This window comes from Lathamus discolor, chromosome Z (genome assembly GCF_037157495.1).
Source record: "Lathamus discolor isolate bLatDis1 chromosome Z, bLatDis1.hap1, whole genome shotgun sequence".
Taxonomy (NCBI): domain Eukaryota; kingdom Metazoa; phylum Chordata; class Aves; order Psittaciformes; family Psittacidae; genus Lathamus; species Lathamus discolor.
The window spans coordinates 3,023,785-3,578,576 of record NC_088909.1 but is presented as its reverse complement, the minus strand read 5'-3'; the positions used below and the strand labels follow the sequence as shown (position 1 = coordinate 3,578,576).

The window sequence follows — 554,792 nt, the reverse complement described above, 5'->3', positions numbered from 1 at the left end:
GTCACCCTGGAGAAGGGCCTGGGTGACTGACTGACTGCCTTCCTGGGCCCGTTGCTTGCTGTGAGGGGGATCACTGTGTCCTTTTCCCCTTGCTTGGCTGTCAAAAGCATCCTTATTCAAGCCAGGAGGAGCTTATGGAGTAGCAGAGGGAATGGCCATGCTGCCCTGTTCTCTTAGCTGTTGTTTTGGGATGGTGAAAAGCCTAAAGGCACAGCAGAAGGGTGCAATACGGCATGAGATGCTGCTAGGTTTGTGATGCCAACAGCTTTTGGCACCAGCGCTTGCCTGAGCAGCCTCACCAAATTAAACCACGCTCTGTGGTCCAAGCCAATTGGGCAGTTGATTTCAGATTACCTTTAAAAATGTGGAAATAAGTGACGCTAAACACCTCTTAAAATGGTTATTTCCCACATGAATGCACATTCCCACTCTAAACTGGGGTTCTGGTTGACAGCAATGCACTTTTTGAAGCTGCTTTATCGTCTTTAGGCTTGACTATGGGTTGCATGGATGGCATCCAGCAACCAAGAGGCCAACACATCATTTCTTTCCTTTCCAGACCATTTTTCCATGGGACTTGGCTGTGTGTCTGCTGCAGCCCAGTAGCCAGGCTGCGCATCAGCTAGATCAATGATACGGGTGGTGATCTTTAAGTGGAGCAGGCCAGGAATAACATTCTTAAATGCAGCCCCAGGCAGGCAAAGAATGATTCCAGACTTGTTTTTTATATGGTGGTAATCTTCTTGGAAGACGGGGAGCGAGTGTTTTATTTTAGCAAGTGCAATATTGCTGCAACGCAGATAAACAAAACCTCTGACACTGTTGTTTTTAGAAGCACAATTGCATTTTGCCTTGAGTTGATCTTTATGGGATGCCCACTGCGCGCAGATGCAGGCTGCTTTCTGTCACATGAGTTGTGTGAACACTCGTGTTGGTATTGTATGAGAGAAAAAGGCTTATTCCTTTGGGTGATGGCTTATTGGAAACTTCATTATACACCTTGCAAAGGCAAACTGCCACACCACAAAAATTCCAAATGCTGGTAGTTCATCCTTTTTTATTTCCCTGTGGAATATCTGAGACCATCAAGTGCATTTATTGAAGCCGTACTGAAATGCAAGAGTAAGCAGTCAAAGGATGCTTACTGGGGCTGCATAATGTCATATATTGTAAAGCTACACAACTCTGCTTCTGTGCCGCAGACTCCTGCTGTGAGAGGGTCCTTGAAAATCCCACAGCCTCTCTGTGTCCTTTCCTTGTAGCGATCTGTCATTGAGTGCAAACCATATGTGCTTCCTTTTCCTGCCGTGCCCAGTATTGTCTCTTGGAGGAAGGGATAATGCGGAAAACAGAGGAAGTGCTCTCAGACCCTTAGGAAAGGTTTGCATTGATTCGCAGCAGTAGACATAAGGACACCAAGTTCTTTGGTGGCTTTTCTGCTTATGTCCATATCTTTATCCCAGCATTAATCCATCCTGACAGGGCTGCGCTGTGCCCAAAGTCAGGTATTTCATGATTGCGTGGTCTGTAGCAAGGTGAAAGTTTAAACTTTTCTGCTTGGGAACTAGATCTAAGCCAAATGAAAGTTGGAATGAGAATTTTGCTGCTTTTAAAGAGTGAGTACAGCTGTGGTTTGCAGCCAGGGCAGAAATTGTTTGTCCTTGATGCCAGACAGTAAGACAAACCCTAATCTGAAGTGTAGTATACAAACTGGGAGCCTTTTCTCTCATTACAAGTGGCTTTGGGTGAAGCCAGAAGAAACGAAATGGAGCATGACATATGATTCTGTCACAAGCCACCAAGAATTCCTGGCTAGCCAGCGGGCAAAGCAAGGAGCTGCCCTCAGCAAGATCAATCAGCTTTGTAAGAGCTCGTGTTACCACTTGCTCAAGGCAGCGGGTTGTGAGTGAAGGTCGTTCTGGGGTGCCTGTATAGCCATGATCCCATAAGAGCCCTCAGGACACCAGAACTGGCTCCTTGTTTCGTCCTGTGTGCAGCATCTCCTCTCATCCTGTGAATTCTCCATGTTTGTGTGAGACAAAACAGCTGTGGAAGATTCCTTGTTGGAGTGATCAGTAAACAATAACCGAAAGCACGGTTATTTTCTTCTGATTTTCAGAACATGCAGAGGGTGTCACTGAATGTCTCCATCAGGCGAGAGGAGAGGGCCAGTTTCTTCAACACTGGATGCTGTCTTAAGGGTCTGAATTCTTGTACTCGGTTTCCTCAACCCTATTTAACTAAGAAGCCCAGCTGAAGTGTTTCTTTCCCTTTAAACAGCATGTCAGAGCAGATATAGCCAAATCCATCAGTGTAATCTTTTCTTTATGTGAGTTTGACTCAATGCAACTTGGAATGTCCAAAAGCATATAAAAATGGACTAAAATAATACAGCGCGAGTCCAGAGTGAAAGGAGTCAGCAGGAGATGAGAATCTCTGCCACTGAAACGAGAGGGGGAGCTTTGTTCAGGAGGCTGCTGGTTAAAAGGCCAGTGGTGTTACCCACATCTATCTCATCCTCATTTCGCCCAGCCCACAGGATTCCTCCATGGGGACTTTTTCAGAGCTTTTATCTATCACATTTTAAAAGTTCCCTAGTTCCTTTAGGAGGCTGTTCAACACTGGTCACTAAGTGGGCAGGTTTCGCATGTTTGGCATTTCTAGACCTACTAAATGTGGTTAAATATTAGCAGTTGTGCCAGAAATTCAGCTTGGAAATTCCAAGTCTTCTACCAAAATGGCTTGCAAAGCCCTAGATGAACCCGCTGCTGGCTTGGTCCCACTGGGGATGGGTTAACTGATGGGCCTCCTTCGCCTGTGTGGGTTCTACCCCAAGCCAGCTTTCCTCCCTTTGGGGAAATATGCTGAGAGAAAGCATACTTCTGGACCAGCTCTGTGTGTGTGAATCTCTGTGGACTTTCACCCTAGAGCTTCTGACTCCTTTTGTGCCACTCAGAGCCACCTCCTTGTATTTTCTCTGCCCTTCCCCACCTCTAGCAAAGTTTCCGCTGTTGATCATCCCCTGCCTGTCTCCTCATGCCCCTCCTGGCTGCCCTCTGCCAAAACCTTGCTCCCTATTGCCACATAAACCTGCCCATTCTGACCTGCTCGCTGTCCACCTCTCTCATCCCCTTTCCCCACTCAGCCTCAGTGAAGCATTTTGATCCTACAGCTCCACCCTGCACTCTCCTGTCTCATTTCTTCTGGGATGCAGTGACAGGAGCAATATAGCATTGCGTGCTGTCCTCACTGTTATAAGGAAGGGAAAGATAAATATTGCTATGGCATGTTCACTCAACTACTTCTGTGCACACGGGTTATTTCCTGTAAGGTTTCTCGCAGATGCTGGAATTGGAGCTCTTGGTTTTGAAAAAACAAACAAATCCCAGCTTTGAAGCACATAGAAAAATACCACGTGGGCTTTGGGAAGAGGGAGGCTAAAAAAAGAAGCCAGATGTTGGGCCTGCAGCATCGCTTGTAGTTTGCCTTCCAAGTAATAAACTCAATGCGTTTGGTTTGGACAAGGGTGGTGGAAGGTGTCCTTGCTGTGACAGGAGCGAAAGCAGGATGGATTAAAGGCTGCGGGGATATGTGTGTGCGAGTGTCACTGCCCTCTGCCGATAGACTCTGGCAGGCACAGGCGTGTCTTTAAATGAGGGTGTTTCAGGGTTTTTACCAACTAAAGGCACAAAGGATAGACTTGCCTCACCCTGAGTTAAGGTCGCCCCTCGATCACCACCCCTCTTATCTGTCACATTTCAAAACTCAATGTGTGTGTTAGCCCTGAACTTCCCTTGCCCTGTGTTCCTTCTCCCACTGGGTACCCCGGCACATCCCTTCTTGGACCCAGAAGCCAGGCAGACCCTTCTGGCTCTGTGTGATTCCCTGTGGTGCTGGCTTCAGGGTGAGAATGCATAGTCCCTGGCTGCCCAGAACGGTTTCCCCAGCTCCCTTCCCTTACTCCTTGCATCCAACTCAGGAAGCATTCTTTGTCTTCCCATGTACGCCCATGCTTTGGCCTGTCCCTGCCTCTCCAGCGCTGCATGCTGGAACGTCAGCGATGCCTCAGTCTTTGTAAAGCCTCCCCATCCCTGCTGGCCCAGTCACAGGGCAGCTCTTTCTTTTCCATTCCTGCTCCTAACTCTTCCTTACTTTAATCTCACCCCAGGAAAGTCACATTTTGGGTGACTCTTTACAAAGCGAGGGCGGGTTGCATTCATTTTCACTTTCCTTTTACTTGAGCTAACGTAGCCGCTTGCCACATAGGGGTCAGAGCCAACGTTCGCCCCATGCACAGAGTCCTGCTCTGGCAGCCTGGGAGGGATGTGCAGCAACCCGGAGTGGAGTCGTCCGCTCTGATTCCAGCTTTCATCCATTACACAATGTCAATTTACTCTTTGCTGCAGCCAAATCTCTTTACCACTGGAAAGGAAAGTCTGGAAATATTTACTTGGCTGTTCCAGTGACATTCCTTGGGGTGTTTTCACATCATATCCCTTCTCTCTCTGCCTTTGGTTGGTATTCCAGCTAGATCCATTTAAAATGCAAGGAAAAAGCACAAGGAAGAAAAGGAACGTGCAGAAGTATTTACTGAATACGAATGTAAAGTTCAACGTTCCTTTGCAACATTTAAAGTTCATGCTGCACTTGGTTACAGAAATGCCAGCTTGGGCAAGAGGGATAATGTCCTGCTAACCCCACACTTAAAGCACTTCCGTGCAAGCTTCGGGTGTTTACGTGTTGCATGCTGGAATTACACACTAGGAATGATTTCCTGAAGAAACCCACAAATAACTTCTGAATGACGACCAAAATGAGAAAATTGGGATTGGTTCATGGGCAATTCATGAATAGAAAAAGAGATGAAATTAGCTGAATGAACTGTTCATTATGCATTATTCAACCAGCTGTACTAATTAGTGCCTTTAGGACTGTTCCTGTTCCCGCTGCAGCCAACTCCAAAACTCCTTCTGATTTCAGTGGGAGCAGGGCAGAGCCCTCAGAGAACAGGCCTGGTGCCTGCCTCCTCTGCAATGCCTGTTTTATTTTTGCCTTTTACTATTGCGTATTGGTTCCAACTTTTTGTGTCTTCTGTTAAAAGCGCTAACTTCTGAAATGTCCTGCATGATCAGCTAATCACAGGAAAAGAAATGTACTCTCAGTCCCAGACAGTGTGTCTTATGCCAAATGCATTCTCTGAAGGAGAAGGTTTTTCGTATGTCTTTGTTTGCTTTGTTTTTCTCCAGACTAAGTGGTACCGAGGAGCAGAGAAGCTTGAAAGCCCTTTGGAAAACATGAATCAACCCAGAAATGTCACTAGGGCAGAAAGTGCAGGAATTAAATGTTTGCACTCTGAGGAACTTACAGCCTTGCATTTAATTTCCTAACTCTTTTTCGCTGTGTAAGGGTAATATTTATGATCCTTCTTTCCCACAAAAAAGTTCCTACAGCATAGTTTTGTTTGGGATATGGCATTCCTGGAAGAAGACATCAGCTCAACCGGGTGCATGTGCCTCTGTCAGAGCTGCCTAATATAAGACTTGCCTCAATAGCTTTTAGGTTTATAACACGATACTGTCTGCATTGATCTCGCCATCAGACCACTCATGTTAGTGACCAGAATAGCACGCTTTATTCCTGGCTTTCCTTACTATGGACAAGACAGCATCTTCAGGAGAAACAAAACCTGATTCTGCTTATGGGAGACTGCAATGTCTGCAGTCCTATTTTATTCTGGGTTGCAAAGCCAGTTATTTCAGAGAGGCACAACTGCAGACCATCATCCACATCGTCATTCCAGCTGGTGATGAGGCCACAGAAAATCCAGATCCCAGGTTAAACTTGAAGCAATCGCATTTAAATGAATCACCCCAGTCTCACTGCAGAGCCCTTATGTCCTCCCAGCCCAGGGGGACTGTGCAGGGAGTTGCTGGCTGAGAGCAGCTTCCCATTTACACACGGAGACATACAAGTTCCATCTGGAGTTTGCCCAAGTCCATCCATGTTGTAACACACGTCTTTTTTCTCCCAGTTCTTTTGACCCCTTGGCAAGCAGCAGCAATGCAGCTCCGTGGTGCTGATGGTGGGGTTCTGCCCCAACCTGACCCAACGGAGGTGGAGCTGCTGCTGCATTTCGTTCCCCCGGTTCAGTAAAACAGCCTACTGGGAAGAGAGCAGAGGATGTACCACCAGCTCAGCCTGGAGGAGTCTCCACAGCCCCACTCTTCAGGCTTCTCTCCACAGACTGCCTAAAATGGATATAAAGGAGCCTCAGAGTGGAAATTATTTTCTTCCTAAGACCATCCTTAAAATAACAAACACCAGAAAGCTGGTGACATGCAGTACATCTGTTTGAATAACATGGACCTTCTGTCTGTAATAGAGGAAACTCCAAATAACTCTTTGATTTGTGTTTCCTTTCTTCTCCTTCCTCATCTCCTCCTCACTACTGTATACAAATCTATTGTGCAAGCTCAAACCCGCCAGTTCTCTCTCCCCTGACAAGCTTGTTTGTATGCCATGTGATAGTTATTTTATTTCCTCTTTGCTTTTAACACTGCTAATATTTATGTTTCCTTACGGGATTGCATCTTTCTTTGTACCCTGAAGTCAAGGGGTGAGGACAGCACTTCTCTAGGTCCAGCAGACCAAATTCCTGCCCTCTGACTGCATCTCATGGAATAGCATCTTCCCCTCCAGGCAGTCCTGCAGCAGCCAACGGTCCCAGTTCAGAAAAGCAATTAGGATTAAAATACATGTTTAAAGTTAGCACATGTACAAGTCCGTTCCTAAATAGGGATGTGCTCTAGAGCAGAGCCAGTGGAGTCACTGGTGTGGCAGGAGAGGTTCAATATGCCTAAGGATATTGAATAATCTGGCCCGGTGTTAGAGCCTTAATTGCTTCCCCAGAAAGAGCAAGGCCATGAAAACAATGGCTAATGGCCATTTCTCCTTCTTTTTTTAAAGACAACCATTTAAACATGAAGTTTAAGCATAGGCAAAATGGATACTGTAAGGCACCATTTCCAGCAATCCCACTGAAATCAGGAGGACCCTTAGAAAACGCAGGATCTTTCCAGGTGGTGTGTATTGTCCATTTTCCTTTGTTCAAAGCTGCGCTCTAAACCGAGTTAGGAACCACCTTTTCCTCATTAAATTTGTTTCCTTTCAGCGCTGATCCTACATTACCACATGCAATTTTTTAAAGCCCTCATGGCTAATATCACAACTATAGATCTAGGGTGTATTTATAGCCCTAAACTCCGCAGAGAGCTGTGTGTCTTGTTGCTGTGGAAACTGGGATTCTCGAAGTAAAAGGATTTTAAAGGGATTTTAGAAGAGACCTGCTGAATTTGAGTACTAGCTTCCACTTGCAGAGGTCTGTGATCAACTGTGCCTTAAACTTGTGGGTGAAATACATCGGACTGTCTCAGCTAGCCCTCAGGGAATACTGGTCCTCTATACTTTTCGTATGGCACTTTACAGCCCGCTTTTTCCTCTCTGTTGTGAGACAAAAGAGGCACAGGTAGCTCTGGGGTGTTAAACTCTTGGTGTCAGCAATGGCACACTTGCCAGGCTCGGGTCAGTTTTTCTTTCACTTTCATTGGTTTTGGGGGAGCCTTTTGCCAAGGGAAGTGCTACCTTACACGCTGCTGTGTTTGCAGACCTCCTGCATGCTGCAGTAAATCTAGAGTTTTGAGACTGGCATGGATCAGTGTTTCCTGGAAATCAGATTTCACTGTAATAAACAGTTATTTAAATGATTTTGTTTATCTTTGGGTATAGTGTGTAAAGGGTGAGAGCGTGATTGATGGGCTGCATCCTCTGTTGGCAGGTCAGCAATGGGCAGAAATGGAATGCTTTACCTGGGGCAGGGATCTCACTGAGCCACCCAAGGAAAAGCCAGTCCTTCCCCATGGTCCGTGTAGGGATCCTCAGACTGAAGCCAAGCTCCTACATGAGATTCCAAAAGGCAGCAGAGTGATGCCCCCTCCACCTGGGTGTGTGAGGCTGCTGGATCATCACAGGAATGCTGTGCTTGCCACCACACAGGCTTTTTCCATGCCTCTAAATGTCAGGTATCCCCCATCACCCAGGGACATACCTTTTAGAGAGCTCTGCCAACGGGCTGTGTGCAGGACTTCTCTGGCTGTGGGTGTCACTTTCTAGCAAGAGCTAAGGTTTAAAAGCCTCTTATAATTCAGAGCAGTAATTCTGTTTACAAACCAGCTCCAGAGCCACATCTAACCTCGGCAGAGATCTGAGATGCTTCCAGACTGCCTGACTTGGAAAACTACCCTGGAAAATGCCTCCCTATCGATGTGGCTGGGGGAGAGGAGAGGGAAAGGGAGGGACAAGCAACGTAACATGACTAGCCCCGAGCATGTCGCTTCAATTCACAAACAAGGCACAAATGTCAGAGCTGATCAGCTATTGCTTTGCATTTCCATAAGTAAAGCAGCAATCCCTGTGTGTGCTGGCTTTCAGGGCCTGGGGGGCAGCCGCCAGGCAGCCTCTGCTTTCCCAAGAGCAGCCTTGACATTTGTTCAGCACATTCTCTGGGTCCACGCTGACACAAGGTGTATGGTGCATGGCTAAAAGTTATTCCTGTGATACTAATTTAAAAATAGAAATGCAAAAGCCGAGACTCATAGGCCTAGGGGATGGTAATTCAGTGACTTAACTTTTCCATTAGAGGGTGCCAGGAACCTACTGTTGCTGCAGACCCCAGAAATCATGGAAAACGGTACTTTTTCCTATACTTTCTTGAGACCAGCAAATCTGTGCCCATGATTGGACCCAATCCTCATACTGCCCAACTAAAGTAACCTTCCTGCCGTGCTGAAATGCATATGGGGAAGAACTGATGTGGCAGCTGTAAATGAAAAGCACATCAGCAGGTGAGAGCCTGTAGCAAACTCAATGAGATGAAGCCCTCACATTGCTGTGTGTGAACAGGAGCATCAGCTGGGGATGGGAGAGGTCTTCACGGGGCTTCATGCGATGGCGATGAGGTGTGAGTGAAGTCCAGTGTTCCCCACTTTAGATTGTTCCTGTGTAGGAGGTAGTGACAACAGGATGGACATGCAAAGAGCCTTTGCTCAGCCTGGAGATGAGAGTTCTTAGCCCCAGTAGACAGACCTGAGTGGTTGCAGCATCGTTTGGGATGCTCTTAAGAAAAAGGGGTGATGGACATTTGTCAGGAGTGGCCTCTTGTGTCGTCAGTCCCTCCTCAGAAAAGGGTTCGCAGCCCTTCAGCTGTGAAACGAGAGGAATCTCTCCTGGATCTCATCTGCAGGGTGAGTGTTATTAAAGAAATAATGATTTTTCTAAAAGGGAAAGCAACCACATCCTCCCAGTTTACGCTTTTGAAAGAAAATGCAGACTTTGGGAGAGAACACGGCAGAGCAGGATGAAAGTCTTGGTTTTGGTTTTGAACCTTTGGAAAAACAATTGGAACAGTTGTAGGTTTGTGGAAGAAGTGTTAGTGAAACTATTCTGATTAGCCAGTCACTCCCAGCTCTGGAGACCCCAGCTCTTCTTTATACCCAAAGGCCACCAGTGGACAGAGCTGAGATGGCCACCCATAGGACACCAGTTCCTCTTTACAGTGCAGCTGCAGAGGGACACACAGCTGCTAGCACATGGAAAAAGCAAAATGAATTCTTGGTCTAGGAGATATCTTTGTGCTTGACTTGCTCTGCAGTGATTCATGAAGCAGTGCTGGGCTTATCCATCCCTGTGTATCACTTTCCCCATCTACCTGCCCAGCACAGTGCTCTTCCGGAGTATATGGCTTTCTGGTGGACCAAAAAGGTTCATAAGGGATATCAACCTTTTGGGGGACTGGTGCCTGAAAAGTGATAGGTATTAGCAGTGAGTGGAAAGGTAATGTGTTTAGACCCCAAAGCCCAGTGCTGCTTGGCTCTGAATCACAACTCTGACAGCTTCCCCTGTGGACTTCAGCCAGTGTGGCTCAGGGTTTGGAGCCATCAGCTCCTGTCCCAAGCTACAGTGGGTGATTCAGAGCAGATGGGATGAAGGGCTGACCCTGAGCCCCAACAGCAAGACTGAGCTGTGCTTTTCTGCCCAGGATTTCAGCATAAAGCAGGAGCAGCAGTGTCTCCACCAGGTGGATAAGGGCTATGTCAGCAGCCAGCTGTTTTTTTTCTCTGGCTTTGGGAGGAATATGGTTCTTCTGGAGCCAAAAGTCAGCATCGTGTGCCAGCAATTATTTCTAGCTGACAGATGAAAAGACAGCAAGTGACTTGTCTGGGGCAGCAGTTTTGCAATAAACCATGCTTGGCCGAGTGCTGGTGTTTGCTGAGGCCATCCTTTTGGTCATGGTGGTTTCCCTGGTGTTGCAAGGATGGAAACTATGGTTCACATGCAATCCAGGTAGAGTTCAGACAGACCTCAATGGGCAGCCCTTCTCCAGTTACTCTCTTGCTGCTGTGGACATGGGGCAAAAAGAAACCCCACACCCAAGTCTCTGATCCCTCTCATACCTCTGAAGCACTCTGATTTCACAGGACGGGAATAGCAAATTGCCGGGCTGCAGTCACATCCTCAAGGGATGGTGTCCTCTTACATTGCTGGAGTGTCTTTCCTCCCAAAACGATCCTGAAGCATTTTGTGGAGTGAATATAAACCAGAGGTATTTTGGGAGGAGCAAGGGGTAGGACTCATGGCTCAGAGTGGCACGGCTCTGCTGTTTGGGATAGGAAGAGGAAATACAACATCTGACAACACTGGAGGGAGCGCGGGCCGGCAGAGTGTACAGTACAGCAATGGCAGACCTGGGGCTTGGCCAAGAAAATCAACATAGGAAATATTTGAGACTGATGAAAACCATGGGCAGCCTGTTCTTGTTTAAAGAGGTCTTTTTGGGACACAGAAACAGATGCCTGTTGCAGACAGCACGAGATCCCAGCCATGTTCAAACTCGTGGCAAAACCTTCATTGACTTCAGCTGGGCCAGGATTCCATTGCAGATGGTTCTGGTTTTTCCCAGGATGTGATTGCCCAGAAGGGAAAGCAGGCTGTTGCAATTCTGGGGATTTGTACACAGATCCTGTATGGGGCTGAGTGCTGCTAGGTTGTCAATAAGAGCAGAGGATGCTCAGCAGTGTTCCAGAGGTAGGGATAAGCATGTAGAATCAATACAGTCAGAGCTGAAGACCAAAGCTGAGTGCTCAGCAGCACTGGTAATCAGTTGAGTGCCTGTATATGGCTTGAAAGCCAGTTTCTTCCAAATTTTCACTTTCAACAAATGACTTGGAGGCTTTTCACTCCAGAGTTTGACTTGGGCCACTTTCTTTAACAATTCAGGCCCCCTTATGTTCTTCATGTTCCTAACGAAGATGGCAGGCCCTGTGTCAGTGACAAAAGTATTTATTTGGCACTGACTTCCAGTCTGAGACCATCTCCAGAATTAACCATCCAAAGTTTACAGGCTCTTGAAAATCGTGGTGACTTTAATCACAAATGAAGTTTGGAGGGAAGGGCCAAGTAAAACCAGTAAATATGAGCAGAGGGTGAAGGAGGAGCTTTGGGGTGGTTGTGAGAAGAAGAGCATTTCTAGGAGGTGGAAGCCCAAGGAAGACTGGGCTTGGCTGAAGACTGAAACTGGGTACAAAATGAACGAGATGGAGGACAGGGAAGGTAGCCTCCAGCTCCACTCCTTTTGAGGGACAACATTAATCCCATTGTGTCTGGGATGAGCAGTGGGGTTTCAGACCAAATCCATATCCAGTTCCCAGCTGGGATTTATCGGGACCGTATGCTCCTGGGATCCTCTGTTTCAGCAGGATGAAGGTATGTGTTTCATCACAGTGAAAACTCAAATACCTTTTTCTTCTTCATCCCTGCTGCCTCCCATGCTTTGTGCCCAGGGTGTCACTTGACAGTGACAGCTGAGTTAATCTCATGGCTTGGAATTCTCATGGCTTCATTACTAAGTACCTGGCTTTTCCAGGATGACATTCCTTTATCCCTCGCCCTTTCTTTTCCTCCTGGATTATCCCGTGTTATTAGGCACCATTAGGCACCATTAACTACTGCTTGCTGATTCCTTAAGTAGAACTTGAAACCCCATGAATCTGGCTTTGAGTTTTGTGGAGGTTTGGTTTGTGCTTTACATTTTTTTTCTGAAACACAGCTCTTGAAATGTGTAGTACAGCTTTTCACTCCAGCTTTTGGTAAGCAAAGGAATTTCATGTGTTCAGACAGTCTAGACACGCTATTCCAGACTGCAGAGTGCATCTGCTTAAATCCCCTGCAAAACAGGCCGTAAGAAAGAAACCTTGTTTGAAAAACTGCATCAAATATGGAATAAATCCATCAATAGCTGTTTATCTGCTCAGAAAAAAGAATCTTTGAACACCTTTGCGTGACAGTGTTTCATAACAAAAGAATATGAGTAATGTCAACTTTCTTACTTCACTGTGTCTTCTTGCTTCAATGAAAGACATTTCTTCTTTGTTATGAATTATAAATCTATTGCTACAGTCCAAACAATTCTGGGAACTACCGCCACTGGCTTGCTGAACACAGGAAAATACACTGCCCTTACCATTTGAAATGCTCCAAGCATTTCCAAACATTCATTATTCACACAGAAATTCCCACGTCAGCATCTCTATTACTCTGAAAGCGTGATCACTTCTTTCTAATCAGGTGCCAGACTATTTCGTTACTTGGTTCATTCCTCAAGGTCCACCGTTTCAAGCTTTTAATGTTTGGCTTTGCTGAGGCTGGCGAGTGGTAGGTGATCCCATGGAGAGGACAACCCTGCCTAAAAATCCCATGGTTAGAGCTAGCAACAGGAGCAACAACAAGCTGCAGAGCACTGATAATATTCTGTACTCCTAAAAACAGGGATGGAGCCCTAGTTCTTCCATCAAGAGCAAATGCTGATCCCAGGATTCAGAAGCAGCACGTGTTCTGAAGGGGCAGAACAGAGGAGTGAGTGTTTCTTTCTCAGCATGGTTGTGTGACAGCAGCAATGTGGCTTTACTGTGTCACCTTTGGCAAGATGTGTTGTGGGTCCAAGCCTCAGTTTCCCTACTGGAAAAGTCAGATACTAATATTCAATCCACTGGGAGCTTGAGATAAAAAAAAAAGGGGAAATAAGGCCAGATTGGACGCAGCTTGGAGCAACCTGGTCTAGAGAAAGGTGTCCCTGCCTATGGCATGGTGTTGGAACTGGGTGAGTATTAAGGTCCCTTCCAACCCAAACCATTCTCTGATTCTATGAAAGTCATTTCAGCCAAAACTTGCAACCCTCAGCTCCAGAAATCCTGGGGTTCTTGTGGGAGTTTTCCAAATAAAAAGAAATGATTTTTTTGTAGCTGCTAAGAGAAGCCAGAAAAAACAATCTCCTTCCAGAAAATACCCCAAAACAAACAGACAGACTCCCCCCTCTGAGTTGTTTATTCATTTAAATCTCATGCAGGATGAAGCCTCTCTCAGGACTGGAGTGGGGCAGAGGGAGCAAACATGGATTTTGCTGCTAGGTTTGGCCATGCTTTTGGGATGTAATCCATTTAGACTGGGCAGACTGACCAGCCCTGCATTAGCTCTCCTGTCCCTTTCCACCATCAGCAGGCAGGAGTAGCCCTGCACATGGCAGTGATGAAGATGGAAACCAGCATGCCAAGTCGTTTTCCAAAGCAGGTTTCTTCTCCTCACATTATGTCAGCTGCATTTCCTGACAAAACCAGCAGGAACATGCGGGTGACAGATGTCCTTTAATTATCAGCAGCGTTCCTGCTCCTTGGTCTCAGACATAAAATTCAAAGGCCTGAAATGAAGGCTGTCTTTCGTTTGGTTAGTACTGGGTACCTCGGTTTTATTTACAAGCATCTTTCAGCTGTGGAAAGGTAAGGTTAGGCTAAGGTTAAGCTAAGGTTAGTCACGTTAGGTTTTCTGCCATGCCAAGGAGCATGCCAGACAGCCGTGAAAGCAGAGGGTGGATTAACAGGGTGGAAAATACAGGGAGATGTGGGAGACTGAGGAAGCCAAGTCCCTTTGGATAAATTATGTTATCACTTCGCCTTTTGCAGAGGTTTGCCACCTGAGATGAGAAAGGCAAAGCAGCACCACACTGCATGACAGGCTGTGTCTTGCAGAGCAGTTACCATGAGAAGGATGTGGGGTTTATCATGAACAAACAGCTTAACACACATTTGTTGTAGTGTGAGCCAGTAAAACAAAAAGGAAAATGAGACATCTTGGAGGGAAATCACATTGTTTTCCCTTTGCTTTATTTTTCGGCTTCCAAGATCGCAGTGGGCAAAAGCTACATCTGTCCTTCAGCAAATATCACAGAGGGATGGAGGGAGAGAAGGAGGATGAGATGCTACCACCTGCGGAGCCATGTACTGCTCCTTTTCTCCTTATATCATATTTGCTTTATATGCCTTTACACAGGATAGGAGGTCAATTTTACTGAATACACTTGCTGGGTATGTTTCACAGCACAAAGGAGCCTGGATCTGGTCGTCATCCACCTATCAATTTAGCTAAACCTGCAGCAACGTGTATTTTCCTCCAGCCTGAATGCCAAGTGACCTGAATTATCTGCTCGTATTTCTTTGCCCTTACTGCAAAATTCCTCGTGCACACCTCTGCCTCCTCTGCGTCAGTCTCGACTCGTTTGTCCCAGCTGACTGCAGCCCCATTCCTTCACTCCTGAAAGCACACAAAGCATCAGAGCTCAGAGGAGGCCTCTGCCCACCTGCCTGAGGTTCCCACGCTCCCCAGATCCTTTCTTCAGGCTGCCTGTAAGTGCTGGGGAGAATAGAGGCCTTGGGGGAAAGATCCATCTGGCCATAAGGAAGAAAGCATCGTAACACATTCCCTGTTCCTGGCATTGCGAGTCTTCCTTCCTATGAGCTCGGTTGATCAGGATCAGCTTCTTTGCTGCTGTTTTTGTGCCTCTTGATTTCCACACGGAAACTGGCTCTATTTTTACCCAGCTAAAGCTGATTAGATTTGCAGTCATTGGCAGGATAAACAGACACATACTGTATGCAGCAGGTTAATGCGATACATTCAGTGACCAGCAAATGCACTTAGCCCATGCCCGGCCCAAAGAAGACAATCAAGGTAATTTATTGTACACATGCCTGTAACATGCACATTAGCCACCCCTGTCCTTCCTCTGTCTGCAAGCCCATTTCCCCTCTGAGACAATGAGGGTTATTGCAGGATGCAAAACATGTCATCATTTTCTCCATAGCTTTTTGCAGATCAATATTAAGCCCAAGGACACGCAGGAGTTTCTCATTCTGGTTAACCCAGGTCTTGACTTTTGTTGACCCATGAGAGATGATTAGCGTATATTAAAAAAGAAAAATGCTACTTACAACTCAAAGGCTGACCTCTTTCAAGCAATGCAGTTCCCAACCATTTCAATCACTTTCATAAGCTACAATCTACCACAAGATTAACAGTGATCCTGCTTGCTGCAGTATCATTCTGTCCTTTAATTGGGCTTGGGGTTAATTCAGCTAGAGAGGAAGTAGGTAAGAGAAAACTTGGGGGCAACTTCAGGTAATTGGATACTCCTGGAATTCAGTTCACTGGGGGAGGAAATGAGTGGGAAGCACTCATCATTCCAGTTTCCAAACCTGCTGTTAGGTGTCGGGAATACTCTGGCAGTTGTGTTTTGTGGTGGTGGCGATGGGATGCCCAGAAGAGGCACACAAGGTGAACACCCACCCCCCCAGAAACCTTAAGACCCAGGGTGGGAAGTGCCCTGTTTGCTTGAAAACACCCATATCCAGTGCAATTCCATCCCAGAGGGCTTCACATCCCTCTGGCTACTGCAGGACCCCCACTGACTTCTACCCTGCTGCCAAGCAGAGAAGTGTTTTCTGGAGAGTCCCTCTGTGCATGGCTCTGAGCTGGATATAGAAATAAACCCATCTTCTTGCTTGTTGCCAGGTTGCTTTGATCCCCAGCATTTAGCTCCTCTGCACGTGCTGGTGACACGGGCAGGATATTCAGACCACCTCAGTCCTTACCTTACCCAGGCATGCTGCAGCTCAGAGCTGCTACCTCCACTACCTCTGGACACATGCTTACTCAACACATATTCGCTGTTTATAACTGTGCTTTGAGCCCTCTCCATTATGCAGTTTTAATCAGTTTGATGCAAGCCCTGTTGATTATGTATTGTTTCCTGATCAACCCGCCGCATGGGACCAAGCCAAGGGCTGTGCAGAAAGCTGGGGGTATTGCATGGTTGTGCTTATAGAATCATAGACTCATAGAACAGTTAGGGTTGGAAATGACCTCAAGATCATCCAGTTCCAACCCCCCTGCCATGGGCAGGGACACCTCACACTAAACCATGTAACCCAAGGCTCTGTCCAGCCTGGCCCTGACTGCCAGGGATGGAGCATTCAGAACTTCCCTGGGCAACCCATTCCAGTGCCTCACCACCCTAACAGGAAAGAATTTCCTCCTTATCTCCAATCTAAACTTCCCCTGTTTAAGTTTTAACCTGTTACCCCTTGTCCTGTCACTACAGCCCCTAATGAATAGTCCCTCCCCAGCATCCCTATAGGCCCCCTTCAGGTACTGGAAGGCTGCTCTGAGGTCCCCACGCAGCCTTCTCTTCTCCAGGCTGAACAGCCCCAACTTCCTCAGCCTGTCTTCATACGGGAGGTGCTCCAGCCCCTGATCATCCTCGTGGCCTCCTCTGGACTTGTTCCAGCAGTTCCATGTCCTTTTTATGTTGAGGACACCAGAGCTGTACACATTACTCCAAGTGAGGTGATGCCTAACACCCTGGTCACCTCGTTGGTGAAAGACACTGAGCTCACCACTGTTTCCCTCCAGCTCCTGTTTGCCATTCATTACTTCAGCCTCTTCATTCTCCATCTCTCAAGCTCAGTGTTAGTGGTTTCATTAATTGTACAAGATCCCTCCCAGGCTTAAAGGCTTAAAATTGGCGGTGTCCTGTTCCCCCATTAAAGCGTGGGCACAGGGCTGGCTTTTTCCCAGTCCTCTAGTACTTTTGATGACTGTTCCAAGACCTATTGAAAACCACCATTAACTATCCAGACAGCTCCTTGGCCACCTCCTCTACAACTCTTGCAAGTTACTCAGCTCTGCTGGTTTACAAATATAGAGCTTTATCAGCTTGCAGTTCTGTGCATACCTCCCATGTACTCCTGGAAAATATTTCATTAGCACGTTGTCTTTTCTCCACCAGATACCAGGAAGAAACATGCACTGAGCATTTCTGCCTTTTCTACGTTATTGAGGAACCTTCCATTTCTGTGGAATATTGGCCCACTTGCTAACGCAAGGCTCCTTTTATTGAAAATCCTGGAAAATACGCTGCTGTCTTTAATTTCCCTGGCTTCTGCGGTCTATTAATTACTACCAGTTTCCCTTTTGTTCTTTTTGTGTGTTTATATTTTATGTGTTAGTCTTGGCTGCTCTTTCACGTCTTTTCCAAGCACTCTTGGATGTTTGTTTTTTTTTTTTTTGTTGTTTTTTTAAACAAAGATTTCTGTCTCTTTAACTGCTTTTTGGGTAAAATATTCATAAAGGCTTCTCCTTTCCCAGCACAATTTTCAGTTACAGTCTTTCTCCAAATTGATCTGACCTGTGATTATTTTCTGCTTTGTGAAACAGGACCTTTTAAAGTGGCAAGTATATAAATATATTACTGCTTTTAGCTTTACTTGGTTTGCACATAACAAATGTAATCAAGCCATGATTGCTGGTGCCTAGCATGGTGAGAAATGCTTCACCTGCTGGGGCGAGGCTGAATGTGGGATTCCCTCATGTGGGAGGCAGTGTATTTGCATTAGGAAATCATCTTTCATTTTACTCCTCAGATTCTAAGGATATTTTAATACTGGCAGCTCAGGACCTCCAGCATCCATCGCTCTGCCTGAAATCCTCACTGATCACAATATTTTTATTAGAAATTATGGATGTGGCTGCTTAAAGATCAGGTTGTGTCAAGTCCCTGCAGTGGCATGGTGGTCTGCTGCAGACCCCTCTTGCCTCATGCTTTATTTCCAGGAATATTAATCCAGGAACAACCTGGATCTTTTATTTCCATGTTGCTAATGGCTTGGAACCAGTCTGGGACCACCAGTGCGTGGGAGATGGAGATAGCAGCTCCCAAACCAATCCCAGAGGGATGCGGGTCTGGGCCAGCAGATCAAGACTTCTAAGCACAAGTGGTAATCAAGCAAAAAAGGTGGTTGTAACACAGAGCTGCGGTACTCCAGCTGGAGAAATCTCCCCACCAGCCTTAGGAGTGGGGCTCTGTCATGTATTCATCAATTCCACCTTGTGCAGGTGGGTTTTGCCACTGCAGTTTCAGTCCTTTGTGTCTTGTGATTTCCCAGTTGTATTTCTGTTCGGAACAAGCATGGTCCAGTGTCCTCATTCCTCCTCCATTACATTACCAGCATAATGAGCCCTTGGCTTGGCTGGCTGGAATACCCTCCAGGAGCTTTTGCTGTTGAGATGGAGGTCAGCTGAGCTTTACAGCTCCACCACGGATGGCCTCACCCTAGGAAAACACAAACCTCCCTACACCACTTAAACAACCTGGTATTTAACTCCACATTCAGCTGCCTTTTCCCTTTCTTTCCCTGTGAGACAGGGATGATTTTTCTAAGCTCACGTCAATGTGCTTCCCCTTCAGCATCATTTGGGCATCCCCAGGAGCTGCCCGCAGTGTGTGAGGTCCTGTGAAGCCCTGCTGCTAGTGCCAATAAACATCCTCCCCCGTGGATGTAGACCCACTGAGTTGAGAAGCCTTCAAATCACACCTCATGCCTGGGCTTGGGGAGGACAGCACACTGCCCCTCCTCCTCCTCTCCCCATCCTCTGTTGTTCTTCGCAGGATCACATTCCCAGAAGAAGCTGCCTGCCTTTCTGGGATGCTGGAGATGATTTTCTGAGCAGCTGGACCCTTGGAGATACATCCCTCCATTCTCACACTGAGGATTCAGGAGCAGCGTGCATTCCTTCACTTAATCCTCTCTCTCCCTTTGCTCTGTGGCAGGTTCTTTTTCTTTCTTATGCATAGCCAAACTTCCCAGCGGGTTTTCTGCAGAGGCTGGGTCTCCCTGATGCGCTGCGCTTGTCTTTCTGAACCATGTTGTACATCAAAACCCATTGCCTGCATCCCCATCCCTCCAGGAGTTGCTCCACTGGGCTGTGCCCTGCTCTTTATAGGGCCAGGGATGTTTCTGCTTGCAAGGGATGGGATCAGCCGGAGATGTGTGCCTTTCCACCAGTGTTTTTGGCTGCAAGGCACACCAGGGATAGGCTGGTGCTGATTTTATTCTGTACAATTCGCATTGCTCCTGCTGCTCAATGCTATTTTGCCTTCCCCCATTCACACCCAGTTACCTGCCATAAGCTGATTTGCCTTTTATTGTATTTTTTTCATCATTATTCTTTTATTCCAAATGTCACCTCACTCCCCTCATCCACATGTGCACCGGGTTATTAGAAAACCAACTTAAAGCCCTATCTAATGCTGTCTGTACCCTTTGGGACAATGTCTCCAGAGTTAGTCAAATATAGTGGAGAAATCCTGCTGCAGCTTAAAGACAGTCCAGTTCCAGCTCTGGAACAGCAGCATCTGTGGAGATCAATCAACCTGGCTCTCACTGGTAGCAAAAGCATCTTCCAGAGGGAAAACCCCGCTGATATTAAGGGCTGGTGTGAAATCTAACCTGGAATTTCTTCTCCATCAGCCTCCCGCACATTGGCAGCACTGAGGAAACACAAACTGGCCTGAAAGGACTCCCCAAGGCAGTAAGGACTGCAGATGGCTGGGGTGTGAGGTTCTGTTTCGAACTGAATCCTGACCTTTGCAGGAAGTCTGTGAAAACCAGATTCATTTAGGGACAGGCTGAGGGACATCAGTGTGTCTGTGTCATAGTCAGCCACCACACCATGATCATCCAGGCATCTGTAATTGTCCATGCAGCCCTTTTGCCTGGTATTCCCATAGTTTTCTTCATTTGGCTGCCACTGTGGCTTTATGTGATTTTTGGAGCATCCTGAAGCCCATCCTTTATACCCTTTAATAACCAAGATGGTCCTTTCTGACTAAACCCTCCACTCCAGCCCCAGGGCAGCAAGACAGGCTATGGGCACACCACAGAACCCAAATGGTCGTGAACCAAAGATGTAACATGTGGCTGCATTTTTTGATGTAGAAACTGGCCATAAAGGTGCTGTTCCCAGAATCATGTTCATTTTAAAACCATGCACCACCCTGACAGCCCTGCACTGGCACTTGGCATGAGCAAATCTCGTTCTTCTTCCTCAGGAGATTGTTATTAGTGATTTGCTTTTTGCCAGGTACTGGTAAATATGCTGTTCTTTTAAACATTTCATTTAAAACATAGGTCCTTTTAAACCTATTTTATTAGGAGCAGCATCCCACGCTGGGCAGAGGTGTTTTGCACCTTGGTGTATACACAGGCATTAGCCTATGGTTTCTGTACCCCATTGAATTCCACAGAGGGAATAGCTGGCCATTAATTAATGTGCCAGTTAACACATAAAACTACTACAAATGTGTTAAACTACTGACAAAATACCAGAAAGGGGATGGAATTTCTTTTCTTTCTCTGCCAAAATTTTAATATGCATTTGAGTAACTTCGGTTGTAGTGTTTTTCTTGGAAAGTTTGGGGGTTTCCACCCAAAGTCTCTTGCCATGAAAAAAATGGGAGCTTGCAGTAGCCAAAATTCAGTACCTGAAGTGTGTGATTTTGGGGGAAAAAAACCCCAACAAAACCCTTCAATGTCCAAGGAGGGCAATTCCTGCGTTCACAATGGGCCCAGTGTGGTTTGAAACGACATTTTCGACTGGGAAAAAAAGCACTTCAGTGGGAAATCTCTAGCCACTTTGGTTGCATCTCATCTCTCCAGGTCTGAGGCAGAGGAAGGTTTTCTTCCAGATGAGCCTGGTGATGTGTTTCAATGGATGGACAAGAAAATGCATCGATACAGAAAGAAAAATCTGAGGGGCAACACACAGCGTGAAACTTCCTATAGGTGGGCAATAGACGCACATACTGAGTGTAACCATCTCTTCCAGGGGGATGCACGTGCCTAAATCCTGTGGGTTTCCATCACCAGGGTTTATCATCCTCAAGGTTCTGGCTGAGCTGAGTCTTGAATCTCAGTTAATAGTCTTGGCTCAAAACTAGCTCTCCAGTAACTCCAGTTGTGATGGCAGGATGCAGATATGAGCCAGTGCTCCTGGAAGTCCTAGTGGAGATTTTCCTGAAGAGCTGTGTTTCCATATATTGCCCAGGTTTTGCCTTATAAGGCAAAAAAGTGCTCACAAGGCACTTGTGAGCATCGTTTTATATTTCCTCAGAGCTCCTCCTTTACTCATAGGATCATAGAATAACAGGTTGGAAGGAACATCTATGACCATCTTGAGGTCCCTTCCAATCTTCCCACAACTTACTCTTAGGGAGATTCCCGTTGGGCACAAGAGGAACATTTTTCTCAATGAGAACCAGCCATTGGAATAATCTCCCCAGGAAAGTGGTGGATTCCCCAGTGCTGGACACTTTATAAAGGTTCAGCTGGACAAGATGCTGGGATATCTTGTCTAGTTCATGCTTTTACCAAGGAAAGTTGGATCAAGTGATCGTTGATGTCCCTTCCAAGCTGCAATCCTGTGATCCTATGATTTGACTTGTGATAGCACCCAGGAGGATTCACTTCCATAACTTAGTGAAGTAAGACTTGCGGGCCAGTAATTTCCTGGATCCTCATTTGAGCCCTTCCTGTAGATGGGGGCGACATTCATCTTCTTCCAGTCTTCTTGGACATCCCTCAGTCTCCATGACTTCTCAAAGACTATGGAAAGCAGCCTCGCAACGACCTCATCCAGCTCTCTGAACACCCTCAAGGGAACAGTGTCAGGGCCCATCCTTCTCATGGAATACCAGTTTGAAAGGGACCCCAAGGATCCTCTGCTCCAAAATTTTATAGGGGTCAAGCTACTGTATTAATCTACAAACCAATTTTTTTTTTCATTGATGATGGGTTTATGTTTACATCAACCTGGATTTTTCCCTAAGGCTTGTGGATTACACTCATGTTAGTAAGACAAATATACATGCAAACAGCCCTGCACAGACAGACACCCCTGTGCCACATATACTTGTCATACTTAGAAACAAGGGGGTGTATAGCCAGTGGCAGGAGCATCTTCCAGAGGGAAACGCCTGGACCAGCATCCCGTGTACTCCAGTGGCATGAAGCTGTTGCCACTGCCTGGGGAGAATTGCACATCTTCAGCAATCCCGGATAAAAAGAAGGAAGGACTGGTGGGGGCGTCCTGCTGCTTTGCCCCTTCCCAACGGATAGGAAGGGCCCCAGTGAGGTGCCCTGTGTTGAAGGGAGGGGACCGAGGTGTGCATCAGCCCAGCCAGGAGGGGATACAGCCGGGACCGCTGCCATAAACCTGGAGTGACAGCGCGGCCTTTCCATGGATAAATAATCCGTGTTGCAGTCGCAGTGTGCTGGACCCGGCACGGGGCGAAGTCTGCCCGGAGACTTGGCTCTGCCGGCACTGAACGAAGGCGTTTGGCCCTTTCCCGTTGTCCCCGCACTGGGAAACGGGGACCCCGGGTCTGGCAGGGAGCGGCCGCCCCTCGTCGCATCGAAGGAGAAGAGGAGCGAGCGGGGCGGGGGAGAGATGAAGGGATAAATAGGAGCATCCCGGAGCCGCGGCGGGGTGCCGGGGGGAGCGGGGGGCTGCGGCCTTGCCGGGGAGGGAGGCGAAGGAGACGCAGTTCCTGTCTCTTTAAATCCACCCTGAGCCCGGAGCCGGGAGCTGAGGCAGAGCAGAAAGCCCAGGATCCTCTCATTAATAAGCAGGATTTACCCCCGTAGGGAGCAGGAGGTGGTGGTGCGGGCGGGGTTGGTGGTGGTGGTGGGTTGGGGGGGAAGCGCTGTGCGAGCGGAGAGAGGCCGCTGCCCAGCCCCTCACCGCGGCATCCAGCCTCATTCCCGAGCATCCGCCGGCCGAGATGCGGGATCCGCTGGGCGAGGCGAGCGGGTCCTCCCGGGAGTGAGGTTTGCTGGGGGCGGACAGACAGACAGACAGGCGGACGGACGGGCTGCGGGGAAGGAGGGCGGTGGGGGGGGGGGGGGATGCTGTAAAGATATAGCGGAGGCGATGTCGAGGTTTTAGGGCGCGGGGTGCGTGCGCGCTGCGAGGCCCGGAGCGGGGGGGAGCCGAGCGGGAGCGGCCGAGGCGCCGCATTGCTGCTGAGCCGCCGCCGCCGCCCCGCAGCCCCGCAGCCCCTCCACCCGCAGCCCCGCAGCAGCCCCGCCATGCCGCCGCTGCCGCCGCCGCCGCCTCCGGCCCCGCGCCGCAGCCAGGCCGGGCGGGCGGGCAGCCCGGGGCGCGGGGCGCAGCGGGGGCTGTGAGGAGCAGCGGCTCTTCCTCGGGGTTCTTGCTCCTTCTCTTGGAATTTGGCCTCTTTTTTTCCCCCTATTTTTCCCTTTTTCCCCCTATTTTTTTCCTCCCCCACCCCCGTTCCCTGCCGTGGATGGTTTTTAGGTGGAGTCGTTTGCACCAAAACCCAATAGCTGCTGCTGTTCTTGCTGCTATTTTTTTTTTTTTTTTTTTTTTTTTTTTTTGTTTAATGATACTGTCTCCACAGCAGGGGAAGAGAGAACTGATCCTGAACGTACTCCCAAAGAATGAATAATCACAAGAAACTGGCTTAAGCAGCTCCCTTGGATCTGGTGCATGATTGCGATTGATTTGATTTTTAAATTCTCTTTTTTCCCAAGTCATCGTTCGCATTTTATTTCCTGCTTTTTTTAATTATTATCCCTCCCCCCTCCCCCCTTTCTTTCTTTTTTTTTTTTTTTTTTTTTTTTTCACCTTTTGGGGGATTTGCAAACCGAATTACATGCATGTCCAGTGGGGGAAGGTTTAATTTTGACGATGGAGGGTCGTACTGTGGAGGCTGGGAGGACGGAAAGGCTCATGGCCACGGAATCTGTACCGGCCCGAAGGGTCAAGGTGAATATTCGGGCTCCTGGAGTCACGGCTTTGAGGTGCTGGGGGTCTACACTTGGCCCAGCGGCAACACTTACCAGGGCACCTGGGCGCAGGGCAAGCGCCATGGCATTGGCATGGAGAGCAAAGGGAAGTGGGTGTACAAAGGAGAGTGGACCCATGGATTTAAGGGACGGTACGGGGTCCGAGAATGCACTGGAAATGGGGCCAAGTACGAAGGCACCTGGAGCAATGGATTACAGGATGGCTACGGGACAGAGACCTACTCGGATGGAGGTAGGTGCTGCATTGATACCTTCCCAGCTAGGGTGGGTGATGCTGTAGGGTGGAAACCTTCAGACAGGGATCCTGGGTTAAGGCTGGAGTCTGGGAGTTTGCAGCCTGCTGCTGTGGAGGGAGGGATGCCCATACCCTATAGGAGACAGGGAACCAGCCCGTTGTGGCATCAGCCCAGCTTTTTGCCACAGGTAGCCCCAGATGTTCAGTGGGTCCCTGGTGCCAACTCTTGCCCCCTTCTCTTCTCAATCAGGGTTTTGGGGGATGGGAGCTGGCTGCACTGGTGGGGGGGAACACCCAGATCTCACCCAGTGGTGGTTGGAGGATTGGGATGGGCTGAGCCATCAGGAGACAACCCAAGTTGCACATGGGATTTGCAGTTCTCACTGCATCACTGGGACCTGTAGGATTTGTATTGAAGCAACCCAGGACAGGGGGGAAGTGAGAGTGTGTAGGGGTGTCCAGGGCAGATGGGTGCACCTCCAGTGCTGCCAATGCTCCCAAGGAGGAGCTGGGGTCGTTGTGTGCCCTGCAGCCCCTCCAAACGCAGCCCCATGCTTAATAATAACAGGCAGAAGACTTTAATTCAGACAAGAGTCTTACATTCCTAGTTTGCAGCTTAATGCTTAGCGTAGGGGCTCAGAGGGATCATCAAAGCTATTCTCTGCCGTCAACATGGCTTAACGAGATGTTGAGGGGAAACTGGGATTAAATGAAAAACAGGAAAACCCAATTGGAGCGACCCAAAACAAAATATTGCCGGACTTAAACAAGCTTAAAGGCTGAACTAGGAAAAGCAGCTGGTGCTTTGCTGTAAGTGGCTGTATCATCCTGTCTCATGGTTTGTGGCTACTTCCATCTCTATTGCCACCATAATCTGGTCCAGGCCTACCTACCAGTGGCCGGGGGCATTCAGCAGCACTGCCCTCTTCTTTCACTGTCAAATGTGTCTGTCTAAAGCAGGCTCTTTTTAATTATTATTTTATTTATTATAATTTTTCATTATTTTGCTTCATTAAGGAAATTGCAGCATTGATGAGCTCCATCACAGCCTTCCTGAAAGGTGCTTCAGGACCTTTCTCTATAAAACCCAGTTGGTTGCTTTGTGATTATACAGGCAGGCAAGATTAAACATTTCCTGCAGCTGCTCTTTTATGCTCTGGAAGGGAGAAGTGGAACAATATCTTGGGTTTTAATGATAATTTCATGCTGGTGGCTTTCTCCTGAAGGCAAATAGAGCTGCAACCTTTTGTTTCAGCCGCCTGGAATAATGCTGGGGTCTGGGCTGGAATCTGCCGGCTGTGCATTTCCGAGCCTTCAATAAACCCCAGCAGTCCTTCAGCTGAGAATAAAGCTGCTTGGCCAGAGAATAATTGCGGTCTCCCACGTTCGAAGCGGTCAGGAGGGGATGTGGGGGGGTTCTGCGTGCTCAGTGTGAGAGCTGTCTCCCTGCTGCCCTTATGGCATCCAGCCCCTACCAGGGGAGGGTTTCAGGAAGGCGAACAGAAGTCTTAACAAACTACAGCTCTCTGAGGGCTGGGTGTTGCAGGGCACACATGTGCCCCCAGGCCAGCACAGTCCCCATCAACTGCAGAGCAGCAGTGATTTGGGAACCCCGGGGAGCATCCCCAAACTGGGCTGGTTTACCGGCGGTTTCACTGTTTCTGAGAACCTACCAGAAGCAAAGAGCTTCCTCTTCCATCTTGTCAGGCCAGACCGGCCTCTTGGTGCCTGGGGACTGAGAGCTGTATTGCACATTTATCATTTCAGGAGGAGGTAGGAAGATCAGTGGGAGAAAAGGGCAGGGTCTGTAGCAAAATGCTCCCTCAGGGACTCTGAGGCTTTCCTAGAAGGGGAAATGCAGACTGATGGTGGTACCTGTGGCCAAGCCCATCGTGCTGCCAGGAGTAAGGACACCCCATGTGCGCCCCGACTGGGCTCCTCCACACCAGCTTCCCCCCATTTCAGGTGAGCAGTCACCACGGAGTGACTGAACCCAGCCAAAATTGCACATTCACCAACTTGGTTGCAAAAGTATTCAGAGCTTGTGGCCCTTTCCCAGTCGCCTGTATGAGTTCTGGGTGGAAAACCCCAAAGTTGGACATCTCCAGCCTCTTTTGGACACTGAACACTGAGGAACTTTGAGCATTTAAATGCAAGAAGCCAATGTGTGCAGGAGCTCTGCTGGAGGGGTGGCTGAGTAGCTATGGCACAGAGAAGGCAACTGTTGGGAAGGATGTTTCTCATTAATCTATTCAAGCTATTACCTTCATCAAACTGAAGTATCCTAGAATCCTCGCCCCAGCATCTGTCACTTGCCACCCACAGATAAATATTCATCCCTTGCATTATGCTTTTTTAGCACATCAACCATGGCTAGGGGATGGGTCCCTAAATGCACAGCGAGGCTCTGGAAGTGACGTGCCCCAAAATCCATGGGTTTAGCTCCACTTTCACCATTCCCTTACACAATAACGGGTGAAGACAAACCCCAACACTCCACCAGGCGCTGTCTTGGGCAGCGATACTTTGCGTGGCTGATGCGCACGTGTTGATGCACAGGGCTTGGACACTGAGCAACGGGGATGCGGTGGCCCGAGCCACGCTGCCATCCCTATGCCCTGTCTCTGCTCTCCGCCCCGGGTGCCGTCCCCCCACCACGCCGGGTACTCGCACACGCATGCACGCTTCCCCCACATGCAGCTTGCAGCTCTCACACCTCCCACACGGGCACACTCATCGCCATGCACACACGCCTCTCCTCCCCACGCCGAGGAGCCGCTTCGCCCCTTCTCATGCATACCCACACGCACGTGGTCTGCCCCCGGCCCGGAGACAGCCCTCTCCGACCCATGCGTGCACCAGGGGAATGTGGACTGTGTTCCCCGAGCTGTGTGGATACGTGTCCATCAATGTAAACCTATCCCACAGAGCCCAACGACGCAAATGCAGCCGTGCTGTTTCCCTATAAGCCCACACTTTGCCCAATCTCCTTGGCACATGCCTGACCCATGTGTGGCACATATATGCACTGTCCTGTCTTTCCCCTGCACGCACACATACACTTGGACCCCCCGAAACCTCAATACTGTGGACATGTCCTTATCTTTCTGCCAAAAATCCCTCCTGCCCCCATCCAGAAGCTCCCTGGTATTACATAAACCAGGATCCTGAGGGTTGCTTCAGTCGGATGCTGGAGTTGCACCACTTATTTGCTGGGCCTGATTCAACCCAGCTCCAGAGAGGGAGCAGGATTGCTCCCTCGCTTCAGGTGAAAGGGGCTGCATCCACCTGGACCAGCGCCGATGTGAGCCGGAGCTGCTGCTGTGGTCCTTGCTGGAGCTGCTGGAACCTCTCTAGAGCAGAGAGTTGGAGACCTCCTATTGGAGACCCCCACCTGAGCAGGTCTGGAGACATCTCAGCTGGTTTCTGCCTTTCTGTAACTCCTTGGACAGTGTGGAAGCGCACAGGGATTTTACCCTGGGGACAGTTTGAGTGGTAGCTGCAGGCTTGCCGCGGCAGTCCTAGGGCTGTGCATTGGGTATGGGTTTAGCTGCTGAAACCGTGGTTGTGGGGATGGATGAGGTAGGGAGCGTGAAGGAAGCCCCAGATCTGCTTTTGCCCTTTCAACGCTGTTTTTCTCCTCCGTCCGCCTCTCCCCAGCTGAGAATTTGGGGTCCAAAACCAGACAGGGTCTCAGGGGGGGCACCAGCCCCTTGCTTGGGTTCCGTTTGCCCAGCCAGCCCTTAGGGAATGGCTCGCAGTGATTCCCTGGTCCATGCTGGGTCCCTCCCTCTGCTACCCACATCCCAGGTTCCCATGTGCTGCGCACAGCCTTGTTTCTCAGGAGGGCTACCCCAAAACAGACGGGCAGTCGCATCGTGGTTCTTATCTTGTGTAATCCTCCGTGCCCACTCACCTAAATGAATCATCCCTTTGATAGGTGAGTGAAATATAATTAGTGTTTTCATTGTTAGCGCCATGTGAGTAGGCATGTAGGTTTTCTTGGCCCAGGCTGGGAAACATTCCTGCTTCGCAAGCAATGGGGAGAGGAAAGCGGTGCGGTGGGAGCTGCCGGTGTGGGCTGTCTCGCAGCCTGTCCTGCCCCAGTTTCCCCACCTCTGCAGTGGCACTGGTGACACTTCCAGCTGCCCTCTTAAGTGGGTGCACCAGGAGCTACCAACCAAATGGCTTTAATATGGGTGAGGAGGTGAAAAACAGGAGATATTTGGCAGAAAACAGGCCCTTTGCCAGTGTAAAGGGCCGCTCTTGGGGGGATGCACCAGGGATGCCGTGATGCTGGTCCAGGAAGGGGTTTTGAATGAACCACCACCAGCCAGTGCCTCTAAGGGCAGCAGCATCTCTGACAGCTGCCTCATGCCTCTCTCCATAGCGGGGTTTTCCACGGGTTCCTCTACAGCAACAGGGAACCAGCTAGCGAGGGCAAATTTCCATGCGGTCTATTCATAGCACGGATGTCAGAATTACCTTAAAAGTACCAGCTCTCATCTTATTTTGCTGCCGGGAAGGAATTGTTGATGCACTTTAAATAGTGGGCGGAAACAAGCAAATACAAGTGCGCCCTGATTCCCCATCCTCCTGCTTCCTGCAGATCCAGACAACCCCCTAAGAACCTGATAATTAAAGATAAAAGCTGTGAACTCTGTTGATGAAGCTTCTCACCGCCTAGATTTGGTACAGAAGTTGCTCGCAGTGCAGCAGCGGTTATAGGAGAGCAAGAGCTGAGGCGTCGGGACCCACCGAGCATAGAAAAAAATGAATCAAAATACTAAATGAAGATTGTGGACCAGCATCATTAAAAATAAATGACATGAACTCATGGTAATAACTTACATCGCTGGAACATGATGCTTAGATTCAGGTACAGCTTAGGACAGAGGAAGAAGGATTTTGACCCCAGGGGAAAGGATGCGAGATAAAGGCTGTCAGACAGCCTCAGACCCTCACTCCATCTTCTTGAGGGTTCTACCCAGCTCCAGGGGATAATGTACGAACCCAGCCCTGGGGCAGTCTGGCTTCCTTACACCTCCCTCCTTGACCCATAATAGAGGGTGACCTAAGCCATGAAGCACTGTTTTAATATCCTCTCACCGGGGGTGCTGGGGTGGGCTTCTCATGGCTTTTAATGCAAATCTCAGGGTATTTGCATGTGATTTGGTATCCCATGGGGCCCCTCGTGGTTGGGTGACATCTGCTCCTGTAGCTGAGTGGTTTTTTTTCCCCTTGAAGCTCCAGCTTGTGGAATCATGTGATTTTGCAAGATTTTGAGCTTCATTTTCGAAGCAAGGTTTCCACCCAGGCTATTGCAGAGCAGTCATTCTTACAGGCTTGGAAACCAGCAGATGAGAGCTAAAAATGCCTTCTGTTTAAAAATGCCTCGATTTTAAAATGAACCTGATAAATTTTGAATGCTCTGAATCAGGTAACGCTCATGTAGATGAATGATCTGTATTAACGTAGGCATGACTTGGAGATACATCCGGGCGGGATGGAGCTGGTGATGGGTCTTAGAGGAGGCAACACTGTGGTTTAGTATCTGCCTTATGAGTTTTGGCAGGGTTTGCCTGTTTGGGGTCTGGCTTTGACATTGACTGAAATCCTGAGCAATAAAGGAAGTTTTTGGCAGGAGTTTGCAGTAGTTACAGGAGAGTCTTGATGCTAATTTGCTGTTTAACTTACAGTTAAACTATTTATTAACAAAAAAGGGAAGCTTGGAGGAAGAAAAGCCCCAAACAGTTGAATGGCAAGTGGTTGTATTTTGGGGTTTGATACTGGCTTTTCAAAGACAGGTTCTTCCTTCTGAATCAAAAATCCTCAAAAATCGCAATCGGTGCATGGGCATTCCCTTAGAACAGCCATTCCTTTCCCAAAATGATTCCCTGAAGATGTTCCACTTACTCGTAGCACACAGCACAGCATCATGAATTTTCATGAATGAGTGAACAGCCGGAGCAAGGTCCCTAAATTTGCAGACCTTCGCACCAAGATTATTACTAAAAAGGTATAATTCCCTGCTCAGGGCATCGTCACTTTGGGTCTATGAGGTGTTTCCCTGGACTGAATAAGGGATTAATCATTTATTTCACAGGATAGAAAAAAATCTTGCTTTCACCTCACCACATCCTGCGCTATCCCCGCTCCTGGTGAAGCCTCATATCCCACATCCATGGGGAGCTCAACCTCATCCCATGGACCCCCAAAGCCTGGTGCCTGCATACAGCACTGTGTGTGAGCACTGGAGAATTAGCCCTTACTCCTGTGAGCTCTGCTCAGAAACGGGGTGAGATCACAGAGTTTGCGATGAGGATTAGAGCGCTGAGGGATTAATGGACTAAGTATTAGCCCGATTTCACTCTGCTTTGTGAGAGGAGCACATTAGCTGTAATAAAGGAGCTGAGTGATATGTTAATGTGTTTCTCACCCCTTGTGTGAAAGCCTCATCCTAGTTTTGGCCCCAGTCGGTGGCTGAATACTCAGGGATTCAGCTGCCCATGGACCCCATTTCACCAGGGGATGATGCACCCTCGACTGTCTCCAGTGAACCTGGCACTTCCTGCTCCCAGGAAAGCTAGAAGTTTCTTTTTTCCTGTTCTTTCCTTTCAAAAAGCTCCATTTCCCCTGACTCCAGGACCTGGCACTTTAAGGAAAATCATGACTGGCCTGAGACGCATTATGAGCCCCATCAGAATTAGCGATGCTGGGATTTGATTGCCATTGTAATGGCTTAAAGCATTTGTCCAAATGCTGGCTGGAAAAGGCAATTACTAATGCAAACAGGCTGGGGGAAGCAGGAGCAATAAGGGAGAAGAGGGAGGGGATGCTCAGGATGGACTTGTGTTTTCCTGCGCAGGGAGAGCAAATTGAGCTTTTTCCCTCTTAAAGCAAATAGCCAAAGTGCCTCGGAAGTTGTTATCAGGAGAGTCCGAACCTGGTCATGGGTATGGGAGGATGCTCTTCTCACAGATGTTATCTGAGCTGAATTTCCATATGTGGTTTTTATGTAATTAGTACTATAAAGGCACATACTCATTGCTGGGCATTCCCTGTGGAAAATGGCTTAATTCGTGTAGCCTGGCTTATCTTCAGAGGTAGGACATCGACTTCAAGGCTTTGCCCCATTCCATATGTTTGCTGTGGGCTGTGCAGAGCCACTTTGTGCCTGCAGCAGAAAGAGGCACACACCTCGTTTTGTTGGAGAAGCTCATCCTCCACCTCGCTCTGCGCCTCAGTTTCCCATCTGTAAGTGCAAATATCAGCAAATATCTTTCCAGTGCCATGACGCACATTAATGTTTGCCAGTGAGGGAAGTAGCTTCCCTCTGCTGATCTGATTGCAAAGCGTCTTCAGAGCGGGCCTCATGGCAATGAGGACATAAAGGACTCCCGTGTTTTGGATGGAGCTCATATCCCCCAGATGATCACTCCTGATGATGCAAACCTGCCTTTCAGATGATTTTCCCGAGTGGTTGAGCAATCCCTGTTCTGTGGTATTTCATCCAGAGTTACTCTACGTGGTTATTTGCATCTGCAGAGGAGGAGAAAGATTCCCTTGCTTGAGGCTGTCTAGATCCATCTCTTCTCTCCAGCCCCAGTCTCTTGCTGCTGCAGGTGTCCCACAAGGCACTGGCTGTACTGGGGCGATTCCTGCACTGTTTCTACCTGCTTGCAAAGTGATCTCCTATGGCACATCACCCAGATGCAGCAACTCCACTGGTTTATTTCCTTAGATGGAGGGTCCCTGCCGTTTAGCTTTTAAAAGTGCAAGCTAACCATGCTGATAGGAGCTGCGGACTTGTAATGCTTCATTATTTGTTGAGCCCAAGCAACAGACTTAATGCTACCCACCATCCAGGCAGTTACAAAGCAGCTCATGGCAGTTTCACTCTAGTCCTTCCCTCTTCGTTCTTCATTGCTTTTCTCCCTTCTCCTTTCCTTCTTCCCCTTCTCCCCTCCAAGGATGCCAGGACCTCACTGTGCCCATCATGTATGTATGTATCCAGCCTCACATTAAGCAATATGACTAACATCCATCACGTGCTTGTGCCTGCAGATTATATTTGCATACTCAAAAATCCATACTTTATTTCTTCCCCTGTGTAAGCACTTACCAGAGCATATTTTCAGCAAATTAACAACCACATAAGAAGCACCTGACTGTGTTTTTAGCATGACCTGGTGGTGGTCAGAAGCATGGAAACCATTGGCAGAGCTGGGGGGAGATAACTCACCGCTGATGCTGTATCCGTGTGGCATTGCACACATGTGCCATCACTGATTGCCACCTTTCATAGTGGGCAATGCAGGTGAGAAGTCCTAACCTTCCATATCATGCTTGTGTAGGATTTAGGTGAACATCTGGGGGACAACTGCTGTATTGGGCACACAGCAGGAAATGCAAGTCACCCAGCACAATGCCTTGTCCTGCTGCCAGGAGGGCAGGAAGGATGGTGCTTGGGATGTCTTGGCACCCACATGGATGCTTGGGAGGACCCACACCTGCAGGTAGCACATTTGGGGGGCATGTTTTTACCAACAAGGTCCCCTGACTGCTGGATATCAACAGGGGTCTCCAACGAGGGTGTCCCTATCATTGCATCATCAGGATCTGAGGCTGAATTAGCATCCTCCAGTCCTCTCTTTTCTCTCATACATCTTCTGTTTGGGATAGATGTTTCTGAGATACCAAACACGATTTGTGCATCAATCCTCCCTGGGTCTTTCTGATATTGAATAGCTGGAAAGTGATATCTGTAAAACCTGCTCCTTCCATCATCATTCACGAGACCGGCCTAATTATTGCCATCGGATGTCTTTAATTAATATACTGCAGAGTTCAGAGATGGGGGGGGGGGGGGAGATGTGAGCATACCAGGAAGGATCCTTCACAAGATAAATGAGCAATTTGCAAGGCCTAATGACTTCAGCTTCGTTTGGAAATGTGGAAGGTGGACACTTTGGACAATGCAGACCTCATTCCCAAATTCTGCTGAGTGGCAAAAGCAACCTGGGAGGCTTGGATCACTGCCATTGCCAAACACAGTCACTGTGACAGGCAGATCTTGGCTGTGCTTCAAGGATGGGACAGAGGCTAAAGAGGAAGCTATCCTTTGAAGCTTGCTGCTCCGATGTCTATGGAAGCCTGGGTAGCTGTGCTCGTGTCGATGGTTATTCTAGCTAGCCTTGAAATACTTTACATTGAGCCGTGAGAGTGGGTTATTTGTGGGGTTTTTAACTTTGTGTTAGTGATGGGTAAGGAATATTTTTCCAAGTGTTTTGATTTTTTCTGAGGTCATATTGTGATAAAAGTATGTATGTGCCTACCGACCTCAAAATGCTTTACAGCATCCTGAGTAGCTGCTTGAATTTCTCCATGTGAGAAGCTGAAGTGGAGTGAAGCAGGGCAGGTCGGTGCAAATCTCCCCGTGTGCTTTAACCTATGTGCTTGCCAAGGGCTTTTTCGAGGAGAATGTGGAACTGATTGTCTTGGTTTGGGAAGCGCCTGTGAGCAACCTTCAGTCCATAACACTCCTACCTAATGGTGTTCCTGGACTGGAGCCAGAGAGCTCAGAGGACTGCAAAATGCAAATCCTTGGGTACCAGGAGAGGGAGGAAAGAAAATGTAGACATTCCAGCCCCAAAATCCTGACTTCTGTCTCCGCACAGTACCATGGTAAAGATGAACCAGGTTTATATCCAAGTGTATGGTCCCACCCCGGGCCAAGGGAAGCCCCATCTGCATTGCTGGGCTGTGAGCAGCCCATCACCCTCCATTTTTATGTGCAAAAAGGTATGGATTAAAACTTCATCAATGACGTGACTCTTCTTGCCCAAGGCTTCAGCCTGGTGTGCTGTGTGGCAAGAGCAAGCCATGAGCTGGTTGCCTCTTCCCAGCCATGGCTAAGACCTTGTCTGCAAGAACAAGCAGCTCCCTTGCTTGAACAAGCACATGAGCCCCACCACAGCGGCTGCATCCCAAAGAGATGAGCTGGAGATGGAGGTCAGTCTCCTCCTTCCCTCTCCCCAGGAAAACCCCCAAATCTCTTTGGTAAAGCCAAGGAAATGAATGGAAATCTGTTGTTCCCAGTGTCTGTAACGCCTCAAATCCTCCTGGACCACTTGCAGATAGGAGCTAATGAGTCTTCTCCATACCCAGATGAACTGATGGAGCGTGGCTGCATCATCCCTGTTTACAGCAGGGAACATGAGGTGCAGGGGTTGAACCCAGCCACCTTGCCACCAGCTTTGCAGGATTCCCCGTTTCTCCAAGGGACAACCAAGGCAAACTCTGGTTTCAGGGATTTTGGCATTATGGGGACAAAGGAGCAGCCCTGCAGAGTCTCTGCTCTCTTCCCAGAATGAATCTCAGCCTCCTGAGCCAAATGCTGAGGAAGCACTGAGGAGCTGCAACAAATTAGATTACCTTTTGTTGCTTGTCATTGCTCCAAACATATGATCTTCTGCTGGAGAATCAGGAATGATGCTTTGGAGGCCAGTGACTTCCCGCTTTCTGCTTTCAGCCTGCCTGGCTCCAGCCAAGGATGGGGCTCTGCGTGGTCCTCTAGGGAACAGAAATTCCTGCAGGAGTTTAAAAAGCCATTTTGGAAACATCCCAGCCTTGCTCCAAGGGGAGCAAGACAAGAACCTCCAAAACTCAGGCTTAAGAACGCAAGCGAAAGTGGCCAACAACTGCATTGCCCATTTCCTTTTTCCCCAGGTTCCTGTCCCATCCCAACTTTCCCCATATTTCCTGCAAGACCGTTCCCTTTCTCACATTCCCTCTGCTGTTTCCAAAAGGTGAATGCTGTCAGTTATTTTCTCATAGCCTCAGGTTATTCCCTCTCCTTACCTCTGTGTGTGGCTATATCCCCACCATTCTTGACATTACCTTTACCTTGCTTAAATCCTGCTGGTGTGATTACACCAGGAGTCAAGAATTCCTCCCTGTGAATCTATGGCAAGCAAGAACGCACCCTGCTTATTCCCTCGGCTCTGATTTTGCTGAAAATTCCCATTCCCAGGGCAGGATCAGGCCCTCTTTTCAGCAGGATCATGATCATGGCTGAGATTTATTGGCTTGGCTACCCAGTGCTCTCCTACCCTCCACACTTCCATCTAGCCCTACCGCTGGTTGTTTGTATGATGCTGCCCTGACCACGTAACGGGTGCTGCGTTTTACCTGATAGAATCACTCCATCGATCTCAAGCAATTAATGCTTTGTAAAGCATTTTGCAAATATTGATAGTACAGAAGGAGCTGTTGCATTGGTTGTATTACCATAGGAAGTCACAAATTACCTGCCTCAGGAGGGTTTTATTTCCATGTCCAAGACTTTCTTGGATGCTCTTTGTCCTTTTTGCTCAGTGTAAAAGAGCCGCATAGAACTGAGACAGGTATTTGTGGCATCTTGGAGGCAGCCGTAAGAGTGACCTGCATGGCTGGGGAGAAGAAGTTGGTGCATTTTATTCCCCAGAAATTATCCTCTATCACAGTGTCTTTGCCTCTTTTCCATAGGGCCCTGGCTTGGGCAATGCAATCAGCTTGTGGCCATGGTTGCAGTAGTGTTGGCTTGCTCCCTGCTTCCCATCCCAATAGAAGCATGTTCCCATCTTGCACACAGTTGAAAGAGGGCATCTGCTTTTCTGCCCAGACCCTTGGAGGTGCTCAGCTCTCTCTGTCTGCGCTGAAATCCTTGAGGATCTCAATTCAGCATCTCAGCAGATCAGCCTGGGGACCTTTCGCATCAGATGTATTCATCCCGTTACACCCAAACCCATCCTATGGTCCCTACTGCACAGGCTTCCTATTGCCTGCTCCCTTTTCACCTCCTGAGCAATGAAATGGCTATAGCCATTCCACCCTGGCAAGTAAAGTGGAAAATCATAAACCCCTGTCTCCTCTGCAGGGAGAAAGAGTCTCCCAGCTCCTTGTGAGATTAAGCTTTGTGCATACATCTGCAAATGTTAGGGGGCAGAGGTTAAACTGAGCAGTGCAAGGGGAGGAGGTGGCAGTGCTTAGCAATGCAGATCAGATGGCTCTGAGACCTTCCAGTATTCATGTCCAAATCCTGGGATATTTAGGGGTTGGAAACATGATGAAGTCAGATGAAGGAAGGAGTGCTGTTTGGGTGAGAAAGTATGGATGAAATCAGCTACCTGGAAGGCAGCTTTTTGATCTGCTGGTGGCTATGAAGGTGGCCAGATGTCTTGGTGGCCATTGGGACCCTCCTAGGCAATCCCCAGAGGTAATCCATGCTGCTGCCTCCAGCAGGGAAGCAATCAGGAGGGCAATACCACCCATGAAAGCAGACTTGGGGTTTGGGTTTCGCTCTCTAATGGGGGTTGCTCCATGATGCCAGGAGGGGAGAAGCAGGATGGACTGACTGGATGGGGTGGCTTCTCAAGCCCTTGCATCCTTTGCTTACTAAACTTGGCCTTACCAAGGAGATGCAGAGCATCTCCTGGCACCTGTGCAACTCTAGGAGCAGGTTTTAAGGCCATGCAAGGATGACAACTTCCCGGGCACCTCTGCCTTGCTAGAGATACGCTGCAGCTGTAACCTGCTGTGGCCAATTCGCTGCCTCTCTCCAGCTGAGATGCGCTGTCACGCTTGCTCCGACAGCGCTTTGTTCTGCTCTTTGCTGCTGCCTCTGGTTTTCAGCAAAGGGCTGTGTCCGCTTTGGTTTAATCCGGTGGGGTTTTCATCAGCTGTAGATTTGCTGGGGACAGGGAGGTCAAGGGAACATTGAAGGGAAAGGGAACCCAGAGCACGGGCAGGGCAGGCTCTGACGGATCTCTTGCAGGACCTTTCCTCCCTGTCCTCTTGCGCACAGGGGCATCTCTCCCTGAAACCCATCGAATCCGTCTCTAAGGGAAACAGGAGGCTGAGCATGGTGTGAGGGCATCACAACCATCTTTTGGGTTCCCTTTACAGGGGTGCTGAGAGCACTGGGGGAAATGTCTCTCACCCATCTGCTGCCCATTGCTCCCCAATGGAAGCAAGTGACATTCCCCAAGGGAAGGGGAGTGACACAGTGCTGGGTCTGCAGGGGATGGATGGAGAGCTAAATGAGACCACAGAGACCATTCCAGGGTGCCACTGGGCACAGGGAGAGCCATGGGGGCACAGCATTGGTTGTTGCCTGCTCTTGGGGCCCCAAAGTGGACTGCAGCCAGACGAGCAAGGCTCACTGCTCAAACCCAACCACAGGACATGTCTGATGTCTCCTCGGAGCTGTTTGCCAGCCATATTGTCCCCCATCTTCCTCCCTGCCAGAACTGCCACCACCTCCTCACCCTGCCCTGCCAGTGCTTTCCATAATCCTGGTGCTCTGCCTCCCTCCTTGGTTCTAATCCTATAAACCCTCAGTAAATCCTGCCCACCTGGCCCTGCTTCTCCAAGGAAGTCTTTTCCTCAGCTGGGAGCTGGCATTGTTTTGGGGTGCACAAGGCTGTCACCCAGACAGCAGAGCAGCTCAGGGGCATTGCTTGCATTGGGGCACTGGGAAGGATGCCCGAGCTCCAGGGGATCGGTGCAAATGTGCCTTGGAGCTGGTTTCTCTTTCTGCGCTCAGGGTGAGCCGCTCCAGCCTGTATCCGTCTCCAGAGACACCACTGAGCGCCAGGGACTGGGCAATGGAAACCCTAGGGGAGCCCTGGAGGTGGGATCGGGAGGAGGAGGAATGAAGAGGAGCCAAAGGATGCGTAGCTGTAGGGTTGGGATCACTCCTTGTAGTGAGAATGGGGTTCATCTGGGCTGAGGGTGGGCATGGGCAGCACAGCCTGTTTTAATCGTTCTTTCTGCTGGGCTGTTGGGAAATGTTGAGAAGGAAACATTGCAGCGAAGCAGCTGGATCTTAGGGAACAATATTTTTGCAGCCAAAAGAGCTGCCTGAGGTGGAACCAAGGGGTTGCTCATGTCTGATTGCTTACCCTGATTGCTAAGGACAAAGAGCATCTTGTGCGGAGAGGGGACGGAAGGCCTTTATCAGTCTGAGCAGGTGATAGTCGTTGGGTTGGTTTCATCTGGGCTGTTTTGGTTGGATTCACAAAGGGTTCACTCTATCAGCTCATGTATTTTTAGATTCCTCTGGTGTGCAGGAGCAGGGCTGGCACGAAAGGATGCTGTGAGGTGCTGCCTGTGCCTCTCCCAGCATTGCCAGCAGGGACTGGGAATGAGGGCATCCGAGGGCTAGGACCAGCCACGGCATCCCAACAGCAACACCAGTGCCAGGCGAGGAGCTGTCCCCGGGCTCATTCATCTGCAAGGGCTTAGGCGGGCAGTGAATCATAGGATCACAGACTGGTTTGGGTTGGAAAGGACCTTAAGTTCATCCAGTTCAAACCTACCTGCTGTGGGCAGGGACACCTCCCAGCACTGTGTCTTGAGCTAGTCCAGAACAGATTAAGCCATCCTAAGAATAAAAACAAGCCACACGGTTCAACCAGCTGGGATGGAACGTGAAAGTGTGCCAGTCGCTGAGCTCCTGCAAGGGAAGGGATTATAAACCCCGGGGAAGATTGCCACTGGGCACTTCGGTATACGGGGCAGGCATTACACACTGGTTGTCTTGTGCCTCCTTTCAGTGTTGTAGTGAGGTCTCGTGTGTGTTTCAACCCATTAACAACCAGTTAAGCAACTCCAGTAAGTGCCCACACAAATGCAGGGGTTCAAACAGAGGCACATTTCCAAAGAGAATAACCAAATGGATCTCTCCCCATGAGGCCTTTATTTCTATAGAGCAGCTCCCTTCCGCTACATGCCGGATGAAAGGCACTATGTATATAAGTAAATGCATTGTAATGTACCATCTGCTTTGATCACTGCCGGCAGCATTGACAGGGATGGAGTCTGCTTCCGGATAACGATTCCCTTACCCCAACTCCCCACTCTGTTCCCTTTCAAATTAGGGTCAATTCCTCAAAGCATCGCTCCCTGCTCCGTGATGCCTTGGCTGGTTTCTAATATTTCCATGCTGCAGCTGGAGTGCAAGCCTGCAACCCAACCAAGACGTTATTTTCCCCTCCCACAATATGACATTACAATCCTTGTCACAGAGATGGGACTGGGATCCAGAGCTGCTCTTTGCTGCTCCCGCTAACCAAGGGCTTGCAGAACAGTTTGATGCCATTAGCACTCCACAGGATGCCATGCCATGAAGCCCCTGTTTGCTTTTGTCTCCTCTTCTCAGGGACATACCAGGGCCAGTGGGTCGGAGGGATGCGCCAGGGTTACGGCGTCCGGCAGAGCGTTCCCTACGGCATGGCTGCGGTTATCAGGTCACCCCTGAGGACGTCCATCAACTCCCTGCGCAGCGAGCACACCAACGGCACGGCGCTGCACCCCGACTCCTCGCCGGCGGTGGCCGGCAGCCCTGCCGTCTCCCGGGGTGGCTTCGTCCTCATGGCCCACAGCGATGCCGAGATCCTCAAGAGCAAGAAGAAGGGCATCTTCCGGCGGTCGCTGCTGAGCGGGCTCAAGCTCCGTAAGTCCGAGTCCAAGAGCTCCTTGGCCAGCCAGCGGAGCAAGCAGAGCTCTTTCCGGAGCGAAGCCGGAATGAGCACGGTGAGCTCCACCGCCAGCGACATCAACTCCACCATCAGCCTGGGTGAGGGCGAAGCCGAGCTCTCCGTCATCGAAGACGACATCGATGCCACCACCACTGAGATCTACGTCGGCGAGTGGAAGAACGACAAGCGGTCGGGCTTTGGGGTGAGCCAGCGCTCGGATGGGCTGAAGTATGAGGGAGAATGGGCCAACAACAAGCGCCATGGCTACGGCTGCATGACCTTCCCTGATGGCACCAAGGAGGAGGGCAAGTACAAGCAGAACATCCTGGTCAGTGGCAAGAGGAAGAACCTCATCCCGCTGCGGGCCAGCAAGATCCGTGAGAAGGTGGATCGGGCAGTCGAGGCTGCTGAGCGGGCGGCCACCATCGCCAAGCAGAAAGCAGAGATTGCGGCATCCAGGTAAGGTGGTCCCTGTGCCGATGTGGTGTCTGAGCAAGGGTCAAGCCGCAGTGGCTGTGGTTTGATGGCAAAAGTGGGAATAGACTTTTTGCAGCAGTAGGCGCCTGGTGGGATGTTTTAGGGAAGCTGGTGGAGGCAGGCAAGTGTTGCAGTGCTGGCTGGACCACGAAGTGGGAGCATTCAGCATCCTGGAAAGCCATGCTTCTGGACTAGTCCAGGTCTCATGGGTGGTGTTCAGACTGAGGTGGATACAAGCTGATTTGTCCTTCTGCTAATTCCAAGTGGGATGTGGATGCAGAGTCTTCCCAACCCAGCCAGCAAGACCATACAGGGTCACCCAGAATGGTACAGCCTGTGCAAGGGGTGATTGCGCCGTGCACTTGTGGGCGACAATGTGGGGCTCACAAGCTGATAGCTGTCACTTAGGAGCTGCTGGGTTATTTACCCCATTTCTCCATAGCCTCTTTAATAAGCAGGACGATACCCTTAGCAGAATTGCTCCTGAGATGTTGTTTGCCCATATCCTCTGTCTGACTTGTAGCCAAGAGGAGCCATCCCAAGGCTGGCCTGTGCTGGGAGGATTCCCAGCTATTTCTGTTCCCAAAAGAGGTTTTGAGTGGAAAAGCAGTCAAATCACTGGCTGCAGCTGATGCCTGGGGAGGGTTTGCCCTGCCTGACGCTCTGCTAGAAAGAAGCAGCTCTGGGTACCCAAATAATCCCTACTGGCCTCAAGAAGCCCCTTACTCCCTGGGCTGGCTGTAGCCACCATGGAACTGCTCAGTGATTCAGGACAAGGACCTGATGTGTCTGAAAGAAGGAGGGAGCAGGGGGATAGGAGTAATGTTTGATTTAGGTTGAAATAGGGTCCAACTCCCAGCTCAAAGCAGGGACAACTCAAGCACCTTCTAGCTGGCACCTGGCACTTCATGACTTACAGTGAGCTCCTAACAAGAGGTGAGCTGAGGAGAAAAGGCTCCTCTGTCAAAGTCAGGGCTCTTCGGAGATGGTTTATTAGAGCATGGTCATTCCTCTCTGGTTTATGAGCAAATGCTACATATAGCAGCCAGGCTAGGGAAAATGGGCTGGGGTTCAGGGAAAAACACAGGTACCTCTTCAGTCTCCTGTGCTGGATTAGTTGTTGGGCCTGAATCATTTGTATGCAGAGTCACACTTGGAATCTTTATCAGCACGTCTACCGATGACTTATCTGCAATATAAATGAGACTCCCAAGCCTGCTTTGGGAGCATATTTGGGCTTGATGATGTTTTTGAGCTGATGTTGTACCAAACTGTTGTCAAAGCTTTGGAAAAGAAAGAAATCCCACTAGATTGCCAGGTAGGAAACAGGCTGCAGAGCAGCGGAAAGCCCAGATCTTTCCCTGTCATCTGGGGATGTGAATGCCTCAGTACAAAAGCATTCCTTCAGTTCTGGAAGTGTGGAGCTCTAGTCTGCTGTGGGATGCTGGGTCTAAGAACACAAGCATCCTCTGTCCCTAGGTGGTAATGGTCCTGGAAAGCCACAGGAGTGGGAGCTGGAAGAGGTATGACACCTCCCCATGTTGGAAATGCTCAGTGAGCTCTGGGCATATGATATTCTACCTTCTAATTATGAGAGACAATGGAAAACATCAAATCAGATAGGGATGCAGAGCATCCTCCTCCCCTGCATCAGGTGGGATAACATGGTCCTGAGCTCTGCTGAACAGCAGCAGCAGTGCTGGGAGGAAGGATGCCTCCTGTAATCACACGTGTGCATGGAGGAGGAGAAAACCTGTGGGATTTGGGGGTCACAGAGCACCCCTTCAGTCATCAGTGAAGATGCAAAGAAATAAATGAATGGGAGCGCACTGCTTTGAAGATACTGTCCGAGACTAACCTGGTCCCACCAGCAACCCAACATCTCCACCCTGCAGCCCAGCTCCCTCCATTGTTTGGTCTTAGCTAGTTGTCCTTTACTAGATAGATACACATGGAAGAAAGCAAGCTCTGGGATCCCAGAGCTTGGTTCTTTTTATGGCACAGCCATCGCCTCCGGTGCATGAAGGCTGCTGGTGTGTTCAAAAGCCCTTTATTGATCTGCTGCACAGACAGACTCCACCGTGACGTGCACTGTGCATTAGTGCTGGGTTAGCAATCATGGATGACAGCTGTCTGGGGAACTTTGGCTGCTGTGTTTTATGGTGGGGCCCCAAATCCTATCAACAGAGAGCCAAACCATTCCAATACAAACCAGGAAGAACTGAAGGATTTAGGCTTTGGTGGAGACACAGGGCTTGTGGGATTAGGTGGGTGAACAGGCTCAGCCCCAAGGTGTTAGACAGTGTCTCAGGTGTGCAATTTGACTACATGCAGGAGAGGCCCAAGCATCTCAACGTGCCAGTCTGAAACCGGTCATCCTTCAGCGCAAGCTCTTGCGAGGGCTTTTGCAATTCTCAGCATGCAGAGCCACAAGAGAGCAAGCTTTTACAAACCTAGAACCAGCTAGAAAGGCTTCCATATCATCAGTCCAGTTAACTTTAAAGCTTCTAAATGAATAAACACTCCCCTGCAATGCCCACACCAAGCTGCATCGTCCAAATGGAAAGAAATGCACAACATAGGCAGTGGGTGCATTGGTGGAGGAGCCCTGATGCTTGGTTTGGTGGCTCTGGAGCTTAGAGGTACAATATTCCTTGTCTCATATCAACATGAGCTCTGGCTTACCAACACCTGGGGATTTCATAACAGCACTGGTGTGTGGCTGTGTATGTGCATGCGTGTGTATGTATTCTTTTCTGTCTAATAATAAGGCTGGGTTCACTGTGCAGCCTTTCCCTTGGTGGGGGAGAATATGTGCCCACCCACATATTTCATTAAATTTGCAAGATTTCAGTATTTTTGAAAACTCCACTGCTCTGTCAGATTTGGTTGGAATTGGCCAACACGTTCAAAAGTTATTAGTGTGGGAGTGATGGCATATAGATATATAAACAGCACAATCACATAAGTAAGCCCCATTTCCTGAGGAAAGTAGGCTAAAAACACAGTGTACTGGAGAAGTCTCCAGTACACTATGGAAAGTAAATTGGATTCTTAAAGTTGTTTCAGTCTGAACAGTGTACAATGTGACACAGGAAAATAAGCTCATTTAGGGAATAGTTCTTAGGTTCAGGGGATGATTCTTCTGAATTTTCTTTGATGCAATTGAAATTAAAGAACACTTTCTTTTCTCTTTTATGTCTAATTTGCTATGAAGTAATTCGTATGAAGTCAACGGGAGAGAGAAGGGCTGTGAATCAGGTCTGAAAAACTACCATTGAGATCAACTGTGGGTTTTCCAAGGGACCCAAGGGGGAAGACCTTTACAAGCCTGTCTAAAATAAGGGTTCAAAGTGTCCTTCATGTGCTGTGGAGTGCTTAGTTCCCTCTCATATCAGCCAGGAGCCCTCACTCTTTTTGCTGCTACCCTGGAAGGATGAAGGATGCACTGGAGACGCCAGCTCTCATCTCCTTAGTGCTAACATTGATACCTAAGACAAGTTGTCCATAGGCACTCATATGTCATGGTCAACTAAAATGTAATATCCAGGCAAGAGTGGTGGGCCAGAAAGCCCATCCTCACCCCTTGGCTTTCAGCATGGCCAGCAGCCATGGAGGATAGATGCATCTGGAGCACAACGGGGACCTCAGGACCTACTCCAGCCCTCAGCAGCAGATGATGGTAGTTTCAGTGCAAAGCAGACAGACTCTAATTCTCTCCAGGTTTTCTTTCTGCTACCATCGTTCAAGGTTTTGTAATTAGTGGCTGCACTATGTATGAGAGGTAGTGCCATCACTGGGGCTACGGTTGTGAGTCCCGAACATGGGTGGCATTTAGCAAGCACTTAGCACAAACTTCCTGGGGCCCTGTTGTTCAGCATCTTAAATAACAGCACCCCAGAGCAGCCAATGACCTAGCACCCCAGAGGGGATGCTGCTTTCAGGTTAGTCCTAAGTAACACACTTCCAGGCGTAATTATAGCTGAGCCATTCACCAATGATGAGAAAATATAATTAAGCTCAATAGTCTCAGGAGGAGTTGGGCTGCAGATTAGTGCAGTGCCATTCAACCTCAGAAAGGGAAACTGGAGGAAAAAAGGAAAAGGCAGTGAATAAAGACAAACTGGCAGTGAGGACAGGTAAAGGAAGATGTTTGGACTCAGCATGGATGCTCCTTCAGGATGCTGCAGTGATGATGCATCCATTTGTGTTTGAAATATGATGGGGAGCAGGGAGGCAGGAAAAGCCCCCGAGAGCTGAACAGCAAAGTGTGTGAGGTTGTCTGAGCCAAACAGATATTTTCTGCAGAAAAATGGAAAAGCAGCCTGGGCAAAACTCACAGAAAAGAATAGATTCTGCAGTTCTGATCCCAAACATTTTAAGTTGCGGTAATGTCACTACTGGCAGTACACCGCGCCATGGTAATGCTGCTTAATGCTCTCTCAGGCCTGTGCCTGCAGCTTTGCAATTGTACTTAGCTGCATTTGATGTAAGGTTTCTGCTGGCTTTCCTCATGCCTGGGGGAGGTGGCTGCGGGGCTCCCATATTAGTATCACCCTAATCCCTGCCTTGTGCTGCCAGCAGGGCTTGCGCTGGGGATGGAGGTGGGAAGGAGGAGGAGGGATGTGGGTTAAGGGGAACACTGTGGCCCACAAAGGGTTTTGTGTGCCAGGATGGCAGGGACGAGCTGGCAGTGGACTGAAGCCAAAGAGGGTCACAGTGGAACTGGCGGTGGGGATGGGGCTGAGTGAATGCTTTAGGGATAAGACCATGTATGTCAGGGCCCCCCACTGCCTCATCCAGCCCTTCTTTGGGCACCTCTGGAGCCAGTTAGTCTATTTATATTCCCTTGGAGAAGTGTTGCACCTCTGCAGGAGTCATTAGTTGGGGACTAGTGGGGTCACTGACGGCATCACCCGGTACCTGCTGGGTCTCAGGCAGGGGGAGCTTGAACCCTCCATCCTTTCCCAATCTCTGCATCCTTTCCCTGAGGGGTGCAATGGGACAGGGAGGGGAACACAGATGGGATGGACAGAGGTGACTCAAGGGCTGAGGTTATCTGGGGCAGGAGGTAATTCTCTCTATGGCAGCATTTTCTTTTTCCTTTGTTCCCTCTCTCCCCAGAACCATCCCCTGTGCCATGCAGAGAGGACGAAAGCACAGGGCTGGCAGCCTCCAACAGGCTTTACCATTGACACAGAGCTGAGCTGCAGCACAGCACTCTGGCTTTCCTTCCCTCTGCCACCTCCCTACCTTCCTCCTGTGCCTGTGCACAAGCTCCCGTGTGTGACAGGGCTCAGGCGATACTGTGGCAGCGGAGATTAGAATCAGCTGTTATTCCTCCCATCCCAGTGCCGCTGTCAGCTGGGATGACACAGTCGCATCTGACTCATTGCGAGCACCTTCAGTTCAGGACACTTGAGGATGGCATCGCGGAGCATCGCATCCTTATCCATGACTGGCTCTTGCGGGATGTGCTGCCTGCGCTGTGACTGTTTAAGTCCTCCTGCAATGCCAGTGTAATAACTTCCTGCTCAGACAGGATTTACAGCATTAAGCTTTTTTGTGGCCACGTCAAAAGTCAGGACTAGGTGGCACGCTCATGCAAGGCCAGCCCTGCTTGTCCCTGACTGCCACCCGCTGCCTGCTTTGCGATGCAAGGCTGCAGGGACACATGCATGCATGGGTATGAGCAGGCTGGAAAATTAAGTGCCTTTCATAGGAATGATGCTTTACAAAATAATCCAACTGGAAAAACCTCAGCAGGGTCTTTTTTAGCTTCTAAGAGAGCAGCTTAGCGTGGTTTCACTAGCCCTTCTCCTTTCATCGCTCTCCCATCCTTCAACCATGACTCCCAATTTGGCAGCTCCCACTGCCTTCCCTCTCTGCTGAGCCAAATATGAGCTAAACCACCCTGGCTCCATGACCCAGGTGTGTGACTTGCATTCATATCGTTATTTCCAACATTGCTAGGTCCTGATGGAATAACATGAGCAGGGCAGAGATTCACAGAGGTCCCAGACGGATCTGCTCCCTGTGCTCATAGGGGAAGGTCTCCGAAATCCACACAGTCTTGGCAGACACAGCTTGTGTTGGAGCAGGCCCGCAGCAAAGTGCAACTGGAGGGGATGGTTTTGCTATAGAATGAAGTAGGAGAAGGTTTTTGGGATGTTGGAGGAAGCAGCAGTGGCAAAGCTGGGATAGGAGAGCTGTGCCGGTGCTGGAGCATGGTCGCTTTGTCAGTGGGACCAGATGGAAACAGGCAGGGATGGCACTGTCCAGCAGCGCAGGAGGAAGGACAGGAGAGTGATTCACTCCTGGCAGGCACTGCTTCCATGGGAAGGGGCTGCCCTGGAGAGATGGGCAGGAGGTGAGGGGCTGCGTGGGGGCCAAAGTGGAGGCTGCCTCCTCCTCCTCTTCCTCCTCTCCAGCATCACAAGGCAGCCCATCACAGCCCAGATCATCTGCTTGGTTTCTGATCCAAGCCTTTTACCAGCCTAGCACATGAGTGGCCGGCACTGCTGTCCTGCTGCAGAATCAGCCCTTCTCAGGAGGTGGTGCAGGATGATTTCAGCCCCTAAGCAGTGTTAGATCCCACCACTAACAACAACCTCCTGCCCACCCTGACTGCCTGCACAGCGCCGGGAAGAGGGAATGAGCTGAAGAAGAGGATGGTGAAGCCTCTTCTTCACACTGACGCCTGCTTTTGGGTGAAGCCGCTTTTCATCAGTTGGGGGGGGGAAGGAAAACCAACAGCAGCAACAAAAAACCCATCCCCTGATTTTCCTTTCTTCTGCCTTTCCTATTCAATGAGCAGAAGCTGCAGCGTTGCTTTTCTCAGCCATCTTCGGGAGTGAAGGGAGAGATCCTCCCACAGCCTGCGCAGCTGCCTGGCTCGCAGCCCCATCGCTCTCCTCCATCCTCATCCTCACCCTCCGCAGGGTGCAAGGAGACTGGTGGGGGTACACCCAAACCTGGCAGGCCCGAGGACTAGATGCAGAGGATGACGAACTGTAGCATCCCAGTCCCTTGCTGCTGTGTCGCACCACCCTAAACCCCCTGGCTGCGTCGGTGGGAGCTGCTGTGCTGTGTCCATGCCTGCTCCCATGCTGCACCCCAGTAATGCTGTGCCTCAAAGCTTCGTTAGCAGAGGAGAGCTGAGGGGAAGGTTTGGGGTCCCTACGCTGTATCTGTGCTGCCTTCCCATCTCCTAAAGGAGGCCTGTGTGCTTTCCCCTCTCCTAGATCTCCCTTTTTGGGTTTCCTGGCATGTGTTCCTGCTGGCTGCCCTGCTCCCACTGGTCCATCCTCCTGCTTCATTGCAGCAACAGTCCCAACACCTGCATGCTCCTGTCCCACCACCAAAGCCCCTCCTGGAGAGAGGCAAAAGCAATATCAGGAGCACAACTGAGATGAAAATGCAGAATAGAGCAAAAGTACTGAGTGTTTTCCTGGGTAATGTTCATGAGCATCGCTTCCTGCTGCAGACAGATTGGGATGCTGGGGGGGAACACCAGCACTGCTGTGGTGGGGATCAGGCCCTTGGTGCTCTTCAGTTTGAAAAGCCTCAGGCAATGAGGTTTCTGTTGCCTCCTCCATGCAGGACGAATAACAAGCTGTCCTGGCTTCCTAATCCAGGAAATTAAAGGATTTGACCATAGACCCTGCTAAGCAAATTTCCCCCTGAAAATCCTAGGGGGATTTAACCCATAGATCTGACTGATTATCCCTTTAAAGCTGTGACCAAGGAAGTTCCCAATTCTTCAGGGTGCCAAGCACCCCGAAACCCCATAGCAGCAATGTAGCCATGTCTGGTGCTCAGCTCACCATCCGGTGAGACCTTCTATTCAATCTTAGCCCACCTCTGCCACCTCTTTGCAATGGTGGGCAGCAGCCCCTTCCTGCCTGCTTGGTGCAACCATGGCCCAGATCCACCCCACCCCATCCCTGTGCATCACCCTCCAGGGACATGGGATGTTATCTGGGCATTGTCGTTCTCCTGGTTCAGCATCAGGAGCAGCCCACATGGGAGACGGGCTGGGTGCACCCCAATGGGAGATAGGTAGACTTGTTACCAGCAGGGCCAGCTCCTGTTCATGGACGTTCATAGCAGAAGAGAGCAATGAGTTTTAGCTTCCCTAAATTCATTCTGCTCAATTAAAGCATGTCTGGTATCCATCCCCAGAGCCAAACCTGCTGGGTCAGTGAACCCAAGCAAGGCTGGGTCAGCGGACACCCTGCCATGAAGCATCCTTGTAAGCCTCAATGGCTCGATGATGCCACCATGAAGCCTGAGCAGCAGTTCCTTGCGGATGGACTGCCTTATGGAGGAGAAATAGGTTTGTGGGCTCAAAGCTGGACACCGCGGTCACCAGGGCTGTCCTACAGCCACCCCACTGTCAGGCAGCACAGCCTGTCCCCATCCAACACAGCAAGATCCCTTGGGGACTTCAAACAGCCATGGCAGGTGACAGCTCTTCCCAACCTTGTGGTCCTGGGAATAAACTCTCCAGAAAAGCAGTGGCAGAGACAAGAGCCAGGGGTGAGGCACTCTTACAAGGGGAGAGGTAAGGGGCAGAACTGGCACAGAGGCTGGTAGCCCTTCAGCAAACCTGAGTCGGATAAATGGCCTCCCTGGGGAACCAGGCTGCAGCCTTCTCTCCGTTACGTGGATGTCTCTCTCCGTCTGCTCTGTCTCATCACCATAGCACGGAAGTGAAGCATAAACAATTAAAAGCCCAGATTCTCTCCTGGCAGAGCTGGGCTCTGGGTCCCTTCCCCTGTTGTGCTGCTGGCTGCTTAAGTGGAATGAGCTTTGCCTTGAAGCAGCACAGACCTGCAAACCCAGCGCTGCCTGCTTGCCTCAGGGCACATCAGTGTTTGGAGACCAGCAAGTGCGCCCACTGCCCCAGCAGGTCCTCAGCATCAGCATCCCATCCAGGGGACCCTGCAGGGTGCTTGGGGTGCGCTGGGATGAGCAGCAGCCATAGGTGAGGATCAAACTGGGTGCAGGCAGGGAATGGGGCTGAGCAGGCAAACCCCACTGCAGACCCAGCAGCTCATGCGTGGTCTCCCATCTTGAGGAGTGGGTTATTTGGGGGTGCTGGCTGGCTTTTGGGCTCCTGGTGCTCAAAACCCCACAGGTAACAGGGAGCAGAACCCCATGCAGGCAGCAGGGATGAAGGACGAGGGAAGTGGCTCCTTTGGGTGGGTTCTGAAGTTTGAGGCAGGCAGGAGCTGCTGGTTGCTGTGGCAACAGTGATGATATGTATTTCTTTCCCCCTCCACATCCATCAGGGCTGTGGCCAGCTCTTGCACTGCGGACGGGTCTGCCCACCTCTGTCTGTCTGCCCAGGGCACCCCCAGCCCTTCTCCTTCCTGCCAGCATCCACTGGGTGCAGAGGACCAGGTGCACCACAGGACGAGGTCAGCCCCAGGCAGCTTGTCCCTTCCATCCTTCCCCATGGGGACCAGAGCCACAGAGAGTGGTGACAGCAGCCTGGCACGGAACGTATTTCTGCAGCACTTTAGCATTTGATGTTGCTTTTATTAGGGCTGATTCGGTGGGTACTGTTCGCAGCTGAGATTGCTGTGTAGGTCTACATCCAACCCAACTCTGCTCAGCTGGCTGCACCAAGGGGTGGTGGTACCACGGGTTTGGGGCACAGCCAAGCAGGGTCCTTGTCCCCGTTCAGCATCTTCCAGGGTGGTGTTAAGCAATGGGGTTAAGGGAGTGCCGTCTGCAGCATGCTTTCTGTGGGGAGCATTTTTTGCTCTGGGTTGGCATTTTCCCATCATTCCTGAGGGATCTTGGTGGGTAGCTGGATGCCGTAGCCTTGGATGGAGATGATGTGGCTGTGTCCAGCACACGGCTGTCTCCAACCAGCCACTTTGATGGCCGGTTGCACCTTACAGCAGAGGAGAGCTTCTCCATTATCACTGGGTCCATCCTGGTGAGATTGAATGTGGCAAGAGGTGCACGAAGTGATGCCCATCACCAGGATCTCACTCAGGCAGGGAATCAGCCTTATCCTGGGTGTCTGGAGCAAGACATGGATGTATTTGCTTTCCAAGCATCTCTTAGGGCCCTAGTGGTCGGTTTTCCATCCCTCAGAGGAACAGCCCATTTTAACACATCCCTTAGACTGCTGTCACATCACCTCACAGGGCTGGAGGCAGCAAGGTCCCAGAGGGCAAGGCTGGAGACGAACCACTTCTCCTCTGACAGCTTGGAGAGCATCCGTCACTGCTCCTGAGGCCATTTCAGCTCCATGTCTTTGCCTGAGTCCAGGCTGTGCAGGAACTACAATACCAAGTTCAGTTAAATGGGTTTGTCATTGAGTCTGGATGCGGGTTGGGTTTTTGCAGTTTGCTCCCAACTGGGGTGGGTTTTGCTGTTGGGTGCTGGCTGTTGAAAACAGTGACTGGCCAGAGGTATATCATGGATCATTCCTCTCCATCACCAGGGGAAAGGAGGAGGATGAGCTCAGCGTTAGTCTGCCTCTTTTGGGCCTTTGTGGCTCCAGCAGCAGAAAAAACGTTGCCTGGAAAGTTCTTTTGCCAAATGTCTGTTTTGCTTGAGGTGACCAAAACTTGGAAACTTTCAGCCAAAACCCAAACAGGGCGAAGGGTCAGGAAAGGAGAAAAAGACTTTTCCTTGCGGTTCTGTTGTGTTTTGCTTCAGAATTTGTTTTGACTCCTTCTTTCTTAGGCATCAAAATGAAACTGAGATTAAATCGACAGATCTGTTTTGCTTGCCTGTCATTGCCTCCCTCATCTGGAGTTTTTCATCTGAACTCCCCAAATTCTCTTATTCTGAGCACTTTTCCTTTAGCTGTAGGGAATAGCCCCCAGTGATTCCCAAAGAGCCAGGCAATGCCGATGGCTCTTCAAAGGGATGTGGGGGCTTCCCAAAGGGCAGACCAGAGGCTTCCTTTGCTCCCTTTGCCCATGACCTGGTTGAGTTTCTCCGTGCTTCATTTTGCCCCTTTGGCACTGAGGTTCCCACCCCAATCTTTATCCTGTGTGTGGCATCAGCCAAGCAAGGGGGTCAGTGTGAAGAATGAGGAGGAACAGGGTGGTTTTGGGGCCGTTCTAGTGATGGAGGCTAGGGCTGGGATGCTGATGTCCACCAAATCCTCCATCTTTTGACCTGCAGCCTGGGGAGGGTAATGGCAGGAGGAGGTACCCAGTGTCCACACCAAGCCAGGCTTTTCCTAACTTCCTTCACCCATCCCACAAAGGATGCTCCAGGTTTGTGGCTGGACTGGGGATGATCATATCCCGATTGCATCTATACCCTCCTCTCCTTGATAAATCCAAGCGGATGGGCAATGTTAACCAAACCAACAATCCAGACCCACCACCATCAAGCTTCCCACCAAACCCCTGATGTTTCCCTGACCTAACAAGCTGGGATGGGCTCACAAGGGTTTTTGGCAGTGCCACCTTCAGAGCCAGCCTTGCCTGGAGACAGGGTGATGCAACCAGAATGCAGGATCCAGCCTGAAGTCATTACAGTCAGCAGCATGTGCAGCCAAACTCAGTGCTACACATGTCCAAGCAGGGTGAGTTATGGCTGCTTGGGGAGCTCTAACTTGGTCTGTTGTGCATCTAAAAATCTCCACCCGAATGCAGCTTTTCTGCTGCTCTGTGTTTGCATTGAATACAGAGGGTACAGATCTGCAGTGTGAGGAGGATGCAGCCCTGCCCAGGGTTCCTCAGAGATTTTGTGCCTCCGCTTGTGTTTTCTTGGGCTTTTTCTCCTTTCCCTTTTTCCTTTTCCAAAGGTTGTCAGTGGTTCCTTCCAACCTGTTTTGCCTCCTGCCTGGAAGTGGCAGGCTCGTTTGTAATGCGCTATTTTTTGCACAGGGCTAGAGGAGCCTTTGTGGCGCGGTTGTGCCTTTGGGATGTGTGTGGGGAGGGCTGTCTGCTGGCACTCTGCAAGAGCAGGAGATGAAAAGAGGGACGTTAACATTTCCCGTTCCCTTTATGTGCATTTTCCATTATGTACATGACAGTTATCCAGTAAAATCATGGAAACCTGCCCCAACCAAAACATGACAGCTGGAGAGCAGGCAGCATCCTCCCTGCTCATTCCTTTCCCTTCGTTGAAGCTAGCTCTTCCCAAACCCTGCTCTGAGCAGGTTCCTGCAGGTTTTGCATCACCGTCCATCACTTTCCAGAAGATAGCAATGCTCCCAGTTTATAAGAAAAGCATAAACTCTATCCATGGAGCTGGAGTTTGCTCTTGATGCCTCCGAGTCTGACTTGGGAGGGAGGACTGTGTCCCAGGAGCAGCTTCCTGCCCCTTTGCTGCCCATCACTGCCGTGTTTGAGCCACCAAAGTGCCTGGTCCTAAATGAGGCCAAACACATCTCCTTTGGTCTGTCAGGCTGGGACAGTGGCATCAAAGCTGTCCTTTTCCACAGCAAAGCCCATCTCGCACATGATGGTCTGTGCTAGCAGGCACTGAAGCAGCAGGATGGGCAGGTACTGCCTGGCTACATCACTCACCTGCATCCTCCCTAGCTCCATTACAAGTGACAGATGGCAGGAGATGAGACTCCCTCTCCAGATGTTAATTTTCTTGCGAGCTGTAAATAACATCTCAGGGCAGCTTGTGCATTGTCTCCGGTGCGAAAGACCCATCAGCTTTGCCCTTGCTGGTGGGCAAAGAATTAAAGGGAAGGAAACCCAGCAGGAGGGAAATGTATGGGTATGCCTGGCTCTGCTTATTCTGTGCATCCTGTGGCCAGAGAGAGATGTTTCAGCATCCTGAAACAGTGGAAGATGTGCCTTTGGGTACCAGCTCCACCCGGCTGAGCCCTTTGAAGTTGATGGAGTTTAATTTTCTTGTGCCAGGGCTGGCATTTTGTGTTTAGCGACAACAGGGATAAAATAAACAAATCTGAGCAGCCCCATGACCAACGTGGGATGACGACAACAAGGCTAGCTGGAGAGGATCATAGCATTATGGTCCTTAGGTCTGCTCTCATCCTTCTCCACCTGGAAGGACCCAGCTCAGGGTCCCAGGAGATGCACAAGGATGGGAGCAGCCAAGACAGTCACGATGCGCCTTGCTTTGGCTGTGCTTTGGGCCAATGTTTCTCCTAGGGTTTTGGGGATGTGACGTTTGATTGTGGCCCATCCTTGTGTCCCATGTCACCATGACTTTGCACCATTACATGCAAAGTCGTGATTCAGTTCTTCAGCAGTACTCATTTTGCCTGCTTAAAGGCCAGGCACAGGACAGGACATGGCCTGGCATATCTTTTTCCCCCTTATTTGGATTAAAACCATGATATTTCAATGCAAAACAGGAGATGATGCCTTGCTGAATTTGCTCTACATTTGTAAGCTCCAAAAATATAAAGGTAGAGGAGAATCTGGCACAGGTGCCTGGAGCAACAAGCTAAATGGGAGCTGGCTCCATCCCTGTTTCCATGAATTTTGGAAACCTCATGACTGCCTCACCCCAACTTGGCCATGGGTACCTGCTCTTCTCAAGGTTTCCCAACTGGCTTGGGAATGGTTTCCCATTAATTTCCCAGTGTGAAACCACAGGAAAACCCAGATTTGGGCTTTTGCCCATAACGTTTTCCATACTTCTCTGTATTTTGCTTTCTTGGGCAATAGGAGACAAATGGATTGAGGGTTTTTTGTGGGTTTTTTTTTTTCAGGATTAAAAGGTTTGACCTTGTTTTTTCTTTTTAAATTCAGAACTTTTCTGAATGTGACTTCCAGAGACGTGACTTCCAGAACAATATTTCAGAGCCTGCAATAACCATTCCCTCTGCCCTGTGCCATCCCGGCCATCCCCAAACACTTCCCTCTCACTGTCTCTTTAATAAGAAGTTTCCCACTCTTCCTCCCAGTCCTCATTCTCCCTGCTGGTACACAGAGCGGTGCGGTCCATCCTTCCATCCCAGAATCTCCATCCGGAGCTGGGAATCCTGGCAGTGGGTGCGGGGAAGCCAGGCTTTCTCTTTGCTATGCACAGCACCCGCTTTCTGTCTGGCTGCAAAGAGCCAGAGCAGACTTTTTTGGCTGCATTACGTCATGTCAGAGGTCACATTAGCTGCTTTTTTCTCTTGATTAAGGATTCTAGCAGTAGGGGGGGTGGAGGGAAAGCAGACAGAGGAAGCGGGCAAGGCAGATATGCTTGCAATAAGCAGGTAAATGGGAATTTATGCACAGATAGCTAATTGGTGTGTCTAATATTCCACCCCCTGAGTACCGGCACTGTATTACTGCCTTCACAAATCACTCAAGGCAAGCCTAGTGCAATAACAACCAAGCCAGGAGAGCTGTGGAAAGAGTCAAGATGGAATTAAAAGTGGGTTTTATCGGGGCAATAAATGCCAGATAGGGAAAATAACAAACAGGTTGCTAATTGCTGCCATCTCCCCACTCCCTGAGGGAAATGTCTAGACGGAAACCGGCCCTGGGTCGCGCCAGCCCCAGCCCTTGCAGTCAGCTTATTGCGCTGGTCTTTTGGGGCCAGAAAGGCGCTGGGATGCAGGATGCTGTGCCCTGTGAAGGCTGCAGAGCCAAAGGCCATGCCAGCAGCAAAGGGAGGCAGGACGGGTGCTGCAGCTCTACCCTAAATCAGAGATGCTCCTATAGAAGTAGAAGCCAGACAGTCTGCAGCAGCTCTTATTAATAATTCAGTCCCAATTTGTCCCATCTAGGACAGCATGAAGACTAGCCAAGCCTCCCCTGCTTGCCGGCAGGGTTTGAGATACTGCCCTAAGTAGGCAGAACCTCCGGTCCCTGCCTGGTGCTGGTTGCAGCTATTGATCCTATGCCAGCAGGGTTTGGAGCTGGAAGCACCTCTCCTTCACTGCAGGGTGAGGAGCGATCGGATAGCCTTGGGAGAGGGATGCATCAGGAGAGCTCCCTCCCTCCCTTCAGCTCTGGCGTTTGGTTACCAGCATTGATCACTTGGGGACTTCCGCTTCTTGTTTCGTGGTGCATCACAGCTTGATGCAATTAGAGCTGGATCCTGCTCTCCGCTGTGTCAGTGGGAGCATGAAATAACCCCTGGTGAGTCAACACAGCTGAGGGATTCACGCTCATGCAAGCCTGGGTTTTGCACATGAGGTGGCTGGACTGAAAAGCTCCTTTTCCTCACCTCATCTGGCCATCCCAAAGTGCATCCCAGCACTTTCCTGTGCCCCCCCGAGCAGCCACTGCTGTAAAACAGAGCTAGACTTGGAGGGAAGAGCAAAGCACTGGGTCTTAAATGCCCTGCAAATTCTCTCTGAACTTTTCCTGAAGTATTTTCTTGCAGCTGTAATTGGATTTTTAATTTTAATTTTTCTTGCAGTTTTAATTGGATTTTGCCATTTGAAAAATGCATGAACCTCTGTAATGGAGGCTCCTATAGGAAGATAAAGATGCCTTTAAAAAATACAAAACAAAAAGCTGCCTGGTTACGTATTGACCTGAGAGACAAAATGAATCGGATGGAGCCAGCCTGGCCCCTTGGGAAAACTTGAGGCTGTTCATTATGTCCCAGGATGAGCTCAGTGGCTGGTTAACTCCATCCTCACCGCTTGTGAGTGCCTACGAGCCAGCAGTGCTCATCTGCTCAAGTGAAGCCTTCAATGGAGACACCGCATGGCAGGTTTGCCATAAAAATATGGACTGCAGGGTTTTCTCCTCTTATATGGTAGGAAGAGTTTAAAAAGCTGAACAGACGAAGGCTTTAATAATAGTTTTAGTAATTTTCTTGCGATCTCAGCTTTCTTACTTCATTTCTAAGCCCTGGACCGTTAGATCAGTCTGTCCCTCTCTTCTGCCCCTCCATCTGAGCTAAGAAATGGAAAACAAAGAGGGAGAAGGCAGTGGATCCCTTTGTAGTTACCAGGAGCTTGGGGTTTGTATGAGCTCCCTTGAAAGGGGGTTGACTTATAGGTGTAGTGGCAATATAGAAGAGGTTAAGACCTACCAGTCCTGCTGAAATCAGGTCAGTACTGAGCAAAGGGTTTAGTGCTTGTGATGTGCTCCTGTTGAGGAGTTGGGACTATCTGGAGAGCTCAGGGGAGGTTTCCATTAGCTGTTGGCATGGGATGGAAGAGGGCTGGAGATCTCCATCCCCACAGCAGGACCCCAACAGTAAAGCAGCACTTTCATACTTCCCTATCTGAAGGGAAGTAAGAAAGCCTAAATCCCACCAAGGAGGGGATCCCTCAGCCAAGCTTTGAGTTCTCAGGGGCACCAAAGAAGTGAGGAATGTGCTTGCAAAAGAACATAAATCCCCCAGCAAAAGCTGAATTTTGGGAAACAGACCTTCTTTTCCAGAAATCTTGCCCAAATAACGCTTTTTCACAGTTAAACCACAAGCAACGCAGATTTCCCCCTGCATCCAGGACACAGCTTCCTTTGGCCCAAAACATGCTTCTGCTCAGAGTCTGCTACCTACTTTTTATTGAGGAGGAAGAGCGTGTTTTCCACACAGGAATGCAAGAAAGAAAGGAATAAGAGTGTCAAATCCTTCATCTGCTTCCAGCTCACCCATCACTGCACGAGAGAGGACATGGACTCAAGAAACAGAACAGGCTTCTTGCAACAGCAGCTACTGTCCATACAGTTACAGGTGTCACATTTACAACTCCCAGACAGACCCACCTCTGTTCAGGCGCATTTCTGGTGTTCTGTAAACTTATTCTCATTTCCAGCCTAATTTATAAGCAGTTTGTCCCACTTGTTCCCCTGCCAAAGCGGTTCATTAACCAGATCCCCACTCAAACCTTGCCTGGTTCTGATTTTGCCTCCTATTTGTGCTGAAACCATCAGGTGCCACAGGTTTTGCTGAGAGTTCACCCTTTTTTGGCTAAACTGGCCCTGAGCATTGAAAATTGCAGCAAAAGCCCTTGTGCCGGCTCCTTGCTCAAGGAAAGCCAGGCCAGAGTTGCTGTTGGCATTCCTAAAAAGCCAAGTTCTTCCTTGCAAATCAGGTTATTCCAGCTTCTTGTGGATTAGATGGAGCTGATAAAGTTGGCATTACAAACCATTCGCAGGTATTATCCCTTCCTTTGTCAGTTCTGGCCAAATCACAAGAGATCTGCAACGAAATCTGGTTGCTCTTTCCCCCTGCCTCCTGCCAGCTCTTCTTGCCAGTTGGACCACTTGCCCGGTCATCCTCCCAGGAGTCAGCTTGGCAAAAATCCGTAAGTAACATATTCCAAGCCAGATCCAATGTGGACTCTTTGCCCCAACCCAGACCAGACCCTTGCGTCTCAAGATCTATAAACCACCCCTTGCCATCATCATCTTTCCAGCCCCATCCCAAAACACCCACCCCCAGGTCAGCTTGGATGTGCACTAAAACCTGATGGTGTGCACTAAAACATGATGTAGAGGTTGTAGCTATCCTCAAAAGTCCCTCTGTGCTTGGGGGTGCCGATGCTCAGAGAGCTCCGGCTGTCTCCACAACCCGGGATGTCTTTCCTTGCTCATGCAGCAGTGGCAGAAGGAATCTTCCAGCAGATGTGCAACCTTTTATCAGCTCAGATAAGATGAGAGGAGCGCCGTGCTCCTGCAAATAACACCATTTGTCCAGTGGGCTCATCACAGGATGGAAGACACCACAGGAGGTAACTAAGGAGCAGTGCGAGAGGATCTGTTTAATTCCTCCCACCTCCAAGCATCCCCAGCCTCCTCCTCCAGCTGTGATGAATCCGTAGGGAAGGATCCAGCCTTATTTTGTGGCTTCCAGGGTGGCGTTTCAGTCCAGCAAAGATTTATGGCAGGAGAAGAGTGATTAGATTGAGCCCCCTCTATGCGTTGAGGGGGTTTCCACTTTGCAAGGAAATAAACTCAAGCAGTTAACTGGGGAATTAAGATTTAGAGCAAGCTATGAGCAGCAGGCATGTATAGAGGAGACAGCTGTTAAATTTAGGATGTGACAAAGTCATGCGAGCACTAACTGGATTACTTGCATTTATTTGGGAATACTTATGTCTTTTATTATGCAACGTATAGATCACCATAATTCTGCTTTTCACTCCGACGGCGCGTCTCCTTCAAGCATCTTAGAGAGCATTACAAACAATTAAGCCTGCTGTGACTCTGTGCAGCGCTCAGCGTTACATCCGCTTTGTGGGTATCGAGTACGTTTCAGATTGGAGATGGCTTAATTAATGTGATTGATTTTTAACTCTTTCTGCACCGAAGCCGCAAGCTGCTGCTCTTCCTGGGCTGGTCTTGGAGTCCACGGAGATGAAGTGGTCCAGAAGTCTCTGGAGTGAGTTTTCCAGGGAGGCAAATCCATTCATCCCCCAGGGATGGTGATTTTGACCCATTTTGGTGAAAAAATGAGGAGGTGATGACTGCTGGAGAGGGGAACATGACCTGGGTAGTGGCTACACGGATGCTGTTCCAGCATAACCTCCCACTCTGCAAACACCTTTGTGTGCCCGCAGGACCCTTGGAAGTGGCACAAGCTGCTTTTCAGTAATTCCAGCCTCCTTCCCTGTCAAGAAATGGCAGATAACCACCTCCAGCTGCACCTCCAAGGAGGAGTTTAGGGAGGCACTGTTTAATCTTGCCTGCTGAGTTTGGTTCAGATGCTCCCAGACGTTATTAATCCTTCGTATCAGGCCAGCAGGGACCAGCAGCCTACTCTGTAAATGTGCTGCAGTATGGGAGGAACAGTCCCTTCCCTGAGCAGTTTTCAGTCCAAGGAGACGGTGGAGGGATAAATGGATGGAGGATCTTCAGGATCCAACATCCAGACCACCAACAAGCTCCTGTGGAAGATGCCAGCCAAGGTTTCAACAACCTTGGAGGGTCAGCATCTTACTTTGAATCCTCAGGTGCCACCTCCTTGGCACTGGGGTGGCTCCCACTGAGCTCATTTGTGCCAAACCCAGGAGCAGTTCATGCCTCCTCTCCCGTCAGTTTGCTGCACTGAGCATCGCTGGTCCTCCTGGGTGAGCTGAGCTGAGCTATGGGGATGGGGCTGTACCATGCTTGTCCACTCCTCCAGCCCTGCATGAGTGTTCAGCAGAGTGAGTGCTGGACCCAGGGTGGGTGTAAAAAGCGTTTAAACCCAATTTTTGGTTGCATCTGTCACAGGGGACCTGCAAGACCTGTAATAGCATCGCCACCACCCCACTGCCACCTTCAATAGCTCTCTGAGAACAGGTTGTCTCTGCTCCCTCAGCTACTCTAAAGCAGGCAATTTAGACACATAAGGCACTTATTAGAGCAAAGGCAACTTGTCAGCACTTGAAAAGAGTTGACAGGTCGGCTCCAGGAACAGGGACCAGGCGTCTTACCCGGGCTCAAAGAGGTGACGGCACGCAGGCGTGCGCGCACCCGGCTCCGTATCCCCCGGCTTGTGCCGCACGATGCAACGGCAGGCGCATTACTAGCCCTATTTTCCATTTATAGGAGCTTGTCAGAAATGGCACTCCTCTCCGAGCAGATGTCGAAAAATTAGAGGGAATTCAGAGAGTGGCAGAGAAAAAAGAATGATTAAAGGAGATGGAGGGCCTGGTTTTGGAGGGAAAAGAAATCAGCGGAGCTATTTATAACGCTGCCTGCACAAGGGTGGGTAGGAACAGGCATTTATAAAGTGCCTCCATAGCTTCCAAGCGGAAGGGGCAAACCAGCCTCAAAAAGGATGCTTGCAGGAGCACTGCGGAGGGGCCGGATGGGAGAGTGTAGATCCTGAGTGGTGGAACACTGTCCAACATGAGCGTCTGGGGAATTGCCGGTAAGGGGTGAGTGCAGGGACAGTCACACATCCAGATGAAAAACAACATCCTGGTAACAGAACCACGGACCCACTGAATCGCAGAATCCATAGGGTTGGAGGGATCTTTGGAGATCGTCTTGTCCAGCCTCCCTGCTAAGCTGTGCTAAGGGGTGGTAGAGGTGGTACTGATGGCAAGACCCCACTCCTACCTCTGCTCTTGGTGACACTTGCATTTACTTCCATGCAAAACATGGTGGGGGTGGAAACGTTCACTTTTTCATCCCAAACAAATTCTTCTTTTTTTCGTTAAAAAGCAACCAACAACAGCTTTAAATTCCGGTCTTCAGGCCCAGGGGCTTGCGGGAGATGCATACAGAGGTTGTCTGTCAGGTAGGGATGTGTGGAGGGTACCAGCCTGTTTTGGGTTGATGCATCCCCAGGAGAGCATCCTGCCCCTATTTCCAGACAACCTGGGTGATTTGCAGGCTGAGAAGCAGCTCATAAACATGTTGTAGCATCACCAGTTCCCCAGTGAGCCCCAGCTACTGGTGGTGGCTCCTCCGCCACAGTGAGTCGGAGCAAAGGGGTTTCATGGGGGGAGTTTGTGCTTCTCTGTGCCTTGGTCTTCTAGGGAAGCTGCCTAACGCGGTCCTTGTCTCTCTGGTTGCCTTGCAGGACCTCTCACTCCAGGGCCAAGGCAGAGGCGGCTGTGACTGCAGCACAGAAAGCTCAGGAGGAAGCGCGGATCGCCAGGATCACTGCCAAAGAGTTTTCGCCTTCCTTCCAGCACAGGGAGAACGGTCAGTGCACGTCCCTGCGCCGGCCGGCACCGTGGATGGGGCTTTGGCACTGTACCACTCTCTGCCCCACTCGGCCCCGCAGAGACCCAAACCCTCCTAAGAATGACCCAAGACACCCTCAGTCTGTGCCTGCAGTCCCTGGTCCTAACTGGGACTCTCTGGGTGGGAAACGGCCCCAAAACACCCGTTTTCAGGGGTTTTAGCATGAGGCTTTTCATACCCAGTACTTCCACCCTGTGCAGTCCTGTTGTTACAGGAATCTCCTCTTTTCACACCAAAACACACCCATTTTTTAATTCACAGTCTTCGATGGTTGCACAGGAAAATCCCAAATGCAAAGACAAATGTTCCAAAGGTGGTCACTGATTTTACCCCCGTGGCTTTTATGGTTCCTGATTTCCCATGCATGGGTAGCTAATCCTTCACCTAACTGTACAGATCAGTTGCAATGGTGTTGGAGAAGTGTGTGTTTGAGGTGTGCCTGACAGCTCTTCCTTACCTCCATCATCTTCGACATTTCTTGCTGGTTTGGCCTTATTTTCACTCATTGACAAGAGGCTCAGGCTCAGCAAAGGCTCAGGGAGGAGGAAGCCAAAGCAAAGTCATGGGGTCCGCGGCCAGTGGGTACAGAGGGTGGATTCGCCCCATGAAGGCTGTGCCTACCCAGGAGTAAGAGGGGCTGCTGCAAGTGGGAGTGGAAAGCTCCAAGTCCCTACAGCAATGATTAACATAGTAATTAATCCATGTGAATGGCTTTATTCAGAAGTTTTCCTGCACGGAACCCTCATTAGGAGGCGTCTATCATTATTTTCTCCCCCTTCCAGCTCTCTAACTGAAGATTACTCATTCGGTTTAATTGCTCAAGGGCCTGGTGCTGGTGACTCATGTTGGTGCCATTCCCTCAGGCCGGGGAAAAGGGCTCATTGCATCCTTTGGACCTGCCAGCCCATGCACAAGTCCTCACCTCACCACGGTGGCTGAGAGCATCCCATGGCTCAGCAGCGATGAGCCAGACAGGGGTTGAGGTCTGGCTCCAGCCACGAACCTGCCTGAGCTGCGTGTTAGGGGTGGAAAACCCTCCTCCAGGACACGTCCAGATGCAGATGGGCATTTGAGGGGCTCGAGCATCCCCCTGGCAGAGGATGCAGAGCCCTATGCATCTTTGTGCTCGCTGGCGGAAGGCACAGCTCTGTTCAAACACCCCTTGGCATTTCTCCTCCTGCAGAGGTCCAATTTGTGTATCAAGACCTGAGATTTTTCACAGGGCTGCATGGTCCCAGGGGCTTCTTCAGCCCTGAAATATTCCTCATCTCCATTTCCTCTTGCCAAGAGACTTTTTGCTGGTTTTAAATCACCTCTTGGAAAGATATTTTTAGGTAATACATTTTTTACTAGCTTCCAGACAGGGACATGGTGCTTGACTTGTGCTGGGGCTTGTGTTTCTGATGCTCGTGTCTAGGTGGGTTGTGTGTGAGTGAAGAAGGGGGGGAAGGAGTTTCCACTTAGAGTGCATTAAAAAACAAACACACCATCCAAGATGAGTTGGGAAACCTGGAAGCATCCAAGACCAACTCAGGCAGATAATAGCTGCGAGCAGCCACATCACCCCACAGACCCCATAACCTCAGGCTGGGGGAGCTGCAGCAGGGATGGGATGACACCACACTGCATGGCCTTGCAGGGGCTTTATATGCCCACCTTGCACAGTGCTGCAGGCACCGCCTGCCGTCCTCCTTGCTCAGCATCATGGGTGCTGGATGTGCCCACCTTGCACAGTGTCATGGGTGCTGGACGAGCTCCCCTTGCTCAGTATCATGGGTGCTGGATGTACCCACGTTGCACAGCACCATGGGTGCTGGACATGCCCATCTTGCAAGGTTCTGTGGGTGCTGTGTGCCTCTCACCCTCACAGCATCACAGGGCATTTGATGCCCACCTCACTGTCTGCCCCGCAGGCATCCTGGTCCAGATCATCCCTGCAGCACAGCCCCTGTTTGAACAGACACAGACTCCAAACCTGCAGGCAGTGGCTCCAGCAGCCCCATACATGCCACAGCAGTGCTGCAAGGCTTTCAGCTGTACAAAACAGAAATAACCTTGCTCTCCCTGCGTTCCCTGTGGTTTTCCATCTCTGTTTGTGGTGGGGATCATCCGCATCCCCATCGTGCTCCCCATGGTTGTGCATCCCCGGTCCTGGCTCTGCCAGGTGCCAGCAGGGTCAGCCCGTGGGCTGTATGATGCTGGTGAAGTGACTCCCCAGGGAGCTCAGCACAGCTCCCAGATCCCATACATGGGTCCTCAGGGGCATGTGTCTCACTCTGAAGATGCTGTGGCCAGGTGCGGCTGCCTCAGTCCTGCTGGAGATCCAGATCTGGTGCTCTGCATCCTCCTTCGTGCTCTCACAACCGTTCTTCCAGGAACATCACGTGCTCTGTGGCTAATTTTAGCTCAGAATAATTGTTGCACATCCTCGGGTGTCAGAAGCTGGCAAGACGGCACCGTGCATCTGTCGAGTTCCTCCGCAAGGAAATGCCTGCATCCCTGTAGAGCTCCGAGGTTGGAGGGGCAGCTGTGCCATAGCGCTGCCAGCCATGGCTGCAGAAGTCAGGGAATTAACCCATGGAGAAGTAGACTTAGTTCAGCTCATTGCGGTTGTGGGTGGGAAAGATTTAGGATGTGAAGGTGCTTGATAGCATGGTCCCTCGCGCAGGTCTTGAGGGTGAGGATGCTGGAGCATCATTGAGCTCTCCTGCCTCCATCATCGGACTCAGAGGACCAGGGGTCGGTGCAGAAGCACAGGAGCAGTGGGTGTTTTGTGGCTGGTTGTGCTATTGGAGATCAGCTTTGGGGTCGTTTGAGTTGGTGGGAAGCTTTCAAATCCCTGCAATTCCAGCAAGAGTCCTGGAGACCTGAACTGGGGAAGATCAGTCAAAGTTTGGGACACCCCAAGTCTCGGGTGAGCCCATTTCAGTAGCTGGCTTTACAGCTTTCTCATAGGAAGCCATTTATCCCCTCCCTGCCTCAGTTTCTCATCTGTGATGTTAGAGGGCGGCTGGAACAGGAACTTCTGAACAACACCCACACAAGCAAGTCTCTGTTTTCGCCCCGACACAGTTATTCTGCATGAAGGCAGAGGGGGTGAGCTGCACCTTGGTCCTTCATAGCAATTTCCCACTAGTACAGGAGCTGCCTGGGGGCTCCAGATAAATCCCTGGAGGTTCAGTCACCTGCAGATAAACAGGAATGCGGGGAACAAATAAGAGTGAAATAGGAGTATTGTCCGCAAACTGAGTTTTTCTGTAGCAAATAGTACCAAAAACTTGACAGTCATTAGGAAACGATTTCCCATTGAGAAATTGCCTCAGTAGGAAATTTCCAAGCAGCCTTGTTACTGTTTACCTCCTCTGCAAGTGGTTCCATGGGGACATCCATCCGCACACTCCGAACATTCCCTCTGTGTATCCAGACCATGGCGTGGTGGGAGATGGGGACAGCTGAGGGCAAAGGCTCATGCCAGCAGTAGCAGCAGCAGCCCAAGAAGATGCGATAGAGAAAATTGCTTAGCAGAACTGTGGAGAGCTTCTGAGCATTTACTTTCAAACCATGGTAATAAACTGAGATCTTCCTTTTAGAGATTCATTTCTTGCCAAGCCATAGCAATTGCAATTAGATGCATTTCAGGGGCATTAGGCAGTTAATGTATTTATCAAATTGTTCACGTAATTTAGCATGGCTTTAGCTGGAACAACTGTGCCTTGAGAGGGTAAAAGAAGAATTAATGCTATTAGTTCGTACCCCCTTGAAATACTTCAGTATAAGCAATGTGTTTAATGCCAGATGCTCACCTCCTGCAGAAACCACTCTCCAAGTCCCTGTCTCCAGGGAGATGCTATCTTAGGGGTGCTCTGGGCTCAAAAAGGATGAAATGCGTTCTGTACTGATTATGGTATATATTGAACACACATAGCACTGAATGTGCTACCTTGCTCCTGCCTGAGAGGCACATGTGCTTTCCATCACATCCAGCAAGGAGGGCTGCATGGGGAGACATCCATGTCCTCCTCATGTGTCCGGGGCAGGAAAGCTGTTTGATATATGGCTTGTGGGGGATTTTATGGGAGGATTTATTTTAATGGGAGGCTCGCACATCTGCGCTGATGAGGCCATCTCCCAGTGTAAACGTGGAGGTGAGATTCTCTTTACCTCCCAGCCACAAAGCCAACGTGTTTCCCATCCAGGGAGAGGTGTGAAGGCTGTGGGCAGTGAGCTGGGCACGGAGTGATCCCCGCAGCACCCAGCACACACATGAACGCAGGGCACAGGGTGAGCCATGGGTTCATCTCCCATTTCCCCTCTTAAGCTTGCAAGGGAACTGATGGGAAAAGGTGGTCTCCAAGAATCACCTTAACATACTTGGTGGGCTTAGAGTGACTGCTTAGTGGGGAGCAGCACAGGCTGCTTTCAAGCAGGGCTGCAAGCTGCCCATCCCTGCATCCTGCCAGGGAAAGCAGGGCTATAGGCAGAGCAGGGGCAGGGCACAAGGCTCCCAACAGCTCTGCATCATAAGCAGCTTCCCCACCTTGCTGGGGCTGTGGTCCTCCATGCACATCCCCAAGCAAGCAGAGGTGGTGAGAACTGTGGAGGCTAAAGGAGCTAAAGGTGTTTCCTAAAAGGCTGGGTAGCCCTTAGGTTAACAGCAGTGGAGAATCACACTGTTAGTGCAGAGTGCCTCTGTCTTGACAATGCCGGCAGCTGATGCTGAACTGTTTCCCATGCTGCAGAGCACCATGCTGCTCTGTGGATGCTGGGGTGACAGCAGGATTGGTGTAAAACCAACAATGCCTCTTCTCTCAGGCTAGCAGCAGAAGCTGTTTATTGAGCTACGCTGCTGCTGTCCTGATCTTGCCTTGCAGTTCTCCTGCTGTCCAACACTCCCAGCCCTATTCTTTGCCATGAAAAACATGGTGGGTGCCCGCAGAATAGAAATAATCCTGTTGCATTTCTCTCTCCCTCTCTTTTCCCTCTTGACAACTACACAAAAAGGGCTCGAATGCCAGAGACCGAAGCGCCAGAACTCGAGCGATGACATTGAGGTCCTCTCCACCGGGACGCCTCTTCAACAAGAGAGCCCCGAGCTGTACCGCAAAGGGACCACCCCGTCCGACCTGACTCCGGATGACAGCCCGCTGCAGAGCTTCCCTGCCAGTCCCTCCTCCACGCCGCCCCTGGGTCCTTCCTGCAGGAACAAGAGCGCTCACTTCTCCAGGCAGGTCTCGGTGGATGAAGAGAGGGGTGGGGAGATCCAGATGTTGCTGGAGGGACGTGGCGGGGATTACTTGCGACCCAACAGCTGGAGCGAAGAGAAGGTCGGTGGGACTCGCGGCATGAGAAGCGGGACACTGCGCAGCGGGCAGATGGGGTCAGCCTCGGTCCCTGAAGACTACCGAGGTCGGAGTGGAGGACACAAGCATTCGGCCTCCAACCACAAGCAAAGAGAGAGGTGGACAGATTCCCCAGCCACAGTTTCATGGACTTCCCACCACAGGTCCCACAACCACAGCTCAGGGAGCTCCAAACTGCTTGAGCTAGAAGAGGAGAAGATGAGCAACTATGAGATGGAGATGAAGCCCCTCATGAGGATGGATTCTTATATGCAAGAGATTCATACCCAAAAAAGACACTATAGCAAAGGAGGATCCTGCAGGAGCATGGCTGATGACCACCGTGGGGAAGACCGGGGCTACGGGGTTCAGAGACTGAGGTCTAAGTCCCAGAACAAAGAGAATTTCAGGCCAGCTTCCTCTGCCGAGCCCACGGTGCAGAAACTGGAAAACCTGAGATTTGGGGACAAAGCTGAACCTCGGCTACTAAGGTGGGACTTAACCTTCTCCCCTCCACAGAAATCTTTACCTGTTGCACTAGAATCTGAAGAAGACAATGGGGATGCGCTCAAATCCAGTACGGTAAGTAGGTGAAACTGTGCGTTGACATCAACCTGATGCAGAGCTGTCGTGGTGGTGCGGTGGTGCCTAAAGGGGTGCTCAGCCAGCGGAGCTGACCCCAAAGTTGTAGTGGGTTTGTGCCTTGAATCCCTGCTCACCTCTTCTCCCATCCTGCATAATGGTGTGTGCTGGAAGGGTTTTCTCTGCAGAACATCTTGGTGGGAGCTGCAGGAAAGGTGCTGGTGATGCTTCCTGGTGGTTTGGTTATGGCAACAGAACTTTGTGCTGGTCCAAGTGCTTGGCATGACCCTGTTGCAACATCAGTGCTTAAATCCTGGTATCCGGGCACTGTGTGAACCTCCCGTGGCTCGCTGCACGATGGCATTGCCTGCCGAAGCAGAGGCCTTGTCCCTGTGTTGTACTCGAGGCCTGACCCAGGTGAAGGAGAGAACTATGGCCACAGGGCAGGGGACATTGCAAAGTGGTTGTGCTCCTGAGCTGGTCGCTGCTTGGGTTTCCTGTACTGATCTGCGTGGTGCAATGAAGCTCAGAGGTTTTTGGTGTGTGGACGTGAGCCAGGAGGGGTGATGCAATGCGAAAGGGTCTTGGCAAACTGCAGACAAGAGGGTGCAATATGGGAAGGACACCAAGGCAGGGAAAGCAATGCACAAGTACAGCAAGGGTAGTGGGCTGCAGATCAGGGTGATAGAGGAGATTACAGCCAAACATCAGTCTATACATCTATATCTATATCTATATCTATATCTATATATAGATATCTATAGATATCTATATATAGATATAGATATATAGCTATATTATTTACATCTATATCTACATCTCTACAATCTATATACTATACTATCACTCCATGGTGAAGAGCACAGGCACACTTTCTAAGCACGGGCATAGCTGGTGGGACTCAGAGGGTAACCATTGTGAGAAATGGAGTCCTGAGCTTCTTGCTTTGGGATAGACAAGGACATGTTGGGCATCACCAACTGGCTGCTGGAGGTGTTCAGTGTAGGGAAGAGGAGGCAGAGCAATCTTCAGACGCATAAAGCAGCTGCTGAAAAGTGGAAGGGAATAAACCATTCTCAATGAACAGTATTACAGGCTTGCATTACAGGCAGTGGTTACCCGTTAGCCATTACTAGTGAGCTGAGACCTCACCTGGAGCATTGTGTGCAGTTCTGGTGTCCTCAGCATATGAAGGACATGGAACTGCTGGAACAAGTCCAGAGGAGGCCACGAGGATGATCAGGGGCTGGAGCACCTCCCATATGAAGACAGGCTGAGGAAGTTGGGGCTGTTCAGCCTGGAGAAGAGAAGGCTGCGTGGAGACCTCAGAGCAGTTTCCAGTGTCTGAAGGGGGCCTATAGGGATGCTGGGGAGGGACTCTTCATCAGGGACAGGACAAGGGGTAATGGGTTCAGACTGAAACAGGGGAAGTTTAGATTGGATCTAAGGAGGAAATTCTTTACTGTGAGGGCGGTGAGGCACTGGAATGGGTTGCCCAGGGAGGTTGTGAGTGCTCCATCCCTGGCGGTGTTCAAGGCCAGGCTGGACAGAGCCTTGGGTGGGATGGTTTAGTGTGAGGTGTCCCTGCCTATGGCAGGGGGTTGGAACTGGATGGTCCTAAGGTCCTTTCCAACCCTGACTATTCTATGATTCTATGACAATAAATCGCCAGGGGAGGCCTTGGTGTCAGGGAGGGAGAAGGTGGTCTAAGACCTGGTTGGACATCTGCAGCTCAAATATAACTTGGTCAGAGCAGAACCTGCCTTGGGAGAAGGCTGAGCTGTGTGATTTTCAGACCCTTTCCAGGCCTGGTTTTTGATGATTCCTAGACTTACATTGAGAGCACCTGTTCTCCCCATTGGTTTGGCGTTGCTAAAGGAGGTGATTTGGATCTGACAGGAGCAATGGGGAAGCCGCCACCATGCCAAACTGCCCCTCGAGTTAAGTGCCCGACACAGGAGGGATCCTGTGGTGCTGGCTTTCCCCCAGCCCAGGCCATACCTACACAGGCAAAAGAGAAAGTCTGTAACTCTCAGATGGTGACATGTCAGGTTCTGGCAGAACATAGGAGCTAAATCTCCTTGTCAGGGCAGCAGAAGATGATGCTTGGTTGTTTGGGAGACAGGGATCATGAAACTGAAACTACATTTATCAGTTACACTGAAATTTTGGGGTAGAAAGCATCATGTTCTGTAGTGTATCATCACCACAGACATCCCTAAAGCATCCATCCCTGCTCCTCCAGACGCTGGCAGAGCAAAGGTATCAGCACCTGCAGACCAGGGATGAGAGCAAATGGGTAGGAAAAAGGAGGGAGCAGGGACATACGCAGCTGCGAGCAACCGGGATGCAGGAAGGACTGAACTACAGATCTGCTGTGGTTTCCCTGCTGTGGCTGTGGATAAATCACCCCCACACAGAGCCCTGTAGCTTTCCGGCTTCCTATTCATCCTGCAGGCTTCAGCGCAGGCTCAGAAGCACCCACACAGCATTAGAGAAGAGCTGAACACAGTGTGTTTGTTGGTGGACTGCACTGTAGGGGACACAGTGAAGCCAGCCCTGAGCACACACCACTGAGCAAACCAGCGGGTGCTGAGGCCAGACCAGGCTGTCCTTCCCTGCTAGAGCAGATGCCTGTGAAACACTAGAGAAATGACAGGCAGCAATAGGAGCCTGACAGGCTTCCAGAGGGGAAAAGCAGCAGCAGTAATTGCACAGACATCAACCTCATTGAAGTCTGTGGGACGCACAGATGGTCCAGCACCTCTCATGATGTGACCTTGCATGGCAGCAGGGAGCTGGGAGAGACACAGGTCCCAAAGGAGGGATGGAGCCACCATTTCTCCTTGCTGAGAGCCACGCATTCCTTGGGGAGATCACTGGCATGAGTGGCCCTGGTGTCTCTCCCCACCCAGCCCAAGGCAAGCAGACCCTAGCCTGCACATACATAAACCTCTCACCCGATGAAGTGGGTATGAGCTGGATGTAAATAGCCCCTAATGCAACATAGCATTAATGGCTCTTCCGAGTGAATCCCAGGCACTAACGAAGGGGCACAGCCTGCATGGAAAGGCACACAGAAAAGCCATTAGGATGCACATCATACTTTTAAAGTGCTATAGCTGTGAAGCAGCATGTTCAGTTTTCTCACATTCATAACCGAGGGTGGAACAGATGGCGAAGGTTTGGGAGGAAGCTAATGTAATACAGAGGAAGAGATAATATGTGGATTTAAATAACCTACAATGCCAGCAACAATTTGTTCTAGCAAGAATTGCACTGTGCTAGCAGGGTTTTGTTCCAGTGGCCTGGCAGAGAGGGGTGGTTGGACAGGAGCTGGGGAAAGAGGTGTAGGAGAGCAATGGGAGGTGCAGTGATTTGTGTTCCAGCCTCCTGCCTAGCACCATGAACCTGCCTGCACCCACCAGAAAGGACCTCAAGGCATTTCAGACTTCAATGAGCATGAGTCCCTGAGGAAGAGGAGGGGAAGGCTAAAAGGGAGGATTTACCCCACGGCCCCCACATCCACCTCCCTTGGTGCGCACTCAGTGAACACTGTGCACACAGATGCTTAGTCCTGCGACAAAACCACTGTGTCCTCATGCTCTGGGTCTTTTCACACAGTATTAAGTGTCTCCAGCTTCCCCAGATCCCTATTTCTTATGCTATCCTGAGACAGCCCTCCTTTGGACTGCCAGCAGCTCCCGGGACGGGCTGGCTGTGTGCACGCGTGTGTGTGCACATGTGTGTGCCCACGCCGCTTCAGCTTGCATGACAGCCTGCTTCCCTGCGATCCGCAGCACTGCCATCTGCGACACTGCTCCCTGGAAGGGGCATTTCTCATCTCCCAGACAGCTCGGCTGCTTCAGAAAGGTGCTGCCAAGGAACGGGAAGGATGCTCTTAGCTGGGCAGGGCTATTTTTGCCCTACCTGGAGTATCCCTACAGAGGGCTGAGGTCACCCTCACAGCTTAAGCTTGGTTTAAAAGTAATCTGCCAAAACCCAGCTCTACACATGCCACCAGTGAGGCCAGTGGGCTGGCTCTGCATTGGAGTGCCAGCCCTAGCTCTGAAAGCAAGCACACCTCGGGCAGGGCTCGTGGGAGCAGGATGGGGATGCTGGCCTTGAAGAAATACAGTCTTGATTTCTACCTTAGAAACAAGGCCGGATGGGCTGCAGGGTCCCTTGGAGCCCAGGCTCTTGTAACATGTGCCCCAGTGGGGATGCAGACCTCTGCAGAGGAGCCAGATGTTGCTCTAGGTCGCTATATGAGCGATGATGCAACCTCTTGGTTGCTATAAAAGCTATGGGAACTTAGTTCTTCTGAGCCATTTTTCACTGGTCCCTTAAAGAGATGTTCCCAAAACCCCTCTTTGTTGGGGCTGCACATGAGTAATTGAAAATTGCTCTTATAAAGGTCACTTCGTGAGCCCAGCACTCAATAACATTGATGAAATTCTGCACTGCTTGGTGTTCACTGTCAGGGGACTTCGGGGTTTCAGGGTCATCGAGCTCACACTACAGTCATGCAAGCCCTTTAAAATTACATTTAAAGCCACCTGATCTCTGTGCCTCTGTGTGCACTGACCCCTGCATCCACAGAACAAACTCACATCAATTGTCGCCATTGAGGCAGGTGAAAATGGAAGCCAGCACACAAGGACCAGTGTCAGTGTTGTTGGATTAAGGGACTTACAGGAACATCACCACCCTTTCTGGCCTTAAATGCCCACGAGGTGCAAAGCTCAGCCTGTGCCTGCATGCTTCACATGTTCCTAGAGCCTTTGAGAGGATCTTTTTAGACTGGGGAAGGAAAAGAGGAATTGTTGAGGCACTGGAAATGGAAAGAGGCTTTCTAAAATGCCTGCAACCCTTTAATCCATCAGCACAAAACACATCACATTTTTAGGGTTGGGGGAAAAAAAAAGATATATCCTTTGCTGCAGGTGCCGAACATCTGCAGCTTCTAAAAGGGAAAAGAAGTGTTTTAGGCACAGAGGTCCTCAGCGTGCCTGCAAGAAGGGCTAGTAGGCATTCAGGCAAGAATGGAGCCTGATTCATCTGCTGTCCTCATTTAGCAGGAGCAATCACGGACATTCAGGTGAAGACTTATAGGGACACGTTGTGGCCTCACTAAAGGCACCCTGGAGATGTGAGTAGGCTCAAGACTTGGCCCTTTAAAATCCCCATCTCATCTCATTGAGAAGGCCTGATGGAAGGGCAGTAGGCAAAAAGAAAAGCACTGCAGCCACCCCTGTCATTTGCTTCCATTGTCACAGGCTGTTGGATAAGATCTCTGTGCTCTTGGCTGTTTGCTAATGGTCCTGCCTCTTACTGCAAACAAACCAGGGCAAACAGTTGTGGCAAATGGAGCTTGCAGGCATCTGCTGGGTTAGGGATGCCAGAGATACCCCCTTGTCAGTGCCAGGTACCCGCTGGGGAGGCAGGGAGGGATTCCAGCAGCTGCAGCATCTTCCCTGCTCACTCCCTGCGTGAGGGGCGTATTCTCCATCAAGATATTCCGAGCAGGTTTCACTGTCGCTGGGGAAAGTGAGGAGGAAGCAGCCAATCTGCATCCAGCACAGGCTCTGTTGGAGCGCGCTGTGCAGCCAGAGCCAGGCCAAGGGAGGGTACCCAGGCAGGGGACTCAGTCCAGGCTTTGATGGAGCAGGGCGGGAGGGATGGAGCATGGCACTTAGCTCATCCTTACTGATGCAGGTGTGGATGCTGCCTTTTCTAGTAGGTGTGGGGTTATTCTTGAAGAGATTTACCTTAATGTGGACAGGTCTCTTCAGAAAAGTTAGGGACCCTTATACCTGAAGAGTGCAAAATGAGATTAAAAACACAGCTAGCTGTTCCCTCTGTCCTGAACAGGCACCCACTGAATTGTGAAGCTTCGCCTGTATCTCAGACTTGGCTCAATGCTGTGAACAGAGATGCTCCATCTATCTGCCTTTGGACCAGCCTGCTGAGAAAGCAGCCTGGGGACTTTATTGGTGACAGCCTCCTTGGGACTAAACCCTGTGTCTCATCTCTATGGTCCTCTCGGTCTTCCTGCTTCAGGTTTTTCAACTTATATTTTTCCCCCATCAGAAAGGAGTCTTCCCCAGGTCTCCTAACACAGGCACGACTGGCTTCTCCTCATTTCTCTTATCTCAAACAGGTTCAAACCCCAATCCCAAATGGCCATAGCACATACATGTGTCCATGCAAGTATAAACGTAATTACCTGGGAATAAGGAGGAAGATGGTCCTGCAGACACCCATTTGCCATCATACACCTCTAGGGATGAGCCAGGTCCAAGCATCACCACAGGGGCCGTGGCATGCACAGGAGGAGCTGTGCACAAAGCAAATAGTTTGGGGATTGCCTCTTTTTAAAACATAATAATCAGAAACTGTTCTCTAATGCCTTTCATATACAGACATCACAGGCATTACCAGGAACACCACAAAGTAAACAATATTCAGAGAGAAGTGCAGTGTTTAACTTGACAGGGTCCTTTTACAACCCTTTTAATCTTGGAGCCCCTTTGATGTACCTGAAGAGAGCACCTCTCTGACTTTGCTGCTGTCATCCTGGATTCATATTAGGTTTTGAGCCCAACTCCAAGTCTTCCAGCTTTGAAGAAGTTGGGGTCAAAAACCAGCTTTTGACCACAGGAGAACCAAAAGTCTTAAAAACATATGTACAGGTCCAAACAGAGAGCTCACTCAGGCACCTGTAATGTGAGGGCTGAAACAGGGGTGACAGTAAGAGACCCCAGCTAGGGATAAACCCTCACATTCACTTCAGCCACTTCTTTTCTGCAGAAGCAGGTCTTTCCATGCCTCAGTTGCACACTGGTATCAAGTGCCCATTCCCCTTACATCGGCACATTCAGCATCTCCTGAGCTGCTTTCCTCAAGTCACGGGAGATGCTGTAATACGCTGAAGAAAGCAAGTGAATCCCTTATGTTTCTTTTACTAAATGCTCTTTAACCATTTCACAGCAGCCTGTTCCTGGCAATTATGTGACAAATCAGCACAAATGTCACGGAGCTGCTAAGATTTCAGCACTTTCTGCAGCGCTGAGGCTGGAAAACAATGCATATATATTTTTTGCTGATCCAAGTCCTCAGCAATTACACTTAAAGGATCCCAGAGGGATTCCTAGGTAATCTGCACTATGGTTTCCATGGCAAGAGAGGCAGAGCTTGTACCCTGCGATAACAGATAATAATGGATTGTTAATGCTTAAATTAATTATGCTGCAATTGTATTTGTGAACCGCCTGTCCCTTGTATTCCCAGTAAGACTCCTGAGTTGCTACACAACTCAAAAGGATAAAAACAAACAAGAAGGAGGGGCAGGAACCATGGTGCTCGGCTGCAGCCACCATCGGAGCTGCAGAACACCGGAAACCACAGACTGAAGGAAACCTTCACTCATTACTTCTATAGCTCCAATTGCTGTTATTACCTCTGTGCCATAACAAAGCTTTATTGACGTTTTAGTGTTTACATGGGTCTATGTTCCAACTCTCTAATCTGGGGAGGAAAACTTGGAAGTCCTTGGAGGCTTATCCCTGCTGGTAGAGAAGGATCCTTTCACCTCGCTGATAACTGGTGTATCATCACTGGGCCCATCCTGGGCAGATGTTTTTCTCCTCCCAGGAAGGATCTTATTATAAAAAGCCAAATAACAAATCCCAGCCCCAGAGCCGCCTCGTTTTGCTGATGAAATTTGCCATCACCCACTATGCTGGATGATGCTTCGGCACACCAGAGCTTGATTTAATTTTCCCTTTCCTGGAGCCAGGCTGGTAACCATTCTGGGTGGAATTCATCTCACGTCACTGGATCTACAGACAGCCTAGATGGTTAGCACAGACTAGATGTCTAACATTTAGACAGCTAAAATTGGGTGAGAGGACGCTGCCAACTGGCGTCTGCTTCCCAGTGAAGCGGGTTCTGGACTTGCGGGCACGGCGCTGGGAGGCAGAGCAGCATTCCGCAGCGGAGCCCCGTCTCCCGGATGACAGGCAGGGTGGTTTAAACAAATCTCTGCAGCTCCTGACGGCCTGCTTTAGCACCACTATTTTAGGGCTAAAAAAGATATAAAAAAGCAAACCTTTGCAGGCTGCTCGCTGTCTTTGACACACAAACCCCAGGCTCTGAAAATCAGCTCGACCTCTGGCTTTCTGGCACCGCACAGCCTGAGATACCACTGGCCTCAGGGTTTTCTTTGGGCTTCTCTAAGTCTCAAGGAGGCCACAGATGAGATAAAGACCACTGAACTACTAAAGCGACATGCAAAGTCACAAATGAAAGGTTATGGTTCTTTCTGCATGGGGGTGGCTCACGTTAGAGGGCTAGCATGTGGCGTGACGAGTTGTAAAAGCTGCTAGCTCTAAAATGCTGGCTGTAGCTGCAGTAAAAGGGGGTTCACTGACCTATCGCCAGGCTGGGCTCAGCAAAACATCTCTTCCGAAGCACAGACCCAGAAGTGATTCATTTTCCACCCGGGCACAGAGCAGGAATCGCTTCTTAGAAACAGATGACACGTATCCCAGGACATCCTTGCCGCCGAAGAGGAAAAGGACAAGTATTTCCTCTGGCAGAGGTGAGGGCACAAAGACCTTACAAGTTAGAAATAAGCCAGCCATAAGCATTTAGAAGTGCAGCAGGATTCATAATTGGAGCTAAACCAGAAGCTTCAGAGTCACAAAGCTGCTTATCCACCAGCTGCCACAGGCAGGACTCCAGCCCATGTCAATATATGCTGGGGGAAGCAGCCGTACCTGCAGTTGCTGAGTGAAGAGTTAGAGTTAGTGCAGGGAAGAGGGGGTTAAAAAGAGTTAACTGTGAAAAGGAAGCGGAATGTGTAGATCGTCAGACAGCTGGATTTGAGCTGTTCAGTTTGCAGAGACCAATCCGCTCCCTGGTCATTCTATTTCTGTGATGCTTTTGCTGGCAAATATGATAAACCCCACATGTGTAGTGGCAAAGCAAGTGTTTTTCCTGCCTCTGCATTGAACTGGGGGTGTGAGGTACAAATAAGTGCAGGCTGAACCAGGGACCTGAGCAAAACATTTGTGCATGGGAATCCAGTGGCTGCTGATGCAGGCAGGTTCATGTGTGTTGACTCCTCCAGTTTTGTTAGATGAGGGCATGAATTTGATGTACTGGTGTATAAATGAAGGGCACGCTCTCTCCCTGGGCACCATCACATCAGCATCCTCTGAACACAAGTGCCAAAAGGGTTGTGATCTCAGATCCATCCCCAAAGCGTCCATGTCTGTGAGGGCAAAGCGTAAGAGGGAATTAAGAGGCGGCCAGTCCTGCTCTATGCTTTTTGTCATCCCCCAGATTATATATATATACAGCTTTACTTTCTCCCTGGAATTCCAGTAACCTGAGCAGAGCAGAGGCAGAACTGGTCAGCACTGCTTTGGCAGGGGACATAAGATGGTGACTGGACCAAGGCTAATGCCAGCACAAAGAACAGTTAAGTCCTCCCCTGGCTGCGAGGTGGAGAGAACCAAATGCATTTTGTGCTTCTGCAGTGCCCTGCCAACAGAAACAATGACAGTGATGATAATCACTTGCAATCTGTTATTATATTAACACAAGCTCAAAAATGGTAAAACCCAATAATCTTCTGAAATGAAGCTAATCCCCCCCAGTGCAAATAACACACCACATCGCGGTGCTTGGCGGCAGCAAGGCTGGGAGTGGGGGGGGGGGGGGGTAAGGTTCTGCTTTTGAAAGGCTTGGTGTGGTGCAGGCGGAGGGATTTGCTGGAAGCAGCCAGGCACGGATACCTGCTTGCCAGGAGAGGCTCTCTGCAATCCTTCCATTTGGTTGGCTTCCTTTGACCCTGTTGCTAAGCTACAAATATGCCTTTCCAGCAAGCTCCAGCATCCTCTCTCCCACCCACTCCCAAATGCAAACTGAATCAGCCTGCTCAGAAGAGAAACCATCTCTGGCCAGCAAAGAGCCTTTTTTAACTCATTTTCCACCCCACCCCCCAGTATCTCTGCAGAGCGATGCTTGGTTATAAAGAACACTCACTCTGCCCCATGCCAACCCAACAGCCTCAGGAGCTTTGTTAGGAGGAGTGTGGAGAAAAGCATATTATACCATACCAGGTGATGAAACCTGGCACCGCTCCGTTGCAGCAAGAATAGATGAGGATACCAGCGACTCAGAGAAATAGCTACCACCTACCTCCACACACGCTTGCTCACCCTGATGCAAGCCACGTTAACACTTCAGGACAGCAAATGTTTTATGGCAGGGTGGATGCTTTCTGACCATGTCCTGGTGTTCTGCACAGTGCGCTGGAGGGTTGTCTGCAGTCCCCATGCTTAGTGGTCTCTTCTGCCATACTTGGGATGTTAATACGGTCCAAGTCTCATCCTCATCAGAACCACCACAAGTTGTCAGGGCTGCCTTTTGGCTCAGTGGAAGGTAATGGATGCTCCTCGAGTTCACTTCAAGCCAGCCTAGGGAGGGTGTCTGACATGAGCCAGCTGCAGTGCAGGTTGCTGCAAAGGTTTCTGTGTAGTCTTCAGGAGCTTAATTTGGTCCATATAAACCTCAGGAAAGGTTATTAAAGCTTTCCCAAAACCCTGGCTTAATATAGACCACACTATACCAGCCTGACTTTTGCCATTATCAGGATACCTGTATAAGCAATCATGTTTACAGGGAAATGTCCTCTGAAGACTCCTCCATACCATCCCCAAACAACTATATGACCCAGTATAATCGTTTACTTGCTTTTCATTGACTATCAACCAATTCTAGTTATTAAGGCCAGATTTTTGATCTGCACAACATGGGGGAGTCTATAAGCAACTGCTGTCTTAATTGATGGATCTGGTGGTTCTGCATCCAAGTGTTTCCTTGGCAGATGCTAAGTCTGGAGCTCACGTTAACACTTACATGTCATATGTGTTAATGTACGACAGTAAAAAAAGTGGGCCCCCAGACTTGCAGGTATGCATGTCCATGGAGACAAATGGATGGAAATAAGTGTTGAAGTGGCTCAGAAAAGCAGGAATCCAACAGCTCTGCTGTCACACAGGGATAAGAGGGACAGAGCTGCCAAAGATGCTGCAGGCCCCAAGAACATCTTGGGCTATGGGTTCAGTGTGAGGAGGGAGCAAAGTGCCCCTGGCAGAGGCTGGTTCCTTTCTGGTGAACCAGGAGAGGGATTTGTCTGCCTTTGCAGAAGCAGAGGCTGCCTTAGGAGGATGCTGTCCTTGGGTGAAGGAGCTAGAGGCAACCTGTTTATTGTCCCAGGACAGGGGGGGCAATGAATCTGGGTTTAGTCCCTGCTTTTGCTCTTTGCTCACCTCCAAGGGGGAGATCTTTACTCACACCTTCCTCATACAGTAATTCAGTGGGGGTTCCAATTTGAGGGTATAAATTGGCAGTTTGGGGTCTGCCTGCCCTGCAGTGTCCAAGCCCCACGGCATCTCCCATCCCCACTCCAATGCAGCCTTAGACAGACTTTGAACGTACCTTCTAACTCCTCTCCTTCTCTTTCTCTTCCAGGGTTCAGCTCCCATCCTGGTAGTCATGGTGATCTTACTAAATATTGGAGTCGCCATTTTGTTTATTAACTTTTTCATCTAATTCAAGACTGTCTTGTTTGCAAAAATAACAGTTACATGTATGAATGGGGGGAAAAAAATCCCAAACAACAACAAAAAGGGGAAAAAAAATCATAAGTCGAACTGTCCTACGACAATTTCCAAGTCTTTTCACAGAAGAACAACAAATGATCGAGTCTCACTCACAGTTTGCCTTTTTTCCTGGGTAATGTTTTTTGGATTTTAGCCAAAATTCTTTGCTTGTATAACACTATGCTGTGTGGCATGGCAAAATGCTATCAACACTCTGCCCCCCCAACACTGGAAAGGATGAGAAGGAATCCCAACAAAGTAAAAACCTCATTTCCCTTCCCCTCACCCTTCAAAAATATATTCGCAACAACAGCAATGAACCCCAAAATGGAGACTAGATAATGCAGAGGGGACCATGGGGAGATTTTGTTTGATGTACGGGTCCTGGGATGCTCCAGGCTGAGCTTCCCAGGGAAATCCACAACAGCTTTAATGATAAATGGGAGAGAAAAGCAAAATCAGGCTTTTCTTCCTTCTCCCCTCGCAAATGGAGAAGCATTGCTGTAAGAAGGAGGAGAGAAGGAGCACGGGGAAGGCATGAACCCTGTCTGGATGCAAAAGATGAGAGAAGGGCAATGGGCCCCATTTTGTTACTTGTTTTTAAAACAAAGCAGCAATTGGTGTTTTGTTAAATTTCTTGGAGCAGGGGGGGAAATAGGGAACACAAGGTGTGAGCAACAGCCCCACCACCCTCCTGCCTTCACTCCTCCTCCTCCCCAGGCTGCTCCCCACCATGGCAGGGCTGGAAAACCACCCACTGCTACTTTTAATTCACAGGAGATTTTACCTGGGTAAAAAGATGTACCCAGATTCCCCCAAAAAACACAGAGGCACCTTCAGCAACACAAATTGAGTAGCTGCTGGCCACTGTGCTATGCTCGCCACTACGCGAGGAGCAGCATTAACTCGAGCATCCCACCCCAAACACAAGCGTGAACAGAGATGCTGGGGAGCAGACTGGTGGGGAGGGACTGGGGAGAGAGGGCTTGATTCTGATCCACTTCGGATAACAATAAATCATAATAAAGCAAAATAAGGTAAAACCGTTCTTCAAAGGCATCTGGGGAGGAGCACTGGAGCATGTCCCAGAGAGGAGGGCGAGGGTGGTGGGTTTGTCTCTTTACATCTTGCTGTGGACTGTTTCAGACATCATGCTTGGGCTCTAAGCATGTGGTATTTTGCACTTTGTAATGCAGGATGTATATTCCAGCTTCCAACATCTCCCTGTAAAAAAAAAAAAAAAAAAAAAAAAGGAAAAAAAAAAGAAAAAAAGAGAAAAAAAAAGAAAAACAAAAAAACCCAAACATCATTGGCAATGGCCGCCTCTAAGGATGTATTATTTTCTTTTTTTTTCTATGTCACTTAATTTGTTCGTTTATACCATCTTTGTAATATGCCTGCCTTGATTTTCTCCCCTCCCCTGTCCCCACTGATAATATGCATACTCATTAAAGATGCCGTATCCCTGTTCTGAGCTGTTATGGTCCCCATCACACGAGTGCAGCCTTAGCTCAATTACTTGGAAGTGGCCAATGGTCGCTTGCTTCTCAAAACTGACTCTACTTGCCCCCACCATGGAGATCGGCTCTGCCGGTGATCCACCACCACCAGGTATGGTTCAAATGGCTTCAATTTGGGATTTGGTACGTCCAGGGACCAAATTCCACCCTCAGTTCTACCCACTGCAGCGCCAGTCAGCACGAGAACGGGTGCGAGCACGGCAGCAACCCAAGGGTGGGATGAATCCCGTTCCACAGCTACAGTTGGGGGGAGGAAGGAGGGAACAAATCCTCCTCGACATTTCACATACAGAGGTGTTGGGTACAGCCCTGACTTGCGGACTCAGCTTTGCTTTGCTTCTGTTTTAGCTGTTTCTCTGCTACCTTTTCAGCAGATTTCTTATTACATTGCACTGGATTGCTATATTTTTAACCAGAAATAAACTAAGGATTAGAGCATGTGCCAGTTAAATTCAGTTCTTTCCCTTACATGGTCTTACTCCCTCCTGTCGCAGTTTCTCTTCCTCTTTTTCTTCCTTTCCCTTTTCAGGCAGAAGGGCTATGGGTGGACAGGGTAAATGAGAACTGAAGGCAGCGAGACCCCCTCTAATTTCATTTTCCACAGTAACTGTCATTTTTTTTGTTTTGGTTTGGTTTCATTTTAGGTCTTTAGTGATCTTTTTTACTCTTGAATGGTTGCTGCATACTCAAACCAAATAGCAACATGTTGTGGTTGCAACCCTAGGAACTCATCCGTGTGTTTTGTAACTCTTTGTAAAGACTGTCAAGGATTTTTTTTGTACATTCAGGTGCATGACACAAAGGTCCCACCAGGAGCAGGTTCAACAGTTACATACAAACACGGTACTATATTTAGATATATATAAAACAGCAAAAAATTGCCTCTTGTTATTAATCAAATAAAAGTACTAGTGATTTCATGAGTAGCTTTTTCATGCTGGTGACTGACTGATTACTGCTCTTGCCCGTGTACCAGCAGTTATGTACAAACACAAATGCAAATCGTGTTTTTCATTGCTTTGTTCCACAAAATAAAGCTCCATGGAGCTGAGGTTTGTCCAATATGAAAGATAGCCAAAGACTAATATTAACTGGGCCCCAAACCATGTGCTTAAAAATAATGATTTCTTTATTAACCATGGGGAGCTGAGCAATTTGTCTTAGTTCTGGGCTTTTCACATTTGCCCAAGGCCAGAAATATTCTTGAGAAATAGCCCAGAGAGAGAGTTAATCCAGTATATTTCCCTGTCTTATGAGCCCTAGATTCATGCATCTCTACCTAAGGCACATTAAAATGTCTATCATCATGGCATATAAATCTATGTAAATTGTCCATACCTGCTGTTTTATGTCCACACTGACAGATGCATGCTAGCAGTTGAAGGTTTACATCATTTTTTTTGGCTGCAGTAGTATTTTTATGTTCCTACAGTGGAATATGCAGCACCTGATACGCAAGGAGGGGCTGAAGGAACCAGCCCACCTCCTACCATGGCAGTAAAGTCATTGGGAAGAGGGTGTCTAGCCCTCCCCAGGGACCCCTGGCTGGACCCTACCTGTGTGAGCGCTGCGCTGATTTGATGCAGCATCTTCAGGGAAAGCAAGAAGGAAGGAATACAAAAATTCTCTGCCTGCTCAAGCCACATCAGCTTCTCATCAGCCCGTCTGGTGTCTGGGTTGCTTGTACCCAAGACCTAGATTCTCTGAGCACGCTGGGACTCTTCAGAGCCTGATCTTTCAGAGATCTTGAGTTGTTGCAGCATCTATTTACCTTGTGTGAAGTTATGAAGCACTGCTGGGGAAAAATAATAATCCAGACTGCAACAGAAGGGGAGGGGCAAGAGGAGAAATACTGTCTTATGACGATGAAGGTCTTAATTGAAACCCAAGGACTAACTATTTGTCCTGACAGGCTTTGGCAAGATAAGGGAGGATAGAAAAGCAGCAATTTTTTATACTTGTCACAGGGTGAGGATGGCTGCAGACATTTGCGCTAAAGCAGAAGAGAGCAGAGGCCGGACTGGATCCTGTCTGACAGCATAGCTTCACTGCATGTGGGTAAATTGTCTGCCCTGATGGGCCTTGCAGGCTCTTGACATGGTGGCAAGTTTTCCTGGTGTAGGACAACTAGTCAGCCCCTTGCACAGCCCCTAAAGGAACTGCATCAGTGCTGTTGTTGCCTATTTCCAACCTTCACAGCAAGGCTCCCGGAGCGCCTCTTGCAGCCCGAGGCTTGAACCATTGCTGAAGGCAACCCTGAGCATGGCAAGCACCAGAGATACCACGCCTTTGAGCAGCAGATCCACCAGGACTATGCTTCCCTCAGAGGCACTTCAAGCTTGAGTTCCTTTTATAGGTCTGTTTTAACTAATATTAACCCACAGGCACTTAGCTACAGAACTACCACCTACCTGTTTTTCCAGGGTATGTGTATCATTTCATTACCATGCCCAGTGAAGGAGTTTCAACCCCAACAGCTACTAATCAGTGCCCAAAGGTGTGAATACAATACTCAGATACATCATGAGCTGTGTCCCTTCACTCAAAGCATCTCAGAGGTCACGCTCCGTAATGTTAAAGGAAACATCACTTAATAGATGTTGGGAGATGCTGAGTGCTGCCCAACAGTTTTTGTGGAATGGATGGCTTAGAACTGCCATGGTGAGTTGCACATTCCCAACTGGATATGTCAGTGGAAGATAAACTTCAGAGAGACTCCCATCCACACACAGGTGTTACTTGCTCAACCACACTGCTACCTAGTAGACTCACAATCCTTATCATTTGCCTGTTTCCTTTTTATCCCCAATTTCAGAATAATAGCACTGAGCCTAGTAAGGCTCACGCTTTGTTACAGACACATTTTAACACGGTATGAAAACCAACATCCAGCCCCTTACCTCCTCTACAATAGCAAACATCCCCACCCCAGCAGCAGCTGCATTTTGGTATTGGGTGTTTGGTCCTGTTAGAAGAGAGAGCTGAAGAATTACTCCTGCAAGCAGTAAAAGCACTGCTCCCCAACCCCTTCAGCACGGAGCATGTTTCAAAGCCCTTTTCATATTCATCTGCAGCTGTGGGTTAGTGGCTTATCCTGGCTCATCCAACACCCCAGCTCCAGGAAGAACTGAAGGAAGCTGCATGTCCAGATCAGCCCAACTTCATGGCAGAGCAATGACAGCCCTGGGAAGCCAACATCTCCCAAACCTTCCTCTCCCTCAGCAGTGGTGTGCTCCCCACGTGGAGCTGCTGTGATGCATCCCATCCTGACTCGGGTTCCTTGGAAGCATCTCTCTTCTAGTCAATGCTTTCTCCAGTCATACTTAGCTTGGCACAGAATACAACTAGGACTATGTTCCAGAGCCCCTGACAAAAGATGAAAGGAAAAACTTCAAATTATCACTGCACACACTCTAGCTCATCTGATGCATCTAGTTCCCTCATCCAACAGTCTCTTCCAGAGAGGGGGGAGGGAGAATCTTTTCCTGCAGCTATACAAAACTGTTCTTCATCCTTGGCAGTGCTGTAACCTGGTTTCAGCTCAGGGAACAAAATCATTCAAGGTGTACGTCCATATTTGAAAAGGCAAAAAATGATGAAGTGCATCTAAGTGTGGTTTCCAGTGTCTGGAATAGGCCCTTGCAATGGAGTCCTCTGCAGAGATGCTATTATTTTAAACCCACTGTTTTTCAGACAAAAACATAATAATCATCACCAGAATCTTGAAAATGCAACTCAGCAACAGATACCCCAATTTTTGCACAGAAAGTTATGGACAACATACACAAAGGATCAGAATTCAATGAGATCAAGGTATGAACTAACCCAAGTGACAGGACAAGAGGACACCTGATGTCCTCAGCCAAGCAAACACTACGGATTCTTTCCTAGGCTATCAATAAATGGTACGTTTTCACCTCTCATCTGTTATTCTACATGGAAGGTACCTCCCTATCAAACATGTTTTTATCTTAACAGTTGGCAGCCTGCTGTATTTAGTCTTTGTTACCTTCCAATTAGCCCTGAACCTAGCACTGCTCTCTCGAGAGCTAGCTCCCCTGTGATGCCTCTGCCAAAACAATACCCATAGCACCCTGGATCTCCCTGCACAAGGACAGCCTTCTGGTTTCAACTCAAGGCATCACTTGTTTGCTGCAACAGACACTTTGATCCATCTGTTGTCCCTATGGACCACAGTGCTGCTCTGCTGGAAAGTGATGTCTTGAGGAGAAGGGCTGAGTCAGGAAGCAGGGGTGAAAAAAAAAAACCCTTTGAGAGTGCCAGCTCACTTCTTCCCATCCTCAACATGCCAGCAGCTACCAAGGTAGGATATTTCACTGGTCATAAATACAAATAAATAGTTTATATAAATAGTTCATTTTTAAGACAACTGCTTTCTTGTCAAACAAGTGAGAAACAGAACTGGGGGATTCGATAAGCAAAGGCAAAATTGGCTACAGCTAATTAAAAAGGAAGATATTCTACTGTTATGTGTATCAGGGGCTACAGTGGCTCTCATACAGGTAAGGTAGGAAAGGATTCCCAGGATTCTCCAGGCAGCGCAGCCGTATCTCAGGGCTGCTGGTGCATCTTACAACCACTACCTATGTATTTCACACTGGGAACAGTGATTCCTCTTCCACAGCAAGAGAACAGAAGTAGAAAAGCTATGAAAGAACAGAGCAAAACAAAATGATGTAACCAAACAGATTTATTGTAGAAACCCTCAGAGACACGTTCTGGCCCCCATCAGGGTAGGGATTTTGGGACCAGTGAACCATTGTGATGTGCAGTCTGTCTTGACAGACTCAAACCAATTTTGAACAAAAATATGACAGTATTGTAGAGGCTAGCCTGAGCAGAACAAGTGCTCAAACAGCAATCCTGTTCCTCAAGACCCTCCCACAACCTCCCAGAGAATAACAACATCCAGAGCATAAACCAAAGAGGCATATTGAGACTGGTCAGTCCAAAGGCACCCAGGGGAGGCAAAAGCTAGAGTATGCCTTCTGACATGCTGACGGCCTGGTACATAAGGATGAGTTCCATGGGGCTAATCACTGCTCCCAGCATGTGTTTTCACTCATAGAACAGTCTCAAGAAAATCTAGACTGAATCTTCATAGAAAGTCTTTGCCATGGCATGTGCCACTTTTACCACCTTCTTCTCCTTGGCATCCAGGCCCATGTTGCTGCGGGCTAGTTTAATCCAATACTGCTCCGTCCTGGACAGGTAGTCTGCATGGCTCTCATCAAGCTGAACAGACGGGTGCTGCTCCTCTTCTAGTACACAGTGGGAAGAAGACAGAAAGAGAGGTGACAAACGGTGAATGAAGGCACTGTCCTTCAACTCAGGCAGGACTACTCTTCGGCTAATGTGTTTAAATGTAACAGCCTAAAATCCTATCAGTAACGAGTAGAATTTCTCTTCTAACCTGAGAGCAGTGTACTATGAAAACTGCTTTTGCTAGAAAACTCACCTGGATGACAATGAAGCCCTCCAGGCTGGCAGCAGAACCAGCACGTACTGTACTTTATATCTGTATGAAGAAAACGTTCATCTTATTACCTCCCTCATCTTCACTCTCCTCTTCAGAGCTCTCCTCTTCCTCTTCTCCTCCCTCTGCACCTTCCTTATCATCCTCTTCTTCATCTGACTCAGATTCCTCCAGCCATTCTTGTGCTTCTTTGATGAGAAAGAAAATAAAATAAATAAATAACAAGCTGTTTCCCACTCCTACACCCAGAACTATCATGGAAGATCCGGGCAAGGTCGGAAAGATGTGCTTCTTAAGACCCCTGCTCTATTCACTGCCTCAAAGATCCACCCACTGTACAGTGCCTGTATCTGATGGGAACAATGGGAAGAGAAGAAATAGTCAGGAAGAAGTGAACAGCACAGAACAGCTGTGGAAGAGAAGCTGGTTAGTGCCAATGCTGACAACAGTCACCTCTCCTCCCTAGCACTTCACAGTTCAATGATCATGAGCAAGACACCTTCCTTTATGCCTTTTGCCAATTACCGCATGCAGACTGTGAGCTTTCAGGGCAAGGTCACCTTCTTTTGTGATGGCAAAGCTCTGGACCAGACTGGTTTCCATAGTGATGGTGACCGTAAGACATTGCGTATCACATAATTCCAAACTTTCTCCTGTCCAAGAAAAAACACTACTCAAAGGCTCACCACCACCCCTTGAGGAAGCTTCACAGATATTGTTTTGTTGGTTAGTTTTTTTCTTCCCTAGTGTAGTGTTGCTACACTAAAAGCAGAGAGAGCAATCCCACCATCAGAACTTACTTGGATCCATCTCCATTAGCACCTTCCATTCTTCCATCTTGTGTAGGTCGATGCTGTAGAGGTCACTGAGGGTGAACTGGCGATCACCCACCTCAAACATTCCCCCATACACGTAGAGAACCCCATGCTTCACTGCCAACATGGCATTCGAACGTGGGCATGGCTCCACTTGCAGGCCCAAGGCTCCATCTTCCTCCTCCTCCGATTCAGACCTCTCCTTTTCTTCTGCGGGTCCAGAGATCACCTGCTTGATTGTCATGACAGTCCCATCTTCTGCCACCACCTCTTTGACTATTTCCACTGGGCCTTGTGGAGGTTGCTTCTCCATCTCCTCATCTCCAGCACCCTCTGCCTCAGTTTTTCTGCCACGTCTCCGCTTCCTCTTCTCTGATTTTGGTCCCTGTTACCAGGAACAAGGAATAGAAAGAGACTGCGTATGAATCGCCTGCACCTAATAGCATGTACAGCAGTTATTATAAATACTATGGATGCTGCTGGGAGGGAGGAGAGGGAGAATTCAATCGCTTTTCACTACAAGTCTCAAGTAATAGGTGCAGCCTCCCACTCAGCATAAACTTCTACCAGCCATAAAACAAGGAACAATGAAATTCCTAGAGAACCTACAGCATGAAGTTGCTTCCTCTATTAATGGCAGCACATGCTGAAGAAGCAGAAAACAGCTCTTTTGCCCTCTGTCTTGCAGGTATACACAAACACGCAAGCAGTCCAATAGTCTGATGGAAGCAAGAGAAAGTAACCCACATTTTGTGAAATCACAACAATTGCTGGGTGCTAAATTACAGTGCATGACCAGTAAGCACGCCAGGTCTTCAAAGAACTGTGTGAAAGAGCTGGAAAATAGCAAGGAAAGCAGAAGCAAACATCTGAGTGCCTGTTTGCGTGTTATTATGTGATTGACTTCTCCACTTTGAGAACAAAGCCAGAAACAGTGGGGAAGAAGGAACTTCACCACTTGCACCTCATATGCCCTTGAGAGTGGTTCAAACAAAATCACAGATCAGAGGGCCGCATTTGTGAAGTTTTTATGAGCCAAGGTTAATATTTCATCTCTTTAGTAACTCATCAACACTGGGGAAAAGACAGGGCTTTTTTATCCCAATGCAACACAACATCTCTTCACAGGAGCTTTTACTGAACTGCTTGATGTCAGATTAATACATCTGACCTAGAGCCAGCCTCCAGAAAAACACCATAACGATGTTTTCATGCTGCTTTGTTTCATTTTGCATTACACAACAATGGGGCACATTCAGCCTAACTCCTGAGGAGGGAGATTGCTCCTGAACCACTCTCGCTTTGTGCCCAACCATCAGGGCTCACAGCCTCCCTCTCTCCACAGAAGGGTGCCAGTCTACATCCCACTGTGGAAGCAGGGCATGGAGAGCACAAGAAGCTATGTGGCAGAGAAGGAGAGGAGCAGCATGAAGTCAGAGAATTCAATTCATCTCATACCAAAAATCTGCTAGAGTCGCACATCACCAGCTTAATTGTACAGCCTCACCCCCCTTCAAAATCAGTGGGTCACAGATCAACGCAGCAGCCACACCTAGTGGATCACCTCTTGGAGCACCCCAAGTTATTACAAGTAGAGGCTTGCTCCACACTACAAGAAAACTTTTTCAGGCCAAAAAAGGCCCAAAGAACATGCATCATTATCAAGAACGAACTGAATATATCTGTGTTAATTTTTAAAATCAAACCTTCAGCTGTCCAGGAAACCAGCGGTTTTTCCCGAGGTCATAGAAATAAATATCATTGAAGAAGTCCCCTTCAATGCTTTCTTCCTCTTCTTCATCATGCACCCCTCCAAACAGAAGGGAGCGGTTATTGGGACCAATAGCCACGGAGAAGCCAGATCTGGGAGTGGGTTTCACTCCAGAAGGGTTGAGCCGACTCCATGCCCACTTGTCTGGTAATGGATAAAAGCAAATACAAGCATCAGCAAAGGAGAATCTTGGTTGCTTTTATATCTCCTACGCCTTTCAGTACTCCAGCGAGTAAGTCTATGACCCATTTTGGACTTCTCAGAACTGCACAGTACAATGCTAATCAGAACCACTTATATTTCCACTTTACACACACAGCTTATAGCACATCCATTCTACTCTTAGAAAACCATTGTGTCTTCAGTAAAAGCAACTGCAGAGGGCTGTCTTCACGGCATACTTTCTGGGGCAAGGGGCCTCTTGAAAGATGCATACACCTTTATGAGAGGGTGGAGTTCAAGCAAGGATTACATATATATAGCCTTCGAGTACCAAGGAAATGTGCCTCAGTTAACCCAGGAATCCCACTTCACATTCATTCTTTCTACAGCACTCTTCTGCTACAGTACTTTACTTGCCAGTTTGCATCACTGCCTTAACTCCCAGAATAATTACAGTTCTTTGTAAGGAGGCCCAACCACACTTTAAAAAAAGGCTCAGGAGCAGGAGAAGGCTTGTGCTCTAAACCCTTTGCTTTTGCTACAATCCTTTCTATGCTGGATTTAGAGCAAGTCCTTAAAACATAGGCTGGGAGAAGCACATGCATCGGCTAGGCCCTCTGTTTCTGAAGGAACCACAATTTCAGTAAGATAAACTATAAATAGTGCATAATGCAAACAGGGTCTGGAATCCAGACAATATATGTGACCCAAACCTCCTTCCCAAATCCTGCTTTAAGACAATCAGGTTTAAAGAAATCAATCACAATTTTAATATTTTAGAAATACAGCTCAAAGAAGCTTGTCCCATTCCCTGAACCAAGGACAAAATACACTCTCTTCTAAGGAAATCGATGAAATTCCTATTTCAGAGACATTCACAGATAAAACAACCAACTAACCTATAATATCTTGGTTAGGTTTGGGGTTTTTTGATAATATCCCTGCTCCAGCTAATCTAATGAGATCACAACCCAATCTTCTCTCTTAAGAGTCTGTAAGTAAGACACCACTACCAAAGATTCTGTTAAAACAGGAATTTCCTGTATGGAGATGTACTGGGTTTGCATGGCGAGGTTTTGGTAGCAGGGAGGCTATGGGGATGGTTTTGGGGAGAAGATGCTAGAAGTGGTGTCTGACAGAGACAATGCAGCTGGATCCAAGACAGACCTGCCACTGGCCAAGGCTGAGCCCATCACTGACAGTGGAAGCAGCTCTGGGATAACATAGTTAAGAGAAGAAAAAAAGCAAACCAAACTGCACAACTGCAGCCAGAGAGAGGAGTGAGACTGTGTGAGAGAAACAGCTCTGCAGACGCCAAGGTCAGTGACGAAGGAAGGAGGAGGCACTCCAGACACCAAAGCAGAGATTCCCCTGCAGCCCATGGCGCAGACCATGGTGATCCCATGGAGGCCCACAGTGGAGCAAATATCCACCTGCACCCTGTGCAGGACCCCACGCTCGAGCAAGTTTGATGGCAGGACTTGTGACCCCCTGAGGAACCCACGCTGGAGCAGCCTGTTCCTGAAGGACTGCAGCCTGAGGAAAGAACCTACGCTGGAGCAGTTCGTAAAGAACTGCAGCCTGCGGGAGTGACTCACATTGGAGCAGGGGAACAGTGTGAGGAGTCCTCTGCCTGCAGAGGAAGAGGCGGCAGAGATGTGTGGTGAACTGACCACAACCCCCACAAGCCACTGAGGGGGAGGAGGTAGAGAAATATGGAGCAGAGTTGAGGGTAGGAAGAAGGGAGGGGTGGGGGGAAAATGTTTGTAAGACTGAGTTGTTATTTCTCATTAACCTTCTCTGATTTGATTGGTAATAAATTAGGCTAGTTTTCCCAAGACAAGTCTGTTTTGCCCATGATGGTAACTGATCTGTCCTTATCTTGACACACAGGCCTTTGGTTATATTTTCTCTCCCCTGTCCAAGTGAAGTGATAGAGCAGCTTTGGTGGGTCCCTGGTGTCCAGCCAGGGTCAACCCACCACCTGAGAATTCCAAAACTGCAAAGATTTTCTGTTGTGAAACAGAAGAGCAGTGATCAAAATGTCCCACAGACCACAAACTTTCAACATGTTGCTTTAATTCCCTCCCACATACAAACCAAAAAAAGTCCAAAAATATCTTTCCTTGTAGTTTTTCCTGAAGTTGCCTGTGCAGCCCAGAGCTTGTCACATAGTTATGCAAGGAGCCTGGAGACCCTCCACTCCATCTCAGACTATTCCAGGACCAACCGGAGGTGTCAACACAAATGATGCTGTGAGCTAGAAGTGATTCTCTGACAAAAATTACATCCCAACCTTTCTCCAGAGCTCTGCCAGTTTCTTAACCAGCTCCAGTTCCCACAGGGTTTTGCTGTGTTAGAGCTACCATTTACATCAGCTCTGAAATCAAGTCACCTGGAGCTGAGAACTATGACTCCTTAAAGTCTTCAGCTAACTGAGAGCATTGCTCAGTAAAGCTTACTTCCCATTTCCCTTTGCAGAGCACAGCAGTGAGGAATTCTGCCCATCTTCATTCTCCAGCACACAGAAACAAAAAAGGAGAACACAATTGCTCCAATATCCCCCTGTAATTGCTGTTTCCTTCAACTTAGCCCCCTTTGCTTTTAAGCTAGAGTCACAGTATACAAATGCACTTTGCTGCTTCTGGGAGTAAGAAGAAATATTTAAGCCAACTCATCCGCTGAGTTTAGCCCCAGAGCAAACACTGGGGCATAACGCTTTCAAAAGGGAAATTTTGTTTTAAGCTTGGGGTTTTTTTGCCTGTTATTCAAAGGAAAAGAGAGGATCTGCATTTACAGTCCTGCAGCATCACTTCCAGCACAGCCCTCTTAGCTGCAGCAGTAGCTTACCTTCCTCCTTGCCTGCACCTTCAACCTTCAGCAGGAACATATCTGTATGCAGGGTGCCTTTGTCAACATCTTTCTTAATTCTCTGCAGAGAAGGGAAAGACAGGGATGCTCAGCAAAACAATTTCAGTGGCCCAGCTTTTCAAAGCCTAGGAAGTGATCCATGCCAGAACGGCAGTATGTGCCAATCTGATCTCCTCCTGTCCCCCCAGAAAACCCTAATCGCAGCCTAAACCTGTACATTCCCATGCTGGAAATGCAAACATTGTGACTGGGCAAGGAGAAGCCATGCTGTATTCTCTGGAACATCAGGCAGCTCACAACCATATCGTTCAAACCAGGGCTACATCCTGTGATAAGCCACAACCAACTTCAGTCTGTGACAACTGGTAAGGGAACAGGAGACTCAAGGTCCTGTCTTTTACTCTGCCACAGACAGTATCAAGAGCTCTCAAAGGTCTAACTTAATATCTGTGACTCTACTTCTCTATCTGTAAAAGAGAACTGATACCTACTACACTCAAGCGGCACACAACTTTCCATGGCATTTGCAAGACCCATTGGGATTTCTGTCCTTGAATGCTGAGCAGAACCTCAAAGCATCTGTGCTCTATCATTTGGAAGGCCTAAGTTTAAGTACAGACCTGTAACTAGCACACAAACTCTCAGTCCCTGCCACCCACTCATCTCCATCCCACTATAAGAGCAGCAGAGGTGACAGATAGCTCTCTGCACCACAGCCCAACCGCAGCTGTCAGTTTTAGGATTTGGGGCCCCACAGAGCCTTGAGCAACAGTCTTTTCTCCTAAACAGAAGCCCCATGACCACTCCTGCTAAAGTCAATGGCAGGAGCAGAACCAAGCCTCAGCTGAGGCACTTAAAACGCATCATTTTAAATGTGATTTTCTCTTGCTCCTTTCACTGTAAGCCCCTGTACTCCAGTGCTCATAGCAACATGCAGTATTGGAAAGCAGCACTCTGCAACACCACTGTAGGAGGTCTTCTAACAATGTCATTATCCACCCATCCTTTATGCAGAGCTCCTACTTCCTTGTAATTCCCTTTCTCCTGGGGGTGATGCCATTGCTATGCTGTGTAACTGCTTCCAGGTAGAGGATCCCAGCAAAACGGAGAGGGCTGGATCCAGTTCTCAAGAAGATGAACAGGGCTTGTATGCTCCTGAGAGCACAACAGCATAGTGCTATCATGTTGTTGCTGCATAGCTGTACCCAACCTTGTGCTTTGCACTTGACAGGTTTTGTTACTGCAGAGTACGCTACGTTCTTACTGCAGGGCCCATTATCCAATTTGTAGGAAAGGTCTTCAATTCTTAGAAAGGTAGAAGAGGAAAATGTGTTAAAAGCATTGCAGAACACCACTGAAACTTGGATGATGCTGAGAAGCCCCAGGGAAGCCTGATAATGAAGTGCTGGAGGAAACAGAACTCTGCTTGCAGTGCTGAAAAAGGGAAGCTTCAGTTAAGGGCCAGGGTCTGCCTCAAGAGCTGTCCTGGAAAATACGTTAGTTTGGGGCTGTGCCTCATGTGTCTTCTTGCTCTCCACATGTATCTAAGCATGCCCATTAGTGAACTAGAAAGACACACACTCTTGAAGACAGGATGTCTACACTAGAGAGATATTCTGTGCAACCACTTCTATAAAGCCAACAACTGCACTATTCCACTTACTGCCCTTGAGCAACACAAGTCAGGCACACAGGGACGGGAAGCCTGTAGAACAGGAAGTCCTATTTTCTGGGCAAGAAGTTATATAGTGATGACTTCTTCAGCTACTGCCAGGTCTCCAGCACACAGAAAGCAAGTAAGACAAGTTTTTGCTTAGGTGTGTGGTTCCGAGGCATAGCTACAGGACCTGTGGTGTGAAGACGTATTTGGAGATGCTCAAACTTCCCTACTTTGAACAGACCCTTGACTGAGAGCTGCCACGGTAGAAAGGGAAATAAACACGTTGTAGGAAAGGTGCTGTAAGTATTGACTACCTGAGTATTCAGTTCATAGCCTGGTACTGCCATGTACCGTGGCATTTACAGCAGAGGCTCTCAAGTTCAATGGCCTATGAGTCACCATGCTGAGCAAGTGGCATGCTCTGACAATGTCACGCTTTGCTGTCTCTGTCACACAGGTCTAGAGAAGCAGAAGCCACCAATAAGCTGCAGGCTGTGGACAGCTGAGGTACAGCAGCCTTTTTTAACCTGTCCTTCACCTTAAACACCCTTTCAAACCTCACCTGAGCTCTCCGGGATGGATGGGCAGAGGAGAAGGAGGGAGGGAGACATGGGCAGGGGGTCCACACCTTACAGCACTGAAGTGTACTCCAGTGACTGCAAAGTGCCTGACTGCTAATGGTAACAGAAATGGCAGCTATTTCCACCCCAGTCCCAGGCAGGCTGCAGTTTGACCTTCAGCGCTAGACAGAGCACACAGGCTGAAGTGTGCAGGAGTGCAGCAAGACGTCCACTAAAGAAGGGGACATCACAAATACTGAGAGCAGCTGGCTTCACTATCGTAAAAGCTGCATAGAATAACTGCATTATTTTTCTCCTGAAAACCACAGAGCTCCCTGTAGTAAACACACTGCATATGCAACATGACAAAGCTTCTCAGGCTGAGAAAACCCCAATGAGGTGGAGTGGGAGTTAGTTATTTGTTGTCAAAGAGATGCCTGTTTTCCCCAACTCACACTGGCTCAAAAGCATAAACTTCAACAGCAAGCAGTACACTGCACCAGGAGACATCAATCCCTTCACACCCAGGACACCCTCTTGCCCTAAGGAACCTGCTCTGTTAGTCACAAGAGGCTCCTGTTCTCCTTCACTGTCCTCCTTGCCTTGAAGTTCCAGGCACAAGTTTCAAGCACAAAAACTGGCTTGGATATCCACAGTTTATTGTTTGCACATACAGGTACATTAGCAAGTTATAAGAGTCTTACAGGCATGAGCTAAAAAATCCCTAGCTCCACTGACAGACAGCTAGATGCCTGTTTATCCCCCTTCAAAGGGCAAGGAAACTGAGACAAAGAAAACTGTTCTTGAGACGAAGGGGTATCAGGGCTCCCCATGTATAATATGCTAAACATGTCTTGTAAGAGAGACCAACAGTGGCAAAATACATCCAACTAGCAGAAGCCCTTAGCAGGCAGAACTACAGAGGGAACCAGGCCCACCAGATGTTGCAATTCAGCCCTGCCACAAGCAATCTCTCAGCAGAATCCAATTCAGCTTTGAAAAACTTGCCACAAGGTTGTTCAAAAAAAAACCCACCACAAAACCAAAAGAAACACCCACATGCTAGTCGGCTTTGGCATCCAAAAGCCTTGCACACATGTAACGCCAGCCCTCCCATGGCTTGTAGGCTGCTTGCACCTGCAAGGTAGAGCAGCGTTAGCCTCCAACAGTTCCCGGCTGCGTCCGCTGTGCCAGTCAGGCACAGTGTGCTCACGTTGCCTAGCAATAGAGAGCTATAAGCATTGCTTTATACAGCCAAAAATGCAGCTTGCTGCTGCAAGCCCCATCCCGAGCATGAGAAATGGATAAGGACATCTTTAAGATCAGCAGGAGAGCAAGTCTGAGCTCCCTGTGGGATTCTGAGGTACATCTTAGGCAGAGCTTACAACACCCACAACATTCCCTTCCTGCTCTAATGGAAGGTGTCCACGGCAGGGGTTGGAATTGAATGCGCTTTAAAGGGCCCTTCTAACCCAATCCATTCTAAGATTCTGTAAGGGATCACAAAAGTTACCTTTATCATTTCTAGGCTGAAGATGAAACAGATGAACACAGGGACACTATTGTGCAAAGAATCATGCATTTCATAGTATCAGGCATGCTCTTGTCAATTTGTGCACCCACATCCCAAATTAGTCGCACTCAGAGTTGTAAAAATCCTTTCTCACCATTGGTATCCTCGCTGTTCACCAGCTGGTCAGCAAAATCTATTGGCTGGCATAGACAAAGGCATGTCTGGGTACTAAGGTTCTTGTCCTGGCTCTGTATAGGAGCATTGGAGTGCCTTAGACAAATCACTTGACTTGTTTTGCCTGTATTTCTGCAGCCATGAAAGAGATTTTTTTATTTTGGGCCACATGAAGGGAATACAGCCACATGGCCTGTACTGACAGACATCACTGAAAACTGACCCTGCATGCTCAGTTCTGCATTGAAGCCCAGAAAAACCAAAGCAGGGACCAAATCTCTGTTTCTGCCTTGCCAGCTCATGACGCCTGCCGACCAGATTGAAGATGGGGAGATTGATCACCCGGTCAGAAGAACACCCCTGGCAGCAAGTGGATGGTGTTGCTCAGGCATTACAGAGCCCCAGCAGCCAGATGGGTACAAAGATGCCTACATTTCCACCTGTAACCATGAATCTACTGGGCTTACATCTTTTTGCCCTAGACAAAACATGTGCACTGTACCACAGGTACTTTGGTACAGTAATTGAAAGCAGACTTGCAAGGGCTAAGGGAACCACGGTACATAATGCATCAGAACTGCCCACTGCATGAAAGCAGACTTGCCACATCGCAACTCTCCTCCAGCAATGTGACAGCCATATCATGCCCATACTAAAACAGAGGAGCTATTATGATTTCCACTCCCCTCCAAACCAATTCACACCATATACATGCTTGGTAGGAGCTCTGGCCGCAGAGGCCTCCACACGAATCTGCACCATTTTTCACAGCCCATGTGCAGCTTAGTCTTGCCTCTTACAAAGAGAGAAGCCTTTATATGCCTTGGTGAATGGCACTTTGCTTGGACACTTGCCTGGTTTCATATGCAAAAAGACCCAGTCTTCGTACGACAAAAAAGTCTTCACAGCACTACTGAAAGTAGCATCTGCCTCTCTAATTGGAGACAGGAATAGCTCTACTCCTGTTCCCACCCAGCTCCAATTAAGTACTGTCTCCTCCACTGTCTATCTCTTTATTTTTTCAAGAGTATCCCAGTCAATGACTCTGGGGGAATACACAAGCCAAACATGCCTTCTTCACTTCAAAGTAAACCCAGAGAGACTTAGCTCCACAATAGGCTACAAGCAAAGATCCAATGAGAATTAAATAGCCACATGTTACTGAAGTTGTGCTCTCCAAAAGAGCTAAATCTTGCTGAATTAAATTTTGAGAAGCATGCTAACTGTTTGTTGCCTTTGCATGTCAGGAAAGCTGCAGAGAAAATTCTGTCCAGTGCTTTGGTCAGTTTATAGCTTGGCTGTGCCACTCCTGCCTGACAGTTCACTTGTTCTACAGAATACACAAGCAAAGTCTCTGTTCAGAATGGCACAGAAGGAAGCAGACTTAGCTCTTTATACTACAAAGGAAATAAACTTGTAACAGGAGTGACTGTTTCTATCTCAAAGCTGTTCTCCAAGCTGGAGAGAATCTGCACACAGCTCTTATCAGTTCAGTGCCCTGCATGAAAGCTGAGGGCAGCTTTGCCTTCATCCATACCTTCCACTTCTTATTTATTAGCTTAACACAACTCAGAGCAGTGCAACAGAGCTCACCCTTGTTAAGTGGAACAGAACCAAACGGAAACATGAATCAACTTTTATATTTCCATGGGGCTCAATGTGCATTTGAAACCCAGCTGCTTTCAGTAGCCATGAGAAATCAACATCTAGTAATGCAGGCAGGCTCATGCTTCCTTCCCACCCTCAACAGTGAGAAAACAGGACAGAGAAAGGAAGAGGACAAACCCCTTTTGGGTAGAAAACGCCTCTACATTGTTACTGCTATTTACTCAAATGCACATCTGACGAGATGGAGCCCCAAGCGCACGCCATGAGAAGGCACAAATGCTTCTAAATATATAGACAGACTACCTTCTCTTCCCTTTCCCCGCTCTTCTTTGTTCATTTATTCACAGCAGAAGAACAACATGTCTTCCTCCCCCAGCAACACGCTGCTGGAAGCAATGCCTTTCCACTGAGACAGTAGCAGCAGGATCTGGGTCTTCTGTCTGCATTTGCAACATTAAAGCTTTTGCAGAAGCCTTTTGCTCAATGAAATATTTACTTCCTCCCACCCAGCATGGAGACAGGGATACTTGATCAGTGAGGACATACAGTCTGAAGGGCTACCCAGTATATATTACCATGATTAACAAAGCCAGCAGCAGAGGAGAGGAAGCCTGCTGCGCATCAGAAGTCTTCTTTGGCTTACTGAGTTTGCTAACTAGTGCTTCTCCCTTAACCCTTTAACTGATGTAAGAAAATAAAAGTCTTCTGGCAACTGCTGCTTAAAACCTGCAAGTGCTGGAATACAGATGAGTTCTACCAGGGAATGCTTTAAGTTGGCAGTAACCACCACTATTGACAAAAAATGTAATTTCTCCCAGTTTCTCCATCTATGATATCACCTCCTTATATTGGATTAGATTAGCAGGGAGAATGTTGAATCCATTTTTAATGAAGATAAGGTCCTCAGTCAGCACACAACTGCCTGAAAGAAGGCACAATTAGAAGACAAGATGCCTCTTTTTGTGGCAGTACTGGTTCATGGCAACCTGAACCATTGTGTACAAACAATCCAAGGGCATAACTGTGTATTTGCTTAGTTCTTCCACCAACTCTTCAGTTTAGAATCCAGGAAATACTGCACCAGTTTACCACAAAATCTCTCTACCTGTTTGGAGTAGCCTCCATAGATGATTATGCTGCCCTCAGGACTGGTAGCCATTTGACACCCAGATCTTGGAGTAGGGCCGATCCCCGATGGAGCCAGCTTGCTCCAGGTGAAGGAGTCCAGGTTGAAAGCATACACATCATTGTAATAGATGTAATCTCTAGGGAGAGCAGATTGGCATATCACAGGTTTTTGTAACGGTCACTCATTTAGGACAGGATAAAGTATCACTGAAATAGCACCAGGAACCTCTGAAGAGGTGAAACACCTCACTCAACTTCTTGCATTTATGGCTTTTCTCCTTCCGTAGCAACCTACATATTACTATTTCAGTGCAACAATTTGCATTTGACAAAGCTTCTTTAAGCAAGACTTCCCTGGGTTCTTTTTTACCTACCATCATTCCTTACTACAGAAACAGAGGTTTCATCAACTCTTTCCAGTTAACATGGTCCAAGGTAACTTAAACCAGAATACAAAAGATTAGAGCCATGTCTGTCATGGGGGATGGGAAAAATACACATATGCCCTATTCCCCTTCTACTAGCCAGCTCACATACTGCTAGTGGAAAATGCTCTACACAGGTTAAACTCCCAAAGACACAGTCAAGTCTAGAGTGGGCTTACTCAACTTGCACTGTCCTCCCAGGGACTGTGCTTATGCTGCTTACTGTCTCTGAGACACTACATAGCACAATCTCTTCACAGTCCCCCATGACAGTGTAGCTGTGACCTCACACAGAATATGAGAGTTACTGGAGATGTTTTGGGAAGACAAGATGCAGAGGCCAAAAGTGATCTATTGAGCTTTAGCTACAAGGATAAGCAGCTGCTTGAGTGATTAGCTAAGTGGTACAATGATTTCTGAAACACTTGGAGACTTTAAATCAAGATCACTTGAATTTCTAAAATAAAAGTCTAGTTCGGTAACAGTATTGCTGAGGATAATCCCTCCATTAAAGCCCAGCTTTCTGTAACTGGAAAAATCCTGTTGTCTTTTTTAGAGAGGATTCAATACCATCAGCCATCCTGCAATAACCCACCTTGCGCTCTCATGGAAACCTCCAAAGATGATCAGCTGTCTCTTGCAAGCAACCATTCGATGTCCACTCCGTCCAGATGGACCTCCTGATGCCCTGAAACACAAAGAAATTCCACATATCAGCAAAATTCCCTTTCCTGCTAGTGTGTCAGTTCATTTTTATTAAAGTCTTCAGCAGCTGGCCTGGTTGAGTTCAGCTTCTGTTCTTCAGGAATGGGAAACCATGGGGAACCTTACTGCATTAATACATATGTATGATTTTCTCCAGAACAGTATGTGTGCTCTTCCTGTAACTCCTGGTATTTGCAACACAGGCAATTTTGCAGTAACAATTTTATTCCTAGTGATAAGCCAACATGTCTCTCACAGCACCCAAAGTCTTGAAGTCTTTTCTGCTATGACTCAGAAGCTAATTTGTCAGGAAAGTTTAATGAATAGCAGTTAACTCCCAAAACTGCAAGAAAGGAACTCCAGGCAAAGATGTTTTCTCCAAGTGCCAAGACTTACACTCTCCTTCCATGTCTTAGGAAATCACATACCCATAACATCTTCACTCATCCACCTGCAGATATGAGATGGTATCAAACTAGCAAGAAGACTTTGTAAATTACTTTGATTACTGTGTACAGTTCTGGTGACCTCAACATAAGAAGGACATGGAGCTGATGGAGCAAGTCCAGAGGAGGCCACGAAGATGATCAGGGGCTGGCGCACCTCCCATATGGAGACAGGCTGAGAAAGTTGGGGCTGTTCAGCCCAGACAAGAGAAGCTGCATGGAGACCTCAGAGCAGCCTTCCAGTATCTGAAGGGGGCTAGCTACAAGGATGCTGGAGAGTGCCCCTTCATCAGGGACTGCAGTGATAGGACAAGAGGGAATGGGTTCAAACTTAAACAGGGGAAGTTCAGGTTACATATAAGGAAGAAGTTCTTTACTGAGAGGTTGGTGAGGCACTGGAACAGGCTGACCAAAGAAGTGGTAAATGCTCCATCCCTGGCAGTGTTTAAGGTCAGGTTGGACAGAGCCATGCGTGACATGGTCCAGTGTGAGACGTCCCTGCCCATGGCAGGGGACTTGGAACTATATGATTTTAAGGTCCTTTACAACCCAAACAGTTTCATGGTTCTATGATTTCCTCAACAACAAAGACATTGCCACAAAACAAATCATTGTTATTATCTTGTACACTAAAATGCAGTTACTCTGTTCTGTTCTTTCAAGCCTTCCTGACCTTTCAGTTAAATGTGCTACTTCCATTTCCAGGAACAAGGAACAATACCCCATTTGTCACATCCAAAGGCTTCACGCGAAGCTAGGCAGCTGGCAATGACATTCCCAAGAGGCAATGAAGATGCACCTTCCTTCATGTTCACCTACAAACTGCACATTACATGAGAGAGAACAAAAACAACTTCAAGAACTCTCAAAACAAAGGCAACTTTAAGCCAAACTGCAGCTAAAACAGGGTTTGCTTTGTGTGTTCTCTGCCCCCGTCGATCAATCTATCACATTTTCACTCTGGCTGAGGAGCCTCACAAAGCACACACAGCAAGACTGCTCAAATAGGCAGTGTTAACATGCGTTAAGTGGTTGAAGAATCAGGGCCTAAATAAATAAGAAACATGCTCACCACTGAAAACAACAGCAAAACCTAAACCCACAAACATACTGGTACACTTGAACTGGCAGCAGGTAGCTGTAAAGCGCAGAGACACACTTTTGTGGAGAGTGAAAATGGGGGCCCTTATTCATCATCAAAACTGACAATCTCACACCAGTCGTAATGAAAAACTCCAAGCATAACAGCAGCATTTGGGTAAGAATGAATTAATATTGACTGCCTGGACTTTTTATTCTAACAGAGAGTAAGGTTTTCTAGGCATTTACTGGATTTTTAAGTATCACCCTGCACAATAGCACCTTAGCATTAATTTCATCAAGATGTGAAAGCGTTATTCTCTTTTCTGTAAAAAGCTCCCAAATTATTATTCCAAACAATGGTACCTTTCAAAATATATATATATATATATATATATATATATATATATATATATATTAAGGAAAGAAGGAATTAAAAATCAACATTAACAAAAAAATCAACATTAACATTAAAAATAAACATTAACAATAAAATCCTTTTCTCAGAGAATGCCATCCGCCTTTCTTCACAAACAGGTCCCCTCCAAGTAAAAAATCAATTCTGAATAATAAAAAGTTTATTCATCAATATGTGTGTTTTAATAAATGAGTTCCCACAAGCGTACAATTACCTCAAAGTCACAAAGAAAAACATTCAGTCTGGAGCCTGATCTGAATTCAGAGAAGTCTCACCCACACCTGCACCACTTGCTCTCAGTCACAAGACTGTTCTCTCCTTTCTTGAGACTAGCAATATAACCCTACAAGAACAGATGCTGAAAAACAGTTCACAGAAGCCTCACCCTGCACATTGTATACTCCCAGCTTCCTTGGCCTTAGGGTTACACATTGCAGAAATTACCTATAGAGGTCTAGAGCCTTTGATGTAAGGATGTGTCCTCCTAAACTTCTAGCAATTACTCTTAGAAAGTATTTTTTACATAGAACTCTTCACAGACCCAAGGCCCTTTGACTCCAGTCTCCAAACATGACACTGGAAAAACCAAACAGCATAGTCAAAGAAGACAGGCAGGAACATGTAACTATGCTGCCACTCAAAAAAGCAGTTGCTGCAAGCTTGAAAACTCATTTCCCAAATGCAAACTGTCTCTTTTACCTGTATCACTGCTCATGGTCCAAAACAAGCCTTTTGGAAATGATTCCACAGACTTTATGATTAATACTCACTTCCTGGGGTTGACACCAGAAAGCAGACATGTGGGAGGGAGCTGTAAATTCTCCAGACTTTTCTTAAAAATAGATTAAAAGATAAGTCTGGATAACGACTGGCTCTACACATGTACAGCATGAGTCTGATCAGAACTGCTCCATAAGGAACTTGCTTTTGCTTCTGGAGTTACCCTGGGACTTACAGTAAGATAACAGACCTGAATTCAGCCCCCAGATTCAAGACTTACATGTCACAGTGGCTGCAGACTGCCTAAGTGAGTTACCTTTTCATTCATTCCTTCATCCAGAGGATGTCCCGATGAATCTTGGAATCTTTCCATAATAATAAAAGTGATGATGCATAGAACATCCCATCAAAGGGGCATTTCAGGATAAAGTACTTTTATCCTCCAGTACTCAAGGCCACTGAAGGCCAGGACTTCAGCTCTGTATCTTACATTTATGAATGCTCAACGGCACACACAGAGAGCGTAACCCCATGTCTGCACACTCAGGAAGTACATGAGTGAATATGCAATTGCCACAAGGCACAAAATCTTCAAATCAAATCCCTTGCAAAATCAATCAACAGTTGTACATTTGGATCCCGATCTACCAAAGCTCATAAGGCTGCCTTCTGGGCTGAGGAGGTCTACTCAATGGTACACGAAAATACCCTTCTTTAAGCACAAATGCATCTTTCTACTTTGTGTCACAGGACCCAATCTTTCTAGTGACATAACAAATGAGCAAGAAAAGCCATCAATCAGAAAACAAACCTATGCTGAAAGGCATCCTGCAGCATAGTGACTGCTCCAGTTCTCTCTTGTAAACAGCATTAAACATGCACTTGCGAAATGCTACCCTGAAGTATTTATAGCACCACATCTCACAAAACTGTTATGGGAGTATCATTAACATTCCAGTATTAAAGAGAAGGGAGCTATACAGACTCAAAAGCAAGATAAAGATCCACAGCAAGGAGGGATCTGCCAGTTCCCAAGCATAGCTCCAAAGCATGATGCTCCCTGTCTCTCTTTGAGGGAGTGCATAGGGCAACAGAGGTAAATATGAATCTTCTCTCTAAGAAGGAATAAGGCAATTAGGTTAAAACATTCCTTAGCGCTAAGGCAGAGTTTGTGCACTGAGGCAACCTTATGTATCACACACATGATAAGGTGTTTTCTGTAAGTTGAAGTCAGTTGCTGGCAAGTCCTCTAACGGGCTAGGATTTGTTGTATTTGCATATGTGTGCACGCAAAATGCAAGTAAATATAGCTAAATGTTGCTAAATATAGCAAAGTTTAACTCTGTCAAGCAGGCTGGCAGCACTGTGAGATAATGTAGCATCACATTACCTCTGTGATGAGATAATGGAGATCCACTTCCCCAGCAGCCTTCGCAAGCACAATACAGGGATGCTACATACAGGGATGAGTTATTTAAGGTGCTCTCTTTAAAAGTGTTTTACAGCCAAGCCTCTTATGGCACCAGAATGATCTGTGATGCTCCAGGGCAGCCCTGGATGCAGCGATCACAAGATGGTCGAATTCAAGATCCTCAGGACAGTGAGAAGAGCGTGCAGCAAGCTCACTGCCCTGGACTTCAAGAGAGCAGACTTTGGCCTCTTCAGGAACCTTAGTAAGGTTCCATGGGATAAAGCCCTAGAGGGCAGGGGAGCCCAAGACTGTGGGGTTGATATTCAAGGATCACCTGCTACAAGCTCAGGAGTGTTGCGTCTCAACTAGAATAAGTGCAGGAGGAGGGCCAGAAGACCTCCTTGGATGGATGGATAAGGAGCTGGTGAGGAAAATTCAAAGGAAAAAAGACGCTTATAAAAGGTGGAAGCAAGGACAGGCGGCCTGGGAGGAATACAGGGATGTTGTCCGGGAAGCTAGGGACCACGTTAGGAAAGCTAAGGCCCAATCAGAATTAAACTTGGCTAGGGATGTTAAGGATAACAGGAAGGGATTCTATAGGCACATAGTGAATAAAAGACAGACTAGCGACAACATGGGCCCCTGAGGAAGCTCTCAGGAGAACTGGCTACACAGGATTTGGAGACGGCTGAGGTTCTGAATGACTTCTTTGCCTCGGTCTTCACTGGCAAAGGCTCCGACTGCACCACCCAAGTCTTGGAAGGCAGATGCAGGGACTATGAGAATGAAGACGTTGGGCCCACTGTAGGAGAGGATCTGGTTCAACACCATCTTAAGAACCTGAACATGCACAAGTCCATGGGACTTGATGGAATCCATCCGTGGGTCCTGAAGGAGCTGGCGAATGAAGTTGCTAAGCCACTGGCCATCATATTTGAAAAATCATGGCAGTCAGGCAAAGTTCCCGACGACTGGAAAAAGGGAAATATAACCCCCATTTTCAAGAAGGGGAAAATGGAAGACCCGGGGAATTACAGAGCAGTCAGTCTCACCTCTGTGCCTGGCAAAATCTTGGAGCACATTCTCCTGCAAGGCATGCTAAGGCACATGAAAAACAACAAGGTGCTTGGTGACAGCCAGCACGGCTTCACTAAGGGCAAATCCTGCCTGACCAATTTGGTGGCCTTCTATGATGGGGCTACAGAACTGATGGACAGCGGTAGAGCAGTTGATGTCATCTACCTGGACTTGCGCAAAGCGTTCGACACTGTCCCACACAACATCCTTGTCTCTAAATTGGAGAGACATCAATTTGATGGATGGACCACTCGGTGGATAAAGAACTGGGTGGATGGCCACATGCAGAGCTGTGGTCAATGGCTCAATGTCCGGCTGGAGACCAGTAACGAGTGGTGTCCTCAGGGATGGGTGTTGGGACCAGTCCCGTTCAACATCTTTGTCGCTGACACGGACAGTGGGATTGGGTGCGCCCTCAGCAAATTTGCCGATGACACCAAGCTGCGTGGTTCGGTTGATACGCTGGAGGGAAGGGATGCCATCCAGAGGGACCTTGACACACTTGTGAGGTGGGCTGATGCCAGCCTTATGAAGTTTAACCATGACAAGTGCAAGGTCCTTCACCTGGGTCAGAGCAATTCCAGGCACAGCCACAGGTCAGGCAGAGAAGAGATTCAGAGCAGCCCTGCGGAGAAGGATTTGGGGGTGTTGGTTGACAAGAAAAAGAACATGAGCCGGCTTCAGTGTGCGCTCACAGCCCAGAAAGCAACCGTATCCTGGGATACATCAAAAGGAGCGTGACCAGCAGGTCGAAGGAGGTGATCCTGCCTCTCTGCTCTCGTGAGACCTCACCTGGAGCACTGTGTACAGTTCTGGTGTCCTCAACATAGGAAGGACATGGAACTGCTGGAACAAGTCCAGAGGAGGCCACGAGGATGATCAGGGGACTGGAGTACCTCCCGTATGAAGACAGGCTGAGGAAGTTGGGGCTGTTCAGCCTGGAGAAGAGAAGGCTGCGTGGAGACCTCAGAGCAGCTTCCACTGTCTGAAGAGGCCTCCACGGATGCTGCAGGACGAAATGTTCATTAGGGACTGTAGTGATAGGACAAGGGGTAATGGGTTAAACAGGGGAAGTTTAGATTGGATATAAGGAAGAAACTCTTTCCTGTTACGGTGGTGAGGCACTGGAATGGGTTGCCCGGGGAGGCTGTGATTGCTCCATCCCTGGCGGTGTTCAAAGCCAGGCTGGATGAAGCCTTGGGTGGCATGGTTTAGTGGGAGGTATCCCTGCCTATGGCAGGGGGGGTTGCAACTAGATGACCTTAAGGTCCTTTCCAACCCTAACTATTCTATGATTCTATGAACTGCAGGCCAGGAAGGACAACATAATTGTCTGAAATCTACACTGTGGGGCTGAAATAACTAGACTGCCTAAAACTGCAAGTTCAGATTGCAGCAGGGCCATCTTAGCTGTTCAATCCACACAAACCAGTACATTCAAACCCACCTAAAAAAGGGCACATGTGATTCTGTCCACGTGGAACAGAAACAGAAAGTGTCTCTCTTGTCCAGACAATTCTTAATGAACAATTATGGTACCCTATAATTTGCACTAAAATGATGTCTTCCAAATCCAACTGAGTTTACTCAATACCAGTCTGTACCCCAAATGTCTATCACCAGTCATTTATTCAGGTAACGCTGCTACCATGTTGGAAACATGGAATGACTGCTTGCCCTACTACGTGAGGGCTTGTTGTACCATGACCGAACAAACCTATGCAATCTTCTCTTGCTATGTAGTTCTCCCAGATACATTCACTCTCCCAACGTCACCAGCCCCAAAGCTTATCCCCCACTGTCACCAGTCATCCCAGCTAGCTAATGGCTATTTGAAAAGTGCTAGACTTCAGACAGACATGAGAAACCTATGTGGAAAAATGACAGCAGCAATGGGATTCCCTGGCAAGAAAAGCAAAATGCTAAAGGAAGCGAAATGCTGCACATGTTACGATCAGTTTTAAAAGAAGCAGGAAAAAAGAATCCCTCATACAACTCAGTGATCATCTCTGCCTTTTCCTATTCCTCTTTCTAAGCAGACTGTAATCAAGATGCCACATGGAAAAGCAAAGAGGCAGCAGAAATCTGATTTTCACACTCAGTCAGGTTAGCACTAAAACAAAGACATCCCCTCCCAGCCTTCTCCGCTAGATGCTTCATTAATGCAGCTCCTGGAGCTCTGCCCAAGGATGGGGAGGAGATGCATTTTGTTTTATCCAAACACTGGGCCCAGGCCACAGGCGTTTTCAGAATTCCAGCAAAGCTGAAAGACAGACATCCACCCAAACACATCAAGAAGCTCAAATGGAGTAGATCCTGCACGGGGCAGGGCAAGAGAAAAGATCATCTCTTCAGGGCATCAAACTTATGATGCTCACTTAGAAAACGTCTGTACTTTTTCCTACCAAGAAACAATGAAGCATCAGTGTTTCCAAATGCATCCTCCCTCTGTGGCATGGCAGCCAAAGGGGGGCATTCAACAAGCAATACTTGGTGATGGAGTTGAACAGCATAGTACCTAACACTTCCTCGATAGGAGGGACCAGGAGCTCACCTTGCCAATCTAGCTCCTTCCTCACTAGATGCAACAAGCCACCACAACAAAATCTCTTGCCATGGTTTTAGTCCACTTGGGTCCTGAGATTGCTGGGGGCCTTCTGCAACTTGCAGCACATGCAAGCTTCATGCTCAGCTCCAGGGAAGGAACTGCTTTTGCAGTATAAGTTACACTCAGCATCCCTCAGGCTGCTCTCCCATGTGGGGTAAGATGCAGGACGTGCTCACAACCACCTCAGTTTCTACTCCCAGGCAGGCCAGCTACTGCAGCATTTGGTTTTGGAGTGGAAAACCCTAAATCAGCTCGACAGCAACACATCTGCAAACCCATGAGAGAACAATTTGCGCCACTGGTGGTGGAGCTAATGAAGCCTCAACTGGATTCTCCGATGGCTCACAAAAACCAGTCTCCTGCCCTTGCTCTCCCTGCAGCTGGGTATTAATACTGCTCTCCCTTGAGAATATCTTCAACCAGGAGTTTGGTTGAAATGTCAACCCTTTCTCTTAGTAGGAACTCTATAGCGAGCATCACTTCCTCCCCCCTGCCTAATTGAAACTCATAGGGATAGAATGTATTTGGAATTCATCCCCTTCACTTAGCTGAGATGAAGCAAGGGATTCAGCAGTTATTTTGGGGAGCTGGGAGGGGTGCACTCACATTTACAGTTATTACGTCAGCTTCTACCTAAAAACAATAGGCAGATCGGCCTGCACAGTGACAAGTCTTTTTAATCCTTGCATCTCTTAAAGAGCCCTCCCTTGTTTGGGAGGGTTTCTCTCACCCCGACTTCTCAAAGACAGGCAGGGCTCACTAGAGGAAACCTGGCTTCCTCTAACATGGCAAATTACAGCTGTTACCAGATTAACACTGCCAGCTCTGGAGCCAAGAACCACAGTGCTGGACAGGAACCAGCCGCTTATGAATCAAACAGCTTTCCCTCAGCCTCCCAGAGCATGCAAAAGGACTACCCTGGATTCTTGCAGAGCAGTCAGCTGCCAAGATCCTCTGCTCCAAAGCATCCTCTAACACAGCCTGTTTTGGACTCCTTGAGATTTTAGCACTTTGGCTCTATATGCCCTCCTGCACCCTCCACACCAGATTCCCTTCAGTGCTACATTAACATTAGTAAAATTAAACCTCTAATTTTCCCCCATATGAGGCAGTATCAATCCTCCCATTTTGCAGGGAGGGGGGAAAAGGAAGACAGGCAAGGTGATTCACTGTGTGGCCTCAGGCATGTGTCAAGGCAGAGCCTCATATTCGTCTCTGCACAGCTCAGTCTTGAACCACCCTCTCAATTACTGTGCAAGAAGAGAGACACAGACAACAGGCACCCGCGCTCTGTAAGCGGGGTGAAAAGTGATCAACCTAGGCAGATCTAGGGCTTTCCATCTAAAGGAAGTACACAGAGCTCATAACCAGGAGCCTGACAAGTTGAACAGCAGATGAGCAAGTGTTCAAAACCTGCTGCTTTCCCAAGTGCCACCTCAAAGATCAGCTGCACGAGTTCCACTCAAAGCTGGGCTCTGACTAATCCCACAGTCACGATAATCCCAATGTCCAAGAGAATCAAAGCCACATCTCCAGCCTTTCAGTCTACTGGATGATTCATGAGACCTTCTCTCAAATAAAAGCAGCATAACCAAGGAAGCCAGAAGTTAAGGACACATTAGCAGAGGACTTCAGGCCAGATCCACAGAAGATATTAGACACCTTAACTCCTGTTAAAAACTACCAGGGCTTTTGGCACCTATTTACTTGGACAAATCTGAATGATTGGCTTGTTTATCGCAAGGAATGTTGAGGCAGCAAATGCCAGTTATCAGGAGTGAAGTTGGCCCAGTGGATAGATACAAGCTGTCTTCTCGAGCAATGGTAAAACTGGGAGATCCTTGTACTGGTCTTGTACAGCCCAGCCAGGAGAAGCCCAGGAGATGGAACAAGTACTGCTTTGAAACAGGCAGAGTGCTATTCATGATACTGTTTTCTTCAGTTAAGTAACACCCAAGCACACCCATACTCAAAAAAATCATGTCTTAAACAAAATAATTTTGGCCTCAATAGACCTGGAACACAACTCTCATTTCCATTTCTTAGTGGAGGCTGGGCTCTCCACCATTTCTAGGAAGGGCACCCCTGTACTGAATGGAGATGAGCAGACAGCTGGGAAACCACAGCACTATACCAGTAATTAAACTCAGATCATGCTGGCACAGTTTCTCATGAGGTCAACACCACTGACTTCAGAGCACATCACAGAATCATAGAATCACAGGCTGGAAGGGACCTCAAGAATCATCTGGTCCAACCTTTATTGGCAAAAACATGATCTAGACAAGATGCCCACTACTTACTTGATCTGCTCCCAGGTCTTGGTAGCCAAATGCAGTACCCAGAGATCCTTGTAATGATAGAACTGCTCCCCACTGGGAGATGCAAACTCCCCGCCAAATACCCACAGCTGCCCACCAGCTGTGGGTACCACTGCTGCCTGTCAAAAGAAGAATGAAGAGCTGGATCAGACAAGGGTTCAGAAACCAGAGACAGAAGTACCTTATCAGTCAAATGTGCAGCTGCCTCCAAATACCAGGCAGCAGACAAGTGGCAGTGGCTGCTGCTGCCTTGGTTGACAGAAGCAGCTCTCTGGGGCTGAAGGAAGAGGAATATTAAATGCAAGTTATTCATTGTTACTGCCCCTATAGCAAAAGAAAGCTGGCCAAGGAGCTGGGCTCTTCCCAGCTTCTAGCATTTTGAGTTTCAGTTACACAAATTTAAAGTTCCCTGGGAAGCTTCTTGGGATTTAGTTTAAACTAAACAGTTTAGTTTAACAATTGTTCAAATCTCTCTGCTCACCAGAAGGAAACCTCTCCACAGCTAAGGTTCAGCAACATTTCACCCATCCTTTAGTCACATGAATAGCCATACTGTGGGTGATGAGTTCTGAGGCATGGGAAGAACAGGGGCACTTCCTTCCTCCAAGACACATCTAACATCCCAGCACCAGGCAGGCACAGCAATGCAGGGAAAAGTCTTCTGGAAAAGGCCATTAACAGTGTGCAATTGCTCTTTACAGATTTGTAGATTATAAAACAACAAGCAGTAAAGAAGCCAAGCTACGGCACAAGTCCAAACCTGACACCTTCCAAGACCTGAAAAGCACTACTGTTCCCTCTGAAGAAACAAAACCAAAATCACCACCCCTCCCCCCCGCCAAAAAAAAAAACCAACCCCAAAAGCCCCCAAAAAAGCAAACACAGAAGAAAATGTGCATCATTTGGACAAGAGGAGACTGTTAGTGCTTTGATTAGGGCAAGCAGCAGAGAGAAAAGTATCAAAGAGGTTTTTAATATATTTTTTTTTCCGTAGAGCAGCACCAAAACACTGCTGCAATGCAAGCTGACAGTTAAAAGCAGGGAGGGAAGAGCAAGACACTAATTCATTATAATAATCTGCGCAAGCACTAAGGGAGAAGGAAGGAATCCCAAAAAGGAAACTATGTGACTGTGTAAATTTCTTCCTCGGTGAGGACCTCTTGGGCTGTTTACACTATAAACAAATTCTTCCACATGTGTTTTTTCCAGGGTACCTCAGAGATCAACACTGGGATAATGATCTCTTTCTTCAGAAGGGCTCCACTAGCCACCTACCTTTCCCAGCAAACAGCAAAAAAGATTTTCAGCATCAGACACATGAACATACCCTGACAAACCAGCCTATACATGCACAGACTAAACACAAGAGAAAATACGGGTGTGTCTGCAAACAGGATTTTTGGAAAATTACCTAAACAATGGGGATACAAGCCTGTTTTTTTTACAGGCTTCTAGAACTTAAAAGCTGAACAAAAAGGCAGATGCAACAGCCCACTCGTGCTTGTGTGTGACCTTCTGCAGAGCTGGCTCAAAATTCATTACATAGCTAAACCTTCTCCTCAAACTGACAACTCCCATCTATAGGTGTTCTCTCCTCGGCTCTGTTACACGGACTTCATTACATCAGTTCAACTCAGAACTGTGTGTCTGAGGCCAGAGATGACAATTAAGACTGAAAATATGCTTCTACAGACCCAGAGACATACTTCTGTTTGCTTAATACACAATACACATTAAAAATTAAGTCGCATGAAAGATAACAAACCAGTCAACTAATGAGGCTGAACTGTCTCCTGTGCGACTACAATTATCAGACAGAAAACTCATTGTTGAAGCAAGACTTCCATTTGATTTTTGTGGTAATCCAGCTGCAGCGCCCTGACACACAGCCTCCCTGGTTAGCTCATATTCAGCTGCTAGACAGCCACCTGCTGGCTACCAACACCAGCCAAGCATCTCTCAACTCCACACTCACAAAGCAACCTCCTTATCCCCTAGGGAGTGTTTGAATTTACAGTATCCTTTTGGAATCTGGCCTCCAAAATCAAGTTTTATTTTAAGCACCATAAGACACCCTCAAAAATCAAGTCAGAACCTTTCAGGACACACAGCTTAGAGCAAGACTGGCATTTAAGTGTAGCATAACAAGGGTATATGAACCTAACCGGCATGTTGGATCTTACCAGGAAGCTCTAAAGAGCTTCGGCCATGGGTAGCCAAATAACATTCGCATCCTGTATGGCAGCTTTTGAAGTGTACCAGTCACCCAGCCACTTGCTGCGACAGGTAAGATAATCTACCAGACAGCTGGAGAGGGCCAAAGACCTGCAAAAAATACAAGTCTTTGGTCCAGTTTCTAATGTGGTGTTCACATAAAGTAAACAAACACAAATTCTTCATCATCACAACCAGCCAGTGACCTTAATGACACAGGTACAAGAGGTGAGCTCTAGGGGAGTATCATGACATCCCAGAGAAAATTTAGGCAACTTTGTGTCTTGCCTTTGCAGACTAAAGAGAAACAGCCCATCTGACAAGGAACTAAAAAGTCACAATCCAAAGGCAGGACACACACAGTCAGTGCTAGTGGTCTGTTGTGTTAATACAGCTGGGATACTTTGCAGAGGCCAACTGCTGCATTCTTGCAGGGACACCCTATGGTAATGGGGCTTTCACACTGCTGGAGCAGCAGTATCTATAATGCCCACAGGTATAGGCCTGTAGGCATTAAAGAAACAATAATGCATAGTAACTCTGCCATTCATAGCACTTTGGTTGAATTTGAAGTTATAACCTGACCACCATTTTTGAAAATACATACTTATGGTTGAGCTGGTCCCTACATGATGTAGCAAAGAGAGCTCATCTTCAACAGAAGTCTCCCACTGAGTCCTGCCAACCCAACAGATACAACCCCAGTCTTCACACTTAACATTTCCAGAAGACACCCAATGATGCTTCCAGAGAGCACAAGCACTGCGGGTTGGCTTGTACAGGCCCCCTCAGCAGAAGAGGTGAAGTGACACCATTAGAAGGGGAATGAAGAGAAGCCAGAAACCCTGGGCGGGGGGGGGGGGGGGGGGGGAAATCAACTCCTATCCATCTTTAGTGCCATGTTAGAACAATTCCAGCACCAAGTACCTTACCTGGTGAGCACATCGCCTCGGTGGTGGGTTGGGGATCTCTACTTTAGACCAGCTGTTCTTCCGGATGTTGTAAACATACAGGTCATTATACAGGTAAGTCTGTTAGGAAGAGAAAACAGACATCACCACAGCTCTCCATTCGACAGGGCCAGTGTGTCCAAGCACAGGCACGTCTGAGGGTTACCTGTGAATGTGGGGGAGAAGGAGCCCAGCACCAGCTTTGTAAAGCAACACCCCTACTGCCTGATCAGGCAGGGAAGGACAACAACCTCCTCCACAAGACTGGGAGTCAAAGTGATTCACTGGACTGGACTGTTGTTTCCCAAACCCTTGGTTAAACCCTGAGATACAAAGAGTTAAGAAGCTGGAAGTTTAACACAGATGTGCAGGTTACAGTTGCCCAAACTGCTACTCATCCCGGAGACAGGAACAAGGTAGTGAAGCAAGCAAAATTAAACACATCTCACTGGGTGACCCTAAGGGAGCCAAATATCACTGGCAGGCTTGAGTTTTCAAACTACAGTATCTTCAATTTCGTAGTGTCATAAGGACCAGTCTGTCTCCAGGAACAAAATAAACACTTGCAATGTGCAGAAATGCAGTAACAAGAGTGCAAATATTTGCTACTGTACACATCTCCAAGGCAGGAAACGCCTTGCCAACAGCAAAACTACAGACGTGTCTTGTTTTGGAAGCTGGAAGTTAGAGAGTTATCAAAAAATGAGGGGAAGATATGGCTACAATCGAGTCTGGAGAAATTATGAAGCCCTGAAATATTGATGCCGAGACAATCACTCTGACTTCTTAATGGGTTCTAGCATGTCTCCTTCCTGCCAACTGCTCAGGCATGAGAGAGTATCACGGTAGAATTAAAAGGCTATTTTGCTCTCATTCAGGGACAAATACATATTTTATGAGTGCTGCCTTGAATTTCACTTCAAATGAGACTCATGCAAATTACAGTAAAAGGCAATGAGAGGGTGGAATAAAGAAGAAAAAATTGAAGTATACATTACTTTTTGGCCATTGAAATATTCACCTCCAAAAAGGATCAATTCGTCTTTCTCAGGGTGAGCAGAGAGGGAGCCATTCAGCCTGCAAAAGAAAGAGGGATGGCCAAACCAGTAATGTGTAGGAGTCTTGTAACAGAAGCTTGCAGTCTTAAGCTCAGCTAGCACTTGGCACCTCTGCCCTCCAGCCACAAAGGTCTCTCCATCATCTGCCAAATTACAAGGCTGTGATATTCACCCCAGGGCTAAAAACTTCTCAAAGAAATTAACTTCTTAAAAACTTCAAGCAAGATTAATTTGACACTGTCTGAAGTCTTCTCCTATTTTAGGAGCACACGTTATAATGTCATTTAACACCCCTTTTGACATGAGCTCTTGAATTTTAATGCTGGTGTGTCAAGAACAAAAATTAATTTTGTGAGGGCACATAACTATGGGTAGAACTGGGCTGTCTCAGATCAACTTACCTGCATCACTATTCTGCAGCCTGCACTGGTCATTGCTTTACATACCACCAGAGTGTTTTGTAACGTGTGGAGACAGATCTCTACCACTACCAAGAAGGAACTAATTGACCACTGTAACACCCTTGTGAGACCAACAGTAGGGTACTGACATATCCCACTACACAGCCAGGAAAAGTTATCCTGGAGAAAGGCATTTATTTAACAAGCCACAGAAAGAAGAAATACAGAACCTAGAAGTATGCGAACCCCAAGCTACACTTGATGAAGTGTCCTGTACCTCACGATGCATCCTTTGGTCTCTTAAGTCCTTTCAGCTTTCTAGTCCAAATACAAAACTTCCTCCTAACCGTTATTTTTCCTCAAAGCCCTGTTATCTAACACTGCTTTGCCTCTTTTGTGTTTTTTTGTGTAAAAGTAGATTTTAAGGCCAAAAACAAACAAGCTTTTGGTCCTTTTTTGAAACAGGTATTCAACATACCAGATATTTTGTAACTCCAGCTATCAGTTATGCCAGACATTTCCACTCTCAGGAAATAACTTTACACAAATAAATTTCATTAAAAATACCAAAAGAAGTGACAGCAAAAGCCTCATACACTCTCTTACCTGGGTGAGGGTGGTGGGCAGGATGACTCAATTACTTGGGTCTTTTTAGCATCTAAACTCTGGAATTCTGCTATCAGGGCTTCAAGATCCTCCTGAAAATAAAAGCCAGACGTGAGCTCCTTGACATGCACAGGGCCACTGCACGCCACATGAAACCAGGGAGAAACGGATGCTGAACACTTCCACATACAGTTTAAAGATTGGTCTCCCCTAGAACACTAACAAGTTGCTCAAAAGAGCCCTTAAAAGGATGACACGCTAAGTGCACTTAACACACACCTGCTGTTCCTGCAGCAGAAACACTGCACAAATCTGCAAGTAAATGCAAATCATTTAGGACCTGACAAAGTGATGAACAACTACAATGCTACAACCCAGCTAGTTCTCTTCTTTGTCTGCAATGCGAAGTCGCTCAAATGGAACCGAAAATTCTTTCCAATTCCCAGATCACACTTTAGCTGGAGAGAAACATCCACGTTATTTTTATCCCCTTTCAACTTCTGTTAATCTACATCCAAAACTGCAGACACACAGAGCTGCGAGGGCAGAAGCAGGACTGCAGCTAGGGGGGAGTTTCTGATCCACGGCCTCTCCTGCAACCCCCACTGCTCACTATGTCCCTTCAGTTAACCTTTCTGAAGGTGTAGCTAAAGCCGAGATTTCCAAAATCTGGGGATTTCACCTGTGCAGCATGGCATAAGCTCTCCCCGCAGCCAGGAAATACGTACACTGGCTCCCTCCATGTCTTCAGTCGTGCATTATGCTGGTAACAGGTAACACCATGTTTTGACCAGGGAAAAATAGCTGTTTTGAGACCTAAATACAAGCACCTACTCTATGAGTGACAGAAACAAACATTTTCATTTGCTTTTACAACCAGAAGGGATGAGGGAGCTGGAAAGCAAAAAGGACCCTTAAACTGGGGTTTCTTCTCCTCTTCTACCACCTGCTGCCACACACGGCTCCAGCCTGTCAGACACACGGAAGCCTTCCTGGAAGCAGTTCCTATGTCACCCCTTGTGCTGTTCTCCCCTGCTCCCACTGATGGCTCTGCAGGCTGACCCACAAGCACGAGGACAAGCCCTGCTTTTTCACCAGGACCGCGCTAACACTAACCCTAAATCTCACACGAGATGCGAGGTTTTGTGACCTCAAAACCCCTTCCCCTGCACATCACGTACCCGGTGATGAGCGGCAGGCCCTTAAGTGACTAACCCAAGTTACAGCCGCTTGCACTTGGATACACTCATGTGCCTTCAACGTGAAACACCCGTTTCCAGCCTCCTCCACCGGCCTTCACCGCCTGTTTTCCCTTCGAGCCCCACTTCTTAAAACACCCCGAGACCCAAGAGAACGCCGCAATGCCACAGGGGAGGCGCAGCGGGCCGGGGTACCACAGCCCCCGGTTCTAGCCCCTCACCTCCTCCTTCTTGGCTCTGCGGGACACCTTCTTCTCCATCTTCGCCGCCGTCTTCTCGGCCCCCTTCCCCTTCTTGTCCCGCTTCCCCTTCTTCCCCATGGCTGACAGGCCGCGCTAGGCCGCTCAGGGAGCACCGCCCTCGCCGCGCCGCTCTGGCCACCCCGAGCACACCAAGAAGCGGCCACCGACGCCCGCTAAAGCCCGGCGCTTCCAGGCCGCGGCCCGCCTCCTGCCCCAGCGGTGTGGCCGCGGGGGCCCTCTGCAGGCTCGGCGGACTTGGCCCAGCGTCCGCTCTCGTGGGGCTGCCGGATCCCGGCCCTGCGAGCCCCGGCGGGGCGGGGAGAAGCGTTAGTGCGGCTCCATGCACCGCCAGTCACCCAGCCTCGGAGTCCAGCGCCCGTGTAATGCGTGTTACTTCTTATTCCAGCCCCGAGGAGTATGTTAAACCCCTAAAATGGCCCCGCTTCCCTCACAAAATGGCCCCTCCTGGTGAAGAGAAGGGCTTAGTGGTCACCTGAAGGAGTAAGTCCGCAGAAATAACCATTAACCGTGGGCTGAACACCTCAGGGACTGGGGGGAGAAGGTGTGCAGCGTTTTCATTTCCAGCTGCGAAGTTTGGAGATGGCGTTTATCCGGGTCAGTTTCAGAGACCCGTGTTGCAAAGCTGAAGGAAATGCCATGCGCTGCGAGGCAATGCCAGGCAGCTGCTGCTTCTGCAGCTGATGGGGCGGAAGGAATGATGCTGATTTGGTTTTTATGTGGTATTTCATGTCTGTGCTGAGCCCATGTAAGATTTCTGAGGGAATACCTACTTTGAACACCTAACCAGCATGTATGCTGTAAATACAAGCTGAAATGCATCTCTTAAGCTGTGAGTTCCCTTTCATCAGCATCCTGTGGTTCAAAATTCCCTTCGTGATTGTTTTTCACTCCTGGCGAAGGAGTACAATCATAGCATTTTTCACTGAATTCCCTTAAAAACCTGGGTTGTTTGAAAGCAGGGTGATTTTCAGCACTGTCCCACCCAACGCCTGTCCGAAAACAAGGGAGGATATCCACTGAAGGTCCAGTTCAATTCCCCCCAAGCTAACCCAAACATCCAGTACATGCCATGAAAACTGCAGGACGGATCCTGTGCTTTGAATATCCACCTACACTTGAACCTCGGATCTTGGAAACGGAGCCCCAAAGCGCAAAGGGAAGAGCTGGGAATATACTTTGAGGCTGCAGACAATGTACATCCCCACCAGCATTCTGTTTGTCTGGTTGTTCTGAAAACACTGCGGTTACAACTAAAGCCACAGCGTGTCAATGTTTATGCACAGGAAGGGAACAGAAAGCTCCGGAGAGACCAGGTCAAGTGAATGGGGCAATTTCTCAGCCGACAAGAGGCAGGAGCTCTGCTGAGTTCCCTGGCGCTAAACATAGGGTAGGAAGTCTCCCTGCTGCTTCTTGGTCTTTAACTTTACAAAGACACCAGTGTGTGAAAACCCTGATACCTACAGGAATTTGGTCACCAATTTCTCTGGGGCCACGTTTTCTTCTAACTCTTTTTAGGGGGACTTTGACATGAAAAATGCTGCATCCTTGTGAAACTCACTCTGGAAATCATCACCAGGCATCACTTTACTGGGGGAGCAAGGAGTCTTTCACCTCCTGCACACCCTCCTCCACCTGACCCCCTATTTGCTTTGGCCTTTTCAGTGCTGCATCATTCATGGTAATTCCCATAACTGAGTTTGCAGAGATTTTCAGCTCCACAAGCTCAAATTGCATTCTCAGAACTTCATTTCCATAGTTCTGAGTGTAGTTTCAGATGTCCTGGGTCATTTGGAACTAGCTACCACATGGGGCACTGCGTGGGGTAGAACATTCTTGGTGTGAGTTCTCTGATCTTTTGAACTATATAGTCTAGTTTTGCATGGTTTATGTGGAAAAAAAAAAAAAAGAGAATGAAAGGACGAAGAAAACTTTGAGCTGCACTTTGAAAATACAAAGCATAATATAAGCATGAAACAGGGCATGAACTTCCCAGGGATAAATATACCCCTGCTCCACCGTGGTGAGAAATCCTGTTATAGCAATGATGGTTACTGTTAAGAGATGCATCTTCCTTGAAGGGATCCAATGGACACCTTGACTGTGTAGATGAGACTAAAGATTGTGACATGAGAGCACCAACACCCCAAGAATGAAAGACTCCAAAACTGACTCAGGTGAGCTCTTCACAGGTGTCCCATCACTCTGAATGGGAACTCCACATTCCCACACAACGTGCACGGATGTATTCCTACATGTTCACACAAACATCTTCACCCAGCTGGCAGACAGATGTGTGCTCCCAAACACATGGCTGAGTTTAGGCACACACTCACATGCTCCCACGAACAGATGTCCTCACACTCTCATTTCTGTTATGTCTCAGGTTTTGTTTCCACTTCGTTTTGGGGAACATAGCATAAGCTCCACTTTGTCTGTGTTTGCACATTTCCTTCTACTGCTGTGAAGTTGTCCTATGCTGTTATATCTGGCAGCCCGTCTCCTGTTCTGACCTATACAAAGAGCACGTGGTTTTACTTTGTTGTTTTTTTATAGTCTGGAATATGCTCATTCAACAGGATGGTAAATCCAGCTGTATCAGCAAAGTAAAGAATAACAGGCATGAAAGCTTCAGAAAAGACTCAAAAGCTTTTTCCCACAAGTCTTCTTTGTGCTCTAACACTTGATTTATTTTTCCCGTGTTAATGCTTTCTGAAGCCAGTAGCAATGAAGAAATTAATGTCCACAGATTAAGCGGGAGGACATGCTGACAGCACAGTAACTAAATCAACCAAAAATGCATTGCAATTGTAGGAAGAGCTGGTGTATAGAAGGATGAGACTGAAGATAAGCCCTTGCAAACAGAGAGAAAAGTGGGGCTGCTAAGTGCGGACCGCTTGAACCATAGTGGTAGGATCCACTGCAGCTGGATTTTGGTGAGGGCCTGTGAAGTGAGGAGACTGCTGCAAGGGAACACTACATCATTTCAGTGTGACACCAAGGAACACCAGTGTGTTGGAGATGAGCATATTCAGGGCTCTGAGTGCTGCCTTTGCCCTGGGACATGTCAGGATGTCCAGGAAAAATTATGTTCTTTAACTGCTGTGTGGTATATAACTCAGGCAGGAGAGCAGCACAATACAAGTCAAAATACAGGTCATTCAGTCTCCTCCGGGCTCCTCATGCTGCAATTTTCCTCCTCCACACACGTAAAAGAGGGAGGAGAAAACCACAAAAATCTGACCCCCAGGCTCTGGTGACAGGTTTTCAAAGTCATCCATCCCCAAAAGCAAATACAGCTGAGGGTCAAGGGCATGTCCATAATCAAGGCTCACTTTGTAAAAACTCCCTCAAGTAAGAAAGTCTGGGTTTTTATCTTGGCTGTGCTTCCAGCCTGGCAGAGGCCCCTCAGCCTCTGCTTATGCATGCAGCACCTGAAACTGGATTCAGACCAGGCAGGAGGCTGCTGCAAGTAAGCAACAGTATTTTGCTCCATTCAAAACTTATTTATAACCAGAAGCTGATAATATCTCATGGCCATTCAGCTGGCTTCCTGAATTTTCTGTTTTGAAATTGGTGCTTTAATATCTTGAAAACAGAGGAAGCAGAGGAAGGCAGAGGCTTCCCTGGAGGGGAGTACAAAATGTGGCTTTATTCAGATACACATCCCAAGGGACATCAATCTAAATCCATCAGCAAACTGTCACACTTGAAGCCACAAGTTCTCATTGAATCTGTGAAAGCCCTTACTTTTGCCATTCCAGTGGGACTTCACTGGCTTTTCTCTGCTTCTGAGAAGAAAACTGCAGAAATAGTAATAAACAGCCAGACAGAGGAGAAGAGTGGCTTAGAAATTCACATTTCTCGTCATTAATAGTGATGCATCAATCTCAGTATCCTGGATGCTGTAGCACTCTGGTGTTACAGCACTAATTACTAGCATCAGAACTGGTAATAAGGAAGGTGGCAGCTCCAGTTAATATACAGAAGACAGCTGGAAAAAAGCCCACAGACATGGCAAGATAAATTTTCACCTGAATCCACCCCCAATCTACAGCAAATAAGTAAAAATGTCTCCACACTCAGCCAGAGCAAATGAGCATGCCTCTCCCTGCTTTGAGTTCTGCTTTTCAATGTACATGCTTCCATTTCAGCACTAAAATGAACAGCTGATGCCTAAAATAGTAAGTTTGGGTTTAATATCAGACTGAGCCCTTCTACACCATATTTCTTCACATGCGAAGCTTGCCCAGCCTGGCTGTGCTTGCTTTGTTTTTCATTAATTTACTTGCAGTCAAAGTGCCAGGATGAGAAGTGTAGCAGGAAACATTAATATGTATTTCCTGCGTGCCAGACTCATTTGTGGGAGATAGCTCTAGCTCTGAAAACAAGCTCATTTTGCACAAGCACCAGTTCTGGCCTTGAAGATGAAATAGAGGAACCTGCTCAGGGTGGTAAAACACTCAGCTCAGCAATAAGGTTGATCAGCATTTTAAGGGTGGCCATGTGCTGGGATACATACTTCCTGAATTGTGTAAAACAGCTGAAACTGCCTGCAAGGGTGATGAGTGAATGCTGATTGCCTTCTGCTGCCAAGGGATCCTGTTCCTGGGGCAAGCACCTTCTTTCTCAGCAAGCAGAACAGGACTGCTGAATTATTTCAGCTGTTCACCACGAACAGCTGCCACATGAGAAATGTCTGCTCCCACTGTTCACTGAATATGTCCTTCCAATTCACCACCATGCTCATAAGCACCAGGATCCAGAAGTTCTTTCCAAAGAAAGGTTTTGCTAACTTAGGACAAGCACACGTACATGCACATGTGTATGAGTAAGTACGGGAGGACAGGACTCTTTCAGGCGCTAATGGTTTAATGCTTCAAGTCAGCCTCTGCAAACTTCCTTGTAGAGCAGTCAAATTCTGCATGTGTCACTGCCTTCCTGTGCTTGTCCTTTTTCAGACATCACAGGTTGCTGGTCTTTGTGTCCGCTGTTCCATGAAAGCAGCTTTGATGGTGGTATTTCAAGAGTGCAGGGTGTCTGCAGTGTTACTGTGCCATGGCAGTATTTACCAGCCCAGCCTTGAAGCTGCTCCTGATTAAAATGCTCCAGCAGCTGCACAGAAAATCTCTGTCCAGCTATTGTCCCCTCTTTCTGTGACATTGGCCCCCATCAATCTGCTCTAGTCAATGTACCAGTTCCCAGAATGGGGATGAGAAAGCAGAAATCTTAGGCTGTCTTTGTGTCTGTCCTGGATCTTCATTAATTAGGATAGTGAACCATTAATTAGGCTACCTAAGCTTCTTTAGAGCTGCTTAATCTCCACCGTGGGTTCACAATATTAGGGATGGAGTCTGGCTGATATCAGTTGAAACTCTTTTTCCTTACCTTTCAATGAGGCTTGTTTTGTTTTATTCCCATTTTATTTATGAACAAGTTTTGATATTTTTGCCATTCATTTAAGTACCAAGGAGCCACAGAGGCACTCTTAAATTCCAATTTCATTGCACAGGTACCTGGCTCGCCTCATCCTGCGGTCAGGGTTCTGTAGAGAGATTGCTTCCACAGGCAGAATATGGGGCTCAGCCCCATTCACAGCACCCCAAGTATCTTTGAATCCACTTTGTTGTTTCTGAAGAGAAGTATAAGTAGTTGGGTGAACCCAGTAGAAAGGAAGTCAGTGAAAGGAAAGCTCAGGAAGCTTGGGATGAGAAGTGACAGTTTCCTTTCTGGACAGGAAAGGTCATATTGTTCATAAGGGCAATACAGCCAAAAATACCTTAAAATCACTCGCCCTTATGTACACAGCACATTCCCACACACACCATGTTTCGTATTCAAGTCTGATGCAACCTAGCCTGGAATGTAGTAAGACTTGTAATGACTTTCGTGTCCCACCAGATGTCAGCTCCTCTGCACAGAAGGGCCCTGAGCCAGCTCCTACTGCACCATGGTGCAAGAATTGCTGAGACGTTGCATCATCTGCGGAGGTGCAGAGCTCTTGCTATTGGGAAGGGGATAACCAAGCCCAGGGCCAGGCTTCAGGATGCGAGGGGAAAAACAACGCAATGTATTCAAGTGAACAGAGGTTGGTTAGGTGAAGAAATCCTCTGTATTTCAATTTTCTCCAGCTTTCACTGACTTAGGTAGTGCCTCCTTCTTAAATCCTCAGGAATGAGGCAACAGAGCAAGCGGTTCCAGTGGGAACTCAGTATTAATCCAAACAACAAGTCCAAGCACATTCATTTCACTCAGGGAGACTTATTCTGCCATGAGGTGCCTGAACAGCCCACGCTTGGTTTTTGAGACACACCATCTCCAGAGCAAGAGCGTACAGTGGGTTTGCAGGTGCTGCTTTCGCTTGGATGCAAAGGACTGGCCACTGCATACAGTTATCAGTCCTATTTTCCCTTGGTAAGTAGCTACAAGTTCGGTTTAAAACAATCATTGGTCTATTAACACCTCGACAGCACTCAATTCCCATTACAAAGCCCTTCATCACATGATCTCAGAATACTTTAGAGGAGCATTTCACTTTAATGGGGAAGGAAGTACTGGGGGCACTAATAAGAAGGCAGGGTTTTGTATCTCGTGGCTTTTGTTGCAATCACCAGGTTAGATACAATGCTCCACATTCAAGTGCTTTCAAGCTCCCTTTTTCCTCCCTCAGTTCTAAGGGACCACATCAGCCTGGTCTTAGTGGCTCACTCAGCTTCCTCTCAAGGAGGAAGACTTTGTGGTAACCTCATGGTCAGTAGTATGAGGAGGCTGGCAGAGAAAAGTTTAATTTACACGTTAGAGAAAACTTACAGAGTGCCATGTGAGACAGTAATGAGAAGAAACTGTCTGGGGTGGCTGTGAAACTTCCAAAGACTTGTCTAAGACTGCGAGGGCAACATCAGCCAGAGATGGTTGGAGTTGAGTCAACCTGCCTTGTGGCAGGAGTGGACATGGGTCATCACTCACTCTTCTCCCATGCCCAACTTTTACATATTTTCACAGCTGAAGAAGTAAAGGACAGGGTTTGATTTCTACCTACCTTAAAATAGTGACATTGCCCTTATAATAGTGACATTGATTAAATTAATTCTGTTTTGTCTTCACAAAAAGCCACCGACCCCAGCCTGATGAGTGAGTAGGTTTTTCCACAACTGGTTGGCATTTGTTTTTCCTGGTAGTGCTGTGTCAGCTATTGGGATCAGATTATCTACTTACTGCTGCTGTACCTGCTGCTGTCACCTTGATTTAACAGGGCTTTACCAGTCTGAGCAATGCATTGTGGAGGGATTTGATATGTTCTCCTGCTCCAGTTCAGTCTGGTTTTGTTAGCCCCTCAGTAAAGATAACTCCATACGTCCCTTATCATGCTAAACATTTACCCTCAAGAAACGATGACCTGGCAAGATTCCTTGTGGTTTTGCAAAAGAAAAGAAAATATTTGCTCATTCTCAGTGGCTTAGAAAGGTACACTTGGGTATATTAACCACTCTCATGAGCAGAAATACTCTAAAGCATTAGCCTTTAGGAGAAAGAGCTGCTAGTTGTGGAGTGTGTGCTTTGGTGTGATCGTGCTGTTTGTGGTGTGTTTGACAAGCCATGCATGGAGTAGGAGACATGAGAGACACATGCTCTATGCTTGTATTATATTGAGTTGCCTCTTTCTTACTCTTCCCTGTAAAGCCTCCAAAACCCAGCAGACCCCATAGGGATTGTCACCAATTTAGGGACCGCTAGAGGTAAATAAAACTTTCTTTTGTCCTTCCAGCAGAACACTGTGTGTCATCTACAAAGCCCACCATCCTACCATGGTACTGTTCTACTGCTCTGTTGGGACAGATTCATACTCCAGCAATTAATATGATTTAGTTATTAAAAGATGACATCACATCCACTTCTGAACATGTTTCAGGGTGTTTGTACAGACATAATGTAATAGATGATTGTCCCAAGTCTGTCCATCATTGACTTGTTTTTTAAAGAAAAGGTTTAATTATAATCTCAAACTGCAATTCCAGTGAAAATAATAATTTGTTAACTGATTTTCTATCACTCTAACCTGTACTGTTTTCTCTAGTAAATAACCATCTTGGTTTCCTGACTTGTGATGTCATTTCTCTTACTAAGAAAAGAGTCACACAGGAAGGCAAAACCCAGATCTTGGTGATAAATCACATCAGGCTATTTTCTGTCTGGTTTGAATGGAAAATACAGCTTTATTATAAAGATAACCACATGAAAACCAGTATGACACACCACACATGATCCGTTCTGCTGATGAAGCAGATAGGAATTAGGTCCCATTTGAAAACCCAATATTTACTCTGATATCTGCTGCTTGCTCTGCAGCGCTGTCTGGCAAGCGTCAGGAGTGTCAACTGGGTTTCTATGGTGGCTGTTGACACTTGAGCCAGCTTGACGCTTTCCTGCAAGATAAACTCTCACATTATGGGACTGAGGTGGGAAGCAGCTCAGCCACACAAGGGAGGGAGCAGGGTCATGCCTGGGTGCCTGGGTGCCCATTCTCATGCTATTCCTCTCGCCCAGAGTGTGCACACAACAGCCACTCCTGGGTTATATTCCCATTCGAAGGGCCAGCTCTGATTTAATACAAACACTCTTCCCTGCTTTCCAGGTACATAGTGAGAGACCAGGACAGGCACCAGGAAAAGATGGACACAGAGGTTACTGTGCAATGCCAGCTGCAGAAGCTGCCCGTTCCCCTTTGCTGCCTTCATGGACAGGTTCCTCTTGCTCACTCATGTCGCTGGAGGATGCTGGTCCATGAAAAAGAGTACAAATATTTCAAAACACTATGAAATAAAGATTCTGTGCAGCTCACACAGGGCAATGAGTCCTTCTGAACAGCACTGTTGTCATGGGACATCCAGCAGAGAGGTCTGCCAGGAAGGTCTTCTGCACAGAGCTGTTAGCTCACCATCAGCTCACTGTTAGCTGCATTGCAGCTTTGTATCAATGGGAGTCAGTAGGTATCAGACAAACATGTAGCAAAGCAATGTGGTGATGCTCTGAACTGCAGAGCAGCTACTAGGAGAGGCTGATGTCTCTTCCCAGGCACAGACTTGCCTGCTGAAGGGCTCAGTTGGAGGCAGGCTTGGGCCGGTGCTAGGTTTCCTCATTCCTACCAAATCCCTCACCTTTATCCACTGCACCTGGAGGACAGTGGGGTTTGAACAAGCCAGGGAGTGTTTGTTGGGGACAGGCAGTGAGCCGAGCACTGCTTGCATCCAAGGCTGTGAGGGGAAGTTACCAAACCCAGCTGGGGTAAATCCTTTAGCTGTAAGTCGTAACTCCGTTGGTCTAAAACCATGGGGAACTTCACCCCATGTTGGTTCCTCAGGGACTGGCCGTTAAGTAGCAACATCCACAGCCCTTCACTTTCCAAGGCTCTGCAATCCAAACTGAAAGGTTGTGTTCCAGTTCCTCCTGCCATCCCTTTAGGGTTATTTGTACAGGGGAGGATTGCCAGCTCCTCCACCTGCCCCCCCCCCCCCAACGTTGTACCCAGCAGGGAACCTTTTCCTGACATGCGTTTTGCTCTTTTATCTAATGCAGGATCAAGATCCCTTTTTCATTCCAGGTCAATTTTCCTCTTTGTCTCCAGTTCCACATCTTTTCCCAAGCCCTGTTTCTTTCACACCTGTCTGCAGTTAACCAGCCTTGAGATTAATATTGTCCTTTCATCTCCATGCTATTTTGTCAGAGATGGGTGGGAGAGGAGTTTCCCCCGTGTCTGTGGTTTCTTTTCAACACAGGCCCCAGGAGGGTATGGACATCCAGCTGCTGTGGTTGCCAGTTGGAGCTCCCCATCCTGGCAGGGTTTTGGGGGTAAGGATGCTGCAAGTCAAACCTCACAGCACTTGCATCAATGCTCAGAGCAAGCCATACCAAAACACCAACACAGCACTGGCCTCACTATGATTTGCATCAAGACTGGGACTGGTGCCTGGGAGACCATGGCACACAAAGCAGGATGTGCAGCTCTGCAGAAAGGCTGGAATTCATTTAAGAAGGGCAAGGAAAATCAAATGAAAGCTGAAAGAATCCTTTCCCGCCTAACCCCCTGCATGAATCAACAGAGCTGGCTTCAGCATCCAAAACCTCTCAGGCTGAAGCTTTTTTCCCAGCACATGGGTGGAGAACAGGCCACAACAAGAAGGTGGTTAAATCATTGGTGCCATAAATTGTGTTTCTGCTGGGGATCTTGTTCTGTAGCAAAACAGTCCGTTTCTGAGACACCATTACAGCTCTGTGCAGAGCAGCCTTGTGGCTGCTGGGTTTAGTATGAGGCTCCTTTCCTACAAAACAGAGAACAGAGCCCAGTTTTAGAGGAAGACAGGACAGATTTGTGCCTCTGCAGGCACTTTCCAACCCTGTAAGGTGTGAAATGGCTCCTGCTGTTTTCTTCTGATGTTGGCCCTTGATGGGGTCTTGCATCAGATACTGGAGATGCTGCAAGCCCATGGCCAGAATTAGGCGGGTGTAAAAGCAGTTTTGCAGGATTATTTTTCTGTGCTGAGGGCAGGGAAGAAATCCAGATGGTATTTGGCCCACACAGCAAGAAGAAAATCCCATAGGGAATATTTTGCAAGACTTCGGGGTTTATCTCGTTTGACTTGGGTGCAGGAGGTTCTCTCCAAACCAAAACTAAATTTGATTTAAGGAGTCAGACAGACAAAACCTGTTTAACCTTTGCTCAGCAGTGATAGCACCTGCTTAAAACTCCACAGGGTACTAGAAAAAAGAGAGACTAATTTTGCATAAGCTTTCTATGTTTTAATTTAAAGTATTAATTGTAATTAAACATGGAAACTGAAGAAAAGCTGAAGAGGTTTGAGGCTTGCAGCCTTTGTAACTAGATAATGCCGGGCTTCTGGTTTTTCTGGAAAATACTAACGATATATAAAGAAAACAGACAAGAGCAAGTAACAAAAGGGTTTTTCCATCCCCAAATGTTCCTTCTAAAGACAAAAAAAGTGACCAGCAACAGTAATTTTTGGTTACTCAGAGGGTCTGATTTATGCTGGGATTATTGTGGCTTTAACTGGTTTTGTTCTAGGAACTGGCATTTTTAATTTGGAGCAATTAGTTTCTCTACCTGAGGAAGATCTGTCCAATTAGCAGCTCATCAGGCCAGACCTTTCCATTTGGCTGCCTTCTCAGGTTCCTGCTCTCCCCCTGTGACCACACTGTCTACAGCCAATGCTGATTTCTGCAGTAATTGCACAAGCCAATGTGTCATGTGAGAGCTTGAACTCTTTACATTGTGGAAAGCCAGCGCCTCTCAGAAAGGGCTATTTCAAACAACTCTGTCAATCTGGATGATTTATTTTTGTTCCCTTATGCAAACACAATATTGGCAAACGGCTTGATGCCATTTAGCAGGAGCAAAGCTGAAGATGGATGGACAAGAGCAGCATTAGGAGGCTGCAGTTCACAGCAGGGAGCTCATCACCGTTTCCAGCCCTGCAGTTCATCAGGACATCTGGGACATCTTTTAGAGGCTTGGGACTTCAAACATGCAAGAAAAAGCAAAACAGTGAAAGTGTGGTAATGGCCAGCATGTTGGGCAGCTCAAGTATGCTCCCTTTGGGTCCCTGTGGCGTATCGTGGCTTTTCCCTTGGCCCAGCCAGCTCTCCTCCAGCAGTGCCCACACCACAGTGACTTGCAGGCAGCTTTCACTTCACTGGCAGAGGGGCCAAGGACTGCCAAGTCTGGGCATCTTTTTCAGTCCCTGCAGTAATGTCTGCAATCTGAGCTCCTTCTTGCATGTCTTTGGCTGGCCAGATCTCCCTGTGGCCACACAACCACTTCTCCCAGTGGTGTTGATGCAACCCCAAAGTGTTCAGCTTGGTTTTCTCAGGACTCTATGTAGAAAGAATACACGTACTGGTTTTTTTTACTATCCATGTGCAATTGTTCTGCTGACTTTTGCTTACTGAAAGCCAGGGCCAGCAGTGACTTCAAGTCCTTGAAGGCCCAAGTGCGTCTTGCATGTTCGTTATCACACAGAGACTTGCAGAGCTTTAGTCCCTGTCAGCTGAGCAGGAGATTCATCACCCGTCTTTGTCCTGTTTGGTCTTCTCCTTTTGTCATCTCCTTCAGACACTTGTTTTTTTCCCTTTTAACTGATCCGGTCTCTTTGCAGAGCACTGCTCTCAGGTAGAACATGCACCAGCACCTCCCCACAGCTCGTTGAATAACCACAAACCTCTTGAATACCTGAGATGCCCAGACCTGATTTATGAGCTCTGCAAAGCCAAAGGCTAAGAGGGATGAGCTCTCGGCACACTGCGGTTACACAAAGCAAGGAGCTGCATGGGGAGAGCAGGGGAGCCTGTGCTTTTCCCAGGCAAGTTAGAGCAGAAATGACCTCACAGAAATCTGGAGCCAGGCTCCTGGAGACATTGACCAAACCAGCCAGAAAACTGGTCCAAAGTGGAGAACACACTTGTATTCCCATCCTGTAGTTATGTTCTAGGGTTTACACAGGCCTATTGCCACATCCTCCTAATTTGCTTATGGCATTTAGTGTGCACGTTGCTCTGTGCCTTTTACTTTTGTTCCTTGTTTTTGTGATAATGCTGTTGGCTGCTCTGAAGGCCACAAGATTAATAACTTGATGGCATTACAGGCAATACCTCATTTTCAGAAGTCTGGAGAAGCCTTTGATAATAGCCTGCTCAGAGCTTGCTTTGAACTGTGCAAAGAGCCTGGCACAATGCATGGACAGAGCACGTATAAAGACTTTCTGGTCTGCTCTGAGGCAGCAACAGACAAACACATCCTGACCCACCAAGGCTGCTTTGTAAGCTGTGCATGTCCCTGCCACTGTCTAGCTCTGAAGGACATGGTGACAAGTGATGACAACCCATGGAGAAGCTGGGAGAGCAGGACAGGATCCTCGAGCTGGATCATTTCAGTGCTTATTGCCCTGGCTGCAAAGGGCAGACTGGGAATCGGTTCCAAAAAGAGGTGTTGAAAAGAGCTCTTAATACAAAAAGGGAATTATTTTTCTCACATAATGTGTCATTCTGCCTGTTTCCGCTGTCTGAGGCACTGTCCCTGACCCCGCATCCTTCCCCTGCTCAGCACCTCGCCAGCTCCATCCGAAATGTGCTGCTGCTCAGCTCTTTACTGGCCAACACCACTGCCATCGGTCCTGGTGCCTGAGGTGGGTAATTGGATGGTGCTGAAAGTGCTTCCAGCTAACCCAGACCCAGGGCAAGCTCTACAAGGCTTGTATTTAACTCGACTAACGCCACAGGTACATTTTCTGCTCCAGCAAACCTTGACTGAGCTGACTTTCAGCGACAAGGTGCTGGCACAACTCTTCATGTGAACATGAGGTCCTTGCATGGTGACCTTGAAAGGACAGTGTATGAAGGACAAGTTAGTTATATTAGGAAGGAGAGGCTCAAGCAAGAGGAATTGTCATTTCTCACTTCCCTGGTCTCTAATTCAATGTAAGGATTCAAATGTGGATTTATCTTTGCATTGTGCAGTTTAGGTGAGGAGCAGATGATTTGCCAGCATTTCTTACCCCACCTGATTCAGACAGAGGTTTTAATCATTACCATCTCCTGTGCCATCCATCCCCAGGGCGAGGGATGGCAGTCTGAGATAGGCACAAAACTTGTATATTCAGTAAATATGCAGGGGAAAAAACCTTATAGGTATCTGTACAAGAATCCCTCTGTTATATTTCAAGGTCTGGTAATCAGGGCAGCATGCTTTTGTTGAAGATCTACAATGCTCACTCTTTATAAATCCTGTGCCGCTGAGCTCTGACGCCTTAAATAGGTCTCCAGCAAAATGAGGATGGACTAGCACATTCTGAAGAGACACCTTTATTTCACAGCTTTTGTGCAGCAGGTGAAATATTAGCAACTCCTTTTCTTATTTTTTAAATAAAGACTCCCAGTATCAAGGGGACAGTTTTGTTGTTGGGTATGTTTTGCTTCAGGGCGGTTTGTCAACATCAATACTCCTAGTATTAAATTTCCTCATACCTGTATCTCATTTTGGGTGTATTAATTCATCTGCCTCAGAGGATCCCTTTATTAGTTCTATCCACAATTCCTCGGCAGCTGTTTTGCACCCTTGAAGCAGTTCCCAGCCCATGTCATGCCCCACCCTTAGTGGCTTCTTCCCAACCCAAACATATTTAGTGCCTTTCATCTTTCACACAAATCTTCAAATAAACAACAGTTTTATTGCCTTTAGCTGGGCTTGCCCTCAGTTTGAAGAGGCTTTTCTACCTGCAGCTTCAAGGGCTCAGTCTTCTATGGTGGCAGACCCCCATGCCTATCTCTGGGCCACTCAAACACATAGGCGCTCATGGTTTGCGGACAAAAATGCCATGGTTTTGGCTTGAAGGTTGAAAAACATCAATCTTGGTGCCTGTGTGTCTTCTGGAAGGGCTGAGTTCCCATGCCTGCCCCTTCCCATCACCTCCAGCCATCAAAGACCAAAGCCTGAGGGGATGCATCGTGACGGCTCAGTGCTGCCTGGGGACCATGCTGCGTTCATGTGTGGCTCCCATGATGTGAGTCCTTCCCAGGCAAAGCCCAGCATGAGCTTCCTCTACCACTGTGGGGCTTCCCTTGCTACCGCTGTGAAGCACCATTCCTCTTCTGGAGAGGAAGGCATGACTGCTGCAGTGGCACCAAAGGAAAGGACAACTGGAGGGGAGCCAAGAGTCAGCACGTGGCCAAAGGATCACATCTCCAGAAGCCATCAGTAGTGATCTTTTAGGGAAGACTCATGAAACATGAGGTGTGATCCCATCCCACTTTGTTCCTTCCAGCCTCAGGCTCACAAAGATACGCTTCCTGGGGCAGAGGCTGCACCAGGGCTCCTGCAGTTAATAACAAACCCTTTTATCTGAGCTCTTTTTGAACTTTAACGCACGCATAAAAGTTGTCTCGACAACATCCCCTGACACCGAGTGCATGATGAACACTGGTGTCTGTGAAAGAACACTTCCTGCCTTCGTTTCAGGCGGTCTGCTTGAGTGCTTGCTCAGTGCTCACCAGACAGTGAGTCCAAGTCCTCTCCCAGTCCCAGTCCTGCAGCCCTGGGCACCGGCAGGGTGACCAGACCTGCTCAGTATTCGGGATAGGCACGTGGAGCAACATTACATCATGTCACTGGAGTTCTTTTTTGTTCCCACTTCCTAACTCTGTGTTTCCTAAGCCTGAAACGCTTGTTCTAAAAAGTCGGGTTCAAGATTGGTTCCAGGCCAAGCTGGAAACAGGAGCTTGGAGCAACCTGGACTAGTGGAAGGTGTCCCTGCCCATGTCAGGAGGTTGGAACTGGATGAGCTTTAAGGTCCCTTCAACCCAAACCGTTCCAGGATTCTGTGATTCCAAGAGACTTTGCCATCCATGTCCATCTCCTTCTCTAGATTGTGGTTGCTGACCTGTACCAAGAGAAGATTCATAGGCAAGCTCTGCAGACCACCTCTCTCCATTATAAACTACTTTACCAGTGTTCTCTTGCTCCTAAACAGTTATTACCACCCTGTGGGAAGCTCAGTAAGACCTGACCCTGCTGAAAAGCCAAGGTACTGGAAGCTCTGGGGTCTGCTGAGGACTGACCTTGCACAAAAGCTGTGTGTTTCTCCCCAGGATACTGTTCTTAATCTCTCTGCTCACTGTATCCTCTACAACAGCTTCTGCAACCCATCTGGACCTTTACCTGTACCAGCATCACATTTGCCATCTCCCATACCACAAGCATCACTGCCATGTTGTGCACTGGGTTGCATATGCCTGCTGGCAGCACTTGATCTCATCAAGAACCCTTTTGCAGCTCCTGAAGGCCTCTGAATCCCAGCAGCTGGAGCTTTGCTCCGAGACACGATGCATTATCTGCCAGCAATTCCTTGTGCTTGCTCGCTGTGAAGAAAGGCTCCAGCATGGGAACCTCTCCAAGCGAGCCTGCAGCAAACACAGATGCAAGTAACTAATTTCTTCTCTGTGCTACTGCCTTATCTGTCTGTAAAGGCACTTTGCAGTACAGCGCGGGGCCTGCGTGTCCCTGGCAGGCTTCCTGCAGGCATCACAGCCTTCTCCTTCTGCCATCGGCATCCCACTTGTGAATGTTCTGTTGACTTGACTTATTGAGGTTTTGTGTTTAATTTGCCAGAGTTTATTCTCTCCTGTTTCCTTCTTTGGCCACAGCTGTCACTTTTTGAATGATCTCTTTTGAATCACTTAATGGCACAGGCTATTCTGCTGCTCAGCCACGCTGGCTGGGAGATGTTTTTTTTAGATTACTCTAATTCCTCCACTAAGAGTCTCTAATGCTGTACTGGCGAGCCTCTGTGCTCCTCATCACACACATTGTCCTTGTAACTACATTCTGCACCTCTGTTTTCTTCCTTTATGTCTATATATTTAAATGTTACAGTGGTGGCAGGGCTTGGCGTTATGACATTGGGCTTGAGCATGTAATACTGCAGATTCTCTCTTCCAGTGTTGAAACAGCCACAATGCTTGAGAGTAAATCAAGGCTTGCCTCTTTCTTGTGCATTTCTCATTGTCCAAGACATCCCTGACTGTTGCACCTAAAATTCAGTCTGGAATTTTAGGTATAACTTCTGCTCAGCATCACTGAAGTCTCACTTTCCTACCAGGTTTTCCTTGCAGCCCTTCTAAGCTCTGCTAGCATTTCATGCCCATTTCTTCCTCTTCTGGGTTGTGTGTATCAACAGAACAGCCGGAGCACAATCCTCACCTTTAGGAAGAGAAGCTTCTGAGCTCTGCCATGTGTACACCCAGAAGTGCAGATCTCGAAGCAACCCTCACACCTCCACCTCTTTGCATGCCTGAGCATCCCTCCCCTGGCTCTGGTCAGGGCCCCTGCACACAGAGCATCTCTGCTATAGCTCTTGGTCAGGCAGTTGGACTCTCTGTAGTCCCCTTCCAGCTGAAATATTCTCTTCTCAAGCACGGAAGAGGGACCGCAGCAGAGCATCACTTTCCCCTTACAATGTTTGACACCTTCCTGCTGCTAGACATTTCTTTTGGCTGCTAGCTTCTATCATCATATAACCATGCAGATACACCTTGGGAACTGGAATATCCATCTTCTGCTCCCACCTCTACCCAAAGCTCACCCACTTTTTCCCATTCCCTTAGTTTTAACACATGTAAAACCAGAAATGGCCACTAGAATTAAAAAAATGGAGGATGGTGATAGAGGAACGGATGCTGTCATTGCTTAGCTATACTCCTGGACCTGTCTGCAAGAGGAATGCTTGGCTCCCAGGGCTCAGGTGCTGGTGGATGTGGGATAAACAAGCCAACCGTTTGCAAAATGAAAGTTTAGAGACAAAGACCAGCAACAAGAGAGTTGTAATTCAGCTTTCTTTGTTAAAAAAAAAACAAAACCAGAACAAAACAAGAACCCAAAACATAGAACAACCCAAACATTTGACAGATTTGTTAACCACAGACATAAAAGAATCAAGAAATACTCAAAAAAATACATTGCAGGAGACATCCTGTTTTACAAGGCAATTTGATTAAGTTACTACTGGCTGAGCAGCACTCGGTCAGTTGTGGAATAGCTGTGTTGACAGGAACACAAACAGTGTAAATAGACAGCGCTTACTGTAGAAGTATTAAGACTAAAAGATATTTACCCCTTAAAATAAATAGAATGTTATCTATAGCAACATTTAAATTAGTACAATATTTTTAAAGCAACCAAATATAACAAAATTGTAAATCAGATCTAGATTTTCTTCTATATGTTAAGATCTTTTTTCTTGTGTGTTAAAAATACAAATAAAAACCAACAAAAATACAAACTTTAGAAGAAAGGTATCTCTGAAAAGTCGAATTATTCACTGGCAGTGAATCTCACCCTCCTTTTGTTCTGCAGGCCAGCACAAGGTCTGGGTACCACTTAATATTCTCCCTCTGCAAGGACTTAGGTGGGACACAGACCTCACCCTGTCCTCTGAACTAAGGAGTTTTTCCCTACAAGTGATGTTCATCCCAGTGCTGGGGATGCAGCCAGACCCCACAGCACCACTGGCTAGGATGCAGGAGAGCATCCGAGTGCTTGCAGAGCCCCTGCACCAAGATGAACATCACCCAATGGGAACAATTTAGGTGTAGATATAAAGTCTCTTTTAGGCCATTTAAAAATTAATTCAATAGTTAAAAAAATACTTGTTTTTTCTCATTAACACTTCAACAGCTGGAGGAAGCAATACCCCTTGTCACGCAAGGAACAGGGGGCTAAAAGCAAAGAAATAATCCTCTGGACACTAGTTCCTTAGGGGCCACTGAGTCACATTTCCTACCACTACATCTTGTGGGTAAGAGCATCTGCACCAAACTGAAAGCTCCTGATTCCAGCAACCCCAGCAACATCACATGCACATCCTCCCACCCCAGCTATTAGTTCCAGTTCGAACTGTGTAAACTGGGAGGAAACTTCTTACGTATGGGCAAAATCAATGTAACTCCTCAAGGAGTGACCAGAAATGGAGGTCCATCAGCATCCCTCAATGCCAAGGTCCCCGGCGGAGGCATAGGAGCAGATTCCCATCACCACGGGGAGGCAATGGAATGCATCAAAGGCTGCTGCACTCCCTGGTCAAGAGCCAAGTGGCGCCAGCTCCAGCCACGCTGGCCCGTCCTGCAGCCAGCAGACCTTGACAAGAGCCCCAGGGGGAACTGGAGCCGTCTCATCCCTGGCTGCCCTTTCCCAGGCTCCAGGAGGAAGCTTTGTTCCAGCCCTTTCTCAATGGCTAAGGCCGCCCTCCCCTTTGATATCATTATAAACGGAGTTGCGCAACCGGTTGATGGAAAAGCTGGCATCCCACAAGAACAGTCCCAAACAGCCAGTGTTGTGCAACAGACAACAACATCTGGCCGTTTCCTTATTACTTTACTTCTATTTTTTGTTAAAGCCCAAGAACACTGAAGGGACGGGCACCCTCCCAGACTGAGGGGAAGCCTTCCCTGTGGTTCTCCACAGTGAGACCACCGCGGCAGGACTCTGCCGCTGCAAACATCTTCCCATGGTTGGGAACTCACATCCATAGGGAAGAGCTCTGCTGCGATGCTGCTGCCCCTCAAGGGCTCTGCTCTCTGTCAGACCCACAGTGGAGGAGCCCAATTTATTCCCCGGCCTGAGATGCCAGGAGAGGGCTTGAAGAACAGAAAAACCCACTTTGTAAGAGTTTCCATCAGTTGAAGGGTCTTTAAAGCTTGTTCAACAGTGACAGAGCCCCTCTGAACTTAGTATCCATGGAGGATGCTATTAAAAACAAAAGACAGAAAACACTGCAAATACTACAGGAAGTTTAAAACATTAACAAAAAAATCCACCCAGAATGACATATATCCCCTCATTTTTGACCAGAAGCAGTCTGCAGGGCTGGTTCCCCTCACTGTAGGGAAGAAGGTTTCTCATTTATAAAGAGGAACCCAATGGATAAGCAAATGCCTGGCGGCCGGCTCCTGCCTGTTTAGCAGTCCCTATGGGATACTATTCTGTGAACACCCCTAACTGCCTGAGACTCTAAGTACTTCAGAACAAGGTAGGAGCAATAACTGAAAAGGGGGGGTTAGTACAAGGACCAAGGGGCTACTTGCAGCACAGCCATCACTTGCAGAAATACACAGCCATGGCTCCACAGCTGGGCTCAATGATCTTGAAGGTCTTTTTCAACCTTCATGATTCCACTGATGCAGATGCTCTGGCTGTGTTTGCACAATACTGTCACATGAAACAGACTCACGCAGTACCTGTATTAACTGTAGCTACTGTTTAGGAAAGCCAATTCATGGTCACTGTGTCTGTGTATGTGCTTTATAGGAAGGGTGTATCTCTATTGGTGGGTCACGACAGGCGTGACTGACCATGGCCTCAAAACAGCACAAGCAAACACAGATACAACAGAAAAATCCCACATCCGGCACTGGGAATGGTGAGAAATTTCCTGTGAAGTCTCTGTTGCTCCTTGCACCTCATTCCACATTTGAGGAAACCAAGCAGCAAGGAGCTCTTTGATGGGATGTATCCTCTCAACATGTGTTTGAGCATGGCAAGCCTAGGGGAAGCAGACACTCCTGGGTGCTGATCTAAGTTACAAGCTGTCACATGAGTAGATCCTGTTAGTTTCACCATTGGAGAAATTACTTTCTTGCGTTTTCTTTATAAAATGGAATTTTTACCCCTTTCCTCATTATCTCCTTAATACCCAGGAAAAACTAAGCCAGCCTCTTACAGCCATGTCACCATGGTTGGGGGGAGACTATAGGGGTCAATGAATCAGGGATAAAAGAAATCAGGTTTTGGCAAGGTAAACTTTGCAATGTGAACTGTGACTGACCAAATGCAACGCTTTTGTCATTCTGTGCTGGTACCTGGCTCAGTTTCTTCCTAAAGCTCTATTGCTAGGGAGATGCTGGTGAGATCACCGTGAAATATACAGTATCAGTGCCAGAGCCAGCAGGTTAGTACAAGAGAAAGATCTTTAGCAGCAAGAGAAAAATCATGAAAATTCATAAAGAGCAAGCAAGCGAGTGAAAGATTTAATTAAGATCAGTTAATTAATAAAAAAATATTTCTGAGTGTGACATCTCCTCTTTAAAACCAGTGTAAAAGGTTCACCAAGAGGGAATCATGTAGTGATGGTCTTCACTGAAACCTCATTTAAAGATGTGTCCAAACCAAGCGATCCCCATGTTTTAGAAAGATTTGGACCCATTTCTGAGCTCTGTATGGACTGGACTCGAGTGCTAATTGAGATTGGATTCAGGTGGCTGAGAGTTATCATCTCTTTCCTTTGTATTGCAAGTGGTTCTGCTGGCACGTGTTAGCACTAGGAGCCCCTGTGCTGAACCCAGGTCCTGCTGGGCGCTGGCCCCAAGACCAGTACTGCCAAAAAAGCCTGCAGACCAAGTGGAAGGTGACAGACCGAGGTTCTCTCTCCATGAAACAGGTCCAGCATAAGCAGTGATTTCCCATCACTCCCCTGCCAAAACCTCTCAGCCTTCACCTGCAAGAGGATCCCAAAAACTGAGTTCAGGTTTTATGGTTCATGATCTTATTTATGCAAACTCCTCTCCACAGGCACTGGATCTGAGATGCTCCAATTCATTGCACATAGGTCCCCTGGACAGCCAGGCACTGGCCATGAACTTTGGGTTCTTCTGTGCTGTAGATATACCCAAACCAGCTGCAACTCCACAGAGGTCAGGAGAGCTTGATGCTAACGCATGCAGAGAGGCACAGGGCTGGCTTGGGTATCTCTACATTGTGCTGCCATGGAATAAGCAACCTGACAGCAAAGGTTCTCATTGTCATGATTGTCTCATCTATTCCTCCTGCACTGCCTCAAAGCAAAGACAAATGGTTGGTGAAGCAATAGTGAAGAGCAGCATGCAGACACTTGCTGACATAGCCACAGTCGCTGTCACACATTTGAACAGAAGCTGCAACCTGCTATAACACACAACCCCTTTTTTTTTGCTAAAGAACTTAAAAGAACAAAGCATGAGCTAGTACCATTGGTGTTCTTAATGCCTTGTCATCCAAAATAACTGTCTACTACAAGGGGAATCCATAGAATGCATTAGCTCTTGGAGGATCCTGGTTTCCAAACAGCTTAGTTTACAGAAATATTGAGGAAAAAAGGTAGTTTAACAACCCATTTGCACAAAGCACAAGCACAAAGATCTGTAATAGAGACTGAAGCAGCTCACTTGCAGGGAAAAAGATGCTTTTGATTTCCAAGTGACTATCACCTCAAGTGCAGAGGCATCATGAGCAAACTGTTCACAACTGCAGTTTCGAGGTGATGCTTTTGCCCAAATAAAGCAACATGTTCATTAGAGGACAGTTTTGACTACTCAGAAGTAGAGGAATTTTGGGTGCGCTCAGGGGATGGGACTGCACCACCACAACAGCAAAACAAGACTTCACATGCAGAACGTGGTTTGTGCTCAGAGACTGCTCCCTGAGCATAAAGATGTTGGTGGGGGCATCTCACCAAGCCAAACCTGATGATGCCGTTTTGCACCAAGGAGGACCAGGGCCCCAGTCCCTGCTTCTCAGAGCAAAACAGACCATCTACAGCAGACCAAGATTAAACCGGAGCTCCAGCATCTGGGGACATCTGCCCTTCTCTACACCCCCAGTCCCCCGGTCCCATCTCCACTGCATGTTGTAGAAGATACAGAGACACAGGGCACAGCAACAGGCAACGCACAGGCCAGCCCCAAGGGAACAAGCTAAGGGAATCCCACGCTTAATTTCCTCTTTGCAAATGGTTTATGGGCAAACATGAATCAGACTGTGGGCAAGGGCCATTTGGATAGCATGATGCTGCTCATCCCATACTGGATGATAGCCTGTCTACAGAGAAACATGGAGTGAGCAAACCAAGGACTGGGCCTTCTGCTAAGTGCTATTCCCTGGGTTTATCAGGAAGAATTCCACCTTCAGGCCTGTACCTGCCCCAGTGCTAATTCACAGGGCCACAGGATGGGCACTGTGGTGAAGAGCATCCCAGAGGGCCGACTCAACAGCAGGGAGATGGCTTGGATCTGAGAGTTCAAAGCCAGACAGTGGCAGGGGATCCCCGAGTGCTCTAGTCAGGAATGCAATGAAAATCAGACAAGACCTCCCCGCATTGTTTCTCTGACACTTAATTCTGCTCTGCCTTGTCTCACTGAAGTCACTGCCAGTGGACAGAGTCCAAAGCATCCAGCAGCATGTGTTTTGGTACGACTTTGTGTGTGTGTGTGTGTGTGTGTGTGAGCCAACATCAGCCAACCTTCACTTCCCAACCACCGGCTGTTGTCCAGGGAAGGCTGGCGGGCTGGGCTCAGGACCACACTGCAGCTCTGTGACAGCCCCAGACCCAGGTACAGGCACATTTGTAGGGCTTGGCAACACTCAAACCGGGCTCAGGAGCAGACCTGCTGTCGTCTGGGGGATCCCAGACCCAAACCTAAGCCAAGTCAGCCTACACAGAGCTGGAATACAGCCCTCAGCATCACACACACACACACACACACACACACACACACACACACAATATCAGACTTCCTGCTGCTGGACAGGCAGGACCCCTTTGGAAGCTCCCAGCTGGAATTGCTCCTCCTGGCTCACATTCGTACCAAGAACTTCTCATCACAGGGTTGCCCATCTGCCAGGCTAAAGGGTGGTGACAGAGGGGCTGCTGGAGACAAGGCAGAGCTGGTGGCACGGTGTCAGACACGAAGCAGCTCCGATGGGGTGCTCCAGTGCCTAGGATTCGTTTACGAGGGATCAGAAGCGTTTTCTCCTTGTGTCGTCTTAAGAGTAATGTTGTGCGTTTCCTCAAGCTGAATGTCTCTGCTTTTCCTGCTTACGATTCTTGTGGAACCACTTCCATCAGTTTCTGGCACAGGACAGTTGCGGAGACTATGGGGAAGAAGGCAAAGTACAGGTCAGAGATTGCACACAGGGACCCAACTATCTTGGTCTTAGTTCATAATCCTCTGCCTCAAAAGGGCTCATCCTTTTGCCTCCCCACCATGATTCTGAGCAAGTTTAGTCCAAATACAGTGTAAGACTTGAGAGCAAATGAGCAGTGGGCTATTACTGACTCATGGCCAGAACTTAAACAGGATACATAAAATATATACATTCATATAAGATGGAATACAGGGAACTTTGCTTCTGCAGTACTGCCCTGAGAGGCTCCAGTACCTCTTGACACCGGATTCTACTTGCATGGTGATATGGTAATTACATTTGGATGCCATAACTGCAAGCAGCCAAAACTGAGTCAAGCACAGCAACAGGAATTACCATAGAAAACAGGAACTGATGCTTTTACTTCCTATTTTAAAAACCTTGGCTGTATGTGAAAGCAGCTCCTTTACTGGCTTGAGTACCGACGACAAAGCCAACTCAGCCTATGAACCCAAGGCAGAGCTCACTGCCTTGCACAGAGCAGGTGGAGAGCACAGGAAGCATTTCAGGTGCCAGTTTGCACAGGAAAGGTGCTAACCTGAAGTAACTTTATTTTTCCACCCATTAGTTTAGGTGGCTTGTGTCCAAACACACCTGTGCCTTCTGCTGCTTCACCGTGTGTTTGGAGATCACAAGATAGTCCAGCCAGGTAGAGCTAACACTAACTCTATAAATGCACACAAAGTCCAGCCAGATCAGTTGGAAGTGACCAAACTCTTTGCAATATATGAATATACACATGATCGGAGTTCTTACATTCCTAACTGGGCATCTGCGGGATTATCATTCGGTGTTGCCAGAATATTTTCTATATTCTCCTAACAAACCTTTGAGTGGGTAGAAAACAATTAATATGGTAATTCACCACTCAGGCGCTGCAGAAATGGCTTTTCCAGGAACTCAGCCTAATACTCTGAATAAAACAGTGAGTGTGTGAGAGGGAGAGAGAGACCGGAGGGGGAGAATAATAACAAGTGCTAAGCACTGTTGAAAGGCTTTTTTCTTCTTCATAAAATGCATCCAGCTAAGGCTGGGCATTTCTCCTCGTCTGCTTTTCTAGGTCAGGCTGTTGCATGAGAGCTGGGGGGGCAGACGGTGCAGCTTAGTTACTTGAACACATGGACTGACTTTCTGGATTCAGGTGCTCAGGCAGAGGCTCCATGTGCCAAGCACAGCCCGTCCATCCCTTCAAAACACCCCACGGGGTAGTGTCAGCTGCTGGAAAACCTTATATGAAGATACCTTAAAAATAAACCTCGTTCAGAGAAAGCATCCAGGGGATTCTCTCCTCCCTCTGCTCTGCTGCCCCATTTTGATGGCAAAGAGAGCTTTGACTGGGTCAGAAACGTTAGCACTGGCTAAGAGATGGACTGGGACTCATTATGAAGTTTCAGCAATCAAGTTGAGGCTAACTGTGCTCAGACTGTAACACTGTTAGTTCTTTTCCCTTCCTACACCACTGGAGAAGGATTCTCTGCTGACAAAAGGTTTGACCCTGTGCTTTGGCAGAAGGTAGAAGAAAGGCAGCAATGTGCTCAGCAAATTACACTCCACTGCATAACAGCCACCAGTTTGCCAAGATAAAGAATACCCATGGTATTTGGCCCAAACTTTGCAATTATCACAAGGCAGGGTGCGTTTTGGGTGCTTGGTAGATAAGGTAATCATCAGGTTAAAACTTGTTTCCATTAAGGAAGAATTAATCAGGACTAAGACACTGGAAGTCTCTATTCTGCAAAGGAGAGCCAGTGCTACTAGCTGTAGCATGCTCACCAGGAAGCTGCTACTTCTGGAGCAAAAGCCAAGGCTGCACCTTTGCTCTTCACTGGTAATACTTACAGATGAGTTGGACAACCCATTCGGGCTTGTTTTGCCACCAGACCCCGAAGAAGTAAACAGGGATCCCACTGAAGATGATTGCAAAGCCAATGGCGCATTCCTTCGGTGTCATCCAGAAGGAAACAGCAATAAGAAACAAGCAGGCCAGGATGAAGAAAACGGGCAGGCAGATATTCACCTGAACAGGGACCCAAAGAACAGGTTAGAAGCTGTATCAGGGGAACAGCGTATGCTTTCCAGTCCAGTTTATGTAGCTGTACAGCCCAGGGAGGGAAGGAGTTCATGTTCCCTATGGATGCCTACATGGACGGTGCTCCTGTCTGCCCCGGTGCTCTGAGTAAGGGGACCATGGCCTTGAACTGCCATGGGGAAGGTACTGATTTACGCAGTGCTCTTCCTCAATCCCGGAGAAAACAGACGTAGGCTAACACCTACCACGTACACTTAAAACCAGCAAAACAATGCACATGTGGGTTGCCAAGAGCCTTTCTCAGCACCCTTTTTTTGACCCCAATTCCATACTTGGATGATTCCTTATAAAAAACACTTGTACCGACAGCATCAAATTCAGCAGCAACCGCAGCACAAGCAGTGCTGCTTCTTCACAGCAGTTCTTAGGTTCTGAGCAGGGCACCCGCTGGGAGCAGCATGGCTTTTAGAATCAAAGCCCAAACCCAAACGGAACACCCTGCAAGTTACTTTGGGACGGCACTGCTACAGGTCTGTGAGTTTTGTTTCTCCCTGGCCGCCTGTGGCCTGGCAGAGACCTGCTGGGGGATGAGTGAGAAACATGCCTTTAAGGAAGGCAGACATGCTTGTGGCTGACACAGTCTTGGGCTCCTCCCAGATGGGATACGGCACTGCCAAGCTGGCCAAGGACAAAGAGAACAAAGTTCTCCTCTCTGCAGGCGTGGGTTTGCCTGCTTTATTAAAAAGCTGTTTCAATTGAATTCCACGATGTCGCAGAGCGTTTTCACTGCGAGCCACAGCCTAGGATTTGCCCTGGGGAATATGTCAGTCACTGAGAGCTTCCCACTGGGCTATGCCACCAGAGCACCCTGCATCTCTGACACCCAGAACCTCCTGCTCTCTGATGTCCCCCTGGTAGCTCCTTGTCCTCCTGCACTGATTCGCATCCAGCAGATTTCCATGCAGCAGGTTGCTTACAACACAACATTTCCTACTCACACTTGCAATCCCAGTTCTTCTTCCATAGAGGATAACCAGCTTGTACTTGCTAACCTTCCCTGGTGCAGAAGGGACTCGGGGAGGAACCACCATGTAACTACCACACTGTTCTCACCTTGATGGGCCTTTCTAGCTCTGGTTTCTTGTAACGCAGCCACATCATGCCGATGATGGCCAGAGCCACGCAGAGCCAGTTGAAGAAGCTGAAGAAGTTGATGACTGAGAAAATGTTGTTGGAAAAGGCATAGAGCAGGGTCATGATGCACTGCATCCAGAAAATAAAAGCCATTAGCAAAGGGATTAGGCAAACCCAAGTGTGTTACAACAGTAAATGCAGGTGTTCCAGAACTGTCCGCCCGGGAAAGAATCGTGTTGATTATTTGTGCCTTCTTTTAAGTTATTTGCAATTGGTGCCTGCAGTGATTTCAGAACAGAAGGGGAGGATGAGGGAGAAGGTCTATCCTCCCCTGTCAGTGCATGCAGGAATGGCTCTGTCTGGAGGTGGTGCCCAAGTAACCCCATCCAACCACTCTGATGGGGTCCTACCCTAACCCATTCCTCACTACCACATTGATCCTCATCACCAGAGAGCCAGGAGCTTACCGTAAAGACCAGGGATGGCACAGGAGTGAGGAGCCTGGGGTGAATCATAGACAGGATTGAAGGCAAATGCCCTTCTCGGGATCCCACAAAGAACAGCCTGAGATGGGGGAGACAGAGCAGTTACCACCTCTGCAACCTTCAGTCCTGGGCTGGGTTTTCTCTTCAGCACAAAACAAGTGCGGACAGCTCAGGCTCAGCCTAGACGCATGCTGAGGCAGCAAGACTGAAAGGCCCAGGCTACATGCAGGTTTTCTACCTCAGCAGTGCTTTGCATAGCGCAAAGAAGCACCCTTTTGCTAGTAAGGCAAAGGGAGTGAGGCCCTCCAGGATGAGACCCCAGCATGGGTGTTCTACACACACACAGTGGAAAGTCCCTGTCTTAGGCAAGGAAGGCTGGAGACAGCCAAGGAATGCAAGAAAGGATGTGTTTATATCCTCCTTTCCAGAGAGGGCAATTAAGTGACTTTCCTAAGACAACCTGGGAGATGTGTGTCGGAGCTGGAAGCGTCTCAGTCCCCATCCTGCCCTTTCTTTCTCGAGGGATTCTCAGCCTTGATGTTTCACAAGTTTCTGCTTTTCATTAAAACCACTTTCTCAGGCAACAGACTAAGCCCCAAGCATGTGTCTGCTTATGTTCTAATAACTTCAACAGGATTTAGCCTGAGAAACAGAAGACCAAGACCACTCAAAAGTCTTCCTTTAAACTGGATATGGTTTTGAAGTCTTACTTGGTTTTCCCTTCATTCCCCACATGGCCTCCAGACCCCTCAGACTTTGTGCCCAAGCACAGCCACTCTTTGGAGGACAATACCAAGCAAAGAGGGATTGAGCATGACTTGTCAATAAACCCACAAAATTAAGTAAGAAACCTACCGGGAAGAAGTGAAGAGAGATCCATTAACAGATCCAAAGCAGGATAAGCCAACAAAGACGGGTATGATCCAGGACATGACGCCAAGGTGATAGTTCCCAAAATCCTAAGTGAGGGGCAACAAGACAGACATTTCAAACCCAGAATGCCCAGAAGAAATCACAGCTGCCTACAAAGACTTAATACAAGTGACTCGGCTTAGTGCCAAAGCTATTATGGGATTTTCCATATTGCCATTTGCTGCTCCTCTTTCCCAAGAAAGCACATTGTGGAACTCCAAAAACCCATCAGCAATAAGCCCTTCCTTCAGAGTCAGGACACAATATTTATCACAATGCTTATCCAAAGGTTCAAGACCAAAGGGGAGATTCAGACACACAGCTATTGCCAGTTGCTGAGTAAGGACGTGGGATGCATCCCATTGGAAAGGCAGTGACCTAGAGCTGTATTTTCATATCACAAACTGACCCCATGCTGCTTCCCTGCAGTTTTACACCAACACTATTAATACATTGAATTCAAGACTTGCAAAGGCAAGCACGACAACCAACAGACAGCTAGTGGGATAACTCAGTGCTGAATAGGTGCAGGCTGGAGCACATCATCAGAGTGGCCCAAACCAGCCCATCCCTCATCCTGGGACTGAGAAATTCCCTTTGAAGCACTGAACAATCCTGGTCACACTCAGCTTGCAAGATCACACTGTGCTGCTTACTTCCAAAGCGGTCAGGATTTCTGACCGCCATGGCATTTTAATTAATACAAGTATTATTTTCCTCTCTTAATTAAAACAAAGAAGATACAGAAAGAGAACAACCTAGTTCAGTGTTGAATGCATGACCTTTTCACATAATTATCATGTGCTGGTAACTGATGAGAAGTCATGGGGCCACCAGCAACCTTGCATATTGACCAAATCAGGAGCAGTGGTAACTGACTGCCCACCCTTACTATTGTCTGTGATTAATCCCACTTGGTATCACACTGTTCTTCCCTGCTCCCCTCACAGTTGCTCTTTTATCTCCTGTCAAACATCAGCTCTTTTGTATGCAGCCATGATCAGCCTGGAAGGAACTATGAGATGTATGGAGAGATTGTACATCTGATTTAACCAGTCCTAAAAGACAAATGAGTCACATCAGAAATGCACCTAGCTTACCACAGCCACAGCTTCAGATGTCAGCATCTGCTCTGTTGACAGGGTGGTGAAGTACGCCAAGTTTGTCAGCACATAAACCAAAGTGACTACAGGTAGCGAGATGATGATAGCCAGAGGCAGGTTTCTAGGAAGAAAACATAAATTACAATGGAGTGCTGTAGTTCAGAGAAGAGGGTTGTTGATGTCTTCATGCCACAGCCCTCCAGTGCTTGCTTAAAGTTTGCTTGAGCCATTCTGCCCTTTGGCTCTTTAGCATGTCCCGTTTCCAAGCCACACACTGCTCCTATAGGAAAGATGATGCCCACATGGGAACAGGCTGGAGCCTGATATATGTGGAGTGAAGGATTATGGCAGAAGGAACTTTATGCATGAAGAGACTCTGTCTGGGCAAGCAGTAGTCCAAGATCACTGCAAAGGCAATTAGTTAAAAATAACCTCCAATGCCAGTGGCATTAGCACGTTTATTCTCTTCTGGGCAAAGAACCATTCCTGCTAGTGGGTTTCTTGTGGGAGGTGGAAAGATCAGAGATTTAGTGGGCAGATTTTAGGCTCTAACTGTGGAGCTCACTGGACTGATGAAACTCAACGAAAACGAGTTCAGACACAGCCTGAGTCGGTCTGTAATGATGAGGCTGTGTTGGTACAAATTTGCCTTTCCAAACAGTCTAACTTCATTTGCGAACGGAAACTGAAAAAGGAAGCCCTGCTTGGTACCATGTATAATTGGTCAAGTGGAGCTCAAAGCCACAGGAGGAAAGAGTCGAATACTGTGACTGCATTCAGGAAGAGATTAAAATAATTGCAAAATGGCAAAAAACCCACTTTCTATAACTGTGTTTGTGAAGGAAAGCTCGTATCAAATCTTATGCGTCCCAGCAGGCACTAATCACTGCCAGGGTCAGCCAGGAATGGGTTCTTGCACAAGTGACCCTGAAGCTTGTATCGACAGTGCCTCATCGTTACCTTGTCTGTGAGCAGAAGTGATTTATCAGCGATGTCCTGGCTTTGGTGCTGCCCACCCTTACCTCACCAGGTCCCCTGCACAGCCCCAAAAGGCATGTGCAGTGCATTAAGTGGCTATTGCTCCAAAGAAGAGCACGTGACAAGCATATGTCCACACAAGTACTCTTGTGGGAGTTCATACAAGACAGCAATAGAGCCATGAGTGTTTCTTCCTCGCCTGTAACTCAGAGAGGTGCCGTGCCAAGGAAGCAGGACTTTCCAACAGCTCTGGTAATATACGCAGTACAGGAAAGCAGTGTAAGCAACAGCTCTTCTCAAAAGGAGATTATTATTCCCCCTTCCCCTACTCCAGCGAGGAACAACACCATTAATTTAACTTGTTTTCTACTTCCCCACAAAAAGACCTTGGCTTCTGGGCTGATCGGCAGCCCCTGTTACACAGATGAGGAAGATGCCTTCTGAGAACAACAGGTTCTCCCCCCAGGGAAAGCCATTGGAGGACACACACCTACCTGTAGGGATTTATCATCTCTTCTGTAACAAAATTCAAGTAATTCCTGTAATTTAAAAAGAACAGTGGTTAATTATGGTTAGCCCACGGAATAAATGAAGCCCTTCATCCTATACTCACGTGCAAGGGAATTTCAAGAGGGGTAAAGAGACTGGCACCTGCAGTAAAAGTTACGATGGCTAATGCCTAGTCCAAGAGCTGCAAATGACAAGCCCTGGATGGTGACAGTGGGTATGACAGACCAGCTTTTGTGCAAGAGGAGGGGTGATTGCTGGTGAAGATCTGGACCCAGGACTGTCAGGGCCACCCCTCCAGGCACTAAGGATGGCTGCAACTGGCCTGTTTTTACACCAAATTGAGCAGGCTCCTTTCACTTGCAAGTGCTCAAAGGGACTGATGAAGGAGCCCTCCAGGAGCTTCAGTTTGGTGCTCAAAGTAATCTGCTGGCATTTAGCACACCTCTCTTCTAGCTAACCCCATCCAGCTGCTTTCCCTTAACACAGCTAGAAGCTGTACCCAGCATCACGGTGCATCATCACCCATCATCTGCTACCTCTTCTAAATACCATGATCACCTCTACTTCTCTGTGCTCTCATGTCCTGGCTGGAAACAGGGTGTGAAATATGACTACCAACATCAACAGGCAAACCCAAATCACCTGGTTACAAGAAACATGGAAAGTCTTGCACCACACTCTTCCTTCAAACATAATCTGAGGACAAAAGGAATGGACTACAGCATTTAGCACTGAAAGAAAGATAGAGGGCTGAATCTTACCATCCTCCATAGGCAAAGAGACCACTGTACAGAGCTAGCACAATGTTCCCCACGTCTACTTTCGTGCCTTCAAAGGAGTGCTCAGGAGTCAGGTTTGTCACATCACCTGCAGAAAACAAAACCAATGCAGATGGACTGTGACCCTTTGTGGGGTTTGAAACAGAGAAACCTGGAGGCAAAAGCTGCTCTTAGTATTCTTAATTATAATGATGATGCATTTTGGTGTATGCTACAGAGCATGTGCACATATTGGGCTGATTCCTCCAGCTTTACAGTACTTAACTCATCTGGAATCATGCACCAAGTAATCAGCACCAAATACACTTGTCTCAAGCAAACGGCCATGACTCAAAACTTTCTCACACTACAATGTGCCATCACTAAGGTAACCTCTCAGATACCTTCTCTCTGCAAAGAAAACACTCTGGGGACCTTCCTGCTGGAAGATGCTATGCAAACAGATATTGTCACATTGTCCTCGCAACTGAAAGCTGCTTTCATTTGATAAAAACCCAGGATTTCCTCCACTTCCACCAGCTACCCAATAAAGCAGAAACCCAGGATTTCCTCTAGTCCCACCAGCCACCTGATAAAGCAGAGGGTTAAGGCAATGCCTTTGATTGTGGGAAGTCAGGTTCTGTAGGGCTTGAATATCAAAAGTTTCTGTTATGTTATTTGCTTTTAAAATAAAAAGCCATAAATAGACTTGGTTGTACCTTTGGTAAGAACTCACCCACACCAAAGGGTTTATTTATTTTGCTTTAAAATGCTCTGCAGTTGTTTTGTTCCCTGCCTTTTGATGTGGGGCCTGGCTGTGGGATGGCAAAGCCACGCTCCCCTCCCTGCATCCAGTGCTCCTCTTCGGAGAGGACAGAAGCAAGGAGCAAGGCAGGACTCAGCAGGGCAGGTTTGCGTCCAGGGAGCCCCGTCGAAGCCCATGTGATTGCTCTTAGGGCACAGATCTTTACTAATCACCCCAGCAACTACATCACATGGCAGTCAGCAGGGCCTGGAGCTTAACCCTTCATCTCTTAGCACAAGGTACCTACGATGTGGTTCTGGGGAGGGAAGACGGGTGCTAACAAGCCAGACATTTCTGGATGTCCTCTCATCTCACACTGTAAAGTTGCACTCCCTTATGTCACCAAAGACGTCTTTTGCAGGGGGCTGGGTAACAAATGCATTAACCTTTTAACACCTCACACTCGTCTTTACAGTGGTGGGACAGGGGGACTTTTCCTGACAGCACTGTTGTTCTGCTGCTGCGTCTTTCACTGCTGGGGCTTCACAAGGAACTGTTCCAAATCAGTGTCAGTGACACGGAACTGCCCTGTGTGCAGGGAAGAGTCTTTCTTGTCTTTCCCCTTCTGTACATGACCCTCCAAGCTTTATCCCCACCCTCTGCATCCTGGGCATTGCTCCTTTTGCCTCCTTTCTCCCTGCTGCTCTGGCTGAATCTTAACAACAGCAGAAAGATATTCCTTAACACAGCATGCAAAATGCTCTCTGCTCACAGAGTAGCCAGGAAACCAGCATCCCTTTGCCTTCTTTCCTGGCTAGTTGCTATCCTATTTGCAAGGGGATGCTGCAGATATGAGCTGCAAAGAGCCAGGACCATAGCAGCAGCTCAAGCACTGGGCAGTCATGTCCAGGGAGCCCCATGCACTTATGTCTAACAGGTTTGCAAGGCTCTACTTGTCCACATTCCACTGCAGATTACAGTTCTGTACTGGTGTTGCCTTGTTTCTATCTCCAAGCGCCTCCTTGCACTAGGAAGCTCTCTTCTGAATGTATCCTGGTTGTATTTAACGCCCCTTCAGCCAGTGAATCTCCTTTGCAAGATGCACCAATTGGTTTTAAAGTGAGGGTAGAAAACATACATCAAAGTGTAATAGGAAAGCCAGGAGATTCAAAGACACCGATACAATGCTGTGAGTTTAACCTTAATTCCTTGGCTTATCGGTTCAGTCGTATAATCTTAATTTAGCATTAATGCCCTGGCCTGGCTGTGAATAAAAAGGCTGATCCGGAGGTGGGTGTGCACAGTATCACATTCTGCTGCATCCCTCGGGCTCAGCTTTCCTGAGTTAATTTTCTGCCCCTCCTAGATAATTACCAGCCTAGTGCTTTCCAGGTCTTTTGTTATGGGAATAAGATACACTTTTTGTTAACAGTGACTGTAATTAGCCACTAGAACTGCATGCCGATGGACAAGGAGAGCTCTCTGAGCATTGCAAACACCCCTCGGGAAGTCTCTTAAAGGTCTGCTCATGCTCTGTCAATAGCTCCCACTTGGACCACCTCTTTACCATGCTGTGAGGATGCACCTCCGTTTCTCGTCCACAGCTAGACACCATCTTCCACCAGCAGCCTCTTTCTGCCCATCACAGGCAAAAGCTCTCAGTCCCAATGTTCCTTTTTCTGAGGCATCTGCAGGTTTCACTTTGTACCCTCTAAAAACAAACCTCACACAGAAACCATGCACTGGTGCTGCTGAGGAAGGGCTGAGCTGCTGCCCTCACCCCGCCGGCCAGGATGAGAGGAGACCATCAGTAGTCCCCAGCCCCAAACCATATGCCTGGATTCAGGATGTGCCATCCGCTTGGGAACCATGAGCCTCTGGGCAAGGATGGGTCCGAGCCCAACTTGGTGTCCTGCTAGGCTGTATAGACACTTTGGCTGTGTGTCAGGACTGCCTGCCCTCCAGGATACATGGACAAAGAGGGAAGGGCAGCAAAGGGAGCAGCACTGAGGCAAAGAACAAAGCCTTGGCATTGCCTTACACTGCGGGATGGGCGGGACATAACTAATTACTCACACACCTTTTCCTTGCACCCACTGCGGCATGCACCTAACTCATCCCTTTGAAGCATCAGCACCGAAATGCAGCTACTGGCAAAGGAGTGGCAAGTTTGGTCAGCGTGGAGGCAGCCAGGAGAGATTAGGTAGGAAGAAAAGGGCTTTTTGTTCCTTCTCAGCACCTGAGGAGCTAACGCCTCACTGTGACACCTCATCTATTGAGCTGTACCTCTCAAAACACTTGCAGTGAGCCACTAAACTTCATGTCTCTCTGCAACCTGTCAGAACACAATGGAATAACCAGAGGAGCCAAGATCTATCTTTTCTCATTGCAAGGGGACAAGCTCATGTTGTTAGGCGTCCACATGATGCTCTTTTGCTTATTTCATAGAGGGACTCTTCACTGGGGACTGTAGCAATAGGACAAAGGGTAAAGGGTTCAGACTTAAACAGGGGAGATTAAGATTAGATACAAGGCACAAGCTCTTCCCTGTGAGGGTGCTGAGGTGCTGGCACAGGGTGCCCAGAGAAGCTGTGGCTGCCCCATCCCTGGCAGTGCTCAAGGCCAGGTTGGACACAGGGGCTTGGAGCAAGCTGCTCCAGTGGAAGGGGTCCCTGCCCGTGGCAGGGGTTGGAGCTGGATGAGCTCTGAGGTCCCATTCCACACAAACCAGTCTGGGATTCTATGATTTACAGCTGCCCGGTTGCATGAGAGGAACCTGGGCTCCTTAACAAGCATGCCCCAAGTATCAAATCCCAGCAGAGCAGCCGTCCTCTCCTGCCATGGCCACCTAGCTCTGTCCCACACTGCCAGCCAGCAGATCATCAGAAAGGTAACAATCTGTGCCCACCAGTGATGCCTTTAGGCATAACTGGCACCAGAGTGATGCCAGAGAAGTACTCCAGATGCAGTGGGTGACCTGTGACTGTACCCGGCATGCCCCGATCTCGTTAGCAGCCCCACACACAAAGGTTCAAGCGGTCCTTAGATCCTTGGAACAGAAATCCACCACACAAAGATGCAGAGAGGTGGTATAGAAGCCCCAGAGGTGCACTGGAGGATGTGAAAGTGTCCAGGAAGCACCACGTGCCCCTCTTCTTCTTACATTTATCCACAGATGCTCTACTGGTCCCAGCTGGAGACTGGGGATAGAAACATAAAATAGTCTGGGTCGGAAGGGAACTCAAAGCTCATCTAAGTCCAATCCACCTGCAATGAGCAGGGATACCTTCAACTTGATGGGCACAGGTTGCCCAGAACCACATCCAGCCTGGCCTCGAATGTTTCCAGGGATGCTGCATCTGGGCAACCCATGCCAGTGTTTTACCACCCTCACTGTAATGTATTTTTAACTCATGTCCAGTCTGAATCTCTTTTAGTTTAAAACCATCACCCCTCACCCTATCATAACAGGCCCTGCTGCAAAGTCTCTCCCCATCTTTCTTATACTGGGTAGATGGTCCAGCACTGTCATTCTCACCTCCCTCCTCTAACACAAATTCTCACTAGGACCTGCTGTTCAAACTGGAGGTGTGAACCTCAGTTCTGGACACTGCATCTGTCGAGCCTCAGTGTGCAATTCAAGCCTCCAGCCTTGAATTGCTGACTTTGGATCAAATCAAGGGTTACAAATGTGCAGGTGAGGCTGCCATGCACGGCCCAACTGCTCCCACGGAGAGAGCATCCCAAAACCATGCTATGCCCACCCTCCAGATCCTTCATCCTCCCCAGCCCATGCAGACACGGCTGCTCTTAAGGCAATGCCCTGCCTGTGCCCGGCACCCCGGAGATCTGGAACCTGGTTTGAACTGGCTGTTCAGCCGCACTCTGCTCTACAATTAACCAAATTAAGGTAACAAGCTCTGACATAAACCCCATTTGCTGATCTTGCCAGCTGCCAAGACTTGGGTAATTGCACCGGCAAGCGATGGGTCACCTGGGGCCTTTCAGCAGGAGGGACCTATTTCAGGTCCATGCGCTGCATGTTCAGACCCCTTCTTTGAAAAACATCCATTTGCTCCCCGGTCATGTCCGTTCCGGTTCTAACAGCACAGCAATCTTCTCTTGCAGAAGGCGTTTAATGATAATTAAGCATTTCTAGCTTGCCTAAACAGCGCGCAGAGGGAACAGAGCCATGCAGACAGCTCACCAAGAGAAGGGGGGGGCCTGCAGCACGTCTCGCTCATGGAGGAGACGGAGCCAGGGAGAAATGTGCTGCATATACAAAACCCCCCAGAGGAGGAGATGCACTCAGCTGTTGAGCCATTTCCCGAGAACAGCAGCAAGAGTTCAATCGACTGAGTCAGAAAAACAAGAGGACAAGAAGCAAACAGGGGTCAGGGTTCAGAGAGCATCTCTTGGGCAGCTTGGAGCAACCCAGGAAACACACGCTCGGAAGCCACATAAGCGGTTTGCTCCTCTCTGCTGCCACTGTGCAGACAGCTTTGCATTAAGCAGTTTTGAGCAGCAGCTGTTAAAGTTGGGTCCCATAGCAGATGGGTTTATGGGTTTGAGAGACCCCATGGGAACCTTGGAGGCGCAGAGAGGGCATGCAAGGAGGAGGCAGAGCTCTTGGGTTACATCCTGATTCTCCCCAGCTGCAGACAGGCGATGACACTGCTGCTTATTTCAACTACTTCCTTCTGTTTTATACAGAAGTTCCTTTCCTCCCACCGGGAAGCTCTGTCGATACTGTTTACAAAGAGCTAACATTTCTCTTTTAGGGTGAAACCAAGGATCTGGGCTCGTGAAGCCACTCCACCCCATGCACAACTTAAGCGTTACAGCTCCTCCTTTTGCAATGGTCCACCAAGACACAGTCTGGGCCAGACAGCATTTTGCTGCCCTTTCCAGCTCCTCTGCATCCTGCTGATACCACCAAAACACCTTTTCTCCTCCTCCTCCTAAACAGCCACCTCTTGATTTTCACAACCTCCATGTCTGATGGTATAATATTTGCTGACGAGAAATAAAGAAGCAGACCTGAAAACATCATGTCTGGGAGCCAGAAAGTAGAGACCCTGGATGAACAGGGTCCCTTTGATCCTTAGCACAGCATGGAAAGATGTTCCACCCAATAGGTTTCCAGCCACTTCCATAGCTTTTTTCTTCTTTCCATAGCTGCACAACAAGTTCCATTCACATCCACAGGAGCCTGTGATTGAGAATGACAAACAAGCCAACTGACAAGGCTCTGGGGGGGCTAACGGCGGCAACCAGTTTGACATGCAGAAGAACATTTGGGGAGGGCAGATCCTCCTACCTGTCAGCCACACTCCCAACCACATGAATTTCAGCCCTGCGTTTGAAGGCTGCGGAAAAGGTTAAGTTTGTAAAGCAAGCAAAAGCACGTGTATACACACACACACACACAGCTATGGACTGCACTGACACACATCAGGCATGAATGACTGCAACCAAATACTTTAAAGACAGTGGACTTGGCAGTGCCAGGTTAACAGTTAGATTTGACGATCTTAAAGATGTTTTCCAGCCTGAACAATTCTATGTCAGAGAGACAGGATCCAAACAGAGATGCAAAGCAGTAAATACCAAAGCCGTAGCTGCTCTCTAGTTAGGTATGTCTGCACTGCTGGGTTAGCCACACTTGGAAAAATAAGAAGCCAACAGAGTTTCTCATGTCAGCTGCCTTAAAACCACAGAGCCCACAACAGTGGTGAGCAGTGCTCCCTATGGCATGCTCCAGGTGCATTGCACAGCCTCCAGTGCAATGCACCTACCTTGATCCAGCTTCGCATTTGGCAGCTCACTCACAATACTGAAAAATAAGCAGCATGCTACAATCCACAACTCCTTGGATAAAGCTTTTCTGATGTCAAAGCACATTTCCACCCCAGCCACGAGCCTCCATCCTCAGTGTTAAACAAACAGCTCTCATCATCCTTAAAGGTCTGCATACAGGACCACTGCAACCCACAGTGACCATAATAAGAAGCACAGGGTCACCAACCAACCACTTCTGTATGTTGTTGTTATTAAATATGTTTTATTTACTTCTGCACAGGCAACTTTGCACTTGTGAAATGCAAGAGGCTCGGCAGCCTGAACTCTATCCTGAAATCTGTAATTGCCAAAAGCTTTCTGAGCAGAGAGGGCAAGAAAAAAGTTGTCTCAGCAGAAATGAACCACTGCTGACTCCAAACCAGAGCAGGCAAGCTGCATAGCACACTAATCTGCCATGCCCACCTGGCCTCAGCATCTGCATCCACCTTTGGCTGGAACAGAAATCAAAGATTAGAGAGTGAGAGGCCCATAAAACATAATTGTGTGGTATCAACCCTCCAGCATTAAGATGCCTGATTAATCTCCAGCATGTGGTTGATGTGATTTAGAGGTGCAGGATGCTGGCAGCTTTCCCAGCTTCTTTGTTCATGCTCTCCTTTGGTACAGCCTTCCACTCTCCATGTGCTCCCTGAAGAAGAGGGTAAGTGAAGCACAATAACTTTCCTTTGCAGCTTACTGCTGGAAAAACACTTTATAGTGGCATTTCTGAATGCCAGCGTAACAAGAAACAGCATGGGCAGCCGGAGGGCACGCTTTTCTTGCAATCCTTTGTGCACAAGCTTTAGCCCCAACTTGCAGGGACGCACTCAAAAGCTTGAGGGACATTTACTACCCATAGGCTTCGCCTTCTGTTTGCCAAAGGGGATTTACAGTGCGAGTTAGTCATGGGCTATGGCTGGGTGAACACCCTTCTGGTTTGGCTTTGGGCTCCAAAATCAGACATCTACAATTCCACCTCCAGTTGATTCTTGTGCCCCATGTTGCATTCTAGAGCCAGTCCCCTTGGTGAGCTGGTTCCTCCAAGCACAGACACCACTGCAATGGCTACTCAGCTGCATGGACCCACACAGGGTGGGCAGTGGCATTGCTGTTATCTACCTTAGCAAAACAGCAGATCACTGACATGGCAGGAAATGAAAAAACAACAAATCAACGGAAAGCAAACTGCTGAACATCGACCTGTTGATCAGGTTCCCTCTCGGGTGAGATTAGACCAGGTCAAAGGAAAACTTGTGGCAGATTTCTTCAGCTATGCCAAGTGCTCGTGTATCTCAGGATGGCCAAGCAGGATTAGATGTAGGCAGGAGAGAATTCAGACAATGACCACTCTTGTTTTCTCTCAGTATCTGTGTGCCATTGTGCTTTCAGACCTGAGGGAGCCTGAGATTTGTGAAATCAAGCTTTCCTGCTGTGTCAGCAGGACCCCTCCAGGGCAGCCCTGCCCTCCCCACACTAACAGCTCTATGCTGCCTTTGCTGCTTTGCAGAGCTCATCCGCTCAGCCCGTGGGTCTCGCTTCAGATCTGGCTCAAGGGGGTTTTTTGAGACATCTAACTGGCAGCGGAGATGAAAGTCTGGAAGGAAAGGAAGAGCGAGTGAACACCCCCTCCCTCAGGTCTTTCTTAACCACAGGATTTTTCACCAAAAAAAGGCAGAAAAATGTACAGGAAACAAGCAAAACGAAAGCCTCACAGAGACAGAGTCCAAATGGGTGTTTTCTAGCAGAAAGCACAGATGCAATAAACTGAAGCAGCACCCAGATGTGCACAGAGCCCCATAGCGGGAGAGACTGCCTCCCACCTGGAGAACTTAAATGCTGTTTTTAGGAAGCCTCACAGACATGCCAAGCACATGTCAATGACTAAAGGTTTGAATGCTCAATTTTGGTACTTTCAGAAACCCTCCCGCGTAGAGCTCATAATTTCCCAGCCACAACTACACCTCTAAATACCCTTTTACAAAGAGCAAACGACGCTGGGATGGGGGTGTCAGGGCTGGCTGACATTGTACACTTCTACTGAAGACAAATGAAACAAAACCATGATTAAACCAAAACCTCCTTGCCTTGCCTTGCTCTCCATGGTAAACGTCTGGAGTTAAAACTGCCCAGTGTGTCCTTGGTTCACCCCACTCATTCAGCAGATGCTGGTTCCTGACAAGCCCAATGAAGGGACCTAAGAGAGAATAATGCCGCTGCCACCAAACAGGCACTTGAGGTGCCACAGATGAGAAATTTAAGATCAGAAACAGGGCATTAGGAGGGAAAAGGGACAGTAAGTTCCATAAAAATAATTCAATAAAACAAGTGTTAAATTCTATTTCCCTAAGTCCCAAACGCCCAATTCTGATTAGTTTTTAAGCAGAACTGCTGGTGAGGAATCACAGCACTGCAGCACTCCCCAAACACAGAGCAGCCAGGAACAGCACCTCGCTGCCTATGCTGCCCATGCTGCCCAAGGGCACATAAACATTTAAGAAACCCTAGGACAGCAACCACAGAATAGAATATAGCTGAAACACACCTGTGATACGGATTTTCTTAGATTTTTTTGACATCAAACCTTTCCTGAACTCCCTCACATGTAAAATGCATGAGCCTGTCCTTAAAGATTAGCACCTTTTTAGCCACTTCACACCTAGGTTAGTTTTTAAGACACTGTGAGGTGAAGGGTGATTGGGTATGAAAAGCACAGCTGCAGATCTAATCACAGACTGCTTGTATCACACCCAGCACAGAAAACACCCCTTAAACCTGCACAGTCACTATCCAAGCCACTCTGATCCCAGTTATCCCACTCACCAGGTCAAGAATATGGCCAAAAAATACCCAGAGGTGACAGCAATTTGAACCAAATTAGACCAAATTAGAATTAGAATCAATTCAAATTAGAATTTGAACCAAGTAGAGCCAAAAATAAGCTTAGTTTTTACAACACCGGAGCAAAGTAATCCTGATCTTGTCTATGCTATAAGCTTTTTATTCTATTTAAGTGCTACAGGCTGTGAGCTGTACAGCTGGGGGTCCATCTATAAGGTTTTACACAGCAATAAACCAAGCCCAGACACAACTTTTAAAGCAACACAACTCTAGCCCCACAACAGCTTCTAAAAGTGTTAACTTTTCATTGGTAAAATAATTGCATCAGCTATACTGAGTCAACTTTCAAACAGTTGAAACCCTGTCTAAGTAAGAAACCAACTTCATCCCTCCTTTTGAAGTAGCACGAAAGGAGTGATGTAAAACAGCTGTCCAGAGAAAGATCACAAGGACACCCTATTTTCTGTGTGGTCATATTGCCACATATTTCTTTGTCTTGAGATGTTACTGCTTTTCTGAAAATAATGAAAATATTCAGTGAAAGCATAAAAAGGGGAAGAAAAAAAGCCAGAAGCTGAAGGCAGGAGGTCAGTGCAGAGGAGGTCATACTTCTGTGAAGTCTAAAAAGCTTCCACATCTGAGCAAGAAACTTGGTGTTGCTCCTCTCTTTATGGAGACTGTAAACATAAACCAGCAACGGGACAGTAACCAGTAGAGCCAGTTAATCAGCCCTGCTCAGGCACTATCTGGAGCCTCACAGGAACACACAACCCCATCATCACTGAAACTGCAGTCCCAGACAATAAACTTGGATGGTATTTCACACCAGTAATAGCTGCTGGCTTGCAATGAATGGTGGTAAGAGCCTTCTGTGGTATAATAGAAAACAAGGGCACACAGAGGAGTGGCAAAGGCATGGCACTTTGTATGGGCTCGGGCTCACCCATCTCCTCAGAGGTTAAACAGGCTTTTAAAAGCAAGTTATCCATCTAAAAAAATCAGTACTTTTAACAGACTTCTTTTACAGTATTTCACCTGCAGAAGACGCAGCAACTCTGTACTGTGCTACTAATACACAGCACAGCCTCAGAGAGCATGGATACAGTGGCATCCAGATGCTCCAGATTTATTCCCTGCTCCAGGGCAGGTTTGACTCACTTAAACACTTACAGAGAGACAGTTATTAACCTGTTCCTGTGAATCTCCAGTGAGACAGCCTCTGCATCATGCATCTGAGCTCTGCATTATAGCTAGAAGTGTTTTTTCTAATAACTAATCTAAATTTCCCTTGTCTCACAGCTTGCACCCATCATTTCTTGTCTCAACACAGATGGAGAGCAGTGCAGCGCTCTCTCATTTTCAGTATGTTTTAATGAATGCATGTGCTTTCCTTGAATTAAAAAAGACAGTCTCTTGATGTTTTCCTACTACATAAGCTTTGAGTTACCTGGCATGATTTAAACAAAAATTGAGAAAGTTGGAAAATGTAGGTGGAAACTAAAGAAGGGTGTATGGAAGGAGCTTGCATGTTCTTAAGGACTTACCAGAGAGCCTGCAACTTCCATAAGGAGATTAATAAAATCCATGTTAGACCACCAGCAGGTAGTGTGTTGTAAAATAGGAACTCAGACAAGCAGTAGTGTGCCACCTAGGACAAGGTGTAAACATGGGCTTTGAGAGGAGCATCCTCTGTAGATCCCAAGGTTCCCACTCTGATCCAGTTTGCTTTGTACTGTGTGTTGTGTGCATAGATAGGAAGAAGAGGTCTTTACCTTCAGATGTTACCATTTATCTACTGCTTTTGATCCTATTACCTTTCACTCTGTTTGAAGTGTCCGGGTGGTTTAACAGGAAACTAAATGTCACACAAAATTACCTGTACTTAAAGACAGGCACATTTGTACCTCTCCACACCTACAAAAACCTGATGCTGTAACAGGCTTCATAGGAGGTAAAAGCCTTCTGAGATAGAAGAGCGTAGGATGGGTATTTTTGAACACAAGATAGAAATCTCTTGACTGGTTACAGATATAAGTCAGTGGAAACATCTCGTACTTTACACCTGGGCAGAAAGTGATTCACCCTCCACAAAAGGGCAAAAGAACAGTACAGAGGGAGGGAAGGTGATTCTGAAGATGCAAATTAAGGTTACCATCTGCAAACAAAAAGTAATTGTAAAAACACGGCAAGATGTTAAAGAACTAACAGATTTATATTTATTTATTCTTTTCCTTCTAAGAGAGAAAGAAAAAGTTCAGCAAGGCAGCCTGGGGAGCTACAAAGAGGAAGGAGGTATATTTTGTGATAAGGCTCAAACAATGTTCCTGTTGATCATGGGCACTGAGCTGGAAGAAAATAAAACCTCTGATAAAGCAAGAAATTCTGCAAAGACAGCACTGGCTCCCATAGCTGAGACAGGAATGAAAAAGACCCACATGCACACACAAACATACACACACACTTGCCAGTACAGAGAGACAGGACTATCTGCAGGCTTTTATGCACGTTTAACAATTAGAGCCTGTAGTGCTCCCCTAGAAGAGTTTATTTTCACAAAACTTGTACAAAAAAAGCACACAGTTAAATGCTTATTTGTGAAAATTAGTTAATCAGATGGGTTTGGAACAAAATATTTCCCTGGGTTTGAGAGAATTTTAAGTATGCATGAAGAAAACAAGCACCAGAAAATTTGCTGTATCTCCCTACTTTTATCTTCTCTTTTAGATGCTAATTGACAGACGTGTGCTGGTGGCAGCTGAGGGCCCTAATATCACTGTTCATCACGCAGTTTCTGCAGCCTTGCCTGACCCAGGCATCCCTGTGTGACCCTATGGACTCAACCTCAGTTATTCCATACATGAACAAGGGAAACATGCAGGGACATTTTGTGAAAAGAATTAAAATTACTGGGGGTTGGTTTGCACATGCAGATAATTTTCTACTCAGAAATGGCCCTGACCAGACACTGGTTACAGATAAGATTTCCAAGAGCAAGTAACACCACCATTTTCATTCCCTGTAGACTTGGCAGCTCTGACATCTCAAAGGGAGAGGCCACACAGTGACTGCAGTAAGTGGGAAGGACCTTGGGTCGTATCTGCTGGGTGCCTGTAGTGTGAAATCAAGCATAACTTCCGCAAGGTAAATATGAAATTTCACAAATAAAGTGCATGAAAGCACTCAGCCCTTTGCAAAGCATGAGCTGGAAATATCACCCAAGCATGAAAGAGGACATTTGTAAAGCACTTCTGCTAGCTCTGAAATGCTTCGGTTAGGACTCCGGGGCTTTATCCCTAACTCCCAGATTCTGCTTAAACTGCATACCGCCTTCAAAAGGGAACCACATACTTACCCTTTGCAAGCTGCACGAAGCCAAGAATGATGATGAGAGCCAGCGCCAGCAGCTTTGCCGCAGCAAAGGCATCCTGAACACGAGTGGCAGCTTTCACGCTGTAACAGTTCACTGCTGTGAGGAGCACTGAGGGAAGCAGGCAAGAAAAGACATGTCAGTTTTCAGTGAAACACTTAAAACACAAAACAAATTATCATAGAATCACAGAAAACCAGGTTGGAAAGGACTTCAAGGATCAAACCTTTACTATACAAAACTACATCTAGCCTAGACTACATCCAGCACCATGTCCAGCTGAATCTTTGAAGTGCCCGAAGTTGATGAGTCCAACACTTCCTGGGTATTTACATTTTGCTAAAGCTTAAGCAAACACAAAAAGTCTCTTCCTAAAATAGAAACATTTAAAGGCAAGGTTCTGCAGCCACACACTTCCCTATTCTGTCTCCTGTTTTGACAGCAGCTGGTTTGAATAGTATCCTTGGGACAAGGAACTGCCCTGCTGCACTGGGAAGTACACTTCTGAGGGCATGTAAATACAAGTGCTTGTTGCAACCATTATCATTGGCTGCAATCCCTGTTAAGTCAATCCAATTTAATGCTGCTATTGTGTGGAAACACCATAGAAGTGTCAGGACAAGCTTCCAGAACTGGTATATAGTTATTTGTGTAACAACAGCACCTAAAAGGCTATTGAAGGTGTAAACATAAAGGAGGAGATGTCCCTGTCCTGACCCATTCTGCAAGCTGCAGGACATGGGTCAGTGGCACAGACTGAAAGAGAAGCCGGATCTAAGGCAACCCTCATCCTTTGGTTGACTTGCTGGACCAGTGGGGCCCAGGATGGTTGTGCAGGATTCCAGGGATGCTCACCAGGGCTGCACACCACAGGGATGGAAGAGAGGGCTGCACTGAGCAGAACAGTGCTACGGTTCACAACTGCTTCAACTGCTCTTCTACGCGATCATGCTGCCTTCCCACGCATAGCCAAGCAGCTCCTGCTACCCACACATTACTCTGGTTAATGCACCCAATGAAGCCTAATTTCCTACCTTTTTTTGGCCTTGTTCCCCCATCACCCTCCTCTTTATCACCCACTCACTCCTGCCACTATTCAGTGTGACAGTCCTACCAGGACAGCATGAACTAGGGCTTGTCTAAAGCCATGAAGCTGCTGACTGGCCAAGTTTCACCTGCTTCAGAGAAAATAGTGGCTAAAACCCTTAATGCTCTTCCAAATCACTTACTATTTTCATGCCCTGCTCTCTCCCTGCTTCCCAGAGACTGTTGCTTGTTATAGAGACGAGCAAATGTCACATTGAGAATGACAGTGCCCCACATGCTGGATGCCTTCCCCTCCTGCTTCCCTTGCACCCCTCGCCGCCTTCACGCCAGTGTGCACGGCCCCTGGAGCTGCTCAGAGAGAAGCTGATCTCAACCCTTCTTCTGGAGCTGGAGGCTTTTCCCTGTGGGATCATCTCCAAGGCCTCTGCCCTTGTGCAATGGCTGCTTCCCACATCCTGCAGCGTATTTTCACAGGACCCTGCTGCCTCGACCAGAGCCAAACGGCTGCTCCCCAAAATACTCAGTTTGGATGCAGATCACCCTCTCCTGAGGCTACGGGCTATATCTGCACTCACGGCTTAAAGCCCAGAGAATGTGATGTAGATATCTCAGCCTTAACAGAACTCCCAGACATATGACTGGGTTCAGCAGCACCTTTGTCACGTTACCACTCTCTTCCTCCAGGGGATTGCTGGTGGACACTCTTCCCTGCTCCTGTGGAGCTGAGGTGCACGGGGTGCTCAGAACAGAGAGGGAAGGTGATGGATAAAGGTGGGAGGCAGAAATACCTGCAGTCATATGGCCTGATTACTGCCCAGCAAGACACCCAGTGCTTTAAAATGCTCAACACACGCTGGGCATCACAGGGAAAACCACAACACATCCCTACTCGGAATCAAGGTTACCTCCAACTACAGACCCGAATCCAGCTGAGTTATCACACACATGCACATGAAGGATGCAGGCACCAGCATACCATGCATTCACCACGCCACCTCCGACATGAGATGGTTGCATGGGATCAGCAGTGCCTTTGCTTTCCAGCTTGCATCAGGACCATGTGCCAGAGCTGCTCACATCCCATCAGCCTGGAGCAATGCTGCATTCCCATAGCCTCACACCCTGCCTCCCAGCAAAGGCACAATAAACTGCAGAATGGGAAATAAAACCATGGGAGGAGGAAGGAGTATTGGGCTTTTAAGAGTGTCTTACTGGCTCACTGCCACCCTGCATCCTGCCCTGCCTAAGGAAGCGACTGCATTGGTAAGAGTTCTGGGAAACACAGCACACATCCCACACCAGAGCTGGGAATAGCATTCCTGAGACATATGAGTACAGGCAGGCTCAGACGCACCCCTAAGACAGGCTTCAGAGAGCTCGGTCTTCAGGGACCACAGTATCTGGGTCCGATCACAATGATCAGACTTCCCGTTTTTGCTGGGTTGCAGGACTTGCCGGTGACGCAAAGCAGGAGTCACCAGGAAGTAGAGATACAGGCAAGAAGAGATACGAGTTGCATCATTCGTTCAGAGGGATGTGAAAGCCTGCTACAGCCACAGCACAACAGCAACATGCACCGGGCTGAGAGGATTTAAATGTCCATCTAATGATCAGCTAAAGGCTGCCTGTGGGGGATCTTTAGGCAGGGAAGAGCAAAGCCAGTCCCGGTGCAGCAGACTGCACATCTCAGAATAATACAATGCCTGCTTTCAGTATAATTGGCTAGATGCACACACCCCACACCCCCCCCCCCAGCTTTACCCCTGGGATCTGGTGTCATCTCAATACAAGAGCATTTAAAGTTTTGAGAAATGAAAGAGAAGTCTTTGCAAAGAAAAGCATGTGATCCAATACATCCCACAAGAATGAAAGCCAGAAGTAAATAAGAAACTTCAGATTCACCTTTTTTTTTTACATATCATGCCTTTCAAGCCACTTTTGGGGTGTCTGGGTATTTGAAGCGGGTGAAACTGAAATGACCAAGAGCTGTTTTTAATGGGAAGCATACCCCTGTACCACATGTGCTCCTGCACAGGTCATCATGGGCTTCAGCACCCAGCCAAAAGCAAGCAGTGAAGAATCGCTCCAACAAACCTGCCACACCACCACCCGCAGACGTAAACCCATGTCCCTGGGTCCCCCCACGCTGTGCTGCTTGCGGGAGATACGGTGCATCTCCTTAGAAAGATGTAACATGACCAGGCTTGGAAGCTCTTCAGCATCAAGCAGGAGGCCAGCACTATCTGCGGTTTGCAGGGTCACAGCTCCGACACCTTGCAGCAAGATTGTGATATATCTGCCTCCAGCCAGTATGCTAAAAGGAACACTGTCCAGACACACAGGGGAGGAGAAAATAGAAATTAGCAAGGTCAACTTACAGCATGTCTGTGCCACAGGGGAGGAGGTGAAGGGGAGAGAAGAAAACACAGTGAAATACCACTAAAGCACAGATCACAATTCATCTACTAAAAGCACTATAGTGAATCCTAATGGGGAGGATGGGGAGGGAACCGAGGATCCAGGATTCACTTCAACCAGTGATTATGCTAAAAATAAAACTCTCCTTGTTTACAGAGGGATATTTAAAGGATGAGCTAACGTATCTAAAAGCACACTTCTCCCATTAGTGAAGACAGCCCTTAGAGGTGTGACAGTGACATTCCCTTCCCCATTTAGGCATTCTGTTTCTTTGACAATAGCTGCTTCAGCCTCCACATTAAATACTGACATTCTCGGGGCTGGTTTTCATGTTCTGGTTCTGTACAGAGTCTGCTGGACGGGCCATAGGAAGGCAGTGCTGCACATAAAAGGCAAAAGCTTTCTACAGAGTCCCAGACTGAAAAGCAATGGCAGCGTCTGTATTCAACCCTTAAAAATATATTGGTGCCACATAAATGGGCTCTGTAAATACATAAAACAACTTAGGGACAGAGACTGAACAGGGCTGAGAGCTTCTTTCATGTCAGTCATAATTCAGATCCCTCCAAGTGACAATCTCAGCTTTGCTTTTCCTACCATGTAATAATATTTGTCTTTCCTAAAGGAGCGTGGTGGAGTTACTACACTTAACTGCTTTTTCCTACAGACAGCAATATGAAAAAACAGACTGAGTACTTTTTCAATAAAATTCCAAGACAAATTCCAGTGGCTGCTTCCCAGGAGACCAGAGGGCTTGGGTTTCGTAAAGTAGAGTTTTATTCCTTTGATCCGAGATGCTATCCCATGAAGCAGGGGCTGTGGGAGTCCTCCTGGCACGGCTCCCTTTACCTCAGATGAACTGCTCCACATGAACAACAGGGGAAAGCTGGACATCCAGAGCTTCGCTATGAATCAGGGCCATGATACAATGCAGGGAAATATCAGACAGCACTGCCCTAATTTCTGCAGCACCTTTTGTAAAGCTACAGCCAGTAGCCATAGTCAGAAGCCAGCTATGCAGCAAATCAGACCTCTAGCATGACCCGTTGGGGCCATTCTCAGGAATCATTCTAGGAATAAGGATTTCAGCATGACCTGATGTGACACAGCCTGTCTGATCCAGCAGCCCCTCTCCAAAGGCTTTGTATAATTGGGGTAACAGGAGCTACAAAGCAGCAATGCAGATGTACAAAGGGGTACTTTTGTTTATTTACTTCTGCCAGAAGCAGGGAAGATGCTGGGTTTTGACTGCTGAAGAAAGAACATGCTCAGAGGGTGCTATTAACCCTTTCATCTCCTCTGGTGACTGCTCTAGCCAACTGAGGGTGAGCATCATTTCAAAATACTCAAGCCACAGGGGAAGTCACAGGCTTTCAAAGAGAATTTTTGGCTTTCTAAAGACAACAGCAGGTCCAGCTTCAATTATTTACTCTGTCCTAGTAGTTCCAACTGGCTTCAGGCATGTCACTTAACCTGTTCCCCTGGCATTCACCTGCACAGCCTGATAATTTCCCCATTACTGATAGGAACCAAGGATAAACCGACTAATACAACACAGGACCCAGAACCCTGCCCTGCCACGATTCACATTTTATGGGCACATTCCTTTGAACTCAAGTTCCAAGATCCCTCCCAAACATGATTTTTAAATGACAAGAGGAGCAAATCCCTACAAAGCACAGAAAGGGATCATAACAGTCCCTACACAGAACAAGTCCATCACAAACACAAAGGAAAGGCAGGACATAGTAAAGTTGCCCTGCGGGCATGTGGTTCTGACAAAAGCAAACAGTATTCGAATGGAGCCTTAATACAGGTAAACTGGGGTTTGGCATTTATGATGCAAGAGTCCTGGCAATGATCCTATAGAAAAAGGCAGGGCTGCACCTTTCCTGGAGTAATGGAATGTGGCCATGGATCAGAGATGGAGTAAAGACAGTGCTCAGGGAGCCTTTGTTTGGGAAAGAAAAAAGCACACAAACTAGCAGGGAATCCACAGCTCTGCAGAGTCATCCTCATTCAGAGAGGAAGACAGGAATCCAAGCCCAACAACACCACATGTAACTTGCTGATGGAGTGATGGGAGTTTGCTCAATCCAAGGTCTTTAGCAGTTTTTCAGGTGAAACATTTCTGAAATGAGGGTAGGAATTCTTGAACTACTGGCACAGCTGCATTCATGCTGAGTGTGAGGTTACATACTTTGAGAGCCTTGCACAATGTCCCTTTTTGTCCTTTAGTCTATCTCCTGTAGGTTTCCCTGGTCTTGAGCAGTAGTGCTTCCTCTATGGTTCAGTATACACCTCTACAACAAGGATAAATGTATGCAAGTAGCTTACGTTAAAGAAGTAGGCTAAAATTGGTGCAAGTTAGCCATGGATTCCTATTTGTTGTATTACAGACCAGAATGAAAATGCATTGTAGCATAGGGAACTTGTGGAAAAAAACAGGAAGAATAAAAGGAAATCCTCCACCTCAGCTTCCCAACAAGAAAACAGAGACTGTGACACTGCCCAAACACAGACAGAGGACAGATCACGAAATGATTCCTATTTCTAACTCATGCATTTCCAAAGCACTTAGCCCTCTCAATTGTAAGATGATGCTTCCATTTACCATCTGCCACTGGATGATGTTGCTCTCCTTTTCACTATTACTCACAGAACAGCTCTCAGTTCCTTTCAATTTCCCAATCCTACAGCAAAGGCTGCTCCTTTCACTCTTTATAAAGTATGGATGATAGATGAGGAGTTTTCTCTTGATGGCGCAAGCAGGCTTCTCAGGGAGACAAGCTGAACCCATGGGCACAAAGAAACAAACCGCACGGATGACAGCAGCACATGGCACAAGCACAAAGTGGTCCATATGCTTTACAGGGAACTGCTGCCTAAGCTCAAAAGAGGTTAGACTAATATAAAGAGGTTACACTGAAAACAGTTACTCCACGTAGCACAAACAAGGAATTACGGTATACTGACTACAGTGATTTAAACCAATGGTAAAATCAATGCCTTAACTATAAGGCAAAAAAACCTCACTTTACATTCAGGTGGCTGTGATGCTACAGTGTCTTCCAATAGTCTCAGATGTCTGTTTCAAATTGCACAGTCTAGCGTGAGACATACAGAGAGGGACACAGAGAGAAAATGGCTGGGGAAATTTCAGCTTGACAGGAATTGAGTGAAGACTCATGCCCTGAAAGGTCATACAGAATAAAAACAGAGGGAAACACTCTGCAGCTATTTTTTCAAGGACAGTTCCCTGGAGAAACTTAACAGACAAGGCAATCAGTCTGTAGAAGGGAAACACTCAGTGGCAGATGGAGCTGTTGGGAAGGAGCACTTGGCCCCAGAGCAAATGCATCTATATTATAAATCAACTTATAATAACAAATATACCTGACAACAGATTACAGTTTCCTTTTTATTCTTCTTTTGCAGACAACAGTGCTGAGGAATTGGTGAATGAGAGCATCAACAAACAACAGGTAAAAGGAGAAGGCAAAGGCTGCCCTACCACTAGAGCTTAAGAAAAGCTTAAGACCCACACCCTAACTGAGACCATGGGCTCAGGATGCCTCCAACACATGGCCACAGACACCCTGAGTGGGTCACAGCTCCATCCCTCTGTTGGCTTGCCGTTCCAGGAAGCCCCCGGTGCTGAAACCAGCTCAGAGCTGGGAGCCAGAGGAGTCAGTGCAAAGTGGAACGATGGTGGTATTTCCCCATGTAGCACTGATTCCAGAAGCATCCACACCCTTGAGTTTACAGAATTCTGCAAGAATAAGTTAACAAGCGCTTACTTGCCACCTCTCTCTCCAGAGCTGTGCCAACCACTGCAGCACAAGTTGAGGCCAAAAGGCAAAACAAGGATTGCCCAGAGGAAGAGCTCATTAAAGAACTCCATTGCCTGCAGATATTGCAGAGCCTGCATCTCAAGCCTACATAAATGCACCCATCACTTTGGTACCTAGGTTCTGTAATAACAGTGACACAGTTTACACTAGTCAAACTGTGTGATACGTGAACTTATTACTAAAAAGAATTTATTTTACTACTATGAAGAATTATCAATATTAGATGAGCTAACTCCCAGGCAGTGGGTAGGAGTTACTATTCTGTCGCCTTAGAAAGAAGCTGGCGTTTTCACTGTCAAAGTTTCTAGATTACATGACGCAGCAATTCTGCAAGACAAGTCATTCTGCCATAAGAAGACAGAGTAAATATAGACTGCAACAGAAGAAAGGGATACCTTTCTTCAGTTCCCAGCAAATTTAAAGGACCCCATGACTATCACAAGCTAAACATCTTTCCCACCATGTCCCCTTATATGAAATTCCAGACAGTTTTAGCCTGAATCACGCCACCTCTGCCATGCAGAGGGTCAGAATTCAGCTGTGTTTGCTGGTTGGCACGAAGCCGCTTTCTCGTCCATTACATTTGATCTCTTGGCCACATCCGACACTGGGACTATGCGACTATTCAAATACTTGAAATACCTAGTGATGCTGGGTTGAATTAAACTGACCATGGAGAGTTTCTTTGAAAAAGCCTTCCCAATTTGCTCACGTCAGAAGAGAAAGACTCTGAAAGATCTCAGTGGTAATTTAAGTCATTCAAATACAATAAAATTTAATGAGACATTTGCTGTGAGAGCCAAGTGAAGGGTGCCAAGAAATGCAGTACTTGCTTGCTGCGGTTCAAACGTCCTCCAAATCTTTATTCATTTCAGAGGAGTCCTGCTAGTGTCAGAGCTGTTTTCATTAATGCTACTCTAATTACATGTGGATTTAAAACAACAATTTCAGTCTTTCAACATTAGCCATACAGCAGGGATTCTACAAAGACCCCTTCTTTCCACTCTGATTCAGCTTAATCCCTTAATCCACCTTTCTGGAGGAAAAAAAACAAAAAACCCAAGCATCATCAAAGCTTCACACCTTGCTTGCCCTGGCAGATTAATTCCAAGTAGCAATGCTGCAGAACAAACCCACCTTAAACAGACAAGAATAAGATATATTTTGTGTTGGCCTTGCTTACCATCTGATGCCTGATGAGTTTAAAATCTACCTATAGCTTCACTTGAAACAGTTGGTCAAACAGCCAAACTTGTCATATTTAAAGCAAAACCTTAATACCAAATAAAGATGTTCTTACTTTCAACATAGGCAATTTATAGTTGAAACGCTGGCACCAAATATTCACTTATGGACTACAGCTATGATCTGACAAGCATTCCAGGCATCGGCTTATACACTTTTGCCAATCTCTGGATTCAACACCATTCTCCTCCTTGAACTCACAATTTCCTCAGGGGGGTGTCAGGCACTTACGCATCTCTATGACACGGACAGCTATTAAATATGACTCAACTCTGCACTGACTGCTACTAATTCTTCCACTATTAGTCTGTTCATAACAAAGGAGACAACTGAGAAATATGTGCTTGTTTTACTGCAACTCCATGCTTGCAGCAGGAGTGCCCAAAGTATGTCAGAAGCAGCAAAGGAAGTCTAAAGACATATTAAAGAAGATTAAAATACTGCTGCTTTGGAAGTAGCAGATATTGCTGCAGCAATAGTGGGTTATTAGTGCCAGATTAGCATATATAATTAACAACTGAGAAAAGGCTTCAGAAGCTAACAGTCAAATCACTGATTTGACATTGAAGATCAAAAGTAAAAATATATGCAAGTGGCAGGGTTTCTCCAGCTTCTGGTGCAGATTATATTGTCAAGAAATATGTACATTATAATCTGCCAGGTAGCACACAGGGGGTGTGTCGCAGGCTGTGTGTAAGAATGTGTGTAAGAAGAACAGTTGAGGCCCTTGTAAAACACTGAGCAAGAACCTCCTCAGGTCTGGAAGCAGCATTACTCCCCCCATCTCCCTTATCTACAGAAAATTTATTATACCACAATTCAGAGATGTTTCACATGTAGGAAATCTGCAAATTAACAGGTGGTTATAATGAATATGCAACGTTACCTTTTAATGGGCAATTTGGAATTTTCCTTCCTTCTCTAGGCCATACACTCTGTATTAGGCTGTGCTCTGTAATTTTTTTATGATTTTTTCTTGAGATTTATCAGTTTGAATTAAAGAAACGTTAACACGGAAGTGGCAGCCAGCTATGAATCTGACCCACTTGCACTGTAAGAAACCAGGGACGCACTCTCAACTGGCTGTTGCTCCTCATCACTGCTCAGGCCACTACCTAGACACTGTCTCTTCAATGGGAAAAAAAAACTACAGGGTTAAAGAGTTTTACACGATGCTTCTGCTATCTGAAGATGGTCCTGCATATCGACAAGTTCTTCCAAAACTACACTTGCCACCTAAATATCCTGATAAAGTATGTATTTTTTAATTCAAAGTCAAAATAAACTGTAGAAAACTGCAGAAAAAGAAGATACAAGTTGGAAGTGCAGTGTGAGTGTACTTTTCACTGTGATGATTTCTCAAGACAAAAAAAGGGGAGACAAGTATAATGGATTCTTATTTATCCACGTAGCCTTGAACGTGCACCTGAGACACTGAGTACAGAATCTTTAGTAGTTTAATTCTTTGCCATGTGCAAAGAACTACTGATATGGTAATGCAGACATCATCAAATATGCTATGTCAGGACCAAGTAACTGTTCCGCCAACACCTACTGAACTTACAAAACTGGTTTAGATGAAATCATATTTCGGGGAATTCAAATTACAGTTCTGTTTTCATGCATATAGAAAAATACTCAGTTTCACAAACTAATCTTTTCTGTTCAAAAATGCTTGGATACCAGGTGCACTTTGTGTCTGCTTTTGCGTTTATGATTTTTCAGTTTTGAAAGTATCAGCCCTCCAATCTCACAGCTAAAATAACATGCTTAAATTTATGAGTTACCCAAGCAACCCAGAGCCCGAAAAGTATGAAGCCAAATTACCTGTGAATTCTTACAGCTAGGGAGCATTGGCTGTTCTGCGGTGAACACAAAATAAGCCACACTAATGACAAGCAACTTGACCAATCTTGCTGCAGTAAGACTTCCCTGTAGAGAATTCCCATGCTTTTACTTGGCAACCATAATAAGCATTCATGTTGTCTTACGGAAGGAGTAGTCTTGCATACCACTGTCTGTAGATTACAATCTTGATTTCAGAAAATACCAATTTGTAGTTAAATTCTACTTACCACCCACCGTTTTCCTCAGCACCTTAAGGGAAACAAAGTTCCTTACTCCAACTATTTCTTCTTTCTTTCAAGACTGAGATTTATTCAGATTATCTTAATGTCTAGGAATCCCATTTCTGTACTTCATGGTGGCAAATACTGAACAACACATTATTTATTGACCTGTTCAACACCAGTAACACTAGAAATGGAAACAAGTAACTTCTGTTATTTCTCTCACTAGAAACCACACAGCCAATTGCATTTTATCTGAAGATATAAACTGAAGAGAATATAGCTGGTACTGTTCTAGATGACTGGGTTTTGGCTGCAGGTCAACTGTATTCCAGCCCAGAGCCCTAGATTCCCCTGTTGCTTCCTGAACTGTTCTTCTCTTTGAGATAACTCATTAATGGATGATCTAGAGCATATGCACAAATAGGTCATTTTCCCTACCCTAAGGCTATAGAAAAACAGTAAGTATCTCACTGGATAAGAGTGTGTTTGCAACAACCATGTAACAAAGCTGCTTGTTAGCCCATTTAAGTTTCGTGTGACCCTCTAAGTCCTTGGACCAGCTTTACTTCATTTATTGTTCCTAGCTCATGATGCGGTTTTGGCATCAGACAGTTGAAAAGCTAAGTCCAGAAACCAAAGTTACAGAAAACTAACTTGCTGAAGGCAAGGCCTGATGAACCAACCTTTTGTAGCAAAGCACACAAATGGGAACTTAACCCAAAGCATAAACAAAATAGCAGCCAGCGGTGCAGGGGAGAATAAAGTTTAAAGAAGAAACACATGGAAATGACGCAGATTTCTAAACTGACAATTCTTTCTTTGGCTTTTCAAGATAAAGGTTCAAGAACAAATTCCACTTCAGGAAACCTACTAATTGCAAGCAAAAGAAAGTTGGAGACACATTACTTATTGGAGTGGGAATGAGCCCTGGCATCAAGAAATCTCATGCTGCAATCCACCCTGTCAGTGAACACATCCCGCCACAGGCAAGTCTGTTTTACCCCTGTATTTGTTTTCTGAGCACTAAAATGAGAACAAAGAGACCTCATCCTACCTCTTTTGGGAAAGATGCAGCAGATGAAAAGTTACTTAATATTACAAATGTGTTCTCAAAGGCTTTGTCAACTACAGTATGTTCTTTCACAGCAAAACTTTGATCAAAAGCAGTAACAAAGTCCATCTAATCAATGCTCTAATTCCATTAGCTTCTCAGCAAAAAATGTGAATGCCACGTGCATGGATGCTCCTTTTCTCCATGCCACTTAGGAAACCATATTGCAGACTGGCAGGAAACCTCTAAAACCAGATTTTTCATAAGTCGTTGCCTGAGGCAAGAAACCAATCAGCAGAACTATAGTTGGATGACTGTATTTCCTTAATAAACTTCGATTAAAACTTGCCTGGAAAGTCCACATGCCTGTCTACTTGCACTAATCTTCCTGAAAATTCATTTAGGGAATATCATCTTGCCCAAAGAAAGTACAATTTGCTGCCCTACCTTTTGTTATCTTACTCTGTCTACTAGCTGGCCGTATAATGCATCTACCAAAGACTCAGGGGGTTTGTGTATGAAGACATTTACAGACAATCTGTCTTCACATAACGACCATGTGCTGTAGCTTTTGAATGCCTATGATCCTCAGAGGATGAAGGAATCTAACACAATCTCCCCCTGGACAGCATGAACAAACAAACTTCCCACACTACCTCAAAAAACCACAGAAAGACTGCCAGACTGTAACTTCATATACCAAATATATGTTGTATAAAGCCCTCACAAAAAAATTACATCCTTTCCCAATATACATCTTTACAATGGCACAAAGAGCTACCAGTGGAGTACAACACACACTAGATAGGAAACGAGGGAATAAAGGCAGAAAATGGTCTTGCATTTAAAGGATGAAGAATTTGGATGGGGTGACACTGCAATAATGGAAGGAACAGAAAATGAGGCTTCAGTGAAAACTGCAGACCTCGAAATACCAGAAATACGATAAAAACTGCAGCAGGTGAGATTATCTGTGCGTCACGGCAGACATCAGTGGTCCTAAATGCATCACAGCATGACTGAACTTCTCCACAAGGCAATTTCTCATGAGATAAAACACTTGCTAGCAAAAAAACCCCAACAACAAACCAGGTTTTAAGCATGGTATCAGTGCACATACAGCCGACAATCATCTAATCTCACAACTGGTGCTGAAAACAGCCCGGCAACTGCAGCATAGGCCACGTTCAGCACCAGTTGCTCACAACAGATAATTTCCCAACCGCCAAGTTATCCTCACCTACCTCTGCATATAAATGCCCATCCTGGGTACCGCAGGACCTCAGCACTGTGGTGCTGAAAGGGGATTTATTTTACCCTGCCTCAACACATTCCCAAGGGACAGCATGAGAAATCCCGTGCCAGCACACAGTCAAAATGCATGTTGCATTGATCACACGCTGCTCAGTACATTCACAGGAATCAGAGAGGCTTGCCAGCCTGTAACTGGTATTTTGGACATCTTTTACTCAATTTATTTGGTATGGGGACATAGTTCCTACTCATGCTGTTCTAAAAAGTCTCCCCTCCAAAACCAAAACAAAACACATATAAAACCACAAACAAACACAAACACACAAACAAAAAACAGGAGAAAAGGAGGAAGCCAGTGTAGTGCAGAAGAGATTGTTCATCTCCTACAAAGGGATGTGCTTAAGGCAGCTGGCTGTTGTGGCAGACTTCTCGGGGAAGGCAATGGTGAGCACAGAGCCACGTGGGGCAGGCACGACAGCAGAGGTTCTGCGGGTACTTACAGACACAGAGACAGGCCACCAACTTGGCAGCCTCGTCGGGCACAGGGCAGGTGGGGAAGACGGGCTTGAGCAGGTAGGTGGCGAAGACCAGAGCCACGATGTACTGCGAGGAGGGCCGGATGATGAGCAGCTCTATCCAGAGCTTGAGGAAAGCGGGCAGGGAGCCGTACACCTCCAGCATGTAGGCATAGTCCCCGCCGGACTTGGTGATGGTAGTGCCTAGCTCGGCATAGCAGAGGGCACCCACGATGGAGAAGGCCCCGCAGACGGCCCACACCACCAGCGACAGCCCCGGCGAGCCGGCCTCCCGCAGCACGCCGGTGGGGGTGACGAAGATGCCGGAGCCGATGATGGTGCCTACGATGATGGCCACGCCGTTGAGCAGCGTGATGGAGCGCTGCAGGGTCACCCCCTCGCCCTCAGCCGAAGCGCATGGCGAGGGCGAGCGGGCGCAGCCGTTCTCCTGCGCCGCGCCGTCCGCCGCCTCCAGCATCTTCTCCATCACTTGCTTCTCCTCCTGCTGCGCCAGCGAGGAGGCCGAGCCCGCCGGGCTCCTCTTCTTCACCGCGCTGTTGCTGCTGTTGCCGCCGCTGCCCGACATGGCGGCACGGTGCGGAGCGCGGAGCAGAGACGGGCGGCAGAGCGAGACGCGGACCGGGTCGCGGAGCGGCGCGGCGCTCCGCCGGCACCATGCAGCCGCCCCTTTTGTTCCGGTGGCGGTGGGCGGCGTGCGCTGTGAACCTCCCGCCTAGGCGGGGAGCGGGGACCGGCCGCCTTTCCGGGAGGAGGAGAAGGAGGAGAGGGAGGAGAAAGGGAGATGTCGCAACTTGCGCGGGCAGCCGCGGGTCTCGTTCGCCCCAAGAGACCAAAGAGGCGCGGCGGGGCCAAAGCGCTTCTCTCTCTTTCCTCATCCCGCAGCGCCGCGGTTCCTCGCTATCGGGGGGAGGTTTGTTAGCATTCCTTCTCCTGCCCAGACCGGGCTGTGTGCTCCTATGAAGGAGAACGGTCTGTGCACGTGTAAACCTAAAATACAGCAAAATCCATGTTTCCCAATTACCACCCTGTCAGCCCCACCTGATTTCAGTGCACTTGCTGTACTCCCTCCTCCTGTACACAGTCACAGGCCAAGGCACTGTCACTGCATCACCTACATTTCTGCAGACACTGCAGAAATCTGCCTGTCATTTCAGACATGAATACAAATAAATAAATTCACCGATCTGCCAGGCAGGCAAAACAACTTACATTGCACTACCGCAAGTGAAGGCAGAGGGTCAGCATCCAAGGAGACTTAATTGGATGCTTCACAATAGTGCCTAAGGAGCCAATTCCTTAGCAAATTTCAACTCCTTCTTGTCCTTGTGGGATTCAGAGGCTAAAGGCTGGAAGCCCTGATTCTCAACAATGATTGTTCCCAGTGAGAGGTGGAAGTGGTACCTTTGAGGAGGTGTTTCTCAGCAAGTGGTTAGTTCGTGTCACACAAGTTGCGCCCAAGCTCTGGAGCCCAAGGCTGGTGTGTCCATCCTCCCTGGACCATCCTCCTCCCTGCAAGCCTCAGACATGCTTCAGTACCGACAGCACTGTGGGTTTCCTGCAAGATACCTTGGAGAAATGCACGATCTACATTCTGGGGAAAGACTGAACATTTTAGCAACATTTTCAGGTACCTGGCCCTGGTAATTGGCATCAAGACCACTGCCAACCATGACAAGGACCTCCGAAGCGCTGATCAGAACCTGACACCTGGTGGCTGGTAGCCCCAACAGCCCAGAGGCCTGAAGCTGCTCACTGCTTCTCTGATTATATCAGAATCCGTACTGTGGAAGAAAGCTTAAGACAAAAATTACCTTTGCATAGAGCACGTTTTTCTAATTTTTAGGGAGATAAATGGGATTCTGAAGAGATTACGAAGACTATGGCAATAAAAAAAAAAAAAAACCAAACCAAAAAAACCCACCAAATCCAACCAACCAACCAAAAAAAAACCAACCCCAAAACAGCAAAAACTCTTCACACCATTTTCCCAAAGTCTTTCTTTAGTTTACAAGGTTAACATTAGCCTTAACACAGAGGCAGTACAGCTATAACCTAACCTGATTATTTCTCAGTGTAAGATTTACCAACATTTACTTATTACTGTATTTCATACTTTATCCTAGGGAAAAGGTTCATAGGACCATAAAAACTGGGGGGGGGGGGGGGGGGGGAACAACAAAAAAACCCAAACAAAAAACACCCACCCCAAAAACCCCAACCCCAGGTACCTACCCATATCCAGGATACAGACAGGATTGTAATGCAAATACGATGTATGCTTCAGAGATTTTGGGATGAATGCTCAAACTCAGTTTTATAGTTGGGTGAACAAAATTGTTCATCAATGGATTTATCTCACTAGTGCTCTAGACTAAGTTCTTACCATAAGGCAAATTAACTGCTTGAGGATTGGCATTTTACACATGACAGTGACCTAATTTACAGAGCTTTGCATTAACTTTCCCAAGAATGGGACCAAGTTACCTTTTTCTCCCTGCATCCAATTCTTCTGAAAGGGTGTTTCTTAACAGACTGACAATTAAGAATTCGCAGGCTTCAGTCTCAGTTTTGCCACCATTTCCACCTGGAAATTCTGAGATAAGTAGCAGTGGAGTAGCAGCCACTGAACTTCCATATTTAAAGTCAACCACATACTTGACTGTCTTGCAAATTAATCCATCAGTGTTAATTCTGCAACTGCTGCTCCATTTGTACTACTGAGGAAATACAGCCACGGTGTTAGGGTGTGTTCACATAGAGCTTTGTATCTTCAAAGCACTTCACAAATGCTAAGTATTATTATTTGTTCTAACCATGAACATTAACTCTCTTCAGGCCCCCAAGTTATTCTGCAGCATCTTTGAAGACTATTGGATTATACAATCAATTCTCCATATGCTAATACTCAGGCACTTCAAGTTTGTCACATCAAAAAGAAAGCAGGAAAGAATTATTTGTCAGAAAGACAAATAATTGCCAGTATCAGAAGTAAATTGGCCATTTGTTAGAAGTAATGTGAATGTTCTTAACCATTTATCAGAAAGCTGCCTTGATCAAAATAAGACAGCCTGCTGGAACCAAATAACCCATTTCCTTACCAAACGTCTCAGCTATACTAATACGAGCACTTACAAGGTTTTTTGTTGAGTGCATGGAAGAGGAGGAAGCTTCTAGAATCCTTAAATAGTAATAAAAGTGGAGCTGGCCTCACTAGTAATCTGTGCCGCTCTTTTTTTGATACTGAAATAGCTTTGCCTATCACAAAGGGTTCCAAACAGCATGGTTTGGGAGGCCTTATATGAAAGTACTGTCTACAATTATTTCAGGAGGGAATTTCCTAACCAGGAATGTAATCTACTTTTCTCATCAAAATAAGTGAAAACATGTTTGAATGAATTCAGCTAAACGTATCTGTAGGATAACTAGACTTCAAGAGTGGCTAAGCAGTGAGACAGACAACACTCATTTCACCTGATTAGCCAGTCTTTATCACTGAAAGTAACTTATTTTACTCAAAGATTTTTGGGGGGTTATTTGCTAAAATGCTTGTAGCCACAATCACTAAATATTCACTACACGCATCACTAAATATATCACTACACGCATCAAATAAATGCTTAGTTTTATCAAGACTGATTAGACAACAGAAAAAGGAGCTTAGTTGACAGGTCAAGTTTAATGATCAGTGGCAAATGAATGAGTTCAGCAAAGATCCTCAAAATTTGGAATGCCATTTTAGATGGCATGCTGCATCTGGCTGAATGTAAGAAATAATTAAATATGCTCCCATCAGTACAGCAGCAACAGAGGGGTCATTGTTCTTTCATTCCAATTATAATACAGTTCAGCAGAGTCTTTCAGAGCTTTTAAGTATCACAGTGTCTGATATCTGATTAGACTCCACTCCTAATGAACCGGTTCATTCTCAGGGGGAATTGTATTATTTTCTTGACAGAAATTCTACTTTTTAATTTGGAGATCTTAATTACACAACAAGATGCAGGCACAGGTTTCTCTTGTGTTTTTATTGCACAGTTGCACACTAATGTAACAGTTCAAAATCCAGTAGCTACATGTTTCTTTACATCAGGTAAAAACTGAAGGAAAAGAACTGTATCCTAATAGAATAAAAGGCATTCCCTGTTATATATGTCATCTGCAAAGGCAATTATTTTAGTAAATTATGATTAGTCAGGTAACATACATTACAATACACAATGTAATAACTGCCACGAAAACAAGGTGCATAAAGAAAAAAGCAAAGATATGCCAAGAAATACAAGTTAAGACATTCAAAATTAAGGTACGCACATTTCAATGCAAATACTATTAGCTATGAAGCTGAGCAGAAAAAGGGACCCTTCCTCAAAAGTAAGCTGTGTGGAATTCCAGTGCTGTAAACCTCAGTATATTTTCATGAGATCAAAGCAATCTCTGTTTCTACAGCTTTCAGAGCCAAAAGACAACTCTCCTGTCAGACTTGCAGTAAAAATACCAAAGCAAGCCATTCATAACAAAAAAAGCTGGTCAGGTATACCTAGTGGTATACCTATGTTTCACTGTGTGAAAATTCTGGACTATTAAATGGATTAAACATTCAGTGTGAAAATTCTGGAGTGGAGGAACATAGATTAAACATTCAAATGATTAATCAGAAGTCATTAAGAACAAGACTTCTGATAACAATGACATTGAACAGAAAGGCAGCTGGAAATCAGGCCAACAGAGAGGCATATCTACACTCAAAACCCTTCCACTACCTTTTCAGTAAGCTGTCCTCAAAATTCTCTATTATATTCCTTAATTCCTATCACTTCTTGCCACAGGAATGCCTCTCAGACAGTACTGAGTAACTATGAAGTGACTACTATGCAAGGACAAGTACATATATGTGCTTTGACCCTTTCGTATTGTACCATCAAAAAGAAGAGCTGGGAGATGACTATGCAGACACCTTTCAAACAGAGATTAACTTAATTGTGCAAAATCATTACAAATATTAGCTCCAGTCCAACAACCAAATCCATGTCCCTTCCAGGCAACTGAGAGAGTAAGTCAAAAGAATTCTATACCATCTCATGTGCATATAATTCTTGCAGTTAATTTGCCAGGCAAATACAGTCATTGTATAAAGGAACATAAAAGCTAAAAACCAAACCAAACCAAACAAAAACAAAAACAAAAAAACCAAAAAAAAAAACAACAACCCACAAAACCAAAGAAAAACAAACACCCCCCAAAAAAAAAACCCACAACAAAACCAACAAAAAAACTCTAAACCCAGCAAAATAATTGTAACAGAAAATCCCCGTAAAGCTTATTTTTGTAGCACAGTAAATCTTTTTCTAGGTTGTCCCTGTATTCAGATATTTGTGTTGAAATTGATTTCTTTTTTGTCAGTATACTCAGATGTGATTTTATCTAACTGTGTACAGAGAAGAGCTTATCAACTGCATGATTGGATAAAGCACCTATTCTCAAAAAAAAAAAAAAAAAAATCCACAATAGTTTAAAAGCAAATCTCTATGAGAATTTTAAACAGATCACTGAAAATAGACTGTTCAACATCATCTCTGATGGATGCATGGTGGTGAGGACGTTAAAAAGATTTACGCACCTAGGAAAACAATTTAATTCAGTGGAACAAACCTAACTATTGAGAACTCAGTTGGATATGAGGAAACTACAGCATTAAGAAGCATTAAACAGTCACACTGTAGCAGTTCCCTAAGAACAAAGTATGTATTTTGTATCTGCATATGCTAAGAAAGTGACATTAACCACTGAAACAAGCTCAGTGGATAAAAGGTACAGAAAACCTCTCGAAATTACCACAGCAACTAAAAATTTTTGAGCAATTGCATGAAGCTTTTTAAGACCCATTCATGTATGACAGGGGTATTAGTGCAGGCTACCTACAGCTATCTTAGGGCTGCTGAGTCACCTGTATTTTTAAATGTGAAAGCAACATTTAGATGTCTTTACATTACAGTTTTTCTAACTGCTAATAATGAGTAGCAAAAAAATCTCACAGACAGACAAGATATATGCCAGCTCTGAATCACTGCCATCTTTTTACAGGATCCTCCTCAGAAAAACATTTGCAAGAACAGTGATGAAAAAAAAACCCTCAAGCTTAGCAACGTCTAGATCATGTATGTTCAGACAGAAAGTAAAAGAACTCTTTCCCTATTGCAGAGCTGCAAATATCCCTTCCAAATTAATTTTGGAACCTATCATTCTCTGACAAAGCCATCACTGATATGATTCTGCAGACATAGAGCATAGTAAAAAGTCTGATGACGCTAGAGACTGTATAGTTCAACCATTTGGTACAGATGGTGTAGTCTGACAAGAGTTAAGCCAAGACGGTTAACGTTCAACTAAGAGTAAGGGCTTGCAAGGGGTAATGAAACTGAAGGTACACTACAGTAAATATAAATTGCGATAGAAGGGAGATTTTCATACATTTACCATGTAGAGTCACTCTAAAGTTAAGTGGCCACATTTCAAATCCTCAAGAAGAAAGGCACAACTGTTGCAACATTAACAACAGCCTGAGGTAGAGCTATTAAAGCAGCAAAGGCAGGAACTGGGCACTTAACTGGTTAAACAAGAATTTTCAAAAGACTTTAATATCATCAGGGTCACACTAAAAAGTGTTAAAGTGCTTTTAAACTGAACACTTGGACTTAGAAAAGTATTGATTCTCAATCTCTGAATTTAGTATTGACAACCTGGTGCCCTGGCTTCACTTGTGCTGAATCACACCAGCAAGCAGTGACTTAGCTTACTGGCAGAAGCAGACCAAGTAAGAGCTGTTGTCCAAGACTCCTCAAATACAATCAATCAGGATTGCATCATAAGGTTACAGACAGATTTGCTCCTCATCAGAAAATCTGACCATAAATTTAGGACATGAACTTCATGCACAGGCACACTGTTAAATACAGTAAAGCATTAAAAGCCAGTGAGAAAGGTGCTCTAGAGAAAATGATGGCTAGTAGTAGTAGTAGGCTTCAGAGGTAGGTAATACTTGTGGCAATTGGGCTGTAACTCAATAAGGCTGCACAGCTGGCAGCTTATACAACAATTTTGTCTGATCCCCAAATAAATTTCAACCACCACTTAACTTCGTTACTGTAAGGTGCTATAAATACATTCTGATCCCCAGTTGTCCTGAAGCTAAGTAGCCTATTTTATAGAAGTACATCAAAACAAAACACTGAAGAGTGCACTGGTGCTCTATGAGTTACTGAAAATAAATCTTTCAAGTATCTAAATGCCGCAATTTGTCCATGCTCTCCTAGCCCTGGGTTAGGTTTCAGAAACTGCTGTGGGTTTTTGTTTTTTTCCCCAAATGCCATTGGAAGGGTCAGCTGGGGCATATTTAATTTTGCTTTCCTTTGATGTTACCAGTTTCCTGGGATCAATTGAACATTTTTGCCATTCTTGAGATACTGGTGAATTCTCTTCTGCTCCGGTACATTAGTAATACAAAAAAGTCAAAGCTGACAAAGCTAAAAGCTTCTACATTTGTTACAGGGTTTTAGAAAAAAGTCTTCTGGCTTAGGATGTAAATAGAATGGACATTATGTGGCAACCATATCAAACATGGATCAGAGGGTCAATAGAATGGAAAGAGGTTAGATCCTGTAAGGCATTTTTTCCCTTCTCCTCTTGCCATCCTAAGCACAAAGCAAAAACGAAGAAGATAGAATGTCTCTGTATATATGACTAGAGAAGCTAGTTCTCTTCCCAAACCTCAAACAATTCCACAAAAGGACCTGATCAGTATTAATCGCAGAATCACAGCGTGGTTAACGTTGGAAGGGACCACTGGAGGTCATCCTGTCCAACCTCCTTGTTCAAGCAGGGTCACCCAGAGCACATTGCTCACATTGTGTCCAGATGGCTCTTGAATTATCTCCAGGGAAGGAGACTCCACAACCTCTCCAGGCAACCTGTTCCAGTGCTCAGTCACCCTCACAGTAAAGAAGCTCCTCCTCATGTTCAGGTGGAACTTCTTGTGGTTTAGTTTGTCAGTTGCCTCTCATCCTGTCTTCTGACACCACCAAGAAGAGTCCTGACACCCTGCCCTCAGATACTTATACATTTATCAGATCCCCCTGAGCCTTCTCTTCTCCAGGCTGAACACACCCAGCACCTTCAGCTTTTCCTCATAGGAGAGATGCTCCAGACCCTTCATCATCTTAGTGTCCCTTCACTGGACTTGCTCCATGAGCCCAAACTGGACACAGTACTCCATGTGAGGCCTCACCAAGGCTGAGAAGAGAGAGAGGATTACTTCCCTCAACCTGCTGTTAATGCTCTTCCTCATGCAGCTCAGGACATCCATCTGCATTCTTGGCCACAAGGGCACACTGCTGCTGGCTCATGGATAACTCATTGTCCACCAAGACTCCCAGATCCCTCTCCTCAGAGCTGCTTTCCAGCAGGTCAGCCCCCAGCCTGGGCTGGTTCATGGAGTTATTCCTCCCAAGCTGCAGGGCTCTGCACTTGATGAATTTCAAAAGGTTCCTCTCTCCATCTCTCCAGCCTGACTAGATCCTTCTGAAGGACAGCACAGCACTGAGGAGTATCAGCCACTCCTCCCCATGGCAGGCACTCTATCCTTCCATCCAAATCACTGATGAGCAAGTTGAACGATATTGGGCCCAGTACTGACCCTTGGAGAACACTGTTAGTTATTGGTCCCCAATTAGACTTTATGCCACTGATTCACAAACCTAATACTTTTGACTTCTTCACACTTCCTGCTTGACAACATATTTTTAGTTGGGATTACTGATTTGTGCAAGTCACTTGAAAGAGCACTTAAAGAAAGAGCAATTCAGAAAAGAGGCAGAACAATTCAGAAAAGATCTCCTGCCCTTATTCTTCCTTTAGCTGTCAATATTTCCTTACTGATTCCTGTTTTAAAGCAAGGCAATTTGTTACAGGTTAATAATATTTACTTCTTAAAAAAAAAAAAAAAAAAGAAAAAGCTAAACTAAAATACTCCACAGCTTCTCTACTGAAAGTCAAATGGCACTTAGCAGAACTGAAGCTGGCTGGCTGTGGAACTGTTGTGACATACACTGAAGAAAAAGGAAAAATAATTGAAAAAAATGTCTGTTATAGCCAGGTACTGCAGTCTGGACTGACATTTCATGGGCCATCTATGGCCTCATCTGCTCGGCATGGTCCTTGGGCTGCTCTTCAGCATTCAAGAGATGCCTGCTTTGGAAGGATGAACGGATGGTTCGGTTCATTAGTGGCTGAAGAGGGCGAAAGTTGTCTACCATTCTCTTTTCTTCTTCACCATCTGAAGTAAAGAGCAGCATCCGAAACGCCTCCAGCTGAGAATGAGAAATGTCCAGTTTTGTGACTTTACTAACTGGAGAATTATTGAAGTTCACGACAAAACACAATCATTCACGCTTGGGTAACAAAATCAAAGGTATTATTACATTTGCATTCTGAGAAGTTTTAGCACAGACCTGTGGCACTTCTTTGTCACCTCCTGGTAAAGATATACCATTAGCCATATCAGTGCAGAAGATGAACTGTCAGTCATCTGCCATCTTTAGGCAAATTAAATCTGAAATGTGGCACATCTGAGATGAAACCGACTTCCAGAGATGGAACATATGCTGTCTTTAAATAAACCTCTCCAACCTTCTTAATTTACACCTTTTCTGGAGTTCTTTTAGCTTATACTGACGTGCATATGCTGGCACCCAGAAAAGATGGAAGCTCAACAAGCAACAATCTACACAGCTGTTATACTCAGTGGTTTCTAACTGGGGATTAAAATGAAGTATGCAGCAGGTCAGTCTTTAATGCTCACAAGGGCATTACAATGTCAAGTAAACTATAAGCCTTTCTATGCCATAAAAGAGCAAGAGTGAAAAAGAACCATGGAACAAAAACAAAAAGAAGAAAGAACAGAAAAGAAATGAAAAAAGTTTCAATTGCAAATAAGAATGCTCCATTATGCATTCATTTCTCTCTGCTCTGTTAACAGTCCTCAGTTTGTCCTGTCCTGTTCCTTTATGTAAACTAAAATATTAAGATCACATACATGACTATTCTTCAGAGTTTTAGCTTGGAGTATGACTTTCCAGATCATTAACTCCATACAAAATTGTATCACACTCGCCACCTCCCCCCCCCGCCCCGCAGTAAGTTCACAATTTGCCTCATGTCATTGCACTCACAATTACTAACCAAAGCCTCAAAATATAGAGACAATCATAGAATCATAGAACAGTTAGGGTTGGAAAGGACCTCAAGATTATCCAGTTCCAAGCCCTCCCTCCTCCCCTCCATGAGCAGGGACACCTTGCACTAAACCCTGTCACCCACGGCTCCATCCAACCCTGCCTTTAACATCACCAGGGATGGAGCATTCACAACTTCTCTGGGCAATCCATTCCAGTGCCTCACCACCCTCACAGTAAAGAACTTCTCCTTATACCCAATCTAAACTTCCCCTGTTTAAGTTTGAACCCATTATCCCTTGTCCTACCACTACAGTCCCTAATGAAGAGTCCCTCCTCAGCATCCTTATAGGCCCCCTTCAGATACTATACTAGAAGGCTGCTATGAGGTCTCCATACAGCCTTCTCCAGGCTGAACAGCCCCGACCTTCTCAGCCTGTCTTCATATGGAAGGTGCTCCAGCCCCTGATCATCCTCGTGGCCCTCCTCTGGATTTGCTCCAACAGTTCCATGTCCTTCCTATGTTGAGGACACCAGAATTGTACACAATACTCCAAGTGGGGTCTCACAGGATCAGAGCAGAGGGGCAGGATCACCTCCTTTGACCTGTTGGTCACGCTCCTTTTGATGCAGCCCAGGATACGGTTGGTTTCTGGGCTGCGAGCGCACACTGAAGCCAGCTCATGCTCAGTTTCTCATAGATCAACACCCCCAAGTCCTCCTCTGCAGGGCTGCTCTGGATCTCTTCTCTGCCCAGCCTGTACCTGTGCCTGGGATTGCTCCGACCCAGGTGTAGGACCTTACAATTGGCATGGTTAAACTTCATAAGGCTGGCACCAGCCCACCTCACAAGCGTGGCAAAGTCCCTCTGGATGGCATTCCTTCCCTCCAGCGTATCAACCGAACCACACAGCTTGGTGTCATCAGCAAACATGCTGACGGTGCACTCAATCCCGTGAGATTGCACAGATAATTCTCAGTGCCTCTTAAACCATTAAATAACAGATTTTGGGGGGTTGTTAATTTCTACTTGCTTTGCAACAACCTCCAAGACTTGTTCTATGCTGTAATGCCCTTCCAATTACTTCACAACTCTGAAAAGACAAAAAAAATCCTGAAAATTTACAACAAAAACACAATAGTAGTATAATTCCAATGAATCCTCCTTCTGATCATATTCTACGTGTCCCTACATCTACTCCATACCAAGGAATACCATCACATTGAAACATGAATTAGTAAAATTAAAAGCAACAGAGGGCCTATGGTGACAAGTTAGGGTTAGTCTCAGGATAGGCGACTGACCACAAACTTTTACACGTGAAATTACTTCCATAATACAAACAGTTGCTGAAAAATTTGTGTGTCCTTTTTAAAGGTGAATTAAAAAAAAAAAAAAAAAAAAAAAGGAATTCAAGGACAGTATAGCCAAATGTATTGAAAACATGCCCACAAAGGCAAAGGTGAAAACCCAATGGAAACTCACTATGGCCATCAGAATGGCATGTGAGGCACCCACCATCGCCTCTGTATTTTCAGACATCACACAAGAGAAGAACAGCAGATTAGCTCTTGCAGTCTTCACAAGATTCCTGTGCAAATGCACAACATGACTACCAAGAACATGTACACAAGGTCAGATTTTGGAATTTCACAAAACATGTCCTTCCTTCTCCCTCCCTAACACAAAAAGAGCTGCAACCTGGTAAGAAGAGCAAACAGAGTTCCAACAAATAACCTTCAAAGTTTTTAAGGGGCAGCTTCCAGCATAAGGCATTGTTTATCACTGATCAAGATAAAATTATATTGGAAAGCTGGAGAAACATCTTCAACTGCTTACTATAGAGTTCTTAAGTCTTTCAATATCAGCTGCTGTTAATGTCAGGATTCCTACCCAAATGCCGAGTGTGAAGCAGCCACCAATCTCTGTATTCACCGAGAATTACTGGTACTGATAAGCAACTACTTCTGTGCATCTTGCCCTCCATGGCAGGGAGGTAAAAAGGTATATGGTATAATTTGAAATGTAAGCATGAGATTTACCTGATTCTCATCAACCTCTATGGGCTGCTTCTTAATAATCCATGTGACTGATTCAGTAAGTGGGGGAGTAGTCAAAGAGCCCGCATAGGTCCAATAATCAGGGCATGAAGGTATCAAACAGGAGGGATCAAAGACATCAAACTCGATAACAGTGTCCTAATCCAAGAAAAAAAAAGAAGTTTTGAAAACTGTATTTCGAGGCAAAAAAAGAAACTTAAAAATATTAAAATATTCAAAACAATGTTAAATACTGTACATGTTATGTATGCATATGCAAAAATAGGTATTGTGACTATTAATAATGATCTAATAACATTATAATTTAAACCCTCATAAACTTGTACAAAATTGGTAAGCTGGGTTTGAGGCACTAGAGGCAGCTACTGAGTAGACAAAATTTAAATATTTCTGTTGTCCCCACAAGCCATTAGGAATTCAGGGCAGAAGAACAAGGAGTGCAAAGGAGCAACTGACTGTATCTTTGTGGAGTTAGAAACAAACAAGAACAAGAAAAAGAATAAACGAATAAATGATGGAATAAGTTCAGGTTGCTCTGCCAGATACACTTAATAGACTGCAAACAATAGTGCCTTTACTTTTCACCACATGATTTTAGGCAGCTGGATAAAGGAGAATGAAGTTTTATTTAAATCATATCAAGTATTCATGTCTCCACATTCATCTCCACAAGTGAGATACCAGACAGTAGGAGCTTCAGAGCCCATGATTTCCTACTTAAACATTTTACTTCTCTGGTACTTCCAGGATATACAGGCAATGCAGAAAAGGAAGACTGTGACAGGTTTTATCGGTTTCCCATTGAGAATGAAAAAATACTACAGTATAGGATTTTTCAACAATAGGGTGTTGGACAAGAGATTTTAGATGGGACCTTTCACTCTGCATGTGAGAGGAAGATGCAAATACATCAGAATGGGTATTATCTGACCTTCCTCGTCCTAAGCTGGGTAATGTTCCTCATTGTTCGGTGCTTAAGGCAGTGATAACTAGGGAACAAAGGTCTTCATACATTTCAAACCAAGTGCTGATGAGTTGCTGGGTGGCCCTTTGGAAATTAGATCCCTTTTGCAGCAGCCCACATGCGGCTTGAAGAGCCTTATATTTGACACTGTATTTTTCTTTTAAAGACCTTGGCTTTAGTTTCTTTCAAATTCACATGCTGTAAAATATTATATTCTCATCATGGGCGTAGGTCTTTAAGCACAGAACTGACTTGTTTGGCGTTTATCTGGCAGAATTTTACATCACTGCCATAAATATTTGGTTTATTTGGATTTTAGAAAATCCCTCCTGCGATAAATAATGGCACAGCGACTTCAACTGGATGCACTTACAAGCCAGCAAAATTCTTGATGTGTGCTTTCAAAAAACGAACGGGCCCCTGGGAGGAGCATGAGCTGCAAATGGGCACTTACAGAGACGCAGCACTCCCTCTCCTGGTAGAATGAGAAATCAGCTGTGAAGAAAATAGCGCCATTCCCCTAGCAGAAAACTTAAGAGAGTTTAAAATAAGCAAACAATAACCTCCTCAAATGCCAGGCAAAAATCAGAAAGCCTGAATTCCACAAGAAATAAATTATCGCTCTACACAGCACAGCAAATTCTTTCCAGTTAAATGACATACAAAAACTAAACCAATGGCACCTGCTTTCATGGAAGTGGAAGGGCAGGCGTCAATGAAGTGTCAGTGAGGGCCAGTGTTAAACATGAGCCTGCCATTCTAAGGATATACAATCTGAAGAGCATAATTTCTTAAAACAAGGGTTTGGAAAGCTTAAAGTGTACAATTCCTCTTTAAAAATTAGCTTTCCTCCCACCTTCAGGACAGCCAACAATTTATCCAAGGTGACAATCTGGCAGCCTACTGACATTTAAGGAAGAAAGCCTTTACAATTGTTTTGCTCTTCTTTAAGTATTCTTCACATTTAATGACTGCATTAGCTATGCTGAGTGACAACTGGTGGGACACTTAAAAATACTTACTTTGTGTTTAACTGCTGGCAAGGCATCAACCAGCGTCTGCAGCCCTTCATGAAGTGCTCCTAGCTGCAGAAGACAGACAGGAGTTACAGAATCATTAAGCTGACATTCTACATTATCTACCTTAATCAGTATTTCTTGAAAACAACAACAATCTAGAGGTATTTTGTCCTAAATTGGTCTTAACAAAATAAAAAGGCATCGTTACAGCATATTACACAAAGCGAAATTACCTTTAAAAACACTCCAATTACAGCCAAGCCGTTACCTTCCATTACAGCTTCTTCAAATGTTGGGTACACAACGGCATTCCAGTGTACTAAATGCAACTGAAATATAAATGAATGAGAAATTAACACGTGCACAGAACACAGCAATGGTATCAAGAGACTTGACTCTTGATCTTTGCTATGTTTGGTCCCTGGCAATTTGAGACACTGCAGTGAGCTACCTCAGAACTCATACAGCACGAAAACGAGAATCAAAGTGGTGTTGGGAAAGAATGTGCTTTTTTCATTTGGTTTTTTGTTTGTTTTTTTGTTTTGTTTTGTTGTTTGGTTGGTTGTTGGGTTTTCTTCTTTCTTTTTTAAATAATAGCCAAAGACCCATAAACCACACTTCACAAATATGAAAGGGATTTTGTCTGTGGGAGACTAATTACAGGAAGGCTAGTTAAAAGCACAAAAAAGGCTTAGTATACCCGGAACTGAAGGACACTAATTTCTTAACAGGAATGGTACAGAGCATGCTACTCTGCTAAAGAACATTCTCCTGCACATAATAAGCTTCCTCTGCATTGCTTACAGTCCAATACAAGCACTCCATTAAGGGGTTTTGTGTATTGAACAGAAACCCAGAACGAGCCCCAGAACCTGGGGACTATAACTTGCTGTTAACAAATACCTTGAAAAGCTAACAGGCATAATTCTGAACACATTCACAGAAGAGAAACACCTTCTCAAAAATCACCATTTTTCAAAATTCTCAATCTTTGGCATGTTACTGTGTTTGTATCTGTCATATTTTCCTCTCTGAGCAAATTAATCTATATTCATCCCCATTGGCTCCATCCTTTTTATTGACTCTCCTTCTGCCTCAGTAGTTACTTACTCACAAAAGTTTTGCTGCTCTAATGATTGCTTAGGAATTGAAAACACAAAATAAAGTGATCATGATAACTGCTATATTACCATAGAACTCTGCTGTATGTTATTCTAACACCTTAAGAAACACATAAAAAACTGCTGACAATTGGAAATAACCTTTAACATTATCTGGGGCTCTGTCTACACAAGACAATTGTATACATGGAAAGCAGGATCAGGCCTTTTCATTTACAGGTATGGGTGTGACAATCTTTCATTTTCTCTTTAAATATGTATTTTTAAAAGAGTATTCAGTATGTGCTTTGTGTATCTCCGGAAGCATTTAGTAACAGTTGTGATTTTAAAGCAGTAAGGATTGAAGATTTCAGGCCCACTACAGACAGCAGCTGAGATGCAGGGCATTCACAGTACTCCCAAGAAAATGTGAACTCACAGCTTACAGCAGAGCTCAGAGGTAAAGCACCTACATTGTTTTTATTGAGATCTGAGCTTGCACACTTACCTCAGTAATTGCTGCCCACCTGATCTGCATCGTATTAGCTGGGACCTGGGAGTTCATTAAGACCCAATTGCACCCTCAGTCTGCTTTCTGTTTCATCCTTTTCCCCTTTAAAAGGGGGAAGGACAAGCAGAGTTGTGCCACTCCATCCCTACAGAGCTGGAATATCAATGATAATTCACTGCCTGCCATTGGCTTGTCCGGCAGCTACCCTCAGGGCCATCCAGGGAGAAGAAAACATTAACTGAAACTTTCAGTAATGGGGCCAATGTTCAGTTTTAAGACTGTGTTCTCCAGAAAACAAAGTGAATGTGAACTTACTAATAAAATGGTGGATGAGCTCTGGCACCTATCAGGTCTGATGTTTATCAGGAAGCTTTAATGCTTAAAACTTGGAATTTTGTAGCTTGCGATAAAGTCACAGACAGCCTGACACCCAGGCTCCAGTCCCCACAAGCATTTGCATTGTTCAGCATTTTATCTCATACCTCTGCTGGGTAAAATTTACAGTCAACTGTGTGCTCCGAACCCCAGTCATTTATAGCTCCCCAATGGAAGTGGAACTGCTTTAGCCTGTATTGGTTTTCCAAGGGACCTCCATCAATTACTAAAAACCAAAACAAGACACACATATTAATAAACATGATTTAGAATTGTCCAGACAACTAACACAGCAAGATCTTCTTTGAAATAAACTTGCCCAGTGAAAAGATCAGGTGGAGCAATTTGCCTTAACTGGAACAGTCCCCTAATGCTTGGCTACTTGTACACTTTACTTTCATACAACAAAATTGTGCAAGCAAACACACCATTTCCCCCTGCAGTATGAATCAACCACATCAAACTGAAGATAAGCTAAATAGTTCCCTCATCCATCTCCCCTCAAGAGAATTTTCTCCTCAGTTCACATCCAGTTTGGCAGAGTGGTGACTACATGATATGATCTATCCTCTTCTCTTTGAGCAGGCATATGAGAACTGCCTTATCCCAAAGAAACGTGTAATGACAAAGCAATTAATACATCTATTAAATGACATCCCAGCAAAGCCTCAGCATCTATGAAAAACATTCAAATTTCCCATGACAAGACTTCAAAAATCCAATTTTGCCAGAAAAATCAGCATACTGTGTCAAACATTCAGTTCTGCTGTTCTTCAAGTTACAAATGTCCAAACACACTATTTTGCTTCAATACAACTTTCAGACTTCATAACCAGTGTTAAAGGTTTTCTGCACAGCCAGAAATGTATTAATATTGTGCCTACTGTGAACTGTTCAAACTATACTCCATAAAATATCTATGTGCAAGATTCTGAGTTTCTGGAAGCTTTTATGCACTTTTTAGCCATGAGTACAGGTAAAAATGGAGTTTGCGCTCCCGATTTCAGAAGGCCTCTCATCATTTTGCAAATACACGAATGAAAAACTCTGGGTATAGTTTTTCTATTTACTGTCGGGTTTTACTCATTTCTTCCTAATCAAGCCAGGAACACGCTGCAAAGCCTTCTTCCTGCTGCTGCTCAACCCAGGACATTACTACAAGACAGCACCTGGTAAATGAGAGACCATTATTACTTCCAAAGGGCTAAACAAATATGCAGCTGTAAAGTCCCATTTGCTGATTTTTACATAACTGTATGTCATGGTTAAATTTGATAGCAAACCAACGTATAAAGTACATAATCTCACACTATTTGAGCAGAAGTTAACCACTTTAATGCTAAGGAGAAAACAATGAAAGGTATTGAGAACTTTTCTTGGTTTTGGTTTTTTTGTTTGTTTGTCTTGGTTTGGTTTTTTTTGGGGTGGTGGGGGGTGGTGGTGGTGGTGTTGTGGTTTAAGGCCTGCCGGCAAGTCACCCATGCAGTTTCTCTCTCCCTCCCCTCTTTCTTCCCTTCCCCCCCACCCTTGCGGAGGGATGGGGAGGAGAATCGAAAGAATGCAACTCCCACGGGTTGAGATAAGAACAGTTTAGTAACTAAGGTATAACACAAATCACCCCTGCTACCACCAATAACAATAACGATAAGGGAAATAACAAGGAAAGAGAATACGATACCACCTGCCAAAACGAGCCCAGCCGAGCAGTGAGTGCCCTTCTGGGTAACTCCCAGTTTCCTCCTGGGCATGAGGTGCTGTGGTATGGAATACCTCTTTGGCTAGTTTGGGTCAGGTGTCCTGTCTCTGATTCCTCCCGGCTTCCCCTCCTCCCTGGCAGAGCATGAGACTCACAAAGTCCTCGGCCAGACCAAACATTTGAGCAGTAACTAAAAACATCGGTATTATCAGCACTGTTCCCAGGCTGAAAGTCAACAACACAGCGCTGCACCAGCTACTAAGAAAGAGAAAAAATGACTGCTACTGCTAAACCCAGGACAGGTATTTTGTTTGTTTTATGGGTTTTTTTATGAAAGCCAGCCATTTGAAATTCTAACTAGGTAGGCCTGCTTGTGATAAAAGAGTAAGCTAATGTCAATTAATTGACATTTATTTCATCTGCTGCTGCTGAGCCTTTAGCAGAAGTGCAATACTGACCGTCACTGAAAAATCACGATGCAGAAAGGTAACTTAAAGGGACAGAATGAAGATCTGGCCCACTGCAAAGTCCTTCAGAATTAAAAGTCTCTGTGCACTAAGACTACCCATTCCTGATTTTGTGATGATGCAAACCCACAAGCAACTACATTCATGTTAATAATCCCATTTACTTGAATGTTTGCCTCATGAGTAAAGTCAGGCAGAGGGGACACATGTAGAAAATCAGGTTCCTGTAGTGGACACCAGAAAGTGACAGGAAACAAACAGGAATTTACAGTCCCTTTACAAACATTTTTCCCATTTCATTTCCTCTCAATTCACCAGTCTTGAAAATTTCAAAACAAAACAGAAGTCTAAAGGAACTCTAACAACAATCAGCAGAAATAATCACATCAGCTTCTTTTCACTGTAACCCTGGATCTGTTTGTCTCATTTCCTTGCAGCAGATGGCATTCGTGCACACAGACAGGACCACACTCAGTACATACCTTCCCCAGACCCTCTTTTCTTCATCTTCCTGATCTGCTCATAAGCAAACACCCCATGGCAGCACTACCTTCATTTTTTTGCCCAAGTCTTGATTTGCCTCATCTCAGGAGTTGGGCATTTTTGTCTATCCTGGGTGCATACTTCATTTTGTCTTTTTCATCTTCTGTTTCAATTTTGTTGCTTTGCTTTATTCCTATGCTTCCTTCTCTGGATTTCTATTATTGTTAGACAGAAGCTGGCAGAAAGAAACATCAGAAATAGCAAGTAAAGACAGAAGAGACAGAGGAGAGAGGTAGGCACTTGAAAACCTGGTCATTTATACAGCAACATCTGTTCTTTCTCTGCCATTTTGGAGTCCTGTCATCTGTCACTGATCATTTCATGTCATCCTCCACTAGCCATCATCACCCTTCACTGATTTCAGTTCAAGGGAGATGATGATGATAAGCCAGCCATTCAGAAAGAGGCAGCAAGAATGCTTACACTTATATCTTTACCTCAAGTGTTCAGTCTTACAGATGAAGTGGGTAAGATTTTTCAGAGCTGTGATGCGCTCTGATTAGCCAGGCTCTGAAAGGCCAGCACCCCTCTCTCTGACTGACACTCCTGCTGCTTGCCTCTATGTCACAAAATATTATTCCTGTGCATTTAAACGCTGTGTGTTTGTTAGCTTCTGTGGCAATTCCCCTCCATTACATCAATCCTGGCAGGGAAAACAAAGAAATAAACAAAACAAAATAACTTAGTTATCCATCAAACTGCAAACCATTACACTTCGGGAATGCATCCTCAACAGATACTGGGATATGGCTGTATCAAGTAAAAGACTATTTAATTTTAAAAGACTGTTAAGTTAAAGAAAACCAATCTAAAGTTAGTTAGTTAAAATCACTGTTGAGCTAATAAGTGATGTCTCCATCTTAGTCTCTCCTCTGACCTACCTCACTTAATGCAGTAGCAGTTTGTACTGTAAAAACACAAGAGCAATACTTGGTTTCTTCACACATACAACAGCGCTCAAATGAACAAGGGCAAGAATATTCTCTGGTTGGAAACAAATATTCTGGGTGAACAGCCATAAACAAGAAAACAAAAAGAAACCCCAAATGTCACAAAAGCCTCAAAGCTCCATGCATTCCACCACTACCATTTTTGCTGTATTGTTTCATCAGCCTCTTTCAAAACATCAACCAAAAATACTGGTATTGTACAGACAAAGCACGCTGAAAGCTTCCCTCCCAAGAGCATTACTAAATCTCTTATGAAGTTCCAGCATCTCTCATGGTAAGCAACCACCTTCTAAATAGTTCTAATCAAACAGGTTAAAACTTCCCCCAATTTCTCCCTCCAGGACAAGTGATCAACATGAATCATGTGCTTCACAATATCCCTGACCAACTGCAACCAGTTCACCTACCTTTACTTCTTTATACACACCAGCAATATCTTTTGGTAAAGTGAACTTGTAAAAGGAACAATGGACAAAAACATCTGGAATTTGGTAGCAATATCTTCATTTTAAGTCACTTCACTCTGCTGAGCATTTCAAAAAGATATAGCTACTCAGGTCAGAATGCTTATTCAATTACTGGAATGCATAATTTGATTTTGCATGCATGAACTCCTGCTTATGCTAAAATTAACAGGAACACATGCACTTTCTGTTCCCTATGGCAGCAACTCAGTTTTATTCAATTTTCCAAGAGCTTATTGAGATAAGTGTGTATGCTTTCCAAACTTAAGTCATTTCGTTACTGGTTATTTCAAATGCATTAAATATATCTGTTAACCCTGCAAAAGAGATAAGTGGCAGATTACTATTTAATATCTTATACACTTCACTATTTAATAAAGTGTAATATGGAATCTCATTTAAAGTTAAGTAGATAAACACAACTGAAGCTTGACTCATGTAGCAAAGCTGTGATATTATGAGACCTAATAAAAAAGGCAGGGGATTAAGGCTTGTGCAATACGAGTAAGTCTTAACCTGCAACACAGGGTTTGTGCAGTGCCCATGGTAGTAAATACTTAGTAATACTTAGTAACAGTAAGGCCTGCATAGAACTTTTGTATTGCTGTTCCCGCCACTGTCAATGCTAAAGCATTCTTTTATTATACATTCATTTCCAACACTTCTCCTGAGGTTTTACAGCTTGCAAGCATTTCTCCTCTCTAAGCATTAATAAAGACATTAAACAGATTTTTCTGAGTTTTTCTTACTTGATCTATCAGTAGAATCATCAAACTCAACCAGGAATGAATAGCCGTTGTTCCAGATGTGAAGACACGTCGTTGGGTCGTAGCTGATTTTCAGAGGCTTCAGGAAGGGGTCATAAACACTGTCTCTCCACTGGATATTGATAGGAGACTGTCGGGTGCCTCCAGGAATTGTAAGTGGACTCTGCCAGAGTGGATGCACTGGAATATGATGAAGAGAGTCAGGCTCTAATGCACGATACAGAACTTCCAACTGAATACCTCAGAACTTTTTGGCAAGAGAAGGTGCTTTGGCATATTGGCTCCAAAAGCTAATTCAAGTCAGCTGATACACAGAAAAGTAAAAAAGATAATAACAACACATTCCAGTTGCATGACTCAAAGCCACACAGGGAAGTGCAGTAATCCAACATACAACTGTGTTGATACCTTACTGCATTTGCAAAGTGCTCTTCAAAGAAATTCTGTCCCCTTATTTCCCAGAAAACTCTTCTTTTACAGATGATTGATTTTAAAGTGGCTTCTGCTTTATAACTTTGCCTGACTCTCAGGACACCACTTCAGCTTTCGTCATACACTAGTACCATCAACTGACGTCAGCCTGTGCCAGACACAGGACAACTCCGATGAGAAAGCAAAATTATCCCCTGAAGGTGCTAGTCTTTTGCCTACATGTGCTTACAGGTTACACCACTGCTGAGGGTGTAGTGCCCTGAAGCAGCCATGCCCATATTGACCAAGACTGCTTTACACAATCAGGACCTACAGCTGATCCCACACCTGTAAAACCCCAAACTACCCACTCTGGGGTCTGCTTGGATACAGCTGCATGAATACAGCTTCTGCAGGGTTTTATTCTACTTCAAAGCAGAATCAAGATCCGTGTGGATGGGGAGCACTTGTGCACCTGCTGTCCCACAACACCGAGGAAACAGCAAGCAAGGGTTTTTGTGCTCTCCCCATTCACTGATGGAGAGGATCTCAGGCACTGTATTACTGCCTACTTCACTACATACAACTGCTCGGCGCCTTTTGCAAGGGGAAAATAAAAGCAAATTAAATCTTTTAACAAATCTCTCACATCAGGGGTGGCTAAACAAACTTCCCCTTCAGTTTCCTCAGCGAGGAGCAAACTTTATCGGCCCGTGCAAGGTCACCACGCACAGGTAAGGCAATACTCCCCCGAAGTGTCTCAACTCCCCGTTCCTGTTACTGCCATTTCCTTAAGTTCAGCGGAGGACCGGTCACTGACAAAGCCAACCTGAAGTTGGCGTCTCCGCCTTATCCAAACTTTCGAGGCACCGGCAGCCCCCCTAAGGACCGGGAAGCGACCGAGGAACATGGTCGCTGCCCATGCCCGAGCCCTGGGCAACCCGAGGGGGCGCAGCACGGTGGGCAGGAGGCGATGAACCGGGCGGGGAGAGCAAGGGGAGCGGGGGGGACATCGGGCTCCCCTCAGCAGGAGGGAGCTGCTCCGCTCGAGGGGCGAGGGCAGCGCGGGGCCGAGGGAGCCTGCGGCCAGGCGGCCCCCCTGAGGGAAGGGGCTCGGGAGGGCGGCAGCACTCACGGACGTCTCGCAGGCGGTAGGAGCAGCAGGCGCCCAGGCTGCATCGTCGCGTCCCCCGCCGTGAGGCAGCGGCCACCCAAGCGCGGCGAAGCAGCGGCAGCATCGCTGAGCAGACGGCGGAGCCGCCGGGTGCCACCGCCCAGCCCAGCCCGGCCCAGAGCGGCGCAGCCCCTTCCGGGCCGGCCCCCGGCCGCTGCGATCCCCTCAGGGGAGAAGGCGGTATGGCTGCCCGAGGCGAGAGGGTGAGGGCGGCGGGGAGCCGGCGGCTCCTTCTCCCTCGGGGTGGGGGGGACTGGCTTCCACCGGCATTTTATCCAGGGACAACGCTATGGAGGAAGCGGTAGATCTGTGTGTGTGTGATCGCCATTTTCCGTGGTCAGGCTGATCCCTGTGCCTGACTCACATCAAAAAATGTGTTTGCCCTGAGGGTGACAGCGTCACAGCTTGCTTGCGCACCTCAGAGGGGTTAGCTTTTATTCTTGTCTAGTTAAGTTTTACTCAAGCAGGAGGTTTTGGTTTCACCCGGCTGGAGGTGGGCTGGAGCGCGATCCCGCTCCCACAGGGATACGGGTGTCACTGTCCCAAACTGCACACGGGAAAGCTTGGGAAAAGTTACAATTATGGCCATTTTACCCAAATGCATGCAAAGGATGGAGGCCGAAACAGGCCCACCCCAGGATGGTTAAAAGGGGCCGATTCAACCGGGATTTGTGTGAAACCGCTTGAGACAGGTGGATGGAACGGGTTAAAACCTTGGTTACTCCTTGCCCCTTTTCCTCTGTTACAATTCCCAGTGAGGAACACAAAGGAAAGCCTGCAGAAAGCGGACTGAGTGAAAGTGCAGAGATGAAGCGTCCTCAGTTTTGCTGGGTCTGTTGAGCAGCCAGGAACAAACACCACACCTCAGCTCCTGGCCTTCATCTGCCCACCTCCTGTGAATCCTATTTCTTGGTTACTCTCTTAAAATCACTGTGCAAATTTGCATTTACCCTTGGGGGGTGTTTTATCTCCATAGGGCAAGTACTTCTGAATTTTCATGAGGAACCTGATGTAGCACTAAGAATGTTCTGCTGAAGTGGAGACAAGACTAAATAGAGTCAACAAAGAACTGTTTGCTCTAGTTCACAACGTTGTGTAAGAGGTTTCCATTGCATTCACTGTATAAGGTCTTTAGAGTACTCCTGAGTTGAGTAAGAGGTTGAAATCTGGCAAGTGATTTGCAGTGAGTGGCTAGGTGATGAGAAAACAGATCATTAGACATACAAACAGCTTGTGATCTTAGGATGCTTTACAGAATAGAATCACAGAATAGTCAGGGTTGGAAAGGACCTAAAGATCATCCAGTTCCAACCCCCCTGCCATGGGCAGGGACACCTCACACTAAACCATGTCACCCAAGGCTCTGTCCAACCTGGCCTTGAACACCGCCTGGGATGGAGCACTCAGAACTTCCCTGGGCAACCCATTCTACTGCCTCACCACCCTTACAGTAAAGAACTTCTTCCTTATATCGAACCTAAACTTCCCCTGTTTCAGTTTGAACCCATTACCCCTTGTCCTGTCACTACAGTCCCTAATGAAGAGTCCCTCCCCAGCATCCCTATAGGCCCCCTTCAGGTACTGGAAGGCTGCTATGAGGTCTCCATGCAGCCTTCTCTTCTCCAGGCTGAACAGCCCCAACTTTCTCAGCCTATCTTCATACGGGTTTGAATTTAATTTACTTCCTCCTTGCCGAGAATAGACCTTCTTTAAAGCACAGTCCTTTTTTGTATAGCAGGATTCAATTGCAAACATCATGAATTGTGGTTTGAGTCTCAATGTTTCTCAGGATGGTTAATGTACTATCTTCAACATACAGTTTCCTGTAACTTGAAGAGAAAGGTACTTGATGAAACTGAAAACAGTTGCTGCCCATAAATGCAGTTTTGCATTCAGGCTTAATTACAGTTTAATAGCCAATTGATCATGGTTGGGCAACTGTATTTAGTACAGGTCAGACCTGTCTGTTGCTGAAGCTACTTACGAGCAACAGGTAGCTCCTGGTCTTGAGGACAGCTCATAATGAGCTTCATGCTTAACTGCAGCAGGGAGCTCAGATGTAGCTTCAGGTATTGTAATATTCAGTATAAACAAGAGATACGGGGTTTTATTCTTACCTACCAAGGCAGGAATGACATTCCTTCACATTCCATTCTCCCATGATGTGTCCTCTAAATACAACTAATAATCTCGGGCAGTTTAGAAATCACATCTACTAAATTAACTAATGTGTGTATGCCCTATATCATAGTGTAGGTGCTTACTGCTGCAGAGCATAACCTGGCTTCTGCACAACTACCACTTTTCTGTGTGTTAAAAGCAGTTGACAAAAAAAAAAAAAAAGCCTCGAAATCCACTACTTTACACTGTGGCAATAAGATAGACAAACTTTGTAAAGCTTTCACGAATTAGATCCTGCAAGCTTTTGAAAATATGAAGTTTCTTATAGAGCTACTAAACTGAGCAGAATGAGTCATTTCTTGTGTGCTGAACAGCACAACCACAGGAAAGTTCTTAAGCTTGCGGAAACAATGGGCTGTTCTGGTGCAGAACTAAAAGAAAAATAACTTTGACCTGAACATTTTTGTTTCCCTTCTTAATCATTCACAGAATCTCCATCCAGTTTTCACATGTACATGCTATTTAAGTAAAACTTCAGCGTTTGATGAAAAAAACCTTTTTCTTCTCTAGGGGGTTAAAGAAACCACTTCAAAATACAAGCCCAGTGGCATTGGGATGGTTTGTTTTAGAAACTGCAGACAGAAAGGCAAAAACTACCTCTGCAAAAGGAAACCAAAGCTGAACCTTCTGCACAGCACTGAACTAGCATGGCCAAAATCTTTTCTCAAGCATTGCAGATACACAGTGTCTCCTTGGCCATGTCCCAGCTAGAGGTGGTTTGTGCAAGAGAGAGACATGGCTCTCAAGCAGCAAGCTGGGGAGAACAGTGGCAGCCAGAATTATAGTATCTCTGTTGTTCTCATGTTTTTCCAAAATTGCTACATTTCTGGACCATTTCCGAGGTTTTAGCTACATTCTTGTTCCTGAATGAGAGAGTTTTCTGTGTATAGGGAACACCAGAACCAGAAATCTGGCAATTGGCCTTCTGGATGAGTGATGCAGAATCTGAGTGGAAAGAGAAACTTCATCTATTAGGTCTGTTTTCAAACACACAAAGTTTAAATAAAAACAAACAAACAAAAAAAAAGGTGAGAATTAATTACTGTGCATTTTGTACCCCTTGCTTTACTCACACCTCATTTGCAATCAGCTCACTGAGGAAGGTTCTAGTTATCATTTATCTTTTCACATGCCATGTCCATGGCATTGTCTGAACAGTTCAGTAAACACTGTAATATAACAAGCATGAGCAAAATGTGAGTCACTCATGAAGAGAGATCTGCCACAAACAGACCTAATCTATGCTTGATTTATTTTATTTATTTAAAATCTTCCAGACAGACACAGTGATGCTCCATTTAATTTTATAGTGTTTGGAGGCTTCTTACACTTCCACTGTGTGTTTTTCTCCTTACCACTCCCAGCTGAAGTAGGTGTATAGAGCCATCCAAATAGTCCAAATCTTCATAATTATTTTCTATAATTAATTGCAGCTGTGATCTGTTTGGCGTAATTGTTAAAAAGTTCATTTGCACTGATATAAGTCTCAAAAGCTTTGGAGTGGGAATCAAGGTCCAGATGAAAATGTGGGTTGTGTATAATATTACCGGATTAGCATAATTCATAACACGATCTCCAAGAAAATATTTTGAAGGCCATAGTTCGATGGTAAAAATCCAAAATAAATTGAGTTAAATGAGAGGTTTTACTGCCAGTTTGCACTGTTGTAAACTTGATTTAAAACGACAAAATATTTTTCAATGTTTCATTTTTAATTTACCTTCAGGTGTCCTGGGGAGGAGAGAGTTCTCATGTATGGGTTACAGAATTAGAAGAATAGAGTATGAAAATTGGTGGTTGTCAAGTAAGAATGAGGGGTAAAATGACTCAGCTTCAGGAGACTCTAGTCTTTATGGGTTTAATCTTTAAAAAGAAAAGGAAAAAAATCCCAACCTGTTGGATGAAGCACTTTGGTTTGTTTACATAGGGACTTTCAAAGAAGCTTCACCCAGCTCTGAAGTAAAAGAGGGAGGACAGCATGGTGGACAGCATTCCTACTTGAAGGAAGTGCATTTTTGTCCTAAGCTGACCAGGGGCACTTTCCATAGCAACACATTCTGAATTTGAAAAATAAACCCAAACATATAACTGAAACTCAATAGAGAACCATTTTAAACTTTAGAAGAACGTGGCTCTGCTTTAGTCACTTGGATTTAATATTACAGAGGAAATCCAAAATAGGTTGATTTCTTTGAAGCTTTTTAGTATGAATCAAGATTTTGGAGGATAACAGTGATGGCTGGCTGAGGTCCGTTGTGACAAGGTGTTGAAATTTCTGCTGAACTGATGTCAGATTTGGACTGTGATTTAGGCCAGCTTATTGATAAACAGTCCAGTGCTTTTTATCAAATGGATGTAACTGACAGAGTACTCTAAGCTCTACAGCAAAGCAGCAGCAGATTGTGAAATGCTGAGCTTTTCTCTGCTTCCAGAATGTTTGGCAGAGATAGGAGGCTGGATGAGAAGGCAGTGGCTGAGGCTAAGTCCAGATAAGGAGGAGGTGATTCCAATTGGCAAGGTAAAGCAAACAGAGGCTTTATCTTTTCTGTATAAAAACATTTGCTGAAATTATGCATGCAGACTTAGTAGCTCAGCATGGAAAGGGCTTACAAGATCTCTCATGGACAATTTGTGTACTTTCTGCAATTGTATGTGCAGTCCTGGAGATGGCACACCTGGATTGTGTCATTTCTGTACTTCTACAATTCTTTTTTTTTAAAAAAACCTGAAGGATTCTGCTTTTCTTGTAACTTCTAAAAGGCTAAGAAAAAGAGAAAAATACATTGAGCTCTGTTTTGGCAACAACTGCTTGGGTGCTCTATAATCTTAAAATCCCTATGAAGAGCATTTCCAGCAACTCTCTATTGTATTAAAAGGCGCCTGAAACCACTGCCTCTCTGGTACAACATACTACAGAGCTTAGTACAGACATCCTCTGTGGTAGTCCATGTCACTAGAAATTCATACATATATGCCATGGTTCTCAGCCATGTTTCTGCAGTTCTTTCTTAGTGAAGTGCAGAAATATGCTTTTGTCTGTGTAAGGAGACAAGAGGAATCCAGAAAAGGCACTAGAAAGTGTCAGTCTTTGAATTGTTTAACTTATATCCTCAAAGCAAACATCTGAGTTAACTGCTGAGTGAGAACATCACCACACAGATCAGCATGAGACTGCTTCTGTGTGTGGGAAGGGTGAGGGGAGACAGATAGGAGATGAAGTTTGGGAAAATGGTGAGCTTCATATTGCAGACATTACCTAAGAAATCTACAGTCCAATTTTACCATTTCTTTGATCAAGTTTTTGTCATCAAAAGGGTTTTTTGTGAATAGCTGAATTTAATTGAATGTGCTTTTCTGCTCTGAATGGATGTTGTGCACAGGGTCTAGCCAGCAGATGGAGGAACCTACAGGCTGGCTTATTCAGAGCTGGTGTCTATTCACTGGCAGCTGAAACCAGCTATTCCAAAGATAGCCTTTCCCTGAATCAGTTTATTTTGGCATTTCCTGCATGAATGTCATGGAATAAAGAAAGATTTAAGTAATAAATAGCATCTGTCTTAAATTGAAAAGAGGAATGTGAGTAAAAAAAGATGGATAGCAATTGCAGTTAATTTAAACAGCAATGGTCTCATAATGGAACAGACTTGTGTGATCTCTTCCTGGAAATCTTGTTACCGTGAAGTGAGTTTCAGTTTCTCAGTACAGTTACCCAGGAACAACTGTCCATAGCAAAAATTACATCATTAACCCCTTAATGGAAACCAATGGGCCATGAGTAACCACAAAATAATTACTTTCTCCATCCTGTGTGGAGTTCTATGGATCTTGGCATTTCTCCAGTTTACCTTCTTACTCCACTGAGCATTTCAAATAATTTTCCTAGATCAGTAATTTCACTGATGAAACAGGAACGTAACACTTAATTGTAACACATTCCATTCCTTGAGTTTTTAATTCTATAGGCTATAAAGCTTAGTAGCATATTAAAACTGAGCAAGGAGCAGCATTAGGAACTGTCTAGAGGGATCCTGTGCTGCTGATTCATGGTTTCAATACTTTTTTAATGAAAGATATTTATTTATATTGTCTTGTGTGGCTTCTGAAATTGGAAATTGTTGGACTCACAATGAATACTCGCTTGCAATCTTCATGTCTTCAAGTATAAAAACACTGAATAAATAATGAATAAAAATACAGAGTCATGACAGAACTTTTTAACCACAATTACAGTGGATTATCTGGATTTTCCCTCTGAAGCAGTAATTCATATCCCTGCACATGATGAGCAGTATTGTATGAGCCCCAACACTATACTCACTGGCACAGCTTTAGTTTTAGCTGTTGAATTTCCAGAGCTCAAAAAGTCTGCTGATAAATTGCAGCTAAAGGAGTGATAAAGAGATTGCTTCCAACTATTAGAATATGTTCTCTCATATGCACATATTCTTATGTGGAGGAGATGCACAGTTGTACAGACTAATCAACATAATTGATATGAATTTGTTAGGAAAGCTACTATTTTATAAGGCTGAATCATAGTTTTCCTAAACATTACTGTACTGCTTTTCTTTGAATAGATGAACAATGTATTTTTCCTTGTCTTAATGGGAAAAAATGAAGTTGTTTGTCAGTGTTCAAGGCCACTTTGGACAGAACCTGAGCAATCCCAGGCACAGCTACAGATTGGGCAAAGAAGAGATTCAGAGCGGCCCTGCAGAGAAGGACTTGGGGGTGCTGGTCGATGAGAAAATGAACATGAGCCGGCAGTGTGCGCTCGCAGCCCAGAAAGCCAACAGTATCCTGGGCTGCATCAAAAGGAGCGTGACCAGCAGGTTGAAAGAGGTGATCCTGCCCCTCTACTCTGCTCTTGTGAGACCTCACCTGGAGCATTGTGTGCTGTTCTGGTGTCCCCAACATAAAAAGGACATGGAACTGCTGGAACAAGTCCAGAGGAGGCCACGAGGATGATCAGGGGACTGGAGCACCTCCCGTATGAAGATAGGCTGAGGAAGTTGGGGCTGTTCAGCCTGGAGAAGAGAAGGCTGTGTGGGGACCTAATAGCAGCCTTCCAGTATCTGAAGGGGGCCTATAGGGATGCTGGGGAGGGACTCTTCATTAGGGGCTGTAGTGACAGGACAAGGGGTAATGGGTTAAAACTTAAACAGGGGAAGTTTAGGTTGGATATAAGGAGGAAATTCTTTCCTGTTAGGGTGGTGAGACACTGGAATGGGTTTCCCAGGGAGGTTGTGAGTGCTCCATCCCAGGCGGTGTTCAAGGCCAGGTTGGATGAAGCCTTGTGTGGGATGGTTTAGTGTGAGGTGTCCCTGCCTGTGTCAGGGGGCTTGGAACTAGATGATCTTGAGGTCCTTTCCAACCCTAACTATTCTATGATTCTATGACGTGGTTTAGTGTGAGATGTCCCTGCCCATGGCTGGGGGGTTGGAACTGGACGATCTTAAGGTCCTTTCCAACCCTAACTATTTTATGATTCTACGATTCTATGTTTCTGAGCATGCTTATAAAGAAAAAAATAGTAGGAAAGGAAGTACAAGTTTAAGAGACTTTTCAGCTGTAGTACGAAAGCACAGAAAAGGGAAAAATGCTGTCAGGGACACATGTGTGATCATTTAAATATTGCATTAGGAATTAAGCTCTTTCTTGTGGTTGTTTCTCCAATGAAACAACTCAGTGCTAATCTTGCTTCTAGAATTAGGCATCTTCTAGATATTTAGAAGGCATCTTTTAAAAATGAAGGTATAAGTAAAAAAAATAAGGAACTGCTATATTAACAAATATTAGTAGATGGAAGTACCTGTTCTGGTTTAAGGTTTCAGGATACAATTCACATTTTCTATTCTAAGTAACAAGAAAAGAAAAAGAATATTTAGTCTAAGAACTTGGAAAAACTTTGCAAACACTGTATCTTTATAAGACCTGTTCTGACTTATTTCTGATGTGCTAAGTGTCACGGAAGCTTGCATGCTGTGTATTGCATAAAGCTTCCATGTCTACTGTGCACACTGAACTTGGCAGCCAATCTACCAGGTTTTTTGAAATGCTAGTCACTCAGTGGCAGAAAGAATTCGGCGTAGTCTTCAAAACGGATTTCCAAGTGTAAAGCTATTAAACAGTGAAAGCTTCTGAATATTTCTTCTAGCTTTCAATATTAACAAAGCCTTGTGCTTGTCTCCATTCTGCTTTGCTTTATATCTGCCACAAAACCATCTGTTTTCTCCTCACTTAAGTAAATACAAAATTTGTTGTTTGATAGTTTAAATGGAAGGAAATCACATCTCAGTATTCAAGGAAGGATCTGGCTGTTCTTTGGGAAAAGTAACTATGCTGAATACATAGACAGGGGGAAAAAATAGCAAACAAGAGGATTCCTAGATGTAAAAAATTACTCTTTACTATTGCTCCAGCTGACATTATCTGCACATGGGCAAGTAGACATGCAATCTCTGGCTGGCACCATCTTATCCTTAAATAAATTAATCAGTGTTTTAAATAACTAAATCTTTCACATCTTCTAGTAGTATCCTACATCTCAGGAAGCAATTCATTGCAGTTATCCTGTACACCATATTTGGAGAGTTTTGTGGCTTACATTTTTCACAATTAAAGACTGCAGTGTCTATTAAATTCAGAATCCCTCAGAATCAATTTGCCAGCACTATTTCAATAAAATGAAGCACACTTACATGCACCATTCCTGTTTTTATGAGTGGAGGTGGCCAGGCTGCAGAGTCGTGCTGGCACTGCTGGTAGACTACAGATAGTTTTCAGCTGCTTGTAGAAACGCACCAGGGTATTTGCCTTCAAACTATTCATTGCTATCACTTTGGCAGTTAAAATCTTCCGTTCGTCAAAAGGCCAGCGGAGCTCTTCAGAGTCCAGTGACCTATCAATACAAAGCAGAGGAAGAAAATCCTGCAGATACACAGCTTCAAGATAAGTGGAGGGTCTCCAGGCTGATTTTATAACAAATTCTGTGAGCACCCTTTCCTGGTTGGAGACGTGGAACTGACAAGTAGTTAATTTTCAACTTGTCCCTAGACTGCCTTCTTCATTGGCTCTGTATTTTGTTGGAGGACTGGCTAGTTGATGATTATTCTACATGCGCTCTCCAGCTTTTTTCTTATCTGGCTGGATGAGCAACTAAAGTGTTACAGAAACCACTCTTTTGTATGTAAGGAGAGGTTTCTTATCATGTCTTCATGCATACATGCTTTGAATAGCTGTGTATTTGAATACAGATAGCTAAGAACTGCTGTCTTTAACAGCTGTAATTCAGAGGACTGGTGACTGCTGAGACTGAGGAATTCACAGAAATCTAGTAGATCTATAAGGCTTGCCCACAGAATATGAAGACCAGCCTCATGCAGAGGAGTATTTTAGCTCTAAGCATGTGACACAGCATCACTGCAGCCTCAAGGTGAGGAATTTGTTCCTCTGAACTATCCCATGTCCCATTAAGAGGGATATTTTTGTATAGATTACAAATAGGAACAGGCATAAGGAACCCTAATTACTCTTCCTACTCACACACCCCTTTGACCCAGCTGAAGTATTCTTTTTCCCAGCAGGGAGAGCAGATTGAGATGTTTTCATGACCTATGCTTCTTAGGAATGAAAGCATTAAGAATGTTACTCTCTTACTCTTTCCACATGCAATTCCAATAACATTGTTATCTTATGTGAAAGATCCATATTAAAATCCCATTCTTCAATATTCTTTGGGATGTTTGTTCTGCCTCCATAGCTGCAATCCACGTCAATGGCACAGACACAAGTCGCTTGTGAGTTAGTGCTGTAGTTTCTCAGGGTAACAAACAAGCAACTAAAGGGTCCAGAGTCCTTCCTTGAGACAGGTCCAAAGCCAAACCTGAAGACAAGTGCCCTAACAACAGAGTTCAGGGGCCCAGGCTTGGGCTTAAATGGCCCCTGGCCTGCAGGCAGGGCTGTGGGTAGAGTCTGCACCTGAGCTTGTCAGGACCAGTAAGACTTGTTAGCAGCCTCAGGGTCATGTGGGGCCTTTAGTAACTCTCATGTCAGTATTTACAAAATCCATGTGATTGATTATTTTCCTCCATTAAGTACATAGGAGGGCATATTTTGAAAGCAACAGAGTCTATCAATGACAGAGCAGGCAAAAGTGAGAAGACTATTCACATTCTGCTATTAAAAAATAGCCATCAAACCCCACTCCTTTCTTAATCCATAAAATTACCTGTGAAATACTTGTCACTTTGTTTTGTTGGTTGTTTTTTTGGTTTTGTTTTTGGCTTTTTTACTTAATAAATTGTGGTGTTTTGAATTAGAAACTCATTTGCTTGGCAATATTTTCATTAAACACAGGTGTGTTTCTCATCTCTTATCACACAGCGTGCAAGTGCAAGGCGGAGGCTCAGGGAATCTAGTTTAGTAGCCTGAAGTGGTAAGCTTATCTGTGCTATTTGCTATTCCAAAACCTACTATTTAGGAGAGTCTTTCTTAATGCTTGTCATTTTTTATCTCAGCTGCCTGCTTCAGAGTATCTAAAAGCAAGCCATTATCAGTTGAGAGTTCTGCCTGAAGAACTGCAACATCAAACTTCTATGGTTGCTCATGACTGTGGGTAATTACAGCTGTGGAGTATTCCTGTATACGATGGAAAGGTGCTTATTTTGTCTTCACAGAAACTAGAGAAGTGAAATTTCTTCCTTGTCACAACCCATCTGACTTGCTCCAGACTGGACAGGGAAGACCAATATTTCTTTTTTTTTTCTGATGCTTACTAGAGGGTTGCCGATACTTACATTCTGGTTAACTTCAAATGAATGCTGTTACTTGGAAAGAGAAAATTACCTCCTGGATTTAATGTTTCAGGAAATTTGATCCTTCTGGCATTGTGCTTGTAAGGGTCCTAAAATTGTCTCAGTTGCAACATTGCTAAATCAAAACCAGTAATTCAGGACAAAATAGTTTTACTATAATTAGAAAGGTACAATGAAAGTGATTTCATAATCACCATTTTCCTCACCTGGTTACTGTTGTGTAACAGTGGACAGGACAATCAGTCAAGTATGAGGAAGCTGTCTGGGGTGGCATTGCTGCTGAGGAATCCATGTGAAACCCCTATGGAGTAGCTGAAAATACCACCTAGGGCAGCCTTCACAAAGAGTCAGGTTGTTACGAGGTAGGCTTTAACTCTCATTTCTTTGTGGCTTGGCTCATGCTTCCCAAGTTAGATATTGCTGCAGCCTAACGGAACCTTTTCTTTGATGTCCAGATATTGCTAGGACACTTAATAGTGAAGACCTCAGAGCTATGAATGAGCTATAATGAATGGTCCCTCCCCAGCATCCCTATAGCCCCCCTTCAGATACTGGAAGGCTTTTGTGAGGTCTCCACGCAGCCTTCTCTTCTCCAGGCTGAACAGCCCCCACTTTCTCAGCCTGTCTTCATACAGGAGGTGCTCCAGTCCTTTGATCATCCTCTTGGGCCTCCTCTGGACTTGTTCCTACAGTTCCATGTCCTTCCTGTGTTGAGGACACCAGATGTGATGTTACATTTTATATCTAGATTTCTGAAAGAAATAAAATAAACACAAAGGTGGGTACTACATACTGAATAAACAACCAGTTCTCAGGCAACCCTCAGTCTGAAGTAAAGGATAAAATCCTCTAAAATCAGTAAGCTCTTTCAGGCTTTTGGTAATCCCAGTGGATTAAAAAAGACTGATGATGATGATAATGATATCTGACCAAGCAAACATGGTCTAGGACAAACCTGAACAAAGCTGGGTAAAACTAGCAAATACTGGACAAATATATCAGCAGTGTAACAGAGGTAAAAGGGCAGCAGATACAGCTGTGAGCATGATCCTGGGAAGATCACTGTCAGGCAAAGTACACATATAGAGCTTGTTAGAATGGAAGATTTCTGAGAAGGGGAATAGCCTCCTATCTTTATCTCTCTTTTTTCCATGAGGTACAGGGAGATGGAATAGTATGTAAACAGATGACAGAACATTGAGATCACAGCTGACTCTCCTCACCTTATTTCTCACACTGGCAAAAATGACCTTACAAGACCATAAACTTTGACCAGCTAGATGACCCAATATGTTACGATGTTTTTCTCTTTACTGTGGGAATTCAAGGCCTTTTCTTCCATCCTCACCCATGAAAAATAGAAGTATCTAAAATTGAATGTAACTGAGTTTACTCAGTGTAAACCAGAAGTGAGATCAGAGCCAGAAAATGCCTTTCTGTGATTTTCCAAAGTCATACAGCTAGCAGAATTAGGTTCAGGAGCAAAACCCACTTGATCCTGAGCTGTTTTCTGTAATAAAATCAACAACCATTTCTGAGAGAACTGGAAATGGACATGATGTCTAAAAAGCAAGCAATGAGGAAGTGTGTGCTTGGAGGAGAAAAAGTGAAAACAGGTCTCAACAGAAGTGAAGTTTTCTATTGATAAGAGAAGAAATGCTACAGCAAGTTTACAAATAGCATTAGGATTACCTTTGTTTAAAAAATGTATGTAACTTTTCATCAAGCATCCCTAGGTCACAAAATGATTCATGCTATATTTGCAAGGATGTGGTTTTGTCCCTCGCTGGTTCTGAGAGTCTGTATATAAAAAGTAAAATAAAGCACTCTAACAGAAACTGACTAAACAAGGGAACTTCAGGTACTATTTGTGGTTTTAATAACACTGGATGTGATCAAGGGTCTTCTCCATATGAAAGGAAATGATTCCTACAGAGTTCTTATGGCAAACACTCCACAGGTACACCTATGCCCTGATTATATCTTCTGTGTTCATGCCTTTGTTTCTATATTCTCATGCTCAGCAGTGACTGCAATTATGAATGCCTGTCACTTGTTTAAACAAATGCTTTGTTTGGCAACCTTTGTTTCCTGCTGCTGATGCAGCTGCAAAATTGTGTGCACAGTGTGTTAATTTTTTACCTTTGATGCTATGGTAAGGGGTTTCTTTCCTAATAAAAAAAAAAAAAAAAAGGAAACCAATGAATGAGATACCAATCTCTTCTGATACACACAGAACGTGAAGGCAGCACTTCCTTAGGAAATAACAGTAAATGAATGCTGATACAATGGTAAAATAAGCTGGATATTTCCTGGAACCAAATGATTCTTCATAACATGACAGAGAAAAGTTAGCATATACATAAAGTGTGAGAGAGAAAGAGACTAAAAAAAAGAGGATGACAAAGGTGAGGCAATAAAACAACAAAGAATTATATTATTTGGGACAACAGGCTAACAGCGTGACAGGATGTATCTTCTTCTACAAAATTAAAAAATTAAATTGATATATCAGCACCCTGAAGTTCTTGTTCATTCTTATAAGGGGGAAGGAAAGCAAGAATGGATTTGACATAGGCACTTGAGCAAGTTACCATGGTTTAAATTAGGATATAACTTAGAGTGTATCTACTTCTTCTCAGTGCTTGCTCATGGACAGTTGCTTACCTCATGGTAAAGTGAAGCCTTCATTCACTGGAGGGAGACTTACACTGAATTTCATTACATTATTGCAGAAATATTCAGGTGAGCAGACTTTTGAAAGCATATAAAGCTTAGGAGATTGTGAAGCACAGGAAACAATTATCCTTGGTTAGTCATTCATGTGTTGGTACTGTAAATTAAAGATTAAATGCAAATTTGGGCTTTCTGATTGAAGCACAAAGAAGGTCTCCTCTGTTAGGTTGTGAACAGGAAGATTTGTTTCTTCTGCGGTATACAAATGTTTTCTGTCATAGTTCATGCTGCGTGAAGAGTAGGTTGTATCTGGCTGTGTCAGTCTCAAGGGGAAGAAGGGACAGGCTGTGATAAGTCTCTTCATGATTTATTGGTGTAGTTCAAAATTCTAAATGACAATGCCTTCTGCTTCGGGAATAATGACAGGGAAAAAAATCTTAAGTCTTATCTCTGGTAAGACAGAAAAACTCCCTTACAGACAGTGAATTAATTACATATTCTGGATTGCTGTAATGATGAGAGCAGACAGACTCACTAGCAGAAGGTAGTGCTGCAGCCCTTCTCATTAATAAATTGCTGTAGTATTTTCTTATCACGTTGCTATCTCTGATCAAAGATGCAGACATAGGTATATCCTGCCAGCACTTCCTGCAGTTGATTTGACAACTATAGGTGAACAGTATAATTGGTTTATGACAGTGAAAGTCTTTCTGGTTTGTATTGTTTTAGGTGAGAAATGATTTACTGGCAGTACAGAGAGAAGCGGGATCTCATCCTCGGTAGAATGTGGGTTAATAATCTCAGGGAGAGAATATACTGATGAGAAAACAGGACAGCTTTGACATCAGAGTTGGTTTATGACAACAAAGGCTTTTACTACCAACTTTCCACAGCAGGTAATACATTGGTATTTATATTGCTGGTTTTCTAGCTGGGACCTGGCAATTGCTTGAGTGCAGCAGAAACTGTTTGGCACATCTGTTGCAGAGCAAATCTGTGCAGCAAAGCGTGAAATAATCCTATGTGAAAAGTCAGTTTATAAGTAGTTTAACCTTTGAACTTCCTAATCTGCTTGTGAAGGAAGAGAACACAGCAAATAAATCAACAGACTCGGCTGAACAGTTACAAATCTGGAAGCAGAAGCGAGGTTTTTTCCTGACACACTGGTTGTTAATTCTCAGGATCATGAGGACTCCTTAATACAGAAAACAACCAGCTTGAGAAGTCCCTATAAGCACTTTTGAAGATGTGACTCATCAGTATAAATTTCCCTGCCTGAAACGCAGACCCCCTCAAGTCCTGTTCTCTGACTCCGTAACTTCCAGACAGATGAGCAGGAGGAATTGCTGGTCCCCCTGGGATCAGCACTTTGGAGTTTTTGTGACATGCACTGTTTCATTTCATACAGGTACAAAAGTCCTGCAGTGGACACCTTTAGTTCGAACATGACAAATGTGCAGTGAGAACACCGTAACAAACCACTGGCCTGACAGCCAGGGCAACAGCTCCAGTTAGCCATAGGCTTGTAGCTGTCAGGGTGGCAAATTACAGCTGAACCAAATGGATTCAGTTGCATGTCATGATGTTGCAGAACGGGACTAAGCATCTCATTTAAAGAGTATTTTTATGCACAAGTCTGAAAGTCATCTCTGGCTCTGCTGAAGCTGAAAAATGGAAGTACAGTGACAGTCTTGTTTGGGCAACACTGTGATATATAAGGATACAGTAAAATAATCTTATCTTTGTCATCTTTCAGAGCTAATTGCATACTTCCTCCATGCTTCCATTTTGTGCTTTTGCATATATTTATCATTCCCAGTAGGTTAACAGAAGGTTTTCCACCTTCGCCCAGTCATTCTGTTCTCACACCAAATGCAGGAACAAAGCAACAGAAAAATCAATCTGATGAGCTAATTTAGCAAATTCCCAGTTGCTGCCTGTTCTTCAGCTGTGTTCGCATGCACGGTGGCATTTTTCTCCTTAATGTGACAGCTTACATTCAGATCATCCCATCTCAGCGATGTGAGCGCTCAGGAGCCATTTGAGCAGGGAGAAATGTAATGGAAGGAGGAGGGAAGAAGGGGAATGTATCAGTGAGCGTCTCAGCACAGGCAGTTCTCAAGATACAGATACACGTTTGATCTGCTTGTTTGGACAAGCTCTGCTGGCCAAAGCCTGTGCCTACATTGCCTGGCAGGTCTGGAAACACTTAGTAAAGAGGAGATACAGCACTGGAGTTTGCAATAGCCCCGAGACACCATCAGAGCAGGATGGCTAGGCTGTGGCCCGCAGGACATGGGCACCAAATGTTTCGCTTCCTTGGGCAAATACTCACAGGTTCACCTTCAGGAGAACAGAAAGCTCAGGGGGGACCTTATTGCTTTCTACAGCTACCTGAACCAAGGTTGTAGTGAGGTGGGTTCAGCTGCTTCTCCCAGGTAATGAGTGCCAGGACATGAGCAAACAGCCCCCAGCTGCCCCAGGGCAGGTTTAGATGGAGCCGAGGAACAATTCCTGCCCCAGAGGGTGCTCAGACATTGGAACAGGCTGCCCAGGGCAGGGCTGCAGGCACCGGCCCTGCGGGTGCTCACACACCGTGGAGACGAGGCCTCAGTGCCATGGGTTAGTGGTGGGCTCGGCAGTGCTGGGGTAATGGATGGATCTTAAAGGTCTTTTCCAACCTCGCTGACGCCGTGATTCTGTTATCAGCACCCGGGGCGCACTCAGCACCCCGCTGTGGAGCCGGGAGGGTTCTGTGGAGCCCTGCGAGTTCCGGCAGCACTGGCCGTGCGGTGCCTCGGGGGATACAAAGCGGGCTGCGCGCAGGGACTACCACTCCCAGCATGCCCTGCTCCAACCGCGTGTACTACAGGTCCCGGCCTGCTCGGCGGGGGCGGTCCCGCCGTTGCCTCCGCGTTGCCCTCTGGGAATTGTAGTTTTCCCGCCGCGGCTCCTCGGTGAAGTGCGGCCGCGTGGCCGCGCCCTCCCCCTGCGCCTGCGCGGGCGGTCGGGGCGGTCGGGGGTCCGTGCGGCCGCCGCGCGGCGGCGCGTGCGCGCTGAGGGGAGGGAGATCTCTCGCGAGGAAGGACGCCATTATCGCAGCCGCTCGACAAACACCACGAGAATTCGGCACCGCACACGGTAACCGCGGCGCCCCGCGGCCGGACGGCGGGGGATGAGCTCCCGGGGGGGGCCTAGCGCCGGGCGCGGAGCTCCGGCCCTCCCGCTCCTCACGGCGCTGCCCGAGCACCCGGGCCGCGAGGCGGCTGCTCCGGGGAGGGGCCGAGCTGAGGCGGGGGGGCCGCGGGCTGCCGCCCCCTCACCCGGACAGGGCTGCGGGGGGGCCGAGCGGGGACTCGCCTCCTCCCGCCGCGGGACGCCGGAGCCGGGCCCTCCGCGGGGGGCTCCTTGTCGTCGCTTCGCTCCCCACCTGCTTTCTCCGCGGCCTGGCCTGGGGGGGGTCACCCCCGTGCTGGCTCCTTCTACCGCTGCCAAGGCGCTCAGCCCCCCCCCCGCGGGGCGGCGTTCGAGGTGGAGGGTCTGGTCCTCCTCCGCGCACCTCGGCTTCCGTCCCCCTCCGTCTCCCTTGGGGCTCGTGTTTCCCCGTTCTCAAGGACGGGTCAGGTCGGAGCTCTTGCCGCCCGCCCTCCCTTGGGCCGCGCTGCAGGCATGGTGTGGGGAAGGGGCATCGCCGGCAGCGCTCCCTCCCGCGTCCCTGCCGCAGCGGAGTGCGTGTGGCTGGTGACATTGGTGCAGCCGCCTCCCTTTGCTGCTGGTGGTGGAGAGGGGCTGCTGCTATTCACATGCCCGCGAGTGCTTGTGTCGGGGGAAAACAGTCTCCTGAGGTGCCGCTTTGCGTGTGTGGACATTGAGTCGCAGTGAGGGGTTTTTCACATCCACAGCGGGGATGGTATTTTCTAGTCCTTTCCTACCAGTGGTCTGTTTGACAACACACTTCGGTCTTCCCGTTTTTTCCTGATTTGCAATTCAAGTGTTGCGCTTTTTTTGTTACTTTTATTTTTAAATCCTTTTACAGTGGGAAGTTGGGTGCTTAACCAAATATAGTCATTTTATCCTGCTATATAGTCTATTTTTAGAGATCTCGAGGGAAGATTTTTTTAAGTAAACAAGTTTGAAGGGGTATTAGCAACTGAGTGATTGCTTCAGTGGGAACCTTGTTGTGAAATGAGAGTTTGGAACGATTTTTTCCTACTTTTTTTTGCCTTCTACATGAGATTGTCCTAAGTATACTACCCTATAGACGTCAGGCTTTCAGGAAGGAAACATACACTTTGTAGTATTTTCGTACCCAAGCAAGAGCTTAAACAACAAACAAACAAGACCCAAACAAAAAATAGCGCCGTCTTTAATATTTGTAGCAGTGCCACTTGAAATAAAGGGTTTTCTCTGTTAGATTGAAAGTTAGGATTTTTCTCTGTTAACATACATTTAAATGGGTGTCCATAGAAATCAACCAGAATAACAAGAATTTGATTCTGAGACTCTGTGAGCCTTATTTCATACGTTAAATGACATCTTGGCAGTAGATTGGTTTTCAATAATACATGAAAAGATGTTCCAAAGAAAGCAGTTTACTGAGGAGAGTGAAAAAGGCGGAGTTTGGATTTGGGAAATGTTCCATCTCTTCCAGAGAATGAAAGTATTTTGTATCTTTTGTAATTTATAATCTGTTTTACAATAACAGTAACTGGCTTTAATGTCTTAAATTATCCAGCCATGTTTAGCTTGTGTGGTTACAAGACAGGCCTTTAATTTTAACGAAGAAATAGATAGTGTTCTGAGTTATTGAATAACAAAATTAAGAATATAGTAGTAATATCGTGAGCACTGATGATCAGTGTTCACAGTTGGAAAGGTTCCATCAACACGTTCTGCTGAGCATATTTGCAAAAGGCTTGTTTCCTGCCTGTGCTGTTTTTAACATAGCGCAGCATACTTGTTCTGTACTGATTTGGAGTGATGAGGTGAAGAAAGATGAGTTTATAATCCTGGCCCCACATAATCGCAAGTGCTACTTGCAGGTTTACATTGATTTTTGTGAGTAGTGTTGTGTGATTCAGACCCACATCCTTAAAACAGTAATATACTCGCATTTTCAGGTACTTGAGGCTGTCTCTGGTCTTTATCTTGAGCTTTTCGCAAAACTTGTAAAGCATTGTTTGTGCAGGAAGAATATGTGCCTTTATTGTGTCAGAATTTGAATGTCTTCAGATCTTTCATTGAAGAGTGCCTGGAACTGAAATGGCTGTGATGTTCCTTAGTGCAATCATTTTGAAAGGAGGAGATGGGTGTTTCTCTGTGCATAGAAGCTCATCCCAGAGATGTACAGAAACATGAGCACAAGCTTTTATGTAAAGTAAGAATGAGCTTCTTGTAGGAGGAGACAATGCAAAGCTGATGATTAGAGTTAGAACAACAACATGTCTATGTATATACTAAACTTTGCCAATAAAATTTTTTTCACAGATTTGATTTCCTTTAGTTTTATACTTGATACTTAGATGTGAATCTCTGAAGTAATTTTGTTTTCTGTTTTTTTTTTTTTTTTACGTATCATTAAAAGGCTAAATCTTTTTTACAGTAAAAATAAAAAGAATAAAAAGTCTTTAACATCATGTCAAACACTTGTTTCCTTCCAGGTTTAGGTTTGTAAAACTCCTGTTAAGCCCTTGGTTTTACCTACAATTGTTAGACTCGTGTTAAGATATTAAGCAATAGTGCACAGAAAGATTAACCTCATAAAGTCTTTTGCGTTTGGGACTTTAAATAAAGTAATTTCTTATGTTGTCTGTTGAACAAAATTATTTTATCTTTGCTTCCTGTTTGTAAAACACTTAGACCATTTAAGGGATAAATACATTAATTTCAAATTTTCCTGTATTTTATGATGAAAAAGAATGAATCTCTCCTCTCCATGGAGTGACGTCGCAGCAACTGTGAGGTTGAATGCCCCTTTCTTCACTGCTCCTTAAGACACAAACATATCTGTTACTACCATGATACTTCTAACATGCCATGAATATGAGGTTTTGCAAGTTTAAAGCTGGAATTACTTTGTTGTTTTCCTGTAGTTGGGAGGGGAAATGTGGAAAAAGGATCAAGACTGTACTAATGACAGTGTTTCAGAATATGAAGAACTACTTGCTCCGTGTTTTTCTACTGCAGTGATGCTGCTCAGTTTATTTTCACAAGTATTTTTAGTAAGAGTTTTAAAATACTAGCGTTATCCCTGTGTTTTAAAACAGCACTAGGGTCTGTTTCATCAGCTTGAACGTTTCCTTTTTCTAGATAGCTACAGGAGGTAAATCTGTTACAAGACTTTCGAGTAAGCAGATTTGCTGTTTATTTGCCGTCATGCTTTTTGGTAGTAGAAGCCTGGGACAACTTTGGGATCTGTCCTTGTTCTTCCTGGAACTGCTAGATTGCAAAGTTTTTCCAGAGTATAGAAGATGGTAAAAATATAAAATATTTTTATATAGTAGTAGTAGTAAAAATATAAAATGGTAAAAAAATATATTACGTGCTTCTGTTGTCAAAGACTGTGTTTTAGGTAAGGCAAACACAGTAGAATAAAGCATTTTGCAGGTATTTCCCTTGAACTGAGGCAAGTGCTTGTCATAGTGCACTCTACTCTTGGGGTGGTTGCTGACTTTAGACTAAATAACTTCCCAAGGCAAAGCCTCTGAGTGATACAGCAAAGCCTCTCACTCAATGAGGCAATCTAACTAGAAGGTTACAGTATTAGTCTAATTCTTTCTGCTAGTGGAGAATGTGCACTGAGCAAGGGCTCCTGCAGAGTGTGCTGAAGGAGGTTAGGTTGAAGCGCAGGTCTTACTTCCACACCCTGACTCCACATTGATATTTCCTTTTTGCAGAAGAGCTAGTTTTAACATGATGGAATATGATAGTCAAAGGAAGAGAGACTCTTGGCGTATTATCTGTGCGCCACGAAAGAGACAAATGATGTTTTGGGGTAGAGCACCTGTGACATGCACACAGTGTGTTGTAGCTGAGGAGAGGAACAGATCTGGATGTAGGACAGTTGAGCCTAATGGAAATGGCTGTTAAGCAGCGCTGTTTTGCAATCCAGTGGGGGGCAGGATGGTTTCCCTTGGCAGTGATTGGAATTTCACTGTTAGGTACTTTTGCCTAGACCAGGCATAGTGGTTATTGTTAATGTGATACAGTCATAACACTGGAGCTGTGCTTATGTTTCTGGGGGTGCCTGTGGCTTGAGTACAGCTGCAGGATTTGGGACACAGGTGGTGGTCACATTTTCATCCAAGCAGTGATGGTCATTTCTACAGTGTGTCAGCAGAAACGCATGTGAACAGTTTCCCACACTAGAAGTTTCAAATGATCCTTTACTTGGCTTTGAGTAGGTAACATTCTGGTTCTTTATAATGGAAAAAATATGGGCGGTGTTAAATATGGAGAGCTCTGTATCAGAGCTGGTTTTTAGTTTAATCAGATGTACATGCTTGTATCTGCATACTTCTGTGAATTCAGTATGAAATGGGTTCTGAATTTACTGATACCTCTGACTCTTTAGAGCAAAAATAGACTCCAGCCTAAACCTGTTGTTTATGAAAGTGCATAATTAGATTCTTTTTTTATGAATTAAAAAGTTCCGTTCTATCTAGCATAACTTAAATTTTTTTTTCCTTGTTCTTAATACTTTTCCTAAGAAAGCATGAGATTGTGAGGAAGAAATCGTAATAGAACACATTTTGGATAATTTCTGATTAAAAAAAAAAGAATGTAATTTAACCTCCTCCTCCCCCTAGCTATCATACACTTTTTATCAGCATATTTAAAAAGTAATAATTTCCTGTTTGCGGTAAATTGCAGTGTTTGATCTGTGAAGCGATATTTGCTTTGGTGGAGTTAGTAATACAAGATGCGGTTCACTAGTTCAGTCATTCAGATGAAAGTTGTGTCCAGCTCAGGTTGCTTTTCTATACTGTATGGTTGCCAGCTTATTCTTCATTCAGTCTTTCTTCTAACTCTGTTTATAAACCTGGAATAAATGTTGTTGGAAGTCTGGAAGAACCACAGGCTCCTCTGGTAATGTAGCTGTTGGGATGTGGTCATTGATGCCCAAACTGGTGATAAGCCTTCTTTCCCCGAAGTCAGCATGTCCTGTGGTGCGTTGATGCACTTCTCCCACGTAGGCAGAGCCCAGCCCCACTGAAGCTTGGTGACACTTGAGGGCTTCTGGAAGAGGAGATTTTCCTGGAATATTTCTTCAACTCAAATCTGTCTTTTGGTAAACGTTTCTTATTAATTGCATTGAGATAATGTCTTTGTCATTTCCGTGGTCGTTTATAGTGTAAAGTACCATCTGGGATACTTACTATTTATTAAGCTGTTTTCTTGTATACAGGTATTTATCTGGGGGGGAAGTTACTTTGTGACACTGAAATGATTGGACAGCATAAAAAAACCCTGGGCTTTCAGAGGCACAAGTTGAAAACTATGTGGATTTCCTTAAAATCTCTTTATTTCCCATCTTTTGATCTTTTTGCAAAAGGGAAATGAACTTAAATAATTGCCTAGATTCTCATAAGTATCAGATGTAAAATAGAATTAAAGTTTTAAGCAGGAAGGAAATTTATGGGATAGCTACTTAATACTGAAGTGGTTAATAGAGCTACACAAGATGTGTGCAGGTGCTTTTAACAAGGTATAGATTATTATGTAGGTGGTCAGCATTCAGAAGCTTCATTTATTCATCAAGTTTGAGCAAGTGTTTTAATATTAATAAATGTTTTCACCACCTCCTCTCTCTTGCTAGCATCTGACAGATTTTTAGAATTGTTATTTTTAGTTGCATCCCTCTTGCTAGGCTCTTTGTTTCACACTTTCCAAAGGGGATTCAAGTATGGAATAAGGACCTGGTATCTAGATCTGTTGTTACATTCCTTAAAATCCTTTGGAGTTGAGTCAAAGCATTTCAAGAGACTTTCTGACCATTGCACAGCAATGTTAGCTAGAAAGCATCTACAAATGTTTCATGTAGAGTCTTACAAGAACATTGCAGCTTTTGGGAATCTGATTCATGTGGGAAATCAAGAGTTGAAATTTCTGAGGATTATTTCAGACTATGCCATTAAGATTTAAAAATGTTTTAATAGCATTACACTTCTTTCACCCGCTAGAAATGAAGTAATGAAACTCAGATTTTATGAAAGTTGTGTTCGCCAAAGTCTTCTCTCATGTGCAAGTTCAGGGTCAAGTATCTGGTGACCAACTTGTTCCAGCCTACACCCTTCTTGGAGGAAGACATGCACCCTTGTTCCTTTGTGAAGCAACTTGTGTTTCATGAGCACAATGCAGATCCCTCTGCTGCAAAGGAGCCTCAGCTGAAGACGACCACATTCTGATCTGTGTACAGATGTATATACTGCTTGTTCCCTTCCTCTGAGTTTGATTCCTTCACAGCTCTTCTCAGTCAGCTTCTTGACTGTCCCTGTGGATGTTTTGAGTAGAGGCGATGCAGCTGTTTTGCAGTGTAAATTTCTCCTGCTGCTCATGAAAATTACGGTGTGGTGCAGCAATTTTTGATGATACCTGCTCAAAGTTAGTGCCACAGTGATTTTGTAGCTGGTGATGCTTTGGCTACCAGTGTTTTCTGGAGTATTGGCTTTCCAAAGAAAGCTCACCTTTTCCTCCCTCCACCTCAGCTTTTACAGAGAGGTGACTTGAGATGTTTAGAAATCCCAGTTTTCTCTCCATTTCCCTTGCAAAAGGAGTCACATCAACTCTTTTTAAAATAACCCATTTTATTTTAGGCAGATATTGCAACTTGGGGGTTTTATTGTTTTTTCCTTTCTTTCTTCCCTTTCCAGATGAGAAAATTGAATTCTGAATAGAGTGTGCAGTGATCCGTTTGCGGACTGATAGCACACATTATGTACTAGACCTGTTACTGCTGAATCTGTGGGCCCCTGTGGATTCTTCCACGTTAAAAGTGTAATGTTCTTTGAGTTCTTTGAGTTGTGTGATGGAGAATAGGAAACAAAACACTCGGAAGTCAAACACTGTACAATGTTTTGGCAGCTATGTAATCCACTAACCTTGCTAACCTTCTAGAAAAGCTTTGCTGTTTCTCATATGCTTAATGTTCTGCAAAGAGCTTTTTGCCTGTAGACAATATGAAAAGGACCTGGGGTGCTGCTGTATGTTTATTCCAGACATTTTTCTTGTTAATTTGGGGATTTTTCAACTAGTAATAACATTAGGATAGTTTTTGGCTTTGATTTTACCTGTTTAGCAGCAATGTCACTTCACTAGAAACATCTGAAAGTGGTCCTGAATTGGAAATTGACTGGACTAAATTTACTCTCTGAGGGTTGTTTCTGGAAAGGCACAAGAGTACAGGCGTCTTTATGTGAAAACAGGCACAGTGAGTTAGGTGTGATGCTTTAAGGTATGTCTTGAACCTGACATGGTGGGGCTGCCTTCATTAATTAGAGTACATTCTGCAAGTGATTCAGGTCAGAATCTCACCAAGAGTTCCTCTCTTCACCAAACCTGTGGGGTGTTTGGGAGTTTATTAAGGCACAAAAGAAAAACACTTTGGTAGGTGTGTCTGTAAAGCTCTAAGCTCTGCCCTAGATAATTCAGATTGTGTTAGGCAATGGCTTGAAATTCCTAGAGTCAATATGAAGTATCACAGAAAAATATATCAAGAGGATATATAAATAAATAAATAAAAAAGTAATTTATAACTTCAAATGAAGTTATGGTTACCCAAAGTTCAGAGGGCATCTGAACTATCTATCTCAAAAAGAATTCTGGTCATGGGTAGGAATTCTTTGAGACAGAGAGACACTTGTATTTGAGTTATACGAAATTAATTTTGGAATTTTCTTTGAATTTAAGTACTTGCAGGGTTGTTTGTTTTTTTTTTTGAGCTGTTATTGGTGAAGATTCTCCATCTAGTGGGTGAAAACAATAAAACAACATGTCTGTCTGGTTCTGCATATTGCTTTTGCTCTCTGGCAGTCCTTGTTTTGTATTTGCTATACAAATTGTGCCTAGTGTTAATGAGCTATGTCCTGAGTTATTAAACCATGATGCAGAAAACTGACCTCATAGACTGACCTCAGGAAACTGACCTAAGGCGCACAATCTGCGGACAGTTGGGTATACTCTGGCCATGTGGGTAGTCTCATTAGGTTCAATGGGATTATGTGTCTGTAGAATTAAATTCAGACTGTTTTGCAGCTGAAAGTGTAGTTGTGATAGGTGTTAACGTATCCTTCCTAGCTCACTTGAGAATAATGATACCAGAGATGTGGCGGTGTGGATGTTGGCACCTGGCAACAGCAAGCATGTTTATACAAGGCCTACAGAGAACTTGTGCTTGAGTTGCTGGTGCATGTCGCCACACACTTGACAATGGTCATTCCTGTGTTAGGGTTGTGGCCATTGGCAGTGGATTAGAAGAGTTAGAAAAAGACATTCAAGCAAAACAATGGCTTGTAGCAGGTGGGTGGAAAAAACAGGGAATACTTTTAGGAGTAAAACAATAATAATAATGGTGATAATTTGAACTTTCATAGCACTATTGAAGAATTTCTGCCCCCCTGCAAGATTTTGTACTTTAAAGTTCCAAAAATTTTAAGTTCCTTAGAGCAGCTGGGGTTTTTTTTTCTTGCTATCTGTGTTACAAGTACTGGAGTTGTTCAGCATAGCATCTCTGGGTGATTTTTATTTTATATATCTGTTTCCAGAATGCTATGGCTGCTGTCCGTGCTTTCACAGATAAGGAATGTTTCTGATATGTTTTGGGAGATTAATTATTTTTCTGATCTTTGGCTGAACCAAAGATGTCTGTGTATTATTCAGTTGGGTTTTTTAAAATTGATAAACTAAAATGCTTGTGTAGTTTTACTATGAAATTTACTTTAAATACAATGTCTTTACTTGCCTTTTAAGGTGGATTGAGAGTAAGGATGAAAGCTAAACAGATGCTAAGAAAGATAAGAATATTTTCCTTTGTAGTTTTTAGTAGTAATAAAGTTCTGATCTGTTCTTCCCCCATTGTTCTCCTGAATGTGATTTTCAATTTCATATCCTGATAAGACTGCAGCTTCAGAGAGTTGGAGCATAAAGGCGGCTGGTAGTGCTTATATTTACAGTGCATTTAACCTCGCATGCTATTAAATTGCTGCTTTTTATTATGTTATTCATCATTTGTTACAGTCCATTAACATTTGCACTGATGTGGCTTGTTGGGGAATTACTAATTAGCGTAGGAAGGCTCTGTTCCAGATGCCAACTAAAGTGACTTCATCTTCGAAAAAAGCGCCAAACTTTGGGATTACAGAAATACAGCACAAGACTAAAGGAGCTCTGTCAGGTTCTGAACCTTGTAATGGCCATGAATAAAATAACTTCACGTATTGCATTATATGAACATTTTCAGGTCATTCCACGGGACTACTCATAGAGATTGTCTTCTGTGAAGACACAGCAAACTGGTTGATGCAGATCTGTTTCTGGGTTAGCCAGGCTTAAACCTGTGCATGCTGGTTCATCTGTTAACACCATCATGTGAAAAATACTGTTTCGCACTTGGAGTGCGTTTTTGGAGGTTTTTTGTCCTTTGCTTCCAGAGTGGATTTAACAGAGCTGCACAAAGGTGTTCTTGGGGTGGATTATTTGCACAGAGACTTAAAGCTTAGTAGTCTTGCTGGGCTGTTTCCCTGGAGGGACAAGAACTCAGGGCAGTTGAAATGACTTAATAAAGCAGCAGAGTTAACATGTATTATGTTCTCTATGAATCTTCCCTTTCAGAGGGTAGATGATCTTGATACTATAATCCTTTTACAGCATAAGGTCATTTTACTTCTGCATGAAGTTGTCCTCACAGAGGATTAATCCTCTTGTGTGCATGTATCAAACACATTCTTATCATGGGACTTCTCTTTATATTTGAGCTGGTTTGCTATTTTGGAAAACTTTTTGACGTGTGTCACCAAATCATAGGTCTTTGCAAGATAAGGACCTTTGTTCCACTCTGACATCCATGGCAGACATTAGGCTCAGAAAAATTGGCCAGTTGGCTAACAGTAACTGTGTAAAGAAGAATATATGTTTGTAATAGAAATGACAGGTTTGAAAATTTGCCTTAATCCATTTAAAGGAAAAGTAGAACGAGAAGGGAAAAAAAAAAAAAAATTGGCACTTCTGGTTTGGGCAAAGTAAAAAGTCATCCTTCAGCTGTTCTCACACAGGCAGCAGTAAATGTTTGTCATCATGCAAGCTGAAGTATGAAATAAGTGTTTTCATTTGTCAATAGCACTGAGACATGTTAGCCAGAGGGTGATGAGCTGCTCAAAACAAGAGAAGTTCAATTAAACACTGGCAGACTAAAGCTTTGGAAAACGTCCTTTTAAAATTTAGTGCTTACCCTCACTAATTAGTACAAAAGAGAAGATTTGTTTTGTGTGTTTTTATACTTTAACAAGGCATTGGATGTTTTTGCTTGTACACTTTGGAATGGTTCTCTGTGACTTTCTGAAGCCATCAGATGTTTCAGTAAATAAGATGTTTCAGTAAATAAATTTATTTACAAGGGACTGCTCAGAATTATTCTGGATTAGTGTTCTAAAATAGATTAATTAAATTGCATTAAACTTACGTGTGGAAAAGCTGATCTGGAATTCAGGTGAATTTAGTTGCTTACAAATATTAATTTACTTAATTAAACAAAGGCTAATTTGTGTTAAGTGCATCAATTCTGAGTAAGATTATTGGCAGAGATCATTAGTGCACTTTATCTAATCTGCTTTAAATTTATACCTTTAGTTGTCTCTGTTTTTTTTTTGGGTGTTGCAGTACTAGAGCCACCTCCTTGCAAGCCGTTGCAGGAAGGCTCTGGGCTTTTTGCTCATCTCTTTGCCTTTGTTTCTGAATATGAAAATCCAGGAACAGGAGGAGTGTGTGTCTTCACTTTCAACTCATAATACATAAAAATGGAAATTAACATTTTTAAGATTTGGTGGGTGATGAAATAGGTTGTATTTATTATCAGCAGGTTTAGTTTTGTTACTCCATGTTGATGCTTGTTCCATCTTGGAATCTTTAGGACTGTTTTCTCAGATTTTGAAAAAAAATTCCTTTGGGAGGTAAGAAGGAACTAATGTAGTATGTGTGCTGCATATGATTATTTCCATTATTCACTCTGATTAAAACCTGAGACAATTTTTAGTTTGTGCTGCTTTATACAACAGGAATGGGTTTATGGTGGCTTTATTAGGCAAGGTTTGTAAAAGTCGTGTCTGGCATGTGGAGGGGAAAGGGTGGACAGTAACAGAGCTGGTACGGGAACTGTTTGCATGAAGGGTCAGAAGCCTTTGAGGTAACTGGAATTTGAAGGCACCAAGGGCTGAGGTGGGAGGAAATCCCTCAGGTACACACCATAACCTGTTCCTCAGTTTTTGCATTGTGGCAGAGTTGAAGAAGTCTCTTCCAACCCCCCAGAAATGCTCTGGGAGAAGCGATGGATGCAGTGCAGATCTAAACAGCCACCTAAATAGCTCAGTTGGAGTCAGTGTGAGTCTGGCTGGCCAAGGCCTCCTGTAGTGTATGTATTAATGAGACATTTTCCATTGTCTGGTATGAGCTGTCTTCCCATACCCCTCCCCTAGATAATGGCATATTGACTATAATATATTGCTCTGTTGATCCAACTTCCACATGCTGGCTGGGGGAGGAAAAGTGGGCACGTTTCGTGTCCCTCTTGCAGTTTATCCTTGGCTTCCTGACTTTACGTTAATATTTCTTCCTTATAGTTTAATATTTGTTCCAGGTGATATTTCAGCATGGGTGGCTTAATGCCAATGTACATATGCTTAATTTGGAATTAATGGGGACTAGCGTTTCAGCCAGAAAAAAGAAAGCAGGGGAAAAAAGAAAAGGCTGGGAACACTTAGCAGATTTCAGAAGTGTTTTGCATGAGGAAATGCTGGTAAAAGCTTCACTCAGTAAAATGTGTGGAAGCTGTATTGGCAAAGTTGTTCTGAATTTTATCGGCTTTTCAGCACTGATAAGCTAACTTAAATTTTATTGGGTCTTTACCCATGGTTCTGAAAGCAAGGTTAGACCACGGCTAGAATTTTCTGTTAAAAATTGAAATTCTGAATTTGGGAGAGGGACATTTTATACAGGTCGTGATGGCTGCTGTGGTTGCAGTACCCAGTGTAGCTTGCTTGGGCATTGCCTTCTTAATCTGCACATCTAGTGTTAATAACAGAATTACTTATTTCCATTTATGTTCCAATAGAGGAGCTCTCTGCCCCTGGTGACAGCAGAAGTGTATTTTGTTCTGCCTGTTGAGAAGGCAAAAATGTGTTCCATGAAGATGTTGGCTGATTGCCTGTAAGCAGCGTCTGACTTACTGAAGTTGTAATAAAATTTGTTTAAATGGAAATAAATACTAATGATATGAAGGCGCATTGCTGTGTGTGTGTAGTAGCTGTTCTGCCATAGTTCGATTGTTATGCCTGTGTTTTAAGGCTCTGTGACAGAATATTTTGATGGTACTTCTGACATGAGGCTGAATATTTTCAGGCTGTGACCCATGAGAAGTGGGGAACTGATGTCAGAAGTGTGAAATTGTGTTGAAGAAAGGTTAAATCAACTTCAGTGATTTTTTTTTTTTTATTTTTTTTTAATTAAGGAATTTTGGAAGGCTGAATACATGCATCACGTGAAATACTGAACTGTGTTTAAACAAAAGCATTGCAAATCCTTTGTAATGCTTTATAAAATACTGATATATTTGTAGCTATAACTGATTTCAACACAACACATGAACTGGGAGTGAAATCTTGAATTGTGTAAACAGACCAAGTTTTCAAAGTTGAGTTTTGTTCTAGTTTGCCCCATTTTAGTATTTGTGGTGGCGGCTGTCTTCCTTCAAGTTGAGGGCAGGGTTCTTAATATTACTAGCAGTATGTGACATTATGAAACAATAACTGCAGCACAGCTGTTTTATTCTGTTAAGCCTGGCTGGTTACCAGGATTTCTCAGAAATGGCAAATACAATTTACCAAAATGGCATCCATATGCACTAATGTATTGCCAGGTTTTTTGGGCGTGAAGCCACAGGCTGTGCTGTCTCAACAGTTTTTCACCACGATCAGAATTCCAAATGACTCTCTATTGGCAGCACTGGTATTTTGAGAAAACAATTGGGATATATGGAGGGACCCCGTTTTGAGATGGGCTGTTGCAGCGTGCAGTGGTTGCTCAGTCTCAAAAGTTCCCCTGTAGGTTGTGTTGCTCTCTTCAAAAATTAGTATTCCACTTGTCTGGCTTAATGGCTTTCTTGTGCTCAAGTGGAATAGGGAAAGAGGAAAATCTTTATGCATAGTTGGATTTGATTCAGTGTTGGTGTTGAGGGATGAATTACCATTTCCACTGGTAGATCTCAAATTATCCCTCTAGTGTTTTCTGCTTCAGGTTAAAAAGGAAAAAGTTGGCTGATCTCTTCTTGGTATTCGTTGTCTATACTTTTGTAAACTGTGAGAACGCACAGATATGAATGGTTCCAGTGCTTCAAATTCAATTGTACAGACTGAAGGTTTCTCTGAAAACACTAATGAATAACCTTGACAGAGAATTCCATGGGAGGCAGGGCTGAGAAATATTTTGGCTTTAAAATCAGGGCCATATTCTGAAAATGGCTTCATCAGCGTTGAGCTGTAGAAAACCGAGGCATGTTCAATAACTCAAGAAAAAAAGTCAAGTTTTGCTTCAAGTCTAGATGTAATTAGCTACGAGGAGGCTCCTTGTTCTCAGTGACTGTTTCTGAAGATTTGGGAGGCTGTTTAAGATTCATACACGTAAGAATCTTGTGTACATACAGGTCTGTACAGAATGCAACAATTGCATGTCTAGCCTGGCTTGGGAACTTCATGTGCTTCATAAGACTAAATAGTAAAGCCTGATCAGTTCCAAGAGCTAAGCAGTAATTTGTAAATTAAACCCCTGCTGTTTAGAAATGGTCTTGTATGCTCTTGAAACATCTAAAACAAAAATCAGTTTACAAACCAGAATGTTTTATTTTATCCTGATGAACTGCCAAATCTCTGATGTAAATGTTCACTTTATCTGTTGGGAAAATGTGGAAAGGTGGACCAGCAAGGAAAGCTTGAGCTCTTGTCTCGGGTCCAGTACAGAAAGATTGAGTTTGGGGTGATGCACATAGTTCAGTCCTTTGCTCTTTGACGGGGATAGCGAGTAGAAAAGTAGTTGATAACCACTGGATGTTCACTTGTAAGCTGGTTACTTGTTTTGGGAATTGCATCTCCTTATATACAGCAACAATGAAAAAAATAAAAGGAGTATTAATATATAAGGTAATCTGTATTAACACACACTTGCTGCTGTTTTTCAGGATTGCATGACTTGCAAAATTACCTGTGTGGGGACCTGCAGTGGTATTTGACTGGATATTGCTGCCTGGTTCTGAATGATGTCAGAACAGGATTTGGCAGATGTTGTTCAGATTGCTGTTGAAGACCTCACTCCAGATAACCCAGGTACAGAAGAGGTGCTAGTGATGGCATGAAGATATTTATAGTATTGCCCATTGACAAGGTGGAAATCGCTGTTGAGCTTAATAATATAAAGCAGTGCTGCAAGGTATTTTTTGAGAGATGATTCTTAAGGCAACACACCAGTTTTTCAATAGCTTAGCTAGTATATCTTCAGTGCCCTTTAATCACATTTTTTTCAAAAATTATTTTACTTTTCTTTTACAAGGTTTATTTCCTGGGGCTTTTTTGTGCAGGGGTAGACTAGTGCTGAAAACTTTGAATGAAATATGGCCTCCTGCAATCTTTGGTTTTGTCCAAACCAAATAAAAGTTTCAGGCTTTCGCTCAAATGAGAACTGCCACCCATCTATTATGATTTGTTTTATTGTAAAATAGTTTCTCTCGTACATTATTCAATTGAAAAATACTCCTGGAAGCAAATACTGCTATAGTCCTTGCTTAGAACTTGACCTACTAAGCCAAATTACTGAGATCAGCCACAGACACTGATCCTATGCTGCCATTACATGTGAGGAGCTGATTGAAAGAACAGTAACTACAGTTACAGAAAACAGAAACATGTAAAAAAACTTGTATTCTGATGCAAATCAAAAATGTTCCCAAAGCATTGGAGGAGAAGCTGGGACCTGCCTTTTGTAGTCTACCAGGTAACTTGGTGTTAAGGAGTGTCTGCTGTGGTATGGTCAACGTTAAACAATGCTTCGTTTGCTCAGTTTGCTAAAGGAGCTCAAACCTGGTCTGATCTTGAGTGATGCTCTCTCTGACTCTGAGGCTTTTCCAGGGCTTTACCCCTTGATTTTGCCAGCCAGGCCTTCAGGTTCTAAAGTCAGTTTTCCTTTATTACTTTTTTCTTCAAAATGCTCTTTAGATGAAAGGCTATTAGAACCTATGGGTCTGCATATGCAAGTGGCTGTTTTGGAAAGCTAGCGGGATTTTATTCATCTACACTGGGGATAAATAACCCACTACTATTCTGAGTAGTGGGTGTAATTCTTTCTTTGTCCAGAACTTCATTAGTACTTACGTTTTTTTATTAACATGGGGGTCAGAAGCTTGTAGAATCTGTCAAAGCAGAACAGTAAATGTGGCAACTCTGCTACTTTCTGGTAAGTTCCTAATAAAAAAATCCAAGGTAATGCTTAAGTGTTACATCCTCAGTGTGCTTGAAATAAAGTATTGGATTTTGATAAATGTTTTTTGAGAAATTGTAAAACATTATCATATATTTAAGAAAGAAACCAAGTAAGTGTAAAAGAATACATACAGTATCTTAAACACCTTTTATGTTAATTAAAAACCTTTTAATTTTTTTATTTTGTTAATGTCTTTTTAAATTGAGCCTTGTCCTCTTGTATTATAAACTATGGCAGTGCATATTTTTCTTTGCAGTTGTGTTGGAGAATCATGAAGTGGCAGATGATGATGTAGAACCTGCTCTGAAACGCCAGCGTATAGAAATTAACTGCCAGGATCCTTCTATTAAGGTTATGATAATGCCTTTTCCTGTTTTTATTTGTAATAGAATTAAGTTAGCTTACTTAGGGGAAGACATTAAGAGAAATGAGTGTAAAATTAACTATTTATTTATTATGTTATTGCATAATACTGGAATTATAGCCTTCTTGTATATGTTTGTTCATTTCTGTGCGTAAATTTAAAGATCTGGATGATTGCCTAGTTCTCCAGTGTAAAATCCGTAGCAAGAATTTTGCATGCAGTATAAAATGTCATCAGAATTAATTCCAGTGACTCAAATGTCACTACTGGTACGTTTTTTGATAAAGTGAATAAAGTTGACCTAAAAGATCAACTTAAGCATGTATTTGTGTTACAATTTGTAGATACTTTGAGTATGTTTAAAATCATTATTTTAACCGAACAACATTCTCCTAATAGCTAAACCAGATTTGGTTCAGGCTCAGTAGCTCAGGCTTTTCTGTGCTTGCAGAACTTCCCCTGCTTTTCTCTCTAGTGTGTTTTAGTTTTGTGAGGTTTTTGTTGTTCCTTGGAGTACATGAGTAGTGTTTTACTGCCACACATGTTAAACGGTATGTAGTTCTGAAATGGTCGTAGAAACTGAAGCTCTGTATTGAAAGAGCACCAGGGAGCAGCCCTGTAAACCGGCGTGATGAGGTGTGCAAGTTGTAACAGTGGGCCACGAGATGGCATAGTTGCTGTTTGGGAAGGCGAATGTGTGTAACGTTACCCTTTAATGGCCCATTTTTCCCAAGATGAGCCAAGTAGAATAGGCTTTCTTCTCAATAAAATTGCTTAGGAAAACAGGTTTTATTTATTTGCTTTTCTTGGTTTGCTGTTCAGGAGAGAACTTCAATGAGTGGCATTAATTGTCTCTGAGGTTATTTCGTGTTGATATAATTTCCACTGTAATCATTTGAATTTATGTGCTTGGGCAGGAAAAAAGATCTTACTTAACTTTATCCAGGAGGATGCATTCATAGATTTACAATCGTTTTGTTTTTACTTGTATGGAAAGGCTTTGACATGTGTATGAAATCATACCAACAAAGTACTTAGGTGAAAATATGTTTGGCTTGGATGTGTTTGGCTTATAAGTAAAGATGTGGAAGAACTTGAGAATGCTAAAAGGCTCTTGGATGTCATCAGTTTTGTATGTGGATGAATGTTGTCACTAGGCACGTTCCTAGTTCCTTTAGGATTGTTTTCCAGTCACATTTATCTGTAGCTTCCTTATGTGTATGTTGCTGGAGATAAATGCGTAAGTCTTTAAAATCAGTTTTCTTTTTCATTCTCCCTTTCTAGTCATTCCTGTATTCCATTAATCAGACAATATGCTTGCGGCTGGATAGCATTGAGGCAAAGTTGCTGGCACTAGAGGCTACCTGTAAATCATTGGAAGAGAAGTTGGATCTTGTCATGAACAAACAGCACAGCCCCATCCAAGTCCCCATGGTGGCAGGTTCTCCTCTTGGCGCTACACAGACATGCAATAAAGTACGATGGTAAGAAAAGAACAGATTACTCATCAACGTGCTTTTTAAAATAATGTAAATCCATTTCTTTGGCATCAGACTCTGCAGCTTTCTGTATAACTGTCAAGAGCTCGGAGTGCTGTTTATGAGTGTAGAGTTAATTTATCTTGAAGGTAATTTTTGTACCAGTTTCATGATGTTACTTAGAATGTACTTATGGTCCATGGACAGTTTGCAACTGTTTCCACATTTCACATTTCATTTTGACTGAAAACTAGTTCATCCATCCTCTGGAAAAGTCTCATCAGCTATTTTAGACAGGTTTTTTTGACTTGCTTTGCTTTTATTTATGTGGCTGTTTTGAGTTAATAAGTTCATCATTCTAGTTACTTTTCATTTTCCTTTATTTCACCAGAAATACAACAGAGTTTGTTTTATGTGCTTATTTTCTAAAGACTCTTTCTAGAATAATATCTGCTTTTGGAAGGGCTAGAAGTTGGAAATGGAAAATCTGTTAAATAATCTAATCCACTTTCATGAAAGAGCAGGTTTGACCTGCAGTACCTTTATGTATGAGTTGCTTAATATGGTTTTAAATATCTGAATCTGAATGTGCCTGTCATTTTACTGTGGAGATGACTCCAGACAGAGAAATATGCTTATCAAAAGTCTCTTTTGTCTAACAACTTTTTTCCTCATTCATACTTTTATAGTTAGGAAAAACTCAATACTTCTCTAAATAATTACTTTTTATTCTCCATTACAAAGGTGTATAGGCAACTTGCACATGTCATAGCATTCTAGTCAAGATATACTAAATTCATCTTCTGTCAGTCTGCTTTTCCATCTTCTGATCTTATCACTGTCTTTGAGCTGTCTCAATATCTTAAGATTATTTTGTATGTATTTTTGGTATGTTATACTTGGTGCCATGTTTTAGTGCACTACTCTAGAGCTCTATAGAAAATTCAGTTCCTTGCTTTATGTTGTGGGGCTCACCCGTGTGATATAAGGGGAAAAAACCCAGACCACCACCAACATGACCCTTTTTTGGACCCCCTTCCTCCAAGGCTCCTTGCTGTATTATTACTTTTTCTTTCAGTATTGCTATTTTTATAGTTGGTATTTTAAGTTAAAAAATATATCTCAAGATTGTAATTGCATTTTATTATTATATCTTTCAGTTCATGCATTTATGAAGCAGGGTGAAGTATAACTGTGCTACTGTAAGGGTTCAGAGTTGGAGGTTTTTATGTGGGAGAGATAGATTCTGCTCAGGTACCTGTACCTGCTGCTTAATGCCGACTATTACTTCGTGGTTGCTAACTGAGTGTGAGTACTGATGAGTGGTGTCTACTCTCTTTAGAAGATACCTTATTCATATTTAAAAATGTAAAATAATACACAACCCAATGTGTTTCTTGATTTCTGTATGAAAAGTTCAAATATCCTTTTTATTTTCAGTGTAAATTGGAGTAATCTCTGCTCTTCCTGCTGAAGCAGTCACCTCTCCGGTTCAGGAACAGCTGATATTGGGGCTGTTCAGCCTGGAGGAGAGAAGGCTGTGTGGAGCCCTCAGAGCAGCCTTCCAGTATCTGAAGGGGGCCTATAGGGATGCTGGAGAGGGACTCTTCTTCATCAGGGACTGTAGTGACAGGACAAGGGGTGACGGGTTCAAACTTAAACAGGGGAAGTTTAGATTGGATATAAGGAAGAAATTCTTTCCTGTTAGGGTGGTGAGGCACTGGAATGGGTTGCCCAGGGAGGTTTTGAATGCTCCATCCCTGGTGGTGTTCAAAGCCAGGTTGGACAGAGCCTTGGCTGACATGGTTCAGTGTGAGGTGTTCCTGCCCATGGCAGGGGGTTGGAACTGGATGATCTTGAGGTCCTTTCCAACCCTAACTATTCTATGATTCTATATCCTCAGTCTTTCCCAAAACAACTTTCCTTTTCAGATGTCCAAATGCAGTGTTTGGGCCCCAGTTCAGAATTTCTTCACTTGTCTTTGTTCTTGTGCTGGTGATGAACACTCTGACCTTTGGACATCTTCCTTTTCCCTTTTTCCATTTAATTTTTCTTTAAAGTAGGTGCTGTGTCTACATCTGCCTGTGCTTTTGAAGGCTTCACAGTTAAGTGTTGAAAAGGTTAATTCTGGTTTAAATTTTGTATCAAAAGAGATAAAGTACATGTAGTAACTGGATCATAGTTCAGGTAACTAGAGTATTACACAACTTTTTCCTAAATAGTCTTTATCAATAATTATTTCTCAAGCAGCGTTCTTTGAATATGTTGATAAATTTTTATTTGTCTTTGTGTTAGAGGTCTTCAAGTTCTTGTGCATAAGCTGCACTTACTGTGGTTTGTGCACAAAAGACTTCAAAACACTTTCAGAAATGCGTGGTCCCTTTGGGATTCTGTTAATTCATGTTCAGTGAATGCTTTCCTCTGTAAATTGTACTGTTTTATGTTTCTTATGGGATTTGCCAGACCCGAGGTGGTTTGTTTTTAATCTCTGTAACCATCAGAAATGTGTCCTGTGTGTTAATAGTGATCTTGGTGTTTAGTCTTTTGTGTTGGGTGTACAGATATATGATGATGGCTTCTCAGACAGTCAGAACATGATTTAGATAGAAGTCATGAAGACTTTAAGATTCTCTGCCCCAAATATTTGTTAGTATTGGTATGAAGCTGCACATTATCAAATGCATCTTGCCAGCAAAACACTGAGAGCTTTTTGTTCTTTTAGCAGTCTGTGGCCTATATGACTCAAAAGAAAATAGCTAGGGGCGTATGTGTTTAACTTGGCATTAGTAGCCCTTCAATTTCACAGTGATGGTGTTTCACTGATTTCCCTGTCTCTCATTCATGAAAACCTTTATCACTTGTTGATTATTTCCAGTTAATGCTTGCATGGTCTGTTCTGTTGTATCAACTCTCTGTGTAGTTCCCTCTTCCCCTTACGCCGCAGATGGCAGTGGAGAGCTGCCAACAAGAGTCAGTATTTTGGATACCGATTCGCAGATGCTGCATCTGAATGAGATTCTTCAATCTTATTTTTCTCGTTCTGCCGCTACAGTAATACTGGGTTTGGTGCTCCAGCAAAAAACGTTCAGCCAGGTGGTGCTAAACTGCCAGTGAAGCAGACTCATTCTCTTCTTCAATAAATACCTTAGGGTTTGTGATCTTTTCCACTCTGTAGTGAATTTTGGTTATAATAATACTCTTGGTAATTATTTGCATTAATTTGGTGCAGCTTTTAACACAATCAAAATTTGTTTTACGGTAGTGCACACACTAAAGTGTATGAACTGTGCATTTTAAATTCACACAGTTTGATTGCTTTGTGCTATTTGTGCTTTTAAAATCAAATTGCTTTTCCTAAGACTTGTCCTTGTTTTCATCCCCTGATGAGCGGAGCATATTTCAGACTGACAACTTGGACAGAGACGCTTTCTCCTGCGTCATCTTGTGGTGGAATTGTGTAGTTACAGCATACTGTGTGAATTCACAGCTATGTACTATGGCCTGCCTTGGCTTGATCTGGAATTTTTTGCTGTTTGCAGCACTGTGCACTGGCTTCTTGTAAGGTGGAGTGTTTATCTGTGCATATAGCTGCACGATGGAGGTAGGAGTCTCATTTTGCAGTGGTTATCAGGCTTACATTGAACCATAAGTTGTCTCTTCAGTAAACTTAACACATTGATCTATCGGGATAACTCCTGCCTGCTTTCTGCCAAACTGTTGTTTCCAACATTTAAAAGTTCTTATTAGGGAAATGAAATTGAAGATTTTAAGAAGATCTGCAGTAAGTCAGGAACCACTCTGTATTACTAGCTCCCAGGACAGAAATGTAATGCTTGTTAGAGTTTCGTTCTGCTTTCTGTCTCCTTATTAAACACATGAGAAGTGATGTGTATGGAAATTTTCCAACATCCTTTTCTGGATATGTGGTTTTTTGAAGGCTTGCTGATGTTTCTGAAAACTACAAAATGCTGAATTCAGAAATTAGTGCTTTCTACTGGTTTTGATATTTTGCATAAGTACATCTTCATGAAGGCTGAATTGTTCTTAGTTCTTCTGTTCATGTTGTTTACCCTGATCTGCTGTTACGATACTTCATTATATACTAGCTAATTGCAGTGGAGATAAGGAAGAAAGTACAGGTTATGTGGAGCTGTGTAATAAATGATTTGTACGAATGGCTGAGGTACAGGGGAGCAATAGGTTAACTTCTGTATCTCTGAGTATGCTGCAAGTAAGTTGAATCTACAGCAGAAAAAAAAAAAAACAAACAGGAGAACTTATTTTGAAAGAAAGTAATTCTGAATTTGTGAGAATTAAACTGGTTTGGGGGAAACAGCAATAGGCCATAAACAATATGGAGTAACATGTAGCTGTTGAACCTCAATAAATCATCACAGGAAAAGCAGAACTAAACAAGTACAGTTTCATATGTGTTTTTTGTCCTATATCCTCTGCCTTTTGACTGCACAAGCCTTGTGTTTCCTGTGTGATCCATGATGCTCTCTGCTATGAGGTTTTGAAATCTTCCATGCTATTCCCATGACAGTAGCATCTCTGACTGCTGAGGGTAGCTGTTGCAGGCTTGTCCTTAGCCTGGCCACAGACTTTAATAGGTCTTCAGTGAATCTCCAACACTTTCTTCCAGATTTGGTCATATGAGTGTAAAGTGTTATTTAGGATTGGAGATGTTAAATCTTACTTTCCTGGGGAGGCAGGGAAAGGGGTGGGAATGAGTTTTAGGAAGAATTTTCTCAGTGTTCAGTGGCTGCTGCTTAAAACCACAGAGTTGTTGGGATTACCTGCAGGGACACAGTAATAATAAAGTTTCTAAACATTTCTTTCTTGTAGGGCTGTCAAAAGGTTTCAGAACTAGTAAAATAGGTGGCAAAAATCTTCAGATTGCACAGAGTTATGCTGAACTATATGGAGTTTGAAAAGAGCCAGGAACCAGTAGCAAAATAATGTAATAAATCAGTAATGGGAGTATGTATATTGTCCCAGTGTTCTGAGCTTTGTCCGGCTTTGTGCAGCATTAGCACAGCCTTGATTTTCCATCCAGGAAGTGATTGACTCTCTTCCTCTGTCTGCAACATTTCCTGGCAGTATGGCTATTAAACCCCTCTAATTTCTTTTCTTTATGAGGTACCATGCTGGTCAAAAATTCCAGTAGCTGCTGAAAGCTTCTTGGATCGGAGAACTGGTGCAATGCCTGATGGCTTGTCTGTATGGCAGCTTCAGATGATGTTTGAAATCTAGCATGTGCCCAGGTCTTGAGACTTAGAAATTGATGAATGCACAGTGTGAAAGTGTGACTCAAATCTTTTATCCATGTTTTGAAGAAAATACTTAATCTGAAAGATTTCAGCCTAGAAACAGTGTTATTTTTGTCAGTGTCTTTCCATTATTCATTCTTTTGAGTGGGTAAGCTCAAGTATAAATTGTTAAGGTTGATTGCTTCTGATAACATAGGAATTTGGTTTGGTTTCATAGAACCGTTCATCATTTGTATTTATGGGCATTTTCTGGAAGTACCACATTGTGCAGTTCTGCTCTGTTGTTTGCACATTTTTCTTGGGTAAATAGATGTAATTGAGAGCAATTTTTAAAATGTAGTAGTTTTGAAAAGGAATTAAATTTAAAATTGGTGTTCTCTTAATATTTAATAATAAAAGTGTTTCTGTGAAATATGGAAATTCATAGGTAGATGGAGCTTTTCTTTTGTGCAGCTATTTCCCTTGAGCCTTTGTTATGGTAAAGTTGAAATACAGACCACATACATCTGGTTCTTTACCGTATGCATTTGTGGCTAACCGATTAAGGATGCTGGTCACTAAGTGTAGAGATAGAATTGCACATATTTTTGTCTTTAATGGGAATTGGAGAGTTAAATGGAATTGCAGAGTTTAATGCACTCGCTTACTGCACAAAGACCTAATATGGTATCCTTGAACAAGGCTTGTTAGTGGGCTGGACTGGAGCTGCTTACGCTGGAATGCTGGGGAGAGGCTTTGGACAAGGGCCTGTAGGGACAGGCCAAGGGGAATAGCTTGAACCTGCCCGAGGGGAGACTGAGATGAGCTCTTAGGCAGAAGCTCTTCCCTGTGAGGGTGCTGAGGCGCTGGCACAGGGTGCCCAGAGAAGCTGTGGCTGCCCCATCCCTGGCAGTGCTCAAGGCCAGGTTGGACACAGGGGCTTGGAGCAAGCTGCTCCAGTGGAAGGGGTCCCTGCCCATGGCAGGGGTTGGAACTGGATGAGCTTTAAAGGACCCTTCTGGCCCAAACCATTCCATGATTCTTGAAGTGGAAGTGTTTTAGATAGGCTTGTCTGCAGTTAATTATGGTGTTGATAGTTTCAGTCAGGTAGTTTTAGGAAACAGTATGTGTCTTTTTTGCCTTAAGATAGGAAACAATTTTTTTTTTAACATGCAGAAGAGAATGCTTGATGCAGTTGTGAAACAGATGTGATGTATGAGCATGCTTTGTTTTTTGAGGTGTCTTTCATTAATAAAACTGTTAAGTTTAATTAAAACAATGTAATAGGGTTTGAAGAACAGGATTTGTCCATCCACTTTGTTTGCAGTGTGCTACTTGGCAAGCCTTTTGGCTCCAGATTTCCCAGGTTCCAAATCTGTGTTTCTGGTGTGTGATTGTTTCTTTGTTTACAAGTGGCTTTGTTGTAAAAAAATTGAAAACTGAGACGGTTTTAAATAAAATAGTAAAATAGAAGGAGTTGGGGTGGAAAAAATTGGAAGTAGGCTAACTTTTCTTCTAAATTTAGGAAAACTATTGTTTCTCCTGTATAAAGTCTTTAGGGGAAAAATCAAACAAACCTAAAGAAATATAATCAAGGTATTGGTATGAAACCCAAAATGGCTGGAATTCTGTTCCCCCCCGGCCCCTGCGCTGTGAGTTACAAACCCCTTGACCAACCTAATTACATGTTATCAGGTACTGAATAGCTTTTTCATTTTTGTAGCTTTTTTAATCAGAAGGTGTTTTATAGATTATAATAAACTATCCTACTATGTTAATCCAGGCTTTTAGAATAGTAATTTTTCAGTTCTTATCACTAAATAGTGGCTGTGGAGCTGCTGGTGTATATCGTTAACCTCTTTCCTATATTTGCTGCAGTTGATACTATAACTCATTAATTGATATAAACAACTACCCAAGTTTTATCTGTAGGTATTTTTCTTTCCTTTTTATTAATACATTAGTACATAAATTAGCATTATAAGCTTCGGGGATTCTTCCTGTCTTTAACTGAAACTGAGATGTCTGAAGACCCTCAATTTGCAGGAAGATGTATTTTTTGAGTAGCCAGTTTAAAACAATGCATGTATTGAGGAATATAGTATCCTGAAAGATGTATGGTACATGGTTTATTTTTGAGTTGCAGGTACATTACTCTGCCTGCTGTGAGCCTGAGCTCATGCATTGAACTTTAGGCCTGAAAAAATATTTCCCTGGAAGCAGATCCAGTCCCCAGGACAACTCAGCAGGCAGCTTAGCAAGATGTCAGTGATTTGGGGTGTTAATCAGAATGTATTATAAAGGTTTTGTTTGGAGCAGCTTTGGAGTTCATCAGGTTTTGAGGAATTCTTTCTGCTTTCTATAAGCAAGCCAGGTTTATTTATCCTTCAGTACATCTTGTGGTTGGGCATCTTTCTGGGGCCTCATGCAGCAGTGTCTTTAGTGCAGACCTTCAAGCCTGGGAGTGGCTGACAAAACCACAGATGAATTTCGATCATTGTTTTGGACTGGACCCTGGGGCATCAATAAACACATAACCTTTCCCAGTCACTTTCTGTCATCAGTCTCTGGTGCTGTGTGCAAACATTTATTTTAAATTACCAGTTCAAGTGTCATGTCTGTAGTTTCTGTTTAACAAATCTGTTCTGTTTAATGGATTTGTTTTCATGAAGAATTGAGGATGATTGTGCTATCCTGGTGTGAATAGCTCTTTCATGCAAGTCCGGTCTGTTTATGTCTGGGTATGGAGCGAGTTGAAGGAAAATGGCACAATTGTCTGTGATCTACTTTCACTGTGTTCATTTTGAGCACACTCACAATGAGGGAACAAAGTCAATATTAACAAAAGTTAAAGACTGTAATTAAAACTTTGTGACTTTAGAAGATTTTGCCCCTTTTTATGAATTTAAAAATTTTGCTTAGGATTCGAAGTTTCTTAAAGAGTCCAAATATAAGCAAAAATTTGATATGTGAGTAAAAGATTACTGGTAAAGTGGAAGTTTGGCTAAGGGAGTGAGAACGTGAACTGCCATTCATAATCGCATTGGTTTGCCAAGAGTGCTGTCAATTTCAGTGCCTTTTGAGGCTTCTGTTTTTATAGAATTACAGAATGGTTTGGGTTGAAAAGGACCTTAAGATCATCCAGACTGAACTCCTGCCATGGGCTGGGACACCTTTCACTAGACTATATAACCTAAGTCTCTGTCCTGCCTGGCCTTGAACACTGCCAGGGATGGAGCATTTACCAGTTCCTTGGGCAACCCATTCCAGTGCCTCACCACCCTCACAGTAAAGAACTTCCTCCTTATATCCAATCTAAACTTCCCCTGTTTCAGTTTGAACCCATCTCCCCTTGTCCTGCAGTCCCTGATGAAGAGTCCCTCTCCAGTATCTTTGTTGCCCCCCTTCAGGTACTGGAAGGCTGCTATGAGGTCTCCTCGCAGCTTCTCTTCTCCAGGCTGAAAAGCCTCAACTTCCTCAGCCTGTCTTCATACGGGAAGTGCCCCAGTCCCCTGATCATCCTCGTGGCCTCCTCTGGACTTGTTCCAGCAGTTCCATGTCCTTTTTATGCTGAGGACACCAGAACTGCACACAATGCTCCAGGTGAGGTCTCACGAGAGCAGAGGGGCAGGATCACCTCCTTCGACCTGCTGGTCACGCTCCTTTGGATGCAGCCCAGCACATGGTGGGGTTTCTGGGCTGTGAGCGCACACTGCAGCCAGATTAGGTACATTTTCTCATCAACCAACACCCCCAAGTCCTTCTCCGCAGGGCTGCTCTGAATCTCTTCTCTGCCCGACCTGTGGCTGTGCCTGGGATTGCTCTGACCCAGGTGTAGGACCTTGCCCTTCTCATTGTCGAACTTCATGAGGTTGGCATTGGCTACCTCTGAAGTTTATAGAGGTCCCTCTGGATGGCATCCCTTCCTTCCAGCGTATCAACTGAACCACACAGCTTGGTGTCATCGGCAAACTTGCTGAGGGTGCAGTCAAACCTGCTTCTGTTTTCAGTTCTTCTGTCTGCTGTTGGGGTTTTGCTTGTTTCCTTTTTCTTAGCTCCTCACTGCAAAGCAGGTGATAAAGGGATTTGTTTCATGTGCATTTGTTTATAAAACCATACACACTCACACACTCTCAAGTTGAATGTGTGCATTATGCTTTGTATGGCTTTCTGAAAGGAAGTTAGCTACTATCACCTTACACTACCAGGTAGTGATGAGCAGTATTTTAGTCTGGAAAAACTGTGTGGCTTGAATTAAGTAAGTAGATAGGTGAAAAACCTAAATACCTTCTTGATGTATAGTAGACACATTTATCTGAAAATTTTGGTTCTGTCTTGCATTCAAAAATACAGTTTATGAAACTGCACTAATCAAATAAAGGAACCATTTGTCAGCTGCTCTTTTCTTTATCTGGCATAGTGATAGTTTCTTTGGCTGTGGTGCAAAAAAAACCAAGATCCCAGTCTTGACATCTTTGATTCTCCGAAAACATGTAAATACTTTCCAAAGTCTCCTAATTTGTCAGAAGAACTTGTCAGCCTCAACATCTCAAGACCGATTCTGGTCCTGCATAGTAGTAAGAATACCTATTTACATATTTTTGTTTTACCTGTATTGAAACACATGTTTCGTGGAGAAGTACCTGCTGCAGATTAAATTGACGTCTGTGATTCATTATAATTAGGATCACTACAACTTGATACTGATAATAGTTCAAGAACTCTCATGACTGATTTTATTGGGTTCTTTTTTTGCTGTATATCTTGCAAGATCCACAGCTGCAGTGCTGTAAATTGTGGTAATTCTTGCTTTGGACTTTTATGGTAGAGACTTAAATATTTTGAAATGAAGCTTGCCCTGTTGGTTTTCTGTATGGAGTTTTTGTTGTAGATCATCAGCAAGTGATTTTTTTTTTTGTTATAAACCATCAGATTGTGAAAATTTTATGCTTACTCCCTTCACTGCTGAGAGTTAAAATTCACACAAGACTAAGGAGAAACGGCATCTTGGATTTAAGTAGCTTGTACAGCAGTGTTCTCATTGGAATTTCACATTCCATTATTGTTGCATTAAGATATTGAGGAGCCAAGTGTTTAGTAATTTGTTGTTGGGATTTGATAAATTCAGAAACAATATATAATGTCCAGATAGCATTTAGGTTGAGAGTGCAAGGTCGGTTATGGAATTAAAAAGACAATGTAGTACTAATATTTCATCTGTGTTTTGGAGAGTTCAATAATTCATGCATGTATGGGATGGAACTCTGCAAACCTTTTCAGATTGACCAAGACTTGAACTGTGTTGATTCATTCTTCCAAGTCCAGTTTTCTTAGGTTAATGGTTTCTGATGAAATATTGTTTATAATAGTCCAGTGATTCAAATGAGAGCCTAGCAAGTAGCAGCTGATAACTTATGTCTGAGACATAAATGCAAAATATGTGGCTTGGATCTTTTTAATTGTGGTGCTGTTTAAAATGTGCCTGCGAGGCTTAACATTCAAAGTCCTTTGGAGAGACACAGCTTTGAATTCTTAAATATAATGCTAGCTAAGATTTTCAGCAGTATGCACTGAAAATAAAGTCTTAGGTAATAAACTCTCTTCTTCAGAGGATTTGGTTTTGTAATGTGTTACAAGGCCAATTTTTTTCCCCCGTTTGCCAGGTAATTGGACAGTAAATTTTCACAGCTGCTACTCTTAACCCATGGCAAGTGTGAAATCCTTTAACTTAGGAGGCTTAAAGCATCGGAAGTAACTTGTGCTTGCTCTGAACCACACGTGGGTAAACAGTTTATTCCCACTTAGCTAGTACACAGGGACTTTGTTCTGTGTCTAATACTTCAGTGAATCCTTTTATTCTCATTTTGTAAAGAAAAAAACCTATGTGAAAGCCACGGCACAAAAGCAGAAGGGCAGTTGTGTGAAGTCCCTTGTGGCACAGCGTATTGCTATTCACAATAGTGATCTAGGGAACAAGAGAACTGAGTGTGCACAGAATTTGCCCCTTGTGCCAAGACATTTTAGAAATCCACATCCTTTATTTGTTAAGGGTATCTGAGAATGAAAAAGAGAGTCATGCATGAGGATCAAAAAGGCTTTCAGTTTTATAGATTAGGGGTGGCATTTACTATTGTAATTAGTGTCTAAGAGCATTTTAAACCAATTATAGTAGTATTAAAATGTGGGTTAACCTGCCCCCTTGCCAAAACCGTTAAGGGTCATATTAGATGAATTCTGGGGAAAACAGAACATTGGCTCTTATTCTGTGGTTCTGTGAGCATAGCCAGCTATTGCATTCAAAAAGTTAATGTAAAGGGTACATGACTTGAGATTTGGTTCAGGATAAATGCCTTCATATGGCTTATGCTTTTCCTTTTACCTAAATAACAATGGAAAAGAATTATTATGTTTAATGGAAGTGGACAGTTTTTACCTCATGAATGTTGTAAAACGTCTGAAAATTGTTAGTAGGATTATATTTTAGTGAAAGCCTAAAAATCTTACTATATTTATATCAATGCACTGGATTGTATAAGCATGTTACGTACTCTGTATTTCAAGAAGTAATTTGTAGAGCATGTAATAAACAGAAGGGGGCAGAAAAGCCTTATATATTCATTTGGATTCCAGTTTTGAGAATTTAAATCTTTTAATGTTACAGTCTCTGGAGATTATTTGGAGTTTGAAAATGCAGCAGTAAGAGCACTCTCTGGAAACTTTTCCTGTCAGTTGGGGTATTTAATTCTGAGTACAACAAAACGAATGAATGGAGAGGAGAGCAGCTAATGAGTTTGTGATTAAAGGGGGGAAGTTTTCATTTTCCTCTGGAAAGAACAGAACTTTGTGTTTCAAAGTAATTTGCATACCAGTTTACACCAAACTCAAGTACCAGTATTTTTAACAGTTGTGAAACTAACTGGTGTTGCTACTCATGGAAAGTAATACATAGTAGTATAGTTTTAAAAGAAATAATCTACAGTGGTTTTGGAGAGTCCTAGCTTTACTTCAAGCAAGGTGGGAAGGAGCTATAGATGAACTTAAAGCTTCAAAAGAATGAAACAGACCAACATCTAGCAAGGTCTCGGCAAGGTTGGTGAGATGGCAGAGAGCCAGTCTTCCATCTGCTTTATTTGGCTAGAGATGCTATTTAACTGATACATTTCCAAACGTAAAAAACACACTGTTTGGAATCTGAATGTCTTTCCAAACAGAATTTTTCCTTTTCGTGGAACTGTACTTTTTTGCATATCTTTAGCTTTGTTCCATATTGAAGGGTGGAGTATGAGACAGGAAATCTGCTCCTAATAACTTTTAAAATTGTATTCTTTGTGAAAAGTCAAGAGCAGTATTTCTTCAGTATCCCTTCAGGGTATATGGAAATTAAAGATTCAGTACCAGCTCTCAGAGTAGCAGCATCCTTGGCCTATATATAAAAATATATGTGTGGTGGCAAGTGTGGTTGGGTAGTTGTGAAAAGCGAGAGAACAGCGGTACATGATAGAAGTTATTTACATATCTGCTCTATAAGAGTTGTGTGTTTGAGTTCTGTTTGCAGAACCCTAATGTTGTATTTATTTACAGTTTGTTGTTATCTGGTGACCATCAAGGCGTCAGTTAACTAGTGTCTTGAAAGCCAGTCTATAACACTACTTCCCTCACCCCCAAACATCTAGTGCCACATAACTAAGACTTATGCTGACTTACTTTGTAAGAAATTTTGGAAAATAAATCTAGAAGTAGCTAATTTCATAATAAAGGGTTCAAAGTCTTTAGTTTTTTTCATACAGTGTTTTTTAAACATAGCAGTTCCTATTTTAGTACTAAGGCTGCAGTAGATCACTCATAGTAACTGTGTTCAAGATCAGTCAAGCCTGCATATCCCTTACAGATCAGCCTTTTTGCATTTTGTGTTTAATTCAATCTCCAGTATGCTGCATTACTACTACTTCTCTAGTTCAGGAAGTTAAGGCTCAAGGGTAACAACTGTTAATTTCTTTGTGTACTGTCTGGAAAAATATCTTTGCTGTTGTATTACCTCTGTCTTTTTAATCTTACATTCATCTTTAAAAATGCTTGTATTTGGAATCATAGAACAGTTAGAGTTGGAAAGGACCTCACAATCATCAAGTTCCATCTGCCCTGCCATGGGCAGGGACACCTCACACTGGACCATGTCACCCAAGGCTCTGTCCAGCCTAGCTGTGAATACCGCCAGGGATGGAGCATTCGCAGCCTCCTTGGGCAACCCATTCCAGTGCCTCACCACCCTGACAGTAGAGAACTTCTTCCTTATATCCAATGTAAACTTCCCCTGTTTCAGTTTTAACCCGTCACCCCTTGTCCTGTCACTACAGTCCCTGATGAAGAGTTCCTCCCCAGCATCCCTATAGCCCCCTTCAGATACCAGAAGGCTGCTCTGAGGTCTCCACAGAGCCTTCTCTTCTCCAGGCTGAACAACTTTCTCAGCCGATCTTCCTTTTGAAGCAGCCCAGCACATGTTGGGGGGGGTGGTGGGGGGTGTGTGTGTGTGTCGGGTCTGTGCTCTGAAGGCACAATGCAGCTCCAAGCATTAATTATAGGTGCTGGCAACTGACTGGGAATGCTGGGATGGAATGATGCCCTCTTCCCCCAACACACCTAGTTTAAAGCTTTCTTGACCAGCCTGGCAAGCCTCCTACTAAAACTGTGTTTCCCCTTTGCTGTCAGGTCAGCTCCACCAGCCTCCAGCAGACCTGGCTTCCCAAATCGAGTCCCATGTTCTACATACCCAAACCCTTGACTATGGCACCACCATTCTAACCATTTATTAACCTGGCCAATCCTCCTAGCCTTTTTATGGTACTCCCCTTTATCCTGGAGAATGGATGAAAAGACTGTCTGAGCTCCAGAGCCCCTAACCACCTCTCCCAGGGCTCTGTAGTCCTTCTTAATGTTCTCCTGGCTACTGCTGTCTATATCCCTAGCACCCACATGGACATCTAGAAGTGGGTAATAGTCAGTGGGACTTACTAGACCAAGCAGCCGCTCTGCAACATCGCTGATCTGAGCCCCTGTTAGGCAGCACACCTTGCTTGAGACTGGGTCAGGCTGACAGATGGGTGCCTCTGTGCCTTTCAAAGTAGAGTCCCTGTTTATAAGTCATGGCCTGTTCATTTCTTGTCCATAATCAGAGACTAATAATCAATGACATTTGTTAGCAGTATTTTTCAATTCTAGTTGTTTGCATGTGGCCTACTGGTTTTGGTGCTGTTGTATATCTGCTGAGGCCAAAAGGTTTATTGTGCATTGATCTTTTATGTACCTTCAGTTGAGTTTGAAGTAAAAGAAATTATTGTGGGTTCTCTTTCCCTGCCCCCCTCCCCCTTCTTTTTTTTCCCCTTAAAAATAAACCCAAACAGAACAAACCCCCCAGAAACTTCACCAGAAATGGTATCCAGTTGCTTACATACCTATATCGTAAGATCCCTAAAGGAACCCCCTTGTTTTAAGTGGTGGGCTCTTCAGGTCCCTTGTAGCTTGACTGTTGGTTAGTTGTTGAGCTAGTTGGAAATGGGTGTTGTCATTTGTGGATGACTACACTTGATTGTTTGTACAGGTGTGTTTAGCTTTTCTCAGAGCAGAATAATCCACAACAGAAGTTAACAGCTTTTAAAATTGGTTGATAAAATAGGTCTTAAAGCTAGTGATTCATGTCTTTGATTGTCAGCCAATTCAGAGGCTCTCTCTAGGTGAGGCTGTATACAACAAACTCCATATAAATGTGTTTTGTGACTTGGAAAATGTCTGGCTCTTACTTATTTGAGCAGAAAATTTGATGTTAAATGTTTTTAAGCTGTTAACAGTATGTTTTAATAACTGCTGTATTTGCTTTATCTTTATTATAAATTGATTACAGCTTTCTCAGTTTTCACATCCATGAATCTCTCTAGTGACGGCTGGTGTACTTTGGCTTGTCGTTTCACAGGATCTAAACATTAGTGCTGTCTTTATAATGTCTGCTCTTATGTGATGTTCCAGATGCAAAGAATCCAAAGATAATTTTTGATGGCTGAATTCTCACTGGAAATGATGGATAATACTGCTGCTTTTCTGGCAATTGACTTGACCGGGTGAATGCAGTTTAAGGGATGTTAAAATTTTAACTGTTCAAGTGCCCATACAGCTTCCTGCCCTACAGCAGGTGTTCTACTGGTCTTCATCTTGGTGAAGCATATGATTGTTGGCGAGTTTGCTCTCTCCTGGGTGGTGAGGAGCTGCATTCATTGTTTTTTGACATAAATCCAGTGTAATTTTGTGTATGCTTTGCCAGTTTGTGGTTTTGTTCATGCATACCATAGTGTAAATTCATAAGTCAGTTTTCTCATTCCTGTTTGGATATGGAATCTTAACTGTATGTGCAGAAGGCAAAGGAAGCAGGTGGTCATCAAGAGGAAGAAGCAATTAGCATTATCTCCCTAAATGGTGATGGAAAGAGGCAGAGTGGCTGGTGTTACAGATGAACACAAGTGTTAGTGAAAGATAGAAAAGAAAGTAAGGAAAATGCCACACTTCTAAAATGGTATTTTTCCGTATAATTTGAAAAACATGTAGGTTTTCCTCATGGCAAGGCTAATTGAAATATTCCTCCAGACACCTGCCCCCACCCCCCTATGAGCTATATACACTTAAGTCTTCATTTTCCACCCCACAGCAGTAAACTGGAAGATGTGAGAATTCAAGGTCTGTTTCCCAGACTTGCTTTCCTTAGGCTGTGTTTGGTTGGAGAGCTTCAGAACAAGCAGTCTGCCAGCGCTAACTCCAACTCCAGCCTTCCTGATCCCCTCTTTTTCTGTATCTCCTTCTGAGATGTACACTAGAGGATGAGACGATATCCTCAGGAGCCCTACCTCCATGTAAGCAGCACCCGCTGTGTGAGTGTTGGAGTGATCGCATGGTATTACATGGCCAAGAAACAGCAGTTTGTGAGGCTGTGGCTAGTTCAGAGTCTCGAAGCTGACCTCTTAAGTTACCTACTTGCAAGATCACATGTTCAAAGGAGGCTCAGAAGTGGTCTAAATAGAGCACTTGTATTTGAAAACTTTAGTCTGATTTTCATCACAAGTCATTTTCATTGGTTTAGAGAAATGTTTTTGATCTTGTACCTTGTGGAAGATAGAAATGTCAGTTTCTTATTCTTTATTTTTCTCTTTCTAAATGAAAACCTCATATGGGAAGAGGAGGAGATGATGGTCCTGGTATTGCCAAAAGTTCTTTTATGTCATTGGGTGCATTCTGTGTGATTGACAGGTTGTTGGCCATGAAAAACCAACAGTTAAGACTAATGATCATATCTATGACTCACACATTTCCATTCTGAAAACTATCTTTGGCAGCAATTTTCTTATGCAAAATGTAGACTGTCCTTTTATATATAAAAAAAAGAGAAGAGGCAGAGGCTAAATGTGTACACTTGAAAATCGTTATCTGGTATGTTTATTTTTTCTATAAATACTTTCACCTCTAAGTTAACAGAGTATTTGGTAAACTGCATTAAAAAGTATTTCCCAGAATATAATATTATCTGTAGGTTGCATGCATTTTAAATTTTTCACTGAGCTGTGTCCAAGAATAGGAAAATTGCAGGACGAGTCTCTCCCAAGTTCTAATGCTTATGGGGAAAGGAGCACGTGAAAACAAGTGGAAAGTCCTGAAGCCTGTGCAGCAACACAGGGTTTCTGAAGCACTCCCCCTGACCCTTCTTAATGTTTTCTTTCCATCTTCTCCATGAGTATAGTACTGGCAGCACTTGTAGGAAGAATTGCTTCATTTGGGATCAGAGTGAATATCAGAAGCTTTCCTCCTTTGTAATTTGTTTTCTGTATTTTAGTATATAAGTAATGATTAAAGTAAATTCATCACCAGCGTGAGTTGTACAGACTGAAAAAAGTTAGAATAATCTGGTATGAGGGTGAGCAAGGCTGAAATAATTTTTAATGATTTCCTCTGGATTTTTGTCAGGTTAGCTCAATATTTGGCTTTCCATAGAATTCTTTATTTAATTTCATGTATATTAACATATATGTATAGTAACATGTATATCTGCATAAAGAGGATGTGGAACTGTTGGAACAAGTCCAGAGGAGGGCATGAGGATGATCAGGGGACTGGAGCACCTCCCGTATGAAGACAGGCTGAGAAAGTGGGGGCTGTTCATCCTGGAGAAGAGAAGGCTGCGTGGAGACCTCATAGCAGCCTTCCAGTACCTGAAGGGGGGCTATAGGGATGCTGGGGAGGGACTCTTCATCAGGGACTGTAGTGACAGGACAAGGGGTAACGGGTTAAAACTGAAACAGGGGAAGTTTAGATTGGATATAAGGAGGAAGTTCTTTACTGTAAGGGTGGTGAGGCACTGGAGTGGGTTGCCCAGGGAGGTTGTGAATGCTCCATCCCTGGAGGTGTTCAAGGCCAGGTTGGACAGAGCCTTGGGTGACATGGTCCAGTGTGAGGTGTCCCTGCCCGGATTGGAACTGGGTGATCTTAAGGTCCTTTCTAACCCTAACTATTCTATGATTCTATAATTCTATATTCATTGTATTTCTTGTTGTCTCTAGAATAAATAATCTAAAAACAGAGAGTAGAACAGCTCACAAGAAATTTAACAGGAAGCATATTCCCATATCTGCAGGGAATCTTGTGGATATTCATTTCTCCTGTGTACAAGTTGGAGCCTAAGACAATCCTGTGAAATTCTCCTTCTTCAAGCATAGTGGAACCTTTTTGTATTAGTCCCTGTTGTTATTTTCTTCCAGATAAGTAACTGCTCAAGTTTAACAGCATCAGCTCGGAAAAATTTCTGCCTCCTGATGCCTCAATGTCAGAATTCGTTAGCAAATTCTGTTGCCATTCTTGTTCAATGTCTATCATGGACCAGAATTGTAGTTCCTTGGTTAGCATTTATGATTTGAGTTGAGAGGTTACCCCATTCACCCCATGTGGATTGCTTTTGAAAGCATCATTCTTCAGGAGTTAAGCATAAAACATAAGTAATTTCTTCTTTAAGAGTGAAAAAGAATTGAGTTTTACTGGAGTCTTTGTGTTAGTAGATACAGATACTCTTATCCAACGCTAACGATTCCTGATAATAAACAAGAAACTCCAGTTATTTTCAGACTAGAGCTCCTACTCAGGAGAGAGAAATCACGGAGAGAGGTTAGTTGGTGGTTGTAGATTTGTTGTGTGGTGTTGAACATTTCCAAACAATTATTCTAGCTGTCCTCTACCCCTGTCTTTCATGTGACTTTTGCTTTTCTTCCAAACTGCTTTATGGATTCTTTGATTCCTTACAACTTGAGAACAGTTCATTTCCACATGTAAAACAATTGGTGGACAATTTGGTGGTAGTTGTGGCTTGTTGCAGGAGTTTTCTTTGTGATGTGGTGTCTGGTTTTGTCTTTGTGCTGTATAACCAGGAAAATACGTGTCAGTAAAATGAAATGTTTAGTTAGTGGCTCCTCGCAAAACAACTGCAGGTGGATTTTTCTTGTCCACTCTACTAACTGGGAAAAGTTAATTCTTGGAGAGGAGCCAGTGTTTTCGTGGGTGTTCGTTTAGGGATAAATTGTAAAAAATGTTTATGCATTAAAGTAAGCAAGCTTGAACATAACACTGATGCTTTGAAGAGGGGATAAATCTGCACTGGTGGGCTATATAAAAGCATTTCCTTATTCTAGATTTGCTTAAATTAGCTATATGCCATCCAGCTCACTCTCTAGATTGCCTTCCTTAAAAATGAATATTCCTAAAGAAAACCTCCAAGTCAACCCCCCCAACTTCTTCCTTATTTTATGCCAATTTTATTGCTAAGTCTCTCTTTTCCAAATATAAACTTAATATGAGTAAAATCCTAAGGACTTTTATAAATGCAGTTTTATTGCATTTATCTCTACAGCTGAAATTAATTATTCAGAGTGTTCATTAAAAATAAGCTTTGGTAAGTGACATTTTAAACAGGCATTCAGAAGTGATTTCAGGAAAGATGGTGATAAAGAACAGTGTCTAAAAGGAAGTGTAAAATTCTTGAACATTTTAAACCAGCCTGTGAAAACTTCAAATGTGGCTATGTGGACAATTTGGGGTATGTAACAGAAACACATAGTATTGATGCTAGACGGGGGGGGCTGCTAGCATTGCCACTGCCAAGTATTGCATTTATCAAGTGTTTGGTGTGAGTCATTTTTGTTTTGAAATGTTTGGTGCTGGCATTGAGAAAATAGACAGAAGTTGACTTTTTTTTTTTTTTTTTACAATAAAGAATGTGTAGGGTTTTTTTCCCTTTGATAATGGAGAAAATTCTGAGAAGGTGACTATGGAAGCATCATAAACTGCTACACTCTAGATAGCAGCTGAAAAAAACCTAACAGAACCTCCCCATTTATTGCTTAATATGCTGAAATTCATATACAGATGAAAAGCTATAGCACAGTCAACACTCATCTGTGATGAGACAAACATGTTCTAGAGCTTCTCAAGGTTTGCAGTCCACCTGATCCTTGGCAGCCCATGAGGAATTATATTTGTTGCTAGCACCAGATGCAGTTATTGTTAAAGGAAGGTAGTCCTGGGCCTGTTCTCAACCACTTTATCTGTGCCAAAGTTGATTTGCTCAAAGTTGATCCTTAGCTCTTAGGGCAGTTTCCTATCTTTTATTTAAGTCTTACAATGGCTATTATAGCACCTAAAGTCTTAAGTAGACACATGAATATTTAAGCAGTGAGGCAGCCTATTACAGCTGTAATAAACAGTTGCTGTCATTAGATTTGTGCGTTTCAACAATTAGTTAAGAGATACAGTTAGGAAAAAAAAATGTCCATCAGTCATATTTGAGATGTTGGACAGTAAAAGCAATAGTGGGCTATCTATTGTGGGAAGCAGAGAGAAAGAAGAAAATGTGTGATTTAGAGACAGAGAAGGCTTTCTTCTAAGTTCTCTCCTTAAGTTTACCATGAGTACAGTGAAAACAGTCTTAAGTATCAAAACCATGCCTTAGAATATTGAGTAATGGTGTGGGAATAATGTTTATAATCTGTGAAACCAAATCAAATGATAAGCTGCATGCCAGGGCCAATTAGCTCTCATATTTACTTTTGTATTATAATATAGATCTAATACGTTTTTTTCTATGCAACATTTGTCTAGTAATTTTCTTCTACATTGTAAGTGCTGCTGAAGGCTTTCTGGTTTCTCACAAGCTAAATGCTTTTCTGTTTTAAATATTTGGGTTTTGTATGTTAAATGCACACAAGAATTAGTTCAGTCTTGTCATTATTTGAAGCTGCAGTCTGTCCCTGTTGTCTTTTGATGCCCCTAGTACTCCTCTTGTCTTCCTGCCCTCCACAAGCCCCCAGCCCTGCAAGACAATGCATGTTTTTTAACTAAACTCATCATCCCATTTTGCAATAAACACTTTTACATTATTTTTCCTGAGAATTATCCTACTCAAATGGTGCATTACCATGTAAGTCGGCCGTAGATTTCTGCAAATGCTCACTCTCAGACTTTTCAAAGCAAAAATCTGGTGGCTCTTTGGAGCAGTGATTTACAGACTTTTTTCCTGTGTATCTTGAGTTGATGAATTCCTTATTGCTTTGCCAGGAGTGGTAGACTTCTGTATAATTCCGTTGAAGCTGTGTGTCCCCTGAAAAAGTTGAGTACTTGAAATGGTACAGATGTCAAATGCGATGGATTACCAGTGTTAGCATTTGATACAGAACTGTGATGCTGGGAGAAAGAGCAAGGCATACAGGCAGTTTCTGCTTCCAAGTAGGCTGTTTAAACCGTAAGACTCTGTTAATGTATTATTTATAAGATCTGCTCCTTTACATTCCATTTTCCTTTCTGATTTTTGTCTTGTAGTGTTGTCCCTCAGACAACAGTAATACTGAACAATGACCGGCAGAATTCAATTGTAGCCAAGATGGTTGGGCAGGAAGAGCCCCTGAGCAGAGCAGCGGATTCTCTGGAAAATATCCTTAGCAAGTTAGTAGCGGTTACGGGAATCTTCCCCCATCATTCCCTCCTTTGAGAGATGAAGTCTCTGCAGCATTTTGAAGACAAAAAATGAGGAATGTTCTAGGTGATGGTGTAGGGGGTGGCATGGAACTGGTACCTGAATATTTACTGGGTGGACAGTTCTGCCTATAGAGGCCTTGTATCAACAGGCAAGGTATAAAGCAATGCTTCACTGATGATGGGATGAGAGTAGGTTGGAGGATGCAGGATTAGTTCAATGTTAGTTGAAAGAAAGAGTGTCCGCAGCTCCATTTTACATGGATGCATAATCACATAGGAACGTGCCAAGATCCTGTATTTAACCTGCTGAAGAAGGAATATGCAGCCACCCAGGAAGGCTTGTTAGAATGTATACTGTCTAAAGCAAATTTTAAATAAAGTGGAACTGGAGATTTTGGGTAGAAAATGTTCTTTATTTTTATAATTTTTTTTGGTTGGTTTCCACATTTGGCCTAGACTTTTCCATTGATGCAAATTTAGAAAGTGTATCTAAAACTTTTTTTTTTTTCTGCAGTTTTCTTTCAATTTTATTTTGCTGGATAGCAAAAAAAGGAAAAAAGTGATTAGTCTGTGTTTTGAATGCATATGTTAGTGTGTGCCTGTGCTGCTCTAATTTTTTTGCATCCCAAGTGGATCCTACAGAGAAATTACAGACAGGCATTTGGCATGGATGTATAAACAGTAGCGTAAGATCATAACTTGAGTTACAAACAGGAGTAGGCTTGTTTAAAGGAGTATACTTTTATAATATATGTAATTTTGTCAGTGTTTTCAATTCCCTCACAATGATGCTATTCCTAAAGAAGGATTGTGTTTTTCCCAAAGTTATCTACTTTTCTTTTCCATAGTGCTGTTCCTGGGCGTAGGCAGAACACCATAGTGGTGAAAGTTCCTGGCCATGACGACAGTCACAATGAAGATGGAGAGAGTGGCTCTGAGGCCAGTGACTCAGTTTCCAACAGCGGACAAATAGGAAGCCAAAGTATTGGAAACAATGTCACCCTTATTACGCTGAACTCTGAAGGTATGCTCATCTAACTGTAAGACTACTTGAGCAGAGTAAATGTGGTGGTGGAATGAATTGGAAGCTTCAGAGGTCATATCACAGGTCCAACTTGGAATTGTTAGGCAGCACAGCGAGCATCAGATAGGAGTGAACCAATCTGAATGAGTCATTTGTTTGTTTCATTTTTGCAGGCAGAAGAGCTAATTTAAATTACTTGTAAAAAGTAGCCCCTACTGAAGCAGTGTAGCTTTAAACCCTCTAAATTAACAGATGCAACCTGCAGGGTTTCCTATCACCAAGCTGAAATATTGTGTCAGGAAAAAAAATGCCTTCTCTGGAAAATAAAAACTACTGGTACCATTTGTTCCTGTTATTTACTATGGTAGTCCACTTACGTAATTTTTATGAATGTAAAATAGTTGTTTTAGCAATAGTAAACAATTTTTATGAGGAAATCCATCTTAAAAACAGTGTTAGCAGGATAGTTTGTAGTGTCAGTTTTCCACAAATTCTTTAGGTCTCAGAGACTAAAATCAAATATAGCGAAATCTAAATTTTAGATTAGCCTTATAAAGGTATTCTGTTTTGTATGGTTTGGAGATTTTGAAATGAATGTTAGTTTGCTGAATTTTAAACATGAACATGATGCAAAGGACTCTGGCTTTCAGGTGAAAACAAGATATGATAAATTGTTTTATGATTAATTTCAAAGTATTGATTATTTTGTTTCTCATACAGATGTAAATTTGAACTCTAGACTTTAAAAGTAATTAGGAGAATTACTAAATCGAAAATATATTAATTTAATATTTACTTAATGTGTTATTCTGGATGTGGTGGTTCATATTTACATTCATGTACTAGAGAAGAGTAAGTTACTTCAGGAAGTTATTGCAGGGAAATGTACTTAAGAGGTTACCTTTCTACTTAAGAGGTAAATACAGTGTCTCTTTTTGATGTCTAACACTGAAATGGAAGGACTCTGATTTAGGAGTGATTAGGTTTCTTTTTCTTCCGCACGATCTCTAGGCACTGGAAAAAGCATGTTGGGTGTGAGCAGTTTAGGACAAAATTAGTGACAGGGATTAATTCAAGATAGCCTGCAACTGAGCACTTAAAAGTGCATGGTAAAGATTTCAGAACCGACTGAAAAAAATCAATGGGATACTTTAAAACTTCAGTGCTTAAAAAACTGTGGGTCAGTCTGCTGAAAATCTCATGCACCAAAGGTTGTTTCTGAAAATGTTTCTCTAGGGCATCCGAACCTAGGATTCTTCAACTTTTATGGATGTCCATACATCATACACATATAGTAAAGAGCTTTTAGGTTTTGTCCTGTTCGTATGTGGTGAGACAGAGTTGCTTCTAAAGGGCATTTAATTTGGGGTCAATGAGGAATTAAAGGAGACTGAGGCTGAGGAGCTCCTCTCAAAAAAATAAAGATTGGATTGCAGATACTGCTGCTATTTTTATGTGAAAATACGTAGAAAACATGCTGTTTGTGAAATCTGATGATATTTCATGCAGCTTTGTCAGCTCTGCCAGGAACAAAGTTTCTTGCATTAGGAGGGTATTTGTTGTATAATGCCCTTTTTTGACTTGGTTATTTGGCAAAGATTTGCACAGACAAATGTGATGTTGGCCTTCTGTGCTGCTGTTGTATATGTAAATTTTGAGGAAACGAGTGATCCATTATTGTCTTCAGATCTGATTTCCTTCACACCTTTAGAACACTCATCCATTAAAAATCTCTGAGATTGATGAATGCTTTGAGAATCAGATTAATAATCCCCCATACCTACCTCTTCTTGCCCTCATGAAGATGAGAGGACTGCTTACACAGAAGGAATGCTAAGCAAACTAGCCTGCAGTATGTTGCAGAATGTAAATCATTAATAAAGGAAGTGATGAAAAATAATAGGTCTGTTGTGCAGACTCGTTTTCTTCAGCATTAAAAGGCAAAAGTTATAGCGCACATCAGCTTGCTTTCATAGTCTGTGAAAGAATTCTGAGTGACTGAGTTTCTCAAAGGAATCTTGATTGATTGTGAAATGTGAAGGCCCGATAATGGCAGACTTCAGCTCTTACTCACTGAAGTTAAACAAGGGGTTTTCAGCATGACTCCTATCGATCATCTTGTGTCTAGAAAGCAGAATTGGACTGTGTTTATAGTTGGGTGTCAGCTGACTTTGGATATGGCATTGACAGGAGGGTATATTCGGAATTTAGTTAATAGATTTATATAAAGGCATTGCTTGCTCTCTGCTGGCTGATTTCAAAGAGTATTTGACCACATATGGTATTTTTTTTTTTTTAAAAACAGTGTTATTGCCTTTCTATCGATTAAAAATAATTATACAGAAGCATGGAGCCCAGTTCCCACTTCCAGTAATAACCTAGAATTATTTTGGGGTCTTCTGCTGACTGGCCACTGTCAGCGTTTTGTTCAGTCTTCAGCTGTATGTTACCCTTTTTTTTCATGTGCAGTAAGTGAATGTTCTCTTTGAGGAACAGTTAACTGTTAACAGATTAACTGTTAACAGTTAACAGTTAACAGATTCTTTCTTTTGCTTTTCAGAAAACTGAAAATGCCCATCCATTTCACAAATGCAGTTAATGGTCTGCAAAGTGTTCATTTTAAGACATAGTGTTTATGAACTGAAAGCACCTAGAGATACAAAAATTAGAGATTAAATGAAATTTTGTGCCCCCCCCCCCCCCCCCCCCCCCCCAGTTTTACTTTGGAATAATCAATCTCCTTTCACAAGGGGATGATAGCAGAAATATCAACACCTGGTGTATTCATTGGACTGCAGTTCTAAAAGTGTGTTCATGAAGTAATTGCACAATTGAAGATAGAACCCAGCAAGAATAGAATTAATCAGTATTGAATTACTAGTGTGAAGTCAAATTAGGCTAGAAGGCTGACTAGTAAGTGACTTACCATTTTTATTAATGTCATATTTTTGGCATAGAAAATACCAAGTATATCCTTATTTGGCCAACTAAGAATCATAGAATCATAGAATCATAGAATAGTTAGGGTTGGAAAGGACCTTAAGATCATCCAGTTCCAACCACTCTGGCAGGGACACCTCACACTAAACCATCCCACCCAAAGCTACATCCGACCTGGCCTTGAACACTGCCAGGGATGGAGCATTCACAACCTCCCTGGGCAACCGATTCCAGTGCCTCACCACCCTAACAGGAAAGAATTTCCTCTTTATATCCAATCTAAACTTCCCCTGTTTCAGTTTGAACCCATTACCCCTTGTCCTGTCACTACAGCCCCTAATGAAGAGTCTCTCCCCAGCATCCCTATAGCCCCCCTTCAGGTACTGGAAGGCTGCTCTGAGGTCTCCACGCAGCCTTCTCTTCTCCAGGCTGAACAGCCCCCACTTTCTCAGCCTGTCTTCATACGGGAGGTGCTCCAGCCCCTGATCATCCTCGTGGCCTCCTCTGGACTTGTTCCAGCAGTTCCATGTCCTTTTTATGTTGAGGACACCAGAACTGCACACAATGCTCCAGGTGAGGTCTCACAAGAGCAGAGTAGAGGGGCAGGATCACCTCCTTCGACCTGCTGGTCATGCTCGTTTTGATGCAGCCCAGGATACGGTTGGTTTCTGGGCTGCGAGCACACACTGAAGCCGGCTCATGTTCAGTTTCTCATCGACCAGCACCCCCAAGTCCTCCGCAGGGCTGCTCTGAATCTCTTCTTTGCCCAGTCTGTAGCTGTGCCTGGGATTGCTCCGACCCAGGTGTAGGACCTTGCACTTGTCATGGTTGACCTTCATAAGGTTGGCATCAGCCCACGTTGCAAGCATGTCGAGGTCCCTCTGGATGGCATCCCTTCCCTCCAGCATATCAACCGGACCACACAGCTTGTGTCATCAGCAAACTTGCTGAGGGTGCACCCAATCCCACTGTCCGTGCCAGCGATGAAGATGTTGAACAAGACCGGTCCCAACACCGATCCCAGAGGTACACCACTCGTTACCGGTCTCCAGCCGGACATTGAGCCATTGACCATAACTCTTTGTGTGTGGCCATCCAGTCAGTTCTTTATCCACCGAGTGGTCCATCCATCAAATTGATGTCTCTCCAATTTAGAGAGAAGGATGTCATGTGGGACAGTGTCAAACGCTTTGCACAAGTCCAGGTAGATGACATCAACTGCTTTACGCTTGTCCATCAGTTCTGTAGCCCCATCATAGAAGGCCACCAAATTGGTCAGGCAGGATTTCCTCTTAGTGAAGCCATGCTGGCTGTCACCAAGCACCTTGTTGTTTTTCATGTGCCTTAGCATGCCTTGCAGGAGAATGTGCTCCAAGATTTTACCAGGCACAGAGGTGAGACTGACTGGTCTGTAATTCCCTGGGTCTTCCATTCATTTTCCCCTTCTTGAAAATGGGGGTTATATTTCCCTTTTTCCAGTCGTCGGGAACTTCACCTGACTGCCATGATTTTTCAAATATGATGGCCATGCTGATGACCATGTGTTGAAGGCTTCCTCTCTCGAGCTGCTCACCTCAGCAATTGACCGAAGAAGTATTAGGCTTTTTCTTTTAATTTGTAATATTGCCCTACGGATATTAATAGCTGTTAAAAGTGATTAGTCTGCTGTTGTTTTGAAAGCATATGTTAGTATATGCCTGTTCTGCTCTAGCTTTTTCGCATCCCAAGTGGATCTTATGGAGAAATGAGAGACAAGCAGTTGGCATGGATGTATAAATAGTAGTGTAAGATTAGTGTGCTTTACATGTAAAATTACTTTTCTGCGTATGGGAGGATGATTTAATACTAAGATCAAATCTCAAAACTCTGTTTTACCAGACTTCTCTTTTTAAGAAGAGAAGTTTCTTCCTCCAGAAACACTGAAAGAATTGAATGCCACTGTCCCTCTCAGGACTTAAATGGGGAAGGGACATCAAGTTAAAACTGATTCACTTTTGAGTCTTTGGTTTCTGGAATTATGGATTGGAGCCTTAATTTAAATCCTAAGTGAAAAATACAAACTTCTGTTATTGTACTGAATCAAGGTACTGAATGAAGAAGCCCAAGTGTGACCCACTACTGAATTCATGTTTGCATGAAGTGAAAAAGCAGAAAGGTCTTACACCACCAAACACAGAATCTACCAAACAATTCTACGTCCAGGCTGCTCTAGTCTTGTAATTTAAACTGTTCAAGCAGTGCTAAAATGTTAATTGTAAGCCTTGTTTTGTGTTACAGATACACAAACACAAAAAATGTAAGGTATGATTGACTTGATCATCTCCAATCTCTTTTTTTCTTTACTGATTTAGGAAAAAATCCCCTCCTAGTATTTTTAATACAATATATTAATGATGTTAAAAATGGTCCTCACTTTAACCAAGAGTCATGGTTTCAAACCAGAGACCTTTTTGTTGTATAATCGTCTTTGTTAAAATCTTAGCTAAGAAGTTCTGATTTGGAAGAGCTTTTGGAGTGCTCCTATGACAGTTGTGAAACTCCTCACCCACAGTGCATGGAATTAAATAAACCTGGTTAAACTTTCTATTTTGTCTTTTGAAACGTCAGAGCTTAGGTGTCTCCTGTGTTGTAGCAGGAATGCAGTGAAGCAGGTTACATGCTTGCTTTGTCTTCATGTAAACTTCTTTCTGCTTTTAGGAATTGGAAGTACCCAGCTGTACCCATATTTTTAGCATTCTTTTGTGTATTTGTTTCGCCCTGAATGTCTGTGTTAGCAGAAATGTTTTCTGGAGGAAGGAAATCACAAAACATGAGTTATAGCATGACCTGTCGAACTTTCAAACAAAACATTTTACTGAGCAAGTATCTAAGAATTTGGATAGAGTCTGCGTTTTTGAAAGGTTTTGGTAGATGAGAACAGCGTAAATATAATGAAAAGTAATGTGTTTTTTGTGTTCTCCTGAGGCAGTCTATGCTTTTTCTGTTGATTAAATGTATGCTATTTCTGCATAATGAAACCCATGTTTAAAAAGACAGGGAACTTGTTTGTTGTTCACTCTATCCTCCCCAGCGGGGATTACACATCTTTCTCATTTAACGGAATAAGAAACAAATATTTATCACTGAGAGGTGCTTATAGTAAGTGTCAACATTTGTTAGATGTTGGTTTTTTTTTAGTTTCAGAAGTCCAGTTAATTTTGACAATGAATGTGTTCTTATCGTAAGTTTTAGAGTACAGCATATTCTCAGTTTAAACCAAGTTGTGCTTTTTCCTCATCTTGAACTTTCTAAGTAGGCTTCAAATTGATGAGCAATTGACTTAATGAAAAACACTTCTAAAGCGTCATTATTTGGGCCTGGTGTCTATATACACATTATTTTTGTAATGAACTGTTTCACATCTTCAGGAACTGTTACAAAACCTGTGTTTGTCCATTTATTTTGTCCATTTGGAGGATTTAATTGCTTGGTGTGTTAAATGGTTTATAATACAGTGACTTTTATTCCTCTGTTCAGCTGTGATTGGGACAGGGTTGATATTTGTCTTAGGTGTATTGAGGCTGTGCAGAATTGTGACTTAAATGTCATGAGCACCCTCCAGCTTTGTACAGTTCACTGTTCTGTGCAAGCAGATGGCACAGGAAGAGATGTAATTAATTTCACTCATATGGTTTTGGATTGTGTTAGCCGTAAAATTTTATGTACTAAATACTTCGAAATGTAATTTAGTTTTTTAATAGTTGCATGGGAGTTTGTGCTAAGTGGCATAGTGGCACACTTCTGTTTCCCTCTTGTCACTTACTGCACTTCTTATGCTTTCGGGGTGGTAATAGAAGGAAAAGCTTAGACTGTTTTTTGAGGAAACCATTTTCCTGTGCTTTCCAGAACTTTTGTATGTTTGTAAAGGTCTGTAGCCTTGGAACTGGGTTTCACCCATCTAAAATGTTACAGCTGATATTTAGCGACTTTATCACACGGAACTTAGTTTGTAAATCCATTCTTTAGGCCTTCATATCTCTGAAAGTATTGGTACTTGTCAGTTATGTGGTATATTAATTATGTTTAGGACAGCTTTCATCCAAACATTGTTGAATTCTTTTGAGTTTTGCCTTCTGCTGCAAAAAATAATACTGTGAAGAACATTAGATCCACACTAGTTTTAAAAGACAGAAGTTTTAAACCTATGATATTAAGTACCTATATTGTTTTCTGACTATAATGAATTCTCCCATAGTGGTATGTGGCTGTAATCCTGTCAAGGGTTGGTTTTCAATTGACTAAGCTCTATCTTGGCAGCTGTACGCACTTCCACGCTGACCACAAATCTGTTAGAAAATATTCTGACATTCTCAAATGTATTTGTCTAAACTTTTTAACTGAAGAGTTTTAGCATTAGATGAAGGAAAGCAAGTTGCAGTAACTATGAAGAAGTAAGTTTCAGTAAGAAGGGTGTGCATATTTTCAAATGATGGATCCTTAAAAGGAACCTTTTACGTTCTTAACAGATAACATCTGAGATGAAAATAACACTCTTCTGTCTGGGCTCCAGTTACGTCCCCTCTTATTTACCATTATTTGGCCTTATATTTAGAAAACTGTTAGAAGTATGATTTTCCAAAGTCATCATTTTAACTCCATCATCTCCCCCTTGCGTTACTATCTCTACTCTGTGGCACCCTCATTATGGAGGAATACCTGTCCTCTGCCATCTGGGGTTCCTCTGCCTTCCTCAGCCATAGATGATGGATTGTCTTGCTTTTAGCGTTTTCCCTAGCATCTTTATGCAGTTTTCTGCTTACTTGGGAGGATAACTGTCTGTAGTATTTGCTCCTAAAATTGTATTTTCTTATGGTATTTATATAAAATTTAAGCCACAGTTACGGTACCTTTCTTCTAAGACACTTTCTTTAAGATACTCTTCTTAGTGACGCCTTCCATCTCAATGTGTGTTGACACATGCCTCTAATCTACCTGTTGTCTCTTGCCTTGTCCTTGGGTTGCAAAATTGCTGGGTAAGGATCTTTTTCTGTACTTAGTACCTTCTGCAACCCTTGGTTCTGATGTGTATTACACTCTTGGATTTATAGAAAGCGATCAAAAAGTGTGGCTGTTGCTTACTTGTGTTTTCTCATTTGTTGGGTAAACTGCTTGGAATTCATGGAGAAAAGATCATGCTTCATTCATAAAGAGCTCTTTCTTGCCAAGCCTGGAGCTTGCAGTAAATAATAGTTCCAGAATTTTGCATTGTTAAGTGCTGTTTTACTAAGAAATGTGTGCAAACAGCAGAAAGCAAAGAACAGATAGTATCCAAGTATACTTAATAATCTTTTTTTATTAATTAGTTTTGCTAGGATCAGGCAGTTTTGTGCAACCTCTGAGGTGTTGACTTTCATTTTGAAAAACTTTGCAAGAACTTTGCTCTTCAAAATTTCACAGTAGAATATGGGTAAAACAAGAATTTGTTTTTTTTTAATGCAGCTTATATACAGGAAAAATGCTAACTTAAGCAGCTGCTTCAGTTTAGCTCAACAAGGCTCAAATGTTGAATACTTTGAATGCAGTTCAACTAATGAATAAGCCATGAAAGGCAGTGATCATTCTGTTCTTGCACACTTCTGTAGGAGATCTGATGAGAGCGTTATTGTGCTTAATATTAGATATTACTTTCAAGAGACAAGGGGCTTCAAGATGTAAGGAATATTATAAAAATACCGTTCTTACACATATTCAGTATATGGTAGCATTTAAAGTATTTAATCTGTGACTTATTGTGCAAACAAGAGGAGCGTCTGTTCCTAAAACATTAATGCACATTGTGTTATCCTTTTAAAGTTTCACAATAGAGTTACTGTCCTATTTCCAATATGGAAGAAGAAAAAAAGCCAGACCTCTCATCTTTGTGGTCTAAGAATGTCCCATTCAGCATTACTGTGTTGCTTTAAAAGCAGATATTTTTAAAAATGTCTATGCCAAAGCCAAGACTTTGAAATTATGAAGAAAGAAACACACTGTCCTTAGTACAAGTACGTCCCAAGTATGTGAAATGCTCTTGAACACAGCTCCATGAAAGCTGTTTTTAAGTGATACAAATAAAATGGCAAGATCCCCTGACTTGGAATTGGTTCAGTGAACTTTGCACTTGATACACTGACATACGATGTTGGAACCAATTAGGATAGTTTTGTATCATAGCTGCTTTCTCTGCATTCCTTTTACTTCATTTTAAGACTAAAAATACAGAACTCGAAATGTAAATATGTATTTTTTGAGAAGATAAGGGAAAAACGATCTACATAGTGTGTTAATTAAAGGATGAGTGATATTTTTCCAAAGAAGATTGTTTAGTCACATATTGTCTCTTCAACTTTGCATCTGAAACAGTCATTTTACAATAGTAGTATTAAATTGTGCTCAGGATTTGCTTTCCAAATGTGAATCCAAGCACCTATTTGTACGTGGCCCAGACTTATCCATCCACAAGATTTTCCAGTTCACTGTAAGATCAAATCTCACATGTTATGTGATGATTTGCAGCACTTTGCTTTTCCTGCCAAGCTCCTTATGACCAGATAGAGACAGCAAGAATGAACTTTTAAATAGGAACTTTTTGTACCTGAAAAAAATACTGTATGTATCTGATGTGAAGACAATGATGAGACTTCAAGAGCTTCAGTGACTTGTTAAAGATAGAGGGAACTATGGAAATTGATGTATTTATGTACTGGGAATAAACAAATGAAGGACAGTTTCTTCCAGGTATCTGTCACAGTGATCTTTGGAATTAACAGTCTGGTCCGCTGTGTAAAGATAACTATAGCAAAGAGGCAATAAACAACAAAGTGGGCAAAACCCAAATTAGAAATCTGGTGTTTTCTGACATGAGGCACCTTTCCTAAGGGTTTTAAAAGTCCTCCACATACTCTAATTTTCTCAACTTTATCTGATTTTTTTTTAGTGGATCATTTTAAATTACAGATGATCACATAGTCCTCGTTTTCTACTTCTGTTGAATAAATCCCTTGGCCTTTCATGAGTCATAAAGTAAGTGAATTTCCTCTTTTTGTCTCATGGTTTTAGCTGTGTACCAAAGCTCAAGCCTTATTTTTAAGCAAGTAATCTCATGTTATGCTGAGACTTCTGTGCACACCATAGTATTTGCTGAGACAAGTTTGCTTTGGTGCTGCTTGCTGTATGTGCAGTCCGTCAGATAGCTGAAGAAACCATGAGTGCAGGATATGTATTCAAAGTATCTTGGATAGTGTGATGGTCCCCTAACCACAGGGGCTTAGAAGTTAACTGGAACTGTGTGTCTCTATTAGCCAAATTCTTTGTGCTGTATGGAAGATTACACCTGGAGCATGAGGTTCTTGAGGCAGTCTCTTTCTATTTAATATATTGCAAATTAAACCTTTTTCTCCCTTCAGAACAGTCAGGCAAAAAACTCCAGTTCTGTGTTGGTGTCTAATGTTCATGGATATGTGTGTGGATGTTGTAGGCTTCCTTTGGCCAGGGCTCCTTAACTGCTCTTTATAGTGGGAGAAGGTTTTGTTGAACATAGCTTTAAACTAGTTCTTGAACCAGTTTTAGCACCAGCTTTAAATCACGTTGCTAGATTTGTAGGTTAACATACAGTGTGATTATCACTCTGTTCTTTACATTTGTTGATGGTCACTTAATGAAGTCAGTGGTCTGTAGTCTCGGTCACTACCCCTGTGAACCTCTGCAGGGGCAAAGGACTCTGTCTAATTGACAGGCTTTTATTTAAAAAGATGATTGTAAATCTTCTACACATCAGCCAAAATATTGTTTCATTTTTCTAGAAATGGGTGTTTATTTTTGTAGGCTGGGGTTTGGGTTGGGTTTTTTTCTTTTTAAGGGTAAGTCACCTTTCTGCCATTGTTCTCTAGCTATGCTGTTTTTCTCTGCTGCAAATGCCAGATTTGCCCTCAGCCTTATCAGTAAAATAAACTACTGGGAATAATGCAAATTGTTAATTCAAGTGTTTATATGGGCAGGTGTTTCCTTTTGTTTTCCCTTCTTAAAGGAGTCCCTAATAGCACCTATTGAGAGAGCAGAGCCTGACTTTCCTTCTGTCTTATTGTTAATGCTCACATGTCAGGCTAGGGAGTGTATCCCAGTGGAAAAATGTGAGTAACAGTCATGTGTCTGTCATCCCCCTGGGCAGGAAAACATACACACGTCCAGAGTGAGTCTGAAAGCCGTGGCAGCTCTTGTCTAGTTTTTGTTCTCTTGACATAGTTTTTCCTGATACTACCCTTCAAGATTCCATAGAAAGGCTTGTTTGCGTAGCAGCCCAACTGCCTCTCCTCTCACGTGTCCCTGCTGAAGCAGAGGAATGGTCAGCTGTGTGGTGAGATAAAAGAAATGGACTTAATACAGTAAAAAAGATTTGAAAACAGCATTGAAAGGTGGACTGCTTCTGGATTTGGGAGGATGGAGATAAAGGCAAATTTTATGACCTTAAAAAAAAAACATTAATCTGTCATTGAAGTGAGCTTCTGCATACAGAGAAGAAATTAGATAAAAATGTCAGGACTTATAACAGGGAAGTAAAAATGATCAAGAGCCACTTCTCTGATAATATAATATGAGGTGTAAAGAAAGGCAAAGAAGTACCTTTCCATATAGCACTCAAAATGCATTCAAAATGCAACAAGGCCATTAGGAGAATTAATTAAAAATACTTCAGGGCAAAACAAGAAAGGTGTGTGATTAACTGAGTTACAGATGAGCATGTGCATTATGCTTCATGGTTTGTAAGTGTTCTTCAACTGCATTCTTCCTCCCCAGTGCTTCACGTGGTGGTTGTGTTTTGGTAGCATTTAAGAGTAGAAGAAGCTGTGTGTGATTGTGCAGTGCCTGGTGGAGTTCTGACTCTGTATCTGGCTATTACAATGTCTGTCCAACCCTAACTATTCTATGATTCTATGATTCTGTGATCTAGGTTCTATCTAGATATAATGTATAATGCCTGATAATACATGTAAAGAACCATTTTATTGAGCATAAGAGGCTGTTTGAGTGCGCAGAACTTCACGTGATGAAGCTTTAATCAATAGAATTAATGTACTTAATTATTCAGAGAGAACTTCCATGAAATTCTCAGTCTTTCTGTCTCTTTCCTTACTCAGTCTTTCTCCTGAATCAGTTGTTCAGAGCGGTTCTGCCTTAGTCATAACTAGCACTGTATTTCCTCTTTTCACCAAGTTTCTGGTGTGCCATTCTCATGGTATTTGCTCTATGCAGAGCGCTAGGTATGTTGACAGGCTGGTAGGAATTATTCTTACATGCGGTAAGGAATAGTTTAGCTTTTGTGACCTCAAGTAGCTGCAGCAAGACAGAGCCACAGTTAACTTTAGTCATGCAAGTTCCACTTCATGCAAAATGATTATAAAGCAGATTCCCTTTCTGTTGAAGCTTTTAGAACAGGAGGAAAATGCAAGAGATAATTTAATGTGGGGCTTGTCTTCATAGGTCAGAATAACAAGATAGTGTCTTTTTTTCCAGGCTGTTAGCAATAAAAGAACAGTTTCATGTGGCAGAAACAGTATGTTCTGAACTGCGTGCCAGTGAAGAGGAGGGGAAATAAATTATTATTTAGCAAATTGAAAAGAATCTTTATAATTTGTATAGGTTGATAGCATTTGTTAAGCAAGCCTGCGAGTCAAAGGTGGTCCGTAAGTAGTAACAGCTCTTACATCTGATAGTAACTGCGAACTGGGAGGAAGTACGGTTTTGATAGGATATAGAATCATTTACTCAGACTTCCTAGAATTTCTTTGCCAAACTTCCACATTTATGTCGAGATATTTTTGCTTTGACAGCTCTTCCCAGATTTTTATAAAACAGTCAATTTATCTTCAGGAACAGACTGTTGTTTTCCCTGATAATGTTAACCAGACTTGTGGTGAGGCCAGACACAGTGGCATTCCAAACAAGTCATAATTAATCCAAACCACCTTATTTTTCAGATGGCACCTGGTACTGTGAGCAGAAAACAGCCAGTGTGCCCTGTAATATAGCTCAGGATGAAAAGGTTCAAATAAAATACGTATTTAAAAATTGGAAGTTTATAAAAATATATTCTAAACAGAGCATTAAGTTCTGATTTCAACAGAAAAGTTTGAGGGACTGGCTGCCACATTAATCAGCAATAAATACATTTCCTTACAAATTACTGTAGTTGATAATCTGATATTTATAATGATATTAGGATTGCATAATCTTAACATTTGCTTCATACTGTTTTTAATCTTTGTAGTAAACTTACATCTGACATGTGGTATGACTCAATCCAAAGGTCATGTTGAAAAGTGTTTTTTAGTGTTTCAGTTGCTTTTATGTTATGTTTTATTGCATACTTTTGGCTTGTACTCTGGTGAAATACCGGCTGCTTAACCTGTGCCAGTGCTTGGAAATAAAGGCGCTGCTTGCGGGAGGTCATGTTAAATGTGCAAAGGATATGCTCATCTGTCTGAACTCTGTTGCCACATTTCGTGACTAGAAGGGTTATGGAAAACAAGGATTTGTGACTCTTTATATACCATGAAACTGATACATATATACAGATAAAAATCATGTAGTTGAATTACTTTTTCGCATTTTTACCATTCTGAAGTTGTGTGAAACAACAATGAAACATGAGAAAGCTCTAGTATGAGGGGACCAAGTGACTCGTGTCAGGAAGCTTTGTTTTACTCTGCAAAGTTGAGCAAACATAGAAATCAAATCCAAATGGTCTGCGTCAGTGAGCACTGAATTAGGACTGGAATGTTGTTCTATCCAGTTCCTGTAGCATTGTCAAGATTTGTACTGGGAATTCTGTTTTTTATCTGGAGTGAGAGTCTCATCCCAGGTCCCGTGTTGCATCAGTCACTTCCATAGTGATTGGTCATCCTTACAAACTCCAGTTCTAGTTTCTGGTTAGTCTGGAAGGCACCAACTTTTGGCATTATTTGCAAGAATTGATTTCAACTGAGGGCTTAGTATTCTTCTTACAAAGAATAGTTCTTTTTCCTGCCAAACTGAGAGGCTGGGGGGACAGTGATCAAAAAAGTTATTTATATATAAATGTGTGTGTTTATGCACAAGGGAAGTTGGGGATAATTCTGCTGCTAGAAACCATGTGCTTGAATAGAAGATGCACTTGGCAGATGATTAGTGATTGATTCGTTATCTTTATGCTGGGCCTGTTCCTTGGTAAACTGGTTGTTCAGGAAATAATATAAATTACTGGCCAGTAAATTTGAAGACAGACCATAGTTTTGATCAGGATCTCTGGCTACCTTTGAATGATTGCTTGAAGCACTATTTTAAACTCGTTAAATAAGGTGCTGCTCATTATTGATTATCATTTGAATTCTTAAATTTATCATCTGGCTTAGACTCATTTTGATCTGATGCTTTTGGGGGAAAATGTAGTTCGAAGGCTAGGTTGCTGAGGTTAGCTATACTTTAAGAATATTATGGAGTTGCAGTAATCTTCATTTTTAGGGGATGACTAACTTGATGAATGAGAATGCTGTGAGTAGAGTGTGTTCTTTCAGCTGCTGGCATCTAGTAAGACACACTTTAAAATGAATATGGGAGCGAATTAGACATCTGACTAATTGCACCATGTAGGCCAGAACAACTGGCAGCAAATCTGGTCACCATTGGTGGGAATTTGAGGGTATCTGTAGCCAATCTTGTGATCCTATTAGTCATGCTAAATTTTAAAGAGGCTCATGGAGACTATGAAGAAAACTGGAATTGCTCATGGTAACTCAAGAAATGCTGACTGTAACTTGAGCTCGCCTGTTTCATTCCGTGCCACATTAGAATTTGCACAATCTCTGTTTTTAGAGGATTACCCCAATGGGACATGGCTTGGAGATGAAAATAACCCTGAGATGCGGGTGCGTTGCCCCATCACGCCTGCTGACATGCTGCACATCAGCACGAACTGCCGTACAGCTGAGAAGATGGCGTTGACTTTGCTTGATTATCTCTTCCATCGGGAAATTCAGGCCATTTCCAACCTCTCAGGCCAGGGGAAGCATGGGAAGAAGCAACTTGATCCTCTCATGATTTATGGAATTCGCTGTGAGTATGATACTGAAACCTTTGAATTTATCCTCTGTTAATGAGGCAGAAACTGTCTGCTTACAATTAAACTAAGTTATGGAAGAATGGGGTATGTATTATTGTTGTCAGACAGATGTTTTGTTAGCCTTTGTTTGTGAAGGAATCCTAATGGGCTGGTTTAATTTGTTTTGTTGTGGGTATTCATCAGAGATTCCTCAATCTTCTGATCTGAATTGGAATTTCTTTGCAACTACAAGCTGTGAGCACACCAAGTGTAGTAAAAATGGGATAAATAATACTTTCTCAGGTAATGGAACAAATAATGAAACAAATTGCACAAATTTAAATATTATTCAAGTGTCTAAAACAGTATGGGTTTGACTCTTAAGTTTTTACTTCCCATTTTTGTGTATTATTTCAGAAGACTTGCTTACACCGAGAAGAAATTTGCAATCTGTTGTAAAGCAGGGATTAAATATCATAAAGTCTCTGGATTCATAACAGAAATGCATATGATGCTAATGTTCTTTGGTCTGCGCCAATGTACATGGGGTTTTTGGTTATTAAAGCTATTAGGTATTAATGTGCAGATACTTCTTATATTGAAGATGCATTTTTTTGTCAATTTTAAAGTAATCATGTGTTTTGAGGATGGAATACAGCAGGCATAGCCGCTAGTTTTTAGTAAAAAGAAGAATCTGGACATACGCATCTTGTACATATAGAATATAGTAGCCACTAGTTTTGAGTGAAGAATCATCTGGACAGAGAGATCTTGCCTTGATACAGTGACTGCTGGTAGAGGATTACTGTGTGAATACATTGGAGACCGCCAAGTGTTCCATGTGCTATGGTGTAAATGTTTTCTGGTAAAGGAGGCAGGTGAAGGTGTCTGGCACAAGTGTTACAGCTCTCATGTGATACCTTTTCTATGCATGTAAAGTGGAAATGTATTCAAATGTTAGTATGGAATCAAGAGTCTAAAAATTGCCAGCTTCACTAACTGAACTAGTTCTTGATATACCAGTAGATCTCACTGTTAAAAGATTCTTTATAGTCGCATCTTATGTAGGTCACCAATGAATTAGTTGAGTGGGAATGATTTGTTATACTGGATTGTTTTGCATGCAATTGCCAGTTTGAAATGCTAGTTAAGGCTTAAGAACACAGCCAGAGAGAGCTTACTTTGACTGGTGTTTGAAGAATTTGATGGTTTTATGCTTCTGTTAGGGCAATGTGTTTTTTAGTTACATGGAAAAAATCAAGAATAATAGTTGATTACTGTGCTTTCTTTATACTGAACGGAACTGAGGAAATACAGTTCTATTGGCCTGATTTTGTTCCTAATAATAGAAAAAGATAGGCAAATCTAACCCCTTCAATTTGCTGCATCAGGCCAATTTTTGTCTCATTACCTGCCTGAAACACAAGACTTTAGGCATCTACTCAAACATGTTAAATGTGTATGCATAAGGGAGTTTGTGATTCAAAATAATTGTGAACTCCAAAACCTGTTTATCTATTCATACCAATATAAATGACCTTGTTCCATTGTGGTTTTTAAAACTTAGATTTTTGCTTGACAATAGTTTTTAGAAACGAGAAGAAATGAATCTTGCTCCAATGTTAAAGCAAGTTCCCCATCACTTACATCTGTGTGCACAAATCAAATAAGGGAGTTTATAACTGAGTGGGAAGAACAAGCTTTTGAAAATGTGAGTGTGGGGAAGGAATGTGCACATGTGACTGAGTGCTCAAGCTAGGGATTATGTCATTTATATGAGGCATTCTGACCATGAAGAAATGGGATTAGAGAAGTGATCCCTGCAGTTGGAAAAGGTCTGCAGTGGCAGAAATGTAACAGCAGTGGATCAGAAGCAGCAGAACTCAGAATGATGGACTGGGCACAGAAACCAGTGTCTGTATCTTTGGTGTCATAAGCACAGTTCAGAAGGTTTGGGATCCAGGTATCTGAAAAATATCTTTATTTCTTCATGTTGGCTAGTGAGTTGCTTTCTTTTGGGAGCTAGTCCTTTAAAAACCGGGGGTTGTGTATGTGTCTGGAAAAAAATACACTCTGTGTGACTCTGACCAGAATTTGCTTTTTTGGGTACCTAAATGTTAATGGTTATTGGTAATGATAAAGAAACTTGTGGCAACAAATTAAGAAAATGCATGTAAACTTGGTGATGCAGCAAATTTAATAGTAATGATATTGGTCCAGAAATGATGATTTCATGTAATAACTTAATATGTCATCGCTGCCAATAATGAAGTTGAAATGAAATTTGATTTCAGTAACCTTTTTATGAATTCATTATGATGTGAGTGAGCATATGGATGCCCAATAGCTTTTGAGGATGAGATTTTGGCCGTGTTCATTTCAATGGCAGAACTCCTCTTGAGGTCAGCTGTGCCACGATTTGATCGCTAATATTTGTCAATGAGGTACTGAGAAGAGCTCTGCCGTGCCATAGCTGCTTTGCTTTCAGCTGTTTACCAGTGAAGTGTTGTTCCATAAAATCTAACAAAACCTGGGTGCAGTGCTAGCATTGGGATGAAGTTAGGCGGTTGTCCTACCAATGTGGTTTGCTTCTGCTGGGAGCAGTAATACTTTGATGCATTATTTTAAATTTAAACAAAAAATTTAATGTCATCAGTCTCACATTTGCCAATCATAGCTAGAAAAGCTCAAGCCAACATAAAGGATTTTATTTTTCCTTTTGTTTCAAGTTTCTTAAAGTTTGTCAGTGGAAAGATTCCTTCCTTTCTTGAAAATACCAACCAAATCTGCATTTAATAGAGAGAATGTTTTGTATAATATGCAGAAAGTATTGAAAATGAAGAGATGTATGTTTATTAAAAATCTTGATATACTGAATTAGGTTTACCGCAAGAGAGATGAAAGTTTATCTTTGGAAATATAAATATTCACTTGTGGTATGAATTTGCTTGTGGCATGGCAGTGCTATTGAGGAGAGTTTTTTGGGCAAGAAACCAAAATGACTTAAACACACTATATGTCATTAAGTAGCTCATTACTTCAGCCCTACTAAAAATGTAGACATTTTCTGGTGAAATATGATATAAGAATATCCACAGTTGTAATTTTCTTTGTGCAACAGAAAATACAGGTTTAGCTCTCTTTGAGATTTTATAGCAATCTCCACCAATGAGTTTGAAAAAACAGATTTCCAAATTCAGAATTTCACATTTATAGAAACTTGATAGCACAAAGGATGATGTTGCATGTTGTCTTGGAAAAAATTGAGAGGGGATTTCTGAAGTTTGTAAAAGTATCAATAGTTCTTTTTTAAAATAATCTAAATGAAAACAAGGCAACATCAGTTAAATGAGTTAACATTTGTTTCATCCAGAATACATTGCTATTGTTTAAATAACGTGGGTAAAAAAGTATTACCTGAAAATACCGTATGCTAAAGTCTGATTTTTAGCTATACAGTAAATGATGTATATTCAAATGTTTCAAATGGCACAATGCTTTTTAAGATGCAATTAATAATGTAGAATAGAAAGAAATAGGTAATGAATGATTGGTGTTTCTGTTGTGTCATAATACTGCTCCCAGTAAAGATGGGGCCACTTTTCTATTGTACTAGTTGAAGGCGATATTAATAGACTTTGCTACAAGAGTCAAACACAGCTACATGTCTTTAGAGGGCTGCTGAAATGAAATTAAGCACTATACTGCTTTAGAAAATTCATTGACACAGTAGTGCTTGAGAAGGAGGCCACCCACATTTGTTTAATAGGAAACACATTTGACTCCTGCTTAATCGTGTAGCATATGTCAGTTAGATCAGTGCATGTATGTATGTGTATATATGTGCTCATGCACATAACCCAAATGTAATGTGGGCTGGGTTGGTTTAAACAACTTGTAACTTGTGTCACATAAAACCTGCAGATCATGGTAAAGTCACTACTGTTTCAGGTTCTCATTTGCTTGTAGTGAAGATTTTGATCTTAATAGCAATGCGGCATGAACAACAAATACACCATACTTCTGTTCCATCTTTCTCAATCGTTACCCTTTTTTAAATACTAGAGGAAAGGGAGTAAGTTACTTCTCGGAGACAAACAGCTAGCTCTACCGTTTCGCACCAGTGGATCTTGTTTTAATGACATACTGCAGACTGCTATCATTACGTAGAATGTTTTATTTAAATAAATACTACAGTTGGTGAAGGTGTACACTATAAATACAGAATGTATTTTGTATTTTCTGTTGACTTTTTTTTTCATTTTCACTTAAAAACCTTTTATTGCTGTATTTTTATAAACGATACCCGTTTTTCCTTTTATATCCTTTTCTTTCCTCATCTTTGTATGCTTTTTTGTACTCTCTATCTGTCATCCTTTTCATTTCCTGTTTATAATTATGGGCTTCATGTGTCTCATTTCTGAATATTGTACTAGTCACTAGCTATCACACTGTGTAGTGTACACACAATGGCTTAATACAGTGTTACACCCAGATGCAACAGAGATTGCTACAGGTCTTGATTAACAGTAATTGTAGACATCTATCTAGGCCTTAGATTCCATCAGGAGACTGTTGAAGAATTTTAAGAAAAATGAAATTTTTTTCAATTTGCTTTTTTGTCCTAGTATTTGCACTAGAAATTGGTGTATTTCTGTTATTTGGACTGTTGTAACTGCATTGCTAATTGTCATTTCAGTCCGTCCCTCTTGAGAGATCATGTTCTGGGTACTCTGGGGGTTTGGGGGAAGAAGAGCTGGGTTAGTGGCAGTGCTTAAGGTAGTAATTTGTTGAGGACCTTTCATGTTTTCTGCTTAACCCATGTTCCTGTTTCTTCATTATATATAACGTTAATCTTCCAAGCTGTAGTAGTCTAAAAAGTTGTGTGGTTTGTATCCGCATGGATGAGCTAATCTTGTGGTCCCTGGAAATACTTGTTGCCAACATTTTCTTCTCCTAGTAATAAATAACGCAGACTGTAGGTCTTTGGAAATAAAAACTCGCTTCAGCCTGTTCCTTTGAGGACTGCGGTGTTATCAGGCGCTGCAGTGCATTTCCCCTCAACTGCCAGATCATGGCTTAGAGGTAGGACTGACTTCAGTTCACAGTTTGAAGGGTTGAGGGTAGGCAAACAAGAACTGGCCTGGTTCTGCGGCGTCGTGCTGTGGCAGGTGGGGCAGTTGCAGCAGGTTCTCCTGAGCTGTGTGCCATTCAGAACCTCTGCTCTGAGTCGTAGCCAGTGAACCTCCTCTACCTGACAGGTTCAGATGAGTTGCATTGTGGTACGTGCTGAAGTCCGTGAGTGGTGGTTGTTGTTAGGGACAGAACTTGGGAAGAGAGGAGGGAGAGTCAGAAGCAGTGTTGAACTAGCTCATGCTCAAGAAGAGAGCTCAGCATGTCTTTAAATGGAAAGAAGTGAAAGAAAGCATTTCTGTTGTGGTTTTCTCATATTCAGAAAGCATGAGTGGGTTTTTTTCTGTGGCACCCTTGGGAAAAGCCTTGTGATGCAGCAGTGCTGCTTTTTTCAAACATGTTGTCTTCCTCAGAGTGGTGAAAGTCTGGCTTCAGTTCCAGATAGCTGCTTCTTTGTGAATCAATTAAATGCTGCCACATGGAGGGAAGTGATAACCTCTTTTGAGGCTAGGCAAGAAGATAATATGAGAACCCATTGAGTTTATCTCGGCACTGCAGTTCTCATAAATGGCATCAATGCTGGCACTTGCTTACTGACTTTATGTAAGTGCTGTAATTTAATGCTGGCTGTTGTTTTCTTCTTTCCTGCACACTTCTGTTTATTTCAATTACTGTCCTGGCCAGTTACTGTTTAGTAAGCTAGATAAAAAAAAAAAGGCAGCAATTTTGGGAAATAAAATAAATTATTGGCAATGTGTTTTCTCTCTCCTTCTCACACTTCTCTTTTTGTCCTTGCATTATACAAGTGATGAATTTAATTTTCCACTCTTGAATGTAAGCAGCTGCTTCGGCTGTCAGTTGCAACTGTGATTGCATGTAACTTGATTGTGAATGATGTGCTTTCAAGTGTTTGTGAGTTCATAGGCTCTACAGAAAGAAGAAAACTGATGCATTAGGTCACTTGGATCACCTCTTTCCAGCCAATGCACAGTTGTTCCATCCTGTCAATACTTTTCTGCTTTGGCTGGACTTACTTAAAGTATGTGCTGAAGTGCACTGGTCCTCACTTCCTGACAGGCAGCTAAAACTAGTCAGATAAGTCTGTAAGCATAAATGCCGTTATCTCAGGGACCTTAAATGTTGCTTGGGGGATGTATGATGAAAAGAGGGGTGAGTGCTGTAACTTGTAAGGACAATGTGCTCAATGGGAAAGTTACTGCTCGAAAAAGATAACTTAGTTGGACAAGTGCTGGTTTTTTTTCTAATGAAAATCAAGGGAGTCTTGTGTGGATTTCAGAAGTCATTGCATATTCATGTATTAGCAAGCCCCAAACCCTGATGTCAGCAAGAAGTATTGGACCATTTATAATCAATGTGTTGAGTGTGATGTCCAAGGTTCATCTTTATCAATACTGCAGATTCATCCAAGCTATAAAGCTGTAAGTGAAATAGAGGACTTTTTGTATCACTGTTGTACTAATTACTGTTTTCTTTGGGCTCTATACATGGAACTTCTCCAGTGTTATGACTGTCTGCAGGGTAGTTACTTCAGTGTGTACTGCTGGTGTCCCTTCAGGGCTGAATTCAGAAGATGCAGAGTGTGCTTTACTCTCACCATCTGCAGAGGAGGCTGGTGGTAACCCAGAATCACTTGGGCTCAGTTCCTGCATAAATAAAATATCCTAATGAACTTTCAATGGACTCCAGACAAGAAATATTTTCTTTACTATTGAAGGCTTATGAATGACAAAATTGAACTTTAGCTGTGTGGTTTTTAGAAGACGCGAAGAGCTTAAGAAAGTATTTGATCCCTTTTGAGAGGGATCCCTTTCTGAGAGGAAAAGCAGCTCAGCCACCAAACAGAGATTGATCGACGCAGCAATAACGTACATTCGTCTGGAAAACGCATTGTTGCATGCAAGGGGAGCTGTGATTTCACAAAATCTCATAAACGGAATTCCAGAAAGTTGCATAGCTTTTCCTTTCCTGGCTTTGAACTTTCTTCATTTCACAAGGGTTAAAGAGCGAAGCGAGGAGATGCCTCGAACTGACTGCAAGTAAAACGTAAATAAATTCCCGCAGCGTTCAGGTTTCTGTCGTGCCAGTCCTTTCCAAACCCACAAGCTCCTTCGGAAGGGGAGAAATCTTCGTTGTTGATTCATAAGTGAGTTTTTCTTGGCGGCACGTGTGGTGGCGTTTGCCATCCAGATGGGCTCCCGAGGCTCTGCGGCGAGGGCTTATGTAACGGGATGTCTCGAGAAGGGGGTGGTTAAAGCAACAACCCTCCTTTTTCCATCGGCCTTGCTGCTGGTTCTGTCAGATCGCATTGTGCTGCTCTGTAAAAGACAAACAGCTGTTTAATCAACTTCGCTGTAAGGCTGTGGCTATCAAAAATGACCTGGTGTGTGGTTATTGGCAGTGGCTCCTTAAAATCAGAAATGCTTGTTTTGATCAAGCGTTATTGCTTCCATTTAGGTGATTCCATTTGTTTTGAGTATCAGACTTTGATTTCAAACAGAAAGTTGATCCTTTGGCAATAAACACATCATATACGTAGGTATGTTTCATTCCAAAACAGATAAAACTTATGGAATTGTTTCTCCCGGTGAGTAAAAGGCATACCAGTATCTTTGCTTGCTGACTGTGATCGTAAATGAACACTCTGACATTTTGAATGTGTAGAACTAAAAGGTAAATTTAACTGAAAACCTAAGAGCATGATATACTCTAAGTGCATTTTTACTATGCAAAAATAAGGTAATAGTTACTACGTGCCCATTAGGCATTTAATTTGAAAGGAGATTGTTAGTGGCTGGGTAAGTCAAAAAAGCGTTTGGAGTCTTTAGGTCCTAATCTTCATGAAAAGCCTTTTCAGCTGAAAGTGCTTGTGCAGTCTCTATGGAATGCTGCCACTGCAATTCTTAGCAGTACAGCTATAGCTATATGAAGTATGCAATTTTGCTTTCATATGGAGACCCAAATGTTGCAGGAATAAACATATTTGGGGAGGAAATGAAACATAGATTTTTTTTTTTCAGGGGATCTTGTTTTTATAAATCTTTGGATTTATGCAGGGCATTTTTTGTAGAGTAAGCAATGTGTTTTCTTTTAAAAATGGGGGAAAAATAGAATGTCATTTGTCCAGCATCATTGTGGTGCAGTACTTCTCATGTAACCTGTGAACTGTAGCAAGCCTGTAGTAGATGACATGAAAACTTTTCTATTCTGGATTCTAAAACCTCTGATTTGGTCTAGAATTACTTTCTCATGGAGTTGATTTGATTAATTTAATAAGTTAAACAATGTTTTTGATAATTAGGCTCTAGTTATTAAACAGTTACATTTATGCAGGTGTTGATACTCTGTCACCGTCAGAGAAATGTGATCCAAAGACCCCTACAGGAACTGGTATAACACACTGTGTGGAGCTTACTTCAATTGCAGTATATAACCCGGAACATGAAAAATACTCTATTTTTGTAGTGATTAATTCAGTTGCTTCCATTTTACAGCGCATCTCTGGTTGTGCAGTCCTGCTAACCTTTTGTAGCACTTGGCGTGTGCTGCAAGAGAGCTGGATATTGAGCAAACAAGCGTACACATGCACTGATCAAAATGCTGTTGATTCTTGCCAGAATGGTAAAATTGAGGTTCCACTAGATGGCATTATTTGCATGGTTTTGGTTGTCTCTTGTCAAACCAGGTTCTGCTCTTGGTGAAATAGATAGAAATAAACTGGGTGTTTTTTGCAGCAAGGTGGTAAGGTGCGTCTGAGTGTAGGAGCTTTTCTGCTTTAGAAGAGGTTACATTGTTGGAATTAGGGGATTCTAGATACTGATTAATTTGATTTTATTTTGGTTTTAAAAGTTCTGGTAGGGTCCTGTAGACCTGCATGGGTCCTTTTAATTTGTAGAGTGAGAACATTTAAACTAATTTTTAATTTTATGTTACCTCTGGTTCTGTGATTTGTTAAAAATGAAATATTAATAAAAATTAAATATTTGGACAGAAAGCATTTAATAAAATTAGTTGTTAAATATTCTGATAATTGGAGGGTGATTATTATTTCTTTTGAGGAACAGCACATTGCCAGAATGAATTCTCAGCCAGATCTTCCTATAACCATCCAGAAAGTGTTTACTTACATAGCATTTGTTTCAAAATGCTTTAAATCTTTTAAAATAGAAGTCATTCTAGCTGTGTTTTGCAGAGAGAACGAACAGAGAAAGCGATACCTCAAGTCTTCGGGGTTGTACTGTTTTCTTATAACTCTTTTTAAAGACCCCCAACAAACAAAAAACTCTCTGGATCTTGGAGCCCATGTATTTTACCCGAAGCAGAACGACTTTTGTAACAATCCCTTGTGAAAGGTGAATATTCTCTTGGAGCAGGCCTTTGATCTGGTATGCTTGAGACAAATGTGAAAAAGAAATGTGGTTCCAGCCGTCTGTCTGCATCCATCAGATCCTCGGATGTTCAGCTTCAGCTCGACAGAGGAAGTTGTAACAACTGAAGCACTGAATAATTCACTTTTACTTTAATCTGTTGAGACACAAGCCTCTATGTACAAAGACCTTTTATGCTGCCTGGTAGATGTATAAAACAAGATCATTTCTGAACTGTTTCCTCAACACAATAGACTAATTTGACATTATTGAGGAGCACTTTCTAGCCTGGTTTGGTGTTCTGTTCATTTAGTATTGTTGTCAGCAGATTGCCTAAACAGTGTAAGATATATTAGAAAGGTGATTTTTATTCTATAGCATGCATGAGTGATAGGATGTTGCCTTAATCTACCCCGATGTTGGGAAATTCATAGTAGTCATAGTTTGGGACAGTTAGTGTCTCGGTGGTAATTCTAAGACTGGTGTTACTGGGATTGTGGGGTTTGGGAATGGGATGCTATAGGCTGCTGTCACTTCAGTCTGCAGAAATTTGTCTGCAGTCTCTCTTCTATTCCAGTTATCTTGTGAAAGGTATAAAAATACAGTGTTTAGAGTTTGGTTCCTTAAAGTGCTGACGAGTATTAATAAAACACCCACATCGTATGTTATCTGGAGCAGGGGAAATTATGCAATATGAACAATCCACTCCTGGGCAAAACATTTTTTAGTGTCCCTAAAGTTAGTCTTTATTCCCTAAATCATCTAATTGCAGGCTCACACTTCGGACTACAGGCTTTATGGATGTTTGTCACATATGGAGGGTTTCCTCCAACACGTTTAGCTTTTTCAGTTGTGTTCTTAATGGTATTTCTGAATTTACTTACTCTCTTCTAATGACAGACTTAATTTTTGTAGTGTAGGTATACAGTTCCTAGGTATTTGTTGTAAAGCAGTTCTAAAATGAGCTATTGTATTTTGTCATAAAGTTACATAAGTAAGACTCCTCATGACCTCTAGTATACAGTTGAATTCTTTCTATCCAAGTAGAAAGGGATTTGATTAACATGGAATTTTGAGGTTTATGTATTATTATAAATTAATTGAAGAGTATAATAATCTGTTTTCTGTGGAATCTTATTTGCAGAAACCCTCTTCAACCATCAGTCCTTTGCCTATAGAAACAGGGCATTTCTTTTCTTCAAAATCTTGACAATTTAAAATTTCCTAAAAAAAAAAAAAAAAAAAAAATAGGACTGTGAACATTTTCTAGTGTTTGATTTTTCTGTTTGGCTGTTTAAAATATTCTGGTTTCCAACACAGGTTTAGTAAACCCTTCTTTAGGTATGTATGGTAGAATAGGATTTCAGTTGTATTTGAGGCTGTTCATCAGTACCCCCTGACTACGTTTGTACTATAGCATGTGCACACTCCAGTCCCCAGTAGTCTATAAATTTATAGCTGCTTGAAAGGTATGAATATACTAGTTAAACAAAGGAACTGTAGAAATAAAATGGAAAACAGAGTAATTGCTTGGTAGCTGAATTTTTCTTCCCTCCTCCCTCCCAGATGTTTGTAACATCTCCCCCCCCATCTCTGTTTGGATGCTGTTTAGCCTGTGGATGAGAACAATGTTATGGAAAGTAGTTATCTGGTGACATGATTGATGTTTATAGGCATGTGATGTTCAAGAAGCTGCCAAGGTTCTGCCAAACCACCAGCTATAAGGGGCAAGTTTTACTTGTCTGAGGACGATGTTGCCCTTCCCTTCCTGCATCCTTTTGTCCAACCCTGAAACACTTTGGAGTTGTGGAGGGGGAAACTGCCTCCCAGCTGTGGAGCTTATCCCCTTCCCCAGCTGTCAAATGAGTAAACAATTACTGTTAAAAATTGTTTCAATATGCTCAATGCATGAGCGTAATTATGTTTGAAGAATTGAAGCCTGAAGGCGCAAGATGTAACTTCAGAGGTGCTTAATTTTTTCCTCCGCTGTTCCAATGTTTAGTACAGCAGATTTTGTTGTCATATGCTATTCGTTTAATAAGAAGAACTCCAAATGTATGACCCTTATGTGAAAAAATGTGTTTTGTTAGCCAAACCCCCAAATAATCGCCCCTCTTCATGATTCTGTGCAGGCACAATCTGAAGCCCTTGTTTTTCGTATTATCCATCATATTCTTGTCAATTAAAAGAAAAGATTCTGTTCATCAGCATAATCACTTGAATTTGGGGTAGGACATCCTTTTCCTTTTCATGTATATTTAAAAAATTATGTTGAATTTGGAAATGGAAGGAACAGTTTACCAAATCTGTTTGGATTACATGTTTAATGTAAATATGTATTTTATGCATGTGGTAATTAGATTTTTCTGGCGGTAACACTTTCCCTAACATTCCAAAATGTAACAGCAACAGAAGCAAAGTCGGTTCCATCTCAGCATAAAGGGCAGCAAAGGAACTTTGCCAAGTCTGCGAACATAATGATTTACCTTTAAATTTTCTAAGGAAATCTGGTGTTCATGAAGAATGTTGGGAAGCAGCAGAACCTAGCAGTGCCCGAGTGCAAGCTATTGACATACTTTGTTTTTTAGGAGGCTGATTTTGAATGCAGTATCAAGCTGGAATATTTCATGTCTGGTTTTGATCTCACAAATGTCTTCTCTTCCTCTTAAATTTGTTCTTAATTAAATTTCTTTACAATTTAATGTTTTATGTGGATTGCTTCGTCTGCTGACTGACTTCTGACCTTTAAGAAAGTGTGGATTACTTTCTCAGGAATGTTGTTTTTACAGGGTTTTTTTTCCCTAATTAGCCCTGTTTGTTAAACAAACCCAACCCTTTTTCCCTTTATTTTATACAGTAGATGCTCCGAAAGTTTGGAAGTATGGAATTCAGGCATCGTTGCTGTGATGATCTTTGTGTTTGTACCAGATTGTCTTCACTGCATTTCCAAGCTTTATTTTGCGTTGAACCATAGAAAGATTTATTTTGCGGTACACAAGAAGCGTTCTAAAACTTGGTGTGTCAGTCCTGTTATAGTTTCATAGGAGCTTTGTCAAGAATGTACTGTGTTTCTAATACAGGATGCGGAAAGGAGAACTTAGTGTGATGCACCTGCACCTGATGCACATACGTGTTCCTCCTAAGCTTTTGCTTGATGGGATTTGAACGTTCTGGCTTGTGAACCAAAGTGATTTCCCCTCCCCGTGTTTCAGAATAGTCTGTGTCTTTGGGAATTCTTTGTGCAGACCTTTTGTCTCCCAGGCTGGTGCTAGTATGTATCTGGTCTATAGAAAGTACTCAAGCACTTGCAATTTATTAACTAACTGGACTATTTTTAAGTTTCTGGTATGTTTTCATAAAGCTTTGTTTAGGAAGTGAGGTTTCCAAAGCAAGCAAACTTTGGACCCTCAGTGTTTAAAAACAAGCACATCCTTTGTATTGAATGTTACTGCAACCATCCATTGTCCTAAATAAAAAGACCGCTAAAAACACGGTCAGGCATCCTTAGATGATCTAAAACCTTTACTTCTCTTTTCTTGTATAAGTGCCTCTGTCTTCCAAAATACTGTTGTCTTTTTGCCAAAGTGCTGAATTATATTGCCAAATGTATTTTTTATGTGTTTCATCAGGGTTATGTGCCTTATAGATACTGTGCTGCTTACAAATTACAGTGCTTCATGCTGTTTTTGACTAGCAAATGTTCCGAAAAAAGTCAAATCCCTTCTCACAGAAGAATTTCTGTCTTTTTTAATATGGAGTTCCCCAAGTTAAAATGCCTCATTTGCAGAATCTTGCTTTATTGCTGCCTTTCTGACTTTGCTTGGTGTTTGACATACTCGGAATGAGACAGCTGACTGCTCTCCTGCGTGTGATCATTTATGGATAGAGAACAGAAAGTCAGCGTGCTCCAGTTTTCAAATATTGTTTGCACATGTTTTGGGGATGTATCTCTACTACAGGTAAATCCTGTTTCTGATGTTATGGTGAACTTTTATCTACCTAAAAAAATACTGCGCTGTCGTTAGCATTAGGTTTTTCTTCAGTCATCGGTGGACTGTTACGAAATGTGGTTTCTAAAGACCTGTTTGAAGAATAATGTTTTAGATTGTAATACCAACTGAATAGATTCGTACATCTGAAATTCATTTAACCTTTATATCAAATACCTTTGTACTTAAAGGCCGGTTTTTCATGCCCGATTTGCACATGCAATTACTGTGACTGAGTGGGCAGTTATGGTAAAAATCTGTGGAAACAGCAGGCCTTTCGTCTAGACCAGCTTTACACCTTCGACCACCATAACAGCGAAGTAAGAATTTCATGAATAAGGGAAAAGAAATAAGCACACCTGGCTTTGAAGATCTGTGCCTGATGTGTTCAGTCTCTCTAGCCCAAAGTCTTCTTGTCTGACTCTACCCTGTTTAGCTCGTTACTGATTTTCCCATGCTTTCCTCTATAGTCATGTTTTTTCCATGAAGGTAGTGGTGTCTCTGTCCAGTATTTCATGGCCATTGCTTATCACATTGATTAAATGATAGCTTTTGTAAAGTAGAAGTTCTTTTCCTGCCTTCCCTCAAGAGAGCAGTTTCTGGGATGTTTAATGTCACAATTCTGGCATTCATCATCTTTCTCAAGCACTTGTCCTACACGGCTTGGGTCTCCTTGTGTGCACAGGTCACTGCACCTGAGGTGTCTTTTCCCAGCTAATTCACGTTTCTCTTGTTTTCTCTTTGAATTAAGTAGTAGTTCAGATTCCTAGCTAGGCTGCTTTTCTGAGAGTTCTCTCTCACCTACAGTTCACGTCTCCAAACAGAGCAACATACGATGTGAAAGTCATTGGAACGTATTTATGAATGAAATATGGACACTTTTTCAAAGTCACCACAGAGCATGTGACTGTTTTGTGTAGGACTACAGAAGAACTTTTGTACGCACTGACAGCTGAAATTGTATAAAGAGTTAAAGCACAACTATTTTTATTGGACAGTTCTACAGACATTTATAAATGTGTTTCTCTGTGTAGTGCGTATTAGTAATAGATTACACTGAGAAATGTGGTCTCGGTATTTGCAATACAGAATGTGCTTTCCTTTTGCTGACACCTATGGAAAGGGAACTTGCACAGCAGCAGATAATTTCAGCAGATTTTCCTCCTTTACTACTCCCACTGCCTTTTTGGACACATTATGTCGGGGTTGTAAAGCAGTCTCTTAAGTAACATGCTTGCTGTTGCTTGCCAGTGAGAAATCTCGGGGCCTTTAAAGTGCTTTTGAATTAGGTTTTGGATACCAGTGTTTTCCTCCTGTATGTTCTTTACTTGATTTCAAACTGCTTTTTGAACAGAGTATAGAAAAAATTATCTGGAGCGTCAGAAAATAAATGTGTTTAAAAAATTGTGATGACATAGGAGATAAAGTAGTGTGCTTGACTGTGTTAGATCAGTAACCTGCGTATTGCCATTTCTGAGGACTCTGGGCTCGTTTGTAATACAAAGGAAGTACAAAGCTCTTTGTGTGAACGTGGAATTTTGCAGCTGTAGGCTCCAAATAATTTGTCTTGATACCAAAAGGAATATGCGAATCTTAAAGAGATCTTTCAAGCATAGTCAAGTTGAGTAAAAGCATTTATTACAGCTTTGGAATGTTTAACTGCAGTATTGCACATCTAAGTTGGGAAAGTCTATAAGTACTGAAGTTTTAGGGAATGTTATAAATGTCCACATAGTTCTGTTTTAATTCCTGGGGTTTGAACCTTTGGGTTTGCTTTTTCAAGTGTGGGGGTTTTTTTCTTTTTTTGCAGCCACGTGGATTATAGATTTCTCTTAACATACAGGCAAATGCTCTCAACTGTTGATGCTTTATGCAAAATCTAAACCACTTGGAAGCTTACAATGAAATAGTAAAAGTATGTAGCAATATGAGAAGGAACCTTGAAACAGCTGACAATGCACAACGCTTCCTTCCCAGTTATAAAGCCTTTTGTCCAGATGTTGAAACAAGTATTTCTTGTCATACCTGAAATAGTCTTTTTCCTCCCTCTTTTTCTTGGGCTTCCTTTTCGGGTGCACATGATAATGAACCTGGTTTGAGTTGGCAGCAGGACTCAATCTGTATGAGCTTGGTTTCAAAATACTCAGCTCAACTCATGAGCGAACGTTGTATTTGTTTAACAGTTTGGCAACTTAGCACCAAAGACTGGAAAGTGTGTAATGTGGCTCTTTAAATGACTTAATAGTAGTGGTAACATTTTGAGAGGATTCTAATTTTGTATTGCATTTTTATTGGATTCCGATGAATTTTGAACTGAGCTTTAAAAGAGGGTTTGCCCTTTTTTTTTTTAATAGGGAGGTTTATATGGCTTCCTACTTACCAGATGTATTCACACTGTGGGGCACTACCAGTGAGAAAGAAATCTTTCTAGATTTGGCTTTGAAGTAGTGGATCCTTCTGTTGGTTAGTGTTGCACAGCTTTAATGTAATAGTGCAGTTTCCATGGGTAGAAGTGTAGATTAGGAAATTTCTAATATTCTGATATTTAAAAATACGTCACTGTGGTTATTTAATTTTGTGAATAGTTGTTGAAACCACATCACTATGGCTTTGGCTTTTTTCATAATGTCATTGTATTCCTGCAGTGTGAAGCATGAGGTGTGACACTGCGTTTTCTGGGAAAAAAGCCCAGGTTTATACTGATTTTCAGCTCTTTATGTTTTTCTCTAATTACAGGTCACCTATTTTACAAATTTGGGATCACAGAATCTGACTGGTACAGAATCAAGCAAAGCATAGACTCCAAATGCCGAACAGCTTGGAGGAGGAAACAGCGGGGGCAGAGTCTTGCTGTGAAAAGCTTTTCAAGGCGAACACCTTCATCATCGTCTTACAGTGGTTCAGGTAAAAAAAACAGACAACTCTCTCCTTAACCCACAGTAACCAAACCAACCCCAACAGGAACTGAAACTTATAGCAATAATGCCGTTTGCTTTTCAATATACCTGAAAGTTACCTTGATCTTAATTATATTTACATCAGGTGTGTGTAGTATCTACAAATGTGGATATTTTTGCATAACAAAGGTAAATAGAGAAACCCATGTTTCTCACAATTGAAGTTTCAGAGTTGATTTTATATTCTTGCGTTTTTGTTTTAGAAGTACCATTTATCACTGGTGAAGAAGCCTCTCTGTTACAGTGTGTGTATATCTACAGTGTTTCTCAAGGAGTGTATCTACCTACCCATTCATAGTTAAATCATCATGGGCCTCCAACAGAAGCCAAGCACCTCCTGGGGTGGCTGGCTTCCACCAGCCTTGTGGTGCTTGTACCAGAGTAGATTCCTGGTAGGATGACCTTCTAATCCTGTTTCATCTACAAATTGCAGTCACGCTCTTGGTCGCAGTGCATTAAACATCCTAGGAATGAAGAGAGATGTGTATATGTGTGTGTGTTCACAAGGAGAAGAAAAGGGAGTCTATCTCTAGAACAGTAGTAAATTATGGATTTGCCAGAAATGAGTGTAGGACATTCCAGAGTGAAGAGAGATTGGCTTTGTGGGTTTGTACATTATCTGAATGCCTGCCTTCACTGGGATGCTTAAGAACATGCATCTCCATGTGTTAACTGAAGTACACGCAGCTTTATGCTATGGTATGGGTTCTTTGTTTTTTTTTACCATGGTAATTTTTTTTAGTAGAGGGTCAAAATGTTTCTGCGCTGATATTCAAGAGGAGTTAAGTGAGTAAATCTTTCTTGGTGTGTTCGCACCATTTAGTAGGACGTGCTAAATTTTGTTCCTGAAGTGTTTTCCTCTGAAGAATTTAAATATGTTGTAGGTGATTTTATATTTCCATATAGGTATGTAGACATGAATAATAATAACAAATGAAAAATACTGGCCTAAGAAGTGTTCTCATAGGACGTTTCTGGCTCATGCTTTTAATATAAAGCAGTGTTATGGGACACTTGTACGTCATATATTAAAAACAGTGTTTTGGAAGTGAGCCCAAAGAAAAGGAAGTAAGTTTATTTGCCTGCATAAAATTTTTGGTTGCATGTTAACACTAACCACTGTATCTCATGCAAAGAATGCCAAAATCTGCTTTCAATGGAAAATTTTATGTGCTGGAACTAGGGATCATATCCAAAATTCTCAAATTAAAGCAACTAATCAACGTAATGATAACCATAAGCCATATACATTAATGGGATTTTTATTTTCAGTCTCTAAGCAATCAGTATTTTAGAATAAAAATGCAGTAGTAAGTGAATATTACGGGCCTGTGCTCATTAGTCTATACTCCTTGACTGTTGTTAAGATCTGTTATTAAAGAATATTAATCTTTAATCTCCTGGTTTAGAGATTTGGGGCGACCTGTGTAGCGATGTAAAGCATTACTCAGGCTCAGTGGATTCTTGTTTTCTGAAGGCTGTGAGATAATAGTTTTGGTGGTTTTTTTGTTGTTGTTAAGCCGAAAACTCAGAGTTTCCCCCCACCCAGTTGCGCTAAGCTGATTTGTGAACAAGTTGTTCCATGGGTACATGGACACCTGAATTAACTCCTGGGATTTCAGTAGTGTGCTGTCTAGGCAGGTGGGAGTCACAGGTATGGACGCTCATGGGCTGGTTCTGCAAGAGACACCTTGGTGTTTTGGGTTGTGTGCCCAGGCTCACTCATTCACCCGGAGTTGAGCTGGCTGCTTGTGGTACACCAACATCCAGGATTTTCCCAGGAGTTTTTAGGCCGCCTGTGTGTCCCCTAATAGCAAAGAAGTGGCTGCATGTCCTTATAAAGATGTCTTTGGTCCAGAAGATGATGAAGTTCAGCTGAGACATCTTGGCACGTCATTGGCAGGACTGTATGGACTGAGCAGCCAAGAGTAGAGTACCGGCAATAACATTAACAGCTGCCTCTGGTAACGGTATGTGAAAATGTTCCCATGGATCCAGAGTCTTTTGTTAATTTTCTTTAAAATACTGCTCTTACTCAGAATGTCATTGGCATCATTTTCTGGGAGGCCATAGAGATGTTAGATGAATTCACCACTGCATTCATACCCGTGACAGACCACTTTTCTAGACTCAGGTGTTCCTTTGCAAAACTAATTCACATTCCCAAATCAGGCGGGAATGGTATTTCACCTGAAGAAAGAAGAGGGGTATGAGGAAAAACAGGAAGGTGGGTTGAGAGGCTAAGTAAGTGGATAGGGAAAAGAAAGAGAAGATGCAAGGTAAAAAAAAGTAGATTCACAGATGTTTAAAAGGTAACTTCTGCATGACAGGGCTGTAATTCCACTGCTCTTTTCAGGTAACTTCGTGAGCTGCTCAGACTTTGCCTTTGTGGCTTCACATCCCTGGAACCCCTCAGTGGAATTACAGCATCATAATTCACAGGCATCTGTTCCTTATTATACACACTGTACACTGGATATAGCAGAATTCCTGCTGCCAGCTAGCAAGAAAGAGAAGTAATATTTCACAGCTCTGAAGCAAAGGAGGTCTGTATTTCACAGTTATGACAACATAGCTGTCAAATATGGCTTTTTAAAGTGTTATGTATGAACCCAGACAGTTTTTATGGTAGCATTTGTTTCGGGGGCAATTTAAGGTGAGCCTTTAACAGTCTGAAATACAGCTACTTGAGAAACTGTCTTTCCCATTATTGTTAGTTATAGTTATTAAGATCAGCTTCTAGGTGCTTTATGTCAGGTCTCCACCCCACTGTGGTTGCTGCTTTCTGCAGAAGAATACCTGTTTGGTTTCACTGAGTAGTATGTTACTCCATGTCAATACATGTATTACAGCTATTTGTGTGGTTTATCTGTTGGGTGGAGTGTAGTAGGTGCTTCACGCAAAAGATATAATGAAGAAAAAAGTCTGTTAGAAGATGTGAATTGCCACTGTGTTGTGTCTACACTGTGAAGGATGCTGGGATATGCCATGTAGTATCTTGCACAATGTCTGCTGAGCTGTTCTGAAAAGCTTCGGCTCCACTCACTCAGTGGAAGACTGGCTTCTGTTCAAAGAAGCTGTAGTGATTTAGTTGGATCAGGAAATGTAGTGAAGGGTGTTCTGTGTCTGGTCAAGCTAGGTTGCTGGGCATCTTAAGGTAAGGGTGTCATCATGTTCTCTGGTAGTTTAGATATGCCGGTGTTGTTGCACAAGTTCAGTAAGAAAGTGCTTTTATTTCACCTCTTGTGAGTGAGCATTTCAGATGATGCCGCTTGGGGGGAAGATTTGCACACGGTCTCCCTTCTTTTACTGGGTTAAATATGATAAACATAAGTTATCTGCAGAAGTACTTAAACCTATTGTTCTTAGCTAAATTATGATCGTTTCCTAGGGAAGGGTTAAGATTTACCCTGGAAGATATTCCCATAGTCTTCAGAGAGCACTTCTCAAGATGCACTGTTGCCATCAACAACAGATGCCTTAAGTAGACGCATAGTATCACAGTGTCTGCTGTGCAGCTGAGCTATTCTGAAAGCATCATTAAGAGGTTTAAATCTGATTTCAATGTCCTAAGTGTGAATGAACTAACACCACGTTCCCTGTTTGAAGTTTTTCCAGAGTTTGGTAAGGTTTTTCCACTTCTGAACTTGTGATTGTAGTACTTAATATCAAAATTATGACCAAGAAGTGCAACAGAAAAAAAAGGCTGAAATCCAAAAATGTCACATTTGGTTGGCTTGAAATAATATTTTTCATCAGTTACCTCTAGGGGCTGATAATAGCAGTATAACTTTCTGTATGTCTTAGCATAATAATACATAAGAATACAGCAGAAGGTTTATTGGTGCTTTCCGTCAAGTGTTGCAAAGGATCAGCTGTTCCACAGTTTTGTGACTTTTGAGTTACTGCATGCACAATAAATAAGTCTGCGCTATTTACATTTAAAGAGGATTGCTATTCTTGAGCTTCATTCTTATGTACTCGTTGGACAAGTCAAAGGCTTTTTCTGCTTGTTGTGCATTAAAGTTTATGTAGCACGTGGCTTTGATTTGAGTTGTGCTGCTGAAAGTGATAACAGATTTCTTCTCTGCTCTTTTTATCACATGGAAAAATTAGCTACACAGATGATGTAGAAAAGTAGAAGATTGAGGCCATAGTCCTTACGTAGTCTTACAAGCATTTGGCCTTGTAATTCTATGATAGTGTTCAAGTGTTAAGAGCTCAAGAGGAGTGGATCTGCAGACGAAAACATGTCTCAGGAAGCCAGTAGGAGAATATGAATGAATGCCTGTTCTCAGTCCTTTGCCCCCAACGATATTGATTGAGATTGTTCTATGCTTCATTGACTGTGAAGCTTTACAGTGGCCACAAGATTTATGGGTTGCATAAAGTTGTAGCAGCAGACTGTTATATTTAGGCAGAACTTGGGTTTTGTTATTTTATCTGGCTTTTCTGCTTGAAGCTGTTGCCTTTCATTGGAATCGAGGTATTAATTGCACTGGTTTGCTCTGCTCTTCTCAGTGCCAACACTTTGGTCCTTAATGAATGTGTATTTTTCTCTTCTTTTTTTCTGAGTTGTACACATGGCTGCCATGATAATTTAGTGAGGTACTTGTTTTATAAATGTTAGCAGTCTATGGAGGGAAGGCACTAGGAAATGAGGTTTTTGGGAGGAGGATTAATTGAAGAGTGCCTTCTCCCTTTCTTTTAATGTCTCTTCAGATTGCTAAAGCTGTTATCACCGTTTTACATGTTGGAATTTTTAATTAGTTCTATGACTTTGGGATTTGTATGTAGAAGTGCTCAGCCTATGCTGAGATGTCACATACAAAAATGCATGTGCAGCCAAATCTTCAAAGCTGTTCTGCAGAATCGGAGGCATTTAGCACTGGGTGAGTGACGTAGAGGTAATGGTTTACAGCATACAGTTTTATTTCCAGTAATTGTTCAGTAATGGTGTTTTCTCTGCTTTTTGTTTGAGGACTGCTTTGCTACCTCAGGCTATTAACCTTTCCTTACAAGGAAAACACATCTGCAAGAAGCAGAAGTGTGAGGCTGGGAGGCCTATACACCAGGAAAATGGGTGTGAATAACAACACATAAGGAGAATAAGCCTGAATCCCTCTGCTATGGAATTTGTACCTCCTACATTTCCTTCCAAAATGCGAAGCCAGATGCTCTGCTGATAACTGTGAAGTAGAATAGGAAAGAATCAGAAAACACTGAAGGTTTTGCTTTTGAAGTGAGAAATTTTAAAACTGGTCTTAGTTGAGAATTAAACACACACCTTCTTGAAACGGTTGCAAATGATATTTGTCTGGCAAATCTCATCTTGCTCAGCAGTGTCTGCAGAACATCAGCATTGAGAGATATAACAGAAGTAACTACTTCAGCAGGGGTGATTTTGCCAACTGTTGAACATTCATCTGAGAAGGCAAATTCAGGCTAAATTTACAGCTCATAAGCACACGCAGTAAACAAGTAGGAAAAATGTAATAGGTCTAATTTCAATTTGCAAGGAAGGAATGTTTCAGTCAGGTTTTTTTTCACCCCTGTATCACAGCTTAATCACCTGTGGAATAGTCAGTGCAGCGTCTTCCATTCCATGGGTAGCTCCCAGGCTATTCCATGTAGCGGAGGTTGCTTTGGGAACACCATGGAAAACATACTTAGTACTATCACTGCCTAAGCTGTTTGTTCATGTGTAAGTACCCCTTTGTAACCAATGCAGTGGAAAATTTCAAAGCAGGAGTTCAGCTGTGTAGCTTCTTGGTGCCAGGGATTCTCAAATATATCAAAGTTGCAAATGTGAGGCTAGATAGTTTACATGATAGTGATTTATAACTGTTGACACATCCTCCATTCAAGCCGTGTGCTATTCATGTTTGTGTTTGTTTTTAATGGGGAATGTTTAAAAACGGATAAATAATTACTTTTGTCTGGTCAGAGATTTAGAGAGGAAAAACAATACTTATAAAGGATGTTTTATTTTTAGACACTGTTGAATCCTCTCTCTTCTTTCTTCCTAAGAAGAAAAAAGCCCTCAGCAAAATCCAACAAAAAAAAAAAAAAAAGAAAGAAAACCCAACTGTGGTTATTGCAGTGAAGCCAAACTGAAATCTATTTATAAGTGGCCATGTGAGATGTACAGTATGACTGCATTCAGTCTGCATCTGCTGTTCCTACCTCTGCTAAGTATAGTAATTTCTGGCATCTCTGAAGCAAAAGATGGGTTATAAATAAAGGCTTTTGGCCTTTATGGTTAAAAATGTATTCCAATATGTGCATACAATATATATGTAAATACATATCTGCTGCAGCTCTTATTTCTTTGATACTGTTTTATTGCATAACTTAAATCAGAAAAGAAATACTCATTGTAAATGAATCTTCGTGTTTTCTCAGAAGTACAGCACTGCAGTTTGTGTAATGGTAAGTGTAAACTACAGGAAGAGTACTGGTAGAAAGTTCTATAAGGGAAACACATTTTTACTTGCTTGTGTCCCAGGTCCAGTTTTGCTTTTTGTGAATATTTACATTTATGCTCTGTGTTTGAGTGTATGAAGTTTACTTGTACGTATTGAAATGAAGGATTATGTACTTGGATGGTGGTTTGACCAGTGTTGAGTTGTAACACAGCTCAGATGCTGAATTATGTCTTGGGGGACTGGACAGCATGATGGAAAGACAAAATCACAACAAATGGAGCAGTGGTAGCTTGTAAGAAGCAAGATAAGTAACAGTGGGTTTGCTTAGCTAGTTAGCATCCAAAAATGCTAGTATTAAAAAATACAGAAAATTAATTGCATAAAATATTATTAGGACTGAAGAAATGGAAATGAGAGGAAAAATGAAAGATAACAAGGCTTAGATAAATGATATTTTTGGAGTATCTGTTGCTTTCAGTGGCCACGGCAAAGCCACTGCCAATGGAAAGCATTATTTAGTATCAGAATTGGAAAAAATCGCACTATTATTTGGTTGATGGTGCAGTTTTTCCTGCTAGTTACGTGACTTTTCTGACAACTGTGATTTGTTAATCCCATCTGGAATTCTATACAGCAAACTTCTGTTGACAACAGTGCAGGAAATACTGGAGTAGCACTATAAGCAGCAGGACTATATTTAAGAAATTATAAATGTTCTTCAGTTACCTCCTAATCAAATGTAAAGAATTACAGATGGATGCCCAAAAGAGAGCAAACCCATATACTCGTTAATGTTTTGCTCAATTACTGCAAAAGTGTTCTGGTTGTAGTTATGTGTTTGCAGATTAACATCCATTAGAGCTGTCTAGTGGAACTGTTAAGCGACTAAACTTTCAACAAGTAAGTAAATACCAGCTTGGTGGTTTTGAGTTAGTTTCCAGTCCCCATGTTTAGACATAAAACTCCAAAATTATCTTCTTATACAAACATTTGGAGACAGGATGAAAAAAAAAAACCCAAAGAATGGATGATTTTTTTTAAAGAACATTTCCATTAACATATTTGTATGAGTGAACGAGGCTCATTCTTGCAAAACTAACATTCCCTTTTCAGTATAAATCTTGAAGTATTAAGTAGATGTATTAAAATTTTATAACACATGACTTCCTCCTGTGCTGGCTTAAAAAAACCTAATAATTTAAAAAAAAATCAAAGTATATCAACCATCAGTCATCTCTGGGCAGGACAAAGCCTATCTGGTGCTTATTTAAGCAATACATAAAATCTTGTAAGGAAATGATCTACAATGGAAGTAAATGACACTGTTTCTTAAATATTTTCATTATAGTTTCCGGTACTTGGAGAGATTGAAAGCCCTGTGGTACTGAATCTAACTACATGTTGGATATTATTGTGTTTTGTGTTATCTTGTAGCATAGAAGTCATTGTCAGAGCAATAAATAATTTAGAGAAATTGTAAACCACTTAATGCTTCAGACATTTCATTCAGTGTATTTTTGTGGTGTAGTAAAAGAAAAATGTTAAAATCATTTATAAGAATGCTGTATGTAAAGCGTTTCTTCAAACAATGCATTATTCTAAATGCCCTTTCTGACAGTCCCATTCTCCAAGATGTCTTAAGTGGGAAAAAAAAAACCAAGGAAGAAAACTAGGACTGGTGCAGAATTATAGTGTGATATTAGTACGATATTAGTGTGATACTGGGGCATTTTAAGGTTTTTTTCCTAGCAGTGTCTACTTAAACTTGTCACACGTGCTGAAAAACTGTCATTGATCGATAGCTCCAGGTCTTTTTCCTGATTGCTAGAGGGATATATGGAATCTTATGATATATTTACCCACTAATGGGGTCTTGGTCTGTAGGAAAGCATATGTAACATCAGATTTATAAGGATCCTTTCCCTGCAGCTGGAAAGCCTAGAAAGGAATCTATGATACATCTGCTTCTAATGCAAATCATTATCCTCTTGAAATCACGCAATGGTTTTCCTGTTTCCCGAAGGTAACACCAGGTGTCTTCCTTTGTGTAGGGGCTGCCGCTTAGGAAATGTATGTGGTTGTGCTTTGATAAGACTTTTACTATTGTAGAATCTTTAATCAAGATTCAAAAGATGCTTTTAAACATACGCTTTCTCAGAGACAAAATAGCCTTTGGAACTCCTTGGGAATGTGTAGCAAATCTACAAGCATGTGTAAGAGTATTAATGCACTAATGATCTGTGTCTGCTTACTGACTGTGTTTGTTTTCCACAGTTTTTAAGTCGTAATTCGTTGTTGCCTGGACACTGGCATCAGATAAACACATGTCACAAAGCTGGATTTTTTTCTGTCTTTCAGAGGGTTCGCAGAGTTCAGTTTCAGCTTCTAATGAGATCCAGCAGAACCAGCCACAAGCGCTACACTATGCACTAGCCAATGCTCAGCAGGTTCAGATCCACCAAATAGGAGAAGATGGACAAGTCCAAGTAGTATGTACTCAACTTTTTCTAAATGATTCTGTTTAAATAACCTAGTTTATTGCGAAATTTACTTCAGTTTAAAATTAATTTTTGTTTTTTGTTTTCAAGTGGCCTATCATATATAAGTGTGATTTTCAGAAAATAAACATTGATAACTTATTAAAAAAATCTTATTTGGCAAAATTCTTCATACAGGATGTATTCATGCAATTATCGCAAAGAAATGCACATCGATTACTATATATAGAATGACTAGTCTCCACCTGGCCATTTGCTTGCACTTGCCATAATAATAATAGCACACGTACTCAACGTATGATTTACACTTCAGAGGGAGTTCCAGCTACGACTTTCAAAACAAGAATGCATGTGTTTATTTATTTTCATCTAAAAAACTCTGCATTCTTAGGCATTTTTGAACATCTGCTAGCTGAATCCCTTACATGTGTATTCATTTAGATACATGTATATAAGTAAAAGTTATAAATATTGACATTTTTTTAAGCCTGAGACTCCTACCATAACTCAGCCATGATTATTTTTAGATAAGGTTTTAGCGTACTCTAAAAAAAACTCGCGTTGGCTTTAGTTCCTGTGTACTATGGTTTGGCTACAAGGATTGTTTCAAATTCAAATTAAAACAGAACAGAACCCACAAACCCCCAAAACTCAACTGGGCTAGGCAGTGTCCAAGCGCAAAACAGAAGCTTGCACAGAGATGTATGTGCCTGCTCTGCCTGATGACCACATAAGACGACTTCCCTTAGAAACCAGGCTAAAAAACCAGGTGGAAATGGGCAAATAATCAAGAATTCCTGAGATGTTAGTCAATTATATAAAATGTAGTAGCTAGCGGTCTGGCTGTTGCAAGAGTTTTGGTCAATGCCATTACAAAGAAGAGTCTGAACTGGGGTAATGAATAAATATTTGATAGGTATTTATAGTATTCTCTTCCCAGGTAAGAGAGGCAGTGCAGGAGAGAAGGAGAAAATCTGTCCAACTGAATAATTTATACATAAAGAATGAAAACTCTCTATCAACACAGCACATACTTAAGTCTGGTCATGCAGACCTGCAAATAGCATGGAAATGGTGACATTGCTCTGAAAGATAATGAAGAAAAAAGGGGTGTGAAAGACTGATGCGTTTGGAATCTTACAAAAAAACCCAAAACATGTCTGTAAGACTGCTACCAAGAGTAGCAGTAGAGGAGTCATGGAAATTGGGGGAAGATTTCAAGATATGCAGCACACTGTTGAAGGCAACTGGCAGAGCTGTAAGCATTGCTTAAAAGGAGGACTTAAACATTAGCCAGAATATTTTTTAAGGAGTGCATGAAAGTGAAAGGAGTTGAAACAGAAGTCATTGGGAGAAAATCCAGTCAGCAACTGTAGGAGTTGTGGAGAGGAAAATGTACTATAGAGCAGGCTAACAGTCATTAGTAAGGTAGTAGATATTTATAGTATATATGTTTGAAAGAAATCAGTACTGACTTGGATTTGTGAACAAACCAAAAGGACTGTCCTTTGAAGGTCAGCTGTGTATCTGCAAAAGATGAGTGAGCAGTTCTCTTCTGGAATGCTGCATAATACAAAGATGAATAAAGTCACCTTCTTCCCCTCTCTCGTTAATCAGAAAGGAGGGTGGCTTATATTTGAAAACTCTATAAATGGGTCTTTTAAATGTTCAGTGCTTTTTCCTGGGAGCCCTGAGAGCTTGATGTTAAGGAGGGAAAGTGATTCTAATCTCAGCATGGACTGGGCTGTGCTATAATTTTATATACAGTCCCTATTGTCAGAGCAATACTTTCAGTATGTTTTTTCTTCCTATAAATAGACAGTTTCCTTCTAGAGGAAATGAAACTGTTTGAAATAGAGGGATCTGTGTTTCTTTGAAAAATCATATGCAATTGTTCTTGTGTTATAAAATAAGAAGAGCCTTTGACAGAATTCCAAATGATTATCTTTAATCTCTGTCTCATGCAGGCATATTAAAATGAACACAAAGCCTTATAAACCCTGAAGTAGGTTATTTAGAATCCAATCTCCCTCCAGGTAAATCACAGTAGCAAGGACTTCACTGAGCTAGTCAGGATGCACAAGGAATTCCGTCCACTCTTATCCATGTTTTGATCAAATGGTGGGCTTGATACTGTTCTGAAGTGGTGGGTATGGTCAGCAGGATGAAGTATTAACATTATTAAAACTGTTACGACAGATTCTCCGCTAACATAAACCGATGTAACTGCATTCAAATTAACTATTTCATGCCAATTTACAGCAGCTTGAGAGTTTTTAGCATGGTACTGTATTTCAGCTGTACTATGGGAATGCATAAAGCCCTTTGGACACTTACAAGTAACCTTTTAAAACCTCACTCTTAGGAAGTAGCTGGTCTTGGCGTATCTGTTTTAAGAACTGAATTTCCAAGGTCTTTAAATGGGACTGATGTTTCAGGCACAATGCAAATCTGCCAAAGCAAGTTAGTCCCTTACTTTGTGTATCAATCAAAAATGCAGACAGTGTGTCTGTAGAGAAATGTGGTACATAAATTTTATTTATTATTTTGCCCATTTTCTTTCCTTTTATGTGAAAACAAACCATTCTTTCCTCAAAGTCCTTCTGCTTATACTTTGCATAACAAAATGGGGAAATATGTATGCACTTTATTATTTTTAAAGCTCTCTTTAGTGGTTTTCATTGAATAAGCATTTGGCTTCCGTACATTAAGCTGTATTGAATCCAAGGTAATAGCCTCTTCCTCTAGTTATGATTGTCTTCTGATGCTTCTTGGTGTTTTCTTTTGTTGCGGATCCCACAGGGCCATCTCCACATAGCCCAGGTTCCCCAAGGCGAGCAAGTCCAAATCACGCAGGACAGTGAGGTGAGCCAAAAGTTTGAGTACCCGTGGATAAGATGTTGGCCAGAACATAGGGCCCCAATTTTAAAACTGAACCTATGGGATGCGTTACAGTACTCTACAGAGGCCAGCAGGAGTAGAAGTGAGAGCATGAGGTGGAGCCAGGATGAAATGAGCTTTATGGCAGTATATGCAGTATGCTCTCTCTGTCTCTGGGGGGGTTGTGTGTTTCTTTTTGTTTGTTTGCTTTGGGTTTTTTCTTGACCAACCAAGACAGCTCTGTGTGTATGTTACATGATGAATGACTGTTGTATATGGCTGATAGTCTTTGGAAATTTAGTACTTACGGAGTATTATAAGAAGCCAGTTTAGGTATTTGCACTGCCTTTGAGAAATGAAATAGTGTAGTGGAATGGAAATGGATAAATCTAGTAGTGAACCCTCTGGTTTTGACTTTTCCCCCCCCCTACTCAGGCAAAACAGCTGTTAAAGCTGGATGAATTTACCTGTGTGAGAGTGCTGTTGGTTATTTCATAGAATCATAGAATAGTTAGGGTTGGAAAGGACCCTAAGATCATCCAGTTCCAACCCCACTGCCATGGGGAGGGACACCTCACACTAGGGCATTTAAAAATGTATAGAGACTCCTAACTGCTAAGACTGCTGATTTCTTGTGCACTTTGTTTACATGAAGAAGCAATAGCTATATAAGTTTAAACATAAATGCAGCCTACAATTTTAATTTATGATTTCCCTGTAGTGTATTTTACTCAATGTGAAGCACATCTGCTTGTGGGTAGGCTTAATCCATTTCCAAAGTACCTTAAATCACATCTCATAAAACCACTTTTGTTGAAGAGGGGTATTGTTAACAAAGGGAGCTATTGTAGAATAAATATTATTGTAAATATTACATAAATATTATAGCTAAAGGCAGTCTTCTTTGAAGAGCTTCTCAGACGGAGGGGGAAATAAGGAAGGATCAAAATGTTCTGGGTCTAAAGGGATGTATAATGTGCTGCAACAAAACTGAAGCAGGTTTTGGGTAAAGAGACACTGAAAAAATTATGATTCAGCAGATACTAATTGTAAATGATCCTGAGGTGCCCGTTGGCTTCCTCTGGAGTTCCTGTATGTAAGGCTTTTAAGGACTACATCTGTCCATGACAGATGAAAACATCTGGTTTTAAATTTATTACAATGTACACAGCTTCAAATAAGAAGTGCTGCCAGTAAGAGAAAATGTAGAAAATATGGAAATCAAAGAACTGGTGGGGTTTTTTTCCCCCAAAGAAACGTGCTTTTCACTGCATGTCTCTGTGTTTGGGAAACTGTGTTTATAATCCAAGTATACTTCTGAAAAGACGTATCTGGACATACAAATAAAAACTTCATTTTGAAAGATACTGCTCTCCTTTTTACTTTCTGGCTACAGTTTCATTTAAATACTTTACAATATTGATTGTTTTTATTTTGTAATAGATGTAACTTCTGTGACAGAACTATGATGGTCTTGATATTGAATTTTGGTGAAATAAAAAAATCTGGTAGCACAGGCAGTAACTTCACAACAACCAATAGCAGATCGTACTCCACACATGTAAAAGTGTTAATACTGCTAATTCTAGTTTAGTATTTTAAATTTGCAGTTTTATATAAATAAGGAAAACCCCAAAGCTTACCTCAAAAGCCATGCAAACAAACTCTGCATAAAAATATTGTACATCATACAGTAACTTTCAGAAAGCAAAACATGCTGGTGCTGAAAAGCTTCCTTGCTTTTTAGTCTGTTTATCCTCTGTGGTTAAAGTGCTGACCATCGAATTGTAGCTGGATTGCCAAGATAACCCTCAGCAGAATTTCCTAAATTAATAGATTTCCTTAATATTGAAGTTGTATAATAATGAGATGAGAAACAGGCCTTTTTCAGGCGAGACCAACTTTCAAAATTCCAAAGTAATTTTAATTGTCACTGCTCTTATTTTACAGGGAAACCTGCAGATACATCAAGTTCATGTGGGTCAAGATGGGCAGGTAGGAACATAACTGAGTTTTAAGCATAATTTTACTTTGGTCTTTAAAATTAATGTTGCATTTGGAATGATCTCACGTTATTTGTGGGTGGTTTAAAGAGGAAAGTCTGTTCTGGTCTTTCTGTTTTAATAAACAACTTGCAGAATGATAAAACTTAAGCTAAGTACTTTGTCCGTGGACTCAAAGAATTTGCTCAAGCTTATTTCATTACTCCTGTAAGATGCTTTTATCCATGCAGTTTATACCTTCTTGTCGTTTGACTTTTCACTCTCAAATCTACTAACTGTATTGTTTAGATTGTGTACAGTATGTTTTTTCTCTGTTACCAACTGTCACTATGACCAGATGTGGGCTGCAGTCCATGCTAACCATTTATTGCCGAGGTTTAAGCAGATATCTTTTCATTATGTGGCTGTCTTGGGAGAAACAGATCTTTCATATCTGCTTTAGTTCTTTTTGATAAGATGGCTTTATTAGGTGCTTATGCATACATGAGGTAAGAAAAAGAAGCTTTTACTTGGAGTTATGAGTCAATAAGTGATTAAATTAGCAGAATTTCTATGTCAGGTGTCAGCAAAATTCCTAACATTTGATCTCAGTCACACTTTGGTAAATGTTGAGCTGCATTGAAATATCCACAGCACGAAAATATTCTTGTAAGAAGGTTTCTAGCCAGGCCACTTGAATAAATGTGTTTTGAATTTTTTTTTGTTCCTGTTGAATATTAATAAGTTGTGAGACATATGGCTAGAACGTGAATATTGCCCTGAAGTGAAGCGGCTCACATCATAAAGGTTCTTGAACTCGAAAGCTTCGAGAAGCTACCAGTACTCTGAACTTTTGACCACATACAGTATTCATGTAGGGAAGCAATATGATTTGTATTAAAAAAAAATAAACCCCCCAACATTTTAAATATTCGTTACTGAGACTTTAATCAGGAATACTTTTACAAAAGTGACACTAGGAAAGGTCATTTCATTTGGAGACACGTCAGAACCTTTGAGTGCTTATTGTTCTTTTTTCCTGCTTTGTGAAATACTGCTGGCCAAATATCTTCTTTAAAGACTAATATTGGGTGATGGTGTGCCACTCTGACATGTAGGTTAAGTTACTTTAAAAAAAATTTTATAGCCTAGTCCCATGATTTTTTTCCCTTGGAATATCTGTTCCTAACAAGAATCCACAAATTTCATCTTTCTTAAGCTGCATTGCTTGGTTCTATTTAAGATGTTTTGAGTTCATGCTGATTGTAAGTGAAATCTTTGGATGACTATGTTTTCCTGAGCCCTCTGTTTTAGGCAGGAGAGGCAAATTCTTTCATACAACAGTGGCATTCAGCTAAGTCTCATGCTAAAGTAGTCATGAGGTAAGAAACTGTAAACTCTAGAGGAGTAAAAAACTTTCACACTCTAAATGTCTGTAAGTGGAGTCTTGCTGGTTGTCTGAGCAGCTGCATTAGTACATGTAGAATAAAGCTACTCTGGAAGAAGGCTTTTCTACAAGTACATGTTTGTAAATGTGTGTGTGCACATTTCTCTGCATCAGTATAGAACATGATATGAGTTGAGGTGTGTGAGAGTACAGGATAGGGAAGAAAAGCATGATTTAATCTTTTTGTTGCTGTTGAAATCGACATCACTTTTTCTATAAAAAGGCATTGGTACTATGGCATAGTACATATTTGTATACGTACTGTGTATATGTACTATTTGTATGTCATACTTGACATCTTGCTTCTACCCAAGTGGTTGTGGCTGCTCACGTGTATGTAGGAAATCACTTCAGCATCCAATTTTTTGTACTTTAACTAACCGTACTCTGGGCCCTGCTTTTAAACTTCCCATGAAAGCAAGCAGTGAAGTGGTGGGGTAGTTTTTCTTCACACCCTCAGTTGTATTTTTGTGCAGAAAAGTAACTGCTGCCTCTTGAGCATCAGCAGGCGTTGTCATACTTCAGCTAGAATGTCTGCAAATCCCCAGGAATCCTCAAGCTCCTCCAGAAGCATTTGCTGCTCAACTGTTTTCCAGTGGAGCAAAAAAAATAGGAGGAAGCACATATTTAGGCGATTTTTATCTCCATTCTGCATTAATTTTGAACCCTTTGTCAGCAGTTTTAAGCCACGTGGGCCTGTTTTGCACTGAAGTGGATGAGTAGCACTCACATGATTGCTTACAACAGCTCCGTGTTCTGTTAACACAAGGGGTAGAGGGAAGCCTCGTGCCTGAACTGTTTCCTGCTCATCAGCTGATCTGTGCTAAGCAACCATTTTTTGAACTATTAGCTCATACAAGTTGCAAGTAGAAGTGAGTTAAACCATGTTTGTGGTTTAAGAATGGAAGTTGAAACTAATACATTTTCTTTGGCACTTAGAGTGGGATAAGAGCACAAAAACTTGTCATATGATATGGTTCAGTGGTAATGGAAGTCATAACAATCCAGTAGCTTGTGATCATCTGTACATGACCTGTGAGCAAGGAGACTTCTGTAGTTTTCCCACCTGCCCATTGCTTTTCAGGAGAGTGGCTTTTTCTTCCATGTTTTGAACTCTTAATACATGCTGCCAAGGGACTCTAAAGCGTATTGATAAGTGAATAATGTGGCACTTCTGCTACTAAATGTTTTTAGCTGACTACTAATGATAATAGATTTTAGCTTGGCTACCAAATAGTCCCTTTGAAAATTCATCATTGCTGCTGTTCTCCATCTGTTACTGTACACTTCACAGATGTTGGCTAATCTCTCGATTCAGGTGAGGCTTAGTACTGCCACCTGATGCAGGCTTTCAATCTGAATCACAAGTAAAAGGTTTACAAAAGCTGGGGATGCAAGGCATATGTTAGCGTCATATGAACTAAAGCATAAAATGGCATAAATTTACTGTGAAATCTTATCAATAAAATTTCCAAGGTGAATAAATGTTTTAAGCTTTGTAACAGTAGTAATAAATACCAGCTTTTTTGTAGAATGCTGCCAGTTGTTGATTTTAACTTCTTTTTCCCCTTTTTGACTTGTCTATCCAGGTAGTTGCACTGAATTTAGATTTTGCTTTTCTGGCGTCATTCTTCATGGAACTAATGAAATAGTGCCAAAAAGAATGCTGTCTACCTACACATGTGTTCTATTAGCTGAAAGTTTCATATTTCGGTGCATGTTTAATAAAAATACCAAACTGCAAAAATAATTAGAATTCGTGTTAACTAATACTTGAAGCCTCAGACCAGCAGGGATTTTTTTCAACTTTGCATTTTATACTTACGATTACCGGAAGATTTCTAATTTGTGTGTCTTTCCTCTGATTGCTTTTCTCCCTAACTCCATCCTTTTCACCTTTTGAGCGTAAATGTTCCTTAGCCCAGGAGGCATTCCGTGTGTGCCCTGCACAAGCTGACATAGCACCACAGTGTTCAGAAGTAAAGGTGGGGTTTAATGAGGTGGAACAGTTTCAGTAGTTTGACAGTCCTTGATATTCTGCATTTTGGACATTCCATTTTGTGTGTCCTCACAAGCCAGTGTTTCTCCAATTTAGAAGTTAATTAAAATGACACCAGACAGATGGTCTTCAACTAATAGCCTTAGTTCTTAAATTAAAAAGTTAATGCACTTTAACATCTAAAATATGATTATATGTATTCTTGGAGAGCTGGCAATTTGTTCTTCTCCATGAGTGAAAAATTAATAAAGAGTAGCAGCATTTAGTTCATTTAGTATCTGTAGGTAAGTAGAAGAAGCAGGAGAATCCAAAACAAAGAGTATGTTATGGTAGGTTTAGCAGCAAAAAGCTAGACAGTGAAAATTGCTTTTGTAGTAATCCGTCTTCTTACTGTGTGCATAAAAACAAATTCTGTGTGCAAATGAACCTGCAGAGTTGCTCTTCTGCATAAGGAACTTGGCATCTTACATAGTTGTAGTCATAGTCTCTTGCAGATTAAGTTTGTAATCAGTTGTGTGGTGAGACCCGTCCATAACTGTAGAATTACGTATATGTAGAGAGAGGGGATCACATTAATAAAACATTTTCCTGGTGCTTAATGAGGTATTTGTATGGAGCAGTGATTGCATTGTCTTTTTCTGAACCTTTACTCTGACCTTGCTGCTATGAGCTTTATGGCAGCTCTGGGGTGTGAGAGAGTTCAGATGCAGGGCTGTTGGGGTAGATCACCAAGTGAGCTTTACAAAAGCGTCGTTGTAATGTGTAATGATCGCATGAGAGTAAATGAATCCATGATAGGAAAATACATTCTTGGAAAACTGCTGTAGTGATGGTGAAAATAGGGCAGACTTGAGTGCTGCCTAGTAGCAGCTGGCTGCCATTGGGCCTGAAGGGTTACGATATAGACGTGTGTGAGAAATACATCAGCGAGACATTGTCTTTAATGTCCTCCGGAGGAGTATGAATATGATGTCTCATTCAGGTCTGTTTTCAATACCCATAGTACAGCCTCTAATGCAGCACAGGAGATGTGACCTCATCACCTACGTTTGAAACATCTGTCCACTTTCTGTGCTATACTGAGTATGAAGCAAAGGGAAAGCTGTTAAATCTTGGAGGAATGGAAAAGGGTGAGAAATAGCTCCAAATGTTAAGTGGGGGGGGGAATCCTAGTAATTTCATGTAAGTTTCAATGAATCTTACTTGTGGCTGGATCAAACTAAAATGAAAATACATTGGCTTGTGGAGGAAATTATTAACAAACACATGGGATGGTCTTAAACTAGCTCTGTTAACATCTGTTTTTTGTATCTGTTTACCCCTCAGTCATTAGTGAGATATTCACACCTTGCTTTTCAGTGGGGGCACCTCATGTTTTAAAGGTCCGGTTTAATCCATGACGGGAGAGTGATTTTCAGTTATACAAACAAAATGTGTTGATATATGAACTCAGCTTTGCTCACTTATGCATTTTGCAGATGTAATTTTATTGGGAAAGAAACGGCTTTATGTATTTTCTGAATATTCATTTTAGTTGCCTTTCCTAAGCCTTTGGAATAAACACTGCAGTTTCTATCAATATTAACAACCTCAATAATAATGCATGATCCAAAACAGAGGGAAGAACCATCTTCCACCGGTCTTAATTTTCTTATAATGCCGCTAATTAAAATGTTATAGATTTAAAAATACAAAAATTATTTATTCAAGTTCCTCAGTCAAGAATTAATTCAATGTAGGAGTTTTTATCCTGTCCCTGATTTCTAAGCAGTAGATGGCAGTAGTAGTAAGATGATTGTCAGCAACTTTCTCCGCGAAAGGCTGAAGAAGTGAGGAGGAAATTTGAAGTGCGATAAATGTGCTGCTCCGACATCGCCCTTGTAAACTGTCGTACCTTGGGGACAGAGACACGTTCACAGCGTGAGTCTTTGTGCATGCATTGCTGACACGGGGGCTGTGTGCATGCGCGTGTGCTTGTGTGCAAAAAGGAAGACAACCGTAACTTCTGTGCCAGCTGCTGTAGTCAGTTGAAAAGGGTTTTACTGCTTTGAATAACATGCACGGAGAAATAGCCAGGATTGTTAGAAGAAAAACAACAAAATGAAAAGCCCAGCAGAGTTCAACTGGAACTTAAAAACTGCTTGAATGGATTTGACAAAAAATAAAGGATTATTTCTAACTGATAGTTCTTTACTAGTAGGTTGTACTAAAGTCTCACAGGTCTGCTCTATTTTTAGGAGCAAAAATTAAGAGAATAGTTTTAAAACAAAGTGTACTTTATGCAAATTTCACGCAGAAGCTCAATATGGATAAAGATTGCTAAAAATACCTAAATGTGAGCATCTCACCATTTTTTTTCTTGAGGATATTCCTTTTAATTGGCATTCCACAGGTGTTCTCCACTTTGACTGTTCCTCAAAGTAGATCATCAAAAACACACACCGTATTTTTAGTTCTCAAAACTTCGTTTGCAAGAGAAAGTATTTTAGCAAATTAAAATTGAGAAATTTAATTTTAAAGCAGGTAAGCTTGCTAAGATACAAATGTGTGTGGATTAAAAAAAGCTTGGGGAAATAAACCTTACTACTTAGGTGATCATGAAAACATCTCTGACGTACAAAATATCTCTAGAAAAATCAATGTTCTAAGAAAAGTAGTAGTATTTGTGTTATTAAGGATGGGTAATTAAAAAAGGATCTGTAATAAACTATATTAGGTGTAGCTTAACTGCAGAATTTAAATGTATTTATAGAAGGTTTGCACCTACTTTGTGCCTGCAGAGCAGGGCAAGACATGGTCCAGTAGATAACAACTGGTATCCTGTGGTCCTGGTTGTCATTACTCTGTGTAAGAGTCCTGACACAAATCTGTGTTAATTGATTACTCCAGATGGTTGTGTTTGATAATAGAACAACCGAATTCTTCTACTTGGCTACCAGGAGACATGTACTCAGGGAAAAGACAATACTTCAACAGCAGTCAACGAAGCATCACAAAGTAGGAACAAAATGAGAGAAGGGGAACCACTACTGAAGAGGGGTTGGTGGGAAAAGACTTTCTTTGCAGTTACAGAATGCAGAACTAATTTGAATATTTTATTGAATATGCCATATGGTTTTTAATGCATAACTTACACACTTCTGGGGACATGCTGAGTGGTTTTGGAACTCACTGAGAGTCAGCAGGCCTTGCTCTGTAAACGGGTTAATAGTTCTGAGAAACACCTATGTTGAAAATCTAGGGATTTAGTATTGTTCGTTAAGGCTTCAATTCTGATGCAATTAGGGTGACAGGACCATTTCTTTCCATGTCTGTACTACTGAGATGGGGGATCCTTCTTGCAGAGCCTGAAAGTGAATGCACTTTAAATAATAATGAGAATATGGAGTGGTTCTTTGTGTCTAGATTTACTTCTGCCCCTGTTACTTATGTAAAATTTCAGAAACCAGTAGTTGGGTGTCCGATTTCCCTAATCAGCACAAAAAACTATACCAGATAATGAAAGCCTCTGTATTGGAAAATAGCTTCAATTTTTATTCTTAACGTCTTAAATTTCAAAATGTGTAAAAAACTTCGTTTTCCTTAAAGAATGGAAAACCTGAATATTTTACTAGCACAATTTTTCAATTTTCTGTTACTTAACAAGTGATTAATAGTGGTTTAAAAATTATTATAATTTTATTTTTTCATTTTAGATTTATGGTAGAGAGAAAAGGCAGGAGTCTTTTCATTTATTTTTTTTCTTTTAAGTTTGGCAAGAGTTTTGTTGCATTAGCCTGACCATGCCCAGTAGTTTTAATAACTTTTCTTTTATTGCTTAAAGATATAATTATCTTCCTAAACTAAGATTTGTTTAAAGGGGGTGGAAAGGATGACCCTGGCAAACCTTGAGCAGTGTACAACAAAGGATACCTAATTGCTGATACTTTTCCCAGTCTTCTGCTTCACCTTGCTGAGGTTTGTTTTTGTTTCCATTGTGCTCTCTCCCTCTTGCTCATTTATGGTGCATGCTGCTGTGAAGGCAGTAAAAAACTCTATTGCAGCAGAGACTTGGTATCAGATCCCTGCAGACGTTAGTGGGTCATAAGTTTCACTTACAAAGTGTCTGCATCCAGTTTTCTTTCCTGACTGTTCTGCGCTAGAAGATACTGCTTTATTTTCTGGAGAAACCCAGTGATGTCCATGGCTGATACATCACCAAGCACCTGAACTGAGTCACGAGGAAAAACGTCTTTTCCAGCAGCATGGCCCGTTCTCAGATATAAATTGTTATACCGGACTGCCATCAGTATTTCTACATTTTCCACTCCAAGACATGTTTATTACTACATTTTCTACTCCAAGATGTAGCAGGTATACATCAGCACTCACTTGAAGTAGTTTAGTCCTCCTGAAATTGCACTTTACTTCATCGTGATGGATAAATATTACCCCATTTCCAGAGTGCTTAGCAGGGACTTCTAAAGCCTCTGCCTCTTTTCCATATGTTATTTAAATGTACATGAAGCAGTGGAAGAACAGACAAGACAAAACGAGCCCTTGCTCTAATATAAGCAGAAAATGTACCACTCTGGTTTTAAGGGGGTTTTGTTTGTTTGCATAAAGTAGTAATGCCACCATTTCCCAACCTTTTCAATACTTAACTAAAATTAGCTAGCTAAATGTCATGCTGCTAAGAAAAAAATAATAGGTAAATTTACTCTCCTTGTTATCTCCAGCTATTGAAAACGATCTTTCATGGCTGGTTGCTGCTCCTGAATGCTGGGTTAACTTGGTTTCTTTTAATCAGCCTCGAGGTGGGACTGATTAAAAGATTCTGCAGAAGTAACAAGTATTTTTGCATTTTATTTTCCCAACTTTAAAGCAGCCTTTATATCATGATGAAATAAGAAGCAACATCTTTGTTTAAGTTTGGGATGGCAGAGCCAGTAACTATTACACATCTGTGCCCTTAATGCACAGCTGAACTTATCTGCTGCATGGTGAAGTTTTCATCTAAATGTAGTAGAGGGTGGAAAAAGTACTTCATGGTGCTTTTCAGATAAACATATCCAAATAGTTTTTACGTGATGGGAAAGGAAGGAAACAAGTAAGAAACAAGCAGGCTTAACTGGGTTTATCAGCAGTGGAAGAAAGGAATTGCTGCTTTGGTGATAAAGCAAATATTAAGTCATTTTAGCATTGTTAAAGTTTGGAGTGTAGATATTTATATGTTGTAGTCTCTCAGAGGTCATCAGTTGTTGTTAATCTTCAGTTTAAAATGTGGACTTCAGAGATCGTGGGCATGTCTGCCCTCTGCTCTCTGTCTCTATTGAAGTTCACTAACACTCATTGGGTGCATAGGTCTGGTAAGAGACCTATAAAGCCATTTTTACCAGTTGATAAAAAGACAAGTGTCTTCAGAGTATAGCACTGCTTCAAAAATGATAAACTTTCTTTTGAACTCCTCATTAGTAGCTTTGTGATTGTTATTTGTTGGCATCTGCTCTGCTTTTTTATGTGAAGTCCTTGATCTTGTCTTCAGGCAGCTGTAATTGTGATGCCTTTAATTTTATTGTGTTAATACTTTATCACTTCCAGGATCTAAGTATAACACCTAAGAGATAACTTGTAAGAAAACTTGCAGTTGCCTTTCAAGTCAACTTCTTTTAAGTTTTTCCCCATCTACTAATTATCATTAATTACCACCACCAACAGCCACACAGTGCTTTGTCTTTTTCTTTTTTGGTCTTTTCAAATTTGGGACCCAGCCTACCTTTATATGCTGAAAATTTAAACAGGATAAAAAAATCTCTGCTGAAGGCAAAGTAGACAAAGTCTCTGGTAGCAAAATCTCATATTTATGGCATTTTTTGTCACTTCAGCTTTTGGCAGAGTGTGACAATAAGGAAATAGTGTCCCATTTATAACAGAGGATTCATATTTGACCCTGTCTTCATGCTTCGTTTCAGTGACGCAGGTAAAGATTTGTTTTGGGAGCAAACAGTAAATTCCAGCAGATATTTGGCTGTAAGCACATAATATAATGTCTGTGTTTTAAACATAGAGTTTTTCCCTTGCGCTTCTCAAGATTTAGACATTATGTCACACAACTATTTTGGTCTTCTGCTCAGAACCCCCAGGTCTCAACACGGTGTCTCTTTTACTGGCCTGTGGAGCCTTGCACTGTTACCTTGCTCACATCACAAACTGGATTGGTTTTCTTTGGCTTGCTAATGAAAACTAGTAAAATTTTCAGAGATAAGTGAAAATCAGACATTATTATAATAATGGTGTCTGTTAGGATTCTTGTTTTGGGGTTTTTTTTTTTTTTTTCAGATCACTTGTTTCCATTTGTAAAAGTATTCTGGCTGGTGGAAAGAATTAATAAATTAATAGAGGTGATTTGTTAATTACTTACAGATAGTACCTTTGATACTGTTCCTGAGTGACAAGAGTCCACAGAGTGATCTGTGGTGGCTGTAAAACAAGAATGCTTAATGAACGTTTTGGAAAAGGATAATATTTTCTGTCATCCTTTCTTATTTTTCTCTGAAGAGGGTGGGTTGTTCCATTAAAATTCCATTCAAGCAGACAGGAGCATTTATAATGCTCCAAAGAATATGTTCTCTGTTTTGGAGTATATTATGTTCTTTATTCACCCAAATCTTGTTTTAATATTGCTGTAAACTTAATAAGAAGAGATGAGATATGAAGTGATAATCTTTTAAATATAAGGAAAAACAATTTTCTCCACCTTCATAGAAGGCATAGGTCTAAGCTGTCTCTTATTACAGATTTTGGTAATAAAAATCTCTGCTTGTAGAATAGCAGCCATCACAAAGCTATCTTGCTGTGCTAATCTGGAGAAATCATTTCTTTTTTGTTTTGTTTATTTTTTTTAGTGCTCTTCAGTTATGATTTTTCTCATCATGTGATATGAGCCCTGTCTTTATGCTGCAGATTTGCTCTTATCCCATCACTGTTCCACTTCATATGCTCTAACAGTTTCTGTGCTCAGTGATTATAAATATTAGGGATGCCTCTAACATCGCGTGTGTTCAGAAATCACTGTCCCACATCCCAGATTTCAACCCAAGAAGGATTTGGGGAATGGTTGGTACAGTCAGTGCCAGTGATGGGTTGATATTGGATTCATTATAATGCAGATTTCCTTGGCTAGATACCAACTACTTGCTGCTGGCAGACCCTGATGATTGCTTAGCTCTTCAACGGAGAGATCCTGTTTCATCCTGTTGAAAAACAAAATAAAGTGTGTGCACGTGTGCCTGTTGTCAGGTTACTAAATGGGAAGTAGGGAGTTCAGGCCATTAACATAATTAATCTTTCCACTCTGTTAAGCACAACAGTAAATCTTGGTGACTTAAACCTGTTTCCAGATGTCTGTATTATCTGCTGAGGTTAAATGATCAGTGGGATTTTTGTGGTGTTTCACAAAGGGTGATCATGACTTTGGAGATCTTTTGTGACCAACTTAAGTACCTGGAGGTGGGAAACAACTCCCCTTTTTTGTCTCCTCTCCATTAAAGTAATTGCTTTTTGCCGAATTTGGTCATAAAAACTATGCCTTTTAAAAATTAAACCACAGGGCTTGACTGCAAATGCAGAATGAGCTTATCTGTTTAGGAGAAAAAAACTGATTTACACAGAGTTCTCAGGGCTTTAACAAGATAATGTTAAACATAGTGAGATTTGACCAGTTGATTTTTGTGTCTGTTATTCACATATTTAATCCTTCACATAGCTCAAATACATTGCCAGTTCACTTTTCCAGAATCCTTAAAATATTTGAGACTAGCTAAGTGAATAAGAAATTGAAGAAGGATGATCAAATGCCTGATACTGATGTGTATGCTGACCAGAACAAACCTCGGAAGATACCATATAGTTCAGTGTATTTTTTAATCGTTAATCTGTGTTTCTATTTCAAGTGCATACACTGAAAAAAAGCCACAAGATGACCACTTTGTTGCTTGTTTCAGATGTTGAAATCCCACATCAACAGCACAGTTTTCATTTCTCATCTCAGATGCCGTTTTAATTAGCTGAGACATATTTACTTTATTTGAAGTACCTCTACGTATTGCTGTGAGTAACACTTGGAAGCTATGTTTGGAAAATCATCCACTGTGGCTTGCCTTAGCCATTTCTGTAGTGTTCTGTGAACAAAATTCTTTTTTGTGGAATAAGTACTTCAAAGTATAAGCTTGCTTCATTTTATTTGGTCCAGTCTGCTGGGATTAATGGTTGTATACTGGCTCTATCAATTACTCAGCTTGAGCTATCAGTTCCTTACTGATCTAGAAGCAAAAAGCAGTACTGCTTCACACACAGATACTCCTTTTCTTTGATAGAGACTATGGGCTTGAGCTATGAATGAATCTGGTTTATAAGCTGCTTTTTTTGTTGTTGTTGGTTTTTTGTTTTCTTTTTTTTTTTCCCCCGTTTTTCTGTTGTTACAGCTATTTTTATTCCTGAAACATGTAATTCCATACTTCTGGAATGTTGCTAAATATTTGTTTTAAAACAGCAGAAGTGTTACAGAGTTCACCAGGAGGAAGTGATAGAATTAAGTTATTTATCATGTTAGTGGGATTTTTCTGGTTAATTGTTTTGCTTTGATGGCTTGTAGTCACCCTGAAAATGGGGTACCTCAGTCTCACAGTAATGACAGAAGTACCGCCATCTCTGTGTCAGCCCATCTTACACTTAGCTTGTGTATGGTTTCCAAGCTCCATTTTTCCTGTGAGTTGGTACTAACAGTGTGGAACTCAGCCACTTCATGGGTTTCACTGGTAAAGGCATGGAGGGTTGCAGAAGTTGCTGTAATGCATCAAGTCCTGTCAGAGGTAAAATGTCAGTGGTGGCAGTACGTAAGTAGACGTAGCAGGTAGTAGTGAAAAAATACTGATCAGTACTCCTAAATTCCAGAACTGTTTTGTGAGATTTTGGGTGGTTTTAGTTTTTCTTTTAGCAGAGAGCAGGTATTAACAGCATTTTGCATAAATAACAGTGGGAGGATGATAGTGTACAGTTCATGGGAGGACACTGTTTATGCTGTAAGTGTGGAGAAAGGAGATGTCCATGTAGAGAATAGAAAGCTGTAAGAAAGACCAGACCAAAACCAATGCTCTGAGAAATGAATGACATTGTTCCAGCAGTGGCACAGTGACTTCCCTTGTTGACTTTGGTGGGATCATGTTTTCCTGCAAGGTAAGACTTCGTCAGATGGTAAAATGAGTTGTGAGCATACAGAAAAGAGAACATGTTCCAGTGCTGCATACAGAGCTATCCTAAAGGCAGTAGTTGAAGATAAAATGTTGATGTATGGTGTTCCCTGTGTATGACTCGCACAGCATGTGCTAATGGGCTTCATTTTGCTGTGAACCCAGATTGTAAATAATCCTAAAGTAATGACTGCTCCTGAAGTAATGATTGCTCTGATACATATGCAGTACCAGAGAATGGGACGCTGGTCCTCAAGGGCGTGTGGTAAATTACCAAATGAATTTACGTGTTGGTGTTTATTTTTCATTGTGACTTTTGATATGTTAGAGAGACACTATCTGAAACCTGAAGAAAGGAGTGATCAGTGAATCATCTGTTCTGAATTAAACATAATGTGACTTAGACTTGCGCAATGGGAGTGGAGCTGTCAAAAACATTTGTCATTGGCCTAACTCTTTTCCAGGCTATGCTAGCAGTTTTACCACTACTTGGAGTCCATTTAGTCCAACACTAAACTCTTGACAACAAAGATCGCTTGTGTTTCCTGACTGTATTTCATGGGCATTCATGTCAGTATATGCTTAAAAGCCCCAAACATAGGGAATAGATGCTACTTCTTCCATGGAGACGTTCCAAATTAAGATGGAAACCTGGGTTTGTGATTGTTGTCTGGAATAGATAAATAGTAGTTGAGAAAATCCAGGGTTCTGAATGATCAACCTAGAAATGGGTAGAGGAACCTCTTCAGGGAGCTTTTTCTTCTGTTGTTTTAGAAAATAGCATTGTATAAGAACATTTACTAGGTACACTTGTAAATGTCTTAATCAGAAATGCTCCTTTCCTTTGTGAAAAGTGAATTTGGATCACTTGCTTTGAAGAATAGAAATCTTGGCATACCACTATCTGGCACTTTCTGGAGTTACTTTATTGAAGATACACAGATGGTTTAGTTTTCCATTGAATAGTGTCTTTTTCATTATTATTGGGGACTGCTGCCGAACTTGATTTTTTACTTTTTTCGCAATCTGTCACCTTTAGAAGAGTAGAATTTTATCTGACTGATGACAATGTAGATTGAGACTTGGTTAATGAAAAGCCAATGGCACCCTTACAAAGTGAGCACATCTGAAATCAGAAGTGGGCCCTCTTCTTCTGTGGACATATCTTTTTCCTCTTAATAGTATCACAACATGTTTACTACCTGTAACACTACTAGAAGCCACAGTTAAATACCCCTAGATTTTAACTGTCCTCATTGTACAGTAATTCCGCATCACTTGATTTTCTGCAGAGCTCTAATGAAAACTTGCAGCAAAGCTCAGAGTCAGAGGAATGAAAGAATTCCTAGAATGTTGCAAAAGAGCTGACCGAGTGGACACTGCTCCTGCTCTTGATCTCACTGCCAGCAGCAGGAGTGTGTTAATGTTGGTCTCTTGTTTCCTGGAGCATTTCTCAATGCACAATCATGCTCCAGTGAACCATTAGCGAACTCGCTGCTTCGTTAGCTCTGGTCAAGGCTGATGATTCCTGTGTGGTGTGGGAAGACAGTGTCTTCCACAGTGAAGTACCAGCATTCCGTGCTTTTAGCAGGGTTTCAATCTCATTCCTGTTCCATTGTGTCAGACTAAGCCAGGTTGTTTCATAAGTATCTATTTTGTTTTACAGGTTGTTTGTTTTGGGTTTTTTTTAACCCATTTGAAACATCAAGTATTGAATCAGCTAGATTGGAGAAGACTTTTAAGATTATCTAGGCCAATTTCTAAGTAGAAAAGCTTTTCCTTTCAGCATCTAAAAATCTATATAAAATGAAAAAATGTGACAGTGGAATCATGCTTCTCAGACTTTGTCAATACTGAGAGATATTTTACCTTCGTCATTGTTTCTTTCTTTAACTGCTATTTCCAGTCAACTCTGTAGTATTTTGTTCCTCTTCAGAATTTCCTTTTACGAAAATCTCACATCAGTTTAACTGTGGACTAATGCATAACTGTAAAAAAGGGAAGTACAAGTTCATAAAGAAAATCAATGCTATTTCAGTTATCCCCTCTTTAAATCTGTTATGCTTAGACCAGGGAAACACAACTAACAAGGTGATTTCCCCCAGCTCTGATCGTTTAAGAGCACATGGCATCCAGCAGCCCTCTTGCGAGCATTTGCAAACCCTAATGATCAAGAAGAAAACTTAAAAGTCACAGACTTCAGCCACTGTGGTTAATAGGTTTGTTTTCATTAGTCAGACCTTGATGTCAGTACAAGAACTGACATTTATTTTAATTTTTTGAATTCATACAAATGCCGTATTAATTCCAAATGTTGAATATGTTGAGAATTGCATTTTCCATTTCAAGTAAAACGTTTTATTAAGATGATAAATTGATTTGTCATCTCTTTGCTCTTTTACTCTAGTTACTATTAAAGCAGAAATTGGTGCTAAATGTTTGACTGAAATAAAAATCCTGCTTTTTTCAACCCAATTAAGTGCAAAAACCAAAAGCTAAACAAATCCCCAGATTTCCTCTTTCCTGATTTGGAAAGTTCTTCTGTATTTGCTTCAGTGATGAAAACAATAGAGTAAGCAGCAAAGAAATATGGGGGTAAAAACATGAAAAAAAACCCAAAAAACCAAAATAGCCCAAACCCAGAAAGCAACTTCATTTTATACTATTCAGACCAAAATGTGTCAAAACAAAATGTTTTCGTGAGGTAAAAAATGAAAGTCAAAATTATTATCTGTATTTAAAAAAATAGTAAAAAAACCCAGTCTGCTTTAGAATCATCTTTTTAAAGAGCATGAACTTGCAGAGTAATAATAGTGATAGCTGTCCCCGTCTGTGGCTTTGATGGATTTAGGTTTCTGGTCCATTAAGTTTCACAGCTCATGCGACACTATCTGCCGATAGCATCTTACTGGAAGGAAGGATTCGTGCTGCGCTATATAAGCAGCAAGAGCTTCTGTTTAAAAGGAGTCATCTGTATTTAAATATTACTAATGTATGTGGTCTTTATTCCTGTGAAATGAAGAATATGTGCACGTTCAGGTTTGCTCAAGTGAGTAGCCTGCATAGCTCGATTGCAGATGCTGGGGAAGTTGAATTAAAACCCTGGAAGATTGTAGGATGGAGTTGTGACAGTGCTCAGCATGATGCCGTGGCCTCAAGTTTGTGATGCATTCTTAGAGAAAGTGACTTTAAAATGACACTTTTTTTCTTCATATCTGTAATTGTTACGGACAAGGATTTAGGTCTGTAACTAAAAGGAGAACTGTTTTGAGGATAGCTAATTTAAGAAGGAAAAAAATTGGGGGAACAATTCCCATGTGCCTCTCAGTGAAGCCTGATTGGAATGATGGGCAATGATGGTGTCGCAGTCCGTGTAGCACTTAAAATTACAGACAAACTTAACGTTATTTTCTCTGTCCAATAGATGCTGTGAAGAATTAAAAGAACAGCTTAAAGGCAGAATTTGGTAGCTGTGGGCTTTCACAGGAACACTGTTCATGCTTTAAAGGGAGTCTGTTGTTGAACAAAAATATTTTGTTTCAGTAGACAAAGTTTTACAATCTAATAATAAAAAAGAGCTATAGGGCAAGGTTAACAACAGGGTGGGATTCTGGAGCATCCCAAGACAACTGTATTCCTCAGCAACATAAATTATTGTGTCTGGGATATTTTTCTGAGCACACAAACCAGTCTTTTCAAGCACTGTTGTGGAGCTTCACCCGAGGTGTGGATACATCATAGTTGAGACCAGCCTTCATTGCTGATTGAAGAAAATTGTGCTCCCACCAATAGAAAATATATAGAAAATATGTAATACACACACACACACACATATATATATGAGTATTAGAGAATTTGGTGATATGAATTGCACCTATGTCATCTGGATAGCAAAGAAGTTTGTTGTCATGTAGAAGTTGACAGCATAGCTGGGTTTGTTTTGATGCTAAATGTAGCCAGCGCTTTATTTCTTGAGATTTTCCTGTGTTAGTGTTCTCCATCTTCATCTATGTTAACGGGTCACTAGTCAAAATTTCTTCTAAAATATCTGTTTTAAATTATGGAAGAGTTGGAATGTGTCTTTTGAGCTAGAATTTGCCATTGTAGCTTCAAAAATAGAAGAGCTGAACAGTGAAATCAATGAAATGGAGGTCCCAGATGATTTTTTTAATGTGGTTGGATTAGATGCATCCCCTTAAAAAAAGCACAGGCCTTATTTTTGTGTTCTGGAAGCAGCGTGCTAGGTCACAAAGTAGACTTTCTCTACTCCTACATTTTATATACAATAGTCATCCATATGTCTAATCAGGGGGGTGTCTCTCCCTCAGGATAAACTTTGGTATCTTTTTAGTTGCTCCAGGAAAAGTTTGGCTCCTTAAAAATCTTCTTATTTTGGCTGTGCTTTGGTTTCCGCTGGTCTTTGTTCTCATAGCCCCATCAAAGGCTGCCTTCCTGGCTCCTGGCTGCCCTGACATTCCTTCTTGGTTGCGCTTTATGTTGAAACTTCAGGAAAATAGCGCGCTAGTGCTTTTGAAGTATGCTCATGCCACTTTTGTGTAACTGGTTTCAGAGATCTCAGCCTTCCTCAAATTCAGAGGTATTTGGGCAACTCAGTCCCTTGGGGTCTGTAGTGATTGCCAGGTAAAACTTCAGCAGCTTGATCGCTGTCAGGCTTCCAGCTCTTTTATCCCACTGCAGGCAGGATGTTCTGGCACACCACCATAAATGTGATCTCAAATTATGACTTCATGTAAAAATCAGAGTGTTTGAGTGTGAGAGGTAGTTGAGATCAGAAAATATAAGGGAGCACCACTGGTGTTTTTTTTCTTCTCATTTACTGCATGGTGGTTTGAAATTCCCGTATTAGTGTCATAGAATCACAGAATAGTTAGGGTTCGAAAGGACCTCAATATCATCCAGTTCCAACCCCCCTGCTGTGGGCAGGGACACCTCACAATAGACCATCCCACCCAAGGCTTCATCCAACCTGGCCTTGAACACTGCCAGGGATGGAGCACTCACAACCTCCCTGGGCAATCCATTCCAGTGCCTCACCACCCTAACAGGAAAGAATTTCCTCCTTAGATCCAATCTAAACTTCCCCTGTTTAAGTTTTAACCCGTTACCCCTTGTCCTATCACTACAGCCCCTAATGAAGAGTCCCTCCCCAGCATCCCTATAGGCCCCCTTCAGGTACCGGAAGGCTGCTATGAGGTCCCCACGCAGCCTTCTCTTCTCCAGGCTGAACAGCCCCAACTTCCTCAGCCTGTCTTCATACGGGAGGTGCTCCAGCCCCTGATCATCCTCGTGGCCTCCTCTGGACTTGTTCCAGCAGTTCCATGCCCTTTTTATGTTGAGGACACCAGAACTGCACACAATGCTCCAGGTGAGGTCTCACAAGAGCAGAGTAGAGGGTCAGGATCACCTCTTTTGACCTGCTGGTCACGTTCCTTTTGATGCAGCCCAGGATATGGTTGGCTTAGGAATAATGGAGCTGGAGTCCAGCAGAAATGTGTTTAAATACTGTATTTTGTTTAATGGAGGAGCTCTGCCTCCTCATAAAGACAGAAGGGTCATAACAACAGCCCATAAAAAAGCATAGTTATATTTTTATTTACATTTTAATCTTTTTGAAAGAGACAGTTTTCTCAGACTATTGTTTGAGTTCAGTTCAACACCAGAGATGCTCTGCTGAAAATTACAGCATGGTTTTGATAGCATGGAAGAATGGTGGCCAATGGACAGCCCAGGGGGACAATTTGGCCTGCCAGAAGTATTTATTGACTGGACGCATGGTTGTTGCAGCGTCTTGTCTGTATTCATAGGCTAGAAAAATCACTTCAGAGTCTCAGCAGCACAGTCACTACATTTGGATGTGTACTCAGCTGGGAGGAAAGGCAATAAATAATATGCTGGAGTTAGTCTCACTTATGGTCAGTGGAGCTTTAATACTGGAAGGGGCCCCATGGAGAAGGCAGAAGATGGCATGTGGCTTGAAGCTGTGATATTCAGGTTGTGGGTCAGTTTGTGCACTAGGGAAGAACTGGGAGCAGAAGAGGGGAGTGCAATGAGTGGAGGTAGGGTGAACCTGGGACGGAAGGAGGAGTGAGGACAGAGGAGGAATGAAGGAGCACTGCTGTTTGTGGTTTCTCAGGATGTGGCTTGTGTTGGGTTGGACAGTTCCTGGGCTAGTAGGTGCAGGAGGACAGGAGTGGGAACTGTGTTTGAGTGTCTGGAATAGCGTCTTTCAGAAGAGGCAGTACAGCTGAGTTTAAAAAGAGAGACAAGAAAGAGACTTCAGTGTAGAGTGTCAGATCCATGTAATGTCAGTGTAGGTGTAGCTATCCCTGCTGAGCTGTCCTAGATAGACTAGGAGGTATGGAGGAGATTCCTATGTGTGAATGGTCTGAATCATCAGCCTAAGGATGCTGCTGGGTAAAGGTAACTGATGGACTTGATTGTAAATCCGCAAATTCTGTACCCCAGCCCCAAAACAGCCAAAGCATAGGAAGCCCCAGGACGGTGACAGTACCAAAGTGACTTCAACTTTCTGACTTCATCCACTTCTTTTACCTCTGTGGTATCAGCATTAAAGCTCCGGGACTGGTATGTGTAGTTCCTAAAACAAATGATAACGCACCAGTGCAGTGAAAAGAGAAGGAGATTTTGGCTTTAATACAGTGATGTGAAAAGTGCTTGTGATTTGTCTTTGTGACGCCAGCTGACCATCAGCCATTCAATGGTATTGCCAAATAGAGCAAATGGGTGAGATCCCACTAGAATATTGAGATTGCTGTTTTGACTGCAAATATAGATCAACCAATAGAACACAAAACTATTAGACATTTTATGTTTGCAGATATTGTTTCTGGAGCTTTTGCCAAAGCACAATGGAACAAAGACCAGAGTTAAATTTAGTACATGTCAACCCCATCAAAACCAACTCTACACAAACAAAGCTTGTCCGGATTCGGACACAATGTGGCCTGCATTTGCCAGAGCTACCACAGAGGATGGGATCATGCAGAAAATACTAAAGAATTATTACAGCAGGAGGCTTGAGGCACAGCAGAATGCCATTGTCAGTGTGTGAATTTGGTAGGCCTGGTAATGACCAGAGGAGATCGCATTTAAGGGAGCAAACTGGGGTTTTCATTGTTTTGTTCAAAACAAGTGTTTAAAAAGGTACACTGTGAGTGTTCATTCTTTTCTATTTGTTTTAATCCAGAAGTTTTCAGTAGCCTTTAAAAACCTTGCAAACCAATTTGTGTTGGATACTGTTAAATTGCAGAATTTAATGGTATTGAGAATCAACCTTTTGACTTTTTGTCCAGCAGGAAAATGCAAACAAGTATTCCTAAACTGCATGGAAAGTGGTGTCTGAAAGACTTGGGCTGAAAGGTCTGATGAGACTTAACATTAATAATGTTTTTGGTTTTGTCTTATGAAAATGACACTGTGTGGGTCTGCAGTGGGAGAGAATGGTTAAAAGGGGCAGGGATGGCTCACTAGGTTATTCTGGGGTTGTGTCTGAGAGTTGGCCCAGCCAGACACAGTGTACAGTAGCAGAAGATATATATGCAGATTCCAGGAGGAAAGAAGATGCCAGTAAACATTTCAAGCAGACAGGGTATATGGGAAGAAATCATAAATGCCAAGGTCAGGAACATGTGAGCAAGCCCCATCACCTTGGTGGTACAGTACTTTGGGGGAGTCCAGAAGGTTCCAGCAGTGGTACAGAGAGCATTTTCCTAACTAAACCACAAAGTTTCCTAATAACCACAAGGTTGACTGTAAATATTTCATGTTATGTTAATCTTGTGTTGTGGTTTAAACCCAACCACACAGCTCGTTCACTCACTCCCCCCACTTCTTGTCCTCCCCCTGCTCCTGGAGGGATGGGAAGGAGAGTTGAAAGAATGCAACTCCCATGGGTTGAGATAAGAACAGTTTAGTAACTCAGGTATAACACAAATCACTGCTGCTACCACCAGTAATAATAATGATGAAGGAAATAACAAGGGAAGAGAATACAACACCTCACCACCTGCCAACCGATAACTCACCCCACCCCACCTGACCGAGCATTGACTGATACCTCGTCCAATCCTGCAGTGCCCTAGCCCTTCTGGGTAACTCCCTGTTACATCCTGGGCATGATGTGCTGCGGTATGGAATACCTCTTTGTCTACCTTGGGTCAGGTGTCCTGTCTCTGCTTCCTCCCAGCTTTCCCTCCTCCCTGGCAGAGCATGAGGCTCAGAAAGTCCTTGGTTAGACCAAACATTTGTGTTATCAGCTCTGTTCCCAGGCTGAAAGTCAAAACACAGTGCTGCACCTGCTACTGAGAAGGAGAAAAATGACTGCTACTGCTGAACACAGGACAACTTGGTCTTTAAATCTTTTAGTGTGTTTCTAAGGTCTGACTTGGAAGGGGGACTTGATAGTAGGGACTTTTATGAGCTGAGCTGCCCTGGTCTGGAGTCTGGGCAAGGTGATGTGAAATACTTGCTGGCTGTACACAGCTAGTTGGAACAAAAGGACTGGTGAAGCCATGTTTCAGCACACATCCACCATACAGGGGCAGATTGTTCCAGCCCCTTAAATTTTTCTTTTGAGCTGATCTTTTAATTTAGGAGAAATGAACTCTTCCAGGTGTGCAGAACAACCTGTGTTATCTTGTCACCTTTTCCCTTTGAGTGCTGCCTGTCTGTGTATCATAAGCAGGAGAAGATGATAAATACTGAGTTCTTGCAGCTTTCATCTCTTCCTTTTGAAGAGATGAATCTGTTGCTAAAAGTTCTCACTTTTTTTGTGTGTCAGTTAATGCTATGAGGCTGTTCTTAGAGTAACATCAGACAGCTTTTATCTTTTGGATCTTTAGGGTAGGTTTGTGTATCGGTGTTTACACGGAACTGTCTTCACAACAGTCTGTGTATTATCTCTAAAACAGATTTTGTTCATTAAGCCTTTTGCCTTTTTCAGCCACAGAACTGATCAGAACATGAAGTATTTCACAAGAGAGTAAACAAAGGCAAACTTACGGTCACAAGTATCCGACATGTTCTCCCGGGCAGGCTGGGAAGCATTGGCTTCACGTTCTTGTCATTGCTGTGGCTTTTAATTCCCATTGCTTGCAGGCTCATTGGAGCAGGCAGGGTGAGGATGGAAGATACCATAAATTTCTCAGCATTTAAACTTGGGAAGTGTGAATCATTTCTTTCTTGGAATAACTTTAATAGAAAACTGCAATCCAACCTGATGAGAAAAACGTGCAAAACCTTTTTTCCCCCTCTTCAGATGTTGGTTTTGTTGTTTTTCTGCAAACCTGTTTTTACCATGAATGCATGAGCACTTTGAGAAACGTAGGAAACTCATGAGCTGTAACACTTACAGAATTAGAGCACTATAAAGAAGTATTTTGTTAGAGTGGGTTTTTAAGGAGCAGTAGTGTTCCAAGCAATTAGAAAAGAAAATTATTTGTGTCTGGGATTGTTTGCTTTAGATTTTAAACAATTTCTGCGGCTTATGGAAGGTTAGAAATCGGTTGGATTTTCTTCTGAAGTGATGTAACGTCACTTCTAATTTATTTTACAGCCCCATCAGGTGTCAGAAGCGTAAAAGAGCTTTTATCTTGCAGAGGCAATGCCAAAAGTATATTAAAGTTTTCAGTAATTCTTTGGTTTTATAAGAAGCAGTGGATTATACTCGCTTGAATCTTACTCAGTTACTGTGTCATTCTTTGGATGTTTTATCTTGATGATTTCAAAATACTGAACAAGTGAACACCAACCAGCAGCTCAGTGAAGATCAATTTAGTGACTCCCATTCCTAAAGGAAATATTGACATACTTTGTTGGTTTAGGACTTGAATTTATAGTTCTTGGGGATGTAGTCCATTCCTTAATATCATGTAATCTATTTAGTGCTGGACAGAAAGCCAAAGCTACTACTTCTCAAATGGTGTGCCTCCCATTGCTAAGTGTAACTCTAGAAAAAGTGCCTTTGCTATTGGTATGGAGGAATTTATGAAAAGTGTGAGACTATTACTGTGTTATGAAGCTTCTTAATATGTAGTGGTTTATTGTCATGAGAACTGAGTCCAAAAAGCTCACACACAAAACATGACACTGCAACATTTAGTCTGTCCCATCATAGAGTGAGGGTTCTCATTAACCTGCACTCTTTGCATAGCCAGAGTTTAGAAGCTTCCCTTCGTGTTTCCTCCCATGGTGTGAGTGTGAAGAGGGTTAACAAAGACATACTTTGAATCTACCTAATGATTCTGAAATTGTTGTCTTATAAATGATTACTGTGTTCTTTATAGAACTTGAATTCATTTTGCTATTCATGCTAACAAGTCAAAGGAATGGCAGCAGAACGCTTCATTTCTAATAAGTTGACATTAAAACATTTCTAACTTAGAATCATAGAATCATAGAATAGTCAGGGTTGGAAAGGACCTCAAGATCATCTAGTTCCAACCCCCCTGACACAGGCAGGGACACCTCACACTAAACCATCCCACCCAAGGCTTCATCCAACCTGGCCTTGAACACTGCCAGGGATGGAGCACTCACAACCTCCCTGGGCAACCCATTCCAGTGCCTCACCACCCTAACAGGAAAGAATTTCCTCCTTATATCCAATCTAAACTTCCCCTGTTTCAGTTTTAACCCGTTACCCCTTGTCCTGTCACTACAGTCCCTGACGAAGGGACCCTCCCCAGCATCCCTATAGGCCTCCTTCAGGTACTGGAAGGCTGCTATGAGGTCTCCACGCAGCCTTCTCTTCTCCAGGCTGAACAGCCCCAACTTCCTCAGCCTGTCTTCATACAGGAGGTGCTCCAGTCCCCTGATCATCCTCGTGGCCTCCTCTGGACTTGTTCCAGCAGTTCCATGTCCTTTTTATGTTGAGGACACCAGAACTGCACACAATGCTCCAGGTGAGGTCTCACAGGAGCAGAGTAGAGGGGCAGGATCACCTCCTTCGACCTGCTGGTCACGTTCCTTTTGATGCAGCCCAGGATACGGTTGGCTTTCTGGGCTGCGAGCGCACACTGCAGCCGGCTCATGTTCATTTTCTCATCGACCAGCACCCCCAAGTCCATCTCAATCAATACGTAAATGTTTGTTAATTTGTTGTACCACTTTTGAAACAAAATGTGGTCCTCTGTCTGAAGATATAGTGGCTGGAACTCCATAGCATGGTATTATTTCGTGCAACAATATCTTTGTTACCTGCCAGGCTTGTGTGCCTCTAGTTGGAAAGGCTTCTGGCCAACCTGGAAAGGTGTCTGTTAGCACTAACAAATTTCTATACCCCCTTTTTCTTGGCAGTTCTGTGAAGTCAATCTGCCATTGTTGGCCTATTTTAAGTTTGGGAGTAATCTTGGGGTTTGTTTGAAGGCAAAGATCCCATTGTTGAGTTACTTGTTGGATGGTAGCATATAAAAAATAGAATGATTCTTAACAATCACAAGCACACACATATATACAATATATACAAGTACAATATATGCAAGTACAGTCCTTTGAGTAATGTCTGGATGGATTTCAGAATGATAAATGCCTTGTTCTGTATCAAGGCATATGCGTTTCTTCTCAGGCTTTCACAGTTCTAGTTGGAAAGGCTTCTGGCCAATCTGAAAAGGTACCTGTTAGTGCCAACAAATATCTATACCCCCCTTTTCTTGGCAGTTCTGTAAAGTCGATCTGTCACTGTAGTCCTGGTCCGTTGCCCCTCCCAGTTTGACCCGTTTTGGGTTTAGGATTACTTTTGGGGTTTGTTTGGAGGCAGAGATCACACTGGTGAGTTACCTGTTGAATAGCAGCATACAGAGTTCTAGCCATAATTTTGCTTATCAAATATTTATACAAGGCATCCACTCCCCAGTGTGTTCTTGATGTTCATTCTTTACTAAGGACCATAACAAAGACGAGGGAACAATTATCTTCCCCTGTGGTGTACTAGCCCACCCTTCCTCATTAAATATTCCATCTTGATCTATAATCAATTTCTCATCTTCCTTATCATAGTTTGGCTTACCTTCCAGAGAAATTTTCCCATCAGGAATGAAAGCTATCTCACCTTATGCCGCTTTTTTTGCCTCTCTGTTCACCAGCTCATTTTCTTCCTGTAATACTGAGCTCACCTTCTGGTGTGCCTTGATGTGCATAATTGCCACCTTCTCAGGTAGCTGGAACACTTCCAATAGTCTCAATATTTCTTGTGCATATTTGATGTTTTTTCCTTGTGAATTCAACAGTCCTCTCCTTCCAAATGGCACCATGTGCATGCACAACTGCGAATACATATCTTGAGTCTGTATAGACATTTATGTTTTTTCCTTTTGCCAGTTCCAGAACTCTAGTCAGAGCAATCAGTTCCACCTTCTGTGCAGAGGTGTTTATGGGTAATGGTCTGGATTCTCTTACTTCAGCATGCTGTTTTCCACTGATGACATAGCTGCTCCCATCAGTAAACCAGGTTTCTGCATCATCTAAAGGGGTATCTTTCAGGTCCGGGTGACTGGAATATGTGGCCTCAATAGTCTCCAGGCAGTCGTGGTGTACTGGTTCTCCTTCGTTTCTGCTGAGGAAAGAAGCTGGGTTGACAATGTTAGTTACCGCTGTCTCTACATCATCTTGCTCCACCATGATGGCTTGATATTTCAGAAACCTGTGTGGGGAAAGCCAGTGCCCGCCTTTCACTTTCAGCACTGCAGACACTGTATGGGACACCAGCACAGTCATTTTCTGGCCCAAGGTGAATCTTGGATGTTTAGTACAACTGCTGCAACAGCCCTGAGGCATCCAGGCCATCTTTCAGCTGCAGAGTCCAATTGCTTGGAAAAGTAAGTAACTGCTCGCCGGTACAGGCCCAGGTCCTGTGCTAGTATTCCTAAGGCAATTCCTTGTTTCTCATGGGAGAAAAGAAGGAATGGTTTACTCACATCTGGGAGTCCTAAGGCTGGTGCCGACATTAAGGCGTCTTTTTAATTGGTGGAAGGCTCGAGTGGCTTCCTTTGTCCACTGAAGATTCTTGTTGTAGTGCATATAGAGGCTTAACAATTAGTCCATGATGGTGGATCCGCAATCTACACCATCCTGTCATACCGTCCAGGCCACACAGGCCTCTTATGTCTGGGTAGCTGTTAGGATGTACTGCAATAACTTCCCTTCTTCCGTTGGGGCTTCCCAGGACTCTTAAGTCTTTTGAAAGTTGTTCTCCAAACAGGGTGGGACTGTTCTTAACTTGGTGTAACCAACACTGATGCTGCTCTGCCCTAAGTATCTGGGCTTCATTTGTGCATCTAATGCTGAATTGACAGACTGACAGCTAATAATCTGGAAGTTGTTATCTGAATGCTGCTGCTTTTTGAATGCATTTTTTTATCATCTCTTTAAGTGTCCAGCTCCACCTTTTAACTCCACAGGATTATCCATTGGTTTTGATATGGTAGTGAAAAGGCAGTTTGGGATTATCCAGCACCAGTTTAGTCCGGCCCAAGGAAGCACAACTGTGGTTATAGTCACTTGTGCTGTTGTTGTAGGCATCACCCATGCATCACCCCAGCACTTACGTTTGGCATCTCAGGTTGCCCAATACAAAACCCACTGCGGCAATGGAACTTGGCAGAAGCAAACCTTGAAATATGTCTTCTCTCCATAATTACACTTTTAGGGCACCTTGAGCTGTTTAGAAAAGGTTGGAAAATATTTTATGTAGTAATTAGTGAAGGCCAAGAAAATGGAGCAAGAATTCGGTTTGATTTGCAGATTTACAAGGAGTTGCCACATGATCTTCCACTCTACAGCAACAGGCACTTGAGAGGCAAAATCTCATCTTTACTGATGAGACTTGGCTAAATGTCAGTTGGAAAACTTTTGTATTTATCCATTGAGGAAGTAGCTTTTAAAAACTTCCATGAAGGAATTTAGATAAGTATTTTCTTAAATTAAAATGTTTACAGGGCCAAGCTCTAGTTGTTACAACATCTTTGACTTCTGTAGGTGCTCTGCTTCTTATGTAACCTCCCTTAAGATCTGTAGCAATTAGGCTATACTGATAAAGCTCTGTGCTCTTATCTCACTTCTTCTCTGTAGCTTAGAGGAAATAATTTGTGCATTATACTGGGGATAAGAGCTAGAAAGTGTGAAATCTGATCCCAGTTCTGCCACTTGGTGACCTGTAGGAAATTGGTTCACCACATTGTTTCAGTTTTCTTGTCTGTGTGATAGGTAAATGCTAGACTCATCTGTCTTACAAGGTGCTCTGCAGCTCTTGAAGTATTTAAAAACTATACCAAACCTTTAATAAGCTCCTCTATGTGTGATTTTTATTGAAATAAAATAAAAATTAGGTTATCTGGAGCTTACAATAATTGTGAATTTCAGATTAACTGTGACATCTTTCTGCTTGAAATCAGTGCATCCCACTTGCTTGGAAAGATTTTTCTATTCCATTATTCATTACAGGGGCCTTAAAATTATACTCCAGTGACAAAGCCTCTATTTATTTTTAGACAATTGGCATCCACTTCTGGCTGACCTATAATGTTTCTTTGATGACAGTGTCTGTGATCCAGCTGGGTTTGCTGAATGGTTGAATAAACAAAGACAGATAGTAAAATGTGGGAAAGAAAAGGCTATTTTTATTATATTAGAGAATCTGTCCAGCCAAATCCACGTCTGATTCTAAATGTCGTATCTGTAACATTACACTTCAGTTAAGCGTCCTTGTGGTCTCCATCATATCTCTGGAATTTTATCATTATTGGATTTCAGGGTTATGAGAAGCCTAAGATCACAAAGTTCAAAATGGAGGTGATCCATGGGGGAAAAAAAAAGGCAATCAGTTTGTTATCCAGCCTCTTCCTTCCTGAAGTATGTAAGTTAAATACGTGGAAGTAAGAGGATTAATCTAAGCTTGTTGTTTTCTCCCTCACTAGTTTTTTCACTGTTTTCTCCTTTGCTGCCCATTTATGTTGTATTGTAACAGCTTAAAAATCAACTTAATATTCAGATGGTAATGCTGCCTAAAGGCAAAGAACTCCAGGTAGTGGAATAAACAGAAATCTCTTGTTTTGACTAAAATCAAAAGGGTATTTCACTAGACAGCATCATGATCTGAATTTCTGTCTCTTGTTTAAAAAGAAGAGCCTAAACCAGTTACTGGTTACCATGCAGGGTGTCAGGGGGGCAAAATTTAGCCATGATTCAAGTTTCACTCTAAATTCAAGGGAATTTTGTGTGAGACTTAAAACCAAGTGACAAATAACTTTCTTGCATGTATTTTAGTTTCTGTTTTACAGATAGTAGGTAGTGATGAAAGGAACATGCTAATACTGTAGTTCTGACATCTCAGTTCTTAGAGCCTTAGTTAGAATGCAGCTCATGGCAACTTCAAACTCTCACTGCTGCTGGCAGAGAAGGAGACCCAGCAATCCCCATCATTCTACGGGGTGTAGTAGCAGCTTGGGCCAATAAAAACCATTACTTCCACTGTAAAACCCAGTGACACAGCTCAAGAGTTCCAGCATGAATATTGTCAAAATATTTTAACAGGAAAAATAGTTGGTTTCACAATTTTTCTTTTAGTGGTCATTACATGTCTGAACAAGAAGCCATTTTTAGTATGTATAAAATAACCAGATGTTCTCTAGCTTTTCACTGCAGCTCCTGTGCTATCAATAGAGGGCTTATTTCTACCACATGAAACAATTAAAGTACCCGACAAATGCTCTGCAGGAGCATTCAACAATCATAATCATCATGTTTGTCTTGGATTAGGAGATTTAAAGGATTTATTTAGAAGCCTTTCTGTTTATCTGTTTCCAGAATGTAAAAAATGGCCTTTCACATATAATATGCTAAGCTTGATGGCTACAGCATAATTTTCCATGGTTCATTCTTTCTGCAGTAATAAATAAAATGTAATAAGGATAAATTATAAATATTTATAAGACAATTTTTGTCTTTTATTAGGTTCTTATGATTTAGAATTTAATATCCCAGCCAAAGCTTCACTCAGAGCTCTTTAACATCAAAATGACTGCTCAGAGTTTTACAGTTGAAGACTGATCTAGTTGACTGCAAAAAAACCCCTCACCTGTATCAATGCCAATGAAAGCATTCGCTGAGATAGACCAAACAAAATCAGCAAACCTTAGACATCCGTATTGGGGTTAGGAAGTTCATATGACCCAAGCAGATTCCAGCTTGCATCCATGTGCCCTTGTCTCTCTATTAATCACTGTTTGGTGATTTGGATTTGGTTGTGTGCCAGGTGTACCAGATAATGGGTTTTGTGGAGTATTAAAAGGAGGAGAAAGGATTCTTAAGGTTCTAGAAGAGTTGTTCTTTTATAAATGAGCAACTTTCTATGCTTCAATTTGTATCACAGATAATCCTAGACAACTTACTTTTAACAAATATTTTCTGAATGTTTTGTTTGAAAATTTTGGACTTAATTTATATGGAAAAGAATGTAGTTGATGATGCTAGAAAAGAAATAAACACAGTTATCTTTCAGTTTCTGCAGTATATTTAGGCCCTGTATAGTCTGCCCAGACATGAGACTGAAATATCTCTTTAATTTGGCTTATGCTGATATACAACAGTTTTGTTTTTCATTTCCCTTGTAAAACATGTTGTTCTCATGAAAATCCGCCCATATGTGCATTCGTCTGTGGTTGTTCGTATGCCTCAGACTCTCAAAGTGGGAGCTGTGTTTTGTATCGGTTCTTTTGCTTTATGTGCCTCACACTGAGGGCTCAAAGGGCAATGTCTGCTTCTTTTCATCCCTCGTGAAGATGCAGCACACAGAGTGATGCAGTTTGCATTGCGTTTTATGGTAGTTACTTTTATATATCAGGGCAATGAAATCAGGGTTTTCAAGTGTCACTGACAACCTCTAAGATTCTTCTAAAGCCATTGGAAAAAAAAATTCTTGTGCCCACAACAGCTTCCTCATTGTCTTGTGGATTCAGAATATGACTTTGACCATTAAAAAGTCAAGCAACACATAAAAGGCCATGAGTACTTTTACTCATCTGGAGAGAGCCTTGAATTCCGGGAAGGCTCCTATCTGCAGATATCTCACTTGATGAACTTGCAGCAGCAAGATGGTGGACTAGCAAATCTCTCTCTTGAACAAGTTGATGATGCTAACTTCAAGCCCAGATGCCAAGGACATCTTCAGAAGACTCTGAGAAAGCCAAGAACTCTTAGGTGGCTCACCTGCATGCAGTTCTTCAGCATTAAACAAAGAGATGCTGTTCAATGAAATAAAATACTAAGCATGCTCAAGAGGTAGATTTACTTTTTCTTCCACCCGCACAGTCCTCTTCCTCTTATTAAATTTTGGCAGGGTTGCTGGGAGATAGCATCAAAATGTTGAATGAGGAAAGTGATGTGTAGAAGACTGCAAATCCCATCTGCTTTCTCCCATACTTTAGTGAAATCTCAGCATACTTGGGAAAGTTTCCCAATCAGGTCTGCTGCCCTCATCATTTGTTACTACAGATGTTATAATGTGTTTGTTGGCACCTGCCTCTTTGTTGGTGTATGTCTTCTAATAGTGTTTAGGTCATTGCATGGGTCCTTGTGTTTCTTTCCAGTTGTTTTGCAAGGCAAAACTAATTTCCCCCTAAGGGAGACACTTGGATAAAGCTACACTTGTAGTGTGTTCTGCCGCTTGGGATTATGTTGGCCTTAGATCTTAGTAAGAGTTGTAATGATGAAATGGGATTGTAAAACATGAGAGCAATTCAGTGACAGTGTTTATTCCAAGACTGTTAGCTGTCCTCAGCAGCTTGTGCCTGGTGACTGTCCCAGTGCAAGCCCAAGATTTGGAATGTGCAGCTGTACAGAGAAGTATTCAGATATCTTTAGATTCTCTTTTTGTCTCCCTTAACATGTTGGAGGAAGCAGGAGCTGCTCTGCATACCCCAGAGCTGTCAAGAGTTCCAAGATGCTCTGCAGGAGCAAAGTATGGGTAGATCACATTTATCCTCTTGACTTTGATTGAAGGACTCGGTCTTTGCAGCTCTTCTCTTGAACAAGTTGATTACACTAGCTTCAAACCCAGAAGACTGGATTAATTAGGTAATAGGCATATGATTTTGTGCCAATGGTTTAAGGTCAATAATGGCCAAGCTTTTTGTTAAGATATGTAGCAGACTTGCAAGCAACTCATTTTCTTTACAGGCAAATTATTCCCTGATGGTGGGGAGGAGCTGTTTTGCTGTTGTTGTTAGGTCAATTTGCTTGTTGGCCGGTGTGTGTTCACTGTGGCGGTCACATCGCGGCCAGGCCGTCTGCTTGGGTCAAGCTTTTCCAGCAAAAAACGAGCACTGTGAACCTCATGGTGGTGTCCAGCTCTAGGGCTGCCGTGCTGTGTTTTTTAACCAAGAAGGTCTTGAGATGACTTGTTGGCAAGGCTGTGTATGGTCTGGTGAGCTTGTTTAGTGACTTTCTAAAGTGATCACTTAATTAACAGTGTGCTTTTCCTCATAGCAGCCTTCTAGCATCTGAAGGGGGCTATAAGGATTATGGAGAGGGACTCATCATAAGTGACTGTAGCAACAGGACAAGGGCTAATGGGTTAAAACTTTAATAGGAGAGATTCAGGTTAGATATAAGGAAGAAGTTCTTTACTGTGAGGCACTGGCACAGGTTGCCCAAAGCAGCTTTGGCTGCCCCGTCTCTGGCACTGTTCAAGGCCAGGTTGGATGGGGCTTGGAGCAAACTGGTCTAGTGTGTATTTCATAGTCTGTTCTCATCAGAAGCTGGCTTACCTGAGGATCTGGGGGGTGATGAAGCTTTGCACCCACATGACATGGTGCATGTGGAGCAGTAGCCCATGCACGTAGCCAGGGGTCTATAAGGTGCAATCCATTGAAGATCCCCTGCTGCAGGGAAGAGCCTTGTGTTTCAGAAGTATCCTGGCATGAGACATCACTGGTGTTTAGTGCATAATGAAATACAGAATCAAAGAAAATTTTTCATGTTAATAAGCCATCATTTTTGGGGGGGAAAAAAACCCCTACAACCTAAGTGGACGAAGGGAACACTTGGTAATACCTTTATTAAAGCTGCTTTTTCAAAGCTTGAACACATGCCTGCCAAAAACCAGAACAGGTTGGATGCTCTATTTTTCTTAAGAAGTAGTAGAGTAACAAATGTTCTTCTGATACCTTAACAAATTTATTCTCTGGGCAGCATTCTTCATTCATAACATGCGTTTCTCATTTTAAAGAATGATCAGAAACTGTCCAGAAGATAATGGATTAAAGGAAATATTGCAAAAATACCTACTGAATATATGCTTTCTGTCAGTATTTTACTATTTATTAATATCCTGTATAAAAATTTTTAAACCCGTATGGGTGGAGGTAGGATTGTACTGTTTTGGTAAAATACATAGGCTTACATAAAAATACTCTTTAATTTACTACTATTGTTTCTACTGCTATGTCTGGGCTGAAGGATTTAAAAAAAATCTGATTTTCTTGATGTTAAACATATGTGAAAAAAAAATATTTCTCTTTATTGTTTTCTGCAGATTTTACAGATAAAAGGGGAAATTCCTTTCATCGACCACCTTGGTGATTTTACCTGATATCGATGATCATAGAATATACAGCTTAAGGGGTTTTGAAAAAGTATTATTGCATGTTTTTGTAAGAGTTCATAATCTGTAGGAAGAATTAGATAAGGGTATTTTTTTATTGAACTTCAAGATGAAAGTTTGCTGAACTTTTTTCCATTTAGAGAATGATTAGAAAATCACACTTTGTCCTATACCTGCTTGGCAAGGAGAGCCCTATTAATTTAAGAGAAACTTTGCGTGCTAAATGTTTGAGTATATAATGCTTTTTTTTTTCCTCTGAGCTGCATTTCCAGCTGTGTCTGCTTTATTTCAGTTGACAATGTTTAACTTTTCAGCAAAGTTAAGAAGAAATATGTATTTGGAATGAGCATCCTGACAATTCTAGCTAGCAGATAGTGAATTGCCATAAAGAGGGTGCTCGTGTTTCAGGAGGAATGTTAAAGATGAGCCGTTTGGAAGGGATTCATCCTGACACTTAGTTTAGAGTCTTCATCGCTCCTTGAGATAGTGAAGAGCGTGAAATTGGTAAGAACTGCCATCCTTTCCTAATATCTAATAATTGTCTTTTAGTCTCTTGCTTTTCCCAGTTGTATTTTGTTGAGGGTACAAGAAATTCATCTGGCAGGCTGTAATATCTATGTTTGCAGGTTTGACTCAAGTTCCAGTATTGACCAAAATTAATAAATACTATTGATAGTCATTTCAGCTGCCATCATCCGTTTGCTGAAGATATGCAGTGCTCTGCAATATCAATTTCAGTAGCTTTTTCACATGCAGGTTTCCGTTACAGCAGTTAAATGAGGTTTGCAATTCTAAGATTAAGTCTTTCATTAAAAAAAAAAAACAAAAAACACAAAACCCAAACAAAAAAAAAAAACAAAAAAAAAAACCCAATAAACCAAAACCATCTTCCTGCTGCTCAAATTTAGTTTGGAAGTTTTCTTCTTAATTTGCAACAGCATTGAAGAACAGTCGACTGTTTTGGAAGCCTTTTCGCCTAGTTTCAAATATGGCTTTGTTTAAAGAATATTCCACTCTTTTTGTCCAAACAGCTTTTTTTTTTTCCCCTTACCACTCTTGTCCTCTTTATCCTCAGCTCACCCTGCCATGCTTAGGTGCTACACCAGCAGTTTCTAATGCTGTTTGTGTAGCAAGAGGACTTCAGCAGCATGTCAGCTCCAGCTAAAGAGCGCAAGAGATGTGCTTGAGTGTGCATTGTGCGACTCTGTGCGGTCAGAGTTAATCTTTGATAACTGGAACTGATGTTATTTGATACATAAGACATGTGTGCTGCAAGAGCTGAAATAACTGTCAATTTGCATTTGGAAGATACTTAAAATGCAGCAAAAAGCAAAGCTGAAGAGCGGCTCATGGTGCTGCACTAAATCAGTAAAGTGTGAGGAGATTCTCATTCAGTGCCGCCGGGCAGCAAATACAGCCCTCTGGTGCCTATTTGTCTTGGTAATCTTTAAACTTTCCATCCTCTCTTCCACATGAAAGAACTTTTAGGTCTGATATATTTTACTACTTCCCTGGGCAGCTTTCTCTATTTTCTTCTTGGTTTGTTTCTAAGATTGAGAAGCTAAATTGAATGCATACTTAAAGCACTAAATATTATTTTACAAAATGACATAACGTTTTCAGTTTCCTTGTTTCCCATGCCTTTCACATCTGTTTAGCTTGTACAGCCTCTGTTGAACTGCGTTTCTTTTTCACAAATGTACATAGTTAATGTGTAAGTGTACGCAGCATTGATTTGTACTTGGGATAAATTTCATCTCCCGTCATGCAGCTTTTATGCGCTGCTGTGAAGGTTTGGATTCTCTTGCAGAAAGTTCTGCTATATGTTATTCTATCGTCATCAGAATGGTTTGCTATATCGTAGGATGTGCAAACTGCACTGCCATCCACTTTCCTGAATGTTAAGGTTAAAAATAATCCCTGACAATTTAAAAATCCCATGCTGTTTTTCATAATAAAAAGAAATTGATACAGAGTTCTTGGCTAAAGATTTGCCCTTTCACAGGTAAGCTGATTAGCTACCATTCTCAGCAGAAGCTGTATTTATACTGTTATTGAGGTACATTTGCAAAGAAAAGCATCCCGAAAGCAGTATATTTTGAGTAAAATTATTGTGAACTAATTGAACATATTCTTGTTTTCACTACTAAGTATGGCTACTGCTGAAACAGGGACTGTTTCCCCTTCTAAGTTGTTTACGGACACTGTCACTGCTAAATTGAGTGTAATTCTGAATTTCTGGAATTTCCCCCTTTTTGGGGGGGGGGGTAGTCATTCAAAACATGAAGAATTAAAAATTAAATTAATTTTGTAAAATCACTTGAGGGGAATTAGGTACATCTGCTTAGACAGTTAAGTCTTTCTAAATTGTGTTAAATGCTCTTAAACAAGAAAAACTCAACGTCCAGCTGCTTTAGGCAGTCTCTGTAGATTTGGGTAGTAATGTTTTGTGCCACAGCTTAATTTTCCAGCAGCACATAGCAGCTTTGTACTCAGATCTTCATTTTATTCTAAATGTGTTGTTGTGGACCTCAGGCAGACAATAAGAGGCTTGTGAGCAAGCCTGTGGGTAGCCAAACTCACGCTTACAAACTGGGGGTAGATTTTGACTGAAAGAGAGCTCAGACTGTAAACTTCCCTCCTTCTATCTTCACATACACAAGAAAGGAAAAAGAAGTCATTGTTTGAAATGAGGAGATGCTTGTTCTGCCTATTGTTGGGTATTTTTGTAGCACTGGCTGGGAGGTTTTGGAGGAAGGACAAGAATTGTTTTTCTAAGTGTGATTTACCTCTGCAGTTAGACATAGGTTATCGACACATTTTCAAGTATGTGTGGGTAGTAGTGGGTGCAGTTATGTACAGATGATGTAATGTTAACAACTGGAGATAAAGAATGAAAAGTAAAGTTGTGTTCCTGCACCCACTAAAGCAGGAATAAAATATACAGACACCAATTTGTCTAATACAGTTTATATAAATCATAGTGTTGAGACAAAATTTAGCTGAACTTGGAGGGTTTGTTGATACAAAACTAAATCCCTTTAAAATACTTTCTATTGTTAGTTCAAAATAATGAGCCTGCTAAAAAGTTATGTATCTGTATCTAGCCTCTGCACCAGTCATTCTTTTGGGTGCAGGACTGTTTTCACCCAGGGGGTGAGTCTGTAGACCACTGGCATGCTGTTGCTTCTCCCTTCCTTTGCCCCATGAGCCTTTGCTTCTGCACTCTGACACTGTGTGGACTGCAAAAGCTAATAGGGACTTTATATTTTCTAACATAAGAATCTGGTCAGCAGATACCAAGGTGGTTTAGTCAGTATCTTTAACCCATCCTTGTTTCCTTAAGAACAACGCTTGGGTCATTCCTGCTTGCTAAACCCTACAGTGCTACTCAAGCTCTGACAAGAAGGTAGGATGCAGGGAGTTAAAGGTTCCCTTTGGCTGAAGCTCCGTCGTGTGAGTCCTTCTCATTTAAAATTTTACATTTTCAACACAAGACAATTTCCACTCGGATGAAGTTACCAATTAGATCCCTGTTGACCTGAAACATCACTGCAGAAACGCAATGAAAACTCGTCCAAAAATGCAGTGGTTTCATGTCCAGATTTTAAGGCCTAATTAACTAATGTCTGCAGGGGGTTTAAGAGTCTTTGGTTGCAGCTGGATATAGAAGGGCAAAATAACAGTAGCAGGGTGCTAAAGAACTGCTGAAGAATTGTTTTGGCATTGCATATCTGCTTTACTGAATTGATGGATCAAAACTTGGCTTTAAATGAAAAGATGAGCTTTGGACTGTATCCAGAGTCACCAAAGTCACTGGGTTCAGACACTCAATCCAAGTATCTCCTCAAAGGTACTTGTTAAAAAGAGCTACGTGGGAGCTAAGAGGATTTTAATTTCTCTGTAGCAGGGTTTCTTTTAGTTTTTCATTTTCAGAATTGTTGAGGCTGGGTTTTGGTGGGGTTTTTCTCTGTGTATGGACTTTTACACCATTATCTGTTTTCAGTTTGTATCTTTGTATGGGGGAAAAAAAATCACATATGTAAAGCTTTTTCCTGTGAAAACACATGCCAAGCAAATCTTTATTGCAGTTGTCCAAACGAAAGGCCATTTTTGCAGAGACTTCTCCATATATATTTTCAGACAGCTCACAAGCAGCCAGCCAACAATAGCAGTGGCATCTCTCAACTTTAACCTTGTGTTCCTTAAAATTTGTTTAACAAAAAGAAAAAAGAAATTCTGAGAAATTCCATCCTTTCCGTGAAGTGATTAATTTGAAAACTCAGATAACTTTTTATTTTGTATGCATGAAAAAAAAAAAAATCTTGCAGCAAAAACATTTGGTGTAGCAGGTTCCAGAAGTGTTTGACTATCAGTAATAGTTTGCCATAGAAAGCAGAAAAATACCAACTCAATCTATAGGGTAATTTGTTATTTCTTTAGTAATGACTGTTCCTTTCAGGCAAAAATGTTCTCGTCTTGCATGCTAAAACAGAAACAGAAATCTTGGAGAGCCAAGGTAGCACAGGGAATTAATCCCTTATGGGAAACCCATCCCTACCAGAATTAGTGGAAAATAAAATTTAAGCCATAATGAGTCAAGAAAATGGGTTTGGTGTTTACTAGTTCCAAGAAACACTCTAATAAAGTCTCAAAAACAACTGTACATCAATTGTGAGTCTGGCAAAGGTGAAGCATGGCCAGTGAAGCATGGCCAAAAGAGGCCCAGGACAGCAAGAGCAGGACAAATATCCTCCGTCAGAACGATCTCAGCAGGCGGCTGTGCTTTGTCTGTCCTGGTGTTTTGAGTGCCGGACATGGAATTGTTCTCATTGCTTTCACACTCCTCATCCTTTAATATTTAAAACGACGTTAATATCTCTCCCATAAAAACACATTAGTGAATGCACTGAAAGTTTTGGTTAAAAAGTGATGGTTAACTCTAGTTTTGAGCTGTTTGCCTCTCCATGCACAGACCTTGTCGCAGCTACAGTGCAAGTGCTTGTAAGGGCGAAAGGAAAAGCAGAACCTTGGCTCACAGGTCGTTGCTTTGAGAGGCTGAGCTTTACCTTTTAGTAAAATTAATGAAAATCCCTCAGTCACAGCTATCAAAGCAAGTGCAGATATCAGCAGTCTGTAACTTGCTTCTGTTTGTTTAACCCATGTGACTTTAATCAGTGTGTATTTGTGTAGATTGATGCATTAAACTTGTGTCAGGTTTTGTTCCAGTTTCTGTGTAATGGAGTGTATTGAAATGAAACCGTAATGTGTTTGAGTGAAGCTTTTCTTGTGGAGATTTTTCATGGACTTATTCCTTGCTGCTGTTAGCTACAAGTATTTGAAACTAGAAACAGAGCCCAGGAATCTCTTAGAAAATAATTCTTCATCAGGGACATGCATCAACTTCCTCAGAGAAAAGGAAACCTTAAACATTTAATGACTCAAATTTGCAGTAATATCGCAGACAGCTGAAAACGTGTAGATGTGCTTGATAGATATTGTTGGATATTCACTGCAGGAGGCTTCTAGGTAAGTGAGAGGGTTTTTGGATTTTGCCTTGGCAGCATTTCAAAAGGGATTATAAGTAGATAAATGGAAAATGTGAGTAGTTATCACAAAATGTGCTTAGGTTACTTTCCTACACGAGATCTGAGTGCTCTTGGGTTTTGTGACTTTTAACACATAAAAAGCTGTATTGTGGTAGTACATAGTAGATTGGAGATCCGTGTGCTAATATTATGTTGCTGTATATTGTCATGCAAGCAAGGATGTGTGCACTCCAGTCGTATGATGATTTATAGAGCAGTGGGCTGTTCACTTGTGTTGTAGTAAAGATGCAGGATCCTGTATGTTTACTAAGATGCATCTTTTTTTTTTTTTTTGCAAGAGTGGCCAAATTCTTGCAGTAATTAAAGGATAACATGAAGATTGGAAGTTATCATTTGAATGTTAACCTGCTCTCCAAAATATCAAAGTTATATTTTGGTCCAGGCATTATTACAATAGGCTGGTGACAGGATGGAGTCTTTTCTGTGGCAGTCTTAGAGGCAGATGGAGTAAAAGGATCGATGGACATGGGGTTACTAATTATAGTAAATAAAGCTTTCTAATAAAAAGGGACATTAATTACATTGGAAAGAAAAATTTCTGGTGTGGACACTGATTAGAATCACAGGCTGGTTTGGATTGGAAGGCACCTTAAAGCTGCAACTAGTTAACATTGCCAGCTGTAAGCACAAAGCTATATGAGTGATTCCTGTGCGCACCAATCTGTATTAAAAATGTGATTGAATTATGGTTTTATTATAATTTATTGATAAAAAATATTAACTTTTTTTTTAAAGCATAATCCAAAAATTGTAGATTTGTGTAAGAGAATACCTTTGATACTTCTACTGAACTCATCCTTTATAGAGAACCTGTCTTTTGGGCTTCTCTGAACAAGAATACTTCAAAAAGCTTATCTAAATTAACCAAAAATAGACATTTAGTGGATTATTTCAAACCATAATAAACCCCTGCATGGACACTATTTTACAGAATTCAAGAGCATTTAATTAATAGATCTTAATTCACTTTTGGGTTTAATGAGATTGCATTTAATGCAGGTCTCTTGAATTATGAATGAGAGTGCTGAGGGATTTAATATAGTTTAGCTTATGCACTTAATTTGTTGGGGTTTTTTTTTTGTCCTATTATAGATAGGCACCCTGAACTGTTTACTTTCACATGTAACAGGACAGTTTACCCTGTGTGGTACAGAAAGGCTTTCCTGAGCCATGACTGTATAATTCCAGCTGCTCAGAAATGCCACACAGTTTTCTTAGTCTGCTTAGTCAATGTAAGAGCAACAAAATATGCAATATATCCTCGCTATTTGCAGGATGTGTCACACTGCGGTTGAAGAAAGACAGACCTAAGATTCTGTGTGTGTATGTATATATGTATATATATTTTATTTTAACTTATCTGTGTCTGTATCTTTTGTAATCGTGTTAGTCTAAAGATGGGGAATAAGGAGGCAGAGTGGAGTTATTGAAGGAGAAGCGTATAGTTAACTCACAGGAAAAGCTATTCTGGCCTTGGACAGGATCCAGCTTTCTGTGTTTACCTTAATTCTGGAGGTTACATCACGCTACCACAGCTTTTGGGGAAAGGCAACTTAGGTTTCCCCAGCTTATCTCAAGTGTCACAGCTCATGTGTCTGTTACTTATATTCTCAGCTGAACTGTGCTTTCCGAGTGAATATTGGTTATTTATATTCTCCGTGCTTTTGTTTCATGCTATTCTATTTCAAGCTATTGGGAATTTTGCCATGGGTTTGACAGGACCTGGATCAGACCTTGAAGTTTTCAGCCCCAGCTCCGGTCTTATTATTTGATTGTTTGGGATTTTCTACTTTGTAGGCTCAGGAGTCGTTAATAGTTGAATCCGGCGTTTGGTTACGGCTTGTCGGTGTGTGCTGTGGGTTGCTTTTCGCTAGGATATGTATTGCACTTGGAGCGACACAGATCTTATTTAGATGGGATTAGATGTGGATTACCTTTTCCTGTTTTCCTCTGCAGCTGACGAAGTCCTGCAGTCACGCTCCTGGCTGTGTTCTTGCTGCCTTATCAGTTCAAAGTTTAAGTATTCCCAAATATTTCGTGAAAACTCTTTTTAACAGTCCCTTGTATGTGCTCTCGGGATTCAGCCTCCAGGAATGAAATAATGTGTGAAGTGCCCCCTGGGTTTTGGGAGGAGGTAGAAATTGGTTCAAATTGGCAAAATGTGCACCTCTGACAACATGAGGACTTAAAATTTGATCTTAATCTTTTTTTTTCTTTTTTAAAGAGAAATTTAAAGCATATTGAACCACTTTCTCTAATTAGCCAAGCTAGTGAAATATGTATGTATGCATATAAGTACATATGCCGTATAAAAAAGCCTGACTATTGGAAATATTTTCAATCCATGACAAATGTAAGCATTTGTTACTAATTTTTCATAGGTTGGAGCTGTGCTAAACAGTGCTCCCGAGGCTGGGAGCGCCGAGGGGGAGGCGAGAGGAATAGGGGCTATTGTCACGAAAAGCTCATCTCTGGCTGGAGTTTTACCCTTCTGTTTGCTAGTTGCAAGTCACCTCTGAAAAGGAAACTAATATCCATGAGATAAATCAAGCAGAAGATAAAACCCTTTTATTCTTATAAGGATGTTTTTTCTTTTTATGCGTAATGCTGTAGAACACACAAGAGCGCACAGGGTGTTGGCTAGAACAAATGCTTTCTAAACCTTGATATATTTGCTCTCTGAGAGATTTTGTGGAGAAAAAAGAAAGTGATAATGACTATGGGAAAATGATGGAAAAGGTTAAAAAAAACCCCAAGATTATGAGAAGAGGAATTCGTACAGACAAGGTGTTGTGAGCAGAGCAATGAGGTTTAAAAAAAAAAAAGTTTTAGACAACAAGATATACTGAATTAAGCAAAGATTCCAGAAACAAAACTGGTTGTTTGACTTTAAAAACATGGCTTTTTTTTCTGTGGATTTAATTACATTAAGGTAAAAGTCTTGTGCTTTTATACACGCTTTCTAGAAGTAATCTTACAAAAATATCACTGTGTGTGTACTCTGATACATCACATAATATTCCACAAATACATTGAATATAGGAGAGCATCTAAAACAGTAGAAAACTTCTGGTTTGTATTGTATGCACGTGCATTTGCTGCTTTGGTTCAGTCTGCACAGATTTTGTGTTGATTTGGTTTTTTTTCATTGCAGGTGCAAATGAAATGCTGGCCACATAATAATAGCATGCTAGAATTTGCCTGCCTTTAGCTGAATAAAGAGTTTCCTTTCTATGGTACTCTCAAAATATTTAACAGGATAAAAAACAACGTTTGAGATGCAGTTTAAGAAATATAATATTGCTGGTTTTAAAGCAGAACTGTTTTTGCTTGATGACGCATGATTTAAAATACACAAGTTCGCAATTAGACAGTAATTGTGGTGTGTCTCATTGATGATTTGTGTTACTCCACCTTTTGCATTTTAACTGACCTCAGGAAGGATCTCGAGGGATTGATCACAGATAATTCTGCCGGATTTCGCTACAATTACAATTGGGTCCTGATTTAGTTAGAATTCAAACACAGGACAGAGGAAATTTCAGGACATAAAAACTCGTGCTGTACAAAATTTCGTATTTTAATAATTTGTCTGCTTCAAGAGGGGAATAGGGATTTACGTCTTGTTTTAAATCTGTTTTCAAGTGCAGCCCTGACAGTGAAGTTGCTGTCAGGTATCCTTAGCTGCTAGAAGCAGCCCTTACCCATTTTCATCTTTCAAGCCTTTATGTCTGTCAGTTCTCCCAGTGTCTCTGTAAGGAAGAGGAATCAACCGCCTTGTACAGGGAAGATGTGGAAGTGGTGACTGTCCTGGGTTTACCAGGAGCCGTTTTGCTCCTTCTTAGTGACTGGTGCAAGCTCTGTGTTTTGACTTCCAGCCTGGGCAGAGAGCTGATAACACCGATTGGTTTTAATTGTTGTTAAGTAATGTTTATTCTGGCCAAGGACTCTGTGAGTCTCATGCTCTGCCAGGGATGAGGGGAGGCCGGGAGGAAGCAGGGACCGGACACCTGACCCAAACTGACCAAAGAGGTATCCATACCACAGCACGTCATGCCCAGGATATAACGGGGAGTTACCCGGAAGGGCTAGGGACTGCAGGGTTGGACAAGGTATCGGTCGGTACTCGGCTGGGGGGAGTGGGGCGAGTTATCTGTTGGCTCGTGCTGAGGTGTTGTATTCTCTTCCCTTGTTATTTCCTTTATCATTATTATTGGTGGTAGCAGGGGTGATTTGTGTTATACCTTAGTTACTAAACTGTTCTTATCTCAATCCGTGGGAGTTGCATTCTTTTCAATTCTCCTCTCTGTCCCTCCAGGAGCAGGGGGAGGGCAAGAAGTGGGGGGAGTGAGTGAACGAGGTTTGTGGTTGGGTTTAAACCACGACAGGTGACTTGCCCCCGATCACTCAGGGAACAAAGATAAGAAATCACATAAGAAATCGAGAAGTTTTACACTTTTGAATGTTTTCTGTGATTCCAAATAAAGATTCCTGCTTTTACCAGGGAAGGAGCCCAGGAAGCTTTTTTGCTTTTGTAATTGCTTGAGTCCTTTTTGTGTGGAGATCCATCTCACCCCTTCTTCCTTGATGAGGAGCTTATGACAAATAACAGAAAACTTCCAATTTTTCTTCTTCCGTGAATTAGCAGAGCATGTTTTGCTATACACAAAATTGTGTAGAAAATCTCAAAGTCCCCAGTCCCTTGATTTGAAGTAGTTATAAAAAACATTGGATTTTCACATTTAGCTCTGTTTGCAGAGCTCTCCAGTACGTGGGGCAGGTTGCAGTGCAGCTCTTCTTTGAGTTAACAATTGTGTTCATGTCCTGTGTTCAGCAGTAGCAGTCAGTTTTTCTCCTTCTTAGTAGCTGGTGCAGTGCTGTGTTTTGACTTTCAGTCTGGGAACAGAGCTGATAACACCGATGGTTTTAGTTGTTGCTAAGTCATGTTTACCCTGACTAAGGACTTTGTGAGCCTCATGCTCTGCCAGGGATGAGGGGAGGCCAGGAGGAAGCAGAGACAGGACACCTGACCCAAGCTAGCCAAAGAGGTATTCCATACCACAGTGCATCATGCCCAGGGAGGTAACTGGGAGCTACCTGGAAGGGCACTGGCTCTCTTCAGGGGGAAGTCGAACTTGTTCAGTGGTGGTATTGTATTCTCTTCTCTTGTTCTTTTCTCTTATCATTATTATCATTGGTGGTAGCAGCAGTGATTTGTGTTATACCTTGGTTACTGGGCTGTTGTTATCTCAACCCATGGGAGTTACATTCTCTCAATTCTCCTCCCCATCCCTCCAGGAGCGGGGTTGGGGGGGGGGGGGAAGGAAAGAAAGAGGGAGAAAAAAAAAGGGGGGGAATGAGTGGACGAGCTGTGTGGCTTGGTTTGAACCGTGACAGTTCAAATGCTTCATGATTCTTAGCAGAGAGATTTTTAGCTGTGGCATTCATGTGAGAGGTTTTTCCCCAGAAGTCTTTGGGCTGGAATTGATTTACTTGTTACGTTTCAGATAAATTAGTTCTCCTTTCTCAAGTTGCAAATGCAGTTGTTTCAGGAAACTTTTAATTTAGTTGACAAAGTGACTTGTTTATTGTAAATTATATAAACACACATATATCTAAAACAAAAATAACAAATAAGGATTGCAAAGTTAGGAAGTGCCTATTTTGTACTTTTCTCTGTTAGTACAGAACTGGGTCAGTAAGGCTGAGGACCAGGGTTGCAGACCGTTTGTTTAATACAATGACCATCCATGAGGGCAGGTTTTAAATTTGCACTACTGATGGCAAATTAGGCATTCTACGACTTTGGTGTGTTTGATTTAGAATCCAGATAATCTGCTGTCTGTGTCATTGTATGCTGTTTACTATATGGGCTTTCAGTACTGCTGCATATTCCTTAAAAAAAAGATTCTGCATAAGGTTCATACAGCAAATTCGAGACTTGTTTGTAATCAACTCAAGTGCAAAGATTTAAGAAATACTTCACAAATTCTTTGCATCCCTTCTGAAGTGTTAACTAAGTGTTAGCAGAAACAGCCTGAGGGTCAGCTATTAGTGTCTTTTAATGAGTTTTTCATCTTAATATCTGAACCAGAAACATTTATTTCTTGTTAGATAGCTGCAGAATGTTTCATTCATGTAGTAGTTGCACGCAGCTGTATATAAATGAAGAAACAGAACTGAGAAGCATTTGTTTTCAGCTAAAATGCATACTTGCTTTCAAAATGTTTTTTAAAAATATCAATAACAGCTTTGGAATCTCTTCATCCTTGTATTCAGTCTTTCACATCATTGATTTACAAGCTAATGAAAAGGTTATGATCACAATAAAACAACACGGAGCAATAAATTACTAAGTCTGTAAAAATACATGGTAATATGTAGATCCTTGGTGGGATAACATTGTACTCTGTTATGAAAAAGGGTGTAAGAACAGGGGACCCACCTGGAATTTAAGTTTCAGATCCCCAAAGGTCCCTGTTAAACTGGTCTCTCTGCCCAGATTAAATAAACTCAGATTGCTAGATTTAGGTGGAACAGCGCTTGATTGCTTTTCATAGTGCAAGATGCAACTTAGGGATGTGTTAAATTTCCTGCTAATGCAGGGAATTACGTTTTTTTGATTTGGTTGTAAAGATAAATATTGGCAAAACCCGTTACTGCAGCTGGGGTTGTCATGTTAAATACAAGTGCTTAATACATAATTTTAATTTTTAAGATTTTCCATATCTGTAGAGGCAAAACTGGCCTGTTCTCTCTCCTCTTGGGCCTTTAACTGATACTGGGGGTGGAGTTCAGTGGTCTCTCCTTCAGAATGTCTGGTCAAGACTTTTATATTCCGTCTTTTCATTTTATTTGCTTAGCATTTTTCATTGTTGTGGCTATAATGCTTTCTCAGGTCACCACAAACAGATGCGCTCTGCAGAAGAAAAGATAACACCACCATTTGGGTATTTCTTCAAGTTTAAAATGTGATGTGTTTTACACAGAAAAACTCAGGTGGTTTCTTTATGTAATAAATCTTTCATGGCCTTTGAGCATTCCATCAGTTCAGTCTGTCCCATAGGAGTCCTTCCACAAGTCCTTCCTCTGCATCATGTTTCCAAAAACACGCGGCTCTTCTTGAGCCAGTTTCCGCAGCCTTGGACACTTTGCTGAGAACATTCTGTATCTGGGCAGTTCCTATTTACCTGGGACACCAGTAACTTAAGTCATTGAGTTACTCGACAATTATTCACGTTAGCCAGATATCTGAAAATCCTTACATTTTTCAAAGAAATTTTTGGTCATAGTGATGCACGATAAATTGAAAAAGTAAAAACAGAGATGTTAAATAAACCCCCATAAATAGTCTTAATTTGAAATTCTTGGCTTTTTATAAAAATTGATTATAATGCTGAAGAAATAAAAAGCAGAACTTTCAAGGTCATGAAAACTTGTCAAATCCCCCAAACCATTAATCTGATGCTTTCAGAAGTGTTTGTCATAGGTGACCAATAGAAGCTATGTCCTATCAAAGAAATTTTGGCACCATTTACTTTTCTTAGCATTGGCTGAGTAAAAACTTAGAAATATGTAGATCAGCAGCTTGCTACTCGTTCTTGTTTGTGCTTTTGAGGTCTAGGGCAGATTTTTATCTAATCAAATTTTGAAGCAAAATGATCTTCTAGCACCTTTTTTTTTTTTTAAATATGCTTAATCATGATGATATTAACACTAGTTTAACTTTCCAGGTTGCCTGACATGTTTAATAAATCAGCTTTATGAAGGTTTTCTCATGCTGTTCTTGTAAAAACAGTGCATGCTTGTTCTTCTTCTTGGTCTTTTCTGGCCTGGTCTCCGTGGCAAGTGTGTGAATAACTTTAGCATTCTCCCAGGAATGATGATGGTATAACAGCATTCGGTGTTTGTCTAAAAGTGAATTGCAGAGAGGGATGAGGTGTGCGTGTCACATGTACGAGGGGGATACCGGAGAACCTGGAGCTCTGATCCTCACTACATTTCTGGGCCTGGCTATATTGCCTCGATGGCCAAAATCTGCTCATACTTTTCAGCAGGAAGCAGCTGCGCCCAGAGAAAGATTGAGGCCAGAAACATATAGAATATTGGATAAGCGTGAGAAATCTTTGATACGTACAGCTGAGAGTTGTCTCTTTATTAGCATGTAATTTAACATGGTTTTATCTTGAATATCACACAGACCGAATCCTCTCTCACTGTTTGGTTTCTTAAGTCAGGTTCTCGACTTTTATTTTCCTTGGATGGAGATCTTCCCCAGTTACCAACCAGTGAACAAACATATTTAGCTATAAGACCAAGTATTGCTTGTCCTTTCAATCAGAAATGTAATTTACAGCCGCAGTAAAAACAATAAAACCAACGTTTGCTTTCTTCCCCCTCTCCTTTTCTTTTTTTTTTTTAAACTCCAGTGATAAATATGACGTGATTTAAATTTTATCTGTATATCTAAAATATTCTATTGGAAGCTCTTGAAAATAGCATTGCTTTTACTGCACCACTGTAGATGATGTGTGTGTTCCTTAAGAAGTGGTTTAAGCTGTATGCATGAATAGAAATTTTGCTGTTTATAGTAAATACATACATTGATGATGTACTTTGTAACTTATGTTTAGAACTGTGCGTAGTTTCTCAGATTTTAACTATTTTGAATAGTTTCTCAATACAGAACTTTCACTCTTGTAAGTTTTCAATCACTTTGGCACAACAAGACCTCTTTGCAGTTCTGCCTTTTGCTAAATTATCTTAGAATCTAATATTTCATCAACATAATATTTTTTCAGCTGTTTATCAAGATAAAAATCCCATCTTCTGTGCGTTACATTTATCCTAACCTATAGTAACACATTTTTACCCTGTGTTTTGTGTAACTACAGTAACAGCAGTGCCTGACAACAGGGTAATTGCCTTTTTTTTTTTTTTTAACTCTTTTTTTTTCTCTGAATGCTATCAAAATTCCACCAAAAGTTTTATCATAATTTATTATTGTCCTGAAGGTAGTCCGAGAGTCAAATAGATGGGGGTGCTTTGAACTTCCCATTTTCTCTCTTCATCCTTTTTGTGGGCTTTGTTTCTCCTTGCATCCTTTTTCTCACAGGTTCTTTAGATAGGTATTTAAAATGTGTGTGAGCACTGCAATTCACTTCCCCTGCATGATATGTGTAAATGCTTTCAGATTCATTTGTGTGCTGTCGTTACAGTTTGTCCACAAGTGCTTTCATGTGCGCATTTATTCCTTTGGGTACAAAGACATTCCGTTGAGGTGTCCAAGTACTTAGAAACTTTCTGTGTTAGTAACACATTAAGAAACTTCAAACAGTTTTTTCCAGTGTAAACTGACAGTTTTTTAACTTAATCTTTGCCTTTGTGCCTATCTGAAGCAGTAATGTTTATCAGTAGTAATGAGGTCTCTAATGTATAATTTTGATCATTATTGAAAAATACAAAGGGGTGCAGCTTTGTGCACTGCAGAAGCACCATGACAGTGTTGCTCTGCTTGCATAGGTAGCTGCTGTGTTCTGGCCTCCAGCTCGTTAGAGACCCTGCAAAGTCCAAAGGGAATTGCATAATGTAACCATTTCCCTGTGCCCTAATGCATTAGAAATTCATTTATGAATGTCAGCAACTGCAGCTATGTTTTATGGAATGAGATCTGTAATGGTTTAAAGACATGCATCAGTCTATATGGTGCAGGCTTGTACTCTCAAAGGAGCCCTTTGTAAATAGAGCTGTAATAGATCTGGGACTGGCCCGTGTGGGCCGCAGAGACCACAGTAAATGTCACCAGTGATTGGGCTCAAAATGACATTACATTTTTACAGTGTGAGAAATTAACACTGTAAAAAATTTTGAACCAAGTGAAGAAATATCAAAGGTTGTCAAAGGTTCAAATCACAGTATTTCAATTGTATATGTTACTTACGACTAACCTTATCTCACCAAAGAAATTTTATTTTCCATTCAGTTGCCTCTTGACATTTTGGATCATGTTAATACAATACTCATCATGAAATCGGGTTTGAGCCTGACAATCCATCAGGTCATTAGCCAGGACAATGCTGGTATTTGCCACTCATCTCCCCTCTGTCAGGTTAAAGCCATTCCCCCTTGTCCAGTCCCTACAGAGTCTTGTCAAAAGCCCCTCTCCAGGTTTCTTGTAGGCCTGCCCCCCAAGTGGTGTAGAGAGGCAAAGCTTGGGGCCATGAAGCCCTAATTGTAAACCTTTGGGGATTATAGGCAGAGGAGGATCATCAGTGGGCAATGCAGAATTTTCGTTCTCTAAAACGACTGTCGGGGCGGACTTGAGCATGTTCTGCACACAGCAAACGTGCCGGCACGACCTGCTGCGCGTTCACCATGTGTAGCTCATGCTCGAGGGTGGAACAAGATTTCACAGTTGTCTCCATCTCATTATTTCCATCTGTGTATCTGGACAGTCAGGCAGTCAAATTAACCCTTGATCAGTCACTGGATTTTCTTATAAATATGGCTAAAAAATTTCATTTCTGTGTATTTTTTGAGATTAAATTTTTCACAAAGTGTGGACTCTCAAACCTATTAGAAAAGTTTATCTGTTCACTGTTTGCCTCCTAGATTCTCTCTGCCATCATTTAAATTCTAAAGCCTAATTATTAACTATTATTTTTAAAGCACTGGCTGATCATGCTCTGTGATATACAGTGGTTTGTTATTTATCTCAAATGCTACAGTGGATAATTACTAAAGTTTTTTTAATCTAACTGTGTTAAAAAAGGAAGAAATTTTTAAATTCATTTTTTCCAGTGCCATTTTGTTACTCCTCCATGTCTTATTTACTATACAGTGGGTTTCTTTGTGCTTTGTGTGATCTACTTTCTAAGTCATATATGTGGGAAAAACCAGTATGCACACTGGTAGGTGTGTAGAGGAAATATTTGGTAAGCAGAGGGAATACTTGGTAAGCAGTACATCTGCACCCTTGAGGAGTCTATTTTATCCCTTTCTTCTTTCATGTGCTTTTATCTTCTTGCCATGACAAATGCTTATGTACCAGTTATTACCTCCTTCCCCTTAAATACCTTTTCCCCCACTTTTCTCCTCAAAAAGCACCTGAAAGTGTGAAACTTAGATTTCATGGAGGGAGTGAAATAAGTTCTGTAATGTACAGTTTGGAGACCTTGTGCCTCGACTCTAACAATTACAGCAAGATACAACCAGAGGTTTTTCTAGAGGAGAATGTCGGTACCAGGAGGAGAACAGGTTTGTAAGGTCTTAGTGTTCAGAAAGAAATCATAAATTTCTTTCTAAAAGGAATATTTCCTCTAAGAGGAAATATTTCCATAATACCCTTATGAACTGTGAAGTCAGGGCCCAACTCTGCCTGAGTTCTTCACTTGGAGTAATTTAGTAAGTGTAAATAGTCTCACTGGTTGGTACATGGCAGCAGGGTCGTGCAGGGTGCCTGTCTTAATGATCTTGTTTTGCTCAAGTTATAATATGTTGAATTAAAAAAAAAGCAGCATGTTCTATATTAGATATGAAAAAAATGCTTTTTATGAGCACATGCACTATGGAATCTTTATATTAATAGCATCTTGGCATTTTACATTCCCAAGGCAGTCTCAGAAACCATGCGAGGGCTGAAAGTCTGGTTTGTAAGTGCTGTAATTTGTATCAGGACCAGATCTGATCAAGTCCAAATGTGGGGGTTTTTTATTCCTAAAAATGCTAGATCCATTTTGAGCTTTTATTCATCTCTGTAAGAACAGCCAGCCATAGGCTGTTAGGCTCAGACTGTAGTACGTAAAGTTATTGTGTGAATAAAAATCTGGTAATCTAAGTCAAAATAATTCGTGCATTAATAGGCTGGAAGAGGGAATAACTTTTGCTGACACTTCTTTAAACTCCTTTAGTAACGGTTCAAACTGAGCTTACTGTGGGACTTGCTTCGTGCTTACCTCTTAGCAGCCTTCAGCATAACATTATCAGGTTGTCACTTTTATTGTTGCATGACTTTTGATTTATGTTTTGGCCATCCAAGTTGCCAAAATATGATTATTTGATACAGCATTCTGTAGCTTTGATATAGCATTCTGTAGCTTCAGCTTGCTTAGTTCAGCAGTTTCCTCGACGCATTCCAATAGCCTTAGTTTCCTAAGAATTAAAAACTTTTATTTCCAGACATTTGTACTTCCCATGGACTAGAAAGAGGAAAGTTTCAAGTTGGTCAGAGAGAAAGTTGTCAGCAGCCTGGGGAACATTCTTGTACATGCTAGTGTTAGAGGCTTTGATAATTCCTTTCTGATGTTGTGAGAAACCCACATTTTACACGTCTTTGCTTTAAAAACTTCTGCTTTGATTGTAAAAATAAGTAATTTTAACCTTCTAAAAGGAAGATTTTATGCCGCTCTGATGAGCTTTAGTTCTAGTTTCCAGTGGCGTGGCCACACACATGCAGGGTGCCTGGTTTGGTGTGTGATTCTCCCCCTCCTTCCTCCTTCATCGATACAGACTTTTTGGTACGCGGGTAGAACATTAGTCAAGTTGAACTTAATGCGTACAAGTATTACTGTACAAAAATATGTGCTTCTAGCATTTATTTCAGGTTATATGCTAGTTTTACATTATCCCAGCTGGGTATTAAGCTGAGTTACAGAACTGGCAGTATTTTGGGGAAAACCAGATGTGTACTCTAAGAAAACAATAGTTTTGGGTCCAAAGCTTTCATTGAAGTCTGCTTCAAATTCACACTCAGTATTCCTCTCTCTTTTCTCTCACAAAAACAAAAAAAAAAATCTATAAAATTGAGAGTTGTTCAAATATGCATTTTGAATAATCCAAACGATGATCGGAAAGTTTAACGTGTATGCAAATGCTATCTGGATATGGCTTCAAAAAGTAAAGACCTTTGGCTGGCCTGGAGGCTCAGCTGGTAGCAGAACACATTGCTGTATGGGGAGACCTTGATTTAAGTTCAACCACAGGCCATTAATAATCTGGAAGCTCTACACAGGTGAAACTTCCAGCTCTAGAGCAAAGTAGTAAAGGATTCAGAGACTGTGTTACCAGTAGATGGTTCCTGTAATTTCATCCCACAGTCATTGTCTGCCCTGCTTTTTGCTGAAGTGGAAAATGAACACAAGTGCACAAAACCTTGGAGAACCATGGAGATTGCTGCTCTGGATGGGTAAAGTTGCCCTGACAATATACATGTGGTTGGAGTTTAATTCACGGGGAGAGCAGACTCTCAACTACTGTGCCAATTGTTTCCTACCCTCAAAGCAAAGAGATTTCAGTAATTTATAGCAGAACAGGGTGTATGTGTTACCTAATGTATTCAAAATGATTTGGCGCCATTTTCTAAGCAATTCAGGAAGTAAAGCATATAAACAATCTCTTTGTCTTCTTGGTTCAAAATTAAAACAGCAGAGTTTTGGTCTGTAATACTAGTTTTGCTGAAAGTGCTTTCCCATGCAGAACTTCATACCATAGGCTAAGAAATGGAAGCAAAAAATAGATTTTTGAAAATCACTACCAGAAAAATTATGTTACTTGTGTTCTCAACATGGCATGTATCTGGCAATTCATATTTTTAAGAATTTGTATAATTCTTAAATGTCAGGTTACTGGCTTCAACTTGAGAAAAATAAATAAAGGAGGAAATTAATTCAGTAACTAGGAATTCATTAGCAAAATTGGGAAATCGTAAGCAGCATTGTAAAATGTAGTACACGACTCAGTCAAAGAAACTGACACTCAGATTAATTTTCATTTTATGACTTTATATTAGAAAAAGCCTGTTTGCATTGTTGCAAAGGCTGGTGTCAAAGAAGGACTGAGCTCTTCTTTGGGCTATTAGAAACACTTGTCCACTTAATGCTTTGAAGAAAGGGGAAGCACATGTGCTGTTCCATCACTGCACAGGCTTCTAGGGGAGAAGCTTCATGTGGAGAGAAGGATGTACAACTGCTGTTTTATCTCTGGACTCGATGGAAATCAGAGGATAGTGATTGGTGTTAGTCTAATGTTAGTAAATTTGTCAAAAAGATGATAGTTTTAAAAATGAGCTTATATATGTAGTAACATCCACTTCAATGAAAAAACTCAATCATTTCTTGTAATTGCTTGTTTGAGAACTATTGTCTGCAAATGCTTTTGACGTGAAACATAGGATTTTCTGAGGTGGAACACGATATATAACTTATGCGTTACATCTGCTTTTAGTTTTAGTGATCGTTGGAACACAGCAGTTCACAGCAGCAGTGTCTTTTTTAGTGTGAATAATGTAAATGGAGCAGCTAAAGCTTCTATTATTTTGAATTCTTTTTACATGAATTTTGCTAATAGATGAAAGCCCAGATTAGAGATACAGTTGGGTAGTTTAATTCTCGTCCTACCAATATCCTGTAGCCTTTCGTACTGATATTTAGAGAAGTCCAGGTGTTCTTTTCACATATATTTCATTCTAAAACCCAGCCATATTCATATGTTTAATTCTAGTCTAAGTTCGGGAGTACATATTTTGCTTACAAAGGTATATACCCCACTATAATATGATTAGGACTCCTTGCGTGTATATCCTGCAGTGCCCTATCATTCATGTTGATCTTGAGATTTGGGTGGAAATTCAAAACTCCAGAAGACAGACACTTTGAAGTTCTGGATTCTTTTCCTGAAAGCATCCTCCTTTAGGTCATGGGTTCATTCAAGGGAAAAAAAACCCAGAGTGTTTGAACCTGATCTTTAACTTCTTGCCCAGTTTACACTTTTTCTTGTCCTTCCTGGGATATTTTAATGAATTTACAGTGTTATTTTTTGTGCAAGTTTCTGTAAGAAACTTACTAATGTAACTCAGGTAATTCTCAGAAGTACTGCTTTTTTATTTAAGTATTCTTTAATTGGTAAGTACTGGCTTAAAACTTTCTCCAACTTGTGATTTATAGCTCAGGCACACTTACGTTTAACTCCTCACTGCAGTTGTTCCTATCATTCTTCTGCTTTGCTTTTGAAACCATTATGTATTTCTGAAGCTGATTGATACAAATTGAGCTGATTACATCATTTCATAATTAAAATGCAGGAGGCACTGTATTAATTTTCTTTTCCCCAGGACTTTTTCTGAGCATTGCAATACTAGAACTTTTCTCTTCCCCTGTGTATAAAAGGCTCATGCCATCGTTGCATGTGCTTTTTTTTTCCCCCATCCATATTTCTCCAACTTAATAGGATCCTGCAGTGTACGGTAGGAGCAGTGTTTTGTTGCTCTGGCAACAAGAGCCAAACTTTCAGATGTTATTTTTCTAGTATTAAAAAAAAAAATAAAAAAAATCACTGCCAGTTATGATGTAAACATTTGCAGTTCCCCCCAAATGTCTTTTTCTTCTTGGAATGAAAGTAAAATCACTGTTCCGAAGGGAAACTGGGAAACTGGTTTAGAAGCAAAATAACAGATGTGTGTGATTCTGGTAGATCCTTGGTGATCTGGTCTTACTATTTATAAGTGGCATATTTACTACTAGTCTCATTGGAGGGGATGCACCCTCTCATCAGCGCTAAGAGTCCAAATTCTGCTTTTAAGTTATTTATGAAAGGATTGAATGCTCTTTCTGCTGAAAGTGCCTGAAGACTCTAACAGAATTTCATAGTAAATGCTGAAAGTGCTTCAGCATTTATCTTGACGTTTTGTTTTAAGTGTAACTAATCCCATCAGGAATTGAAGACTGGAGGATGGGACCAGCAGGGTGGCATTTAAAGCCATGTTTACATTTATTAGACTAGCAGGGACTTGCCACATGAAAGTGTAAAGGCAAACGGTCCTTTAGGACTGAGTTATCCTCTCTGTCTTGGCAAGGTTATGTCACACCAAAAGATTTCCCACCAACCAGATGCTGTGTGAGTCACTACTTATTATTCACTGGAATAACCTTTATCAGTGCTGGTCAGTTAGAGGGAGTCAGGGTCACTCCTGTCTGACTTGTTCTTGAGCTTTTGCACTCGGCAGCTACAGTTTAGTAAGACTTCCTTGACACTGTAGTATTTTTCTCTGAACTGTTGAGCCATTTCTTAATAGCACTTATTTCTATGTTGAATAAAGCCCCAAACTAACATTCTGTTGGAAAAAAAAAAACCAACATTTAAGCCAAAGGCTTCTTTCGTATTGCTCAAAATAATGAATTATGATAGAGAGATTTAATTGTCCACTCTTGAAAAATCTTCTTTGGAAGTAGTTCCATCTATTTTACCATACTTAACTGCTAACAGGAAGCCATTTCATCACAAAATGTTGCAATTGCATAGATTTGAATAATACTTGCTGTTCTTAGAGCGAATTATCACAAAAGATTTTGCAGGCTGTAACAGAATGTAAAGTCTGAGCTGAAGTGCTCTTCTTTCTTGCCAAAAGGTCATTGAGGCATATGAAATAATTTCTGGTGGGTTGAATGCCTGGCAGCCACATGTCCACATGTGCACGTGTAGCTCATGTGATGTAAAACATTCGTTCACCAAAAAAAAGATACAGAAAAGAGATTATTAACCAGAGCTTTGCCTTCAGAGAAGATGGGCACCAAATCCTCAAAGCACCCAATTTAGGGAACTCTAAATGAGGTCTAGGTGCATCAAACTAGCTTTTGTGTGACAGCTCCAATGAAACTGTACGTTACAGTTTGGGGGCCATCAATTGACCACAGAATTGTTTTGAGAAGTTTCCCATGGTTAGCAAATTACTAAGAGTATCTTCATACAAAAGATGAGTCACATGTAGGTACAGATTTCCTTACAAGCCTCATACTTCCAAAGAGCCTCTTTAATTTGATACGGTGAATTCAGATGAGGTAACTCTTCTCTCTGTAACCAAGTTAATTTTTACTGAAATTGCATCTGCGGTTGACCTGCCAGCTAATTATAATTAAGTCTTGCACGTGTGCTGGTTTAAAGTGTATTTTCAGTGGAAGTCTTTCTCTTGTTTTGGTGGTTTTTACATTATTTTACAGGGCCTGAGTCCATCTCTACTCATAGTCAAAGGAAGGACCCCACTTGGCTTACATGGGATGTGACCCCAAAGCATCTTGAGACACGATACGTCTTTCTTTGCTGTGTTATCTGTTGATAACAGATGTATTACTCTCTGTCTACCTATGATATTGAGTTAAAATAAAATCCAGCTAATGTGAATGTGGACTACTTACATAAAGGATTTCCTATAATCTCATTGTATTTAGATCACATGATACAAAACTTGATTTGGGCATTTATTTCTTTGTAATTAACTTTGCTTCCCTTTCAGCCAGCATAATAGTGCACTGATAATGTTTTAATTACACTGATTATCCTTTTGTGTTCAGTACCAGCCACTTCTCCAAGGAGCTGTTAGGCTGTTGAGGGACCCTCAGCTCTCCATGTAACTGTGCGTGTATTGACCCAGTGAAAGTGTGAAATACTTTTGACAACTGCACCTTTGGCCTTAGGTGTTCGCTTAAATTTAGGCAGGATGCATTTAACCTGGAGAGAGATCAGGAGCCTTATGGGATTTTCGTACATTATATGTATGTGGAAAAATGTATGTTGAAGTGTGCTTAGGAAAGGGTGAGAGAGACAGTGATGGTGAAATCAGGTACTTTTTTAACAAAAGACAACATGAACTGTATTAATTTGGTCTTTTTCTCCTCCTTATGTTTCTCCAATTTATTTACCAAATAGATGTGAATACTTCAGAAAGATTGCAGTGTTTATCTGTAAATTTTTAAACTATTATTATTTTTCTTAGGGCTTAATGCAGCATTTCACTGGTGTCTGCTGCTCTCTATAAAGCCATAGTGCTGGAAAGTATTGATGGCTTTACTGCATAGAGTTAGTCTTCAGAGGCAGGGGCTTTCTCGGGGCTTACCAAGCCGTGCTATCCTTGGGGATCACTGCAGCGGAGGTGTTGGTAAGCAAGGTGGTGTGTCATGAAAGGGCTTTTGAACATGCAGATGGTTTAAATACATGAAGCCACAATTTGCCATCACTCATCTAGCTCAATCCAACCGCAGCTGCCAGAAAGATGGACATTTTTGTGAAGTTTGTTTAAGTAACCACAATATCTGCAGTTTGTGTTCGCTCTGTTCTCCAGGTTTTGTACAGGCGTGTTAAGGGAATCTCAGAGTAGACATTACGGAGTAGAGCTGTGCTGTGGTATACACTCAAAGTAAAAGCAGATGATATGGTTTATTGTTTGTTATGCAAGGAAATAATGTGACTGATAAAAATGTACTCTGGAATTATCCTTTTCATTTTTCCACCCTCGGCAAAACTGAAATGAGTTTCACTTTTCATGCCTTTTAGTTTGGGGAATTTAAAGGAGGTGCTCTCAGTTATATGACTCTGTAGGGGTGTTAGTTAATGAAGTTTTGACAGATTTAAGGTCACATTTTGCACGGTTCAACTCAGCACACTTAGAAATACGCAGCAGGGAGAGTTCCTCTCTCTCTGAACTGCTGTATATTAGACTTTTATATATGCTGAATTTATTTTTGTATTGGCACATTTCATGCAAGAAATAAATAGCAAATTTAGGTACAGGTTGTTGTTGGAATACGGAAAGGACTCAAAGTAAAGCTTATGAACTAGATCATTAACTTTAGAATGATACCCTAATCTTTAAGAGCAGTGCATCCTTTTTATATTGTTTCCAGTTACCTTAGATCAAGCATGCTTTTATTTTGACAGAAATGTATTGTGACGTTAATGGGAATATGTTACCTTAAAGCTTGCTGTGTAATTTTCTGCAAAACCCGTGTCATAAACCACTGCAATATTTGAGGACGGGTGAGCTAAGAAATTTGGCTTTGGGTGATAGAAACTGCCAGAAGGACGTGTGATTCTGTATATTCCAGCTTTGGTAGCTGCTTCATTGCCACTAGGTCTCTCAGCACCCTTATTTTTTCCCTTTTCTCCTCTGCATAACGCAGTCCATACCTGGTGTCTTGCTCAAATGGAGAAGAGACTTAATAGCTCAATACTCCCTTTGGCATCAGTTCCTTTTATGTTTTAATCAAGTGTTGCTGGGCACAGACATTAGAAAGAGTGTGTTTTTTGATTCAATAAATATGCCCAGTTTAGAGGAAGTGCTTAGAAGGTAATTAGAACTGAATTAAAGCATGTTAGCATACTTAATGTAAGTCAGCATTAATTTAATAAATACAGGCTTGTTTTAGTGAGCTTGATTGACAGTATACTTATTTGCTTTGGATTTTCAACCTGCTATTCTGATAACTTGGAATTGTATCCCTGTAGCAAATGATTGAAGCCAGTGTTAACATTTATTCAGAAGTATGTAGCTGATATATTACAAAAAGTAATTTTAGCCTTCCAATTAGTATTTTCTGGTGTTTTCCCACAAGTGTCTTTGACTAACGCTATTCAGTATTTTAATCAAAGATATGAAAGAAAATGAATAGTTAGTGGTACGTAAATGGCAGTATAATTAAAGTAATGAAAGTAACAGGTCATTTTTACACTTTGACCTAGATTGCTAGATATGATTGACTCAACTTGCCTTTTAATAAAGCTAGATGCAAAGTAATGTATTTTTCTAAGAACAGTTATTCCAGAATTATTTTATTATACTGGTGAAGGTTTGGTCATCTGCTTGATAGGATAAAATATACTCTTTCACCTCCCAAACCTTTTCCTGCGGAGTATAAAGAGAGGACTTACAAGATGGGGCAGTAGGTTAGGTTCTCCATGTTATTCCACCAGCTGAAGTATTTACAATAAAGATGGGATGGCCTTTAAAGGAGATGTTGTACTTCAAAAAGTAGCTGTGGCTTTCTTGGAAATTGCTGTGTAAGGGTCTTTAATTTGCGCTCTGTACGACAAACTAGACAATGAGCAGCCCTTTGTGACAGTAAAATAGAAAAACCTGTGAATTTCTGGAAACCCTGTGGTGGCTGGATATGAAACACATTGTTGGAAATACACATTATGGCCTAAAGGGTTTTCTTATGGTGATGTTGTTTTGGTGAAATGATAAGAACAAGCTCAGGTTGAAAAATAAGAAATTACTGTATGTAATTATTTCAGAAAAATGCAAGTGCTATGTATTTTGGATTTTTGCTTCACTTTAGTGTGATCTATGTTGTTTGAAGTCAGACATAGACCAGCCATAAAAAATGCATCTCGAAAGAAGAGAGACCTTCTATTCTGGAGGCTTCTGCTTAAGAAAAGCTTGCCAATAAACAATCTAAAGTATGGGTTACATTTTCCGAGTGCTTACTTGCACCTCTCTGTGCTTCTCATTGTAGGTACTGAGAGAGAAAAGCTGCAGATGATCTCTGCAACACTGTGAGCCATCTGCCTTCCTTATCTTTTTGGAAGAGGAACTCGCAGTCTTTTATTGCTGTTAATATTTTGAAGAGTTTGGAAAAGAAAACTTAGTCCTTAAAACTGTCTTGTAATTTCATCAAAATACTTACTGCTTTGTTTTAAATAGAGCATCAGAAGTATGCAGTGGTATGTGGTGATCCTTAGTGTATGCTTTCAGCTGTGTATTTGTTCTGACGAATTGCAGGTTAAATGGGGATTTATTTCTCTGGAAAGATAGCACATCATCAGGCTATATACATTCTGACTTTATATACATATGGGATAGATAAATACTATGTAAGGGTTACCGTGGTTTTCAATGAATACTGTTTGATCTTAGTGTGAAGACGACTGCTTCTTTGAGAACAGCAAGGTCACTCCATCCTTTGCCGCTGCTCCTTTTTATCACGTTAACACTTCAGTTTTATTGGAACTGCACTGTAGAATCATCAAAATAACTTTGTATCGGCCACCATCAGGTGTCAGCTGCTTGTCAATGCAGTTGACCAGGGTGAAATTGAACCAATTTGGTTAAATCGAACCAAATAGATCGTGTTACAGACTTTCCTTTGTGCTTCAGTATCCTCCATTCTGGACTTGTTTTGTCGTTTTGGGTCTTGCTGTGCTTCATCAAGTGAAATTAAGAGCTACAAAACACAAACTTATGGGAGAAAATACCGGTTTGATTTGGTTTCTTTTTCCATACAGCTCCATTCTTTTGGCATCCTGCATTGTCTGTTCCAGATTCCTTAGTAAATGCCAAGGTGATGGAGACCTTGGTTAGCCTAAGCCTCTGATGTTTTCAAGGAACTCACTAGTTTCTGATATTAAAAAGTTTTGAGTTTTGGACCTAAATATAGAGTCTACTTACTAGTGAGATGAAGCCGTCTATAAGCCTGTAAATCCACTAAATAAATGCTTAGTTGGCATGAAATACAGTGGATATTTTTAATCTTCAGGCTTTATGAAACAAACTTGAAGACTGAAAAGCTTCAGCTAGAGGGAGTTATCTTTTTTTTTTAAGTGAACATTTTTATCAGCAGAGCTTCCTATCAGTTTAAGAAGCTGTGTCTTCTATTTGAATGTATTCATGTCTTTATTTGAATGTATTAATGTCTTCTTTGCAAATGTATCTTTGTAGTTCTGCCATCAGCGATGAATGGCAGTGTAGGACAATAATAGGCAAGTATTAAGTTTTTGTTTTCTAGGAATCCTGTAACCCCATAACCATCTGTCCTGTGTTTACCAGGAGCCGTTTTGCTCCTTCTTAGTAACTGGTGCAGGCTCTGTGTTTTGACTTCCAGCCTGGGCAGAGAGCTGATAACACCGATTGGTTTTAATTGTTGTTAAGTAATGTTTATTCTGGCCAAGGACTTTGTGAGTCTCATGCTCTGCTGGGGACGAGGGGAGGCCGGGAGGAAGCAGAGGCAGGACACCTGACCCAAACTGACCAAAGAGGTATTCCATACCACAGCACGTCATGCCCAGGGAGGTAACTGGGAGTTACCCGGAAGGGCACGCTCTCTCTCTTCGGGGAGGTCGAACTTGTTCGGCGGTGGTATCGAATTCTCTTGTTATTTTCTCTTATCAATATTATCATTGGCGGTAGCAGCAGTGATTTGTGTTATACCTTAGTTACTGGGCTGCTCTTATCTCAACCCGTGGGAGTTACATTCTCCGGATTCTCCTCCCCATCCCTCCGGGAGTGGGGAGGGTCGGGGGGGGGGGGGGGAGTGGACGACCTGTGTGGTTTGGTTTAAACCACGACACCCTCCTTACACTTTGGGGCCCAAACGGTCCTTTTAACTAATGTTTTAAGCTACAGTTTGTCACCAAGGTCTTTCTCTTTTCCTATGCACAACTGATTTTTTCTGTGTCACATTTGCTGAAATGATTACTTTCTGGCTCGAAGTGTTACAGGATTTTCAGATGTGAACCTTCTATAAACAGCCACTCTTTCAGTGACTCAAAACTTCATTTTTTAAAAGAAACGTCATCTTTTATTGCATTCCTGCAGTAGAAATAGGAATAAATGATGGAAAAAAGACACCAAAATCCTAATGTGTCTTATTTTTGAGCTTTTTATAGGTAGGCAAACAGATTGCTTGCCTAGATTAATAAAAAAGCTCACAACAGTAGCAAGAATGTGTTTTAGAAGGCTCAGTCTGGCAAGGACCATCCCAAGGAATGGAGTTCTTTTGGTGAACAAGCGTCAGCTATCCCAAAACAGTTACTTTCTGAAGGTTGGGGTCTAAAGGCAAATTTTAAGTTACGGGCTTCTAGAAGAATATTTCAGTGATAAGTAAAATCAGCAGAGGATGTGATACAAGTTGAACTGTGGTTGGAAACTGTGCTTGAATAATTTTGGAAGACACTGAAGGAAAACCTATTACATTTTAATTTTTTAATTTTATTTCCTGCCTGGCAGTTGAATGTAAAATGGGAACTGTTAGTTATGGACTAAAATGGTCTTTAAATGGAAAGGAAAGGAGCAGAGAAAGTAGCTGGCTTTCATTATTAATACTAATTTTATTATTATGTTTTATATGGAAAGCATCTTACTGAAGAAGGGATTAGAAACAGAGGACCTTCAGACTCAATAGCCTGCATGTCCTGAATCATCAAGACTTTAAAGAGAGAATGACAGAAGAAAAAAGGGGGAAAGGAAAAAAAACAACAGCAAAGGCAAAGATTCAGGTCCATGGGATGCTGGTGCCCGGGTTTGTGTTCATGCTGCAGTTCTCAGGAAGTCTGGGGTTGTGTTAATGCTGCTGTAAGGAGGGACAGAGAACGTCTTTAGGCAAAATATCCTTTGACTGGGTAGGAGGGATCTGTCTGTCCCTTAGCTCATGTTATCAGGCTTGTCAGCTCTGATACCTCTCGCTGAAAGCTTATACAGCTTTAAAGAAAAACTCTTTGGTCAGAGGCTGTGGTTCTGTATTCACCAACCATGCCAAGAGTTCACACTTCATCTTAAGCATCAAAATACTTTTCCTTCTGGTATTTCTAGGACTATGCAAAATCAAAACTAACAGAAATGCATTTATATTTCTGTCTGAAGGTGTTAGGGAACATTTTCTTATTCTAAAAGGTGGCAAAAGAGGGAAGGGGCTCATTCATGCTTGCTTTTTAATTTAGCCAAATTATCTTCACCAGAGTCACCATGCAATGTGGTAATCTTTGAGACACCAGGGTTTGGGACATGAAGGCTTGCGAGGATCGGGCCAGGTCCCAAAATGTGCTTGAGAGCATTGGTATCTTCAAAGCATTCTCAAAGACAAACGTCTCAGAGAGCCTCCAGTACCTTACAGACCCTTCCTAAAGTGTTCTGATTTTTCTTGATAAATATTTTTCACTGGGCTTTCTATTTGGGGAAAAGCATGTATCTGTGGTGGTAAATGCAAGCTGAAAGAAGAGCGGAATTTAGCGAGCCCTGTTCCAGCTGTGCAGTTGTTTATGCTTGCAGTGGAAATAATTGTGCAATGTAAAGAGTGGGCCCAGGCTCCGGGAGAGCTACAGATCTTGTCACTGTCAAGACAACTTGTTACCACTGACAGCAAGTAATAATAGATGGCCAAATGTACTTTTTCTTAAATACTCCACTGAATCATTAAAAAAATGAAAAAACCTAAAATAAAACCCAACATTTGGGTTTGTTTGTTTGTTTGTTTTTTTTTTTTTTTTTTGTCTGCTTGTGAATTTTAAAGGCACTCTTTTTTTAGGATCATTTTTAGGCTTGAACTCTCACTAGCCTGAGTTAGCTTGAGCAACACTCCATGATGGATACTTCCCTGCTTCTGTGCTGAAGTGAAAAGGAAGGATGACTTGAAGCTTCTTGTTCTTTGTGTGTTAAAAGCATGAATTAATCTGCTTTGTTAGAATGGAAGTATATTATTTTTCCATTTAACTGTATTCTGTTACCTGTGTTGGACCAGTAAAGCAGGATGTTAGAGAAGCCCAGTGGAACTGGGAAGAGAAGTTCATTTTCAGGGCGGATTGTGTATTTTTTTGGTACAACTCCTTTATTTTAAGGTCAAGGGCAGGTAAAAATTACAAAGTTAAAGTGTTGGTTTGGAGGTCAAGTGAACAGCTAAAGAAAAGCCATATATTTGCACCTGGCCCATTTGCAAAAGGCTCTACTAGCCAGCTCCTGTACATCTTGGGTTATTTGTGCTTCTCCAGAGTGTATCCTATAAAAGGGAGTTCTGAAGTGGATTAGGATGTGTGCAGTTGAGAACATACAATAAGGCAGGGAAGCTGGTACTGCTATAAATTTTAGGCTTCTTTGTTGTGAAACACTTTGTATATGAGAATGATGGGCTTGTTCAGTCACTTACAGTTGTTCTGAAGTTTATAATTGAGAAATAAAAGAGAAAAAATACATTGAAGACCTGCAGGTAATCAATGGGGCAAACTGTAATATGGTTCCAACAGTATGTGTTGTATAATTCCAAAACAAATATCGTAGGATGAGAGAATTCTGCTTACTCCTATAAAAACAAAATGTAGCATCCTTCTGCAGCTTGATGCTGACTGTATTTCAGAACACCCAAGATCTCTATAAAACCCTGACAACACCCCTAAGGTCATTTATGGAGGTGACCTCTTTTTGCCTCCCACACTCCCTAGAGCATTTCTGGTCTACCCACTCCTTCATGGCCACCCACCCGCAGATCAGCTGAGAAATCATACTTTGTTAGCAGAAACCCTTGTTAAGAATGTTCGTTTTCTTCTTTGTTCTGTCTCCTTCATTTGAAAGATGTCTTTTGTTCACTGTGATTCAAATACCGTATTTTAAAAATACATCATTTGCAGCGTATAGTAATTAAAGTGGAATATGTAGATTTTAGCTGAAGGGACTTGTCATTGTGCCATAAAATGCATACATGTATTTTATTGTGATTTGTGGTTCAAGAAGTAAATTTAAATTAGTCTAATCACAAGACATTTTTAAGCAAGCACTTTGGGATGGATGGGCTGTTCTTTGATGTTTAAAGGCTATGCCAGACTTACAGTCTTCACCAGTCAGATATATTTAGAGTAAGCATTAATTAGCAGTAATTCTTATATCTCCTTCGTGGAGATATATAGATATAGATATATATATATCTCCATGAATATAAATGTTACTGAAGTAAATGGTCACAAGTTAAATACCTTTGGCTGTGAGGAGGAGTATCTTGGATCTGTGCTTGTTTCTGTGGCAGTAAAAGCATTACTCAGTGATGCTGCTGTGTGCTATTGATAGTGTCACATTCTAAGTGCAACCTGTGCAATCTGTCCCAGTTAGTCATTGCAATAATCATAAACAGAATTTATGAATCTCATAAGGCAAAATGTGGTGAGCATACAATATGGGAATCTTTCCATGTGCATACCATGTCTTCTCAGAAACCCACATGATTTAAAGCAACTGTTACAGATAGACAAGTTTTCTTGTGTTTCTCTATCACGGGTTTTGATTTTGCATCTGGTTCAAGTTAGGTGGTTCTTCACGCGTTTCTGGTTGTGGTTGTTCACAAGCTGCTTTCTCCATTGCTTTCTATGCAGGTGTTGCAGGGCGCTCAGCTGATAGCTGTTGCTTCTGCTGAGCCTGCCTCAGGGGGTGTTGATGGGTCCCCACTCCAAGGGAGTGATATCCAAGTCCAGTATGTGCAGCTGACACCAGTGACAGACCACTCTGCAACTAATCAAGTATGTATATGTTGTCTTTTCTCCCTCTGAATGCACTTGATTGAAACCTGTCAGATGAACTGTAAATCTGCCCACAAATACTGCAATCCCAATGAGTTTATGATCCTGTTTCCAAACAGTAAAAAAACCCAACCTAAAACATGTATAATAAGAAACATCATTTTGTTAAAGGTATAAATGGGCTTTCACTATTGCTGCCTCAGTTCTCTTGCTCAATGCCTCTAGAGAATAGTTATTTTGGTCATCATTGTTTTTTTGCATCCTTGAAGGCTGAGAGCCATGTTAAAGGACAAGGCAAAAAACTTGCTTGGAACCTATCCAAAAAGTATTTTTCAGACTGAGGTTTCTCTTAAAAATGTTATTCCCTTTCTGACAGCAGTTTTCCAGTTATTTTCATCAGCAGCCTGGATTTCCCTTAGAAGCCGGAATATTAGCAATTGTAAGTGAATACTTGATCTTCTCACTTATGGTGGAGGAGTTATTTTTTGTTTTCCCTTTTAAGAGCACTCATGTATCTGAGTCAAGAAAAAGCTCCTCATCATCTTGAAGCTATGACTGGTGACAACACAAAAGTGCTGACTTAAGACAGTTACGTTTCCTGAAGCTGGTTACACATTCTTATCTGAACCCCACTTAGTGGGCTTCTTTACTAGAGAATGTCAAGTGGTTGTGAAGAATAAGCTGTTGCTTGCTAGCCAAAATATAATGGTATCCTTAGCAGCAAATATTAGAGTGGATTTTTGTCTGATACCTGCACAGTTTTGTAAAATCTGATCTGGCTATAAATGTTTATGTTGGATATTGAGTCTCTTGAGGTGGAAATAAAAAATTGCACAAGAAATCAAGGGAATTACATCCAGACTTTGTGTGCACAAAGCTGAAGTGCTCAGTGCTTCTTCCCTGAACAACGCGATCTGCAGATCAGTTCAGTATATGAAATTAAAGCACATCAGTGTCCCAGTAGCTGTGTTGTGTACAGGTGTATGGCTGATGTGCTGTCTGCAACGGCTGGTGCTAGGAGGGGAGCTGGAGCTCTAAACTCTCTGAGCTGCTCCTCACCTGGATTCTACAAAATGCTTTTCAGAATAACGACGCTCCATGTTCAGCCTAACTGGTGTGTGAGCATGCTGTGCTGTAAGATTACACTCTAGTTTTGTGTATGCTGATCTTCCCACATAGATGGGCCCTAGGTAGGCATTTTCCATCTTTTCTAGATTAACCTCTACGTTAACAGTCTCCATATTTTACTCTCAGTCATTTGTAATAGTACCCTAGACAACAAGACTGTTGTTAGTGGGATCATGCCTTATTTCTTACAAATCCTCGAGTACCGCTGGTCCCATGCAGTTAATAAAGCATATATGCATCAGATAGTGAGAGGTGTTTCTTGTGCTGCTGTCCTCACTCTAGGCCTGGGAAGCTCTCATATTTCCCTCCCACAGACTTTTTCCTAGGTCTGTTTCTTGTGCCTGTCCTCCCTTCTCTGCTAGCACCTCTGACAGGGGGACAGGAGGTTACGAAGCACAGTTCATTGGCATCTATCTTCCATACAACTGGCAGCCACCAGGGGAGTCGCTTTTCTCTTCAGGGACACTTCGTACTGTGATAGGTTTTAGTATTGCGGTTAGCCACAGAGATTTATACAAAGCTGAAGAGAAGCAGAAAAGGAAAGTGAAATAAGAAGAGTGTGAAAGGAAAAACAGACAAGGTGAAAAATAAGTTTGCCATAAATATTTCCTCAGTTTACACAAACTGAAAACTAAGGATCTGTTAATGAATTGGAGAAACCAGCTTGGTATTTGCGTTACTCTGGTTACATGAATAGTTCAATAGTTTTTTTGAGAGCTAAAATTACACATATTGAGGTGATATTTGCATTATTCTGAGTTATGTAAATAGTTCAATACCTTTGCAGGGGCTAGAAGTATGTATATTGATCTGCATCATTTTAGAAACATGACTTATTTGAGAGGAAAGATCTCACCTGAAGGGAAAGCCCTCTCAGTGAGGCTGTAGTGACACTTTCATCTGTTTTCATATGGTTTATGTCAAAGTACTGAGATGTTCTCAAAGATTTTGTATCTATTTTATCAATCAAAGCTTATAGAAGTGGAGGTGCTATGTTCTACGCAAATTCCATGTTTGAAACATCCAAAGTGTGAGCTTATTTAAGGTATCAGTTTTCTGACCTTCTTTCTTGAAATCTGTGCCTTTAGAAGCAGTTGCACTTGGAAGCTGAAGGTTGGAGTGAGGGTATTTGAAACAAGTCCATTCTCTGAACACAGCTGAAGCTTGCTTTCATGTCTCGATAGCATTCTTACTTAGAGCAGCTTGCAAAATTTAGAAATTTGGATTAATTCTATGCTGAAATTTGTATGCTGATAGTAAATGTTGTTAGATTTGGAAAAAATCCCCACCATAATTCCAAATCCAAAGCGTGCTTCTGATCGCTTTGGTCAGTCTTCTAATTCTGGTCTGAATGTTGGATAAATATGCATCAATACTGTTGTCATCATTATTTAATAACTACAGTATTTCAGTAGTTTAATGGGAAAGAAAACTTCGGTCACTTGAAAACTTCGGTCACTTGAATTGCTATCAAATTTAGTAATCTGATAGAATTATTCATCACTTCGGCACTAATTTGTTGCACAATTAAGTAAATACCAGATAACTTCTGAAGTTGAACAGGAAAAAAATCTGGTGCCTGTTTGCAATTCCTGGCAACAAGGCAGAGAAGTGAAGGGAAATAATTTGACAACAAAACGTTAATTTAGGAGCTAAACGTTAATTTTGAAACTCTAGTGTTTTCATTTCCATAAGTAAGGTGGGACTGTAGAGTGAGACCTAAAGGATGGGAAAACTTGTTGAGTTTCCACCCTTGTGTTGTTGTGGCTCATCCTGCAGATCCTAGTTTGAGACTATAAAGCAGGGCTTCAAGTAAGACTTTTTCAGAGTGGAATTCCTGCCACAGAAATTATTTTGTGTTCAAGGCTTTACATAAAGCATCTATTAGATGTTTTTATGGAGGGAAAATCCATCAAGGGCAGATCTCTGGAATCTGTGGGAGTGAACGGGAAAATATTGTTAAATGCTTGCCCTTTCCTTGTAGTTTATCTATGCTTCTGATACTGGTTGCTATCAGGGGAAGGCTTATTGGGTGTGATGGGCTTTATCCAAGCCAATACAGCTGCTCTTAAATGCTATTCATCTTACAGCTCTAAGGATGGGGTTTGTGTCATAATCTAGTTCTCCTTACTCCAACTAGCTTGGCCGAAAAGACAGTTCGCTATGGGATTATGCTTTCACGGCCTTGTCAGACTTCTGGTAGGCAGTAATGTGATTTTTAAGGAGACTTCCTCTGAGAGCTGAAGTCAACTGTATTTGCTTTAAATTCCTTCACGGAGAACTGTTTCTGCTTGGGAAGTGAATAGAATTAGGCCTGTAGGAAGAAATTTATCTAAGAAGTTCTCTATAGTAGCACTACTCTAATTGTACACAAAATAGAGAAAGACTGCAGTGGGTAAAGACAGCAGTTTTAGACCATATCCTGCACCAGCTGGTGAAATGCAAAGGACAGGCCTAACAGGTAATTTTACTCACCTTACCTACAATGGTTCTGTCACTCAGCAACATCCTACTGTCTTTTCTATGGTCACCCATAGTGAACTTCTGTCCATAACACTCCATACCCCCAAGCTGTCAGCACGTGAATCTTGCTGGGACAAGTCCTTCTGCAGCTTTGGTGCATGTTGTGCCACACACGAGTTTTATTTTGTTTCCTTTTGGAACTTTGTCTTTTTTTGGGAAGAGAGAGTGTAATTTTTTCTATTTGCTCTCTTTGTGCCACTCATGATTTTATAGATCTTTATCATGGTTTTATTATTTCAGCCTTCTCTTTCCAGCCTGAAGGGCAGTAGTCTATGTGGACTTTGTGTGGATTCTTTGTTATTTTTGGTGCCTTTGTAAGTGTATTCCCATTTCAGTTCTCTCACAGAGATGATACCCATACAGATTTTGCACTGGTGTATACACAAGAACTTTGTGTTGCTATAAGGTGTTCACGTTCCCTTGGCTACACCAGTGGAAAGCACTGTTGTATTGATTTACTGATGTTTCCTTTTGCAGGGCACTGATACCCTTCAATCAGCAATCCAGCCAGAAATGCAGATAGAACATGGAGCAATCCAAATCCAATAAGAGAACTGTGAAAAGCTGCATTAACTTTTGAAATGTGGGTGATCCACAGCCAGAAGTTAAGTGATCTCATCTTCGTGCAACGACAAGAGAATAGAAATGCCCTTTAGACTAATGGCCACACCTCGAATATGTCCTGCGAATTGCAGAGTTCTGATGATCTGGTTGTCCTCACCTGGAATAAATGAGACCCATTTACTTGAATTGGAGCTACATCACTGCATCAGTTGAGAATCTGGCCTTCAGAAGAGATGAATGGCCTGCCCTTAGGTACACTTAAAGAGGGGAAAAAGTCTTTTAGAAAGAAAGAAAGAAATCTAATGAATCAAAACTGTGAGACTAAATCAGTGTTTAATCCTGTTCATTTCTTCTGTGAAATACACCATTTGAATGTCTGCAGATATCTTTAGTGTATTGCTGCCTTGCAATACTTGCTTTACCACATATAGGAGATCAAGAGCTGAAATATTTTTCACTGTTTAAACAGCTTTTTTTATTTGCTATGGTGTTTATAACAAAAATGGAAAATATTTAAAAAAAGAAAAATTCCATAACTGCAAGTATTAGCCTTTTGCTGGTGTTTTCTGTTCAGTGTAATGAAAACTGTATTTGCAGGAGACTAACAATTTTGTTTGTACTGTTGCTTAACTACTTTTCTAGGGGAAAAGGCTTTAAAATGCTGTAATTATGCATTTTTAATGAGAAATAAATGTGTATTTATGAATAGTGCAGCTCTAAGTTGCTGTCTGCCTTAGGAATGAATATGGTTTGACTGGACTGTGCTGTAAGTTTAGCTCTGGAGTGTTTGAAGATAGATGCTATCTGGCAAGCTTTGCTGTCAAACTGAGAAGTAAGATTTAAGTGTATAAGGAAGATACCTATCTTAGATCACGTTACTATCTAAAAATGTGATAGTTAAGCTTTTGAGTCTGCAAATCCTATTTTATACAATGAATTTATTATTATTATTATTTTTTTTTTAATGTGACCAATTCTTCTGAGCTATCCATTTTTGTTCCTCCTTTGTCCAGCCATTTGTGTCAATACCTCAGTTTGGGATTCACCTGTAAAAAGCTGGGCTGCAACAGTCTGATACCTATCACTGAAACTTATAGAAAACTTCATGTCAGTTTGAAGAAAGCAACATTTTCGTATTTATCATAGAATCATAGAATAGTTAGGGTTGGAAAGGACCTAAAGATCATCTAGTTCCAGCCCCCTTTGCTAAGCTTCAGTTGAAAGGGTGCACATTTGCTAGAGCCTGATTATCTTAATGGTGTGCTTCAGGAAAATACAGTTTACTGGGGGAGGTGTTGCTTTGTATTTTGTTTTTCAGCAGACTTGCTGTGTGGTTATTGTCAATATATGGCTCATAATGCATTTAATATATTAATCAGAGGGGCACAGCCACAAATTTTATATCACTGAATTCAAATAACATTTACTTATTTTTTTTATGAAAGGAAGGGTTAAGTACACCCAATTTTGGGGAATGTCCCTGGTAAGTGTTACGCTTTGTGTAAATTCCTCCTTCTCTCTAGGATATTTCTTGACGCACAAGTACAATGCCAACTGAACCACAGCTTATTGAGTACAATGTTTGCAGCAGGCCAAGAATTTGGCTCCTCTTCAGTTTCTTTTTTTAATAGTGGTTCTCAGACTGGGTGATGTTTGAAGAGCTTGGCATCCAAATCAAAGCCTAAAAATAAAGCAAGGCCTGTACATTTTAGCATGGCTGCTTAATAATAATTTATCACTTAGAAATGACAGTGAGAAAGCTGGGATGGCAATGCTACCACTGCAAAGCACTCTCTTGCTATATTCATATTGGCCATATTGGCATTCTTGTCTTCTTCAGAAAGCTGTACTCTTACTCAGCTTTCCTTGTGCATCCTGAACATCTTCTGCTTTCAAGGGGAGCACGTCTTTAAACTATAAGTAATCTATCTTTGGTTTATGGTGCAACTAAGAATTCTCCTCTTTGCATTTTTCAGCTCAGGTACAATATGAAATTGAGTTCAGGAGAGGTTTCCTTTAGCCACTAGACTGATACATGTGCAAGTCTCTTCTGCTAAAAGTGATGGTAAAGACATATCAAGCCATGAAGTAGCATTCACTAGATTTCAAGAAAATTAAATCCACTTCACCAGTGTGGAATGGGGAGTGTACAAATCAATTAAAATAGGTAAGGAGAGCAGCATAGTGAGGCCTGCTGCATTCAGATGTTAAGACTGCATGTCCCTCAAGATGTGTTTCTTAGTGTTTCGCCAGTGTTTACATTAGTCTAAGCTGTGTCACACTGTGTTTATACTTCAAAGAAAAGAGACTTCAACACTGAGCCAGGTTATTCCTATGAGTAATTCCCATCCCTCTTCCCTTTTTGGAGGATTTATGTCCTTGCCCAGGGAGGAAATGTCTTCAGGAATGTTTTATGTGTTTTCTAGACATCACAGGGTGTGTCACTTACAAATAAGTCATTCCCAAGCAGAGTAATTCAGGAATTATTTCCCTTCTAGGAAATGCTTGTGACTGTGAAAAGGCTGTGAGGTTCTGTGCCAAGTGTGAAGAGTATGTTCGTACAGAGATTTATCGTAACAATAACATATCAACATAACAATAAGAAATCCTAAAAGTAATTATAACTCAACGACTAAAAATCTTGCACAGGTACTGAAGGCTTTGCCTAGCTCTCTGTTCAGATAGGTTGGTGGTGTTTCAGCATGGATGCAGTTCTGCGTTTGAAGACCTACTGTGTTCGGTAGGTCAGCTAGAAATGCATTCTCATTATGTCTCCTTCTGTTACGCACAGCCTCTGACTTTTCAATAGTAAGGTTCTTTTTTCACCTCAGCAAAACTTCTGACATCCTTGTTTTTAACAGTTCTCTTTCTCCTCATGCTGCTTTTGTCCAAGAGGCAGAGATTGAGAACATATGACCAAGAGTCTTCAGAGGGAACGTTTCTCGTAAGGTTAGGCTAGGATCAGCTGCATATTTTATTTGTAATTCATCTTGTGAACTGCAGAATACTGTTTTCATGGGTTTGATTTTGTTTTGTGTAGTAATGTTTAGGCATGTGGGCTTCAGGGTAGGAGAGCCTCTGCTTACCCTGCTTGTCTCCCTTGGTTATTTTTGATACTAAGTTAAGTTCACTATAGCCAGGACATTGAGCCAGCCTCAACATTTATCTTGATGTTGTACTAAAATTCTTGAGAGGTTGTTATGGCTGTGCAGTCACTACAATACCATAGGAATGACTTTTCAGATCATTTAATCTTGAATCCCACCTGAAAGAGCATCCGTCTCATGAATTCTTAAGGGCTTCTATGGTCCTGATGCAAAAACTAATAAAAATATCATGGTTTGATGGATTGTACAACTAGAAATTGGTCTAAAAATGTGACGGATCTGGGTTCTTTTCTGTTTTTCTTTCATTCCTCATTAGTTTTACATATTTTGTCTTGCAAAACAAACCTATAAAAATGAGCACCCTTCTGTGACCCAAATAGACTGGAATGCCTTCATTAGCTGCATTTTTAAGCATTTCAGTATTGACAGCTTGCCTATAAAGCAAGGAATGCTGACCAAAATGTTGCTCTAGTGCTAGTCTCTGTCGTGGAGATCCTGGCATGCAATTGGGTATGTTCTGGTAGCCCTGTACTTTATTATCCACTTCAGACAACTGCTATGGAGTTTCCTGTTAGAAAACCAATATCCCCCCCACAAACCCAACCCAAAATCACTGGAGAATCTCACTCTGCAGAAACTTCTGTTGGCAGTCAGTATTCTTTCTGAATTCCTAATAATCTAAGTACTGAAAATTTAGAGCTGTAACTATATAATTCAACAAAAACTGTTTCCCATTATCAGAAATAAGAATGTTCGTTTCATTCACTGCAATACCAAAGCACTTCTACAAGCTCTGCTGATTTAGATGAGTACTCAACAGTCAAACCTCATTTCCTTCAATGAAGCTGGGAATAAGAAAGTCATTCAGTTAGAGAGTGGTGTTTGGGGTAAACTGAGATTGCTTTTTTAATGCAGTGGTACAAGTGGACATGCTTCATTTTTCTGCTGAATGAGGTTTGACATATGCAGAAGTTGTTTTATACCCCACAAAAACAGGAGTAAGAAGCCACAGAGCACGTGAACGCAAGAGGAGTTCTGCAGAGCTGAAGTCAGAGCTGATGTGTGTGGGATACCATTGCCCACGTGCAGCGTGGCTGGGGCAAAGGGTTAACACTCCTCTTCTTTCAAAAGGTGCCAAGGGGTTTATAATCACGCTTTGTTCTTTAGTGGGATAAATCGAATGGAACTGGATGAAAACCTATTTTTCCACATCTACAACTTCACATGCGAAGTTTAATTCAAGAACGAACCTCTCCTTTGTTTGCCTCGTTTTAAGCTTAAGTGAATTCTCATGTTTGTTTCCTATTCAATTTTTCTAAATTCACATATTGCAAAGGAAAAATGTCCTTTAATAAAAATTTTATATTTGAAGCAGAAAATTATATTTTAAGGTTTATTTATTCATCAGTATGAATATTTTTAATTAACCGGCAGGCTGGGAACAGTTTTGTACTTCTGGTCCCTCAGGTTATACTGTGGTTTTGAATGTTGAAGTAAACTGTCCGTTTTGTCTCTGTCCATCAGCTTGTGTTGAGCGTGAGTTTATACGTAATATAATCTTCCAGTAAGTATTTTATTTCACATTTTTTCATACTAGTTAAAGAAGGTTAATCTGGTTGTGAAACAGATCAAAAAAAGCCTGGGTGGAAAGCAGAGATTAGCATGACATTCTCCCCATGCTGTGTGCTGTGATGCCAGCAGTAAGTACAGACTGCTCATGGGCCCTCACTGTGATCAGAACATCTAATTGAAAATAATAAATACCCCTGTTTTCCACACTGATTCCCTGTTTTTATTAAGGAATCTTTGGGATTTCTGTTCTCTAGATGCACTGGGGTTTGCTTGCACTGAAACCAAAGGGACTTTCTCTCTTGCTATTACTGCGGGGAAAACAAACCTCCTGTATGTATATGTAATAATTTCTAATTGTTAAACTTTATTGATACAAAAAGGGGTAATGGGTTAAAACATAATAGGGGAGATTTAGGTTAGATATAAGGAAGAAGTTCTTTACTGTGAGAGAGTGGTGAGGCACTGGAACAGACTGCCCAAGGAAGTTTTGGATGCTCCATTCCTGGCAGTGTTCAAGGCCAGGTTTTGGTGACGTGATGGGCAGTGAGGAGGAAGAGGAATGATGGACATGGGTAGTGAGGCCTCCCTGCCCATGGCGGGGGTTGGAACTGGATGATCTTAAGGTCCTTTCCAACCCAAACCATTCTGTGATTCTATATGTTAAATTTACCATTCACTTTCTGAGTAAAGCAGAAAACAAACTGGGAGCTGGCCAGCACCGTTTGACTAGTTGAAGGGTGCAGTCCAGCTTACTTGACGTATATGTGTATACATATGTGTATGTTTATATATGGCTATCTTGTTGCTTGGATTCCCATGGGACTGGCTCATCTGTTACTACTTTAGTCCTGGAAGTCACCTCTCCCTTTTTGCTTCCTTTTGATGCATTATTTTTTTTTACTCTTGCCTTTCCATAGCATTTATGTTTAATCTTATGCAAAACCCTAAATCCATTTTTCTGCTTTGATCTTACCAGAGGAGCTTGGCTTGCTACCCCTGATCTAAAAGAAATAAATGAGAAACCCTTGGTCTGTGTGATTCTGAATTGGATTGAGCATAATAAAGCCATTACAGCCGTTACCTTGTGCATAGGGAAGCAGCTCTTTAACTTGGCTTAATTAACAGTTACAGAATTTGCCACGGTTGGAAATTGTCTGCCATTAATTAGTAACGTTCTCAGTTTACTGAACAGATTTTCCCCTGCTGTTCACATGTGGTAGAAAAATTAAACCTTCTTTTGCACGCACCCAGGTGAGCACACAAGTAGCTGGTCCAGTGAATTGCACTGATAATTGTGCTTCCAGTAGGGGTTAAACAGCAGCCAAACTTGTCATTTGATGCCTTTCCTCCCTAAAATGCCTGCTTCCATCTCCCGGTGTCATAACCCTCTTAGGGCAGCTCCTCTGTAATAATCACAAATTGGTATGATTCAATCAGACACAAATGATATGCTTTTCCTAAAGCAAAACGGACTCCGTTTTGCTTCCTGTCCCGGCATGTGGGAAACGCCGTGCTCTCGGCTGGGGCCATCTGCCTTGCATAATTGGTGTTATTTAACAGCAATTTTATTACTCAATCCTATTTCAACTCTCTTAATCCCCCAGCTCTAATGGGCTCCCTGCTCTTTTCAGCAAAACCAGAGGAGAAATAAAACCCCCAAAATATTCATAAAAGAGGAGGCGTGAGGAACAAGGAAAAGATGAGAAACAGTTTGTTGATTTGTTTTGAATCCCTTCCTCTTTCATTCAGGTTGCCTTTTGCTCCTTTCGGCAGTTAAATGTGCAGCCCAGGGAGGTGGTTCACACTGAGAAGTTCTTCATTTTCTGAAATACGGTAGTGACAAAAATACCCTACTTTTACCCAAGGAACAGCAGCTTTAGAGGTAGGCATGGGCAAGGTGGAGGGCAGAGGTTTGGGGTTTTCTTTTGATTTTCGTTATTATTATTTTTTATACCTTACTATGTTTTTAAGTAGTTGGGGGGAGGCAGGGGAGGGTTATATCTGTTTGGGGTTCTGCCTGAAATTCCTCTAAATTGACCCTTACCATGAAACTGGGGAGTTTCTCTGGTGTGTTGTGTTTCAGAATTTTCCCATGTTTTCATGGAAATTTTCCTGTGTGGCAAAAGTCTGAATGCACCTTAGTGTTAGAGAAAAGACTTTTTTCCTTTTGTTTCACATTTTGTAGAGGATGGAAGGTATTAATCATTTCTACCAGAAAATCATCTTTTGTAGGAATATTCCAATGAGAAACTTTGACTTCTGACAATGTCTTTGCACAGGCTGACAGTTTTCCATGCCAATCCCTCTCTTTGAGCAAATTCAACACACTTGGCACTGATAAAGCTTCCTAGATAGCAAGTGGCTGAACATTTTGAGGAAGGTTTTCTGTGTGCGATTTGGCTTTTAGTTTGGTTTTTACCTGCCATCTGATTCACAGTATGGATCCGTCTGTGCTGTACAGAAATGAGCCTCATAGAAGGATGAGCTTGGATTTGAGCTCTCTTGTGCCTGCAGGCTTTTGGCTCTGAGTCACTAAATCTTAGTAGCTTTGGGCAAATGAAGGGTAAGATTTAAGAGTCCTTGGTCGGAGTGTTGCTCTTGGGGAAGAAAAACACCAGTGAAGAACTCTTCAGTTTGGGCAGGAAGGGTCTAAATCTTGGGTGCTTATTTCCATAGTTTATGAGTCTTTTCCAGTCCCATTCTCTATGGTTTCAGCTTCAATTAACTAAAGTCTTTGTGTGAGTTTCCATTCTGTATCTTGAGCACTTTTCTTACTTCCACATTGCAGCTATGTCAGTGAGATTGGCACTAAAGCATCCAGATACACCAAACCCACCACTAGTTTGTTATCCTGGTTTGGGATCTCTTAAAAAAACTCAGCTGCCACTAAAATAAAGTCCGAAATTAAGTTTATCAACATGCTGAAAAAAGCCCAGAGCAACCTCATGTCTTTCACAGGTACAGCAACAGCTCCCACTGCACCAGTGCGTCCCAAAGTGGCTGCATATGCTGGCTCCAGCAGTACCCACAGGCCACCTTTCTGTGGGTTTCAGTTACCAACAGCCCACGTTTCATCACAGGCAGGTTATATAGCTTTTAGTTTCCATTCTGAGTTCGTGTCCTTTACTTTGTTCAGAGAAGTTCATGGTGGCAGTGGAGGCTGTGGTGCATCAGAAGTGCTGGCTCTGGTGAGTAAATCAAAAGTCCGGTGTGCGAGCTTTTATAGCTGCTGTAGTCACCTATGTGTGCTAGGTTTGCTCCAGACCTTGAGAGCAGTCTGAGCGCTGCTGTAGGGTGCTGCTTGTCTTGCTGTTGATCTGCACAAATCTGAGCAAGATGATGCAGAATGGCTAGTGGCTGTGTGACACGACTGTCCCATGGGAAACCCGTGGCTCAGAAACCAGATGACAGTGGCAGCTATTTCATCCCACACAACTGTCCACAGAACTGAGCACAAGTTCTCATCTGCTTTGTAGCTCTCAGCTACGAGTGTTGAGTTGGGCTACAAGCGCGTTTGGCTGGGTTGTGACCAGTGAAACAGAAAAGTGATAGGTGTGCACAGATGCTTGTTTGTAGCTGACAGCAATAGCCTTACTAGTGAGCAATGCTTCTGTCCATAGGTGGTCTGGGAACCCAGGGAGGAGGGATGGGCTGATAAAGATCATAAGAAAAAAAATTAAACACAGTTTAAAATCAAAGCAGAACAACAACAAAACCCCATAATTTGAAATCCTGAATCCCTTGGGATTTGTTCCTAAGGGTCCGTAGTTAAAAATATCATCATTAAAAAGAGATTTCTTACAGCACAGAGTTCATAAGCAGAGAGCATCTAAGAAAGTTCTTTTTTTCCCCTCCTAAAATGCTGCCTTCCCACTTCCTGCTGCTCTGTAGTCTTTTGTACCTAAGAGTATTTTGTGGGTGTTTACTAGACACTTCCAGCAGAAGGAGGGTTAAGTACATGAGAAGGGGGTGGAGAGGGAATCCCAGCTTGGAACTTGAGACTTTCCAGCTGAGAAAGAAAGATTCAGAGATGCAGACATAATCATACAGCACTGCAATCAACTCCTGTGTCAAAAGTCGTCAGGAAAAGCACATAAATAACTCCACAGCCACACTTAATGTAGTGCAGGACATATATCAGTAATGCCACCACTTCCTCCAGGGTGAGTATAGAAAAGCTTCCTGTCTCTAAACGCTTGCAAAATGGTATAAATACTTTGAAATGGTTTGGTGTAAGCTTCAGAAACGGAGGTAGCTTTGAATTCAGATTAGTTGGTACCATATGAAATAGATACTCTTTTATCTTAATGCATATTTCAGGTTTGCTTGCAAGTAGTCTCAAGAAATAAACTGTGGTTGTCTGAAGCATAATCTGTATTGTTTCCTGCTGTAAATTCATAAATCCAAATGAACTGCCAAGGACTGAAAAACACACTCATTTAGTGGGAATGCAAATCTGTCTGTACTCTTCAACACACAAATTTGAGCATTTGTCTTTTAATGGCTTAACTCCTTCCAGCTAATTGCTCAAGTTGCTTTAGCAATCTGTCTGCTTCATGTAATGAGCTGAGTGTTCCAGGTAATCCATGTGTTCAGGATGGGCTTTCCTGAAGCTGTCGACTTGAGGCGGATTTGAAGCATCCTCAGTAAGTGTGGTGTAGCTCTACGTTCTATTTGCTGCCTCTGTAATGCACAACAGCTTTAGTAAGGACCAGGGGGTGTTTGTGGTCAGTCTGCTGGTCTGAAGGATCCAAAGTATTTTGATTGATACAGACAGAATGAAGGATGGAAGAGGAAAGAGATGCCGCTGCCTTGCTTCTCAACGGGGTGCCTTCTCCCCTAGTAGGTGGATGGAGATGGGATGTTACACATGGTGTGTGATTTATTATGTTATTAATGCTATTATTACCAGTCTTTATGAAACGGTTCTTGGTTAACGCGCTGAAGTTCATAAAACATTTCATGCTGGGCTTTGTGTGTATGTGTTTGTAGAATGCCTGTTTTCCATTACAAAACTGGGAGATAAACGAAGATGACAGTCACATTTTCCTAACATAAATTTCTCCCTTTCTCAGTTCTCCTTGGAAACCGTAAATTTCAGCAGTGTGTCTGTGTGCTCCAGACATCAAAAAACCACATTCAGGCAGGCGGATTTACAAGCACTCTGTTTTCCTTGGTCAGATCCTTTGCAGAAGAGATAGACATCCAAATGATAACAGAAAGCTGGGAAGGGAAGCAAAGTTCAAGGAGGAAGCTGTACAATATGGGAGGGGAAGGAAAGTCTCCCGGGAGGGCTTGTCTCAGCTGATACAGTTCAGGTGGTGGATGGAGATTTTTCCTTCTATTTCTGAACACTAAACATCTTCCTGTTTTCCTGTTCCTGTCCTAAGTGATTTCAGACATAAGATTTCAACCTTTTCTTCCTCACAGCTGAAACTCTTGTCCAAGTTGTTATCTCATCATGTCTCGATTAACGCAACATCCTTTTCTCTTGGCCTTGATGAACACTGACTTTTGCCCAAATCATATCCATTCAGAAGCTTCCTCTCGTTTGGTTTTTTCTTCTCTATCACATTAAATACTTGTCTGTACTTTTGCGGTCCTTCTTGGCCCGTCCTCATCTTATATCCTGTTTCTCATTTAAGATATTTTCCTTCCCCCATGCTGCCCCTTTCACTTGACAGGAACAACGTTTTGCATGCAAACAACTTTAGCCCTTGCCCTTTAGCCCCTTTCTACAGTGCGTTGTTTTCTGTGCCTATCATGAAAATCATGACTATTTCAGTTGCTGAGACTGTACCTGAGACTGTATGCTGAGACTATAGGCCTAAATATTATGTTAATATTATTCCTGAATGTTATATTCCTGCCCTGTATTCCCTGTGTTTATGGCTTTCTTTTTCTTTCAGGCTTCATCCTCTGTTCCCTTTGCAGCATCTAGCACCTATTTGTAGGATACTAATAGGAATTCATTTATGAGTTTTGCTGTCTCCAATTCAGCAGCTTTGGTCATTCGTGCATAGGCAGTGTTAGTTGTCTTTATTATAATTATGCTAACATTCGGTACAGTTGGCTTGGAGTTAGCACACACGAATAAAACCAAGCCTCTTTGCTGCAGTTTAGAAACCTTATTCTGGTTTGTACTCTGCTTTAAAAACTTCACCATGCCCTGCAGAGATGACCAAAGTTGCTAAGATACGGAAATAAAACCAGACCATTTCCAGTGACTTCCTTGGACAGCAGGGTCTTAAAAGATGTCCTTGCATGGCTGTGTCAGGGAGGAAAGGGGATTTCAGCTCTGCTCTCCCTCCCCATGTTTTGGGACTTCTGGCCAGCTGGTGGTTACATCCATATAGACTTTCAGACCTCTTGTGAGTGCTTTGGACTTGCATGTGCAGAGGTTGTCTATCCTTGAGGTCACTGACTTGCTGTACCCCTTCTGCATAGAACATGTGCTTGTTGTTTCATCTGGGGTCTCCCCACCTTCATCTTCAAGGCCAGGTTGGATGGAGTCTTGGGTGACATGGTATAGTGTGTGGTGTCCCTGCCGGTGCTGGAAGTGGATGATCTTAAGGTCCTTTCCAACCCTAACTATTCTATGATTCTTCCTGACAGGGCTTTAGGAGCTCTATGTGCATGCTTTCATGTCACCATCTGACACTCCCCACCAACACACACACATTGGCATCAGGATGAATCTTCCAGAATTTCTCTTCCTATGAGGTTATTCCCAGGGATGATGTTTTCCAGACTCGGAATTCAAGAGGCTCCAGCACAATCAGGAGCTGAGCTGCTCGGTAATGACTCAGAGCCATGACTTCTAGCAGAAACCTGTTTTGTTCAGGACTTCATTCTGCGTTGTTGCAATACGAGTTTCTGGGCAAAACTGCAACCACGTCCAACTGCTTGGAAATGCCTGTGAAAGGTGTCCCTGCTCGGGTTCTCCTTCGCTTGCCAAACATAACAGTAGTAACAAAATACAAACATTTAAATGAGAGTCTGACTCTGTAGCTTTTTTTAGTAGGTCCTTCACTGTTCTGGCATTTTACACCAACCTATTGCACTGGTGATAATAGGAGCAAGTCAGAAAGGAAACTCTAAATCCTGATTTTACTACAGACAGCTAAGCCTATCGACAAGGGCTGTTACTAGATGTGCCATATTTAGCAAAAATCAGCTCGATTTTGTTAGCTGCTTCTAGTGAGCTGTATCACGGAAAGAGATTTAATAATGAATTTAATTATCCATTTAAATAATGAATTTAATAATGTTTTCTCAATGACAATACACCTGTGTTATCCCGGTGAAAAGTTTTATAGACAATTGATATTTTTGTCCTCCTCTTTGACTGGTTTTGCCCTATGTGACAATCCTGAGCTGCTGCTTCCAGATGATTGTTTATTTCAGCTACTCCTCTCTGTTCTGGGTGCTTTCAAGCAAAACCCCATCACCAAACCAAAAGATCCTACCAAGATTAAAGATGTGTTAGGAGTGTACTAGCTTGATCCAGTGCCTACCTGTGAGATCTCATCTCCCACAATAGATGTGGCATGTGCAATCTGTGTTTTCTCCAGGAATTTCTACAGGCTAGTTTGTGGTGTTTTGTAAATATTTGGGCTATGAGGCTTATCCAGTTTATTTCAACAAGTTTTCTAGAGCAGGAGATCCCTGAATGTGGTAGGTCTGTTTCTGGTAACGTGAGTGCTGGTTAGGCAAGCTTTTCTAGGGGTGAGCTGAGGCAGGGTGTTGCTCTGGAGTCCTCCCTGGGGCAGGAGGAGATAGCAATCCATCTCTTCCATCAGAAGGTCTGAACATGGAGTTTGGTGGTGGTGCTGCCAATGAAAATCCAAAGCTGTTGTTGGCATCCCCAGAGCAATAGCCGAGGGAGTGTAGAATGTCTCTCTCCACCCACCAGACTTCATCTGCTTTGAAAATGGTGTGTGATAGCTGAAACAGAACCCTGTTCTCAAGGAGCATGTTGTAAGCATCCTTTGGAGCAGTGATGGTCACATTCATGTATCCCAACCATGTCTGTGGTTTTTGATTGATCACAGATCTTCCTTAAAGAAAGATTTCTGCTTTTAAACACACAACCACAACCTGTGGCCAAAATCTCCATCCCTTTTGAGCATCCTAGTTCTCTAGCACAAAGATGTGCATAGCTCAGATCTTGATTTTGATCATGCTGGTGCCAGACTGTGCTTGTATCCTCATCAGCTGTGTATCACCGTGTCTTAGGACCAAAGCCTTCCTGCTTCATCTCCCACGGGTACTCTGCTAAGGTCAGCATCCTTTATTCCCTGTGACAGCTTTTTGTACAGTAGTGCCCTCAGGTTGCTAATTTCAGCAGCTGAAGTAGGGCAGCTTTGTATATCATCATTCCAGGAGATCCTGGGCTGCATCAAAAGGAGTGTGACCAGCAGGTCGAAGGAGGTGATCCTGCCCCTCTACTCTGCTCTTGTGAGACCTCACCTGGAGCACTGTGTGCAGTTCTGGTGTCCTCAACATAAAAAGGACATGGAACTGCTGGAACAAGTCCAGAGGAGGCCACGAGGATGATCAGGGGACTGGAGCACCTCCCGTATGAAGACAGGCTGAGGAAGTTGGGGCTGTTCAGCCTGGAGAAGAGAAGGCTGCGTGGAGACCTCAGAGCAGCCTTCCAGTACCTGAAGGGGGCCTATAGGGATGCTGGGGAGGGACTCTTCGTCAGGGGCTGTAGTGACAGGACAAGGGGTAACGAGTTAAAACTTAAACAGGGGAAGTTTAGATTGGATCTAAGGAGGAAATTCTTTCCTGTGAGGGTGCTGAGGCACTGGAATGGGTTGCCCAGGGAGGTAGTGAGTGCTCCATCCCTGGCGGTGTTCAAGGCCAGGTTGGATGAAGCCTTGGGTGGGATGGTTCAGTGTGAGGTGTCCCTGCCCATGGCAGGGGGGTTGGAACTGGATGATCTTGAGGTCCTCTCCAACCCTGACTATTCTATGATATGATTCTATGATCCTTGAATCTCCCCTGTTCTGGCAGTGGGTGCATCTTGCCAAACTCTTCTCTGCCTTATATCTTTCCTTTATTTCCAGTATGTGGAATTCAACTTTAGCTTCACAGATCCATCCCTTTCCAAAGTGCGTTGCAGTTCTTCATCATGCCTTTCCTGCAGATTTTCCCCAGATGTAAGCATCAGCTCTGTAGACTTTGGAACCCTCCGGGATACACCAACAAAAATATGTTGTATTTTCCAGCGAAACACCTCTGGTGCTGAACTCAACCCAAGCGACAGGCTGAGGAAAGTGTCTCTCAGAGAGTGTTGAATGCCCACAAACATGCGCTTTATTATTTTAAGGGCACCTGCCAGAACACTGCTGATGCATCAAGCGCAGAAATATATTTGGCATTGGCTGTCTCTCCAGAAATGTCTCTCTTTGGAGCTAATGGAAAATGTTTCTTTCTAATGTATTTTTACAGTTATTTTGTCTATACAGACCTTTTCTTGCGATATAAGAAACCAGTTGATTCTTTTCCTTGCTCTGTAGTTCATTAATAATTGCATCTTTTTCAGTTCTAGGTGCCATTAGTAAGACCAAGCTTCCTGTACCAAACCTGAGTTTTATGCTCAGTGCTCCTGGTGATGGCTTTGTACTACTTAGTGCACCTCTGCTTTAAAAGCTGATGCCATTGCAGCACCATCTCTTGTTTCTGTGAAACAAGTTCCCTGAACTAGTGCTATTGTCCTCTACTGTCACCAGCTTCCTAGTGGGTTTCAGCTCTAATGAGGCTTTTTTGCTACTCAGTTTTCCTCAAGATAGCCTTTTACTCTTGGTAAAGTAGTTTCTGAGAGCCAAGAAACTATAAATAAATAAATAAATAGATAAATCCCAGAACCAAAGATGAATTAAAGCTACCAGGGCCATGAGGCGCTGTCTTGCATTTGCAGCACTTGTGGTTAGTGCTTCTATAAATCTGCTTCCAGTTCTTGGGAGTCATTTAGCATAAGGTCTCCTTCTAGCACACCAACTTGTTCCAAACAGTCCGTGCATGACCTTCTTAAAGCATGGCTTATGAAGGGAGCAGCTGTGGACAGCTGCTGGTCTTTGCTTGAGATCACAGACACCCCAGGAATTACATATAGTGTTGTAGGGAAAGCCCAGAGCTCCTTAGACTGCGTTTTATGGAGTTCAGTTTTATGGATAATGAGTCATTTGCAAGCAGGCTGTAGCTGAGGATTCAGGAAGTACTCCATGCCTGGCTTATTTTTGGTGTGCAATAGCAGTTGTCTTTTCTTTCCATCACTGATGTTTTCTTGGATCTGGGGAAGAATTAATTGTCCAGGTATGTCAGCCATAGTCCCACATGGACCAAAGGAACCTGGAAGCAGCAGACGGCCATTGACTGTGGAAGGGACACAAGTCTTGGGATAAAAGGCAATGATAGATGTCAGTGCCTGAGACAGCTCACATGGGAGACGCCTTGACTTGGACCAGTCTGATCACCGGCACTGGGCAACAAGTCAACCTGTCCTGGCTTTCATCCTAGCCTGGGCTTTTAAGTCTGTTGGGCTCTACATCAAGCAGAGTCTGCTCCTGTGACAGATGAACTCTCAATTTATACAGCTACATGATTCCTGGAAGAGGGAACAGGCAATCCGCAGTATCTAGCACCCTGTTGTAGTGTACGGAATAAAGAATCCTGTTGTATGTAAGCATGTCTAGATTTTCTCCTTCTTCCGTTATGTTAGTTCTTAACATTTGCTGTAAATAAGGTCAGTTTCTATGTAGTAGTAGTAATAATAATAACAATAACAAAGCCTGATGGTAGTTTTACATTGTGGGGTAATGTCTGTCCAGTTAGTCTGAGCTCTTATCCTCATGTCTGGAAAAGTTCTATTTATGTGTAATGTACAGAGGCTTTTTCCACGTTCAGGGTGGAGATTTGCTGAAGGCCTAATCTGGGTCATAATGAAAATTGCTGGAATAGACAGACTCATTCTCCTGCTATAAACAAATTCACATAAACTTCCTAATTTCTTTGCACTTGTTGCGAGTTTCTTTTAGCCTCTATCTTAAATTCAAGTGGTTTTCTGTCAGGGAAATGAGGCCAAGGCCAACTAATACTCATTCAACTCCTCAGTATCTCAAGACTAGTCCTTTAGCTGCTTGAAGCAATGTCTCACCGTGTGCACTCTTCAATGCATGCCTCTTAATTCACTGTCAACTGCCTCATCATGTGATTATTGTGTCTATTCTCATCATTAACAAATCATCTAAAGCCTTACAGGTCCATTCTCTTATTATTATAGAGTTGCTTCCTGCAATCCACTTCCAGTTTTTTTCTGTTTGGTTTAGTTTCATGTGTTCCCAGAAATGAGTCTTTCACTTCAAGCTGTGAAAGCTGAATTCAGCTGAAGTCCCTTTTTATCTTCATTCCATGATCCTGTTTTATTCATTAATAAAATAGAAAGGATTTCAGATATATATTGTTGTAATTCATCAACACCACAGTTTGGACTTCAACTACTGCTGAAGATCCTTTTCCATCGCGAGGGCCAGCACGCCTTTGGCAGGACATCAGACACACACAGCTGTCCTGTGGAGACATGTCCTTCCCAGAGCTCACTGTGCTAACGTCTGTGTTCACCCCTTCACAAAGCACAGAAGCCCCCTTGCTCTGCCCCGTCTTGTGTGGCAGCGCGAGGACCACCAAAAGCGTTGTCCCTTCCACATGCAATGTTGTTCACAGAACTGTCTTTGTTCTCCTCTCCATGTGTGATGTACCCAGTAAGGCGCTTGGCCATGGGAAGGTGTGTTTGTCACAGATCATACACTCATAGAACGGTTTGTGTTGGAAGGGACCTTAAAGCTCCTCCAGCTCCAACCCCTGCCACAGGCAGGGACCCATTCCAGTGGATCACGGTGCTCCGAGCCCCTGTGTCCAACCTGGCCTTGAGCACTGCCAGGGATGGGGCAGCCACAGCCTCTCTGTGCCAGTACCTCAGCACCCTCACAGGGAAGAGCTTCTGCCTTAGATCTAACCTAAACTTCCCCTGGTTTAGTTTAAACCTTTGTCCTACCATTACAGTCCCTAATGAAGAGTCCCTCTCCAGCATCTTTGTAGGCCCCCTTCAGATATTGGTGTCTTCACGTGTAAATCTTCTGTCATCAGTCACAGTTTAGGCTTGGCTGTCATCCTAGAACAGTGGTGGAGAGACTGAATTTGGGGTCTTCTTTCTGCCACTTGCATAGCTCTTACCTTGCCTGATAGGTAGAAGAAGTAATCATAGATGTCAATAGCTAAGTTCCTGAACTGCCTTGCAGACCCAAACGCTGGATCTCAGAGATCTCATAGCTCCCTTTCCTGTCCTGATGGGCACAGACAAGAGTCCAGTGCAGGGTTCTTGGGACTAGCTTTTTCTTCTAGAAAAGCTAAAATTTAGACAAGCCAAAGGGGACTGTGCCGAGCTTCTCATTCATGTGCCTTAAAGGATGAGGGGACAGTGTCCTGAATTGCAGGACACAATGGTGAGAACCTCAGATGTGCAGGCAGCTGCTGCTTCATCACAGAGAGCTTGGAAGGAGGTAGATCTGCTACTGATGGCTTTTCCTTTTCCTAGATAAAACCTAACTGCCGCTGCAGGATTCATGCCAGGCCAAGACCAAAGCAGAAACCCCAGGGCAGGGGGAGCTGGTTTCTTTTAGGTTTTGGAACTTTCTTTGGGAGCCCTGGTGAGCGGGGAAGTGCTTTGGGGTAAAAGTAACCTACAGCAGAGCAGCAGGGTGGGCTGGCAGCCTGGAGTGACCATCTGCTTCCATTCTAGGGGCCAGGTTGGAGCTGTGCTTCATCCATTCACTGCAGCTGGCTGGAAACGAAGCAGTGCTGGTCTAGCAAGTGCTCACTGTCAGCAACTGGGAAAGGGACTCAAGCACTGGGATGTGACACTGTTTGAAAGTCATATACTGTGACATGAGGTTTTAACTGTTGAGTAACTGTTTGGTGCTAGTGAATTGATAGAGATAAAACCCACCTCTGCCATATAAGAATTGCTGATCCACAGCTGGCTAAGCCTCAGGTACTGCCTTTCTTCTTCCCAGAGTCCTCCCGTTTTTCTCCCCTGCTGTTGCTTCATGGTATGTTTACCTTCGGAAACTACTAAATCAACTCTGAGCCAGGGGATTTGTTGCTGCTGCTGTAGCTGGGCTCTCAGTGATGGGTAGTTCCTGCGTGAACACTGGCTTTCACCCATAGCCTGACTTCCCTGAGATCATAGAGATTATGGAGGTCACCAGATCTGTCCAACAGCAACAGAGAGAAGCTTTCTGTGTTGTCTGTGTTACGGCTTTAGACCTGTTGCTGTGCGGATTTGGTTGCTGAACTCAAGCTTGCTCGCAAGCGCACGTGCATGTGTGATGTGAGAAGGCATCTGAGAAGGAGAAGCTCTCATGTAGTGCTGGGGGGGCTGTTGCCTTAGAATACAGCAAAGAACAGAATCATAGAACCACAGAATGGTTTGGGTTGGAAAGGACCTTCAAGCTCATCCAGTCCCAACCCCCTGCCACAGGCAGGGACACCTTCCACTAGAGCAGGGTGCTCCAAGCCCTGACCAACACAAGAGAAGAAGCCTTGAAAAGAACAACGGAACAGAGAAAATACTCGTTTCTTTCTGTGTTGCACAGGATTTGGGACACACACGAAAGCTGCTGAGTCTTAGAACTGCACTATAGGCATGCGTCACAGAAACTTGGCATTGTTAGATGTGAGTGAATTGCTAAGCAAGGCAAACAGCAAGTCTTAAATGCATTTAGCCACCTGAGAAGCTGCAGGTTCACACCACAGCAGGCCCTTTGTACAGATGTGTACAGTCATACTGGCCAGCAGGCATCTTGTAGCAAGGCTCCTTGCAGTCAAACTCAAATTCGGTGTTTGCACCCATGGTGCACCATCTCATGGTGTATCTGGTAAAGTTCATGGGATATAAAAGCATTAATTCTACATTCCTTCCTTCCTGTCCTGCTGCCTTGCAGGAATCAACTGATCAGCAGTGTGTTGTCCTGTTGGTCAGTTGATTCCTATTCACTACCACTGTGGAGGTTTTGTATTGGAGCATTGTATGGAAAGTGGTTGTGATCCATTTTGGGATAAAACACACACTGGAAACTATGGGACTCCAGGAGTGATGGCTGAACCCCACCTTCCACAGAAAGACCCGGGGCAGGTTATCCTTAGTTCAGAAACTCCTTTCTTTTTTGTTTGGTTTCCTCTCTCAAACTCAGTGGAACAGCTGAGGTCCTCCTCACCCTTGCAGCACGGATGCTTTGAAGGACATGGAGCTGTTGGAGCAAGTCCAGAGGAGGCCACGAGGATGATCAGGGGACTGGAGCACCTCCCGTTTGAAGACAGGCTGAGGAAGTTGGGGCTGTTCAGCCTGGAGAAGAGAAGGCTGCGTGGAGACCTCAGAGCAGCCTTCCAGTACCTGAAGGGGGCCTATAGGGATGCTGGGGAGGGACTCTTCATCAGGGACTGTAGTGACAGGACAAGGGGTAATGGGTTAAAACTTACACAGGGGAAGTTTAGATTGGATCTAAGGAGGAAATTCTTCACTGTGAGGGTGGTGAGGCACTGGAATGGGTTGCCCAGGGAGGTTGTGAATGCTCCATCCCTGGCGGTGTTCAAGGCCAGGCTGGACAAAGCCTTGGGTGGGATGGTTTAGTGTGAGGTGTCCCTGCCCATGGCGGGAGGGCTGGAACTGGATGATCTTAAAGTCCTTTCCAACCCTACCTATTCTATAATTCTATGACTTGCTTCCGTGCAGAAGCCAGGTGTTAAACCCACTCTGTTCTCAATCACCCATTTATTTCTATTCATTCATTGATATGAACCTTCCCTTGCTGCTCTTCATCTGAAACCCATATGGGAGAGGCGCCTGTTCCCTTGCACTCAGACTATGACTCAGGGTTCCCGTGTCCTGCTCACACTGTGGTGCTTGGTGGTGATCTTCCCAAGGCTGGATTCTGACCTCACTTAAGGAACTGTCTGGCTTTCCTGTCTGCCAAGTACTGCGGAGCAGCTCTTGCTGCAAAAGGCATATGTGTCGTGGTAGTGTCTGACCTTTGCAGTTTGCTGTTGCGAAGAGGGAGACAAAAAGACAAGAAATAAAGCAAAGCAAACAAAACAAGGAACAGCTCTGGAAGTGCCAGAAGAAAAAGTTGTGTGAGATAGCGATTCTTTTCCTTCTATTTTTAGTCCGGTAACTTTGATTTTTCTCTGGGACTCATGGAAAGAACAAGCTTCTGGATAAGGAAAAGAGACTGAACTTGTGCTTGGACATAAATAATGTTGTTAATCAGCAATGCAAGGGAAGGAGATGGAAAACTATGAGGCAATTGAGATGAAGTTTGGTCAAATCCTTTTTCGTTCGAGACGTTCTGCCTGATTTTGCAGAGAGCTGTCTCCAAACCAGAATCCAGCCTAAGTTCAGTGCTATTAAAATAATTCATCTTTTAAACCTCAGCAAAATTTGTTTTGATTGTTAATTTCCTCAAGGCCTCAGGCCCCTGTGTATGTTGAAGTAGATAAAATTCATGGGTTAGCACACAAGGTATCCAGTTGCACAGCCTCTCGGGGGTCGGAAATCACTTTACAAGCATGCCTAATAGTCCTAGTGCGTAGAAATTGGTTTTGGTGATTACACAGTAAAAAAAGTAAATGATCAAAGCAGATAACCACACAGTGATGTGGGTGCTGAAAGAAAAGGAAAATGGATGGGAGAGTCAGGAGATGCCATTTGATTCCCCTTGTCTGTCCCTGGATATAGTCACATCCGTGGATAAATAACCTTTCAGCAAAGGCTGTTCCAAGTAACTGCGATTACCAGAACAGAGAAGTCATATGTGCCTTTTATCCCAAGCTTCTCCAGCTTTCTGGGTCCCTTGCTAAGGTGGAAACCAGCTCACTTTTAACTTGCCTCCGTGTGCTTCAGACTGAGCCCTTGGGTCCCAACCTTGACTTCTTGAACAAAAGGGGCTATGGAAGTGCAGTTGCTGTCCTTTCAGTCCATACCCTCCCAAAAGTGGATGTGGTGACACTGCCTCTCATGGCAGGGGAGCTTCACTGGGCCATACTTCACGCGAACGGTTGTGTATGTATTTTAATACGCATGGATATCCAGGCTGGGCGGAGACTGAGCTGAGCTCTTAGGCAGAAGCTCTTCCCTGTGAGGGTGCTGAGGCGCTGGCACAGGGTGCCCAGAGAAGCTGTGGCTGCCCCATCCCTGGCAGTGCTCAAGGCCAGGTTGGACACAGGGGCTTGGAGCAAGCTGCTCCAGTGGAAGGGGTCCCTGCCCGTGGCAGGGGTTGGAGCTGGAGGAGCTTTAAGGTCCCTTCCAAGCCATTCTATGGTTCCAAGAGGAAGATGAAACCTGGGTTAACTCTCTGATCTCCACAGTGTTATGCAGACTGTTTTCCATAGTCTGTATAAGCATAGAAAAGAAAGGAAAATACTTCTTTGGCTATTAAATAATGCTTATTTTTGTCCTAGCAGTCTCCTGCAGTTCCATCCTGGTTTTTCCTGTTTGCTTTCTCACTGCCCCACAATAGAGCTTTCTGTTTTCCCAAAGTTCACCTTAATTGCACTGTATGTTTTTCTTCATATAGCTTTTGTTGTGAAGGCTGCGTTTGGCAGCAGATGCTGGCCACCAGCTCCTTGGGATGCAGTGCTGTGACAGCTGGGGGTTTGCTTGGTGGGCTCTGCTCTGAGATGGGCTGCAGGCTGGGCTTCTTGCCTTTCCCCCCATCTTACCAAAGTAATAACCACCCTGGTAAATAAACACCTTATTCCTTTCCAACTGCTTTGTTGCCTCAGGACAGAAAGCAAGGCCATAAGAGTCAATGTTTTGGCACTCCATGCTGTTGCCATGGTCTGTCTCAGGACCCTGTGAAGTTTGCTCCTTCCCTGCCCATGCCATCTAAATGTGTGCAAGTGAGAAGGGCAAGAGATGAGGAGGAGAGTGGGGTCATGAGCTTGAGGGATTCATCATTTTCCCCCTGGAAACCTTGTCAATAATTATTTCCAGACGAAGCAGGGACTTTGTACTCAGCTGTTGGCTGGACACAAAGCAAGTCCTTCCCTTTATTCCCTACACACACAAAAAAAAAGGAAAGCCACACAGCATCCTTTTCCAGGCAGCAGCAAAGTGCCTGTGGTGACTGGATTTTATAAATACAACAGAAGGTGTGAGACTGGGAATAACCCCAGCGTCAAAGCATTTCTGGAGGAACATGTTTCCTGTTATAACCTGAGGGCTGGGAATGATCCCGGAGTCTTGACTCAGGAAAGGGAATCAAGGAAAACCACACATCTAAAACACTACCCCTGTGTAATGGTTGGCGACTGTGGGGATAGTTCCAGTGTTCTGGTCTGTCCCCATCACCCTGGGGATATTTTGCCCTAGTCCCCACAACACCCATGCGCTTCCTCAGACATCGACATGGAAGTTGAAATGGAGACTGAGCAATGAATCTCATCTTATTCTCACCGTGCTTCTCACAGGGTTAAAACTACCCATCAGTTGAAGGGATTGTTTCATTGCAAACTTAAGCACAGAGGGAAGCGCTGACTTTTGCCACTTTTTATATAGGCTTTGTTTGCAGGCTTAGCTAGAAATATCTATAAAGTGTTAGTGCAAACAGAGTGATAAGCGTGGCAATAAATGCCTGTCTGGATGTTTTCCATGGACTGTCTCAAGAACACCCCCAAAACCGCTTCAGTTTGAACAGAAAAGCTGACAGAAGTGACTTAAACCTGGTTTCGTTGCTCACCCTGGCTGTGCTGGGTGGCTCAGCACCTTGTCCTCAGCTATTAACTGGCTTTTACTAACCTCATCTTTTCCAGGCATGTAAAAGCCATGGTCAGATGGTTTCCTTTTGCTGCCCATCCTCCGCCTGTCTGTGACCCCAGCTGGATGCTGGATGTGATGAGCTGTTTTAGAGTGCGGCTGCCTGTGGTACAGCAGGCTGCAGGTTTCCTATTGCTGGCATGTTGTTTTGCAGCCTAACCCAGAGTGCTCTACACCTATGCCCCAAAGTGCTGAGGATAAAAAGCATCTCTTCACTCAGACAAGTCATCAGTGGTAGATTAGAAAAGAGACTCTATGGAAACAACTGTTTATTTTCTTTTCACAAATACGGCTTCTGCTTTAAAGTCTAGATTTATTTCCAGCAGGTTTCATGGTTTTCTGTAGGGTTTTAGACAAATTATATATAAGCCCAAAATCACCAGCTAGAGTTATCTTAAGCCTGCAAAATGTTTTGAGAGAGGGAAACTCAGGGGCAGAAAGGGCTACACCTTTCTGCCCAAGCAGAGTGATTTTCCCTAAGAATTTAACCCAAAGTTTCAGGGAAACTACATAGACATATACGTGGAGTCCTCCCCATTCCCCACATGGGTGATGCAGAGGCTGCTTAGACACATGCTTGAGAGCATGAGGCTTGCATCCTTTCATGTTCCATATCCTGAGAGGACCTGATGCTCACACAGGTTTTCTTGTACATGGCTGTAGATCCACCTGCCAGCAGCAGAATTCCGTGTGTTTATGTGTTTTTGTCACAGCATCTGTGAAAGGAGCTGTGAAAAGCAAACCCTCATGCTCTGCAGAGCACAGATGTGACATTTCTAAAAGCAATGGCATCTTCCTGGAAAACCCTCGTGCTTGGAAGCGTGCACAAAGACGAAAAACAGTTGTGTGTAGTTGTGTGTAGATGATAGAGGTTTTGCCGTGGTGTTTATTAAAGGGGTTTTGTGTGTTCACCAAACTCGGGGCACCTGCATGTCTCGTAAGACTTGAAAACAAGTGCATAGGAAAAATCCTGTGGACTTTAATAGAAATCAGCTGTTTCCAGTTGATTCTTATCTCCCTTTATTTACTTTGTTTTCATGTCTGAGGTGTTCCAGAAAAAGCATGCTAACAGATAAACTCACCCTGCTCTTTCTCACCAGGCAGTTCTGTTCTTCCCCTGGAAAGAAAGGGTGAATGAGAGATCTGCAGTGACTTGCGCTCTCGGCCCACAGCAGCTCAAGGTATAGCTGGTTTTGTGTCTCATCCTTTTAAACATAGAATCATAGAATAGTTAGGGTTGGAAAGGACCTCAAGATCATCCAGTTCCAACCCCCCTGCCATAGGCAGGGACACCTCACACTAAACCATCCCACACAAGGCTTCATCCAACCTGGCCTTGAACACTGCCAGGGATGGAGCATCCACAGCCTCCCAGGGCAACCCATTCCAGTGCCTCACCACCCTTACAGGAAAGAATTTCCTCCTTATATCCAATCTAAACTTCCCCTGTTTCAGTTTGAACCCGTTACCCCTTGTCCTGTCACTACAGTCCCTGAGGAAGAGTCCCTCCCCAGCATCCCCATAGGCCCCCATGCCTGAACTGCAGCAGCAGAGTGAATCAAGCTGTTGGAGAACAAGTATCGCCTGCAAGATGAGTGTTCAGAGGGATCTGCAGAGGTGTTTCAGAAGCAGCAGGAAAGTGTGCCAGGAGCTGGGTGTTAATTTTCCTCTCGATAAAGTTTGGTGTTAGGCTTATTACGTTTAATGATGCTGCATCTAATACTGACAGGTCTAACAGGAATGAGTTAATTTGCTGAGTCTCTCCGTAGCACTCAGTTTTCCTTGAGCTTGAGGGCTATATTTCAATAACAGGAGCTTGGGTTTTCTTTTCTATTTTATGGAAACTACTTAAAAACGCAATGAAAAAAAGAGCTGCAACTCGCACAAAGGCAAATGGAGAGGTGAGGAGGGAAAAAATGCAATCCCTTTTGCTGTGGCTCTGGGAGCTCCCACTGGTTCCCTCCTCAGGGTGTGTGGACAAGGAAGTGAAAACAAACAGAAATGGAAACTCCATCAGTTGTCAGAGGCATAAGGAGCCACTTGAAGGCATGATCCCACTTGGTGTGGAGACCCCTTCCCGTCATACACCCCATCCACTCCTCCAGTCTTTTGCAACATCTCACACTCCAGGATAGGAAAAGTGTAAAAGGTCAGGAAATGGTGAGAACTGAATTAGATTTTAATTTGCTTTTATAATTTTTTAATAATCCCTGATGCTCTTAATAATACGGGAGTTATTCCTCTGAAGAATAGAACTAATAAACTGAACTGCCTTTTTGTTTTACAAAGGGTGCTTGTTCAGATGGTTAAACCTTATCCCATTTGCTATTCCAAGAAAATGGCAATTATTTAAACTCCAGTAATTTTAGTTTGCAGGACAAAAAAAGACTTATTTGAAGCTTGCATAGATCTGGGTTTTTTAAGTGTATACATCATCTCTCCATCCGCAAAATAATACTTTAACCATTTTGAAGGAAACCTTGGCCCTGGTTTTTACAACTAACCACATGTAAAAATGCGGATGCAATTGCAGTGTTAAAAATAAGTGAAAATTTCACACAAAAATGACAGTTTGGTGACACTTGTAATGAGTGGAATGAGGTTGTCAGACTGGTCTTGTGATGTGGATGCTGGAGCTGGCACGTTGACGGGCTTAACAAGTTGGACTCTGTGGATGATGATGGTGGCAAGACAGAGCAGTAGATGGGTGCTCACCTCCATTACTGAGTAATGGGAAGCTCACTTGTGGTTTTAGCAAATTAACATAAAACTGTGGGCGAAGTTGGTCTGATGCTGTTCGCCAGAGGATGGTGATGCAAATACGGGCTCACCAGCAGGCTCCTGTGTAACATACATCAGTAGAGGGGTCTTGGCTTATGGTGTTGCCCTTTGGTCCTTATGCTGGTTTTAAGTGCCAGGTGCGTTGTAGCATCTCTGACTCTGCCAACAGTTGGACAAATCATGGCTTTGGAGAGGCAAATCTCCGGTTCATTTGGTTTGGGGTTGGTTTTTTTGTTGGTTTGCTTGTAACTGCAGGCTCTGTCCTGGGATGGAGCTGTGATTTGTAGTTTGTCCCTGGTGACCTCCTTGTGGCAGTGTTTTCTCTGTCTCTGTGAATGTCGTTTAAGGCTGGGCACAAGGAAACATAAGGAGATGAGCTGCCCCTCCTAGAACTGTCTGCAGGTTACACCACCACCATTAAAAGAAAAGATAAAAGCACTAAAGTTCTCCTTTCCAGCTGGTTACATTTGTGCGGTCTGCGTCACCAGGGAACTGCTGCTTTGGAAGGTCTCCATGGTTCTCACAGGGCTGAGGATGATGCTGTGGAGGGGCTGAGCACCAGCCTCTTCTGGAGACCTTTGTTAAAATGTACCCCAGAAACAGAGGTCTTGGTGGCCTCATTTCTTCTTGATGGGTCTTTGCCCATGTAGCTGGGCAGCCCAGGACCCCAGGCCAGCAGGAAGGGTGAACCCAACTGCCTACATAGTGCTTTACAGGGCGAAATGTGGAGCATCAGGATGGGTACGCTGAGTGTTTGGCCTGAACACAGAAGCAGCAACAGCAGTGTCAGGATGGCAGTGCCATGTCTGAGCTCTGACACAGCCTGAGTCAGGCCACAGAGCATAGGCAGTTGCCCAGTCACTGGCCATAAAAATCCCGGTAGAGTCCCCCCATCCATCTTCTCCTGCATTCTGTGCATGGGTATTGTTGTGCCATGCTGCAGCAGATGCGTGTCTTGGAATCATAGAACGTTTGGGTTTTAAGGGACCTTCAGGGGTCATTTGGTCCAACCCCCTTCTCATGGGGAGGAGGTCCTGCAGGAGAGGGATGATTTGGGACCATCACTGTGGCACCATAGAGGAGGAGCCTGTACCATGCTGCGGCAGTGGAGAGCTGTCTGTCTGTCTGCAGGGCTGTGGATTTGCATTGTGGAGAGTCACCACATTCACGCATTTGCTGAAAAACAAAGAAAGAACCAACGCAAAAAGTAAAAGCAGAGGACTAGAGCTGAAGTTTTGGCTTTGACCCAGTCTAATGGATATTCAGCTCTGACCCAGAGGCTCTGAGATTAGTGGATACTTGTTTTCCTCAGGGACTGAGGAAATCTCCAGATTGGTTTTAATGAAGGCTAGTTTTCCCCCTCTCTTATGACAGGGGTTCATCCTCTGGACACACATTAGCAAGAAGCAGATGATAAATTAATCGCCTCCTTTTTTCCTTCTTCTTTTTTCCCCTTTCACACACTGGCACCAAGATCTTCCAAAGGCAGCTTATAGTTGGCTGTGGGCTTCCAAATAAAAACAACTCCATGATGCAGAGTTAATCAGAGACAGCTGTAACCCAAGCACTGCCGGCCTCACCTCTTTACCATCAGATTAAAAACCATTAACAACAATCAGTGAGAAACCATGGAGGCCCCTGGCAAGCTCCTGCCTTGTAGGAACTGGGGCAGGCACAAGATCTCCCCAATGCCTGGGGCAGGCAAGCCGCAGCCAGGGGCGACTCTGGATGACTCCGGATGGATGTGAGCACACATGGATATTGCTTTTGGGCACTGTAATGCAGGAGCATGAATTGATCCTCTGGAAAGAGGCAAATGAGGATGTGCAGAGCTCCGTGTGGGGGACGGATCTTTGGCATTGGGGTGAGCTGGAGCTGAACAACACAACTGGCAGGCGAGTGAGCCTTTTCTCTCTCTTTCAGTTCCCTGGGCTTTTTATATCCACCTCCCTCAGCTGGGTCCAAGCAGAACAAAAGGGGAGCTATTCATTTTGGGTTTCCCTTTTTAAGTCTCCTGCTCTGGGTTGCACAGACTTGGAGGTCCTTCTGTATTTGCCCCTGTGCACATATGAAAGCTCTCGTCAGCTGGCAGACCAGGAGGCTACATGAGCAAGTCAAGGGAAACATGCAGCTCCTTCGCCTCACCCGGCTAACGTTTCTTTCTCCCTGTTCGGTGCTGTCTGGAAAACCATTTGCTCAGTGTGAGTGGAAATGTGGGTAAGATTTATTTGGTAAAATGGGGTGCTCAGGGATGGACTCAGTTTGCGAAACAGCCTCGTGTTTTACACAAGCCCCTATCCAGGATAAGGCAGAACAGTTGCCTGGGAAAAGACTGGGGCCCAGAAGACAAGGGGTTGAATGCAGGCTCAGATGCAAACCTCGTTCTGGTGAGTCATTAAGGCAAATCTTTTAAAAGCATCCATGCACTGACCTCTCATAGCAGCCTTTTTGCTGCCTGCTGCAAGCACTGGGCCATGCCAGCCCTGCATGCCTCCCTCCCCATCCTTACAGTGACAGCACAGTGGGTCTTGGAGCCTGGGCACGACACTGGTGGTATGGAAAAAGACTGTATTTTGCCTGGGACTTAATACCCAGAGTGGGACCCTCTGGGGATATTGCAGCATTTGGTGTGAGCCGGGAAAGACTGCTGAGCAGACACCTATGCAACGCTGACACAACCAATAAAGCTTCCTCCAACTGCAGAGGCTTGGTGCTCGGATTTAATTAGCTCCAGAGATCCAGCAGCACCCTGTTGCATTTCCTGAGCTCCCAGAGGCATGGAGAATGAAGGGTTTCTTTCAAAACCATGAAAAAAGGTCTCCAAAACATCTAGAGCCCATCCTGGCTTCCACCCACTGTTACTGCCTCGAAGTGTTTGCCGATGGCCTGCCAGGAGCCTCCTGGGAGGAAAAAACCCAGAGCTGCTGAGCAGGCTTTGCATGAGTTTGGGATGGATGAATCATTCGTGTCTTTGGCTCCTTGAGGAGCTACAGATTCAGAGATGAGCTTCGTCACAGCGCTTACGGCTGCCACTCATATCACACCTTACCATAGCCCACCCTGCTCTCCAGACAGAGCATCAACCTCAAATTGCCTTGCTGCATATCAGTCTGCTTCATGTATGGGCTGTGTCATGGCAATGATGTTGTGTATAGGGAAGGCTGGGACACGAGGGGCTTAGGCTGCGCTACAGTCCTGGGGTTTTGCCTTGGGCTGCCTTAGTTTTGTCTCCTTCCCATTTCTTAGGGCAAAGCGCTGCTTCGCTGCTGCATTGCTGTGTGTTCCACTTTTGTCCTGTTAATTCCTGGCCAAATAAAACCCAACTGACTCCAAAAGGAGATAGATAGCAGGTGACAGTATGTGCCAGCGTTTCTTCTTTGTTGCTGCTGCCATCTGGAGCAGCTTTTGCCTATATCTCCTTATCTCTTTCCAGATCTCAGCTGAAAGCAGGCCTGTTCTTCTTTGCCTTCACCTCTTAATTTCTTTCTGGTTCTGCTGCTATTTATGACTTAGCTCTGTTCCTGTAATAACTCTGGTACACCCAGATTCCCTTTTTCTACAGAATTGGTGGCTAAAATGAAAACAGATTAGTATTCCCTCCTTGAAATGTGCATGGAGAGTCCCTCCAAGTCTGTGGCAGCATTGCTAAGGCTGTTGTGTGCTTTTGCCATTTTTAGTATGTTACTGTTTGAGATGCAGTGCTTTCACCCGCGTTGCCCAGAACACATAGATGTGTTGATGGAGCAAGCTGTGAGAGTGGTTCATCGACTGTACACTAAAGCACAGGGAGCTGATGTGACCTCCTTCATCCTCTCTTCCTTCACCCTTGTGGTGGTGCTGCTGGTGATGCTAAGGGAGAGTTTCAGACCCACCAACACCCTCAAGTGGTGAACGTCTCCCAGTGTTTTGCTCCCAGTGGATTATATTCCAGCATTTTGCCTTTTTTTAGAACAATAAAATACCCCAGAGTCACTCTTCTCAGACACCGCGAATCCGAGGTTTTTCATCCCTAGTTTCTGTATTAGTGCCGTGTCTAGCATTATTCCTAAGCAAATAAGGAGTCAAAGTCATTGCTGTTTTACACGGCTGTGTAGAACACAGAGGTGACCATCATAAGAAGGGCTTGTGCTGGTGGAAAGGACAGTTTGCATTGTGTAAAGGCTGTGCACTGAAGCCTGAACCTTTTCCCCTCTCTCTGATGGGAACCCTTCATTCACAGTGGATGAATGATTTGTTTGTAGTCAGATTAAGGATCAAGCTGGTCCTTTGCTTTGTGTGTCCATTCAGCAGAGTTTTGCTTGTGTCTGGCCAGAAAGTGACTCAGTCTAACCATGACCAAGGGGCATGAATGTTTCTAAAGCAAGGCAGTGAGAGGAATTCATCCTTCAACAAATAGTTAGAAGCTGGTATCTTGAATCAGTACTAAGCTTATGAAGTAGAGGAAACCACAAGCAGTAAGATTTGAATCAAAAGGCAATCCATGGGGAGAAAATGGTTGGGAAAGGACAAGCTGTGCTGATGCAACACCCAGGATAAGGCCTTGACTGGGGTCCAGTACTCCTTTGAGAGCTCTGTGTGCTACCAGACAGTTTTTCAGCTGGGTAGGATCCAGATGGAGAAGCCAATGGGAGCCAAACTAGTGCGTGGGTTGCTGAGGATGTCTTTCCGTTCCTATGACCCCATCTTGAATCACAGTAATAGTTCTTGTACTGTAGTAAAACAAATGACTTCTTCACTTTCACAGTAACACGTGTCTAGTGTTGAGTCATTTTAGGGGTCTTTAACAAACCTGAGGCGATTTAGGGACTGGTAATGTATGATGCAAAAGCATCCTTAGCCAGGTAGCAATGGGGTAACTTGGCCAGTGTGGCAGGGACAGATGCTATGTGTCTGCCTGGGAGAGCAGGCTCCCTGCTGCAAACCTTTTTGAGTCAAAGAAGCAGGAAAATGGGGACAGCATCTGCACTGAGCAGAGACTTCTGCAGGGTCCCCTGGAGGAAGACAATGCTGTGACTCAAAGGGCCTTATAGGAAATCTGCTTTGCTCAGCTGTCCGTAGCAACAGCTTCCAAGAACCCCCACCCTTTCTCCCACTCGTAATAGCTTGGGGTGCATAAAACAATTCCTCATTAACTATAAAACACCCAAACCTCAGCAGAATTACAAACAGATGGATAAACAAACCGAAATTTCAAACAACATGTGAAAAACCCTCAAAAAGCAAAGCAGAGGCCTTCCCGGTCCTCAAAGTCCTGTCCCCACTCCTCAGCCTTGGCATCCCTTTGTCAGACCCCAGGCAGTGGTAAGATTTGTGCCCTCACCTCAGTTGTCTTTGATTAGAGGCTAACTACGCATCTAAGGGGTTGGAAATGGTTTGTTGGAGGAAGAGGCTTGGTCTGAGCTGGTAATTCAAGCACTGGATGCAGTGGGGTATTGGTGACCATGCTGTCCCATAGAGAAAACATGGGTGTATTCTTTCACTCCAGGCATTAAGTTCTTGGAACAAGGGTTGGGGGGGGGAATGTGTCTTTTATTCCTCTTTGGAGCCCACCAAACAGCTGGGAGGTGGCTGCCGAAGCAGACACAGGAGGGAGCAAAGCCCTAAACTCAGGCACTGCCAGGACAGCAGCACTGGAATCTGAGGAATCCATCTCTGGGCATTGAGGAGGTATAGGGAAACCCTGGCAAACAGAGACAGTGAGAAGGGGGCCATACAAGTCGTATCATGGAAATGGACTGAAGTTGCTGATGATGCTCTTGAGGTCGGTGATTGGACTTTGAATAGGGGTAAATTTTTTTGCGGTACAGATTTCTGGGGTAATTTTTATGCTAAGTGATGCTTGGGTTAGTTCACATCAGTCAGGCAGGCTTGCGTTGCGTTTGCTTTGGTTGATGATACGTTCTCAGAAACCTTTGTGAGAAATAGGAAAAGGTCTAAAGTGTCGTTTCCCTCTTTTACCTGCAGTACACCTGAAAAAGTGCTAGAGAACAGTGAGTGGGAAGTGCTGCGTGTTCCCTACCCATGAAGAAGCTGTCTTCCTCTTGGCTTTGCCATTCCTGAGCAGTATCATGGTCCCAACCCACAACCCCAAGTCTCTTCTCCAACCCTGTGATGATTATTCTTTCTATTCTTCCCTGGCCCTTTATGTAAAGAGGGCCTCTGTTCCTTAGAAATGTTCCTTAGCATCATTTCCTGCTGCTCTAATGGATGGAGATTTTGCCATGAAAGGATGTGGGTTTTATTCCCATCATCACTGGGAATTTCTGAAAAATAGCATAAAAATTGATGGCAGCTCCACATTAAGCGCAGCACGGCTGCTCTTCCCAGGAGCATTGAAGAAATCTATGGTCTGCATCCGGCTGGGCCAGCAAGCTATGATCACAGCTCCTTACTCAGAGCTACCGCGCATCCTGGCAAACCTTCTCCCTCAGCTTTTCCTGCTAACTGCCAGGGATGCGGCTGGCATCAGGGACTAACTCCAATATCCCCCCTCCTTTTCTGTCTGATGGGAAATAGCAGTGCCTGCCCACATAACTCTGTGATCACCGTGGCTATTTGCAAGGCTGGAGAGGGAACCGCTAGTTCTTCAGGGGTCTCTGCCTCCAGCTACGAGCCCCCATCCTCTGTGTAGTTGCAGTCCCCATCAATCATTTTCTGCCTGAGATAGCACCTTCTTTTAGCTAAGCTTGTTATAGTAGATGGCAACTGCAGCATTTTGTGTAGGATGATTTGGTTTTGTTCAACTTTCATCTCAGGGAAGCTGCTCATTTCTTCCCTCTGCACCCATGGAAGCCCCTACAGAAACTGCTGTCTGGCTTGAAGGAGTTTTCATGGGGTTGAAGTCAGGGGCTGGAATGTGACTGCTGTGAAAGTTGTTTATGGTTCCTCAGCAAGTGGGGTGGGAAGGACATGTACTGAACACGAGTGAGCTGAGCTTGTTGCTGCTGATGGAGCCTTCGGCTTCTTGCTGCGATTATGTGAAAGAGAGCAAACATGAGAAGAGAACTGTGGGATCAGGGAGAGGAACAGAAACAAGAACAGATGGAGTCTGGTCTTGGCTCTGTGGTGGCCTCAACGCACTGAATTAGGCATGTTATTTAAAGTTATCTCCTTAAAAGAAACAGCATCTAATTCGGCAAGTTAAGTCAGGCTCTGTCAGTGTGGTATTGGGAGGTGGTGAACTCCTGCTGCTTGGAGTTGCCTACTTGGAAATGTTTTAAAGGGCAATCCCTCAAGCTGTGTCTTCATCTGCCCCTTCAGTAGAAGCTGCTCAAGCACAGTTTTTGCATCTCATCTTCAAGGTGAAAAAAGTGGCTAGTTGGTTGCCTTCAAAGGATGGCAGAGAATGAACCCATATTGCTGATGGCTTGAAGATCTCTATGGAGGCTGCACTCTTTGGACCATTACTAGACTTGATTTTGGCAGGCGATGCATGGTAGCTCTCAGCAGGGATGAATAGCATCTCCCAGAAATCTCTTAATGACAGCTGGGATTTTCCATGGAGCTTGATTTGTTTGTGTGCTTAACTCCCACTGTGATTTCGGAGCTTTTAGTGCTTGCTCCTTTTCAGGTCTTTGGAAAACTGCTGCCAAAATCCACCAATCAAATTTTGTGTGAGCAAAATGCGTGTGCCACTTGCAATGCAGCCAGTGTCCCAAGGTGATGAGCATGTTTGTTGAGTAAAAGCCCATGGAGTTTACTGATCTCCTCGTCAGTTCTGCACATATTCATTCAGTTGCAGAGAAAAGCTTCTCTGTTAGGCAGAGAGCAGCTCCCTTGCTGGAAGGCCCCTTGGATGGCTGGATTTGGAGGCTGAACTAAGCCAAAGGCCAGAAACACTTTGGTGCTGCTGGGCTACACGTGCCGAATCTCCAGGTGCCTCTCCAGGCTTGATGCAGGCGGATCTGATTGTGTTACTGCACCTGCTCTTGGGATAAACCCAGCCCCAGGCTCCTCCACTGCTCAGCTGGCTCTGATCAATGTGAAATAATGTGCTTGGAAAGTTCTCCTGAGGAGCTTTACAACCAGAGCAGCCTTCTCGGTTGTTTCCTCATGGATTGGTTTCACCACCTCTTAGGATCTGTTTTGCATAGCTCTGGCTGGGCTGCTCTGTGTCTTGGCCTCTGCAGAGCCTGTCTGGCTGTTTGATCTTGGTTCGGTGGGTCACATAGTCCACGATGAGTATGTCAGCTCGAGGGAACCATTAAGAAGGAAATGAGAGTTCAAGCAAACAAAACCTGGAAGCTTGGATAGAGTAAGGTCAGTGGAGACATCCTCTCCATGGCAGGACACTGTGTTTTTTGAGACTGGGCTGCTTTGCCTGGCTGGAGATCTTTGGCACATCACAGACTTTGCAGAGGACTCTTTCATTGAGCTGGGTGTTGAGTCTGTCCACGCAGGAGGAAGTGGCTTAGACTCCGGGTAAAACAAGAAGAGGTACTTGATGCAAACCGAACAGTTGTTAACCAAAGCACAGTGCACGGCAAGCACATCAGATGTCTCTTATCTTTCTAGACCAATGGTTCTTCCCTTCCTGCTCAGAATCCAGCCTGTGCAGGATATGCGAGGATGGAAGTTTTCCTAGTGAAATGGGTGTAGTCTGCATTGTGCCAGCTAATGGATGTATCTGGACCTTACAGTGCCCAGCATGGGATTTATTTGCTTCCCTCTTTGCTCAGTTCAGGACTGATTCTGGCAGCCTAGGGTTGCCAGAAACCTGGTGAAAATGAGGTTTCCAAAACCTCTCTTCCCTTTCAGCACACAGCACGCTTGAGGCTTTAGGGACTTGATCCACCATTCCAATGGCATTTCCCTGTCTTGAGAATGGCATTGTATGGTGGAGGATCCTATCCAAAAAAGGATAGGTTTACCAGGTCAAAACGAACTGTGATCCATTTCCCCACCCACCAAAAGCAGGACTAATGGTCTTTCATCTCCTTCCCAAAACCCTGCGAGTCCTGCCGGCACGCTACTGCGAGCGAAACCCCTCTGTTAACCTTCTGCATGTCCAAATATTATTTCATCCCTGTACTGCAGCCCAGCCGGCGCGGGGGCCAACAGAAACGTGGCTCCAGGACACGCACAGCAACGCAGGGAGGACGGGAGTGCAGCCCCCATCTCACAAACGTCACCTTTGCAGCTCCCAAGGTCTCTGCTCCATGTGTATGGCTTGGCCCCGCTCAGTCTCCAGCGAGCACCAGTGTGTTGAATGGCCTCGGTGCACCACGTGCAAAGGGACAAACGGGAGAGAAATGCTCATTGCTAAGAGTTCACCCCTGAATGTGCCAGCTCAAACAATCCAAACCCTCCTGAGTCTCGTGGCCTTTTAATTTGTCTTCTTGCTCGCAGACCAAGTTGATTTCTGTCAGAGAAGATAAATGTTGTCTACAAAGCTTAGATAAGAATGATGAAATCTGTCCTTTTCCGAGGACTTTGCAGAAGTTTTGGGGGATGCAGATGGAAAGTCAGGACTAGACTTGCCAAGAACACGCAGGCTGATCGAGTACACGTTAAAAGGGGTCATGTTGGTTGGGGAAAATGGATGTGAAACCCTTTATTTCTAGGTCATTTGCTTATTTCCGTCCCGGTTTGATTGCGGTTGAGCAGTGTTTCTGTACTGTCGGTTCAATGCAGGCTTCGACAACACTCTCTGGTGATACATGTCTTTGAAGCACAAGCAAAGGTCTTTCCCTAGTGGGAAGCTGCATGTGCTGGCCTCCATCCAGCTCAGGTGGTGTCCCTCCCGTGGAACCCCACCAAAACAGCCAAGAGGCCAACCCATAACTGAGTGATGGAGTCTGACCCCAGCACTTAAAAAGAGTGGGATTTTGCCAGAAATAGGGTTTAGGGTAGAGATGAACAAATGGACATGTATAGAGTGGAAGGGGGCATACAAGCACACCAGAGAGGGACTCTTCATCAGAGACTGGGGCGATAGGACAACAGGTGATGGGTTCAAACTGCAACAAGGGAAGTTTAGATTGGATATAAGGAAGAAGTTCTTTCCTGTGAGGGTGGTGAGGCACTGGAATGGGTTGTCCAGGGAGGTTGTGAATGCTCCATCCCTAGCGGTGCTCAAGGCCAGGCTGGACAGAGCCTTGGGTGACATGGTTCAGTGTGAGGTGTCCCTGCCCATGGCAGGAGGGTTGGAACTGGGTGATCTCAAGGTCCTTCCAGCCCAAACCATTCTGTGTTTCTGTAAGTTTGCTGCAAGCAGGGGAACATGTCCTGCTTTCGCCAGCGCTGTGTCTTGTCTGAAGAAGTGGACCTTTGATCTCCTGAACTGTTAGGATGCAGGAAGAGAAGCCCTATGGGCTGCTGCTCCCCTCTTAGCTGTCCCACATTGGGAATATGCTCAGCATCAAGTGGGATGGAAGTAGTTCTGCACCCCAATTGTGGCTACATCTAGCCTGGAAGCACCCTGTTCCTCAGCAATAAATTTGCTTAAAACTGTCAGAGAGCTCTGCTTGGTGAGAATAGGTGGTGCAAAACATGAAATTCCCCCCAGAAGCTGCAAAATTCTGTGTGGCAGCCCCAGTTCCCCCTGGTTTCTTTAAAAGCACCTCTCTTTATTTATCTGCTGGAAAGCTTCTTCAAGATGCTGTTTGAAGTCTCTGCCTTGTTATGTATTATGCAGGAATTTGGCTACAGGCAGTCTTGGTTCTTTCACGTATTTTATATCATAATCCATTTATAGACCAAATAATGACTTTTCCGTAGGACCCATACACAGCGAGATAGATTGCTCCAACCTGTTCATGCTGCTGAAAGGCGCTGAAAAGACAAGTCAGTAGCTTCTCTGTTGAATTCTCAGGCTTCTACTGTTTTTCAGGGGCATTTTTCAGAGGAAAAGAGGCAGCTCTGAGCAAAGCTTTCTGCTCGCTGGCTTCCTCGGCCCCAGAACATCACCAAGGTGCTCACTGGTCAGAGCATTGAGTCGATGGTCCTGCAGTCACCTTTGCTGGTGCTTAGGGAAAAGACATGCAGAGAATTCCCATGGTTCCTGTACTCTTAGGCTCTGAGGGAGTTTTCCACCTGCAGCCAGTCTGTTTGCTCCATGCTTAAAAGCAGACCTCACATCAGCAGTGGTTAAATCCACTCTTCCGAGCCATCAGCTGCTGATGTTCCTATCCCACCCAAGACAGGCTGATAACCAGCGCGGTGAGTGTGTTATCAACATGCCTATTGACATGGAAGTGATGGCAATGAATGCTGAGGCTGCTGGAGGGAGAAAGGGAGAGGGAGAGGAGCCTCTTGTCCTCTACATGGTAAACATGGGCTTGATTATGGATGTGCTCACGTGCCCCATGCAGACAAAAGCAAGCTGCAGACACTGCCCTCCCTGCACCCAAGATGCCAAAAGGAGTGAGGGCAAAGGTAATTAATGAGTTGTAGGGAGATGGGATGACAAGGGGATGGAAGATAATGATACGTTTTCAGTTTCAACATCCCATTAAACAGAAGGAGGAATGTTCCTATGCCGGCAGCTTGTTTGCAGTTCGGCGTCCTGCTGTTCCTGTCAATTCTGCAGAGGCCATCAGGGACCCAGATGTCTCTGGGAGTGAAATCCCAAAGTAGCTCTGCCTGGTTGAAGGATTGCAAATCCCAGCTGGCTTTGTCTTCTGGGCCTGCACGGTCATTTACGCTGGGTGGAAAGGGTGGCAAGCCACGATGTGGCTTTGCAAAGCTGGAAAATCAGAAGGCAAGTTCCTGACTGCCTGTTCCAGGGACACGTTGGCTCTTCCAACATCAGACTTTGGGAGGCAGTGAGTTTGCTGGCCCACGGGCTCCAGTGTGAGAGTGGGAAGTTGCTGTTTCAAAGGGAGAACACAGAAATAAAATACACTGTGATGACATTTAGTTAAGTAGCAAGGAATGTACCACGGACATGTCTTTGCATCAGCATTGCTTGGGTTCCCCATGGGGCTGGCTGTTAGGAAAGTCTTCTTGACACACAGCTTGTGGGGTGGAGGAACAGTGTCCCAGATTGCCAGGCTGGAGTGATCTGGACATCCCTGGATCTTGTAGCCTCTGCCCAGCCCCAGTTGCTGCGAGGCTTTGCACATTCTATGAAAGCCTTACATCCATTTTATCCTTTGCCCATTTCCACAGCAGCACCTGACCAGTAGTGCAGTTAAGTGTGTAAACTCAGATGCCAAAGAGGAAAATCCCTTTAAGGCCAGACTTCAGTGTGCGAGGTCTGCCTTGTAGAGCTATGCTCTTCTGCTGCGGACAGATTGAAGCTTTTCAAATCAGAGCCCTGGCTATGAGGGTTTTGAATGTGCACCTGGGAAAACTGCAGGAGCATTATCCCGTAACAAAAGAAGCCGTTGTGTCTCTCTGAATCTGATGAGTACTTTTTCCACCCTTCAAATCTATCACGCTTGATAGACGACTGTGAGCAATCAGGGCACCACAGGCCAGCAAGTTACTGTCTGTCAGCTGGGTTGTAGACCACTTGCATGATGCTGCTGCATGGTGCTTCTTTCCATTTACAGTGGCGCAGGAGGATGCGTACTGCAGCTCAGCTGATGGATGAGAACTGATGAAATCATAGTCCCAAGATGCTGGTAATCCGTGCATCTCCTGAGACATTTCAGCAACTGCTGGACCGCCTTGCCACCCTGTCTCCATTAGAGACATAATTCTTTAAACACTGCAAGGACTTAATTTTTTATTTTGCAAACAAGACGAGATTTATTCCCTTGACCAATATTTGTAATTACCAAAGCCCAATGCAGGGAGCCAGGTTCAGTCTTGCTTGAACTGTCAATGCTCTTGGAAAGCCAGGACTTTCCATGTGCGCCTCTATCTGCTGACCTTCATCGTGCGCTAACATGTGCTGAGCAGATCCGCAGCCTCACCCGCACAAAGTGCATCGTGACCTCAGTTAAGAAAACACTTGCTGTAATCGCCTCCAGATCTGCTGCTGTCTTTGATCAGTTTAAATATCGGTTTATCTTACGATATAAATATGTAAAACATCCATTTGTTTTCGTGCAGGATGCACATAAATCACTGAGTAAGTTTATACATGAGCTAGGAAGTGTGTGTGGGGGTGCAGCAAAGGGTTCATAACTCATAAGTCTCCACCTCTTTGAAGGTCATTACTCCATGAACATGCCATTTCTCTTTCCAGCAAGCCCCTATTTTGCATTATTCAAATGGTCTGTGTCATCCACGGACAGCTGTGCAGAGCCAGAGGAGCGGTTTCCAATGGAGTGGGGATGCCTACATGTACACGGATCCACTGCTCTTCCATGCGTGCAGTGCCTGTCAACCCACTCCACTCCCACCCAGCTCTCCCCAGCTTCAATAAAAGCTTCAAATTCCTTCTGGGACCATTCGGCAGGACTTAGCAGGTCTGGTGGTCATCTCCACCCATGGCTACATCCAGCTCATTCCCACCTCTCCGCTTGTGTCCACATGTGTGCGCCAGGAATCGTTATTGACTGCAGCCTCAGCACTGCAAAGGAGTTTTATTACTCTCTTAATCCTATGGCTGTTTTCCAGTGTTCCCCTGCAGCATATGCCCATCCCGGACCCTAATCTCTGTCTCACATGTGCTGTGGTCATGGTGGGGTGTAGTCCTCTGTTAGCACGGCTCTGCTGTAACCCACAGCCGCTGCTCATGGGCTTTGCACGGAGGTGACCTCACAGCATGGATCCACTTCCCTAGGGACAGTCACATGCAATGCTGCTCTTCAGCTGGAGGGTACAGTTAAGTCCCTCTGAAAGCAACAATTCCCATGTGTTGTGAGATTGGCTTTCCAGTGGGGAACCTGTTCAAAGCCTTGTTAGTGGATGGTGTTACAGAGATTAAACTGAGTCCGGAGCTCAGCATCTACTCCATTTCAGGCTTTGTGTAGCACTGTGTGGCAGCTGGACTTCTGCTGCTGGATCGAGCCCTGCTGCTGCTGGTCGTTTGATGGGAAGTTGGAATCAGGGCTTTCTCTTTCTGAGACTCCAGGAAATCAGCTTTATCTGCTCGTTCCCAAGCCAGGCATTAACACACACCTTGTTTAACGTGTCGGAGAGTGGGCTTCCCTGCCAAATGAAACGTATAAAAGCACATAATAAGTGATGATTGGGGAATCTTATCCGCTTAGCCATAAAACAAGCAAATAAACATTCACATTTCTTCTGTAACTACTGAAAAATCAGGGTCTCACACCAGTTCTGTTCTCCAAAGGTCTGTTATTACTTTCCCAAGAAAGAAGGGATTTTGTATAATTCTTCTCTCTTGTGCACTTATACTCCCTTTTCCTTAAGGCCTTACATTTTTCCAAATTGTTAGAGGATTTTCCACTTCTTATCCTAAACACTGTGCTGATGGGAAGATTCTACCCAGGAGTTAGCTGCATTCTGGGGCAAAGTAGTGCCTGTGTTCACATCTTCCTAAGTAATAAAGCAATTTCGGTGAAGAACATTGTCATATAATATGAATCAATATTTTACTGCTGTCACTTCTGCTCACAGATGTCCTGTAAAAGAGAGTATAGAGAGCAATCAGAAGATAAGATATGTTGCATAAAATAGTGCAACATGATTAATGAACCTTTTGTCCCTGTGAGTGAGATAAAATATCTGGTGCTACTGACCCATGCTAACAGCATTTATATCACATTTTAAATATTTTTTCTCATTTCAGAGATATTTCACTATCTGTCTTTGTTCAAGGGCAGATGAGAAAGGGAAGATGCAAACACTGAAGTTTGAAATCTTCCCCAACTTAATTTTATTCTTAGATCACAGAGATCTTTTCCTTGCTGCTTGTTTGTTTCTTCTGTTTTCTCACCTTTGCAGACTCTGGAGGTGGTAAAAATCCACACCAGTTACTGCGCTCCTCTTCCTCACCCCACCAAACCTGCAGTTTGAGGCAATGCATCTTATCTACCTGCTGCCAGGGCTGAGGGGTCTGGAGGCTTCCCTAAGGCCCTGGGCATCACTGCTGTGCTGGGTGATGAAGGGAGGGAGAGGTGGACCCATGCCAGTGTTCTGTCATGCCACAAAGTGGATTTCAGCTGGAAAGCAGAGGGGAATGAGGCAGGGAACCCAGGTCATCTCCCACATCATTTAAACTAGGGGGGCGAGTGGGAGAAAACGTTGAGCTGCAAATGGGCAGAGCTTCGGAACAGGCACCAAATGTGAAGGTGTAAAATTCCACTGGGCTAATAACTGAAAAAAGCTTTTCTCCTATCCTCCAGCTCAGCTTTTTCGTTCTTTCCTTTCAATTTTACTGCAGCTCGTCCAAGGGAAACCTTTGCAAGTATGCAAAGAGCGTCAGCCCTGTGCTGAGATTGCTGCTTCTTCAAGAAATCGCACAGGAAAGAGTGGATACAGGGCTGGGAGGCTTACGGCACTGATTAAAAGTTACAAGAGCACCAAAGTCACTGATGGTGGGAGCTGAGAGCTGCCTGGGCTTTGACAGGGGGTCCCTGTGGCACGGTGATGAGGATGGAGGTGTGCGATGGCTGGTGGGCAGCAGCATCTCCTGGGAGTAGAATCCCCATCTTCAGTGGCCACAGGACAGATGAAGCTTCCTGGGAGACGCTTTCCCATCTCTTAATACACTTGTATTGATGTAGAAATTTGGGTTACAGGGATGCTGTGTGGAAATCGTGCCTGTGCTGCTTGAGCCGTGCTGAGCAGTTGCTTCTGCAGGGGCTTGGACCGACCTGGTTTCCACTGCCAGCTGCAAAGCTGTGGTGTAAGAAAAATCTGATGACACCAGCATTATGCTCCTCCTGTAAAGACTGGCTTGCACTGCGTCCAAAATGAAATGAAATACAGTGCTGCTGTGGCACTGTTTGACCTTTCCCATTTTCTTGGTATTGAGTTTCATTTGAATTTCAACCTTTCCCCCGATGTTTCTTGGTTTTATTTCTCAGCAAGTTGACAGATATTTGCTCTGCATGGAAATCCACCCCACCTCAGGTTGAACTGAATAGGAGCTGCTGCTTTAGCTTCACATCTGTTCCTGACACCACTGTAGATGAAGGTCTAATGGAGGGCAGCATCCCACACATTGGGAGGAGTTTGGGATGCTGCAAACCTCCCTGCTCTTCACTTGCTCACAAGGAATTCACACTGAATTCTTGTCACACGATCAGCTCAAATTTACAACACTCTCCCTGAAAAATGAAGCTGTTTGGCTATCAGAGACAAAAAAAATGTTATATTTCCTGGTTCTGAAACATTTCCTGTTTTCCCAACAGAAAACCAAACCTATCTGGTTGACAGCAAATGCCATGTCCTTCATTTCTGGCAGATTTCACAAAGTCAAATCAGCCTCCAAGCACATAAGTATTGAGCTTAGCTTCTTCTCTGTAAGATTAAGATGGAAACTGAGACAGTTTCCTGCTGGGAAAGTAGTGCTACTTTTACCCTGTTCAATGATTCTTGGATTTCAGGGAGTTTAATCCCAATTTATACCATGCTATGTGAGGTCGGAGTCAGGCCACAAAACAAAGATAAGTATCTTTGACAGCGTTTGCTGCCTGCTTTGATGAAAGGAATGTAATGGCTAAAAATAAATCTGAAATGGAAAAAATAAGACTATTTTTGGAGAGGTGGGGAGGACACAACAAAGACAAGGACAAAGTCATTGTCTGCCAGCAAAGGAAAGCAAGGTGCAGAGACAGGGATGTCTGTAGGTAAAGCCAGTGGGTGATTTGACAGAGGAAAAGCAGAAATTTGAGGCTGCCCATGATTTGTGGGCAAAAGGAGAACAGAGAAAGAAATCCTCTCCAATAGTTAAAATGTTGGGTAGGATGTTAGCACTGAGATTGATCCTCATAAAAGGCAGTCTTCAGAAACACCTGGAAAAGAAGTGTAGCATGAAATTCACCCTGTCCATTGGAGAGGCATAACAGATTTCTTAGGCTGGGATGGCATTAGGTGTAACCTAGTAATTCATGTCATAGTAAGTAGAAGAGATCAGTGCACTACCAACTTCCCTGCATGAAAGCAAACCCATCATCTTCTTCACAAGAAAAATGGTTGGGAACCCTGTTTGCTATCTCTGAGCAGAGAAAGGGAAGACAAAATGCTGTGCTGATTCCCCGAACTGTAATTTCTAAAGGGTGAGGAACGGGGATTCTACCAACCTGCAGGAATTTGTGCTCCCATATCCCCTGAGAGGGGTTGAAAATCTTTTCTCCACTATGACTCAGCCGAAGTGATTGGTAAATCCAATTAGTGCTTCAATTGATAGCTGTTCCTAAGTACTCACAAAGTACTCCTATCTTGGTGGTATGCAAACACTCTTCAGGGTTTAGCAGCATCCTTACAGCTGACCTGCCAAGGGCAGCCATTCCCTTTGCTATTTTCCTATAGGTTGAATCCAGGCTATTGAGTTTGAGCCCATTTTCTATGAGATTTCATTTGAATTTCAGAGAATGGTCCTGCTCTGCATGACCAGATAGGGGTATGACAAAATTACAGAACCTGAACCTGTGGAAATGTAAACCCCCACAATATTATGGGTTTTTTTTAAATAGATTTTTTAAAAATTTACTATTGGGCAGTGTTTTGTGCTGAGAATTAATTTTTTATTATAGCTGATTTATAACCCCGTGAAAATAGGCTTTGGTCTCGGAAAAAATGCATACACTGCAAATACCAGAGGTGTGCTATTCAGTTTCCATACAGCCCTCCAGCATTCATATACAGCATATTTGTAGGGGTGTCACAGCTGGCTTTCCCTTGGCCATATTTTGCTGGGGAATGAGGAATCTTGGCAATTCGGACTTCTGCTGCTCGTCCAAAAGCAGAGTCGACACCATTACTGCACGGTGAAAGGTTTCTCCATAGGAACTACATCTCACAAGTTAACCTGCAAATGGAAGGCTGGAGAAGAGCTGTCGTTCTCTGCCTTCCAGCCACGGCATTTCCCTATGTGAAATGGGTCCCGCTGCTGTATTTTCCACACATCCACAAAACCATGGAGGGCAGCAGAGCATGTGAGGGTTGGGAGGAGCATGGGCTGACATGGTCAGGAGCTCAGGATGGCTGCATAGTTGTAGTGAAGCATTGCAAGGGGACTTCTTGCTAGGAGACTTCTTGCAAGGGAATTAAAGACAAGCTAGCCATCTCTTGGAGTCCTGCAAGTGTATAAGTACCTCCTTAAATATAACTATATGGACTGGCTCACCTCCAGGTCACAGGACAGTTTGGAAGTAATAGACCCAGCTATAGATGCTACGTGTCTTTTAAGCAAGACTGTGACTCCTGGCTCCATTGCTCTTCACTGACTTGACGAGTAGTTATAATGACTTGCGAGTAGCAGGAGCAGGGATACCCCAGGCTCCACAGCTGCCTCCAGCCTGCAGGTTTTCCATGAAGTTGCGGGAGGTGGTTGTCCAGGCACCTCTTGGATTTCAGTTTTCCAGGGAGTAAAGAGAGGCTTTGAGAAGCAACCCAGACTCAATGCTGTGTTTGGTAACTTCCATCCTCTGCTGTCTGGGTGCAAGCTTCAGCTCTGTTAGATGCTTAGCCCTCTAGGACATGGAATACAGGCAGCTGGTTTTGCACTTAGCCCAAGAGAAGATGAAGCAGCGTAGGTGGAATAATGTAGAGAAGAAATGTGCCTATTCTGCTTTGGCTGTGGAGGCAGTGCACTCACAGCTGCTGATTGCAAAGGATTTTACTACTGATAAGCACCGAAACTGCTCATTTCCCGTGGCATGGAACATGTTTGCACTGAGGCATGGAGTAGATGCACGTGGTAATGGCTGCAGATGGAGCTGCGTGAGGCTGCGCTCCATCTGTGGAATAAACCCAGGCAATTCTGTGAGTGACCAGTTCAGGAGGTGAGTAGTGGAGCTTGTCCTTCCACTGCAGAGATGTGATGGCTGAGCTCCTACAGCTCCAACCCATTGCTGATAGGAAATGCTTCAGATACGGCTCTCTTGTCACTCAACAACTGATCAGCCTCCTTTCCCCCCTGCTTTTAGAGGAAAAAAACAGAAACCTGAAAGATTTCAGCTGTCAAAGGCCACAGCCTGGCTACTTGGAAGATGCTGCCTGCATGCTGGATCTCCTGTGCAGGAAGGGATCAGCTCTGAGGCATGGCCAGCATATCCCTGGAGCAGGGCTTTGTGTACCTAGCACCTTGTTTGTTTAAAAATAAGCATGGCTTATTCAGGCTGCAAGCAGATGGAGATTTTGATCATAGGGAATCAACTAGACTCACCTCCATGGTGTCTGCGTACAGACAGGGGTATGTATCTGGCCTCACCTTTAGCATTAAAACTAAATAAACAAGTGAAGGATCTAGCACAACCACATCCAGTAATTCACAGCATTTCACATTCTGTACTGCGTGTTGTTTGCTCATGCTCACAGTATTCCTGGCTCTTGCTTTTAGTAAGTTGTGACCTGGCTTCCAACCTTGCAAGGCTGGTTTCAAAATTATGAGGTCTCATATGTCTAATAAATTTGGGGCTCTTTTCCTCTACCACCTCCTAGGGTTTTCCGTGTTGGGTTCCTGCTAAGTTTAAGAAGCACTTTGTTGTCATTTTGAAGTTCTCTCTGCAACCCTATACATTAAAAACTTAAGTCCTGGAATTTAAGCAGTAATTAGCAGAAGTTAATTATTGAGTGTTGCCATGATTCAAAGCACTTGGACTTAGTGACACGCATGTAACATGGGACACACAGTAACTCAGTGAGAGCTGCCAGCCCTGTCTTTCTATGCATTCTGGTGCCTGAGCTTTCCTCTCCCTTTTCCAGTGGAAAATGAACCTTCAGTTTCACAACTGCAGACTTTCTTGTTGAGACCCTGCCACATTCTTGTAAGTCTGTGCTCTCCATCTCCTAAATCAGCCTCCAGTTTGCTGGCAGATTAACACAGATTAATGGTGGTGGTTGGTAGGATCAGCTTTTTCTTTCTCTGATATCCAGCTTCTTGCACTGTCCCACTGTTGCTTGGTGTAGTTCATCAAAGATGCCGGCTCTGTCCCACTTTCCTTTAGCCCACCACTGCAAAGCCAAGCATGGCTCTGTACTTCTTGCATCCTGTTCTGTTGCTGGGGTCAGTGTGTGAGTGCACATGATCCCACGAAGAACTGTTGTGGCTTTTAGCAGCAAGTGTGATGAAAACATCCCTCCTCTGAGCTAGGGTTTGCAGAAGTGTTTGTAAGAACCCTTTGCCACCTTGCTTGTGTGGCATGCAAGGGGCTCCGGGAGCTGCTCTAATGTTGCTCAGGCTCTCAGAGTGAAGCAGGTATGATGGAGGAGGAAACCATCCATATGGAGAACAGATAGGGATCATTGCTTGAGAAACAAGCCCTGAAATGACTCTTAGGAGTAGGTGCCGGCGTGAGAGCCTATTTGGGCAGGAGCTACCTGGAGCGGGTTTTGTTTTTCATTTAATAGCTATGCCAGGGACAGTAATAGCGGCGGAGGGTAGGTGGTGAGACTCGCTTTCCTGGGGAGCTGCACAGGTCTTCCCTACCTCCTGGATTTTAGGTTGCAAGATACTGTGCTTGGGCTGAAGCTTGGAGATTCTGCCACCTCTTCTGGGACCTGGCCTGAGCCCAATGTCCTCCTTTCCTTCCTGAGCAGCAGCAGCCTCTGAACTCAGCAGGTTAGGGAGCTGTCACTCTCTTCTGTATCCCTGAATTGCCTTGATTTGATTTCAATGGTTTGTGATTTACAGGGGTGGGTGGGAGGATAAGCTGCGGTTTGGTTTATTTCCCTTATGGTTTAGTTATGATATTGTGCTGCCTGCTCTGAATTAGGAGAGATTATAGCTGTCTCGGATGCAAAGCTCATCTTGTTCTTTTCCCCCTTGCTCTGAGCAGAATTTGGTGCCAGTCTTTCAGCCCTGGGGCTCTGAAGTTTCAAAATAAAGAAGCTGTTCTGGTTTCAGAGGTATATTTCCTAGTAGAAAAGTAGCTCTTGGTTTTACTCTCCGTTTCTCCTAAAGCCCGTTGGTCCTGTGCTTTTCAGCATCATCAAAAGGTATGTCTGCGTGTTATTTCTTACCCTTTCTTATAGCTTTCAAATGGATGGATGTACCAAGTGTCTTGCTTTTATTGTGCTAAATGTCGCTGTTACCATCTTCTGTTCCTCTCCTTGTGAACCTGTAAGCTTGGCTGACAGCAATGCCACCCTACAATCTTAAATAATCGTGATGTCTCTGGTAAGCATCATGTTACCTTCTGCTTCTCTGATCTCACTTGGAAAGCATCAACTTCCTTCCACTAAAAATCATCTTTGTGTGTTACACTAAGAAAACAAGTGCAAGCCCTTTCTGCTCTTTGTGAGAAGGGTGAGTTTTTTTCGCTATTTCCTCTCCACACTGCCATATCTTTTATGGGGATCTGGAGTGACTCTGTGCCCAGCTCTGCTTCTGTGACCTGCTCTGCATCAGCTTTCTCTGTTCCTTCGTCTCCACATCTGGAAAATGGGAACGAAAAGGCTTTTTGTTCTCTCTCTCTAGTAAGGTCATTGTGAACTGTGGATGAAAAGCAGCTCCTGGGTCTCATCCAAAATCTTTGGAAGCTGTCTGAAAGACTTCCATGGATTTAATGATCTTTGGAGTAGATACTGTGATGTTTGCCTCACTTTTGTTTAAAAGTCCCTCTTGCCTTCCCTGCCCAGCTGAGTGTCATCTCATTGCAGCTGCACTCACTTGAGAGCATCACCACCAAACACCTCGTAGACAACTGAGTAACGAACTCCCTTGGGCTGTGTGTGAAACAGATACCTTCACCTTTTCTGGTCCCATTAAAAGATTGCCCCATCAATGGGTTCGTTATCAGAATGTCCTGAACCTGGGAAGTCTTCCTGCTCTGAAGTGAATCTTTCCACACCACCAGAGAAAAAGGAATTTGAGGGGGAAATATGGACACCACCAATCCCCAAAACTGATAGACCATGTTTCTCTCTCAGTTTATGCATATTTATGTTTAATCCTAGGCAAGAGGGCTTGAGGCTCTGCAGCTATGCAAAACCCAGGTCCTGATTCACTGTGTATCTATTATGAAGTATCATTATCACTTGATTAGGCCTGGAAATAGGGGTTGAGTTGCACAGTTCTCCCAACTAAAATTCATCCTGCCTGAGTGGAAGCAGAATGCTGAATACCTGGAAATCCTTAAAGTTGCTTTTAGTGTCTGTAGGGCCCAAATGTTTCTGGGATTAGATAGCAGCTGAGCTGGGAGTTTTTGAGAGCCTCTCTGGTGATTCAGCTGTAGGGCTTGCTTTCACCTGTTAGATATTGGAATAGCTTTGAAAGTGTGATTTAGGATTCTTGGCATTTAGGCTTGCACTCTTGAAACTCTGCCACAAGTGCTTATATCCGTACTTGGGTAAATTTTTCCCCAGAAAAGCTATTTCATTAGCTACTTTCCATTAAGCACCTGCAGAGATTGTTTTCTGTTCCTTCAGGAGTTACTTCCAAGAGCAGGCAGTGGGTAGGTGCTGGCTTTGGGGTGGCAGCTAGACAGCACTGAGACTGCAGGAATCTGTATCAGGGGGTACTAGTTTTCATGGAAGCAATGGAAAAGGGAAGCATGAATTCAGCTGCAACCAGTGTGTGCATTTGAGCTATCTACAGTACAGTTGTCTTCTGAAGGTGTTTTCTGAAGACAGGAACCACTGGTTTGTTTTGTGCATGTGTTTATTTTTTTAACCAGGAAATTTTGCTGAGTCTATCCTAGTTCATCTGCAGGGTGCATGTTTCTTTCACAACAGTGCTGGCTAAAAACGAAACAGGGAAAGAAAATAATCCTGTCTTTGATCAAGAACATAGCTGCTGGAGAGTGGGTAGGCTTGGCGAGTATGGCTGGTTGCAGAAGCATTTTGGTACCACACATGCCTCTGAAGGAGTGGTAGGAGTCCTGGTAATGTCCCTAGTGCCAAGCTCATCACTTGATTCAATGTTATGTTCAGAGTGAAGCATTACTGTCATCCAGGATTTAATATTATCCTTGTCTATGAAGTGGGTGTTAGAGTGTATACATCATGCATTGGTACCTGGGAACTTAATTTATTAGCATTTGAAGTGCGTGGAGATTGTTTGAGTGAATAATAGAAGTGCAGTATTAACATCTGGGAAAGAAAACAGGACGGATCAGGGGGGCAGGCTGGAGAACCATGTTTGATCCTGTGTGGTGTTTAGTCCTGGCAGCCTCTAAAAATGGATTTTGAGATCCATTTCTCCATGCTGAGATCAAATTGCCCATGTGCTGTGTTGGACCATTCACCAACAAGTCCAAGCTGTCCCGCTAGGGCAGATGGGGGAGCATGGGCACTCAGCAGACTTCCCACTGAAGGGATGCAGGAACAGTGTGTGCCTGCAGCGCATCTGCCATCTCGGTACGTTGCACTCATGGTGGTACTTGGCTTAAGCTGTTGGAGGGGTGGAGGAAATGGGCAGTCTACTGTTGAATTAGATTGCAACACAGTCCTAGTAAATGAGCATCCCATTTTATATGAATAGGGGAACACAATCTCAACGGGAGATGGAGGTATCTGTATATCTCTTTAATGGACTTGTACTGAGAAATACTATAATTCTGTTGAAATGTGATTTTAATAGTTTCTCCATTTTCCTTATTCTCCCCTCAAGGCCTCTTCAGCTGCAAAAGATGGAGTGGATAGTTTGAATACTGGTTCTTTGTGGTCAGCCTTCTTAAAATGTCATTATACTGTTATCATTCAGCAAAAGCCTGTCTCTGAGAGGAGCCCTTTTAGGCGAGGAGGGTTTTTTTCTTTCTATTTGTTAGAGAGCAAAAATTAAATTAAACATTTGATACAGTAAGCAGTGCTCTATTTGCCCATCTTCTGCCATGCTATCAAAAAAAGTAAAGAAAAAGGTAAGACTTGATTCTTCCTTTAATGCCAAAAATTACAAAGAAGGTCATATTAAGTTTTACTGGCTTGTTAATTCAAGCTGTTAACTGAAGTGCATCTTTCCCATGCAATGGCACAGCCTAAAAATGTTCCTTATTTGGGTTTGGAGATAAATAGCTCATACAGTGAGACTGCAGACTCTGGAGAAGATAGTGGGTCACAAGAATGAATGAGATATGTCCATGTTGCTGGCTTTATTGCAAATAGAACTGTTGCAGATGGAAAAAACAAACCTTTTGCAAAACACAGAATGGGAAGTTATAGGCAACTGCTTCATCATTGGTTTTGGTAGACAGACAGTGACTGGGGGATGTTACCCCTTCAGGACTCCTCTGGTTTGTGTATAAGGTAGCAGATCATAAATGGTTGTGGCTTGCCTCCCACTATGTCTGCTGAGGCTGACAGCACAGCTATACGAAGTTAACACCTGTATCCTTGAGTAAGAACTTAAGCACTGCCAGGCATCTCTGGAGACAGTGTGACCAGTTTTATTATTAAATTTTCAGGTTTATTATACATTTTTGTTGTTTTCTTAAATTGCTGTCATCAGAAATATGTAACTGAGCTAATGCTGTTTGCAATTCTTCCTTTGTATCTCTCTGGCAAACACTCCCATCCCAGTGCTGTGCAGATAAGCAACACTCGGGAGTGTTTCTCTCTGAAACAGGAGCTGGGGTTTAGCAGAGCTCCAGTAGCTCCTGTCTGTTTGGTCTGGGCATTGGTATGCCCTGAAGGAGATGGATTTTCACTGCTTCTTGGCATGTAACAAAGCAATTGCTAACCAAGGAAACTCCCGGATGCTGTTGGCATTGCCTAAGCGGTATCCAACTGCTGAGGTGAAGGGCACATACCATCCGGCAGCATGAAAGGATGACCTTTTCCAGGCCTGGGAAGGAGAGCTGGCACCCAAATCTGCACACCCAGCTCCCAGAAAATTGCTGGAATTGAGTGATAATGTCATCCTTTTTCTCTCTTGCCCCCATTTTCTTGACCTTCTCAGCTGCTGTGCTATGGTATGTGCAGGAGCTCAGCCAGGGTCCGGCCCTGCATCTTGCAAAGCCAAAAGGCTTTGGGGCTGGATCTGGGGAAGAGGGAGGAGGGTGGAAAACTCAGGTGGGATGGAGCCGGATCCTGGGTTTGTAAGGTGGGGCTGTGTCGAGAGAGGAAAGGTCTCAACATTCGGGTGCTTTTCTTTATAGTGGCCAAAAATCAATTTGGGAGTTTTCTTTCTAGTCAGAGCTTTTTGTGCCCTTGTGGAAAGAAGGTAATTCATCACTGTGGCTGGAGGGTCAGGGACTGCAACACTTCCCTGCTCCAGGCTCCCTTGCAGTCATGCCCATGGGCTGGGGACGCCCTGTGGCGTCACCTGCGCCTTGGCAGCGGGAGCTGCTGATAGAGTGAAAGTTATAAATGACCAGAAAACAGATCTCTGTGTTGTACAAACATTGAGGTTTGAAATGTGGTTTGGTTCCACAAAGGAATGAAAACAAGACCTTTTAGCACGAGGGTTTTTTCTTCCTTTTTTTTTCCTTTTTTTTTCCTTCTTCTGAATGGAATGGAGACAAAACATTTAATTTTTGGATAGAAAAGGCTCCCCCTCCCACCAGTTTGCCTCCATTCATCTCTCCGGAGACAGCAAATGGCTCACGCTGGACCTCAGATTCTTTTCCACCAAATATTGTCAGAACTAATACATGTCTCTGCGGACTGTTTGGGCAGAGAATGTGAAGTTCCTTCAATGCATCCAAGAGGAACCATGTCCTGAGTCCCAGTCCCAAAAAAACTGGGCTGAGAAACTTCATTTCCAGCCAGCAAAGATGGTCCTGCTTAAACCAAGTGCCACAGAAAACTTCCTGTGACTGGTTCCCATTTTAAATTATTATGGTGCAAACTTTGGATACGTGCATTTTACAGCAGAGATTGGAGTCCTGGTCTTGCGGTGGGACCTTAAATAAGCAGGTAGTCTTCGCCTGCAAAGAGAGAGCACCTTTCTTGTTGGAAGTCCTGTGTTGGAGCTGCTGCTACCAACGCATAGCATAATCTTTTCTTTCTTTTTCTTTCCCCTTTGAATAAGGGCAAAACCAGCCTTGTTTTTCCAACCGGCTTAAAATCACTTTTTGAGTGTAACTTTTGAGCCTTCGAGAGAGTATTGAGTTGCGAAAGGTGGTGGCTGCCAGTTCCTATATAAAAACACTGCATTAGTCAAAAATCCCTTTGGAAGCGCCACTGATTAATATATCAGTTCCTATGAGAGCATGCTGACCTAGATTTTGCTTTTGCTATTTAGGTGGAGACTTGACTACAATGTGGCTTTTATCTGTTCACAGAATGTATTTAGAGGATGTGGAGTCTACAGAGAGCTCTTATTTCCTTTTAAAACCATTGTGTTCAAACGTGCTACCATATGTGGTTTTGATTTGTTGTTTTTTAATCTGGCTGATCATTTTGGAGGGGTTTAGAACTCCATCAGCCACCTAAGAATGGTTGGGGAACCCATTAATATGCACGCATTTCATGGCACAACCTGATTATCAAACACCTGAGAGACACTGGAGGTAGGGGCTGTCGCAAGTATTTGCTGGGATGAGCAGTTTTTCCTTTTTAGTTTGAAGTTCAGGTGTGTTAAAAGTTTGATATTAACACTTGTAGGCAGGCATTTCTTATCTGGCTTATTTTTTGCTGGGGGAATATAACGCAATGTGAAAGGCGTTTATAAGGAATTTCTGGAATAGCGTTTTACAGGGTGGGAAAAGGAGGATGTCTGCAAAAGAGTGCAGTCTGTGAATCTGCAGCAAGCGCTCACTGGAAAGGAGCTAAGACTCGATGTGCTTTGCAGTTGTAACTCTTGCGATGCAGAATCCGAGTGCTTTCAGAGCATCAGAGGGGTTAGCTCCATAATGCTGCTGGCTGCCCCAACCTTAGCCTGAGATTAAATGTAAGGCAAGGACGTTACTGTGATCTTGGGGATTTGAGCAGGGGGGTCCCCAGTTGCTGGCTGCAGGAGGATTTCATTGGGATGACTCCCGTAATCTCTGTGGTTGTCATCTACCCTTCCCAAAAGGGCTCTCCTCCACGTCTGTGTCTTGGACAGCGTCTGGGGGAATGGAATTAAAATGGATGCTCTGCTCGCTGGGATTAGCCACAGCTCAGGTGTTGATCTGTGCGTGTGTACAGCTGGTAAGAACCCACCTTGCCACTGCCGGCCAAGGGATGTTAAGGAGGAGGAAATGGTTGCTTTAGTGTTCCTCACTGCAGCTCAATGAAAAGATTCTACTCTCTGCCTTTGATCTACCATTTGTACTCTCTCTGCCACTGAGACAGTGTATAAATTGTTTCTGTGAATAGCAATATTTACAATGAAGTCTTACTCATTTTGGGTGAAGGGCAGTCCAAGCACATTTCTGAAGTCTTGATTTCATTAGCACAGTGCTGCAGTTCATCAAACCCCATCAATATTTATCTTTTCAGCATTCTTTTTATGATTTCAAAACACTGGCTGTATTTTGACAGGACACTTCATGTTGTTTATTGTGCAACAGCTTTGCCATAGATACGCTGACAAAGAAATCTCCCATGGCCATGGTGAAGGGGGAGGCATGCTGTCTTCCAGACATGTTTATGGACCTGGAAAAAGCCGTCTTTGCATCAGCGCTCCCCGGGTGGGTGGGGAGCGAAGGCCAGTTGGGGATTCCCCCACAAATGCTGTGAGTCAAAAGGATTTGCAGCTCTGCCAACCCTGCACACTTAGAGATCGTGTGTCGGTTGCTAAAAATCGTAAGTTTCATAAGAAATCAATCAATGTAGGAGTATTTCAGCTTGCTTTCTAACAGCTGGGCTTCTGGGTAATATCAGCGCTTGTGTTCTGGATTTCTCTGTGACCGCAGTGGCTTGGGATTTATTCTTTTAATGGTAAAGCTGAAAGATTCAGAGCCACAGGAGCCTTTGGGTGTTGAGACTTTTAAGAGATGCATTAAGTGTTTGGAGACTTTTGTGGGTAAAACAATGCAAGCTGGCATAGGTGTCAGGGAGAAGTGATGCAGTGAGTGCATCTTGTCCTGGTGAGGACCAGCTCTTGCCCAGGGACTGGATACCCCCCAGGCAAGGTGGTCTCTTGTCTCTGCTCACGTTAGAGGCAAGACTAGACAGTCTCTTTCGAATGATAAGGACCTGACTTGGCTTTTAGCAGCAATGGCATTTAATCCTTGTTCTTGCTTCTCTAATGAAACTGCTTTGTTGTTAAGCCTCTTAACGCTTATGGAGGGCACTGTTAATGGCAATCAAAGCCACGTCGCTGAAGTTTTTAGGTGTTTGTTTAAATGTTTGGGGTGTTTTTTTAAATGCTGGGGTGATTAAAACAAAGTAAAAAGTGATCTTCCATAGAGGGTTTTGCAAAGCTCTGAAATGAACGGGATGTGTGGTTGTCACTAATGTTTGTACTACCAAGAAGCTGCCTGATGGACTTCACACTGACATGAAGGAACCAGCTGCTGAAGAAGCCTCTTCATGAAACTTTCACATAGGGTTTTTTAAGACTATTCCACATTTTTCTTCCAAGTGTTTTATTTGTCAGAACAAAGTATTTTTGGAGAATAAAAGAAGGCTGAATAATTATTATTATAAACCATAGTAACTGTTCCTTTACAGGACAGAAGAAAGTTCATGGTGTAAAGAAAAAACAAACCCAAGGTCTCTAACTCTTAATGAATAAGCATGCTTCATAAGTTAAATTATCTCTGTTTTGTTCAATTATGGAAATATTGATTTTAAATTTTGAAAAAGTATTAATTACATTCTTTTCTCTCTTTCCAAGCAGGATTACTGATCCAACACGCTGCTTCTGTCCTGTGTGATTTCATCTCCTGAGCACCTGCACCAGGTACCTCTCTTCTTTCATTGCATGTCTGTGCTATCTGCCCATACCATGCTGCTTCAGAAAGGTCTTCATGCTCTAATAGATACTGTGTTTGGACTTCAATCTTGCTTTCAGGAGATCAGGCTCCATATTTTGCCCCCCTCCTGCAGGCATCCCTGATTTTTAAATGGAAGAAGATGCTTCTGCTCATGGAAACTGAGGGGCAATGGAGCCCTTGGAAGTAGGGGCTGGATATTGTTGTTCAGAGTGAACCGAATCGCATGCAGAGGCTTTGCAAAACCGGGATCTTTAGTTCCAGTTGCTCCAGGAGCACGTGGTTAGGGCTGGATAAAGGATCACGGTGTCCCTGTGGATTTCGGTTGCGCGCTGCAAAAAGCAATTGTCTTCCCAGATGTTTCTTATCACAAATGTAGCATGTCAGGAGGAAAAGCCCCATGTGTGTCCTGAGATATCCCACACTTCTGAAGTGTCTGAAATACTCTTTGCAAACTGATCCCCAGTCTCTTTTCATCATGTTGAAGTTATGGCATGCTCTGATCACCGCAGAGCCCAAGGCAATGCTGAGTTCTGGCTATATGATTAAACTGCATGAAGTACTTCATTTATGTGATCGTTTTCATCTGTGTTCTTATTGGTATTTACTACTAGGTTACCTCTATTTCCGCTTGTAAATGAGTGTGCGGCTGCAAAAGTAGAGAGGGGAGAAGAAAGTGAGTCAAATTTGCCCTCTTGCCCTACACAGGGAAAATGATGTAGTGAATGGGCACCAAGCCATTCCTCATCACATGGTCGGGTTCGTCCTCCGTGAGTATATTTTCCATCTAGAATGCACTGATATGCTTTGCTGGTATTTTTCGACCATACTTCTTTGTTTATTCCCCAACCACTTTGGATGAGCAAAAATTGCGCTGGCAAGAACATTTGTGGGAAAGCAACATCACGTTGCATACTTGTGCGAGTAAATATTCACAAGAGAATCCACGTTGAGAGTGCTCGCACGACCGCTGGCGAATTCTCTTCCAATTACTCACCAAAGAGACTTGTTGAATGTTTATAGCTGTTTGGTGGGCAACTGGCAGACAAGTTGAAAGATGTGCAGTTTGTTTGAGCCTTTTGATTGTCAAGTCAGGGGTAGAAATGAAAGCATCTGGCCTAGGTTGACTAATTGAGTGGCACTGATAGTCTTGACTCACAGCAACTCATTTCTGTCTGTAGCAGTTCCAGTTTGTCTGTTCAGGCTATTCTTCAGAGCTAAAGCTGTAGAAATCTGTGGCAGAGGCACAGTCTGTTTATAGATTGTTATGACTTAAACTAAGAGCCGGATTTGCTGGATAAATGAACAGAGCATTATTTGACCAACATTAGGGAAATGTGAGGACTCTATTTACCTTTCAGCTTTTAGTGTTCTCAAAGCAATTACCAGTTAATGCCTGTGCTTCTGGAGAGCTGAATGATGTTTATCTCTTGGGAGCAGCATATTCTCTGCTGTGAGTGCCCTACGCTGATGGATGATTTTGTCCGCTTTTCTGCTTCTCTCTTTGCAAGGTATTGGAGAAAGCAGCTGTTGCCTTTGATACTTAGATTGGACTACACAACTGAGTAAGCTATTGCTACTTGATTGCTTGCTCTGTTTCCCTGTGAGTTTTCCTGTAGTGGAGGAGAAAGCACTAATAAACTATTCCAATTGTGGTTCTGTAGACAAACATAGGGTTTGGTGGATGCTTTCAAATGGGGTCAAGTGTCAAACAGAAATTGCTTCATTTTTAAGGATATGGCTGACAAAGGTAGCTGAAATAAAGTTGGATGTTTTTCTGAAGTGTAGGATGTGTATCTGAAGAAAGAAATTAGCATTTTACAGCATAAAGTGCACACCAAATGGACCAAGAATTGGCTCATACATCTGAAAAAATATAGCCATCATCAGGGAGCCCTCATGAAATAAGAGAAGTTGCTTGCTGGGCTTCATGGAGCTTGGCATGCTGTTATTCCATCGTCTCATCAGCAACCTGAAGTCATGATAAAATTATTGCTGATGAAGCTTTTGTACAGCTCACACTTTGGCTGGGAAGCGCATAGTGGTGACTAAAGGAGACCGTGCGGTCTGGAAGGCTTGCTAAGCTCAGCCCGTGTAAATAACACACACTTTGATGCAAATGTAGCTCTACACCTGGGAACAAGGCAGGCAAGCGGTGCTGGTGGCACTGCCGTCTGTGCTGCAGAAATAAATGCCTTTGCAAAGGGCAGAATAAGCTCCCACTGTGTCAGGCTGGCCAAAAAAGCCAGTGTGATGCTGTGCTGTGTGTGCAGGAGAGCCTGTGCTCCTTCACCAAGCCATATGGGTTTGGTCTTCTTTTCAAAAGGATGTCAACATACAGAAGTCAATGTGGAGAAGGGCTAGAAAAGTTATTTGAGAGCTGGGGAAAGCAAGATATTTAAAAGTCTTTAACTGACTGAATTTATGCAGGAGAAAAAAAATGAAGTGACTTGGTATTTATGCATTGGGTTCACTTTGAGAAAGAAAATTTTGGAAACAAAAGGAAAAGATATGGTGAGAATGCTGGCTGGAAACTGAACACCAACACACTCAAACTTAGATACAAAGCACGTGTTTCTGAGTATGAATGCCACAGAGGATTTACTGTCTCTTGGTGCCTGTCAGACCAAGCCTGCCTGCATGGGAGGGGAGCTTTTGCCAGGACCCAGCTGAAGCTTTAATTGTAGGGCTTTAGTTCTTTCTACAGCCGGGTGAGTGGATGAAATGTAATGGTTGGGGTGATGCAGGAGGTCAGGACAGATGATATCATGGTCCCTTCAGGACTCGAAGCTTTGTGAAGAAACAGATTTGAAAATCCTGCTGTATTCTAGTGGAAGGGGCTGGTGTTCCTTGATATGGAAAAGAGAGATTGAGATGCAATCACGATGATGTCCTTGTTGGCTGGAGCCTTGCAGCAGGCAGTGTTGGCTCAGACCACCTTGTCTCCTGTCTCCCTGGTGCATTCATCACAGAAGGTGGAGCACTTAAGTCTAATGCTCATTACCAGCTTCGGACGTTTCTTTCATGAAACATCAGAGAAAAGATTTAGACAAGAGGCTGGGCAAGTAAGACGGTGATTAGATATCTTTAGGTGTCTTTACAGAACAGATCTCAGCTTGAGGGCAGTTTTATGTATTGCTCCAGGAGCTCTGAAGCACAGGCAAACTGATTTTGTCAAGACAAGAGAAATTTGGAGTATACTTTTCCTTCCTTTCATATCTAATTTATCTTGAGGCATCTCCCCAGGTACCATTCTCTTTGTAGTGTTTTCAGTGTTCCATCAGAAGAGAGAGTTCTGATGAGGTAAAGAGCGATAGTAAATCCTCCACCCACCAAACCCATTTATTAACTGATCAAAAGAAATATTGTATTTTGGAAAAGGAGGTATTTTAGGTTTTGTGTAGAAAAACCAGGAAAAAAGTATTTTAGGTCAGATGTGTGACTTCTAGTGATTTCTTGTTCTAATCCAGTGCTGCACCACACTGTGGTGAAGCTGGGAGGCTGATACTGGTGATGCTCTGCTCCCTGGGGTCCCTGAAAATAGGTGATCATTTTGGTTTGCAGACTGCAATGTCCCTCTCTTGCCTTTCAAGTCAAATTCCACTTTGCTTCTATTGTCATGGAACTGAGTAAGGAAGCGTAATTATTTCTATTGTGTTAAACAGTTTCCAGATCAGAGGGAAGTACCTCTAAACAATAGGTAAAATAAAGTTATCCATCTGCAACCCTTTGGAATATGGACGAAGGATGTTCTGTATTTGCTGCTGCGATGTTATTACCTCTATAGCTCATGTGGCCTGGAGACAGCGGGCTCAAAGTCCATGACTCGTGATTAGGGGTTTTGGTGGTGTTCACTCTATTTTTCTGTTGTTGTTTGGCTGCAGCTGGAGAGGAAATACCTTAGTGTTGTCAGCTGAAATGTAAACAGAATGTCCATCATCAATCAGGAGTCATTGAGGTTCATCTGCTCTTGTGTTCTCTCATAACCATGGGAGAAGCAGATTAACGTGGAAAATACTGATGCGTGCATGTGGTTTTGTGCATTTAAAGCTAACCAGATGTTTGAAACATCTTTCTGAAATACAGATGATGATATAATGACTCCATAGTAATACAGAGCATTGGCAAGGGAGACATGAATATCCCTTACTGTGGCATGTAGAGATGAACTAGTGATTCGTAGGCTTGAATGAGTTCAGGAAGTTCATAGGCTACCTAAGGACAGAAGAGTTTTGTTCCAGGCGCGCACACTGCCCTTGGTAATACACAACAATGCTGGACCGAGAACATCTTCAGGTTATTTAATTTAAGAAGAACCTCCATTTGATCTTCAACTTGGCACTCACAGGATGCTTCTAATCCAGAGGCTTTATGCAACACTTACTCTGCTGGAAAGTCCCTGTAGTGGTACATGGGTCAGTGGAATGTGCTGTGGTCAGCGCGGCGAGGTTGGACTCCCAGCAAGCTGTGTTTGGGTGATGTGGTGCTCGTGTGGTCCTCTAGCACAAAGAGAGGAAAAAGCACAGGAAAACCAGACACGATGACCAGACTGATAACGGTTTTTGGCCACTCGCGTATAAGATTTTGAAGGCTATAATTAGAATGGGAGGGAAGTAAAATGGTCTGGGGTGCAGGTAATCTGATATGGAGGCAATGGTCCCGGTTCCTCAGTAGGAACATTATTGTCTTCAGGGAAGCTGTGCATACATTTCTCTTTATATTACATGAACAGATACCGATTTCCTGCCTTGCTTATGTTTCAAGGCTGTGCCTCTGTCTTAACCCCATTGCAGAAATTCATGGCAGCCTCAGGAATGTGGTGTCTGTCAACACGTGCTGCAAGAGAAATACAGAAGCCTAAACCCAGGTCCTGAGAGGAGGTGGATGGCTGTGTTTAAAATAATACCCTTTTGTGTTAATTTTGTTTGGGTGAGTTACAGGAGGAGGGAAGGAAGGTGATGATGAATGCTGTGCTTTTGTGCTCGGAGAACACGTCAGAAATGCAGCAGGTAACGAAAAGGTGTCAGTTGTCTGGGGACAAAAGCAAAACGTAGCCCACGTGGTCCACAGCAAGGTAAATGTGGAGTGATTTTGCTAAAATGAACAGACTTCAGCATTTAGTCTGGAGCAGCTACAGCTCTGTGAGCTTTCTCATGTTCATTACACCTGCTTGCTGGTTTGCTTTCTTGGCTAGAACTTTTTTGGCTGCTTCTGTCACTTCTGTTTCTTCTGCATCCACTTAGTAGTAGACCAAGGCACCTGAAATATTGGCACCTGTTTTCTGCCTAATGAACAAGTTGGAGGCACTAAGCTGTCACTTCAATTTCTAACCAGTTACTTATCATTGGATTTAATCAGAGTTTTTGGATCTGTTTGTCTAAACCTTAAATGATTTTTCCAGTCTGGGTTGGACCTGTAAGTCTTCAGAAGGTCTTTACGACATGTGTAGTCTGTCACCCCTGATTTCTCCAGTACAGATACCCAGCAAAAAGCTGTTGTCCTGTGTGGAGTCAGCTCCAGTCTCGTAATACCTGAAAAAAAGGGATAAAACTGATAATCATGGTAAGATAAATGCTTGATTTTCAGCAAACAAACGATAACACTGGTCACTGAAGTGAAGGATCTCCTGAGGTGTTTGAAGATGATGATTTAATTGGCAGGTTTGCTTCTCGCTACGCAGTTAACTCTCCAGAGAACGTCTAATTGCTTGGCTCTAGCACAACAATTTTCATCTGCAGCACATGATTAATTTGTGCTGCTTTATCCACTGCGCCTACTGCACAGTGCCCTCTCGTGTGCAGCACGAAGAGGAGCTGGAGGGAGAGACGCTTTCCGAACCAGATATGGCTTTTGGAGTGTCTGTACAAAATTCATGCTGATCCGCCACCACTTGTTGCTTTGCTCTTTTTTCCTCCTAGAGTTCTATGTGGCATGATGGTTGTAGAGGCTTTTGTGTACTGATATTTCAAAATAGGAGATGGATGAGCACTCTTTTTCTTCTTTGTTCAATACACTGAATTGATTTCTTTGGGAGGGGGGAGCGGGGGGAACCTAAAGGTTTCACCTATTCTCTTGACTTTTATGCTGTAGCTACCAATGATTCTAGTGACTTGCACACAGACAGCAGCAACTGTGGTCATGTGCCAGAAATTGGAGAGTAAGGTGTAGAACTCAATTTGAATATGGTCCCAAAAGAAAAGATTCAACATTAATATGTATATTACACATTGTGGGTTTCTTCGGTGTGATGTTTGTTTAGTTGGCTCTTTATTTATCCTCACTGCCACTGCAGTGGGACTGATTCAAATACAAAGTAAAGTTGAAGTCTCTGTTTTGCTGTGGATGCTACAGATGAGAGAAACCTGTGTGTTCGCTCCTGTGCATGATCTTCCTTCCAGTTCTGCCCTGTCACTATACAAAACCCCAATCATTTTGCTGGTTAGGCTCTATATAATAAACTGTAATCTCCAGATGGTAGCAGTGGTCCTTGTGTTCTTCTGTCTCCGTCTCTTACTGTGTTTTACTCATAGCTACTCTTTTAGTTAGCCAAGTTTCTCTCTTCTCTTTACAGGAACTTGTCTGAGTGAAGTTATCCAGTCTAAAGCTCTTAGGTGCTTTAGAGAGGTGGTCTTTTTATATATGGCTAGATATGAACAAATAAACGGACTTACAGACCTCTGTACTTTGGCTGTGTCATGCTGCAATGGGCAGAGCAGGAGAACCTATGGTGGGCATCAACTTGGGCTGGGGGTGCTACTTACTTTCTGAACACTTTTAGAAACAATTATTCTATGGGTAAGACTTAAACATTTTCTGAGTCTTCACCCTGCTTCTGCTGTGATTCCAAACTCTGTTTCTGTAGAAAGGGAGAGTGAAGTCTGTCCTTTTTTCTTTCTTATTATTTTTAATCGTGTTATGGGAATGTTTGTCTGGTTGGACATATTTAATCTCTCACTAGCTGGAGGAATGCATGTTAAATAAACATTGAGTTTGGGCACTTTCTAGAACTGGGTGTGTTTGCCTGAATTTTAGGAAGGGATGATGAAGGATTTATATTTCGCAGTTGGGTTCCCTTTGCACTTACTCCAACAGCTGAGATTCAGTGTTCAGATCCAGGATGCTGCCTTCAGCCAAGGGAAGTCAGAAGGGGAGGGGAATTGCATAAGCCAGGGACATTGTCAGTACTTGTGAGGTCTGCCATTTAGGATTTTGCTGTTGAGCTGTGAGTTGCAACTGATGGCGTTTCCCCGCAGTTGGTCCCCTTTTTGCTTCTCATGAGCTTCTTACATTAGTCAGTGCTCATGAGAATGTTGCTTCCAGAGTGGACCTTTTGATCAGTGGCTGGTAGCTCCTCTGCTCGTAACACCAGCTTAGTGAGAGAAACAGTGAAGACTTTTTTTGGCCAAGATAACTGCAACAATGGAAAGCACCGCTCAAAACACTGGCCTTTCATATAAGATCAGAATCCAAATTAACCTGGGGTAATTTGAAGAGTTGTCCCAAAGTGCAGCTGTGAGTACAGAGCTGGAACTCCAGCTGGCTCGTGGGTGTATGAGTCTGCATGTGTCAAGTGGCAAATGGGCCAGGAAAAGTTCAAAGGAGCAATGGTGCTGTGCCCCAAGATAATGACAAGACAATGAGAGGCTTCTTGTGCAGGGTGTTGGTTATGAAGGTAGGTTTGGAAATGTCTGCAAGGAAATTCTTCTATTCCTACTTGAGTCCAGGAAAAATTATTTTGCATACATATTTTTCACTTAAACAGGAAGATACTTGACTCTTACTCATGGAAACCAGGCAAGAAGATCCTGGATATTAGCTAACCATGCAGGTTGCAAGGGCAAGTACTGCACCTCTGATTCTTCTGGCTGTTACCTGACTACTAGAGCCTTTGTTCTCAGCTCGTTATTGAATCCAAAGCAGAAGGGCAGTACTAGTCCACTGTTCAGACCAGGGGTCTGTGTATGTTGAAAGTGCTGGAGGGATCTTCATGTGTAAGTAGTGTAGTTGAATGATGCCCTAGTGCCTATGCTGGGAGGCCAGGATTGGTCTGCGCTGGTCTGTCATGGTCCAGCAGCATGCAGGTGACTGCTGAGGGCTCAGAGCTCTAAATTTCCTGCCTGTCATGTATGTAACACCAATATTGTCTGCCTAATGTTATATTTGCATGCAAAGGCTGTAACAGCAGTTCCACATTCTTATAATCCTTCTGCCTGGATAAAAATCGAATCTTAACAAATGTGAGCAGAAGAGGACTGAAGACTTCTATTACAATATCTTTTTAATTATCAAGGTGGGGAATCACATTTTACAAACTACAATAAATTGAACTTTATTAGTGTGAAGACTTATTTAATAGTAGATTACACCAGACACTAACAAAATTCTTTTTCTTTAGGGTTTATTTGTCGTTGAACTCCAGAAAAATGAGCTGTGAATTGAACCAAAGGTTTACAGATATAATCCAAATGATGGTTCATGTTTATGGTTTAGATTAGCCTAGTTTAATTCCAGATTGTGAATACTTTTAACATCTGTGAAATCTAAACCAGGCAGTTATGCTTTATTAAGATCTAGCTTCTACTATTTTCAATAGGTAATTTGTGAAGTCGCAGATACTGAATTATGGCTGTTTGTTTTGGAAAGAGCTCCACTTATTTTTCCCTTGTCTGTACTCATTAGTAATCCTGGTGTTATGATAACTCAGGGCTTCTGTGGAGCCTGTTGCAGTAGGCAGATATGGCAAGAGGATGGCTTTGTCATCCTACTAAACTGGTCAAGCAGCCTAAGCTGGTAACTACTGGGTTACTGCATCTCTTGCTCAGGGCTTGGCTTATTGCCGATCCTTGTCCCATTCTCCTGATGAGCAGCAGCTCTGTCCTCTTCTCCCTTTTCTCTTGTGCTTTGTCCTTTGTCACACAGGCCATGGGTATATTGAGTGACTTAGGAAAAGTCTATTTCCAAGTTCATAGTTTTTTTCCTACTCTTCTGATGTTTGTTTTCGCATGTGGAAGTCCGTGAAGAATTCACGAGGTTTCATTTTCCCAGTGTGAAAGATACCACGGACTGGTGTGCTTGGGCTGAGATGTGGCAGAGTTGTGGATCTGAGAAGTTAGATATGACCATCTTCTCTGGTGAAAGGAGTGGAGACTACCTGGTGCCTAACAGAAGATGACAGTTTCTTATGTAGACCTCTCATGGGGCCTCGGTATGGCCTGAAATAAAAGACTGTCTCTTAAAAGCCATCTCTTAAAGAAAGCAGGAATAGAACCAAGTAAAAGTTTGGGACATGGCTTGAAATTGATTCTCAGAGGTTGTTCTTGCATAAATAAATTATCAGAGGTGCTTGAATAGATTTAGGGAACCTGGCATATTTTTCTTGTTAAATAAATGTGTTGAGGGTGGCTTGAATTAGGACAAAGCTCCTGATAATGGAAGGGTCTCTGTTTAGCAAATATAGCTCTAGTAGATGCTGATGTGTGGATGATGGAGACTGGGACTGTAGTTGACCACAGTTTGGAACTTGACTTGCTACTGATGAAAGAGCATAGAGTCAGTCTATTGCAAGCCTGGAAAACTGGACCAGGGCAACCCCTTCATGGGAAACAGCCAAAGGACTTTGTGTTCTTTTCGAATAACACTGAGGTTTGTAAAAGCTTTTAACAGCTTGTTCAGCTCTTCGTGATTAAAAGTCCTAAAGTCGCCTCTCAGATTTTGGTGTGGTGATGTCTTGCAAATAACTGATTTGTTCCCTGATTCTTCACAGTTCACAGTCACTGTGATGGTCAGTCCATACAAAAAGATTCTTGCAGTTCTGGATGCTGCTGTTGCAGGCAAAAACCTACGAGCAAGTGTATTTTGGGTATCAATGTGTGTCTGTTAAGAAGGTGCTGGTATTTGGGAGGGGGTCAATGTGCAATTCCCCCATCTTTCTCTGTGTATTTTGAAATGCAAAAGACAACAAACCTGAGCTCTGTAGTAAATGAATGGAAAGACTTAGGTTAAAGAGCCTTGCAGATACAGTGGGGTGCCAATATGGTCAGGTTTAGACTTCCATTTTAATTCAGTTCCCTGGGAAAACTTTGGAAAAGAAATCTAGTAAAACTATAAAGAATGGCAGACAGTTTCTGGCCCAATGGCTACAGCAAGCATACATGTTTAAGAGATTATTTTCATATGCATGTAGTCATCTTAAAATTCTGGAAGGGAACAGTTTGTCTGTGACTTGTAATAAATTATTCATCCTTTTTATTACCATAATAATCACTTTTTATGGTTACCCAAGTGAATGCTATTATGAAAGCACAGAAAAATCTATTAATTATTTTCCAGGATTTTATAGTATTTAATTTTTTTTTCCTAGAGTTTTCTCATTTTGTAGATTTTTGATGTTATCAGAAAGCAAAGCATTTATTCTTTTTCTGAGATAAAAGTCTCTAAGCACACTTATTTTGAGTATTGTGCAATAGCATTCTTATTTGTAGGGCTAGAAGAGCATGAGAACAACTTCACTAGGGTAAGTGCCAGTCTCTGCAATGATGGCTGGATGCCTCTTTTCAGCCTTTTGGTCCCAGAAGCATGATGGATTCTGGCTATGTTTCCATTAGCCTCATGTAGGTATGCAACTGATTTAGATAAAGATCTCAAACAAGGCTTGGGTTCTTAAAAATAAGAAACATTAACCTGTGCCAGGAACAAATGGAAATAGAGTGGAATGGAGGTTTTTTCCCATTCAGTGGGGGAGGTTCTTATGCTGTTTCATAGAAGCCTGCAGGGCCCAAACTTGTGCAAATCATAATGAATAGGCTGTATCAAACTCACAAAACCCCATTCCTAAACTGGTTATTTAGGGTACTGAATAACTGGACCCATTGGCAGACCTATAATGTGTTTGCTTATTTATTTATTTATTTATCTATTTATGCGTGTATGTGTGTGTTTATTTATTTATTTATTTGTTTGTTTATTTCAAAATAAGAAATTATTTAGTAGCTCCATCCTAGTGCCATTTCTTGCCATACCTCTGGGAAGCTGCTTTGCCCTCACAGCATGGAAAACATGATCTTGGTTATTGCACTGGGGTGCAAGTGGGATATGTAGTAGTTCTGGATTTGGACTTAAAAGCCTATGAAATGTCATTGAACTGGCATTTAGCTACTGGTCTTAGAGGCTAAGAGAGTGTGAAAAGAATGCATAAATCTTCTTGACTCTGTGTCATAGTTTTGGCAGGCTAAATCTCATTTAATGCAATCTTCACTGTTGCATGTAATGCTAATTTGGTCTATATCTAATGTGCAGTCCACTGAGTGCTGACTTTTGCAATGAAATGGGACTGAACACAGGGCAATCTCTGAATAATCAAGTAGTATCAACCTTGGACCTCTTTAATCCCTTAAAGTCAGATTGAATAAAACTTCTGGAGCTAGGAGCTTCTGTTCTATGTAAAAACAGTGCTTAAGAAAATCTGCTGCTTGTTTTGCACATGTGGGTCTCCCTGAAGTGAGTTTATTCGGTGTATGCACGCAGGTCTTGAATGACACCATACAGTTATGAGACGTTAGAGTGTGAAATGATAATATACACCCAGCGCAGCTGGGAGGTTGGATCTTGGTTCATCCTGTATCTCTGGTCTCCCTTGCTGCAAGCATGGGGTTTGACCCAATGTAAATCCAAGAGGTCACAGCTCAGCAGTATAGCTAAGCACATTCCTAGGTTATGGCATGAGTCTAACCTTGTTGTGTCCAGTGAGACCAGTCTCATGCTGAAACAACTTGCTGAACTGCAGCCTAAATACCTAAAGAAAAAATATTCTCCAAGAAACCTTTCCTTGGGAGCTTGTTTTATACTGCACATCAATTTAGCCTCTAAGTGTCGTAAGGGCTGGGAACTTGTCATCTTCTGGGGCTTGTGCAGAGCCAGATCACTGCTTAACACAGCCATAATCCTGTCATCTCTAGTTTAGATCATGAGCATTTCAAAGAGGGAGCTCCTCTTTCTTTTCTGTGTTAGCAGAGCACCAAGAGCCCTGTCAATGCTCAGTAAATCCAACAGCCTCTTGGGAGCTGGCCTTCCCAGTAAAGCGCTTTTCTGCTTTACAGATGAAGGAAGAACTGCAGTTTATAGTAAAAAGGGGAAGTGTGCAAGAACAATAAGTTAGCTTGTAGCATGTGGTGCAAGAAAGTAGTGCAGAAAAGCAATTGAAAAAGCTTTGCTCTGGTGACGTTTGAAAGATACTTTGGGGTAAGATTTGAAGACATGTGACTAACCATCTAGGTGAAGAAACCTGAAATTCCTTTTGATTTGGAGAAGGTGTAGAAGAGGAAAGCTCTTCTGCCAGGAGAGAGGATTGCAGCAGCAGGGGAAAGGAAGAACTGTAGGCAGGATATAGGGCAAAAAGAGGGAAGGATGGCCAAGACAGCAATTATGGAACGTGTCCAGAAAGGCTTGAAGAGGAATAACCCGGGAATGAGGTAGGAAACATAACCTTCCTACCCATGTTTCTCAGCTGCAATATTTTCACTTGTGATTGGTGCAAACTGGTGCAGAAAGCAGCATCCTGGCATGACGGTGACACATCTTTCAGTAGAAGCTCTGAGGGTTTTGCGAACTGCCAGCAAGTGACATGTTGAAATCTTGACACAGAGTGCTTATGATCTAGGCTAATTGTTGACTTGATGCCAGTCTGTTTGTGCATCCTTCCAAGAAATAATGTCATTCATGTTGGCACTGAAATGAGAGCTGCAGCCCATAACAGGCTTTCAAGAAAAAAAACAAGATTGATATTAAACTGTATATTGAAGAATTGAAGAAACAGCTTAGTTTGCAAGGAGCCAATGCCAACTGCATTTATCTATGGAGATTATTCTACCATTTTCAGGCACATGTAAACACGATTACCGGGACACTATTCTCTGTAGCACACCAACAAATGCAAGCACCATACATGGCACATCCCAAGTCAAATAACTTTCTTTTTTTTTTTCCAGGCTACTGATGACATCATATGCCAGAGTTCTAAAATGTTAATTTTAAATAATAATCAACACTTTGTTAAGAAATCTGTGGGCATCTGTCTAAAATGGAAGGAAGGTTTTCAGTAATATAGTGCATAGGTAAGCTTTGTTACAGCAAATCTTTCAGTATGTTTAGAGGTCTGCTTGTGTTACACAACACGTGTGCAGATACACAATTTCTGCCTTTATCAATGCTCCTTCTTCTATAAATGATTGATCACTACCTTTTCTCCTGATGTGCTCTAACTTTGTAAAGATTGACCTTCCTATATGTGTGTTGAGCCCGGATTTCCGTTAGCTGATTAATAACACCTAATGAGCTGGTCCAAAGTGGCCAGGTTTTTGGTTTCATGCATATACTCAAGAGATCTGGAGTTCTTCCTTAAGAGGAAAGCACAATTTCAAAATGGTTCCAGTACATCTGCATTCACAACATATTGCTGGTGAATGTGCCTTCCTGTAGTCCAGGACTTTGCTTCTGAAAAGCTGATAATGGAAAAGTACTGAGTACATGCAGAGTCTCCTTCCCATGGAGTTTAATCCCTTCCTCTTTCACACCCAGCAAATCTTGGGTAAGTGCACTGTATGTTATTTTATGATGCTTCTAACTGGGCCTTCTTGGTCCCAGCTTCATCAGTAGACCAGCAGGACTGGAAGATGCAGTAGCCTTTTGGCCATCTGATTTCAGTACTGGCTTATTTTCAACTTTGACGTGGCAGTGTAAGTGAGCACTGCTTGGGTGCTAGGACAAAGCTGAAAGAAGTTAATAAGAGGCGAATTCTTTACTGACAAATGCCAAGTAAGCCACAGCAGAAGAAATTGTTGGAGCTGCCTCTACAATTTTTCTGTTCTAAGTTTTATTATATTAATCGGGAAGAAGTACTTAAACTTCTTTGTGGTTGTTCAGTGTAGCCTTTGGCACCATACACAACAGTGGTCAAAGAAAGCAAACAGAAGTGTTAAGAGGCATACAAAACACATGGAAAAATATCTTGCCATTATATAAATCGGCTGAATGCCTGTTGCTGAAATCTTGTCTTCATTCTAGTGAATTCATCTCATAAAGAACAGAGCAAAATAAGACAGAATTTGGAGGCAGGAGAAATGAAAAGAGTTGGCATTTTAATATTTTGGAGCTGTTTCCCTATAGGGAATTCTGAAGTCATTGGAAGAAGCATAAAGCAAGGAGATAAGTTGACTTAAATGTTCTTTCTGAGAATATGAAACAGAAAAGATGCTCAGTTAAACTGAAAAATCAGCACACTGTATTGACATATGTTGGGTACCCCAGAGAATCACACTGTGACCATGAGCTCCACAGGTTGCCACTGAGGTAAGAGTTAAACAAGACTCCAAAAACCCAACAAAAACCCCCTCCAAAACCAACAACAAAAACTCCACCACAACCCAACACCAACCACCTCACCCCCCAAATCCCACAACTAAACAAACACCCGAATATTTAAGAGTAAAAACACTAATGCAATTGGAATCTAACAAATCAAATGAGCCAAGAGCTTTATAAAGGAGCATATGTGGTTTAGGGTTTTTTGTTTATTGTCACAACTTGGAGGAATTTCTTCCTCTTCACATGGTGACCAGAGGCAGAGATGCTTCTTGTGCGTAGGTGAAGGCAGTACAAGAGAGATGGTGGTAACTCTGGCATATCCTAGGAGTTTCAGGAAAAAATACTTTTACCTTTTATTTCTTCTGTGAACCAGGAGTTTGAGTGAACTTGGTGCTTCTGGGGTGAAGAATCCCGTAAGCCATGGGTTCTCGATGCAACCTCCTCTCTCTACCCTCCAAGGAGCATGCTGCATCTTATCTGTCCCCTCTTACCCATTCTTCTACTTCCATCATCTTTCATCTGCCCTTAATTAACTTTTCCCATTCTGCTGAGTGTACGTACTCTTAGATTAACCAAGAGGGAGTGCAGAGTTCCCAGAGAATTGAAAATCAATTTCTCTGTCTTCATCTACCTGTCAAGGATTGAGTGCCAAGGCTGGAATTTGTTCTCCAATAGCTGATGGTATCGCCTCCACCTAAATCACCTTTCTAGTGCTGCTTAAGATGTATTAGCCTTAGCACCCTGGCTGTGATTCAGTTCAAGTACAAAGCATTTGGTGAAAGAGGGAAGCAGTGTCTGTTATTTGTTGGAGCAGAGGGGCTGAAGTCAATGCCGACTTCTCCATGTGTGGCAGAAACATGGTCATGGAGTGAGAGGAGACATCAAACAGTCAAACGTCCTGGGTCCCCATCACAACAGCTAAGCCCTGGTGTGTTTGAAAAGGATTGATCACCAGGGTCCTTGAGTTAGACTTGTTCTGCTACTGATCTGTGTGATCTATGGGAACAAGGAGCAGGGGGTGTCTGTTTCTACATCTAATCACTTGCAGGCATGTGATTACAACATTTAATGATCGTGGACCAGGTCAGTTTTTAATTAGCTGAGCCACATGATAGGCTTTTGCAGTGCCAGCAAACTCTTTCCTTATTGATGTCTAGCCTGATGTTACAAAACAGCAGCTGTGCCAGTGAAATGCTAGGTTTATGGGTTAAATCATGTTGTGTAGCAGATTGTATTTCCCAATCCCAAGCTGTTTTGGTCTGATCTGGATGGGACACGGTGGGTCTAAATTTCAGCGTTCAGCAAGGCTCTCTTTTTGTTCAATGTGTTGTGTAGCATGCAATAAATAGGAAAAAATAAAGCTCCCAAATGCTTAGGAAGATAGAAACAGAGATCCATGGCTGTTACAAAGACTCACATGATACTGTAGTCCAGTGGAATCAAATCCTACTGGTGACTGAATCACATGTTTTTGTACAAGTAACAACCAATAACACCCCTTTCCCCCTCAGAAGGACTAAATAGAGCCTTGAGAAACTCCAACCAGTGAGGATTGGCATCAGACCGTGACTTTTCCACAAGCCCTGTGTAATGGCCAGTACAAAGCTGTGCTGTTCCAGGAGCAGATGGCAGAGCAGGCTGCACTCTTCTGAGCCAGTCAGCTTCTCCCTTTCCTATTCCCTGCAAGGAGAGACGTATCCTGTGCTGGCTTTACGCATCACTTCACATCTATCATTTTGCATTGGAAAGGGCAAACGTATTACTTTGGTTTTCCTGGCCCACAAGTGGATGATAACAGCCCCCCATTTCCCTCCCTGCTGTGCAGTGGGGGTGGGAGAGAGTCTCTCAGTGATTAGATGGGCTACGACCCTTCCAACTTAAATGCTCTGATTTGTTTTCCTAAATGTACATCTCAACACTCACGCACTGTACACATGCTGTGCTCTTGACCCCTGTTGCACGCTAACTATAAAAGTTTTCCATTTATTTCCTGGAGGTCTGGTGATTTCAAACAATGCTGACCCTTTGAGCCATCTAGGTCTGGAGTGTATTTAAGTACCGAAGTATAGCCAAGTTTGTACACACTGAGGTCTCTCAAAAACGTGCACGTGAGCAAATCTTTCCTTATCGTACTCTTCTGCTGAGCCAAGGAAGAAGTCCCTGGTGATGCTGAGCTTCAAGCCAGGGCACATTATGGGGAGGGTTTAATTTCCCCTGAAAGTCTGGTGCTGATCACTGGTGAAATGGGGGCTTCTGAACAGTTGTGCTGTTGATGGTTCATAAATTTATCAAATTTTGGGCTCAAAGACCACTAGTCTTTTCTTTTTCTTTTGTTTCCCCCTGCAACGTAAGCTGTTGAATTATGGTTCTTCAGTTGTTAGACTTTATATGCTATTTTCTTCACTTCCATAATTGGGTTTAGCCTAGTTCATTTATGCCTTGCTTCCTGCCAGCCTGGAAGCTCATTTGATTAAAACCTGAGCCATCATCATGTTGCCTGACCCTGAACTTGGGCACTTCCCTGCCCTAAAGAGGAAGGGAGGAATGTAGTTACTGACATTCACTGTTAGCATTTCAAAGGAGATGTGCTAAACAAGGAAGCTCTACATTGCTCTCTTCAGTTAGTTAGCTGACCTGCAACCTTATGCTTCTCAGGACACAAGATGTAAAGTAAGAAAACATGCTTGTATATGAAAGTTTATCCCATATCTCTGTTAATTTAATACGTGGGGATTTTTCCACAGAAGCTTTTACGCAGAACTGAGTTACAGTGCCTAAGACTCAGTAGCTGACTTGAGGTTTAAGACTGTGCTTTATGATCCTGAAGTTAAGCAAAGTTTTGTCCTCTGAGACTGACCTGGAATTGAAATTGTTAGGGAATTTGTTGGAGAGAAGAAAGTGGACATGGGGACTGTAGATTTGCCTCTCAGTTTTCCCGTGTTATCACCTATTTACTCTCACCTGAGAGGTGCCCACAGTGCTGTGCAATGATAAAAGCTAGGTCAGTGGTCTAGCTAGGTACCACAAGCAGTTCGGCTGCATTAGCTGTACTAAGTAGCAGAGCTAATTAGCTGATAAGGAGCTCTGTTTTAATGCAACCTGTTGCCTCCAGTGCTCCAATTTAGCCCAGTGTGTGGCACCTTGTGCTAGGTGCCATCACCACGTTGGTGGCCATGATAAAGACCTGAGGAAGGGCTGCTCAGTTGTATAAGGTCCTTTTTTTCTCACTGTTTACTTCCTGAAGGTTTGATTTCCTGCCCTTACTATTCAGTTGTTCTCCTGGATAAGAAGAACCTGCTCAATAGCATGCTTTGGGAATGTGGTTTTGCAGAAACATTGTATGTGGCTCTATGCAGGGCAGAGTTCTCACTTCCATCCCACTTAGCATCAGACTGTCTGCAGTCAGTGAGATGCCAAGAGGTGGGCATCTCCAGATCTTGATTTCAGTCCAAGATCTGAGTCTAATTTTATTTTTTTGTAGATATCTATCTATGATAGAGTTGTACAAGGGTAAGAGGACTCTTAATTATAGCTGTTCTTGTGAGTTGTATGTGTGGACCTCTCCCTTATTCTGGAGGTGTGTTTATCTATTTCACTGAGCATGGTGTGATAATGGATAGGAGTCTATAGCTGCAGATGTTTTCCCAAAGGCAGCTTTTGAAAAGCACAGTGTGTGTGCGAGCATGTACATTGGTATGTGCTGGTGATTGTACAGACTGTGTGGCAGATAAATAACAAAAGATGTGTGGTCAGATAGCTGGTTGCATGCCCGTGCAGTTAAATTTTTAGAAAGCCATCTATTCTGGGCTTACCTCCCAGTGACATTGGCACAGTCACTTGCAGAAGTCATCAGCTTATTGTGTATTTGCTTTTGCTTGTGGGGATGAATGAGGAGCACAATTTGGGAGAAATTCCAGGGGTTATTTTTTTCCTGGGACACTTGGGTTTAACATTTGATGTTAATGGCTGTTCTGCTACAGGGTTCAGTGCTTCTGCGAAGAGATTTCAGTGAAGTGTTAAATTCAGATAGATGTATGAAACAAGATATGGCTCCCGTAGGAAGGCTTCCTTGTTTCTGGACAATGCCAATGACTTTCATGAGGTTGTTTTCTTTTCACCATTCTGCCTTCTTTTTCTTATCGCTACTGGCTTTGTATGTGAATTCCCAACAACAGGCGAAGGCTTGGGAGCTCCAATCCCGGTCATATCTATTCCAAGTGTTTTTGAACGTGCCAGTCAAGAAGGCACTGTAGCGTAGCACCATATGAAATATTTTGAGTGTCCTGCTGTAGGTCTTGCCTTTATAAACAAAAACCATTCCAGAAGTTTTGCAAGGATTGATCGGATCAGGATGTATTCATTAGCAGGGAGGGCTGGCTGAGATATAGCAGTTGTAACTCACCCTCAATGTGAAATGGGAATGGGAATCTGCTGTTTTCTGTGTGTGGCAACAAGGGAAGAAGGGCCCGAAAATAAGAACAGACTTACTGATTTGAGATGTGCTTCCAGAATAAAGTGTTATGTGCTACAGACGTGATTTGGGATGTTCTAATGGTAGGCTACCTTGACCTTAGTCTTGGATAAAGAACACACCCAACTCTCATGTGTGCAAGAACAGGGTGTAAAGTGAGATGGAACATTTCACTTGACCTGAAATGAAGATTTTCTCACTTGTTTTTGGTTTTCTTCACCCCGGACTTGGCTACTTCTTTGCAGAAATCTCAAGATTTTAGGTTTGTTTTCCCCTGATCTGGGATAAAACCATGGTGGTTCTGAGATGGACCTTACCTTTCTGCAGTGCTGAACTTCTGCTTGGATCCAGCTTCGGCAGAGCAGACCGCAGCTGGCTGTTGCCGGCGCCGATGGGAAGTTTACAAGGGTTTGCAGCTGCACCCATTCAGACGGCTGCACAGAGTCTGTTCCAGAAGTCTCTGTTTTTAGCTCCAGGGGTGGATGCTACAAATTATGAGTAGCTTTTGTATTATGGTTACACCAAGGAATGCTGACTGTGAACTCAGCTCCTTCAGTGGTGGGTATGCTGTATGTCTCTCGGCATCCAAGGCCTTGGAGTCCAAATGCTGTAGGATCCCTTTGAGTGCCTACACTACTTAGACAAAGCAGGGGCATGAGTGTGTTAAGGTGTGATGTGAGTAGCTATACCTGAAAAGGCTTGTCTGAAGTTATGTTGCTGGGTAGGTGTTAGAAGAGCTTTGTCCGAGGGTGATCTTTCCATTGCCCTCATTGGGATCAGACCCCGAGCCTCTCTGAGAGCAGCTCACCCGCTTTATGCAACTGGAATCCCGCTCTGGTTTCTTGGTGTAATGTCGACACACCCTCTTTTATTAATGCAAGACCCTTGGGGAAAGGAGAAGTTGATGGGGTGGGGACCCCTTGGTTTAGCTGCGCCAGTTCCACACCCACTCTTCAGCTGGTCTGCTTGCGATCATCGTTCTAGGGAGCAGCGGACCAGGTCAATTACTCCGTAACAGCTCCATCTATGACTCTTCAGTCATGCAGCTGTATCAGAATTACAACGAAAACAACCTCAGTTATCCTAGTTGGACGTGAAAGCAGACGTGTGTTCCATGAGAAGCGGTGATGCCAGAACGTGGAGGTCAATGTTGTTCAGTGTTTTTTGGCAAAAGAAAAACCCATCGTATGGAAGCCAGTGCCTGGGGAATCTACATGGAGTGGCGAGATGAGCTCTGTGCACAACTGGAGATAATGGTACTTGGGGAGGTGATTGAGCCAGGGAATATTGGAGAGCAGCTCTGAGTGGCTGCCAGCAATCTCCCCAAGCCCAGTGGCCACCCTTCTTCATGATGAAGTCATTAGAAGCAACAAAACCATTTATCCAGGAAGCCAACCTGCCTCCAGAAGGCCTGAGACAATAATGAGTTTCTGGTACCTTTGGGGTCATGTCATTAGCAGGTATTTGTCTTCTTGGCCATCTGTGAATGCGGATGTTGGTGATACTGCCTCATTCCCACTCTGATCAGCTCAAAGTTGTCAGGTTTCCTTTTGCTGTATTCCAGAAAAAGGCTTTCAGCTCTTCCTCCCTGGAGAATGAGGTGCTTAGTGCTGTCAGCAACACATGAGCAGTCCCTGAAGTAACAGACCCGCATCCAAGGGGATGTAGGCAATGTGTTAGCACATATGGAAAAATCCCCCAGAGCTTCCAATTTACACCGGGATTATTAAAAACAAAAAGTAGAGAAAGTTTTGTTCATGAAACTGTGGAAAACACACTGATAATATCTTTTCAGGGCTATTTCCAACCTCCCACATGAAAAGATGATTTCAAAGTACCAAGTTCTGGGTCTGGGTTTGCAGTTTTCAAGACTTTGGGGACTTGGAGCTGCAGAGGATTCTGTTGCAAAGAGGCTAGATGGTAGGAGTAACCAAATCTGCAGCAGCAGGAGGGACCTTGAAGCTGATGGAGATGAGGCACCAGCACAAGTTGGAGCTGGTCCTCTACTGGCAAAGAATGAAGTTGAGTATCCAGGTGACAGTCAGAGCCCCTTCACAATAGTCTGTAATGTGGGTTTGATGAGTTTTGCATTTTGCTCTAAAAAAAAAAGAAAGTTCTGCAGCTTTTCATCGTCACTCTCAAAAACTGGATCCATTCTGAAGAGCAACAATACATGGAAAATGGAATATTTTGCTTATTAAAGTAACTTGGAGTTCCAGCTTTGAGGTTGGCAACCAAACCTCAGAGAGGCTAAGGAGCTGGAGAGCTCGCTGTTCCCCCCTTCCAAAAGAAACCTCAGTGTGTGCCAGCACTTTTATTTATAATGTTAAAATAAGTTGAGTACGTTAAAAGGTATTATTGAGGGAGCAGGGCTTAAAATATATCATTTTTATGTTATTAGGCTGCTCTAAGTGAGGTGTCCTACTGCAGGCAGATAATCTGTCCCCTTGCCTAGATTCCACACTGGAACTTACTGGAAGCTTTTCACCACAAGAATCTAAGCAAACTGATTATTTTCAAGAAAAGAAAAGGGAGATTGAGGAAAATAATAGTGAAAGACATAACCTCAAACCACGGTGGAGAAATTTCCTGACAGCCGTGCGATGTCTCATGACCACCTGATCTCTCCTTCCTTATATTAGGGGTTTTAGCAGATGCCCATAGGGGAGCTCAGCTGGCTTGGAAGGGTTTGGGGTGGGCTGCACCTGGAGCCGGGGCTGGCTGCCCCCCTTCCTTCATTCCACACTCTCTTTTTTCTCTTAGCTAGAGGAAAAGCAAGGGAAATCCTGAAGGAATGCAGACGTTTTAAGAACATCAAATAATCGCGTTGACCTTTGCAGACTGTTCCATCATGTTCACGTCCTGCGGTCTGAGCTGCGACATGAGGAAGCTCTGCTGTCTGGGAAAGGACGCTGGGGTACTAAAGGTGTTGCAATGGAAGCCAGAATAGGCAGCCAGATACTGGGAGGAGGAGAGAGTGAAGATGTACTTACCGCATCCTGTCCACAGGGGTGCTGAGCCTATTCCATGTCAAAGAAAGATCTCTCTGTCCAGATGAATTCCCTGCAGCGAGGAATTTCCAAGGGCTAATTTCTCACCGTGAAGTGCACATGCTTATTCAATAAGCACTGGGGTTGCGTGCATGCATGAGCCCAGAATGACAGCTCCCCTCTCCTGCGTATGAGGGTGATGTACATAAGATGCGTGTGCAATGCAAGAACACGTGTGTGGATATGGACACACATGTGGAGGCTATTACACTGCTGTAATGCCAAGTAGCTGAACTTGTCTGCAGCTCCTGTTGGAAAGGTGGCCCAAGGCTGTGACACATAAGTAGATGTAGGAAAGAAAATGCCCTCCTTGGGGATGGAGGGGAGGATGATGGGCCATATTTGCCTCTACAGGGGAGTGTAGAAGTCTGAATATAGCCATGTTCAGAAGTATCATGATACTTGCATGAATCTGGCAGGAACAGACCAAGAGTGAAAAGTACTAATTTGGCCAGAAAGGATTTAAGCTGTAGACAAATGGAGCCCACGAAATTTCAGAGATGAGCAAAATGAGATGCGAATTTTTGTTGTTCAGGGGTGACGTTGTTTGCCTGAGTATTTTAAAAGGAGGGCTGGGGCAGGGGGAGTAGTGATAGAGGTAGTGAGAAGGGGTCTGGAGAGGTGGTTCTGGTTTTGATCTGCTTCTGGTGCAGGCTTATCCAACTGTCTCCAGACGTTCCACATAGCTGAATCCCTTATGAGTAAGCATAAGTTTGAGTGGTTTTAGCCAAAAAGGGCTTTCCATATGAATGTTATAAGTTTAAGAAGAAAACTCTGTCAACTTTAGCTCTGAATCTTGGTTAGATGCTCTCAGGGTCTGTACAAGTTCAAGACTGGAGGGGAAAACTGATAGGGAGATGGAGTGCTAAAACTTCCTATGAAGGCTCTTTGGATGATCTCTGTATTATTAAAAGTGTTACTTAGTGCTATCACGGAAGTGCCTGGAGGCCATGGCTGGGATCTGTCATGCTGAGTGTGGTGCCTAGGCAGAACAAGAAACAGAGTGTAAGCAGAGCAAAGTGCAAATAAGGTGAAGGAGAGCTACAGTGCGAGAAGGGAGGCAAGGGCAGGGGAGGAGGAGGAGGCAAAATCACCAAAGAAAGCACAGCATGGCTCTGGATATCCAGCACCATGTTTCTCCAGTCGCCAGGACTTATAGCTCTGATGTCCTGTAAGAGCTGCAGCTGTAGAAAAGGCACATCCTTATGGCTCGTCTTGACTCAATCCCATCTGGTGCCTGTAGCTTCCAATATCAAATATTCCCAACACCCAACAAATGTTTTGGTCTTGGGGAATATGAAAACAAAACATTGCTGGCAGTGCTCTGATGTTTTAAGTGAAATAGGAAGTGATGGTTTGTAGTTGTAAATATGGCCTGGGGAAATTTTCGGTCCGCTTCTGTATGTGGCTGTCAAGGGAAGTCATGAACATAAACTAAGAAGAGAAGAGGAATCTATCCATTAAAATCTGTCTGTTTGCAAGGGGCTTGTGTTCTGGCAGAAAGGATTCTTTGAGCTTTTCCTCTCTTGAACCACATCGTGCCTCCCTTTGATGCTTTCAGCTGCTGCAGTTTGTCTACAGCAGCCAACAGCTATGAAGAGGATGCTGCAGGTGGGCAAACCCACTGGCTGCAAACAGGCTGGGTGTCTCTGCTGAAGGGTGAACAGGCCTTAGAAAGTGGATTTATGTCTCCTTGGTGGAGGAGACACGTGCATGGTTTGGTTCTTCAGATGTGCATGTGGCCGCTGCCAGCTCAGGCAAAGGGGAACGTTGTGCTGGCTCTGGTCAGTGCACTGAGAGGATGTGGCCACTTGGCACATGCCTTCTCCACTAGGCAGTGTTGAAGGCACATGTGGTGGTTCTCTGTCTGGGCAGCAGTGCTTGGGTAGTCCTAAAGCTTCAGATAGCCAAGCAAACAGAAAGCAGCCAGCTTCTCCATCAGGATCCCATGTGTTGGAGCAAGCATTGCCAGGGATGTGGGTGAGTTAGGATGGTTGACCTCTCAAAAGCAATGGCTTTTACAGAGCTGCCAGAAATGAGAAGGTGGCCTTTATATAAAGTCTGGGATTATATCTGGGACTGCTCCTTCCCACAGAATTAAATGATCACAGCTATAGGTGATGCTTGCTACTGGAGCTGGCCTAGTCCAGCTTTGAAAGGTTTGTGGAAGGTCTTTGTTGCACTTGCTAAAGCTGCAGGTTGCTCAAAGCCCCATCCAATCTGGCCAGAGCTTTGGCTTGAGCTGTTTCCCATAAAATACTGGAGTGGACAAAGGATTTATTTATTTCTAAGTGTTTGGGAAATCAGAATACCTCTGTGCCTCCAGCACATGTGTCAGCAGCAGTAACAGTCCCCATGGTTAGACACATGATAGCCACTGCTAATGCACGCACCAGCCTGTATCCCAGCTAGGTGCAAGGGTCAGTGCACGCAAAGAGTGAGAGGAATGATGACTGTGTTTTGAGAAAGCGGTCCGGCACATGGTCATCCTTATCATTCTGACACATTTTTATATAAAAACTAATTATTTTTTGCTTTTTTTCTCCCTTCCCACACTAGTAACATCAGGACAAACAAGCCAGCTGTGCTGGGGCTGCCTCCAACAGCTCTGGTAACACAGACTACAGGTCACAGGGATTGCTGCATTATAAATAGTTCATAATTAGCTGGCAGTGTGGATTTTAATTTTTTTAAATATTTTACAGCTCTGAAATTGTTTTAATGATATTTTGGCATGGAGGAAACATGCCAGGAATTCAGAAGGAAAAGTTGCCTTTGGTACCAAAGTGAGCATTTAAACAGGGCACAGAGGGATGCTTGCTGCAGAAGTGGTGTTTAAGGTGCTGGTATCCCTGGCTGTTTTGTGGCAGGTTACTGTTCTCTGACCTGATCTGGGGGTGCAAATTAGCCCTAAGCACCTTTGATGAGGATTAAGCCACAGTAGCGGAGTCAGCACTGCAGTGTTTGTGGATCTGCTAACGGGACTCAAATGAGATGGTTACACATAGCAAGAAGTGGAACCAGCATCAACAATAGCAGATACTTGACCAAAAGTCTGCCCAGTGTGCGAGGCTCCGTTGCTGGGGGTGAAGACCAGGCTCCCCTGAGAACACTGTTGGATCTCTTGCTTTGGTGAAACTAATTTGCCTGGACCTGAGGCTATTTTCCAGCTGCTTCTCAGAGCAGGCAGCATGGACCAGTTGATGCTCCAGTGTGAGTTGTTTGGAGTTGCTCGGCCACGCTGTGGGTTTTGAGCAATATCCATTTGTGCAATGAGTTTTGCAGCAGTCATTCTCTGGGTTGAGCTCTCCATAATGCCCTGTGGGGAAGGCTGGTGCTTCCCAGTAGGTCTCTGACCTCCACCAGTGCTGCCTTGCTGTAACAATGGCCTTCTCCAGTGCTGAATGCCACCACAAGCTCGTGGGGCCCCTCCAGTGTCTAATGGGTAATGCTGACAAGAAAGCACCAAGCCTTGTAGCTGTTTGTGATCCAAACCAGCCCTGTGGTTGCTGAGGGGCAGCCTTGGTTTTGGGTTTAGCTGTCTCCACCTATTGTGCTCAGAGAGGCTGTCTCAAAGAACTCTTGCTATGCTCATCTGCTCACTTCTTGGTGGTTTGGGAAGAACTCTGCCTCTCCCTTATCTCAAGTGACTCAGCACCTCATTGTGTCCTCCAGGTGAGTCCTTCCAAAGATTTCATCCGAAGATGTTGCACTTCTTCGCTTGTTCCCTTCTCCAGGACTTTCTGGGAGACTGATCTCTGCTGGGAGTTCAGTTCCCATCTCCAGCTAATTTCTCCTTAGTCATGCCTCTCTCCTTTTGCAAACAATAGCTAAATAAATGGGCTTTTTCCACTCATTCCTGCAAGGGCAGAAAACTTGCTGAGGGGACAGCAGATTCAGCTGCTGGCCAGACTGGGCTTTGTCGCTAGCAGGGCCACGGCTTACCCTAAAGCATGACAGGGTCAGGGCAGCCTGCTTAGGGGCTGCCTTAGAGAAGACATCACTGTGGAGGACAACATGGTGTTCTTGAAGCTTTATAGAGTTCTTACGTACCTTAGCAGATACTCACTCTCCTTTCTCCAATGAGCAGCAGGCCACCCTATTGCATTTTTGTGTTCTCCCTGAGGGTTTTCCTGAAAGGTGAGGTTTCATTGCAGTCTGGCTGTCCTTGCCATCCGTACACGTGTCTCATGCTCTCTTATTCTTGCTTGGTTTTGGCCTCAGCCACAATGAGGTCCTCAGATCACCTGTGAAGCTTTGTGTTAGCTGATGTGAAGCGTATACTAAGGGCCACAGCCCTTACAGATGGGCCATGCTCAGAAAATTGACATAAGCTTTGAATTTGGTACATCTTGTATGGTTAGTCTTGAGTAAATAGTTAAATAAGGAAAAACTAAGGGAAAATAAGCTTGCCTTCTCTCTTACTCTTTCAATTTTTCTTTTACTGTGTGGTCTGCTCATTTTGGAGCAACAGTGTTTTCTTTCCCTCTTGCCCTGATTTAAGGGAAAGGTTTGAGCTCCCCTCTCCTCCTTGCTCTTTTGGATTGGCTCACATCATTAATGGGAAAACTGAGGAGGTTTCTTAGGAATACTGTGTTCCCTCCTCATTTCCTGCCAGTTGGCATCTTTGCAACATCTCCACTGCTGCATACTTTGGGGATGCAGTGAGATTTCTCCTGTTCTTTGAGGTTTGCTGCTATTTGCTTAAATTTCAGTGAGCTCTTCTGTGCAAACACACACGGATTTAACTGTGAAAAGCTAATACTGAGATGAACTGTCTCTGGTTCTGTTTTCTTGGTCTACTTTGTGTTTGCTTGGGAAAGCATGGCCTCTGCTTTGGGTTTGTTGCAACCCTTTCAGATAAGGTTAAATGTGTTTTGTTGCTGGACTTCAGCAAACTAAATTATTTCGGTTTTTATTTGCATTCTGCAAACCAAGCTTGATGGAGTGCTCCAGTGTGGTGGTTTGATCCCTACCATCCCCATGTTTAATTTCCTGATCCAGATGTTTCTACCTGATTTGTTCCTGGTGGCTGAGCTCCCAGATGTGCTCAGCAGCATGGAAGCAGCTGGATCCAGGACAGCCTGTGGCTGCATGGTGCTCATATGGAGCACTGCAAGGAGAGGTGCCTGGTGGCAAACGCGTGAGTGGCCTCTTTTTCCTAAGCACAGGTATCCCCAAAAATTAACATAATGTCACGTTTGGTGAAACACCTCCCATCCTCTCTGGTGGTCTTACAGCTAGTGAGATCCCTCATCACAGTAGCCAAAAATGGAGGAGGATGCCAGTGTTGGTGGCCCTCTCCTGGGATGGGTACCTGCCAAACATGCTGCCTGAAAGCTCTCATTTTGTAACCCTTCAAAATACAGCCCTCTTTGAGCTGTATTGATGTGGGTTGGGTTTGAACAGTCTATTAGCTCTGTGTAGCATTACCAGTTCCCAGAGCCTGGAAAAACACTACTTGTTTTCTTACGGCGAGTGACCTTGTGAAAGGAGTGCTACCTCAAGCCCAAGGCATGCCCTGCATTGATGCTTGCCTTAGGGCAAGTCATTTTAATACTCTTGTACTTGTTTCCTCAAATTAATTTGAGGATGCTTCTGATAGAGGCACAGCACAGGCTCCAGAAAATTAAACATAAGAAACAAATGCCACACAGTAAATGTCTTCCAAGACTTCAGCACCCTATTCCAGCCTCTCAAAACATCCAGACCTGATGTAAGCAGAAAAAAGCAGAGAGAAGGAAGAAACATGTTTCCTGAAGGAAGTTCACTGTAAGATCCAGAGCACATTTGAGCATGGATCCAGGTCTAGAAGAATACATTCTGTGGAATAGGCCATTAGGAAGCCTTGAGGATTAATTTAGATTTTTACTTTGAATATGAGCTCTTTTTTTTGGCTTAGGTTCCTTACCTGGAAAGCACTGAGTTGGTGATTCATCACCACTTCATGAGGGTCATGAGGACTAGCCAAATGTCACCTGAACGTGAAAAGATCATAATAATGCTTTGTATTTGAATAGGAAATTAGCTTATTTCCTTTCTTTAACCTGTCTGGGATACATGGCTACTCTGGGTTTTCCCTTGTAACTAGTGATACACATTTAATGTTTCTAATTGATGGAAAGCAGGAGGTGGAATGACATCATCCTGCCCTGCCTTCCCACTGCGGAAATTCAATCTCTTGACTACTTGACAGAAGTAAACCTTCCCTTTTTCTTTATTCTTTTTCTTCTTTTTCTTCTTTTTCTGATTTCACAGAATCCTTGTCCGTTTTTCAGAATGGGCAAAGTGTGAAAACAGATTGGAAAGTGATAAAAGTAGTAGGTTGCTGTCACTTACCCTTTTTCAGCATTTTTTTCCATCTCTTTTGAACTGCATCCTTTCCAAATAGCATCCTTTTTCCTCTCTATCTTTGATTAGAAACAGGACCTTTTCCAAATCATATTTATTGTTTTTAATAACGATGAATGCATGCTCTGAGCATTAAAAAAAAAAAAAAAAGAAAAAAGGAAAAAAGAAAAAGAAATCATTTAAAAGATGATGATCAGTGAATCCTTGGTTCTTGTGAGCCAGATATTCTGTGATGCTGGCTCATAAATGGATGATGGCTGCAAATAGCTGCAAAACAAAATTATTCTCCTTGGAAAGTTCCTATATCTTATGGGGAAAAAGGTCCTATCTGGAGTAAATAACAGTGCAATTGAGGAAATTTTTGTGAAGGGGTGTGTAACAAGAATATTTCTGAGAAACGGACACTTCAATTTTGATAATGTCAGACATTTAAATACGAATCTTTGACTGTGTGGTGACTAAGAATTATGCAAACCAAGCACTTCACCAAGCTGCAGTGAAATTTTTCCAGCGAGCTTTTAATTAATATTGACATGTTTTTACTAGAAGAAAAATAAAGAAAAATAACCCAGAGTTTTTCAATGGAAACTTCAATTTTTAAGAACTTTTCGTTTGCTTCTACTAAGGGTGTCCATAAACCTCTCTCGTAAAATGTTATCCGGTCTGATGCATGGTCTAGGAAATCTTCCTGTTACTGGTCCTTCATTTCTTCAGTCTTCTTTTCATCTGGTCTATGACCTGGACGCTGTCCCCCGTGTGGGTGGTTTCTCTTAATGCTTTATCTTCCCATCAACAATGAACTAATAATTCAAGTTTTAGGTTGAGCTGGCTAAATTTGGAAGCAGGCTGTTGTTTTGTCTTATTTAGCAAGTTTCCTCACCAGGAGTGGATGCAATCATGGATAGAGGGATCTGGTTTCTTTACACAGTTTGAAAATTTGCCAGTGTAAATGCTTCACTGTTTGGGTCAATGGTATTTATAAGCTGCGTAAGTGTATCTTTTTCTTGCAGACTTCCCCGAGATCTTTTATACTCCGAAGTCAACTGCCTGAACAACGGTAATGCTTTAAAATGTCTGCTACTATACCCCCATGATAGACCTCCATGGCTTATTACAAGACCTTTTTATGCAATAATTCAAATTTGGAAGACTTGTGGTCACAGTGGTTTTGCCCATAGGACGCGTGAACTGTTATTTGAAGGTAAAAAGGATATTCATGGTAAATCATCCTTTACTTTGCTATGCTGTTGCTTAATCCTTTGCATAAGCCGGGCTCTGTGTTTTCTCAAGACTTCTTGTAAAGCTTTATGCTGCTGAACCTTCTGTGGTTGCAACCATGTGTGTAAGTACTAATGGCTCAAAGACGAATTCAAAGGGAGTGCTGGATCGGTCCTTCTGAAAACACAAAGCTATTTAGCAGATCCACAAAACCTTTCAGACACCCATTGGGTAAGAGCTAGTGCTCTCGTTGCTTTTGCTGTTGTTTATTTCTACGTCCTCATAAAGCTTAAAATCTAAAAGTTTTACATGTGTGCTGTTTTGTATTGACATTTATACTGTGCTGCATGTGTGAACATCTCCTAAGTGCTTTCAGATGGCAGCTCTTGCTTTTTACAACACAACCCTGTTGTTCTTTTGTGCACATGGATGCATGTGTGTGCACACACAAAAGTAGAGCTGAAGCAGGGTACCAGGAGACTGGGGATCTTTAAACCCTGCAGCTTGTCAGGGACCAAGAGGCTGGCAATGACTTGGGCTGGAGTCAATGTTATCAGTGTCCCAGCACCAGAGAGTACCTGCGTCACAAACCTATGTGGTCTGGGGAGGCTCTCTGTATTACCAGATGGGATAATGCTCCCCAGAAGACCTCTTTCACAGAGTATTTTCTAATTCTTTGGATTCCCAGAGAGGGGTAGAAGTTTACAAGCTCAAAAGTAAAATGGGTTTTCTAACCTCAGAAAAATGCCTGTCTTCAGTCGAAATGCTGGCGATAAAAGATTTTCAGGGCGTGGGCCACTTCTTATTTTTCTGAGCTGTCTGCTCATCCTAACGAGCTGTGTCCAAATAAAAATGTGTAGTTTTGAGCAATAAAAATAAAAGTATCTTGTGAAGAACCAAGCAGAGAGATGCGCTGCCCTTCTCTCCTTCCAGCTGATATGTTTGCGCTGAGTTCCAAAGTATTTCTAAAGGATAACAACCCAGCAGCTGATGTGAATTGCATCAACTGCTTAGCATTTGAACAGATGAATCTTCGATCTGTGTGTTTTTAATAAAACCGTTCTTGGTTCAGTGGCATCTCAGAAACCTATTAATGGGCACAGAAATGTGATTTTCCAAGTCATCTGAAGTCCCAGACACAAATATCACTGAGAAAAGCTGTGACAGCACTCAGCTTGGCATTTCAACTGCAGGACTGAGCATGGTGTGGCTCTAAGCCTGGCAGCACTTGCTCATGCTGAGGCTTTACTGCTGGGGTTTTTTTTTGCCATAATATAAGTCTGAGACTGACGCAAAACTACATCTGTGTCCATGAGAGGCACATCTGGACAGATGTGTTGGCAGATGAGTTTTGCAGTGTGAGAGCCCAGTTTTGAGGGTTGTGATTTACTCATCGCTTTTGTGTTGGTGATACCCAAAGCATGCACATGGCAGAGATCAAAGCTGTCCCTAAATATAGCCTAAAATCTCTCTGCTTCCTCCTGTTATGGAGATTCCCTACATACAGATTCTGAGGGTGAGCTATTCAGTGTAGAACAGAAAGAATTAACAAGAAAACTTAATCTGTGCTTAAGTTTGGTTTAATCATATAGTAAGTGAAGCCTGCTCCACAAATTACTTCTTTTTGTATCTTTAGTAAACCCTTGCAAGCAAAATATGAACTTCTGAACTCTATTGTCTGAGCATTATTAGATATCTCGCATAATGAAAATGTACCAGGTGCCAAATAATAAGTATGCTGTTATCAATCAATGTGCAATGTAAGTGATTCTCATCTGTGATCTCAAGTGATTCTCATCACTTCTAGGGATGCTTTCAGATTTGCATTAGGTGAGGGTTTTTTCCCACTGAAATTAGTTCTAAAATGTTTTCACAGGTGCCAGTAATAATTTTCATGCATGAGGGTCTTTTTTAGGGATAATTGAGCATTTCTTGTTTAAATGTTGTAGTATTTTGAGTAGATAATGGATGGCATGTAGGTGGGAGAATAAAAAAGTGCCTAGGCTTTCATCTGTGTGTTTGTCTTCTCTTGAAACTGAAAATAATGTGTAGGCTTTTAACTTTTCCATAGTACTCCTTGACTGCTGGTGTGAAAGTTAGTGATGATATTGGGGTGGAAGCATAAAGAGATGATCCTGCCAGTACTGGGCTTTCAATTCCACATTGAATATTGCAGAAAAGGATCTCAGAATCATTGTCACTTCTTGGAGGCACAGGCTGGCCTTTGGCAAGTCACAGACCAAGTCGGTCCTGTGACAAGAATGCTTGGATAAATTACTGTCTCAATCTGGATTTGAGATGGTATCTGAAATGAGAGCACTCTCTTAACCCCTGTACTGCAGATCTCTTTTAGCCTGTCTTTATGGTACTCCGCAAAACTCAGATGCTCCTCTTCTATCCTGCCAAATTTCCAGCTGGTGGAAGTTCCTCTGCACTTGTTGTCAGAGCAAACATCCAGCCCAATTATAACATATATTTGGATTAAATTAATTGTAATACTAATTTCTTTAAAGCGTTTATGCTGTGGTGGATGCATGTTTAATTAAACTAAATTTCTGTTCAATGCCTTGAAGGTTTTCAGTTATTTTTTGTTAAACTGAAAAACAAAAACCCTTTAGTTGAGCTTTCAGATGTTAATTCAACAAGGGACAAGTAAGTTTTTGATGTGGGGATTTGGTGCATCTGAGAAAAAATACTGAAACTTCCAATTTCCTGCTCTTTATTGCTTGGAGAATATTAAGCCTAATTTGAATTGGTAGGGGAAAAGGTAGAGTCATGATGGTGATGATGATGTAGTGAAGATTACAGCTTTCCTGTGAACAGGAACGCTTGTGAAAATGAGGTATTTCCTGGTGTCATCATATTTTTGGGCTGTCATCATATTTTAATAGTTGAAAAACGTGGAATGAACTGCAGAGTAATGAGCTGGGATAAAACATGTGATTCCCCCTCTTTGCTGCATCGGCTTTCCTTGTCTTTATGAATATGCAAGGAGGAGTGGAAGGGGAAATTGCAGCAGGAAGAAAAATCCTCTTCTGATCACAGCCAATGGAGACAACTGGACCTGCAGACTCTACTTTTGGTCCTGCTCTGGGGCCCAGGGTTTATTGTTCACCATTCCCATGCTGCTTTTCCTCCCAGAAAATGCAGGTGGTGACTCTTGGCTTTTGGGTGCAGAGAGCATCCCTGCTACTACCCTCTGGCCAGGAGAGGGGAAAAGCCTTCTTGCTGGGCTGTAGGACACACAGGCAAGCAGGAGCTCTCCCCAGCAACAAACAGTGGTGTGTACTAAAAAGAGAGAAAACCCACCTGCCTTCTTTTAACCAGCTCTGATTTAATTGTCTTCCATCAGAACATCCTGCTCGGCAGCTGAGCCCTCTCCTGAGAGCGCTTCCCACACCCCCTCTCCTTCCTGCAAGGAGAACACTGTCTTTACAGATGGCAATTGTTTGCTTTGTGGTTACTGATCTATGGAGCAATTTAGAGAAGGGAGGGGGAAAAGTCCCCAGCCTTTCCTTTTTTAGGTTTAGTGGGAGTAATCACTGTGTCAATTCATCTTGTGTGTTCAGGAAAGGCGTTGCAACCTGTGCAGGGAGGCAATGAGATGTGAGTTCCCATCATACAGGACCACATATTTGTGTAGAGAATCAGAGATCGGTGCAGAGAACAAGCTCTTCTTGCCTCATCGCGGAGGCAGCTTGCAAGTAGAGCTGGGGTAGGGGAGCTGCAGTGGGTCCCTGTGCTCTTTAGGAGCCCCAGGCAGGAGAGGAAGGATGGGATTCACCTCTGAGCATCCAGGTTTCAGGAAGGGATCTGGGCACACAGAGGAACTTGGAAATAATGTCAGCTTACAGAGATGAGACTAGGGCTGGTCGCAAAGGTTCGCCTTCTCAACATCTTCCTCAGCAGGGAGGAATTCCTCTCCATGACCCTTCCTGGGATAGAAACAGCCCTTCTCCTGTTGGTGTTGGGCCTACTGCTTTCAAGGATAATGGATTTGATTAGGTTTCTTTGGATGAGAAAGGGCAGGATAATTCAGGTGGTGATGTGCAGGCTTCCAGACTTCAACCAGAGTATCTGTTCCATGACAAATGATGTTATAAAGCATTGCATCATAGCTCATATTGGTGTCTACTTATTGATCCATCTTTTGATTTGGCATTAAGGTGCTGCAGCTGCATGGCTGGCCCCGTGTTGTTGTCAGAACAGCATTGAGCATCCCATAGGCTCAAAGCTAGAAGAGGTCAGAAGAGGATCAGCAAGCTGTGTTAGATTGGGTTGCTTTTTATTCTCTATTCTCATCTCTCACGGGCATAACCTTCCAACATTGGAAGGGGATGTGAACCACATCTCTCCATGCTGAAGTCTTCCTTTGCAGAGTTTGGGAATGGGATTAATAGGAAAACACTGAACTGCCAGGGAGTGTTTGTATGATGACACAGTTAATAATGTACTACAAATTTTATAGATGCTAAAGTTCAGGATGGTCTACACTGTGCACTGGAACAGGATTGACTGGGGTGGAAACTGGGGGAGTGGAGATGTCGTCAGCAACATTGGGCTCCCTCTGAGGACCACACAGAAATGATGCATCTTCCGGCAGATGTAGCTGGAGGTCCTTGCTCTTGCCAGTGGCTGCGGCCACTTCTCTGCAGCAAGGAGGAGTAGGCAGGATGGAGTGATCCCAGGGGCTGGAGCCGGCTTCCGGATCACCCACTGCTTGCATTGACTGGCTGCGTAGATGTTGTTTGGTGAATAAGTGAGGAACCAGCAACAGGGATGCTGTAATAAGTAGTGAATGTAGCCTAGATGCTGCCTTGGGATCTGCAGCTGAAAGCAAAGGTGCATCGCTGGAGAGGAATCTGGGGAAGATAACCACAACAATCCTATGGGATTGCATCACTTACAGGTAAATGCAAGGAAACATGGAGGCACCAACACTTAAGGTGAGGGTGTTCCACAGCTTTGCTGCAGACCATGGAGCCCTGCCAGCCACATGGCAGCTGAAAGTCTCCACAGTCCAGACCTGCAGCCTGAGGAGGAGGAAGGTCCAGTACCCTAGGGTTGATGTAGCATGGGGTTTACCACAGGGTGAATGGGGCTGCATCTCTCCCCTGTCCCCATCCCACCTACTCTTCCCAAATACACAGGAGGTTGAGCTCACAGGGCTTGGCCCTTTTCCTATCAGCCAGCAGGATCTGTGAGCATATTCCTGAACGGAGCAGGCAGTGAGGGGGAGTTTGGATGGTTTGGGAAGGTTTCTGCCTTTTTCTTTTTTCATTTTTTCTTTTTGTTTGTTTGTTTGGGGGACTTGTTTATTTGTTTGGTCTTAATGTCTTTTCTGTTTCCAGCTGGATCCTTGCCTGGATCCAGGCAGGGAATAGGGGGGGTTGTGGAATCAAAGGACCTTTGTGCTCCTCTCCCTTGCTGTGAAATGCAAACGTGTGCATGCTCTGCAAGTCTAGCAGAAGCTTTTAGTTTTATTTTTTTAAAAAAGCCCCTGAATTGCCATTTTATTTCTTTAGAAATATGTAGCTATTTGCTGCTGTAACAAAGTGTAGTCTGATTAGATATATAGATATTTTTCAGTATGGAAAAAGACTGGCTTCTGGAAGTGCTTTAGAACAGATAAAGACACTAAATTATGTGTGCCTTTTCCTCTCAGAATTCATTACAGCGTTTTCCTTTTTCATTTCTTCCTGTGTCCAACACTGTAAGCGAAGTCTCGTACCCTGGATTGCGTGTCTCAAACTGAGTTGGTTATTTCTGAGTCTTTGAAGATGAAATCTGTGGGATTCTGCATGTGCTTTAGTACAGAATGCCTACTTTGTTGATAAGGTTTTCTGCACTAAATGAGCCTACTCAAAATCCTTGGTTTGGGGGTCTTTTTGTCCCTTATGTTGTCTGGTATCACATGGCTACATGCTTCAGAGATGTCTGTAGCAGAGGTAAATACATGTGCAATATCTGTATTGCTGTAATGAGCTTTAAGGTTCATTATGGGAAAATCAGAGCTGGATTTTGTCCTCTGATGTATTATTATGCTTATCTTGGCTCTGAAATACAGTGGTAAGGAAAACCTAATAAAGCACATAAATCTGCTGTAATGTTTTACCAGTTAATTTATCTATTAAGAAGCTCTTCCCTCTGAGGGTGCTGAGGCGCTGGCACAGGGTGCCCAGAGAAGCTGTGGCTGCCCCATCCCTGGCAGTGCTCAAGGCCAGGTTGGACACAGGGGCTTGGAGCAAGCTGCTCCAGCGGAAGGGGTCCCTGCCCATGGCAGGGGTTGGAACTGGAGGAGCTTCTAACCCAAACCATTGTAGGGGTCTATGATTTTGCAGCCCAGCATGATTATAAGATGGGAGGAACTTTAATTCATCAAGTGATCAATGTGCAAGTCACTTGGCCTCCTGCTTCTCTAACACTGCCTCTGAACTGGAGACAACTGTGATCTTTACTCGAAGGTCCTGGCTGGAACTGGAAAATTGGGAGTTTCAACAAGGCTTACAAATCAAAGCAAACTGGTAGGGAATAGATTCATGTGTGGTGAGTGATGGAAAGCACTGCTGCAGTTCAAGAAACACCAACATGTCCTGTTTTGGGCTGTACTTGTGGGATGCTGAGAAGCAGATGCTTCAAAGATGTGACTCTGCTTAATCCCTTGGACAAACATTCACATTTTTGCAATTTCACAAGCCGTGTTTCCCTGCTACCCCTGACAAGAAGGGCTATTGGAAGTGATAATTGTCATATATCTTGCTAATGGATGTTGTGTCTGAAGACGGTGACTCTGAGTTAAGACTTTTTAAACAAGTTACTGTTTTCCCACAGTGGTTTTTTTGTCTTGCTGGTAGCTCAGAAGAAGTTAGCTGGATTAGCAGTGTGTCAGATAAAATCTGGGTGGGTTGCAGTAAGTCTGAGGGATTCTCACTCTTTGGGAAAAGGTCTAGCTCGGATTAATATCATTACTTATATTTCTAATGCAAAGGCACTTGCAGTCCAACCAAAACTGTGTAAATTTGTCACATTCTTTACATCCCAGTGAAAGTAATTTGTAAAGAATAGTGCTGTTTTCAGTGGTGCTTTTCTGAAATGGCACTTCTTCCACCATAAGATACCACAAAAAGCTGTTGGTGTTTGCATGAAACATCCTGTTTGTAGTCACTGGCTCTGATGGAAAACGGTTAAGTGAGAGCTGCTGACCTTCTGATGGCCAGTGATTTACAGCCCACCTGGATGCGGAGGAAATGGGAAGGGTCTTTAGAGAGATGAGCATTGAGCATGGGATGAGCAGTTTTAAGGGAGGAGCCCTACAAGCACCCAAGGCTGGAAGTGGGTTGGAGTTGAATTTATCTTCTTTTTAATTTTGCTTATTAATCAGAACACTCCACCCCTTTCCCCCAGGACATGTTGTTCTATGAAAGGATGAGAAAATAACTTCTTGTTATATCTAGTGCTTAAATGCCTGTTTTGCGTGTGGAGAAAGAGGGCTGAGACATGGGTCTTCTCTGTTTTTGGAAGGAATCTTGGAGACCCTTTGCCTAGGGATATGCTGTGGTCCACTGTCTGCTCTTGGAGTAATTAGTCACTGCATACCACAGAGCATCCCAACGACTGCATGTGTTTGCTTTGAGAGTCATGTTATATGTGAGTTATAGCTATAAGTTACAGCAGATGGTTTTATCCTTGTTGAATCATAGAATACTATTGCAATAAATACAACAAATAATTTGTGCCTGCAGAATGCCCCAAGGGTCCCACTAAAGCCCTTAATCATCGTCTGGGTCTTATTTTACCTCAATGCTAATATGACTTGCTGGTTTGGATAATTTCTGTTTTCTCTGGATTTATCTCCTCTGAAAAGATGGAGATTGTGTGCTTTAACTCCAACATTTCTGACTTAAAAATGAGGCAGAGTTGGGTTTTGAGGCTGGGGACTGAGTATTCTGTTCCAAAAAGTTTCTCAGGAATCTGAAGGGGATTTTTCTCAGCAAAAGTTTGTTTTTTTCAGGGGTGAAATTAGGTGACCTATATTCCATCTAAGGGAAGCATGATAGATAGGCCGGAAACCACATATAACTCTTGATCCTTTTTGGACTCTGACCGTTCCCAGAAGCAAGCGTGACTAATAGGTTTGCTGCAGGGCAAGCTGAATATTTTGTCAAAGTAAAAATAAGAAACAGAAGCCCAGACTTATGTGTGTGACATGAGTCATCTTCAGACTTCTGTAACTCTGTCCTGCTTTGTGGGATCAGACAGCAGCTCCCTGCTGAGCTCTGCTGCAAGGGGCACAATAGGGCATGGAAATTCCTGCTTCAAAATAGCTCTGGGATGACTCAGCTTTGCTTGAGAACACTTTGACTCAGTGATTGGGGTATCGGGATATATTATCAAGATATTGGCATGGAGAACAGAGGACTGGTCCACGTCTTTGTGGCTTCAAGTGTTGGCTTTTGCAGCTGGGATTGCTGCCTTGTATAGCTACAGGCAACATGTGTGGCCTTCCACCTTTTCAGGAGTTGCTGGTGGTGATGGTAGCCACTGGAACGGCCAAAGCGAACTGGGATGACAAAAGTATGATGGTTTTACAGGTAATTGTGCCGTGGCTCAGTGAAGCTTTAGCTCCCCTGGGTAATAACAGGAATGTTAAGCAACGGGACTGCGCAGGGACACAAGTGCCTGCTTGATGTGATGCTCTCTGTGAGTAGCGGTGGCTCCCATCGAGACAATGAAGAGGCACCTCTGAGACCTTTAGTCACTTTTCAGTAGTGCCCAGACTGAAAACAGTCAGGTAACTGGTCAGAACTGGTAGGCAGCATGACACGTCATTCTAGAAGCCCTCAGCACTGGGAAACATTGCTAGGTAACTGATCAGAGCTGGCAGGCAACAGCACACCAAGTTCTAGAACCCCTCAGAACTGGGAAACATTCAGACTGTGCTGCTTTTAGCTTGAGAAGGCATTTCACATGAACAGAACAAACACGGGTCTAAATGGAGCGTGACCCACTCTGAGTTGGTGCTTTGAAGGAGCTGAAGTCATTCACACTTGCAGGTAGGAACCATGTGAAAAGCCAAAGGAGGGAAAGTGTCATATGATTTCCACCAAAAACCAGGCAGAAGTTGATGCCTTGGACAGTGTTACATTTGAGTCATTGAGTCTGGCTCCAAGAGAAATTAGTTGGACTTGCAATCAATGCAAACCAAAACTGGACGAAGGAACGAGGCAAACGCTGAAAATTGGCGAATGAGCCAAGCTATGAAAAGGGTGGGTTGAATTTCCTCTATGAGGTAACTTCCCTCCATCACGGACTTGGGACAGTGACTGGGAGGACACTGATCTGTTGTGACACAATTGAAGTGTATTTAGTGAATACAATTATATATTTTATTCTTTTAAGCAAAACCAGGATAAGATCCTTCCAACTACTCTGCTTGTGAAATGCGTCTCAGGGTAGATAAAAATGAAGCAGAAAAAATTCCAGTAGTTTTTGGTTGTATAACACTAAATGTAACACTTATTTCTTGCCAAAAACCCCGATAAGACCTCTATATGTTTTTCTTTTTAATTAAAACTATGATTTTTATGTCCATACAAAATATTTGTGCCATATTTTTCTTTTATGGAATATTATGTCATTTCAGAATTTGTTCCTTGTTCAGACACTGAATTCCCAGTGGGAGGGAAGTAAATCTTTTAAAGTGCATTCTCCAGTCAGCCCCTCCAATACTGCTTTGAGATATTAAAAGACCCAATGCCTGATCATAAATATTTCTGGGTTTCTAAAATGCTGTGAGGATCCTGGATGCCTGTGCTGGATTAGTTGCTTATATTAATAGTTGCAAGAGAAACATAAATCCGACCTCTGATGCACACGCATAAATGAACGAGCTCCATACCTTTAAAAATGTTTTTCTCTGCAATAAAAGTAGCAGGATTATTTATAAGGAGTTATTTGAGTTTCTTGTACTTTAAAGCAGGGCTACTGAGTTTTTGTTTCATTGATGCCTGCTGGGTCATTTCACCCAGGTCCACGTGCCAACATGAGCTGGTAAGGGCTGCTTACAGCTTTCTTGGTGGCACATCCATTCCCTCTCCAGGAAATGAGAACAACAACAGGAAATGTGGGAATGGGTAGGACTTTGTGTGGACAACACTTAGACACCAGCTAGGTCTTGAGTGGACTCTGCCACCAGAGCAGGGACACAAGGCAGGGTGAACACAGTACTGTCATGCAGAAAGCCCGATGGCAACTTCTGTGATGAATGGGCTCTTCTTGGTATGCTTCCCAAGGGAGAGAAAAGATTGAAAAACCACTGGACATTGGTGAGAAGTTTGTGTTTCTTTGGAAATTGTAGGGAGGAAAAGGAGGTAGAGGAACAGGATGCTTTTGAAGGTTGAAGAGCTGTTTGCTGGCTTGTTTGTTGTGTCTGCTTCAGAAAGCTTTGGAATACACTTTTGAATTATCTGAAATGGCTGTTTTGGACAGTGATCTGTACCTAGCCTGAACACTGATCCAATTGGGGATTTGCTGGAAGGAAGGCAGGGGGATGTAAGTCTCTCTTCAGTGGCTGCTGACCATGTCAGTGAGCTGTATGTCTTGCCACGCAGTGGGGAAGAGACCAGCTTCAGTTTTGCCTTTCCCATCAATTTTTTTAACTTCTATTTCCTATTGCTTTTTCTGCATGCCCACTTTGGGAAAAAGGTTGGGAAATGCCTTTCCAGGGCATAGCAGCCACGAACCGCTCCTCCTTTGTTAATAGAGCTGAGCCCTGAGTTTGAAGAGGAGCACAATGGCATGGATTTCATGTGAGGCCTTCAGTGACTTTCTTGGCTTTGCCTGTGGTTGAGCCAATCTCAAATTAAAGGGAGCTTTGTGACTAGGTCTTGGGGACTTTAAGGCAATTACTGTCTGGTTAAAGATCATGCATCTCTTACGGTGAAATCATCCACGTCGCCAGGGAGGGAAGGCAGAAAGCACTATGCGTTTGTGAATGTGTGTCTTGTAGATTCATAGAAAGAAAGTTATACTGAAGAGGGGCTTGTGTGTTAGTTCTCACTACAGCCTGTACTTTGGAACCTTGTGGGGCTTGCATGCTAGTTCTCACTTGGAGCCTTGTGGAGTTCTCCCTGAACCATGGATTTATTGCATTAACAGAATCTATTTTATGAAGAGATCCTGCTGGAAGCTGCACGTTGATAGAAGGTCAGAAGTGTGGTGGTGTCACATAGGTCTAAATTAGAACATGCTGCAAAATGTTTTAATAACTAAACCGGGCACTTATGTGCATTAATTCCAGCCAATTTGCTGAGAAATTGTGTCATGTGTAGAGCTGGCACGATGGGAAGTCTCCTGACTTGCAATCATAAACCACTTTTAGCCTTTCCGTATTGGCTACACATGGTAAGAGGAAAATCCATTGTTTAACATCCACCTCCGTGCTTCAGGGCTGGAGCACAAAAGGTTCTTGGTTTCCCTTCCAGGAAAGGTGAACTCAGAGGTGAGTGCATTTCGCACATTGTCTGAAGGGCACTTTTGAGCACGGCCTCAGGGATGCTGCTGGCAGGGGTCTGAAATCCTGCAGCAGATGAGCTGCTCTGGCTCTCCACACTCTCCCTCTCTGGCCCCCACTGCCCTTTCTGCACGAGCTTTTTCCAAGGGAAAACTCATAAAACACTCGCTCTTTCTTCCCTGTTACTTCGGTCTTCTCCCTCCTGGCTCTCTCCCCAGAACACACGTTATTCTGCTTCATTGTAAATGCTCTGTTTGCTGCCCTTAAGCCCCTGCTGAGTTTCCATGTGGTCTCTCACCCTTTTTGCACTTCTAAGCTCACTGAAGGTGCTGGGTTCCTCTCCACTGGTTCCTTTTCTAGACTCTACCTTGTCTGGCTACCCTTGCATGTAGTCATAAACTGTGCTTAACTGGGGAACTGTCCCTGGCCTCCAGTTCTCTGCTGTGGCCATGCTTCTCTTCTGGCAGCTTCATCCTTCATCAATATCTTTGTCACCATCCTCTGACTCTTGTTGCTCCTCCAACCTTTCTCAGGGCTCCTTTGTTCTTTGGAGATTTTCTTTATTCTCTTCTGGCCATTTTTAGCCTCTCCTCATGCTACTTCTCAAGTTGGGACAAAATTTCTGCAAGTACCTTTGAAGCCATTTCATCTTCCTCATTCGGATTGCTAGACTGCATCCAGATTTAGGACAGTGCTAAGCAAACTGCCCAGTACTGTTTCATAGCTGCTTTTAGTCCTTTGAGTCCTGTATTGCCTCTATATTTAATTAGTGAACTTCCCAGGTCAGGGACTGTCTCTCTATGCCTGTAAAGAGCAGTGTGCAACTCCTTCAGCTTCCTGGCTCCCTCAATACAGAAGGTTGCTCAGTCCTGTGTGGAAGGTATAGCTGCAACTAACAGCCATGGGCACAAGTTCAGCTGAAAACTCCTCAGATGTAGCTTGGGAATTGCTTAGCTTGATCATTGTTCAGGGTGAAAGATGTGTTAGAAACATGAGATTGTGCCACTGCAAATGCACTCTGATGTCCCTTTATTTGACCTTTGAGAACTGCTTTACGGTGAGCAAGCTAAGAGCACCTTTGCTTCTGGGCTCTGCTGTGGCTGGCCCAAACCTTAAAGCAAATTGTGTATATACATGTGTGTAATAGAATGATTAAACTGAAGAGTGTCCAGAGTAGATTGTGGTTGGTAAAAAGTTGTCAGCATGATGCCTTCACAATAATTACCTTGTGTTCACCAAACAGAACTCATGCAGACACGAGTGTGCTGTTGGAAGAGAATTAGTTTGCTTTTTGGTTATGGGTTTGCAGGTATAACCTGGCTGCTCCGTTTCAGCCCCTGTTCTGCAAACTGAAATGTTTGGCAGGGCTAATGGGATAAATTCCTTAATTGCAAACCTAATCATTTCAAAACTATAAAGCTTTCTTATTATGGAGCATTAAAAAGGGTTGATGGACAAGTTGTCAGTGATTGCTTGTGTTGGATGGGAGTCTGCCACTTTGATTACACAGAGCTTACAGAAATGTCAGCCTCTCACGCTTGTGAAGTTTGGGTGGGTTTTAAGGATTAGCTGGAGATGTTGACTTCGGATCCAAACCTGAACATGCCCGCATGTCAAAAAGCTGTCAGGTTTCCAAATCTTTGGCCTGTCTCAGCTGCATCTGAAGAACAGGCCCCTCTGTTTATCCACTTGGTGTATTAGACTGTTTGCTATGTAAGAATATTTCTGTTACAAAATTGGTCTTGATGTGGGCATGTGCTGTTTGAAAATTGAGAGAGATTAACCTTGGACAGACTTATGGAACTGAGTCCAGGCCTCCCGGGTCCTAGTCCAGATCCTTAGCTCTGTGATTGATTTTCTTCAGATGTTAAACCTCCAACATATTGGCTTAGATGCCTGTAGCAGAAAGACCTAGATGTTAAAAGCACTTCCAGTTTTGGAGGTGTTGGAAGGTGGCATTTCTTCTCTTCCTGTAAGAGGAAAATTGAACAAGTCTGAAGCTTAAATTGAGTTATTTGGTTTGGATTTCATACCCACTTTAAGGATATTTGGATCTGATCCTCTGGTTTAGACCCATCTCCCTTGGAAAGGTTAATGCAGTTTGGTGATAGCCTGGAGACACGCAGTGTTCGGGAGATGGGCCAGGCAAATCTCTGGAGGACCACCACGAAGCTTTGGGAATCTGTCTCTGCAAACCTCCTTAGAAAGGCCTGAGCATCTCTAATTTCAACAACCCCTGTTGTCAGAATGTCAGGCAATGGGTTTCCAATGAGATAGATTGGTAAACGTTTGAGAGTCGGAAATTGAGACAACTTGGCTGCTGCTTGGTGCTGTTTTATATAAAGCAGACTAACACAGGATTCCTTGCAGATAGTCCTTCTCCATCTCCCACTGCCTGAAAAGCCACATTAACACACACTGAAGAAACAACTTCTGAAAACCTTGGTGTTCTGTGGCTGTATTTACACTGCAGAGAGCTGGGTCTCTGCCAGAAGCTTATGCAAACATCCAGTATCTTGGTTCAAACAGACAGGAACATGACAAAGCTCTAAAAGTGGTGAGTTGGGGTTTTTTTGTTGTTGTTCTTGACTGAGTTTTTTTGATAGCAGAATTCCTAACAACAGCAGTCCTCGTGGTGTTTTGTTCTGACAACCGGAGCATTGCCAGACTTGCCAGCTCAGGTCACATCCACAGGCCTAGAAGGGTTTTTAATTGCTTTTGAAAGGCTGTTGACTAGGGAAGAGATTTCAATACCTTCTTCTTTTTTTCTCCCCTTCCCTGCTTAGCACAACAGCTTGTGCTCAGTTCTGTTTGCTGGGTGTATGTTTATCTCTGGATAGAACTGTTTCCCATGAGTATCTTCATGACTTTTATGGAGCCAAGGTACGATTTGGATTTGCTAGTTTACTGACAACTGGGCATCCAAATGCTCAAGGCAACAGCTGAAAGGAAAACTGTGCAGCTTTAAAAACAGGGGAAAATCAGCTGTGGATGGAAACTAATTTGGCCTGCCACACCCACTTGGATAGCAGATTTCCTTCTCTGAGTTCTCAGTTGGTTTTTTTATTGTGTTATCTAACACAAAAAAAGGTATGTGTTGGATTAAGAGATGTAGCTGGAAAGAGTTATGGGGCAGCCTGGCTTCATGCTTTGGGCATGAAGCTGAGCTTGTGGGACACATGGAGCAGTGCTTTGTTGCATGGTGGCTGTTGTGCAGTATGCAGAGATGCTGGAGTGGATGTTAAAAGCCCAGTTAGATGTTTTATTCTCTGTTCAGAGGTTGCTCATATCTATCTTCCCATCAGGGCACTGCAGAGTATGAATATACCCTACTCCTCTTTGCAGTATCCTGGAAGCAAGAGTCATTGACAAGCTTGGAAAACATCTTGAGAGCTTGGGTGGATGGTACAGCTTGTGTTTGAGGACAGAAGACCAGGGCAATTCTTCCCACACTGGCTGAAAGCATCTGTTTTCAAGCAAAATTTAGAGGTTCCCTCTTAGCCCCATGTTTATCAGAGTATAATGTTCTGACCATCGGCTCAACAAACGCGTCAGGACTCTTGTGATGGCTCATGGATTTCCAACTCATGAGTCAGTTAATGGAGAGCAAACACTTTTGTATTGACACACCACCGCCACAGATTGGCCACTTGTGTGCGTGCCTGGATGGGTGAGAGGGGAGGGTCAGCTGCAGTTTCTGCTTGGTTTCTCATGATTTTTGACATCATTTCTCATTTTTGTGGTGGTTTTGAGCCTCGGGCGGGGAGTTATTAAAGCATGAAAGCATTGCAACGGGCTTGAGAAGTCTCTTTAGCACATGCCGAATCCCCCACGCCAAGACTTTTGGGACTCTGGGGATAGTGCTGTGAGTGCTTGGCACTTCCCCGTGGACTGCAAGCATCTCGGATCTGTTCTTGCCCACATCTGCCAAGGGTGGATGATGGGATAAGAAAAGGCTGAGAGAAGCCTATGCAGAGCTCTCCCACCTACGACGAGTAAAGCATGAAGATAAAAACCTAAATATAAACTGCCTAACCACATATTCACATAATGCAAGAATCCTCTGATTTTAAACATCAGGTTTATAGAGGTTTGTAGTTACTTCACTATACCTGAGAAAGGCAATGCTGTTTCATAGGGTGGGTTTCCCAGCCTTGGGAAAAAGATTAGGGAAGTGACTGGTAACTTGTTTCTGTTTCACTGAAACCGGTTGTGCCAATTTGTGGTTTATTTTTCCTCTGATGGTGTTGCTGGTAGTTGTGATGGTGAAAATACGAATTTAGCTCAAAATGACAAACCACCATTATTTTCTGACTGCGTGGATCTGACAACCTGCAAAAAAATAAGATTCAGCTGGTTGGATGGCAGAGATCTTTGCCCTCTGTCGCGTACACGTGTCCAAAGGAGAGCTTGAAGGCTAAGATCTCTCCTTTATCTGGGCACTTGTTCTCTCTACTCGTCCACTTTTCTGTTGAGCTTGTGTCTGTGGTTAGTGGCTGGAGTATTCAGCTAGGGCATTGGTATCCTGTCTGTAATTTTTTGGTCATTCTATGTGTATTTTCTTTATAGTAGAGTGGCTTAATTTAAGGTTGATCTGCTCCAAATCCTTCAGGACCAAGCACAACTGCCCATTGCAATTTGCTTTTCAGCTATGCCTTGAGCAGCAGTTAAAGCATCTCTACCCTTCCCTGTCTCGCCAGCAGTTGTACCTAAGCATGTTTTTTTAATATTTTATGGTCCCCAAGGCAGAGATTTTTGTGGTTCAGGTAGTATGTTTTACACGCAGTAAAACACTATGCATTTATTTTATGATATGGAAATAGTAATGAACAGGCATTGCTTCACCTGTGTTGATGATTGCCCTTGGATAGCGGGTCTGGGTTGTGTGCAATAACACACACCAGCACCTTGCAAATGCTGATAGCCAAATTTTGGTGTCATTTGCACACACTTTCACCAGTACTGAAACCTGGAAGTGTTTTCAGTGCCACCATATTAATGTGTGGATGTGGTGTTCAGTTAGCAAATGCCGTTTCGCTTATGGCTGCTTTGCAAGAAGAATGTCAGGGAATCTCTTCAGAACACCATGAAGGCTTTGTTATTTGTGCTAATAAATTCATTATTAATTTATATGCTTAGATTTCTGAAGTAGTACAGCTCAACAACAGATGCAGCGAGGCTCCCTCATAGGATGCCAAAGAGCACGTGGACACCTAAGAACAGGAATCTCCTAAGTATCTTTCCAGATCCTACATGGTTTCTGGTGTAAAGCCCAGTGTCATCACTGGATACATTCCCAGTAACTCATTATGCTTTGGACTGTGCCTCTAGCACTGGTTCTGTTGTTGTAGAAATTTACTGGGTTTTCACTATTTGTCGCGTTGGGTCCAAGCGCCACATCCCCAGAGGTGTGGGCTGGCTTTGTGGAGCCCATCAGAACTTAGTTTTCTTAGACAGCCAGGTGCATGGAGGCATTTTCTGTTAGGAAGCTGTCCATAAAGGTCTTTTACACACAGAAGCTGCTTTTCTTTCTTGGGCTGCTTTATGCTGGCCAAGTACTGGCCTCCTACAGTACTCTTGAAGTGATTTACATGATGTAAGGGACAGGGCAATTACCTTTATGGGCATTTTACATGGAAATGGCACCATTTAAGTCTTTAACTTATTTTATGTATCTATCATGCTGAAACAGGCTTTTTAGGCACATATATAAAACTTCTACATTTTAAGCAACGTTTAGGAGTTGCCTTAGTGTTTCAGAGAACCATGGAGTAGTTTTCTTCTCAATATGGAAGAAATTCACATTAATTGTCAAGGCACTGATATGATCCCCAGGCTAGTGAGAAGCTGGAGGCAAGGGAAAGTCTGCAGGTTTTGGAATTAATATCGGCCAATTAAAAGGAAAGGGGGGAAAAGAGAACTCCACAGTGAAACATGTGGTTGCTCTTTTGCCTCATCTGCATTCTCAGCCTAGTGATTTACGCTGGGTGAAATTTATTCCAGATCATGAGAGCAGATTAATAAATATGGGGGCTTGGACCTGACTGAAAAGATATTAGTCTCTAATATGCTTCCCTAAAGGTGTGTCATGATTATGTTTTGTTGATCAACTGCTTTCCGTGAGTAACATGCTCTTACCGTGACACTGATTTGTGGCATCAGCAATACATAAGGCAGATTCAAAGGCAAATAAAATGTTTAGTTTGGTTTTTTTCCCCTCATTCTATTCAGTTCAGAGTCTATTTTTTAACCTAAAGTATGTTGTTGCCCAGCCAGGAAGGCCAACCAACTTTTCTTTCTATGATCCTTTACTTGCCAAAGGTATTAATATATATATATATATATATATATATATGTATATATATACTCTCCTATGAGCAAGTTGCCAAACAAAACTGTCCTTACTGTGTGTCTGCTCCCGGACAGCTCTGCCAAAGAGCAGTTCTGGAAGCTCCCCTCCGAATGAGGTTTTCTCCTAACTTTAGCCTCAATCTGAGACAGAAGCATGAGAATAAGAGCAAAAGCTGAGTCGTCCCAGATTGCTGCACAGACATAACTCCTATCTCCACCTCTCATCTTGAGGCATGAAGTGGCAGAGAGCTGCAAATGTGGAGATCAGTTTTCACCTACATGTGCACTCATGTTCAGTCTTCCAACACTGCTTAATTCTCCAGCACTCCCAATGCCTCTGTGCTGAGCCCTCTCCAACACATTTTAGTGGCCAGTGTCCCAAAACAGCCCTCCAGACCAGATGGATCCAGGAATGAGTGTTTGGATATGGAGAAGTTTGCCTCGGGCGGGTGAGTTGCTGCCCCTCTGAGTCAGTTCCCCCAACAGCCCTGAGCATGACTTCATTGCTGTAGGTTTAGACTAACCGAGCGCTGAAACTTTCCCAGGAGCAAAGATTAATGACAGTGGAAGTCAAAAGAGTGGGAGTTGTATGTTTATGGTGAGTCAAGTGAAACGAAGAGCTGGACAAGAGGTGCACGTATTGGGATGTATGTGCTAGCTTATGTCATTGTGTTGACAAAGTGTATTGGAAAGAAAAGTATTGGTATGCAGTCAAGATGCTCTAAGTCCCTGGAAACTCCAAGGAGGATTTATTAGCCCATATCCAGTGATGCTGAATGGGGTTTTGCATCTGCTTTTCTGTCCATGATCCTAAGTTTCAGATCTACAGTTTAAATGCTGGGTAGTCTGAACAGCGCGCGGCTTTTTCGTGCAGGCTTCAATATATGTAAGTGTCCCTATGGAAGGAATTCTAAGAACTAACAGTAACCTAATCCGCTCAGCAGCAGCCTGCTGAACTCCCTGAGCTTTTTGCTGATCCTTCCAACTTCCTTTGCCGGACAGCGCTTCCCTTTGCCTGCAGACAATTAATGATGGCTTTGGAAGGCTGTTTAATTGCATTGCAGGGCTGGCTTCCGCTGCTTGGCGGCTGTAAGGAGGCTGTGGTGCCTCCTTATGTTCTGCTTGGCTATTTCTTCTGGAAACACCTTGAGGAAAGCACAGCTCCAGTTCTGATGCATTTTGCTGCTAGAATTTCCACAGCCCAGGCTGTAAAATCCCCAAACTCTGCACCTGCTCCCTGGTCTGGAAAAGTCCTTTATTGGCTCAAATATTCAAGGGAAGGTGGTAACCTAACAGTAAAAACCGATGAGAGAAAAGACAGAGGGTTTCTGTGCAGTTACTGCATGAGATCTGAGCGTTTCTCCACGTTGTGAAGAGTCTGAGCAGCCCTGTTTATCACCCTAGCTCAAGAGTCAGGGATTGAGCTATGCCTGAGATACTGGTGGTTTCCTAACAGCACCTGCCAAATGATAGGGCAGGAATCTGGCGTTGCCATTGTCCTTGGTTTGCGGACAGCTTCAGGACTGCGGCGTCTCTGTCCCAAGAACCTATACTGGCCCCTAAGGCAGAAAAGCAATAACATTAAAAAAAGTAATTAAGATTTGGGAAACTGTTCTATGGAGAACTTTCTGTTTACTGTCAGGAATGTAGATCTGGACTTGGAGGCCTGGTTTAAATGTGATACAATCAGAAACGTACCCAGAAAAAAATTACTTTAATTAATTTAAAGTCAACAAAGTTAACAGTTTAAAACATGTTTAATTAAAAAACACTTTTTTAGTGCATCCCAAACAAAACACAACAGCTGAAAGCAAAGTTCCGCGGTGAGGATCCTGAGAGGAGATAACTGCAAAGGACAATGTGGGTGCTATGTATCCTCATGCATAGCATCAGCAGAAAGGATAAAGTGAAGCCAGATGTTGGCTGGGTTGGCTGGCATGGCTCCAGGTGTGTGCTCTTAACTTTCTGCCTACCTGGGGCTGTGCTGGAGCAGTTGCTGCATTGTAGCTCTGGTTTTTGCACCAGTTTCAAAGCTGGTGTGACACCCCTGTGATGGGATTTGAGGTTTGTGACCAGAGAGGGAGAATGCTAGGGTCATTGATGTTGAAGTGGGCAGTTTTGGGCCACCTAAGCTTGCCACTGCTATTCCTCAAAGGTAAATGAGAGGAAAGAATTCCTGCCTGGTTTTGCTCTTTTCACTCTTCCCTCTTTATTTCTGTCATTTCTCCTTCAGGAGCCATGGGCTGTACAGACCTGGGGATGGTGGAGCTGAGGCTTTCCACCCAACACCTTTAAAGCCCTAATCCTGCTCTTGCCATCAGCCCACCCAAGCAGCACCATCTCCAGGACCACCAGCTCCAGTGGTGGGCTGCTCTGCTGAAGGAGGGTTTGGGGTTTGACCCTTGGAAGTACAGCTCTTTCAAGCTTCAGGAGTTTTCTCAGTCTTTGATATTAGAACTCCTCATATTCTTGCTTTACATATTTATATGTAGTGATTTTGAATCCCACTGACTGTTGGCCTCTATGAGATTCTGTGGCAGTGAGGTCTATAGGTTGTTGTTTCCTTCTATTTTTGGTTACATGTGTGGAGAAATACTTTGAGTTCTCCTAATCTTGGCCCCTGCGGAGTTTTCTTTGAAGTGTCCCATTGCTCTCCTTGCTAGCAAGCATCATCTGAAACAAATCTGACTTTAATAAGAGTGTCATAGTAATGTAATCTGTTTGGTGAGTGTACATTTTTGTCTTTAAAATTGTCAGGGTAATTGGTTAACAAGAATTTTGCGTAAGTCACTGTATTATACAGTTCATAAGTAATTTGGAAATCACAGGGGCATTTAGTGGCATAGAAAAGGTGCATAATCTGCCATATTTTCATATTTCTCTGAAACCTGATTAAACAGTGGTAATGGCAGCAGAAGAAATGCTTGCAGCAGCTGGTGCACCACTGTCCTCAGCAATGTGCCAAGGGGATCTGATCTGATCTCTGGTACTGCTCAGGCTAGGTAGGTTGGAGACGCAGGCAGGGATTTGTCTCTGATTGCCTGCTAGCTCAGTGAAGGGGGCAGCAATGATTCTGCTTCCCCAACTCCTGAACCTGTATCTGGCAGTTAAAAAATAATACTAGTAATAAATAATAATCACAGTTTTCCCTATAGTAAGGGGGGGGATGGACTGGCTTTCCATAGGAATTTCTGTGTGTATTAATTCCCACCAGCATCAGATTGATGCAGCTGTCGAAGGCCCCCTGTTTGTGATTGAGATGGACTAAGTGGGAGCAAGTCTTTCTTTGCTCCTAGCCAAAGGTGAAGGCAGTTGAGATTATGAGACTTTCCAGGAATCTCTTACTAAGACGTATTTTAGCCACACTTAATGGCTGCACTTACCTCCCATTTCCAGACATAAAGAGCGTGCAAGCAGCTCTCAACTTGACCTTTTAAACTGAACGTACTTAAACATACCGGGCCAAATTCCCCTTGCAGCTACAGTGCTGGAGAAACCTGCCAGCACCCCGGGGTGTCACAGAGCCTTCCCTAGCTGTTGAGCACAGCTGGGGTGCAGTGAGAGCCGGCAGGTGCTGAGAGGTGGTCAGTAATGTTGCTAGTCCCACCATGGGGGAAAGATAACAGTTAACGTCAGCAATCAGCCAATGCTTCTGCTGGGAGGTTTATAGAATCATAGGTTTCTTTCAAAGATAGCAGATGCTTCAATGCTAAATGTGAAATTAATGGTTTTGCACAAGTTGTTAATTTTAAATGTGTTTTCATAAGCTCCGGCGTGCCGGCCATATGGGGATGCTGGTGGCTCTGATGCTTCTTGGCCTTTAATCCTCAGGATAAGAAGCAAACTGCCTGCACTGCTTGGAAACCTCTGCCTGCCTCCAGATTTCTGTAACACGAAGTTTTCGGGTCAGGCTTTCCATGGGGTGGTGCACTGGAGCTCCCTCTTCTCCTGCATAGGTAGAAGTCTGCTTGTAGCATCCATCAGCCTCTGAAAAGGTCTGGAAAAGTCGGGCAGGTTGAAACTTGCTGTGGCAAGCTCCACAGAACCTCAGCATCTTGCTTATCAGAGGGGCTTTTGTATTTTCTAGATATCCACGGGTGTATCTTGAAGTAAAAATCCTGTTCTAATCATTATCAAACAAAACTCTTTTATGGAAATGGCTGAATCCACACGCTGCTAAATAAGTATCTCTCCTTTAAAGCCGGTACATTTACAGGAAGAGAAGCTTTTGTTTTGCCTATAGTTTACTGAGATGAGACCATTTTCAATTAGCTCACTGGAAATTTTGGTGCTCATTTCATAACAAAATGGAGAATGGAGAGAATCAGGATTGTCTGATACACTTTTCTGATAGAGGCAGATTAGAGTTTTAAATATTGTCATATTGCTGATTTTTCAAAGGAATTCTTAGTGTTTGAAGAGGTGGATGTGCATCTACCATGACCTTTAATAAACATAATCATCGGGGTGAACAGTCCAGAAAAATCCACTGGGATGGTCGCTAGGAGCTGCCCTGCATCTTGCTGTGCTGAAAGCCTTTGGAAGTCTGATCTGGCAAGGTTATCAGTTACTGTCCATCTCTTGCTTGGTGGTGAGCTGGTGTCCAGCTTTGCTCATGGCACACACAAGAGGTCTGGAGCTGCTTAAACCTCTTTTGATGCTCATTCCATTTACCTCCCTTTCAAAACGGCTGATAGTGTGAGCGCGGGCAGTTGTTGCAGGACAGCCTTGGGCTTGCTCTTGCAGCAACGCAGTCTCTGTTAAATCCGAAGGCTCATTGACACTGTGAATCTTGATTGCTTTGGGAGCTGCATTAAAGCTCCTGTGGCCCTTACAAGCCCTCCCGGGCTTTGGTTACCCCATGGCCTCACCATGGGCTGTCACTGGAAAGCTATCCACAGCTCATACACCCTTTAGTTTGGCCAAGATATGCTCAATGCTGAGTTGAATCTAAGCTTGATGTTGCATTTGCTCCCTTCTTCATTTTCAGTCCCTGACTGTGGAGCTTTTGTAATACCATCCCTGAAAGCACAAATCTCCACAGAGCATGAGATGATTGGAGCCCCGGGAAGCTTTGGTTAAACCTGCACAGAGCCGTGGCGAAGCAGCAGCCAGAGCACAGCGGGTACCAGGACACCGACTGCCAGTTCCCAGCTATAAAAACACACCCTTCGCACGGTTCACACAACCAGCACAGATGCAGCAAGAGCAGCTGCCAGGGAGAAAGGGAGGAGGATGCAAAAGACCATTTGGATGCGAGCGCAGAAGAGTTGTGCATATCTTCCCAAAACAAAAATAGTAGCTTAAAATGCATTTAGAGTTGTTCTGGCAATAATAACCAATGGATGGGAAGCACATTAGGATATTTTCCTGGTTTGGAGCAAGCAGATGTTACTGTGTCCATGGAATCGTGGCAATGAACGTAAAGCACAACTTCCCTGCTGCCCTGGCATGAATTTTGATCTCTCTCTAGTGTAAATTAGGACAGACTCCATGGAGGGCAATGCTGTTACACCGTTGTAAGCCAGAATTGGCTTTGCTATTGCAAGTCCCAAGGGTGGTATTTTGATATCTAGAAAACTAATGCTTGAGATGGATCTGACCCAAAACCCTGGATTTGAACTCTTTGCAAGTTCAGATCCGGATGCAAACTTCACAGCTGCACCCTATTGTCTCTGAGCCCAATAAAACCCTCTTTCTGAACCACCCACAAGCTTAATGAAAATGTAAATTGAGATCAGATCATTATGGCCCCGAGCCAGCGCTGTGAAGCACGCACAGTGAATGGCCAGACTCTTCTGGTGCTCATGGTGATGTAAACTGTGAGCAGCTCCAAGGAAATCAGCTGGATTTCCCCAGTGTGGAGCCAGTTTATAGTGAGGACAGAATAAGACCCTAGGTATTTTTTAATTTTCTGTTTTATTTATCTACATTTTTTTTACACTTCTGTTTTGAGAAGCAAGTGAATCCAGTGTCATGCTAACCTACTCTGAGAGGTCATCTTCTTCCAGCAGGAGCTTTGCCAGGAGCTAAGACTGGATTTGTTCTGATGACCAAGACGCATTGTTGGGGAATGTGATGTCAAATGTTGGCTATTTTTTTCCAACCTCAGCCCTCTTAATTTGTTGGGAAAGCTGATGCTAGTGATGAGGAGTAGGAAAGTCTTGGGAAAGGAGTGAGAGGGAGAAAAAAGGATAGAGAGGAGATCTGAGCTTGGCCAGTGCAATGTGGGGATCCCTCTTTAGGGACAAGACATTTTCTGTAAAGCAAATAGCATTAAAGTCTTGAGAACTTACCACAGGAGGGCTGGGGTGGTGGCAAAACAGAAATCTTGTCTTCTGCCATCTCCCAGTCCTCTCTTTACAGAGATGTGTACAAATGATTTACCTCAGATGACTAAACTGGGTTAAAAGGAAGATTTGTAGGGTTGGTCAAACAGAGAGTGGTTCTTGCTGCCTCAGGCATGAGCTGGCTGTATGTGTGGTTTAAGTTTCACTGTGCAGATTTTCCCATCTGGAACAGTAATATTTAGTCTAGTTTCTTTGATAGACACAAGATCTAAACTTCAGGTATAAACTTTTACAGCTCCTGTTTAATTGTTAGTTTTTCAGACTCTAGGGATTTGGGGGTGAGTATTTTCTCTTGTGTATCTTCTAGGCAGTATTTTCATAAACTTGGATCTATGCATATCAAGATCATCTTAGGGTGGCATGAACTTAAAGCTGTGCTGCTTCTGAGGGCTTTAATTTTTGGATGTTATTCCTCATGAAGGATCAAGACTAGTTCCTGTTATTGCTGATGTTTATGTGTGTGATCTCTTGTGGTCCACCTTCACACAGAACCAGGTCTTTTCCAGGTATGGATGTGGGTGTTTATTTTGCTAGGTAGTAAGTGAATATTGGGTGCTGGCTCCTTTCTTCTTGGGTGCTGCTGGAGCAGATGCAGTGCTGGGAACAGAGGAAGAGTCTTGATTTGCAGGGAGCTGAGATGCCTGGTTTGGCAGACTTTAATTGGCGAGGTCATGGGTTTCTTCTCTTATTAGAGTCCATTTGCTGTTTTCCCAGAAGATGAAAGGATTTTGCTGTCAGCACTATTAAAAGACCCATAACAAACCAAACCCAAGTGGGACTACAGTTCTACCACTAGCATCTACTGGGTCTTGTTTCTGTGAAGCCACCACTATAAAAATCCCTCAATTCTTTCCACTATAAAAGCCCATAAAATGGGCTGGCAGAGAAGACAATACAGCAATATTAACTACCAGGTAAGGGGGCCATGGGTTTTCAGAATGGGTATCTCTGCTTACATGGATTGTTTAACCTGTTTATGTGCCTGTTACGGGTGCCTGGCAAAATTCCATCTCCCACTCCCTTTTTTTTTTGCCCAAATAAAGCAGAAAAATACCATAATTGCTCTTGTTTTCCTCCTAAGAACAAAATTTAGCACCAAGAAATCAATTTGATCAAAGTTCTTCTTAAAAATATTTCCACGTAACGGCTTGGGAGCATTTGGCGAGGATCCAAATCATTAGCATGGTTGCAGTGGTGGAGATTTGCTCTGAGCTCAAATAGTGGAGCACTTTGGTTTTAGAGTCTGCATAGATTTGGGCAACCTTTTTGAGGATAAATAGTTATTTGCTGAGAAATGCAATTTTGGGGTTGACTGAAACTGTTTACTGAATTGGCACTAGTAGCTAATCTCTTTGTAAAGGGCAGCTATGTTTTGCTTCAACATTTTTAGAACTAAATATTCATATCCTTCCACTTTGGAGCAGCATTTCATTTCATAACTTGCCTGCATTGTAATCCTTTTTTGCAAAAGGGAAAGATTATCTAGACTACTAAGCCAGAATGAAGGGATTGGTCATGTGTTTTGATTGACCTGAACTCAAAGGATTATTTTTGGTTTTCCTTTGCTGAGGAGGGCAAATAAATCAAAAGCTTCTCACTCCTCATGAAAATATAACCTTTTTTCATCCCTTGAACAAACCAGTGAATGCCATTCTTGTATTTTTCTGATTTTTTGCAGTTCCAATATCCATGTGGTGGGTGCTTTCTCAACCATAGATTCTCCTCATGAGAACGAACTAGTATTTAATTAATGCTTTGATCTTGGGAAGTGGCAATTCCCAGATGCTCATTCCTTTGTGCCTGTTCTCAAGTGCAGTTGCCTCTGGACAAGACCCCATCCTAGGCTATTTGAGGTTCACGGTCACTTTGCTCTTGACTTGAGTGCCCATATGTTAGATCTCTTAAAATGCAAGAAGGGCAGATTTTGATCTCAATTAGCTTTCATGTAAGCCAGCAGTGAGTGTATTAAGGTCAGGATGTGCTTTTGTGAGCCTTACAAATCCTTGCACTTTAGGACAGTAGTTAAAGCTGTTTGAATGCGTCCACAGCATTTACTTATTTTCCCAGCTAAGGTATTTCTTGAGGTCAAAGAGGATCCCTGCAGAGTTTTGGGCAGTGTGGTTTGGATGCAAAGTCTCTTGCTCCATGGCACTGATCCTGACTGTATGTGCTGGCCTGGAATTGAAAGCCTAAGCTCAGCTGTGGTCTCGCCAGTGTTAGGGAAAACTGTTAAAGTAAGGTTTCACAATTTGGTGGGTTGCTGCATTGTTGATTAATATTACTATCCAAAACTCAAGAAAATCTTTGGAAAAAGAGCACAGCCAAAGAAATGGCAGTGTAGTTAACTAGTGTCCGAATCGCAGAGCATCCGTTGCAGAAACCTGCCCCCAAGCATCCACCAAGCGTGCCGTCCCGCAGCCTGGGCAGCTCCAGGCACCACGTGTTATTCCATCTGCCCATGGTAAACAAAATGGCACATTGGGTTTGGCTTTGAAATACAGCTTCTCTTGAAAGAGATCAAATACCAGTGGCATTGCTCTGTGTGACACCACACTTGTTTTTCCACATCTCAAGCAGCAGGGCAAGAAAATCAGAGCCAGGCCCTGGAGAGTGAAGCGGGTGATGTTAAAGCTGAGGCTAAGGAGGCTAAATACAAGTTCTGTCTACTTAATAAAGTAAAAAGAGAATGACATTAAAACTGATATTCAGCCTTGTAGAGGGTAATTACTTCTGAGAACCACCTACCCCCTCGAATATCACATACCAGGATCTCAGGATTTTTCTTGCAATCCCAAGTCTATTCTTGCAACTCCACCACTACAGGGGAAACTGTAGGGCCGTGGGGGGAAGATGGGGTGGCCCATGTGTCTACTTACAAGCAGAGGTTGATAGCTCTGGAAAAACAGCAGAGCTGCACAGTTGGCTTCGTGTCTTGGGTTTGTCTATTTGCTCCTGTTGCTTGAACAAGTTTCTGCAGGGAGGAGGGAATGACGCAGCCCAAGTGGGTGTCAGTAACAATCTGAACTGTGCTGCTGGCCTAACCCCAACAGAACACGGGCAAACCCATCCTGCCTGGAGCATGCGGGTGCAAGGTGCAGTGGGACATACAAAGCTCTGTCATTTCTGCTTCTCTGTGAGCACTTGCGCAGCTGATGTCACTTGAGAAGCTACTAAAGGTCTCTCCAAAGCCTGTCACCCAAGGACTTGGTGTTCTTGGGTGGAACAGTGTTCTGACAACGAAGAATAATGAGAGATTGCTTAACTTCTGTCAGCGCCTCCCAACCCAGGCAGCGCGTTGCCTTCTGGAACACAGAGCGCAGGAATGCACATCCTTGGCCGCGGCTGTGGATGAGCTGGGATCTGAGCCGCGGAGCCGTCTTGTTTCTGTTACAGCTTGGGAGTTGCATCAGGGCTGTGCTGTGAAGTGATGACTGGGTTGAAGGTGCTGACAGACTCCGAGGGAGCTCCTGGTGCCAGGTTCTGTCCCTGGATGTATGGAAAGCCGGAACACTCATATCTGCTCCATCTTCCAGCTCTTTCCCAGCTGCCATTCATTTTATTGCCCATTACTCTTAGTTTAGAAACTCCCTTTGGGAGATGTATCTCCCTGTGCTTCCTTCCGTTCATCCCCATGCTGTTGACCCTCCCTGCTTCTCCACTTTTCCAGCCTTTGCTATCTGGAGCAGTTTGTCCGTCATCTTTCATCTTCATCAATAGCATGTCTGTTGTCCTGTTCTGGTGTCTCTTTCTTGCCGCGTACCTCTAATATTCTTATTGCAGTTACACCTCCTAGCTTTACACATTGTTTTATGCAGTAGGAAGCAGTGTCACAGCAATGTTTCTGCATAGGAATGATGCCGCCAGCCTGTGTGGCAAACCTGGTGTTCTGCTTCTGCTCAAGCCCACACAAAGCAAGAAGAATGTGCCTTTTCTTGTGATTAATGTGCGGGCTGGATGAGTGCAAACCTCACTTAAACAAAAAGAAAGGATCTTTCCTGTGTATGCATGTACTGACTCCAGTCTCACCCATGTGTAGAAACCAAGTGCTAAAAACCGGCCTGAGTGCAACTTCCTCATACAATGGCACCAAAGACTTGGAGGTAACTCATGCTGTCTTTTTTACATAATTACATTTATTTCTACGTTTTGGCAAAAACATTCCTAAAAGCACCTGCAGGTAATCTCTTTGCTCCTTGTGACTGTGGAGGTCAAGAGCCATCTCTGAACTGCAGATACATGCACTGCAGATTTGTAGTCATGGATCTGCCTTTGTAGATGCACACTTTTTACTCGAAGGCCCTAGTGTCTGCATACATCTTTGGACCGGAGACTGTGCAGTCATGAAACATGCTTTCATTGTCCCCTTTTAGATCAGTTTTGACTTTTCTTGAATGTAACGAAAACAAGCAGATGTTCTCAGAAAGCCAGGGTGACCTGGAAACTATTAATAAGGTAGTGAGTGAAAGGGGAGATTGCAGTGTTTGGATTTCCTTTAAGGATAATTATTTTCAGCCTCCACTGATGTAGTTAACAGCAACCTGCTGCTGGGCCAGCGGAGGAAAGCTAGAAAGAAGGATTGCTGCACTTTCTGAGAGAGATGGTGGCTGAAATGCTCTGATTACCCGGGATTAGTTTAATCTAAATCTAGATACATTAATTTTGGGTCAGTGAGAAGTGTATGTGTGTCCCTAGCCATCTTCCTGGAAGAGAACCCAGAAAAAGCTCTGTTTCTAGATCATTTAATTTCTCCATCTCTACCTTCTGCTCTTTCATGGTCCTGCACTAGAGAGGTTCAGATCTTCCACAAAGCTCTCACAGTGCCTTTAACCTTGGTATGTTTGTCTATGATGAGATACAGGGCACAGCTTAGGATACCTGAGGGGTGTTTTTCTCTTCAATCTCTTCACCCAGTTGATTTTCTGGTGCCCATTGAAAGAACAAAATAGCTAGGCTGTCTTATGTTTTGGGAAAGCTTCATCCCTAAATACCATGTAATTGTACAGGGCAGCAGGGCCCTTAGTGCAGCTTATCCTTCCAGATCAAAGGAAAAGCAACTCCAAAAGTCCATGTGATGGAGCTTCTGGGGATGCACTGAAGCAGGGACTGTTTCTGTGCGGTTTTAAAAGCTGTTTCAGTTTTGAAAATGTCTTGCCATTTTCTCCTCAGGTGTTTGTATGGGAATGGGTTTATTATGTAGGCAAAGATACTGCTGATGAATGTTGGTATTTTCTGTGTTTTCCAATGAGCTCTGTACTCTGCGTGACACATTCCACCATCTCTGGGGCAGGACCAATGCACGTACCCATGTTTGCCAGTTAAGTCCAAGAAAGCTCCTGTGTAGCTACCTTAGGTAATGCCTGCTGTGCTCTCTGCTTGAGACCTGATGCTTAAAACTGATATAAAGTCATGAGCATATGGTTTGAACCTCATCTCCACCTGGCTCTGCTCGAGTAATATACCCTTGCTTGACTCAATGACCCATCCTTTCTCCTTTTCTTTGCAAACGTTTCTCCACAAGCCTTTGTAGCAGCCTGCATTTGGTGTCCCAGCAACCAAACCTGCAAACACGACTAGATTTTTAGCTTGCAATCTATTACCAGATGAATCTCTTCCCCCTGAGAATAACATGCTGCCAGGACAGGCAGCTCAGTTTGCTGAGCCATCAAGAACAGCAGGGAAAACCTCGTGTACACAACAAGGAGGCTGTGGCTAGGCTCCAAACATCAGGAAAGCCTCAGATTGGATGTACAGTATTAATGATAGCAGAATATGATTACAGACCAAAAAAACCCCGCACAGAGCAGGCTATACGTGCTTACCCTCTGCCCTACCAAGGGTAGGACCTGCATTTCTTCCTGCCAACCTGTGAACTAAGATAATGAGTTCTTTGTGTGCAGTCAGTGTCTTTCATCTCTGTTATCTCTGTTCCTCAGATGAGACAGAGCAGTGTTGACCAAGAAAGCACAGCAGATCCTTGGCCAAGTAGAAAACAGGACCTTACTTAGTGACTTTGGCTCTAACCTCTGGCCACAGGAGCTGGTTTTTGAAGCCACACCACCAGGCTACCTATGTTTGTATCTCCCTTCATTGCAGAGCAAGGAAGGGACATTAACCCCCATGTCACTTCCCTACAGCTGCATTCCCCAAGCTTGGCTGAGGTGGGAAGCTCAGGGGCTTGATGTTGAATGACCCCAGCTCGATTTCTCCTGTTGTGCTCAGCGTTTGCAGGCTAAAGGCCACACGAGCTGGTTTAGCTGCATCCTGAGCTTCCCAGCACCTGGAGCCAGTTCTTAGAAACCTTAGACTCGTGGAAGCAGTGCATGGAAGTGGCTGAGCTGGAAGGGATGGGCTCAGCTGGCCTCTGGGGAGTGTGTGGGAGTCCGGTGTCATGTTCAGTAGTGGAACTTCACCAGATTCATCCTTGGAGAGGGATTTTTGCTTTCAGCACCGCTGATGGGAAGAACTCTCTAAGAAGGAGCAAGATAAGAGCAACACATAGCAGAGGACATAGAGCAAGAACTGGGAACAGGAGTGGTCGTGATCCCTCCCACCACCTCCTTCTTGGGCACAGCTTGGCACTCTGCTGACCATGGAGCTTTTCCAAATGGAAGGCTTTTAGCAGCCTTCCAGTACCTAGAGTAGGGCCTACAATAAATCTGGTGTGGGGATTTGTACAAGGACACATAGTAAGGGAATGGCCTTAAAGTGAAAGAGGGGATATTCAGACAAATGGAAAAAACTTCTGCTATGAGAATGGTGAGACATTGGAACAGGGTGCCCAGAGAAGCTGTGGCTGCCCCATCCCTGTCAATGTTCAAGGCTAGGTTGGAGAGGGCTTGGAGCAACACGGTCTAATGGAAGGTGTCCCTCTCGTGGCAGGGGGTTGGGACTGGATGAGATTTAAGGTCCCTTCCAAACCCATCCATTCTGTGACTGTGATCTCTGCCTGAGAACCCAGGCAATTGTGCAAAAGCACTAAAGGATATCCAATCCGATATTAAAACCTGCATGTACACAGGTGATTTTCAGCATAGTCAAGCACAGGAGTGACACAACACAAGGTCCTTTGGCACATGGGAATCATTATACACGGTGTGTTTTTCTATGCATTCTTTTCTGCTTCACTCTTTGGAGATGTACAATTGCCAGGGGTCATCTGTCATGTTGCAGTGATGTGTACTTAGCTGTGAGCAGTGCAGGTCAGGACCTAACTGCCTTAACACTGAGGAGCCCTTGTTCGGTAGCTTGTTGTCACCACAGCTGTCACACCAAGACAGAAACGTATGTGTTGCAGCTTCCTGGTGAGGAGGAAGACTTAAATACATGTATTTTACTTCTATTAAGCAAGCATCACATTTCTAACTCTACTGGAAATCAATCATCTCTATGTCAGAAGTTCACACACACACACACACCCCCCAGATGAGACTTCAGTTTGTAGTGTCTGATGGAATTTACTAATATTTATTATGTTTCTAGCACATTTATGGGGAGCAAGACTTGACTTGTTGCTTTGGGCTTTCTCTGGAAGGAAATGATGAACGGGGCTTGCTTTTATGCTGTTGTGGAGCCACTGTTCACACAGATTTAAACATGGCAGAGACAAAGAACTTGCTTCTGTAGCTTAATCCATGATTAGTCTTAAATTTCAGCCTTGGCAGGGGGAAAGGGGCTCTTCCCTTTACCTTAGATAAGAAGTTGGAAGTAGGGTTTTCCCTTGGAAAGGCTCCTGCTTGTATGTGCATATTGCACTTAAAAGGTGTTTAGTCTTATAAACCTTCTATTGCCCTTCCCACTTAATGCTGCCATGATCTTGTCCCCAGATCATCATCACTAATGTGATAGTTGCTTGAGAAGAGAAGCAGCTGAGTCTCTATTACACGTGGGAGTGCCTGTGGCAGTGTGACAAGGTGCTCTCATGTGCCTGTTCTTCTTAATAACCTTTTCAGCCGACAGAAACATCAGATGATGATCATTTGCCATAGCTGAGGGGGAAGAGATGAACTGTCTCTTCTAGCACATCCTTCAACTGCTTCAGACCCTGATTCAGTCATGTAATTGATTGTAGGACTTATCTTCTGATCGGCTGGGAAAAAATAACTAGTTTTGGGCTCTGGGTTGCTTATATTTCTTGGAAACAAACTGGCAGATACCCAGAACCAAGACACCCCCCTCCAGGTGAAAGACCTGCTGCAGCAGGTTAGACGCTGTGCCTGTAATTCTGCAGCAAGGACTTGTTGGGAGAGGCATGCAATTTTCTGTGTCATCCCTTGTGAATGAGGAAAGCTCGTGGTGTACTTGTGCATTCTGAGCATGAATTGTATTATTCTGCTGTAGGTTCTCCCTTTTTTTTTTGTATGTAATAAAAAATGAGTTGGCTGAATAATGAGAACAACTTGAGCATTTGCTATAGGACTACAGGCAAATTGAAGTGATGTTTACTTAACCTACAGTGACAGACCCAAACTTTATGGCTTTTAATTTTAATACATATTTTACATAGGTGAGATGACTATGTTATTAAAAATGAAGAGATTTATTGATGTAAAGTATAAATAGACATCTGAAGGGGCTTTTCCTTCCCCTGGTCTGACACACCTCCTGGGGTGAGCCTAAGCAGAACCCACCACCACCGAGCATAGGAACCAAAGGCCATGTGGGAAATCAACCTTATGGGAAACAAAGTGACTGAATATATTGATTACTGCTTTCCTTAATATCTTTGGGAGGTTTGTGAGTCGAGCTGAGTTTCATACAGAGCACAACCCCATGTTCACACAATGTATGTGCTGTGGGAGCTGGAGTCCATCAGTGTGTGGGACTGGATGCATGAGGCAGGAGCTGTTTGCAGAGCAGGACAACCACAGCTCTTGATGGGTCTGGGACAAATGAAAAGGTATCAGGTGCAGGTGGCGTGCAGTGAGAGCTCTCATGGATACGGAGTTTTCCACCGTGCTTTTTGATTTATGTTCTCCTTTAAACAGGCTCTGCAGAACTCTGGGTTCGTTGCCATATTTTTGAATTGCACACATCATCCAATAAATAAATCAAGTCCCCATCAACTTTGCCTCTGAGCAACATCCAGCTGCAGTCGAGCAGGAACACAAACAAGCCGTTGCTGCACTCTTCAGATCTCCTTCCTTTGCATGAATGCTTTGTTGTTTGCTGGCAAAGAGCATGAGTTGTCCCTTGGCAAAGGGACCCGGGAAGGTAATTCCTGAGTCCACTAGTGACTCCACAGGGTGACCCCGTTCACTGCAAGTCATGTTACTTTTTGTCTGTGTCCTGTTTTTCTCACCACCTCTCTGCCCTATTGATTCTGTGCAAGGATAATCCATGCTCACGCTGGAGGAACGCTTTAGGAGCAAGTCTGGTTTGGGTTTTTAAGGTATGACCCATTGGTTGTTCTTCTTGACTCAGTCATGATGGAGATTCCCAGCATCTCAGAAAACTGGCTCAGTAGCCATGACCTTTAAAGGAATTTGAAGTACGTGGAGTGAGGCAATACGGCCTGGGAGAGGGAGATGCTGGCTAGACAGCCCCAGCCAGGATGTACTCGTTCCCCTGTCAGACTCTTCTGTAGCTTCTTGCAACATTTTAGATTGCTTATGCCAAATTCTTACTGAGTCCCAATGGAATGGATCTGGCACAGGTTGGAAAGTACAAGCCCTGGTGCTTCCACTTTTGCAATTATGACAGCCATAAGAAGCTAAATTTTGGGATTTGATAGCTGCTGAAGGCATAGCTGCTTTCCCCGTGGTCCTCCAGTATGAGCTGACCCAGCTGCCACTGTGCGTGATAGCAGGGTCTGACAGAGCACACAGCCCTTTAAAAAGCAAAACCACCTTAAAAATAAATTGGCCCCAATTCAAGGAGAATCAGCTCAGAGGTTTCTAACTGATTTGAAACGGTCTGGTGTGGATGCTCTGATGCTGTGCCCCATCAGAGAGGGAGATTTCCTCTCTTCTGCTATCTTCCATGAGCTGTCCCTCTGAATGATGCTGTACATAGGGTCCTATGCTCAAAGTGAAGCTTCACCAGCTAGCACTAACATAGAGCATCAGGGCAAATGTGACTGAAGAGTCATTTCTCACCTTTAGCTTTGGGAGTGTTCAGAAACAGCGGTTCACGTCCAGCCACACCGTGTGTTATTTGTGCTTCCAAAGAATAAAGGGAAAACTGAACAGAAGCAATTGTCTAGATTTCACTTTTTACTGGAATAAAAGCAAAATCTAACCTTTTCCTGTAGTTAATATTCTCCTTTCTACCTTATTTGGATAATCACACGAAGAACGTTTCATTTTAAGTATCTCAGTTGCTTTGCATGCATCCAATAAATCTTAGAAGCTCTATGAGTATTCATCCAAATCTCTGGGGGATTTCTTATTATCTCCCATCCAAACAGCATAGGCACTTGGAAAAATGCCTTGTGGACCTCTGCCCTGCCCTCACTAGAATTCTGTGTGATTACATCGTTATAAGTATCTGCAGGGTATATGATAAATGCCCGGCTGAATGCCAAGGGTCCTCCTGTATTGCAAATCCTCTGATACCTGATGCTATTGCGGTCCTGTGTCAAGGGCTCCTGGCTTGTAATTTGGTTGTTCCTGGGCTCTGACTATGGGATCACTCTCATCCACTTTGTAGATGTTGGCAGCACCTTGGGGCCTCTCTATATGATGGATGAGGGTGATCATGGTCTAAACAGGAGGGCAGACACTGGAGGGGAGCAGGCGTCGGGAAGCATCTTGTCTGAGATGCAGAGTCAGAGAGAGGTGACAGCACTCCCGGCTCTCACTGGCTGTGAGAAATGGGAGTGGCTCCATTTTGGCAGTATCTGAGCAACGTCAGAGATTATAGAGCCATTTCCAATGGCATTTCCCCATTCTTGAGGGTGAAGTGTAGAGCAGCCAGCGCACCAGTTTGAAAAGGCACTTGAAGTGCAGCCAGACGACCAATGGGTTCTCAAAAATGCCTTGCTGTGTTAAAACACCTTTATCAACTAACTTCTCCCAACATGTGGAGAGGACGCAATAGAGCTGAGACCCCAAGTTGGGTATCTGTGGGGCTCCTGACATGGCTGAAAACAGATGACTGCTTTAAATGGGTCTGCACCCACTGGTATTGGGCACACATGGAGCTGGTCTATCTTCCACCACTGATGGTTTGGGGTCACAGCTGATTGTCCATATCCTTCAGGGGAAATGTAGGACTGATGTGAGTGTTACAGGAGGATGTTCCACATGCAGGTCCTTCTAAGTAAGTGTGCTGTCTTGAAAACAGATCCCACACTAAATTTTTGATGGTTCCCTTGGTAGTTTTAGTACTGAAGTATTTCCAGGCTGTAACAGCACTGGCAAAAATGCTGTAAAACTGTAGTCATTCTTCTGCGTGCCAGCATTTAAGTATTGTTATCTGTTTTCCAGTGTTCCAAATAGCAGTAAAGGGAAGGACGGTTATCTCTCTGTAGGTTCATTTGATTCCGCTTTAGACAAGTCCCTGCCCATAAAAATACAGTGACTATGAGTGCGTTCCTTCCCTATCAACAAGGCATAGGTTTATCCTATAAAAACATTTGTGCTTTGAGTCTTCTAGGTTAACTTTTCCAACCTTTACCTCCCTTTCTGTTGTTGTGATGTATGACACTGCTTGTAGCTGATCAGAAGACTAGTTTGGTTTTTCTTTTGACTAAACTATTTCTATCACCTGGCCTAGTAAAAATTAGCTGACTTTTTAATTGAGTGTTGAGTCATTAGGATGTCAGTTGTGACTAGACTTGCGTACCTCAGCTGTTTCTGGATTGCTGTGATAACTGATTTAAGGGGGGAACTGCCCAGCTTTCCTAAAGACTCAATTCTTCTGGTATTCTCAAAAAAAGCAACTTTAGCCAAACCCTGAAGTCCCTGTTCAGACAAAAACTTGTATCTTCTTACAGTAATCCAGATTTATTCAATGTATAATTTATTCAGTGCATAAAAAGTACATTTGAAATATGTATTTTGAATACAGAAATATAGATCTGTCTTGCTCTTCCATTTTTTCACTGCTTCTCCTGTCTCTGAAGCCTCCATGAGACAGATGTAGAGGATGTGAACCTCGGAGAGAAGGGAAACTACCATTTGTTGGCATTTCTGAAGTGGTCCCATTGCTTTCCAGATTCAAGTTTTGTACCATCCAGTTTCCCCTTGATGATTCTGAACAAAGTAGAAAGATAAATTGAGATCTAAAATGCTGGGCATGGGCACCTTGGTGTGTGACAGGTTAGCGAATGCAAAATCACCAATTTAACATTTTTTTCCTCTTTTGTTCTTCTTTAATAAAAGAAGATACCTTGGGTAAACCAGCTGTTTGTTTGCATTATGGGGTAGAAGATACAGACCCGGGATTTTACACACACACAATGCAAAAACTATGTCTTGGAGGGTTGCTCTTTCCAAATACTTTTGAAGTCCTGTAGGGGTTTCCATAGCCTGGAGATGAAGGCCATCAATCTCTGGGATTAAAGAGACATTTCTGAGGTTGCTGTTTTCTCCAACAAGGCAACATTTGTATGGCACAGATCCAGACATGTTACCCCTCTATGTACTGGCATTTCCTGATACAATTGCCACTAAACCTATGTGCTTCACACCCAAGGACCCATCAGCAGTGTTGGACAGCACCAGTGATGGTGATGGCTAGAAATAAGGCGCTCTGCAAGGGCTTTTCAGCTGCCTGGACAGGTTTGCAGCCTACCTGGCACTTATTTTAAAGCATCACTTCTTGGATCAGGAGGACGAGAGAATCCTCCTTCCAGGCATGGCATCTGGCTCCCATTTCACACTGCTGATGGGAGAAGGACCCAGGAGACGGGAAACCACAGGAGTAACAGCAGTTAATTCTCTGCTCTCTCAATTCTCTGTGGTTGTTTCTTCTTGGCTTTTTCGTTCATGGTTTAGCAACTATTTTGTAGTGCCTGAATATGTGACTGCTTGCATAGCTCCCATGTACCTGGGTGTTAACAAGTTGGCTGGTTGTTAGAGAGTTATGACGGGGTTTTTACTGCAGGGAGGCAGGCTGCAGCCTCTCTAAGCACCCGCCTGCCTTAAATTACAGGGAGGGAAATCCTGCTGACAAACGCCCTCGGTTGTCCCAGCAGCTTTGCGTGCAGAGAAGCTTGTCCAAAGGACTTGGCTGCTGATAGGGAATTTGGAGGCTCCCCTGGGGCTGCAGGCTTTACACAACACCCTCCTCCCCCACCGCAAAGAACTGCACTTGGCTGGGTCATAAGGAGGAGAAAATAGTGAAGTCAGTGAGGAGAAGGGGTTTGTGCACATGCTGCAGCATGTCCCCAGTCCTGGATGATGGTGAGGGGCAGGATGTTGCGGAGCACTGTCCCATCTAGTCCAAGTAGATGGATGATGCTGTGCCATGTGGCACCTCCCCATGTGATGTAGTCTTGATCTTGTAAAGGTGGTGCTAGGAGGGAAAATCAAAGCCTTATGCACTTATGCTGCCCTATGGCAGTTGGAGCAACATGGGGAGATCCAGATACCTGATCCTGTAAGCCAGCTGGTGCTGGGCTCTGTTGCCACAGCCAGCAGTGCGGACACGCATCTAGTCTATACCTGTCCTCCTCACCACATCTATCCAGGCTATGTCCAGGTCTAGTGGGGTTGCTGCTGCAGAGACAGTGTTTGGTGGGAGGAGGTGGAAAGTTCCCATGGGGTACCTGGCAGTAGCTGAAACAACACATTACATTGCACACAAGCTTTGCTCTGGGGGTGGATATGTTGTCATAAGATTAATAGAAAAAGCTTATGGGAGTGCTTAGGAAAAAGAGGGGATTTAAAAAAAATCAGCTTTATGCTGCTGCTTCTGTTGAATTTGTTGTGATCTCTCTGACTTCATAGAGCAAGGTTTAGTGATGGCATATGCTGTGCACATGAAGACACTGTGCTTAAAGCTAAAAGCAAAACGGTTTTGCCCAAGGGAAAAGTTGCATTTTTCTTCTGGAGAGAACAAAACGTGACGGAGCAAAAACCTTGACAAATTTATTCCCAAATTTATGATGAATGGCTGATATCTTCTGGGGAAATGGATCGCTTAAAAGAATTAATCAAAACTTAATTTGTCATCAAAATGCAGCCCTGACATTTGTTACTGGGGGGGCTTTTGATCAGTTCTCACACCTGACTTGCGTGCATGAGTTAGATTTGCAAATGTACACATCTGTTTGCTTTAACTTGCAAACTGGTGCCAAGAGATTAGAAGGTACTGCCAGGAAAAACTCAAGTTGACGAATGGGAATTACCCTTCCTAGCACGGCTGTGAATGTTTTTAGGAAATAAAATCTCTTGCTGGTCTCTAACAACTCATTTGTATTATAGGCAGGATAAGTCAGTCATCATCCATTTTATTTTAGTCTAGTACAGCAGCCTTAAATCCTTGTTCCCCTTGAGCAGGTGAGTGGAAAGTGTCCTGTACACAGGAGCTGGACCCAGCACTGATGCCAAGAAGTGGTGGGCAAGGAGGAAATGGCTGCTGTCCATCACATGTCTCAGAGCACGCATGCTGTGCATGGCAATTACTGTTTCTGAATTCATTCTGCCTTCCTAACCTGTAAATTCTTCCTTTTCATCTTTGCACAAGCAAGGCAGTTATTTGGAATAACTGGTGGTATTTGCGGTATCACCTTTCAGTGTGATCTCTGGGTGATCAAATTTGACAAAGCAGCTATATCTCATCATATCCGTGTTCTGGAGGGCAGAGATATCTCATCATATCCATGTTCTAGGGGCAAAGGTGCCAAGGGTCTCCACACTGACCTACATGGGAAGGGCAAGCAAAGGCCCTCATGGTGAAGTTGGCTTTCCATATCTCCTGCTCTCAAGAGGAAGTTACGAAAGTTTTTTGCCTTTAAGGGTATTCTGGAACTGACCGTCTATAGGATCAAAGTGTCCATAATGGTACTCTCCCCTTGTCTTTCTCTGTTGACATTATGCACTATCCCTCTGTATTCACAGGGGCAAATTTGCTTGAGGAGCCTTCACAAAGGCTCCACATTGGGTGCCCTGAAAAGCATCAATGCTATCAGTTGTGTTGCAAGGCTCGTGCAGGGAAATATATTGGATGTTGCTCAAGGCGGTGTTGGTGGCAATGCCAGTCCTTTACACCCCTGCAGAAATCCAGGCTTGCTCTGAGTTTTGGTATTCTCAAACCAAGCTAAAATAATACAGGTCTGACTCACTAGTCTCCTCCTTCACTCTGCTCATCTCAGGTTGTGGTGGAGTTTTCCAAGCACTTTGTGGGTTTATAAAACACATTAAATACCACTAATCTCTCACCCATACTGTGGGTACGTGAAGCATAGCTTCCTCAGCAGTACCTGAACTGCGATGTTTCTTGGATGCTTGCAACCACCTAGGAGCAGATTCACAAAGTGTGATGCAAAGATCTAATGATGCTCAGCTTGCCGAGGTGCTGCAGCTCCTCCCTGGCAGGGGATCTGCTTGCTGGTTCTCCTGGATGGCAGTTCCTGTGCCATGGAATAGCTGCAGGATACATGATGAGGCAGGCTACTGATAGAGGAGGCTAGTGTCCACCTCCAAAAGCGCTTCATACTTCCTTCTGTTCTGAGAGACTAATCCAACCGTGTGAGCTTGTGTGTTTGTGTGGGCTGGCAAGGGAGCTTCCTCTCACTATCCCCAGCTAAAGACCTCCAGTGTGTTCCCAGTAGTGGCATGTTTGTTTTCTCTTCTCAAGTTTGAAATGGAGCATGTGCTTGCCAGTGTCCAAATAGCATTTGTTAGCATAGTTACTGTCTTTAGAGCTGAGTTCCATTAAGGTTTTTTTTCTTTTCTTTGGACTTGCAATTAGCCTCCTAGCCCAACAGCAATAAGGCATGTTTTGGATGGAAGCTCGCTGTGGCCAAGTTCTCAATATAGCTTCCCCAGAAACATATTTGTCCTACCACCTACATTTTGGAGGCCTCTGTTCCCAAAGGAAACTGCTACCTGGATGCTTTTCTGCTTTTCTGTCTTCTCTCTGGCTCCCCCGTTTCTCTTTTGGAAAGAAGAAAAAAAGCCTCTTTCATCCTTCAGAAGCAATTGAATTACAGGCACCCTCTAAACACGCATCTGTGCCACAGAGGTGCCAGAGGCAATTACATCTTGGAAACAGCTTTTCACTCAAAGGTTGCAGCCAGCACCCTCCTCATGGTCAGGAAGACACATTGCAGATGGGTTTGACACCAGCCCCTGCAATGGGCTTTTGTAGCTTCATCCAACATGCACCTCCCAGGAACTAGGCACTGGGTGCAGCCACCACGTCTCCACCAGCACAGCTGGTTTTCTTCTCTTTCCTTCTTTCCTTCTTTTAATTGTTTTTGCCAGACCTATAAGCCAGTCCTGTTCCTTGGTGCAATAAAGGCATGTTATTGTTTTAGGTTTCACCCCAAAGGTACCTTATGGTTCTTGCCTTGAGATGTCATTGTGCTTCTGTAATTCCTGTTTGAGGGTAAGACTGGGCACAAGAGGAACTGAGTATTCCTCTAATCCTGTACATCTGTGTCTGGCAATGTGGAAAACCTACATAGATAGTGAAGAAGTTTTCCCCAAAAGCCTTCAGTCTAAAGAGCCTAAGGAAGACGATGAGTAAAGCCTGCAGAGGGCTACACAAAGGGCACCTGATTTCCTCACCCTCTTTTTTGCCTTCTTTGTATGTATCTTTCTAGCACTGATAACGAATGCTGAGGTTTTCTGTTTGCCATATACCTGTAGGTTGCTTGGGTTTTTTGGCCATGAGCAAACTCCGGGTTCTTAGCTGACCCATAAAATACCATCATGGAGCACCAATATGCTCCTGCTTGGATGCAAATCCAGCAGGTCCTTGCTTTGGATCATGTTGGCTGCAAGATGACATTTGAGGACACAGCAAACTAGTGCGCTAAAAGCCAATTGCATCTTGATGTAAATCTTTCAATGCACCCAAGTAAAGCTGTTCATCTTGGGCAGTCAGTGGCTGTAAGTGGAGTCTTGCCATTTATCACATCTGTGCTTAAACTAGGAAATGTCTTTATTACTGCTTGTAGCTGCAGGCCATGCTTCTGTGAGCTTCAGCGGGGCATTGAATCAGAAAGGGTTGTTGCAGGCAGCAAGTGATAAAGCTGGAACAAGGAGTGGAAAACATTGGAAGTGTTTTGAGGACAATTTCTACCTGTTTTCAGCCAAGCTAAAGGAGTTTATGCTTTGAAAGACTCCTCTCAAGACTTGTACCTCTGTGGGAAGGATGAAGTGTGCAAGAAGGAAGATGGGATTTAGGCTGAGAAAGTTGGGGCTGTTCAGCTTGGAGAAGAGAAGGCTGCGTGGAGTCCTCAGAGCGGCCTTCCAGTATCTGAAGGGGGCTATAGGGATGCTGGGGAGGGACTCTTCATTAGGGACTGTAGTGATAGGACAAGGGGTAACTGGTTAAAACGTAAACAGGAGAAGTTTAAACTGGATCTAAGGAGGAAGTTCTTTATTGTGAGGGTGGTGAGGCACTGGAATAACTCAAGGCTCAAGGCCAGGTTGGACAGAGCCTTGGGTAACATGGTCCAGTGTGAGGTGTCCCTGCCATGGCAGTGGGGTTAGAACTCGATGATCTTAAGGTCCTTTCCAACCCAAATCATTCTATGGGAAGGAAAGGAAGGAGATCAGTCTGCCTTCCCTGGCCCAGGACCAGGCAGGGACAGCTGGAATATCCCATTCCATGGGGAGCATGCCAGGAGGAGGGAGGGCTGGGAAGGAAGGTGTCCCCTCCACCTGGGCTTCTTGGAAGTGTCCCTGCTTTTACAAAGCTTTTGAAAACACGCATGTGCCTGTGGCTTTGTAAAAAGCTGGATTTGAGTGCATCGTTGGAAGATAAATGACATGGGACATGCAGCATCAACAGGGTAATTCTGTGTTTTGCAATATTTAGGAAATCTAATTTTGCGAAATTTAGGAAGGAGAGATTTAGGATCTCTTTTTCCTCAGGCCAATAATCCAAAATGTTCACAGCACTGGTCCTTCTCCACTCGTCTCTCTGCCTGCTTCCATGATAAGAAGTAAGTCCTGGTTGTTTAAACCACTCTTCCTTTTTGAATTAGGATTGTTTGCTTCATAAGGAAGAGGTTTTGCATAAGGAATTCTTGATGTTCCCAGTTGTCATCTTGCTTTGGTCCTCTTCTCTTGCTCCATAGCCATGTGTAGAGCAGCACCATAAGAACAGGACAGAAAAGGCCTGAGAGCTGTCTCTGATGTGCAGTGTAGGTGAGCAGTGGGGTTGTATAAAGTACCTTGGCATTCAAAGCATCTGCTAGGAGGTTTGATACCATGTTTTCTTACAGGGAAATTTTTCTTAAGGTCTAACATTGCCTCCCCAACAGAGCAGGAGGCATTCTCTTGCTCCAGCCATTGGAAACCATATTGTATACTTCACCATGAACATACCTGCACTTAAAACAAAAAATAAAGCAATCTTTTCTATCTCTAAGTCCTCTACTGCCTTTATCCTCATCTTTAACGTCATTTAATCCAGTGATGGGAGACTGCAGGAGGTTGGAGGTAGATGCATATGGCACCTAAGCTTGACCCTGCGGTCCTACTCCAAGTCCTACTGTGGGTGGACGGGCAACTGAAGGCAACAGCTTTTTCGAGCTGTTACCTTCATCTTCATGTTATTGTGTTTCTTGCTGAATAAGGAGGAAAATGAATGTTTGACTCTGCCTGAGGGTTTTGGTGTGGTCCTCTTTCTAGAGTGAAAATGCTGCAGAAAATATGAGCAGTGTGTCATTCTGTGATCAATAACTCAGGGAGGACATTTCCAGCGTGCATGACCAGTGGGGTCTGAAATGCTGGCATGCTCCTCCTGCTAACGTAAGACCCTGCTTTCACATATATATGAGATACATAAATAAAAAGAGCCTGCCTCTTTTCACTACATCTAGCACAACAGCCAAAGAAAGGAAAACTGAAAAGAAAACAGTACTCAGCAGCATGGGCTGGAGCCCAGTCGGTTGTCAGACATTCTTCCTGCCAGAAAGATTTGGAGATCTCCATACAAGAAAATAGCCTTTTAGTTTTACACCAGTATCTGCAGAGCACAGGATATGGAATTACGATTTCTGGTGTGGATGATGTTACTAAAATAACAGCAATGTGGAAAGTGGGCTAATAAACTTCAAAAAGAGCATGAATGAATGCTGGTATTTGCATATCAGCAGAGGAGCAGTAGCTGTAAGTAGGGATGAAATTTGTCTCTGTGGCATACTTTGCTCCTAGAACCGAGAAATAAATAGGCACGAATAGCCAAAGAAATGAATGCTTTTCTCTTGTGTGATTTTTAAAGCATATGCTACTGGAAGATGTGCAAAAAGGCTTACTCTAGCTGGAACTTCTCACGTGGCTGTTTAAGGCCCTAAAATATTCTCATCTGGAAATGAAAAAGGTTTGTTCTTTCTTTTATTTTGTTCAGCATTTAATTAAAAGTCAAAACGGTTTTCCCCCCTCACTCCTTCAGACCTATTGCAGCTGTCTTCTCTGATGCTTTGCCTTATGATATCCCCATCAGACTTCTCCTGACTTATCCCTGGCACTCCAGGTCTCTGACTCTGCCTACGTTTTCTGCATGTTTTAGAACCATAAACGTGATTGATTACTTTTTTTAGCAAGCTGTTGAATTATTTATGGATCTGCTGGGATGCTTGAACTGCCAGCTACAGGCACACAGCCAGCAGGGAATGGGTCCAAATTGTGAGAGGGAAAGCCTTCGTGCAACTGAAATGAACTCTGAGAATGCAGGATGTGTGGTACTTGGGTTAACACCCTCCAAAAGGTCTTGAGCATCCCTCAAGAGTGGTATCCTGCTCAGAAGGACTCCCATAATGCTGTGGAAATGCCAGCAGTGGAAGGGTCTGTCCTTGCATAGTGGAGAAAAGCACTGTGCAGGAAGATGGATTTAGTTCCTGACCTTTTAAATTCTAGAAAGGGTTTGCTATCTGGGCTGAAGTGTTTTACAGCTGTTCTTCATCCACTGGGTGCCACAGGCCAAGAGATGTCTGCTTGAGAGCTGAAACTTCAAATGTCATGGTGACACGCGGAAGAGCATGCTTTGGGCTGGAGGACAGCTGGGTTGGGGCTTGTGCGTATGGGGATATGTGGGGCTGGAAAAAGAGACTGTGTGCTGGGGGAGGCTGCAGGAAACCACACGTGGCTGGGCAGCTGGATGTGTGAGGTCTGGGCTGTGCCGAGAATGGGGCAGCATTGATGTGAGCCACTGGCCTGGAGGAGCATGAAGATGATGGGTCTGGACCACGTTGCTCTGGCAGGGTGGTGTGGGACACCCGGTGGAGCAGCTGGTCCTCCTCAGCCTGCCTTTCGCTTGCACAGTCAGCTTGTGCTTTCAGTACACCAACTTCACGTGCCGGGGAATGGAAGGAGAGGAATAGTAGTGAAAGCTGTTAGCGATTAGCATAGTCGGTGGCCTGGCTTTCCGGAGCTGTAAAAAGCCTTTAATTGTCCCTTTTCTACTTCTGTTCCTCTCAGGACTCTCTGGCCTGCAGAGAAATTGCATTAAAAATAAAAGCCATTCATAAAATGCGAGGGAAACTTCTGTATAATCTCAGCCTTGTGCACACAAGAGGAGGAGGATGGCTAAGGGGATATGTCGGGGTGCTTTAAGAGGAACAGATTGCTGGTGAGGCTTTTTGCCTGGATTCCCTCCCTCTGAATGAAAGTTGATGGGATGGGTTTGAAGCTTCTGGATCACCTACCCTAACTAACATTTATTAGGAGCAATTGCAAAGGATATTAGGGCTGTCACTGTCCAGGATGTTTGAATAAAAAAGAAAACGTTTGGTTTACTTGAAAATTGTTTCTGGTTTTAAAAAGAAAATACTTTTGAAGCGAGCAAAAACCTTCCTGTTAGTAGAGCTGAGTGTGGGGGTTTTGGCTTTTTTGGTTTTCATTTGATGTTGTTTTGGGTTTTGCCTAGACTTTAGCACTGTCCCAGGGTAGGCACCTTAACAAAAAGGGAAGGAGCAATGAGTAATCACTGCTGCTTACTTCTTTTTGAATCATTGCCATAAATAGGTCCTGAATTGAGGCACGCTGTCTGCCCCTTCCTTTAGCTTTATCTGCTCTGTTAGGCTCCCCAGTCTTAACCTGTCAGACTGACACGTCTGTAGTTTATGGGGAGAGTTACTCGGAACACGCGGCGATGTTTTCATCGTGACAGTGGGACAGATTGGCTGGTGTGAATCAACCACTGCCCTCTGCTGCCGTCATCCTGCTCTGCTCCCACCCGCTCCAGAGCCCCATGCTCAGCACCAAACTAGGAGCAGAAAACGAGTGCTTCCAAATGGAACAGCACAGCACATCGGAATTGTGCATGCAGGGAGAGGTGAGGTGTTCACAACTTAGTGTGACGCTACCCATGAAAGTCAATGCTGCTGCCTTCTGAATGGGTCACGCATCTATAGAGTGACAGCAGTCATCATGCCTGACAAGGGATGGACAGATTCCTACTGTGGTGGAGTCTGACAACATGTGACTCCATTGCCAGGTTGATAATGTGGTCTCTTTAGCGTGATAACCGATGGAGAGCAGGGGTATGCACTGCTCTTACCTGCTTCACCAGATGAACTGCAGCACTCAGTTTTACATGATTAAGGTGTCACCAGAATTATCCCGTTCTTCTCCACATTGTTGTACTTTGAGTCATTCTGATGCCATTATTATTTAGATTTATTACCATGTAGATTTAGATTAGGGAGAAGCTCTTCCCTGTGAGGGTGCTGAGGCGCTGGCACAGGGTGCCCAGAGAAGCTGTGGCTGCCTCATCCCTGGTGTGTTCTAGGCCAGGTTGGACACAGGGGCTTGGAGCAAGCTGTTCTAATGGAAGGTGTCCCTGCCCATGGCAGGGGATTGGGACTGGATGAGCTGTAAGGTCCTTTTGACTTTGGAAAGCAAGGGCTGTGCTTTGTCTGCAGTAGACATTTCTTACAAGGGCAGGAGTTCCTGACAGGGTCCTCAGGCTGCTGTGAATGTGTGGACACCTGTGGATATGGGCTATTAATGAGGGAACTTTTTTAATGGGGGTGCAGTAAAACACAGGCAAGGACAGGAAAAGAAGATAAAGGCTTATAGCACATGGACAAATGTCACAGTGTGATGAGCTCAAGAATATGATGTGGTCTGCTCCTCAAGGCAAACAAAGCTGGAAGATTTCATAAGATGGAAAGCAAAGATAACTTATTTGGCTCATTCACATTTTGGAACTTCCACATACCTAATAAATGGAGGCCAGTTTTTCAAAAGCCCAACAGCAGATGTGTTTTATAACCCCGAATCTCTGGGACATGTCTGTTCTGCTTATAGGTGTGTGATTTTGGTATTATAGATGCGATAGTTATGCATGGTTCTGAGAGCTGCAGCAGCAGGTTTGCATTTTGAGAGGTTTGCCCATGGTTAGAATGATGTATTGCACTGTCACTTGGAACCTGATGGAAAAAGGATCATTATCTTTGGAGGAAAAAACCTTAAGTATTGAGGCATGGTCCTACAAACACTAAGCAGATGTTTAATGAGGCCTAACCTCACTAATACTAAACTCATCAGGCCACTTTTGCAAGTGTGATCGTGTTGTGCCTTGAAGCTACACACGGTTATGGGATTTGGAAGCCAAGAAAACTTGCCCCATAGGGACCTTGGCAGAAGCATGAGCCAAGGGCTAATAACTACAGAGTACCTGGCATGGTACATCTCGGTGATGCAAAAAAGCTGGAGGCTGATAGAGGATAATGGGGGAGTATCACTTTATGCTGTTTGACTTTATAGTCTTCCCATGGCTCTTAGCCACTGCTGGAAACAAATCTTCCATTGGATGGGTGTTGGGTTCTAGTATGACCCGTCTGGTGTTCAGTCCACAGAGCTTGCATCACCCTTCTGCTTGCTTGTGGTGCTGCGGGAGAGCATTTCAGAGTCCCCAGTCCAGTCTCTTAGAAGGGAGGAGAGGCTTTTGATGTTGAAAAAGAGACATTTTCCTCTTGTTCTCCTCTCTTGCTTAAGGCAGCCTGGGCATCTTTGAGGGGGCTGAGTTTCCAGCTCTCCACATGTCCCTGGCTAGCTGAGCCCTGCTTTGGTAAGACTGGATGAAGCAGTTTAAGTCTTGGCCCACTGTTTTCCCTGGGAAGTCTGCCTGAGTAGTTTGTGAGTAAGGATGGAGGCATTTGTCCACAGGATGGCTGTAACCAACCAAGCAAACATCTTTTAAAAGTTAAAGGAAACTTTGGAGGTGATGTGCTAGGAAAGAATATTCTTGCCTTTTTTCTCCCTTATTTTATGATGTAGGAAGGGTGGAAGTAGTTATTTTAGAGGGCTTTTTTCATAGCAGAAATACCACTATTGGTTGTTGTTTTTGTTGGAGGTCTCCATAAAACTAGTAAACTTTGGGGAGAGCAGCTTTTATCAGCTCTCAGGTGGAGGTCAGTAGACATTTTGGAGTGTGTTCCCAGATATGCTCTAAGGGGTGTTGCTGAATGGGTCTTGAGAGAGTTGTAAAACTCCTGCCTGTGCTGAACTCTTGCAGCAAACTGACTGAGTCCATAGTCATCTGCAGACGTTCGGGTTAGACCAAGCCTGGGTAAGATGAGAATATGCAGAGATGCAATTAGGCTTTAATACACCATAAAGACATGAACAGTGGGCACAAGTGTGGTTTGCAACGGTAATTTTCAAGCAAATCTTGGAGCCAGGAGCAAATGGACTCTGAGAATAGCCTTAAAAATAAGTCTGAGAACGAAATCTTTAGGTATGGCTGCATTCCGGATATATTACAGTGATAAAAGTGCATTTTTTAGCTGAGCTCAGAAGCTGCCAACTGACACGATGCCAGTTCTAGATGCCTGCCATTAACCTTAAAACAGTCTCACATTGTTGGGTTAATGAGTCACCCTTGTATCAACATAGAGACAAGCCAAGCATATTATTTCTTCTGAGGGAAATTACTGGAAAAGACAATTCCTTCTTTTTCAAATTCCCACTTTACCTCCAGGTTTGGCGTCCAGTAGCCAGCTTTGACTTTCCTCTGCAGCAAGCTGTGGGGTTGGGCTGGGGTTGTGTGAGGGAAAGGGAACGAGACCAAACCTGGGTTGGGGACAAATTTGCCTTCCTAAAATATCCTCTGATGTCACGGCTCCTGGGTGTGGAGCGTGATCGGGTTTTTTGGAAGAGGAAGAGGACAGACTGGGACTTCTGCTGGGAAGAAAATAAACAGAGAGGAGAAGCCTTCCATTGATTTGGTCTCCCGAGGAATTAGACAGGAATTTGCTTCATGTCCTTGCATATTTTTCTCCTTACCTCTAATAGGTTGAGATAGGAATGTTAAGCCTCTGGTAGCTTACCAAAACCTCTCTTTTTTCTTGAGAAGCACAAGGACTAACCAGACGTAGGGTGGGAGCCCTAACAGGCAGTTGCCTGTTGGAAACTCTGGGCAGCTTTATAGTCTGAGGGCAGGTTTAAAATCAAATAATAAAACCTGGTGCCAGTCAGGGGCTGGCAGTGGTGACAGCGTAGGAAAACATTGCGTGTGGCCTGATTCACCAGTGCAACAAGACCAGCTACTGGTACTCAGAGCAATAATGCCTTCCTCTCACCCAAGAAAGCATTCAGGACATCTTTTTGATGGGAGAAGGATGACAGCCATGTAGGAAGAATGGAGTTTGCTTGTTGGGAGCGTGGTGCAAAGGGAGGGTTGCAGGATATTCAGACAAATCTCTCCTTTCTTTCCACCGCATTGTGTGTGTCCAACCCAGTCCCTACAACTCCCAACATCTCCTTCCTAGAGGGTGTGGATGCAATTCCACGCATCCCTCTGTGCATCCCACCGGTGCCTCCAGTTCTGCCTGCTCCCGGATGCTTTAGGGGAGCACGGAAACCCTCCACAACACACCTACTTGTACAGCTGTATCCTATGGGATGCATTTCTTCCTGCCCGCAGCTGGTGCATCTGTACGCTGTGCACGAATGTCATCTTGATCTAATATTTGTTTGGAAAAAGTGTGTGTTTCTCTGTACTTCCAATAATGAACTCAGAGTGACTTCCCTCATGCATTCACCTTCGAAATATGCTCTCATCTTGAGCGCACATTTCCCACCCATGTCTCTGCTGCAAAGCAAATGCAACGCTTTGCCCATTAAATAAATACAAATGGAAACCCCTTCCCATGTGTCCAGAACTGCCTGTGAAGACTTCAGAGTTAAGGTTCCTCTTTTGTGCAAGTGAGGATTGCAGCTTCTTCCCTCTCTTTTTTGGAAGCAAAGATCACAGTGGAGGTTGGATCTCAAAAGATCACAAAAGGAAGGTTGCAGAGGCTTCTGTGATGAGTTGTGTGAAGCCATGATGCAGATTTTGCGCCACTGTGGGCTGGGGAGTATATCTGTAAGTTTGGGGTGATATCTTCACCATGCAAAACCTCAAGGAACACATCACTGATCCAGGTCCAAGCAAGCCTTCCTTACGGGTCTCCTGGGGGTGGTCACTGTGCTGTGCAGTCGTATCAGCCCCAACTTGCACATGGGGGCATCCACGTAGCAAAAACCACCAGTGCTACCGGGAAGCATCATCAGATGGTGCCAAAACGGCTGACAACTCATTTCTTGGCCATGGGTGGCCCCACGAAACCAGGGTGAGAGATGCTGGCAGGGCGCCGTCTGCTTTGGCAGCATCCCTGCCCAAGGAGCATCAGTCCTGTGGGTTAGGAGAATGTCCTCTTTGAGGATGTGAGCTGAGGGCTCAAACACAAGCCTCCTGTCTGGGAAAGAAAACAGGGGAGGATGCTTCAGGGAAGCTGCCTCCTTGCTGGAACCCAGCTGGCTTACCTGGTGCTCAGGCTGGTGGACATCTAAGCTAGGAGGAAAGCCAGGCTCAGCTGTATGCCAAGGGAGGACGGGGAGCCATGCTGTATGTTAGAGCTATGTTAGTGCTAGGAAGTTCCATAGCAAATCATATTTTCTCTTGACCTTTCAGTTTCTGGAAATGTAGACACAATAAACAAACGTGGAAGGGATGAGCTTATGCTGAAATATGAGGATATAGCGGAGTGGAAAGTATAAAGCAAACAAGGAAGCAATTAAGTGCACAACGAAGGGAATTAACCAGTATGCAATCTGTTACATATTTATTTATACTTGGAGGCATAACTAATAACAAACATAGGATTTCCACAAAGCAAACAGTGTCAGTTCCTTATTTTAAGTAACCCTATGGAATTGTGATGGTTGTAGATGGAGAAATTCCTTCTATTGCGTTCTCCATTTGCTGTTTCTTCCCTGCATCATGGTTTTTATAGCTTTTGCCTGGTTTACAGGGTGCCTGTGAAGCCTCTGATGCAGCTCCTGTAGCATCTTGGAGCAGAGGCAGCTATTGCCTTCAAAGTGTTCTTGTTTGCACAGAACATAGCAGCATGGAGTCCTGCTCCGTGCTGAAGCTTCTTGATACCACCATGCTCTATTAAATAATCATCCCTGTGATCCCTGGCTTTGAGACAGGCAGAGTGGGGGGCAGAGATTGACCTGGTTTTTGCCAAACACCATGGATTAGGTTTCAGTTTAGTGTGTTTGGACCCCATGGGCCTCTCTCGGTGCAAGGAGACTGGGGAGAAGAGATTTTTTTCTCTGGGCTACCTGCAAGTGGCTGATTTGAAATACAACACATGCATCCAAACCATTTCAATGGCTCTACTCAAGTGCTTTAATGCTTTCCATGTGTTTGCGGAATTGGACCTTTGGATAGGTAAGTTTTTTGGAGGTGGTGAGTACTCTCAATGACTTTACCAAAAATCTTGGCCGTTCTGCAACCCTGATAATAAAGGCACTTTTGAAGTGCATGGAAATGTGGGTAGAGATCGAGGTAGATCGGCTTACTTGTAGAAACTATGGTAGATGAGATAACGTAGACCCTTGCAGTGCATGAAGGATTCACACGGGTGCTCCTGAGATAAGTTCCTGAGTCCCTCCATGCAAGCTCCAAAAGCCAAGTGTGCATGCAGGAAGAGCATCCATCTCACCATAAAACTTGGCGTACGTGTGTTTCTGAATATCTACCCAAGTCCTCCTTTTACAGCTTCTGGGGCCACATCATAAAGTTGGTTTGAGATGCTTTTCCCATTCATTGCTACCATTTTGGCTGGTGTAGGACTCTTTGTAGGCACAGCCTATACCTGTGCTGCAATGGTGACCACCACCCAGCAGGATGCTCCATGGCAGAGCAGTGCCATCAGCACAGTGTTCCCATAAGAGCAGAGCATGTGCACATCTTTGTGCCGCAGTCAGAGCCGAGTGCTGCTGGCCCTGCACAGGATGCTAATGTGGTGCAGAATTTCCCTCTTACGGCTGGGTCTGGATATTATTATACAAAGCAAAATAAATTGTGATCCCTAATCTTGGTTTATATATGGATCCGGCATTAGCTGTATAAACCCCTATTTCAGATGTGATTAGAGTTCCTTTTTGTCATAGAAAGGGTATTGGCACCGGTCTGTCTCTTGAGATGATTCTCTTGTGGCCCTGGTGCTCCTGACTGCTCTGATACCTATGGGTGTGCAGAGCTTTGAGTCTCCTCCCTGGTAGGCTGCCATCTTCTCCAGGGATAAGTGGACGGTGGCTTGCAAAGTTATTCGTTGTGCTTCAGAACTGCTCACAATCCATTTGGAGTTGTGCATCGTGTGACATTTATGTTGCTTATGGGAATAATTAATTTGTGTGAAACTTGGGAGATGCAAAATGTCATGGAAGGGGTCATTAGTGCTAGAATCTGACAAAGTGACAATTTAAATAATAAAGAATGAATAACATCTTTCTTAATCTAAGGACAGGCTCGTGTTTTCCAGCTACGCACTGCGATCTTGTGAAGAGCACAGTTAATGCAGCATTGTGGTTGGTATCATAAACACTTAATGTATCCATGAACATATGGGGAAAGTATGGTGGAGGCTTTTTCCGCCTCATTTGCCAATTAGTAAAATGGTTCAGTGGATGCTGCTGGAATGTTTATGTTTTCCCTTCTCTGAGTTCAGACAAAGTATGGGAAACATTGTGGTACGTTTGCTTTTGAGCCACTATAAAGAGATGGAAATGAGGGGGGATAAAATGATCAAGTATGTAGAGTGCTACTTGTTCTAACATCTTCAGCTTTTCATGCGATCAGCGGCTGCAGCACACACGTATCTGGGTGCTTCAGTGTTTTATTTATTTATCTTCATGACGCTCTTAGGCTGGGAGATGCTGTTGTTATATGGGCAGAGAGCAAAGACGTGGCAAAGGAGAAAATGAACATGTGGCCTAGCAATTTGGTAACAGAGGAGGGATTTCAAGTCCCAGGTCAACCTCTTACCTTTCTGGACCTGTTCAACCCCTGGTGAACTACTTCTAGGGTTTCCCTTGGCTTTGGGGGTACCCAGGATATGTCTCATGCTTTTGTCTTACATGAAGATTTTTATATGTGGCTTATTGGGGAGGTTCCCTGCTTTCTCCAGTCAAGTCTGACACATCCTAGAGGTGGACCAGAGTCTGTACTTCGATCCACACATCGCTGAACTTGAAGGCCAGGCTTTATCACTGACCCAAAACCTTGGCTCCTCATACCCCTGAACTTTGGGAAGATTTGGATTTGGAGTTGAATGTTGTGGCTTGGGACCATCTTGAATATTTACCTTCTGAGCCTCTGAAAACAAAGCCAGCATTTGACTTTCAAAGCAGTGGAGAACTCGAATTAATTTTCCAGTTCTCTTCTTTCCTCTGTAAAATGCCACACAGCTTTTCCTGTGGTCAGTACAAGTTATGTCTGTAGCAAAGAGAGCGGAGACTCCTACCTCTAAATTATGCATTGCCAGCAGGATGTTAGGATGCTTTGATTGCAAATTTTTAATTGATAATGAGAACATGTAGCCAAGGTTTTGGTCCATAAAGGCACCTAACTTACCCTGTGTGCACTTTGTCCCTTGCTGCAGGGCACCAGAGAGCACATTAATGAAGATCCTTGTGGTGGAACGTGTTCTGCACCTGGATCATGTCCATTCTGCATTTTTATGTACTGACTTTAAAACTAGTGTGGCATTTATCCCAGCACAAGTACAATGGCATGTACCAGGAAGCCTGCAAGAAGTGGCTACGCAGGGATGCAGAGGCAATGCAGGTTGGGGCTGGAGGGGGATGCTCTTCCCTGAGTCCCTCTGTGCTCTCTGGAGTTCCTTCCAAAATGTAGCTTTATCTGCCCCCCCCTTGTTTGATTACACATGGAGCTGTTACAGCTTAGCTCGGCTCTCTGAGAGCACCACAAACCACAAAATGATGTAGAGGAGGGAAGTTAATACCCGGGTTTGGGGAACACGGAGCAGCTCGGGAGGTGGGTTAGGTTATATGCAGTCTTTCACGGTTAACATCCAGCCTGTGACCAAATTGCCCTGATGGCTGATGAGGGTTTGGTAACTTCTGGAAACCAGGGTGGTAGATCTCTGTTGCCGACATGGCAGAAAAGATGCCCATGCAGCAAATCCTGCTATCATGAGTGGTGTAACTGGTAAACTTGCTGGTAACCTCAACAGAAAGGCTGAAGCCTGACCCACGTTTCTGAGGGGTTTTCTCCAGCAGTAAGAGTTGGAGAGGAAGCCTGTGATGCCAGTGTGAATCTGGAGCTTAGTTCAGATTTGCTCCAGTTATTCAATGACTTTACTGCTGTATTTTTTATGTGCTTTATTTTGAACCTTTAACAAGAGAGCTGCCATTTCCACCCAGACTCATTCAACCAGACTAGTATGCTTCAACAAGAGGTCGTGGCTTGCATTCCTCAATGTGTTGGCATTGAAGGTTTTCCCTGGGAAGCTGTAGCAGGCTCTTACCTACTACAGTTTTTGGCAAGAGAAAATTCAGAGAAGTGTGATATAAATTTAGCAGGAGTTTGAGCAATTATTCAGCAGCTGGAAAAGAGCAGGAGCCAATAGCAGGTGTTTTATGCGGACAACTGCAGGCTTTTAGGGGAAGGTGCTCCTCTGTTGTGTGCCAATGTTGCATGTTTGAGGTGCTTACCCTTGGTGGTTTAACAGAGGGTAGGTCCCATTTGGAGGGGATGTTTTGGAGCCCCAGTGTAAGCTGCTGAGGTGTCACGGGGGTAATGTGCTGTCATCGCAGGGTGGGTAACAGCACTGCAAAGATGCTCCCTCTGTAAGGATGCTCCCTTTGTGGCCGTGGTGATGGTCTGTATCTTTGCAGTAGCAGAGGCAAAGCTTGGGTCGAATTTGCACCTCTGGGCCTTGCCTGTCAGCAGCTGCTCTGCATTGCTTTCCGCCACGATCAGTTATTGTCTTCCTGATTTAAAGCAGACCGTATTAAACATCCAGATTGTCCTCTGTGGGCACATGAGGTAAATGTATCGCCCATTTGTTTTTGTGGCAATTATCCTTCTTTTTTTACATAATTATTTTTGATTCTCATTTTTTGACAGTTTCTTGGCCAGGGTGTGCTGCAGCTGCCCTCATTAGGGGTTGTGCCAAACACAGGCTTTTTGATATTGAATATTACTCGGTGGCTGCTGCCCCAGATGGCATGTGTAGCAGCAATTGAATCCAATTACATCTGTGTAATGCTTTTTAAATTGAAAGCCCAGTAGGAAAGAGATGCTGAGCTCCTCACCATTTAGGCAACTTGACTAGGCTTTCTCCTAGGACTTGAGATATCCGGAATTGGAAGGAAGGGGCTGTCCTCCATCTGGGTTAAACTGAAAACAGAGTAAAACCACATAGCTTTCATGTCCTATTTCTTCATGTATAATGCCCATGTCCCTGTGTTTTACATAGGTGTGTAGTAGCATTGCAGATGAGGGGAGGTGAGGCAGAGAGTGATGAGCAAGGTTGGTCAAGATCATCACCTAACATGCCAGTAGTGGAGTTGATGGCTGAACGCCCCTGTTGAGTGGCAACTTGCTGACATCAGGTTTATGGAAGCATGTGCCCCTCGTTGGACTCAATCAGTTCTCCCTCTTTGTTCCCCCCAAGATTTTCAGACAAAGATGACATTTTCCCGTCCTCTGTTACGCTGTAGTATTGTCTTGTTTGAGCTATTAATAAACACCAGTGATCTCCAGCTAATGAAGAAAACAATTATGGCTAAAAACCCCTGAGGGTGCTGAGAAGCTTTGGTGAAATGTGTTGGCCTTGGCTGATGGAGAAATTAGTATGCTTTGCTTGGTTTTACTTTGTTGTTGTCTGTTTATTGAGACTTTTCAGGAACGTGAAGTTGTCTACAAAGAGTGATTCATCGTTTAGGCTGCGGTGGTGAATATCTTCAAGCATGTCTTGTCTTACGCACAGTAGATGTGGAGCATATTTTATTCTTGTCCTCTTCGCACAGATCTGAAGACTGCTATTGCATCTTTCTTCAGCTGTCATCTTTTCCTTCTGGCAAAAGCAGCCTCAGCCCTTCCAGTCTCCCTTCATCAGCCACATCTTTGCCCTCCCTCTGCTCCGCATATTTTACAGCTAGAGAAGTCTAAGAGGTGATTTATTGTCTCAGACAGAATTGCACCTCGTTAGCTTCTGCTTGGAAGTGTGATTTTTCCAGTTGTCCTCGAGCTATGTACAAACATCATAAGCCAATTCTGCTGACAAATCCACAGTGCTGGGGCAGGAGCAGGGCACACCAGAGCAGGAATGGAAGATGTGCTGATTGCCTGTAATGGCAAGTGTCCTTCGGGAGCAGAGGAGTGCAAAAACAACGGAAAGGTGGCACCAGGTTATTCTGGGAGGGTGCATTGCTATCCAAGTCAAGCTAAGCCTTCTCTTAACATCAGTGATGCCAGTTTCCACGTTCCCCTCCTTAGGCTGGTGTTACACTTATCAACTGGGACTGTCAGAGATGATTCATGAACTCAACCCAAATTCACAGGAACAAAATATTGCAAAGGGAACCAATACAGCCGCAGGCAGAAGGCAGGAAAGATGCTCTGCTTTTGGCAAGCCCCGATGCTTGTTTGCTCCTGCTTTGCATTAAGATATTTGCTGCGACTTAAAAACCAAACAAACAACTCTTCCTGCTGAGGCAAACAGCAAAAGAGGTCAATGGAAAGAGAGTTGTGTCTCAGAGCCAGTGCCTGCCCTCAGGGGGCCAAGCATCCCAGGGACCAGATCATAGGCTCAGCCCTTGGGTCGCTGGCGTGGCCATGGCAAATCTGAGCTCCTGCAACATGGTTTGAGTTTAACGTTCTTTTCATCCCGCACAGAAGACATGGATATGTATGAAGCTGATTGCGTGTACATGCTGGGTTTGTTTCTTTTTTTCATTTATATCACATTTTCTAGCTGTTAAGGCTTTCGGATTTTGTAAGGGAGGCATTCTTATGGTGGTTGAAATGGCTTCTTCATTGGAAATTCTCCTAAATCTAACTCAAAAAATGTATATGAAAGCGTCTAATAGCTGAAAGCAAAGTAAGCCTTTTTTAGCAGTCCAAGATGCATTTATAACATTTTTTAGTTAGCTGAAAATTTTGAGGAAAATTATTTCCATTCACTGGAAATTTTTGAGTGTATGATTTCAAGAGGTTGACGACAAATAGTAGCTCTTCTCTTGGTGCTGAAGTTGGATTTCCAGTCCCGAAGGTTTCAGATGCAATTTAGTTGAAGCACTGAATTTCTGATGCTTTTCCTGTTTAACATGAGGAGCTCCTGGAGTTCTGCTGTAATTGTTCACCCATTTACAATGAAACCCAATATACCCTCTGAAACAACCAAAACTGAGGGTTTGGAATTAACCTTGGTGTACAGTGATGCTGTTTGTTGGTAGTGAGGAGTGGTGAGAGTCCAGGTTGAACTGAGTTTGTTCCAACCTTGACTGGCACCCTCCTGCCATTGCCAGTAGCATCAGGTGGAGTCATGAAGAAGAACTGAAGCAAAACCAGTGTGTAGGTCACCAAAACATGGTTTCAAGGAGGAGAATGAAGACATGGGGCTGTTGTCTCTACCTTCATCCTCAGCGGTACAACTTGTGCTCTCAGCACCCCAGCACCCATTCCTAGCAGCAAGAACATGTTCCAAACACAGGGGCAGGATCTTATCCTTGCCTGCATAACAACACCAGCCAGGGCCTGAATTGGAAGAGGTTTTGCACTAACAGTTGGCCTTGTTTTGCTGTGCACTGAATGTGTCATGGGCAAAAATACCTTTGGGGTGGTGGAACCCTGGCCCAAGGCAAACCTTTAACTCTGCTGCTGTGCCCAGAGATGCACAGGGGATGACCCATGTGCGTGAGTTGTGGGGCAGCAAGCTGTGCCCTATGGGGTGCTGTTGCTCCCCAAATACTTCCCAATTGATTGTTGATGTCTCACCAATGGGGTGAGCAGGCCGGTGGGAGCAGTGCTTTGAGAAACCAGAAGTGTGTGCCACCATCAGCTCCCTTCGCAGCACTGCTCCTTGAGACAAAGTCAAGCTCATAAATCTCCTACTCAGCAGGGAGCATTTGTGCTATAAACTAATTAGGTGAGTGGTCAAATACCACAAACACCTTTGCCCTCATTAGAGACCAATAACGATGCTGAGTAGGTGCTGAAATGCCTCATTAACAATGAGCAGGGCCTCCTCTCTGTGATAGAGGCTGCAAAAACAAGCCAGCAGCCCAAGGGTGCAGGAAGTCCTGACACTAATTTGGTGCTTTGCTAATGATTTCAATGTCAATTAGCTAGTCCAAGGCTAATTGGAAGTTCTGGGCTTGTGGGCCACAAAGCCAAATCTTGGGAATGGCTGGATGTATTTGTATTTGCCATGGAAACAAGGAATTTGGCAAGTTTGTGTGATGATGAGCTGCTTTCCCTCTTCATCTGCCTTGCTGCTGTGTTGTCTCAGTGCTGCTCTCCTCCTTTTACCAAAATCCTCTTTCCATCACTTTTTTGTTGCACACTCTTCCATGTTTACTATATAGTCTTCAAAGCCCACAGTGCTGCAGCCCTGGATTGTTTTAAAGGATTTGGGTTGAAACCAGAGTCAAGGCAGACATTCTCTTCTAGTCACTTTGGGGTTTTCTGCTGTTTTCCAGGAAAAAAACTTTTTTTGCATTGGTGGTATCGTTGTAGTGTCTGGAATCTCCTCATGAATGTGGATCTGCGTAAAAGCAAACTGGGAAACATCTCCCAGACAAATTACCCTTTCCCTTATTGCTAAAGCTGAGATGAAACTGGTAAATTTTCTTCTGCCCTTATGGTGTTATAAGTGACTTTAAGCTTTCCTACCACAGATCAGGGTCTTGTACGTGTGTATCTTGTGCAATCAAGATGTTGCAACCAGTGGAGTTTAGATTTCTGGTATGTTAGCATATGGCCAAGATGTGCAAGAAAGATGGCACAAAGCAGCGTCAAGCCAGTGAAAGGGAGACTTAATAAGAGAAGAAACCTCATAGTGATGGATTTTCTGTAATGATTCCCAAAAGTGGCATAGAAAATTAACTTTGCTTAAGCCAGGCAGAAATTCCTGACTCAGAAATTCGGCTAAGGCGGGTTCTCTAGGCCAAGGCTTCTGCCCAGACATGTCCTGCTGTATACACTCACTGATTTCTCCATTGGAGCAGAAAGCCCTAGCAGCATTCCTTGGATGCCATCCAGGGAGGTATGTGCAAAAGGGTCATTACTTTGTGCGTGAGATCGTGTGTTTGCCCAGGTTGCGTGTCACTGGGAACAACGCAGAGCAAATGGCAAATTCCTTATAAAAGTGGTTTTGTGGAGGGGTAAAATGTGCAGCTGCAACCATGTCCAGATGTGTGATGAGGAAGAGCCTATCTCCCCTGCTGTCCCTCCTAGTCAAACACCTTTAAATACCATTCTCCAGCTCTAAGTTTCACCCCAAAAGGCCTGTTAACACTTCCACACAGATGTGTTTGGGTGCTGATGGTCCCTGATTCATTTGCTTTAAAAGCAAAAACTCACTTGCAGCTGGTTGAAAAATCAAGGGAGACATTTTGTAGAAGTAATAATAATGTTCAATGAAGAAATCCCTTGTGGATTTTCACAACCTTTGCTGCTTAATGAACCAACTGATCCAGCCTGTAGTGTTGAAATAATCCTTGCAAGGATGTCAGAGCAGTCCCATTAAGGCAGGGGAAAGTTTTTACTGCAAAACTTCAGTTAATGAACCAAGATTTTGTTGTCAAAGGAAGAAACGGGGCTTTCTCTGACCTGGATTTAGGTGCAGGTGAATTAATTTAGATTTCTTTCCCCTGCATTTCAGGCTGACACTTAATCATCAATATAGCTCGCAATGCTTCTTTTTCTTCTTTTGTTATTAACCGAGGGACAATAGAGAGGTTTGTAGAAGGGAAATCCCCTTGAGTCCTGTTTAATACAAAGACAACACCTCCTTTAGCTCAGGAAATCCCAGAGCTGCATTTTTTTGAGGCTGGGAGAATATTCGGGGAGGAAAGAAGGGGGGAAATCACAGCATGTTTATTGTATTCTTTAATCTTTCCCTAGGGATCTGTTGTGGTTTAATCATCGCTTTTGGCCATTTCTAGTGACAAAATACTGGCTAGATGGACCTCAGAAAGCCATTATTACACTTGGTGTCATCCCGTTGTTCCTGTGCCTTTTAATTAGCATTATGGAAGTGCTGGGTGACAGTTGCACAGAAGCGTTTCTATCATCTTCATCACCCTGCTTTTCTTCTCACCCTTGCTCCGACAACTTCATTGACTTTAACTGGCATTTCCTCTGACTGTGGTACCACTAGCCTTTCTGAAGAGGTCAGTCTTGGCTGGGCTAAAGCTGTGCACAGCTGCTTTCAAGGGCCTTTATCTCCTGCCTTCCAGAGCACTCCTGAGGATGCTAGAGCCTCCAGTGTTTGAGTGCTTTCCTCTCGGGTACCACTGCTCCATCAGAGAGCTCTGCAAATCTTCTTCTCCACACTTCCACATGAAGGCTTTCCTATCTATGTGCCCTTTAATGTTGACACTTCTCTCCCAGATCCAAGTAAAGGGACTTCAGTGAATAACAATTATGTGTGGAAGGATCAGACTCTTATCAGGAACTCCATTGATTCGAATCGCAAACCTGAGATCTGAATGGACACAAGACACTGCTATGTTTTCAGGACCTTCACTGCAAATTCAAAAGCTCTAGGTCCACTTAGGACCCTCAGAATACATGAAGATTTAGTTCACTATTCACTAGAGATCCCTTCTCAAAGTATGAACAGTGATCCTAGCTGAAAATCCCTCCCTTGTTGAATCAAAAGACAAAATTCGCCTTCCCTTAGCTAGGACCAGGATTTCCAGCCATGCAAAAGCCCATGTCTGACCTCCGCCTACCTTGGAACAACCAGGAAGTGAAGAAAGCTGGTCCATAGTGAACCAGACAAGTTATAGGTGAAGCCTGTCAGCAGAGAGGCACTCAGAAAGAGACAGTGTTATCCTCGTTCCCATCAAAGCCATCTGGCTCTTAGTTGCCAAACCAGTGCCAAGCCCCAGTGACCTTTCAGACTCATCACTCTGCTTAGAAGATTTACAGTGGAAAAAGGCACTTCTTGTGAGGAAACTCTTGCTCCTTCCTCCCAGGGGAGCATCTAGCTGCAATGACTCATACGTTCATCATCCTGGCTTCCCGTAACCGTCCAACAGTGGCTACAATGCACTGGCTTGGGGAGAATCCATGCTTGCTTGCCTCTGAGATAGGGTGATGTAAGCTCCTGCTCTGGCTTCTCCTGGCTTTCCAGACTGTTGAAACTTCAAAGCTTTAGTCTCATCACTCCATCACCCAGCAGGCTAACCCAGGCTTAGTCATGGACTTGCCTCTCCTGAAGTGATGATGTTTTAAAAGGGCTTTGGAATGATGAAGGTCCCAGAGGAAATGGAGGTGAAGCTCACTGACAGTCGGGACCTGAGTTTCCAGAAGATCTGCGTAAGTCACTGTCTGTTCTCAGGCAGAGCTGCAAACCACATTTAGCATTTGTGCTGGAGCTGACATGAAGATTTTCATTTCAAGTTGGCAAGATATTCTCTACGAGGTACTGGTACCCTGCAGGGTAACCCTTGGAGAAGGAATTCTGTTATTCTGGGATAAATGGAAAAATAAGTTCACTGAAGTCGGGAGGGAGACTACTGCTTCTCAAGTAAAAGAGAAGCTGAAAAATGAGCTGGAGAGATGGGTCCAAACCCTGAAATGTCATTTGGTTCAGATTTCAAACACCTCAGAAATCCATAAGTGGATTTGTATGTGGGCCCCATTAAAACAGTTCAAGGTCTCTTAGAAAACTTGGGGGTTGTGTTCAGAGTTTGAAGTTTCCTGCCTCCACCAGATTCAGATGTTCCCTGATCTAGGGCTTTGCTCAGGCCTGTGTCCCATTATAGAGCTGTGAACGAATAGGTCTGTTGAGGGAGCCGCGCTGGCTGGTCTGTGTGAGCCACTGCCTTCCTCCAAATAGATCAAGAGACTCAAGAGAGTCTTATGGTGAGGAACATGAGAGCAGCACCGAGGCATTTGACATGAGGTTGTTTGGATGTTAGTGGTTTTTGACTGTGGGACTCTTTGTGTCCTCTCCTTTCAAAACGTTCGACTGTTCCTCTGAATCCAAACCGCATGGATTTTTTCCTGATGTCAGGTAGATGTAGTCAAATTCCTCCTGCTGCCAAGTACAAGGTGAGATGCCAACAAGTATGTGACAGGCTTTTTTGGAAAAGGGCTCCATGATCTCCAGAGCTCCCAAGGAAAAATTAGTTAACCATAAATTCCCACAGCAGGCAAAGCAGACTCAAACCAAACCCCTGATGTAAATCTAAACCATGATGCTCACTGGAGTAAAAACTGTCCTTTTATGCGAAGCAGCCTGAATCCTAGAAGTGCATAAAAGCCAAATCTGAAGTCAATCTTAATGAAAACTTGCTGTGCTGCTGGATAGCTTCTTGGCCTTCCCTTCCATCCCTCTCCCTTGAACTTCTCCAGCGTTCAACCTCTGCTGGGACAATCACAAGCTATAATACATGCTGTGATAATTCCAGGAGACCTGGGGCTACGATCTCTGCCTTGGGTCAGCTCTTAATTTCTTAGTCTTCAGTGGATGCCAGCAGCAGCAGGAGGCTATGAGCATTTGTGGGATGAGGAAAGTTGTCCGTAACATGCCTGAACTCATCATCTTGCTGCTTCACAAGGCGAGCACACAGCACAGGCTACCTAGAAAGGATGAATGGAAAATAAACAGACATTGTGGAATACTTTTTTTCCCTGCGGGATGGGTGGCTGCCAGGCAGAGCTCCAATCTGCAGGACTGAAGACCGATCTCTGAGGACCCATCTATGCCCTTTTTGTTTCCACTCTTTTCAAAGGGTTTTCATTTAGCCTTTCAAGTGAATGGACGTGCTCCCAGGAGCCAGCTTCACAAGGAGCACTTCTCTGAGGCGAGGGCACTGTGGTTTCAGGCTGGGTTTTGAGCTGTGCAGCCCTGCTTATTTGTCTGCCTCCTGCCAGGCAGGAGCTCAGATTGCAATCACAGGCAGGCTGAAAGAGTCCCGAGAAGGAGGAAAAAAATCTCCCTTGTCCCATATCAGGTTTGCAGCTCCAAGCAGCGGAAAGGGAAAGCAGAGCACAGCTTTTCCAAAGCAGACAACTGATGCTGGGGGGATGTCAGGGGCTGATTTTACTCAGGGAGAATTGATTGCAGCGTCTCTGCTGCCACATTGCAGGGTCATAATGCTGTCTTCACCATCACTAGGAGCCCAAGGGGTGTCCCTTTGGGAACTGGTGCATTCACAGGAGGTGCAACAGGGAGGTGTTGATTATCTCCAGCTACTCCATCCCAGCAGAAGTTTTGGGTCTCTTTGGGTGGAAAGCTGTACCGCCAGAGCACATGGGAACAGATCAGGGCTTTTCTTTCCCACCAAATCTCTTCTTAATTTATTATGTGTCTGCTCAGGAAAGAGGAATGCCAGTGCTGCAAGTATTGCATTATCTAGGTTGTGCTGTCAATAAGGCCATCGTGTTGATCAACCATCAGCCTGGAACATTATCTTGGAGAGGTCCCTCTCTCCCTCTGCGGTGACTGAAGCTTCTCCCTGAATAAACAGACCAGAGAAAGTCCTCGAGACTCATTGTTAGGGATTAGAATAAACAGCAGTCGAGGTGGAGCAGGGTTGGTGGCAGATGTGAGCAAAAGATTGCACAACTCCTTTCCGCTGAGGACGTAGCTGCCCTATTAAAACCAGCTACAGATGAGGAGAGGAGTGTATGCATGGTGTATACTCATTAGAGATAATAAGTAATTAGGTGTGAAATGCCTGGGAAGGGCTCAAATCAAGGGATGCAGTGGAAATGGAAGAATTAATGGAGGTATGGAGGAGGAGTCCTGTTAAATCTGCAGGCTGTACTTTTTGGTGTGAAGCTGGCAGCGCTGGCATGAAGAAAACAGGTGACTTGGGAAATTGCTAGATCTCCTTTCCTTCCCCTCCAGCATTTTCCCCAGCGGCGATGATCTGCCAATTCAGCTCTGAGTAAAAGTGACACATCTGGCAGTTTTACCCAGGAACTCCAGCCCAGATCGCTTTGCTTTGCTAACAACTCAATATTTTGTCATATTCTGGGCCACCCGTGAACCTCATAGAAGTCAGACTTGCCAGCAAATCTGCCTATCTAACTGTGCCGGCAGGATCTGGCAGCAGCAAAGGTGGTCATGAGCTGCAACGTGTGATGGTCCCTACTGCTTCCAGCTGACGGGCACGTGCGGAGTTGGATCCTTGTTGGCAGTCCTAATGTGTATGGTCATGATGCTGAAGGTAGCTTCCGGGAAGGACAGAGGCAGGCTTGTCAGGGATCAGGTTTGCACGGCTTTTAGCTGCTCTTGGGAGCCCGATGTGAGGCAGAGGAAGGGTGTTATCTGTGTTAGCATCTCTGCAGATACCCATCACAGCTGCCTGGAATTGTCTATTCAATTCCCTCTACTCCAAGTGCGATAAGAGCAGCTAAGCTTTCCTGGCAGGCCTGGCCACCCATGCATCCCAATAGCACGCTGCTCCTTGTAAGAAGTAGGAAGCATGGTTTTGTCTCTCGGGGGCAGGAGAGGGCAGGCTCTCTTCTAACAGAGAGTTTTAGACCCAGCATATCAGCCTCTGGATGCCAGCTGTGACCATCTTTGGCTGCCCTGGAGAATTTAATCTGACTCACTACATGCTAATGGTTTTGGTGATAACTGTAGTATGCAAATGGTCCAGAAATGTACCACATATTCACATGGGTATGCGTGGGCATGTATTTAGAACAGAAATCAGTATGTTGGTTTACAGAAGTAAGTCTCCTAAGCTTTCTATACTACATTCAAAGGTGGGTTGTTCAGTGAACTAAATGGTTCACTTGGTTGCTAGTAGGGTGCTTTGTGGGACCGGTTTCAGGAGGTGGTGAAGTTGGGAAGGGAGCACACTTGCTGCCCAGGTTTGTGCTGGGTAGGGGTGGGCACAAGGAAGCCAAGCTGATGGTGCCTGTTTAGGGCTAAGGTTGGGTCACCACTTGCTCTGTCTGAACCCAGCAGCTTGGAAACCCTCCCCAGACTTCATCTCCTTCAAAGTAATGGATGTTAAACCCAGGCTGAGATTGCCAGGGCAAAAGAAACACGCTGTAAGCAAATGTTTCCTAAACATCAGCACCATGAAATGTAGGAATGCCTGCAGGGAAAGCAAACCTGCGCCTTGTGGGGTGCTGGTACTTGGCACAGGAGGGAGAGATGCAAACCCCACTCTGTTTTCAGACTGCTGTTTCTTAAATCAGCTGGAGCAGATGCCTTCAGCTTGCAGGAAGGGATGCTGCTGCGTCATGCGGCTTCTTCCATCTGAGCCTCTGTCAGCTGCAAGATACAGGGGAACACTAAGTGGAAAAGGTTCAGGTGCTGGCAGCGTGTCCTCTGCTTAGAGATGTGCAGCTGACATGTGCAGCTCACTCGCCAGTCCTTCCCAAAATCACTACCTATAGAGTCCCCAGGCAGCTCGTGCCTTAGGAATGGCAGAATGAGGAAATTGCTTTGTGCAGCTCCTTGGAGGGACTCTTTTTTTTTTACGCGGAAAGCGGAGTGCGTTGATTTGGTCACTTGCCAACCAGGAAATACCAAAAAGCTGAAGATGGACCCGTTACAAACAGACTAACCAGCCTCAGATGTCCCTTCAATACTGGACTATGGAAGGTAATAGAGAGCACATGAGCCCTGTAGATAATGAGATGATTAACAAATACACAGAAATAAAGCCATTTGGCTGCCTGGGTGAAACACTGAAGCCACAGGTTTCAGCTGAAATCTCCTAATTGCCCCTGATTTCCCTGTAAAGGGTGCTTTTCCAGCATCCTGTCAAGATCCGAGGTTCCGTGCTGGGTTTTGTGTCTCATGTGTGCCACAGTTTAATCCTGCATTTTTCTCCTGCAGAACAGCCGGAAGAGAGGCTGGGGCAAAACAGAGATGCTGATGCTCTGGGGCATGAGGTGTTGGCAGGAGAGGGGATGCTGTGGGGAAAAAGCACAAAGTAGGAGAGACAAGGTGCCTGTCCAAGGAAGCAGGGCAGAGCTGTGAGCTGCGCTTGCCTCTTCTTGCCTGCTTGACCCCTGTCCTGCTGCTGCCACTTCATTGCATGAGCCTAAAATCCTAGGGAGGAAGGGAGTCAGAAAAAGCCTCAGGGAAAACTTGCAACTCCCAAAGCAGGGAGCCCAGGAATAAGGTTTCAATACCTCCTTTGGCAAATCCTGACCTTGTTTAAGGAGGAGGCTGCTGGTGCTCATGCAGATTGTAAAGCAATCAGGTCATTTGTCTTCATGGTGAAAGATGGATCAAGGAGCCCCACTCCAGGCACCCAGCCTTAAAAATACTGGCCCAGTTTCTGTTTCTTGTGTCTGAGCTTTCTTTCCTGGGCTGGGACAAGAGTGTAGGCAGACATCAATGCAGCATACGTGTGTGCACATGTTTTCCCTTTAGGGGAAGGAGGAGGGAGAACTGTGTCCAAAGCAAGGTGCCTTTACAGCCATGAGAACGAGACATGAGGCAGTGTGGCTCAGTTGTGGAATGTGAAGGATGGTGCCAGCTTGGGGGTTTGGAGACGTCAGGAATGAGGCAGGCAGGTGGGACTTCATATCCATAGCTTGGTGCTGAGAAAATGGGGTGGCATTAACTGGGGGCTAGAGGATATTCCTACAGCTTTCTGCACTTTGGGATCACCCTTCGGAATCACAGCCATGTTCCTGGGCTTTGAGGATGGAGTAGGAGCGCTGCATCCACTGAGCCTGTAAATGGGGCAACAGGCTGTGCAGTAGACGGTCTTCAGATCTTCCATTGTGTTGCTTCAGCAACACTGTTTGACCTCGAGCATTTGAGCTGGGACATTTTAAGCCATTTTTAGATGCCTGGCTGAAAAGGGGAACGGAGGGAGGAGGGAGAGAGAAATACCAGGAGGTTACTGTTACATCCCCAACACAATAGGAACTTTTATTAGCAATTTTCCATTGTGTTGCAAATGGCAAAGATCATGGTTATATTTGCATGTTCAGACTGTCCTAGAGAATTAGCTTTCCTCTGTGATTGGGTAATAGTTTTCACATTGCATTAGCTTAAGTGTTTGGAGTGAGATACAAAAGCTGCACTTGAAGAGTGCTGGTTCTCCTGCATTGAAGACCTTCCTTCTTACCTGGTAGTTCAACCTAGGAAAAAAACATATTGTAAGAAGCTTCTTGTGGGATAGAGAAGGAAGAGGCTGCAGGTAGGCAGCACCTTCACCCCAAAGGTATTGATTGCACTTCTCAGGCCAATAAAAATACATGCATTCCTGGCTAGAATGACAATAAGGACATTTCTTTGCTCTAGGATAAGTCAGGAATTGACTAGATTTATGCTTGGCTCTGTGGAGGACATGCAGCTATTGACAGCCTGAAAGCAATTAGGCAAGAAAACAAAACAGAAACAACTGGGAATCGTTGCAGCTTTCAGTCTGCAGTATTGCTTCCAGGACCGTAGAGCCCAGGCACTTTGACGCAGGGCCATGGCCCTGTTGGCTTTCTTCTCCCCTTTTGAGATTTGGTACAGTGCTTTCTGCGGAGGAGTTCTGGTCTGTGGTCTGGACGAAGCCGTGTTGTGCATCTTCCCCATTGTGGGACCTGGAGCACAGTCACCAGACCGCTGGCTGATGGCAGGATGGAGGCTCAGAAAGCTCTGTCTCTCCTTGCCTTCCCCTGCATGACCAGGTATGGCTTGGGCGAAACTGTGGTGCCAAGGGTGAATGGTAAAAATCAATACACCACCATTCCCTAGATCCTTGATTCTCTTCTTGCAGCTTCTCACAAGCTCTCCAGCTTCACTGCAACACCACTATAGCAGAAATACCCAAAGCATTTTGCTAAAGGGTAGGAAGCTGTTTGTGCTGAAGGCAACCTGCTCCACTGAGCTTTAGTGCTTCTTCCCAAGAGAGAAAAACAGATGGGAGCATTTTGTGTGTACTTTTCAGAAGCCAGCAAGCTAACCCAGTCATCCTGAGAAATACTGTTACACTGATGTTGATTACAGCCTCGGGTTTATTTCGTCTTTTTCCCCAAGCAAACCTTGTCTTGTTTTTAAGGACTACTCCTGCATCACTTTAGGGTTGTGCCAAGCACTGGAGGTGGTGCCCTATGTGCTGCAGACATGGTTTTCATCCCAAGGTTGAAGGTGCTTGAGCTGTAGAGTGAGATTCATTGGGCTTGGTACAATACAAGACCAGGTACCATATGAATAAGGTACCTACCCTGCACTCTGCTAATCCCAAACCACATTGCTGACGCACAAGCCTAAGGGAAAAAGCATATGTGTACTGTACAGCATGAAGGTCAGAATGATATTTGGGCTGTAGAGTCACTATTTGTCCATTCTACTCACAGAAAAGACTTTCATATTGCGTTACCATCTGGACAGCAAATGTGCCCTTCTACGGGAACTCAGTTTTAACCTTTGCTCATTTTGTTCAAGAAAGAATATAAGGCAAACATGTAACATACGCACAAGGGATCTCCTGTCAGCACCACACATAGGTCAGGAGAGCTGACTTGGCTGCGTTGCTTGTGTCATGTATTTATGATATGTGTATATAAATGCATGTATTTGAGTTTATTCTTTGTATTTGGAAGAGGGAAGACAGAATCTCTGTTTGAAGCAAGGGTATTCCTAATGTTATCATTTTTGATCTATAATTATTAGTTTTCATGGGAACAGCAAGTCCCACCACATGCTGAGAGCTCCACACAAGGTGCTCCTTCATGGCAGTGGCACAATCGTCATTGGGAGGCAAGCGTATCTGCTATGGGTCCTTTGATTCATGGCAGCTATTGTATGTATCATGACCATCAGTTAATCTGATCTCCCACAGACCATGAACACATTGTTTCTTGCATCATTGGTCATTAGTAGAGACAGGTCATGCTGTTTGGTGATCTCTATTTGGGCTGTTCAGATGATGGGGTGGTAACTGTCAGGCTTGTGTAGCTCATGTGTGATGGAGCAAGATGGGATGACTCCCTTTGCATAGCTATCAATCAGCTGTATTTGGCTAACTGGAGCTAAGACTCCTCCCTCCAGGCCTTTCACCTTCTTTCTGTTTAGAAAGTCCTAATATCCAGCAAAAGCCCAGCATAACCCATAAGGAGAAACTTGGAGCTCTTTTTTGTAGAGGAAAGAAAGGTCAGCCTTACATTTATTCAGTGACCTGGTAGCTTACCACCAAAACAGAGTGGAGCAGCAGAGCTGAGTGCTTCTACAAGAAGCCTGGAGCAGGGCTGTCCTGCTGTCCTGTAGGGACAGGCCAAGGGGAATGGCTTTAACCTGCCAGAGGGGAGATTGGGATGAGCTCTTAGGCAGAAGCTCTTCCCTGCGAGTGTAGTGAAGGTGTGAGGATTCCCTTCTCAGGGTGCCCAGAGAAACTGTGGCTGCCCCACCGCTGGTAGTGTTCAAGGCCAAGCTGGACGAGGCTTGGAGCAACCTGGTATAGTGGAAGGAACTGAATGAGCTTTAAGGTCCCTTCCAACCCAAACCATTGTATGATTCAGACTCAGAATGAAGAGGTTTAGTTGGTTCAACGTCTATTGAAGATGGGGGCTTTTGCTGTTGGTGCTGGGGTGTAACCCCCCCAGCCATGTTCACCCAGCTTTGTACAAGCTCACACAGCCCTAACTCTATTCAGTGCCCTTCAGTTCCCTGTAACATCCCTACAAGATGCTGCTACTCATTTTACAGTGTTTAAATAGGTCTTGACAAGATTAAATTGGAAAACAAACCCCTGCAGCTCAGGCTTGAGCTGTTGAGATTATAAAGATTGATCAAATAACACAATTAAATGTATTTATTAAATAAATGGGTGATTTATCTTTCTTTTGCCTTGCACCCGCGGAGCTGATGCTGAGCTGGCTTCAAATGCATGATGCTAGTACCAGGAAGGGCTGAACCAAGCTTTGCTTCACATTATTGAGCAAGACCAGACGGTTTTGAGTTTTTGGGTTGGTGCATAGTTCCATTTGCCCATCTTCTTCTGCCGTCTGAAAAGCTGCCCAGCACTTGTTCTTCCAGACGGGCCTGGGGCTGTTTCCATTTGTGCCAAGAAATCTGGGCTTTGACAATCAAAACAAACAACTATGTCCTTCCATCCCATGTCCCTCCCATTTAAAAGCATGTCTCTCTCTTTTGTTCTGTAACTTGGCTTTGTTTTAAAAGGCAAAGTCCGTTCTGCATCCCACCCACTTTAGCACTGTCCCTTTAAGATCAGATTTTGGCAGCACGTCCGGTGGCTGTGGCTCCTGTCCCAAGCAGATGGCTTTAGTTAGGCCAGATTCGGTGGCAGGTCTCTGGGATGCCGAATCTCAGCTCGTTCACTCCCTTCTTCTGTCATCAATAAAGCCATTGAGAGAATCTTTAATAAATAAACAAAAAAGCATTTTTCAACAGACAGTGGGATGGAAAATGACTCATAGGAACACAGGGTATAAAGTACACTCTAGTATTAGGTATTACATGTGTCAAGTTTCTGTTTGGGGTCCAAGAATGCTGTGGTTTTTCTCTAAGGATTATGCCATTGTGGAATAATGTCATTGTGGAGTATTTGGTCAAGATGAGCTGATTGAGTCTGGTGGTTACTTACAAATATATGTATTTCTGTATTTTTCAGCATTTGGAAAGTCTGTGACAAGCAGTTTTTGGGCAATTATTGCCATCACTGTTTCCAGCCCTGCCAAATGCCATGAAAACTGCTGCAGTCATGCTTTCTCTCCTCATTTCCTTCTCTTCATTCATGTAGGACCTGTGATTTTTTGCTTGGGATTGGGTACAAACTGGGCAGGATACTTTGCACTGCCTTAGATTTACCAAAGGACTAATCCAGCCCTGGAGAGAAGCTGGTAGGAGCACGCATGATATTAATGTGAATGAAGAGCAAAGTCCTTAAGGGATGGAGGAAACCACCGAGTTACAGACCCTCAGCAGTGCCAGGGGGCTTGGGTGGTGGTCACCAGAAAGGCCTTTGAGGAGAAACCTTAATCTGCTAACCCTTGCTCTTTCTCTGCAAACGTTAGTGAATGCAACAAGAAAAGGAACATTTCAAGTGGCACACGCACTTGTTACAGCAAGTCATCTGCAGAGTTAGGAGGATGCCAGAGGAGGGCTGATGCTCAGTTTCTTTTTCCTTGCATCCTGTGATTCTCATTTTCAACATAGTAATCCCTAGAAACACTGTCGTACCTGGTTTCCGGAGGAGGTCATGTAGGATATCACACTTGCTTCCCATTACCCAAGTGAGCTGATGATTAGAAAAGGAGAAAAATCTTGTACAGTTTGGTTTCCAAACCCTCTGCAGGAAAAAAATTGTGCATTGTGATGATCCTAACTCTAAAAGTCATAACTCTGTGATCCCTGTTATAGCTGTTATCATGACTTTTACCTCCCCAGTCTGTGCTGTGTGGAGGTTTGACAGCTCAGGGTCAGACCCAGGCAGTTCCTACTTGAGCATCATTGGAGAGTAAAAAGGAAGTGTCAAAGGATGAACTCGAAGGAAACGGCTTGCACTGCCAGCTCAGCAAAATATTTATAGAGCACTATACACATGACAGCAGACAGGCTTTAAAAATGGGAAACGACTCAAAACAAGGCCATTTGGATGCAGAAAGCCTCATTTTCTAATGAAAAAATAAAAAAGAAGCATGTATACAAAAAGCCATTTCTAGTTTTGTCCACCTGTCACAATCGCTCTGATTCACATCATTGCCTTCTTTTTCATTTGTTTTTGTCAGGTTTTGTTAGTAATGGACAGAGGGCATTGTGGGAGGGTGTAGGTATATGTGTACCTCAGGGAAGAACACTGCCCTGCAGCCAAAACAGAAGCAGACGTGTCCTGGCCCGAGATGGTTCTGTCTGGCACCCCATTTTAGGGTAAGGCTGGTGTATGGCCACTGAAAATTGCTCCTGAAGCGTATTGGAGGCTGCCTAGAGCAGGTATGTGTGCTTGCTGAAGGAGTAGGTAACATAACTTTATTGTTCTTACCATTGCAACCTCTACCTACCTACTACCTACATAGCTGAGACACCTGCATGAATACCACCTTAATGCAAACCATAATATATACATAGAGTGTGTTTTTAAACATTATAATCAGGTTATCTATTATGGTAACACATAAATGCAGATTGGAGGAAAAGGAAGTGACAGGTCACCTTGAGCACATCTCCAGAGGCTTCCAGTGTCTGAATGGCATTCTGGCATATCCAGGATTGGGCAGCATCCAGGCAGTTCAGGAATAATATGGTCCAGGAGCCAGCATCAGCTGGGGAAAGCCGTTCTAGCTGAATCACATCACGGAGATGGCATGTGCCATTCCTGCGATGCAATTATTCTTCATAGGCTCATTGACCTGAAACTAAACTCCTGGTAAAGCTGAGATTTGAGGCAGCCTTCATTTGCCTGAGTCTGAAAAGGCAGAGATGGGGCTCCGGGGGAAAGGGCAAACATGTGGGAGAAGCCGACTTGCCATTCCCATGGATGTTTTTAGGGGATTAAGAGGGGAACAATCGCTCTCCAGGCCTGTCTCAAAGTTTAGGAATTACCTGGAGGGCCACTGGAATCCGTCTTTGGATGACTGGAGATTTTTTCCTATCTGCAGTGACAGAAAGCGAGTCCAGAGGTCTGGAAACACCCCCTGAGCTGTCAGAAGAATGATGGTTGCTCTCTGCAGCTCGGTTGAAAGCTGACCCATGGCAGGCAGCAGCAGGAGCTGGGGGCAGCTCAGCCCCTCTGCCCATTGTCGTGGGCAGGGCTGCCATGAGGGATGCTGAGGACAAGGGAACACCCCGACACAGGAGGGGCATCAAACTGGTCTCTGGTTGCTCCACCACTTGGGTTTGGAGAGGAGCATGAAAGAGTAAGGAAGCAGGAGGAAAGTCATGCCTTTCCCTGTGGTTCATTGTTGCCTCCTCTATCTCCTATAAATGCCCAGATTTAGCACTAGGACGGTGAGGTTGGAGAGGAGCAGTTTGAGTCCCCATCACTTAACCTCCCCAAGCCTGAAGGAACTGATTCTCCCAAGTGGTTGGCTGGTAACTGGAAAGACTGGAAGGTGTTTGGGAAAAGAACCAAAGGTTTGGGGCTTCAAGAGGCCCCAGCGGGAGGAAGGTAAGCGGCTTGATGGGAAGCCTTTCCCAGCCCCAAACCTGGAGGGCAGATGTTAGCCCCACTGTCACAAGTGATGTTCGCTCTGCCTTTCAGCTTTAAGGTCTAAAATTTCCTAAGTGCTTTGCCTAGTTGCTCTTTTTATTGCTAATATTCCCAGATAAAGTGATCAGTGGTAAAACGGAGCAGCAATAACACAGACCTTTCTATTTGCTAACAGAAATCTCTTAATGTTGTTTTTCTTTTTCATCCCAAAGGTGCCTGGCAGCAGGTGAGGAGCTGGCACTGGAGTGGGAAAGGCAGCACAGCTTAACACAGAAGCCATCCCAGACATTGCTGTTTGCCCACCGGAGCGTGGATCCGGCCAAGCAACAGTAAGGAAATAGCCTCTTATTTCTTTCCTGGATTGGTAAATTGCTTAACACAGTGCAGAACATTTCCTGTGTCATGGTTTCATGTGTGAACTTTGCTTGTGAGATGGTGGCTGCTTGAAGGCACTCAGTTCACTGAGAGCTACCCTGAACACCTCTGTCTGCTCCCAGATTCTTGCAGCTATACAGGTTGCACCATCCCTTCCCAATCTATAAGTCTGCAAGGTTGTCTGTTCTAAGGACATGATGCTTCTTACAGCATGAGCCTCAATTATACTGCCCCTTGAAAATATTTCGTCTGTAGAAACCCTAATGTTCAGCCTGTGAAAGCCAGCACTTGAATCCTGCATTTGGGAAGCGGGGAGTACATTGGTCAGCATGGAGATCTTGGCCATCAAGGTTGTCTGTGTCATGCTGTGCTTTGTTTCCATGTTTCCTGGATGCTCCAGGAGAGCATAGATTTCGAGGTCTCACATCCCTTTGTGTTTGGTGGTGGTAAGATGCTGTTGCAGCCCAAAATCTGACTTAATTTTTAATCATGCTATATCTTTGCTGTGTAGCAGCGCAGGCTGCAATGGCCTGGTTTCCAAACTTAGGACTTTACAGCAGTTCTCTCCTGCAGGAAAAACTAGGAGTAGGGAAAATCATTCTGGAAGCTCAACAGCACTGAGCAGCCACCTAGTAAAGGGTGCACCTAAGCAGCCCTGTAATAACAAATGGGAAAGAGATACCCACAGACTTTTAATGGAGGACCAACGTATGCCATGCAGCCCTCTTGTATTTGAGCAATAAGGTCTTGTGGGCAACCCTACAAAACCCCCCACAAAACCAGTATGCAGGTGGGAACAGGGTAAAAAGAATATCATAAAAGAAAAACATACTTCACTTTCCAGCTTCTAAGGAGTTGGAAATAATGTGGAAAAAGATGTTGTTAGTTAATACTGATGGATGATCCTCTGGCAGCCCCATTAATCAAAGCTAATCATCAGAATATTTTGGGGAGAAAAAATTCGTATCCACTGGTTTTGATTCCTGTATAGAATAAATGGCTTTATCAGTTTCTTCTCTGGAGTTTGACCAGCATCCTGTGGCCTGCTGTTTTCTTGACCATCTAATGACTCAGAATAATCAGGAGGGCCCAGCAGAGGTTTTGCTGGCATTAAAAGCTTGAATTAATACTTATAAAAGCAGCTACAGGAGTCAGATGCACATCCCCATTGACTCTTGGGGTGATTTCAACCATGACTATTAGCTCTAATTTTGATTTATTAACTTTTGCTGAGTGTGTGCATTTGCAGTCCAGGTATCTCTTTGCTATAGACTTGTGATTCAGGGAGGATAATTTATTCCCTTGCATTTCCAAACAATCATTCCACGAACAATCCTTTGTTGCCCCGCAATAATACTGCATCCTACACTGGAGATATTCAAGGCCCGCCTGGACAAGTTCCTGTGTGATGTACTGTAGGTTACCCTGCTCTTGCAGGGGGGTTGGACTAGATGATCTTTTTAGGTCCCTTCCAACCCTTGGGATTCTGTGATTCTGTGATTCTGTGATCCATCCCCCCTAAACTCCCTGTTTCGAAGTGTAAAGGGCTCTGGCTTGTTCCTATCAGGAAAATTACTCTTCTACCTTTCCATTTTGCAAAGGTATTTTTGTAGTGCAGGTGTGACAGAAAAGATCAGCTCAAGTGCTTTATTCAGCACGTGTGCTATTAAAACCAGTGAAACTCCCCATCCAGGAGACTGTAGACAGATTGAAGGTCAAAGAGCTGACTCATTGGCTAGCTCTGATTTTATGGGTCCCACAAATTTCACGGACACCTTTGCATGCTGAGAACTGCCAGGTGAGCACTGCAAATAACAGCCACCACCATCAATCCCAGGGTGAGGATCCCTAGGTGCAAACACTCGCAACTGGTTTCCAGGACGTCGGATTTATGTGAAGGCTGGAACATGGTATGTGCCTTTTGTACGGATTTTCTTACAACAGCAAAATGAACGTGAAATTCATTAGCAAGGACTGAACCCTGGATCATCTGTTTAAAAAATGCAGGCTTTTGCCAAGCTGATAGAAAGGAAAACCGGAGGAGCAGTATAAAACTTTATATCCCATTTTATACCGCAGAGCTGCAAATGGTTGACAAGGACGCCGAAGCCACTGGGCTTTGCAATTAGGGAAACTAATTGCAATAATGGGAGATGAAATGCAAGGTCAGCCAGCAGACAAGGAACAGCCCGTGGCCGTCGATGGTTATACCAACCACAGTCAACATTAAAACTTTTTATAGTGGTGTTGGGACTACGGTGCAGGAGAATAAGAAATCAGAGAGGAAAATGCATATAAAGTGCCTTGGAAATCCCTCTGCCATTGCAGTGTTACCTTCCTAACCGGCTCCTAACCCCTACCCATGTCCTCTGAAAGAGCCATTATGCACGTTATATGTCAGCAAAGACCCGTATTTATTTTTTTCTCTTTGTCTCAGTACTTCAATAGCTTTTTGCCATGCAATTCCTGATGTTTATTTTTTTCTCCCTAAGAGCTGATAGCTAAATATATCACCTATCTCAACACTTCGACTTTTGGTGTTTATTTAACGACATTAACTCACTTCAGTATGATTAAGTTCATCTGTGCCTGGGTGTTTTGGTTAGCATTAAATTCCCTTTATTTTGGGAAGCTCATTTCCACACCATGCTTTCTCCCAGTTGCCTTCCTGTAAATGAGGATAATGGGTTTTGATCTGGATCTCTCCTCCTCCCCATTCCTGTCTTGCAATTTTTCCTTCCTGGCTTGCAACCGGCTTTCCAGCTCTGCCTCTATGGGTGTGAAAATCCATCCTGGAACAAGCCACTTTCTCCAGCAGAAACAGAACTTTCTGCTGCTGGGGAAGCCAGCACTGCAACGGGGAAGGTGTTGAGACCTTCATCCCATCACCTGCTTGGGACAGCCCCAAAATACAGCCCTTTGCAGAATGTCCTTGCTGCCACCATCAAGGGGTGGTGGTGGTGGGACCGTAGCATGTGCACCAAGGCAGGAGTGGTCCCTTACACCAAGTCTGGTGACTCAAAGCATTTGGGATTTGGGCATCAGTGGGGTTTTTCCCCTCTTTACAGCGTGATGTCCAGTTGAGGCCCCGCAGCGGGCGGATGCAGAGCTGGGAGGGAGAATGGGTTCAGCCCTGCAACAGCAACTGAAACGCTCCACCTGGAGGTGAAAGCAAATTATAACGGGATTTGTATCAGCCGCTGAATCAAGGAAGCCAGGGGTGGGTATTCACCTTGCATCGACTGGAAACAGAGGTCGTTTTGAGGAAATAACCTGTGATTTAAAAGAAAAGCAATGTGGAAGCGCGCTAAGCCCTCCAGGTGATGGAAAAGCAGTGCATGGAGGAGTTGTTGCTGTGCTGGGGGGATCTCTCCCAGCATCCGCCTGCAGCCCTGCTGCCTCTGTCATGGTGAGCTCTCTGTGACCAGGGCCATGACAGAGGAGTTGAATTAAGGGATCCCCCTCCTTTGCCACAGGTTTCTTTTGAGTTTGGTGTCTGAAGGTTTTTCACTCCTGCCCCTGCATCTCCGGGCAAGCCTTTTTTCAGGGCGCTCAGCATCTGTCTCCTCGTCATATTTTGTTAATTTGTGGTATATATCTTATATATTCCACTGAACTAATGTTCACCATTCAACCTGCCCTCAGTAGCCTGTGGTTTACAGAAACAGCATTTTTCAGTCATGAGCAATGTACTGAAATGAAGTCACCCACGCTAATTAGAACTACAATTCCGAGAGCTCAGGACCTTGGGGAAGGTTGGGACTATGTCTGAAGCAGCATCTCTATGTTTTGGAATACCAGCTCCCTGCTAGCTCTGATGTACACCGAGTTGAACAAGCCGGTGATGTGACCCACCAAGCATTTCCACAGTTTCTGCAAACAAAAAACCCTCCACTGTCTCTGGAGATACTTTGCTCGTAAATATTGCTCCGAGGGAAATTAGTGCTGAATATATGTGGAAAATAACCAAAAACTATAGTCATATATCTTGTGAGACTTACAGGAAATTAGCGCAAGTGAATTACCCTAAACAAAATTATCCTGCCACAGAGCATATGGGTTCCAAGGAGGAATTTGAAAATCATTTCAGGCTTTTTTCTCTTTGCAAAGCTAATGTATCTTGTAATTTTGCACAGCCCTATTGGAAATAGGAAAGAACCTGCCTTGTCCAATTAAGAATTAGAAGTGGAGGAGCAACAGGGAGAAAGATTTCTATTTTAAAAAATAGTAATAATAAAGTGATTTTGTTCTCAAGGTCCATGAAGTCCTCCTGAATTCTCTCCAACACAGCAATACTTGTTGGTACCAGGTAAATGCTGATAGCTTATTACCAAGACTTGACTTAAAATGCACCAGCGGGGTGAGGATTGAGGGAGGGCTGGGAGAGGTGCCATGGGCAATAAGGCAGCATGGGGCATCTCCTGCAGAAACCAAGGACCCATTCTCTAAAATATGAGTAAAAGCACAGTGGTTATTTTAGTGTATTTAAGTATTTACTGCAGTCTCAGGAAGCAGGAAATTCCTACCACTATGGGGGAAGCACAAAGTTCAGTTGGATGAAGAGGGAGGATAAAAGATGTTAGGAAAACGTACTTGATCCTGACGGGATTCAGCAGCCTCTAGTTAGATGGCAATTTATCATTTGCAAGAGCACAGCACAGTTTTGGAGCAGAGACACCTGATGGCTCGAAGCAAACGGGTCCAGCTGGTGGGTTTGAGGGTGTCAATGGCACTTCTGCCCAGCACTGTTGGAGGAAGGTGCTTCTGCCCTGAGCCCCAGCCAGCCCTGGCTGCAGTGAGGCTGTGATTGTCTCAAACGATGCTTTGGGTTATCATAAAAATCAAGGAACTGGCTTCAGGCAGGCTCAGGCTTTCAAGTTTATTAGCTGTGTTTTCAAGCTGGGCTCCAATTCCTTCTGCTGGAGCACACGCCACCTTATTTTCCTTGCCATCTCCTGCTGACTATAATGAGCTGTTGGAGGGGAGGGAAGGAAAGGTCAAACTCCTTCAGCATCAGGTGCGAACAGGGATGCATGGAAAACAGATCCCTGTTATCGTAGCAACCGAAGCATCGTCCTTGCCAGGCTGGAGAACGGTGATGCAGACAGGGCGGGTTGCTGCGGCAATGGCAGGGCTTGGGTGGCCAGGGCACGTTGCAGCTGCCTTCCCCCGGTGCGTGGTGGGGTCCAGCTCTTCCAGCAGCTCATAGGTTGATCTCCAGTACAGGGAAGCATTTTAGTGCTGAAATTGTTTGCTTTTCACTTTTCACTGTGGAAACTAAAAGACAGAGATTCCAGCACACTCGTGATGCTTTGCTTTGGGAGAGGTGAGATGCAGGGAACAGGGAGCAGACACCAGGAGGGGCCAGGTTGGATGAAGCCTTGGGTGGGATGGTTTAATGTGAGATGTCCCTGCCTACGGCAGGGGGGTTGGAACTGGATGATCTTGAGGTCCTTTCCAACCCTAACTATTCTATGATTCTATGATTCCATGTTTGCTGAAATCCAGGTCTATCCATCCAGAAAGCATGACAGGGCAGCTGTGGCAGTGTTCTAGGGCTTGTTCTAGCAAGAGAAGATGCCAACACAAGATCAAGTCAATCGGGAATACTGGATAATAATGACCACAGGATTTACGATCTCGAAGGGAAAATATGCTCTTTCTTTTAAAGGCAGCCTGCTTGCCTTTGGTTGGTGCTCGGGGGGTGAAGGACCTATACATCCCCTTTTGTGGTGTGGTGTTGGTCCTTCTGCAATTGCTGTTTCTCAATGAGGCATGCTGCAGATACCTTGGTCCCTGAGTAAGCAGAACAAGCTGTTTCAAAAGGTTCACGTGCCACGAGTAAGCTCAAGCACTTTGCTTTACCTCTTTACTATGGCATTTTCTCTCCTAGAAACAGAGCAATGGGAAACCACAGAAGCAGGCTGGAAAATGCACTCAGGTTTTCTCAGAATCCAGACAGTAAACTGCTGATAAGGGAGTAAGACTTTAAAACTTCAAATACCCATTTAAGCGAGAACCATCTCTGCTCCACACGGGCCCCTTCCCGTCCCTGGGCCCAGTTCCCAGCACGCTTCATGTTGTTCCCTGTTCCTGGATGGGAAACAGCATTTTAAAAAGTTGATGTTTGTAATTTTCTGCCTGGGATTTGACGCATGCTGCTGGACACTCATTCCCAAGCTCTTCTATCGAAAAGCCTAACATTGCAATGATGGGGGGGAGCACTGGTGGTCTCCAAGCTCCCGACCCAAGCAGGGAGGAGATGCAGGTCCCCGCTGCAAGGCTGGGTTGTGGTTGCTTTGGCTCTCTACTAACACTCTTTACTGAAGTGGCGGACATCAATCAACAGTCCATTTAAATTAAGTTTATTTTAAGCCTACAAGGAGCACTGTCCATGAATTCTGCAAGTCGGCAAAACAGCATTATGATAATAATAGCATTGTGTTAGAGTCTGTCTTGGTTGTTGGCAAATTCCGGCTGGAAAAAGTGTGTTCCTGAAGTGCAGTTCAAACCACCTCAAATTCCAGCATCTGTGGCTGTTGCTTTGCACAGGGGTCCCTGGTGTAGCTCTCCTCTACCTGAGAGCCCCCATCCTCCCATCCCAGGCGACCCAGTGCTGCTGACAGCCAGTGATGGTGCTGATGCCTGCTCCCTTCAAACCCAGCTTGGCTGGGGAGGGGAAAGTGCTCCAGTCCCCACAACAGCACAGTGCCTGCTGTCTGGTGAGATCTGTCAGCTCCACTGTCACAGGCACTGGTGATGACGGGTGAGACAGCAGCTCCTCCTAACTGATGGGTTATTTTTTCTCCCCATGCAGTTCAATGGGAGGCCAATGCACTCAGGGGGCTTTTTTTCTTTCCTTGCTGTCACAGTGGGGAGTTTTCTGGCTCAGCCTGTCTTTGCCCCTGAGTGGTAACTCCCTAGCAGATGAAGCGTGGATTCACCTGCCTTACCTTAGGCATCTAAAGCTCAGGCATCTAAGCCTGTGCTAATCACTCCCTTAATAGCCATGGAAAGGCACCTGGCATGTGATAAAACAGGAGTCTATGAGAGCTGCATCAGCAGCCTTCTGATGTTTTATGCTACCAAGTCCTCATCCTCTGTCTCAAATTACCCCAGCACACATCTTCAGCTTTGCTCTGCCATAGCCACCAAGCTGATGCTTGGCAGAGATTTTAACACAGCCCATCCTGAACCCCACTCTGAGGGACTGTGGTGGTGCCTCCTCTCCACACTGGCCAAGGGAAAGGCGTTGCATGCCTTTACCCTGGGGCAGTGGGACAGGAGGAGAAGGGCACAGGGCAGGAGGAGAAGGGTGGAGCTCACTGCAGGTGGGCATTTAGACTGAGCCCAGGTGAGCCATGCACCTTGATACCCTGTGGTAGGAGATCTCAAAGGTCACCATGGGAAAGCCATGTATTCCCGTTTCCATGTGTTTGCCTTTATAGGTGTATCTCCTCCTTTGGAAGCAGAGGCTAAAGGGTTGCATACATTCTGGCACCTTTTAAAAAGAGACCTTTGCATAACCTGAATCATTCTAAGCGGTAACGGGTGTTTTCCTGATGTGCAACAGCTGTCCAGAAAGCACACAGAGCTCCTTTAAAACACCCAGATGCCTGTGTTGGTTTATGGAAGCCCTGCTGCAGCACTGTCAGGCTCCTGGTTAAGCTCCCAGTCACTCTGAATCAGCTGCTGAAAGCCAGCAGAGGCTTCTGTGTCGCTGCCGGTCGTGATCTCTGGGGCAGATTTGATTGCACCAGCATCCTCGCAGAGACACTGTGTGCAGCAGCAGCGTGGTTCAGCTCTGATTCCTTATATGTTAGATGAGCTGAGATGTCAGGCCACTTTCCTGCTCCTCCCAGGATATACTGCCTTCTCCTCACAGTCCATCCTCTTCTTGCAATGCAAATGCTCAACCTCAGCTGATGCACTGCAGCCATCCTTCTCCCCATCAGACCCAACCAGGGTTGTTGTGTGTGTGCGCATGATGAACCCAGCACATACCTGCTGCCAGCTTTGATCTGTGTGTGCCAAACCAAAGGGTGGTGGGGTTATAAAATAAGGCTGTCTAGACCAACCCAGGACATGTCCCTTCTCAGGGACCTCATGTGGACAAGGAGTTCTCTGGCACCAAAATGCGATGGTTGGATATGAAAGAACTTTTGGCTTCAATAGAATTATTTGACTGTTTGATTGGGTGTGGGATGGACTATTATTCCCCCCTCCAGTCTTCCCCCCTCTTCCCTAAAGAAAACCCTCTCCCAAACAAAGAGCTTTGTTATGTCTCATTGTCTTCTCTGGCACTTGGAAAAGCAAGTTTTTCCCATCTAATCTTTCTGGCATCTGTTCATGCTCTCCAGGACTTTGTTGGTTTTGCACTGATTCTTGCTCTGAGACTTGACTTCAGGACCATGGGAAAGACTTTATGGCTGTGATGGGGCAGCGATATGTCTGAGCAGAGACATGGCTCACCCTGCAGACTCTGGGCTGTGTGAGGACCACATAGGCGGTGAAGACCATGTCATCACCTATGGTGGGCTGTACCATGCAATGGTCTGCTGGAAGCCTAGGGAGGATGAGGGGGGGGAAGCCAAAGCATTTTGTTTCTCTTTTTATTCTTCAGACACACCAATCTATGTCACACATGTGAGTCGTGAGTCACACGTGTCCTTTTGGTGGGAGAAGTTGGAGGCAAAATCCAGCAAATCTGGGGTGGAGCTTGGTTGTATCTACGAAGGAGACTATCTGACATAGTTTTGGGCAATAGCAGATGATGCAGGAGACCCGTCAACCACGCACAAAACATCTCCAGCCTAGGGTAAAAAACATCTTCAGCTGTAATGGGTAAAAAAGTATCTCAAGACAGAGCCCCAGTTGTGAGCCAGGAGTTGTGTGGGTCACATTTTATGTAGCTGCAAGGAGACAACACAGCATCTCCTTCAGGAGAGGTGAACTGGGCAAAATACCCTGCTCCTTGCAGCCTTTCTTTCCATCCAGAAATCCTTTCCTTAAGGAGGAGAAGGTAGGAGCTCCCACAAACAGCAGTACCCATGCAGAGAGTGCAGAGTGATGCTTAATGCTCGCTCCTGGCCAATGATGTCTGCAGGGCTGCGGAACTTCGATGGTCATCCCCACACAAACCTTGACAAAATGAGTGTTTCTACTTGACTCTGCCAGTTCGCTGTTGAGATTATTACCAATCTGGTACATTTTTTAAAGCAAATGAGGTTTCAAAATGCCTGTTGATAAGATCTTTCTTGCCCTCAGTGGAGTCATTAATTCAATACGCTGAAATACCATTTTAATTAGTTTGCACGACGGTCCCAAGAGCAATGAAATAATGCTCTTTATTGTGTATGTAGTGTGCTGTATGTAATCCTGTTCTTTATCTCTTGTCTTCTGTCTCACTGGCAAATATTAGTGCATCCTGTCTCCCAGTCATATCCTTGTGCGAGCATGCCAGCAATCTAAAGTTAAATGCTCGACATTACATTAAAACAACATTGTAGTTATTACTCGACTGCCAGAGAAATCACAGTTAAAGGCTGCCTTTGATCGATTGCTTATGTTGTAGCCAGGTATTATGATGACCCTCAAAACTGTGCTTAGTATTACTTATCCTTAACCTCCATATTCCTCCTCTCAGCTCTCCCAGATGTAGGACCAACAGTTGGGTTGTAGTAGGACCAAGCATAGCCCAAAGAGAGCAGAGCCTTGGCTATGAGCATCTGGTCTATAGCAGACTCAGCTCCCAGAATGGAAAGGGATTTAGGGATTCACCCAAGGTCACTCCTGTGCTCTGCAGTGAGCACAGAGTCTGTACAGTGTGATTAAAGCACGTACTGTCACAGTGCCAGCCTTGCCTTGGAGGAGACTAGCAATTCCAAAGAAACCCCAGCATTCTATTTTAGCTAACCCAAGAAACACATAATGTAGACAAAATAATAAATGCCCAAGTATGTTTTCCTGCCTCTCTTTCTTTAATGTCTTGTGAAAGATCTTTGAACACAAGTCCAAGCCCTCTAAATAATCCCATATCCTCTCTCTTCCTGCTTTGATGCACCTGAGCTCTCCTCCAGCACACAGAGCCCTTCTTGCTTTTGGGGCTGGTTTCCAAAAACAACTGCTGAGAGATCTTCTTTTTCACAATCTTCCCGTCCTTTTCCAGATGATTCTTGCTCAGCTTCAATACACTATCCAGGCACTTCACAAAGTCTGTTGCTTTGTTATTCCAGCGCTGGAATTCAGACTTAAAAAATGGCTTGCCTAAACAGTACCTGTGTTTCTGGCCGCTGAGCTTCCAGAGGCTCATCAGTGGAAAAAGGCAATGGGAAAAACAGATAAGCTCCATATTCAAGATGTTTTCAGTCATAAAGCAGACATAAGATGTCCTCAGTGACTAAACAGAATTCGCAGGCACTACACAGGCTCCCCAAAACATCACAAGGTCATCACATTTCTTTCAATCTAATAACATATTTTGTGCAGTATGGTAATAAGCCTGACAATTTCTTCTATAAAAACAAAACCAGAAGAAAATCATTAGCCTCAAAAATCAGTTGAGGGTTGAAAACCAATCTCATCTCTTCCTTATTTGTGGTTGTCTTCCATTTGTAGCCCAGAGACTTTTCCTATCCCATTGCAGATGGAAAGATGCTGGCTGAGGTGAGAGACTTGCCTTCAAGTCTTGCAGGCTTGTGTGCTCTTCCTACGCATTGTAGAAAAGACTTGATGTTTGTATGGCCTCTGAAATACCCCCAAATCAGGGAGGATCTGTGAAGGCCAGTCCAATTTTCTGTCTGCTGAAATAAATAATTTCAAAAGAGACCAAACCCTTAATGTCTGGTTGAACGTGTCAGTTTCTTTCTCATGGAGTGTAATTTGCAAGCCACAAGAAGCTTTGCTGTACAGAAGAAATACAGTCCATCGGATAATGTACCCTGAGTTCAAAAAATGGAATCCTCTGACTTCATTGCAGGTAGGAAGAGGAAGGACCAGAGCACGATGGTGTGAAGGATGCATACTGCAGCATATAAGTGGATCCCTGTGGGAACCACTTACAAGGAGCAGGTACCTCAGCTGTAGAAGTAGCAAGACCCAGGGTCTGCCTAGAGAGATCCATTTGTTCCAGTAACTCCTCCCAGTACAAGCTTGCACAGCATGCTGTGGATGCTGAGCCAGCACATGAGCTTTGCTTCTGAGCATCACATGGTGGAGGCTCGTCCCGGTCGGGTGACAAGATTTATCTGCAGGCAAGCCCTTGTCCTAATAGCAGCAATGTGCCTTACATTAAGACTGAAATGTAGATTAGTTGTTTTCATCCTCCCTCAAACCAGTACAGATGGTTTTGCTTTATGTTCCAATTGTGTGGAAAGGGCGTGCATGCCCATCACCAGGGCAGCAGAGGACGCAGATGCTGAGCAGCCAGGCTCTACGGGATGAGAGGATGCAAGGCAGGTTGAAAGAGAAATGCCTCCCAGCATGTGGTCCACTCAATTTGGAGTGACCTCAGGGAAGAGGCTCCTCCTGACTGCTGTCTGCTCCCCAGAGGAATTTATCTGAGCAGGTTTTGTCTCAGCATCATCAGAGTAACGCTGCTCATCCCTTTATATCTTATCCTGATGTTTTTCACTCTTTTTGCCTCCTGCACACAGGACGTTTGTGGCTTTAATTTGTTGTGTATATGAAAACAGGTTGTGTAGGGAGAGCCACAGACTGAGGACACCCTTTTTTAGTAATGCCTGATATCCTTTAAGTCATTACCTGCAAGCTGAGGCAGGCAGGTATTTTATTACCTACCTGCTAAATGATCATGGTTGTTAGCTTTACCATGTGCTGTAAAAATGAATAGTGGAATTTAACCCAATTGTGATAATACAGAGCAGCAAAGAAATCCAGTTATATAATGGGGCCTGTTCCTAACCAGAGAGAGAGAGCCCTCTGAAATGCTATTTTTCCAGTAGGATGGCTGCTTTCTAATTAAGTTTATTAAGTAATATCAAAAGCATATGGAAGTGGAAATGCCATTGGTTCATCATGAAGCGATTAAGTTTGTTAGAAAGTGAAGAGCACAGACAGACATTTTTCATAGCTAGTGCTGAAAAGATAATATCTACCCCAGCTTATCTGCACATCTATCAAGTGCCTGGCTTCAGCCAGCCCATTTGCTTGGCTTATACCTTCAAAGCCTTTCTGCCATTATCCTAGGGATTATTTTTCTGCCAAAATGAGAAGTAATTGCAATATTCCCTTGACTGAATCTGGGAAGTTATTAGGCATTTGCCTGCGTGTGTTACATTTTTACACTCTATTATCCTATCCTTTAAGGATTTTGGTGCTTGAACAGTTTTGTTCATCTCAAATCTAATCCAGCTATAGTACCTGCTCTAATCTAAATAATGCTTCTTATTTGAAACCCTTTTCTCCTTTCCGCTTCATCAGTCTTTGATGCCGCTTCTCATTATGAGTTTTAGCTCTGGTTTTCCATTATGCACCTGAAACTGTGCTTGTCTTTAAGCAAGTGGCTGCTCATTCCAGCAGCATCAGCCACGGTGGGAGCCAGCAGCCCCTGCACATAGCAGTTCCCCATGTAAGATCTGAGTTATGGGACTGATGCAGATGGGGGTTCCTCTAACCCCAGCTACCCAAGAATTGAGCTGATTTTTTGGTGTCTCAGCTGCCTGGTGCACAATGTGAGCTCTCAGTGAAATATCTCACCTTTCTGTCACACCGCAGCCTTCTGCTCGGCTAAAATATGTACTTTTTCCACACTTTTTCCCAGCAAATTTCTCTGATCAGCACTTGAGCATGTTCAAAACCTTCTTCTAGGTGTGGTGGCTGCAGAGAATTTCCATAGTCCCAGGAGATCTGGAGCTCAGATCTTATTCTTTAAGATGGCCAAAGCCAGAACAATATAAACAAAACAGCACCTAATTATGTCTGGCCCAAGCAAGCTTGCTTATTATGCATTAATGAGTAGTTTCCACATAGCTAATTTAAGGAGGAAGAAGTGTGTGCCAAAAGGGAAAGTGCAGGGACTTGCTTGCTGTACTGTGATTGAGGGTGTTGTACAATTAAACCAGAGCAGCTACTAATTGCGGCTGCCCTAAAGTGATATCCATACTCGCCGCAGCCTGTGCTGCTCACGGCTCTTCCCCTCCTTCAACACCATCAGGTTATTTGCTTTAATCATTGTTGTGGCTTCATTTATTTGCTGTCTATCTGATGACAGACAGCAAGTAAATATAAACCTCTTAATCTAAAGGACCACATCGCGTCTCCCAGCAGCAGAGGAGGAGGTTTGCAAAGGGCTGAGGGCTCACAAGGGACGGGGTCGCGGTGCAGAAGTGAATATCTATCTGTCTTTGCAATCAGGCTCTGGGTTCCTTTATTTGCTATAAGCAATGTCTTGTGGTCCAGAAGATTCTCGTTTCACAGGTGCCATTTGTCTTAATTGCTTCGTATTTCCATATCTCTGCGTTACCGGAAATGAGCGTGTCTCATCCAGAGCTTTTCTGCCTCTCAACCTCTTTTGAGAGATGCTTCTGCCTTTTCTTTCGCAGAGTCCCCACTGCCTCTGTGCAAGCTTTCATGGGGATGATTTCCAGCCTGTGAATCATCCGTCTTGTGCATAAATGCTTATTACTCTCCCTCTGTTCAGCACACCCAGCTCCAAGGAGGATTGAGCAGGGAAGTAATGCACACCTCTACTTGTGGTTATCTTCAATGATAAGAGTGTGCAAACATACTGATGTATTTATCTGTGTACAAGTTTGGTTCAAGTATTATTTACAGCTGGTTTGTGGCTGCTATCAAAGGATGGGTTATGGATTCGAGGTACTGAACGCTGGACCCAGGCCATGTGTGTCATGCCCAAAATCTGCTCATGGCCACTGCTTGCCTCAGCTGCCTGGCCAGAGTAGTTTCTGTTCCATCCAGAACATCCCGCACCTTCCTCAGCCATGAGCCCCCCCTTTGCAACTCCCCCATGTCCATGAAGTCATTTTGATGACTCAAGTGGTGAGTTTAGAGGTTAAGGATAGGACTGAGCTTAAGCCTCTGTTTAACTTCAGCTTATCGCTCAAGTATTCTCTTGGGTGAGGGTTTAGTCTGCTGAAGCTGAAAGTCTATTTTCTAACCTCTGATCTGCCTGCCTCTCTTTCTGATTTCTGGGTCACTTTTGCTGCAGGAAAACTGCCCAACTGAAGTCTCAGCTGGTGCTGCAGAGCAATATGCGGGGTCCTTGCCATGAGGACTTTTGTGCTTGTCTCTGCTTTAAAGAAGAGGCGTCAGGGAGGGGAAATAGGAATAAAATGCAAATCAGATGATGCAAGTCTATAACCTGACCTGGGACGTCACTGCACAGACTATTTACTTCAAAGATTCACCCTTTACCATGGCAACTCAGGGCCGAAGGCACATGCTGTACAAAGGAAAGTGCCCTGCTAAAGCCATTCACGTCGCTGGCGAGGTCTGGTTACAGCCCCTCTCGAGCTGCTGTGTCCTCCCGGGCAGTGGGAGCCTTTCCAGCCCCTCGGCACTATATGTCTTTCCATAGGAAACTTTCCTTCAGGGCCCAGTGTTCACTCTGAGTTTTATACACAATCCAGGGGCTGCTCCTTTAGTTATGAGAAGGGAGGACTTATATATATATGTATTTTGTTTATTTATATTTTGCTTTATTTTTTTCCTCTCTTTTATACAAACCGCTATAGTTCAGCAGCACAGTCACCACCAGCAGGGTTCCAAACTGGCTATGCTATAGGACTCCCTTTCCATCCACAGCCCACCCCGACAACTCTGCTCCATAGGGGAGATGCTGCTGGAAGCCAGGGCAAGAATCTTTTGGGGGACAGAGTTGATGGAGGGGGGAGCATCACTTTCCAAAGGGGGTAGCTTGTGCAAGGTGCTGCCTCCGCAGCCAATGCACTGGGTGCTGCCGTGGTGCAGGGAGCCAGCACCCGGGGAAGGAGCAAAAGCAGATGTGAGCATGGGTGAGTATCCCCCATCCCTTTCCAGGCAGCTGCAAGGGATCACAGCATCCTAAGATGTGGGAGGGACAGAGCAATATTATTGCTATTATATATTGCTCAAAGTCTTCCCTGGATACCCACTGAGCTGTGAAAAATCAGCAAGTTTTGCACCTTCCTGTTACCTCCAAATCTGATACCTTGCACAGAGCAGGGGGCTGGTGCTGTAGACACGTGTGATGCACAAGATGCTGATGTCACAGTGCTGCCTATGGCTGGGGAAGCAGGTAGCAAACATCTCCATCCTGGTCCTCATCCTCACTCATGGGCACAGACCCCCAAACGGAGTGGCAATAACATATCCCATAAAGGCAAAACTTCTCAAGGTCAAGCCTATTGTGTACAACTTCTGCTTCCAACACTGCATTTTCTGTAAAAGAGCCAATCTTCTTCAAATCTTATTTTTTTTAGTTAAAAAAAAAAAAAAGAAAGAAAAGGACACTTGGCAGTGGCTGAAGTGCTGTTACTTATTTAGCTAAACAAAGTATGTGGCTGTTTGTGTAGATATTATTTCTCTGGCAACACTGGTTTTAGTTAATCACCCTGTGACTTCTATTGGATTCTGTGTTTATGTATTTGCCAAAGCCTCTTTCTGGGACTTTATGACATAATTTTAAAGTGTTGAAAAATCAGCTTATTCTCTGCCTGCACGGGCTGATAGTTTGGAGTGGTTTTCTCCCCCTGTGAAGAAAATGCCCATAAACCACCTCATTCTTCAAGTGAAAGAACAGCTGAGAACAAAAAAGAGAACTGAAGGGAGCTTTTCTTGGCTGGGGAATGCAGTGGCAGCATCCACCTCATCTGATAAGCCAGAGGGAGAAGCAAATAAAATGGTGCCTGGTTTCCATAAGAGCTGTTTAGGAGCGATGTGCCTAAAAACGCCAGTGCATGTCGCTGAGTGATCCAAGCTCCTTGTGATGGGCAGGATCAATGCCTCAGCTTCTTGCTGACGTTATTTTTTTCTGCATAAATAAAATATTCCCTGAGATGCTGTTGCCTGTACCCAAAGTGAATTGTTTTGCCCATCCGAAGCATCACACTCAGGGCTTTGGTCTAGCCAGCCCTGCAAAGTGACAGCAAATGGAATTAGGGATGCATCTGTTGGCACGTCTTAAGCCCAAAGTTTAGGTTTTCATAGCAAAAGGGCTTTAGGAAAGCTAATAGGAATCAAAATGTTTCCATTACTGCTTCATCTCCATTAAAATAGGTTTTGAAAGTCCATAGGCAGCTTTAGGGACATGCACACAGTGGCTTTGGGCTGTCGTGCCAGAAAAAGAAGAAAAGAGAGCGAAAATGATGATTAGAATAGGTCAGCTATGGGAAAAATGTTGAGAAAAGCTTTTTACCATTTTCTGCTTTGCAGGACGTAAAATGCTTTTCCTTCTGTTTGGTGAAAATTGCTTTCAGGGGGGATTTTTGTCATTCTCCTCCTTCTTTTGCCCTTTTTTGCAGTAGGAGGGGGGCTGGCAGGAGCATTCGAGGAACCTCCTTGCTTCCACAAGGTTTTCTTATTTTGTTTTTCCACTATGTAACCTTTTAAAAATTCTTCTAACATTAGAAATATTACGATGTTTCATATTTCCTTGGCCAATCTGGGCCCTTTCTGGAGTTCAAGCTGTTTCTTTGAAGCCACAAAAGGCTAAAATGAAACATAAAGAATTTGCTACCAGAAACAGTGGAAAACTCCCCGTCCTCTGAGATGTTCGATGTCAGATTCAGTGGCAAGAAAAAGAGGAATGAAAATAAAAAGGGAGGATAACTCTACATTTGGGTCCCAATCAAAACACAGAACATTAAGGCAAAAGGAACATTTAGAAAAGGTTTATGAGTGTTTCAAGAAAGGTCAGTCTTTACTGGGTTTCCTCTCAAGAAGGTCTGAATTTCAAAGGCTTGACCAAGAATGAGCAGGCAGAGAAAAAGGTTTCTGTCTGGTTTTGCTGAGCAAAAAGCAAAAGGTGAAAGCTGCGGTGTGGAATTGGTGGCAAATACTGTGCATTTTTAATTTCCTGCAGTTTTTATTAATTTTATCTTTTATTGTCTGGAGGCACGAGCTGAAGCAAATGCTTTACTCAGATACCTGGTGGAGATGTTGGGATGTGGCCGAGGCTGAGTCTCTTCACACCATGATTAGGAACATCTCAAGACATCAGTAAATAGTTTGAATTAGTAATAAAATACACAGCCAGGCAAAGTTCAACCCAGTTGGGGTTTAATCTGTTTATTGGAAAGAAAGAGCAGAGCATTTCTGTCTCCTATCAACTCACTTCATATTTTACCTGTGGTTTTATGTCAAAGCTGATATTACTATCAAGCAAATATTCATATAAAATATTTGTGGAGTCTTTGAAAATGGAAATAGAGCATAAGCAGCTTCAACACCAAGAAACACTGCTTAAACGGGTCCAGGGCAGATTTGGGGTGTCCAACCACCTGAAAAAGACAGGATGCCAAAACCTGAGAGGACAAATAAAGGGGCTTTTCAGAAGTACCCTCTTCGCAATGCTTCATTTTCTCTAGGAGAGGGGTGTTCTGTGCCACTGGGAATTAGCATCTGCATCCATTATTATCCGTATGTGTGTCAATAATTACCTCAGTATGCAGCCCTGCTCCTTCTGCCACCTCTTCTTCCTTTTACATTTTTCTTATTTATACATCCCAGCTATTTATATGTCCTCTTTTCAGTGCTGGGCTTTCGGGGTACCTCTCCATCAACCTCCACTGGAATGCTGTTGCAATGCAGTCATCAGCAGGACAAATCTGGTCCTATCTAGAGTCAGCATGACCTCCTTAGGGATTTGCAGGCTGGAACATCCCATAGACAGGCTGCCAAAGACCTCAAAAACATCAGCGAAGACTTTGCATGGGAATGAAGGATCTAAGAAGCCATTTCCTCATCATAAATTGGGATAAATGAGCTGCTGACTGACCCAGCATGTTGCTGCAGGCTGCTTGGAGGGATGCTGGTGGGATGAGAATGGCTGGAGGCTGCTCTTCCTTTCTGGATGTCTTGTATTAGCCCATAGGTGAGATGTTTTCTGTGCATCTGATATGCAATCACAGCATAAATACATGTTGTCTTCCATATAGATGACTTGGGGTTTGCAAAACCCTGCATAGGGAGCCCTCACAAAGCACCAGATTAGAGCCGAAGCCCCGCTCCTCATCCTGCTGGGTCAGTGTCTCCTTGTTTCCTGCTCCTCTATGGTGCTTTCCCCCCGCTCCCATCCTGCAGCTTCAGTTCTGGCAGCCTCCCATTTAAACGCAGCTTTGCCAAGCTTATCAGGAAAGGAACATTTTTCTTTTTCCATTGCTTAAATGAAAACATGAACAAACGTGAGAATCCCAAAAAAGCCAGCGGTGCCCCAAAGCAATCCTGAGGTTGCTCCAGTTTGCAGCCCATTCCTGCAGAAAAGGTTTCTGCTGCCTGTCTCTCCTCTAGTACATGAGAATATCTCATAGTTTTCAAAGCTCTGGCATCTGTAAGAGGCATAAAACTGTAGTCCAGCATCTCTGCCCCCATGGTTTCTCCCCCAGTAGCAATGTGTTGGTGTGACTTGTGCCTCCAAGCCCACGTGCCCACTAGCAGAAAGCCAAGTTTCCCTTCAGCTGGAGCTGAAAACACAGCTAAAAACACACAGCATGGTTCCTGGAGGTGGAACAGATGATCCTTTGCGAGTGAAATCCCCTTTTCCGTGTTGACAACTTGTAAATGCAGTGCCTGCCTCTGAAGACTGGTTGTGAGGGGCTGGAGATGTCAGATGTGGCCGTTCTATCCCACCCAGTTTGTTTGTGATGCTTTCCCCGTCCTTGGGCAGTACATTCGTGGTATTCTGGATGTGTAATGGCATTGCCTTGGTAGATGGTTTAATTCGTTTCCATAAGTTACTGTATACAAAAAGTGCTAAGGGCCAAATCTGCTCTTAATTACCTTGTTTTGATTTTCCTGGACCTCGTTTAGGCTGTGATTTGTGGAGCTGAAAGAAGCTGGCGCTCAACGTTGCTGTGAGTTTATTGCACCTACCTAAGGGTGCATGGATGTTTTCACATGCACACAAATACACACCGTCTTCCTAAGGACAGCAGGACCCAAGGCTGTTGTATCCAGGCTATGCTGTGATGTACCCAGGCCAAGCTCTGCTTTTATTCTTCTCTAAGATCCTGAGGTGGGTCCTGAAAGCAATCTCTTTGCTTTTCTCTTTGGCTTCCCAAGTTTTTTTTCCAGTACCAGCTCCTCGGGTTCAGTGATTATATGATGATGGAAAAATAGAAATATCAGTTTAAGGACAGGATCTGCAGCATTGCTTTGCCCAAAACAGTCCTGATGCGGTTTTCCTCCTGCTTCTATCTGAATTCTCAGTCTTGTATCCACACATGCTGACACTGTGCAGATGCTTTCAGGAGATATGCTGGCACTTTTGGCGAGCCGTGGGGTGGGGGTACTTGTGGAAAGCCCTTGTGTTTCAGGGTGGAACTGATACTGCTTGAAAATAGCTCTGGAAAACAGCTGCGATTTCAGCCTGGGACCTGATTTCATTTCCACTGTTCCTCCAAACCACAGTAATCCAACCGGCATCTTCAATTTACATCAGTGGGGACTCCGCTGCTGCAGAGCATTCAGAGCATGAATGCCTGTGCTTCTCTGTGGCTCTTGGCATGCCTAGACTGGGAGGCAGCCATCCTGGCCATGCCATGCTCCTGTGCCCTCCTTCATCCTCAAACCTAGGGCATTCCCCTGTTCTCTATCCCAAATAACCCATCAATCTGGGATACCGGCTGAACCAATCCAGGAGCGTCGGGCAAGAGGGAGGATGGGGGGAGCCCAAGGCTGGGGCATGCACAGGCGAGAATGGGCTTGCTGCAGGGGGAGGCAGGGGCCAGCAGAAAGAGCAGGGATGGGAATGGAAAGACACAAAGAGGCTTTCTGAGGTTGCCCAGGAAACAGCAATTCTGGAATTTCCTAGCTTTGCTTTTGTAACTTTAACGTTCCTTTAATAACATCGGCGGTGTGTTCATGTGGGTCTGTGCAGTCAATGGGTCGTAAAGCAGCATCAATCTCTCAAGCTTTGGGGTTGTCAAAGGGTAGGAAGCCCTTTATAAACACAAGTGGTGATGTAGCCTCTTGCTGCTTTCAGACTTTTTCATGCAGAAACCTAGAAGTCAGAGGATTGAACCTGTAAGCACTTTAAATGAACAGTTTGTGAGTGGAAATCCTGCTTCCTGAGGCTAAAATTGGTTTTTAAAGAGGATCAGTTTGAAGATTATTTTGCCATTGAAAGAAAAAAACCCCACAAGAATCTGATTCAACTTGTTCTTGATCCCTTTAAATCAAATAAACCCATCTCACATCTCCCTTCTGGCCCATGTTGGTGCGGCAAAGCCCTCATGAGCCCAACCAGCAGGACGCATCCCATATGGAGCTCAGGGAGCCCCTTTGAGCAAAACATGGCACAAGGTGATGGAGCAGAGAGGGCCCTTGGCTGCTAACAATGCTTTCTGGGGGGAAAAGAGCTGAGCCGGGCCCTTTTGGTTGACACCATCCCAATTTGTCTGTGCTTTGCCATTGCGGCTGGTGCTGCCAAAGGCTGAGCTGGAGCTCAGGCGCTTTCTGCTTCGCTCCTCGCTGGCGCGTGCATTCTGTTCTTTCTATGTTTTTTTTATAGTGAGCAATCATGATTTGCACGTTAATACAATATCATGATGATAATCTGGCAGCGGGCAAAGCTGGATGCAGCGTAGGAAAGTTCCTTCGTCTCCTGTTTCCATTTTTCTTGGAAGGGAGGGCAGTGCGAGAGGCTGTGTTCGAGGCGCGGCGGGCTTGAACCCCCCAGCCACATTTCTGGCCGAAGCACTGGATCCAGCAGCTGAAAGCAGGGAAAGGGATTCATTCCCTATTGTGGGCTTTGGCCCGGAGGCCACGGCTGCAATAGGTGCTGGCTGGACCGCTCCAGAGGAGGAATCCCCTCCTGCCACAGGTACAGCACTGGATTGGCAGTGCCAGTTTGTTCCACCAGCAGCTGGATCCAGACCCAGGTGGGGAGATGGACAGAGCAGAGGAAGCACACAGCAGCCTCCAGAGCACGAATGAAGTCCCTCAGCCTTGCTGGTGGTACCCCCAACGCCACAATTCTTGCTGCGTCCCTTGAAGACGCATCTGCCGGAGGCAGGGGATTTACAGGGATTCACGGGTTCATTTAGAATGAAAATGATGTAACTGGAAACCCCAAAAAAATGCTGTAAGAGCACAGGCAGAGAACTGAACTGAATAGAACAGAAAGTCAAGTGCTTTTGGTTTTTTCAGTCTAATTATTGTTAAGTCAGTATCACTTCGCCTTTGGAAATCTGACTCAGGGCTTTCACATACTTGAGGCTGGCAAGGCTGGCTGCAGTACAACAATGTTTGCCTCCAAGAAAGCCTGGCAGAACATGTGATTTCTAAAAAAAACCCACCCAAACAAAGATTCAAGCTAAGCCCTTTATATTTGCTGTAGCTTTTACCAATCTGCCCCCACACGATCTGTCTCACTCCTTTGTATTGCCTGTCTAAGGTGCGTTACGGATCTGAATTGCCTCCCAGCAATTAAGCCAAGGTAAAATTCCTTCCTGACCTTGGGTTTATCAAGCTCCTTTCTCAGATTTGGCATGTGTCAGGCTGCTAAAAAAACCTAAAAATCCCACATGTCATGACTCGTTGCTGAAGCCTTCAGGGCAAGGGGGGAAGCTGGAGCAGGTGGGACTGGAAACAATGGTGGAGGCAGAAGATGCTCGCGTGAAACTGCGGAGCCGCAGGCTGTTAGAGAATTCAGCAGTAGCAGACTAAAAAGGAGGGGTTTGGCAGCCAGCCACTGCCGACACTCGCAAGCTCCATGGAGGTACCTGCCTTTTTGGCTCAGCCTTTGCAGTGTTTCATCCATGTGCCGATGAAGAGCCGACATTGGCTTTCCAGGCTCCAAGCCCAAAGCACACTCTGCCTCTCCGCTTCGCCCTAGGAAGCGCAGAAGCGCTTGCCTGGTCCCCAGATGGGACAAGCATATGTCCTACCAGACAAATAGTTCTTCCAAATATTTCCCAGGTGGTATTTCTGGTGGGGACCGGGACTGTTTTGCCCTTAGGGAAATGGGGCATGGGATTTTCAGCTGCCTGTGGTTGATGCCCATGCGGAGATGCAGCCGACAGCAGTAGCGCCCCAAACACGATGACAATCCAGCAGCGGTTGGATGCTTGGGCGGGATGAACGTCTGTCTTTGTATGGTTCAAATAATCCTTCTATCTGGAAAAAATAAAGCAAACTGGGGCAGTTCCCTGGGATTTGGCTGCTGCCTTGTGAGACTGAGGAGTCGCTTTAGGTCTGTGGGCCCCTGAACCCAGCCAGGTCACTGTGGCATATGGCTTCTTGCAGGGGAGGAGCGCTTAGGAAGGGGGAATGTTTATTAGGAATAGAGTAACTAAGCAGCAGAGGATGCAAAATTAGCCCCAGCTTCTAAGAGGACCCAAAGCTCATCTAAACCTGGTATTTTTACAGGGACTTTGCCCTACATGGTGGTAAGTGGCCTTTTTTCATGAGGGAACGGACCCCCATGTCCAACCCCAAAGAAACAGGCTAGGTGGGATTCATAAGTGAAAACACTTCATCTGACCAAACTTTAAGTTTTTCATTTCCTTTGTAAAATTGGAAAATAACTACGTTTTTATTAGAAATCAAATGTTCTGACCTAGCACTGTTCTCAAGCGGCGAGTTTTCCCTCGGCAGTGTTGCTGCTGTATGTGTCAAAAAGGAGCAAAAATTCCAAACCAAACCTTTAAAAAATATCCCAGAAATGGCTTTTTTTGGCTGGGTTTCTCTTGCAAGCTCTGTCCAAGCTGGCAGGAAGGCTGGGATGATCTGCTTGAGAAGTATGGATGTGGGCGAGCGCCGGAGCAAGGAGAAGACCTGGAAAGTTTGGATATACTTGGAGGAGAGCAGGTTTTTGGGGTCATGTATGGAGGGAAAAGTCGCTTCTACGTGGGGACCCAAAGGAATATGAAGACTCCTAAATTCAATGGGCCAAGATGCCACTTAAGCGCACATCAAACTCCTCTTGCTGACTGGTTAATAAACCCATAAATAAACCCCTCTCCCTGCTACAGTCAGTGAGCAAAGACAAATGTCTTCAAAAGACACATTTTCTCCACTTTGTACTGGAAGATTTCTATTTTACAGCTTGTGCCAGCCACAGAAATGCTTTTTTTTTTCCCTCCCCTTTTCCCCCTCCCTTCATTTCTATTGCTTTGGAGGGTTACAATAGTCGAAGGCTTTTAAATTAAATTATACCACCAGTGGGAGAAGAGCCAAGTGGATTGTGCCAAGCTCTGTACAAACAGCCCAGCAGACTTGAACTACTCCAGGCTGCATAATGGAAATCACCCATGTTGGCTGATAATCTGTGCATGATTCACGCTCTGGCAAAACGTGTTGTAACCGTAGGTGTCAGTTAAAGTCAGGCCCTTAAAGCTATTTTAACACACTCCTTTTTAATGCAATTTCCTTTGTTTTTAACAGGAGTAGTCATTAAAAAGCTGCCAGAAAAAAAAGAAAGGGAGGGCTACCACAGCTCTTGGGTTTTGAGAATGTTCAGAGGTGGCTTTTCTCCAAGACCTGAGCCCATTCAGGGTCTATCAGACAACGATGCAATGCTATGAGATGTAGGAATGATGCCTTGGTCAGAGCCGTCTCCACAGCACCTGCTCCCAGGGAGGACAGCTTATTTCCAAAGGCATCATTGTTATAAAGAGTTGCAATGGTTGTTGATGCTCTACAGGTCTTTGCTGGGATGAACAAGTCAGAAGAGGTGGCATTTCCCAAAGTATTGTTGTTGGAGCCTGGCTCTGGTGACCATGGTGTCCTAATCTCATCGCTGGCTCTGGTGACTCCAGAAGGCAATTTGCACGCGTTTAATGTTAAGGCTGGGCTTAAGTGCTTTACAAAGCACGGGTTGTGTGCCATCAAGGGCTCTTTTACTTCAAAGAAAGTGAATACTAGAGACAGTGATGAAAATTAAGGTGCTCTCTATGTTACTGTTTTTAAGATCACATCTCTCAAGCTAAGACAGAAGAGACAGCAGAAGGAGAAATCCCTGGAAACAAAACAAAGGGAAAGACGAGGCCTGAGGAATCCAGCCTATGCTTATCAAAGCAGTGCAAACGGCAGGCAAATTTTGGCCAGAACAGTTCTTGTAGAAGAGGAAAGGAAGGACACATCAGCAGGCTGCTGCACGGATCCTGCCGCACTTCCCTGCGCTGCTTAACTTGGAGACTGAAGGGAAATTCATCCTGAGATATTTGGAACATTTCAAAACATTTCAAATTCCCTTTAGGGATGGGAGCACCCTCAGTTTCCTTTGAGAGGCCTAAAATTCCATAATAATTGAGATGGATTTGGTCTGGATGAGGTTCCGTGCTCACCTCAGAACAGGCTTTTCCCACAGCTTTTCAGCTCATCAAGCCTCAGACTTTTGCTCTGAGCTAACATTAGAGTGCTCCCCCCTCCAGGTTCACTGGAACTCGCAATGAACCAAAACCAATCAGTTACTTTTTCAGCCCACATGTGAGACTGGGATGATTTACTGGGCGTTGGGGTTAGTGAAGTGCCAAGAGGTAGTTCTCTTGCTGGAAAAGTCACCTTTCTCCACAGGAACGGGGCTTCTCAGCAGGTATCGGTACGAACTGCAAATCTCAGTTGGTTTATTAGTCTGTGCTGGTTTTGCCCAGGGATTAGCATCTCCTGGGCTGCTCCACTTCTCCTGCTGGGTCCCAGAGCTGCTTTTGCCATGCCAGGTTCCCACTCCGCCCCTCAGAGATGGTATTTGCTTGATAAAGACATTGTAAGCATGATGCAGGTTCATGTAAGAGGGACAGGAGAGGAGATCGTGTCCACTTTGCTGGGTAGGAAATAATCTGGCTGCAAGTTCTTCAGTCCTGTCTGAGGCTGTGAAAACAAATAGTTGCTGTATTGCTCCTCATTGCAAATCATAAAAAATATCACTACAACAAAATAAAAAATGCCAAAAATAAAAAATACCAAACCCCAAATATATGTATATTGTATATATATATATATATAACTATAAAAATATAAATATGTATATATAGATATAGAACTATGTTGTGCAAAACAAAACATACAACTTTTCCAAGTATTCCCCCATCACAGACTGGTGGACTTCTAGCCGACCTTCAGCAGCAGCCCCATGGCACAAGCTGCTGCCTTAGGCGACGGGGAAAACAAATCCCAGCATGGGAGGGGAAAAGGAAAAGGGGTTTCCAGCTTCCAAAGGTGATGAGTATCTGAAGAACATTGTTCTGTGACTGCTGAAATCCATGCATATCGCAGGGGCAGGGCAAGGTGACTGCATCTCGCTGGTTCTTGGTTAAATTGCTTTCCTTTCTTGGCCCCCAGTGAGGCATTTGGAGGTGCTCAGGGCAGCAGCAGCATTAAGAGAAGGGGCTGGATCTGCCCCTTCACGGGGCTTGTTTACTTTTGTCTGGAGCGAAGTGCTGCCTCTTTGCTTCTGAAGCAGTATGGAAGCATTTCACATCGCGTCCTTTGCTTGCACGGCTGCAGTTTATGGCATCTGCATTCTTCCTGGTGACCCTCTGTACTGTCTCGGTGGCCTCTTCTTCACTCATCTCTCTTCCCTTGGCAGAAATGGTGTCAACAAAACTCTGCTCCCAAGAATGCAGCTTGACAGTTTTCTGCCCAATTTCGGGGGCCGTTTCTTCCCCCCTGCTGTCCCGAGTCACTGGATGTATGGATCTAGTCTTTGATGTTGATCGTTTTTCTGGCTCGTTCCTGTGTTATAGCTAGGGACACATGCTGGTTATCAGGCGTTTCACAGGGATGCTTGTTTTGGAAGCACAGTTGGGCTGCCTGGGAGACCCACTGCTTGGTGGATCACACTGATGTGAAGCTGGGGTCAGCAATGGGGGCTGCACCCCCTTATCAGGGCTGTCACATATGGTGAGAAGGGAGTTGCTGCCAGAACTGTTCCTCAAGAAGGTCTCTTTAGAGACACGGAAGAGGAGGTTGGATGAGGTCAGGTCTGGCCTCTGGAACTACTCTGTTTGGGATGGAGGTCCTGGGGTACATGGGAACGTGTTGTGTGATGCTCCAACCCACTCTTCTCCAACCTCACTGCACTCCCGGTGGAGCACGTCTCTGCTCAGATGAGCGTCTGAATTCCTGGTGCATTTCAGCAGCGTTTTTCTTGCAGAAGAAAAGTTCAGCATCTCAGCGATGGGCTTCCTGTCCGTGTTCAGGGCTCTGCTCCATCTGCCCAAGGCCTTGTGACCGCTGTTGCCGTGCTCTTCAAGGCAGCTCTGTGTTGCAAGAGCTCACCATGGCATTGCGTAGGAAGATCTTGCCCTCATTCAAAGTGTAGGAAGAACAGACGAGGGGTGGAGGCAGCAGAGCCAGACTCCTTCTGCTCTGGAATGACAGCATCAGTTGGTGGGGTTGAGAGAATGAGAACGGGGATGAACTTTCTACAAGAGGGTGGAGGAAAAGCTCTGAGGATGATGGCAAGGATGGCTTTCTCCAAACAGCTGGGAGTCAGCAAGCTCTTACACATGCCGTATTATCCCTGCTGGGTGAGTTCCAACTTTGTGTTCAGATTTAATTTCTGGCCTCAGAACATTATTGTTAAAGAGCTTTTGTCTGACTCAGGCCATTTCAATACCATCCCACAGCAACTTGCCACAACACAGAGGCCGCTAAATGCCTCCTGCTCACTACAGAAGCCATGTGCACAGTGGCTGTCCAGTTTCTAGGAAGCCTGTTTCTTCCATGTCCCTTCTCCTTTGGCTTTTCAGCACTGTTCTTCCTTTGGTGCAGGCTGGAGCCTGTCCAGGGGATCTGGCTAGTCTTTTGTTCAGCAGCTTCATAACCAGGTTTCAAAGGAGTGGTCTGTTGCTTTTTGGGTTGGCTCAGCAGGGGCTGCTCTCTTCTAAGCATCAAGAAGACATTGGGACAATCCCAGGAAATCAGCACATGGCTGCTAAAAGCATTAGAGCCCATTAATGGTGCCAGACGTGCCACTCCTGCTCTCCTGCTCCTGTGTACTTCCATCTCCTTGCCATTTCACTTTCTATGGCTTTGCTTTTCCATGAATGCTGAAGGCTTTAAATAGCAAAGCCTGAATCCGTGCAGTGCCAGCCAGCAGCTGGCAAGGAGCTTACCACCAATGACTGAGCGTGCCCTGTGGCTGCACGCTCCATGGGTGTCCCTGGTGTATTGCCACCAGAAGCATTTCAGGAAGGGCAGTGCTGCTGGAAAGCCAACAAGGAGCTACACAAAGCTGCTTGTCAACGACCTCCCTGTTTTATAGCTGGTACAGACTTGGTAGGGTGGGGAAGGCTTGGTAGTCACCAAGCATCCATGCTTGACCTTTGCAGAGACACATCAACTGTTAGCGGGTTCTTCTAGAGGAGGAGGTAGGATATTTTGGTCATGCATGACACTGAGCAAGGCAGCTGGGGAAGCCTGACACCAGAGCCCTCTCCAGAAGCTTGCAGCAGCATGAGTAATGCCACAGAAAGGGGAGCTGTAGGAATGACTAGACCATAAAGTCATTACAAGTGGTGAGTGGCTGCAGAGGAATTTGTTTGCTTCTGCCCTCCCATGCTGGCCACTCTCCATCTTCGTGCTTCAGAGACAGGACGCTGGTCTTGCTGGGGCAGATGTTGTGTCAGGAGGGACACAGGATCCTTCGTTTCCCAGCTTTGGGCAGGGATGAGCAGAGGTAGCCTGGGCACACAGCTCCTCTGCAGCCTACTGTTCTTACCCCATGGTGTCCAGGACTGGAAGGGAAACATAAGGAAAACAAGCTGTGCAATGTCTCCTGCAGCCGGGCAGTGTTTATTCCATAAATTATCATGTGGCACAAGTCCCTCTTTCAATTGCCGGTGCTGGCACCATTGCAGAGCTCTGGGGAGGATAGGAGTGTGCAGAAGCAGAGATGAGACCAAGAAGACTTCCCTGTGAGATGGGCTCACCTCGAGGGGGGATCCAGGAAGACAGTTGTCCTTAAAACAGTGCAGCATCCCTGAGGAATGGGCAGATGAGGTTTGTTACTGAAAGGGATAGACCCTGCTGTTCCTGGAAAAGGTTTCAGCCCCAGAAGACTCCTCCCAAACTGCTTGAGCTCATGCATGGGCAGAGGATTGAGCAGACACTGCAGAAGCCCTCCACCCTCCCAGGTGTCTATGTGCCCATTTGTGCAACTATTAGCCCCAAACTGGAAGGCTGGCTTTGCACCCATGCCCTGTTCAGAGGGGTGATGCTCCCAGGATGGAGCTTTTTGCTTCCCTACTGAAATTTCCAAGCACAACTGGTAGGTTGTGGACACACAGAACTAGAGGCCAGTATCAAACATCTGGGTCTCATATCTCTGTTTACCGCAGACTCATTTAAAGTGACATTCATGGCATGTTAAGTCATTTGACATCCTCTGCTAGCATGGAAGATGCTTTCTTACAGAAGAAAGTGGCATTCTTTGATTTGCAGTTCTTGCATAGTGTGTGTCTTGCTTGGTCTTTGCATCTCCTTGGCTGCAAGCACACATATAAAAAAGCCAAACTGTGTTGATTTCAGCATCATACGAAAGTATTTTCCCATCGTTCTCTGTTGAAAAGCATGATTTAATTAACATTTTTATATGCTTATTATCTAAGAAAGCATGTGCTGCTTCTGCCTTTTTTTGGTTTTTTACTTGCTTTTTTCCAACTTGTGTTTGTTATCAAACCATTGAGTCATATTCCATGCCATATAGTGAGGGATGGACCAAGAGCACCCACCCTCCCAACCTGCCTGACCTGGGATCCTGGTAGGGTGTCGGCTTTGTGTGATTAATGTCCATGCAGGGAACAAGTCCAGAATAGCTTTATGGTGGCTTTATATTCACTCTCTTTGTTAATCTACATTAGTTCTCGAGCAAACACTAGATCTGCAAGTTCTTCTTTGTGGTTACACTAAAGGTGTGAGCTGGATGCTCGCGTGGGCTTTTCCCCCTGCATATGATCTGACACCACTGGTTTAAGCGGCATTTCTTGGGGTTATGGCTATTAAATTGCTGTTTCTTGACTTTAGGAAAAGGAATTATTGAAAGCTACCTGCTTGGAAAGGGAAGCCACCCAGACCAGTGAGAGAAATCAAGGTTATGATGAGGATATACCCGGTGTAGTGTTCTCAGCAGAGCCCCCGCTGCTGCAAGAAGGGGATATATATGGGTTTGTAAGCTGTGAGGGAGACTGCCAGCATGGATCCTAATAGGATGATGCACCTGCAGCAAAAGTTACTGGACAAACACATTCCCATCCATACCAGTAGGATGAAATAAGGTGTCACCGGTGGCCATTTGCTGCTTGGTAGTGGAAGAGGATCTCAGGATGCCAGGAAATCTGTCCTAGATCCTTAATCTCTTCTAAGCATGGCTTGATGTGACTTTGAGTGTCCAGCAAACCCTGTTCAGGTTCCTCACTCCATCCCCCTGGTGACCACTTGGTCTGTGAGAAGATCAATGTGTTTAGACAGTTGATTTGTGCCAGTGTCCAGCCAAACAGGCACAAACCTGGGTAGTGACTGGATACCGATTAATGTCTTCAGGTGACGGGTTACAGGTCTAAATTGGGGTGATTGATGGCCAGATATAAAGTCCATTTCTCTTTCCAAGGTTCTGCCTGAGGAGGGTGGTGAAGTAGTTGCAGGGAGCAACCCTCTTGTTTATATGCATTGCTGTCATGTAATAGTCCCAGTGATGGGTTTTCTGCTGCATTGTGTCCTTGCTTAAAGCAAAGCAAGAAAGGAAAGAAAAGCCATTTTTAGTGCAAGCCCTTTAAGCACATGCTCAACCTCACACCAGCGTTGGAGGCTCCCTGCACCAGCGCTGGAGACTTTACTCATCGCAAAAGTAAACATGTGCTTTAGGGCTCTGAAAACAGATAAAAAAAGATCTCACCCGGAGGAGTAGGATAAACATTGCTGAAATGTTATCGTTTGTGCAATGGTGCTCTGGGTGCTGGATACGGCCGTGACCACGAGACTGCTTCCATAGCACGGAAAAGTGCCTGGGAGTTTCGCTGGGACCAAGGAACAGATTTGTTCCCATCTGAAGCAGGGAACAGATTTGTTTAGCATCCTCTGCACTTATCAGCATAAAAAGAACCCCCGTCTTCTGGGGAGGGCACGATGACCGGACAAAGACCGTCCCCCATCCCCACTGGGAATAGTGCTGGAAGCTTGTTGGTCACATCAACCTCTGTATCACCATCAGCAAGATGGGTTTGGATCCTCCCTTTCCCAGTGTCCTGACCTCTGCAGCTTGGCCCTGTTTTCAGTGGGTCCCAACATGAGTTGCAATTGACTGTGATGGGTGGGTGCCCAGTAGATGCATCCCAGGGAGACCCCCGGATTCCTGGAGCATGTGCAGGACTTCTCCTGGTTAGCGCATCAAACCGCTGCTTGGAGCTTGTCCTGCTGTCGTCCAAGAGACACCATAGAAAGCAGGGGAAGGTGTATATATAACCATAAAAAATCATAGCCCTCTGAAGCGTGGACCTTACGGCTTCTGCAGAGGGGCCCTCAGCCTCTCCACGTCTCTCTCTGGGGCTAAAGATAGCTGTGTCTGCAGCTGAGCTGTGAATCAGGAGTAAAAAATGTGGGTCACCTCCTGTGCGAAGCAGTGAATGTTCGGAGACTCATCTGCTCCTGACCTCATTTTGCTGGGTATGAATCAGGCCTCCAGCCCGACAGACCCCACAGCTGCTCCTGCTACAGCAGCTTCCCAAAGCCCACAGCAGGCCTTCATTAAAGGCGTTTTGGGCCAGTTGCCTCAGCAGCAACGAAAGGGTGTTAATTGGGAAAGAGCGCAGGCATGGCCTTTTTGCTAGCTATAGTGCTGGTGCTCGGAGCAGGGACCCAAATGGTTAAACCTGGTGTTCCCACCCATGTGCATGCACACACATGTGCACAGCTGTGCACTAACATGCCCATGTGTGCTTCAGCGTAGTATCTATGCATGCCAGCACACAGCACCCACATGCACCGTCATTGCATGGGGTGAACACAAGCGTGCGTCTGTGTGCGAACACTGATGGGCACATGGGTATGCACTAAAACACCCTTTAACCGTGATCACGGGTACGATGTGTGGGTACGTGCAGCCAGGTACCGACACACACACACAGGGAAAACAGCAGTTGATGCAGTCTCTCTTTTTAATTTTTCCTATTTTTTTCCTATCCCACTGTTGCAAAATCCACTCCTGTCTGTCTTTGTTAAAGTAAAACCTGACATGGACTTCAAACCAGCTAGAAACCCCAAGGAGAAAGCACAAGGCTGGCACCTAGGAGCCCTGAGACAAGTTTTTCTCCCTGCCACACACTCCAGATGTGCTCTCGGCAGAGTTGTGTTGCATTTCTGTGCTTTGCTTTCCCCTTTTGTAACCCATGGGTGATGCAGCCTTTCTTTCCCTCTGGAAGTCAGCTCTGCTCCCAAAGCATGTGAGCAAGAAGGCAAAGGCAGTGGTGGCCCTTCTGGAGGCTGGCATCACCTAGGACCTAGCTCAGTCGCACCATCCCATCTTGATGCAGTGTCACAGGTTAAGAAGCGCATGAACTGCTTCACCCTGCGCCTGAGCTGTCTTTAAATCAAAGAATTACAGGCGGGAAGTCTCATCCCTGAAGGTGGAAAGGCGCTTTCCTCTTCGCATCCGCGTGCGCTGAAAGGTCCAGTACAGCTGAGGAGGATTTCGCCTTCATTAAGCAGATGAAACTGGAATGC

The 554,792-nt window shown here is 43.9% G+C and overlaps 5 protein-coding genes across 15 annotated transcripts; 2 read left to right on the top strand and 3 right to left on the bottom strand.

Annotated features, from left to right (window-relative positions):
• Nucleotides 1-23,957: 23,957 nt before the first annotated feature.
• On the top strand, nt 23,958-80,444 carry JPH3 (junctophilin 3). Its single transcript, XM_065661943.1, has 5 exons — nt 23,958-24,339; nt 39,548-40,325; nt 60,729-60,853; nt 65,897-66,816; nt 78,364-80,444. The coding sequence occupies exons 1-5, from the start codon at nt 23,958-23,960 to the stop codon at nt 78,442-78,444; spliced, it is 2,286 nt and encodes a 761-aa protein (XP_065518015.1). The 3' UTR covers nt 78,445-80,444.
• Nucleotides 80,445-84,707: 4,263 nt separating this feature from the next.
• KLHDC4 (kelch domain containing 4) lies at nt 84,708-115,874 on the bottom strand. Of its 2 annotated transcripts, XM_065662739.1 has the most exons (12): nt 115,634-115,874; nt 114,214-114,305; nt 113,147-113,225; nt 112,131-112,229; nt 108,967-109,103; nt 98,794-98,886; nt 97,751-97,910; nt 91,110-91,191; nt 88,033-88,241; nt 86,312-86,711; nt 85,583-85,699; nt 84,708-85,296 (listed from the first exon to the last, which is right to left on the bottom strand). In XM_065662739.1, the coding sequence occupies exons 1-12, from the start codon at nt 115,730-115,732 to the stop codon at nt 85,121-85,123; spliced, it is 1,743 nt and encodes a 580-aa protein (XP_065518811.1). In that variant the 5' UTR covers nt 115,733-115,874; the 3' UTR covers nt 84,708-85,120. The 2 variants fall into 2 exon arrangements, with proteins under 2 accessions (XP_065518811.1, XP_065518812.1); XM_065662740.1 differs by lacking the exons at nt 112,131-112,229; nt 113,147-113,225; nt 114,214-114,305; nt 115,634-115,874 and adding an exon at nt 111,168-111,310.
• A 17,178-nt stretch (nt 115,875-133,052) lies between these two features.
• Nucleotides 133,053-174,060, bottom strand: SLC7A5 (solute carrier family 7 member 5). The gene is made up of 10 exons (XM_065662120.1): nt 173,329-174,060; nt 159,873-159,998; nt 147,100-147,205; nt 146,323-146,367; nt 144,848-144,971; nt 143,691-143,794; nt 142,818-142,914; nt 142,330-142,479; nt 141,027-141,204; nt 133,053-139,133 (listed from the first exon to the last, which is right to left on the bottom strand). The coding sequence occupies exons 1-10, from the start codon at nt 173,927-173,929 to the stop codon at nt 139,078-139,080; spliced, it is 1,587 nt and encodes a 528-aa protein (XP_065518192.1). The 5' UTR covers nt 173,930-174,060; the 3' UTR covers nt 133,053-139,077.
• Nucleotides 174,061-178,743: 4,683 nt separating this feature from the next.
• Nucleotides 178,744-205,259, bottom strand: CA5A (carbonic anhydrase 5A). Of its 2 annotated transcripts, none has more exons than XM_065662471.1 (7): nt 204,975-205,259; nt 194,490-194,687; nt 189,728-189,846; nt 187,868-187,963; nt 187,638-187,700; nt 185,634-185,789; nt 178,744-182,726 (listed from the first exon to the last, which is right to left on the bottom strand). In XM_065662471.1, exons 1-7 carry the CDS (start codon nt 205,102-205,104, stop codon nt 182,547-182,549), a joined length of 942 nt encoding a protein of 313 aa, XP_065518543.1. In that variant the 5' UTR covers nt 205,105-205,259; the 3' UTR covers nt 178,744-182,546. The 2 variants fall into 2 exon arrangements, with proteins under 2 accessions (XP_065518543.1, XP_065518544.1); XM_065662472.1 differs by lacking the exon at nt 204,975-205,259 and adding an exon at nt 196,054-196,251.
• A 7,525-nt stretch (nt 205,260-212,784) lies between these two features.
• BANP (BTG3 associated nuclear protein) lies at nt 212,785-522,843 on the top strand. 9 transcript variants are annotated; one of them, XM_065662278.1, is made up of 14 exons: nt 212,787-212,906; nt 227,203-227,347; nt 228,754-228,848; nt 230,146-230,345; nt 251,483-251,605; nt 252,487-252,662; nt 267,468-267,707; nt 283,937-284,104; nt 292,944-293,074; nt 295,877-295,948; nt 297,914-297,958; nt 361,754-361,897; nt 362,274-362,336; nt 366,026-366,820. In XM_065662278.1, exons 2-14 carry the CDS (start codon nt 227,278-227,280, stop codon nt 366,095-366,097), a joined length of 1,599 nt encoding a protein of 532 aa, XP_065518350.1. In that variant the 5' UTR covers nt 212,787-212,906; nt 227,203-227,277; the 3' UTR covers nt 366,098-366,820. The 9 variants fall into 9 exon arrangements, 8 of the variants coding, with proteins under 8 accessions (XP_065518354.1, XP_065518357.1, XP_065518350.1 ...); XM_065662279.1 differs by having other exon boundaries at nt 212,788-212,906; nt 295,886-295,948; XM_065662282.1 differs by lacking the exon at nt 251,483-251,605 and having other exon boundaries at nt 212,785-212,906.
• Nucleotides 522,844-554,792: the final 31,949 nt, after the last annotated feature.

What these genes read in the sequence shown, in the direction of transcription:
- JPH3 (XM_065661943.1), top strand. Translation starts at nt 23,958, where the DNA reads ATGTCCAGTGGGGGAAGGTTTAATTTTGACGATGGAGGGTCGTACTGT. An exon ending in GCAGAGATTGCGGCATCCAG is followed by an intron (nt 40,326 to 60,728) that starts GTAAGGTGGTCC and finishes GTTGCCTTGCAG; the next exon opens with GACCTCTCACTCCAGGGCCA. An exon ending in CTTCCAGCACAGGGAGAACG is followed by an intron (nt 60,854 to 65,896) that starts GTCAGTGCACGT and finishes CTACACAAAAAG; the next exon opens with GGCTCGAATGCCAGAGACCG.
- BANP (XM_065662278.1), top strand. Translation starts at nt 227,278, where the DNA reads ATGATGTCAGAACAGGATTTGGCAGATGTTGTTCAGATTGCTGTTGAA. An exon ending in ACATGCAATAAAGTACGATG is followed by an intron (nt 230,346 to 251,482) that starts GTAAGAAAAGAA and finishes TTTGTCTTGTAG; the next exon opens with TGTTGTCCCTCAGACAACAG. An exon ending in AAATCACGCAGGACAGTGAG is followed by an intron (nt 295,949 to 297,913) that starts GTGAGCCAAAAG and finishes CTTATTTTACAG; the next exon opens with GGAAACCTGCAGATACATCA.
- CA5A (XM_065662471.1), bottom strand. Translation starts at nt 205,104, where the DNA reads ATGAATAGTTTGAAGGCAAATACCCTGGTGCGTTTCTACAAGCAGCTG. An exon ending in TGATTCTACTGATAGATCAA is followed by an intron (nt 189,847 to 194,489) that starts GTAAGAAAAACT and finishes TTTGGTTTTTAG; the next exon opens with TAATTGATGGAGGTCCCTTG. An exon ending in TGCCAGCAGTTAAACACAAA is followed by an intron (nt 185,790 to 187,637) that starts GTAAGTATTTTT and finishes TTCTTGGATTAG; the next exon opens with GACACTGTTATCGAGTTTGA.
- KLHDC4 (XM_065662739.1), bottom strand. Translation starts at nt 115,732, where the DNA reads ATGGGGAAGAAGGGGAAGCGGGACAAGAAGGGGAAGGGGGCCGAGAAG. An exon ending in GGTTTCCATGAGAGCGCAAG is followed by an intron (nt 97,911 to 98,793) that starts GTGGGTTATTGC and finishes TGCTCTCCCTAG; the next exon opens with AGATTACATCTATTACAATG. An exon ending in GGTTTCCTGGACAGCTGAAG is followed by an intron (nt 86,712 to 88,032) that starts GTTTGATTTTAA and finishes TCCTGGTAACAG; the next exon opens with GGACCAAAATCAGAGAAGAG.
- SLC7A5 (XM_065662120.1), bottom strand. Translation starts at nt 173,929, where the DNA reads ATGTCGGGCAGCGGCGGCAACAGCAGCAACAGCGCGGTGAAGAAGAGG. An exon ending in TCTCTCTTCACTTCTTCCCG is followed by an intron (nt 142,915 to 143,690) that starts GTAGGTTTCTTA and finishes CCCCCATCTCAG; the next exon opens with GCTGTTCTTTGTGGGATCCC. An exon ending in AGCTAGAAAGGCCCATCAAG is followed by an intron (nt 141,205 to 142,329) that starts GTGAGAACAGTG and finishes GTCCCTGTTCAG; the next exon opens with GTGAATATCTGCCTGCCCGT.